Here is a 471,090-nt window from a genome sequence, read left to right on the forward strand (position 1 = left end):
CTCTTAAATAAGTCTTAAAACTCAAACAAAAGCTTATCTTTCCTATTATTTCAAAAGGTAGTTGGGCATATCAATGTTCATTTGTGATAGTGAGAATGGTCATTATTGCTTAGAAGGCTAAAAAAAAGTGAATTAGACTGAAAAACAAAACAATACAAACATGGTGTATAATGTATGCTAGAAATACAATTTATTAAATGTTCCCAATTTACAATGAGTGAGCAAAAGGTTTTTTGGTTGAAAGTGAGATCTTACAACTCTTTGAAAGTCATTGGGTACAGCTCTTGCAGGGCTGTAATCCATTCTCATTGCATGAACTACATTTGAGAGCCTTGAAGGAGTCTGTAAAGCAGTTTCGGAACACTGACATTTTGCTCCCATGGCACATAGAGCAAGGCAAGAAAGCAAATCCCCCGCAGGTAGAACACTCATGTGGATGCTGGACTTTCTGAAAAATAAAAGAGCATGAAAATGATTTCTGAAAAATAAAAATGCATTATAATCATATTTGCTTGTTTTCTCATTATCAATTATTACTGCATGTAATCATTAACAGGAAATTACAAGTAACATCATTAATACTGCAATGTTATAACATAAGATCATGTAATATGACATAAACTATTGGGACTCTAATGTTGTTCGACTAAAAATATTTTATAATTAGTTGCTCCAGTAAATCCAGCACATGTACAGTAAATATGAATTGGTCATTTTAATCCTTTATTGTGGGCTTGAATAATGCTTAAAATGCTATTGAAGGATGATACCAGTCTTACAGCTGGTAAGGCTAGTGTAGCGGAGCTAGTTCGGATACGGTGACGTCATCGCCCTCACTACGCGTAGCAGGGACCTCAGCTGCCTGGGCTGAGGGAGGTCTCCTTTAACTCATGCGGCTGGTTCAACGTTGTGTTACGCCGGAGACCCAGGCGCTGCGGGACGGAACAGGGTGGCAGAGGGCACGAGACTGCACAGAACCACAACGGTCACACTAGCTACAGGTATCTTTGTTCTTATAAGAACAATAAGCTTTCCTGCAATTAAACTGCACCTCTATGATTGCCCTTTTATTACATGTTTTCCTATTGTGGTAACATATTGATCACCAACCTTCTAAAGATTATTTAAAGTATAATCACAGATATTTTTTTGCTCACATTCTGAATGTTTATAATATAGTACTCCTTTTTTTTTTGCAGTCACTCATTATGGTTAGCACCCATTCTAAGCATTAGTGACGATTTGCTCTTCTTATTAAATGTTTCTTATTATCAGTGTTATAACATTTATGCATTAATTATGCACACAGTACTTGCCTAACAATCAGATAATTTTACATTTTCAATTTAACTTGTTTATTTAAGACTCTGAAAACTGTCTGTAGCCATCTTACTGAAGATAACAAGTAAATAATACAAACAATGCACTGATCTGTATTTGAAATGAATGTTAAATTTCTTGAGTCACATCATTGTGGGAAATTTCTGACCTTGCTCACTGTGCTCTGCTGTAAATAATAGGAATTTGTATTGTGTATTATTCCTTCATGAGTGTGGAAATAACATTAATCTGTTTTGACAAGGTTTTGGTTATAAGATGTCCAGCAACAATCACTATATTTAAATATTTAAAAAGTATCATTACTTTGGTTTTACTATAAAATCCAAACTCAGTCACTCAAATAATCAAGTGTGATCTAACCTTAATTTGTATTAACAAATTTGGTGTATACAGAATTGGCATTTCTAATTTATCATTGACGTCCATTCATAATTTACTTTGTGCTCTACTGCATTATTTAAACCATTCTGGGCTTTTGTGAAACAACCACAGTGAAAATGGATTTTAGTATAATTTTTGCTCTCAATAATTCTATCTTCTTAATTGCTACTGGTGAGAGTCAAACAAACCATACGCTGCTTTTGATTAGTCAGTTTGTCAATTTCAGGTTATTTAATGTGATTTGATTTGATTTTTCAATTTTAAAGCAAGTCTGATGGGTAAAGGTTAGTTCCTCCAGAATACTTTCACAATGGTACAGTTGTCTAAGATGACAACATGAATTACAACAGAATGTGTAAATACAGATCAAGTATACTTTATATCTTTGTGACAGAATTTATTGAATTGTGTGTGATAATAATAATAATAATAATTGCTTACACTTATATAGCGCTTTTCTGGACAATCCACTCAAAGCGCTTTACAGGTAATGGGGACTCCCCTCCACCACCACCAATGTGCAGCATCCACCTGGATGATGTGATGGCAGCCATAGTGCGCCAGAACGCTCACCACACATCAGCTATTAGTGGGGAGGAGAGCAGAGTAATGAAGCCAATTCATAGATGGGGATGATTGCCATGATTGGTAAGGGCCAAGAACAAGAAAAGAAAATCTATATAATGCTCATGTAAAGGGAAAGAAATATGAAAATAGAAATTAAATAATAATTAATATACAGTGACTTGCAAAATTATTCAAACCCTTGCACAGTTTTTTTATTTTGTTGCATTAAAGCTTGCAGTCATGATAATGTGAAGTAGCAATTATGATTTGTAATATAATAATACACTATCATACTGTACATTCAAAGCTGAAAACAGAAGGCTCCCATGACACATAGAGCAAGGGACAAAATCAAATCCCCCAGGGAGAAATAAATTATTAAAATGAAAGAAAAATAGAAAACTTATGATTGCATAAGTACTCTAATTATTTTCTATTGCAAACCTTAATAAATATAGGTGCACATAATTACCACACAATTTCAGTAGTTACGTGGCTTCTTTCTCTCTGCAATAATAGCGGTTCACATGATTTCAGAATTCATACACTCATCTATGTAGGGGCCCTCATCCAGGTAATGAATGCCAAGCTAAGATTCAACCATGGAGAACAAGGAGCTTACAAAAACTCACTGATCAAGTTGTATAAAGGCATAGATAAGAAGAAAGAAAAAAACTTAACATTTCTTTGAATATGATAAAGTCATTAAAAAGTATACAGCACCCAGACACTGCCTAGATCAGTTTAACCTTCCTGCCTGGCAAAGAGGAAACTCAATTGGCATGGCAAATGCAACTATTAGACACAGAGTTCAGGGGCTGAATGAAAGAAAATATCCATAGGTCAGCAATATCCTAGTCCCCCCATAAACCTGGACTATATGGTAAAGTGGAAATTCCATTTCAAATGCCACATCTGAAATTGTAATAAAGCAATGATACAGTGAACACTTTAAAAAAATTGGAATGTTTTGGTCTAAATGCTAATTATTACTTCTGACAAACTTACAAACCCAACATAGTGAATCATTCACTGGTGGTGGCAGCATTACATTATAGATCAGCTACTCATAAGCAAGGACTTAAGTTGTTTGTCAAGACTAATGGGAACATAGGGCAAAGTACTGGAAAACCTTCTTCAGACCTAAAACTGGGAAAAAATAAGCTTTTAACAGGATAAGTGTCATGGAGTGATAAAAGTGGGTGTAAAGCAGTAGGCCACTACATTCACCAGAACACTTCTGGTCTTCATTTCAGTCCTGATTTCTGGCCTGAGGGTGGGGGTTTATAAGCCTCAGCCAGAAGGACTGGTGGAGGGGAAGGATTTGGGACACAGACTGCACTATTGGACACAGAAGAGGACTCAAGAGACAAGAGGGGGCTCTACAGCAAGGAAGGCTCTTGAAAATAGAGGAAGGCTCTATCATTATCTTTCTCTCTCTACCCTGTAATTGTTGTGGAGAGACAGAGTAAGAGGAATATAATGGAACCATATTATTTAGAACTGTGAGGCCTAAAGAGGATATCTCAAGTGACCACACAGAGTTTCTTCTCTTTCTTGAGTGTGGTGGAAGGAGGCATACCTTACTTACCTTACCTTACCTTACCTTAGTTTACTTGTGAGAGTGGTGGAGTTTGTATTTTTTTTTCTCTTTTGTGACTTTCTGTCTGGGTCACTGGGGACTGTTAAGTTAATGTATGTGACCCTTGGAGATACTTTTTCTTATCTTCTTTATAAGCTTACATGGCGATGGATTGTAATTGCTAGAGTTATAAAAAGGGCAAATATGTAGAACAACTTTGTTGTGTTGGTCTGTGTGTGCAGTGGTGATTTTGGGAGATACAAAGAACCCATTGCAGGGAGAGCTGTCCTTGAGAAGAAGGTGCCATAGTCATCTCAATGCATTCTGCATATTGTGGTTACTGTGCATTTGTGCCACCCCCATATCCTGCAAAATGTTACTAGCGTGACATAATGACCCAAAGGAAAAACTCACACTAGAATGGCTTAAGAATAAGAAAGTTAATTTCCAGAGTCCTCAGTTTTATCCTAATTGTGGAAAGACTAGAAAACTGCTGTCCATAACCCATCCCCAAATAACGTCAGACGGCTTCAGCAAATCTGTCAAGAAGAATCTGGCATTTCACCAAGCTGGTGTGTAAAGTTAGTAGAGACTTACCCAAAAAGACTTCTGGCTTTAATCGTTTACAACAAATATTAAGTTTAATACTTGTGCAAACAACATATTTCAATTATCTTTAGTTTTTGCTGATATTTGCTGTAACTCATCTTACCCTTATAAGTCATTGGATTGAGCATTCATGTTTTAAATAAAACATTAAATCATAAAAAATAGGTATGCATCATTTCGTAATTTTCACAAAATTGTAGGGTCTGAATACTTTTGAAGGCACTACTGATATTAAAATAAAATATATGAATGTGAAAAACCTATTGAAGAAAAGTTTTTAATTATATGATTTAGTCAGAAAATGATTAATAAACTGTATTTAATGTGACACTTAAGGTTTCAGGATTTAACATTTTAGATGCAAAGAAATAGAAACTGAAACATTGCAAAAGCTTTAGAATTTGAAATAACAAATAACGTAATATTTATTGAGTATTGTATCAATGAATAAGTTGTTTTTTATTTATGATTTTGGTGTGTTTTTTAAAGACAGCAAACTTTTTTACCTCAATTTTGGTGAGCAGATCTTGAAGTTCTCCAGATTCATTCATTTCCAGTATTTTTTCTGCACCCTGTTAGTTTGCAAACAAGGACATTGTGAAACATGAAGTGTATTTCTTGAATATAAATACTCAAACATCACAGTTTACTGTAAAAGGAACACTTACTGTACTAATGGCGTGCATAACCTCACTAAGACTTAGCTTCCCAAGGGATGATGCACAATTTGGCACAACTGACCTAATCTTGGTTTACAACCCTGTAATTCATCGGTCATCCCAATAAAGCTTATTGAATTTGACAATCTGATTTATTAAAGTTTGGTGGGCTTGAGTCAACCAAAGATTCTTTCCTGGCTAGCCAGGAAGAGTTGTAATATTGAACACGGTGAAAATTGTCAACTTTAAAAAGGCAATTTTCATGATGTTCATCCCACATGCCATGTAGACCTCTTATTTTTATTTTGTGTCAATTTTCCTTATAGGTTTGTAAAATTAGTACTACAGGATATTTATTTTATTAGTTGAAGGCCTTATCAAAACTTTCCTTTATTATTCATTTATTTAAAAAATTAAATTATGTTACAATTAACCTTCCTTTTTTAATATATAAATTTTAGTTCAAATTTATCCACCTGGAGCAACATACAATATATACTTTGTTCAAATATACAACACTATCTTCAACCAGAATTTAAACTTGTGACTTTTCATTTAGGGGTCCAGAAACCTAACCAATATTGCACACTGCCACCCCTTAATTAGGAGAAAACATTGCAGTTCAAGGGTATGAGAAAAGCTTCAGAATTTAGTGAAGAGATGTCTTATGTACGAGCAGGAATACCATGGGAGCACAGGAATGGAGATAAAAGAAGCTTAATAGGGAGAATTGTGAATGAACGTGATCATGAAATATTTAACTCTATATCAAAGATGCATAACCAATGCTGAGTGGACATGAGCTAAAAGGGGTTGAATTGTTGTCACTATTACAGACTCTAAAATTACACCTGTGACAACAATGAGACTTTGTAATAGTAAAATGCAGATATTATCTGAAAGTTGTAAGAAAAAATTGAAGTCTTACGCCAAGGTAATGTCCATCGATGAAAACCACTGGAAGTGAGGGAGATTCTGACACCCTCTTACACCTCTCCTCCAGCTCCTTCCCATACTCATTGTTAAGAACAATATTTTTTTCCACAAATTTTACCCTGTGGTTCTGGAATATCTTTCTCACCAGTTCACACCTTTCAAAGGTTGTTCGCACTACCCGGAAACTGGTAGTATATATAACTATTCTTCCAAATTCCAGCATGAAAGTTGGCTGAGAAAAGAAAATAAAAGCAATTCTATTACTGTTCAATACCAGCTTTTATTAGTGATTACATTTATAGTTCTCTAACATATTTGTATAATAGAACAATATTGCATACTAATTTAAGAAAAGATTAAGAACAAATATGAAGAAAGGAATTAGGAATTAACATATCTTAAAAAGTTCCTAGAGTTGAATTTGTATGCGTAAATTGGAGGAAATTTGAAAATAAGTAAAGTTTTGCACTTCCTATCTGTCTGGAGGTGGGCAGGAAGATGGGTCACACAATTGTTAAAGGTGTGTGGACATTATTGGTTTATTAAATTTGTGTCCCTCTTTACAGTTTGGTTGTCTAAATGCTAAATACAATTGACTATAACAGAGTTTAGGTTTTCCTGAAAGGCTGATGTGATGTGATGCAGTGTCGAGCTCATGCTGAGCAATCATACAAAGAGAATGAGCAGCTAAAAGACTGTTGGAGATAACTGAACAATGGGAAGTGATTAATGAAGGGTTAGTAGGGTGCAACACAGGTACAATGGTGTTGTCCTTTAGATAGAGTTCCAGAATACTTTGATACACTTCACACATTAATTTAGCAGCAATATCCCCAGTAAAGTCATTCTAAATGATCAGAAACATAAAGTGTGTTTAGGCCAAGTTAAATATTTAGATTGCTTTACTTTTTGTGATTCTTCAGATTTAGGATTCAAGGAATTAGGAATTGGAATATTTTAAAAGGGTAAGACTCTTATCAGTGTTGTAGCTAGTCTACGTGAATTAGCGTGGTCATATTAATTAATAGAATGTGATGCAATATACTGTAATACATTTGAACATTGATTATTGAATTAAAAATCATCTTTCTAAAGTATTATTGTACAATACAGAATGGTTTATCTTCACTTTATAAGAATATTTGCCCATGTATCTATATGTAATTGTGCATACAATTTACTTAGAAATCACAGAATATACCTAAAAAGTCATGGACATGTGAATGGCAGCAAAAATGTTTCACACTAGATGGTGTTAAATTACTAAGACTGTACACCCCACCCTAATCAAGATCTGACTCAATACATGCTGTGATGTTGCAAACTCCAAACATAAGCATTTTTGAAAATAATATACTTTCATAAATCAAAGGGTCTCTCTGAGTGTGGACAAAGAAGATATATATTTATAATTTTTTGTACGTTTTTGTGCCCGCATTGACTTTTCTTATACAGTATGTGAAGTGCTTTGGCATTCTTCAGGATGAAAAACTGTATAAAATACAAGAAATTAGATATTTAAATTTTATGTACTGTATGAGGCCACAAAGAAGAAAAGTTTAATATGATCATGCCTTTGTGGATTGGAGTTGAGCATGGTTGCAGTTGGCATCAACTATAGTTGGTGTCTGACATTTCTAATATGATTCATACAAGAAAGGGAAACTCATGGTAGATGAAGTCACTATAATTCTTCTTCAGGACGTGTAACAGATCCCCCTCTGATTCATAGAGTAGAAGGTAAACCTGCATATAAATTTTCCCTATTATAGAGGAGCAGCCTAGATGGCAAACGGATCACCCCAACATAATTTTGCCATCCCACCCCAACCATCTTTTTTGGGATGTGAGTCCCAAAAGAAGACATGCCTAGGACTCATTTTAACCAAAACGTAGTAGAAAATGGTTTTGCCTGGTAAAAACATTTTGGCCAGTCTGCCAAATACTTCCCTTCTTTTTAACCTGAGACTGACATGCTAAGGCTAAGATTGACATGCTAACAGCTAAGGTTGTTACTAAAATTGTAAAGGGATAGTTATTTTAACCTTACCTGTAATGATTATCCTTCCTCCAAATATTGTGAGCAATCTCACAGTGCAATCTTGGTGTCTTAGTATCACAAAGATTCATGAGGGTCAGAATAGACTACCCCCTTCCTTTCCATATGGCTTTTATAGGGATAACAGTTTACAAGTGCAGCTAATTTCTTAATTTCCTCATACAAATGTAGCATGTGGAATTTCTCATTGCTGACCTCTGATGGCTCCACCCTCTTTTCACCTAAATCGGACTGACATGTTACTGAAGAACAGAAGAATATAAATGTAATTTAAAAGAAACAGTCATTGTCTCTTGGGTTAGCTTAAAGAGGCAAGCCAGAGGTTTAGTAAGGAAAGGTAAGGTCTGTTTGGACTGGATCACATCAGCACTCATAGAAATGAAGTCAAGCAGTATTGCAAACATCAGTTTTACAGGAAATGTGGTTAGAGTGCTTTTTCTGAAAGAGGTTTATGGAATGGCATATTTATTTACATACACATATAAATAAATGCATGGCCACTGATTTTGTTTATTTTTGTGGAATTCATGAAAGTAATGAAACACCTGGCTCTCTGAGTTGTCTGTTTAATGTACAGTAAATTACAGGTAGGCTAATTAGAGATAGTTTAGAGTAAGTGCAGGCATTTGTGCATGGGTTCAATTGAGAGATATCCTCCACACAGATGAAGGTGTCACTCTAGTCAGTTTCTAGGTTATTGGTTAGACCAGGTGCAGTAATGTTGTTTGTTATCAACTTTCTTTGTGGTTGCTTATTTCACAAGGTTAGGAAAGTAAAGTACATACCAATTAATTTGAAAACAATCATGATAATGCTTATTTGTTATTATTATTGTAGTAAGCCATCTTAGGAGTATGAATTGCTGTTCCTTTGTTTGCTATGCATATTAATGAAGATCAGTTTGTACATGAAGTGATTAAAGTAAGGCAAGACATTTTTAGCAATGATTATAATAAAGATATGGAATTTCTGGGCCGATAACAATAACCGATAATTAACAGCTTGTTGTGACCGATACAGTTACCGATAACCGATGACTGATAATTTTACTTTTTTGCATTTTAAAACAAGTTCACATCATAATCCACAGTTGATGTGTAATGAGGGTAAGAAAGCTAAAACTCTGTAAAGCTTAGCATCCTCATCGGACTAAAGTCAGAAGTCCATACTGTACAGTAAGTCTGTTGTGAAGCTACAGTAATGTCTCTGAAGCTAATGTCTTTGATCAGGTTGTGTATCTGTGTGGCGACAACATCATACAGAGCCGGTGTCATATCGAATTCAGTATGTCGTGGAAATATGTATCCCCTTTCAAAGTGCCAATGTGCACTGGAAATCAAAATTATTTGCATGTCCCTAACAAAAACAAGCTCACACAAGCATTGTTTAGAATTGCGCGTTTCCTACAGACAATATGAAATGTGTGCATGAGCAGGCAGACAAATCATAACTCTGATTTCCAGTGCAGATGCGCACTTTGAAAGAGGATTCCACTGCATACTGAATTCGATACGACACCGGAAAGGCAACATCAGAAAAGTAGCGGCGGCTTGAGAGAGTATAACGGGGTTCCAAAAGCTCAATTAGTTGACAGAATCCTTGATCCTCCAGAATCGAAAAGGGTTGGTCATCAAATGCCATAAACTCAATTTGTCTGTATTTGCTTTATTCTTCGGACTGTACTTGGCAAATTTTCTGCAATTTTCAAATGCCTGTCAGATAGGCATTGCTGTACTTGCTACTGTTTTTGTTTTCTTGCCAATGCTTACTGACTCATCTTCTTTAAAATAAATTATTAGAATTAAGAGTTTTAGTATCTCTGTCAGTAACTTCACATGAGAATAAACTATGCATCTAAAAAAATGTGAATGCAGAGTTTCTCTGATATACAGAATTTTCTAGTTGTCATATGTTAAATGCTAATTAATAAAAAATACTTCTGTGGAGTAGCAGGCTCCTCATTATTGTGAAAGTCATCAAACATAACACAGACCCCACACATTACTTATGGAAGAACTATAACAGTCAGATGGATGCTTGCAGTTCAGTGTTTAAAATGATGGTTATGCTGAGAAGGTATTAATCAAAGATAAAATGGGGAAGCGTAGTTCTCTCAAACATGTGGATTTGCAGATTAGAGGGTAGAATGGTAGTTTGCTAGCTCCATGAAGTTGCCCCCCCTATATACAGCACAAACAATGAAAACCACCTCATTCGTTAGTGCTACAGTACGTTTGTGCCGGTTTGTGCCATTAAAAGTAATGTTTGTGCTGCTTTAGTTTCCGAGATATAACACCTTGTTTTTTCGGGGTCATGACGTCACACAGCCCCCTAGAATGTCATAGAAGAACTGGACCGGTCTCATTCATTAGTGCTACGTTTGTTTGTGCCGTTGAAAGTAACGTCCCTTGTTTATCAGGTGGTCACGTGACCATGCATGGCGACTTTGAGTTCAAGCTTTCTGTTACTGGTGCGAGAGTAACAATTCTGCAATTTGAAAGGCCATTGATTTTGCTTTTAATACCAGTATCTTTGGTGCGTTTGTGTGAACAGGAAAATTAAAATTGTCACCAGTATCACACCCTAATCAGAAGAGATGCTGATATAGCCTTAAAAGGCGAACATTAGCAAGCAACTGCATGTTCTTACAAAGAGGCTTTAACTAACATGTCTCAATATTTCGTAATAGGGATGATCCAGCCTTTGTCCATTTTCATGAAAATTAATTCTAAGCATCTTGCATCTATGTTACATCCACTGCACATTTCATTTGTTGGACAGTCCTTAAGAGAATCCATCCTTTTACAAGGTTCTATGAAACAGAAGCAACAAAAACAAACTAAAAAATGTTTGAAGAGTGTAAATGATACATAGCCTCTTTTCAACCAAAGACGACTTTGAAGAAAAAGAAAAAAAAACACAGACTTTGGGGAACCTTGGAAATCTATATGAAAAATGATTGTAAAGGATTAGTTGTCTCATAGATGTTAATGGAAGAGTAGAAGGAAATAAAAAGGAAACTGGTATATGTAATAAAGAATATTTCACATACTGTAGGTGTTTACAAAGGAAGAAACTTACACCTTGCCCCAGGCTAAGTTAAGACAATGTTCTTTATTGAGTAATCTTAGTATATAAGATGGAGAGCTAAGAGTTAGAGGGAATAGAATCATTTGAACATTTCTCCAGGTCCTGGTGGTAATCTTGCTCTAAAAGAAATGTTCACAGGGATTATTAAGATATTTCCTCTGTCACTTGTCATTGTAAGCACTGGAAAATTCCAAATAAAAGTTTTTAAAGGTTATCACAATGGGGTATAAAACTGCACCAGATATTTACAAATATTTACATGGGACAGTCACCATGGATTTCTAAAAGTCTGATCTTATTTTACTGACTTGTTATATTTAAAAAAGAAGAACACATACCTATTGAGCATATGGAATGGTACATATATATATTTTCAATAGCCTTTTTGATAAGGTACACTAAAAATCATTTTAAAGATGAATGCATAAGCATCGAAATGAATTATGTAACCTTTTTAATCTGATCATCAGGATGTGATGCAGGTGCATCTATTACGCTTGAGGAATTGAGAGTAGTTTTAATTAACTGTAGACAGCATAATAAAATAAAATTAAAATATAATTTGAAAAGACTATAGCAGCAATGTTTATTAATAAACCACAGAATTAAGTGTTGCTGTGAATTTTGCTGTGAACGTTATTCTCATTCAGCTCAACTCTAACCTGGAGGTCTGACTGACTGTCAGTACAAGGCTACAGCTGACCTCTCTACTTCCTAATTCTCTACATCTAACAGCGAACCTGTCAAACTTCTCAAGTTTGCGGACGACACTACCCTGGTTGGTCTCATCTCAAATGGTGATGAATCTATACACCGGGAGGAAGTAAGGTGTTATGGTGTGAAGTTTACAACCTGGAGCTGAATACGCAAAAAACTGTGGAGATGGTTATTGATTTCGGGAAGAAGCCTGCTCCTCCCCTTCCCTTGGAAATACATGACTTCATGGTCAGCAGAGCAGAGTCTTACAAATTTCTAGGAACTATCATTCAACAGGACCTTAATTGGAACAGAAACATTACCACAATTATCAAGAAGGCCCAACAGCACATATACTTTTTGAGACAGCTCAAGAAATTTGGGCTGTCACATGTGCTGCTGGTCCAATTCTACACAGTGTAGCGGCGAGGCTTATTAATAAGACAGAATTAAGTGTTGCTGTGCTTTCCCAAATGAGGCCCCATCTCTCTCTTCATCTCTGTGGTGCAGCCACAGAGAAGCTATTCATGCAGGCTGATTTAAAGATGTTTTCTTTTGATAAGGGACAGCTCCCAAATGGCACTTAGCTAAGCCTGGCTATCATGATCAATGGTCATCCATTGGCGCCTATCTGTCTAGGGAGTGCCAGATGGACATCTGGACTGCATTCCTAAGTGTCAGGAGTAAGTGACTCATATCTCACCTTGATCAACCAATCAGGGACTGGTAGGGCCGAGTAACCCACGTGGGACTCTGATGCCCATGAAACTTTCAGCCAATAAACGAGCTGAAGTTCCTCCAGGTAAAAACAGGCAACACAGAGAGCCTGTGAGATTATTCTAAGACTTTCTAAAGAGAATTCTAAGGAGAATTCCAGGGGTGCGAGACAATTCCAGGGCAGGACGGCCCAGGAGCAGAAAGGCTCCCAAGGGCAGGACATTCTCGCAGCGCGCCTCCTGACCATCCTGAGACTCAGCCCGGACAACCACGGAACGGCCAGTGTGTCCGAGTGCCAGAACTTTGCTTTGTTCTAAGAGTTGAGAGCGGAGGTTGCCAGAGAGTAACCAGAGGATCCACCCGAGGTTAGCATCAGCAGCAAGCCTCGTGAACAGGTCAGAACTGTGGACAGCTGAATCACTATTCAGAACTAGCGCTTCATCAGGAATGAACCGTTCCTCTTCCTGACTTGCTGGGACCCACAGTCATCTTTTCTCCTGTGCACAAACTTTGCTAGTTAAAGCCAACACTAACTAGCCGGTCAGTGAGCATCAGCAGCGCACCGTCGCAAGCCGCACGGCACAGCCTAGCACGGAGCCAGAGAGCCCGCAGGAGATCTGAATCCCCAGAGATTGGATGAGTATTCAACTTCAATGCATTACAGCTCGAGAATTCAATTGTTATCCCAACCAGTTGATATCAATTTAATTCCTAAGAGTTATGTACTTGTTTTGAGTATCCAATGTAGAAGTTATAACCAAGTTCATTTACGAAACGGTCTAAATGAATGATATACAGTACTGAACGTATGTCCTCTTGATATATGTAACTCTTCGTAACTGACTGAATATATACCTTTTGTATTCTGATAACCCTCTCGATAAGATCTGGTAGGTTTATATGCATATTCTATGTATTAATAAATGTATCCTCGTGTATTAGTACCTGTGTGTGTGCGTTGTTTGAGTTATATCGCAAGGTTGGATTCTAAAGCCATTAAAAGAATCAATTTTGTGATTTACTGCTACAATTAATAATTGTCCCAGTAAATTCCCAAACCCCTACAGAACTGGTGCCTCGTGAGAGCACACTACAACAGCTATAATAGAATCAGTCATCACATCTTCTATTTCTGTTTAGTTTGGCTCTACATCATCACATACAAAGCGGAAATTACAGAGCATTGTGCGATGTGCAGAGAAAATCATCGGCTGCCGGCTCCCCCCCTCACAGATTTATATTCATCTAGGATGAGAAAGAGGGCAGGGAAAATTATGGCTGACCCCCCCACACCCAGGCCACTCTCTCTTCCAGCATTTTTCCTCTCAGCGGAGACCAAGAGTGAGAGCCCTAAAAATTGTGACTAACCGACAAGTGTACAGCTTCTTTCCCCAGGTTATAGGTCTCATAAACAAGGACACTTCTTATATTCTTTTTCTGTGACTAGTAATAAACATTTTTATTTAATGGCACATGCCACTGATATTTTTGTAAACATAGCAGTACTCATTGTACATTTTATTATTCAACTGTATATACCTTTAAATTGTACATATCACTGAGATTTGTTTTTATCTGTAGGTTTTTTCTTTTATTTTATTGGAATTTATGTTTACACCTGCACCAAGAGAAATTTCTTGTATATTTTGCACTTGGCGAATAAATGTTTCTAACTGCTAACTTATAAACTTCTAACTTCTAAAAGTATTTACTGTCAGTAAGTATCTGATCTTTGAGTATTTCCATGAGACTGATTAATGAATTATTTATTATTTATTATCAGTGCTCTACTAAATGAATAATTTTTGTACTGGTATCTCTTCTTAATCCCGATATTTGTTGTATTTTACTAACCCTTAGGTAAACCATCTGTCATTTTTTATCTAGGTACATTTTTTAAGTATTTACTTTGATAATCATAATAAACTTTATTTTATATACCTTTAACGGTGGCTTCTCAAAGCACTTTACAGTGCTGAAGGAGAAAACTATAGGACCAGTAGGATCAGGATGGGAATATTTAATGGCAGGATCTGATTCAGGAAATGTACAGTAGGCAACTGATAGCCTGGGATACTGAGGACTGGAAACTCTGACCTGTCCAAGTGTAACATATATATAATGTATTTTCAATCCGTGTGCAGACTTATTATTCTGTCAATTCATTCCTAAGAGTCAAGAAAAAGGTACTGCAAATTAATGTCACAATTTATAAATTATGCCATTAAATTCATATAAAACTGCAGTAATTATTTGCATATTTATTTTGCATAGTTTAAAAATGTATTTACTAATTGAAAAAAGAAATGAAACACCTCCTCCTCCACACTCTGGCCCTCCTGTCTGAAACGGGCTGAAGAATGACTAATCTGTGAAGATAACCTGATGCCACTTCTGACGAGTCCATCGCCGCCTCTGTCTGGCCCAAGCCAGACAGGTATGACGTCTAGGAGGTGTGAGCAGAGGGTCTCTGACAGGTCGCCTTGCTCTAACGCCAGCAGCATGGAGCCTCACTGCCCTGTCAATGTTATGGACATTGTGTCTGCTGGGAGTTTCAGCAGTAGTACGGGTGGCATATCTGAAACAATCTCTCAGATGGACCAGTCTGATGTGTTGGTCTGGTGTGGTCACTCGAGGGCGACCAGATCTTGGATGGTCATCTGTCCTGCCAGTCTGCTGAAACCTTCTCTGATGTCGGGACACAGTGAAGCGGCTTACTCCATAGTGTCTGGCAACACTGGCACATGACATGCCTGCCTGCAGCATGCCAATGGCCCTCTTCCTTGCTTTTGGTGACATTCGAGAAAGAAAACTGATTAAATTTGTCCATTTTCTAAGCTTTGAATTAAGGCCTTTTTAAAGGTGACCTGATCAGGCATTGTTCCACCTGGACCTCGTTGGGTCAAAGTGCACATAACGAGCTTTCGTGTTATTGGCAAGCTGCAATGCCTTACTGAACAAGCTGTAGTGCTGGTCAGAGGGCTTAAAACAAATTGACAACTTTATGTGAAAGTACATAAGCTATAACTATAGTATTCTCATTCCAGAAAATGCTGCGTTTCTTTTTTCCATCAGTATATAAAATTAGAAGTAATATTTATTCTTCATTACATTTGAAACTTAATTTCATTTCATTCTATAATGTCAATCATTCAGAAAGCAAACAAAACTTCACACCAAACATTGAAACAAACACTAAGGGTCACAACTGTCAATTTTCAGTAGGTGTATTTAAGAAATAAAGAATTGATTTGAAGTTTTTTTTTTATCAAGTAAGCCGTCTCTGAGACAAGCTTTCTGAGAATATAGTTGAAACCATTTTTTAAAGATTTAATTTCCTGTTCTGATCTGTAACTTTTCTTTCCTTCTTTTCCATACTTAATGTCAAAACAGTAACTATACAAAGTATAGTTCTTTGAACACTAATTTCCTGGATTACACGCATATGATGGTTTTTACAAACAGAATCTATGGACCATGCATAAAGGACATTTTAAGAGCATAATATTTGTTGGACAATTTTAAGATATTAATTTTAGGAGTTGAATACATTTTTTTATATCTATGGAGAGCTAGAAGATTCCTGTTATTTACCATATTTATTTGTTTGTGTTTACAGACCTTAAATTATACACCAAAAACAACCACTTCCTCCAATTCAGGGTCAATAGGGAGTCAGCCTTTCCCAGAGAGCAACAGGAACAAGGCAGGATACACTTTGGAAGGGGTGCCAGCCCATCACAGGGCAGACACATAAACACACATACACTCATACCTAGTGCCAAATTTCCCAGAAGTTAATTAACCTGGCTTTTTTCCAGCCGCATCACCTACCATTGTTCCTTCAGCCAAGAAGGATGCCTTATTGCTGCACTCCTCAGTGGCAGAGGACCTAGAAAGCACATGATGCAAGTACATTTCTCTCTTACCCTGAGACCCCTTACCCCCTCTCACAGGCTCTAAACCATTGTTAAAAGGTTTATGAGAAGTTATCATTTATTGCAATACAGTTTATGCATCATTAAAACCTGATACACTATTTTGACTACATGGACCCACACCATGTAGTCACATGTACGTAAAGCAGAAAATTGGGATGAAAGTGATGGAATCAGGGATACATATAGATTTTAAATCTGTAGTTTGTTCGAATTCAGATTAATGTTTGAAAATTGATTTTTGAAGATTTCTGCATGAGTACACAGATGCAGCCATTCAAAATGGGTGGGGTATTTTGCGGTATACCACGGTGGGCGTGTCGCAGTATCACGCAGTATCACGGGGTAAATCGCGTCATTTGACGTCATGCCAGAAAGTATCCGGCATCACCTTGTAAAACCGCCAGGAGGAGCCAATAAAGCTTAACCTCTCATGTACAGAATTTGAGCTTTTAAATTTAAACTGTGTATTACAGCATGTTAATCATCAGTCAATAAAAAGTTGGTATATTTTATGAAAACAAGATTGCTCAGTTGGACAAAAGTACACAACCTACCTATCAGAAATATTTATGCATCAAAGCCTTTACTGAAGATATTACTAATAGTATTAATAATGAATGACTTTGGACAAGCTGTAAACTCAAAGTATAATTTCTTTAGCACATTTGTTCAAGCACTTGGAATCTGTCCAAGCCCTACTTTGTCAGGCATTTTCTTTTACTGCAATGAACATAAAAACTCCCTTGCTTTTAACAGAGCGTTTCATAATTTCTAACTACGAAAATTATTTAAACTGCGACACTTATCATTCAAACAGAGCTCGAAATATCACAAGTATCCCCAAGAGCACAGCAAAGACTGTATTAAAAGAATCGCGTATCTAAAGAAATTAATAAGATATAATTATATTCGTGTACTGCGACAGGGCTGTGTAGGGCTGTTTCACCTCTCTCTTCATGTGACTCTATTCAAAAGCCATTTAGCAAAGAGGGGATGAGAAGAGTGACAAACTAGTATACTTTAGATCTTTTTTTCTGAACCAGGGAAAATCTGATCATGTTTCTCTATAACAATAATAAAAAACATTATTTTACATATCACCTTTAAAAGTGGCATCTCAAAGCAATACAGTAGATGGAAAAACAGTTAAAAGGACCAAAGTAAATACCAGACAAACGCAAACGCGTTTTTAATAAAATGCTTTTATTCATTCAGCAGAGAGTGAGAGGGACATCCAGCAGAGAGAGACAAACACACCAGTTTTCATTGACAAAAAGTAATTGTTTTTTTACATTCCTCTTGTCTAACAGGAATGTTTTGTTTGTGGACAGACTGTTAGACTAGAGGAAAAGAGCGCCTCCTTCTACGAAGCATTTCGTTGATCCGATCACGAATTCTTTTCTAGTCGCACGAAGTAAGGGTTGAGAATCTTCGATTCACCACGCTACTAATGGCTTCCCGGAGATTGCAAGGCAAGGCACTTTTGCCTCTGGACCCATCGAAATTTACAGACGTGGTCCACCCCCAGTAAATTTCAAAAGTCACAAGATTTCGAAACACGGGGGCGGCGTAGCATTCGGCTCTTGCTTTCCCGTCCAATGAAAGGCAGGTTCCTTTTGCCGAAGTCGGGAGACATTAGAGGCTTGCCACACCCGGACTGTTAAACCAACGCATTAGCACGTCAAAGCCCATTGAGGAGCCGGGCGCAATAATTGTTTTGTCCCTTGATTTACTGATCTGCATTAATTACAGAAATCGAGTTCCTGCTCTTTGCAGATGACCTTGTCCTGCTGTCGCCCACAGAACAGAGGCTGCGGCAGAACCTGGGACTGCTGGAGCAGCACTGTCAGACCTGGGCGCTGACAGTCAATCTGGACAAGACCAGAGTTATGGTTTTCCAGAAAAAAAGCCAGACCTCAGGGAAACAGGTACAAATTCACACTTAACAACAACACATTAACACCTAACAACGGGAGCAGGGCCGAATTAGGCCAGTACCCACTATTGTTAAACATACAGAAAAGAATATTAAAGTATTGGCTTTAGTATTAGCTATACAGAACATTAAAGTGCCCTTTTCCATTCAGCGGGTGTCTGAGCCGCTGTGTCCTATCTTCTGACAGTCGCTGTTGTGAATGTCTGTAGAGTGTATCTTATTTTTAGTACTATATTTTTATATTATATTCCCTATTAATCAAACTCTAAGAGCACTCTGTCAAAGTGCAATGAAATACAATATTGTTGTTGTTGCTGTTATTGTTGTTTTTATCCTGTAAAGCGTTTTAGAAACCACCTTTAAAGGCGATATATAAAAGCGCTGATTCTTATGGAATGTGTTTCGCCGGGGAACAAGTATAACCTTGTTCATGCACAAACAGTGGCATGTTACATTATTAATTTGGGTGTCTCCTCTTGCCAGAAAGCTCTAAATTGCATTTTGAGTGCGGTTTTTGACTTTTTTTAAATTGCAACCCGTAAATAAAGCTGATACTGTTTAGACTTATATTAGGATTTAGACTTATATTAGGATTATATACTTTGTGAAAAGTGATAGTCTTTTAACCTTTTCTGTGAATTCGCTTGTTATCTAACAAATGCATACTTTAGAATTTGATTAACAGGGAATATAATATGGAATTGCGTATCTAAACAAATTAATAACGATATAATTATATTCATGTACTGTCTGGCGGAATAAACTGAAGAGGTTAGTTAATGCGACACGGAATTACTTTCCACCCCGTCTACATTCTCAGAGTAGAACAGACTAACCTTCTAATGAAAGACGGTCTACCCCCCACGGACAGGAAAAGCGCCCACAGGCACTTAAACTTAATATGGTCAGTAACAGTAAACAGTAACATGGTCAGAAGGAGCACGTACAAACATTTCCGAAATAACCACATGTAAGACTCTGATGCTTAAAATGTTTAGGGAGAAAGTGGAATACTTGTGTGTATTTTTTCTTTGAACTACCAATACCAGCCATATACAGTCTGTAACGTAGGGATTTCTATATGTCTTTACTTAGTGGTTACATTAGTGACAAAGGCTAAACTTTAAGCTTCAGTAACGCGTACATATCTCCCCTTTTTATAAAATGACATGGTTGAAAACTGTTCCAGAGCCACTATTGTTTTATCAGTGAAACGTACATCATGAAATGCCTCTCCCTGTTCAATCCACTGGAAAAAAGAAAAGGAGCATAAAGCGTCTGATGGTCATAAATGATATTCATTTAGGAACAGCATCAGAGATATGTTTTTAACTGCACTGCATCGGAGAGAATACCATAGTGTGTTTTTTTTTTACTCCCTGGTGGAAACTGGCTTCCATAAGAATCAGTATGGCTCAGAGATTAAATAAAACTTCACTCTCACCAAACAAATGTATATTTCTAAATATCACAACATGATCGAATTTAAGTCATTTTAATAACAATGAATAGTCACCAAGGCGTTACAATATAAACATTTATATTGATTTAAATTGCGTTTTGATTTAAATCGCAAACGCGGGTTTAAATATATGTGTTTTTTGATTCACAATCAGACAAATGCAACATAAATCGATATCTTTGTCTTCTAAGTATCTTAATAAACTTTCAGCATAGCTTTCTAGATTTATTTTTCTTCAGTAGTATACTTTAGATCTTTTTTTCTGAACCGGGGAAAATCTAATCATGTTTCTCTATAACAATAATAAAATACATTATTTTACATATCACCTTTATGTGAGATCACCTTAAGGACAGCACATACAAGGGTTAATTGCACAATGGACCGCGCAAAGAAATTTAAAATAGTCTTCTTTAGGTGTGAGGGCAGGATAGGATCACAGAAGGCATAATCAGCAAATTAGGAAAATAAAGAACAGGACAGGTGAGACGTTTATCCAGAGAGCGAGTGATCAGAAAAAGGAACAGCTGTTACGCCCAGGTTTTACGCTCTCTCTCTGCTGAATGAATAAAAGCATTTTATTAAAAACGCGTTTGCGTTTGTCTGGGTATTTACTTTGTAATCTGTGGTTTACATCTACTGTATTGTTTTGAGATGCCACTTTTAAAGGTGATATGTAAAATAAAGTTTTTTATTATTGTTATAGAGAAACATGATCAGATTTTCCCTGGTTCAGAAAAAAGACGATTAAAATCTGTAATCTTTCCACTTGTATGTCATCGGAAAATACAAGAAGTTTCTGCTTTGTGTAAGGATGGTATCAAAAAGTAATCTAAGTGGTGAGAAAGCTGTGCTCCTCAAAGCGCTTTACAGGATAAAAACAATAACAACAATAGTGTTAGGCTGGGCAAACGATTTTTTTATAGAAATACAAAATGAGATATAATGATGTGTTCCGGCTAAGACATTAACGAGTACAACCCCCCTCTCTGCGGGAGTGCTGGCTGTCACGAATTAAACCAGTTTCACAGGTATTTTCAAAGTAGAAGGGGGCGAGATTTCCAGCGAAAGACACCTCCCCCCTCCAAAACCAAGGAAGTACAGTACTTACTAGTTAAGAAAGCTAGGCTCCTCAATGAAATCGCTTTAACATGCTAATGCATTGGTGTAACAGTCCGGGCGTGGCAAGCTTCTAATGTCAACTCGACTCGATTGGAAGACAATGAACATATTCTAGCCCTAAATGAATTAATAGCAAATATGGTTTACATAAAAGACATTTTTCCAAGAAAGTTTATAATAATACGATCTATAGTTGAAATCTGAGCCTAAATAAAAAGAAAAGGCATTTTCAGAGAGCAATTACGCTGTGTTTATGTAGAATAAGTGATTAGGTTTATGAGCAATCCAATTACTTATTTGTTTAAAACGCTATATAAAATAAAGTTTATTATTAATTTGCTGGACAGAGCGGTGAACATTATTATGCGTAAGACAAAGATAACGATCCTGATCAGTTTAGAAATCTGTGTACGCTGTAAGGTTTTTACTTCTTAAACTTTTAAAATACAAGTTTCGAATAGAAAGAAATCCTCTTCCTGGTACAGTACTGTATGTATAGCAAACCAGCACGTCTTTTTTCTCCAATCAGAGGGGTGTCAGATGGTGTCAGCCAATCACCATTCTCAAGCCCTACCATAATCTCTGGTACGGGTAGACCCCAGAATTCTGTCCCATAGTTTAGACAGATGATAGATACTTTTATTGATCCCGTGAGGGAAATAAAGTAAATCATTTTAATTTTAGGAAATTATTAAACGCTCGGTTAAAAGCAAAGGAGATTGTCTCTTATAGTGGACATAAAAACAAGAGTTCGCTGGCATTATATCCTAGAAGACACAGACCGGCGCCAGACCTGGAGAATGCCCGCAGCGTAAAAGAAAATGCCTGATGAACTAGGGATTGGACAGTTTCCAAGTGCTTGTACAATCGATGGAAATGTTCAAATAAATGTGCAAAAGAAATAAACAAAATAATCATTTATTTCTTTATCATATTGGCTAGCTAATGTCCTCTCTTTGTTGGTTAGTGGCTGTGTTTCTGCGTTGGGTAGCAACAGGTGACTGTTCTCAGGCGGAAGATGTAAACAGCTTAATTTTCGTGTTAAATAATTTTTTAAAATTAAAATTCATTCTATAAAGAAATCGCATATTTGGGTACCGTTTCATAAAACTTTCATGCTTAAAATGTTTAGGGAGAAATGGAAGACTGGTGTGTATTTTTTCTTTAAACTACCAAGACCAGCCATACACAGTACAGTTTACATACATACAGTAATGTTTATGTTCCTAAATTAATATCGTTTATGACCTTCAGATGCGTTATGCTCCTCTTCTTTTTATGCTCAGCTACTAAAATTTCCCTTTAGTGGTAAAATTCCATATAAATATTCAAAACTAAGCGGATTAAAATGTGCACAGTAAAGACATTAAATGATTAAATCTTTTCACTACCAACCAATGCACCACGAGTGCCCCTGTCGGTCATTTTGGCCAGCCAATCACTTACCGCGGTGCCCTCCGGTGCCCCGCGGTGGCTTGTGGGTAGGTTACCGTACCGCGGGTTTGTACCGCGCATTTTGAATGGCTGCATCTGTATGGTAAAGAAAATCAGCCTGAGGAGAAGTTCCTGTTTCTATATGGAAACTGATATTTTTTTGCATGTTTTTCACCATTTGTGTCAAACACAGAACCTTTTCCCTATTTGTGTAAGACACATTTAAAAACATAAATATAAGGACTACTACTACTGTACCAGTAATTGTTAGTTTAGCAATACAAAATTAATTAGACTTTTTTATAAGGTATTTACTCATTACTTATTGTAAAATATGCTTTGTTGATGCTTGTTTATCTGGTAACAGTTAGAGCATGAGTCAGCTGCACTCAGGATTCCACAGCTGAGTCTTAAGGGACTATACTGTCATTTGGGAATATAACAAACACCAAATTTTAGGGCTGCCCTTAAACAACTTTAAAGCTTTAAAGAGCACGTTTTTCAAATAAGTGAATTTGTAACCCTTTGTCATTTGATTAAAGTCCACATTCTGTGTTTTTAATGTAGGTGTTTGTGTTCTATAAAGTATACTTTAAGTAGAAGCACATCCATTAATCATTAGTATCTGCAGGTCTGCAGGGCATGAATAATTTTATAATCTAATTTAGTTTAGTTTCTAAGCTTTAGAATTTTAGTACAGAGCTTTTCAAAGAAATTAACCTAGACTGCAGTATAAAATAGTCATTTGTTGTATACATAAATATGATGGTGTTAAACACACACGTGCATATTCATCATGATCCAATTTTCTCACTAAACACTGTCCTTTAAAAATCACCACATCATTGGTAACTTTGACAGGTACAGTATGAATAGTCCAGAAAAACTGACATTCTACATTTTTTTAAATTGTATTTTGCCTTTTAGCTTTGTACAGAGAGAGCACAGAAGATGAGCTCCTAATTTCTTTGAGATTTTATTGTTTTCTGGAACTGAACAAATAGTCTAGGAATAAGGCAACATCTAACAAAAACTAAAGAAAACCAAAGAAGTAAAGAAATAACTTGTCATTGAAAAAAAAATCAACAAAGCAAACAAATGAAAAACTGAAGACCAACTCTGAGACACAGCTACACGCTACACCTGAGGATAAAGGACCTGAGGAAAAGCTCCAAAGAGAAAAATCTTGAAAAATTCAAGAAATGGAGGAACAGAAAAAGGAATAACTAAACAAGGAAATAAGGATTTATAAGGATAAAGAAGACAAGAAAGAAATAAAATGTACACCAAAGGAAACAAGAAAGAAAGGGAAAATACAAGCAGCATCAAGAGAAGCCAAGAACTCAGCCATCAGCACAAAAAACAACTGGTAAGCCTTGTTCTTTCTTCTCCTTTTTTGAAGAGGCCTCTAAAATTTAACTGCTTTACTAAATAACAGTAAAAAAATTCTTAGTTACCTTAAAAGTTTAAACTAAACAAAATACCACTTGGGCCCATTAAACTCAAAAGGCCAAAGTTGAAGAACCTGTTCCCAAGCAACAGCGGGGCTGATTATATTCAAAACGAAGCTAGGCTGTCTGTTTGCTCTTCTCACCTGGGCCGATTGTATTTAAAAGAAGCAAGATGAGTACAGAGCAGAACACAGCCCAACTGGACCAGCCCTGCCCCCTCAGCACAGTAGTCCAGTACCCTGAGGACGCGAAAACTTTAAGACCAGGAAACAGTACAAAGACACATCGATGAAGGAAAATCCAGAGAACCTTATTGCTGACTACTGCCAGGCAGGTGAAAAACACATAAAAACCAACCTGCTCTTTTTTACTGAGCATCCGAACGCCTGGCACACAGCTGTGTGCAAGAATTATACAAACACCACGAGAAGGGGCATCAGCAAAGGAAGGCAAATCTCCACAGGGGGCGACAGCGAGTTAGAAGACACTGTCTTGACCGTCAACACTTACCACAATGGTACAGTGATGATACAGGGCAGTGAGGCTGCTCTGGAGCTTTTTCAGGAAAAGTTCACGGACCTGAAAACAGAGTCCGACCTGGAGAAACATCCCCCACAAATAGGAGAGAGACCCATTAGCCAGATGCCCACAACACCGGAGAGTTCAGCTCCACCTGACTCTGATCCCACAAACACAGCCATAGCTACAGAACAGATCAGCAAGAATGTAGCCCTAGGCAACACTGAAACACACCGCCCAGACACACACTGCCCACACCAACCCCCCTGTGACCACAGCTCAGCGCACCTCCTGAGAAAGAAACTCTCTGCTCTGGAGCTGGACTTCACTGAGTTCAAGGAACTGATGCTGGGGAGACTCACAGAGGGGCAGACAGCACAACAACTAAGAGACAAGGTTAACAAACACAGGAACGAATGCAAAACCTCCAACAAATAGCTCAGGGCTCAGATAGAAGAGTTGCTGCAGGACAACAGTAAGCTGCAGTCGGAAGTAGCAGAGCTGAGACAGGAGCTGCAGCTCGCGGAGAGGACAAGCAAGACCCTCAAAGAACAGCTGAGGAAGCTCACTACTTTCCACTGCTGCCCCGACTACGACAGAACAGCCCTGAGGCCCAGAACACACAACACACAACACACAACACACAACACACAACACACAACACACAACACACAACACACAACACCCACCCCCAACCTGCAAAGACACACCCACCTCCACACAACCTGACACCCCTACAACCCCCACTGCCAACTCCCACTTACCCAGTACCCCCACCATAGCAAACACCACACCCACTGCACCCCCCGGCACCCCAAATCCCCTCACAACACCACTGCCCAAAAGCACATCCACCTTGCCCAATACTCAGGGTGACCCACACACACACCCAGCCCCAGAGACGGCCCCACCCAACACCTCCACCTCACACATTGCACCCCCCGACACAGCCCCCCACCCGGCAGCACAGTGCCCCTCCAGCAGACTGGACACCAGAGGCAGACACATGGAAGTAGCCCTTCTCATCGACTCCAATGGGAGGTACATCGATGAGCACAGGCTCTTCCCGGGATTAAAAACAGCAAAGCTCTGGTGACGACAGAGAAGGCCCTGCAACTGCTGTCCAGGTCAGTCCTGGGAGCCCCACAGCACATCATCATCCACACCGGCATCAATGACCTGAGGACCCAGAGGGAGCAGGTGGCCCAGTCCATCAGGAGAGTGGCAGAGAGAGCCATGCAGGAGTTCCCTCGTGCCCGAATTGTCATCTCCACCCTGCTGCCAAGACAGGACGAGCAGCACCACACCATCCAGAGAATCAATGCTGAAATCTCACGGTGCTGCGCCCTGCTCCCAAATGTCTACCTGGCCCATCACCCCACTCTTGGACCCCACCACCTACACGACCATAAATACCTCAAAAAACAGACCATCGGACTCTTCACTAAAACCCTGAAAGACACCACACTGGGCAGACACCCAAACACCGACCCAGAGAGAAATAGGAGGACTACCAGAGGAACACCCCAACACCCACACCCCCAACCCAGACCAGCTCAACCCACAGAGAACAGAACCAGCACCACCCTACAGCCCTCCAACCCAGACCAACAACCAAACAGGACCAGAACCAGCACCCCACCCAATGCCCCTCACCCAGACCAGAAGCTGAACCGGACCAGAACCACGAACCCCCCCCACCCAGCACAACAGTGGAGCCAGACCGAGCCCCTCCTGCACAGCTACACTGCAGCTCTGGCCAGACCAGCGGTCCCGAGCGGTTTGGAGCTGGGAGAAATCCAGCAGCTCCTGAATCTCATTTGCACCCTGCTTATGAGCTGAACTACCACCACCCACAGCGACAGACACAAACCCAGCACAATACTTTGTTTTTGTTGATGATGTAAATGTCTGACACAAATTTGATACAGTTCCAGATAACAATAACAAATTGCAAAGATAATTCAAATGATAACAATGAGATCTCTAATGATTAGTATGTGGAACATTCAGGGTCTGGGCTCATCAGCATTTGGGCTGAAAAGCACTGATCCTAAATTTATCAAGAATGTAAAGGAGACAGACATCATGATCCTACAGGAGACATGGTGTAGGGGAGACTTGGCTACCCACTGTCTGCCAGGCTACAAGGAGATCATGGTGCCCCAACACCCACACCCAAAACCAAAACACTCGGGGCAGAGACTCTGGGTGGATCATTGTGTGGTACAGAGCTCAGTCAATCCATACAACAAGTAAAGATAGAAGAGACACGAGTTTGGCTTAAAATCAAAAGAAATAACATATGTACAGAAAATTAGGTTTTCCTGTGTGCTGTCTACATCCCGCCCTCAGAATCCCCCTACTACAATGAGGGAATTCTCCCCAGTCTCCACACGGAGATCGGTCCAGATTTCCAGGTCCAGGGAAACGTGCTGCTCTGTGGTGACCTCAATGCACGAACAGGCACACTGGCAGACTTCACCAGCAAACAGGGAAACACTCACGTATTTGGACAATCCCCTCTGTACCACACACCGGTCACCTCACACAGGTGTAGCCATGACACCACGGTCAACAGCACCGGGCGTGAGCTGCTCCAGCTCTGTCAAGGGCTGGGCCTGTACATCGTCAACGGCAGGACTAGAGGGGACTCTCTAGGCAGGTTCACCTACAGCTCTGCTCTGGGCAGCAGTGTGGTGGACTACGCCATCACCGACCTGGACCCCTCCTGTATCAGTGCCTTCACTGTCAGGCCACAAACTCCTCTCTCCAACCACAGCCATATCACACTCTACATGAAGAGAGCACACCAGCACAGAGACACACTGACACAGCCCAGCCTGCTGTACGACCTCAACCAGGCATACAGATGGGACACAGACAGCCTAGACAGATACCAAACTGCACTGGGTGATGAAGAAATTCAGACACTGTTGGACACATTCCTAAACACTCCATATCAAACCAACAAATTAGGCATAAACTTGGCCACACAAAAACTAGATCACCTATTTCACAAACTAGCATCAAAATCTAAGCTAAAAACAACTAAATCAAAAAACTACCAAAAAAACAAAAGCAAAAGAAAAGTGGTTTGATACGGAGTGCAAAAACATCAGAAATGCACTACGAAAAGTCTCAAAAGAAAAACACAGACAACCACACAACACAGATCTGCGCCTCAGGTACTGTGACAAAACTTTACAAACACACGTTGAAAAAGAAAAGAAACACATACATAAACAACTTGCAGAAATTGAGGAGTCACTAAATCAGAACTGTTTCTGGGAGAAGTGGAACGATTTAAATAAATCAAAACCAGAAGAATTGGCCATCCAAAATGGAACAATCTGGCAAACATACTTTGAGAATCTCTATTAAAGGCTCCCAAATACAAATCAATCAGACCAAAACACCATTTATGAAAAACTCGAAATTTTGGAATTGGCTATCAAAGACAACCAAAACCCCTTAGACTCCCCAATCACTGAGCAGGAGCTACTGGACAAACTCCAGGCCCTCAGACCACGCAAAGCCTGTGGCCAAGATGGAGTCATAAATGAGATGCTGAGGCACAGCAGCCGAAAGTTGCAACAAGCCCTGCTCAAACTCCTCAATCTCATCATGACAGCCAGATGTTTCCCCGAGGCCTTGAACCAAGGACTGATCACGCCCATCTATAAGAGTGGAGATAGACTCGATCCCAACAACTACCGGGGTATCTGTGTGAACAGTAACCTGGGGAAGGTATTCTGCAGTATCCTAAATACACGAATACTGGCCTTCCTTACCGAACACAATGTCCTGAGTAAGAGTCAGATTGGCTTCTTACCAGATCACCGCACATCTGATCACATTTACACCCTACACACACTGATAGACAAACACGTCTACCAGAAACAAAAAGGAACAATTTTTGCATATTTATTCAATTTCAAAAAAGCATTTGACTCGATTTGGCATGAAAGATTGTTTTATAAACTACTCCAAAGTGGCATAGGGGGCAAAGTGTATGACATAATTAAATCAATGTATTCAGAGAGCAAATGTGCAGTGAAAATTGGAAACAAAAGGACCAAATTCTTCACCCAAGGCCGTGGGGTGAGACAGGGCTGCAGCCTGAGCCCAACACTGTTCAATATCTATATCAACGAATTAGCAGGAATGTTGGAGCAGTCTGCAACTCCTGGTCTCACACTACACAACACAGAAATCAAGTTCCTGCTCTATGCAGATGACCTGGTCCTGCTGTCACCCACAGAACAGTGGCTGCAGCAGAACCTGGCACTGCTGGAGCAGTGCTGTCAGACCTGGGCACTGACAGTCAATCTGGACAAGACCAGAGTTATGGTTTTCCAGAAGAAAGCCAAACCTCAGGGAAACGGGTACAAATTCACACTTAACAACAACACATTGGAGCACTCATCCAGCTACACATATCTCGGTCTCACCATCAGCTCATCTGGGAGTTTTGACCTGGCAGTGAAGGCACTGAGAGGGAAGGCACTCAGGGCATTCTATGCAATAAGAAGGAGGCTCTTCAACATCAACCCACCAACAAGAATCTGGCTCCAAATATTTCAAAGTGTAATCCAACCCATTGCCCTATACGGCAGTGAAGTGTGGGGTCCCCTCACAGACCAGGAGTACACTCAATGGGACAAACACCCCACAGAAACTCTGCACATGGAGATCTGTAGAAACATCATGCGTGTGCAGAGAAAAACACCTAACAACAGGTGCAGAGCCAAATTAGGCCAGTACCCACTATTGATAAACATACAGAAAAGAGTATTAAAGTATTGGCTACACCTAAAAAACAGCGACCAAAATTCCTACCACCACAAAGCCCTGCTGAGCCAAGAGCTGAGCCCAAAACAGAGCCCCCTGAGCCAGCTGGTCCTGAGGCTCACTGACACAAGCCACACCAACACCAGCCAGCCTCAGGACAGCACTGCAAGAGCACCCAAACTCAGACCCAAGCACATCACAGCACAGATCAAACAGCAATATCCCACACATTGGGACACACACACACAAACACAACATAAACTGGAATGCTACAGAACCCTAAACAGACAATACACACTAGCCAAATATTTGACCAAGATAAGAAACAACAAAAAGAAACAGACCCTGATGAAGTACAGGCTCAGTGACCACAGCCTGGCCATAGAAACTGGGCGACACAGGCAGACCTGGCTGCCCAGAGAGGACAGGCTGTGCTCCCACTGTCACCAGGGAGAAATAGAGACAGAGGTGCACTTCCTACTGCACTGTGACAGATGCTCTGGGATTAGAGAAACATTCTTCCCTAAATTCAGAAATCTAATCCCAGAGTTCCCACACCTGCCAGAATCACAACGGGTCCCAATCCTACTGGGAGAGGCAGGAGGGAACTCAGTTGAACTGGCAGCCCAGTATGTGATCTCCTGTCACAGCCTGAGGAACAGTGAGTCTGTCTCCCAATAATGCTCCATCTGTCAACAGTATACTGTATGTAAATATTTAATGATATGTCTTTGTTGTAAATGTCTGTAATTTGTCTGTAGATTTTATTTTACTTTTATTTTTTGTTTTGTTTCATGTGAATATCATTATTTTTATTTGCTTTGGCAACACTGATTGTACCCATCAGTGATGCTAATAAAGCACGTTGAATTGAATTGAGAGAGAGAGAGAAAAGAGGATTGTGTTAAAGACTGGATTAAAGAATAACGGACTATTGAAAGGAGATACGGCTTACGGTTTTTGGATTGTGGATTGTGGACTGGATACGGCACGGATTGGTGTTATAGTATTTCACTGACTTTGGAACTCGGATTGGATCAGGATTAAGAAAACACATTACGGACTGGATTTGGAAGATATCTGGACGGAAGAAACTCCATGAAAATTAAGAAAGAAAAGTGTGGTGTGAGTAATTTTCCAATTTGCATAAACTTTCCCCCGGAGACACCACAATTGGTGGAGAATGCGGGCACCGCTGCTCGGGACTGAGTATTTTGGAAATTAAGCATTTTTTGTGGGTTTCGTTTTGCGTGTGTGATCTCTCTTAAAAAAAAACCACAAAACAATGGAACAGTTAATACGTCAATTGTCCCAAGCCACCCTCACCCAGTTTCAGGCTTTAAAAGGACAGCAAGAAGCTATCCAAGCACAACAGGAGGCAAATAAGATTCAAACTGAAACTAATCAACGAATTATAGAGGAACAGAAATTGGTGAGGGAAGAAATACAAAGATTAGAGAAAAAAATCAGGCAGACTTCAGTAACAGGGAGAGACACCTACACTGCTGAACCAATTGGGCTCCAAAAGATGACAGAACTTGATTATGTGGAAGCTTATTTAACCACATTTGAAAGAACTGCAACTAGAAATGCATGGCCCAGAGAGCAACGGGCAGGGAGAATAACACCTTACTTAATTGGAGAAGCCCAAAAGGTCTATTATGATTTAAAAGTAGAGGATACTGAGAACTATGAGACTCTAAAAAAGGAGATCTTGGCAAGATTAGGGGTAACAATGGCGATACGAGCAGTCCGGTTCCATAACTGGAAATATCAAATGGACAAGCCCACTAGATCTCAAATGTTTGACCTGGACATGTGGCAAAGAAATGGCTTCAGCCTAAAGAACGAGATTCAGGACAAGTTATGGAAAGAGTGGTGTTGGATCACTTTGTGAGGAGTCTGCCTGTACACCTGAAAAGGGAAGTGAGTGGTGGGGATCCCCAGACACCCAGGCAATTGACTTAGTGGACAGACAGCATGCCACTGAGGCCTTGATGAGGGAAGAAAATGGGGAATTTCAAAAAGAGAAGAGGAGAAACCCCAAGAGTTCTGAAACTGAAATGAAGTATCAGTTATTAAAGTACAGTGATTATCAAGGCCCTCCACAATTTAAGAAATCCCTTCAAGAAAGGTCAGAACAGAGGCCACGGCCATGGAAAGCAACCTGTCGATGCTTTAATTATCATGAAGAGGGGCATGTAGCCAGCCACTGCCCTATCCGGTCTGAACCCAGGCAAGTGGACACCAGAGATGTAGCAAGGTGTAACTACCTCACGGCAAGCATCCCGACCTGTGAGGACCCCCATGTTACTAAAATTAAGATAGGGGGAGGACTTGTCGAAATCAGGGGAATGGAGGGGATCCCTATTACTTGCATTCACGGGGACACAAAGATATATCCGTCGGTGGAAATGAACATTTCTACAGAAAGGGGAACATATAAATAAACGGTAGGGGTCGGTAGGGGTGGTTGAGCAATTCCCTTACCCGGTGGTGTTGGGACGAGACTGTCCCTACTTTCTCCAAATTTGGAGTAATGTTCAGTCAGCTAGGCAAAGTCCACTCCAGTGTCCTGGAGACCCTGTCAACAATGCTGTAGACTCCCCTGGAGAAGCAGACCCACAGGAAGAAGGCCCCGGACTGGGAGATGAATTCCTGAATATGGATATACTGGACTGGGAGCCACCAGAGCATTGAGGTAGGTTCGGGACGGCCCAGTTGGAAGATGGAAATTTGAGACATGCATGGGGACATGTGAGAAAAATCGAAGGAAGCTGTTTAGTAACAATGGTGCCCTTAGTTACCCTTATTTTATTGTGAAAAACAACTTCCTACGTCAGGTGCAGAGGAGGGATCAAGAAGAAGTGGAACAACTTCTGATTCCCCGGGCCTACCAGTCAAAACTCCTCAACTTGGCCCATAGCCACCTCCTGGGAGAACACCTGGGGGTGAAAAACACAACCGAGACTGCTCGCTCGGTTCTTTTGGCCAGGAATATATAAGGCCATCGAGAAATATTGTCGGGAATGCCTAGAGTGTCAGAGAACGGCCCCGCAACCTTATTACAGGAATCCTTTGATTCCCCTCCCAATTATTGAAACTCCTTTTGAACGGATTGGGATGGATTTGGTGGGACACCTGATCAAAACTACTAAAGGACATCAGTATATACTGGTAATAGTAGACTACGCCAAAAGGTACCCCGAAGCCATTCTGTTGAGAGCTGTCACAGCCAAAAATATAGCTAAGGAGCTAGTACAAGTTTTCTCTAGGGTAGGAATCCTTAAGGAGATCTTAACAGATCAGGGAACTCTTTTTATGTCCAAAGTCACACGAGACTTAAGTAAGCTATTCGGTATTCATCAAATCAGAGCCTCAATATATCACCCACAAACAGACAGACTGGTGGAGTGTTTTAATAAGACCCTCAAAGGCATGCTGAGGAAGGTCATGCAGAAAGACGGTAAAAATTGGGATCAACTGCTCCCTTATCTAATGTTTGCAATTCAAGAAGTAACGCAGGACTTGATTGGGTTTTCTCCCTTTAAGTTACTACAGATGCAGCCATTCAAAGTGCGCGTTACAGACACGTACCGCAGGTGGCGTCGCGCATTGTGACGCAAGATGACGCTCGGTACCGCGGTACGTGATTGGTTGACCGACAGGAGCACTTACAGTAAACGTCTTTGCTGTGCCTGTTGTAGATATTGAATTTTACCACTGAAGGGAAATCTTAGTAGCTGAGCATAAAAAGAATAGGAGCATACTGTAACGCGTGTGAAGGCCATAAACGATATTAATTTTGGAACATAAACATACAGTATATGGCTGGTCTTGGTACTTTAAAGAAAAATTACACACCAGTATTCCATTTCTCGCTAAACATTTTAAGCATCGAAGTCTTTAAAGAGATACCGGAGTCAACAAGCATACTTTTAATATTTGATTAAAAGGGAATATAATATGGAATCGCGTATCTAACGAAATTAATAACGATATAATTATATTCATGTACCGCAACACAAGAATAGTACACGCTGTACATTGTCTGTCGATAATGTTTCTGTAGTGCTTTTTCAGCACTCTGCATGTGACTGCGCCGGTGGCGCTGTGGGTTAGGTTCCTGACTCCCATGTCACACGGTCTGTGATTGAATCCCATGGAACTATGACTTCATTTTTTAACAAACATTTCTTTGAAAAAATGAAACGTTTCCCTTGGTCAGAGATTAAATAAAACCTCACTCGCACCAAACAAATTTATATTTCTAAATATCACAACATGATCGGATTTAAGTCTTTTTAATAACAATGAATAGTCACCTATGCGTTACAAAATAAACATTTATATTGTTTTGAATCGCGTTTTGATTTAAATCGTAAACGCGTGTTTAAATATATGTGTTTAAAGGCGATATATAAAAGCGCTGATTCTTATGGAATGTGTTCCGCTGGGGATTCAAAAAATTTATTTTTTTTAATCGCGTATCTAAGGAAAATAGCAGTATAACTTTGTTCATGCACATCATTATACAGTATCTCATTTTGTATTTCTATAAAAAAAATCGTTTGCCCAGCCACTATTGTTGTTATTGTTTTTATCCTGTAAAGCGCTTTGAGGAGCACAGCTTTCTCACCACTTAGATTACTTTTTGAAACCATCCTTACACAAAGCAGAAACTGATTGTATTTTCCGATGACATACTGTACAAGTGCAAAGATTACAGATTTTAATCGTCTTTTTTCTGAACCAGGGAAAATCTGATCATGTTTCTCTATAACAATAATAAAAAACTTTATTTTATATATCACCTTTAAAAGTGGCATCTCAAAACAATACAGTAGATGTAAACCACAGATTACAAGGTAAATACCCTTAATCGTTTATTAAATTTAATCGTCTTTTTTCTGAACTGGTTTCACAGTGAAAGACACCTCCCCCCCCTCAAAAACCCAGTAAGTACAGTGCTAGTTAAGAAAGGCTAGGCTCCTCAATGAAATCGCTTTAACACGCTAATACGTTCGTGTAACAGTCCGGGCGTGGCAAGCTTCTAATTTCAACCCGACCACGGTGAAAGGAACCCTTCTTTCATTTGAAGACAATGAACATATTTTAGCCCTGAATGAATTAATAGCAAACATGGTTTACATAAAAAACATTTTTCCAAGAAAGTTTAGCCTTTGTCACTAATGAAACCACTAAATAAAGACATAAATATAAAAATCTTAAGATTTTTAAAATACATGACTTTGCTAAAATTTATTTGAAAATAAAAACGATTACAAACGCCAGGGGAGAGAGAGAACAGGGGAGGGATGTTGGTTTTGCACAAGGGGCGGGGCTATGGAAATGAGGTCTGTTTGGGAATGTGGAGTTACATGTTCTGGCTGTTTGTGAATTATCGTTGTTGAGTATGGAGTGTTGAGGTATTGATTTTGTGTAATGCTTTATGTTGAAAATTGAGGTGGATTTTGTTTATGATAAAGAGGATAAACTGGGATGGGAGGAGGGTTTGGTTTTGCATAAGGGGCGGGATTATGATAATTGAAGGAATTTGCAAGAGTATAATGGTTTGATATATTTGATTTTGTATTGTGGTTGTTATCTATGTTTTTGGTTGGTATTATGTTTATATGGTTGTTTTTGTTGGTTGGTTGTTTTTATGGTTATTAATAATACGATCTATTGTTGAAATCTGAGCCTAAATAAAAAGAAAAAGCAAGTGATTAGGTTTATGAGCAATCTAATTACTTATTCATTTAAAACGCTATATAAAATAAAGTTTATTATTAATTTGCTGGACAGAGCGGTGAACATTATTATGCATAAGACAAAGATAACGATCCTGATCAGTTTAGAAATCTGTGTACGCTGTAAGGTTTTTACTTCTTAAACTTTTAAAATACACGTTTCGAATAGAAAGAAATCCTCTTCCTGGTACAGTCGCATGAAGAGAGAGGCGAAACAGCCCTACACAGCCCTGTCGCAGTACACGAATATAATCATATCGTTATTAAATTCTTTAGATACACGATTCCATATTATATTAGCAGAAAAGCTTAAAACTACCACTTTTTCACACGCTATTTCACATGCTAGTTAAATACTTCGATGCTTAAAATGTTTAGGGAGAAATGGAATATCGGTGTGTATTTTTCCTTTAAAGTACCGATTCCTGGAATCTGACTGGCTGACACCCTTCTGAAGTGGTTCCATAAGATCTGGTATAGGGAAAAGAAAGCGTTGATAAAAAAAAGCCTGGATTCCCATGTATCTCAGAAAGCGAGTGATCAGAAAAAGGAACAGCTGTTACACCCAGGTTTTACGCTCTCTCTCTGTTGAATGAATGAAAGCATTTTATTAATAACGCATTTGCGTTTGTCTGGGTATTTACCTTGTAATCTGTGGTTTACATCTACTGTATTGTTTTGAGATGCCACTTTTAAAGGTGATATGTAAAATAAAGTTTTTTATTATTGTTATAGAGAAACATGATCAGATTTTCCCTGGTTCAGAAAAAAGACGATTAAAATCTGTAATCTTTGCACTTGTATGTCATCGGACATTAACGAGTACAACCCCCTCTCTGCCGGAGTGCTGGCTGTGACGAATTAAACCTGTTTCACAGGTATTTTCAAAGTAGGAAGTACAGTGTTAACTAGTAGCTTGGCTCCTCAATGAAATCACTTTAACATGCTAATGCGTCGGTGTAACAGTCCGGGCGTGGCAAGCTTCCAATGTCAACTCGACTCGATTGGAAGACAATGAACGTATTTTAGCCCTAAATGAATTAATAGCAAACATGGTTTACATAAAAGACATTTTTCCAAGAAAGTTTATAATAATACGATCTATAGTTGAAATCTGAGCCTAAATATAAAGGAAAAGCATTTTCAGAGAGCAATCACGCTGTGTTTATGTAGAAAAAGCGATTAGGTTTATGAGCAATCTAATTACCTATTCGCTTAAAACGCTATATAAAATAAAGTTTATTTAAAGATGAATGATAAGTGTCGCAGTTTAAATAATTTTCGTAGTAGGGCTTGGACAGATTCCAAGTGCATTTTTGCAATTTACGTTGCATTGTCCAATGTGCTGCTGTAATATAGTTTAGAATACAGCAAGTCTAAGCTGTATCAGCTTTATTTATGGGTTGCAATTTAGAAAAAGTCAAAAACCGCACTCAAAATGCAATTTAGAGCTTTCTGGCAAGAGGAGACACCCAAATTAATAATGTAACATGCCACTGTTTGTGCATGAACAAAGTTATACTGCAATTTTTTTTAGATACGCGATTAAAAAAAATAAATTTTTTGAATCCCCGGCGGAACACATTCCATAAGAATCAGCGCTTTTATACAGTATATCGCCTTTAAACACATATATTTAAACACGCGTTTACGATTTAAATCAAAACACGATTCAAATCAATATAAATGTTTATTTTGTAACGCATAGGTGACTATTCATTGTTATTAAAAAGACTTAAATTCGATCATGTTGTGATATTTAGAAATATAAATTTGTTTGGTGCGAGTGAGGTTTTATTTAATCTCTGACCAAGGTATAAAATAATGTAATTAGGCACAGAACAAGTTTACAGCACAGTACAATAATAAATGCTGACCATGACTTTAGAAGCATAAATTACCTTACACTCAATTTAAACACAAGCTGTCTTTAGCCCTCTAAGCTGGTTCATATAGAAATGTAGAGAACCAGGCTCAGAACACACAGCTTCATTAGCGAATACATATGCAGGACAACTAGAGAAGACGTTTTACAGAGGATGGATTTTTAGAAACATCCCATCAGTGACATCACTGAAGTCAACTCCTACTGTAGGTAACTGTCGTGTGGATAGTTTCACAAGAATCAGACAAAGGTTTAAGCATCGCTTGTTCTAGATAAAACTGCAAAAAAAAACAACAACCCATAATGTACTTCTTTGCGGCTCTGTTTGCCCAAATCATATATTCACAACGTGAAATTAGAAAATAATATTACGTAACCAAAATCCGCAATATGGAAACAGAACCTGTGTAATTGTTGATAGATGATGTTCTCGTAACATTTTTACAAGACGAACTACAACATTTAAAAAATGACTTGTATGTACTTGATATCTCTAATCAATCCACGGCGATATAGTTAAAGCAATCCCCGCACAAAACGAAACTAAAACGCCCTGGGCATACCGTTTCGCGCTTCTTATCAGTTGCTCAACAGTAATTTGACCGTATGAAATGCATAATATAAACCTAGAAACATATACAGTACGTGAGCAGTATTTACGTAGTATTGGTGTCAAGACATACCTCTAAAAATATCTCAAGACCGATTCTGGTCATAATGAAACCATGTTTCGTGTATGTTTTCTTTAAAGTACCGAGACCAGCCATATACTGTATGTTTATGTTCCAAAATTAATATCGTTTATGGCCTTCACACGCGTTGCAGTATGCTCCTATTCTTTTTATGCTCAGGCACTAAGATTTCCCTTCAGTGGTAAAATTCCATATAAATATTCAATACTTAAACGGGCACAGTTAAGACATTAAATATACATATACATATTGTATACAGTACAGTTTGCATACGGTAATATGTTTATGTTCCTAAATCAATCTCTTTTATGAGCATGTGAAAGGCATGGTGAATCGATTCTCAAAAATTACTGTACTTTGCATGATTGGAAAAAAATGCGTGATTGCGAAATGCTGTGGTGTTACTTTTACAAAGACGGTCAATGAAAAAAATAATGTGGACCAGGGCAATACTTTGAGTTTACAGCTTGTCCAAGGTCATTTATTATTAATACTATTAGTAATATCTTCGTTAAAGACTTTGATGGCTACAGCTCAAACATGAGAGGTTGAGCTTTATTAGCTCCACCTTGCGGAAATTCCAGATACTATTATTTTGCTAGCGGTATTTACCGGTAACTCGCGGTAGACTGCGTACAGGGTACCGGAAAATAATGCGGTATCGCCCGCGCATTTTGAATGGCTGCATCTGTATATGCTCGGAGACCACAAGGCCTATTAGATCTGGTTAAAGAATCTTGGGAGCACCAACCTTCACCTTTGCAGACTGTCATCAAATATGTCGAAAATGAGAGAAAGAATCAACATTGTTGTTCCCATTGTGAAAGAAAACCTGGAAAAAGCCCAGGCCCAACAAAAGCAGATTTACAATAGGGGAGCTATTGCACGAGAATTACAGCCTGGGGACAAAGTATTGGTATTGGTTCTGACCCCGGAATGTAAATTGATGGCCTCCTGGCAGGTGCCTTATGAGGTGGTGGAAAAAGTGGATCTGGTCATCTACAAAGTCAAGCAACATGACAAACGGCATCGGCATCAGATCTACCATGTCAAAGTATTTAAAAAATGGCATGGTGCAGAAGTTCTGCTCACCCACTTCTCCCCTGACCCTTTGGACGAAGAAACTGGTGCGGTAGCCATGGGGGACCTGGCTCCATCACAGGAGCAGGAATTACACGAATTCCTATCACAGAACAAAGATGTTTTTTCCAGGACACCGGGTCGAACCCACCTCATCAAACATAAGGTTATTACAGAACTAGGGAAAAGGGTAAGGTTGCCTCCCTATCGAATACCGGAAGCCATGTTAAGAATGGGAATAATAGAGGAATCCCATAGCGAGTGGGCTAGTCCAATAGTATTGATACCCTAGCTGGATGGAACAATTAGGTTCTGTAACAATTTCAAAAGGTTAAACAAGATCTTGCTGTTTGATGCATACCCTATGCCTCGTATCGATGAGTTAATCGAGCGATTAGGTAACGCCCGATATATCAGTATGCTGGATTTTATGAAGGGATATTGGCAAGTGCCGCTGGCTGAAGAAGCTACAGCCAAGACTGCTTTTGCCACCTCTGAGGGGCTGTACCAGTATCAGGTCCTACCATTTGGTTTACACGGAGCTCCAGCTATTTTTCAATGATTAATGGACCAAATACTTAGACCATATCGTGATTTTGCGGCTGCCTACTTAGATGATGTCGTAATTCATACTTCGATATGGGAACAACACCTACAACACCTGGGAGCAGTAACAGGAGCTTTGCAAGAAGCAGGATTAACGGCCAATCCCAATAAATGTTGTCTGGGGGCCCGGGAAGCCAATTATCTCGGCTATACAATTGGGAGAGGAATGATTATGTCCCAAGATCGAAAGGTGCAGTTAATTAAAAACTGGCCTAAACCGTCTACGAAAAAGCAGATACAAACGTTTTTGGGACTCGCAAGTTATTATCCTCCTTCATTCCAGGATTTCTCTCATTGCCGCATGACTTGACAAAAACAAGCTGTCCTGAAAAAATAAAATGGACAGAAATGGAAGAGAGGGCCTTTCAGGACTTAAAAGCAACTTTATCTTCTCAAGTGGTCTTACAGGTGCCTGACTTTAACAAGACATTCATGGTACAAACGGATGCTTCCGACACTGGGGTTGGGGCCATACTGTCACAAGAAATTGATGGACTGGAGCACCCTATTTTATATATTAGCCGTAAGTTAAGCCCCGTGGAGAAACATTATTCGACAATAGAAAAAGAATGTCTCGCAATAAAATGGGCCCTTGACTATTTAAGATATTATTTGTTGGGAAGACAGTTTGTATTGTATATGGATCATGCGCCATTAACCTGGATGTTGAAAAATATGGACAAAAACGATCTTATCACCCTATGGGGCCTTAGTCTTCAAAGGTTTCAGTTCCAAACGGTTTATTGACCCGGAAAGAAACAAGGTAATGTAGATGCCCTCTCCCGAATGCATTGTTTATTTTTTTCTAGACAGCCCAAGGACGGGGCTGATCTCAGGGGGAGGGAATGTAAGATGACCAGGGGAAGGGTCATTCATAACAGGTATTTTCGGAATGACCTGCTCAATATACTCGACATAGACGGTTTTCGGATATTATTTTACAGTTTTCAGATTGTGGATTGTGGACTAGATACGGCACGGATTGGTGTTATTTCACGGACTTTGGAACTCGGATTGGATCAGGATTAAGAGAATGAATTACGGACTGGATTTCGAAGATATTTGGACGGAAGAAACTCCACGAAAATTAAGAAAGAAAAGTGTGGTGTGAGTAATTTTCTAATTTACGTAAACTTTCCCCCGGAGACACCACAATAGATAAGATTTCTGTGTCCACATAAGATTTCCTTTAAGTAGCAAATAAATTAAAAATCACTAAAAGGTAATTAATGGATCTTTTCATAAATGGTTGTCAAAGTCTCAGAAACAAAGACAAAGATTTCTGGCTTTATGGTAAGTCTGTAGAGTCAAATGTTTATTGAGCTATTGTGGTATAAGTCTTTTCAACGTCCAACTGAATCCTAGAAGCTTCTTGCAGACACCTCTCAATGTTTTTCTTTCTGTGGTACACTGTTGCCCCTGTAGCGGCAATACTTGTTAATAAGACAGAATTAAGTGTTGCTGTGCTTTCCCAAATGAGGCCCCATCTCTCTCTTCATCTCTGTGGTGCAGCCACAGAGAAGCTATTCATGCAGGCTGATTTAAAGATGTTTTCTTTTGATAAGGGACATCTCCCAAATGGGGATGCACTTAGCTAAGCCTGGCTATCATGATCAATGGTCATCCATTGGCGCCTATCTGTCTAGGGAGTGCCAGATGGACATCTGGACTGCATTCCTGTCAGGAGTAAGTGACTCATATCTCACCTTGATCAACCAATCAGGGACTGGTAGGGCCGAGTAACCCACGTGGGTCTCTGATGCCCATGAAACTTTCAGCCAATGAACGAGCTGAAGTTCCTCTAGGTAAAAACAGGCAACACAGAGCTCCCAGAGGACTATTCAAAGGAGAATTCCAGGGGTGCGAGACAATTCCAGGGCAGGACGGCCCAGGAGCAGAAAGGCTCCCAAGGACAGGACATTCTCGCAGCGCGCCTCCTGACCATCTTGAAACTCAGCCCGGACAACCACGTAATGGCCAGTGTGTCCGAGTGCCAGAACTTTCCTTTGTTCTAAGAGTCGAGAGCGGAGGTTGCCAGAGAGTAACCAAAAGATCCACCCGAGGTTAGCATCAGCAGCAAGCCTCGTGAACGGGTCGGAACTGTGGACAGCTGAATCACTATTCAGAACTAGAGCTTCATCAGGAACGAACCGTTCTTCTTCCTGACCTGCTGGGACCCACAGTCACTATTCTCCTGTGCACAAACTTTGCTAGTTAAAGCCAACACTAACTAGCCGGTCTTCAGAGAGCATCAGCAGCGCACCGTCGCAAGCCACACAGCACAGCCTGGCATGGAGCCAGAGAGCGTGGATTGGACAGCAACAAGCCTGCAACTGCTTCTTTGTGCCCGCAGGAGATCTGAATCCCCACAGATTGGATGAGTATTCAACTTCACTGCATTACAGCTCGAGAATTCAATTGTTATCCCAACCAGTTGATATCAATTTAATTCCTAAGAGTTATGTACTTGTTTTGAGTATCTAATGTAGAAGTTGTAACCAAGTTCAATTACGAAACGGTCTAAATGAATGATATACCGAACGTATGTCCTCTTGATATGTGTAACTCTTCGTAATTGACTGAATATATACCTTTTGTATTCTGATAACCCTCACAATAAGATCTGTTAGGTTTATATGCACATTATTAATATTAATTATTAGTATTAATAAATGTATCCTCGTGTATTAGTACCTGTGTGTGTGCGTTGTTTGAGTTTTATCGCATGGTTGGATTCTAAGGCCATTAAAAGAATCAATTTTGTGATTTACTGCTACAACTAATAATTGTCCCAGTAAATGCCCAAACCCCTACAGAACTGGCGCCTCGTGAGAGCACACTACACCCCAGAGGGAAATCTTCAAAAGACACAATTATATTTAAACTAATTTGGTAACAAAATCTTAGTGAACCCAGGAGTGCACAAGTCTAATCCTCTTGGACCACAGTGTCCTAGGTTTTTATTCCATATGACTTCATTACCAGTCCAGTTTGAAATAACAGTTGTTGTCTGAGCTGGACCAATCTAACATTCTGTGATTTTTATATTGATCTAAAAACAGTCAATGGAACCTGCTGGATTGTGGCTGCTAGGGACCAGAGTTTTTCATCACTGTTTTACAGAACCTTTAGTTACACATAAAAATATCAAAAGCAATAACTTACATATCAGAGTCCCGAATTACATAAACAACTCTAATTACAAAACATGGAGAGAATATATAAACTCCAATTTTGTTTAATCAATTTTAAATAATTTAGAAATATAAAAAGGTTTAAACTAGAAAACTTCCAATAATCACCAATATCCAATAGGCACCAGGGCTACTGGCAAATATTGCATATAAACTTTAAGTCATAAACACCATAGAGTTTTTCTGTCAATAGGCACAGGTGCCTACAGTGAGCTAACTTATTTTTATTTGTATATTACTGTATGTACAGTATTTTGGTGCAGACAAACTAAATAAGATATGAGGTTTGTTTGTTGCTTATTCAGCATTTTTGTTATTATCAAAGTTGTATTGATATTAACATTGTGATTGTTGAATTAGTTTCAGAATTTGATATTGTTTTTAAAGTTAGATTTATGTTAAATGTTTCATTCATGATAAAAAAGCTTTATGTGTGTGACATGGTTATATTTCCTGGAATATGTAATTTTAAATATATGGTTAATGAATCCATCCATCAATTCATTCATTTTCAAACTGCTTTATCTTATACAGGGTCATGGAGGAGTCTATCCGGCAAGCAACAGGCAGGATACACTCTGGACAACATTCCAGTGTATTGTCGGGCAGATAAACATAAATGCCACAAAATTAACACCATATCTCCAAATCAACAAAAGAAATATAACAATCAGAAATCATATGGAATAGAGGAACAGAGGAAAACGAAGATAAGAGAAGCATCAGCACTACAACAGAGCTCTTCCTTCATAGACCAGACAAATAGACCATGTTCAAGTAATCTGAGCACTGAAGATGTACTTTTTTATTTTTATGTAAGGTACGGTAGCATTATAATTGTCAAAACAGGGGTTTCCCAAGCTGATGAAATAATTGCACACTGCTAAAAATTGTTCCCATTTGTATACCATCCATTTTAGGGACTTATTTAGTCCTGAGTTAATTTATTTGATACAAAACAGGTTTCCTTTTTATCCTTTGTGGTATTTGTACCTTTTTCACAGGATGAGTTCTGTTTATCTGTGTCTGAAAGTCTCTCAAATTCAGTTTTGTAAATATTTACAAAACAGTTGAAGATGTGAAGAAGGGGTTAGCTGAGTCCTTTCTGCATGAGGACTGGACTTCTAAGTAACAGGCTTAGAGTTATGGCAGGAAAGGGGATAACTGATAAGGACTCCAGAGGCCAGCTCAGAAACTCCCCAGGGAAGGAAACCTAACACGGACCATTAAGAGTGACCTAAGTCTGTGAACTGGCAGGACACTGTGACCTCCCCCCATTACCATGGTAACAAGCTATGTCAGAAGCGGCAGAAAAGGGCTATATAAACTGGAAGTTTTGTACCGGCACTTTGAACAGTACTTCGGTTTTATTGTTCCTTGCATGCAATAAAACTCATCTGTTGTAACATGACCAGGGGAAGGGTCATTCATAACAGGTATTTTCGGAATGACCTACTTAAAATACTAGATATGGACCTTAGCGAAATGGCTGCCAAAAAGAATCAGCTGACCGGTAAATGGAAAGGGTCTACCCTGAGAAACAATGAGACACAGCTGAGCCGCATCAGGAACCGAAATATAAGTGCCCCAGAGGCAGTGAACAGGGCGGAAGCTGATAAGGTGAAGGCTGATGCGCCCAAGATTCTTTAACCAGATCTAATAGGCCTCGTGGTCTCCGAGCGTATAGTAACTCAAAAGGAGAAAACCCGGTCGAGGCCTGCGGTACTTCTCGAATCGCGAACATTAGATAAGGGAGCAGTTGATCCCAATTTTTACCATCTTTCTGCATGGCCTTCCTCAGCATGCCTTTGAGGGTCTTATTAAAACGTTCCACCAGTCCATCCGTTTGTGGGTGATATATCGAGGTTCTGATCTGATGAATTCCCAATAGTTTACTTAAGTCTCGCATGACTTTGGACATAAAAGGAGTTCCCTGATCTGTTAAGATCTCCTTGGGGATTCCCACCCTAGAAAAAACCTGTACTAGCTCCCTAGCTATATTTTTGGCGGTGGCGGCTCTCAAGGGAATGGCTTCAGGGTACCTCGTGGCGTAGTCCACTATTACCAGTATATACTGATGTCCTTTGGCGGTTCTGATCAGGGGTCCCACCAAATCCATCCCAATCCGTTCAAATGGAGTTTTAATAATTGGGAGAGGAATCAAAGGATTCCTATAATAAGGTTGCGGGGCAGTTTTCTGACATTCCAGGCATTCCCGACAATATTTCTCGATGGCTTTATATATACCTGGCCAAAAGAAGCGAGCGAGCAGTCTCTCGGTTGTCTTTTTCACCCCCAGGTGTCCTCCCAGGAGGTGGCTATGGGCCAAGTTGAGGAGTTTCGACTGGTAGGCCCGTGGAATCAGAAGTTGTTCTACTTCTTCTTGATCTCTCCTCTGCACCTGATATACAGATGCAGCCATTCAAAGTGTGCGTCACAGACACGTACCGCAGGTGACGTCGCTCAGTATGACGCAAGATGACGCGCGGCACCGCAGTAAGTGATTGGTTGACCGACAGGGGCACTCGTGGTCCGTTGGTCTGTCGTAGAAAGACTTACAGTAAAAACGTCTTTGCTGTGCCCGTTGTAGATATTGAATTTACCAATGAAGGGAAATCTTAGTAGCTGAGCATAAAAAGAATAGGAGCATACTGTAACGCGTGTGAAGGCCATAAACGATATTAATTTTGGAACATAAACATACAGTATATAGCTGGTCTTGGTACTTTAAAGAAAAAAATACACACCAGTATTCCATTTCTCCCTAAACATTTTAAGCTTTGAAGTCTTTAACTAATGTGATACCGGAGTCAACAAGCATACTTTTAGAATTTGATTAAAAGGGAATATAATATGGAATCGCGTATCTAAGGAATTTAATAATGGTATTCGTGTGCTGCGACAGGGCTGTGTAGGGCTGTTTCGCCTGCCTGGTCATGCGAGCTGTGTTGTAGCCGACTGGTCTAGGTGCGTGCCTAGCAACTGGTAGGTTGTGTGTTCAAATCCAGCTGGTACCGGACTTTTCTTTTAACAAACATTTCTTCGAAAAAATAGAATAGCGATATTATGGACAATCAATTGACTTTTATATTTCAAAATATCGCAACATGATCGATATTTGCGATATTTTGAACATATCTTCCCTTCTGACAGCGGTTCCTCCTTCTATTGTGTGTGTGTGTGCGCAACAGAGTAATTTTTTATAGAGAAATGGAGGCTGGACAGTATGCGTTACAATATAAACATTTATATTGATTTAAATCGTGTTCTGATTTAAATCGCAAACGGGTGTTTAATTATGTGTTTTTTAATCATAATCAGGCTAATGCATTCCTACATTTTCTGTATGAACCAGCTTAGAGGTTCATACAGAAAGACAGCTTGTGTTTAAATTGAGTGTAAGGTAATTTATGCTTCTAAAGTCATGGTCAGCATTTATTATCGTACTGTGCTGTAAACTTTTTCTGTGCCTAGTCACATTATTTTATAGCGTTTTTATTGCGTTATTAAATCTGGTGGCGCTGTGTGTTACAGTAGTTTCGTGACTCCCATGTCACATGGTCTGTGATTGAATCCCATAGAACTATGACTTATTTTTTTAACAAACATTTCTTTGAAAAAATGAAACGTTTCCCTTGGTCAGAGATTAAATAAAACCTCACTCGCACCAAACAAATTTATATTTCTAAATATCACAAAATATGTTCATTGTCTTCCAATCGAGTCGAGTTGACATTGGAAGCCTGCCACACCCGGACTCTTAAACCAACGCATTAGCACGTCAAAGCCCATCGAGGGTATTGAGCCAGTATTGGCTTTAGTATTCCCCCCCTCTCCCCTCAATTCAATTCAATTCAAGGTGTTTTATTTGCATGACAGATGGGTACAAGCAGTGTTGGGTATGTATATTGTAACGCTTACGGCAGACAGGCACTGTGTAAGAGCCGGCGCACCAGAGCAGCGCACCGAGGGAGCGTCTGCATTTCTAACTTAGTTTTTAAAATTAGTCAAGCAATATGAAGCATCCCCTTTTACTTTGTGCCTGAGCATAAAAAGAATAGGAGCATACTGCAACGCGTGTGAAGTCCATAAACGATATTAATTTTGGAACTTAAACATACAGTATATGGCTGGTATCGGTACTTTAAAGAAAACATACACACCAGTATTCCATTTCTCCCTAAACATTTTAAGCATCGAAGTCTTTAACTACCGCGATACCGGAGTCAACAAGCATACTTTTAGAATTTGATTAAAAGGGAATATAATATGGAATCGCGTATCTCAAGAAATTAATAACGATATAATTATATTCATGTTGCAAAAGAACTGCAACGGACATAAAAACTCCCTTGCTTTTAATAGAGCGCTCCATAATTTCTAACTACGAAAATGCCAAGTGAAAGGATTTGTAAACATATTTTGTTAAAGCAAGTCAGTTTTTTCCGCAACACATAAAAGACATTTTTCCAAGAAAGTTTAGCCTTTGTCACTAATGAAACCACTAAATAAAGACATAAATATAGAAATCTTAAGATTTGTTTTATTTAATGTTGGTAGCAGGATGAACTGTCAGAGTGTATATTTTGTCGCAGAGTTGCTGCAAGATGTTAACAGTGAAAAAGGTATTTAGAAATTAGTTATTTCAAGATGAAAATTTTCAGAATAATTGCAAATCTAGCAGGATAGAGAAAGCACAGAAAACTGGCAGTTAGATTGATCAGATTAGTATGAAAAGTCATTTAGCAAAGGGAATTAGAAGAGTGACAAACTAGTATACTTTAGATCTTTTTTTTCTGAACCAGGGACAATCTGATCATGTTTCCCTATAACAATAATAAAAAACTTTATTTGATATATCACCATTAAAGGTGGCATCTCAAAGCAATACAGTAGATGTAAAAACAGATAAAAGGACCACAGATTACAAAGTAAATGCATATAAGAAAGACAAGCAGGTAGAGGTGCTACCAAAATTAGAAAATGAAGCAGATACAGACACTAAGTCTTCTGAAAAGAAAGGTTCTGAGGTTAGATTTAAAGTGGCCCTGGTGTGTGTGTGTTTGTGTCTGTCCTGTGATGGACTGGCGCTATGTCCAGGGTGTATTCTGCCTTGTGTCCGTCGCTTCATTCATGTGCATCCAACACACAGTTCAACGCTAGCAACTACACAAAATCTAAAATATGAGCTCTACTTGCCACTTACAGTACCAACAGTACCAGCTAACTTTAGTAGTGACATTTTCATGGATCTTTTTAACAATAAAATTTACAACATCAGACTTCAGACACAATTAAACAGGCCTCAAAAAAGTCTGGTACAAACATTTTCAGCATGGAATAAACTGTTACTTTAATGGTATAAACCTTAAATGGATTCATATTCTCAATAAGATTTGGTGCTCAGTAACATGACTTAGAAAATGACAGAAGACATGCGTATCATGCTTATCCTTCTATTTTTCATAATCGTAAACTCCTTAAGGCAGTTACATTTTCTCTGTTCTGACCTGGAGTTACAGAGAAATTTAAATTCTAATAAGAGATTTGTAATGAGGAAAGTCATACCAATCACTCATACAGTACCAGGATTTGCAATTACAATACAAATACTTTCTTTCTGTATGTGTTTATTTTGCAGTTTGAGTCTATGGCATTCCTTTGGGGGTCTATACTCCAAGGCATGACTTTTTTATGTATAAACATCAGTATTTACTGCTATTAATTACTGTACGATTTATAGTTGAAATCTGAGCCTAGATATAAAGTTAGATATAAAGTTAAAATCTTGACAAAGCAATGTAGGAAATACAGAGAAAATAAATTCTTTCTGACATCTAAAATCAGTTTCGATCAAGGTCTCTAAAACGAACAAGAAAAAGAAGATTTTCGGAGGGCAATTACGCTGTGTTTATATAGAATAAGTGATTTATGAGCAATCTAATTTCTTGTTCGTTTAAAACAGTGAAATGTCAGCTGTAAAAGATCGCACCAGAAACAGCACTCACTCTGCCTGTCATAGACGTTCAGGAAAGGCTGAATGAAGTCATGTCAAGTACAATAATTCGGAGAACAATAATACCAGTTGTAGGACAGTATATAAGGAGGATAAGGATTTTGAAGTTGACTCGAAATCTGATAGGTAACCAGTGCAAGGACTTGAAAACAGGTGTAATGCATCCCTGATAGGATTCTTGCTGTCATATTCTGAACATATTGAAGATTGCTCAGTGTGGATTTAATTTCCCCAGTGAACAGGATGTGCATTTATTAATTCTAGAAAAAAAGCCTTTCTTGATTTCTCTAGTTCTTAGTTTCTCTAGTTCCCTTTAAAATAAACTATTATTCCACAATGCAGAGTATTACATGGCCAGTATTTACACATGATATTTGTGATTTAAAGAAATTAACACAAGCAGCTTTTGGAGATTTAAGTGTTGGCTGAGTTATTGCAGGATAAAAGACTAGAGATGTTGGCAAGAAGAAGATAGTTTGGGGAAAGCTGAGGAATACACTTATAACAAGAACACTTCCTAATGGGGTTAGGCATACTTTTGATGAAGATGATGAAGTTAACAGACTATATGTTTACATAGATACTGAAATAAGGATTGTATTTTAGATTATGTGTAGTTGCTGGCATTGAACTGTGTGTTGGATGCACATGAATTGAAGGAATGGGCAAACATAGCTGATGCGGATCCACAGAGCCAGCATATTAAGATGTTTATAATTAGAGGCAATTTGTTTAAATAACTAGGTATGGATACTGATGTGCAAGAGAGGTGGAAAGGCTGTTTCCTTAAGCCAGCAGTAAAAAATATTTTATTCTCAGTGAGATGCTGCCATTTCATAGTGGGTTTCTAACACTGTGTATAGTTCCATCCACACAGTGCCTTTACTTCCATTTCTAATCTCTTTATCCAGTACAGAGGATTTGGAGCCTATCCCAGTAAGCAACGGACACAAGGCAGAATACACCCTGGACATAGTGCCAGTCCATCACAGGACAGACAGACACAAACACACACAGACCAGGGCCAGGTTTCCCATAAACTAATTAACTTACCAGTATGTTTTGGAGTGCGAGAGGGAGTCATATCACACATATGGAGAAAAACCATGTAACCCAGAGAGAACATGTAAACCCCACACACACAGGATGGCAGGAATTGAACCTAGGACCCCAGTGCTGCAAGATAGCAATGCTAACCACTTTGCCACCATTATAAATGGATGGATATCTTAGTTATCTTTCTAGTTCACAGGTTTGCATGCATAATTTAATTTTGAAAGCCACTGAGACATCAGGTACTACTGTTGTATTTATGAAAAAGAAACAAAACAAAAAACATACTAACAACTGTGCCATCCTACGCCTTAGCTAATACATTTTATTATTCATAAACAGTTAACATTGTTAGCAAAATATTTTGAATTATATTTAACCCTATTTTTTCTTTAGTTTTGTATTTAACTTATTATATGATAGTCAGACTTAATGTATATTTGAACAATGAAAATATATTTTTACAAGATTTTACATTAAGCACTTAAAATTAATATGGTTAATAATAGTAAACTGTAACATGCTGTAACAAGATCGGTTAAACAGCGAAGAAAATGCTTTCAGAGAAAATGTTTCAGGTGTGAAGAACATAGATCTCCAATGCAATTTCAACCAAACCTGTTCCCACACACCCTGCCCCCACTACCATTAGAATATACACAAAGCACTCAAATCTTTCGAGCTAATGATCAGGTGACCCGAGAGAGAGCGAGAGAAACACCAAGGGGTATCACCAAGGGTATTAATAATACGATCTATAGTTGAAATCTGAGCCTAAATAAAAAGAAAAAGCAAGTGATTAGGTTTATGAGCAATCTAATTACTTATTCGTTTAAAACGCTATATAAAATAAAGTTTATTATTAATTTGCTGCACAGAGCGGTGAATATTGTTATGCATAAGACAAAGATAACGATCCTGATCAGTTTAGAAATCTGTGTACGCTGTAAGGTTTTTACTTCTTAAACTTTTAAAGTACACGTTTTGAATAGAAAGAAATCCTCTTCCTGTTACAGTATGTATAGCAAACTAGCACGTCTTTTTTCTCCAATCAGAGGGGTGTCAGATGGTGTCAGCCAATCACCATTCTGCGTTGGGTAGCAACGGGTGACTGTTCTCAGGCGGAAGATGTAAACAGCTTAATGTTCGTGTTAAATAATTTTTTAAAATTCAATTAAACGGGCACAATTAAGACATTAAATATACATATACATACTGTATACAGTACAGTTTGCATACGGTAATATGTTACGCGATTAAAAAATAAATAAATAAAACTGGAAGGTTCAGCACCAGCTGGATTCGAGCACACACCCTGCCCGTTGGCAGGCACGCACCTAGACCAGTCGGCTACAGTCAGCTCGCATGAGCAGGCAGGCGAAACAGCCCTACACAGCCCTGCCGCAGTACATGGATATAATCATACCGTTATTAAATTCTTGAGATACGCGATTCCATATTATATTCCCTTTTAATCAAATTCTAAAAGTATGCTTGTTGACTCCGGTATCACGTTAGTTAAAGACTTCGAAGCTTACAATGTTTAGGGAGAAATGGAATACCGGTGTGTATTTTTCCTTGTGATATTTTAAGCTCTAGTTGAATGATAGGTGTCGCATTTTAAATCATTTTCGTAGTTAGAAATTATGAAACGCCCTGTTAAAAGCAAGGAAGTTTTTATGCCCGTTGAAGTAAAACAAAATGCCTGACAAAGTATGGCTTGGACAGATTCCAAGTGCTTGTACAAATGTGCTAAAGAAATTATACTTTGAGTATACAGCTTGTCCAAAGTCATCCATTATTAATACTATTAGTAATATCTCCGGTAAAGGCTTTGATGCATAAATATTTCTGATAAAGGTAGGTTGTGTACTTTTGTCCAACTGAGCAATCTTGCTTTCATAAAATATACCAACATTTTAATGACTGAAGATTAACATGCTGTAATACACTGTTCAAAATTAAAGGCTCAAATGCTGTACATGAGAGGTTAAGCTCCCCCTGGCGGTTTTACAAGGTGACGCCGGATAGTTTCCGGCAGAGCGTCAAATGACGCGCGATTAACACGTCACACTGCGTGACACTGCGAGATGCCGCGCCACGCCCACCGGGGTATGCCGCAAAATAACGCACGCATTTTGAATGGCTGCATCTGTAGGAGGTTGTTCTTCACCATGAAATATGGGTAACTCAGGGCACCCTTGATATTACACAGCCTCCCCTCGATTTTCCTCACATGTCCCCATGCATGTCTCAAATTTCCATCTTCCAACTGGGCCGTCCCGATCCTACCTCGATGTTCTGGTGTCTCCCAGTCCGGTATATCCATACCCAGGTATTCATCTCCTAGTTCGGGGCCTTCTTCCTGCGGGTCCGCTTCTCCTGGGGTGTCTACAGCATTGTTGACAGGGTCTCCAGTACCCGGGAGGGGACTTTGCCTAGCTGACTGAACATTACTCCAAATTTGGAGAAAGTAGGGACAGTCTCTTCCCAACACCACCGGGTAAGGTAATTGGTCCACCACCCCGACCATTGATTTATATGTTCCCCTTTCCGTAGTGATGTTAATTTCCTTCTACAGAGGGATACCTCTTTGTGTCCCCGTGAATGCAAGTAATAGGGATCCCCTCCATGCCCCTGATTTCCGTTTCTTCCAGTAGCACTGTAGGGATCACCAGGGTCACCATACTTCCCGAGTCTAGCATGGCCTCGACAGATCCTTCCCCTATCTTAATTTTAGTAACGTGGGGTTCCTCACAGGTCGGAATGTTCGCCGTGAGGTAGTCACACCTTGCTTCCTCTCTGGTGTCCTCTTGCCTGGGTTCACACCGGCTAGGACAGTGGCTGGCTACATGCCCCTCTTCATGACAATAATAACATCGACAGGTTGCTCTCCCTTGCGGTGGCCTCGGTTTTGACCTTTCTTGAAGGGATTTCTTAAATTGGGGCAGGCCCCGATAATTACTGTACTTTAGTAACCGATACTTTATTTCAGTTTCTGAACTCTTGGGGCTTCTTCTCTCCTCTTTTTGAACTTCCCCCTTTTCTTCCCCCATCACGGCCGCAGTGGCATGCTTTCTGTCCACTAAGTCAATTGCCTGGTCCAGTGTCTGGGGATCCCCATCACTCACTTTCCTTTTCAGATGAACAGGCTGACTCCTCACAAAGTAATCCAGCACCACCCTTTCTACCACCTGTCCTGGGTTTAATTCTTCTGGCTGGAGCCATTTCTTTGCCAGATGTACCAGGTCAAACATCTGAGACCTCGTGGGCTTGTCCATTTGGTATCTCCAATTATGAAACCGGACCGCTCGTTTTGCCAATGTTACCCCGAGTCTTGCCAAAATCTCCCTTTTCAGAGTCTCATAATTCTCTGCATCTTCTTCTTTTAAGTCATAATAGGCCTTTTGAGGTTCTCCAATTAAATAAGGGGCTACTCTCCCGGCCCATCGCTCCTTGGGCCATGCATTTCGAGAGGCAGTTCTTTCAAAGGTGGTTTAATATGCTTCCACATCATCAAGCTCTGTCATCTTTTGTAGCGTAATTTGTTCAGCCTGAACGGTGTCTCTCCCGCTACTGGAGCCTGCCGGATTTCTTCCCTCAACTGGTGCAATTCTTCCCGTACTAATTTTTGCTCCTCTATAATTCGTTCGTTAGTTTCGCTTTGAATTTGATTCACCTCCTGCTGCGCTTGGATAGCTTCTTGCTGTCCTTTTAAAGCCTGAAATTGGGCAAGGGTGGCCTGGGACAATTGCTGTATTAATTGTTCCATTGTTTTTTTCCACACACTCAAAGCGAAACCCACTTCCACACACACACACAAAAAAAAAAACTTACTTTCTTCGATTCTCAAACCCGAGCGGGAGCTGCCCGCATCCTCCACCAATTGTGGTGTCTCCGGGGGAAAGTTTATGTAAATGAAAGTAGTACTCACACCACACTTTTCTTTCCTGAGTTTCGTGGCGTTTCTTCCTCCAACTATCTTCCAAATACAGTCTGTAATCCGTTCCCTTAATCCTGATCCGATCCAAGTTCCAAAAGTCCGTAATAAAGCCAATCCGCGATATATCCTTATCCAGTGTCCGTAATCCAAAAACCATAAACCTTTTCTCCTTTCAGTAGTCCGTTATTCTTTAGCCCGATCTTTAACATACACCTCTTTCCTCTCTTTTCCTCCAAACCGCATTCACCTTATCGGCTTCCGCCCTGTTCACTGCCTCCAGGGCACTTATATTTCGGTTCCTGATGCGGCTCAGCTGTGTCTCATTGTTTCTCAGGGTAGACCCTTTCCATTTACCGGTCAGCTGATTCTTTTTGGCAGCCATTTTGCTAAGGTCCATATCTAGTATTTTAAGTAGGTCATTCCGAAAATACCTGTTATGAATGACCCTTCCCCTGGTCATGTTACACTATTTAAACTTCATCTCGGGATCCAGAACTTATTTGTCTGTTACAACACAGTCATAGATGTTTTGTGTAAGTGTTTGTAAATTTTCAGCTTGTTTGTTGCTGTTTGTTTTACTTTGTTACCAATCTGTGCCAGGGAATAAATTAAACATGCGTTTAAGTATTACAGTTTTGCCTGATTATATTGTTAGCTTTTATAATTTGCTTGCAAGGCAAAGTAGTCTCTGGACCTGATATGTAAATTTATAATAGTAACCTAAACTATTCAATAATTCACATACTATTTTATTAAAATATTTTGATAGAAAACACTGCTAGAAAATATGCATTCTCAATAAATAAAGACATGAACCAATAATGACAGCACAGTATAGTGAAAACCTAGCTAGACCTAAAATACAGTTTTATTTCTATTCCTTTTCACTGTTCCACTATATGGATGTCATAGGACACGACTAAAATTAGTATCATTAATCATTCGAAAGTCTGTTGCAGATCAAGGTTAGTTGAAATAGTCAACTGTTACAATACACCTTTAAAGTAATATGGATGAGATACTGTATGCACAGTACATTTGATTTATTTCCAAGGTATACAATTTTTTACTCCAAAAAAGTCAGAGTTTTAATTAAAACAAATGACAACAAGATATGGTCTAAATAACTGCATTTAGAATTTTTTGCATTAAGAAAAAATGTTCTTCACATTCAACAGATCTTTTTCTGTTTTGGAAGCTCCAGCCATCTATTGCTTGTATTTTTGACGCCAGGTTTTGTGAACCTATATACTGTATATACACACAGTATGTATGTATACCTAATTATTTAATAGAATCTGATTTCAAGAATGAAAGTAATAGGATAATTTCAAACCATCAATGGTTTATATGTATTAAAAACATTGGTGGCATAATACTTTTGATTTAATCTAAATGAGATTTGCACAGCGGTGTTGCTGTTTATTCAAATTTTTAGCCTTTAACTGTTGGGTTTTTTTGCAGTTCATCTCCAACTTAGCCAACAAACATAAGCTAACAAGCTGAATTATAACTAAGCCATAAATTTGTAGCAATATTATTTTATCAAGAAGTAACAGAAAAAAACATCTGCAGTCAGGATATTTTATCAGTCTTGGTTCAATTCATGTTTTGTCAACTGTTGAAATTGAATATTAAATATGACCACTACTATTAACTGTTTTCCTACCTAGCATTCAGAAATCTTGCAGGATCACGTTAACCCTATTAAGTTTCTTTGTTACATTTACTAGATTGGATCATTAATCTTTAAGTAATAGTGGCCTTTTCCTTAAAATGATCTCACATAGCTTACACATCAGAAAGGAAAAGTATAGACATAAATCTACACAAGACACAGGTGTGGACAAAAATCATCAGTTCAGGCACAACTTCTTTGAAAGCAGTAGTTAAAGGATAAACTGTACCTACAATAATTATATTGTCATAGAGACTGCTAATTATTTGCATTTTAAATATGATTTAATAAAACAAAAGGCTCATAAAAATATAGAACAAGTGCAAAACGTGTATATAAATATTGGAACAGGTAACTGGTTTATTCCATGCTGAAAAGAAAAGAAAGGAAACACAACGCTTTGGCCGTGGAGCCTTCTTCAGGTGTATATAAATATAGGACAAGAACACATAGACTATAAATATACTGTAGGTATAGAAGATGAAGCATATACAGTATATATATTTCTTATATATACAGTATATGTAATGTATGCTTTTTTTTATTATCACAATACACACTATCATAAATCAGAATGTCTTTTGTACTATTATTTTATTTAAAAATAGGACTAATTATCAGTGCAGAAGGATTCTAAGGTAATGTGTGCATCAGCACATTTACCATAGTTTTGATTCCAGAGATATGAACCTATAAGTCTGCATACTCCAGAATCATATTGGAGAGAAATATATTAAAATAAAAATATTTGGGCATAACCACAAATCATGTAATAAAAATATCAAGTTTTAGTTATGTTAAATGCTGTATACTAAGTGAAAAATACTAAGTTTTCACTCAACAAAAATCTTGAACAAGAATAAGATCCAAAAAGAATCCAGAAGAATGTATTTGAACTTTACTAGGAATGATTTTCACAAGAAAAAGAAATGTTATTTTAACTATTATAAACTTGTAAGTTGAAAATGTCATAAAACTACCATAAAATTCTCATCACTTACCCCATATACATTTGAGAGGTTGTTAAACAGTACTTGACCAGCACTCACTTTGTGCTTTACACCACGAACTGTCCCATTTTTGCTCAGTATATTAACTCGCTTTGTGCTGAAAGCCTTGTCCTTGGAGGCACCAGCAAACAGGAGCAAGTCATCATACTCAGAACCCAGGTGTCCATTGTGGTGCCCATTTGCTTCATTGCGCAAGTTAATCTGCTCTGTCTCTGAGCTGATGGCACATTCAGAATCCATAAAGTCTGTGTGTTCTTCATCTTTGAAGACTTCCTTCAATATTTTCCCACTGTGAGCTGAAGACACTCGAAATCTCACTTTTTTCTGTGGTTTCTCAGCTTCTGTTCTAGTTGGGCTTTTATGCATTTCCTGCTCCATTTCAATTACCTGCACATTTTACATGATCTTAGTCTCCTGATTTCATTGGAGATTTTGAAGATTAAAAATTGTATTAAACTCTATTTTTCTTCAGTGACATTAATAAACACATGGCAATCCATTCTAAAAAGACTGCAAATTAGCAGGTAGCTACACTGCCATCATGTTGATTAATAATGAATTGAAATCAGCTATGGTTACCTTTAAACAGACAAAGAGTAAAATGATACCCTTCAATTAAATAATTTATTCAATTGTACTGGTGTTTACAGCTTTAAAATACAAAACAGAAAGAATAAGGTTCTTGATCCCGAGATGAAGTAAAACAGATGAGTTTATTGCATGCAAGGAACAATAAAGCCGAAGTCTTGTTTCCCGCAAGAAACAACAAAACCGAAGTATTGTTCGATGTGCCGGTACAAACTTTTAGGTTATATAGTCCTTGCTTGCTGCTTCAAACGTCATTCGGTGTTATGGTAAGGGGAGGGGGTCATGCTATTTGGCCAGTTTACGAGGTCCTGGCCAAATGGTCAGTTTAAGATTACACCCAGGGGGTTCCTAGCTTGCATCTGGAATCCTTATCAGTTAACCCCCTTTCCTGCCATAAACCCCTGTTGCTTAGAAGTCTAATTTTCAGGCAGAACTGACTTAAGTTAACCCTTTTTACATCTTGTCTCTTACTTCATTCCCCCCTTATAAAATATGGCATATGTCAGGACTGCCTATTTTACACATACAATGTCAGGGCAGATCTTTCCTTTTTAGATGTACAATGTTAACATGACATTGTGCATTGTGCGTTCCACGGTTACAACAAGATGTTATTGATGTTTTTGTACAAGTGATAGTTACAATTATACACATAAAACAATCCTAATCCTACAAATACATAAAGTCCTACCCCAGGACCCAAACGCAGGCCTCAGCCATGTGGAGATCTATCGTCAGGATCTTGGAATAGCAATATTGACCCAACTCCGATTATAATTTTTTTGGCTGATAGATATGCCAACACCCAGAATGTACTGATACCATATCCCCAGTAATGCTCCTCAGGCCTAACAAGCACACTGTTGGTCTTAGGAAGCATCAGACACAGAAACGGTAACAACATCCTTCTTTCTGTTCACTCAGTCTCTGGTGCCGTGGGTCGGTGAAAGTGCGATGCGCGGATCCAGCGATCTCATCCTGTCACTCAGATGGCACAATCAGTAGTTAGTGGCACTTGATATGGTCCCTCCCAGCAGGATTGCAACGTCTGGCAGGGTATCTCTTCCTCACCTACACCCACTCGCCAGGTATCCGGTCGTGTCTCCCCTCTACTGGAGGTCCCCAAGCGTCCGGCACCTGTTCACGAGCCCTGTGCACCGCTTCAGTTAACAAACCTACAATACTTTAATAGAGAGTTAGTAAACTCATCAGTGCGTTAGCCAAGCTTGGCCTCCAGGGAGTTTCTTTGGCTGCCCGTGATGATCTCAAATGGGCTCAGTCTCACAGTTCCGTTTGCTCCAGCCCGCAAACCCCACAGGACTGCAGGTAGAGTATCTACCTACGGTGTTCCTTCAGTTGATATTTCCTTAGTTGGTCTTTCAGACTGTGGGTGATGGGGGCAATGTGACTTCCAACTTACCCCTAGTGAGGCAATTACAGCCTGGCACACCTTCCCAGTGTAGTATGCCCCTAGATCAGTATCCAAGGGGCAGGACAGTCCGTACCACGGGATCATCTTTGTCATACACTTGGGTATGTGCCAGCCCACATCCCATCATCATACAACCCCACATTCTTTACACATTTGTTCTAACCACTATTAAACATCTATTGAAGGCCTCAACCTGAATTCTCCCTTTTCCCCAATAGAGGTTTCACAGGGGTCTCAGACTCCCGCTCTCCCAGTGCCGCTTGTCTATCATCTGCATCTGCATGGTTGTTACCTTGAGTTACTGGAATTCTTTATTTATTGTGTAATTTACACCTTACTCAAGCTGCTTCTGTCGGCAGCTGTAAAACTACAAATCAGTTCAGAGACAAGCCCAGTATTCTTAACTGCCGTTGTGAGAGAATCCTATTTCTCCATAGCCATCCAGAATTGTGGCCTACATGCAACAAATACATACATTATATACATATACAGTAACCCTTTAACATCTTTCTTTTTACAATCTTCCATCAGTGCTCTTAACTGGCTTGCTGCGCTGAGGCAGTGGAGGGGCATTTTTCCGATTGTTAGCACCTCGAATTCTATTGTAACGGCTCAGCCTGTTCTCTGTTCTACCTCATCCATCAGAGAGGACCCATCAGTAAACAGTATTACATTTTCTTAAATTTTCACAGTCCCCCACCCTTTGGCTACAGTATCGAATGGTATAATAGTGCCTACCTCCATGCTCCTGCGTCAGCACAGCTGCCCAGAACCCTTTGTCCACACTTACATACAAAGGAATGGTTGATCCATCTGAGGAAACCCCAGTCTCAGCACCTGTAAGAGAGCTTGTTTCAAATTATTACAGGCGGCTTTTGCTGCTGGAACCAAGGCAATCTTGTCCTTGTACTGCACTCCCCCCTTAAGCAGATCTGTTAAAAGTTGTGCTCACCCCGTAAAAAACATTGCACCCTGGCCCTGTTAAAATTACACAATGCTCGACACAAAAGGGCCTTATCATAACTGCTTAATATTAGACACTCTGAAGCTGAAGCAACTCAGACTTGTGGGTTTCCTCGTCAGGGGAAGCACTCAGAATACCATCAACATACTGAGTGATCACAGTCAGTTGAAGCCACGTGATACCCTGTTCTGGATAGTCATTCTTTGTAATGCATAATATTCCAACACAATAGATCTGGGATAAAACCACTCATTAAAATCTGGTACTCGGCAAATAAAACTTGCTGCCCCAATACTCCTGTGGCCTCCTGCCGTCTCCCCATATACATTACTCTATAGCACACTGTTGAACAGAGGAGTGAAACAAGCATGACAGTAGTGCTCCAGTATCCCCTAACAGAGAAACCAACACCCCATTTACAGTACATTTTTATCCACTGGACTGGGACAGACTTAGGGAGGCTACAAGGGATTTACAGGATCTAATCGTTAGGTAAACAGATCTTCTCACAAGACTGTTTATTCTCCCCAGTCTCGATTCTAAACCTACAGCGTTTCAGCATGTCTGGTTTCGAGACATTCCAATAAACCAAAATTGTTTCCACTATTGCAACTAATTGTATAAAAATACAAAAACTGTTTATCTAACTCCTTTCACGTCCACCTGTACTGTACTTATACGTTTCAGACGCTCTTATATTTTCCAATCTCCTTAAGTTGATTTTCGTCAAGTCTCTTTAGTTACGTCTCTAGCCAGTCCCGCTGGCTAAACACACTCGCACCGTCATTTAGTATACCAAAACTCACAGTTACACACATACATGCCGGCACACAAATTCATAAAACACACATACACATCGAGAATATATTTTTCTCTTCGTACTACAATGTGCTGTATTCTTGTTTCACTTCTACATGAATCCTTTTAATTCCTGAAGCGCACTCCAGGTTCGCTGCATTCCTAATTTCGGGTGCGGTACTTTAGCCCACCGGTCAATATCTTCCGGTTTTGGATTTGATCGTATGGGGGAATCAGGGAAGGTAGGTGCGAGTGCGGACCCCCTCGACGGGGTGCGAGACAGTTAGAGTGACGCTGTCATCAACAGCGCCAGCCCCCGCTACATCAGGCCCTCTCCCACTTAGGGTGAGAGTACAGGTCTGCGGGCGCCCTCTGTTTAAGAAGGGAGTTCCTGTTCCGTCTCTATCACACTCGTACCAGGTGTCATCCCACTCAGACCCCCTGTCTCCATATGGTCACTGTGGGAATTGATCCCAATTATTTTCATTTCCTGCCTGCCTGTTCCCCTATGGGAGAGCAGGATATAATTTAGTTGACGGTTGTAACCTATTAACTAGTGCAGTGCAACCAGGAGCTAATTCTTCTTTTAGTTTCTGACTCTCCTGCACTGCCTCTTTTCGCTTTTGTTCATACTCTTTCGTAGCGAGTAAAGTATCTTTTCTTCCAGGTTTTTGTTTTCCCCGTAAACACACTTTTAAGAAGTCACATCCCAATTTCTTTTTTTTTCTCTCATGTATCTGCCACCACTGGTGCCGGCCGTACACCAGGGTGGGAGCTACATGCTTGCGCTTTTGCCAATCAATACTCATATGTTTTCTTTACAGGCATCTTCGCCCCAAACTCCTTCTGACAGACTCAGCTTCTTCCTATATTTTTCTTCCCTTTCAGTTAACTTACACTTTTCCAATATGTAATCAGATACTTCCACCACTTTCTCAAACACCCAATTAGCACACATGTTTGGTTTCTTTAAGATTTACTTTTGTCGTGTGTGAGGTAACAGCTCATTCAGTAGGGGGATGTTTTCACTTGGAAAAATCTGTGCATTACTGCACTCATTCAGCTAAGGGCATCTGTTACCTCCAGATCTAAATGCCTCTCAGAGACTTTAGAGAGGACTTACACCGCACTGTTCACAGGTAAGGAACGAGACCTCGAAAACCCCCTTTCTTGATCAGTAATTCACCATCCCCAGAACGCCAGCATCGCTGCTTTTGCCCCGGGGTGGACTTACACACTGAGCTCAATCAGGGCAATTCTCGGGTCTCAACGTCCTTTAAATCCTGCTACTTAATGCTTTGCTCTTTTATTATGAGGTGTGTTTATGTTAGTGTCGTGCGTGTGTATATGTATTTCACAAACAAGGAAAACACCAAAAACATACATATATATATACCTCCTACTTCCGTTTCCTTTAAAACAAAAAACCAAGCCACGCCAATCCGTGCACGATCAAGGCGTAGCTAATCTCAGGACCCCGGGCGCAATTAAGGCCCACACCAATCCTGGATTATACGTGCATTTAATGCACCACTCAGCTCCAGAACCCCGGGCGCAATTAAGGCCCACACCGATCCTGAGCCTCAGAACTCCGGGCGCAATTAAGGCCCAAACCAGTTCTGACCTTCAGAACTCCGGGCGCAATTAAGGCATACACCAGCTTCGAACGCCTGTACACAATACCGCGGACCGCCTGCCAGACCAAATTCTGGGCTTACAGCAAACAACCCATTACATACACCGGTGTTTTCCCCGGGCCAGAGGAATTCAGGAACTCACGTTTACTCTGTCATCTCGGGCGATTCTCGCAGGGAGCAGAGACTTCCCAATCGTTCAGAGAGAGTCGGGACTTTTAAATAAAAGAGGAGTCCTTACCTCTTAGTAATGTGCGCGCTGACCGTTTCTCCTGCCGATGGGAAGTTCTGCGCCTTCTGGAGCATCCGCCGACTACGCCAAATTTGTTGTAACAGAAAGAATAAGGTTCTTGATCCCGAGATGAAGTAAAACAGATGAGTTTATTGCATGCAAGGAACAATAAAGCCGAAGTCTTGTTTCCCGCAAGAAACAACAAAACCGTAGTATTGTTCGATGTGCCGGTACAAACTTTTAGGTTATATAGTCCTTGCTTGCTGCTTCAAACGTCATTCGGTGTTATGGTAAGGGGAGGGGGTCATGCTATTTGGCCAGTTTACGAGGTCCTGGCCAAATGGTCAGTTTAAGATTACACCCAGGGGGGTTCCTAGCTTGCATCTGGAATCCTTATCAGTTAACCCCCTTTCCTGCCATAAACCCCTGTTGCTTAGAAGTCTAATTTTCAGGCAGAACTGACTTAAGTTAACCCTTTTTACATCTTGTCTCTTACTTCATACAAGAAGAGAAAAATGTTTTATTATTATATTACTTTTACTAAGAAAGTACTACATTTTATTTCTTTTGTTAATCAATATGCAGTTTTATTACTAAACTTTCACTTTACAATTCTTTTTAAGAGGGTCGGTAGAAGGAGACAGGTTTGATAAACCACTCCCCCAGAGAGCAATGGGAACTGACCTGGCCTCCTTATTTGACCAGCTGAAGGAAGACAATTGAAGACAATTGATTAGGTGACATTTAAAAACCACAAACCACATTTAATGCTTCCAACATTCAATATCTCCTGTATGAAAAAAGAGGATTCACTGTTAGTGCCATTTTCTTCCTTAATTTTATTTTCTTAATGGAAAATGTACTTTGCAGAGAGGTAAGAGACATAGTAATAATAATAATTGCTTACACTTATATAGCGCTTTACAGGTAATGGGGACTCCCTTCCACCACCACCAATGAGCAGAATCCACCTGGATAATGCAACGGCAGCCATAGTGTGCCAGAACGCTCACCACACATCAGCCATCAGTGGGGAGGAGAGCAGAGTAATGAAGCCAATTCATAGATGGGGATTATTAGGAAGCCATGATTGGTCAGGGCCAATGGGAAATTTGGCCAGGACACCGGGGTTACACCCCTACTCTTTTCAAGAAACACACTGGGATTTTTAATGACAGGATCTTGGTTCTACATCTCATCCGAAGAAGCTCCTGTGTCCCACAATATGGGAACCTGGACACCATTTACTGGACAATGTAAGATTAGTTATTTTGTATTTAAATCCTGAAATAAGCTTAGGGAGGCTACAAGGAGGCTTCTTAGTTTAAATTTATTATTTCGTGTAAGGCTCTCTTTTCAGCTTCTGACAGGTTCTGACTTTTAAATCAAGCCTTTTTCTTACGATTTCTCCAAAAACCTGTTTTTTTACAGTAATTGCGCATCGATTTATTTGGTAACTTATCTTGCTTGATTTGGCACCCCCTCTCGCCCGTGGGGGCACTCCCCATCTGAAACGCACGTACTTTAGCATATACTCCACTTTCCTCACTTCTCTACTCAATCGCTCAAACTTCATATTGTCATTCTCTGCGATATCAGGAAAGTGCAACTGTAGCATCTTAGCTATATCTGTCTTAAGCCCGTTCAGATTAATCTGTTTTATCACTACGGACGTATCTTCATTAACCTCTTCGTCGTTTGCTAAGCCTGAGTATTCAAGCCACAGCCTAACAAACTTCTCTGTGAACTCTGACACATACTCACTCTCTTTCTGTTGACATGCTGTAACTTTCTTCCTGGTCTGTCCTGGGTGGGTAGTATTCTTTCAGAAACTTCCACACCGTACTCCACCCCTCTTCTTCATTTTTTCTCGCTACATATGTTTGCAATGTTGCCAGCCTGTTTTTCTCCTACCCCCCTTAGAATCATAGCTGCCTCTACAGGTTTAATAATATATGTATCTTTTAATTTCCGTAGAGCACTCCATGTTTCCTGCCTTAGGGTGCGGTACACCTTAGCCCAGCGATCTATATCCTCGGGATTGGGTTTATATGTTTTATCCCCTCCCCCGTCTTCTGACACTCACTGACTACTACTAACTTCCCCTGCTATCTATTCTCCTTCCTCTATGAAAAGCAGACGTCCTCTTGTGATCCTTTATCTACCTTATCCTTTTCTTCCAGCAAATATATTTTTTCCCAACAGAGGTGGCTCAGATCCGTCTCTATCCCGATCATACCATGTGTCACCCCAATCGAATTCCCCATCAGGATAAGGCCAGTCTGGGTATTTATCACAGTTCTCATTTTTGCTCGTCTAAGGTTTTAGATCTGGATATAGGCACTATACCGGCATTACAACACATTTCCAGTTTTTTTTAGGTTTTCAACTTCCTCCCTACAATCTCTGAGTTATTTCTAGGTTTTTATTGTTATTAGTGAATAAGATCGTGTTTCTATTAACCATTGCTTTAAGTTTTTCTGTCCGGGACTTCTGACTCTTGTCCCATTCTGTTTTTTCAGTAGTATTTTGTGGGACTGTTAGATGTTTCCCTAAAACAAGACCTATTTCTGTTTTTTTTTGTTCTTACTCCAGTGTTCATACACTGTCCTACATTCTTGTTCAGACCATATACCGTCTGATAATCTATATTTCTTTTTTAGTTTTTCATCACATTCACCAAGTTTCACATCCAGTTAGAGACCTCTACTAATTTGTCCTCACACCAACCCATTCTGTCTAATTTTCACCTCCCACATATGCAAAGCCTTCTGGCTAAACAACTGAACCATGCAGACCAAGTTCTTATCCTTAGCTTTAACGAACCAAGTTACCATCCCCGGCTCCCCTGCAAGTACAGACCAAGTTGCCACTCTCGGACAGCTGAAACGTTGTACTTATTTTCTTCCCCTTTAAATGTGCATATATATTACTAGCAAATAAAATACTAAAAGCAGGCATTGACAGAGCTAACAAATCAAATGGTTGATAATTACTTTCTTTTGGACATTGTAGTTGAATATTTTCTATTGTAGTTCTTTTTTATTGTTGCCCTGTCTGGATTTTGGTACTTCAGTTTCTGTGATACTGTTCTGTAGTCTTCCTATGTAGTATAAGTGCCATAAATGATTTTCTCAAGTGAATTGAGCATTTGACTACAGTAATATATATATATATTTTTCCAATTAAATCTTCAACTGATACTGGGAGTCATCATCTGTCTTCTGACTATTGGATATCAGTATATTGTTTTCAACATGCAATAGCTTAATGTTTTGTAATATTTTTATAATATGTGTAAGAGGACCAGGGGAAGGGTCATTTATAACCGGTATTCCGTAACGAAACACTGGATATACTAGATATAGACCTAGGCAAGATGGCCGCCAAGGATAACCAGCTGACCTGCTGTTGGAAAAGATCTATGCAGCGAAACAATGAGACATAGGTGAGCTGCGTCAGGAAACAGAATATAAATGCCCCAGAAGTAGTGAGCCGGTGTGGAAGCTGATAAGGTGAAAGCGTTTTGGAGGAAGGAGAGGTTTAGGATTGTGCTGGAAGGAATTAAAGAATAACGGACTATTGGATACAGTATATGACAAAAATTTACGGATTACGACTTGGATATGGTGCGGATTAGTGTGGACACACGGGCTCGGAAATTTGGATCGTTTAAGGATACTGGCAACGGATTACGGAACGGATTTGGGAAACATACGGACGAAGGACAAAAGATCAGTGTGGTGTGAGTTACATATTTTACACTTTTACACTTGTTTTCCCCTGGTGACACCACAATTGGTGGAGGATGCGGGCACTCACTGCTCGGGTTTGAGAATCCCGAGAATGAGTGTGTGTGGGTTTCGCTTTGCGTGTGTGGAGAAAAACAATGGAACAGCTAATACAGCAATTGTCCCAGACCACCCTCGCCCAGTTTCAGGCTTTAAAAGGACAGCAAGAAGCTATCCAAGCGCAACGGGAGGCAAATCAAATTCAAACCGAAACTAACAAACGAATTATAGAGGGGCAGAAATTAGTACGGGAAGAATTGCAAAGATTAGGGGAAGAATTCAGGCAGACCCCAGTAACCGGGAGAGACATCGTTCAGGCTGAACAAATTGGGCTACAAAAGATGACAGAACTTGATGATATGGAGGCTTATTTAACCACATTTGAAAGAACTGCATCTCGAAATGCATTGCCCAAGGAGCAATGGGCCAGGAGAGTAGCACCTTATTTAGTTGGAGAAGCCCAAAAGGCCTATTATGATTTAAAAGAAGAAGATGCAGAGAATTATGAGACTCTGAAAAAGGAGATTTTGGCAAGACTAGGGGTAACCATGGCAATACGAGCGGTCCGGTTTCACAATTGGAGATACCAAATGGACAAGCCTACGAGGTCTCAGATGTTTGACCTGGTACATCTGGCAAAGAAATGGCTCCAAGCCAGAAGAATTAAACCCAGGACAGGTGGTAGAAAGGGTGGTGCTGGATCACTTTGTGAGGAGTCTGCCTGTTCATCTGAAAAGGAAAGTGAGTGATGGGGATCCCCAGACACTAGATCAGGCAGTGGACTTAGTGGACAGACACCATGCCACAGAGGCCTTGATTAGGGGGGTAAAGAGGAGAGAAGAAGCCCAAAGAGTCTGGAAACCGAAATGAAGTATCGGCCGATAAAGTCCAGTGATTATCGAGGACCTATACAGTTTAAGAAACCCCTTCGGGAAAGATCAGACTCAAGGCCCCGACCATGGAAAGAAACCCGACGATGTTTTAATTGTCAGGAAGAAGGGCATTTAGCCAGCCATTGCCCCGGCCTGTCCGAACCCATGCAGGTAGACCCCAGAGATGAAGCCAAGTGTAACTACCTTACAGCACAGGTCCCAACCTGCGAGGATCCTCATCTTAAGAAAATCAAGATAGGGGGAGAACCCGTCGAGGCCTTGTTGGACTCCAGCAGTACTGTGACCCTGGTGACCCCTACAATACTTCCAGGAGAACTGGAGATCCGGGGAACAGAGGGAATACCCATTACTTGCATTCACAGGGATACCAAGGTCTATCCGACAGTAGAAATTAGCATCTCTACGGAACAGGGGACCTACCGTTCAACTGTCGGAGCGGTTGAGCAGTTGCCTTACCCTGTGGTACTGGGACGAGACTGTCCCCACTTCCTCCAAATTTGGAACACTGTCCAAACAGCTAGGCGAAGACCAATTCCCTCTCTGGAAGGCCGAGGTGACACCCCTAACAATGTCCCAGATGAGACGGACCCACAAGAAGGAGAAACTGGAGATGAATTCGTAAATATGGATTTACCTGACTTGGAGCCACCCGAACATCGTGGTAGGTTTGGACGGCCCAATTAGAAGATGGAAATTTGAAGCATGCGTGGGGACGTGTCAGGAAAATTGATGGGAAGTGGTGTACTGATCCTAGTACATTGAGTTACCCATATTTCATGATAAAAAATAATCTCCTCTATCAGGTGCAGCAGAAGGGACAGGAAGAAGTGGAACAACTCCTGATTCCCCAGGCCTACCAGATGAAGCTCCTTAACTTGGCCCATAGCCACCTGCTGGGTGGACACCTGGGGGTGAAGAAGACGTCCGAGAGACTACTCTCTAGGTTCTTTTGGCCAGGGATCTATAAGGCCATTGAGAAGTACTGTCGGGAATGCCCAGAGTGTCAGAAAACTGCTCCACAACCTTATTATAGAAACCCTTTGATTCCCCCTCCCAATTATTGAAACCCCCTTTGAACGGATTGGGATGGATTTGGTGGGGCCCCTGATCCGAACCACCAAAGGTCACCAGTATATTTTAGTGATAGTGGACTATGCTACTAGGTACCCCAAAGCCATTCCGTTGAGAGACGCCACCGTCAAAAATATAGCTATGGAGCTAGTACAACTGTTTGCTCGGGTCAGAATTCCTAAAGAGATCTTAACTGATCAAGGAACTCCTTTCATGTCTAAAGTCATGCGAGACTTATGTAACCTACTGGGAATACATCAGATCCGAACCTCAGTCTATCACCCTCAAACCGACGGGCTAGTCGAACGTTTTAATAAGACCCTGAAAAGCATGCTGAGGAAGGCTATGCAAAAGGATGGGAAAAACTGGGATCAGCTGCTCCCATATCTCATGTTCGCGGTACGAGAAGTGCCACAGGTCTCAACCGGTTTTTTACCATTTGAATTGCTATACTTTCGGAAACCACGGGGCCTATAAGAAGTGGTCAAGGAATCTTGGGAACACCAACCCTCACCTTTACAGACCATCATCGAACATGTGGAACAAATGAGAGAAACAATAAACGTTATTGTTCCCATTGTGAAAGAAAACCTGGAGAAAGCACAGGCTCAACAAAAACAAGTTTATAATAGGGGAGCTATTACGAGAAAATTTAAACCGGGCGATAAAGCACTGGTATTAGTTCCGACCCCAGAATGTAAATTCTTGGCCTCCTGGCAGGGTCCTTATGAGGTGGTGGAAAAGGTGGGACCGGTCAACTATAAGGTCAAGCAACATGACAGAAGACGGCAGCATCAAATCTACCACATCAATTTATTGAAGAAATGGCATGTGACCGAAGTTCTGCTCACCCACTTCTCCCCTGACCCTTTGGAAGAAGAAACGGGAGCTGTAGCCATGGGAGACCTGGCTCCGCCTCAGAAACAGGAACTACATAAATTCTTGTCCCAAAACAAAGATGTTTTTTCCCGGACACCTGGTCAAACCCATCTTATACGACATAAGATTACCACGGAACCAAGGAAGAAGGTAAGACTACCCCCGTATTGAGGACCTGAAGCTAAAAGGAAATTGATTAAAGAAAAGGTGGAAAAGATGCTAGAAATGGGAATAATAGAAGAATCCCATAGCGAGTGGGCGAGCCCGATAGTTCTGATCCCCAAGCCGGATGGAACTATTCGATTTTGTAACAATTTCAAACGGTTAAATGAGATCTCGCTGTTCGATGCATACCCCATGCCCCGTATTGATGAACTAATTGAGCGATTAGGCATCAGTACCCTTGATCTTAAGAAGGGATATTGGCAAGTGCCGCTGGCCGAAGAAAACAAAGCCAAGACCGCTTTTGTCACACCTGAGGGGCTATATCAGTATAGGGTCCTACCCTTCGGTTTGCATGGCGCTCCCGCAACATTCCAAAGATTAATGGACCGAACACTGAGACCATATCGTGATTTTGCAGCTGCCTACTTGGATGACGTTGTGATCCATAGCACGACATGGGAACAACATCTACAACACGTGGTAGCAGTGACTGGAGCTTTGCGAGCAGCAGGATTAACAGCCAACCCAAATAAATGTTGTCTGGGGGCTCGGGAAGCCAATTATCTTGGTTATACGATCGGGAGAGGATTGATCATGCCCCAAGATCAGAAGGTGCAGTTAATTAAAAACTGGTCCAAACCTGCTACAAAGAAGCAAATCCGAACATTTTTGGGACTTGCGAGTTATTATCGACGTTTCATTCCAGGGTTTGCCTCCATTGCCGCACCTTTGCAAGGTTTAACAAAGACGAGTTCTCCATAAAAAATAAAATGGACCGACTTGGAAGAGAGGGCCTTTCAAGACTTAAAAACATCTCTCTCTTCTCAACCCGTCTTACAGGTACCGGACTTCAATAAACCTTTCATGGTACAAACTGATGCTTCTGACACTGGAATTGGAGCCATACTCTCGCAAGAAATTGATGGGCTGGAGCATCCTATTCTACATATTAGTCGCAAGTTAAATCCTGCTGAAAAACGCTATTCTACCATAGAGAAAGAATGTCTAGCCATAAAATGGGACCTGGACTATTTGAGGTATTATTTATTAGGAAGACAGTTTATATTGTACACAGATCATGCGCCATTAACCTGGATGTTACAAAATATGGATAAAAATGATTGAATTACACGATGGGGACTTAGTCTTCAAAGGTTTCAATTCCAAACAGTATATAGACCCGGAAGGAAACAAGGGAATGTAGACGCCCTCTCCCGAATGCACTGTTTATTTTTTTCTAGACTGCCCGAGGACGGGGCTGATCTCAGGGGGAGGGAACGTAAGAGGATCAGGGGAAGGGTCATTTATAACTGGTATTTCCGTAACGAAACACTATACTAGATATAGACCTAGGCAAGATGGCTGCCAAGGATAACCAGCTGACCTGCTGTTGGAAAAGATCTATGCGGCGAAACAATGAGACACAGGTGAGCTGCGTCAGGAAACAGAATATAAATGCCACAGAAGTAGTGAGCCGGTGCGGAAGCTGATAAGGTGAAAGTGTTTTGGAGGAAGGAGAGGTTTAGGATTGTGCTGGAAGGAATTAAAGAATAACGGACTATTGGATACAGTATATGACAAAGATTTACGGATTACGACTTGGATATGGTGTGGATTAGTGTGGACATACGGGCTCGGAAATTTGGATCGTTTAAGGATACTGGCAACGGATTACGGAACGGATTTGGGAAACATACGGACGAAGGACAAAAGAAGATCAGTGTGGTGTGAGTTACATCTCTTTTACACTTGTTTTCCCTCGGCGACACCACATATGATATTTTATAATTAGTGTTATAGAGATAATGTAACTCATATTTTACACTTTTATCAAATATGATACAAACGTTGACTTCTTTTTATCGATTATTTAATATATTTTATGTGTCTATTCTTAATGCTTAATTCTTGTAAAAAAAGTAAAGTTCTTCAATAAAAAGAAAACACTTAAAATACGAATTATAGAGTGCCAAGAGAGCTTTCAAATAAGCTCTTATATATTTTTTTATATAACAGCCAGTGTTAAAAAGATATGATACAGATTTTAGAATAATGTACAATAATATTGAATACTTAATAATACAATAATACTTTCTGTACATATAAATACTGGGATGAATTGCTTGAATACATCAGCAAAGTGATTATCTGAACATTCATATCTAATAGAAACGTATGGATGATTGAACATTTTTAAATCCCAGTGCTGAAAGACATAAAAATGTGCAGAGAAAGAAAGTTGTATACACCAATGCTTGACTTAATAGAAAATACATAGTCCTCTCCTTTCTTTTGCTCAGGTACCTTAACAATGATGATTGTAATTTGTACTTTAGTAATTATTGTAACGCATACGGCCACCAATGAGTGTGTAAGAGCCGGCTTACCAGAGCGGTTGACGTCACCGCCCTTCCATGTAATAGCAGGGCCACTGCCGCTTGGCTGAAGGGAAATCTCTATTTAGCTCAACAGGCTGGGTCCCTGTTGAGTGACGCCAGAGGCCCGGGTTCTCGTCCCTGATGGTGGGGGGGCGACCAGATGCGGCAGCGGCAAGGGCGCCCACCTGAACCCCGAAGCATTACATTATATTGACTTAATTAACTTTTTAATTTTGAAAATACCATTTGTTTGTTTAGCACAAGAAAAAATGTCAAATATTGTATATTTTCTTTCCTTTCTTGTGTTCTAAATTCTTCCTGAAACTACAAAATCTGTGACAGAAGGCACTTTCATTAAGATAATCTCTGAAGTATTTGTAAATTACCAAATATTTCAGGGATTATATTTATGAAATAGCCTTCTGTCACAGATTCTGTGCTTGTCGTAAAAGAATATAAGTGACGAAAAAAGAAAAAAATATTATACCTTTTGTAGAAGCCAAGAACTACAGTACTGTAATAAACTCTGTAATAAATGCCAAGTGTTGCTTGGCTCAGAGTCAGGAGATTTTGAGAGCAAAGTCTGGAATCTATGTCATAAAAATGCTGTATCACACTTCTTGAACACCTATGGAAAGACATCACATAATTAAAAAAAACAGTGTCACGCTCGTAAACCCCTCCTCTTAAGGATGCTCCAGCCCTTCCTAGTTTTGTACTTATCTCCTGCATCTGCCTCTGGCTCCTGCCCCCCATCCTATAAAAGCCAGACATTCCTGCCTATCGGGGCTCAGCTTTGGAAGATGGATGCCCGGAAGCCAGCCTACCCGGGAGTCCAGGAGCGACTCGATGGCATCAGCTTCACAACGGCATCCTGACCTTCTGGGTCGGGGACTGGAATGTCTGGTCCTGTTACTCCCCTTTTATTCCCCCCAACCCTCCGCTGGATCCCGCTCCAGCTTTTAAATCAATTGTGATCAATTAATTAATTAAGACTAACCAATTATTATATCCACCCAATTTGGAGTCACTAATTCCAAATGTGTGGTTTTCACATCTCAACTCACAGCTACAAACCCCGTGATGACACGTAGAGAGCATGAGGGAGTGTGAACAGACTCCTTTGATGCACCAACCTCAAGCCATTTATCTTTTAGCACATCACAGGCACCACATCCCTGTACCAGAATTTCAGTGTTAATTGGTAGAGAGCCACCTACAGCACTGCTTGCCTGCAAGCACCTGGGAAGCAGTGTATTTGTTCAGCTCTGACAGACCTCTTCAGATTATACCCACTCTATCCTCGATGGCACTCAGCCAATTGTGACTGCTGCTTGGGGAAGCTCATCACAATCAGCTTCTGACATGACCCAGACTTGAAGCTTTGAATTTAAAAGTCAACCAGTGTTTGGGAGAGCAGTTTTACCAAGCTGTTCGGGAGGATATTATGCCATTATGCATCAACAACCCCACAGCACAGCATATTAGGTGAAGAAGTAAGAAGTTATTAAGTGGAAATGAACCAGGATACTGGTATTATGAATACATAATACATGTATTTTTATCAATGGTCCCATGGTATATTTTATATCCAAATATTCAGAATGGTATCTCTCAGCCGCAGCCTCCATAGTCACTATAGTGTACATACAGTAGGTTTGGACATTCTGTTCCAGAGGGATGAGAGTCACCTACTGGTCCAGAAAGTGGCTAGTGTCAGGTATTTCAGTTTGCTTTTAGGTTTTGCACCATAGAACCTGCAATTTTAAAACTATACAACAGTTCAAATATTCACAAAATGAATAGTGGGCATGGCACCATGTTGGTAATATAAAATGTATAGGATGGCTTTTCTGCAATAGAGCAATCACTTATACATGTTTGATGTTTGTGACTCAAATTAAATGACATATTTATGGTTTTCATTCAACGGGGATATTTAAAAAATATATATGAAACCCATTAATTTTCTGACAATTTATATCCTCCAAAAAACCTAGGAAAATGTCTTGCTTTGGCCCTCTGGTATTTGTTATGCATGAAAGTAATTTGTTTCATATTATTGAATTTTGGGTGGCATGGTGATGCAGTAGTTCATCTAGATGTACAGGTGTGTTCCCACAGTTCAAAGACGTGAGTTTAATATACTGGTAGTTAACTGGCTTCTGTAAAATTGGCTTTGGTAAAAGTGTGTGTATACTGTATATCTGTATGTGCCCCATGATGGACTGGTATACCCTGCCTTGTGCCCGTTGCTTGCTGGGTTAGGCTGTGGATCCCTTGTGACCCTGTACTGGATGAAGCCGGTTAGAAAATTGATAGATGAATGGATCATTGAATGTCTTGTGACCCATGTACATGCTAATGCCTCATTTGATTGTTTAATTTTCTCTCTCTTATAGTGGCAGTACTCATCACTGTCTCCTTTGCTTTTAAGGACTGTATTAGTTAAGACATAGATGCTCACTGATGAGTTTAGATGAAATAACTAAACCAATTTCTAATTAATTAGACTATAAAAATATATATTTAGCAGCTGGTCAAGGTCAAAAGTAATATTAAAATCGGTGACACTAATGTACATTCTGCAACAGCCATTAGAAACATGGACGTGTAGTTCAACTCCAGATGTTTTAAACTTGTGTGGTAACACTTTTTTGTGATATGTACAGGTATAATGAGATGTATTTCTGAACAAAGCACAAAGACAGGACTGTACCACAGTCCACAAAAGTGGACCACAGAAGTGGTCCTTCCACTTGGCAACAATATTGAAACACAAAATCAAATATAAAAATAAATCGGTGCTTATGTTAGTAAACTATTACTGCTTCTCTTTTTAATTTGGAGCAAATGACTGGATTGAGATTCCAGTTCAGGTTAGTGTCAGTAAAATGCAGTTTAAACTCTATGAGAGCTGCAGAGAGTTGCAACTTTGAGCTGTCCTATTTAAACAGCCTGTATAAACTCTTCTTAGAAAGTAAAACTCTTTCTTAATGCAGAAATACTTGTCAGTATGGAGCTCTTCTAAACCTGCAGAATGATACAGTTGTTGTGTGTGTTTATATTCTCCTGAGAAGTGCTGTGGCCTGGATATCCAAGAGCTGTCAGACTACAGTGGGTCTTCTCTCCTGTATGCTCTCCTGTAGGGTGTTTATTCATGTGAGGTGAAGAAACCTTATATCATGAGACACAGCCTGTATTCTCCAAGCTCTGATGGGCAGAGAGGGAGAGGTGCTGCCTGTCTATCTCCTGACACTGCTGGTCACATGGTGCTTCTCCACATGACTCAGAGACAGAGAAGAAACTTGTCTGGGGGTGAGTACATGTGGCCTGTCAGACTGTGAATCATAATTATGCAAATATTGTGAAAAGAAGAGCGTTAGTAAAAGTGAGAGAAAATGTGAACAAAAGAGATGTTAAGAATGATAGTCAGGGAAATGAATTATGTGCAGACAGGCCTGTAACAAGGAAGTTGGAATAGCAATGTCAATAGTATAATTGAACAGTACACTCTTATACAGTTTTGTCATGAACATAAAATGACAAATATTCATAAATGCATACTGTTCTGTTCTTTTACTGATACTACATGTCTGAAGGAGCAGTAACGTACTGTAGGTTCGTGAGACTTAAGATATGTTAAACATTGTGGTGTTTTGCAGCACAACATGGAAAGAAGAATGGTCAACCTGTGTCTTAATTGTAGAAAGGATTTGTCCATGTCTCTGTGGAAATATCAGGTGAGGTAAAGCAGCCCTATTACATTGTAAACAAGCAGGTTTGTGAATACATATTTTTTAATCCAATAGAAATATTGCTCTCTACTTGAGAAGGTTTTGCTGACAAATACTGCTTGTTAACTCTGCATACTGATCACGCTGGAACGTATCTATGGTGAAATGTATGCTGTACTGTCTGTGCTTTCTTGCTCGTACAACTCATTGCATTAGTCATTACAGTGACTAGTGAGCTGGAAGGGCCACATCACATCACAATTTGAGTGAACGCTCGCTCTTGCCTGTGGCAAGACCAGAGGTTTACAACAACATGGCGAGTCAAAGCACTTTCTTAAAATTCAGGGTTTTATGCTTAATTAGAAATTTGTCAATTTTTTCTATGCTGTCAATGAATTTATATTGTTATCGAGATTTAATAACCAGTCTGACAGTTTGGGACTGCAGTTCCCCTTTAAGAAGAGCAGCAGTCCTAAAACAGACTCATCCAGTAGTCCACTAATTACATTACTCTAATTTAAGTATTTATCCCTTGTCTAAACTCTCACTTCTGTCCATTTACTAGTTCTAAACACAAACCAATACATTCTTTTTTATGCCTGCCACCTGCGGTTTTAAAATTATTCTTTATGTGAGTAACTTAAAAGTCTTTAGAAAATCTATGTCATATGTTATTTTTTGTTTTCCATTGCGACCACTGCATTATAACAAAATTATCTGCTCTGAATCTCTTTAAGCATAATATGCTTAAGTTGTTTTTCATTTCATATTGATTCCGTATTTCCAACTGATCCCATTCCATCTCATTTCTCCAAAATCTGCTTTGTTTTGGAATCTAGTTTTACAGTTTCAAAGTACTCTTCAATGCAATAGTTTTATTATATTACAATCACAACCTGGTTGTTGTGGTGGAACTATTATGGTTCTGTCACACCCTTATTCTGTCTTGTTTGTTTATACAGACATTACCAATCAGACATTCCTTAAAACCTGAGTAAGAAAACAATCATTAGTCATACATACAGTACAATTTCAAATTCAGCTGGTGACACATTTTGATGTTTCCAAATTTCACATAGCATATGTATTGGCTGCCTAGTTGGAAGCTAGTATTGTTTCACAGGCTTCTGTTTTCTTTATTGGTTAGAAATATTTAAATGCATTTTAAATTATTCTAACATGAGCACAGAAATACTCATAAGTGCAATTTCTATATGGATGGCTTTCAGTTTTTTTTCAAATTCAGCCTCCACAATTCATTACTAAAAGTGCCATTTACATTTCAAATGATCACTTACAGTATCTTCCTGCAAGATCCCTGTCTCATGATAGTCCTGAAAAATATAGTGTGACAGAAATAGTAACGTATTTAAAGTTTTGCATCAAAGGCCAGCCATTTAAGGTTGTAACTACAGTATGAATTATCTTATTGTCTTTCAGCCACTGGCTAGTCCCACCACTACTTAATTCCTATTATTTTTGTCACATTCTTTTTACTGCACTTCCAATTCCACTTGTTAATTTTTTCATCACTCACTATGTTATATCAAAGAGTTGCTGAAGAGTTTTGCCCAGAAAGGGAAAACACGGTTAACACATAATCCTGGAGGGGTTTATACAAAACACCAAAGGCTAGAGTGAGTGCGCTCTGGGCTCCATGTTAGAGACAGTAGGTTACAGACTATGCATGACATCCACTGATGTGGATTTACTTTAGTTTTACCATACAGTACATACAGTACTATACAAAATACAAACATGTTATTTCCAAAATATTATTTAAGAAAAATATGAAAAACATATTTCACACACTCTTCTTTTTTCATTTGTAATTTTTTTTACAGAAATAAATAATGTATACAAAGGTATAATAAAATAAGCAATAAGCTACAGTAGTTAACTTTTGTCTAACACTGTTGTTTTTCCACGAAGTGTCCAGGAACGGCCAACTACCACCAGATGGCGAGCTTTCTAATTTCGACGTCCACTGAAAGGTCTATAAGGCATTAGTGATTTTAACCCATGGATAATCACTTAAAAACAGCTGTCCACTACCCTGAGCTCTATACGTCAAAGGATAAGGATGAATACACTGGATCACTCCTCAAAGGCATACTTTTGTGTGAATTGTGTGTTATATTTCACAAAAGATAATGTATATACCATTTACAAATCTTTCAAACTTGAAGATTAGCACAAAACCTGATTTACAGGAATTTCCTGAAGAGATCTGTAACAAGACGAAAAAAAGTGCACCAGTGTACTAAGAGTGAACTGTGCTTTAAAAAGTTTAATATATACTGTATTTGGCTTACTTGTACCAAAATCTAAAATGGCTCCTATTTAAAGGAAAATCATCCCTGGAATTATTTACAATATACCTTATTTAATATATTCGTTATTATATTGGAAAGGCAGAAATTGACATGTTAGGGCTTCTCTTTGCAACCATGGTGGTTGAAATGCGACCACCGCCAGCCTCTGAAGTCTTCATGGGTTCAGTACAAGGCAGTTCATCGGATCACATGAGAATCACGTGATACTGCCGTTACCAGAAAGCATTTGGCAGCCACATGAGGACTATATAAGTATTATTATGTTATTATGATCTCTTATGGTGACTTATTTGCATTAGTATTTGAACTGCCTTTTTGCGATTAAAAAAACTTGAGACAAATAATTCTCGTATATAGCAGCAATTGTTTTGTCCGATAGCCAGCTAATGAAATAATACGATAGAAATATTCTACTTCTGATACTGTTCACAGAATATGTAGTTAGGTACCAAATTAAGTAGGCGGACCAAGCAAAAACAATAAAAAAATTAGAGAACAGAAATTACTTTATGAGCAACAAAAATAATTTTCGGTTGATTTTCTTAAAATTCATTATATCACAAGGCATCTTCCCCCCTAGAAAAAGCACGTTATAGCAGCACACGCATTAAACAGCTACAGCCAGCTTCTGGGCCATTCTCTTTGAGGCTCAAATGAATTCTGAAATGCGGGTACTCAGTGGGACCACCTAATATATAATCACAGAGGGGGTGAGACACAACTTTTTACTCTCGTGTGGATAAAATACAGGAACAAGCACACACCGAATGATCTCAACTAAATATATATGTTAATATATTGCAATGCTGTAATTCAAAGTATTCTTTTAAGGACTAAATCTAAACCTTAGCAAACTATGAAGTCGGTGAATCCCCCACAGTGTTGCCCCTGCTGTGCAGTGGTCTGCTCCAGACTGTAAGGAGGCGCTCTCGCTCTTGTTCAGAGGTGGAGAGAAGCTGTCAGTTGCTGATCTGTGTACTGGTAGAAGCGGAACTCATTAGTCCCTTTTCAGTTTCGCTTTTAAAGTTTAACCGTCGTGAACTCGTCACGATAATTTTAATATCTTTATTTCGCACGCAGCAGTATTATTGTGCTACGTGTGGAGATTTTTTTAGATTAATCGACCGTTGTAGAGAATCAACTGATCGGAGGAGGTTTAACCGCAGTTGACAGGTGTCCCGTCAGCCGGCTGCTCCCGAGTGATGCCTGCTGTCCAGAAAACTGTGTCGGACCTCCGCTCTAGAGTGGAAGGTATGTAGCTGCTAATAACCATCTGTCATTCACGAAAAGGGCTTTCTGACTCAATTGACTGAATTAAGCATTATAACATTACAGCAAGATGGGTATGTGTAGTCTTGCTCGTAACAACCTAGTATAACTGAACATAAAGTGCATTGAAACGATATCAGCTAACATAATCATCTTTTAGGTTGTGTGCTGGGTTATTTGCTTAGTTCTAAAATGTGAAACAAGGAAGCAAAACCCTGTTATCGCTGTAGTGTGTTTAGATTAAAGCTGACAGGCTGCGGGGAATGTCCGGCGTTGTTTGAGGACCCGGTGTCCAACCAAGGCTCGGTGCCGCGTGTACCAGGATGTCCGCAGAGCCGCCAGCGCCACACGTCCAGCTAATGGCACTTGGCTAATGTCATATTTTAAATACAGCATTTGCTTTCAGCGATCCTCCAACTGCCCCTTTCCCATTCTAATCCCCGCTTTATAAAAAAAAACATTTTTTATTAAAAATAAATAATATTTGTAGAAAAGTCTGTGCAAAATTGAATAAATATCGTTTAGTTCGTGATCTTAACATTTCAAAGCAAAGTGCAGGTCTACAGGTTCATCTTGAAATACTGATATTTCAGAGCATATAAGATATTTATACAGTTATCAAATCTTTTGTGCTTTAATAACACATATCTCACGTGTATACTCGTTTTAAACCCGTTTATTGATGGACGTTATTTAATATTAAAAAAAAATCTGCAAGCATCCTCGGCCTGTTACGCAATTGCGCTACTTACAGTAGCTAATTCTGTAGCCCTCTTCGAATTATTCATTGGTATTCAAGTTAATGCAGATACCGAACTTGTTAGATGTTCTAAAGCGTAAATATATGATATTTTGAAATAATCAATTTCTAAATACACTACACCCTTATTTTTTAACTGTATTGTATCTCAAACGATATGGTATCGAAATAAACGGAAATGACGGAATGCAGTGACACAACAGGTTGGTTTAGGATGGTCTTAGTTTATCCATCGCTCCACACATACTGTTTCTCGGTGCTGCGGATGCTTTAAGTTTAAGATTTTTAAAAGGTTTTAGTTTATATTCCGAGCTACGGCACATTGTAAATCTCAGTATTGAAGAATGTGAAATACAAGGAGTGGAGTAGTTTTAGTGAAAGCTGCATCTGTCCTTGTCAGGGATGATTAAGGTGTTTTAAAATTTAAAATTAAACAATATTTATAGTTTAATATTAACATTGTCCATTTTGAGCTTCAGGAGTGTAATTTATTTTTCCTCAGTAAATTGTATTTTGTTTTTCATAGCAAGAAAGCTCCTGACAATATTGCACTGTACAGAAATAAAAGCAATTATATAGTGGAAAGCTGTGTGTTATGTTAATGGAAGATCTGAGTCATTGCATATACAGTATCTATAGGTGTTGTCTAGAAATGAAGGAATATATGCACACACACAAAATATTAACAGGAATACAAAGTGCATAGTGACAAATGTCTACACATAATGCACTATTTTATTGTTTATGGGAGAATTGTCTGAATATTTTAAGAGAGTAAGAAAGGTAGAAAGCTTACACATGAAAAGAGGGAATTTGGCCCATCTAAGATCTAGAAGCTTCTTGAAAGATGCTAAGGTATGTCTCCAGTACTAGAGAGACAACTGGAACATTAAAATTAAAGTAGAAAAGTTTTACATACCATATTCACTTACTATATTTGTACTTACTTAATATTTTGTAGTACAAAAATGTGAGAAGGTTTTAGATTAAATCTATGTTCAGGATTGTTTTCATTAAGACAACAATAATTTATTTCATTAATATACATTCTTTTCATTTATATATCCCAAATGATAAAACAAATATCCCAAAGCTAAATCACAGAATATGTTGTTTATAGGAGAGGGCCCGTTTCATCCACTGCAGAAGTGTAGTAACCACCTACAGTAAGTGAATCATGACAGATCAGGTTGAAAAGTGAGAAGACATTTTAAGAAACATTAAAATCATTTTGAATTACAGCTATTTTGTTCTACAATGTCAGTTATCACAGCATGGAAAAAATATTAATCCTGTTTTCCTCCACCATGTGAATCTATATACAGTACAAATGACAGAAATAAAATTTCAGAAACCGTTCGACATAGAGAGAGCAATGCATGGACTGAGAGATATGTTACAGTTTTAAGATAATTGAATCCATTGAACACAGAATACTGTTTTTTTTTTAAATTACATATTGAAAATAACATTGAAATTATGTGCTGTTGCATTGAGGATTAAAAATAGTAGGTGTCTCTACACTGTTATGGCAGGCCAGCTGGATTGATACATTAGTTTCAGCTAACCTACACCACTAGAGGTTTTCTGGGCCTCAGTCATTTGTGTTTAGATTTACCTGGTTTTAATTAATTGGCAAATTGGTAGAGAGTGAGAGGCACATTCCCACAAGGATGTCAATTGGTCTTGACAAAGAATGCCTGAGAAGTAAGCCTGACATGACAGTGAATTGTGTTAAATTATTATTACTACTACTAGTAATAATAATAATTCCTTCCTATTACATATTGTTTATGTAATGTGGATTTTCCTGTACCACTGATGTAGACTCACCACACATTAGCTATCAGTGGGGAGGAGAACAGAGTGATGAAGCCAGTTCATAGATGGAGATTATTAGAAGGACATGATTGGTAAAGGGCAGCAGGAAATTTGGTCAGGACACTGCGGTAACACACCTGCTCTTTTCAGGAATACACCTTTGGATTTTTAATGACCACTGAAAGTCAAGGCCTTAGTTTTACATCTTATCCAAAGGATTGCACCCATTTTACAGTATAGTGTTTTAGACTATAATGAGACATCAGAACCAACACAGACTGCAGGATGAGTGCTTCCTACTATCCCACTAACAACATTTTCACCTGCACCCTTAGCTTATCCGGGAGGTCTCCCATTCAGGTACTGGCCAGGCTCACACCTTTATTCTTTATTCTTTTAGTTCTTTTGTTTTTAAAATTTAACAAATTTTTAAACATTTTTAAGTAATCTAAGGACTTCTTACTGGAGAAAAATAGTAGACAAAGAAATCCTGCAGAGGACTGAAAACGTACAGTTGTCTGTCTTATTCCCTAAACGTTTTATCGATGTGTCCGTAGTTTCAATGTTCCTTCTGTACATTTTACTGCCTTTTGAAAGGGAATTTAATCTTTTTTACTATTATTTTGTAGAATATTACATTTAAAAGTGAATTATTTACTGGAAATAATGTTAGTCACTAATTTAGTTTAATAAATTTTGTCAGACTACAGTATTTATCAGTGATAAACTAATAAGTTTCAAAGTAGGTTAAAGATTGATCCTGTTGTGAAGTATTCATACGTATGAGTTAAACAGACTAGTTCATTGCAAATGAGAGGTGCTAGTATATGTCTACATCTCCACAATATTGGTTAAAAGATCATTTAAAAGAGCTGATGGTGGTGAAAGATGTTATTTCACAAAACTTTTCAGGAACTGTGTTTTTATCATCATCATGTGATAAAATGCGGAAGTGCATTGATAGGAGAACTTGTGGTTTAAAGGTTATGTAGATAATTCTAAAATAGATAATGGTGAATGAGTTATTGTTAGTTTAGGCTGAAGTTTTTCATGTTATGAACAAAAACATTGCTTCAAAATACTTCCAAAAGTAAAAATCAAGGAGCTGCTGTTGAACAAAACGTTTCTTCCTTATATAATATTTAATTCTGTAATGATTTTTGACTTTTGATTTGTGACCACTAGAAAAGTTTCGTCTCATTGTCTTGTGTGTGTTTTAGCTAGACAGTGTAAGTTTGAAACTAAATCTTTCTTTAAATAACTTTTTATATTAAATGGATAGCTATAAGCTTTATAGTAAAAGTAAAAGTGAGTGTGCACAGAATTAATTAACTGTAGTGATTTTAGATAAGTACTGTACATAAAAAAATCAACTTTAAGAAGTGTTATTTTTTTATCTGACAAAATGCTAGCATATGTAATTTTAAAGGGACTCAATTTATTCAGTTATTCATGAGTCATCTTCATCAATCTTGACAATGAAGATGTTGGGCACTAGAAATTAGGGCTGGGCGATATGGCCAAAAACATTATCACGATAAAGATTTTCATATCAGTCGATATCGATAATTATCACGATAAATGTAAAATCGTTTCTTTCAAGTTTAAAGGCAGATTTTTTCTCCTGAGTGAAAGTGTAAGAAACCAGACAGTTGATTGGTAAATTAAACAACTCTTTATTTTAAGAACACAATAAACGCTTGCCAAACAGCAGAAACATTAAACAAATCTGAGGTAGGGAGTATTCAAGTCTTTTTTATGTCAAAATATGCATGAGTAAAATTTACAAAATAAAAATCTTAATAGAAAAATTAAATACTGCAGTGTGATAAAACACACATAGAAGATGGCTCAGACAGACTGCAAAGTTTAAAGTGCTTTAAAGGATCATATCAGAAGTAGTGGCGAAGAATGGCACCGTTTGCAGCTGCCGCTCTACCATCTCCCTACACTCTGCATACAGCCGAGGAAGTGCAGTCAGTGCAAAATGTTTCCGACCAGGTAGCTCGTATCTGGGGTCAAGGACTCTGATAAGCTTCTTGAATCCCTCATTTTCGACAGTGCTAATGGGAAGCATGTCTTTTGCAATGCAATATGCAACTGCATTTGTGATGTCTTCATGTCTTTTAGTTTTTTTGTCGTAAGGCACGGTGCTTGAAAATGATGCTACTATGGTTTGCTGCAGTGTAGTCGCACTGAATACTGACCAGGTGCTTATAGATGGTCCCCTTCCACTAACAACACTAGTATGTGACTGTAATTTTTTACTTTCTGCGTGTTCTAACGGGTAATGTTGTTTTAAATGGTGAAATAGGTTCGTGGTGTTGCCTGTCTTTGCTGGCACGGACCTGCGGCACAGTTTGCAGTGCACGCTGCTCTGTTTTATGTCTGATCGTAAAAAGCCAAAATATCTCCAAATTACCGAAGTTGAATTACCTTTTCTGTCAACGATGTCATCGTCCTTCGAGCTGGTCGTTGGCAGCACTACATTTGCTTCAGTGTTGCTCATTTCTCCACTCTAACTACAATCCTGTCAACCACCACTGTGTGGGTAAACAACACCATGTTAGCTGCCCGGTCTGCAACACGCACGCACACTCGCGTAGTTTTTTATGCGCAAAGCATAAACATATATATCGAACATTTATTGAACTTCTGTTAAAATTATATCGAGGAAAATTATATCGCGATAATTATCGTTATCGAATTATCGCCCAGCATTACTAGAAATTAACATTAAATGTGAATACTGTAAGCTGCATGTTTCATATCTGTGGAACTACTTAAGTTTTCTTTTTAAATCCATCATGATGTTTGTCAGTTATTTAATGCATTTTTTTTAGGGACAGTTAGTAGAATACTATGAGGTCCTGGAGTTGTTTATGGTTTAAGTTTTTCTAATACTCCAGCCATTTCAATAATATGCTAGTTACAATTAACTTAGAAAATATCCTTTGCTCATGTATGTTGATGAGGCATATTGATGATTTCTTCTTTGGCTAACACCTCAATGATAAACTTTATAAATCAGCCATTTTCCTTACACTGTCTAAAAAAGACAGAAAAAGATCCAGTTAAAGAAAAGGAGCAAATACAGGTAGAAAAGATTCTTGGAATGGCCAAGTGGTCCAGTGATGTTATTGTAGCTGGTATCCTGGCTTCTTTGAAGAAATCCTGGATGAGAATCTCAGATCAATTAGCTACTAGCTAACAGTCTTGCTGGACTTAATTGCCTCTTCTTGTTTGTCGTGTTTCTTACATTCAAGAGAGAACTAGAAAATAATATTGCAGTGAGATAAAGGTTTTTCTACATTTACTGTTCTTTTTTTATAATACTAAAGTGATGGGTCTCAAAGATAATAATGGGAACTGTCCAGTGCCTTGCAAAAGTATTCAGACCCTTCCTGTGGTCTCCCATTTTGTGGAATTGCAAAGTGATGCATACTCATGTTTTATGTTTCATAACTCATGTTTCATAAACTCTATGCTCATACTTTTACTTGAAGACTTCTAAGGGTTACTTATGTTATTGTCACATGGATAAACTGAAAGAAAACTGAAATATGTTTATTGCAGAAGTATTTACAGTAAATCTATGAACTCTGGTGGAAGCGTGTCTGGCAGCTGTTAGAGCTGCAGGTCTTTTTGGTTCAGTCTCCACTAACTATGCAAGCTGTCTTGGTGCAATTATTTCCCATTCTTCTTTGATTTAGTTAAGTTCTCACGAGATGCAGCGGGGGGGGGGGGGTTGGTTATTGTTCAGATCTTTCTACTGGTTTTCAGTAGGATTCAGGACATACAGTACAGATGCAGCCATTCAAAATGCGCGGTACAAACCCGCGGTACGGTAAGCTACCCACAAGCCACCGCGGGGCACCGCGGTAAGTGATTGGCTGGCCAAAATGACCGACAGGGGCACTCGTGGTGCATTGGTTGGTAGTGAAAAGATTTAATCATTTAATGTCTTTACTGTGCACATTTTAATCCGCTTAGTTTTGAATATTTATATGGAATTTTACCACTAAAGGGAAATTTTAGTAGCTGAGCATAAAAAGAAGAGGAGCATAACGCATCTGAAGGTCATAAACGATATTAATTTAGGAACATAAACATTACTGTATGTACGTAAACTGTACTATGTATGGCTGGTCTTGGTAGTTTAAAGAAAAAATACACACCAGTCTTCCATTTCTCCCTAAATATTTTAAGCATGAAAGTTTTATGAAACGGTACCCAAATATGCAATTGCTGTATAGAATGAATTTTAATTTAAAAAAATTATTTAACACGAAAATTAAGCAGTTTACATCTTCCGCCTGAGAACAGTCACCCAACGCAGAAACACAGCCACTAACTAGCAAAGAGAGGACATTAGCTAGCCAATATGATAAAGAAATAAATGATTATTTTGTTTATTTCTTTTGCACATTTATTTGAACATTTCCATCGATTGTACAAGCACTTGGAAACTGTCCAATCCCTAGTTCATCAGGCATTTTCTTTTACGCTGCGGGCATTCTCCCGGTCTGGCGCTGGTCTGTGTCTTCTAGGATATAATGCCAGCGAACTCTTGTTTTTATGTCCACTATAAGAGACAATCTCCTTTGCTTTTAACCGAGCGTTTAATAATTTCCTAAAATGAAAATGATTTACTTTATTTCCCTCACGGGATCAATAAAAGTATCTATCATCTGTCTAAACTATGGGACAGAATTCTGGGGTCTCCCCATACCAGAGATTATGGTAGGGCTTCAGAATGGTGATTGCCTGACACCATCTGACACCCCTCTGATTGGAGAAAAAAGACGTGCTGGTTTGCTATACATACAGTACTGTACCAGGAAGAGGATTTCTTTCTATTCGAAATGTGTATTTTAAAAGTTTAAGAAGTAAAAACCTTACAGCGTACACAGATTTCTAAACTGATCAGGATCGTTATCTTTGTCTTATGCATAATAATGTTCACCGCTCTGTCCAGCAAATTAATAATAAACTTTATTTTATATAGCGTTTTAAACGAATAAGTAATTGGATTGCTCATAAACCTAATCACTTATTCTACAAAAACACAGCGTAATTGCTCTCTGAAAATGCTTTTTCTTTTTATTTAGGCTCAGATTTCAACTATAGATTGTATTATTAATAACCATAATAACAACCAACCAACAAAAAAAACCATATAAACATAATACCAACCAAAAACATAGATAACAACCACAATACAAATTCAAATATATCAAACCATTATACTCTCGCAAATTCCTACAATTATCATAATCCCGCCCCTTATGCAAAACCAAACCCTCCTCCCATCCCAGTTTATCCTCTTTATCATAAACAAAATCCACCTCAATTTTCAACATAAAGCATAACATAAAATCAATACCTCAACACTCCATACTCAACAACGATAATTCACAAACAGCCAGAACATGTAACTCCACATTCCCAAACAGACCTCATTTCCATAGCCCTGCCCCTTATGCAAAACCAACATCCCTCCCCTGTTCTCTCTCTCCCCTGGCGTTTGTAATCGTTTTTATTTTCAAATAAATTTTAGCAAAGTCATGTTTTTTAAAAATCTTAAGATTTCTATATTTATGTCTTTATTTAGTGGTTTCATTAGTGACAAAGGCTAAACTTTCTTGGAAAAAATGTCTTTTATGTAAACCATGTTTACTATTAATTCATTTAGGGCTAAAATATGTTCATTGTCTTCCAATGAAAGAAGGGTTCCTTTCGCCGTAGTCGGGTTGACATTAGAAGCTTGCCACGCCCGGACTGTTACACCAACGCATTAGCATGTTAAAGCGATTTCATTGAGGAGCCTAGCTTTCTTAACTAGTAAGTACTGTACTTACTGGGTTTTTGAGGGGGGGAGGTGTCTTTCGCTGGAAATCTCGCCCCCTTCTACTTTGAAAATACCTGTGAAACCGGTTTAATTCGTCACAGCCAGCACTCCCGCAGAGAGGGGGGTTGTACTTGCAGTGTATACAGTAGATGGGAAAGCCAGAGCCGACCTCTACGCCACCCACGTGTTATGCTCTTCGTTAATGTCTAAGCCGGAACACATCATTATATCTCATTTTGTATTTCTTAAAAAAAAAATTGTTTGCCCAGCCTAACAGTATTGTTGTTATTGTTTTTAACCTGTAAAGCGCTTTGAGGAGCCACCTTTAAAGGCGCCATATACAATAAAGTTCATTATTATTACTATTGTTAATTTGCTGGACAGAGAGGTGAACATTATTACACAGAAGACAAAGATAGCGATTTACGTTGCATTGTGCATTGTGCTGCTGTAATACAGTTTTAAATAACTAAAAGTCTAAACAGTATCAGCTTTATTTATGGGTTTTAAATAAAGGCGATTTAAACGCGATTTAAATCAATATAAATGTATATATTGTAACGCATAGGTGACTATTCATTGTTATTAAAATGACTTAAATTCGATCATGTTGTGATATTTAGAAATATACATTTGTTTGGTGCGAGTGAAGTTTTATTTAATCTCTGAGCCATACTGATTCTTATGGAAGCCAGTTTCCGCCAGAGAGTAAAAAAAAAAACACACTATGGTATTCTCTCCGATGCAGTGCAGTTAAAAACATATCTCTGATGCTGTTCCTAAATGAATATCGTTTATGACCATCAGACGCTTTATGCTCCTTTTCTTTTTCCCAGTGGATTGAACAGGGAGAGGCATTTCATGATGTACTTTTCACTGATGAAACAACAGTGGCTCTGGAACAGTTTTCAACCATGTCGTTTTATAAAAAGGGTAGATATGTGAACAAGCAAAACCCAAAACAAACATGTATGCCATACGGCGTATGCGTTACTGAAGCTAAAAGTTTAGCCTTTGTCACTAATGTAACCACTAAATAAAGACATATAGAAATCCCTACGTTACAGACTGTATATGGCTGGTATTGGTAGTTTACAGAAAAAATACACACCAGTATTCCACTTTCTCCCTAAACATTTTAAGCATCAGAGTCTTACATGTGGTTATTTCGGAAACGTTTGTACGTGCTCCTTCTGACCATGTTACTGTTTACTGTTACTGACCATATTAAGTTTAAGTGCATGTGGGTGCTTTTCCTGTCCGTGGGGGGTAGACCGTCTTTCATTAGAAGGTTAGTCTGTTCTACTCTGAGAATGTAGACGGGGTGGAAAGTAATTCCGTGTCGCATTAACTAACCTCTTCAGTTTATTCCGCCAGACAGTACATGAATATAATTATATCGTTATTCATTTGTTTAGATACGCAATTCCATATTATATTCCCTGTTAATCAAATTCTAAAGTATGCATTTGTTAGATAACAAGCGAATTCACAGAAAAGGTTAAAAGACTATCACTTTTCACAAAGTATATAATCCTAATATAAGTCTAAATCCTAATATAAGTCTAAACAGTATCAGCTTTATTTACGGGTTGCAATTTAAAAAAAGTCAAAAACCGCACTCAAAATGCAATTTAGAGCTTTCTGGCAAGAGGAGACACCCAAATTAATAATGTAACATGCCACTGTTTGTGCATGAACAAGGTTATACTGCTATTTCCTTAGATACGCGATTAAAAAAAAAATTTTTTGAATCCCTGGCGGAACACATTCCATAAGAATCAGCGCTTTTATATATCGCCTTTAAAGGTGGCTTCTCAAAACGCTTTAGAGGATAAAAACAACAGTAACAACAACAACAATATTGTATTTCATTGCACTTTTAAAACCAAGTAATAACTTAACTATATGTGCAAACGTTTTATGATATGTCGCTGTTGTGAATGTCTGTGGAGTGTATCTTATTTGCCTGTCTGTCCTGGCTCTCTCGCTCGCCCTCCCCCCCCCCCCTCTCAATTCAATTCAAGGTGCTTTATTAGCATGACAGATGGGTACAATCAGTGTTGGGTATTTACTTTGCTTTGAGATGCCACTTTTAAAGGTGATATATAAAATCAAGGCTTTAACTTGCTTTAACTCCGCAAGTCTGAGTTCTTGTGTCTGTCCTATCCGAACCCGAAAGTATCACAATATGTATCTTTATAGCAGGTGGTGTACAGCTTTTTAGTATAGATTACACTTTTCTAAAATGTATTTAAAAAATAAAAACGATTACAATCTAATCTTTCCATGTTTGATCCCAAGATCCCAAGAAAAATAAATCTAAACGGGGAGAAAGCTATGCTGAAAGTTTATTAAGATACTTAGAAGACAAAGATATCAATTTATGTTGGATTTGTCTGATTGTGAATCAAAAAACACATATATTTAAACCCGCGTTTGCGATTTAAATCAAAACGCAATTTAAATCAATATAAATGTTTATATTGTAATGCCTAGGTGACTATTCATTGTTATTAAAATGACTTAAATTCGATCATGTTGTGATATTTAGAAATATAAATTTGTTTGGTGCGAGTGAGGTTTTATTTAATCTCTGACTCAGGAAACGTTTCATTTTTTCAAAGAAATGTTTGTTAAAAAAAATTCATGGCTCCAGTGGGATTCGATCACAGACCGTGTAACGTGGGAGTCAGGAACCTAACCCACAGCACCACCAGCAAGGTCACATGCAGAGTGCTGAAAAAGCACTACAGAAACATTATCAACAGACAATGTACAGCGTGTACTATTCTTGTGTTGCGGTACATGAATATAATTATATCATTATTAATTTCTTTAGATACGCGATTCCATATTATATTCCCTTTTAATCAAATTCTAAAAGTATGCTTGTTGACTCCGGTATCACGTTAGTTAAAGACTTCGATGCTTAAAATGTTTAGGGAGAAATGGAATACTGGTGTGTATGTTTTCTTTAAAGTACCGAGACCAGCCATATACTGTATGTTTAAAGTTCCAAAATTAATATCGTTTATGGCCTTCACACGCGTTACAGTATGCTCCTATTCTTTTTATGCTCAGGTACTAAGATTTTCCTTCAGTGGTAAAATTCCATATAAATATTCAATACTTAAACGGGCACAGTTAAGACATTAAATAAACATATACATACTGTATACAGTACAGTTTGCATACGGTAATATGTTTATGTTCCTAAATCAATCTCTTTTATGAGCATGTGAAAGGCATGGTGAATCGATTCTCAAAAATTACTGTACTTTGCATGAGTGGAAACAAATGCGTGATTGCGAAATGCTGTGGTGTTACTTTTACAAAGACGGTCAATGAAAAAAAGAATGTGGACCAGGGCAATACTTTGAGTTTACAGCTTGTCCAAGGTCATTCATTATTAATACTATTAGTAATATCTTCGTTAAAGACTTTGATGGCGACAGCTCAAACATGAGAGGTTGAGCTTTATTAGCTCCACCTTGCGGAAATTCCGGATACTATTATTTTAATTGCGGTATTATAGGAGGATTTACGGTAACTCGCGGTAGACCGCGTAAAGCGCACCGCAAAATAATGCTGTATCGCCCGCACATTTTGAATGGCTGCATCTGTAAGTCAGTCAGGACTTTGAATGGGCCACTCAAAGATGTCTTTTGATGAGCTTCCCAGTTCCTGCTGATGCTTGACAGTGTTGGAGTTAGTAGAGTGATGCAAAGTCAACATAGTGCATAAAAAGTAATGCTTCGTGTTTAGACCCAAAAGTTCCAATTTTGTGTTTTTGCCATATTGCCTTGCTTGAAACGAATTCCATCCCAACAACAGCACAATGAAAGCCACCGCATTTCCTTTTCAAGATTTAAGTATCTTCTTTTTCAGTGTGTGACATGGCTATGTCATTATATTATAAATGCTATATTAGAATTTGATCTTTACATTGAATACATCTTTGGCTTCAATTATATATATATTTTATTATTTTAAATCAAAAGTAATTAAAGAAATTATTTTCAAGTGGCAGTGAATACTTCAAAAATTAATCAGCTTAATTTTTCATAAATGCCATGATTGTTACACAAGAGAGTGAAACTTGACATAATTTTTTACAATAAGGAATTCTAATTAAAAGAATTTGTCCTGTGTCCTAATTAGGAGAAAAGTTTTACATTTTAAATGTATTTTATTATTTTTTCCTCAGTTTAATATCTAATAGAATACCCAATACCTGAAACTGAAAATAACCTTTTTTTAAAAAGAAATAATCTCTTTACTGTAGCTGACCCAGCAGTTATTTTATTGAAAATTAGTTTAATTTTCCATTACACTTCAAAGTGGAATCACTTGGAAAATAAAAATGGTTCGCAAATTGATCAGAAGTCATATAGGCAGCTTTACGGCATGAAAGGTTTTGGTTTGTGCTTTTTGACACAGGAAGGAAGTGCAAATAAAACAGTGTAGCCCATACCTAGTTTCTCTCCCCCACTGCAAGGAGACAACACAACCACCAAAGCACAAGACAACTATTACATGAAAAAAAGAAGAAATCGGTGCTAAGAGAGAAGAGAATGTTTAACAACATCGGAAAATCCAAATGATTATAAAAAATATAATTATATTACCCACTAAGAAGACAAAGGGACAGCAAAAAACATATTTTACAATTTAGAAGAAAGGGACAGTTTTTTAAAAGCATAAATTCAGTATTAGCTGGGATCGAATCTGGACCCTGTTGCATGAAAAGGCAAGAATAGTATCACTGACCTGCCAGTAAATAATTTGTGAAACAATAAAACAATGTGATTAAACATGGGAGTCTGACTTTATTTTGTTAATGAATATGAAAAAAAATCTATTTATGTTTATTTTCAGTTTCGTTCTATCATTTAGATTGATTAATTAGCATTAAGACAAAATATAAATCATTCTCTCTCTCACAAAGCAAACAAAGCATATATAGTATTTTATTTCACAATACAGAAACCTTGTGGGAAACCCATTTGACTCACTTATTTGACTGTTTTTCACTAATGTGTGGTAGCACAAGTCTTACTCTTCAGTGCTATGTAAGTCAACTTAATATGAGCCTATAATCCAATTTCCATGGTTCCATGAAAATGAAATTGTTTTCTAAAGTTTCCTTTTCCTTTTAGTTACACTGACTAACCAAAGTGTGTGTTTGTGGGAATTTAAGGTGGTCCAACTGCATTGACCATTGAACCCTGAAAATTCCAAGTGGCAGGTGAAAACTCTACCACTAAAGCAAAGAAAGCATCACTTAGGTGGAACAAGCTAAATTAAAAACAACCACGGTTACTTTTTCCATTTTCTACAAGCGTTTCATTATCTTTTACAACAGCAATTATTTGTGGAAAAAGTTAAAACATAGTGTTTTATAAAGTATTCAAACTTTATATGGTTAGAACAAGCATGTCAAAACCTTTCCAAAATAATCACAGCAAGTGACCAATATTCAATATTAAAATTCAATATTAAGTGGATTTAAAGAAGTACAGTAGGGAAATAGATTAAATGAAATAATTGTTTCACTAACATCTAACACACCAAAAGTGCCATCTGTCGATTGTATTTGGCCAGTGAATCACACATTGAAATAACAGTGCTGAGTAGCACTGCAGTATGGTGCAGGATGGCGAAGACAGTTTAATGCAGCAATAAGTTCTGCTGTGCATTCTGAGTGGCTGCATCTGTAGCTTTTATCGAGGTGATAAAAGATAATGATGTTGTGCTTTAACCCTGTTCATGTTAGTCTAGTCTTTCAAGGGGTCAGTTTATACAGTATCTCTATACATCTGAACCTAGCACAGACCAAGTCAGGATCAAAGACCCACTGGAATTGCTTGTATTGACTCCTGAATGAATTTATCTTTTAGATGCTCTTTACAACTGTAATCGAAATATCCCAGTTCAGATGCCACTTAGCCTGAGCTACTGTTGGCAGTGCAGATTCATATTAAACATTTAATCATAAAGTTAATACATTTTTCATTGGAGATTGTTAGCTTCAGTGGAATTCAGTTTTATTTTTTGATCCAAAAAATGCAAAGATCCACTATGTGTAGGGTGTATCCTGCCTTGTGCTTGTAGCTTACTGGAATAGGGTCTCCTGTAACCCTAAATTGGATGAAGTGGCTAGAAGAAGGAATGGATTGTTGGATGTATACTATGTGTAAAAGCCTACTTAATCTGTATTTCATGATTTAGGTCATTATTTTTAATACTTTCTTAGGTAGTGGCATTGGTTAACTACTGAAAGTGAAATCTGTTGATTTTTTTGTATTTATTTCATACATCTTTTATCTGAACTTAGAATCATTCCTTTATGTTCCAGCACCTTAATAATTGTAAGCAATAAGATTCCTATCCCATTAGTAACATTGAAGTAGACAGCCATCAATTTCATGACCTTTAACTTTGTAAATGTAATTTACAGAATTTAAAATTTAAGTCAGATTTTTAATGATTTTAGGGCAAAGGTTGATTAGTCCAACTGTTGTGCTTTTGATACTGACTGATTCAACTGCTGTGCCATTGTGCTAGTATTCATAGCTTATCATTTTTTTGCACAGCTGTTCTATGGATTTACTTTTTTAATTTTGTGTTTCACTGTAACAATTAAAATTGTTCAAAATTAGAGCCTCTAACCCTTATCACTATTTGACATTGTTAGATTTTGTTTTGCTTTAAACTTCTGAATGCAATTAGTATAAAACATTGAGATTTGAGGCCTATATGTGAATTACAGGTATAGCGCTTTATTGATAGTGGCTGAAAAGCACAATATGGAGAATGGTCAATAAAAAAAACACCTTTAAATTTGCAAAGCAAGCCTTGTCAATCAGCAGTTGTATCAACAGCAGTACAAAACTAGAAATGGTTTTAATTCCAGAATAAATGTATTGTATATGAATTGTAAAGTTAACAGAACAAACAAGAAACAAGAAAAGAGTGAATCATCTTATATTATTACCTCACTCTTGTACTTGGACTCTATCACAGAGTACACTTTAAAAATATTATTTTACAGCTTTTCTTAAATCAGTTTTTTCCTCTTCTGTTCCCCGAGCACACTGAATATGTTTTGGGAACACTCCTACCTCCCTTGCTGTGGGAGTACACTATGTATGTACTCCGTGTCTCATCATCGAGTATCTGTCCAGAGGCTGAAAGATGCAATAATAGTTCAAGCTGTCCATTGTTCAAAGCAGCAAAACAGTTCTATGCCATTGATTTCTCCTTACTGTGTACTTGTTGTTCTTTTGGAGACAATTGAGACAGTTTGGTAACATTCTTTATCCTGCCATCCCATGCAGGGTGTTTTCTGTCTTTTACATGTTGCTTGCTAGGAAAAACTCTGGCTCCTCTGTGAACCTGCACTGACTAAAGCGGTTAGTTAATGGGTAGATGGAGACTTTCTTCATGATTATTATATCAGTACCTTTCAGTAGAATGTTTTTTTTTCTTATGCTGAGGCACTGGGTATCTTGCTTCAGTCAAAAAACACAAAGCTGTGGTAAATATTTCAGGCTCCTCAAAATATGCATGCTGTGACATCATCCCAAAGTCTTTATGATACAGATCTGCAAGAGAATTGGTTTTTTGTTTAAAGAATAAAGGTAAAAAAAATCTCTCTGCAGGGAATACTAGCCTTAAAAGAGGCTTCCCAGGTCTTAAGTGTATACCATGAGAACACATTTCTAAACTTTTACAACAAAACATTCTGCACCCATGGGCATCTCAGCCATTTAATGGAAGATGGGGCATAGCACATCACATGTTTTATCCAATATTAATAAAGAGATTAATTATTGATAATTTCTGTGTGAACAACACTCACTGTAAGATAATATCCTAAAAATATATGGACTTTTTATTCTTTGTCCACACCAAGTGTAGAAAAATATGCACTTTCCTATTTTCCTACCACAATGTGATATTGAACAAAAAGATCTAATATGTTACAAATTACTGCATTTGATTTTGTTTGAGTAGAATGGAAGCTTAGTATAGTTACATGTGGTGTGGTTACAGCCTTGATAAAGATGAACAAAAAAAAGATGTATAAAATAAACTGCACAGATAATGAGCTATATTTTATATTTCATATAAAATTTCATATAAAATTTATATTTCAGGATTTGACTTAGTGGTTTAGTCAAAATATTCATAACCCCCAACTTGTAAGTGATTTCTCTATAATATACCGGAGCGATTGGTATAATTAGAGGCATGTGAATTCTTTGTTCTCTGGCACAGCTTAGGTGAGAGGAGTAATAATCCAGACACACTTGGTTAAACAGCTATTAACAATTGAAAACAGAAGAAAAGAAACACGTTTCGGCTGTGGAGCCTTCTTCGGGTGTGACACTGGAAGAAGGCTCCATAGCCAAAATGTTGTGTTTCTTTTCTTCTGTTTTCAGCATGGAATAAACCTTTATTGTTCCCTTGCAGCCTATGCATGCTGACACAGCTACCTGTACCTACTTGAACTACTTCAGAATTACAAATGGCTGTATGGGTACTATTGAAGGCCTAACTTAGAACAGTGTTTTGGGGGGCTTGTATGGGAACTATTATGACAGTGGCTGGCCTTTTAACAATGGTGAAGAGCCTGTTAAAGAGGGGGTAAGGGGTCTCAGGGTAAGAGAGAAATGTACTTGCATCATGTGCTGTCTAGGTCCTCTGCCACTGAGGAGTGCAGCAATAAGGCACCCTCCTTGGCTGAAAGAAGAATGGTAGGTGATGTGGAGGGGAACTCATGCTGGAAAAAAAGCCACCCGAAGAAGGCCAGACCAAAATGTTGTGTCAGGATCTGAAACGAGTGGTTCATGCTTGAAAACCCACAACTATCACTGAGTTGAAGCAGTTTTGCATAGAGGAGTGTTCCATATTTCCTCCAGAGGGCTGTGAGAGACTGATCAATAACTACAGGAAATGTCTGGTTGCGGTATTTGCTGCAAAAGGTTGCATAACCAGATACTGAGTCCAAGGGGCCAATTACTTTTTCACACAGGCCTTTCGGTGTTGCATAACTATCTTTAATAAATAAGTGAAATAAGTATCAACATTTTGTATTGTTTGTCCACTCAGGGTCCTTTTTATCTAGTATTAGGTTTTGGTTGAAGTGTGAAAAACATGCAATAATGCAGAAAATCAGAGAGGGGGCAAATACTTTTCCACAGCACTGTCTAATTCAGAGCACACCATATTATTATCACCCCATATGGTTCTCACCTCTGTTTGCCTCACTTGTCTTTATTGTTTGAAATGACAAGATTGATGCTAGCATTTCCTCTTATTGGTACTCTAATAAATTGTAACAAAGCAGTCACTACCTAGCAGGCGATGTCTGTGCAAATGCAGTCTGTAATTTATCTGTTCTGTAAGTTTTGCGAGGCCCAGCATGAAGGCAAACATTGCACTATCTATAGACTGATCGGTCAATCTATCCTTTGTTTCTCTATTTCAGATTTACTAGTATACCGCATGAAAATGAAAGCCTGAGCCTTGTACGCATTTGCTGCTTCTTGGTGCAGCTTTTAAATTTGTTTTTCTCTCTGCGCCTAATTATTTTAAATGTTTGGTACTTGATTTACTTCACTGTTTCTCAGAATGTTTTCCAGCTTATCTTGATGTCTTCATATATTTTCTTCCCTTTTCTTCCTTTTTTTTCATTTAACTTCTTTACTTTGTAAGTGAAATTGCATTTTAAAGACAACTAATTAATGAAACTTTTTCCATCTGTTTTCCTAGCATTCTTACTGCATAATTTATCACTTGCGTTCTCAAATTACCTTTAACTATCTCTGACAACACAGCTGACTGCGGGTTCTTATTACTAAGACCGGGTGTTTTCATCAACTAAATTTCTAACCTGCATTTCTGTCCTCCAGCACCAAGATGTCTATAGAAGCCACAGAAAAAAAAACTGTCATCTCATTAAGATACCTTAATCATCTCAATTTGATATTTATTTACAATCTACATGCATGAGCATGTAGATAAACAGTAATGCATTTGGCTGTTGACACAAAATCATAATTTATCCAGTAATATCACAGACAATACGTGAGTACATTTAAATGGAACATGTATATACTGTTGTGTATCAATAGGGTAGTTTTACTTTGAGGCATACAAGTACAGAATTCAGAAATGTAATGCATAAGTAACTTAAGTTGCAGTAGCTCATATAAAATAATATAAAGTGAAAAAAATTGAAAGTCTATAAAGGTAACCTATGTACTGTACCAGTAAGTAATTATCAATTACTATGTCAATGGTTTAAAATTTATTGTATATACTATTTTGAATAACTTTGCAATCCTGTTCTGTCTCAAACTGGATCAGTTACTGTTTAGCCATTGTAAATCTGAGTTTCACAGGAATTAATTTTATTAGTACAGTACACCCTCGGTTTAATGGACTAATAGGGAAGAAGCGGTGGCCATTATTGCTGAATGTCTATTAAATCAGAAATGACTTTTTTCAGCCGGAAAACACTATTTATGAGAAAAATGCATAGTACATCTTGCATACCACATACAGATGCAGCCATTCAAAATGCACGGAGTATGCTGCGGTAAAACACGGTAGGTGTGGCGTGTCACAACGCGTAACAACGCGTCATAACGCATCATACCGCAGTTGTGATGATAGTATCTGGAATCACCGCCAGTGGAGCTAATAAAGCTTAATCTCTCATGTACAGCATTTGAGCTGTCGCCAGAAAATGCCTGGTTTCGAATCCCGGTCGCTGCTGAAGGACAATCTTTTTCAAATTAAGAATTTAAGTTGAATACTCTTTAGACTTTTAATAATTTTATACTGTGTATTACAGCATGTTAATCACTAAACATTAAGTCGGTATATTTTATAAAAGCAAAATTGCTCAGTTGGACAAAAGTACACAACCTTCCACCTTCATCATTAATATTTTAATTATGCAGAAATATTTTATGCATCAAAGTCTTTACAGAAGATATGACTAATAGTATTAATAATGAATGACCTTGGACAGGCTGTAAGCTCAAAGTATTACTGTGGTCCACTTTCTTTATAACCATCTGCATCAGTTTAACTGTTGCAACACTAAAATACTTTATTTTTTCATTCACAAAAAGTAACACCACAGCATTATGTTGATCCGATCATATATTGATTTCCAATCATACAGAGTAAGTTTTGAGAATCTCAAATCCACCATGCCTATAATGGTTTCCCGGAGATTGCTCATCAACCTATTACTTGTTCCTAACAATGACAACATTGCATGCTACTGAAAATCCCTTCACATCCCCCAGAATTGTAAATTGTTCTATTCTTTTCTATTTTACATTACAAGACAGGGGTGTTGACAGTCCTAGCCTTTGTGAGAAGTATGGAGGTCATTTACCGTCCAAGGTCATTTATTATGAATAATATCTTCCACATCGCATCAAAATTGGAACGCTTTTCACAGGTGTAAATCCACCTATTTTCTGTTTTATCCAGGACAGGTAACAGTTTCACCCCTTCCTCTTCGCTCTGCCTGTCTGACCTCTTCCCATTTTTAACCATTCTGTGCCCATATCACAGTGGGTGAGAGACAGTAGGAAGAGACAGAAAAAAGTGAATTCTGTTTTTTTATGGTCAGAAGGCTTCAACTTCTTCTTCTTCTTCTTCTTCTTCATCCTAGCGTTAATCCCGCATCGGCAGGGTCCGCTTGTCGGCACGCCCGTCTCCATTTGGCGCAGTCATAGGTGTCCTCCGGGGCGACGTTCACTTTTCGCATGTCTTCAGTGATCCGATCCATCCACCGCTTTTTGGGCCGCCCTAGCGGCCGTCGACCCTGCGGGCTCAGTCGCATCGCTGTCCGTGCCACCATGTGCTCGCCACTTCTCATCACATGTCCATACCATCGCAGTCTTCCTTCTCGCATCTTCTCCGTTATTGGTGCCACTCCCATGCATTGACGGACATCGTCATTGAGGACGTGGTCAAATCTTGTTAGGCCGAGACTCCTCATTTCCATGACATGGAGGGCCTGCTCATGCCTGGAAGTTGCTGGCCAGCATTCCGATCCATACAGGACGACAGGACGGACAACGGTCTTGTAAACTTTGGCTTTGAGTCGGATTGGCATCCGGCGATCGCAGAGAACGGTCAGAAGGCTTCAACTGATGCATAAAAAGTATAGCATAATGCCTTCTCGCATTATGAAGTCACTTGCGCCTGGGATCCGCTTTAGTTTCCTGGAGAATGCTCATAAACAATATTAATTTAGGAATATAAACATATTATGTAAACTGTATATGGCTGGTATTGGTAGTTTAAATGAAAAATACACATCAGTATTCCACTTTCTTCCTTAACATTTTAAGCATCAGTCTTTCATTCGGTTACATACTGTGATTATTTTGGAAACGTTTTTCCGTGCTCCTTCTGACTATATTAAGTTTATATACAGTACATTGTAAAAAGTTATAATGATTTAACCTTTCCTCTGAATACTTACACTCGTTATCGCAATAAAAAAACACATACTTTTTAGAATTTGATTAATAGAGAATATAATATGTAATTGTGTATCTAAAGAAATTAATAACGATATAATTATATTCATGTACTGTAGCTCAAATCCTGCTAAACTAAAAATTAAACACAAGAAGAGTATTATTGGACAATGTTGTGAGGCTCTGGTGGAATTTCTCTGTAAACTGAAGCGTTATAGAGGAAGAGTTTACACTTGTAAAAAAGAAAGGAAGATATTATTAATAATGTAGTGCTTTCAGGCTCACATGGGTATGCGCCCTACACCGCATACCCTAAAAGTCTGCTAAAGAGAGGGTTTATTGTGTCAACAGAATTTTTCAGTAGGATTTATATGTCTTGTGAGGTGTTGTTTTTAACATAGTCAATATAGCAATGCATAACCTTTTTGGAACTCATAGCTGTAAAACCTTTATGTCTTGTGATATGAAGAGTGCCCTTTGACCCACCAAGGTCTGGACATTCTCTTAGCATCCTTACAGAAAACGCAATGATAGATGACTACTAAACTTGTTTTGTTACAGCAGCAGCAACAGCAGGTGAAAGTGTTCGGGGATTAGCTAGAAAAAAGAAACATTCCAGAAAATAAGCCATTTAAAGCCATTGCAATGCAGTGTTCACAAGTATTATAAACAAACATGCTCTGTAAATTTATAAAACTGCATTTGTTTGAGTAGACATTGGATTTAATTTTTAGTTTTGTGTATTCTCTACTATAGCTGTTGTGACTAAAGAGACTAAAGAAAAATTAGAAAAGATGCATTCATCAAATTCAGTGTTTCTGCTGCTAGTTTTTAATCAGTTAATTTTTATGTTGGAAACTTATAGTTCCTAAATTAATGATTTGCATTTATTTTAGTTTCTCAGTGGCAGTACTGTACAATTACTCTAAGTATTCTGTTGGCAATGTCTCTTGGATCAGAATTGTTAATGGCAATATATATATATATTCCAATTTATATAAAATACCTTCTTTCTGCCTGAACTATTAGGGCAAATTGTTACTGTCAGAGGGGCAGGAATGAAATTGTTTATGGTGCTGTAAAGAGATTGGCTAGAAGCCATTGGAGAACTATGGTAAGAAAAGTAGGCACTACATCAAAATGTTTAGAATATTTAAAAGCCACCACTTTTCATATTGCTTTTACTTTCCAGATCTCTTACTACTGATGCCAACTCCCCACACTCCTAAAAAAACCTGCAAAAAAAAACCTGTGTAAGAAATACTTCAGTGAAAATCTAATATATTTATTAGAAGATAGATTGCTCTATCGTATGTATGAAGGCTTTGGTTAACCATCTGAGTCCTAATAAAAAAGCACAGTAGTACAATAAGGGTAACATGGTTGTACTGTAGACTATCATAGTTAACGGTGTTGGAATTGTTAGTTATACAAGGAAAGTATTTAATATAAAACAAAATACAGTCTACTGTATAGTGCCATGCAAAAGTATTCAGACCCTTCCTTGAGTATCTCATTTTTCAAAATACATATTTTCATAAACTTAATATTTTATTCAAAATGTTTAAACCTAAGACTTCTAAATGTAGGATAAATTACAGTAAATGTCAGCAAAACCTTAAGAGGAAAAAATAAGTGAAATATGGTAATTGCATTGGAACTCAAACCTGTGAATTTTTTTCTTAGGTTTTGCTCAGGTGCCGCTGTTGGTTTCCTTTGCATCGTTAATCTCATTTGTAATATAAAAAATGTTAGAAATGAGAGAAGGCCATTTGGCCCATCTAATCTGTTTGGTTATTAGTAGTTAATTGATCTGAGAATCTCATGTAGCCTTCTCTAATCTTTGGGTAAAGACGTGCCTTCTAATTTTGGTTTGAAATTCCACATAGGTTCCACTTGTGCTCTCTGGTTCATTTTTCACTATACAAAAGTTAGTCACATATGATTTAAAGTTAGGTCATAAAGCCTGGCATTTTTACAACTGTGGGCAACCTTTCAGAAGGGGCATGCCAAGAGTTATTTCATGTACTTGTTTTGGTGTATTTGCGTGCCCTTCATATTTTTTTTTAATGTCAATAATAGCCCTACTTACATTTTGATTAACACAATATTAAAATATTGGATATTTTAACATTAGATTAATATTAACATTACTTAACATAACATTTAATATTAAATTAATATGCATGTCTTACATTTTGTGCAATCCTTGCTGAAAAATCCATATGACTGGTATAAGCTATCTGGTTTAATCAAAAAAGAAAATATTGGGCCAAAATGTTGGAAATTCTTAAATCTGACAGAAAATTCTATTTGCCAGTTCTTGCATGTACATTCCTAGCTCAGCAACACAGATGTTCAATGACTATAATTTCATTAAAATGTTATAGAGGAATATATATGGAATATAATGGCTATAGAGGAAAGTTGTCAATGTCCCAAGACAGAATGGCAAGTTTTGCAAGAAATGCATTCTTTGTTTTGAAAAGACCCATAACAGTTTGATTTGCACCCTGAAGATAGAGGTTGAGTTCAATAATATATGTGGTGATTTTCAGCTAGAAACATTATTTTTGCAGCCTGTTTTTCATTATACTGTTTGGGTTACAACATATGGTGTAAACAGTATGGTCTTTATGTTGAACGAATCCGTATTCATCTCTCCAAAAGGGCTGAAATGAGCGAACATCTAAATTTGCTTTCTTAGCAACTAACATTTTGTTCAAAATGTTTTCACTTCACACAGCTTTCCTGTGAAAACAATAGGCTAGCCCTGCTAAAAATAATACAGTAAATAAATAAAGTGAATCTTTTGTTTTTCTATGCCTGAGCTCTCATTGATTTCCATTTACATCAATTTCCCTACGGGATTAATAAAGTATTATCTATCTATCATTGGGTAGCATGTTGTAGAAAAGTACAGTCACGCATAGTTTTGTTTTTTTAACAGTTTCTGTGTGGCATATTAGACTTTATTGCACTTGTTGCTTTCATTGCATGTCCCATTAAAAAACCCTTTGTGTGCCAGTAGTGGCACGTGTGCCATTGGTTGCTGACCCCTGCTGTAAGTTGATTATGGAGTATGGGATAAGACATAATAGTTAATTAGCATTGAATACCCAATTCAGTTCCTGTCAAACACAAAAAAAAGCTTTCATCCCTACTTTAACATCAATAGGATAAAATATTCTGGGTACTTCAATACACACAGCACCAACAGAGCTAGTGCTCAGGCCTTTTAGGGGAGATAGAAAAGTTCAGTCATAGTTCCTCGACTATGTGTCTTAACATGTCTCTCTCGTACTGAGCAGGATTATTATTGAGACAACACATCGTTAACAACATAAAACTAACCTGTCTCATGATTCAAGTTGAATTTTTACATCCTTTTTTTAGGGGAAAAAATCTTTAGACAGTCCAAGCCAGATTTATTGGTCCTTACGAATCACCTGAAAGAGACAGACGATACACAAAACAGATTGCAAACGAGTGGGAGTAGTGTAGAAGCGTTACAGCTAAAGCTAAAGGACCTTAATGCTTAAGCAACTGAGAGAGAAGGAGGTGTCTGTGTCCCATGAGTTCCCAAAGGCTGATTACGATGCATCTTAAATTAAACCTCCAAATGAAGACAGAAAGCTTGAGTTAACCATGGCCAGAGCTTGAGGAAGAAGATCTGGTCATAAAGACGGAACAGTGCACTACTGCCCAGAATTGAAGCAGAGAGAGATGATCATAGATAATGAAGAGAAACACTGGCTGCTGCCACCTTAGCAGGAACCTGTACAGTTGAGGCAGACAGTGAAAGAAGAAGAGGACAGGCTGCCTGACCTTCCCCTAAGAGGAAGAGGAAAAAGAGTGGCTACTATGAATTAATTAGATACATTTCACATAAAAAGCATCAACACAAACATATAATTTTTGTATTTATAAGGCATTGATAATGTGCATTACAATGTTGGTGGAACCTGTATTGCATGTGTTGTTTCTCCATGGGACCTACTACTTTTGAGAAGAAATAGTTTTGTACAAGTGTGTTTTTCACAGCTCTACCTGTTGTCCATTAGTTGTACTGAAGACTCAGTTAACTATACAAAGAGAGGCAGTAATTTTAAAACCGGCAGACAACAAAGTAAAACGGATTACACCACATAATGTAGACAGTATATTAGAAAACAGTAAATAATAGTGACAGTAGGTACAGACAATAAACAAACATAACAATACAATTAGAACAATAAATATGTGGTAGAAAGTTAAGGTGCAGACTGCAGAAGTGCATTGGATTCTGAATTGCCGCAGTACAGCCTGCTCCATTATTCAGGATCCTAAGCCAAAAATTATTCTTGCCCCAGCGCTCTGGCAAGCAGTACCGCACCACTTAAGCACAGGCTGCTAGGCTTAAGAACAGCTTCTAACCTACAGTAGTGAGCATCCATTAACAGTGGATGCTCACTACTGTAGGTTAGAAGCTGTTCTTAAGCCTAGCAGCCTGTGCTTAAGTGGTGCGGTACTGCTTGCCAGAGCGCTGGGGCAAGAATAATTTTTGGCTTAGGATCCTGAATAATGGAGCAGGCTGTACTGCGGCAGCAGATAGTGTGGATCTCATTAATTGATGTTAAGTCAAATCCTATAATTCTCTGTGCCATTGCCACAACCCTTTATAGAGCATCTTATAAAGATACAGTGATACCACTAGCTAGAAAACTTTCTGAGGTGCAGCAGTAAGGTTCACAAGTAGCTGCTTTCTCATACCACATTTCTTTAGGCACCGCAGAAAGTGGAGGCGCTGTTTTGCCTTTTTTCAGATTGATTTTTGAGTTGTAAGACCAACTCAAGTCAGCGGTGATCTACAGTTAAAGGAATCTAAAGCAGTTGACAGTTTCCACTGTGGTACCCTCAGTGCTGATTGATGCTTGACTCCCTCTAGGTCTCATTAAATCCACAATGAGTTATTTTGCCTTGTTGACATTCAGAGCCAGATTTTTGTCAAAGCACCATCTTGTAAGATGCTCTACCTCACTCCTGTATGTAGACTAATCATTGTTACCGATCAACCCAACAACTGTGATGTCATCAGAGAATTTAATGATGTGGTTGCTGCTGTAAGTTGCTGTACGGTCATAGGTGAACAATGAGTACAGCCTAGGGCTGAGACAACGTTTTTTAGGATTACTGAAGAGGAGATATTGTTGCCAAATTTCACCACCTGAGGTCTGCCAGTCAGGAAATCCAGTATCTAGTTGCAGATGGAGTTGCATAAGCCTAGATTCCTGAGTTTGTAGGAACAATTGTGTTAAGTGCGGAGCTATAAACAGCATCTTAATATAGGTGCCCTACTTGTCTAAATGTTGTAGGTCAGTATGTAGTGCTAGATATACTGCATCATCAACTGAACTATTTGAGTGGTAAGGAAACTGAATTGGGTCGAGGGAGACTGGGATAGTGAAGTTTATTTATGACAATACTAGGCTTTCCGGGCATTTCATTACCGTTGACGTGAGTGCCACTGGGCGGTAATTGTTCAACAAGTTTCCATGGTTTTCATAGGCAGTGGTAAAATTGTGGTTTTCTTGACTGACAGGGGTAGAGAGGTTAAAAATGTCTATATATACAGGAGATAACTGATCTTCATAGGTTTTATTAACCTGAGGGAGACACCATCTGGACCTACTGCTTTATGGGCTTTCACTCTCTTAAAGGCTGTACACCAGGGGTGCCCAGCCAGTCGACCGCCATCGCGGAGTGCTTGCCAGTCGATCGATCGCAAGAATGTTTGGCAAAGAATAAATGGGCTATTTGACTATTTACTTTTCTCAATAGCCTAAAAATTAATTCAGATCTGTGTTGTGTGTGTGTGTTTAACCCTTGTCGAATGGGTTGTAAAAGTCTCTTCCTTGAGTGCTGGCTGACACTGAAAAAAAGGCTACAGGAGCGCCGAAGAAAGAGTGTGTGCTACCCAAGAACATTCTCTTGGTTATTGGCGAACGAATCCCACTTCTGCTACAGTGCATAGTCGAGCGAAAGACTGGCTGTGACAGATCCGCCAATAGTTTGATAAGTTTGATTGCCTATTTGATAGTTATAGTGTGTGTGCGAAAATGAAGCAAGGAGACCGAAAACTTACCGTAACCACAAGGAATGGGAGCATGATTATTTTTTTGTACTTTTGCATTCAAATCTTCAATGCTAGTGTCTACGCAAAAAAGGGAAATAAACAACAACATTTCAAAACTGCACACAAAATGTATGATGTGGACTAAAAGTGAGTTACGGAAAAGAAAAGTGGAAAAATTAAAATCTCAACTAGCAGCAGTCACGAGGCCTAATACAAGAGGGAAAGCAGCAATCATCACATCGTTCCGTGTGAGCCACGTCCTGGCTAAACACAAAAAGTCATTCAGGAATCAAGAAGTAATAAAAAAGCGTTTGCCGAGGCTGCTGACTAGCTGTTTGGAGATTTCAGAAACAAACATTTTTGGCAAGGTTCAGACATCTGTTGCCTGAAATCAAAGAGTTTCTCAAGTCATCTAAACATGGTGAATATGCCCAAATAGAGGATGACCAGTGGCTTCTGGATTTAGCATTCCTCACAGACTTAACTGAACTGCTGAATGAGCTGAATGTCGAGCTGCAGGGACAAAATAAAAATGTAATTGACATGGATCAGCAGTGTCAGCATGTCAGCAAAAAAAAATGACAAGTGTTCTCAAGTAAGCTTCTCAGTGCCAATGCTCACATTAAGGTAGGATATTCTTTTTTCTAAAATGGGGAACATTACTTGTTCATTTTAGTGATGGGTATTGTTATTGTACTGACGTGCCCACAGTCTGTTTTTCCTATATCAGAGCTTCAAATTCACACTGGTAGATCGCGATGGACTGGCAAATGAAAAAGCAGATCTTACATTAAAAAAGGTTGGACACCCCTGCTGTACACACTTCATCTTTAGAGAGCTATAACACAAAATTCCCCTGGTTCACTGGATGCCTTGATAGCAGGCTCAGTGTTCTGAGCCGCAAAGCGGGAATAGTAGGTGTTCAGCTCATTTGGTAGAGATGCAGCCGCTCAGAATGCGCATCAAATCTTAATATCACATTTGTGGGACTGCAGCGTGGTATGTTGTGCGATTGCCTGGTCAAAGACGATTGATAAGTGGCAGTTGTGGTGCGTTAGATGTTAGTGAAACGGCTGTTTCTCTACTGTGCATCTTTAAATCCTCTTAATATGGAATGTTAATATACAGTGCCCTCCAAAAGTATTGGAACAAAAACCTAAAATTTGCATTTCTCTGTATACACAAGAAATTGAAATTCTTATTAAAAAATATTCTGAGTCAGAGTTAAGAAGTTCAGCTTTTATTTTTAGGATATATTTTGTAAACACACTTTATCAGCTTTCAACCAAAGCGTATGTTGCGGTCAGTCCCCCAAAATTTAGGCAACCATAAGTATTGGGACAGTTTAAAGAAAATTACAAAAAATTAGAAACTTAGTATTTTGTTGCAAATCCCTTGCTTGCAATAACTACATGAAGCCTCCCTCCCATTGACATCACTAGACTGTTTCCTCACTTGAGATGCTTCACTGGCCAGGCTGTAACTGTAGCCTCTTTAAGTTGTTGCTTGGTCAGTTCTTTTGTTCTTGTTGCTGATGAGGGGCTTGCATCTTGTAGTATAGCCTCTGAATTTTTCTTGGTGGAGTTTTCTGCGGATTGTGGTACTCGAAATTTGCTACCCCACAATCTGGAGATTATTTTTGATTTCACTAACAGTAATTTTAGTTTTTTTCTTTACGCTTAGAAATATTATTCCTGTCATCCACTGTATTTGGAAGCTCTGTTCTCTGCCTGTTCTTGACTCCTCCAGTTGTTTCTTTTTTCTTAAGAACAGATTGTTACTTTTGCAATGCCAACAATTTCTCTGATGGTCATTTTCTTTCCTCTCATTTTCAAAATGGCTTTCTTTTCTGTTATAGCTCTTGTCATCATACTGGTTTTCACCAACTAATTAAAGTGAAAGTAATTAATTACACTAATTCAACGTGTAACCCCTTGACAATTAAAATCTCCAGGACGCTCGCAAAGAGTAGGGGAATTTAGAGATGCCCTTAAACAGAAATTACAATTGAGTTTTTTATGTGTATACAGCATTTAGTTTAAAATAGAACTTATAATGACACTATGTATATTTTAAATTATAAACTTTAAAATCTAAATTTGAGTTTTTTATACAATTTTTGGTGTCATGCAAATAAGCATTCCATTGCACTTGTGCATATGACAAATAAAATAAACTTAAACTGAACTGATTTTTAAATAGTTCTATCTCGTGATTGAAAGGCAGCACACCAAGCTTTAAGTTTTCATGTCTTTGTTCATCTTGATTAAACTTATTGGCTTCTGATTGAGATATATCTGGATCTTCCTGGCAGGAGAAAACAGTAATTGATGTTGGATCTGACTACCTCTGTATACTTGGTTTCATCAGTGGTAGAATCTTTGAATAAGATAGATAAGATAAGATCACTTTATTAGCCATATACAATTTCTTGCATTAGGAATTTGTCTTTTTCGCATACCCCAGCTTGCTCTCCATGAGACACACAGACAGGGAGAGAGAAGCTTGGGGTCAGAGCACAGGGTCAACCATTTATACAGCGCCCCTGGAGCAGTTGGGGTTAAGGGCCTTGCTCAGGGGCCCAACGGAGTAGGATTCCTCTGCTGGCCAAGGGATTTGAACCAGCAACCTTCCAGCCACAGACTCAGATCCTTAGCCACAATGCCTCCGCTCCGCACTGAATATACTGCTCCAGAGTTCCTGCTCTGCAGCAGCTGACCAGCACTGCGTGGTATTTACTGCAAGTGTCGCGCTCTTAAGCTTGTGTTTGCAAACAGGAAAAAGAAGCATGGAGGTGTGGTCAGACTTTCTTAAATGCAACCATGAAATGGAGCGGTATGCTCCGCTAATGGTGGTGCAAAAGTGATGTAGTGTGTTAATGTCTCTAGTCTTTACTGTACTCAGTCTTTACTTTTTTTGTCTTAGTGTCATGATCGTCATCCCTCCTCTTAAGGGTGCTCTGACCCTTTCGTATTTTAGTTCATTACATGCACCTGCCCCCTATTTGTCCGTCTTTGTTTATGCTGGGCGCTCCTGCTATGCCTGGCTCAACATTGGGTGATGGACGCCCGGAAGCCCGCCTACCTCCGGGTCCAGGAGAGACCCGAAGGCATAGGCTTCATCATGGCGTCCTGACCATCTGAGACTGGGGCTCGGAGTGCCTGACCTTGCTACCCAGGTTTTAACTCTTTGTTCCTGTTCTGGATCCCGTTCTGGATTTTAACCTTCGTATGTCTTGGATGGTTTTCCTGTTACCTGGACCCTGGACTGCGCCCCGGATTCCCCCTTGGACTGTTTGGACTTGTTCGCCTGCGCCACGCCCCCCGAGCACCGGTTCACCGTCGTCACACCCCCCTGTGTGTCAACCTGTCTTGATCCTCTACGTCTCTTCCCTGTTGTCCTTCTCCACTTACTTCCGGATTATACCGTCTGCATAGGGTCCTAAAACTACGCTTCACGGGAGCCTGGACTGGCTCCCCTTACATTTAGTCCATGGCTCAGGATTATATCAGGATGTAATCCTAATATATTCAGGTTTCTGTTGGAAAACAAAGAAAACTGGTAGGCGAGTCCCAGCAAATACATAGATCCTGTTTTCACTATGGGGTGGATTTTTATAACACGGCCCTCAGTCTCTTTCCAGGAGCAAAGTGAAGTCAAATAACACCAATAGCTGTAATGATGAAGATGTTGACTTCAGGATGACTATTTATAGTTAACATTGATGTTAGAGTGGTGGCTTGCCTGTTCATGTAAGAGCTTTCAGCATTCAAACCCATTGATGGGTGATGTTCTAGGAAAAACATTATACAGTATCTACTTGGACAAACAGGGAGGAGGGGGTGTCCGGTACTGCCACAAGTCTGTTAAAGTAGCAATGAGTTTTTTTCAAGACCCAAAACACACTTGTATATGTAAGAAAAAATGTACATACAGTATATGTGTGTGCTGTATACTCTGCACAATAAATGAGCAAATTAAGTTATTAAATTATTATTGTATTGTAAGTTATACTTATACTTATGCATATATTGAGGACCTACATGTATTGTCCATTTACTGGGCTTTGTCCATTTTTGAGGAGGAGTCCGTTGTTGTCTGCCACAATTCTGCTACACCTTGCATCAAAGATACATTAAAGCGAATTCAATGAAAGGGAGGAGATATTGTATTTATGTTGTTTGAAATTCTGTACTTGTTTCAGCCTTTTCCCTACCAATAAAGTAAAGAACCCAGGGGAGTACTCCTGTTCATATAAATGTCCTAAATGATTCTTATGCTCCCTCTTGCTAAAGTGCCAAAAGTAATATGTGTTCTTTTAAACTGCAATGTTGGAGGCTTTTAAAATAATGTAGTCTTCAGAGATTATGAGATTGGGCAAGACTTTTGAAGTGTACAGCTGAATGGTACTGTATTGTGCAAAGTCTATTGAAAGCTTTTTATTGGGTTAATTCAGCTGTTTTCTATGATGTTTACCATCCTTTTACCTGTGATGTGCAATGTTAATTATTGTTCTTTATAAACCTAAGTTACAACTCAATATAACATTCTGCTCTAGAAGGAATGTATACAGTACACATTGTTATGCTGTAATACAGAGGTGATGTACAGTTATATGTTACAGTATGTAGCTTTTATGTGTTATGATGGTGTCACTCTTCCAGCAGTGTTAAGTCTTCTGTATCAGATGGCCAGCCTTTAAGTATAGTGAGCTTGTCTGCTTCCTCACATCTAAAGAAGGCTAAACAGCCAAAACATTTTTCTTTCTACTTTTATGTGTGCAATTAACCTTTGATTCTTTGTCTGGATCTTGGAGGTGCCTAAAGGACAGAACCTCAAATCCCATGTCCAACAGCACAGGTTAACGATGATGTTGTACAGATTGTGTGCTAAAAGATGTATCTATGATTAATTGAATCTGGGGTTTGAGTCCATACAGTCATTAAATTAGAGATATCATGTATAGTGGGACTGTTCTGTTGATATTACACATATACATTGAAAATTGGAAAAATGTGACAGTTTCCTTTTTACAGGACTGTTAAACATACCTGAAAAGAACGTTAATCCATTAAATGTGAAGATACTAGTGAGAACACAGAAATGACCCTAGAATAAAACAAAGTCAGTTATGTAAAGAAATGCATTATTTATTAAGTGTAACATTTAAAATTTATTATGTTAACTGGATTCTGGGGCAGCATGATGGACAGTGATTAACATTGCTACCTTGCAGACCTGAGGTGCTATCTCCATGGAGTTTGTATGTTCTCCCCATGTTTGCGTGGGCGATCTCTGGGTGCTCCAGTTTCCTCCAACTGCCAGAGACATACTGATAGGTTAATTGGCTACTGGGAAAATTGACCCTGGTGTGTGTTTGTATCTGTGTGTGCCCCTCAACAAACTGGCATCCTGTTCAGAATGTGTCCTGCCTAGGGCTGGGCGATATGGCCAAAAACATTATCACGATAAAAATTTTGATATCAGTCGATATCGATAATTATCACGATAAATGTCAAATCATTATTTGTTTCAAGTTTAAAAGCAGATTTTTTCTCCTGAGTGAAAATTGAAGAAACCAGATAGTTAATTGGTAAATTAAACAACTTTTTATTTTAAGAACACAACAAACACTTGCCAAACAGGAGAAACATTAAACAAATCTGTTAGCTGCCCGGTCTGCAGCATGCACAGGTACTTGCGCAGTATTTTGTGCGCATGCACAAAGCATAAACATATATATCGAACTTTTGTTAAGATTATATAGAGGAAAATTATATTGCGATAAGTATTGTTATCGAATTATCGCCCAGCTCTAGTCCTGCCTTGTGTCTGTTGCTTGCTGGGTTTGGCTCTGGCTCCACAGCAAGTCTGTATTTAATAAAGCAGTTAGAAGATGGGTGGATTAACTGGATTCTGCTGTCACATAGATTTGAACTTTCACTATTCATTTCATTTTTAAAATACATAAAATGTTACTTTAGATTACTTTGGCATTGTGATTAGCTATTGTTATTTGAATGTTTCCTATCCATTAATGATACAGATCTGGTATATGGCGTTATAATCTTTTCCAGTCATTTTCAAAGCAAATCCCCTACTTACTGACAAAAATGTCCAAAACAAATATAAAACAAACTATATAAAAATGCAATTTTGTCAACTTGTGTGCATCATGAAATACAAGTGCTGTCTTCCTGTAGTACAAGAAGGCTGCCAGTAAAAACATATTCTGATGCAGTGTCCATAGACACATTTAACCATCAGTTTATAAACCTTTTAGGCAGAACAAAAAATGTAGTATCATAAATCTAATTTACCCAGGTGGTACATTTTTTTGTCAGCCACCTATATTTAACAGTGACTGTGCTCAACTTACCTGTGTTATAAAAAATCTGTTTATATTGTATTTGAATAAATAGACTTGTAAAGGCTTGAGGAAATACAAATACAGTCCTTTTCTTTTCTGTATTTTAATAGTTATGATAACATTTACTTATTAATGACTCATTGTGGGGCTAATGTAACAACAGAATCTCTCACTACTGTTTTGTTAAATTGATGTTTTATTGCTTGTGGAGTATGGAAACTGTTGTAACAGAAAGAATAAGGTTCTGGATCCCGAGATGAAGTTAAACAGATGAGTTTATTGCATGCAAGGAACAATAAAGCCGAAGTCTTGTTTCCCGCAAGAAACAACAAAACCGAAATATTGTTCAATGTGCCAGTACAAACTTTAGGTTTATATAGTCCTTCCTTGCTGCTTCGGACGTCATTTGGTGTCATGGTAAAGAGGGGGTTCATGGTATTTGGCCAGTTAAGAGACCCTGGCCAAATGGTCAGTTTAAGATTACGGCCCCAGGGGGTTTCTAGCTCGCATCTGGAATCCTTATCAGTTAACCCCCTTTCCTGCCATAAACCCCTGTTGCTTAGAAGTCTAATCTTCAGGCAGAACTGACTTAAGTTAACCCATTTCACATCTTGTGTCTTACTTCAAAACTAATAGGGAAGGGTATACTGTTACGGATGTCAGAAGGGCAAGCCAGGAATGGCCAGGAGAGCAATAAAGACCCTATGTGTAGCGGTAAAAGGGGGCAACATGGAGGTTAGCCCAGGCTCAGGGGAGTCAGACGATGTCGGTATAGAAAGCTATGCCCTCAAGCCACGGACATGGGGCGACCTCATGCTAGGCGGGTCTCAGGACATCCATACCCTCAATGCTGAGCAAGGAGCAGAGCAGACACAGGAAGTAAATAGGCTACACAACAAGACGCACCGGAAAGACATGAATAATCACAGGGAGTAGGAACTAGGAACAGGATGGAAGTAGAGCGCTCTCTAGGTGTAAAGGGTGTGACAATAACCTCAGTTGTGTTCTGCTGCACTAATCTTTTTACATCACATTTTTAAATTAAAAGCGTTCTTTTTCTACATGTTACCATTTGACATCTTCTTCAGGATAGTTGATTGATGTTTCTTAAGATGGTATTGGTGTTGCATTAGTACTTTCTAAATGCTGCAGTACATTTTCACATACTGTAGTCTCTTGTAAAACCAAGATCTCGTTTTATGTTTTGGCTGCTAAATGCAGAGACAGAAGGCCATACTATAAATAGAAAATTTAAAATTTCACTTGCATAAGCAATGTGAAATGGCGCCATTTGTCTTCATTGAATTATTTATCACATCCTTTCCTCTCCTGTTACAGTTTTGACATGACTGTGCATTATCAGGTAATACTAGTGGATGCTTGCAGTGCAGGTCAAGGATACTGCTAAGAAGACATACCTAGGACTAATGGTGTAATAAAACTTTGATTCTAGCTATAGTTTTTAATGGTTGCTCACCTGAATAGCAATTTGGATAATTAAACTGCGTGATCTTACACATGGGTCGCTACTGCAGATGTTTGACAGTAACCAAATGTCAATCCCGTAATGTATTATTGGGGCTGCACTTTACCACGGCGTGTGATTCGCTGGCCAAAGATGATTGACAGGTGGCACATGTGGTACATTAGATGTTAGTGAAATGATTGTTTAATTTAATCTCTCTACTGTACATGTTTAAATTAGCTTATTATGGAATATTAATATGGAATTTAACAACTAAAGGGAAATGTTGGTAGCTGAGCATAAAAATAACAGGAACATAATGTCTCTGAATGTCATAAAAGATATTAATTTAAGAATATAAATATATTATACATACTGTATATGGCTGGTAGTGGTAGCTTAAATAAAAAATACATAAGAGTATTCCACTTTCTTCATAAACATGGTATGCATCAAAGTCTTTAACTCCGGTCACTTACTGTGGTTATTTTGGAAAAGTTTAGACTTGCTCGTTCTGGCTATATTAAGTTTATATACTTGATAAAAAGCTATAATGTTTTAACCTTTTCTATGAAGACTTGCTGTCATTATTGCATTATCCATGTAGTGCCTCCATTCCGGGAAACAGAGGTAGATTCATATTTTAGTGCTTTTGAGCGTATTCCTGCACCTTTTTCCTGGCTCAAGGATATCTGGCCTTTGTTGCTGCAATGTCATTTTACTGGTAAGACTCAAGATGTTTGTTTGGTGTTAACTCTAGAGGATGGTTTGGACTATCACATGGTCAAGGATGCTGTCTTGCGTGCCTATGAACTAGTCCCTGAGGCATACTATCAAAGGTTTAGAAATTATAAGAAATCTGCAAATCAGACTTTTGTTGAATTTGCACGAGAGAAAGGAGTTCGTTTTGAAAAATGGTGTGGAACGATTTTGTTCAACTTAAGCAGCTAATTCTACTCGAAGAATTCAAAAACTGCTTGATCGCATTGTAACTTTGTATCTGAATGAGCAGAAAGTTACCTCACTCTCCCAAGCAGCCGTTTTGGCAGACGAGTTTGTGTTGACACACAAAAATGAGTTTTCCTCTTCTGTTCGACCCTCTTCTCAGGGAATTGACAAAAATTCAACCAATTCGACAACTGAAGTGACTCCCGACCCTAATCCAAAATTTGTTGTTTCGCACCCCAAAGAACAACGACTGTTTGCCTCCGGTTAAAACGCAAACGCCAAAATTCCAAAAGTGTTGTTTTGGCTCAGGCATCTTCACATAAAATCGAGTGTACTGCGAAACAGGATACTAATAAAGTGTATGAACCGTTTATTTTTGAGGGATTGGTGTCAATAATTGGGGATCTAAAGGACCAGAAGTCTACAAAGATTTTAAGAGATACTGGTGCTGCTCAGTCTTTTATTCTTGCAGACATCTTGCCTCTTTCGAACCAGACTTTTTGTGACGCCAGTGTGTTAGTGCAAGGCATAGAGATGGGGTATGTGAAAGTTCCGTTAAATACCGTTCATTTGCAGTCCGACTTGGTTACTGGGTTTGTTAAGCTTGGCGTATGCCCTAGCATTCCCATTAGAAGGGTATCTTTTATTTTAGGGAATGATTTGGCTGGTGGAAGAGTGTCGCCTGTTTTAGAAGTTTTAGATAAACCAAAACCTTAATACACACTTTTCCTGATGTATTTTCTGCGTGTGTTGTTACACGTTCCCAGGCTTGTAACTGGAACATTCAGGATATCGACTTATCTGATACTTTTATTGCTACTTCTGTTAGGGAGGATAAAATTCCTTTGATTTGTCCAGATTCGGGTAGTGTTAAAAGGACTCCGATGAGAGTGTCCTGATGTCTATGCTGAAATTGAGAACAGCTTATTGCAGCACAGAAAGCTGATTCTTTTCTCGCTGCTGGTCTACAACTGTTGGTCTACTGTTTTGGATTCAAAGGAGGTTAGAAAGAAATCGGTGGCGTATTTTACAGATAAGGAAATCCTGATGCACAAATGGACTCCTCCAAGTTGTAGAGATGATGGTTGGAATTTGGTGTATCAGATTGTCTTATCTACTGCTTATCGACCTCAAGTCCCATGTTTAGCTCATGACCTTTGTTTGCCTGGACATTTAGGGGTTACGAAAACGTATAACCATATTTTAAGGCATTTCTTTTGGCCGAGTCTGAAGGCAGATGTGGTCCGATACCAGCTCCGCTCCATCCTATACCAACTATTGGAGAACCGTTTGAGCATGTAATTATTGACTGTGTTGGCCCGTTGCCGAAAGCTAAATCTGGCAACCAGTACTTGTTGAGGAGGACACTAGCCAGAGTTAATCCACAATAAACTGCTGGACCCAATAATATACCTGGTCGCGTGCTCAAGGAATGTGCAGTACAGCTAGCTAACGTCCTCACAGATATTTTTAATATCTCCTTGTGCCAGGCAGTCATCCCCGTAAGCTTCAAATCCACCACTATAAAACCAGTGCCGAAGAAGTCAGCCATGTCCTGCCTCAATGGCTATCGCCTTGTGGCACTCACACCAATTATCATGAAGTTCTTCAAGAGGCTAGTCATGAGCCACATCAAGTCCAGACTCCCTATCCCTTTGGACCCCCTTCAGTTTACATACCGCCCCAACTACTGATGATGCTGTATCTCTTGCCCTTCACCTTGCCCTGCCCCACCTGGATAAGAAAGACTCTGATGTAAGAATGCTGTTCATTGACTTCAGTTCAGCATTTAATACAATCATCCCCCAGAAGCTGACAGAAAACTTGAGCTTGCTGAACCTTAACACCTCCCTCTGTAACTGGATTCTGGACTTTCGGACCGAGAGACCTCAGACAGTCCGGATTGGTAATAACATCTCCAGCACCATCACAATGAGCACCGGAACCCCCCAGGGCTGTGTGCTCAGTCCACTTCTGTTCACATTGATGACACATGACTTTACTGCCAAGCACAGTTCAAACTGCATCATCAAGTTTGCCGATGACACGACAGTGGTGGGCCTCATTAGCAACAACAATGAGTCACCATACAGAGAGGAGGTGGAGCAACTAGTGGACTGGTGCACAAACAACAACAACCTATCTCTTCATGTAAACAAAACAAAAGAGATAATCACTGACTTCAGGAGGATCCACGCTGTGCACTCCCCACTGTACATCAATGGCTCCCCTGTGGAGACAGTTAGAAGCTCCTGGTGTACACATTACAGATGACCTCACTTGGTTCCTCAATACCACCTCCCTAGCCAAAAAAGCACAGCAGCGTCTCTATTTCCTGCGGCGACTTAGGAGGGCAAACCTTCCCCCACCCATTCATACCACTTTCTACGGAAGCACCATTGAGAGCACCTTGACCAGCTGTATCGGCTAAGGATCTGCGCCTGTGGCTGGATGGTTGCCCGTTCAAATCCTCCTGAGCAAGACCCTTAACCCCAGGGGCGCCGTGCAATGGCTGACCCTGCGCTCTGACCCCAGGCTTCTCTCCCTGTCTGTGTGTCTCATGGAGAGCAAGCTGGGGTATGAGAAAAGACGAATACCTAATGCAACAAATTGTATATGGCTAATAAAGTGATCTTATCTTATCTTATCACAGTGTAGGGGTTTTGTGCATTTACTGGGGCAATGATTAATTGTAGCAGTAAGTCGCAAAATGATTCTTTGATGGCTATTAAACCGACCTTGCAGAATAACTCGACAATGCACACACTTAGTGTATACTAATACACGAGAATACATTTATTAATATATAAAATGTGCATATAAACATAACAGATCTTATAGTGAGGGTTAGCAGAATACAAAAGGTATATATTCAATAATGAAGAGTTACAAATACCAAGAGACACATACATTCAGTATACCGTTTATTTATACTGTTTCGTTAATGAGCTTTGATTACAACTTCTACTCTAGATACTCAAAAGCAAGTACGTCACTCATAGGAATTAAACTCACATCAACGGGTTGAGGTCACAATTGAATTCTTGAGCTGTAATGCAGAATGTTGAATACTCTCCAATTTATATGGATTCAGATCTCCCGCGGTCACAAGGGAACAGCAACAGACTGTTGGTGCATCCAATCAGCGTCTGGCTGGTGCCAGGCAGTCCTGGTGCAGCTAGAGGTGTAGGAGAAGGAGGGAGAGATTCCTGCTGCGCAGCACAGGCAGTGACTCTCTGAAGACCGGCTAGTTAGTCCTGGCTGAACTAGCAGAGTTTGTCCACATGAAAAGTGACTGCGGGTCTAAACAAGTCACACTCTTTAGACGGGAAGAAGACCGGTTCGTTCCCAATGTAGCGCTAGTCCTGAATATTGAGATTCAGCTGTCGACAGTTCCGATCGTAGTTCTCCTGTTGATCAGGCGGGTGTTCGCATTAATAATTAAGTCAGAGAGCAGTTCACCAAATTCAGCTAGAAACGATGGTCCTGGGGGTCTGTATACTAAAAGAATATATGTGGTTGATTTGGATGCTATTTTAAGAAGCATTGTCTCAAATGTGTAAAAATCATTTTTAGTTTTTAGTTCAATTTTTCTAGACTCGCTGAAGATGGCTGCTAGGCCACCTCCACGTCCTGAGCAATGGGCTTTCTTTAAAAAAGTATAGCCATTAGGTGAGACTTCAACTAAAGGAATAGTGTCAGTGGTCATAAGCCAGGTTTCTGTTAGTAGGCAGAGGTCAGAGTTGGTGTCAAGCACCATATCATTCACCAGAACTGATTTGGTGCCTAATAAGTGAACATTTAACAGTGAGCATTTTATGGTAGTTTCATGTTGTAATTGATTTAAGTTTACCAGTGGATTAGATTAAATTATCAGAACAAGAGCCCCTAAAGGAACTTCTGAATTCTAGTCTATGTCTAGTGATAGTTGCTGTGCTCTCTCTATTTACAATCATTTCTAGTTCTGAAAAGTTATGTGACTTATGGGATGCCATGTAGTAGAGAAGCAGAGCGCAGGAGGTGAACTAAAGGTGGGAGTAGAGGCAGCATGCGATTTAAGATTGCCAGGCTGAGGCCTGAGTGGTGCTCTCAGTAGTCAGGCAGGCAATTTGTCTGCTATATTTTGGGATAGAATTGATGATCCCCACCAGTTAGGGTGGAGACTGTCCCGTTTATAAAAGCCAGGCCGTTCACAAAAAACATCCCAATTATTGATAAAGGTTATTCAAGTGGATGCACGCCAAGTCTGTAACCAGCGGTTTAGGGAGTATAGCCTACTATAGGTTATGTCCCCTCTGTAGAGGACTGGTAAGGGACCAGACACAATTAAATTCCAACATTTTCTTTGTGCTCTTGTGCACATAGAAATGAAGTTACTCTTTAATACCTTGGATTGTTGGTACTTTATATCATTAGTTCCAGCGTTAACAACCAAGGTGGAGACTTTATTGCTGGAAAATGTCTAGTTTTGCTTCAATGTCAGAAACCGCTGCTTTATGACGGTTAGGAATTCTAACATTCTTGATTATCAAGTCGCCAATTATAAGCACCTTATCCCCGCTGCTGAGAGCAGAGAACCTGTTGCTAATTTGGATTGGTGACTGGTGTGCAGAAGGCTTAGTCTTTGAGCTCTTAGACCCCTGTCTGACTGTGACCCAGGGCTCACATGTGGTTGCTGTTGGTGCAGGCGCCAAACTGGAGACAGCTGGACTACAGCTAATTCTGAGTTGACTAAGTGCTCCAACTGAGTCGAATCTATCCATCGCTCAATTTGTAATTTCAGAAAGTGTGCTAATGCACCCCTCCAGAACGCGAATTCTGTCATCAAACTCTACTATAACTAAACATTTATGGCATTTAAAATTATCCACATTGCTGGTGGAACAGTCTACACTGTACATGCCGCAGGACTCACAAAATGCAGGGGTACTTCCGGTGGAAGACATAATCACGACTCACCCTTTGTTAGATGCACTGTCGGAGATCATCTTTGCCCAGGGCCAAATGGTCAGTCTGCCTGTTTTAGGAGTTTTCTTGCCTGGAGTGCCTAAGTCAGTCACTGAAAACCGGGCGTAGTTGTGTGATGACGTAAAGTAACACTTTATAAAACTTTATATATTGAGTTCTGTAATATATTTAATTGTCTACAGTGGTGCTAGAAAGTTTGTAAATTTTCTGAATTTCAGCATAAATATGACATAAAATGTGATCAGATTTTCATCCAAGTGATAAAAAGTAGATAAAGATAACCCAATAAAACAAATAACACACAAAAGGATAGACTTTTTCATTCATTTATTGATCAAAATGATCCGACATTAATTGTCTTTGTCAGAAAAACTATGTGAACCTATGCTTTCAGTAACTGGTGTGACGCCCTTGAGCAGCAATGACTTCAACCAAGCGTTCCAATTTAATGCGATATGGAAGATATTATTCATAATAAATGACCTTGGATGGTCTGTAAACTGAAAATTTATAGAGGAGACACGTTGTGTCTTTTCTTGCCAGCTTGGAATTAACTTTTACATACTAGTATATTCCATTGCAGCTACCTTATATAAAGCAGTTTCGTACTTCTCACAAAGGCTAGGACTGTCAACACCCTGCTGTGTAATGGAATAGAATGGAACAGAACAATTCTGGGGGTTGGGAAGGAACTTTCAGTTTCATGCAATGTTGTCATTGTTAAGGAACAAGTAATAGGTTTATTCCATGCCGAAAAGAGAAGAGAGAAAACACAACTTTTCGGCTGTGAAGCCTTCTTCAGCTTTTTGCAAACATTCCCGATACACAACCACGTTATGTACTCTACATTGTTCTATTTTATACTGTGACAGGAGAATACACACTGTATTAATTATTGTTGCTGCTGGGCTTCAAGCTTTGAGTCACTTACTTCTTCGACTAGCTTGCAGAGAAAGTCATTGCCCTGCTTTTTGTCTATCACTTAAAGGTCAATGCAGAACATGTTATTTATTACTGTGTATTTATTTTAGGGCTTTACATTTACGTTTATAATGGAGAGTCCCCATTACCCCCCAGTGGGCCAGTAGGTGAGAAGACATTTTCATACTATTTTTATTTATTTTTTATAAAAATTGTAAACGCATGTTTAATTAAATGCTTTTATTGATTCACAATCTGACAGTGCAAGACAGAACAAAAGCATCTGTGAAATCACATTCCCGAATGTCCCCCACTGCGCTCAACAATCTTAGGAAGAACACGAAACAGCCTGTTAATAAAATTGTTGCAACTTTGTTCTGTCGGCTCTTCCTCCCAGAACTTGTAAATCGCTTTGATGAGTTCGCAATTGGCACTCCAAGATTCTGACTGATTTAATTCCCCTCATTTAGCTGAAACGGATAAAGAAATCATGCAGTAGTTATATGTATTTGAAGGCGCTGTTTTATTAATAGACACTCCGACTCAAACCTGTGTTGTACAGTGATATAGACATGGATAATGTCATCGCCATTCAACAATGTGCTTATCGTAATAGTATATTAATAGTATAGTGTGTAATTCTGGCTTTATGAACTCACTCTTAATGGGCTAATCCTTCAGTCATTCTCTCTGATGCAGTGCATCAGCTGGTCAGATGACCGAGTGTGACACATTATTTCCCACTGCATTCTGGGGAATGTAGTTTTGACAAGAACCTCCATCTTGTCTCCATCTATCACTCTCTCACAATTCATCATGCGTGAATGAGTCAAATTAAAAATAAAACGTGTTTACAAAGAAAGTGGATTACAGTAATACTACCAGCTATATAAATACATATATAATACAAATTTTCAAATTCTAAAAAGTATGTATTTTTTTACTACGATAACGAGCTCAAATATTCATAGGAAATGTTAAAACATTTTTAATGAAGTATATAAACTTAATATAGTCAGAAGGAGCACAAAAAACGATTCCAAAAAAAACAGTATGTAACCGAATGAAAGATTTTGATGCTTAAAATGTTTAGGAAGAAAGTGGAATACTGGTGTGTATTTTTTTTAAACTACCAATACTAGCCATATACAGCTTATATAATATATTTATGTTCCTAAATTAATATAGTTTATGGCCTTCAGATGCGTTATGCTCCTCTTCCTTTTATGTTTAGCTACTGAAATTTCCCTTTAGTTGTAAAATTCCATATAAATATTCAACATTAAGCAGATTAAAACATGCACAGTGAAAAGATTAAATGTTTAAATCATTTCACTAACAATCAGTGCACCACGAGTGCCCCTGTCAGTCATTTTGGCCAGACAAATCACGTACTGCGGTACAACGGGGTGAACTGTGGGTAATTTCGTGTGGTAAGGGGTTGTATCATGCATTTTGAATAATAATTAATCCAGATAGACAAACTCACGCGGGAGCCAATTTTGCCAGAAATACTCTCAGTAAGTCTTTGGAGTGTGCAGTACTGTACAGTACAATATACGCTTTAAAGTTTTAAATTTAAACATACATTTTTGGCTGATTACTCGTTACTGAAATTTGGGTTAAGACAAAATATAGATTTTCTCAATTCGGATGTAAACCTGAAAGAGGCACACACGTTCACAACATGTTATAATAGTGAACTATTTTTATGTATTCAGCTGTGTGAGAAACAAATCAAAAGTAATGCTCTGATTGGGCTTTCAACCATCTGGGTAGAGCGCACTACTTTACCATGAGCGCTTTGTCCATTACCATTATAATGACAAAAAAAAAACAAATGTCAAAATGTTTCCAAAACATCCACTTGTGATAGTTTTAGCTGCTTAGTTACACGATTCCATATTAATATAACTATCAAGTGGTTTTAAATCAGTACAACAAGTACAAGCAAGTGGTGTTCTACAGATGCAGCCATTCAAAATGCGCGGTACAAACCCGCGGTACGGTAAACTACCCACAAGCCACCGCGGGGCACCGAAGGGCAACACGGTAAGTGATTGGCTGGCCAAAATGACTGACAGGGGCACTCGTGGTGCATTGGTTGGTAGTGAAAAGATTTAATCATTTAATGTCTTTACTGTGCACATTTTAATCCGCTTAGTTTTGAATATTTATATGGAATTTTACCACTAAAGGGAAATTTTAGTAGCTGAGCATAAAAAGAAGAGGAGCATAACACATCTGAAGGTCATAAACTTTATTAATTTAGGAACAAAAACATTACTGTATGTATGTAAACTGTACTGTGTATGGCTGGTCTTGGTAGTTTAAGGAAAAAATACACACCAGTCTTCCATTTCTCCCTAAACATTTTAAGCATGAAAGTTTTATGAAACGGTACCCAAATATGCGATTGCTGTATAGAATGAATTTTAATTTAAAAAAATTATTTAACACGAAAATTAAGCTGTTTACATCTTCCGCCTGAGAACAGTCACCCGTTGCTACCCAACGCAGAAACACAGCCACTAACTAGCAAAGAGAGGACATTAGCTAGCCAATATGATAAAGAAATAAATGATTATTTTGTTTATTTCTTTTGCACATTTATTTGAACATTTCCATTGATTGTTCAAGCACTTGGAAACTGTCCAATCCCTAGTTCATCAGGCATTTTCTTTTACGCTGCGGGCATTCTCCCGGTCTGGCGCCGGTCTGTGTCTTCTAGGATATAATGCCAGCGAACTCTTGTTTTTATGTCCACTATAAGAGAAAATTTCCTTTGCTTTTAACCGAGCGTTTAATAATTTCCTAAAATGAAAATGATTTACTTTATTTCCCTCACCGGATCAATAAAAGTATCTATCATCTGTCTAAACTATGGGACAGAATTCTGGTTCTCCCCATACCAGAGATTATGGTAGGGCTTCAGAATGGTGATTGGCTGACACCACCTGACACCCCTCTGATTGGAGAAAAAAGACGTGCTGGTCTGCTATACATACAGTACTGTACCAGGAAGAGGATTTCTTTCTATTCGAAACGTGTATTTTAAAAGTTTAAGAAGTAAAAACCTTACAGCGTACACAGATTTCTAAACTGATCAGGATCGTTATCTTTGTCTTATGCATAATAATGTTCACCGCTCTGTCCAGCAAATTAAAAATAAACTTTATTTTATATAGCGTTTTAAACGAATAAGTAATTAGATTGCTCATAAACCTAATCACTTATTCTACATAAACACAGCGTAATTGCTCTCTGAAAATGCTTTTTCTTTTTATTTAGGCTCAGATTTCAACTATAGATCGTATTATTATAAACTTTCTTGGAAAAATGTCTTTTATGTAAACCATGTTTGCTATTCATTTAGGGCTAGAATATGTTCATTGTCTTCCAATCGAGTCGAGTTGACATTAGAAGCTTGCCACAATTAAAAGAAGCAATTAAACACAGCATAATTGCTCTCTGAAAATGCTTTTTCTTTTTATTTAGGCTCAGATTTCAACTATAGATCGTATTATTATAAACTTTCTTGGAAAAATGTCTTTTATGTTAACCATGTTTGCTATTAATTCATTTAGGGCTAGAATATGTTCATTGTTCAGGGCTAGAATTTTAAATTTCTTTGCGCGGTCCATTGTGCAATTAACCCTTGTATGTGCTGTCCTTAAGGTGATATCACATAAAGGTGATATGTAAAATAATGTATTTTATTATTGTTATAGAGAAACATGAACAGATTTTCTCCGGTTCAGAAAAAAAGATCTAAAGTATACTAGTTTGTCACTAGTATACTTTTAATACAGTCTTTGCTGTGCTCTTGAGGATCCTTGTGATATTTCGAGCTCTGGTTGAATGATAAGTGTCGCAGTTTAAATAATTTTCGTAGTTAGAAATTATGAAACGCTCTGTTAAAAGCAAGGGAGTTTTTATGTCCGTTGCAGTAAAAGAAAATGCCTGACAAAGTAGGGCTTGGAAAGATTCCAAGTGCATTTTTGCAATTTATGTTGCATTGTCCATTGTGCTGCTGTAATACAGTTTAAAATAATTAAAACTCTAAACAGTATCAGCTTTATTTATGGGTTGCAATTTAAAAAAAGTCAAAAACCGCACTCAAAATGCAATTTAGAGCTTTCTGGCAAGAGGAGACACCCAAATTAATAATGTAACATGCCACTGGTTGTGCATGAACAGGGTTATACTGCTATTTCCTTAGATACGCGATTAAAAAAAAAAATGTTTTTTGAATCCCCTGCGGAACACATTCCATAAGAATCAGCGCTTTTATATATCGCCTTTAAAGGTGGCTTCTCAAAATGCTTTACAGGATAAAAACAACAATAACAGCAACAACAACAATATTGTATTTCATTGCACTTTGAAAACCAAGTAATAACTTAACTATATGTGCAAACGTTTTATGATATGTTGCTGTTGTGAATGTCTGTGGAGTGTATCTTATTTGCCTGTCTGTCCTGGCTCTCTCGCTCGCCCCCCCCCCCCTCTCTCTCAATTCAATTCAAGGTGCTTTATTAGCATGACAGATGGGTACAATCAGTGTTGGGTATTTACTTTGCTTTGAGATGCCACTTTTAAAGGTGATATATAAAATCAAGGCTTTAACTTGCTTTAACTCCGCAAGTCTGAGTTCTTGTGTCTGTCCTATCCGAACCCGAAAGTATTACAATATGTATCTTTATAGCAGGTGGTGTACAGCTTTTTAGTATAGATTACACTTTTCTAAAATGTATTTAAAAAATAAAAACGATTACAATCTAATCTTTCCACATTTGATCCCAAGATCCCAAGAAAAATAAATCTAAACGGGGAGAAAGCTATGCTGAAAGTTTATTAAGATACTTAGAAGACAAAGATATCCATTTATGTTGCATTTGTCTGATTGTGAATCAAAAAACACATATATTTAAACCCGCATTTGCGATTTAAATCAAAACGCGATTTAAATCAATAGAAATGTTTATATTGTAACGTCTAGGTGACTATTCATTGTTATTAAAATGACTTACATTCGATCATGTTGTGATATTTAGAAATATAAATTTGTTTGGTGCGAGTGAGGTTTTATTTAATCTCTGACTCAGGGAAACGTTTCATTTTTTCAAAGAAATGTTTGTTAAAAAAAATTCATGGCTCCAGCGGGATTCGATCACAGACCGTGTGACATGGGAGTCAGGAACCTAACCCACAGCGCCACCGGCAAGGTCACATGCAGAGTGCTGAAAAAGCACTACAGAAACATTATCAACAGACAATGTACAGCGTGTACTATTCTTGTGTTGCGGTACATGAATATAATTATATCGTTATTAATTTCTTTAGATACGCGATTCCATATTATATTCCCTTTTAATCAAATTCTAAAAGTATGCTTGTTGACTCCGGTATCACGTTAAAGACTTCGATGCTTAAAATGTTTAGGGAGAAATGGAATACTGGTGTGTATGTTTTCTTTAAAGTACCGAGTCCAGCCATATACTGTATGTTTAAAGTTCCAAAATTAATATCGTTTATGGCCTTCACATGCATTACAGTATGCTCCTATTCTTTTTATGCTCAGGTACTAAGATTTCCCTTCAGTGGTAAAATTCCATATAAGTATTCAATACTGAAACGGGCACAGTTAAGACATTAAATATACATATACATACTGTATACAGTACAGTTTGCATACGGTAATATGTTTATGTTCCTAAATCAATCTCTTTTATGAGCATGTGAAAGGCATGGTGAATCGATTCTCAAAAATTACTGTACTTTGCATGATTGGAAACAAATGCGTGATTGCGAAATGCTGTGGTGTTACTTTTACAAAGACGGTCAATGAAAAAAAGAATGTGGACCAGGGCAATACTTTGAGTTTACAGCTTGTCCAAGGTCATTCATTATTAATACTATTAGTAATATGTTCGTTAAAGACTTTGATGGCGACAGCTCAAACATGAGAGGTTGAGCTTTATTAGCTCCACCTTGCGGAAATTCCGGATACTATTATTTTGCTTGCGGTATTATAGGAGAATTTACGGTAACTCACGGTAGACTGCGTAAAGCGCACCGCAAAATAATGCGGTATTGCCCGCGCATTTTGAATGGCTGCATCTGTATGTCTTCTTTGAAAAGAATAAAACATTATAACTTTTTTGAAGTACAGTATATAATCTTTATAATGTTATGTTAATGTTAGAGCAAGCACATTAAAACTTTTCCATAACACACTGTAAGTCACCAAGTTAAAGACTTTGATACATAAAATATTTATGAAGAAAGTGGAATTCTGTTGTGTACTTTCTTATATTTAGCTACCACTACCATCTACTGTGTATGGAAGCCCGTTTCCGCCAGGGAGTAAAAAAAAACGTGCTATAGGTATCTCTGAATTGTGACTTTGTATCTCAGAATTGCGACTTTATATCTCACAATTGTGACTTTATATCTCACAATTGTGACTTAAAAACTCAGAATTGCAACTTCAAATCTCAGAATTGCGAGTTAAAAGCTCAGAATTGCGACTTCAAATCTCAAACCTGGGTTCGAGCCAATGCAGTGAGGCACAAACTAGGGTGAGAGTGGTGAGGGCATAAGCCCTAGAACCCGAATCCGTTACAATAACAAAAGGACAGACAATGAAATGTGGGCTATTTCGAAGTCACAAATGTGAGATAAAAAGTCGTAATTCTGAGTTTTTAAGTTGGAATTCTGAGATACAAAGTCGCAATAACGCATTTTTTACTCTTTTTTTTTACTTTTTTTACTGGCGGAAACGGGCCAGTAACCCGTGCCGTGACCCGAATCTGTTACAGTAACAAAAGGACAGACAATGAAATGTGGGCTATTTCGAAGTCGCAAATGTGAGATAAAAAGTTTTAATTCTGAGTTTTTAAGTCGTAATTCTGAGAGATAAAGTGGCAATTCTGAGATATAAAGTCGCAATTCTGAGATACAAAGTCGCAATAACGCATTTTTTTTACCCTTTTTTTTACTTTTTTTACTGTCGGAAATGGGCTTCCATAACTGTGTGTACATTAGGTATGTATTACGTTATACTTTTGTTTTTTTTTGCTTTCAAAATTTACCTTTGGATTTTCTCTATGTGGATGTAAACCTGAAAGAGCCACAACACGTTCACAAGATGTAGTATAATAATAAACTTTTTATATATCCAACTGAGCAGTCTTGCTTTTGTAAAATATACCTACTTTTTAATTAGTTTAATATTTAACATGCTGTAATACACAGTTTAAAATTAATAAAAGTCTATACAGTATACAACTTAAAATCTATCATTGGAAAAAGATTGTCCCTTAGCATTGACCAAGATTTGAAACAAGGTGTTTTCTGGCGACAGCCCAAATGCTTCACATGCCATGTGTAGAAACCAAGAAATTCGAGCCTGAAGTGTTCGTTCGTCCAGCCAAGCTTTATTGTATGCATACAAGGAACCACAATAAGCACCATAATAGTTATAGTACCTATTGTAGCTCAAAGTGGATATGGTCCTACAGAACTTATATATACACGTTTCCCCCCCCTCCTCCTCCTCCTCCTCCCCCCTCCTGTCTTTGATGTAACCGAAGGAAATAGAAACCTTCCTTTGTCATCAGGAGTTTAGTGTAAATATTTACCATTTGGGTAAACATTCACCATTTGAGGGTAAGTCAGGGGGAGAAAGCCTCTGTGATAAAGCAGGTGTGATGGTTACAGAGCCTCTGTGATCAAGCAGGTGTGATGGTTACAGTTCAGCATGTAAAAGCCGTTAGCAGGCTCCATCACATGTTAAGCTTTCACTGCTCCACCTGGCGGTTTTACAAAGTAGTGCACTCCCACAACTGAGTATTTTTAAAAAGGTGCGGTAAACCCACAGCACCTGAACTGCAAAGTACTGCATTATTCCCTGCGCATTCTGAATGAACGAATCTGCACATTTAAGTTTGTTGTATTTTGCTGGTTTACGCACTTTTTTGAAAATGTAGGTCTTGTTTTGGTGTGCGGTGCATTTTCCTGGCATGGTTTGGGTGCACTCATTTCCTATTCCCTTAGAAGGCGGCATTAATGACAATGGTTACTTAATGGTACTGAGTGATAATGTCCACATCCACAGAGTACTGTGCTTGCCCAATAGTTTGATGACTATGACACAGATAACATATGTTATCTCTATGACATTACCTTCTCACTCACCAGATCTGAATCAAGTCGGTCAATTAAGAAGAGATGAATGTTTTTAAAGTTTTGTTTTTCCTTTTTGAAAGATGAATGTGATTATTTAAATAAAAGGACAAGAAACTCTCTCACAAAGCTCCAGTTAAATTTCACCAAGTGAATAATCACGTTAATGACGTGTATCTGCCTAGCACACTACATACTGTCAATTGATTGTTAAACTTTAGAGACTTTCCTGCAAATTATGTTGCTAGGATTGGAACCTTTAAAGCTGAATATAAGACAAGCCAAGATAAAACACATTTCACACATGTTTTTATAGTGCCCAAGTTGAAATCGTACTATTATTTTCTGGTTTTTCTTCCCATTTCAGGCTATGAGAAGACAGAAGACACTTCAGAAAAAACATCTTTAGCAGACCAAGAAGACAGGAGATTGATATTTATTAACCAACCCCAGTTAACTAAATTCTGCAGCAATCATGTCAGGTAAGCTATGAACTGTTATGCAATTAAATATGTTAAGGATCTTTTCAGGAAGAGTTCGCCTTGTTCAGCATCACTTTGATGTCCTCTTTAAAGTATCCCATTTCACATATAGCTGTGCTGTACTGATATATTCAGATTTGAACTGTAGACTGAAACAAGAAAGCTAGATTTAATGTTAAATTGCACCTGTTCTAGTACTGTATCTTATGGTGTGCAGTTTATCAGGTATATCTTATTCACCCTATTTTTGAGATACTAACTGGTCTACTTACTGGTGAGCATACAAGTCCCCATCCATCAGTATTGAACACTGAGTACTTAAAGCATAAGTGAACACTAAGATGCTAAAGGACAGTTTACATTTGTAGTGCTAAGTACAGTAATAGGGGACTTTGGGAAACCATGTTTCCCTATCCCCAAACTGAGTGTTTAATTATTTGAATGGAACACTAATATATTGCACATTGAGACAGTTTTCCAGGAGATGACACAGAGAGGAGTGAATTTGCAAGTAAATGCATATTTTAAAATCCACAGTGCTGCTGTGCTGGGTACAGATGCAGCCATTCAAAACGGGTGGGGTATTTCGCGGTACACCGCGGTGGGTGTGTCGCATCAAAATGCAGTATCACGCGGTATATCGCGTCATTTGACGTCCTACCGGAAAGTATCCGGAATCACCTTGTAAAACTGCCAGGAGGAGCCAATAAAGCTTAACCTCTCATGTACAGCATTTGAGCTTTTACATTTAAACTGTGTATTACAGCATGTTAATCATCAGTCATTAAAAAGTTGGTATATTTTATGAAAGCAAGATTGCTCAGTTAGGCAAAAGTACACAACCTACCATTATCATAAATATTTTAATTATGCAGAAATATTTTATGCATCAAAGCCTTTACCAAAGATATTACTAATAGTATTAATAATGAATGACCTTGGACAAGCTGTAAACTCAAAGTATTACGCTGTTCCAGATTATTTCTAACTGTCATTTTAAACGAAAATACTTTTATTTTTTTCTTTAGCAAAAAACCACAGCATTTTGTTGATCTAACTAACGAGGACAGGACATAAGCTAGCCAATATGATAAAGGAATAAATGACTTTTTTTGCTAATTTCTTTAGCACATTTGTACAAGCACTTGGAATCTGTCCAAGCCCTACTTTGTCAGGCATTTTCTTTTACTGTAACGGACATAAAAACTTCCTTGCTTTTAACAGAGCGTTTCATAATTTCTAACAACGAAAATTATTTAAACTGTGACACTTATCATTCAACCAGAGCTCAAAATATCACAAGGATCCTCAAGAGCATAGCAAAGACTATATTAAAAGACACTTGTATCAGATACATGAGAATCCAAGCTTTTTTATCTACGCTTTCTTTTCCGTATACCAGAGATTATGGTACCACTTCAGAAGGGTGTCAGCCAGTCAGATTCCAGGAATTGGTACTTTAAAGAAAAAATACACACCAGTATTCCATTTCTCCCTAAACATTTTAAGCATCGAAATCTTTAACTAACATGTGAAATAGCATGTATAAAAAGTGGTAGTTTTAAGCTTTTCTGCTAATATAATATGGAATCGCGTATCTAAAGAAATTAATAACGATATAATTATATTCATGTACTGCAACACAGTAATACACGTTATACAATGTCTGTTGATTCTGTATGTGTAGGGCTGTTTCACCTCTGCTCATGTGACCTTTCCGGTAGCCTGGTGGTCTACATGCTGGATTAGTAACCCACAGGTTGTGTGTTCAAATCCAGCCGGTGCCGTGACTTTTCTTTTAACAAACATTTATTTGAAAAAATAGAATAGCAATATTATGGACAATTAATTGACTTTTTATATTTCTAAATATCACAACATGATCGGATTTAAGTCATTTTTAATAACAATGAATAGTCACCTTCTTTCCTTCTGACAACTGTCCCTGCTTCTGCTTCCTGCTTCTATCGTGTGTGTGTGGAGGGGGATCCCTTTAGATCTCCCTTCAGATTTAAAAGGTTATTAATCATATCTTCGGTGTCGCATCTTCCCAGTGTAGCTGATCTTTTGCTGCCTGGGTAAACTATCACAAAGCTTTAGAGAACTTAACATTTCTATTATCAACAAATTGTAAATACGACGTTTACATTGGCATTATTAATTTTTCACTTGGGTGTATGGAGGATTGTCAGCTGTCACTGAGAGTAGACCCCCCTCTTAGGCTGCCCAAACGATCTTTTAATTTTTATAGAGAAATGGAGGCTGTACAGTATGCGTTACAATATAAACATTTATATTGATTTAAATCGCGTTTTGATTTAAATCGCAAATGCGTGTTTAATTATATGTATTTATTTTTTCCACTTATATGTCATTAGAAAGTACAACAAGTTTCTGCTTTGTCTAAGGATGGTATCAAAAAGTAGTCTTAAGTGGTGAGAAAGCTGTGCTTAATGATAATTAAGGGACTTAAAAGTAAAAAGAGATGCTTCATATTGCTTGACTAATTTTAAAAACTATGTTAGAAATGCAGACGCGATTGGTGCATTAAGTGCTCCAGGCAGCAGAACTGAGCTCCGCGCCTCCTCCCTCTCTCGGTGCCGCGCCGGGTCTAAATATCTAAATATCTAAACATATGTATCTATATAGCAGGTAGTGTACAGCTTTTTAGTATAGATTACACTTTTCTAAAATGTATTTAAAAAATAAAAACGATTACAATCTAATCTTTCCACGTTTGATCCCAAAATCCCAAGAAAAATAAATCTAAACGGGGAGAAAGCTATGCTGAAAGTTTATTAAAATACTTAGAAGACAAAGATAACAATTTATGTTGCATTTGTCTGATTGTGAATCAAAAAATACATTTAATTATTTCACGTTAGTTAAAGACTTCGATGCTTAAAATGTTTAGGGAGAAATGGAGTACTGGTGTGTATTTTTTCTTTAAAGTACCGAGACCAGCCATATACTGTATGTTTATTATATCCAAAATTAATATAGTTTATGGCCTTCACACCCGTTACAGTATGCTCCTATTCTTTTTATGCTCAGCTACTAAGATTTCCCTTCAGTGGTAAAATTCCATATAAATATTCAATACTAAAACGGGCACAGTAAAGACATTTAAATCTTTCTACGACCGACCAACGCACCATGAGTGCCCCTGTCGGTCAACCAATCACGTACCGCGCTATTTTGCGTCATCGCGCAATTACCCACGATACGTGTCTGTGCCGCGCTCTTTGAATGGCTGCATCTGTATCAATAGTTTGTATCACACATCCATGTCAGAGCCGTGCTGGGCAGCTATTTTTTTGGTTTTTAAGAGAAAATCAGAAATCATTTGTGCTGTTTGTAGGAGGCCCAGCTTCACTCAGCTGTCACAGGCTGTTAACAAAAACCAAACAAGATTCACTGCAATTGATTATCGGCTGCCAAGCTTATGGAATTCAAACTATTCCATAACTATGCAATCAAGTCAAATGATTATAAAAACTAATTATATCAACCACTCATGGCAACAAGAAAACCAACAAATGCAGATATAAAAATGTATTAGATTATAATAGTGGCTTTAAAAATTAATATTTAAAAGCAAGTATACATGTAAAAAATATAGTAGCGATTTGTGTTTAAGGGCATCTTTAAATTCCCTTACTCTTTCCGAGCATCCTGAACATTGTTGGTTTAGAAGTCAAGTACTCCTAAAACTGGTTTTCATTGAGTAACTCTACACTATGGGGGTTCATCCATGTTATTAGTACAGTTATTATTAATATCAATGTAATATTTACTATATTGTGATATATGAAATAAATAGAAATATTAATATAGTAAAAATTATTGATGTTATAATTGCTTTGTAGAGGAAGTGAAACCAAACTAGAAGAGTTTTGAAATAAAACGATATGAATAAAAAAACACTGAAGAAAACTTACAAAAAAAGATGAGAAACACACTAAAAACAACATATTATAAATCAAAATTCTTGAACTGTTTTGGGAAAGTGTGGTTTCTGCTTCTCAAAAAGAATGGCTGCAGCTCATTACAGAACTGGAATAAACCCTGAAAAGCAAAGTGCAGACAATAATTGAACAGATTTTAGTATTTTCATAAAATGCTCTCTTTTTATACATTTCTGTTCTTTGTTTCTGCATTTCTGTACTGTATACTTAAAAACAATAGCAAAACTTCTAGGGAAAAAATCAACGCATTGTTTACTATATTACAACGAGAGGGGGCAGTAAGGGAAATTCCTCAGTAACTTTACGAAACATGTTACCAACATTTTGGATTTTTGGATAAAGCAAAATCGAATTGTTTCTGGTTTAAGTAACACATCCACATTTTTAGATTAAACAATTAAGCATCTGTTAACTATGATGTCACAAAACGTATTGCGGTACAATACCTAAAATAAACATTTTCATCAATTTGAGCAAATTAGATAATATTCCTCATTTTGTGTAATACAAACCAAACAAAACAGATGCAATTAAAATATTATGTTAGATAAATATATAAGGTCCTATGCAAAAGCATATGAGAAAAAAAAACATTTTCCCATTTGAGGGGATATGTAATTAAGAAGTTAATCAATCAGAGAAGGAACAGATAATATCAATATAACACGAGAAAAAGCCAGTAGAAACAACTCTGAAAAACTGATTGTGAAACTGCCCAAAACACCTACATCTCTCCCAGAGAAATCCAAGATTTTGCTTCCTTTGGTCCTGCAGGTCCCACCCAGCCTTGATGGTTTATAAGTACTTATTATATTTATGTTTGTTCAAGCATATGTTGTTTATTGTTTTTAATTTGAACCTTCATGGGAAAGTTCATGGGAAATGTAGTTAAAACAAGCACGTTAAGTCTTTCCAAACATAATGACAACAAGTATTCATGGGAAACACTGCTGTCAGCATGTCAAGACTTTTCCAAAGTCACCACAGTAAGTGATCGTTATTAAAGAATTTTGATGCTTAATTTTGGATGGTTATTTTAGCTACTAAAATTTACCTTTATTACATGACTTCATATTAAATATTAAATTAAAGAAATGGATCTAAAGTTTCACTGACATCTAACACACCAAGTGTGTCACCTATTAATCTTTTTTGGGCAGTGCTAAATTTGGCATGATGAATCACACTACGTTACACTGCAGCTTGCCAACCATGAATGCAAGTTTTGACATACATTCTAGATGGCTGCTTCTGTATGTCCTACTACTGTTATGGATCACTTTGGACTTGGTGTTAAATATACTGATGGAAAAAAGAAACGCAACACCTCCTCCTCCACACTCTGGCCCTCCCGTCTGCGTGGAAAAGACTGAAGAGTGACTCATTCGTGAAGAGGACCTGATGCCATTGATGACGACTCCATTGCAGCCAAGCTTGTTGGGTGTGACATCTAGGAGGTGTGAGCAGAGGGCCTCTGACAGGTCACCTTGCTCTAAGGCCAGCAGCATGGAGCCTCACTGTCCTGTCATTGATGCGGGCATTGTGTCTGCTGGCAGTTTCAGCAGCAGTACGGGTGGCAGATCTGAAACGATCTCTCAGATGGACCAGTCTGATGTGTTGGTCCTGCTCTGGTGTGGTCACTCAAGGGCGACCGGATCTTGGACAGTCATCTGCAGTTGGGACACAGTGGAGCAGCTTACTCCATAGTGTCTAGCAACACTGGCACATGACATGCCCACCTGCAGCATGCCAATGGCTCTCTCCCTTGCTTCTGGTGACATTCAAGACATCATGGAATGCACAGAAAACTGACTAATTGTGGCTTTTTTTTTGCAGTGACCTTAGCTTTGAATTAAGGCCTTTTTGAAGATGACCTGATCAGGCATTGTTCCACCGGGACCTTTTTGGTTAAAAGTGTACCTAATGAGCTTTCGTGTGATTGGCAAATTGCAATGCCCTGACTGCACAAGCTGTATTGCTGGTCATAGAGCTTAAAACAAATTGACAACTTTTTGTAAAAGTACATAAGCTATAACTATAGTATTCTCATTCCAGAAAATATTGCATTTCATTTAGTTCCATCAGTATATTTTTTTGCCTGTGTCAGACAATTTTGTCTGTTCCTTTGTAAATTCCTTGCTGTTAAATACAATGTCAGCTGTAAATGTAAAAATACACAACGAATATGTCCTACACATATTTTAGGCTGTTTTTGTTTCCAGCAAAATATCTCTTTTAAAATGTGTGTACAAATAGCAAACCATTATGTGTAAAATTTCAATTTAATGTTTACTAGGAAAGCATTGGCAAATGGAATTCATTTCTGTTACGCATAGTAAGTTAAGAAAAATAAACAGTTTTTCTTTTTGAAAAACGTATCTCTAACATGAATCATTATGAATGGTAATCATATGCAGTAGAATTTCTGTCAAGATTAAGAAACTGATCAATAATATTTAGAAAGGGAAAAATTAAGCTGATTACTGAAAGCAACAGAAATGTACAATTTTATATAAACATTGACAGTAAACTTCCCAGAATGGTCTCCCATCCAGGGCTTTCACCTGCTTCTAACCACTTCATCCAGTTCATCCAATTCCCCACTTTTACAACAACTTCAGGGTCACGTTGAAGCTGGATCGTATCCTGGCAAGCAAAAGCAACGGGTGCAAGGCAGGATATACCCTGAAAGGAATGCCAGTCCTGCCAGTCCACAGGGCAGACACACAGACATTCACACCAATGTCAATGTTTCCAGAAACTAATTATCCTACCAAAATGACTGATAGAGGAAAACCATGCAAACACAGAGAACCATACACTCAAAGGAAACACATATGAACAAACAGATAGCACCACAGGTCTGGGATTAAATCAAGGGTCTTAGCACTACAAGACAGCAATGCTCTTCGTAATTATGTATATACATTTCAATAGCACATAATGATTAAGATGCTTATGATCTGATGATGTTTAACAAACATGACAATAAATAGGTACTAAATCCACCAATTTATCTGCAGTTGTAGCATTCTTCCAAGATGGGGGATAGTACCTACAGATGCAGCCATTCAAAATGAGCAGGGTATGGCGTGGTAAAATGTGGTGGGCGTGTCGCGGTATAACACGTCACAACGCGGGTTACCGTATAATACCGCATAATACCGCAAGTAAGATAATAGTATCCGGAATTAATGCCAAGTGGAGCTAATAAAGCTCAATCTCTCATGTACAGCGTTTGAGCTGTCGCCATCAAAGTCTTTACCGAAGATATTACTAATAGTATTAATAATGAATGACCTTGGACAAGCTGTAAACTCAAAGTATTAACCCTGGTCCACATTCTTTTTAACTGTCTTTGTAAACGAATATACTTTATTTTTTCATTGACAAAAAGTAACACCACAGCATTCCGATTCACCACGCCTTTCACATTCTCATAAAAGATATTAATTTAGGAACATAAACATATTACTGTATATAAACTGTACTGTATATGGCAGGTCTTGGTATTTTAAAGAAAAAATACACACCGGTATTCCATTTCTCCCTAAAAATTTTAAGCATCAAAGTCTTACATGTGGTTATTTCGGAAATGTTTTTACGTGCTCCTTGCTCCTTCTGACCATGTTACTGTACGTTTATACAGTATACAGTACTTTGTGAGAAAAGTGATAGCTTTAAGCTTTTCTGAAAATACGCTCGATACCGGAGTAAACAGAAGCATACTTTTAGAATTTGATTAATAGGGAATATAATATGGAATCGCGTATCTAAAGAAATTAATAACGGTATAACTATATTCATGTGCTGTTGCACAAACAGTAGTATAAGACTTTCCATGTGGTTGTCACATGACTGTCTCGGTGGCGTGATAGCTTAAGTGACTGACTTATAACTCTGAGGTTGAGTGTTCAAACCCAGCTGTCGCCATCAGTTTTCTTTTAACAAATAAACATTTCTTTGAAAAACTGAAGTAGCAAATATTATTGGGATTATATTGACATTTTTTATATTTCTAAATATCACAACATGTTTGTACTGTATGTACACAGCGGTACTGCAGGTTGTACTGTAGGGCGCAAATCCACGTGAGCCCGAAAGCCCTACATTAATGTGCATTCGCCTGGCGCTGCGCGGTTATCGCATCTCTCTCTCTCTGTGTCTACATTGTTTGCAAACAAACGGGTTTCACAGGTATTTTCAAAGTAGAATAAGGGCAAGTCCACCTTCCCCACTGACATGTTTTCTTAGAAAAACAGATTCACAACGCAAAGCTGTGTCAGTCTTCTGTGAAAAAAAAACCGAATACCAAGACCAGCAATATACAGTTTACATACAGTGGTGAAAAAGTGTTTGCCCCCTTCCTGATTTCTTATTTTTTTGCATGTTTGATGATCTGAAACATTTCAGTGTGACAAACAAATTGAAATATTAGACAAAGATAACACAAGTAAACACAAAATGCAGTTTTTAAATGAAGGTTTTTATTATTAAGGGGAAAAAAATATCCAAACCTACATGGCCCTGTGTGAAAAAGTGATTGCCCCCTAAACCTAATAACTGGTTGGGCCACCCTTAGCAGCAACAACTGCAATCAAGCATTTGCGATAACTGGCAATGAGTCTTTTACAGCACTGTGGAGGAATTTTGGCCCACTCATCTTGGAGAATTGTTGTAATTCAGCCACATTGGAGGGTTTTCGAGCCTTAACCGCTTTTTTAAGGTCATGCCACAACATCTCAATCGGATTCAGGTCAGGACTTTGACTAGGCCACTCCAAAGTCTTCATTTTGTTTTTCTTAAGCCATTCAGAGGTGGACTTGCTGGTGTGTTTTGGATCATTGTCCTGCTGCAGAACCCAAGTGCGCTTCAGCTTGAGGTCACAAACAGATGGCCGGACATTCTCCTTTAGGATTTTTTGGTAGACAGCAGAATTCATGGTTCCATTTACCACAGCAAGTCTTCCAGGTCCTGAAGCAGCAAAACAGCCCCAGACCATCCCACTACCACCACCATATTTTACTGTTGGTATGATGTTCCTTTTCTGAAATGCTGTGTTACTTTTACGCCAGATGTAATGGGACACACACCTTCCAAAAAGTTCAACTTTTGTCTCGTCACTCCACAGAGTATTTTCCCAAAAGTCTTGGGGATCATCAAGATGTTTTCTGGCAAAACTGAGACAAGCCTTTATGTTCTTTTTGCTCAGCAGTGGTTTTCGTCTTGGAACTCTGCCATGCAGGCCATTTTTGCCCAGTCTCTTTCTTATGGTGGAGTCATGAACACTGACCTTAACTGAGGCAAGTGAAGCCTGCAGTTCTTTGGATGTTGTTGTGGGGTTTTTTGTGACCTCTTGGATGAGTCGTCGCTGAGCTCTTGGGGTAATTTTGGTCGGCCGGCCACTCCTGGGAAGGTTCACCACTGTTCCATGTTTTCGCCATTTGTATATAATGGCTCTCACTGTGGTTCGCTGGAGTCCCAAAGCTTTAGAAATGGCTTTATAACCTTTTCCAGACTGATAAATCTCAATTACTCTGTTTCTCATTTGTTCCTGAATTTCTTTGGATCGCAGCATGATGTCTAGCTTTTGAGGATCTTTTGGTCTACTCCACTTTGTCAGGCAGGTCCTATTTAAGTTATTTCTTGATTGAGAACAGGTGTGGCAGTAATCAGGCCTGGGTGTGGCTAGAGAAATTTAACTCAGCTTTCCAAAGATGTGATAAACCACAGTTGATTTATGTTTTAACAGGGGGGGCAATCACTTTTTCACACAGGGCCATGTAGGTTTGGATTTTGTTTTTCCCTTAATAATAAAAACCTTCATTTAAAAACTGCATTTTGTGTTTACTTGTGTTATCTTTGTCTAATATTTCAATTTGTTTGATGATCTGAAACATTTCAGTGTGACAAACATGCAAAAAAATAAGAAATCAGGAAGGGGGCAAACACTTTTTCACACCACTGTATATGTTTATGTTCCTAATTTAATATCGTTTATGACCTTCAGATGCGTTATGCTCCTATTCTTTTTATGCTCAGCTACTAAAATTTCCCTTTAGTGGTAAAATTCCATATAAATATTCAATACTAAGCGGATTAAAATGTGCACAGTAAAGAGATTAAATTATGAAATCTTTTCACTACCGACCATTGCACCACGAGTGCCCCTGTCGGTCATTTTGGCCAGCCAATCACTTACCCCGGTAGGGCGCGGTGGCGCACACGTAGATGCCTACGGTACGGGTTTGTAACGTGCAGTTTGAATGGCTGCATCCGTAAATATGGGTGAACTGGTAATGTGACAAATTCTGCCCATTCATAAGAAGGGTGACAAGACTGAACTAAGTAGTAATACAGGTAGTCATATGGTTCTGACTTCCTTTTCATGTAAGGTTATAGAAAGTGGAAACTATGTGGAAATGCACTTAAAACCAAGAACAGGAGGTACTGTATTTCTTTATGCACATGTTTGGTACTTCTTTATGCAAGAGGGTGTGGAAACAGCTACATAGCCATTTGTCAAAACTGATACTCTGGCATTGTTCAAGCAATAGCTGGATAAAATTCCTGGATCTCTTCCCTGGAAAAAAATATTAATATAAGGAAGCCTATTATTGTTACCTGAGTCCAATTATTTTTTCTTTTATTTTTCAGCACTGCAAAGTACAATGTTCTTACATTCCTGCCAAGGTTCCTGTATTCGCAATTCAGAAGGGCAGCAAATGCTTTTTTCCTTTTCATTGCACTCCTCCAGGTAAGTTGCAATAAAGCATCAGAGGGAGAAATCCACAGATATTTAATACAGAAGAACATGCTTTTCTTAGTACTGTATCTAAGTACTGTACTATCTTCACATGGCATAACCCATTAACATGATCATAAGAGTGAACCAGGAAATGTTATACTTGTATCCACCTCAAGTTTGATGATGTTGTTAGAAAAGGCACTTGGTCTTTATTCATGTATAGGGGGTCCACGTTTAACGTCTCCCCGCTTTTACAACTTTTGGCGACTTTGGACATAAAAATTCCCTAGCTTTGCGTTCTATGACGTGAACACCCCTCTAAAAAAGCTAGAGCATAAAAAAATTCTAGTAAATTTGTAGTAAATCATTGCAAAATAGCTTTGCATTATATAAGCATTGTATATTATGTGTTATTTTATAACTGTGTTTACAATGTTTATAGTTTTTTTTTATGTGCTGACTGTACGTCATCTGAAAAAAGAAATTCAGAGAAACTTGGAGAAGCGGAAGCAGACTAAATTGCTAGATAAAATATAAGTAATTGTACACTATGCATTAGATTTCCTTATTTGTAATTTGTACAGTATTTAATGTAATTACAGATCCAGCCATTCAAAAAGCACGGGGTACGCTGCGTTAAAACGCGGTGGGCTTGGCACAATATACAGCATTATACTGCATGTTAATTGAAATATGATAATATTATCCGGAAGCACCTTGTAAAACCGCCAGGTGGAGCTAATAAAGCTTAACGTCTCATGTACAGTATTTGAGCTGTCGCCAGAAAACGCCTAGTTTCAAGCTGAGGGACAGTCTTTTCCAATTAAGAATTTAAGTTGTATACTCTTTAGACTTTTAATGATTTTAAACTGTATATTACAGCATTTTAATCATTAAACATTAAAATGTCAGTATATTGTATAAAAGCAAGATTGCTCAGTTAGACAAAAGTACACAACGTTCCACCTTCATCATAAATAATTTAATTATTCATAAATATTTTACGCATCAAAGTCTTTTACTTGGTAACTTAGCGGGTTCTGGTTTTAACATGCTTGTTCTAACAGTATTAAGCTTATATTGTGTACTTCATAAAAAGTTATAATGTTTTATCCTTTTCTAAGAATACATAGTAAGAACACCACTTGTTGTTACTGTAAAAAGATAAATGTTGTAGTGATTTAACATCACTTTATATTTATATGAATATGAAATCATGTAACTAAGCAGCTAACAGGTGGAAATTTCGTAAACATTTTGACATCTGTTTCTTTTTTAAAAACTTATCCTTGTCATGGTAATGGACAAATCACTGAACCCAATGGTTCAAAGCCCGATCAGAGTATTACTTTCGGTTTCTTTTATACTGAATACATTAAATAGTCCACTATTATAGCTTGTTGTTTGCTGTGGCATGAATTTGTGTATCTGGATAAATTAAGTGATGGTATTGTGATTAAGGAATTCTTCCCGAAATTCTTTAAGTTAAACAAAGGAGGGAAGAAGAGTTATTTTACAGTTGGCACTCTGAGATTCTGACTGATTTAATTCTCCTCATTTAGCTGAAACAGATAAAGTACTCATGCAGTAGTTCGATGTTTTGGAAGGCGCACTGCTTTATTAACAGACACTCCGACTCAAACCTGTGTCATACAGTGATATAGATGTGGGTAATGTCATCCCCATTAAATAATGTGCTTATCGCGCAAATCCTGCTAAACTATAAGCGTTGCAGAAGGTGATAAACTGTACATTATTTACTGGAGCACAGTTGAGTTCAAAGAAGGAAGTCTGTGAAGCCCCCCTGTTCATTGGTACCAAACATTGATGAGATTTCACGGTTCTCTACAGATTACAGAAAAGTGAACGCTGAAACTCCACCAGGTCCGATGCGCTGTTCCCTTTTGTAACAGGGTTACTCCCTGGAAATTAGACACAAGAAGAGTGTTAATGGACAATGTTGTGTGGCTCTGGTGGAATTTCTCTCTAAACTGAAGAGTTGTAGAGGAGACATGTTGTGTATCGCTTCTTTTTACACTTGTAAGAACATTCCAATGTTAATGTGAGACAGAAGGTATGATCAATAACCTTTTAAATCTGTAGCTCTTAATTCACACCTGCATGTCAAGATCACAGTTTCAAAATAAAAAACATCAAAGCTTTGATTGGATGAGATTGTTTCGCAAGGATGTGAAATGTGACAATTTGCTACAGTTACCATCAGGAGAAAAAATGCCAATGTAAATGTCATATTTACAATTTGTTGAAAATAAAAAATGTAAAGTTCTCTAAAGCTTTCTCTGTCAAGAATGAGAATTCACGTGGAGAGCTGTGTAAGCATGCGTAGGCAGCAAAAGATCAGCTAAAGAGGGAAGAAAACACTTTCAAAGAAAACAATGTTTCAGGTGTGAAGAATACAGATCCCCAATTCAATTGTAGCCTAAACCTTTCCCCACACACCCTACCCCCGCTGCGATTGGAATATACACACACAAAACACTGAAAGTTTTACAGTAGATGATCAGGTGTTTCGCAGACATAGGGATAGTACGTAATTCTGGCTTTATGAACTCACACCTGGGGTTCGATTAATTCAAAATAAGTTTTGTTTTAAAAAAAACTGCACCAGGTACTAGATCTTGTTTATATAAAAGTTATATCACTGGGCATTAGTGGACGGTTAGTGGACGGTGCTAATCTGCTTAACACCTGTAGAAAACATAATTTATTTCTGTAAGGAATGTGTGTTGCGTTTACAAAATTAAAGTGTTTCGAATGTTTAATTAAGAAGTAAAAAGAACTTACAGTTTACGCAAAGACTCAAACTACAGTATGGTAAAAACGAGTGTTAAGAAAAAAGAGGATATTTGATTGCTGGTTGCCTTATATTTAATTTAAAAAATGAAATAAAAAATAAGATACAATGACGTGTTCCTGCCTAACTCAAACATTGCATGATTTTAGAAGCAGTAAAAAATGGTTTAGATAGCAGAAAGTCACCTTGCTCTTACAGGTGGCTCTGTTAGGCAGAGTTTGTGTTGTCAGTGAAAAAAATGACTGCGGACACTTTTCCTTCCACCCAGGTTGTTTAAAAAAAACTTGCTCTTAATGGGCTAATCCTTCATTCATTCTCTCTGATGCAGTACATCAACTGGTCAGGTGACTGAGGGTGACTGACATTATTTCCCACTTCATTCTGGGGAATGTAGTTTTGACAAGAACCTCCATCTTATCTCCATCTATCACTCTCTCATTATGCGTGAATGAGTCAACTTAAAAATAAAATGTGTTTACAAAGAAAGTGGATTACAGTACATTTGGGTATGCATGATTAGCAACATGGGGTCATTGTTATGATTTCTCTATTATTATCAAATCCTTCAACTCATTTACTTATGGTTATTTTGGAAACATGTTGACATGTTCCTTTTAACTACATTGCTGTCGATATTGTAGCAACAGACAAAATGAAACACTTGGAGTTTGTAATTTAGGGCGCTTTGAAGGAGTTAAACATTGATGCAGGACAAATAAATGTATTTACTTTAGCTATACTGTAGTGGCAGTACAGTAGCAGTTTGAAATTATTCGTTGTTATTAATAAATCACTTAGCTTAGAACATGTTGTGATATTTAGAAATATCAAAAATGTCAGTATAGTGTACATAATATTTGCTATTTTAGTTTTTCAAAGCACTGTTTATTTCTTAAAGGAAATCTTATGGTGACAGCTGGGTTCGAATCCCCGACCTCCAGCATGCAAGGCACACACTTAAGCCATGCCATTACACCACACATGTAATCATGGGTGAATGGGTTAAACTGATGCAGACATTTACAAAGAAAGTGCACTACTGTGATAATTTGAGCTATATGAATATAATTATATCGTTATTAATTTCTTTAGATATGCGATTCCATATTATATTTCCTATTAATCAAATTCTAAAAAGTACGCAATTTTTACTGCGATAACGAGCGCAAATATTCATAGGAAAGGTTAAAACATTATAACTTTTTATGAATTATATAACCTTAATATAGTCAGAAGGAGCACGTTAATTTTTTTCCAAAATAACCACAGTATGTAACCAAATGAAAGACTTTGATCCTTAAAATGTTTAAGAAGGAAGTGGAATACTGGTGTGTATTTTTTATTTAAATTACCAATACCAGCCATATACAGTTTACATAACATGTTCCTAAATTAATATCGTTTATGACCTTCAGACGCGTTATGCTCCTCTTCTTTTTATTCTCAGTTACTAAAATTTCCCTTTAGTTATAAAATTCCATATTAATATTCAATATTAAGCAGATTAAAACATGCACAGTAAAGAGATGATTAAATCGTTTCATTAACAACCAGTGCACCCCGAGTGCCGCCGGTCTATCATTTTGGCCAGCCAATCACATACTGTGGTACAACGCAGTGAACTGTAGATAATTTCGCATGACACAGGGTTGTACTGTCCATTTTGAATGGCTGAATCTGTATACACAAGAAGAATTATTCTAATTAAGAACTGTTGACAAAGCTATTATTTTAACTGACTACCCCATTTTGTTTAATGAATATGAATTCATGCCATTTTATGTAAAGACTAAGTAGTAGTACAAAGCTTTGAATAAACGGAGAGAGGTATTGCCAAGTTTTCCTTTTTTATTTTACTTCTCCCGTTTAGCATTGAGCCTGCTCAACATGAATCGACAAGTTATGTTCCTCTTACTGCCACTGTGTTTGTGCAGGGACAGATGGGACAACATTCAGTTTCATCAAACTGATAGAAAAGCGGAGATAGAAAAATTCTTATAATAATTCTTTGCTGTTGTGCACTTAGCAGCTAGAAAAGACACAGTGTGCAAGCAGCAACTACAGGAGGTATTTTGACCGTGGGCTGTAACCAAACAGTAATGTCATGTGAGGGTGTCCTAGTACCCTTTTTATAACGAGGCAACCTTGCACTGCATCACAGAAGGACTTAGTGTAACTTTTTGGACAATACATTTATCACCCACTCTGTCTTTTCCAATGATACTTCCCAAATAAGTGAATGTATCCTCTAGTTGTTCTCCATCGAGTGTTATGGTCTCTTCATTGCTTTGATAAATTCTCATTGCTTTTGTTTTTAATGTGTTGATGTTGTCTTCTGAGATGGCTGCAACGGTTGACAATTTGGATCTGTTATTCTGTGTGAAATACAGTATAAGAAACTTTTATTGTCCCCAAGCGGATTTTGCTCTGGCACGAGGAACCAAAGACAAAAGGCAATACTTTTGCATTTTGTGTATGGTATTTATTAACTTTTCATTTCTAAAATAATTTTAAGTATTTTTATTTTGAAAGGGTCTGTTTAAAATGGAACAGTAAGTGTCTCCATATATGTAGTTTTTACTCGCAGATGAGCTAACATGAGCTAAATTTTATGTGGATATAAAATCCACATTTCCTGAAGTGCCACATGTTAATGAATTCCATGGAGTAATATCCATAGATATCCATACTGTACATCAACTACAGCATAGTATTGGTGTTGTTCTTGCACACTGCCTTCATCTAGATGCCTTTTACAGCACAGCTTTGCAAGAAATTAAAAAATATTATATAATAAATTATTATATTATCTATTATTATTATATCATAGAAACAATATTATATAATTAAAATTATATACAGGTATTTCAAGAGGTAAATACTGTAATTCAATGGTAAAATGCAAAATTAAATATGTTGGTCTAAATATAGTGAAGACTTTTATTAGCTACAATCCAGCTCACTGTATGTGACAAAGTCATTCAGATCACTACTAAAAAAAACATTTTAACCTGGCCTTTTTTGTTTTTATATGTTTTTCATTGCTTTAAAATATGATGTATTTTTAAACCCACTATGTATTATATATTTTTTAAATCAAAATCTAAAAATTATCTGTTTTCTAATTACTATTTATTATTTGGAGTTATGGTAGCAAGCAATGTGGTAACAACACCCTGTCTCAACAATGTAATCACTTTATTTAATGAAATTGTCGCTGATAAAATGCACACAGTATAATTAGTGTAGAACAGCACTGATGGGTTAATAAACATTTAATACTGTACTGATATGACAACAACATGCAATGGCGGACTATCACTGCACACCTGGCAGTCCTGTATCAGATTATTCCAAAAAAGAAAAAATGATAGTGCAGCTCGAAATACACTGTTTTAAAAGAGAGGTTTACTTGTTTCTTATGATATATTGTTTGTTGTGGTGTGTTTTGATTTTGCTGCTCAAACTTGAGACAGACAATGCTGTAGTTTCTATTGCAGTCTATTCTATTATCACATTATTGGAATCTCTGTGTTATTAATGTTTTTTAATATTGTCACTGATGTGAGAACAGATTTAATGGTTAGATTTAGAGGATGTTGGAGATTAATTGCATGTGAAATACCTTGTGCAATGATTAAAAAATGTTTTTTTTATCATGATGCAAGTTTAAATTTCAGGTGTTGTAACCTCACTGAAACCACATGAAAATGGAGGCATCTGGAAATTCTGCAAAGAGGTTAATTTGCAAATTAATTTGACTGCTTCAAAGCAATATACCAGAGTTAAAGCAAAACAAAAAAAAGTTTTTATTGTTTATTTGAGAAAACAGATTCACTTAAACCAATTTTCCAAGAAGAAAACCACTGCTCTTCAAAAAGAGCATTTGTGCAACTCATGACCACATGACTTTCACTAAAAAGTACAAAGCTGAACAGGCTTGTGGAACTATGCTCTCTATACAGACAAGGCAAAGGTACAGATCCAGATCCGCATAATGTGTCATAATATGCAGATGCAGAAATTTAAAACGAGCGGGTTATACCGCATTAAAACGCGGTGGGTGTGTCACGGTATAACAAGGGTTACCATTGTAGTGGCAATGCTTGTTAATAAGACAGAATTAAGTGTTGCTGTGCTTTCCCAAATGAGGCCCCATCTCTCTCTTCATCTCTGTGGTGCAGCCACAGAGAAACTATTCATGCAGGCTGATTTAAAGATGTTTTCTTTTGATAAGGGACAGCTCCCAAATGGGGATGCACTTAGCTAAGCTTGGCTATCATGATCAATGGTCATCCATTGGCGCCTAAAAGTCTGCAAGATTCCAAGGGAGAGCTTCATCCAAGTGGTTTACAACTCTAAGGTCAGAGGGCATGGTTACTCATTATCAGCCAATCAGGAACTGGTAGGGCCGAGTAACCCACGTGGGTCTCTGATGCCCATGAGACTTTCAGCCAATGAACGAGCTGAAGTTCCTCCAGGTAAAAACAGGCAACACAGAGCTCCAAGATTTAAAAAGAACTATTCTAGAGGCAATTCTAAGGGGAATTCTAAAGAGAATTCTAAGGAGAATTCCAGGGGTGCGAGACAATTCCAAGGGCAGGACATTCTCGCAGCGCGCCTCCTGACCATCCTGAGACTCAGCCCGGACAACCACGGAACGGCCAGTGTGTCCGAGTGCCAGAACTTTCCTCTGTTCTAAGAATCTAGAGCGGAGGTTGGCAGAGAGTAACCCGAGGATCCACCCGAGGTTAGCACCAGCAGCAAGCCTCGTGAACAGGTCAGAACTGTGGACAGCTGAATCACTATTCAGAACTAGTGCTTCATTAGGAACGAACCGGTCCTCTTCCTGACCTGCTGGGACCCACAGTCATCTTTTCTCCTGTGCACAAACTCTTGCTAGTTAAAGCCAACACTAACTAGCTGGTCTTCAGTGAGCATCAGCAGCGCACCGTTGCAAGCCGCACAGCACAGCCTGGCACGGAGCCAGAGAGCCCACAGGGGATCTGAATCCCCAGAGATTGGATGAATATTCAACTTCAATGCATTACAGCTCGAGAATTCAATTGTTATCCCAACCAGTTGATATCAATTTAATTCCTAAGAGTTATATACTTGTTTTGAGTATCCAATGTAGAAGTTATAACCAAGTTCATTTACGAAACGGTCTAAATGAATGATATACTGTACTGAACGTATGTCCTCTTGATATATGTAACTCTTCGTAACTGACTGAATATATACCTTTTGTATTCTGATAACCCTCTCGATAAGATCTGTTAGGTTAATATGCATATTCCATGTATTAATAAATGTATCCTCGTGTATTAGTACCTGTGTGTGTGCGTTGTTTGAGTTATATCGCATGGTTGGATTCTAAAGCCATTAAAATAATCATTTTGTGATTTACGGCTACAATTAAGAATTGTCCCCGTAAATGCCCAAACCCTACAGAACAGGTGCCTCGTGAGAGCACACTACACCATATTATGCAGTATTTTACGGTATTATACCGCAAGTAAGATAATAGTATCCGGAATTACCGCCAGGTGGAGCTAATAAAGCTCAACCTCTCATGTACAGCGTTTGAGCTGTCGCCATCAAAGTCTTTACCGAAGATATTACTAATAGTATTAATAATGAATGACCTTGGACAAGCTGTAAACTCAAAGTATTACCCTGGTCCACATTCTTTGTAACCGTCTTTGTAAACGAAAATACTTTTTTTTTCATTGACAAAAAGTAACACCACAGTATTTCGTTGATCCAATCATGCATTTGTTTCCAATCATACAAAGTAATTCTTGAGAATCTCTGATTCACCATGCCTTTCACATGCTCATAAAAGATATTAATGTAGGAACATATTACTGTATGTAAACTGTACTGTATATGGCTAGTCTTGCTATTTTAAAGAAAAAATACACACCAGTATTCAATTTCTCCCTAAACATTTTAAGCATCAAAGTCTTACATGTGGTTGACCTTCTGACCATATTACTCTATCTGTATTGCTGTTTCAGTGCATGTCACATGACTTGCCTTGGTGGTATGACGGCACCAATTTACAGTATAAGCATGAGGTCGGGTGTTCAAATCCAGCAATCGCTATGGGTTTTCTTTTAACAAAAACATTTATTTGAAAAACGAAAATAGCAAATATTATGGACACTACAGTATATTGACATTTTTTATATTTCAAAATAACACAACATGTTCGTACTGTATGTACACAGCGGTACCGCAGGTTGTACTGTAGGGCGCAAATCCACCTTAGCCGAAAAGCCCAACGCACGCCCCGGACACCTCCCGCGAGACTGATTCGTTCCCCCTGCCCCACCAACTCTTGCCAGCCTAAGTCAAGGCAACCACCCACCGGCTGCAACCAGTCCAACCCCAGGATACAGTCCTCGTGGACTGGGGCGAGGTAGAAGGGGTGTTTCACCCTTGCAGCCCCAAACTGCACGGTGAGCGCCCGCTTGCCGGGGACCTCTGCGTACTGCCCCGTCACCATCCTCAGTTGCAGGCTGGTGGTTTCCCATCCTGGGGGTCTGGCTGCCTCGGTGCCTGGCAGGACACCAGGCCGCAATAGAGTGATGGTCAAACCGATGTCGACGAGGGCCTGGCAGGGTCTGCCCTTGATGAGGCAGGGAAGAAATAAGCCCCGGCTGTGGCCAACCGTTCCCACGGCAGCAGGCAGGGTGAAGCGCTCCTTCTTGCTTTCCGGAGCGGGGGTAGCATTGCTCAAGGGCGGCCTTCCCCCTTTAGGCTGCCCCGCTCCCGTTTCCTGACGGCCTCCGGAGTCCCTGGTTTTCCCAGGCGATGTGCCCCCTCTCCCCACAGCGGTGGCAGATGACCCGCCGTCGTCGCTCCCCTGGCGTCACTGCGCTGGCCGTCTCCTCCTCCCCATCTGATTCCCCATCCGCCGCCTCCGCTGCCCGGCAGGGAGCACCCCTCCGTTGGTGCCCACCGGTCTCCTCGAATACGGCATCACCCTGCTCAGCCAGAGCCAAGGCCTGCTCCAAGGGGTCTGGCACGGCCAGCTTCACGTGGCGCTGCACCTCAGTCGGCGCCAGGGCCCGGAGGAACGCCTGGAGCGCTATCTCCTGGTGGGCCTCCTCCGGGAGAGTAGGGTAACCCTGGCGGGCTAAGTAGGCCACGTCTGCGGCGACCGGACCCAGTGGCTCTCCCGCTAGGAGGCGGCGTTGGGCCAATCTCGCCCGGAGCAGTCCCGGCACCTCCCCTCTCCCGCCGACCCTGCTGGTCTGGTGTCTCCTTCCTGCCACACGGCCTGAGGCGACCCGGGAAAGGGCCCCCCTTCCACTGGGGGGTCGTCCTGGCCCCTAGTGGCTGCTGCTCGCCCCCAAAAGGCTCTTTAGGGGGTCACTTGGCTGCTGGGGGAACCGGCGCTTCTCCGAGTCTGACATCATCGGCCGTTCACTGTCCATCCTCCCGCTTCTAACACCAATGTAACGAATTCGGGTTCGGTGAGGACGAACACAGAGACTCAGACTTGTGGAGTTAAAAACTGCGCTTTATTTCATCTCCGTCACCACCTGCCAGCAGCACTCCTGCGCCCAGACGAGAGAGAGACACAAGACAAGCCCACCAAGAGCGCGAGCGAGCTAGAGCGCGAGCCCGAGAGAGAGAGCGAGAGAGAGAGAGAGAAAAGAGAGAGAGTAACACTCAGGGGTGCGGAACCAGGGAACTATTTACATGGAAAATGGGCGATCTCACCATGTACGCCAGCCAAGCGCTCTTCGGCCGCTGCCCGGGGCGAATGCGCTACAATATTATGGACACTTTATTGACCTTTTTTTATTTCTAAATATCACAACGTGTTTGAATCTAAGTCATTTATTAATAACAACGAATAGTTTCAAACTGCTACTGATATCATCATCATCAATATGTGAAAAAAGAGAATCCTGTTTTTTTTTGGTCTGTAGCTCAAATCCTGCTTGACTAAAAATTAGACACAAGAAGAGTATTATTGGACAATGTTGTGAGGCTAAAGAAATCAATAACGATATTTATTCAAAGATCTAAATATATTTAACACATACGCCTGACATTAGAGGGTGTGTCTGCTCGCCTGCGCGGTGACGTCACCGTGTTTCCCTCTGATAGTTACAGTAGCAGGAACCTGTACCGTGTGGATCCCTTTAGATCTCCCTTCAGATTTAAAAGGTTATTAATAAATATCTTCAGTGTCACATTAACATTGGAATGTTCTCCAAGTGTAAAAAGAGGCGATACGCAACGTGTCTCCTTCATACATTTTCAGTTTACAGACCGTACAAGATCATTTTTTATGAATAATGTCTTCCGTATCGCATTAAAATTGGAATGCTTTTCACAGGTGTAAATCCACCTATTTTCTAGCCTCTTTATCCAGGTAACAGTTTTACAACTCACCCTCTCCCCTGCCTGTCTGACTTTCTTTTTAACCCTTCTGTGCCCGGATTGCAGCGGGTAAGATATTTTTCCAAGAAAAAAAAGAGAAAAAAAAAAGAGAAATTTCAACAGAGCCTCTTCTCTTCTTGTGTCGTAATTTTTAGTTTAGCAGGATTCAGGCAGGATTTCAGATGAAAGGCAGTGACGTCAAACAAGCCCAATCATAGTTTAACCCGTTCAGAGCCTACATTACATTTTAGCGTTTCATTCACACCTGAAGAAGGCTTCACAGCCGAAACGTTGCGTTTTCTCTCTTCTCTTTTAAGCATGTGTACAATGCTGTAATACAGTTTTAAATAATTAAAAGTCTAAACAGTATCAACTAAACTCCATTAATATAAGTATCGAGTGGTATTAAATAAATACAGCTTTTTAGTATAGATTACACTTTTCTAAAATGTATTTAAAAAATAAAAAAACGATTACAATCTAATCTTTCCACGTTTGATCCCAAGAAAAATAAATCTAAATGGGGAGAAAGCTATGCTGAAAGTTTATTAGTATACTTAGAAGACAAAGATAACGATTTATGTTGCATTTGTCAGACTGTGAATCAATAAAGACATTTAATTAAACACGCGTTTGCGATTTAAATCAAAATGGGGGTAACGGGGACTCTCTCTCTCTTATTATCAGCACTAGTTCAATTGTGGTTCTTTTGGTTTCACGAAGGGCTTCTCAGATACTGTAGTTGGGCATTCAGGTAGATTGCCAGGCGAAATAAAAACAGGTTTATAGTTAATAACCACTTTTTATGCGCAAAACACAGGTTTTTTTTCTTTCTCCTGATCATCTTAGAAATCTGTGTACGCTGTAAGGTTTTTAATTCTTAATTAAACGTTTAAAATACACGTTTCGAATAGAGAAAAAAATATTCCGTTGTCTTCCTGGTATGTAGAACAGATCAGCAGGTCTTGTGGTGTCAGCCAATCACCATTCTGAAGTCATGCCATAATCTCTGGTATACGCACACCCCAGAATTTTGACTTTTTACTGTGTGACAAAGAAATTTTAAAGACTACTTCTTAGTGTAGATAAGAAAGCGTAGATAAAAAAGCTTGGATTCTCATGTATCTGATACACATGTCTTTTCTGCTGTCTTTGTTGCGCTCTTGAGGATCCTTGTGATATTTTGAGCTCTCGGTGAATGATAAGTGTTGCATAGTTTAAATCATTTTCATTCTTAGAAATTATGAAACGCTCGGTTAAAAGCAAGGGAGATTATGTTTGTTATAGTGGACATAAAAACAAGAGTTCGATGCGGCGTTATTGGAAACCCAATTTTAACAACAAATCGCTGGCGTTATATCCTAGAAGACAGACCAGCGCCAGTGGGAGCATGCCCGGAGCGTAAAAGAAAATGTCTGACGAACTAGGGATTAGACAGTTTTTCAGTGTTTGTACAATCGATGGAAATGTTCAAATAAATGTGCTAAAGAAATAAACAAAAAAAGTCATTTATTCCTTTATCATATTGGCTAGCTAATGTTCTCTCTTTGCTAGTTATTTGTGGCTGTGTTTCTGCTTTGCGTAGCAACGTGGGACTATATTCTCAGGAGGAGGAACGTAAACAGCTTAATTTTCGTGTTAAATAATTTTTTTAAATTAAAGTTCTTTCTATACAGCAGTCGTATATTTGGGGACCATTGTATAAAACTTTGATGCTTAAAATGTTTAGGGCGAAATGGAAGACTGGTGTGTATTTTTTCTTTAAACTACCAAGACCAGCCATATAGAGTACAGTTTACATACAGTAATATGTTTATGTTCCTACATTAATATCTTTTATGAGCATGTGAAAGGCATGGTGAATCGGAGATTTTTAAGAATTACTTTGCATGACTGGATACAAATGCGTGATTGGATCAACTAAATGCTGTGGTGTTACTTTTTGTCAATAAAATAAAAGTCTTTTCGTTTACAAAGACGGTTACAAAGAATGTGGACCAGGGTAATACTTTGAGTTTACAGCTTGTCCGTTGTATAAAACTTTGATGCTTAAAATGATTAGGGAGAAATGGAAGACTGGTGTGTATTTTTTCTTTAAACCACCAAGACCAGCCATATACAGTACAGTTTACATATAGTAATATGTTTATGTTCCTACATTAATATCTTTTATGACCTTCAGATGCATTATGCTCCTCTTCTACTAAACATTTCCTTTAATTGTAAAATTCCATATAAATATTCAATACAAAGCAGATTAAAACGTGCACAGTAAAGACATTAAATGATTAAATCTTTCCACGACCGACCAACGCACCATGAGTGCCCCTATCGGTCATTTTGGCTTGCCAATCATGTACCGCGGTATGACGTGTATGACGCGCTATGACGTAGGGATTTGCCCGGGGTACGTGTTTGTACTGCGCACTTTGAATGGCTGCATCTGTACCATACATGCTTCGTTCCAATGCATTTTAATGCCCAAAACTCTTTTATTTCTTTTTAAATAATCTCTTGCAGGACTGCACGTCACAGTAAATGCTTAATGTGCTTAATGGAAAAATTCTGGGCTGTCATGCAAAATGCCTGGGTTCGAATTCCGGCCAGTACCCTCTCCCGCGGGGAATAATCTTTGTCCATTAATACATTTTTTATAAATAATAGAATTTAATTTGTATATTATATTAACATTTTTATTAATTTTGTTTATCACAGCATGTTAAATATTAAAAATAAAGGTAGGTCTGTTTCACAAAGCCAGATACTCAAGTTGGACACCAAGTCGGATATTTAAAAATTGTTAATTGATGTAGGCTGTTCTGAACGGGATGTTTTTTTCAGGTTTTCATCCACATTTAAATAATCTGTATTTATCTTAAGTGTAAGTAAAAATAATTAGGAAATAAATAATTTTATTTTGGTTTTGATCAAAATTGTCTATTATACACATACTGTAGTGGCTTTAAGTCCGTACAGTATAGTAGAAACCAAGAGATTCGATCCTGAAGTGTCTGTTCGTCAAGCCAAGCTTTATTGTAAGCATACAAGAAACCACAATAAAGACCATAGTAGTTATAGTATCTATCTTATTTCAAAGGGGATATGGCTCTACATAGCTTATATATACTTTTCTCTACACCCTCCCCCTCCTGTCTTTGAGTTAACTTTCTCAAGAAACTCCAGGACTCAGAAAGCACTTAAATTGATTGTGGCAGCTTACCATTATTGATACAACCATAAATTCTGAATGTCAGGCCATCTGCCCTTGACCTGAAGCTGGGATACGAAGCATACAAGCAGATGGCCAAAGAAGAAGAAATTCTGATTTTTCAATGGCTTGTCAAAGTCTGGACCCAAAAATCATTGAGATGTTGTGACAAGACATTAAGCAAGCTGTCCATGCAAGGCAACCTTGTAGTTTCACAGAATTGAAGGAGTAATGTGCCAAATGTGAGGGACTGTTAAAGGAACAGTTACATGAAACGTTAAGTTGCAGTCATTGCTGCTCAAGGGGGTGCCACCACTTACTGAATGTAAACTTAATCAAATGTGAATACTTAATGCATGATTTGCAGATAATTAAATGTTAAAAGAGTATCATTTGTGTAGTTTATTTAGTTAGGATCGTTTTATTATTATTGTTGTTAATAATATGAAATCAACATTTCAGAAATATTTGAAAATCCTAAAGGTTTCACAAACTTATACTTATGCATAGTATACATATATTATATATGAAAGCTTGTTAAGTTTTCCATTATATATTTTGGTGTTGTGTTCAACTTGTTCTAATCCTCCTTTATCTCATTTTAGCAAATTCCAGATGTTTCACCAACGGGTCGCTATACCACCTTGGTGCCCCTGCTCTTCATCCTTCTTGTTGCAGCTGTGAAAGAGATGATAGAAGACTTGGTAACACTTTTTATATAATTTAAAGTCTGTTTTCTTTATCTTACCTTTTTTACAATTTTGATATACTTCAAAAGACGTACTGGTGAAAAGTATTGGTGAAGGGTGTTGTATAAAGCTAGAAATTACAGTACTTTTGTTAAGATTTGTCTGTAAGCATAATTAATCATTTCAAGTTACTGTTGAACAATACCAGATTGTATCAGGAAACATTACAAACAGATTTTTTCCTGGGTGTGAAACCTGTTAGTTAAATTTTTAATTGGGCTAAATGATACCCATTGGAAAGGCCAACTTGCCTCTGGAGATTCTGATCTGTAATACTTGAAAGCATGTTCAGTTGTACATGGAAATATTGGATTACCAGGAGTAATAACTGTTCGGGTCAGATCAGAGCCTATGATGTCTCATCTACACCACAAAGTAAATTAGTAGAGTTTGAAGCGGCCCTGTTTAACCCATGGAGTGTCGTTGAGATCTGAGAAGAATAGACTGTGGTTTTGTGGCAAGAAAACTTCTGGTCTAACTCTAGAGACATACGCTTCAGCCATGTTTACTTCCATCAAGGACCAAGTACAGCTGAATACACACTTAATACAATGCCCATTGTATCAAACTTAAACAATAAGGTAATTTTGCTTTGAACTAGAAACCCAAAACCACAGCACTGTGCTCTTGCTATTTTCCAAATAAACTTCTGTATTGCTTGATTTTGTTTGTATGCTGTCCTACAGATTTATCTGACTCTTGTGTTAGAATTAAGACATTATCCTAGGAAAACATGTAAGCCATTTATTAATACTTTAGTACTGAAACACAGCTTTCTGAATGCCAGTAAAATGACTACATGCATAAGAATAGTTAGACTTGAGAGAAAGACATTTTGCTCATCTAGTCAATTGGTAGTTCATAGCTAATTGATCTAAGATCTCATCCAGCCATTTCTGGAAAAATGCCATTATACAGTGTGTACTTCAACAACATGGCTGACTAGCTTGTTCCATACTTCTGCATCCTTCTTCATAAATAAATACCTAGTTTCTCTCAATTTTAAACACATTTCCAAATAGTTTGAACTTGTGACCTCTCGGTTGCCTTTCAGTTCTAAAAATGGAATTTTTTAATTTGAGAATTTTGACTACTCCTCTCAGGGTCCTTTGTAGTCTGCTTTGTTAAAGATAAAAAAATAAATAAAATTGATGTTTGTTTAGCTTGTCGCTTTAGGACATTTCTTTAAGTCCAATAGTTTATCAACCAGACGACAGAATATGGAAATACAAAAAGTTTCAGAGGCACTTCTTTATACAAACGATAACTAAAATGATCAATTAAGAGAGGAAGCCTGAAATAAGTATTCCTTGCATTAAAATACTTTTTTTTGCTTATTTAAGCCGTTTAGTATTTTAATAATAATAATTCCTTACACTTATATAGCACTATTCTGGACAGTCCACTCCAAGCACTTTACAGGTTATGGGGACTCCCCTCCACCACTAATGTACAGCACCCCCCTGGATGATGTGACAGCAGCAACAGTGCACAGAACCTTCACTACACATCAGCAATCAGCTGATGAATTCATAGAAGGGAATTATTAGGAGGCCATGATAGCTAAAGGACAATGAGAATTTTGCCAGGATGCTGGGGTAACAGTAGGGCTGGGCGATAATTATCGCGATAAAATTTTCCTCTATATAAATTTAACAAAAGTTCGATAAATGTTCGATATATATGTTTATGCTTTGCGCATGGTATGTGCATGCGCACAAAATACTGCGCGAGTGTGCGTGCGTGTTGCAGACCGGGCAGCTAACGTGGTGTTGTTTACCCACACGGTGGTGGCTGACACGATTGTAGTTAGAGTGGAGAAATGAGCGACACTGAAGCAAATGTAGTGCTGCCAACGACCAGCTCGAAGGACGATGACATTGTCAACAGAAAAGGTCATTCAACTTTGGTAATTTGGAGATATTTTGGCTTTTTACGATCAGACATAAAACAGAGCACTTTAAACTTTGCAGTCTGTCTGAACCATCTTCTACGTGTGTTTTATCACACTGCAGTATTTAATTTTTCTATTAAGATATTTATTTTGTAAATTTTACTCATACATATTTTGACATAAGAAAGACTTGAATACTCTCTATTCATTTGTTTAATGTTTCTGCTGTTTGGCAAGTGTTTGTTGTGTTCTTAAAATAAAGAGTTGATTAATTTTCCAATTAACTGTTTCTTCAACTTTCACTCAGGAGAAAAAATCTGCCTTTAAACTTCAAAGAAATAATGATTTGAGATTTATCGTGATAATTATCGATATCGACTGATATGAAAATTTTTATCGTGATAATGTTTTTGGCCATATCGCCCAGCCCTAGGTAACACCCCAACTCTTTTCAAGAAACACCCTGGGATTTTTAATGGGCACAGAGAGTCAGGATCTCAGTTTTACATGAGCACCCCCTATTGGCCCCACTAACACCACTTCCAGCAGCAACCGTAGTTTTTCCCAGGAGGTCTCCGATCCAGGCTCACACCTGCTTAGCTTCACTGGGTTGCCAGTTGTGAGTTGTGAGTTTCAGGGTGATATGGGTGCTGGCCTAAATTAATTTTAAAATTGAGTCAGTTCTTTTATTAATTTTTGTAATAAATTAGCAATACAAATCTCATAATATCTCATAATAAATCATAATGTTTCTACAGATGCAGCCATTAAAAACGAGCGGGTTATACCGCGTTAAACGCGATGCGCTTGTCGCGGTATAACACAGGTTACCGTATAATACCATATAATCCCGCATAATACCACATAATACCACAAGTAAGATAATAGTATCCAGAATTACTGCCAAGTGGAGCTAATAAAGCTCAACCACTCATGTACAACGTTTGAGCTGTCGTCATCAAAGTCTTTACCAATGATATAACTAATAGTATTAATAATGAATGACCTTGGACAAGCTGTAAACTCAAAGTATTACCCTGGTCCACATTCTTTGTAACCGTCTTTGTAAACAAAAAGACTTTATTTTTTCATTGACCATCTTTGTAAACGAAAAGACTTTATTTTTTCATTAACAAAAAGTAACACCACAGCATTTAGTTGATCCAATCACGCATTTGTTTCCAATCATGCAAAGTAATTCTTAAAAATCTCCGATTCACCATGCCTTTCACATGCTCATAAAAGATATTAATTTAGGAACATAAACATATTACTATGTGTAAACTGTACTGTATATGGCTGGTCTTGGTATTTTAAAGAAAAAATACACACCAGTATTCCATTTCTCCCTAAACATTTTAAGCATCAAAGTCTTACATGTGGTTATTTGGAAACCTTTTTACATGCTCCTTACTCCTTCTGACCATGTCACTGTACGTTTGTACAGTATACAGTACTCTGTGAGAAAAGTGATAGTTTTAAGCTTTTCTGTGAATACGCTTGATACTGGAGTAAACAGAAGCATACTTTTAGAATTTGATTAATAGGGAATATAATATGGAATCGCGTATCTAAAGAAATTAATAACGATATAATTATATTCATGTACTGTAACACAAACAGTAGTATATACTATACACATACAGTATCTATTGATATGTGTATGGCTGTTTCACCACTTGTCATGTGACCATGCTAGTGGCGTGATGGTTTAAGTGCCTGACTTATAAGCGAGAGGTTGACTGTTCAAATCCAGCTAGCGCCACAAATGTTCTTTTAACAAACATTTCTTTGAAAAAATAAAATAGCAATATTATAAACAATTAATTGACTTTTTTATATTTCTAAATATCACAACATGTTCGAATCAAAGTCATTTTTTAATAACAATGAATAGTCACCGTCTTTCCCTCTGAATCGCTCCAGTAGCAGGAACCTGTATCGTGTGGATCCCTTTAGATCTCCCTTCAGATTTAAAAGGTTATTAATAATATCTTCGGTGTCGCATCTTCCCAGTTTAGCTGATCTTTTGCTGCCTACGCATGCTTACACAGCTCCCTGGGTAAACTATCATACTTGACTGAGAAAGCTTTAGAGAACTTAACATTTTTATTATCAACAAATTGTAAATACAACGTTTACATTGGCGTTATTAATTTTTCACTTGAGTGTATGGAGGAGTGTCAGCTGTCAATGAGAGCAGACCCCCCCTCTTAGGCTGGGCAAACGATTTTTTTAATTTTTAAAAAAGAAATTAAAAAATAGATATAATGATATAAACATTTACTGCAATACAATACTGCAACGTTTCGGCTGTGAATCCTTCTTCACATGTGAGGGTGAAACGCCTGGAGTTTGTAATGTAGGGCGCTCTGGACAGGTTAAACTTTAATGCAGGAAAAATGTATTTCCCAGAAGCTACGGTATACTGATTCTTATGGAATGTGTTTTCTTTCTTCTTTTTTTCAGCATGGAATAAACCTATTACTTGATTCTTATGGAAGCCCATTTCCGCCAGGGAGTAAAAAAAACACACGCACTTTTTAATTGACAAAAAGTAACGCCACACTCTCTTGTTTAAAGCACCACGTCTCTTTCCGTTAAAAGGAGGAGACACTTTACACTTTAACTCTTCAGTTCACAGAGAAATTTCACCAGGGCCTCTTCTCTTCTTGTGTCTAACTTTTAGTTAAGCAGGATTCAAGCAGGATTTTAGTGACCTCAATCAAGCCCAAATCATACTATAGTTGAACCCGTTCAGAGCCTACATTACTATTTAGCGTTTCATTTTGAGCTGACCCTCACACCTGAAGAAGGCTCCACGGCCGAAACGTTGTGTTTTCTTTCTTCTTTTTTTCAGCATGGAATAAACCTATTACTTGTTCCTTAAATAAATACAGCTTTTTAGTATAGATTACACTTTTCTAAAAAATTATTTAAAAAATAAAAACGACTACAATCTAATCTTTCCACGTGTTAAGCATATTCAATTTCAAATCAATTCAAGGTGCTTTATTAGCATGACCGATGGCTACAATCAGTGTTGCCTTTCATCTGAAATCCTGGTTGAATCCTGCTAAACTATTCCTTTGTTTTGTGGTCTGGGTAACTCTTAAGCATACTGTAGTTTTTGTTAACACAAGTTTATCAGTGAAAAGACCACGGGCATTTTTCCTCCCCCCTACATTCTCAGAGTAGAATAGAATTTATTATTAGCACAATTTATTACAGTGCTAAATTTAATATTATTGATTACTAATAGTTTATGCTAACACCTAACTTTCTTAACACGAGAAGTACTATTGTAAGCAAAAAAAAAAGGGTTTTGGAGGGGGGGATATTCTGACAACAAGTGATTATAAGACGATCTGTCAAAGTGCAATGAAATACAATATGCTGGACGGTATGCTTCTCAAAGCACTTTACAGGATAACAACAACAATAACAACAACAATTTACAAGTCTTTTTGCATAGTCTGCAAAGGAACAAGTAAATAGGTTTATTCCATGCTGAAAAGAGAAGAAAGACAACACAATGTTTTGGCCGTTTCAGGCTGCACTGTTCTGCTTCCTATAGTCATATATGGGTTTTTCGCACGAAGTCGTATTTCTTGCGTTGTGAACTTGTGTACACAGCGGCCCCCCCTGGTTCTAGTTAGTGCGTAATTACGCATTGATGAAAAACCGGAGGTTTAAAAAAGAGAATTAGCTCACTGATAGTTTTATGTGGAGGCTGTGAAAATTTTCACAAGTCGTTATCTTTAAAATGCATTTTGTTTTTTAAAGTAGACTTTTTTTTTGTAGACGTTTTAGAAAAGTGTCATCTATACAAAAAAGTTGCATTTAATACCACTCGATTTTAATATATTTACAGAGTTAAGCCCTCTATTAAAGCTCAGATCAAAGATCAAACACAGATCAAACAGCAAAATCTCACACACTTGGAATGATCTGTTATCTGTGATGTGGTAGAGTGTGAATTGTGGTGCTCTAGCTGTGCTAAAAAAAACGGTTGAACAACTCTTAAGCATACTGTAGTTTTTGCTAACAAGTTTATCAGTGAAAAGACCATGGGCATTTTTCCTCCCCCCTACATTCTCAGAGTAGAATAGAATTTATTATTAGCACAATTTATTACTATGCTAAATTTAATATTATTGATTACTAATAGTTTCTGCTAACACCTAAGTTTCTTAACGCAGGAAATACTGCTCAATATGGCTTCGTGCGAAAAAACTGTATATCGCCATAGGAAGCATAACAGCGTAGCCTCCAATTACCCAGACCACAAAACAAAGGAATAGTTTAGCAGGATTCAACCAGGATTTCAGATGAAAGGCAACACTGATTGTAGCCATCGGTCATGCTAATAAAGCACCTTGAATTGATTTGAAATTGAATATCCTTAAGAGTTGTTCAACCGTTTTTTTTCAGCTCAGCCAGCGGACTGATCACAGATTTATCACACATCACACTACTTACTTGTTCCTTTGCAGACTATGCATGCTGTACACGGCTACCCACCCGTTTTAGACCTATTTCACTCAGTAGGTTAACTAAGTGTAAAGTGCTATGAGGAAACAAAGTCTCCGCGGGAGCACATCTGCAATAGAAAGCAACCGGAAACCAAGAGAACCACAACGAGTTTTGACAATAAGAGAGAGAACAGAAAAATAATAAGATAGTCCCCATTAGCCCCATTTTAAATTAAAACATAAACGCGTGTTTAATCAAATGCCTTTATTGATTGACAATCTGACAATGCAACGTAAATCGTTATCTTTGTCTTCTAAGTATCTTAATCAACTTTCAGCATAGCTTTCTCTCCATTTAGATTTATTTTTCATACCATCACTAAACAAAGCAGGAGCGTATTGTGATTCCTCTTGGGATCACATGTGGAAAGATTAGATTGTAATCATTTTTATTTTTTAAATATTTTTTTAAAAAAATGTAATCTATACTAAAAGGCTGTATTTATTTAAGGAACAAGTAATAGGTTTATTCCATGCTGAAAAAAAAACAAAAGAAAACACAATGTTTCGGCCATGGAGCCTTCTTCGGGTGTGAGGGTCAGCTCAAAATGAAACGCTAAATAGTAATGTAGGCTCTGAACGGGTTCAACTATAGTATGATTTGGGCTTGATTGAGGTCACTGAAATCCTGCTTGAATCCTGCTAAACTAAAAGTTAGACACAAGAAGAGAAGAGGCTCTGGTGAAATTTCTCTGTGAACTGAAGAGTTAAAGTGTAAAGTGTCTCCTTCTTTTAACGGAAAGAGACGTGGTGCTTTAAACAAGAGAGTGTGGCGTTACTTTTTGTCAATTAAAAAGTGCGTGTGTTTTTTTTACTCCCTGGTGGAAATGGGCTTCCATAAGAATCAAGTAATAGGTTTATTCCATACTGAAAAAAAGAAGAAAGAAAACACATTCCATAAGAATCAGTATACTGTAGCTTCTGGGAAATACATTTTTCCTGCATTAAAGTTTAACCTGTCCAGAGCGCCCTACATTACAAACTCCAAGCGTTTCACCCTCACACGTGAAGAAGGATTCACAGCAGAAACGTTGCAGTATTGTATTGCAGTAAATGTTTATATCATTATATCTATTTTTTAATTTCTTTTTTAAAAATTAAAAAAATCGTTTGCCCAGCCTAAGAGGGGGGGTCTGCTCTCGTTGACAGCTGACACTCCTCCATACACTCAAGTGAAAAATTAATAACGCCAATGTAAACGTTGTATTTACAATTTGTTGATAATAAAAATGTTAAGTTCTCTAAAGCTTTCTCAGTCAAGTATGATAGTTTACCCAGGGAGCTGTGTAAGCATGCGTAGGCAGCAAAAGATCAGCTAAACTGGGATGATGCGACACCGAAGATATTATTAATAACCTTTTAAATCTGAAGGGAGATCTAAAGGGATCCACACGATAGAGGTTCCTGCTGCTGGAGCGATTCAGAGGGAAAGATGGTGACTATTCATTGTTATTAAAAAATGACTTCGATTCGAACATGTTGTGATATAAAGAAATATAAAAAAGTCAATTAATTGTCCATAATATTGCTATTTTATTTTTTCAAAGAAATGTTTGTTAAAAGAAAATTTGTGGCACTAGCTGGATTTGAACAGCTGACCTCTCGCTTTTAAGTCAGGCACTTAAACCATCAAGCCACTAGCATTGTCCTATGAGAAGTGGTAAAACAGCCATACACATATCAATAGATACTGTATGTGTACAGTATATACTACTGGTTGTGTTACAGTACATGAATATAATTATATCGTTATTAATTTTTTTAGATACGCGATTCCATATTATATTCCCTATTAATCAAATTCTGAAAGTATGCTTGTTTACTCCGGTATCAAGCGTATTCGCAGAAAAGCTTAAAACTATCACTTTTCTCACAGAGTACTGTATACTGTATAAACGTCCAGTACAGTAACATGGTCAGAGAGAGCAAGGAGCACGTAAAAACGTTTCCGAAATAACCACATGTAAGGCTTTGATGCTTATAATGTTTAGGGAGAAATGGAATACTGGTGTGTATTTTTTCTTTAAAGTACCGAGACGAGCCATATACAGTTTACATAATATGTTTATCTTCCTAAATTAATATCGTTTATGACCTTCAGATGCGTTACGCTCCTATTCTTTTTATGCTCAGCCTCTAAAATTTCCCTTCAGTGGTACAATTCCATATAAATATTCAATACTAAGCGGATTAAAACATGCACAGTAAAGATATTAAATGATTAAATCTTTCCACGACCGACCAACGCACCACGAGTGCCCCTGTCGGTCATTTTGGCCAGCCAATCACGTATCGCGGTATGACGCGTTATGACGTAGAGAAATGCCCGCGGTACATGTTTGTACTGTGCATTTTGAATGGCTGCATCTGTATATCCGTAATTCTTTAAGAAGCATTTTGTGCTTCTGTATTGTGTATGTAGACATTGCTTCACAGTTTGCTTTTCAGATAAGCCACCCTTGTCTTTGATGTGGCGTTTATTTACATAAGATATGGGTCAGTTAGTTGGTAGAATTCTTCTGAGTCAAAAAGCATTCTTACAAGGAACATATTGTAAAGAGATTACAAAGCAAATCTGTTTTCCTTTCAGTTTGAAGTTTTAATTTCTATTATATGCAATACATCACCAACATTCTATAAAATACTAATCTTGTTGTCTTGTCTTGTTGGAATTCTGAAAACACTTTTATGAACTTTAAAAATAAATGTCTTTTAGAACACAGCCATCTGAAAACAAAAAAATGTTTAGAATTATTTATTTCAGTGACTACATATGCCAAACAATGTTTGGAGTACTTTACAGGTAACACTCAAAAAAGAGACAAATAAAATGAAAATAACTATAAACAGAAATAAAGAAACAAAGGTAGTGATAAAAATGTGGAAAAGGATGAAATTCTAACATAATAAAAGACTGAATAAACAGTTCAGGTGGGTAGCTGCGTCAGCATGCCTAGGGTGCAAAGGAACAAGTAATAGGTTTATTCCATGCTGAAAAAAAGAAAAGAGAAAACACAACGTTTCGGCCGTGGAGCCTTCTTCAGGTGTGAGAGAGACAAGGCAGTAGGCAAAGGTAATGTAGTGGGAGAACAAAGGCTGGGAGGGAGGAGGAGTGAGAGGCGGGAGCAGGGGACAGAAAGAGAGGCCAATCAAGAGGTGTGAAGTCAGAATAGGTGTAGGGGGGTGTGAAATGAAACTTACAATGAATGGAGAAAATTTAAAAGAAGAGTATTCTGTCATTAAGAGAAGGGGGAATGTGTGATCCTAGCTGCAGGATAACTTTGGTTTCGGTGGTCTTTCTGATGTATGAGTTTGGAAAACCGTCTTTGAGAACATAGGCGGAGAGATTAGAGTGGTCGTGGCCGTCAGAGTTGAAATGAGAAACAATGGGCTTGGAGAGATCTTTAATCTTCACAGCCCTGACATGTTCTCTGAAGCGGTCTCCGAGTCTCCTTCCTGTTTCTCCAATGTAGATGGCTGGGCACTTACTGCAAGAGATACAGTAAATAAGGTTGCTGGAGGTACAAGATGCCCTCTGGGTGATGCGGAATTGTCCTGAGGGGCCTTGAATGAGTGTGGTGTTGGATGTATACTTGCAGGTGAAACAGCAAGCTCTGTTGCAAGGCAAAGTGCCTGGTGTGGATGGTTGCTGAGGGCGGTCAAGGGAGCTGTGAACAAGAAGGTTGCACAGGTTAGGTGCTCGGCGATATGAGATGATGGGGCGGTCAGAAAAGAGGGCCCCAATGGAGGGATCATCCTGTAGGATGGAAAAGCTGTCGTTAATAGTCCTGGGGGATAGGAAGTGTGTTAGGGTGGTAGGGAAGCACCAAAGGAATGCGGTTGTTACGGCGGGAGTTCCTGATTGGGTTGATGGTCCGAGGGGTGTTTTTGGCTTTGGCAAGGGCCCTGTCAATAACACTGCTGGGGTATCCTCTGTTGATGAAAAAGGAGTACATTTTGAGGGCTTGGTTCTCGAAGTCGATGTCGTCGCTGCATAATCGTCGTAGCCGAAGGAACTGTGAAAAAGGGAGAGTTTTTAGTGTGTTTTGAGGTGAAATGAGCTATACAAGAGATAGCTGTGTGAATCCGTGGGTTTGTAATAAACCGAAGTGGAGAGTCGGGGGTAGTTGATGGAGAAGTTGATGTCTAGAAACGGAAGAGCAGTGGAAGATATGTTAACCGTATATTTGAGGGACGGGTGGAAGTTGGTGAAATGGTGCAGGAAGCACTCAAGCTGATCGTTGGAGCATGTGGCGGCACCGACGCAGTCATCAATATATCGCTTGTAGAGGTCAGGGACGTAGCCAGTGTAGGAAGTGAAGAAGCGTTCTTCTACCCAGCCGACAAAAATATTAGCACAGCTGGGTCCCATTCTGGTGCCCATGGCAACTCCACTCACCTGTTGGTAAAAAAGATTATTGAAAGAGAATGCGTTCATTGTGAGGACCAATTCTGCAAGGCGTACCAGGGTGTGGGTAGGTGGATCAAGCACTGTGCGTTTGTCCAGCGTGTGCTTGAGGGCTGTAAGGCCGTCATTATGGGGAATGACGGTGTAAAGAGATGTGATGTCCATGGTAAAAATGTAGCATTCGGTGCCCTGAAATTGGAAATCATTAAAAAGTTGGAGCGCGTGGTTGGTGTCTTTGATGTATGGGGGAAGACCTTCAACCAGCGGTCTCATGAGGCTGTCGAGAAAGGCTGAGATGTAAGTAGTTGGACAGTTACATGCTGATACGATGGGGCGTCCAGGGGTGTCCGGTTTGTGGATTTTGGGGAGAAGGTAAAATTGAGATACCTGCGGATGTTCCATGATGAGCCGGTTCGCCTCCTGGGGGAGCTTATTACTGCTGATAAGAAGGGAAATGGTGGATACCATCTCCTTTTGGTAGTCAGCGGTAGGGTCCTGTTGGAGAGGGAGGTAGGCAGAAGTGTCAGTTAGTTGTCTAGAGGCTTCAAAGATATATAGATCCTTATGCCTGAATAAACAGATATGTTTTGAGTCTAGATTTAAAAACTGTAAAAAAGAGTTACATTTCTCAGGTTGTTCCAGAGTTGTGGAGCAAGGAGGCTAAAAGCGCACACCATGCGATACTTGTACTGTGCCTACCAAAAGGTACTACTAAAAGATATGCCTTTAGCATGCATGGGTTAGCATGCATCTCTAAGGATGATTTTTTTTAATATGTTTTTAAACAGGTACCAAAAAGAAAACAAATGTTTAATGTCTTGGGGTAATTTATTTTTCATTTTCTGTTTCTCTTTTGCAATTTTTCATGTTATGTGGTTTCATTCATAATTGGAGTTCGAGCTGGGACTTTGCTTCGGTTATGCATGTACAGATCAATTGATCCATCAAATTTTAGCACATATTACACCTAAAAAAGATATCTCTGGAATACCAAGTAATGTAGGTTGGAAGTGCTTATTTTTTACTCATATTTTTTTACTTTGATTTTTACTACTATTTATTTTTATTTTGTTTTGCAGAAACGTCACAAAGCTGATAATATGTTGAACAAGAAACAAACCCAAGGTAGGGATTCTCAATAACTCAAACAATTTTAGTTTTTGAAATCCACACTGATTTTTGTTTTTCAACATTTGTAAAGCAGCACTCTACAAAGGTGCTCAACAGTAACACCACCCCTAATTGATTTCAGTGTTTAACACTGTTTTTACTAGACTTAAATTGTTCTTTTACTGTTAAAAGCATTATTAAAATGGCCTGGACATGCTTCTTTGTCATAAAATACCAGATTGGTTGATGAACAATAGTTACATTTTTTGTTTCTAGTTCCAGTGCTCTTATCAGCATTTACACAATTTAATATGAAGTTTGGAAGCTAAATTTCTGGGGACAAACTTGAATTTACACATACTGTATCTTGCTAACTGGTTACTTTTAAAGACTTTTCTTCCGTAGTGTTTGTCCTTTTTCTTTCACATCCCAACACCACATGCTTCCAACCGCCCCTAGGGGAGTTTGTGACTGGCAGGTCTCTCATATCCAGGCATTTATCCCATAGCCAAATGAGTGAGATAAGCATTTTGTGATGTAAATTGATAAGCATTTTAATAATGATTATGACATAGTGGTGCAGTGGTTACCCTTGCTGCCTTGCAGTGCTGGGTTCCATGGTTCAATTCCTGGGGTTCTGTCTGCATGGAGTTTGTTTGTTCTCCCTGATTTTGCTTGTGTTTCCTCCAGAAGCCACAATTTACTCTCACAGTCCAAAGACAAACGGTGTAGTGTAGTTAGTACAGTTAGGTTAATTGGATTCTAGGAAAATTGGCTCTGGTGTGTTTTGGATAAAGCATTCAGAAAATGGATGAACAATACATGATTCATTGTGTCATAATGGTAATGTACTTTTTCCTTGAGCATTTCTAATTGGAATAAAGATGAAAGTATGGAAATATTTTTTCTCTGCTTTTAAAGTGTTAAGAAATGGTGCTTGGGAGATCGTCTTCTGGGAGAAGGTAAGTAGCTATTTCTTAAGATATATGTCAAGTGTATGTGTGGGGAGAATAGGATTATATGTCATATAAATTATGTAGTTTTGCAATTCCAAGACATTCCTCGCATTATGCGGTGTATGTATGATTAAAAGCAATTATTTATATCTTGGCAGTGAGTGAAACGAAGAGAACATTCACATTAAATTTCCAGAACCACCTATCAGTCTTCTTTAAGAAACGAAGAGCTAAATTTGGCATACTGAACAGAACTGTAATATAATAATAATGGCTTACACTTACATAGAGCATTTCTGGACACTCCACTCAAAGTGCTTTACAGGTTATGGGGACTCCTCTCCACCACTACCAATGTGCAGCACCCACCTGGATGATGCGATGGCAGCCATAGTGCGCCAGAACGCTCACCACACATCAGCTATTAGTGGGGAGTAGAACTGAGTAATGAAGCCAATTCATAGATGGGGATTATTAGGAGGCCATGATTGGTAAGGTAATATTGGTAATATACAGTAGAGTGCTTTCTTCTGATGTGAATTTTGATGTGCATGCTAGGTGGCTGTATGACTAGAATGTTTTCATTGGTTAACTGAAAAAGAACATTCTGCGATCAGGCCTTTAACATCTTAAGGAGTATATCAAGAGATGATTTAAAGAAATTTCTGTTAACCCCAGAGTTTAACATGAGTTCCTATGACTCAGAGGTGCTGGTTTTTAAGAGAGCATTAGTTAGGTGCATCATAAGTTCATTGCACAGTGGCATTCAATGGCTGCTTTGTCTATGTATCTTCTGATTGACACTCACGTTCCATTATCTACAGTACACTGTCAAGAGTGGTATAGCATACAACGTTCTTGGCCTGCAAAAACTAGAAGAGGTGCAATTGCTATTTTTGGGCCTAATATTACAGAATAGAAAATAATACTTTTTATTCTTAACTATCACAGGTAGATGTATGTATAGTTGCTTTTAAAGATGTACAGCATAATTTTATGACTTCAAATAAAAAAAAACTTTTTTCTAGATATCGCAGACAAAGAAACGTACAGTCTGGCAGAACTGTGCTTCACAGAACCACACTGCAGTACATCCTGTAGTGCTTATGTCCTACAAGTCTTACACTGCTTGTGAGTCATGACATCATTCAGGTCCCGCCCAGGGTCTAGTAGTTTCAGTGGTTTTGGTCTACTGTGATAGCAATGCATGAAGACATCATCTTGACTTAAACAGTCACTTCTGTAAATAAAAATATAACTGGGGTGGTGTAGGGCTGGGTGATATGGCCTAAAATTTATATCACGGTATAATTTTAATTTTGGATGGTAACCGTATCACGATATAGAATTTTTTCTAATAATTTCAATAGAACATGCTTTAAAAGGAGTACAAGACTTGGATAGTAAGTTTTTTATTGCCTGGAGTTAACTATTAGGTTATTATTAACTTTTGATTAGCTACTGTGTTGTTCTTTTAGTATTTTTGAAATTTCACATTGAACTGAAGTAGTGTGTAATGTCCTTCCACCGCTGGCTTTTCTTGTCATAAGGACAACGACTAGTTAATGACTCGGGCAGCAATGTCTGTGTTGTGGCTTTTCTTTTCACACCGACACTAGAACTGCTTGATTCAGAGCGCATTCTTGTATTTTCCTCATACTCGCATACGTGTTCTGTCTTTAGGTGATAGAAGAGGTTGCTTTTATTACTGCCTCTGGCTAAAATTGTCGCCCGACATAGTTTGCGGATAATAATTGCTCGTGGTCCGACTTTTTAAAACCGAACCATTTCCAAACAACCGATGAAGCACCTTTCTTTTCAAGACGCCTGTTCACGTCTCACTAACGCCGCCTTTATCCATTTCTCCACATATTTGTGTTTGCAGCCGGCACACCGAACACGTGGGTTTGTTTTCACAGAAAAGGGAAGAGGACCCCCGCATGTTTTTATTGTCTGCAGTGACCTCAGATGCGTCATAAACCGGACGTCTGAACCACCGAAGATCAATAATTCTGAACCTATCAGATTTCCAAATATCAGCAAGATGAATATTTTCAGAACTATATAATTGGAGCTAATATATGGCAGAATTTTAAACTATGACAGGTCAATAGTAAAAAAAATATGGTTTGCGATGATGCTGGCGGCGCAATCTATATAAACATCAAAATCCATTCTCAACCAGTATAAATGGTATAGCCAAATCCATATCGTGGCACATATACCTATACCGGTTATACCGCCCACCCCTAGGGTGGTGGATCAGATGGTCTCATTTTACAGTGACACAGAACTTTATATACTGCAGTATAACATACACATTTAACAAAACTAAACTATTAACAAACTAAAATTTAACTCATTTAACACATTTAAAACTGTAAACATAATTTTTTATAATAGTATTTTCATTCCTAAAACTCATTGACCACGTTTCATTTATCTTACCTGGAAACAAAAATACAATGTCAGGGTTTCCAGATGACCTTCTTTTTCAGAGGTACTGGACACACATAGACCAAGATGCTTCAATGGAGGCCAAAACAAGGCTCAAGCATGTGGGTACAGGTCCAGCCATTCAGAATGCATGACGGATATTGCAGCAATTTGCAGTGTGCATGCCCCAGAGCAACGTAACGCACCGCATTATTAAAAAAAATATTTTTGGACTGCACAATTTTGTACAGCTGCCAGGTGGTGCAGTGAATGCTTAACATGGCAAATGGAAGCATTTGGCTGTTGCCAGACAGCGCTTGGTTTCGAATCCTGGTCAGTGCTGGGCCCCTTGAGACAATCTTTTTCCAGTTGTAGAATGTAAGTTGCATACTGTTTAAACTTTTATTACTTTTAAACTCTGTATTTCAGTATGTTAAACATTTAATTAATTAAAAGGTAGGTCTGTTTTATTAAAATAAAATTACTCAGTTATATTATAAAAAGAGTATATTATTATAGAGTAGCTTGTTGTGAAGATGAACCTTTTTCAGGTTTACATCTGCATTGAGAAAATCTATATTTTGTCAGTAAACAGGTCAGTAATCAAGAAACAACTTTAACTTTACAAATAAAGTAAAAAATTATGGTAGCTGAAAATAAAAACAGAAGTATAACTTATTATATACCTAATACATTAGATATTTGTATTTGTAGCTAAATGTATGAAAAAGTCCATGACAGTATTCAACCTTTTTCATAAATATTTTATGCATCAAAGTTTTTAATTTGGCAACTTACAGTGGGTATTTTGGAAGTTTTAACTTGTTTGTTCTACCTGTATAAAGTTTATATATTGTACTTCATATAATATTTTATCCTTTTCTGAGAATATGTAGTAAGAACACTGACTTGTTGTTATTGTAAAAAAAAGTTGTACTGATTTAATACCAATAGGGAATATTAATATGGAATCATGTAATTAAGCAGCTAAAAATGTCACTTGTGAATATTTTGGAAACATTTTCACATGTTCATTTAAATCCCAGAGAGACCATTGCTTTGGTTTTCTTTTACATAGCCAGACATATAAAAAAAAGTTTATTATAGTTTGATGTGAACACGATTTGCATCTTTCAGGTTTATATCCGGATTGAGAAAATCTATATTTTGTCTTAATACCCATTTCAGCAACGATTAATCACTAAACAATTTAACTTTAAATTTTGATTCTAAAAATATATATCTCACACATATTGTACTGTAGTAGCTTTCAAACCATACAGTACCATACTGTATTTACGGTTTATTTATATATTTCTTTATCTCTTATATCATACTGCAGTTGATTACTGCACAGTATGATATAATACACAGTACTGCACAGTCCAAAAACATACTGGAAGGTTTGCCTCCCGCCGTTCCACAAATGCATATCCCATATTCTATGAAGTCAGATCCACAGATATACCGAAACAGTAACTTACACAGCAGTGTGTTCCTATAGTGTATAAATATACTGTATATACAGTATGATACCATATGGTTTCAAAGCCAGTACAGAACAGTATGTATGAAATATGTTTTAAACAAAATTTAATCTTATATCATCAAATATTATCTTAATGTTGATGTAAACCTGAGAGAGGCAGATCGTGTTTGCAACAACCTATAATAATAAACTCTTTTTATACAGCCCGCTATGTAAAAAATATAGCCAAAAGGATCGCTCTAAAGGTTAATTCCAAGCTGAAAAGACAAGACTCAATGTGTCTTCTCTATAACTCTTCAGCTTACAGCTCATCCATGGTCATTCATTATTAAAATTATTAATAATATATTACGAATTGCATTTAAATTGGAACGTTTTTACAAATATAAAAGAGGTGATACACAACATGTCTCCTCTATAACTCAGTTTATAAAATCAGTTTACAGAAAAATTGCCCCAGAGCCACATAACATTGTCTATGCCCTTCTTGTGTCTAATTTCCAGGGAGTAACCCTATTACAAAAGGGAACAGCGCATCGGTCCTTGATTATAGTTAAACAGTACATACAATGACTGGTGGAGTTTCAGCATTCACTTTTCTGTGATCTGTACAGAACCGTGATGTCCCATCAAGATTTTGTACCAATAAACGGGGAACTCCACAGACTTCCTTGTTTTAATTAAACCGTGCTCCAGCAAAAATGTACAGTTCAACATCTTCTGCAGCACTTCTAGTTTAGCAGGTTTTACGTGATAAGCACATTGTTCAATGGGGGTGACATTACCCAAGTCTATATCGCTGTCGGACTCAGGTTTGAGTCGGATTGTCTGTTAAACAGAGCGCCCTCCATTAAATTTAACTACTGTATGCCTTCTTTTTCTGTTTCAGCTAAATGAGGCAAATACTAAGTCAAATCAGTCAGGATCTCGGAGTTTAATAAGCAAGTGCTTTGGTCTAAAATATTTTGTGTAAGACCGTTTGCATCTAGACAGTGTACATTAGCAAACAACAGTCACTGGCTCACAGGTGTAACATGTCTATCTTCACTATCATGGTTCGATTTCAACATATTGATAAGCTGTTCTCCAGTTACTGGCGATTGTAAAAATAACCCTTCTTCCTTCCTTTGTTTGGCTGAAGAATTCCGTGAAGAAATCCTTAATTACGAAACTGTCACTTATAATAATTCATCCAGATGCACACGCTTACGCCGGAGCCAATTTTGCCAGGAACATCTTCCCAGTAAGTCTTTGGACTGCATAGTACTGTACAGTACAATATACGGTGTAAGGTTTTGAATTTCAATTTAAATTGTTGGCTGATTACTTGTTGCTGAAATTTGGATTAAGACAAAATATCGATTTTCTCAATTCGGATGTTAACCTGCAAGAGGCACATCGCGTTCACAACAAGCTATAATAGTGAACTCATTTTATATATTAGGCTATATATATTATATATAGCCTAATATATAATAATATTTATTATATATAATATATATTAATATATATTAACAAACAAAGTAAAAGTAATGTTCTGATCGGGCTTTGAACCGCCTGTGTGCAGCGTGCTGCATCATGGTCCATGAGTGTTCCATTGTCAATCACCACTATAAGGACAATAAAAGTAAAAAAAACCGAATGTCAAATTGTTTCCAAAACATCCAGTTGTTATATTTTTAGTTGCTTAGTTACACGATTCCATATTAATATTATTATCAAGTGGTATTAAATCATTACAACTTTTTTTACAATTACAGCAAGTGATGTTCTTACTACGTATTCTCAGAAAAGGATAAAAGATTATATGAAGTATAGTATATAAACTTTGTAATGTTATAACAAGCATGTTAAAACCTTTCCATTACCCACTGTAAGTCACCAAGTTAGACTTTGATGCATAAAATATTTATGAAGAAGGTGGAATACTGTTGTGTACTTTTTTATATTTAGCTACCACTACCATCTGCTGTGTGTACATTAGGTATGTATAACGTTATACTTCTGTTTTTATTTTTTGCTACCAAATTCTACCATTGGATTTTCCCTATGTGGATGTAAACTTGAAAAAGGTCCATCACATTCACAAGCTACAGTATAATAATAAACTCTTTTTATATATCCAACTGAGCATTGATTGCTTGCATTGATTACTTGCTTTTATAAAATATAGTTTTATAATTAATTTAATATTTAACATGATGTAATACACCAGTTTAAAATGAATGAAAGTCTAAATAGTATACAACTTAAATTCTGTAATTCATAAAAGATTGTCCCTCAGCACTGATCAGGATATTGTTCTGTCCAAAAGAGCTGAAATGAGCAAACGTCTAGCTCTTAGCAACTGTCATTTATATGCAACATGTTGGCTTTACAATTATTTACTTGCAGAACAGTCAAGAATAGTTTTTTTTTTTTTAAATTTAGTTTCTTTTTGGTTTATTAGATTTCTATTGCACATGCCATTAAAAATCCATTTGTGTACCATAGGTTGCCGACCCCTGCTTTAAATGAACCAAATCACTGCATATGTAATACAGCATTAGACTTTGTGGGAAATGCTGACTCCCAGGCCACTGTATGTAAATCAAAAACAGTACAGATGCAGCCATTCAAAGTGCGCGGCACAGACACCGCGGTACAGATACCGCAGGTATGATGACACGGCATACCGCGGTGCGTGATTGGTTGACCGACAGGGGCACTCGTGGTCCGTTGGTCTGTCGTAGAAAGACTTACTGTAAACGTCTTTACTGTGCCCGTTGTAGATATTGAATTTTACCACTGAAGGGAAATCTTAGTAGCTGAGCATAAAAAGAATAGGAGCATACTGTAACGCGTGTGAAGGCCATAAACGATATTAATTTTGGAACGTAAACATACAGTATATAGCTGGTCTTAGTACTTTAAAGAAAAAAATACACACCGTTATTCCATTTCTCCCTAAACATTGTAAGCTTCGAAGTCTTTAACTAACGTGATACCGGAGTCAACAAGCATACTTTTAGAATTTGATTAAAAGGGAATATAATATGGAATCGCGTATCTAAAGAATTTAATAACGGTATGATTATATCCGTGTACTGCGGCAGGGCTGTGTAGGGCTGTTTCGCCTGCCTGATCATGCGAGCTCTCTTGTAGCCTACTGGTCTAGGTGCGTGACTACCAACTGGTAGGTTGTGTGTTCGAATCCAGCTGTTGCGGAACTTTTATTTTAACAAACATTTCTTCGAAAAAATAGGTAAGCGATATTATGGACAATCAGTTGACTTTTATATTTCAAAATATCGCAACATGATCGATATTTGCGATATTTTGAACATATCTTCCCTTCTGACAGCGGTTCCCGCTTCTATTGTGTGTGTGTGTGCAACAGTAAATTTTTATAGAGAAATGGAGGCTGGACAGTATGCGTTACAATATAAACATTTATATTGATTTAAATCGTGTTCTGATTTAAATCGCAAACGCGTGTTTAATTATGTGTTTTTAATCATAATCAGGCTAATGCATTTCTACAGTTTCTGTATGAACCAGCTTAGAGGTTCATACAGAAAGACAGCTTGTGTTTAAATCGAGTGTAAGGTAATTTATGCTTCTAAAGTCATGGTCAGTATTATTGTACTGTGCTGTACTGTGTCACATTATTTTATAGCGTTTTTATTGCGTTATTAAATCCGGTGGCGCTGTGTTAGTTTCCTGACTCACATTATTTAAACTACCACATTGATCATTCATCTCTAAATAAACTTTATTTTATATAGCGTTTTAAGCGATTAGGTAATTAGATTGCTCATAAACCTAATCGCTTTTTCTACATAAACACAGCGTGATTGCTCTCTGAAAATGCTTTTCCTTTATTTTTAAAGTAGGCTCAGATTTCAACTATAGATCGTATTATTATAAACTTTCTTGGAAAAATGTATTTTATGTAAACCATGTTTGCTATTAATTCATTTAGGGCTAAAATACGTTCATTGTCTTCCAATCGAGTCGAGTTGACATTGGAAGCCTGCCACACCCGGACTGTTAAACCAACGCATTAGCACGTCAAAGCCCATTGAGCCAGTATTGGCTTTAGTATCCCCCCCTTCTCCCCTCAATTCAATTCAATTCAAGGTGTTTTATTTGCATGACAGATGGGTACAAGCAGTGTTGGGTATGTATATTGTAACGCTTACGGCAGACAGGCACTGTGTAAGAGCCGGCGCACCAGAGCAGCGCACCGAGGGAGCGTCTGCATTTCTAACTTAGTTTTTAAAATTAGTCAAGCAATATGAAGCATCTCCTTTTACTTAGTGCCTGAGCATAAAAAGAATAGGAGCATACTGCAACGCGTGTGAAGGCCATAAACGATATTAATTTTGGAACATAAACATACAGTATATGGCTGGTCTTGGTACTTTAAAGAAAAAAATACACACCAGTATTCCATTTCTCCCTAAACATTTTAAGCATCGAAGTCTTTAACTAACACGATACCGGAGTCAACAAGCATACTTTTAGAATTTGATTAAAAGGGAATATAATATGGAATCGCATATCTCAAGAAATTAATAACGATATAATTATATTCATGTTGCAAAAGAACTGCAACGGACATAAAAACTCCCTTGCTTTTAACAGAGCGTTCCATAATTTCTAACTACGAAAATGCCAGGTGAAAGGATTTGTAAACATATTTTGTTAAAGCAAGTCAGTTTTTTCCACAACACATAAAAGACATTTTTCCAAGAAAGTTTAGCCTTTGTCACTAATGAAACCACTAAATAAAGACATAAATATAGAAATCTTAAGATTTGTTCTATTTAATGTTGGTAGCAGGATGAACTGTCAGAGTGTATATTTTGTCGCAGAGTTGCTGCAAGATGTTAACAGTGAAAAAGGTATTTAGAAATGAGTTATTTCAAGATGAAAATTTTCAGAATAATTGCAAATCTAGCAGGATAGAGAAAGCACAGAAAACTGGCAGTTAGATTGATCAGATTAGTATGAAAAGTCATTTAGCAAAGGGAATTAGAAGAGTGACAAACTAGTATACTTTAGATCTTTTTTTCTGAACCAGGGACAATCTGATCATGTTTCCCTATAACAATAATAAAAAACTTTATTTGATATATCACCATTAAAGGTGGCATCTCAAAGCAATACAGTAGATGTAAAAACAGATAAAAGGACCACAGATTACAAAGTAAATGCATATAAGAAAGACAAGCAGTTAGAGGTGCTACCAAAATTAGAAAATGAAGCAGATACAGACACTAAGTCTTCTGAAAAGAAAGGTTCTGAGGTTAGATTTAAAATGGCCCTGGTGTGTGTGTGTTTGTGTCTGTCTGTCCTGTGATGGACTGGCGCTATGTCCAGGGTGTATTCTGCCTTGTGTCCGTCGCTTACTGGGATAGGCTCCAAATCCTCTGTACTGGATAAAGAGATTAGAAATGGAAGTAAAGGCACTGTGTGGATGGAACTATACACAGTGTTAGAAACCCACTATGAAATGGCAGCATCTCACTGAGAATAAAATATTTTATTATTTTATTAAAATATTTTATATCTTAAGGAAACAGCCTTTCCACCTCTCTTGCACATCAGTATCCATACCTAGTTATTTAAACAAATTGCCTCTAATTATAAACATCTTAATATGCTGGCTCTGTGGATCCGCATCAGCTATGTTTGCCCATTCCTTCAATTCATGTGCATCCAACACAGTTCAATGCCAGCAACTACACATAATCTAAAATACAATCCTTATTTCAGTATCTATGTAAACATATAGTCTGTTAACTTCATCATCTTCATCAAAAGTATGCCTAACCCCATTAGGAAGTGTTCTTGTTATAAGTGTATTCCTCAGCTTTCCCCAAACTATCTTCTTCTTGCCAACATCTCTAGTCTTTTATCCTGCAATAACTCAGCCAACACTTAAATCTCCAAAAGCTGCTTGTGTTAATTTCTTTAAATCACAAATATCATGTGTAAATACTGGCCATGTAATACTCTGCATTGTGGAATAATAGTTTATTTTAAAGGGAACTAGAGAAACTAAGAACTAGAGAAATCTAGTTTTTTTCTAGAATTAATAAATGCACATCCTGTTCACTGAGGAAATTAAATCCACACTGAGCAATCTTCAATATGTTCAGAATATGACAGCAAGAATCCTATCAGGGATGCATTACACCTGTTTTCAAGTCCTTGCACTGGTTACCTATCAGATTTCGAGTCAACTTCAAAATCCTTATCCTCCTTATATACTGTCCTACAACTGTTATTATTGATTTCCGAATTATTGTACTTGACATGACTTCATTCAGCCTTTCCTGAACGTCTATGACAGGCAGAGAGAGTGCTGTTTCTGGTGCGATCTTTTACAGCTGACATTTCACTGTTTTAAACGAACAAGAAATTAGATTGCTCATAAATCACTTATTCTATATAAACACAGCGTAATTGCCCTCCGAAAATCTTCTTTTTCTTGTTCGTTTTAGAGACCTTGATCGAAACTGATTTTAGATGTCAGAAAGGATTTATTTTCTCTGTATTTCCTACATTGCTTTGTCGAGATTTTAACTTTATATCTAACTTTATATCTAGGCTCAGATTTCAACTATAAATCGTACAGTAATTAATAGCAGTAAATACTGATGTTTATACATAAAAAAGTCATGCCTTGGAGTATAGACCCCCAAAGGAATGCCATAGACTCAAACTGCAAAATAAACACATACAGAAAGAAAGTATTTGTATTGTAATTGCAAATCCTGGTACTGTATGAGTGATTGGTATGACTTTCCTCATTACAAATCTCTTATTAGAATTTAAATTTCTCTGTAACTCCAGGTCAGAACAGAGAAAATGTAACTGCCTTAAGGAGTTTACGATTATGAAAAATAGAAGGATAAGCATGATACGTATGTCTTCTGTCATTTTCTAAGTCATGTTACTGAGCACCAAATCGTATTGAGAATATGAATCCATTTAAGGTTTATACCATTAAAGTAACGGTTTATTCCATGCTGAAAATGTTTGTACCAGACTTTTTTGAGGCCTGTTTAACTGTGTCTGAAGTCTGATGTTGTAAATTTTATTGTTAAAAAGATCCATGAAAATGTCACTACTAAAGTTAGCTGGTACTGTTGGTACTGTAAGTGGCAAGTAGAGCTCATATTTTAGATTTTAAGGAAGCAACGGACACAAGGCAGAATACACCCTGGACATAGCGCCAGTCCATCACAGGACAGACAGACACAAACACACACACACCAGGGCCAGTTTTCCCATAAACCAATTAACTTACCAGTATGTTTTGGAGTGCGAGAGGGAGTCATATCACACATGAGAAAAACCATGTAACCCAGAGAGAACATGTAAACCCCACACACACAGGATGGCAGGAATTGAACCTAGGACCCCAGTGCTGCAAGATAGCAATGCTAACCACTTTGCCACAATTATAAATGGATGGATATCTTAGTTATCTTTCTAGTTCACAGGTTTGCATGCATAATTTAATTTTGAAAGCCACTGAGACATCAGGTACTACTGTTGTATTTATGAAAAAGAAACAAAACAAAAAACATACTAACAACTGTGCCATCCTACTCCTTAGCTAATACATTTTATTATTCATAAACAGTTAACATTGTTAGCAAAATATTTTGAATTATATTTAACCCTATTTTTTCTTTAGTTTTGTATTTAACTTATTATATGATAGTCAGACTTAATGTATATTTGAACAATGAAAATATATTTTTACAAGATTTTACATTAAGCACTTAAAATTAATATGGTTAATAATAGTAAACTGTAACATGCTGTAACAAGATCGGTTAAACTGCGAAGAAAATGCTTTCAGAGAAAATGTTTCAGGTGTGAAGAACATAGATCTCCAATGCAATTTCAACCAAACCTGTTCCCACACACCCTGCCCCCACTACCATTAGAATATACACAAAGCACTCAAATCTTTCGAGCTAATGATCAGGTGACCCGAGAGAGAGCGAGAGAAACACCAAGGGGTGCGGAACCAGGGAACTATTTACATGGAAAACGGGCGATCTCCCCAGACTGTCCGCCCGTTTCACTGTTACCTGGATACCTCTTTATTTAGAACTCACAAACACTGATTTTTAGTTTAGAAGGATTCAAGTAGGGTTTTAGATGAAAGGCAGCGACCTTAATCAAGCCCAAATCACAATTGAACCCATTCAGAGCCTACATTACATTTTAGCGTTTCATTCTGAGCAGAAGACCCTCACACCTGAAGAAGGGGGAGGTGTTTTTCACTGGAAATCTCGCCTGCTTCTACTTTACAACCGGAGTGCTGGCTGTGACGAATTAAACCGGTTTTACAAGTTTCAATCACAGACCATGTGACATGGGAGTCAGGAAACTCCACTGGATTTGATAACGCTATAAAAACGCTATAAAATAATATGACTTGGCACAGAACAAGTTTACAGCACAGTTCAATAATAAATGCTGACCATGACTTTAGAAGCATAAATTGCCTTACACTCAATTTAAACACAAGCTGTCTTTAGCCCTCTAAGCTGGTTCATACAGAAATGTAGAGATCCAGGCTCAGAACACACAGCTTCATTAGCGAATACATATGCAGGACAACTAGAGAAGACGTTTTACAGAGGATGGATTTTTAGAAACATCCCATCAGTGACATCACTGAAGTCAACTCCTAGGTACTGTAACTGTCGTGTGGATAGTTTCACAAGAATCAGACAAAGGTTTAAGCATCGCTTGTTCTAGATAAAACTGCATAAAAAAAACAACAACCCATAATGTACTTCTTTGCGGCTCTGTTTGCCCAAATCATATATTCACAACGTGAAATCTAGAAAATAATATTACGTAACCAAAATCCGCAATATGGAAACAGAACCTGTGTAATTGTTGATAGATGATGTAGTCGTAACATTTTTTCAAGACGAACTACAACATTTAAAAAATGACTTGTATGTACTTGATATCTCTAATCAATCCACGGGTCCCAGCACGAAACGAAACTAAAACGCATACCGTTTCGCGCTTCTTATTAGTTGCTCAAAAGTAATTTGACCTTATGAAATGCATAATATAAACCTAGAAACATATACGTGAGCAGTACTTAAGCACTGTAGTATCGGTGTTAAGACATACCTCTCAAATACTGTAAATAAAGTTAAAAATATCTCAAGACAGATTCTGGTCATAATGAAACCATGTTTCGTGTATGTTTTCTTTAAAGTACCGAGACCAGCCATATACTGTATGTTTATGTTCCAAAATTAATATCGTTTATGGCCTTCACACGCGTTGCAGTATGCTCCTATTCTTTTTATGCTCAGCTACTAAGATTTCCCTTCAGTGGTAAAATTAGATATGAATAGTCAATACTTAAACGGGCACAGTTAAGACATTAAATATACATATACATACTGTATACAGTACAGTTTGCATACGGTAATATGTTTATGTTCCTAAATCAATCTCTTTTATGAGCATGTGAAAGGCATGGTGAATCACTGTACTTTGCATGATTGGAAACAAATGCGTGATTGCGAAATGCTGTGGTGTTACTTTTACAAAGATGGTCAATGAAAAAAAGAATGTTGACCAGGGCAATACTTTGAGTTTACACTTACAGCTTGTCCAAGGTCATTCATTATTAATACTATTAGTAATATCTTCGTTAAAGACTTTGATGGCCACAGCTCAAACATGAGAGGTTGAGCTTTATTAGCTCCACCTTGCGGAAATTCCGGATACTATTATTTTGCTTGTCGTATTATAGGAGAATTTACGGTAACTCGCGGTATTTACCGGTAGCTTGCGGTAGACTGCGTACAGCGTACCGCAAAATAATGCGGTATCGCCCGCGCATTTTGAATGGCTGCATCTGTATGTCAACTAGAACTTTTTGGCACTGTTGTTGGCTTGTGGAACCCCTCTGGACTCCTGTCATGTAACAGTGGTCTTCTTGTGGAGAAGCCTGCACAGTCCCAAGATCAGAGTTTCAGTTTTACAGTCAGTCCAATTCCTCTTCCTTTCCTATTGATACAGTCTTCAGGTATAAGCACCAGGACAGCGTGACAAATTCAGGTACAGATGTAGCCATTCAAAATGCGTGGTAAAACGCCGTACCGCGGGATTTGAGTTACAGGTGGACGCAGTACCTGATTCACTGGCCAAAGATGATCGACTGGTAGCACTTGTGGTGCATTAGTTGTTAGTGAAACAATTGCTTTATTTAGTGTCTCTATTGTGCATGTTTAAATCTGCTAAATATGGAATATTAATATGGAGTTTTACAACTAAATGGAAATTTTGGTAGCTGAGCATAAAAAAACAGGAGCATAATGTCTCTGAACATTATATCTTCATAAACGATATTTAGGACTATACATATATTATACATACTGTATATGGCTGGTAGTGGTGGCTTAGATAAAAAGTACACATCAGTATTCCACTTTCTTCATAAACATTTTAACTAAAGAAATGAATAACGATATTAATTTAAGGATTTAAATATAATATACAGCTGGTAGTATCACCGTATTGCACTTTCTTTGTAAATATTTGACTCATTCGCTCGTGATTACATTGGAAACATTTTAACCTGTGTGTTTAAGCACTGCTTCTAAATGTTGCTTTCGTACAGTGGATTGTGTGCTTGCCTATCAACCTGGAAGTCAGTGTTCGATTCCGTCAAGGCAGATGATTTTCTTTTAACAAATAAAGACTCATTTAAAAAAAATAAAACAGTAAACATCATGTTCATTATATTAACATTTTATTTTCATATATCACAATGTTTCAATAAATAAATTGAAAATATGAATGAGCAAATGTGAATACTGTCAACAGTGGCAGTAAAAAATACTGCATTCCAATGAGGCAATTCAAGACAAGCCTTTACAACAAGTCTTAAAACAAAATAGTAAATATTACAATTATAATCGAGAATAACAAAGTGATATTAAAAACACCACAGAAACCGAACTATAATAACGTATGTGATCACCATTAATATTAACTTATTATTAATAACATTATAATAAGGAATTGTGAAACTAAATAAATTAATAATGATATTAATTTAAGGATCTAAGTGTAATATATTTATATAGCTGGTAATAATAATAATAATAATAATAATAATTGCTTACACTTATATAGCGCTTTTCTGGACACTCCACTCAAAGCGCTTTACAGGTAAATGGGGACTCCCCTCCACCACCACCAATACTATGGTAGTATTACCGTAGTCCACTTTCTTTATAAACATGTTTTATTTTTTCACATTTACTCATGATTACTTTCTAAACACTTTAAGCTGTTTGTTTCAGCCATGTTTCCATGCGGCCAGCTGGTGCAGAAGGTTTGTCAATAGAGCCCTACTTGGGATATTCAAATTCCTGCTTAGGGCACTTTGGGAAAGTTTTTCTTCTAACAAAGACTCCTTTTTAAAAAATAAAATAATAAATATTATGTGCACTATATTACCATATACAGTGGTGTGAAAAAGTGTTTGCCCCCTTCCTGATTTCTTATTTTTTTGCATGTTTGTCACACTGAAATGTTTCAGATCATCAAACAAATTGAAATATTAGACAAAGATAACACAAGTAAACACAAAATGCAGTTTTTAAATGAAGGTTTTTATTATTAAGGGGAAAAAAATATCCAAACCTACATGGCCCTGTGTGAAAAAGTGATTGCCCCCTAAACCTAATAACTGGTTGGGCCACCCTTAGCAGCAACAACTGCAATCAAGCATTTGCGATAACTGGCAATGAGTCTTTTACAGCACTGTGGAGGAATTTTGGCCCACTCATCTTTGCAGAATTGTTGTAATTCAGCCACATTGGAGGGTTTTCTAGCCTTAACCGCTTTTTTAAGGTCATGCCACAACATCCCAATCGGATTCAGGTCAGGACTTGGACTAGGCCACTCCAAAGTCTTCATTTTGTTTTTCTTAAGCCATTCAGAGGTGGACTTGCTGGTGTGTTTTGGATCATTGTCCTGCTGCAGAACCCAAGTGCGCTTCAGCTTGAGGTCACAAACAGATGGCCGGACATTCTCCTTTAGGATTTTTTGGTAGACAGCAGAATTCATGGTTCCATTTACCACAGCAAGTCTTCCAGGTCCTGAAGCAGCAAAACAGCCCCAGACCATCCCACTACCACCACCATATTTTACTGTTGGTATGATGTTCCTTTTCTGAAATGCTGTGTTACTTTTACGCCAGATGTAATGGGACACACACCTTCCAAAAAGTTCAACTTTTGTCTCGTCAGTCCACACAGTATTTTCCCAAAAGTCTTGGGGATCATCAAGATGTTTTCTGGCAAAACTGAGACAAGCCTTTATGTTCTTTTTGCTCAGCAGTGGTTTTCGTCTTGGAACTCTGCCATGCAGGCCATTTTTGCCCAGTCTCTTTCTTATGGTGGAGTCATGAACACTGACCTTAACTGAGGCAAGTGAAGCCTGCAGTTCTTTGGATGTTGTTGTGGGGTTTTTTGTGACCTCTTGGATGAGTCGTCGCTGAGCTCTTGGGGTAATTTTGGTCGGCCGGCCACTCCTGGGAAGGTTCACCACTGTTCCATGTTTTCGCCATTTGTATATAATGGCTCTCACTGTGGTTCGCTGGAGTCCCAAAGCTTTAGAAATGGCTTTATAACCTTTTCCAGACTGATAAATCTCAATTACTCTGTTTCTCATTTGTTCCTGAATTTCTTTGGATCGCAGCATGATGTCTAGCTTTTGAGGATCTTTTGGTCTACTCCACTTTGTCAGGCAGGTCCTATTTAAGTTATTTCTTGATTGAGAACAGGTGTGGCAGTAATCAGGCCTGGGTGTGGCTAGAGAAATTTAACTCAGCTTTCCAAAGATGTGATAAACCACAGTTGATTTATGTTTTAACAGGGGGGGCAATCACTTTTTCACACAGGGCCATGTAGGTTTGGATTTTGTTTTTCCCTTAATAATAAAAACCTTCATTTAAAAACTGCATTTTGTGTTTACTTGTGTTATCTTTGTCTAATATTTCAATTTGTTTGATGATCTGAAACATTTCAGTGTGACAAACATGCAAAAAAATAAGAAATCAGGAAGGGGGCAAACACTTTTTCACACCACTGTATAACATTTTTATATATCACAACGTACAGATGCAGCCATTCAAAACGAGCGGGGTACTCTGCGGTGAAACGCGGTGGGTGTGTCACATCACAACGCATCATAACGCATAATACCGCAGTTATGATAATAGTATCCGGAATCACAGCCAGGTGGAGCTAATAAAGCTTAACCTCTCATGTAAAGAATTTGAGCTGTCACCAGAAAATGCATGGTTTCAAATCCCAGTCACTGCTGATGGACAATCTTTGTCCAATTAAGAATTTAAGTTTGTACACTCTTTAGACTTTTCATTTTTAAACTGTGTATTACAGCATGTTAATCATTGGTATATTTTATAAAAGCACAATTGTTCAGTTGGACAAAAGTACACACACTTCCACCTTCATCATGAATATGTTAATTATGCAGAAATATTTTATGTATCAAAGTCTGTAACTTTTACATGGGTTCTGGCTTTAACGTGCTTGTTCTAACATTATTAAGCTTATATTCTGTACTTCATAAAAAGTTATAACATTTTATCCTTTTCTAAGAATATATAATAAGAACACCACTTGCTGTTATTGTAAAAAGATTAAATTCAATTAAATTTATTTTCATATAGCGGCTTTCACAACTAAGTTGCGCCAAGACGCTTAACAATGCAATTGACTATACATTTTGTCAATACAAAACAGAAGAACAGAAGACAACGGAGGAGAGGAACCAAAAACACCTTAGTAAGGAGAAACAAAACCTCTAGGGGTCCAAGGTCAACTGGTTGCCCAACCCCTTTAGGCATGCTAACATTATGTAATTAAAAAAAAGGAAATGATGATGGTGTTAATCCATCCATCCATCATGCCTTCTGTGTGTAAGTTCTCCATGTAGATCTCTGTAGACCAGTAAATTCCTCTTAAACGATAGCTATATCCACGATTTCCCTCTTGGATCCATGGCAGTGATGCAGCATCCAACTCAGATGGTACCCAGCCCGGGCACCATCCAGACAGGTGGGGAGGAGAATAGGATAGTTTGGTCAGAACAGATGTATCTACCTGGTGGGCCAACATAGAGGCACACAATGGCATGTACAGCAGCACCAGCAGCCATGGTTGCAGCAGGCTATAATGTAAGGTGTGAGTAGGCTAAGCTGAAGTAATAGTCTTCAGTCTGGATTTGAATACTGAGTTTGACTCGGCATCCCGAATATGGGGTGGGAGACTGTTCCATAAGCTAGGGGTCCTGTAACTAAATGTAAGATAACTGTTGTAGTGATTTAACATCACTTGATAGTTATATGAATATGGAATTGTGTAACTAAGCAGCTATAATATCACTGGTGAACATTTTGGAAACATTTTGACATCCGTTTCTTTTTTAAAATAATGTATTATCCTTATAGTGGTAATGGACAAAGGGCTGCACTCAATGGTTCAAAGCGCGATCAGAGTATTAGTTTCGGTTTGTTTCTTATATAGTGAATACATATAAATAGACCACTATTATAACTTGTTGTTGGCTGTGGTGTGAATTTGTGTATCTTGATAAATTAAGTGATGGTTTTGTGATTAATGATTTCTTTGCGAAAATCTTTAAGTTAAACAAAGGAGGGAAGAAGGGTTATTTTTACAAATGGCACTCCAAGATTCTGACTGATTTAGTTTCCCTCATTTAGCTGAAACGGATAAAGAAATCATGCAGTAGTTATATGTATTGGAAGGCTCCTTGTTTTATTAACAGATACTCCAACTTAAACCTGTGTCGTACAGTGATATACAACAGATGTGGGTAATGTCATCCCCATTAAACAATGTGCTTATTGCACAAATCCTGTTAAACTAGAAGCATTGCAGTAGGTGATAAACTACATTATTTACTGAAGCACAGTTAGCTTGAAGTTCGAAAATGATTTTGGCACCCAGGTAGCTTTTTCACGAAACCTCCTAGAGTTACGAAAACACTTGCTGTGTGTACAAAGTACATTGTGACTGTTTTCACAGCCTTAAGTATGTCGTTTTTAAGCCATTTTTTACCACGCTTGAGTATTCTTTTGTTCATATCTTCGCAAGGGAAACACAGAAACCCTTCAAACCAAATGCATTTTAAAGACCACAACTATCAGTGAGCTAATTCTCTTTTTGTAAACCTCCGATTTTTCATCGATGCGTAATTACGCACTAACTAGAACCCTAGGGGACCGATGTGTACGCACGTTCACAACGCAAGAAATACTGCTTAATACTGCTTTGTGCGAGAAACCCGTATATCACCATAGAAAGCAGAACAGCACAGTCTACAATTACCCAGACTGTAAGCACGGGAATAACATTGATTTCTGAAACCCTTTCTTTATGTCCTGTTTTCATTCAGTTAACTACACAATACTCCTGACAGCAGGACAATTCCTATTCTTTACTCAGCAGCTTATTAAAAACAGCACCCATGATGTTCGAACCGATTTTTTACACAGAAGACTGACACAGCTTTGTGTTGTGAATCTCTTTTTCTCGTGCTTTTAATGTGGCACTATGCACTGGGATGGGGGTATGCTGTTCACAAGCAAATAGCATTTAAACCATTAAGCATTAAAAGTAAGTGTTTTACACACTAAGCAGGTCCTCTGACCTTTCCAAGCCTTGCTTTGGGCTGTGAAACCTCTTTTTGTTTTTTTTTTCTGATTTTTTCAATATGGCACCATTAGACATGCAATACACTGATATAGTGGGGTCTTCTTCATGACTCAATAGCTTTTTAAGCACAACACCCACAGTGCTGCAACTAAGTGTTTCACACACTAGACAGGTTCTCTGACCTTTTCCAGCTTTGTTTTGGGTTGTGAAACTGTTCTTTATTTTTTTATGATTTTCTGAAGATAACACTACAGGTAATACACTTGAATAGGGGGTTTTCCTAATGACTCAATAGCTTTTTAAGCATAACATTCACAATGTTGCAACCAAGTGTTTTACACACCAGACAGCCCCCATCATCATATACAACCTTGCTTTGGGTTGTGAAACTTTTCTTTATTTTTTATGATTTTTTCAATATGGCATCATTAGAGAGGCGGTACATGGGGATAGTGTGATGCTATTCATGAGTCAATAGCTTTTCAAGCACAACATTCAAAATGCTGCAGCCAAGTGTTTTACATACTAAGCAGGCCCTCTTATCTTTCATCGTCATGATTTTGAATGTGAATCCCTTCCATAATGTTTTATTATTTTTGGAAGATAGCACCATTGGACAGGCAATACACGGGGATAGGGGTCGCAATCCCCAAATGACTCAATAGCTTTCAAACCACAATACTCAGTGCTGCAACCACTCTAGACAGGCCCTCTGACCTTTCACAGCCTTGTGTTGGTTTGTGAATCTTTTCTGTAATGTTTTATAATTTTTGGAATACTGCACCATTAGACAGGCGATACACTGGAATGGGGGGTGCTTCCTTAATATGGTCAGAAGGAGCACATAAAAACATTTCCAAAATAACTACATGTAAGACTTTGATGCTTAACATGTTTAGGAAGAAAGCGGAATACTGGTGTGTATTTTTTCTTTAAAATACCAATACTAGCCATATACAGTTTGTAATGTAGGGATTTCTGTATTTATGTCTTTATTTAGTGGTTACATTAATGACAAAGGCTAAAGGCTAGCTTCAGTAACGAGTATGCCGTATGGCCGACATTACATCCGTTTGTAATGACAATATAGTATTGATAATATTTATTGTCAGTAATAATATCAGTGGCAGTTTGAAATTATTCGTTGTTATTAATAAATGACATACAGATGCAGCCATTCAAAATGCTCGGGCGATACCGCATTATTTTGCGGTGCGCTTTACGCGGTCTACCGCGAGTTACCGTAAATTCTCCTATAATACCGCAATTAAAATAATAGTATCCGGAATTTCCACAAGGTGGAGCTAATAAAGCTCAACCTCTCATGTTTGAGCTGTCGCCATCAAAGTCTTTAACAAAGATATTACTAATAGTATTAATAATGAATGACCTTGGACAAGCTGTAAACAAAGTATTGCCCTGGTCCGCATTCTTTTTTTCATTGACCGTCTTTGTAAAAGTAACACCACAGCATTTCGCAATCACGCATTTGTTTCCAATCATGCAAAGTACAGTAATTTTTGAGAATCGATTCACCATGCCTTTCACATGCTCATAAAAGAGATTGATTTAGGAACATAAACATATTACCGTATGCAAACTGTACTGTATACAGTATGTATATGTATATTTAATGTCTTAACTGTGCCCATTTAAGTATTGAATATTTATATGGAATTTTACCACTGAAGGGAAATCTTAGTACCTGAGCATAAAAAGAATAGGAGCATACTGTAACGCGTGTGAAGGCCATAAACAATATTAATTTTGGAACTTAAACATACAGTATATGGCTGGTCTCGGTACTTTAAAGAAAACATACACACCAGTATTCCATTTCTCCCTAAACATTAAGCATCAAAGTCTTTAACTAACGTGATACCGGAGTCAACAAGCATACTTTTAGAATTTGATTAAAAGGGAATATAATATGGAATTGCGTATCTAAAGAAATTAATAATGATATAATTATATTCATGTACCGCAACACAAGAATAGTACACGCTGTACATTGTCTGTTGATAATGTTTCTGTAGTGCTTTTTCAGCACTCTGCATGTGACCTTGCCGGTGGCGCTGTGGGTTAGGTTCCTGACTCCCACTTCACACGGTCTGTGGAAGTCCACTGGAGGAATGAATTTTTTTTAACAAACATTTCTTTGAAAAAATGAAACGTTTCCTGAGTCAGAGATTAATTAAAACCTCACTCGCACCAAACAAATTGATATTTCTAAATATCACAATATGATCGAATTTAAGTCATTTTAATAACAATGAATAGTCACCTAGGCGTTACAATATAAACATTTATATTGATTTAAATCGCGTTTAAATCGCCTTTATTTAAAACCCATAAATAAAGCTGATACTGTTTAGACTTTTAATTATTTAAAACTGTATTACCGCAGCACAATGTACAATGCAACGTAAATCGCTATCTTTGTCTTCTGTGTAATAATGTTCACCTCTCTGTCCAGCAAATTAACAATAGTAATAATAATGAACTTTATTGTATATGGCGCCTTTAAAGGTGGCTCCTCAAAGCGCTTTACAGGTTAAAAACAATAACAACAATACTGTTAGGCTGGGCAAACGATTTTTTTTTTTAAGAAATACAAAATGAGATATAATGATGTGTTCCGGCTTAGACATTAACGAAGAGCATAACACGTGGGCGGCGTAGAGGTCGGCTCTGGCTTTCCCATCTACTGTATACACTGCAAGTACAACCCCCCTCTCTGCGGGAGTGCTGGCTGTGACGAATTAAACCGGTTTCACAGGTATTTTCAAAGTAGAAGGGGGCGAGATTTCCAGCGAAAGACACCTCCCCCCCCTCAAAAACCCAGTAACTACAGTACTTACTAGTTAAGAAAGCTAGGCTCCTCAATGAAATCGCTTTAACATGCTAATGCGTTGGTGTAACAGTCCGGGCGTGGCAAGCTTCTAATTTCAACCCGACTACGGTGAAAGGAACCCTTCTTTCATTGGAAGACAATGAATATATTCTAGCCCTGAATGAATTAATAGCAAACATGGTTTACATAAAAGACATTTTTCCAAGAAAGTTTAGCCTTTGTCACTAATGAAACCACTAAATAAAGACATAAATATAGAAATCTTTAGATTTTTAAAATACATGACTTTGCTAAAATTTATTTGAAAATAAAAACGATTACAAACGCCAGGGGAGAGAGAGAACAGGGGAGGGATGTTGGTTTTGCATAAGGGGAGGGGCTATGGAAATGAACTCTGTTTGGGAATGTGGAGTAACATGTTCTGGCTGTTTGTGAATTATCGTTGTTGAGTATGGAGTGTTGAGGTATTGATTTTGTGTAATGCTTTATGTTGAAAATTGAGGTGGATTTTGTTTATGATAAAGAGGATAAACTGGGATGGGAGGAGGGTTTGGTTTTGCATAAGGGGCGGGATTATAATAATTGGAGGAATTTGCGAGAGTATAATGGTTTTATATATTTGATATTGTATTGTGGTTGTTATCTATGTTTTTGGTTGGTATTATTTTTATATGGTTGTTTTTGTTGGTTGGTTGTTATTATGGTTATTAATAATTCGATCTATAGTTGAAATCTGAGCCTAAATAAAAAGAAAAAGCATTTTCAGAGATCAATTACGCTGTGTTTATGTAGAATAAGTGATTAGGTTTATGAGCAATCTAATTACTTATTCGTTTAAAACGCTATTTAAAATAAAGTTTATTATTAATTTGCTGGACAGAGTGGTGAACATTATTATGCATAAGACAAAGATAACGATCCTGATCAGTTTAGAAATCTGTGTACGCTGTAAGGTTTTTACTTCTTAAACTTTTAAAATACACGTTTCGAATAGAAAGAAATCCTCTTCCTGGTACAGTACTGTACTGGAAACCAGCACGTCTTTTTTCTCCAATCAGAGGGGTGTCAGATGGTGTCAGCCATTCTGAACCATTCTGAAGCCCTACCATAATCTCTGGTATGGGGAGACTTCAGAATTCTGTCCCATAGTTTAGACAGATGATAGATACTTTTATTGATCCCGTGAGGGAAATAAAGTAAATCATTTTCATTTTAGGAAATTATTAAACGCTCGGTTAAAAGCAAAGGAGATTGTCTTATAGTGGACATAAAAACAAGAGTTCGCTGGCATTATATCCTAGAAGACACAGACCGGCGCCAGACTGGGAGAATGCCTGCAGCGTAAAAGAAAATGCCTGATGAACTAGGGATTGGACAGTTTCCAAGTGCTTGTACAATCGATGGAAATGTTCAAATAAATGTGCAAAAGAAATAAACAAAATAATCATTTATTTCTTTATCATATTGGCTAGCTAATGTCCTCTCTTTGCTAGTTAGTGGCTGTGTTTCTGCATTGGGTAGCAACGGGTGACTGTTCTCAGGCGGAAAATGTAAACAGCTTAATTTTCGTGTTAAATAATTTTTTAAAATTAAAATTCATTCTATACAGCAATCGCATATTTGGGTACTGTTTCATAAAACTTTCATGCTTAAAATGTTTAGGGAGAAATGGAAGACTGGTGTGTATTTTTTCTTTAAACTATCAAGACCAGCCATACACAGTATAGTTTATGTACATACAGTAATGTTTATGTTCCTAAATTAATATCGTTTATGACCTTCAGATGCGTTATGCTCCTCTTCTTTTTATGCTCAGCTACTAAAATTTCCCTTTAGTGGTAAAATTCCATATAAATATTCAAAACTAAGCGGATTAAAATGTGCACAGTAAAGACATTAAATGATTAAATCTTTTCACTACCAACCAATGCACCACGAGTGCCCCTGTCGGTCATTTTGGCCAACCAATCACTTACCGCGGTGCCCTCCGGTGCACTGCAGTGGCTTGTGGGTAGGTTACCGTACCGCGGGTTTTTACCGCGCATTTTGAATGGCTGCATCTGTAGCTTCGAACATGTTGTGATATTTAGAAATATAAAAAATGTCAATATAGTCAATATTTGCTATTTTAGTTTTTCAAAGAAATGTTTAATTGTTAAAAGAAAACTGATGGCGACAGCAGGGCTTGACCCACGGACCTTAGGCTTATAATGCTCACGCTTAAGCCATCACACCACAGACACAATCATGTGGGGAACAGTGAAACTGAAGTACACATATCCATAGAAAGTGTCTTGTACTACTGTTTGAGCTACAGTACAGAATATAATTATATCTTTATTAATTTCTTTAGATACGCAATTCAATATTATATTCCCTATTAATCAAATTCTAAAAGTATGCTTTTGTTAACTCCGATAACGAGCGTATTCACAGAAAAGTTTAAAACATTATCACTTTTCATAAAGTATATAAACTTAATATGGTCAGAAGGGGCATGTAAAAACGTTTCCTAAATAACCACATGTAAGACTTTGATGCTTAAAATGTTTGGGGAGAAAGTGGAATACTGGTGTGTATTTTTTCTTTAAAATACCAATACTAGCCATATACATAAACATTACATAATATGTTTATGTTCCTAAATTAATATCGTTTATGATCATCAGACACATTATGCTCCTCTTCTTTTTATGCTCAGATACTAAAATTTCCCTTTAGTTGTAAAATTCTATAAAAATATTCAATACTAAGCGGATTAAAACAAGCACAGTAAAGAGGTTAAATGATTACATCTTTTCACTACCGACCAATGCACCACAAGTGCCCTTGTTGGACATTTTGGCCAGCCAATCACATACCACTGTATAACGTGAGTAGTTGCGTGCGGTACGGGTTTGTACCGCACATTTTGAATGGCTGCATCTGTATTCAATGTTAAGTGGTATTAATAATGAAATAAAAACGTGAATGAGCAAATGTGAATGCTGTCAACAGTGGGAATAAAAACTAGTTCAACCAGTTTAATTCAGTTAAATTCAAAACACTTTATTCAGTGGGGCAGTTTAAGACAAGCCTTTACAGCAAGCTTTAAAACAAAATCATATATATTATAATTATAATCAACAATAACAAAGTTGTATTAAAAGACCACTGAAACTATAATTATGTATCTGAGCATTTTTAACAGTATTAATGTATTAATAATAAATAATAATGTCAAACTTAGTTATTTGTTTTCTCCAGTTTTCATAACCTTTACTATCTTATTAAAACACCTATTTATGAGACACGATGTTTCAGATGTCAATAACTTTACAAAAAATGACACAAAGCCTTTAATCCACAGACATTTTAAAAACTGCGATTTGTTGAAATTTTTACACCTTTTGTTTAAACGATATCTAGTACCTGAAACCTTAGAAACCTTAGTTTGAATAAAGCAGGGTCCCAGGTGAGAGTGAGTTCATAACAGAAGAATGCATTATGCTACATTTTTATGCAACAGTTGAAGAATTTCTGAAGTCTCTCAAAAACATAAAAAATGTAACATAAGATCAACTGATTCTTTTAATTTTTAAAGAAAATCAAAAATAAGAAACAATAACGTGCCCTGCCTAAAAATAGACATTGCATGACTTTAAAAGCCATAAAAAATGGATTTAGATAGTTAAAAACACTTTTTATGCACAACAAATGGGTGATTATTCTTGCTCGTGATCATCTTCGAATTTTTCTGTAAGCTGTAGGTTTTTTGCTTACTTTTTAATTAAACGTTTAAAACACTTTCATTTTTTAAATGCAACATGTATTCCATACTCAAAAAAATCAAATTCTCCCCTCTCCCTGTGGTTTGAAGCAGATCAGCTAGTCTTTAAGTAATAAGATGAATGAAGGAACCTCCAGACCATGTCCAGGATTTTCGGAAAGGAGGGATGTTTTCTGACCAGCTAGCGCATTATCACCTCGCAGTAGGGGGAAAGGAAGTGGGCTGTAATTTCACTCTCTATCAATACACATTCTTAGTAGTCACTGATGCAACTTTAGCCAAGTAATTCCTGGTTAAATTCCTGGTTTTAAGAGAAGAATGTGATTTTTTGTGTATACGTTTCGTGTTGCGTTGGCAAAATTATTTTAATTTAGAGCGTTCACAAAGATTCTAAGCTGATCACGAGGAAGAGAAATCAGCTACTTTTCGTGCATAATAAGTGTTGTTTATCTAAAAACGTTTTTCTAGCTTTTAAAGTCATGCAGTGCCTAAGTTAGGCAGGGACATGTAATTGTTTCCTTTTTTTATTTTCTTTAAAATGTATAAAAAATCAGCTTCCCACTTTCACCTTGCCGTAACTATAGTGGGGATGTAGCATATTTGGGGGCTTGTTCAGGATCTTTGATTTGTTTTGTTAAGCTGATATTTTTTCGTGCTGCATCTGGAGTTGTTTTAGTTTTTAGTGGTCCCTTGTATTACAGGTATTTCGGTACTATGGTTTGTATTATGGGTAATTGTGGGGTTGTTTTAGTTTGTAGTGGTCCTTTGTATTACAGGTATTACGGTACTACAGTTTGTATTACAGGTAATTGTGGTGTCCATCGTAGCTTTCAGTTTAGAGGATTTTACTCTGTACCTGACTTTGGAGCAGTCTGAGAAATGTCGCAAGGCAGATGTTTTATCGATAGCGGGTTTTAGTCTCAGTTAAACTGAGAAAGGGATACAACCTCTATGCCCCAGACAGATAAAAGTGATAAAGGTGATAAAAATCCATTCAAAAAGGTGCGGTGTTAAAGCAAATTTTAACAGAGCATTTGTGAGAGCAAGGTGACTTTCTGCTCAATTACGAGAGCTACAATGTCAGTCAGATAGATTTTAAATTCTTTAAGCAACATTAGCTTTTTGTTAAATTCACCTACTTTGCGTGTACTGCACAATGTACCTTTTTCTCTCGTGCAAACTCATCAAAGGTTTATTTTTTATTATTCTGAAACTTGGACAATATGCTTCAGGGACTCATTCAAAGTATAATAAAAATACCCCCACCCGCTGGGTCTCACCTCCTGCTGTACCGAAACAGTAGTGCACACGGTAATGAATGGTAGTGAGTTTGTATACTGTATAAAAACACTGTACTGGTAGTGCTCAATTTACGATGGGGTTAGGTTCCGACGACCCTTTCGTAAATCGTTTTCCTCCAAAGTTGGAAATCTCGATCACGTGTATCGCGATACTACACAAACCATACGGATGTGTAAAGAATTAATGTAGAATATATGCATGTTGTTCAGTACTGCTTTGTTATATTTTTTCACTAATTTTACTTTAGCCTGTATGGCTAGAAGGCTTAAAGGCATACACTTTTGGATCTGATCTTCCATCCAAGTCACTAATAATTTATCCATTTCATGAATAGGACCTTGTAGCTTTCATAGGCGGTGATCCTTTCACTGCTTTACGAATTTTTTCCTTGTTTCCTTGTCGTTGGATATTGTTGGTATCGATTGTTGATACCGATTTTCCATTTTAATGCTACACTATTATGTTCCCTTAAATTTCTTAATCTATTGTCTTTCTCTTTCATTTTTTCCTAACGGCACCACCAGAACACATTTTTGCTAGCTAGCCATTTTCTTGCTAACCATCCAAACAATAACATGCGGCAGCACTTTGTCATGCAGGCTGATGATGTCATCAATGTTAGACTGTACGACCAAATGCTGGGACATGAAAATAATATACAGTACTGTACAGTAATACAATTAAGGGGACAGCCGTCGTAAGTGCGAGTGGTTGTAAGTAAGTCGCATACGTTGTACTGTAAGTCGTGGACTACCTGTATATACAGTATAATCTTGTATGGTTTCATAGCCACTACGGTACAGTATGTGTGAAATCTTTTTTTAATCAAAATGTAAAGTTAAATTTCTCATTGCTGAAATGTGTATTAAGACAAAATATAGATTTTCTTAAAGCAGATGTAGACCTGATAGAGGCACATCGCGTTCTCAACAAACTATAACAAACTTTTTACACATCCGGCTATGTAAAAAATATAGCCAAAAGGATTGTTCTAAAGGTTAATTCCCAGCTGAAAAGACTCAATGTGTTCTCTATAACTCTTCAGTTTACAGCTTGTACATGGTCATTCATTATTCATATTATTAATAATGTAGTGTGCTCTCACGAGGCACCAGTTCTGTAGGGGTTTGGGCAGATGAAGTGCTAGTTCTGAATACTGATTCAGCTGTCCACAGTTCCGACCTGTTCACGAGGCTTGCTGCTGGTCATAACCTCGGGTGGATCCTTTGGTTACTCGTGGCAACCTCCGCTCTCGACTCTTAGAACAAAGCAAAGTTCTGGCACTCGGACACACTGGCCATTACGTGGTTGTCCGCGCTGAGTCTGAGGATGTTCAGGAGGCGCGCTGCGAGAATGTCCTGCGCTTAGGAACTGTTCTGCTCCTGGGCCGTCCTGCCCTGGAATTGTTCTTTTTGGAATTCTTCTCTAGAGCTCTGTGTTGCCTGTTTTTACCTGGAGGAACTGCATTGGCTGAAAGTTTCACGGGCATCAGAGACCCACGTGGGTTACTCGGCCCTACCAGTTCCTGACTGGTTGATCAAGGTGAGATATGAGTCACTTACTCCTGACACTCAGGACTGCAGTCCAGATGTCCATCTGGCACTCCCTAGACAGATAGGCGCCAATGAATGACCATTGATCATGATAGCCAGGCTTAGCTAAGTGCATCCCCATTTGGGAGCTGTCCCTTATCAAAGAAACCTTAAATCAGCCTGCATGAATAGCTTCTTTGTGGCTGCACCACAGAGATGAAGAGAGAGATGGGGCCTCACTGGCAAGGGAGCAGAAAACGTAATTCCTGTATTTTAATAAGCCTCGCCGCTACAATAATATATTCCATATTGCATTTAAATTTGAATGTTTTTACATATATTAAAAGACTCAATACACAACGTGTAACCATAAGAATAAGATAAGATCTGATAAGATCACTTTATTAGCCATATACAATTTCTTGCATTAGGAATTCGTCTTTTCACATACCCAAGCTTGCTCTCAATGAGACACAGACACGGAGAGAAACTTGGGGTTAGAGCACAGGGTCAGCCATTGTACAGTGCCCCTGGCGCAGTTGGGGTTAAGGGCCTTGCTCAGGGGCCCAACGGAGTAGGACTCTGCCAGCCGTGGGATTTGAACCGGCAACCTTCCAGCCACAGGCACAGATCTTGAGCCACAGAGCCACAGAGCCACAGCTCCACCCCCTTTTTTTTTAAAGATAATCAACTGCTGATAAAATGATTATTCAGTTGAACTGAATAACTCTTCAACATGATAACTCTTCAGTTTACAGAAAAAGTCCTGCCAAGCCACACAACATCATCACAACATAGTAAACAACTGGCGTTGGCTCACTTTAGGGTGTAACACTTCTTCAATATCATGGTATGGTTTCAACATATTGATAAGCTGTTCTCTGGTTACTGGCATTTGTAAAAATAACCCTTCTTCCCTCCTTTGTTTAACTTAAAGAATTCTGTGAAGAAATCCTTAATCACAAAACCATCACTTTTAATAATTCATCCTGATACATAAACTCACGCCGAAGCCAGTTTTGCCAGAAACATCCTCCCAGTAAGTCTTTGGACTGCGCAGTACTGTGCAGTACAATTACGGTTTAAAGTTTTAAATTTAAACATACATTTTTGGCTGATTACTGGTTGCTGAAATTTGAATTAAGAAAAAATATAGATTTCTTAATTTGGATGTAAACCTGCAAGAGGCACATCATGTTCTCAACAAGCTATAATTGTTAACTTTTTTTATATATTAGGCTATGTAACAAACAAACTAAAGTAATGTTCTGATCAGGCTTTGAACCGCCTGGGTGCAGTGTGCTACATTATGGTCCATGAGCCTTTCATTGTCAATTACCACTATAAGGACAATAAAAGAAAAAAAAATGAATGTCAAAATGTTTTTAAAACCCAATCCAGTTGTTATTTTTTTTAGCTGCTTAGTTACACGATTCCATATTAATATTATTATCAAGTGGTATTAAATCATTACAACTTTTTTTACAATTACAGCAAGTGGTGTTCTTATTACGTATTCTCAGAAAAGTATTAAACATTATATGAAGTACCATACATAAACTTTGTAATGTTAGAACAAGCACGTTAAAGCGTTTCCATAACCCACTGTAAGTCACCAAGTTAAAGACTTTGGAGAAAATATTTATGAAGAAGTTGTAATACTGTTGTGTAATTTTTATATTTAGCTACCACTGCCATCTACTGTGTGTACATTTGGTATGTATTACATTATACTTCTGTTTTCATTTTCTGCTACTAAAATTTACCTTTAGACTTTCTCTTTGTGGATGTAAACCTGAAAGAGGCACATCACGTTCACAAGCAACAGTATAATAATAAACTATTTTTATATATCCACCTGAGCAATCTTACTTTTATAAAATATACCTACTTTTTAATTAGTTTAACTTTAAACATGCTGCAATACACAAATTAAAAATAATAAAGGTTTTCACAGTATACAACTTTAATTTTATAATTGGAAAAAGATTGTCCCTCAGTATTGATTGGGATTAGAAACCAGGCATTTTCTGGCGACAGGTCAAATGCTCCACACCCAAGTAGTGCAGTCCCACAACTGAGTATTACTAAAAAGCTGCGGTACCCTGCAGGCCATGAACTGCAAACAACTGCAGTATCCCCTGCGCATTCTGAATGGCTGGATCTGTATAGGAGGTGCCAGTATTTACAGTATGCATGTGGGTTATTGGCAAATAAGCACTAAGACCCATTTGTTTCAATCATGTGTGCCACAAACAGACATTTGAATTTTCTGCATGTTGTTCATCACCAGAAAAGACTTCAGCAAGATATAGTGCACATGGGGTTAATACATCTTAACTATACTTGTTGCAATGAAGTACAGGTAAAACAGCCAGACATGCTTTAATAAATACCATACGCCAGACCATCCATGTGGTCCCAGAAATATCATTTAGCACTGTTAAATTTCTTTTGCCAGTGTCTGCCCAATCCATGATTTTTTCCAGTGTTTTTGTAATTCCCTTTATGCTCTTTCTATGTTTGCTCTTTGTATCATCTTTAACTTTAAGAAGTTTACTTATTATATCAGAATCTAAAATGTTGACCTTGTAATCTTAAATACTATGCGGCACCTTAACAGAAGGGCCAAGAAGGGCACATAAATTCATAAAAAGCGAATGGTAATCTGTCTCCCTGTTCTAAAGATACAATATATATATACAATATAGATAGGAAGAGTAACAGGCGTAAAACTGAATGAGGTAATTTTTTGCTTCTTGTTAACCATTTCTCAATCCATGTGTTACCTAAAATTTTAATAATTAAAAAATCATTGCATGTCCTGCACCAAATAGATCAAAGGGGGTGCTTCTTGAAGTGAATAGAAAAATATACTAGGTTGCAGCAGGGAAGGGTGTGCACACTGCAAAGGGGTGGCAACCCCAGAGCTTATTATTTACAACTGCATCCAGTCCTTATTGGAGATAGATATGGTCAAAACATAAATGACAACAAAATAATTGTAATAAGACAACAAAAATGATAGACTGGACATGTACTTGGCAAAAGCAGTTTAACAGTGTGAAGTGATCCATGCAGGTTGGTAGGGAACTTTTTGGACATGGGAGTATATCATGCACTGTCACGAACCGCATTTCTACGAGCACCTCTCGACGCCAACACCCGCGCACTAATTAATCAATTGTCATTCCTCACGCTCTTCCCTATTTATACCCTCTCACTCCACTTAGTCCCCGCTCACTATTGAGAATAATCCTTGGCTTTCTCTTATGCACATATACTACTCTCGGCCTGATTTCTGGCTACCTGACCTTGTTTTCCTCCTGCTTCAACTTCATCTTGTTTCTTGTTTTGGATTTGGATACTCTCGACCTGACTCTTGTGATACCTGACCTTGTTCTTCTACCTCGACTATGACTTTTGCCTTTTGCCTTTGGGATTTGGATGCCAAACACTAGCTACCTACAGTCTCAGCGCTGCATAGGGTCCAACCAGGTGCTCTAAACAGCATCACTGACATACAATTACTCAGTGGATATACAATTTTCTTACTGAGCGAGCGGCATCAGTATGTGTGTGAGGTCAGGGAACTCTCTCATCATCAGCACGGGGGTACCCTGTGCGCTGTGTGCTGTCCCCATTGCTTTTCACATTGTATATTTATAATTGTGTAAGCCACTATGACAATTGTTCATTTAAGTTTGAGAAAGATGTTGCCTTGATTGGCCTTTTGAATGATTTGAATGAATGCCAAAAACAACTACAGGCAGGAGATAAGTATTTTTTATAATTGGTGTCAGGATCATTACAAATTTAAAAAAAAATAAAACAAAGGAAATTATAATTGATTTCAGAAAACAAATCAATTCCTATGAACCCTGTAATTGCTAATGGAATTGATATGGAAACAATAAATAAATATAAATACTTTGACACTATTATTGATTGTAAATTAGCTTGGACCGCCAATATGGAGACAATGTATTTGAAGGTGTTTTTTATGCGAGTTTTATTCAGAGCATTCTAACCTTGTTTATTCAATGCCAGAGAGGTGCCTTGTCCTTGCAGAACAAAACCAAGTTGAACAAAGTGATTAGGACTAGTGGCAAGATTACCAGCGCGTCCTTGGACTCAATAACATGTCTAACGGAGCAACTTAATCTTGCACATAAAATCTTAAATGACCGCTCTCATCCATTCTTTTTTGAATATATTTTCCTACCCTCTGGAAAAAGGTACCAGATAAACTGCTTAAAGACTAAGAGAGGTTTTACTCCATTCATACCTAAAAGCATTCAGTCAACAATGAAAAGGTTTTTTTGGAAGTAGGGATTTTATTATTGTTGTTCTAGATACTTCACCAGCTAATTATCTTTTTTTAATCTTTAAATACTGCATTGGTATTGTACTGTTGTTGTACTAGTGTCACAACAGTACTGTTGTACTGTACTATTGTATGGTATTGTATTGTACTGTTGCTGCAGTTTTATTGTCATATATATTATTTGTTATGAGCTCTTGATGTGCAAGACAAATTCCCTAAGGGGCAATAAAGGTTAAATCTTTCATTCATGAAGGAAGTAGGAATATATACAGAGTGAGAATTTCTCCAGTGCTCATTTGTTTTATTTTTAATGGCTTTTAGAATATATTGCACGTGTTTTATGGGAGGTTTTAAGATGCAAGAATATACGTATAAAAGGGGTCTAGATGTTTATGCAGATTCTACTTTATCTGCATCAACACAATGTAGCAAAGCAATAAAAAAGAAAACATAGTGCTTATACAGATGCAGCCATTCAAAATGCATGGTACAAACCCGTACCGGACTCAACTACGCACGAACCACCATGCCGTACCGCGGTACATGATTGGCTGGCCAAAATGACCGACGGGCATTCGTGGTGCATTGGTTGGTAGTGAAAAGATTTAATTATTTAATTTCTTTACTGTGCACATTTTAATCCGCTTAATGTCAATAATATTTGCTATTTTAGTTTTCCAAAGAAATGTTTATTTGTTAAAAGAAAACTCATTGCAATTGGTGGAATTGAACACCCGACCCCACGCTTATAAGTCATTTACTTAAGCTATCATGCCGCAGACGCAGTGACAAAGCATGGTGGTGAAATAGCCGTACACATATCAATAGAAAGTCTTATACTACTGTCTGTGCAACAGTACATTAATATAACTATATTGTTATTAATTTCTTTAGATATGCAATTCCATATTATATTCCCTATTAATCAAATTCTAAAAGTATTCTTTTGTTTACTCCAATAACGACCGTATTCGCAGAAAAGGTTACAACAATCAATTTTCACAAAGTATATAAACGTACAGTAATATGGTCAGAAGGAGCATGTAAAAACGTTTCTGAAATAACCACATGTAAGACTTTGATGCTTAAAATGTTTAGGGAGAAATGGAATACTGGTGTATGTTTTTACTACCAAGACCAGCCATATACAGTACAGTTTACATTATATGTTTATATTCCTAAATTAATATCGTTTATGAGCATGTGAAAGGCATGGTGAATCGGAGATTCTCAAGACTTACTTTTATGATTGGAAAGGAATACGTGATCGGATCAACGAAATGCTGTGGTGTTACTTTTTGTCAATGAAAAAAAGTATTTTCGTTTACAAAGACGATTACAAAGTATGTGGACCTGGGTAATACTTTGAGTTTACAGCTTGTCCAAGGTCATTCATTATTAATACTATTAGTAATATCTTCCGTAAAGACGTTGATGCATAAAATATTCCTGCATAATCAAAATATTTATGATAAAGGTGGTAGGTTGTGTACTTTTTGTCCAACTGAGCAATCTTGCTTTAATAAAATATACCAACTTTTTAATGTTTAATGATTAACATGCTGTAATACACAGTTTAAAACTATGAAAAGTCTAAAGAGTGTACAACTTAAGTTCTTAATTGAATAAAGATTGTCCCTCAGCAGTGATCGGGATTCGAAACCGGGTGTTTTCTGATGATGCATTTACAGATGCAGCCATTCAAAATGCACGGTACAAACCCGCGGTACGGTAAGCTACCCACAAGCCACCGCAGGGCACCGCGGTAAGTGATTGGCTGGCCAAAATGACCGACAGCGGCACTCGTGGTGCATTGGTTGGTAGTGAAAAGATTTAATCATTTAATCTCTTTACTGTGCACATTTTAATCCGCTTAGTATTGAATATTTATATGGAATTTTACCACTAAAGGGAAATTTTAGTAGCTGAGCATAAAAAGAAGAGGAGCATAACGCATCTGAAGGTCATAAACGATATTAATTTAGGAACATAAACATTACTGTATGTAAACTGTACTGTGTATGGCTGGTCTTGATAGTTTAAAGAAAAAATACACACCAGTCTTCCATTTCTCCCTAAACATTTTAAGCATGGAAGTTTTATGAAACGGTACCCAAATATGCGATTGCTGTATAGAATGAATTTTAATTTTAAATAAATGATTATTTTGTTTATTTCTTTTGCACATTTATTTGAACAGTTTCATCGATTGTACAAGCACTTGGAAACTGTCCAATCCCTAGTTCATCAGGCATTTTCTTTTATGCTGCGGGCATTCTCCCGGTCTGGTGCCGGTCTGTGTCTTCTAGGATATAATGCCAGCGATTTTTTGTTAAATTTGGGTTTCCAATAACGCCGCAGCAAACTCTTGTTTTTATGTCCACTATAACAGACAATCTCCTTTGCTTTTAACCAAGCGTTTAATAATTTCCTAAAATGAAAATCATTTACTTTATTTCCCTCACAGGATCAATTAAAGTATCTATCATCTATCTAAACTATGGGACAGAATTCTGGGGTCTCCCTATACCAGAGATTATGGTAGGGCTTCAGAATGGTGATTGGCTGACACCATCTGACACCCCTCTGATTGGAGAAAAAAGACGTGCTGGTCTGCTATACATACTGTACCAGGAAGAGGATTTCTTTCTATTCGAAACGTGTATTTTAAAAGTTTAATTAAGAAGTAAAAACCTTACAGCGTACACAGATTTCTAAACTGATCAGGAGGAAGAAAAATCACCTGTGTTTCGTGCATAAAAAGTGGTTATTAACTATCTAAACCTGTTTTATTTATTTTATTTTTATTTAGATTAAGAGTTCCCGTCACCCCCATTCCCATTTAAATCACAAACCCGTGTTTAATTAAATGTCTTTTAACGTAAATCGTTATCTTTGTCTTATGCATAATAATGTTCACCACTCTGTCCAGCAAATTAATAATAAACTTTATTTTATATAGCGTTTTAAACGAATAAGTAATTAGATTGCTCATGAACCTAATCACTTATTCTACATAAACACAGCGTAATTGCTCTCTGAAAATGCTTTTTCTTTTTATTTAGGCTCAGATTTCAACTATAGATCGTACACTAATTACTAGTAGTAAATACTGATGTTTTGCTCCCTCTTACCACAAAAATATTAAAAATAATGTATTGTAGCTGGGATGAACTTTTTTTCGAACGTGTCTCTACCTGCAGCGACTCAGACACGGAATGGTTAAAGATGGCTGTTTCAGCAACCTAAAGTATATATCTAAAGTAATAATTTAACAATATATGTAAATGTTTTAAGATATGTTTATGTTGTGAATGTCTGTAGATTGTATTGATATAATCAAATATATCAAACCATTAAACTCTCTCAAATTCCTCCAATTATCATAATCCCGCCCCTTATGCCAAACCAAACCCTCCTCCCATCCCAGTTTATCCTCTTTATCATAAACAAAATCCACCTCAATTTTCAACATAAAGCATTACACAAAATCAATACCTCAACACTCCATACTCAACAACGATAATTCACAAACAGCCAGAACATGTAACTCCACATTCCCAAACAGACCTCATTTCCATAGCCCCGCCCCTTATGCAAAACCAACATCCCTCCCCTGTTCTCTCTCTCCCCTGGCGTTTGTAATCGTTTTTATTTTTAAATAAATTTTAGCAAAGTCATGTATTTTAAAAATCTTAAGATTTCTATATTTATGTCTTTATTTAGTGGTTTCATTAGTAACAAAGGCTAAACTTTCTTGGAAAAATGTCTTTTATGTAAACCATGTTTGCTATTAATTCATTTAAGGGCTAGAAAATGTTCATTGTCTTCCAATGAAAGAAGGGTTCCTTTCGCCGTAGTCGGGTTGACATTAGAAGCTTGCCACGCCCGGACTGTTACACCTACGCATTAGCATGTTAAAGCGATTTCATTGAGGAGCCTAGCTTTCTTAACTAGTAAGTACTGTACTTACTGGGTTTTTGAGGGGGTGAGGTGTCTTTCGCTGGAAGTCTCGCCCCCTTCTACTTTGAAAATACCTGTGAAACCGGTTTAATTCGTCACAGCCAGCACTCCCGCAGAGAGGGGGGTTGTACTTGCAGTGTATCAGTATACAGTAGCCAGAGCCGACCTCTACGCCGCCCACGTGTTATGCTCTTCGTTAATGTCTAAGCCGGAACACATCATTATATCTCATTTTGTATTTCTTAAAAAAAAATTGTTTGCCCAGCCTAACAGTATTGTTGTTATTGTTTTTATCCTGTAAAGCGCTTTGAGGAGCCACCTTTAAAGGCGCCATATACAATAAAGTTCATTATTATTACTATTGTTAATTTGCTGGACAGAGAGGTGAACATTATTACGCAGAAGACAAAGATAGCGATTTACGTTGCATTGTGCATTGTGCTGCTGTAATACAGTTTTAAATAATTAAAAGTCTAAACAGTATCAGCTTTATTTATGGGTTTTAAATAAAGGCGATTTAAACGTGATTTAAATCAATATAAATGTTTATATTCTAACGCATAGGTGACTATTCATTGTTATTAAAATGACTTAAATTTGATCATGTTGTGATATTTAGAAATATAAATTTGTTTGGTGCAAGTGAAGTTTTATTTAATCTCTGAGCCAGGGAAACGTTTTATTTTTTCAAAGAAATGTTTGTTAAAAAAAAAAGTCATGGCTCCAGCTGGATTCGAACACGCAACGTGTGATGTAGGAGTCAGGAACCTAACCCACAGCGCCACTGGCAAGGTCATATGTGGAGTGCTGAAAAAGCCCTACAAACATTATCAACAGACATCGTACAGCGTGTACTATTCTTGTGTTGCGGTACATGAATATAATTATATCGTTATTAATTTCTTTAGATACGCGATTCCATATTATATTTCCTTTTAATCAAATTCTAAAAGTATGCTTGTTGACTCCGGTATCACGTTAGTTAAAGACTTCGATGCTTAAAATGTTTAGGGAGAAATGGAATACTGGTGTGTATTTTTTCTTTAAAGTACTGTGACCAGCCATATACTGTATAAGTTCCAAAATTAATATTGTTTATGGCCTTCACACGCGTTACAGTATGCTCCTATTCTTTTTATGCTCAGCTACTAAGATTTCCCTTCAGTGGTAAAATTCCATATAAATATTCAATACTTAAACGGGCACAGTAAAGACATTAAATATACATATACATACTGTATACAGTACAGTTTGCATATGGTAATATGTTTATGTTAGTCAATCAATCTCTTTTATGAGCATGTGAAAGGCATGGTGAATCGGAGATTCTCAAAAATTACTGTACTTTGCATGATTGGAAACAAATGCGTGATTGCGAAATGCTGTGGTGTTACTTTTACAAAGACGGTCAATGAAAAAAAGAATGTGGACCAGGGCAATACTTTGAGTTTACAGCTTGTCCAAGGTCATTCATTATTAATACTATTAGTAATATCTTCGTTAAAGACTTTGATGGCGACAGCTCAAACATGAGAGGTTGAGCTTTATTAGCTCCACCTTGCGGAAATTCCGGATACTATTATTTTACTTGCGGTACTATAGGAGAATTTACGGTAACTCGCAGGAGACTGCGTAAAGAGCACCGCAAAGTAATGTGGTATCGCCCGCTTGTTTTTTTTAATGGCTGCGTCTGTAATTGTCTTCCTTCAAAAATCAAGCTCTTGAAAGTGAAGTTGTGGCACACCTAGGATGTATTTTTTTCTAGGTCTTCTCTAAAATGTCTACTACCTAGGATACAAATTTGAAAGTGATTGAACAAGTATAAAAATTCTGCATCATTTTTTATGAAAACAGGACCTCGGTTGGTTCTCCATATTCCAAATAAAAGGAAAATAAATAATAAAAATTATGAAAATAAAATATTATTTTTATTGTTGTATTTCAATACTGCAAATCCTAGAGAGGTTTCTTATATGTTTACAGTTAAAAAAGTGTTTTTACTTTTTTTATTTTACTTTTTTTGCACTTTTCTGTTATTTATGTTCTTATACAGTTTTCATAAGAAAAAGGTTTAGTAAAATAAAAAAATACATTCATGCTATAGAGAGAAGATTTTAAGTGCCTTGAATGGTCTGAATTCACTGAAAGACAGTTATTTTAACCTACAGATCCAAATTCAAAATGCAATATGCTGCGTTAAAACTCGGTAGGCGTCATACCGCGTCATACCGCAGTTATGATAATAGTATCCGGAATCACCTTGTAAAACTGCCAGGTGGAGCTAATAAAGCTTAATGTCTCATGTACAGCATTTGAGCTGTTGCCAGAAAACACCCGGTTTCGAACCCCGGTCACTATTGAGGGACGATCTTTTTCCAATTAAGAATTTATGTTGTATACTCTTTAGACTTTTCATAATTTTAAACTGTGTATTACAGCATGTTAATCATTAAACATTAAAAAGTCAACATATTTTATAAAAGCAAGATTGCTCAGTTGGACAAAAGCACACAACCTTCCACCTTCATCATAAATATTTTAATTATGCAGAAATATTTTATCCATCAAAGTCTTTACGGAAGATATTACTAATAGTATTAAAAATGAACAGGACAGGCTGTAAGCTCAGAGTATTACCATGGTCCACTTTCTTTGTTAGCGTCTGCATCTCTTTAACTGTTGTGACCCGAAAATACTTTATTTTTTCACTGACAAAAAGTAACACCACAGCATTTAGTTGATCCGATCAAGTATTCGTTTCCTATCATTCAAAGTAAGTTTTGAGAATCTCCGATTCACCATGCCAATAATGGTTTCCCGGAGATTGCTCATAAACGATATTAATTTAAGAACATAAACATATTATGTAAACTGTATATGGCTGGTATTGGTAGTTTAAATGAAAAATACACACCAGTATTCCACTTTCTTCCTAAACATTTTAAACATCAAAGTCTTTCATTCGGTTACATACTGTGGATATTTTGGAAACCTTTTTACGTGCTCCTTCTGACTATAGTAAGTTTATATACTTTTTAAAAAGTTATAATACTTACGCTCTTTATCGCAGTAAAAAATGCATACTTTTTAGAATTTGATTAATAGGGAATATAATATGGAATCGCGTATCTAAAGAAATTAATAATGATATAATTATATGAATTTACTTTTTAATTCTTATTTAAACATTTGAAACACTTTAATTTTGTAAACGCATTCTGTACAAAAATAAAATCATGTTTTCTACTGGTGTTAAGCACATTAGCAGATTGCTGACAAAATAGCGCAGCGTCCACTTACCGTCCACCACTTATTATTTTTTATTGTTATTGATATAACTTTAAACGAACAGGAATTACGTTGTGTTTATGTAGAATAAGCGATTAGATTTATGAGCAATCAAATTTCTTATTTGTTTAAACAGTGACATTTCAGCTGCAAAAGATCGCACCAGAGACAGCACTACCTCTGCTTGGCAATAAGACTGCTAAATAGCCAACCTGCAGCTCCTTTAGCAAATCACCCATAATGGCTACATGGACATACAGTTTTCATTGTATTCATCATACTGCACTACTTGGACATAATATATTGCATACACTATGGACACATAGCAGCTCTATTCATATTGAGTATTGTCTGAGTTTATTTTATTCAATTTTTATTGTACTATTATGTATTATTATGTAACCTTCTTTTGTAACTTTAATTTTGTGATTTTTACCCCCCCCCGGTGAGCTCGTAGAAAAGATATTTCATTGCCAGCAACTACTGCTGCATGCTGTATTGTTGTGCATTTGATAAATAAACTTTGATTTGATTTGTCATGGACGTTCAGGAAAAGCTGAATGAGAGAAGTCATGTCAAGTGCAATAAAAACAGTTGTAGAACAAGAAACATAAGATAGAGAAAACTAAGGCCTTTTAAGGCTAAAACTAAAATTCAGTCTACAAATTAAGGCAAATGAAAATTTAGGACGTTAAAGTGCTAGAGGTGTAAATAAATTTAAAAATACACATGAGCAAAAAGTTTTAGAAATGTAGCAGGTGTTACTTTGAAATAAGCAAACAGTAAAAATTCATGACTAGACAGTGCAGAAAAGGGATGCAGGAACACTTGCAAAAGCTTAGATGTACAAAAAAAATTGCAGAAAGGTGTGTGTTACAAAAGAACATGCAAACATGAAATAGATTTTGCAGAGAGTGAGGGGCTTGAATAATCAAGTACATTTCTGGCAGGGAGAGTATGAAGGTTTGATGGGATAGAGTCAGAACATCAGCACACATAAAAAACAGCAATTCTGTCAAAGAGCCTTATATGAATTAATAGCAAACATGGTTTCATGGAGGGCTTCTCAGATAGTTGGGCATTCAGGTAGAGATTGCCAGGCGAAAGGATTTGTAAATATATTTTGTTAAAGCAAGTCAGTTTTTTGCAACACATAAAATACATTTTTCCAAGAAAGTTTAGCCTTTGTCACTAATGAAACCACTAAATAAAGACATAAAAATAGAAATCTTAAGTTTATTTATTCAATGTTGGTAGCAGGATGAACTGTCAGCTTGAGCTACAGATGCAGCCATTCAAAACAAGCGAGCGATACCGCATTATTTTGCTGTGCGCTTCTTGCGGTATAACGCAAGTTACCGTATATTCTCGTATAGTACCGCATGGTACCGCATGTAACGGCAAGTAAAATAATAGTATCCGGAATTTCTGCAAGGTGGCGCTAATAAAGCTCAACCTCTCATGTTTGAGCTGTCGCCATCAAAGTCTTTACCGAAGATATTACTAATAGTATTTACAGTATAATGAATGACCTTGGACAAGCTGTAAACTCAAAGTATTGCCCTGGTCCACATTCTTTTTTTCATTGACTGTCTTTGTAAAAGTAACACCACAGCATTTCATTGATCCCATCACGCATTTGTTTCCAATCATGCAAAGTACAGTAATTTTTGAGAATCTCCGACTCACCATGCCTTTCACATGCTCATAAAAGATATTAATTTAGAAACATAAACATATTACTGTATGCAAACTGTACTGTATACAATATGTATATTTAATGTCTTTACTGTGCCCGTTTAAGTATTGAATATTTATATGGAATTTTACCACTGAAGGGAAATCTTAGTACCTGAGCATAAAAAGAATAGGAGCATAACGCGTGTGAAGACCATAAACGATATTAATTTTGGAACATAAACATACAGTATTACAGTATGTAAACTGTATATGGCTGGTCTCCGTACTTCAAAGAAAAAATACACACCAGTATTCCATTTCTCCCTAAACATGTTAAACATTGAAGTCTTTAACTAACATGTGAAATAACGTGTGTATAAAAAGTGGTAGTTTTAAGCTTTTCTGCGAATACGCTTGATGTCGGAGCAAACAAGCATACTTTTAGAATTTGATTGATAGGGAATATAATATGGAATTGCGTATCTAAAGAAATTAATAACAATATAATTATATTCGCGTACTACAACACAATAGTACACACTGTACAATGTCTCTTGACACAGTATGTGTAGGGCTGTTTCACCACTCCTCATGTGACCTTGCGAGTAGCGCTGTGGTCTAGGTGCCGGACTTGTAAGTGAGAGGTTGGTTGTTGGAATTAGCAAGCTAATTCCAACAAAGCAAGCTCTCATGCTGAGAATAAACAGCCATCTGAGGACAGTAAATTAAATGCATGTATTATATAAAAACCTATGTAATCTATCTACTTCCTTTTCTTGTTACAATGGAATATTTCCACCCTTTAGTAACGGATAAGAGCTGTTACAATAGCTGTTAAAAGCCACACCTTCATGCATATTGTGAGCAGAATATCTTTCCCTGAACTGATAATAGCGTTGATTGATGTGGTATTGATGGATATCTATAAATATTGAGAACAAGTGACCATGCCAATTTCACCAAGCAAAGCGAAATATACTGTAGTATAAACTGAGTTGCTTTCCGTTTAGGATAGCGACCAGAGTCCCTTATCATAAAAAGGGATTTCTAACCATTACCAATTCTGAATACTGTAAGTTTTTACTAGAACCTATTAGTCCTACTGTACCAATATAGAAAAGCACATATTAAATATGGGAAATTTGGTTTCAAAAGTCCCCATATCAACGATGCCTATACTGTTTTCCTCTACAGTATGCTAATCTATTATAGCGCATTCGACCCGAGCAGCGGCCGAAGAGCGCCCGGCTGGGGTACGCGGTGAGGGGAAGGACAGGAGTGGAAGTGGTTAGGGCGGGGTATAGGAAGGCCGCTGACCAGTGCAGCTGTCCCACAGTGAAACGGGGGTACAGTCTGGGGAGATCGCCCGTTTTCTATGTAAATAGTTCCCTGGTTCTGCACCCCTGGTTGTTTCTCTCTCTCTCTCTCTCTCTCTCTCTCGCTCGCTTGCCCTCTCTCTCTCGCTCGGTCGCCCTCTCTCAAGGTGCTTTATTAGCATGACCTATGGGTACAATCAGTGTTGCCAAAGCAAAAAAAATAATGAGATTCACATGAAACAAAACATAAAATAAAAATAATATCAAATTTACAGACATATCGTATTACAGACATTTACAACAAAGACATATTATAAAATACTGACATATACTATAGACAGAAGGAGCATTATTGGGAGACAGGCTCACTGTTCCTCAGGCTGTGACAGGAGATCTCATACTGGGCTGCCAGTTCCACTGAGTTTCCTCCTCCCTCTCCCAGTAGAATTGGGACCCGTTGTGATTCTGGCAGGTGTGGGAACTCTGGGATTAGATTTCTGAATTTAGGGAAGAATGTTTCTCTAATCCTAGAGTATCTGTCACAGTGCAGTAGGAAGTGGACCTCTGTCTCTATTTCTCCCTGCTGGCAGTGGGAGCACAGCCTGTCCTCTCTGGGCAGCCAGGTCTGCCTGTGTCGCCCAATTTCTATGGCCAGGCTGTGCTCACTGAGCCTGTACTTCGTCAGGGTCTGTTTCTTTTTGTTGTTTCTTATCTTGGTCAAATATTCGGCTAGTGTGCATTGTCTGTTTAGGGTTCTGTAGCATTACACACGGCTGGGCAGCTTGTTCCCCCCTCCCGCCCCTCTCTGTGTACAGTAGAGCCTCCTCTCCTGACTGGTGGAGCTCATACAGCTGTGTCTGGAGAGAATCCAGGGTATCAGCTTCACCCACACGGCTGGGCAGCTTGTTCCCCCTTCCCGCCCCTCTCTGTGTACAGTAGAGCCTCCTGTCCTGACTGGTGGAGCTCATACAGCTGTGTCTGGAGAGAATCCAGGGTATCAGCTTCAACCACATGGCTGGGCAGGTTGTTCCCCCCTTCCGCCCCTCTCTGTGTACAGTAGAGCCTCCTGTCCTGACTGGTGGAGGGCATGTACGGGGCATGTACGGTTAGAATGTGTTCATTGTCTTCCAATGAAAGACATTTAAATCTTTCTACGACCGACCAATGCACCACTAGAGCCCCTGTCGGTCAACCAATCATGTACTGCGGTATGACGCGCGATGACGTAGACAAATGCCCACGGTATGTGTTTGTGCTGTACACTTTGAATGGCTGCATCTGTAAGTGAATATTTTGTCGCAGAGTTGCTGCAAGATGAAAACAGTGAAAACAGGTATTTAGAAATGTCTCATTTCAAGAAGATTTTCAGAATAATTATAAATCTAGCAGGATACAGAAAGCACAGACAGTTAGATTGATCAGATTAGTATGAAAAGCCATTTAGCAAAGAGAGTGTGAGAAGAGTGACAAACTAGTATACTTTAGATCTTTTTTTCTGAACCAGGGAAAATCTATTCACATTTCTCTATAACAATAATAAAAAAAAACTTTATTTTATATAGCACCTTTAAAAGTAACATCTCAAAGCAATACAGTAGGTGTAAAAACAGTTATAAGGACCACAGATTACAAAGTTAATACATATAAGAAAAACAAGCAGTTAGAAGTGCTACTGAAGTTAGAAAATGAAGCAGAGACAGACACTAAATAAGTCTGTATGGGTAGCTGCATCAGCATGCGTAGTCTGCAAAGGAACAAGTAATACGTTTATTCCATGCTGAAAAGAGAAGAGAGAAAACACGTTTCGAAAAAGGCTTCTGAAAAGGAAGGCTTTAAGGTTAGATTTAAATGCACTCATTGTGCGTGACTCTGATATCACTGGGGATACAAATCCAGAGCTCTGGGGTGCAGCTAGACAGCTAGAAGACCAGAGTCAGATGGACAAAGGTTGCGAGGTGGGGAGTAGATGGATAATAAGCCAGATAGGTACTGAATGAGGATGAGGATTTTGAAGTTGACTCGAAACTTGATTGGAAGCCAGTGCAAGGACTTGAAGACAGGCGCAATGCAACCTGATCAGGATTCTGGATTTCAAATTCTGAACATATTGGAGATTGCTCAGTGTGGATTTAATTAACCCAGTGAACAGGATCTGCATTTTTTGTAGAAAAAAAGCCTTTGTTGATCTCTCTAGTTCCCTTTAAAGAAACTATTATTCCAAAATGCAGTATCCAGTACTCTTTATCCAGAACAGAGGATTTGGATCCTATTCCAGCAAGCAACAGACAATCCCCCAGCAGTTTAGGACGCATACCCACGTGAGCCCGAAAGCGCTACATTATTAATAATATATTCCGTATCGCATTAACATTGGAATGTTCTTTTTTACAAGTGTCTCCTCCATAACTCTTCAGTTTACAGAGAAATTCCGCCAGAGCCTCAGAACATTGTCCAATAATAATCCTTTTGTGTCTAATTTTTGTTTTAACTATATGCATATAATTTTATCGTTATTAATTTCTTTAGATACACGATTCCATATTATATTCCCTATAAATCAAATTCTAAAAAGTATGCATTTTTTTACTGCGATAAAGAGTTAAGTATTGACAGGAAATGTTAAAACATTATAACTTTTTATGAAGTATATAAACTAAATATCAGTAGGAGGAGGTAAAAACATTTCCAAAATAACCACAGTATGTAAATGAATGAAAGACTTTGATACTTAAAATGTTTAGGAAGAAAGTGGAATACTGGTGTATATTTTTTATTTAAACTACCAATACCAGCCATATACAGTTTACATAATATGTTTATGTTCCTAAATTAATATCGTTTATGGCCTTCAGACGCGTTATGCTCCTCTTCTTTTTATGCTAAGCTACTAAAATTTCCCTTTAGTTGTAAAATTCCATATACTGTAAATATTCAACACTAAGCGGATTAAAACATGCACAGTAAAGAGATTAAATGATTAAATCGTTTCACTAACAACCAATGCACCACAAGTGCCCCTGTCGGTTATTTTGGCCAGCCAAATCACATACTGCGGTACAGCGCAGTGAACTGTGGGTAATTTCGCACAGTACATGGATGTACTGTGCATTTTGAATGGCTGCATCTGTATTAGATGAGCTTTTTCTGTAGCTATTTCTATTGAACGTATAGAGGAGCTTTAGCAGCTCTATCTTTGTTGTAGATTGTTTTGTTTTTATGAACTTAAAAATTTCCACGGTAAAATAAAAGCAAAATACTTTTTTTCTTTACGTTCTTTATGTATTTTTGCTTTTGAGTTTTTCTGGATATCTGATAAATTATCAATATAATTTAGTGCTTCTCTGAAATGCAAGATGAATATTCCTATGAAAAAAGGTTAATTTGCTTTAAGCTGATGTATTTATTATGAAACACAATTCTGAAAAAAGTGTTTTTTGATAAAAAGTTCATGGTGTGTTTTGAATTTGCTTGTAAAAATATGTTATTCAACAATTGTGCAGTTTCTGCCTAAAGTGCTGTTGTCAGCATTACACTGTTAATTTGTTTATTACAAAATAGTTTCACAGCAGTGAAAACAAACGTAATGGTTGTGTTTAGAGGACATTGGAAATCACATTTGCAATATTTTGAGAAATGATTAAAATAGTTGTTGGTTATGTGGTTATGAAAAGTGTAGCATGGAAAGCAAATACATACATTTAGCTGGATATGCCTACCGAGGAGTCTGTAATGTTAAAAGTTTCTCTGATATTTTGTATCTCTATAAAGAGATGCTTGATGTCCTGAATAAAACTAAAGTATACTTGATTAAGTGGTAAATAGGGTCTATAGGTTAAACTAAATGTTAGGATTTATTTTAAAAAATGAATATTCTTCCTTGTTTCTTTTTGTTTTGTCAATACCTAGAAAAAATCACTTTATTCTAAGCAGTTTCATTTGGAAGGGTGAGCTGCCAGAAGTTCAGTTGGCAACCTTACAACAGTCCAAAGCCTGGATATTGTTATCGGCCTTTTCCTTTTAGGTTATTTAAGACCTCATGGAGGATCCGATGGAGGTCACTCACTCCTGGATTTTCCTGTTTTGCAATGGGCACTGTTTTAACCTCTCAACCAGTAGTTAACTGTTTCAACTATCAGTGGGAAGGGTCTAGTCTCTTCTCATTAGATGATCTTCTTATGTTTAAAAGTAAGACCCTTCCAGGTAACTTTATATGGTATAGAAAATATATAGAGTGATATGGCAATACCATAGTGGTGGTTCTATACAAAAATAGCTCTCGGCTCTCTCTGTCATAGATGTAATCATGGTGTATGTGATATCTACCTTCATATTTTGGGAGTATGCTTGATAGAGTGTTTTTGGACGTATGTAAGTGGGTTTTGGATGTAATATATGGCTCTGTGACTGAGCTCTAAGCTACTGCAAATCTATGACATCTGAGTAACAGTTTTCAGACATTATATTTTTCATTTATGGGTCTAACTGAAGCAAATAATCTGTTTATGTAATTCAGTTAATTTTGTTTGTGCAAAACACTGACAGTGTGAAAATAAATATATATATATATTTAAAATACAGCAGTTCCAGATGCTGTGTAATTGTACACAGTGTAGTACCACAATGGGCTCTGAACAACGCATATGCATTTGTAACTTGTTCAATGCAGAAAATAATTATTTTTGTATGACCTTGCTTGATGCCAAAAAATAAAACGTTAAAGGTATCTTTAAACTATTCGGTAAGGTCAACAGAAATGCAAACCATGCACACATTGAAGGGAGAAAAAAAATAATAACTCTACTGCCATTCAAGTATGTTTATAATATTAACTTGAAAGTATTGCAGAATTGTTTCCCAGATATTGACACTTTGTAAAGTTTTTCCTATTTTAGAATGTAATGTTAACCAATAACTAGTTTGTCTCTTTCAGGTAGAAGTTGGAGATATAGTTAAAATAAATGGCAAAGAGTTCATACCTGCTGATACAATACTTCTGTCATCAAGGTAGAGAAGGACCTTATTACAGTGAGAGTGTAGAGCTTCTCTACACCTGCACTATTTATGTTAATGCTCCAAGGAACCGATGACCAAAGAGGCAAAAACAACTGCATCTATGTAGAAGGGCCTTTAAATATAATTTGAGCAAAATACTGGATTCAAAATGTTTCATATTCTTCTAGTTTAAAAAAACTAGATTCAATAGATATGGTATATGTGTTTTTTAATATATATGCACTTTTTTTTGTCTTAATGGAATTGTCATTCCCTTGGCAGAGAACTTTACTTCATTAATTCTGATAATGTTTTTGTTTTCCTTCTCTTTTCAAAATCCATTTTAGGATCAGGTCTTGCCACAGAGTAGCCAGTTTTCTGATCTGAGAATACAATATTTTTATGTTTTTGCAAAACGTCATATGTTTTTTGCATTATACATGCTTGTTAGCATTTAAAAATAATTTAGGAAGTATCAAAAACTGTGAGATAAAATTATTGTTACCTTGGCTATTAAGCTGGATTTACATGCAAAATTTGTTTCTGAACTACTAAGTATATGTAAATTTGTAAATATGTCAATTGTGCTTTTATAACTCTGCCTGTTAGAACTGTTCTTCTGAATTTGGGTGCTTCTCTGCACCTTTTGCTTTTATACCTTCTTTTGTTTTTAGTAAAGCTGTAGTTGCTCTAGGTGCTGTACAGTTAGTGCAGTATTTTGTTTTAAGCTTGCATGACCTGATTGAAATGGGTGTTGAAAAAAAACAACTCTGCAAAGAAGCCTTTAACATTGTATGTTCTTTTCCTCTGTAATCAAGTTTTAATTTCTTCTGTTTGTTGTTCATTTACTCCTTCCCCTCCCTCCCTTTCTTCTCCCACTTTCGAAACTCCTGTTTTTTTAAACCTCACCTTCATGTTGTGTTCTGATCCTTCACGTGCTGGGATATAAAATAGGTGACAGTGGGGGAGATAGTCAAAGTGACCAATGGGGAACATCTCCCAGCTGATCTCGTCATCCTTTCGTCCAGGTCAGAAATAAGTGGTCACCTAGGACACAATAAACCAGTGGGTCCTCAGGTACTTTCATAGAATGTTTTAAATGCCATTAGGAAATTAATTGCATAAATGACATTCAATTCAGAACAATTTTAGGCCTGTGTGATAGATTATTTAACAGTAATGGAAAGATTATTAAACACATAAAGCAAATAATTATACAGTAGGTCTTCCTTTTTAGCTAATCATTTACCTACTGTAGCTATGTGTATTTATGTTTCTAGCTGATTATAAACAGAGGTGAAAGTAAAGAAAAAGAAAAATGTTTAAGCTACAAATGATTATTATTAATTAGAATATCAAAATAGTTTGAGTTTTGAAATTTGAAAGACATTTTCCATAAGGCACTACACAAAATACATTGTAATACATAGAAATTCTAGTTTTTTAAATTTTAACACTTTAAGAGTTTGATTTGTGTATAAACTATAGTGAAATGTGGGTTTTTGTACAGTTGTATAGAGGACCCACTGTCTTACTGGATGTTGCAAGCTATACCATGCATGAACTGCTGTTGCTGACTATAGTGTTCCTCAATGTTGTGTTAAACTGCATGTTGTGACACTGCTTGTTTGTGTAAGCCCTAGCTGCACTAAACTAAAGCTAATGCTACTTCACTAATCAATACTTTTATAGAAAGGCTGTTTTATTTTACTATTTTATTTAGTCACACAGTATTTTCATTTTCTGCCTCTTGCCTTCCTCTTTTAATTAACTGGGCTGCCTCTTGCTTATACTCAGGTTTAAAATACTACAATCCCTGAGTACATTATTCAAGGGATAACAAGTCGTTTCCCCTTATGCTATGTCTTGCTCAGACTGTTTTATTTAATTGTATGTATGTATATATTTTCTTAATGTTAGAAACTAAAAGTTACATTTTAAATGTACTGTAGATAGTGCTGTCTGATCATTATAGATGTTCAAGATAATCATTTTATTGTCCTCTACTATTTCTTATTTAAAATGACCAAATAGGATTTCAAAATAATTGAATAACTTGGATGAACAAAAATGTATCAACATACTTCATTGCATTAGCTCTACATGTTATATTTGTTTTGGTTATATGATTCTTCTTCCATTTCTGGTTATGATTATCTGTGGTTTTATAGTCTTTAGTAGTCCTTTCTGAATTATTGTTTCATCAACATTCTTTAAAGATCTTAGTATCATTCTGGATTAATTAATAATTCTGTTAGGCAAAAATGATATAAAGCTAAACACTTTTTACATTTTTGACAAACATTATCACAATATTATACTTATTTCCTTAATATCTTTAGAGACTTGGAATATAAATATAAATCATTATTGAGAGATTTTCATGATTGATGAAGCAGTAATCATAGTTTTTTTCAAATTATTAAGAAATATTGAACTTGCCCCTAACAACCACTTCACTATAGTTGCACAGGATAGATATAGATAATTTCTTTTTTTTTAAATCAGTGAACCTCAAGCAATGTGCTACATCGAAACATCCAACTTGGATGGAGAAACAAACCTTAAAATTCGACAAGTGAGTATTTTTTCATCCTGATCATTTTATGTTCTACTTTATTGTGTCTAATATACTAATAAGACTTTTGGATCTATATAATGCAAGGAGGAAATATGCGTAATAATCTGTGTAGGAAAATCTGACATATTCTTCTGGTGACATTCATAGAAATGCCATTTTAGTCTGATTTAAATTCCCACAACACTGACAAGTAGACAAAAACATATCATTATTGCAGTTGCTTAATTGGACAGCTTGACTGGTAAACTCTGCTGTTAAAATGTCCTTGACTCATGAGGATGTATATTGTAGCTTTTTTGTAGTGGAACAGTTAATAAAGGGTCACTAAGTATAAAAACAACCACTAATTGCTTAGTTAGCAATGTGGTTTCATTTATAATCATTTTGTGTTGCTTGTTTCATAAGTCTAAGATGGTCATTTTTCTATGCTCTGTAAGCAATTATAATGTCAGCAATTTAAGTTTTTTGTATATATTTGTATATATATATAATGCTTCTTTGCTGTGTAATAGAAAATTAAATACTTTTTAGTTTTCAGCTTGGTAGCCTGGATTCAATTCCTAACACCATTAGTATTACAATAGTTCATAATTTGTCTTAATGCTAATAATAACATCTAATTGATAGAAGGAAACAGAAATAAACATGAAAAGACAGTTTGTTCTTTCTTTTCATTAAATCATTTATACATAACTGAAATTGTCTTTATGCATAATAGGAAGCTATCTTGGCTTTGTTAGACTCAAACATTTTATACGGTCATTTTTATACTCTATACTGTAAAACCTTTATACTGTAAAATTAAATTATACTATTTAATTAAGCATAACTTAAGCTCTGATAAAAATAATGCCATGTAAGTTTATACTGTATGTCACACGTATTCTCCTTCCCACCCACTTGTTGCTTTAGTGCTGTGCCCCACATCAGGACATTTTGCTGGCTTTTTAAACCCAGTTCATTCAACATAATGCATTGTAGATATCTGATTAATTTTAATAAAAATCTGTTCTCAGTTTATATCTCATACAGTACATGCCCAATACAAAAAGTGATGTACAGTAGTTTCAAACAAGAGTGTGAAAAGCTTCAGTGAGTTGGGCAGCCACTAAGTTAAGTCTCTGAAGTTCTTTTGCTCTAATTTGTACTAAAATGTTTGATTGAATAGTATAAGGTCTAATAAAGTAACTTAAAACATTAAGACAAATTGTGCCATGAATAAGTAAGAATGCATTAAAATGAATGCAAAAGCATTTTAATTAAATTGATATTTTCAGTTTCCAGTTGGTGTTGTGTTTAGATTAATGAGGGTGTTAAGGTTCAGTGAGCACTGCAATCTTTTTTGGCCATTGGGCAGTATGATTTGGCAGGCCAAGTCATAATGCAGTATACTGTACCTAACTCACAGTGGCAATAAGGTGAGACACGCATTGTGAATGGCTGCATCTATAAGTGTTATTCCTGGTTCATTGCAAGTTTAGTAAAAACATTCATGATGATAGTGTTAGCTGATGGGACAGCTTATTGATTTAACACCAACTGTGTTTTAGCTGTCTTGTTTCTAGTAAGAATCATATATTTGCAGTGCAAAGAGCATTGTGGAAGCAAACATAGGAATTGTGCAAGCATACCTAATTTGTGTTTCCTTTTTCAGCATTTTGTTTACACTTCTTTCGATGGTGCCAACTGCCAAATTTTTCTATGAATGTTTCTCTTGAGCTTTCCCTATTAACATGTTGTTGCAGGGCTTGCAGATAACAACAGAAATAAAAGACATTGACAGTTTAACACGGCTCTCTGGTCGCATGGAATGTGAAAATCCAAATCGGCATCTATATGATTTTGTTGGAAATATAAGACTTGAAGGTCACAGGTAAGTTTATTTAATTTAACTTTACTAACTGAAATAATGTTTTTTAAATTATTAAAATAATGTGTATGGTGATATTTAGCATCATGTAACCTACTTAACTGTATAGTTTGAATATTTAAAACAGATATTTTATATTTGAGATGAAAAGCTGCTTGAAAAAAGTAAATGCACTTTGTTTTGCACGTACCATACAATTTGTTGTGTGCAGATCAGTTAAATACAAACATAATTAGCAGAATGTTTTTGTTGCTGCATGTTTGCTTATAAAGCTATGATTAGCTTAGCTTGATTGAACAGATACAAATTTAAAGGTTTACAGTCAAGCTTAGTAATTTATGTGAGACAAATTTCATAGTATACAATAAATATTTTATGCATCAAAGGTTTAACATGCTTGTTCTAACATTGTACAGTTTATATACTGTACTTCATAAAAAAGTTATAATGTTTTATCCTTTTCTCAGACTATGTAGTAAGAAAAGGTATACTGATTTAATACCACTATCATGAATCATGAAGCTAAGCAGCTGAAAATAACAAGTGGATGTTTTGAAAACATTTTGACATTTAAAAAAAAAACGTTTATTGTCCTTATAGCGATCATGAACAATGGAGCGCTCATGTATTGTAATGTAGTGCGCTCTACACAGGCGGTTCTAAGCCCCATCAGAACATCACTTTAAGTTTGTTTGTTGCATAGCCTAATATATAAAATTAGTTCACTATTATAGCTTGTTGTGAACGCGATGTGCCTTTTTCAGGTTAACATCCGAATTGAGAAAATCTATATTTTGTCTTAATCCAAATTTCAGCAACCAGTAATCAGCCAACACTTTAAATTGAAATTCAGAACTTTAAACCTTATATACAGTACTGCGTAGTCCAAAGACATACTGAGAGGTTGTTTCTGGCAAAATTGGCTCTGGCGTGACTGTACAGTATGTATCTGGATGGATTATTATAAGTGATGGTTTTGTGATTAAGGATTTTTTCACAGAATTCTTTAAGTTAAACAAAGGAGGGAAGAAGGCTTATTTTTTACAATTGCCAGTAACTGGAGAACAACTTATCAATATGTTGAAACCAAACCACAATAGCGGAGATAGACGTGTTACACCTTTAAGTGAGCCAGTGACTCACTCTGTTGTTTAGTAATGTACACTGTCTAGATGTGGACAGTCTTGTTACACAAAATATTTTAGACCAAAGCACTCGCTTATTAAACTCCAAGATCCTGACTGATTTGACTTAGTATTTGCCTCATTTAGCTGAAACGGAAAAAGAAGGCATTCAGTAGTTAAATTTATTGGAGGGTGCTCTGTTTTATTAACAGACAATCCGACTCAAACCTGTGTCCTACAGTGATATAGACTTGGCTACTGTCACTCCCATTAAAAAATGTGCTTATCGCGTAAATCCTGCTAAACTAGAAGTGTTGCAGAAGGTGATATACTGTACATTACTAGCTGGAGCATGGTTTGGATCAAACAAGGAAGTCCGTGGAGTTCCCTATGTTTATTGGTACAAAACCTTGATGGGATGTCATGGTTCTATACAGATTACAGAAAAGCAAACGCTGAAACTCCACCAGACATCGTATGTACTGTTTAACCATAATCAAGGACCAATGTGCTGTTACATTTTGTAATAGGGTTACTCCCTGGAAATTAGACACAACAAGGACATTGACAATGTTGTGTGGCTCTGGGGGAATTTTTCTGTAAACTGAAGAGTTATAGAGGAGACAAGTTGTTTAACGTGAAATTAAAGAAGATGGGTTTTTCAAAGAGATATTTCTCCTTATATAAATCTGGTCATGGGGGGAGGGGTGGCAATATTGATATCTCAAAAAGCTCAGTTTGAATTGCTTACAGAAGTAAAAGATAAGGAGGGGAGATTTGTGTTAGTGTCAGGAAAAGTGGAGGGTAAATTATTAACATTGCTTAATGTATATTCCTCCCTGTAAGTGATTTTGTTTTTCTATAAAAAAATGCTTGACATGATGGCTAATGCAAAAGGGACAATAATATGTGGTGGTGATTGGAATGTACGTCTGAACCTCAGGCTCGATTCAACTCATATACCTACTCAGAGGGTTAAATCACTTAATGAAAAGATGAATTTACCAATGGATGGGAATATTCAAATAAATTCAATTCAATTTATTTTTATATAGAGCCTTTCACTACAAGGTTGCCCCAAGGCACTTAACAAAGCAACTGACCATACATGTTGTGAATACAGAACAGAAAAGATCAGAGACAACGAAGGAGAGGAACCAAAAACTCCTTAGTAAGGAGAAAAAAAACCTAGGGGTCCAAGGTCAGCTGGCTGCCCAACCCCTTTGGGCATGCTAACATTATACAATTAAAAAAAGGAATACATTAATACGGGTATTAATACATCCATCGTGTCTTCTGTATGTCAGTACAGATCAGTACAGTACAGTACAGATCTTGCAGATCTCTGTAAACCAGCAAAATCCTCCTAAACGATAGCTATATCCATGATATCCCTCTTGGATCCATGGCAGTGATGCAGCATCCAACTCAGATGGTGCCGAGCCCAGGTGCCATCCGGACATGTGGGGAGGAGAATAGGATAGTTTGGTCAGAGCAGATGTGTCTACCTGGTGGGCCAACACAGAGACACACAATGGCATGTACAGCAGCACCAGCAGCCGTGGTTGCAGCAGGCTATGATGTAAGGTGTGAGTAGGCTAAGATGAAGTAATAGGTTTTTAGTCTGGATTTGAATACTGAGATTGACCCGGCATCCCGAACAAGGGGTGAAGACTGTTCCATAAGTTAGGGGCCCTGTAACTATAAAGGCTTTACTACCAACTGTTTTTTTATTAATACATGGAATATGAAGAAGACCTTCGTTCTGTGATCTAAGTGGGCGAAAAAAAGTTCCATTAGATAGACAGGTGCCTGACCTCTGAGAGCCTTATAAGTAATTAAAAGGATTTTGAAGTCTGCCGTGTACCTGACAGGAAGCCAATGAAGAGAGCTAAGTATAGAGGTTATATGGTCGTACTTTCTGCTCCTAGTAACAATTCTAGCTTCTGCATTCTGAATTTGCTGTAAGGTGTTGAAATATCCTGATAGTAGGGCATTGCAGTAGTCTAACCTGATGTATACAAGAGCACGTATTAATTTCTCTGTGTCTTGAGTGGAGAGAAAATGCCTTAGTTTTGCAATATTTCTTAAATGTAGGAAGGATGTTTTTGATACTGTTTTAACATGAGAGTTAAGTGAGAGCCTTGTGTCTAATATGACGCCTAGGTTACGTGCTGAGTCTTTGAGGCAAATTTTTAAATCCTCTGAGTTAAGTGCTGAAGTTATAGTAGACCTATCAGTATTGTTGCCTCCAAACAACAGAACCACAGTTTTATCAGAGTTGATTAACAACAAGTTTTCACACATCCAAGTCTTTACTTCATTAATGCGATTAACTAAGTTGTCGTTAGGTGTAAATTGAAATGTATATTTGAGTATATTTTAGCATATGAATGAAAGTTAATGTTATGTTTTCTTATTTTCCTACCTAGTGGCAGCATGTAGAGAGAGAACAATATTGATCCCAGCACTGATCCCTGTGGTTCAAATTGAACTGAACTGGTGACAATGACGAAGCAGTACAATTATTAGATATTTGAACATAATGAAAATGATTAGTTAAATATGAAGTAAACCACTTAAGGACGGTTCCACATAAGCCAACCTCAAACCTGTGTAACAAAACAGAGTGGTCAACCGTGTCAAAGGCAGCACTTAGATCTAGAAGCACAAGCACTGTTGCATGTCAGTAGCTAACAGAATATAATTTATGACTCTTGTTAATGCAGTTTCAGTGCTGTGTCTGGGTGGAAACCAGACTGGAATTTCTCAAGTATATTATTTGAGTCCAGATACGATTGAAGTTGGGCCACAACTATTCTCTCAAGAATTTTAGATAGAAATGGGATGTTTGAGACAGACCTGTAGTTGCTAAGAACTTGTGGATCCTAATTTGGCTTCTTAAGGAGCGGTCTAACAACCGCTTCCTTGAAACCCTTTCCACTCCAGCCCCCAAAATGGACCTCCTGGAATGGATGTACTCTTGAATATTTTGAATTATCTTGTGAAGCATAAACAGCACAGACTAGGTTAGGGTCTTGAATTAAGAGAACACCCTGGAGATCCCTTCTGAACCTTCATACTTTGAGTATGTCTGACTCAGTACACACACTAGAGATAAATATAAAAAACTACAACAGGAAAAAATAGCAAACACATTTTATTTTCCTTCTTCTAAAGGCAATATCTCAAGTTGTGGAACGCATAGAATGAAAATGTTCTAATTTGTCTTCTAACTTGCATAAAACGTTGAGAGTCATTCAACAAACAATAAAAAATTGGCATGGATTTTTATGGTGGCTAGTCCTGGAATGATTTTCTCCTCCTTCCTCGAGATGTGAAATAAATAGCAGAAATCAGTGCAAAATCTAACTTTTTCACTGTGTTTTCCTGTTGTAGTGGTTTGATGGGTTTACTGAGACAATTATCAATTGTAGCAGTAACCACGAGGTTGTTCGTTGGGGCTTTTAGAAAATCAATCGTCAGAACAACTAACAACGCACACACACGGGTTCAATACAAGCTGGTTCGCTACCTTAGCTACTAAATCTACTTGCAGCTTCTCAATATCATCAAAGTTCAACTTTTCGATACCGCTCCAGTAACCAGGATTGTCGTCGCTAGAAATAGTACTTATAAGCGACTCCACTTCAGACATTTTAGCAGCCATTGTCATTACGTCAGAGAAACTTTAAGAGTATTACTTTTTTTTTTCGTTTACCAAAATACAGTATGGAATCTAAACACCCGAGCAGATGGATTTCCAATCAGCACACGTTACACTAAACGCTAGAAAACAGGGGGATTTCTTTACGCAGTTATCAGCACACCCGGTATTCGCGTATAGAAGCCGCGGTGCTGTGCTGAACTTGAACTCACAGCAATATCAGTTATTCTGTGCGATTGATTCTCATTTCATTCTAAACTGCCCACCCAGGGACGCCATTAAATGTAGTGGTTTGATGGGTTTACTGAGACAATTATCAATTGTAGCAGTAACCACGAGGTTGTTCGTTGGGGCTTTTAGAAAATCAATCGTCAGAACAACTAACAACGCACACACACGGGTTCAATACACGAGATACATTTATTAATATGAACTGTGCACCAAACATATACTAGTCTGCCTGGATACGAGCGGCAGACCTTACTGTGAGGGTTATCAATATACAAGGTATATAATCTCGAAGAGATGCAAACACAAAGAGATACACAACAGAGAATATATGTCAATATATATCGTTCGGTTACCAAATCGCTAATCAGTGTTATTACCCACTGTTACTCTAAACTCGGAAGTAAATACATTACTCATGAATTAAATTGATAACAACTTGTGTTGAGGTACAATTAAATTCTCGAGACGCAATGTAGAACATGGGGTTTACTTATCCACTGTGTTTGGATTTGGAATTTCCCGGCACGAACACCAAACCAGCTGACAGGCTCTGTTGCAGCCTCTGTTGCAGCGGTTGTCCAATGGGCGTTGTGTCGGCGTCCTCTGGCTACCGGCCAACCAGTCGAGGTGCAGCTCGGAGTAGGACGGGCGGAGGAATCTGACTGCGGCGCGCAGGGCAGTCGTTGCTCCGAGGGGATCTACCAGCAGTCCGGCTGGCTAGTAGAAAGTCTCTATGCACAGAGTGTGACCGCGAGTCCTCACAAGTCACTCTTTTGCCTGGGAAGAAACTGGTTCGTTCCCGGTCCAGCGCTGCTTCTGAATAAGCTATTCAGGTTGTCGACGAGGGTCCAACTGTAGGCTGCCGTTGATCAAGCGGAGCATTCACGTTGGTAGAATTCTGAGTACGTACGGGATCCTCGGCCTCGCGCTTAGAACAAAGTCCAAGTCCTTTTGCAGACAACAGCAGTTGTCACGTGATTGTCTCTGAGGATGCGCGAAAATGGCCAAGGAGAGCTCAGAACTGAGCTTGTGCTCCCTTTTTGATCAAGACCCAGATGTGTGCTGATTGGTTGAGAGTTTGGCGGGCATTGGAGACCCACGTGGTATTACCAGTCCCTGATTGATTGGTCAAGATGAGATATAAGTCACTTACTCTTGACACTTAGGAATGCAGTCCAGATGTCCATTCGGCACTCCCTAGACTGATAGGCGCCAGTGGATGACCATTGATCATGATAGCCAGGCTTAGCTAATGGCATCCCCGTCTGGGAGCTTGCTTCTTATCAAAAGAAAAACATCTTAAATCAACTTGCATGAATTCTTTCTCTGTGGTTGCACCACAGAGATGGAGGGTGAGATGGGGCCTCCTTTAGGAGCATACCAACGCTTAACTCTGTCTTATTAACAAGCATTGCCGCTACATATCCCCCCTTTTTGAAGGTCACGAGGTCCTGAGGCGTTGTTGCCTTCAAAACAAAAACAGTGTTAAGTGATGTTTGTTGTACCACGGTGGATTCTACCACCCAATATTCACATTACCTCTCAAGAATTTGTACAGGAAATAGTGTTGGAAAGAACATTGCGTATACCTGCTCTCAGTTATAAGGTACCTAGGAATGAGGCATTGGGCATCATCATTAGCCCTAGACCTTAAACTTCCGGCAATTCACTATCAGTATCGGATAGCTCTGCAGCAGGCAGACGTTTGGGAGTGGTTACCTGATTTCGGTGATAAACCATTGCTCCCTTTGTCTCATTCAAACTACCCCGCAAGGCTTTGATACAAGAGAACAACATCCAACACATTACCCCAGCCATGATCCAGCTACCCAGCAGCAGTGTCAAGATGACCACGTTTATTGTTCCTAGCGCCCCAGAGGATCCACAACGACTGTGCTTGGGACCTACCAGTGTAGTTTTTAAGTTTGTGTCATTAAGAACAAATTCGACTACCTGTACACCCTCAAGACTTACTGTCTCTTGGATTCTCTCATCCAAGTCAACGCCGTGTCCTCTGAAAGCATCCACAATCTCGAGTTCCGTTTCATACAGTTCTGACTCCAGGTGATACAGTGCTAAATCGTTGAGATGCACTATCGCTCCTTCAGGAACTTGTAGAAAAACTGTTTGGTTGGGTAGCTGCACTTCGGTAGCTGTATCATGCCTGTCATATGTTATTGTAACCATTAACTGTGGTGTGCTGACCAGCCATTGCTTTCCCACCTGCTCAACCTGGGGTTCGTTAACCTCACTTTTGCTCGTCACTGTGGCTTTACACTTTTCAGTGGCAGCCCCCTTTCTGATACCACACAACCTCTGAGTTGTGTCCCTAAGGAAAGGCTTACTTGGACATACCCAGTGGATATCCTTGGTTGACATACACAGTTCCAGGTTTGGAGCAAGATACAAATTTGGATCATCCTCCTGGTAAGCTACGAGCGGTGGGGTGGTCAACTTCACATGCATGTCCCCCCTCCAGAAGCCGACGTTCGATATGGACTTGAGTCTATAGATATCCTTGCCACTCACGATGGGAAGGTTCAACAGGAAACCTATTTCCTTGGCTTCGGGGTTGACATGTATAGGAATGGCACTGCCTAGACTGTATGCAAGATGTACCTGTAATGGCTGCACCATCTCAGAAGTGGTTGTCCTAAGTACTTCTTCTACTAAGGACAGTGGAACCAAGTAAGTTGGAATCTGTCCCATGGCTAGGCTAGTTATCGTGGCACTAAGCTCCCTAAGCAAATCCTGCATCAGCATCCTGACCTGTTGCACGTAAGCATAATCCCACTGTAACACGTCGACAATCCTGCCCACGGTGTGGAGGGTGTTATTTAACACTGCTGCATGAAGGTTTACTGCTAATATTGTGCCCTGTAAGGTTTTCCCTAGGCTTTCCAGCCGCTGCTGCTGTTGATACAGCCTGTCCTGAATTTCTGGCATTTCCTTAAGTAACCCAGACACCTGCCTTCTCAGGGTGGTCAGGGTGACAGTGTTAGCAGCAAACAGACCAGCTGAAAATAGCGAGCCCACGGCAGAGGCCGCAGCAATCAGACCCCCCAAGAACCTTTTGGGGCGGCTGAGGCCTGTCATCTCCTCCTGGCTGACTGTTGCCTTTCTCAGCTGGCGGAGCATGTGTATAGTATCTAGCTGGGCATGCCATACAGCATCCTTAGCCCACTGCCTGCCATGATGGGACACCCTACTGTTCATGTTGATGTGCTTCCGAAACACATCACCTGGGTCCAGCCGCACATACACTCGCTGAGTATATGTTCTGCAATTTGTTAACAACAATCCGGGAGCGTCCTGCAGGACTATGCCGGTAGGAGGACCGGGTTCCACAACTTCAAGGGGCTGTGTCGAGGCGATCCACAGCACTGTCAGGACCAGCCGTGGCAGTTTTAGGATTCCCATTCTGGAACACAGATGAGGCACATGGTACAGTTCCACTATAATTTTGAATATATATTTCCTAGGAGGACCTACACTACAATACCTAACTACCTGCAGCTACAAAGGGGCACCCCCCTCTTGATCGGGTTTAGATTTTTAACCCTATTCTGTGTCCTCCGGCGCCATTTGAGGTGGGCGATACAACCGGAGGTGGTTGCGATGCACCCACTTATAGACCAGAGATTGTCTTCCTTTTTCAATCCGAATTCGATAAGCTACCGGTGATACCTTATCGACAATCTCGTGGGGTCCTGTCCAACTGGGTAAGAACTTCCGGGCCACCCCTGTGGGTTTGGCAAATTGGAAGTACAGGACCTTGTCTCCTACTTGGAGTTCCTGGTTAACTGCCTTTCGGTCATAGTATGCTTTCCTACCCTCTGCACTCCTTCCCAGATTGTTCTGGGCAAAAGCAAAGGTTGCCTGCAGATGTGCTCGCAGGTCTGACATATACTGATGGGCCGTAGCAGCCCCCGTTGTGCTCAGGTCCTCCACCCCATAAAGACAGTGTAGGGGAAGAGTCATCTTCCGACCTGTCATCATCTCAAAAGGTGGGACCCCCGTAGAGCAATGGGGCGTGGCTCGGATGGCCATCAGAACCAGGGGCAGCTTAATGTCCCAGTCCCTACTGCTGGTGGAGACAACCTTTTTGAGCATACTAACCACCGTTCGGTTTGCCCTTTCTGCCTGGCCCGAGGATTGAGGGTGGTAGGAGATATGCAACTGGGCCTTGACCCCAAGCATATTCCACAGGGTTGCCATTACTGTAGCTGTGAAATGGGTTCCCCGATCCGAGTCCACGGTCAGGGGGAGTCCCCATCGACTGAACACATGGTTCACCAACAGCACTGCAGTTGTCTCTGCCGTGTCGTTGGGCGCTGGGAGGCACTCAATCCATTTTGTGAATGCACACGTAACCGTGAGGAAATATTTGTTCCCTCTGGATGACCTCACCAGCGGCCCCACCCAATCCATTTGTAGATTGGACCAGGGGAATGTCATGCCCTTTTTCTGGAGTGGTGCACGGTGCAAGGGCCGTGATGGTTGGAACTGGCTACACGTCAGACACCCCTTTACATACGCGGCGATGTCTTGGCCCATGTGAGGCCAGAATGCCACCTGCTGGATAGTGTCGTATGTGGCCTTGATTCCCCGGTGACCCCCACAGGGCTCGTCATGAGCGTGTTGGATCATGACCCCCCGATGGCAGCGGGGAACTACCCACTTTGGGACACCTTGTGCAACTGGTACACAAACCAACAACCCCTTTATAATTTTTAGGTTGTCTTTCACCTCTGCCAGCTCCTTCAGCTCTGGAGACTGGCTCAGCACCTGCTCCGAAAGAGGTTGACGCACTGGGTCAGCGATATGCTGATACATTAGCCCAATTGCTGGGTCCTGTTTCTGCATTTCCGCAAGATCGGTGTTAAAACCCTGTGACCCAAGCACTACAGATTGAGGATCAGCTCCGACATCCTGTCTAGCCCTGCTTCGGGTGACCGCCTTGACCTCAGCCACGGTTTCTGGGGGTAGCCATTCCTGCTGGAACTGCCAGGGTTCACCCTCTAAGGCGCCAGATTTAGCCAGCCGGTCGGCCTCATCATTCCCGTCTTTGTCGGGTCCCTTCACCTGGGAGTGTCCCTTCACCTTCCTCCAGTAAACCATCATTCCAGCCTCGGTCGTGAGCTTGTCACTGGCCAGGAACAACTCTTTGTTCTTTACTTCCTTGCCCCGGGCATTTTTCATGCCGTTACCCTTCCAATACGGAAGATGGGACACGAAGCTATGTCGGGCGTAGTTCGAGTCACTACAGATGACAAATTGTTTAAGGCCATTTGTCAGGGCCTGCTGGAGGGTGATCAGCACCCCAGCTACTTCTGCATACTGACTAGTCTTTGGTCCTAGCTTATAGCGGGTCGGCCCACAGGGAGTATTGTCTTGCCAGACTACTCCTACCCCTGCTAGCACCTGCTGTTCGTGGCGAAAAGAGCAACCGTCAACATAGGCCATGGGTAAGCCCTGGCCCACGTTTTCATCGTAGTACCGGTGATTGTTCGGTAGCTCAGCAGCGGGAATTGTTTCTGGAGCTTCCATGTCAGTGTCACAGCCGTGACACACTTGGCCCAAAGCCAGGCCCTGTCCCAGGTACATTTTCTTGCTCTGTGCATAACGTACCTCTATCTCATAGCCTTGTAGGGCCATCATCCATGCCACAATCCTGCTATTTGACACCCTGCCCGCTTTCAGTCTCTGGCTATGCAGGAATGTCACAGGTTGGTGGCAGGTTTCGATGATGATCTTTTGTCCCCCTACATAACTACGGAAGTGTTCTACCGACCAGACGGAGACAACAGGGCCTTCTCGCAGTCCAAGAACTTTTGCTCCACTGGGCTCAGGGCTCGACTGGCATACGCCACCACCCTTCGCTCTTGGTCATATTCCTGACTCAGAGCAGCCCCAAGGCAGTGCTCTGAGAACCCTGCTTCAAGGTAGAAGACCTTATTTTTGTCAGGGTAGGCCAAGCACGGCGCACTACCGAGTCTGCGCTTCAGCTCCATTACAGCCTGTTCTGAGGAAGGTCCCCACTCAAAGGGCACGTCTTTCTGCAACAGCTTGTGGAGGGGCCTTGCTATTTCAGCGTAATCCTCAATGAACTGCCGGGAATAATTACATACTCCCAGAAAGCTGCGCAGTTCAGACAGGTTAGTGGGCGACTTCATATTCTGGATAGCTTGGACTCTGCTGGACTGTGGCTGTATGCCTTGGGCTCCAACCAATAGTCCCACGTACTCCACTTGGGTCCTACCCCACTGTCCCTTAGCCAGAGACAGTTTGGCCCCTGCACGGGAGAGCTGGGTCAACACATGCCTGATCTCGGCCATGTGTTCTTCCCAGGTCTGACTCCGCATCAGAATATCGTCCACATAGACCAAGTTGCCCCTGGCGGCTGCATCACTCATGGCTTTGTGCAGAAATATGTTGAACTCCGCTGGGGAGTTGGAATACCCAAAGGGGCATCGATTCCAGGTGAACTGCCTGTTTCCAAAGGAAAAGGCCAGTTTGTACTGGTCTGTCGGTTCTACCTTAAGGGTCCAGAACCCATTGGCCACATCCACTGTGGTGAAATATTTCGCTGTTGTCACCTTGGCTAACTCCTGATCTAGGTAGATCATTGGCCATCGTGACAAAGGAACCTGTTTATTCAGCTGCCGGTAGTCAATGGTCAGACGCCACTTACCATTGGGTTTCAGCACCGGCCACAGTGGGGAGTTATAAGTGGAGTTACACTCCCTTATGATCTGACGCTCTAGTAGAGCATCCAACGTCTGCTTTATGGACTCGTATGCCGTGAGGGGAATGCGATACTGCCTGACATAGGTTGGGCGGGCGCCAGGGACCGTAGGAATGCGCACTGTGTGCAAATCCGTCACCCCGCAGTCATAGGCGTCCCGTGCAAACACTTCCTGGAAATCCTGGAAGATCTGACGCAGCTGCTGACGCTGGCTTTCCGTTTCCAGGGCATCTGCCTTACCAACCTGTTCCTGTACCTGCTCTAGGAACCCCGCTTTTGACGGCATGGCGGTATCCCGGGTCGCACTCTCGGCTGAGTGGTCCGTCGGAACCCCTGCGTGTACTGTGTACACAACCATCTCATCCTTATCGCTGAGGTCCACTCTGCACACTTCCTGGTTGCAGAATCCCTCTATTGGCATAATTGCAATCATCCGCCGGGGGTAGGTGTAGTACACCTGCTCGTTTCCCCCCTCCCTGGCCAAGGGACCAGGGAGCTGCCCCAGTACTGGGATGGCCAGTTCGAAATCATAGAAACCATTGTCAATTACCAGTCCCATGTCAGTGCGAGCAGGGATTTTGACATCTTGTTTTGCTATGTTTTGCACCAACAGGCAGGTGGCTCGGCCATTCTTTTCCAGTCTGGGGGTACCACAGACTGCTAGGTTCAGTCTGATAAACTGAGCTGATGGTTGGAAGAAAACCATCTCAGCATCCATTCTCTGTCCCTTCTTTAGGACAAGGCGTACCGGAAACCCTGCTGTTGACGCAGGAACGATCAGGTCCGATTCGTTTACTACCTGGCAGGCCTGAGGAATCGTCTGACCTGACCGAATGTTCTCGGGGTCGCCGCTTAGAGAGTGGGCATCTGGGTTCACCCGTGTCCACAGCACACTGTTTACTGTGTCCAGTTGGGCGCCCAGTCAAACCAACAGGTCTGCACCAATACAGACCGAATGGGTCAGCTGAGGTGCTACCTGGAAGTAGTGAGCAAACTTCCTTTTTCCGATGGAGATGGAAGCTGCACAGCTTCCTTTGCTCCAAATAGACCTATGAGGTGGGGGTGCCCACCACAGAACCTGTGATTGCGTCACCAGGGTCACCTGACGGCTTCGCGACAGGTCCTCGAACAGAACTTCACTGATTATGGACTTCTCAGAGCTGAGGCTGAGAATTACATCATCAACCTGCACTTCTGCCACCTGGACCCCTCCCACCACCATGGGGTGGTAGTCCTGGTCCCCCTGAGGTACCAGGGCGCACAGAAAGGACTCCCATTCATTACCGGACAGGGAGATCCACTCTTCTTCAGGGATGAAAAAGGGGTGTGCTTTACCTGGCGGGTCAAGCAGCTGCTCGGAGCACTGCTCCTGTAGTTGGGAGACCGTGGGAGTGCTGGCCTGGGCAGGACTTCCCTGTAGTTTTGGAAAGCAAGAAGAGACATTTATTTCTCGTCCAGAGGAACCAGGAGGATCCTCCAACTCAGCTATAGTGTTCAGTGGGCACTGTGTGATCACAGCATAACCACTGAACCCCCCTTTTTGCTGTACGACAGGCTTAGGGTTTTTGACCTGAACCCACAATTTTCCACGCTGGCAGTCCACCAGAGGCTCCAGCCTGTCAAGCAGGTCTTGGCCAATGAGTAGTGGCTCTGTTTTAAACCTAGAGATGTAAACAGGATGCACCACGTTCATTGGCCCGAACCTAAGTGCCACCCACACTCGGTGTGTGATCCTGGCATGATCCTGGGTATAGCTGGAAATATCTATCTTACACGGTTCTACCTTAAGTCTGATGCCTTTTCCTTTCGCTACTCGTTTGAGCTCGCTGAGTAGATCGGCTGACATCAAACTAATTTCAGCCCCAGTGTCAATCAGTGCTTCTCTATCTAAGACGTTTTCAAGAGAAACCTTGATATAAATACGCCTTGCTTTGCCTTTCTGGCTGAGATTCCCTAAGAATTGTTGGAAGCCTGCCTTTTCTTTGACTTCAGGGGCGGGGTCAGCGCCCAACTCAGAGTCACAGCCTTCTTCCAGGCAGGAACCCTCCCACCCAATCAGATAGACTGAGGGAGGGGTTTGGGATGGATCCCCGCCTCCTCCAGTGAGAAGGGGCGTGGTCCCCCTAAGCTCATTCACGCTTCCGGCATTCGGTGCGGAAGGTTTACCCTGTCCTGATCTCTCAAGCAGGGCTTGTTCAAGCCTGGCCAGGCGGGTTGCAGTCGACTCCCTTCGTCCAGCCTTCTGATAGGCTCTGCCTGTGCCCTTGCCTTCCCCGTAGCGCTCACGGCGGCTCTGACGCTTAGTGCGGTCCTGCCTGCCTATTTTGCGCCGGGGCTTAGCGGGCTCAGGAACCTCAGCTCCCTCGAGCTGAGGCGAGTCGTCAACCCTGCTGGCTTTAGTGGCGAACACGGCCGTTTTAGGAGGTTTTCGCTCTGAGGAAGCAGAGACTTCAGCTCCCCAGGCTTTTTGAGCCAACCTTCTAATGTCAGCCATTTTCATCGCTTTTGCATCAGTGTGCATCACAATCATTTTCCTGATTGAGGGATGCAGATTAGCAATGAATAAACCTTTGAAATTCACGTTCTCTTCGCAACCCTCTTCATTCTGCCCTGCAAAATAAGTGCGCCTAAGCCTCTCATGATAGTCGCGAGGGGCTTCAGCTTTTTCGTGCTTAATATGGTGCGCAGCGGCCACGGCAGCTATGGGATCGATAAAAGCCGAAAATTCTCCGATCATTGCCTGACACAGCTCCTCAAAGCTATTACAGACCTCCGGTCCTTGTCTAGACATCCACTCGTGGACCGCTCGGCTAGTAGTTTTCCTTACTAACATAGCCTTTTCCTGTTCGGACGCTCCGGGCATAAACTGCAAAGTGTGTCTCAGCTCATCGATGTAGGTTTCCACATTATTCCCTGACACTGACGGGTCAAACCTTTCTACATCTTTGGCTAACTGCCTCAGGGAGTGGAGGTTAATTTTTACGGTTTCTCCGCGGGCAGGGGGACAGCCGTGATCAGGAGCAGGGGGTCTCTGCCTGAATTGCATCGCCCTTGCGTCTCGCGCAGGACTCGGCGATCTCCCCCATGCCGATCCGACCACAGACCCTGGCCGGGAGAAACCTCCTCCCGGCGCGCTGGGTGAGCGCTCCGGGCTGCTAGGTGGGCTGGCATGCAAGTGGAATCTAGCCTGTTTTGCTTCCAGTACGGCAGCATCTAACTCCTTTTGCCTTTCCTGGCTGAGCTCATTTAAACGCTCAATTTCTTTTTCTTTTTCTTTCAAGCTCGCTTCCAGGTCTCTCCTAGCTACCTCAGCCGCAGTTTCTCTAGCAGACAGGTCATCTAATTTACCTAAAACTTCCCTGAGTCTGTCTTCACTTTCCTCATTTTTCACTCTCTTTTCTCTGATTATATCCAACAACTCAACTCGCTCCGCCTTATATCTTTCTAGCTTTCCCTGAAGCTTTTGAAACTTTGTCAGCTCGGACAAAGACAGTTCCAGCTGTTTAGCTAGATTTAAGGCGAAACTCGATAGGACCTGAACTGCGTTCACGGACCCTCCTGTGTTAAGCTGGTTCGCTACCTTAGCTACTAAATCTACTTGCAGCTTCTCAATATCATCAAAGTTCAACTTTTCGATACCGCTCCAGTAACCAGGATTGTCGTCGCTAGAAATAGTACTTATAAGCGACTCCACTTCAGACATTTTAGCAGCCATTGTCATTACGTCAGAGAAACTTTAAGAGTATTACTTTTTTTTTTCGTTTACCAAAATACAGTATGGAATCTAAACACCCGAGCAGATGGATTTCCAATCAGCACACGTTACACTAAACGCTAGAAAACAGGGGGATTTCTTTACGCAGTTATCAGCACACCCGGTATTCGCGTATAGAAGCCGCGGTGCTGTGCTGAACTTGAACTCACAGCAATATCAGTTATTCTGTGCGATTGATTCTCATTTCATTCTAAACTGCCCACCCAGGGACGCCATTAAATGTAGTGGTTTGATGGGTTTACTGAGACAATTATCAATTGTAGCAGTAACCACGAGGTTGTTCGTTGGGGCTTTTAGAAAATCAATCGTCAGAACAACTAACAACGCACACACACGGGTTCAATACACGAGATACATTTATTAATATGAACTGTGCACCAAACATATACTAGTCTGCCTGGATACGAGCGGCAGACCTTACTGTGAGGGTTATCAATATACAAGGTATATAATCTCGAAGAGATGCAAACACAAAGAGATACACAACAGAGAATATATGTCAATATATATCGTTCGGTTACCAAATCGCTAATCAGTGTTATTACCCACTGTTACTCTAAACTCGGAAGTAAATACATTACTCATGAATTAAATTGATAACAACTTGTGTTGAGGTACAATTAAATTCTCGAGACGCAATGTAGAACATGGGGTTTACTTATCCACTGTGTTTGGATTTGGAATTTCCCAGCACGAACACCAAACCAGCTGACAGGCTCTGTTGCAGCCTCTGTTGCAGCGGTTGTCCAATGGGCGTTGTGTCGGCGTCCTCTGGCTACCGGCCAACCAGTCGAGGTGCAGCTCGGAGTAGGACGGGCGGAGGAATCTGACTGCGGCGCGCAGGGCAGTCGTTGCTCCGAGGGGATCTACCAGCAGTCCGGCTGGCTAGTAGAAAGTCTCTATGCACAGAGTGTGACCGCGAGTCCTCACAAGTCACTCTTTTGCCTGGGAAGAAACTGGTTCGTTCCCGGTCCAGCGCTGCTTCTGAATAAGCTATTCAGGTTGTCGACGAGGGTCCAACTGTAGGCTGCCGTTGATCAAGCGGAGCATTCACGTTGGTAGAATTCTGAGTACGTACGGGATCCTCGGCCTCGCGCTTAGAACAAAGTCCAAGTCCTTTTGCAGACAACAGCAGTTGTCACGTGATTGTCTCTGAGGATGCGCGAAAATGGCCAAGGAGAGCTCAGAACTGAGCTTGTGCTCCCTTTTTGATCAAGACCCAGATGTGTGCTGATTGGTTGAGAGTTTGGCGGGCATTGGAGACCCACGTGGTATTACCAGTCCCTGATTGGTTGGTCAAGATGAGATATAAGTCACTTACTCTTGACACTTAGGAATGCAGTCCAGATGTCCATTCGGCACTCCCTAGACTGATAGGCGCCAGTGGATGACCATTGATCATGATAGCCAGGCTTAGCTAATGGCATCCCCGTCTGGGAGCTTGCTTCTTATCAAAAGAAAAACATCTTAAATCAACTTGCATGAATTCTTTCTCTGTGGTTGCACCACAGAGATGGAGGGTGAGATGGGGCCTCCTTTAGGAGCATACCAACGCTTAACTCTGTCTTATTAACAAGCATTGCCGCTACACTGTTGTATTGACTTCTGACTGTGCTAGAGAGCCCATATATAATGTTTTTGGAGAAAAAATATGTTTTTGCACATTTTTTAACAGTTTTTGTGTGTATTATGACAGATTGACAAGAGGCTACAGTATGTGCTCAATGTTCAATTTCTTGATAGAATAAAAACTTCAAAAGAAAGGCAATGCAAGGACAGCTCTCTCTTTCCTAAAGCCCTCCCTGAAACGTCTCTGGTCAGAATTTGGTGAATGACAGCTGTTTCTTTCTATTACATCAGCTTTTTTGGTAGCCCGGTTGGTTTGAAAATTTATGGGGTCCTTTGGCAGCCATTTATTTTTTGTTTACTATATGTTCCACATGGATTTACACAGGAAAGTTTTACTCTACAAAAGTAACTTTTTCAGAGGTAAGGATCTCATGTCTTTTGGTGAATTTTTGCTTTTGTGATTGCATTTTGCTGGAGAATCTATTACCGATGGACTTCGGACCTTCTCTAAATTGTAACACTAGACATACCTTCGGAAACGATTTGCTTTATGCTTTTGCATCTGGCTACGAAACACTGCTGAAAAGATTAGGTTATCCATTTTGTTGTGATGTATGGTTCATAGTGTTGTGTTTTGATTTTTCTGGTCAATATATTTATAATTTCCCCGTTGTTCAGTTTCTGTCTGAAGTGCTATTACTGGCATTATGCTTTGTTTATTTTGAAATAGTTTCTCTGTTAAAAAAATGATTGTATTAAGAGGAAAATTGATATCACTTGCATTTGTGATATTTTGAGTAATGATTAAAATATGTTGGTTTTAGTGATGGAAAGTGTAGCATTAGAAGTGAATTGACACTTGTCGTCGGAGAGGCCAACAATGGAGTCGATAGGGTTTTAAATTGATCAGGAACAACACCTGATGCAAGGTACTTGTTCATCATACTAATTAGAGGTCCTGCCAGTACTTCGAGGGAATCTTTGACTAACTGAGTGGGGATGGGATCTATCGGATATGTGGTTGACTTTGTCTTAATAATTAATTTATTGAGTTCTTGTTCAATTAATTGAAAAACACTAAAGAGGTGCGCATATTGTTTCTGTCCCAGACTTCTTTGCGGCTTATTTGATTTTGTTTGAAGTCTGATGGTTTTAATTTTATCATTAAAGAAGTTCATGAAATCGTCACTACTAAAGTTAGATGGTACTATAGAGTCGGTCTTATTTGTAAGATTGGCTATTGTCTTATACGGAAGCGCATTGCTGCCACTAAGGGAAAAAAATACGAATTACGAGATAGCAATGCTTACGTCAGTGTATGTATAACCTGTTACATTGTGCACGGAATGCATGTAGATGCTATAGTGAACTTGGCTGACCCTTTTGGTTTAATGATTATATTCAACGCTGCAGAATTTGTTCAGATTTCGACTTGGGTTTAGTCGTAATGAAATCTTGCAGTATTTAGCAAATATGAACAGAATCATTACAAGCACGACGACCAGTTTTGTGGGATTTAGAGATCAAAGAAATGATGGTTCCGTTATGAACAGTTACACATGCAATTACTGTCACTGCTTAAAACTGTTAAGTCCACACGTAGCAATATAGGTATTGTAATGGACACGGACGACATTACAGGTTTTGCAACCGGTTGCCAGTGCGGTGATGTCATCGCCCTTCCCTGTGAATAGCAGGGTCCTCAGCCACCAGACTGAGGGGTGATCTCCCTTTAGCTCAGCCGGCTGGTTCCCTGTTTAGTGATGCCGGAGACCTGGGTTCGAGCCCCAGCGGTGGAGGGCCGACCTGAGGCAGGAGCTGCGAGGGTGCAAATCCACGAGAACCTGAAAGCACTATAATATTAAAGGTATATATATTTTAAAGGTTTACAGCTTCACAGCCGAAATGTTGTGTTACTTTTTTTCTTTTTTCAGCATGGAATAAACCTTTTCCGTGTTCATTTGCAGCTTACGCATGCTGACGTAGCTACCTACTTGATATAGGTATTATACCACAATTGTGCTATCGCGTTAGCACATAAAGTATGCGAGAACTACTAAGTCATAATTACGAGATAATTTCTCGTAATTACGTGATAATTTTCTATCATAATTTTCTATGTAATTATGAGATATGTTTCTCATAATTACGAGATAAGGGTGAGGATTTTTTTTTTCCTTGGTGGCAGCAATGCGCTTCTGTAGTCTTAAATAGGTAGCGAGGGTTATTTTTATTGATTTCAATAAGTTCAGAGTAGTGGACTGAACAAGCATGAGGCTGAAGTTGGCTTCTTATTCGCCAGCTTCATATTTGGGTTTTTCATTCCACCTTAAATGCTGCTGCTGTGATGTTATGTCACCTTGCGCCTGTAGATGGCTCTCTACATGTACTAATGTACTAAATGTACTAATCCGGATGGATTACCGTACATATCCTCAGTAAAGGGGAATATCTAAGTAAATAGCGACTGTCCAAATTGCATTTTTGTATCGAACACATTTCAGAAAATCGAAAACCAATTTTCAAAACTCACAATAACACAAACTGGTTAGACAATGTTAGACAATGAATAAATAAGACAAAGGCAAAATATGTATTCACTGGCACTATCTGCATATTTACCATGACCTTGCCTTCTGATCATCAAAAGTCTGAAATTCTTGCATTTTACAAGACATTTTAATATAGCAGTATTAAATAAGACATTTAGAACATGGCATATGAGAATATATGGTTAACTGAGGATAAGCAAAGTGTGATGGCACTGTCTGCTTATTGCTATGAACCTACCCACTGGTTATAAAAAAGTCTCAAAATGAGAGACAGTGTAACAGACTATCAAAGTCCTGAACTTCAGGAATTTTTCACGTTCCATTTTGTTAAATATGACCCTCTGAACATGACATGTGAGAATGCATTAGGAGAAGCTGATTGCACTTTCTGCTGTATTGCTATGGCCCTCTCTCCTGATTATAAAACCGTCTCATAATTCTGACACCAAGGTGTGAGAGACAATGTGACAGACTATCAAAATCCTAAGTACAAGAAATTTGACTGCACCGTTTATTAAATGTGACCCTCTGAACATGGCATGAGAGAATGCATTGGCAAATCGTGATTGCACTTTCTGCTGTATTGCTATGGCCCTCCCTCTTGATTACAAAATTGTATCAATTCTGACACAGAGGTGTGAGAGACAATGTAGCAGACTATCAAAATCCTGATCTTCAGGAATGTTTACTGTACCACTTTTTAAATATGACCCTCTCAACATGGCATGAGAGAATGCATTGGAAAGTGGTGATTGCACTTTCTCCTGAATTGCTATGGCCATCCCTCCTGATTATAAAGTTGTCTCACAATTCTGACACTGAGGTGTGAGAGATAATGTAGCAGACTATCCAAATCCTAAACATTTTTTAAATATGACCCTCTGAACATGGCATGTGAGAAGACATTGGCAACAATTATTGCACTTTCTGCTGTATTACTGTGGTCCTCCCTCCTGATTATAAAATCATCTCACAATTCTGACACCGTGGTGTGAGAGACAATGTACAGTAACAGACTGACAAAATCCTGGAGTACAAGAACTTTTACTGTACCATTTTTTAATTATGACCCTCTGCACATGGGATGTGAGAATGCATTGGGAAAAGCTGCACTTTTTGCTATATTGCTATGGCCATCCCCCGTGATTATAAAAATGTCTCAAAATTCTGACACTGAGGTGTGAGATACAGTGTAACAGACTATGAAAATCATGAAGTACAAGAAAATGTACTGTACCATTTTTTTTAAATATGATCCTGTACACATGGTGTGAGGATTTATAGTCAACAAAATAGCACACCTGCTGATTCGATTTGTCCCGAAGAAGGCTCCACAGCCGAAAAGTTGTTTCCTTTCTTCTCCTTTCAACATGGAATAAACTTTTACTTGTTCCTGTGAAGCCTACGCATGCTGACGTAGCTACCCACCTGATATATAACATTTCTATAATCACAGCTATGAATGTCCACTTTCCATGGGCATTTTTTCCATGATTATTTATTTTGACATTGAAGCATATTTTATGTCATACCGAAATGTCATAATCACTGAAAAAATACATTTTTCATTCAGAAAGTAAGACAATGACAAATCACTATGAATTGCAGTTAGCCTCTCCTGATCTAGTGTTTCAATATACTTCAACATGCCATGTTCAGAATGTCACAATGCAGAAATGCAACAGTGAAGTGTCGTAATTACAAATGTACATAATGAGTGATTTTGTCTCTCTTACCTTAGTGTTGAAATATTAAGATGTTTTGGTAATGAGGAAGGAGGGACAAAGCAAATCAGCAGAAGATGTGCTATTTTGTTGACTATAAATCCTCACATGCCATGTTCACAGGATCATATTTAAAAAAATGGTAAAGTACATTTTTTTGTACTAAATGATTTTCATAGTCTGTTACATTGTCTCTCACATCCTCTGAATTGTGAGACAATTTTATAATCAGGTGGGAGAGCTATAGTAATAAGCAGAAAGTGCAATTACCTTTTCCCAGTGTAAGTTTGTGTTATTGTGAGTTTTTCCAGTTGGTTTGCGATTTTCTAAAATGTATTCCATACAAAAAAAATGGACAGTCGCTATATATTTGGATATTCCCTTTCACTGAGGATGTTTACAGTATTCCATCTGGATTGGTACTGACCAAAGAAAGCCATTTTTAGGTGAAAGGCGATTATAACATCACAGCAGCAGCATTTCAGATGGAATGAAAAACGTGAATAAGAAGCTGGCGAATAAGAAGCCAACTTCAGCCTAGTGAACAAGCTCTATATAGGGCTTTTTTATATTGCTGTAGGCTATAAGTCTGATATACTTGAATACTTGACTTGAATACTTGTAGACCAGTAGACCTCCATTTGCACTCTAGTTTGTGGCATTCCTGTTTAAGGGATTGTGTGTGATCATTATACTATGGAGAGTATCTAGTGGTTTTGACTAACTTAGTCTTTAACAGGGCAATTTCATCAAGGGCCTGTCTGACCACTGTATTATAGTTATGTGTGATTTCGTGAACATTATTACTGGAGATGAAGCTAGCATTGTTCATCTTGTTGTAATAGTCTTCTCCTTGGCAGCTATCAAGGGCAGTCGAATCTCAAAGTAATTGAAGAGTTGTCAGAAAAAGAGTTATTGATGGGATGGACTAGTTCATGATGAATATCAGCTCTATGAGTGATAATTAAGTCTAGTGTATGATTGTATATGTGTGTTGGTCCTGTTATATGCTGACTATAAACTACAAGGAGAGACAAGAAATTTACTGAAGGTGTCTGTCTGTATGTCCATATTTATCCATATTTATGTTAAAGTCTTCTAATATTACAACTTTGTCTAAATTAATAACTAAACCAGAGAGCAGTTCACCAAATTCAGCAAGAAACAATGCATATGGTCCTGGGTGTCGGTACACTAAAAGAATGTATATAGATGATTTGTGCTATCAAAGAAGTGATATTTTAAGAAGCATTGCTTCAAATGTGTAAAAGTAATTAATAGTTTTTAATTTGATTCTCAGAGACTCACTGAAGATGGCTGCTAGGCCACCTCCACACCCTAAGCAACAAGCTTTCTGTAAAAAAGTATAGCCATTAGGTGAGGCTTCAACGAAAGGAATAGCATCAGTGGGTCTAAGCCAGGTTTCTGTTAGTAAGCACAGGTCAGAGTTGGTGTCAAGCACCATATCATTAACCAGAACTTATTTGTTGCCTAGTGAGCGAACATTTAACAGTGAGCATTTTATGGTAGTTTCATGTTTTAACTGATTTAGGCGTACCAGTGGAATGGAGATTAAATTGTCAACACAAGAGCCCCTAAAGGAATGTCTGAATTCTAATCTAGGTCTAGTGATAGTTGCAATGCCCCGTCTATTCACACTCATATCTGGTTCTGAATAGTAATGTGATTGATGGGATGCCATGTGGTAGAGAACTAGGGTCGGTACAGGAGGTGAACTAGAGGTGGGAGTACAGACAGCATGTGATTTAAGATCACATGGCAGAGGCCTGGGTGGTGATCTTAATAGTCAAGCAAGCAATTTGTTTGCTATATTTTGGGATAGAATTAATTATCACTTCTGGCTAAGGTGGAGACCATCCTATTTATAAAAGCCAGGCCTTTCCCCAAAAATGCCCCAATTATTAATAAGGGTTATTCTATCGGATGCATACCAAGTCTCTAACCAGGGATTTAGGGAGTATAGCCTACTGTAGGGTATGTCCCCTCTGTATAGGATTGGTAAGGGACCAGACACAATTAAATTCTGACCTTTTCTTTGTGCTCTTTTGCACATTGAAATGAAGTTCCTCTTTAACACCTCAGATTGTTGGTACTTTATATCATTAGTTCCAGTGTGAACAACCAAGGTGGAGACTTCATTGCTGGAAAATTTGTCCTAGTTTCGTCTCAATGTCAGAAACTCTGGCCCCAGGTAGGCATTTACAGAGTCTGCTGCTTTGTGATTGTTAGGAATTCTAACATTTCTGATTATCTAGTTGCCAATTACGAGCATCAAATCCGCATCGACAGACGAGCTGCCTAAAGCAGAGAACCTGTTGTTGAGTTGGATTGGTGACTGGTGTGCAGGGGGTCTGGTCTTTGAGATCTAAGACCCCCATCTGACCGTGACCCAGGGATCACATGTGGTTGTTGCTGGTGCCGGCGGCGAGAGGAATTCTGAATTCCTGGGTGAGTGTTCCGACTGAGCTGAATCTGTCCATCCCTCAATCTGTTTAATATCTAATAGTGTGCTAATGCGCCCTTCCAAAACGCAAATTCTGTCCTCCATTTAAAATTCTATTGTTGGTGGAACAGTCCACGCAGTATATGCCACAGGACTCACAAAACACAGGAGTGCTCTAGTTAGAAGACATAATCAGGACTCACCCTTTGTAAGTTGCACTGTCGGAGATTGTCCTTATCATGCCCAAGCCAGGTGGTTAGTCGTCCACCTAACGAGTTTGTTTTGCGGGGAGACACCGAATGCGTAAACCGGTCACTGAAAACCGGGCTTTCTCTATGCAGTTGGTGTAGTTAATTGACAGCAGCGTAGTTAAACGAAAACGCAAAGTAAAACTTTATATAAAACTTGTGACTATAGAGACTGCTCAAGAACGGGAAGGTCCTGACTGGCCAGCATTGCATCAGAAGCAGATGGCAAGAATACACGGAAGAGTTTTATGCAAGCACTAGCGACCCTGAGCCACCCCACGACGACCCAGTGGAAATGGAGCCAGCTATCCTGGATGAGGAAGTCGTATGGGCGCTGAAGCAGTTACCAAACAATAAGGCACCTGGTATTGACTGCATCCCAGCAGAAATGTTGAGGCCTGTTCCACCAGTGGCTATCAAAGTGATCTGCCAGAAGATCTGGGAAACCAGCAGGTGGCCAAAGGATTGTATTCATCCCACTGCCTAAGAAAGGTGATGCAAGGGACTCTTGCAACTACCATAAAATAGCCCTGATTCCTCATGCGAGCAAAGTCCTCTTGAAGATCATAGAGCAGCGTCAGCGCCCAATCATTGAAGCAGAACTACCTGACTCGCAAGCAGGGTTCAAACGAGGTCGTAGTACCCGTGACCATATCACAAATTTGCGGTGGATTATGGAGAAATGTCATGAACATCACAAAAACATCTACATTTGCTTTATCGACTACAGTAAGGCATTCGACTGCATCGAACAGGATAAGCTATGGAAGGCCCTGCAAGAACTGGGAGTGCCAGCACACTTGATTCAGCTGATAAGATCCTTTTATAAAGACCAAGAAGCAACTGTTTGAACACAACATGGAGACACCGAATGGTTCAAAATCGAGAAAGGTGTGTGACAAGGCTGTATTCTGTCCCCTTTTCTTTTCAATTTTTACGCAGAAATGATCATGAGGAAATTAGATCTGGAAGAATCGGAAATCGGTGTGAAGATTGGAGGCAGAAATATTAATAATCTCCGCTATGCTGATGATCCAACATTACTGGCGGAAATGGAAGATGGCCTGAAAGACATCATATTAAGAATCAAAAAGGAAAGTGAAAAGATGGGTCTCCACCTCAACATCAAAAAGACGAAGATCATGACAACAGCTGGAAATGGAGCAGTCAAAATAACCATCAATAGTGAAGAGATCGAATGCGTCAAGGTTTTCTGCTTCCTGGGATCCATGATCGTCCGAACTGGAGACTGCGGCCCTGAAATCAGGCGACGAATTGCGTTAGGCCGTAGTGCGATGCTGAGCATGCACCAAATCTGGAAGAGCAAGAACATCAGCCTCACAACCAAATGCAAAATGGTCCATGCTATTGTGTACCCCATATCAATGTATGGGTGTGAAAGCTGGACCCTGAAAAAAGCTGACCAAAAGAGGATGGATGCTTTCAAGCTATGGTGCTGGAGAAGACTGTTATGGATACCGTGGACAGCAAGGGTCACCAATAAAGAGGTTCTGGAGCGCATCAAGCCAGAAATTTCGCTTGAGGGAAAGATCACCAGACTCCGGCTCACTTATTTTGGTCACGTGATGCGATCAGATTCATTGGAGAAAGCAATGATGCTTGGAATGGTCAGTGCAACAAGAAGACGAGGCCGCCAAAGAACGCGGTGGCTCGATGCCATCAAAACGGACACTGGCTTAGGCATAGAACAGCTAAAAGGGAAAGTCCAAGACCAGAAAGCGTGGCGAGAGATGGCCTATAGAATCGCCGAGAGTCGGATCCGAGTGACCGGATAACGTCATCATCATAGAGTCTGCTAGATCCACCTACTTCTCTCACATCATTGAAAATCACCAAAACAACCCCAGACATCTTTTCTCCACCATCAACAGACTGCTCAAGCCAAACTGCCCCACCACATTGCCTGCCTCATCGCAGTTCTGCAACACATTCTTAGATTTCTTTAGTTCTAAGATTGACAACATCCGGCATCACATTCTCTCCACTATGCATATCATTTTCATACCTCCTCCCTCCTCATCCAACGTCTCTGGTTCCCTTCTCTCCAGCTTCTCTCTTCTTGACTCAGCATCCCTCAATAAACTAGTTACACGCATGAAGCCCACCACATCTATTTTAGATCCCATTCCCACCACTTTATTTCAGTCCTGTTTCTCTTCTCTCTGTCCCATTCTCCTCAATATTATAAATGAATCCATGAGCAGTGACATTGTAGCAACGGTCCTCAAAACTGCTGCCAAAAATGCCTAACATGGCTCTCGACAATCTTAACAATTTTCGCCCCATCTCCAACTTACCCTTTCTTGCAAAATTTCTAGAACGTGCTGTCACACTTCAGTTACATAACCACCTCATGACAAACAACCTTTTCGAACCCCTCCAATCTGGCTTTCGTCAACTTCACAGCACAGAAACTGCCCTGGTCAAAGTCACTAACGATCCTCTAATAGCTTCTGATTCTGGTTCTCTTTCTATACTCATCCTTCTTGATCTCAGTGCTGCTTTTGACACTGTTGACCATAACATCCTACTTTCTCGTCTTGAGACTGTGTTTGGAGTTTCTGACACTGCTCTCAAATGGTTCAAATCTTACCTAACTGATCGCTGTCACTGTCTCTCTTAATGCGTACAGATCTGAAATTTGTCTTGTTAAGTCTAACGAGCGGGGTATGCTGCAGTACAACGTGGTGGGCGTGTCGCAATGAAATTTTGCGTCATACCCCGCTGTACCGTATGCAAATTAGATTGTGTTAACAGTATCCAGAATCACCTTGTAAAACTGGCAGGTGGAGCTAATAAATTTTAACCTCTCATATACAGCATTTGAGCTGTCACCAGAAAACACTCGATTTCGAATCCCGATCACCGCTGAGGGACAATCTTTATTCAATTAAGAATTTAAATTAGATACTCTTTAGACTTTTAAATTTAAACTGTGTATTACAGTATTTTAATCATTATACATTAAAATGTTGGTATATTTTATGAAAGCAAGATTGTTCAATGGGACAAAAGTACATAACCTACCACCTTAATCATAAATATTTTTATTATGCAGAAATATTTTATGCATCAGTCTTTACCGAAGATATTACTAATAGTATTAATAATGAATGACCTTAGACAAGCTGTAAACTCAAAGTATTACCCTGGTCCACATTCTTTGTAACCGTCTTTGTCAACGAAAAGACTATTTTTTCATTGACAAAAAGTAACACCATAGCATTTCTTTGATATGATCTCGCATTCATTTCCAATCATAGATAGATAGATACTTTATTGATCCCGTGAGGGAAATTGCAGAGTAGTTTTGAGAATCTCCAATGCACCATGCCTTTCACATGCTCATAAAAGATGTTAATTTAGGAACATAGACATATTACTGAATGTAAACTGTACTGTATATGGATGGTCTTTATAGTTTAAAGAAAAAATACATAACCTAAATCAGTTAAAACATGAAACTACCAAACATTTTAAGCATCAAAGTCTTACATGTGGTTATTTCGAAACGTTTTTATGTGCTCCTTCTGACCATATTACTGTACGTTTATATACTTTGTGAAAATTGATCATTCTAACCTTTTCTGCCAATACGCTCGTTATCGGATTAAACAAAAGCATACTTTTAGAATTGGATTAATAGGGAATATAATATGGATTTGCGTATCTAAATAAATTAATTACGGTATTACTATATTCATATACTGTTGCACTAACAGTAGTATAAGACTTTCCATTGATATGTGTATTGCTGTTTCAGTGCTTATCACATGACTTGCCTTGGTGGCATGATAGCTTAAATGACTGATTTATAACCCTGAGGTCGGGTGTTCAAACCCAGCTGTCGCCATGAGTTTTCTTTTAACAAATAAACATTTCTTTGAAAAACTAAAATAGCAAATATTGTTGGCATTATATTGACATTTTTTATATTTCTAAATATCACAACATGTCGGTACTGTATGTACACAGCGGTACCCCAGGGTGTAGGGCGCAAATAAAGTGAACCCGAAAGCCCTACATTAATGTTGTGCATTCGCCTGGCGCTGCAAGGTTTTCACATCTCTCTCTGCGGGAGTGCTGGCTGTGCCGAATTTCGCTACACAGAGTCTGAGTCTCTGTGTCTACATTGTTTGTAAACAAACCGGTTTCACAGGTATTTTCAAAGTAGAACAGGGCAAGTCTTCCAATGAAAGACAGTCCACCTTCCCCGCACTGACAAATGTTTTCTTAGAAAAACACATTCACAGCACGAAGCTGTCAGTCGGTTTGAACACCATGGGTGCTGTTTTTAATAAGCTGCTGAGTAAAGAATAGGAATTTTCCTGCTGTCAGCATTATTGTGTATATAGTTTTATGTACAGGCTGCGAAAAGTTTCACAAGTAGAGGTTTTTAAAATTAGGCTTGGCAAACGATTTTTTTGAATTATTAAAAAATAAATAAAAAACGAGATATAATGATGTGTTCCTGCTTAGACATTGCACGACTTTAAAAGCTATAAAAACAGGTTTCGATAGTTAATAACCACTTTTTATGTGCGGAAAACAGGTGATTTTTCTTCCTCGTGATCAGCTTAGAATCTCTGTGTACACTGTAAGGTTTTTACTTCTTAATTAAACATTTAAAACACACAAATTTAATAAAAACAACACACGTTTCGAATAGAAAAAATCATATTCTGTTGTCTTCCTGGTATGTAGAACAGATCAGCAGGTCCTTTTTCCCCAATCAGAGGCTCTGAAAACAGTGTGCCTCCCACTGCGCTGCGTCAGAGGGGGAGGTGGCATCGAGAGGGAGGAAGTGCGGACCTCAGTATTGCACAATTGCTGTAAAGCACCAATTGCGTCTGCGTTCATAACTTAGTGTTTAAAATTAAACAACGTAATTCATTTTCTTTGACTTCTAAGTCCCTTAATTATCATTAAGCACAGGTTTCTTTTTTGATACCTTCGTTAGACAAAGCAGGAACTTATTGTACTTTCTAATAACATTACACGTGGAAAGATTACAGATTACAGATTTTAATCTGTTTTAGTCTTTAATTTTGTTATACATTTTAAAAAAGTTTGATCTATGCATACACCACAAAACTATTCTAGATTGTATTTCTGAATGCTATGTATAAAAAAACTTGCAGCTTACTCAACAAGTCTAAGATGATCACGAGGAAGTGTATTGCATGTCTAATGGTCTAACCCCATTTTCCCCATTTTGATTAAAATCACAAACACGTGTATAATTAAATGCACTTATTGATTCACAATCTGACAATGCAATGTAAATCGTTATCTTTGCATTCCCTTAATTCACTTTAAGCATAGCATTCTCACTGTTTAGATTTATTTTCCATACCATTGTTAAACAAAGCAGGGGCGTATACTACTTCCTCATGGGATCAAATGTGGAAAGATTAGAGTGTAATTGTTTTTATTTTTTAAATAAATTTTAGAAATGTCATTTATACAAAAAAAGTTGCATTTAATACCACTCAATAGTTATATTAATAGAGATAAACTCTCTATTTAAGCTCAGATCAAAGATCAAACAGCAATATCTCATACACTGGGACTGATCTGTGATATCTGATGTGGTTGAGTTTGAATTGTGGTGCTCTAGCAGGCTAGCTATTGTCTGTGTGGTTCGGGCCGGGTGGCTGTGCTGAAAAATAAAAACTGGTTTAACAACTCTTAAGCATACTGTAGTTTTTGTTAGACCATTAGACATGCAATACACTTCCTCGTGATCATCGTTTTTTTTTAATTATACCTTTTAGATACTTTAATTTTGAAAACACAACACACATTCCGTACAGATACAGTACAATCACATTCTCCTGTCTTCCCGTGGTGTAAAACGAATTAGCATGTGATTGAGATAACAATGCGGTGCCCACATTGGGGTAAAGTTAGCTTGAAGTTCAAAAATGATTTTGACACGCATTTAGCTTTTTCACGAAACCTCCTAGAGTTATGAAAACACTTGCTGTGTGTACAAAGTACATTGTGACTGTTTTCACAGTCTTCACTATGTAGTTTTTAAGCCATTTTTTTTACTATGCTCGAATATTCTTTTGTTCATATCTTTGCAAGGGAAACACAGAAAGCCTTCAAACCAAATGCATTTTAAAGACCATGACTTGTGAAAATGTTCACAGCCTCCACATAAAACTATCAGTGAGCTAATTTGCTTTTTTTAAACCTCCGGTTTTTCATTGATACGTAATTATGCACTAACTGGAACCCGGTGGGACCGCTGTGTACATACGTTCACAACGCGAGAAATACTGCTCAATACGGCCGAGTGTGAAAAACCCGTATATCACCATAGGAAGCATAACAGCACAGCCTCCAATTACCCAGACTGTAAGCACGGGTATAAAGCTTTGTTTGATTTCTGAAACCCTTTCTTTATGTCCTGTTTTCATTCAGGTAAGGGTAAACTATATACACAATACTGCTGACAGGAGGAAAATTTTCTATTCTTTACACAGCAGCTTATTAAAAACAGCACCCATGGTGTTCAAACCGATTTTGTTTACACAGAAGACTGACACAGCTTCGTGTTTTTTCTAAGAAAACATTTGTCAGTGCGGAGAAGGTGGACAGTCTTTCATTGGAAGACTTGCCCTATTCTACTTTGAAAATACCTATGAATACCTATGGTGTGTATTTTTTCTTTAAAATACAAATACCAGCAATATACAGTTTACATAATATGTTTATGTTCCTAAATTAATATCGTTTATACCTTCAGATGTATTATATTCCTATTCTTTTTATACTCAGCTACAAAAATTTCCCTTTAGTGGTAAAATTCCATATAAATATTCAATACTAAGCGGATTAAAATGTGCACAGTAAAGAGATTAAATGATCAAATCGTTTCACTACCGACCAATGCACCACAAGTGCCCCTGTCGGTCATTTTGGCCAATCACGTACCGCGGTATGCCGCGGTGGTTTGTGGGTAGATACGTGCGGTATGGGTTTGTACCACGGACTTTGAATGGCTGCATCTGTACATGTTTCCACTTGGTCAGCTTTTAAGATCACATGGCCTCAGCTTTCATTTCTACGCTGACAGTACTCAAATATACATCCATACCAAACCTGACACTGATGTGGCTGTCTCTATTCTATCTAATTGCATCTCTGACATGAAAATTTGGATGACTCAAAACTTCCTTCATCTTAACTGCAACAAGACTGAAGTCATGCTTATTGGCACCCCCATCAACTTTGTAAAGCCAGTCCTGTAACCCTATCTGTAGATGGTTCTGTACTTGAGCTTCAATCTAAATTGAAAAACCTTGGGGTTATATTCGATTCTGGCTTAACATTCGACCCACATGTGCAGCATACTGTCAAAACGTCTTTTTTTCACCTCAGAAATATTGCTAGACTATGCCCTATGCTGTAACTAACTGTGGCTGAAAACTGATCAACACATTTGTGTTCTCTCGAATTGACTACTGTAATGCTCTACTCACTGAAGTATCTAAATCTACTTTGAACAAACTGCAGTATGTCCAAAATTCAGCAGCCAGAATCCTGACCAGGTTTAGTGCAAATGATCACATTACTCCTATCCTGGAGTCCTTGCACTGGCTTCCGGTCAAATTCCATGTAGACTTTAAAATCCTCATGCTCACCTATAAGGATCTGCATGGCTTGGCACCTCAGTACCTGTCTGAACTATTATCGCCCTAGTCCCCGCCTCGCAACCTTCGCTCTTCTAATTCTGCTCTCCTTACTGTCCCCCAAGCCTGTCTACATTGTATGGGTGACAGGGCCTTCTCCTGTTATGCCCCCAAACTCTGGAACTCTCTCCCCAAGGATATCAGAGAGTCATCTTCTCTAAACTCTTTCAAATCCAGACTCAAAACCTTCTTCTTTAGAAAAGCCTTTATTTAACTGGTTCCATTCTTCACCCCTCTGCTTTTCTTAGTACCACCATCCACGGTCTCCTCTGTATATTGTAATTGTGTTTTATCTTGTGTATTCTTTTTAATTATTGTTGTTGTCATTCTGTAAAGTGCTTTGAGATGCCACCTTTAAAGGTGCTATATAAAATAAAGTTTATTATTATTATTATGTAGAGTGTTGTTATATAAATATACAGATGCAGCCATTCAAAATGCGCGGTACAAACCCGCGGTACGGTAATCTACCCACAAGCCACCGCGGGGCACCGTAGGGCACCGCGGTAAGTGATTGGCTGGCCAAAATGACCGACAGGGGCACTCGTGGTGCATTGGTTGGTAGTGAAAAGATTTAATCATTTAATGTCTTTACTGTGCACATTTTAATCCACTTAGTTTTGAATATTTATATGGAATTTTACCACTAAAGGGAAATTTTAGTAGCTGAGCATAAAAAGAAGAGGAGCATAACGCATCTGAAGGTCATAAACGATATTAATTTAGGAACATAAACATTACTGTATGTACGTAAACTGTACTGTGTATGGCTGGTCTTGGTAGTTTAAAGAAAAAATACACACCAGTCTTCCATTTCTCCCTAAACATTTTAAGCATGAAAGTTTTATGAAACGGTACCCAAATATGCGATTGCTGTATAGAATGAATTTTAATTTTAAAAAATTATTTAACATGAAAATTAAGCTGTTTACATCTTCCGCCTGAGAACAGTCACCCGTTGCTACCCAACGCAGAAACACAGCCACTAACTAGCAAAGAGAGGACATTAGCTAGCCAATATGATAAAGAAATAAATGATTATTTTGTTTATTTCTTTTGCACATTTCTTTGAACATTTCCATCGATTGTACAAGCACTTGGAAACTGTCCAATTCCTAGTTCATCAGGCATTTTCTTTTACGCTGCGGGCATTCTCCCGGTCTGGCGCCGGTCTGTGTCTTCTAGGATATAATGCCAGCGAACTCTTGTTTTTATGTCCACTATAACAGACAATCTCCTTTGCTTTTAACCAAGCGTCTAACCCCTCTGATTGGAGAAAAAAGACGTGCTGGTTTGCTGTACATACTGTACCAGAAAGATGATTTCTTTCTATTCGAAACGTGTATTTTAAAAGTTTAAGAAGTAAAAACCTTACAGCGTACACAGATTTCTAAACTGATCAGGATCGTTATCTTTGTCTTATCCATAATGATGTTCACCGCTCTGTCCAGCAAATTAATAATAAACTTTATTTTATATAGCGTTTTAAACGAATAAGTAATTAGATTGCTCATAAACCTAATCACTTTTTCTACATAAACACCGGTGAAACCGGTTTAATTCGTCACAGCCAGCACTCCCGCAGAGAGGGGGGTTGTACTCGTTAATGTCTTAGCCGGAACACATCATTATATCTCATTTTGTATTTCTATAAAACAATCGTTTGCCCAGCTTAACACTATTGTTGTTATTGTTTTTATCCTGTAAAGCGCTTTGAGGAGCACAGCTTTCTCACCACTTAGATTACTTTTTGATACCACCCTTACACAAAGCAGAAACCTCTTGTATTTTCCGATGACATACAAGTGGAAATATTACAGATTTTAATCCTCTTTTTTCTGAACCAGGGAAAATCTGATCATCTTTCTCTATAACAATAATAAAAAACTTTATTTTACATATCACCTTTAAAAGTGGCATCTCAAAGCAATACAGTAGATGTAAACCACAGATTACAAAGTAAATACCCAGACAAACGCAAACTCGTTTTTAATAAAATGCTTTTATTCATTCAGCAGAGAGAGAGCGTAAAACCTGGGCGTAACAGCTGTTCCTTTTTCTGATCACTCGCTCTCTGGATAAACGTCTCACCTGTCCTGTTCTTTGTTTTCCTAATTTGCTGATTATGCCTTCTGCGATCCACTTCTGCCCTCACACCTAAAGAAGACTATTTTAAATTTCTTTGCGCGGTCCATTGTGCAATTAACCCTTGTATGTGCTGTCCTTAAGGTGATATCACATAAAGGTAATATGTAAAATAATGTTTTTTATTATTGTTATAGAGAAACATGATCAGATTTTCCCCGGTTCAGAAAAAAAGATCTAAAGTATACTAGTTTGTCACTAGTATAATTTAATACAGTCTTTGCTGTGCTCTAGAGGATCCTTGTGATATTTCGAGCTCTGGTTGAATGATAAGTGTCGCAGTTTAAATAAATTTCATAGTTGGAAATTATGAAACGCTCTGTTAAAAGCAAGGGAGTTTTTATGTCCGTTGCAGTTTTTTTTAATCCCGGCGGAACACATTCCATAAGAATCAGCACTTTTATATATCGCCTTTAAAGGTGGCTTCTCAAAATGCTTTACAGGATAAAAACAACAATAACAGCAACAACAATATTGTATTTCATTGCACTTTGACAGATCGTCCTTAAATCAGTTGTTGACTTTTCTCTCTTTACTACTGAACTGGTTTGGATTGACTGAGCTCTGTTCTGTACCACACAATGATCCCCCCAGAGTCTCTGCCCCGGGTGATTTGTTTTTTTTTGACAGAGGGTAAAAAACTCTCTCTCTCGCTTGCCCTCCCCCCCCGTGTATTGTCTGTTTTTATTGTGCTGTCCTTTGACAAAACAAGGCTCGCCAGATAATGTGAATCGAAACCTGTTTTTCTAGCTTTTAAAGTCGTGCGATGTGTAAGCGGGAACACATCATTATATCTTACATATAAAAAATACATAATATAGCTCCCAAACAAACGCAAACATGTTTTTAATAAGATGCTTTTTAATAAGATGTGGCTGTTAATGTTGGATTAAAAAAAAACACTTAGCCCGATGTTTGTTGCATTGCTTGAAAAATAACTTTATTTCGAGAGACTGGATAAGTAATTCAAGTGTTTTTTTTTTAACTTCCTGAGAAACAACTAATAATTTAACTATATGTGCAAACGTTTTATGATATGTCGCTGTTGTGAATGTCTGTGGACATGTGCTGGCTGGACAGGAGGCTCTACTGTACACAGGGAGGGGCAGGAGGGGGGGACAAGACGATACATACTCTTAGAGTTTGATTAATAGGGAATATAATATAAAAATATTGTACTAAAAGATACACTCTACAGACATTCACAACAGCGACTGTCAGAAGACAGGACACAGCGGCTCAGACACCCGCTGAATGAAAAGGGGCACTTTAATGTTCTGTATGGCTAATACTAAAGCCAAGACTTTAATATTCTTTTCTGTATGTTTAACAATAGTGGGTACTGGCCTAATTCGGCCCTGCTCCCATTGTTAGGTGTTAATGTGTTGTTGTTAAGTGTGAATTTGTACCTGTTTCCCTGAGGTCTGGCTTTTTTTCTGGAAAACCATAACTCTGGTCTTGTCCAGATTGACTGTCAGCGCCCAGGTCTGACAGTGACAGTGCTGCTCCAGCAGTGCCAGGTTCTGCCGCAACCTCTGTTCTGTGGGTGACTGCAGGACCAGGTCATCTGCAAAGAGCAGGAACTCGATTTCTGTAATTAATGCAGATCAGTAAATCAAGGGACAAAACAATTATTGTGCCTGGCTCCTCAATGGGCTTTGACGTGCTAATGCGTTGGTTTAACAGTCCGGGTGTGGCAATGTTTTTTATTATTGTTATAGAGAAACATGATCAGATTTTCCCCGGTTCAGAAAAAAAGATCTAAAGTATACTAGTTTGTCACTCTTCTCATCCCCTCTTTGCTAAATGGCTTTTGAATAGAGTCACATGAAGAGAGAGGTGAAACAGCCCTACACAGCCCTGTTGCAGTACACGAATAAAATTATATCTTATTAATTTCTTTAGATACGCGATTCTTTTAATACAGTCTTTGCTGTGCTCTTGGGGATACTTGTGATATTTCGAGCTCTGGTTGAATGATAAGTGTCGCAGTTTAAATAATTTTCGTAGTTAGAAAGGGAGTTTTTATGTCCGTTGCAGTAAAAGAAAATGCCTGACAAAGTAGGGCTTGGACAGATTCCAAGTGCATTTTTGCAATTTACGTTGCATTGTCCATTGTGCTCCATTGTGCTGCTGTAATACAGCTTAAAATAATTCAAAGTCTAAACAGTATCAGCTTTATTTATGGGTTGCAATTTAAAAAAAGCCAAAAACCGCACTCAAAATGCAATTTAGAGCTTTCTGGCAAGAGGAGACACCCAAATTAATAATGTAACATGCCACTGTTTGTGCATGAACAAGGTTATACTGCTATTTCCTTAGATACGCGATTAAAAAAAATAAAAAAATTTTGGATCCCTGGCGGAACACATTCCATAAGAATCAGCGCTTTTATATATCGCCTTTAAAGGTGGCTTCTCAAAACACCGTACAGGATAAAAGCAGCAATAATAGCAACAACAACAATATTGTATTTCATTGCACTTTGAAAACCAAGTAATAACTTAACTATATGTGCAAACGTTTTATGATATGTCGCTGTTGTGAATGTCTGTGGAGTGTATCTTATTTGCCTGTCTGTCCTGGCTCTCTCGCTCACCCTCCCCACCTCTCTCCCTCAATTCAATTCAATTCAAGGTGCTTTATTAGCATGACAGATGGGTACAATCAGTGTTGGGTATTTACTTTGCTTTGAGATGCCACTTTTAAAGGTGATATATAAAATCAAGGCTTTAACTTGCTTTAACTCCGCAAGTCTGAGTTCTCGTGTCTGTCCTATCCGAACTCGAAAGTATTACAATATGTATCTTTATAGCAGGTGGTGTACAGCTTTTTAGTATAGATTACACTTTTCTAAAATGTATTTAAAAAATAAAAACAATTACAATCTAATCTTTCCACGTTTGATCCCAAGATCCCAAGAAAAATAAATCTAAACGGGGAGAAAGCTATGCTGAAAGTTTATTAAGATACTTAGAAGACAAAGATACAGTATCGATTTATGTTGCATTTGTCTGATTGTGAATCAAAAAACACATATATTTAAACCCGCGTTTGCGATTTAAATCAAAACGTGATTTAAATCAATATAAATGTTTATATTGTAACGCCTAGGTGACTATTCATTGTTATCAAAATGACTTAAATTCGATCATGTTGTGATATTTAGAAATATAAATTTGTTTGGTCCGAGTGAGGTTTTATTTCATCTCTGACTCAGGGAAACGTTTCATTTTTTCAAAGAAATGTTTGTTAAAGGAAATTCATGGCTCCAGCGGGATTCGATCACAGATCGTGTGACATGGGAGTCGGGTGCTGAAAAGCACTACAGAAACATTATCAACAGACAATGTACAGCGTGTACTATTCTTGTGTTGCGGTACATGAATATAATTATATCGTTATTAATTTCTTTAGATACGCGATTCCATATTATATTCCCTTTTAATCAAATTCTAAAAGTATGCTTGTTGACTCCGGTATCACATTAGTTAAAGACTTCAATGCTTAAAATGTTTAGGGAGAAATGGAATACTGGTGTGTATGTTTTCTTTAAAGTACCGAGACCAGCCATATACTGTATGTTTAAGTTCCAAAATTAATATCGTTTATGGCCTTCACACGCATTACAGTATGCTCCTATTCTTTTTATGCTCAGGTACTAAGATTTCCCTTCAGTGGTAAAATTCCATATAAATATTCAGTACTTAAACGGGCACAGTTAAGACATTAAATATACATATACATACTGTATACAGTACAGTTTGCATACGGTAATATGTTTATGTTCCTAAATCAATCTCTTTTATGAGCATGTGAAAGGCATGGTGAAGCGTGATTGCGAAATGCTGTGGTGTTACTTTTACAAAGACGGTCAATGAAAAAAAGAATGTGGACCAGGGCAATACTTTGAGTTTACAGCTTGTCCAAGGTCATTCATTATTAATACTATTAGTAATATCTTCGTTAAAGACTTTGATGGCGACAGCTCAAACATGAGAGGTTGATCTTTATTAGCTCCACCTTGCGGAAATTCCGGATACTATTATTTCGCTTGCTGTATTATAGGAGAATTTACGGTAACTCGCGGTATTTACCGGTAACTCGCGGTAGACTGCGTAAAGCGCACCGCAAAATAATGCGGTATCGCCCGCGCATTTTGAATGGCTGCATCTGTAGTTAATTATAGATACATTATTAAATGTTTGTAATATATCACTGGTTAGAGACTTGGTGTGCATCCAATAGAATAACCTTTATTAATAATTGGAACAGTAGTAGTAGTAACAGTGCGCACGGTTCTTCTCACTTTGACGTCACTTCCGAAAATCACCGAAATAGGTCTTTGGAGAGATTTCTATCCAAGTGCGCAATTACATTCACTATTCCTTACCTCACTTAGTATATTATTAAATTGATTATTCCTTTATATATAAGAAAGATAGATTTAGGATACAGCATTGTGATATTGGTAGAACTGATTTTTCAGACCATGCTCCTCACTCACTGTCCATGCAATTAAGTAACAATCGTAGAAGTACAACATGGAGGTTGAATTTGAGTCTTTTCAACAATCCACAATTTAAAGAACAAATAAAACAAGTATTAAATACTTTTTTGGAAGAGAATGATAATGGAGAAGTGGAACCAGAGATGATATGGGACACATTAAAGTCAGTTATAAGTAGGACAGTTACTGCTCTGATCACTCATAAAAAGAAGGTAAAGCAATTAAAAATACCTGATCTAAATATAAAAGTAAAAGAGCTTGAGAAGAAAGATAAAGAAAAACAGGATTCAAAACACTTGCAAGAAATACAATTAGGAATGAAATTGATATCATATATATACAGGAAATCATATATAAACAGGAAATCTCCTGTTATGCTCCCAAGCTCTGGAACTCTCTCCCCAAAGATATCAGAGAGTCACCTTCTCTAAACTCCTTCAAATCCAGACTCAAAACCCTCTTCTTCAGAAAAGCCTTTACTTAACTGGTTCCATTCTTCACCCCTCTGGTTTTCCTAGTACCACCATCCACGGTCTCCTCTATATATTGTAATTGTGTTTTATCTTGTGTATTCTTCTTATTTATTGTTGTTGTCATCCTGTAAAGCGCTTTGAGAAGCCACCTTTAAAGGCGCTATATAAAATAAAGTTTATTATTATTATTATAAATTGAAAAAAGATCATATTTACTAGACAAGAAATATCATGAGTTGGAGTCAAAATCACTAAAGCTGTTGGCAAGAAAATAATAAAAAAACAGGCTGATAATACAGATGTAGCCATTCAGAATGTAATCCTGTAATTAAAACCCCTACATTTTTTGTCCATCAGTCCAAGCGTTTTGAATTCTCTCAAAAACATTAAAAAATGTAACATGATACTGTTAGACACAATGGACAACTGATTCTTTAATTGTTTTTAAAGAAAATAAAAAATAAAGAACATTGACGTGTCCCTGCCTAACATAAACATTGCAAGACTTTAAGAGCTATAAAAAACGGGTTAAGATAGTTTAAAAACAAACACTTTTTATGCAAGAAAAATTGATGATTTTACATTAGGTATATATTATGTATGAGACCGTATAGCTATAAAGCCACTACTGTACAGTATGTGTGAAATATATTTTTCACTAAATTGAAATCAAAATTTAAAGTTAAATTATCCTGATTACTCATTGCTGAAATTTACATTACAGATTTACAATATAGATTATAGATTAATATAGATTATCTCAATGCAGATGTAAGCCTGAAAGAAGCACATCGGTTCACAACAAGCAACAGTAGAATAATAAACTATTTTTCATATATGAAACTGAATAATGTTGTTTTTGTAATATTTTTATGACGTATCTCTTTTTTAATTAATTCAATATTTAAAAATACTGTACTATACAGTTTAAAATTACTTTGTACCGCAAAATACTACATTTTTGCATTATCCACTGTGCATTCTGAATGGCTGGACCTGTATACATATATAAATTAAGAGACTGTAATTGTAATGCTATGCTATATAAATGGGAAGAAATCCAAAACACTTTAAATAAATATTACAGAAAATTAATCCACAACCTCATTCAGAAAATGAAGAACATATTGATGCTTTTTTTGGAATCACTTTGATTACTGTTTCTTACTGAAGAACAAAATAATTAAAAGCATTAAAAGCAATGATAAGACCGGAATAATTGAACTGTGAAATTATGAGGCTCAGAGCTAATAAATCACCTGACACTGATAGTTTTAATTCAGAATTGTATAAAATGTACTGAACTGGGTTAATATCATATCTCTTTTCAGCTTGCATCTCAACGTTAATTGACAGAAAAATGTCTCTATCATGGAGAGAAGCGATCATCTCAGTTATCCCTAAAGAGGGAAAAGACTGGATTGATGATCATTCAGACTAGTCTCAATCCTTAATGTGGAATATAAAATATATGCAACTATTCTGGCTAAAAGATTTGAGAAACAGGATTCATCTACAGAGGCAGCCATTCAAAATGCGCGGTACAAACCCGTACAGCAAGCAATTACCCACAAGTCACTGTGTTGTACCACGGTACGTGATTGGCTGGCCAAAATGACCAACAGGGGCATTCGTGGTGTATTGGTCGTTAGTGAAAAGATTTAATAATTTAATCTCTTTATTGTGCATGTTTAAATCTGCTTAGTATTGAATATTTATATGGAATTTTACAACTAAACGGAACTTTTTGTAGCTGAGCATAAAAAGAAGAGGAGCATAACGCGTCTGATGGTCATAAACGATATCACTTTAGGAACATAAACATATTATGTAAACTGTATATGACTGGTATTGGTATTTTAAAGAAAAAATACACACCAGTATTCCACTTTCTTCCTAAACATTTTAAGCATCAAAGTTTTACATGTGGTTATTTTGGAAACGTTTTTACGTGTTCCTTTTGACTATATTAAGTTTATATGCTTTGTAAAAAGTAAAAATGTTTCACCATTTCTGCGAATACGCTTGTTATCAGAGTAAACAAAAGCATACTTTTAGAATTTCATTAATAGGGAATATAATATGTAATCACGTATCTAAAGAAATGAATAACAATATAATTATATTCATATACTGTAGCTCAAATAGTAGTATAATACACTTTCTATGGATATGTGTGCTTAAGTTTCACTCATTTTCACGTGATTATGTCTGTGGCGTGATGGCTTAAGCGATCATGCCCCAGACATACCTTGTATGCCAGGCGTCGTAAGATCGAACTCGGCTCTTTTAACAAATAAACCTTTCTTTGAAAAACTTGAAAAGCAAATATTATGGACACTATATTGAGTGTATTTATATATATTTATATATTTTTTTATATTTCTGAATATCACAATATGTTTGAAGCTAGGTCATTTATTAAAAACAATGAATAATTTGAAGCTGCTACTACTGTCGTTATTACTGATAATAAATATTATCTACCCTATATTGAATTTCTGGTATTGGTATTCTAAATATCACAAAACGTTCAAAGTTAATACTATTAGTAATATCTTCCATAAAGACTTTTATGCATAAAATATTTCTGCATAATTAAATAGAAATAGAAAAATAGAAAATTTAAAATGCTGCCTTGAAGAAGTCTGGATAAAGTGTGGAATTTGTCTATGGTCAAAAGCGCAAGCACCTTGAGTTAGGAAACTGGTTTTGCTAAAAATATTACTACTATTGTTACTTTGTTTTTAATTCCAGCACTGTACCCCTGGGTCCAGATCAGATTCTTCTGCGGGGAGCCCAGCTGAGAAATACCCAGTGGGTTCATGGGATTGTTGTCTACACAGGGCATGATACAAAACTGATGCAGGTATACCCTTCCTTGTGTTGGATCAATGCATTCATTTAATGAATTGTTTTGAGGCTAGTTTCACAACAGCTTATTGTTCACATTAATATGTCCTTCGTTAGATAATGTACTTTGCATGCATTTCTTTTGTATTTGTTTAACATTCTCTGAAAAAAATGTTATTTCCATAAACCACAAAATTAATATGAATAACTTGAATACCAAGTGTAACTTCACAAACCCATGCAGTACTGACAAAAATCATGAAATGGCTTGATCTAAAAATTAACCAAAATATGGTTAATTTAGTGTCCAATAGAGGAGATAAATCATGCTTGTAATGCAGATCTGTATATTTATTACATTTTTGTAGTATGTTATATAGTTGTGATTTATATGCTGACATGATGTTTAGGAATTTTGAATTTGTTATATTCTTAAATAAGTGAAATATATGTTTTTTTTAATGTTTACTAAACAGATGTTGACAGCTAGTAACAGTGTAACATGCTGTTTTTTACAATAATTAATGTAACATTGATATGAATGTACTACAAAAAGCCAACTATTGCATTCACACATTTCTGAAGCAAAAATGGTAGAAAGCATCAAGCACTATTTTTATGGACCTGTCTCTCAGCTCAAATCAAGCAACCCTAATCAGGAGAACGCAGCCTCAGACAATGATACTAAATGTAAAATATAAACAGTATAAACAGAAAATAACTTCTTTACAGATCCAGCCATTCCAAATTTGCGAGGTTCTCTGCATTAAAATGCAGTGAGCGTGGCGCATCATACCGCATGTTAATTGAAATATGATAATAGTATCCGGAAGCACCTTGTAAAACAGTCAGGTGGAGCTAATTAAGCTTAACGTCTCATGTACAGCATTTGAGCCAGAAAACACCCGCTTTCGAAGAATTTAAGTTGTATACTCTTTAGATTTTTAATAATTTTAAACTGTTTATGCTTGTTATTCATTAAACATTAAAAAGCCGGTATATTTTATAAAAGCAAGATTGCACAGTTGGACAAAAGTACACAACCTTCCACCTTCATCATAAACATTTTAATTATGCATTAATTTTTTGCATCAAAGTCTTTAACTTGGTAACTTAGATGGGTCCTGGGTTTAAAGTGCTTGTTCTAACATTATTAAGCTTATATTCTGTTTTTCATAAAAAGTTATAATGTTTTATCCTTTTCTAAGAATACATACTGTAGTAAGAACACCACTTGCTGTTACTGTAAAAAAATAAAAGTTGTACTGATTTAATACCACTTGATAGTAATATTAATATGGAGTCGTGTAACTAAGCAGCTAAAATATTTTGGAAACATATTTTGGACATTTTGGAAACATTTTGACATTCACTTTTTTTTTTAAAGCTTGTATGGTTCTTATAGTTGTAATCGAGAACTTACTCCCATTACATGTACAGTAATGTTGAAACAGTACAGTATGTTGAAACCGTACCACGACAGTTGAGATGTGTTACACCTTCAAGTAAGCTAGTGACTGTTGTTTTCTATGTTAAGATGAAGTTGCGTAACTCTGCGGAAATTATTCTGTACACTGATGAGTTATAGAGCAGACACGTTGTGTATAGCCTCATACACTTGTTAAAATGTTCTAATTTTTATGTGATATGGAAGATATTATTAATAGTATTAATAATGAGTGACTTTGGACAGGCTGTAAGCTCAAAGTATTAACGTGGACCACTTTCTTTGTAAACGTCTCCATCAGTTTAACTCATTCACCCGTGATTACTTGGAAACTTTTTGCCTGCCCTTTTCAGGTACAGCTTAAGTTGTTAAGTGGCGCATTGGTGTAATGTCTTAGGCGTGTGCCTTGCATGCTGGAGGTAGGGGATTCAAACCTAGTTGTCGCTATGAGTTTTCTTTTAACAAATAAACGTTAATATGAAAAACTAAAATAGCAAATATTATGGACACTATATTGACATTATTTTTTACTTACCTCTACCCCCCCCCCAACTTTGGAGGACTTCTTTATTTTTATTTTTTATTTTTCACACTCTCATTTTGTTCTTATTAGACAATAACAAAAAAAATACATTTACAAAAAAAAATATTAAAGAAAACTTCCTACTAATATTCTTAACATCCAGTGCCATTCAAGTATGTCACTAATGGGCCCCAAACATTCCTATACTCATTAAGTTTCCCCTGTAAATTATATGAAATCTTTTCAAATTTAACTTGTGATACAGCTTCTTTAATCTGTTCTTTGTACAACGGTTCTGCACTGTCCGCCCATTTTCACAATGTTATTTTTTTAGCAATAATACAGAATCAAAAAAGTATTTTTATATTGAATTGCCACTTTAACCTTGGATAATTCACCAAGGATACATGTAATGGGAGTAAGTGGACTTTAGATATTTAGGTGCCTGAGAGCTTTCTCCACTGTAGAGGTCAAGAATGACTGTATTTGCTGACAATACGATAATAAGTGCAATAGTTATCCTTCATGTGTGCTACATTTGGAACACATTCCTGTATTATGCCACTTCATCTTTTTCAATTTTTCTGGGTATAATAGAGTCTTGTTTAAAATTTTGTACTGAAGCAGTTTATGTATAGCTCTAAATGGATAACTAACATTATGCCACATAGTACCGCAGTCAATGTCCTCTGACCCTACACAGAGATCAGCTGTCCACTGAGATGCACACCTATCAAAATACTTGTCTGACCTTGCATTAAGAAGGTTGTAAAATGTTCAAGCCTTCACTTGTATATTAGTCTATAGTTTATTAGCAATAGTTTACTGCAGTAATTATCCATTTCTTGTTTTAATTCACTTAACGGAAAGGTTTTAGACAGTAAACGTTTACGTTTTGAGTAATTAAAAATGTATTTTGCTGGAAGAGATGTTTGATGAGATAATTCAGAAAAGGACAACAGTTTGTTATCTCTAATCATATGACCCAATTTACTAACACCTACTTGAATCCGTACTTTACCAAGACAGTATAGTTAGTCTTGGTGATCTAAATAATGCTTGATGTACAGATAATGAAGTGTCATAAGATAAGGTTTTATTGCAGCTTTTTAATATTTTAAAAGAAGACCCAATTGATGTTTCAATTAAAGATTTAGGATATGCCTTGCTATAATACAAACTTTCTAAGGAGATACCTAGCTCCGATGCTGTATCATGCTCTATTTGTACCCAATCCTTTACTATTTCTGATTTAAACCACTCCTTTGCTTGAACTGAGCCAAATGCCAAGTAATAATTGTAGAAATTAGGTAGGTCTAACCCACCTTTATTTTTTGCTGCACTAAGTCTTTCAAAAGAACAACAAGCTTTTTTCCCTTTTCAGTCCAAAGATGTAATCGTTTTATGCAGCGCCTCAAACCATTTCTTGTCAATCTTTAAAGGTAGCATTCTCAGTGTATAATTTACTTTAGGTAGTATTGGCATCTTGACTATATTACTTCTACCCTACATGGAAATAGGTAAACATCTCTATCTGAGTATGTCCCCGTTTATTTTATTTAACAAGTCTCTTGATTTAACATCTTTGGCAGCCCCAGATACCCTATCTCTGTTGTAACACGTACTGGGTGAGCAATCTTATGATTCAATGATAATGAATTGAGTTCCATAAGCTCTGTTCTGCTCCAGTTGACCTTATAACCTGACATCTTGCCAAAACTTTCAATGACATCTACTGCTGCTGAGATTTTTATGAACACCTATACCTTATATCTGGACTGATGCTCTTATTTTGCAGGTTAAAAGTTCGAGTGCTAAATTAGATAGTAAAGGTGAAATAGAACACCCTTATTTGGTGCCTCTATATAAACAGAAAGGTTTGGATATACAGCTGTTAGTCACTGTAGATGCCTGTGGACTGTGATATAAGATACCAACCCATTTATTAAAATATGGGCCATAACCAAACAATTTTAGCACATTAAATAAGTATTTCCATTCAACTCTGTCAAAGGCCTTCTCAGCATCCAGTGTGCATATAGCTGATTTTGATTTACTGAGTTTAGCATGATGAATCAAATTAAACAGCTTTCTTGTATTATCTGAAGAATATCTATTTTTCATAAATCCTGTTTGATCTGGATGTATGATTTTTGGTAGCACCTTACCTAACTGATTAGCAAGTTCTATAGCTAGAAACTTATTGTCCTAGTTCATTAAGCTTATTGGGCGATAACTACTGCACAATGATGGATCTTTACGCTTCTTTTATACAAGGGTTGTAAAAGACTCCCTAAATGATAGTGAAGTCGTGTCTGTTAACCACATATTATTAAATGTTTGCACTAAGATTGGACTAAGTATGGACTGAAATGTCTGGTAGAACTCAGCTGTATATCCATCGGGTCCAGGTGATTTATTATGAGAAAAGGAAGCAATTGCTTCTTTAACTTCTGATAGAGTGAGAGATGACTGTTTCTGTCTTCTGTTCTAAGTTTTGGGAGCTCTGTACAGATGCAGCCATTCAAAATGCGCGGGCGATACCGCATTATTTTCCGGTACGCTGTACGCAGTCTACCGCAAGTTACCGTTAAATACCGCAAGTTACCGGTAAATACCGCTAGCAAAATAATAGTATCTGGAATTTCCGCAAGGTGGAGCTAATAAAGCTCAACCTCTCATGTTTGAGCTGTAGCCATCAAAGTCTTTAACGAAGATATTACTAATAGTATTAATAATAAATGACCTTGGACAAACTGTAAACTCAAAGTATTGCCCTGGTCCACATTCTTTTTTTCATTGACCGTCTTTGTAAAAGTAACACCACAGCATTTCGCAATCACGCATTTGTTTCCAATCATGCAAAGTACAGTAATTTTTGAGAATCGATTCACCATGCCTTTCACATGCTCATAAAAGAGATTGATTTAGGAACATAAACATATTACCGTATGCAAACTGTACTGTATACAGTATGTATATGTATATTTAATGTCTTAACTGTGCCCGTTTAAGTATTGAATATTTATATGGAATTTTACCACTGAAGGGAAATCTTAGTGCCTGAGCATAAAAAGAATAGGAGCATACTGCAACGCGTGTGAAGGCCATAAACTATATTAATTTTGGAACATAAACATACAGTATATGGCTGGTCTCGGTACTTTAAAGAAAACATACATGAAACATGGTTTCATTATGACCAGAATCGGTCTTGAGATATTTTTAACTTGATTTACAGTATTTGAGAGGTATGTCTTGACACCGATAGTACGTAAGTACTGCTCACGTACTGTATATGTTTCTAGGTTTATATTATGCATTTCATACGGTCAAATTACTTTTGAGCAACTGATAAGAAGCGCGAAACGGTATGCCCAGGGCGTTTTAGTTTCGTTTTGTGCGGCGACTGCTTTAACTATATCGCCGTGGATTGATTAGAGATATCAAGTACATACAAGTCATTTTTTAAATGTTGTAGTTTGTCTTGTAAAAATGTTACGAGAACATCATCTGTCAACAATTACACAGGTTCTGTTTCCATATTGCGGATTTTGGTTACGTAATATTATTTTCTAATTTAACGTTGTGAATATATGATTTGGGCAAACAGAGCCGCAAAGAAGTACATTATGGGTTGTTGTTTTTTTTTGCAGTTTTATCTAGAACAAGCGATGCTTAAACCTTTGTCTGAGTCTTGTGAAACTATCCACACGACAGTTAGCCACAGTAGGAGTTGACTTCAGTGATGTCACTGATGGGATGTTTCTAAAAATCCATCCTCTGTAAAACGTCTTCTCTAGTTGTCCTGCATATGTATTCGCTAATGAAGCTGTGTGTTCTGAGCCTGGATCTCTACATTTCTGTATGAACCAGCTTAGAGGGCTAAAGACAGCTTGTGTTTAAATTGAGTGTAAGGTAATTTATGCTTCTAAAGTCATGGTCAGCATTTATTATTGTACTGTGCTGTAAACTTGTTCTGTGCCTAGTCACATTATTTTATAGCGTTTTTATAGCGTTATCAAATCTGGTGGCGCTGTGTGTTAGTTTCCTGACTCCCATGTCACATGGTCTGTGATTGAATCCCATGGAACTACAGTATCACTTTATTTTTTATCAAACATTTCTTTGAAAAAATGAAACGTTTCCCTTGGTCAGAGATTAAATAAAACCTCACTCGCACCAAACAAATTTAATAACTTTTTATTTATTTTTAATAACAATGAATAGTCACCTATGCGTTACAAAATAAACATTTATATTGATTTGAATCGCGTTTTGATTTAAATCATAAACGCGTGTTTAAATATATGTGTTTAAAGGCGATATACTGTATAAAAGTGCTGATTCTTATGGAGTGTGTTCCGCCGGGGATTCAAAAAATTTATTTTTTTTAATCGCGTATCTAAGGAAAATTGCAGTATAACTTTGTTAATGCACAAACAGTGGCATGTTACATTATAATTTGGGTGTCTCCCCTTGCCAGAAAGCTCTAAATTGCATTTTGAGTGCGGTTTTTGACTTTTTCTAAATTGCAACCCATAAATAAAGCTGATAAAGCTTAGACTAACTGTATTCTAAACTGTATTACAACGTAAATTGCAAAAATGCACTTGGAATCTGTCCAAGCCCTCCTACGAAAATTATTCAAACTGCGACACTGATCATTCATCTCTAAATAAACTTTATTTTATATAGCATTTTAGGCTAATATGTAATTAGATTGCTCATAAACCTAATCGCTTTTTCTACATAAACACAGCGTGATTGCTCTCTGAAAATGCTTTTCCTTTATATTTAGGCTCAGATTTCAACTATAGATCGCATTATTATAAACTTTCTTGGAAAAATGTATTTTATGTAAACCATGTTTGCTATTAATTCATTTAGGGCTAAAATACGTTCATTGTCTTCCAATCGAGTCGAGTTGACACAGTCCAGCTTGCCACTGTACTGTTGGCAAGTACAGTTGGCAAGACTGTTACACCAACGCATTAGCATGTTAAAGCGACTTAATTGAGGTGCCCAGCTACCAGTTAACACTGTACTTCTTACTTTAAAAATACTTGTGAAACCGGTTTAATTCGTCACAGCCAGCACTCCTGCAGAGAGGGGGTTGTACTCGTAAAGTAGAAGCAGGCGAGATTTCCAGCGAAAGACACCTCCCCCCCTCAAAAACCCAGTAAGCAGCAAGGCTTTATGTTGAAAATTGAGGTGCATTTTGTTTATGATAAAGAGAAGAAACTGAGGTGGGAGGAGGGTTTGGTTTTGCATAAGGGGCGGGATTATGATAATTGGAGGAATTTGCGAGAGTATAATGGTTTGATATATTTGATTTTGTATTGTGGTCGTTATCTATGTTTTTGGTTGGTATTATGTTTATATGGTTGTTTTTGTTGGTTGGTTGTTATTATGGTTATTAATAATACGATCTATAGTTGAAATCTGAGCCTAAATAAAAAGAAAAAGCAAGTGATTAGGTTTATGAGCAATCTAATTACTTATTCGTTTAAAACGCTATATAAAATAAAGTTTATTATTAATTTGCTGGACAGAGCGGTGAACATTATTATGGACAAAGACAAAGATAACGATCCTGATCAGTTTAGAAATCTGTGTACGCTGTAAGGTTTTTACTTCTTAAACTTTTAAAATACACGTTTCGAATAGAAAGAAATCATCTTCCTGGTACAGTATGTACAGCAAACCAGCACGTCTTTTTTCTCCAATCAGAGGGGTTAGACGCTTGGTTAAAAGCAAAGGAGATTGTCTGTTATAGTGGACATAAAAACAAGAGTTCGCTGGCATTATATCCTAGAAGACACAGACCGGCGCCAGACCGGGAGAATGCCCGCAGCGTAAAAGAAAATGCCTGATGAACTAGGAATTGGACAGTTTCCAAGTGCTTGTACAATCGATGGAAATGTTCAAAGAAATGTGCAAAAGAAATAAACAAAATAATAATTTATTTCTTTATCATATTGGCTAGCTAATGTCCTCTCTTTGCTAGTTAGTGGCTGTGTTTCTGCGTTGGGTAGCAACGGGTGACTGTTCTCAGGCGGAAGATGTAAACAGCTTAATTTTCATGTTAAATAATTTTTTAAAATTAAAATTCATTCTATACAGCAATCGCATATTTGGGTACCGTTTCATAAAACTTTCATGCTTAAAATGTTTAGGGAGAAATGGAAGACTGGTGTGTATTTTTTCTTTAAACTATCAAGACCAGCCATACACAGTACAGTTTTCGTACATACAGTAATGTTTATGTTCCTAAATTAATATCGTTTATGACCTTCAGATGCGTTATGCTCCTCTTCTTTTTATGCTCAGCTACTAAAATTTCCCTTTAGTGGTAAAATTCAATATCTACAATGGGCACAGCAAAGACATTTACTGTAAGTCTTTCTACGACAGACCAACGGACCACGAGTGCCCCTGTCGGTCAACCAATCACGTACTGTGGTGCCGCGCGTCATCTTGCGTCACAATGCGCGACTCCACCTGCGGTATGTGTCTGTAACGCGCACTTTGAATGGCTGCATCTGTATCTGCAAAAAAGCACTGCATATATTGACATTTTTGATATTTCTAAATATCATAACACATTTGAAGCTACGTGATTTATTGATAACAACGAATATTTTAAAACTGCTTGTATTTTAAAATTGTATTTTGTTCGGGGTGATTTGTCACTCACTGTTTTCACAACCTTCAATTTATAGAAGTGTGCTCTGTTTTATTAACAGGCATTCCGACTCAAACCTGTGTTGTACAATGATATAGACGTGGGTAATGTCATCCGCATTAAACAATGCGCTTATCGCACAAATCCTGCTAAACTAGAAATTAGAAGAGTATTATTGGACAATGTTCTTAGGCTCTGGTGGAATTTCTCTGTAAACTGAAGAGTTATGGAGGAGATACGTTGTGTATCGCCTCTTTTTACATTTTTTAAAACATTCCAATGTTAATGCAACACAGAAGAAATTATTAACCTTTTAAATCTGAAGCTGTTAACTTTACCTCACACCTGCATGTCAAGATTTCGAAATAAAAAAACATCAAACCTTTGATTGGATGAGAATGTCATGATTGTTTTGCAAGGATGTGAAACATGACAATTTGTTACAGTTGCCATCAGGACAAAAAAAGTGTATTTTTTATTTATTTCTGGCTGCTGCAGTGGCTTGCAATCGCTGGATAGTTAACACTTCCCGATTGCTTTGTCAGTCTGTCCGTGGGGGGAAGGGTGTAGCTCTCCTTGACAGCTGACACTCCTCCATACTCCATATGTGAAAAATTAATAAAAACACCAGTGTAAACATCATATTTACAATTTGTTTAAAATACAAATGGTTGTAAAGTTCTCTAAAGCTTTCTCAGTCAAGAATGACAATTCACGTAGGGAGCTGTGTAAGCATGCGTAGGCAGCAAAAGATCAGCTAAAGAAGGAAGAAAACGCTTTCAGAAAAAAACAATGTTTCAGGTGTGAAAAATAAAAACGCCCTTTCAATTGCACCCTAAACCTTTCCCCACACACCCTGCCCCTGCTGCAATTGGAATATACACAAACAAAGCACTGAAAGCTTTACAGTAGATGATCAGGTGTTTCGCAGACGTAATTCTGGCTTTATGAACTCACACCTGGTATTCGATTAATTCAAAATAAGTTTTTTTTTTAATTGCACCAGGTACTAGATCTTGTTTATATTACTGTTATATCACTGGGCAGTGGTGGACGGTTAGTGGATAGTGCACTATTTTGTCAGCAACCTGCTAATCTGCTTAACACCTGTAGAAAATATGATTTTATTTCCGTATGGAATGCGTGTTGCGTTTACAAAATTAAAGTGTTTCAAATGTTTAATTAATAAGTAAAATTACAGCTTACTCAAATACTCAGAGACAACGTGCATAAAAAGTGTTTTTAACTGATTTATATATTTGTATATACTCAGTGACAACAGAGCATGCTACTGAAAATGTATCCCATCCTCCCGAGCACAACTGTCTATTTTACATTACAAACTGTGGGGTGTAACACTCTTCTATAAATTGAAGGTTGTGAAAACAGGGAGTGACAAATCACAAAATACAATTTAAAAATACAAGCAGTTTGAAATTATTTGTTGTTAATAATAAATCACTTAGCTTCAAACATTTTGTGATATTTAGAAATATCAAGTGTCAATAGATTGTCCATAATATTTGCTATTTTAGTTTTTCAAATAAATGTTTACTTGTTAAAAGAAAACTCATGGCCAGAGCTGGGTTCAAAGCCCCGACTTCCAGCATGCAAGTCACACGCCTAACCCATTACACCAACGCCCCGCTTAACAACTTTAGTTGTAGCTGAAAAGGGCAGGCAAAAAGATTCCAAGCAATTGCGGGTGAAATAGTCAAATTGATGCAGATGTTTACAAAGAAAGTGTATTACTGTGATAATTTGAGCTAAATGCATATAATTTTATTGTTATTAATTTCTTTAGATACGCAATTCCATATTATATTCCCTATTAATCAAATTCTAAAAAGTATGCATTTCTTTTACTGCGATAACGAGCTCAAGTATTTATAGAAAAGGTTAAAAGATGATAACTTTTTGTGAAGTATTTAAACTTAATATAGTCAGAAGGAGCATGTAAAAACTTTTCCAAAATAACCACAGAATGTAACTGAATGATAGACTTTGATGCTTAAAATGTTTAGGAAGAAAGTGGAATGCTGGTGTGTATTTTTTATTTAAACTACCAATACCAGCCATATACAGTTTGTATAATATGTTTATGTTCCTAAATTAATATCGTTTATGACCTTCAGACTCGTTATGTTCCTCTTCTTTTTATGCTCAGCTACTAAAATTTCCCTTTAGTTGTAAAATTCCATATTAATATTCAATATTAAGCAGATTAAACATGCACAGTAAAGAGATTAATTTAAGCTATCGTTTCACTTATAACCAATGCACCATGAGTGCAACCTGTCAGTCATTTTGGCCAGCCAATCACATACTGCGGTACAACGTGGTGAACTGTAGATAATTTCTCATATTACGGGGTTGTACTATGCATTTTGAATGGCTGCATCGGTATGTGGTACAGTACTGAATTGCCTTTAACCAAAGTATAAAGAATGTTGGGTCACTGTTGGACAAGGGCAACACACTCGAGATCAAAATACTGACATTGCCAGCTGGTCTTGTCCAGATTGACTGTCAGCGCTCAGGTCTGACAGTGCTGCTCCAGCAGTGCCAGGTTCTGCCGCAGCCTCTGTTCTGTGGGCAAAAGCAGGACCAGGTCGTCTGCAAAGAGCAGGAACTCGATTTCTGTAATTAATGCAGATCAGTAAATCAAGGGACAAAACAGTTATTGAGCCCGGCTCCTCAATGGGCTTTGATGTGCTAATGCGTTGGTTTAACAGTCCGGGTGTGGCAATGTTTTTTATTATTGTTATAGAGAAACATGATCAGATTTTCCCCGGTTCAGAAAAAAAGATTTAAAGTATACTAGTTTGTCACTCTTCTCATCCCCTCTTTGCTAAATGGCTTTTGAATAGAGTCACATGAAGAGAGAGGTGAAACAGCCCTACACAGCCCTGTCGCAGTACACGAATATAATTATATCTTATTAATTTCTTTAGATACGCGATTCTTTTAACACAGTCTTTGCTGTGCTCTAGAGGATCCTTGTGATATTTCAAGCTCTGGTTGAATGATAAGTGTCGCAGTTTAAATAATTTTCGTAGTTAGAAATTATGGAAAGCTCTGTTAAAAGCAAGGGAGTTTTTATGTCCGTTGCAGTTTTTTTGCAACATGAATATAATTATATCGTTATTAATTTCTTTAGATACGCGATTCCATATTATATTCCCTTTTAATCAAATTCTAAAAGTATGCTTGTTGACTCCGGTATCACGTTAGTTAAAGACTTCGATGCTTAAAATGTTTAGGGAGAAATGGAATACTGGTGTGTATGTTTTCTTTAAAGTACCGAAACCAACCATATACTGTATGTTTAAGTTCCAAAATTAATATCGTTTATGGCCTTCACACGCGTTGCAGTATGCTCTTATTCTTTTTATGCTCAGGCACTAAGATTTCCCTTCAGTGGTAAAATTCCATATAAATATTCAATACTTAAACGGGCACAGTTAAGACATTAAATATACATATACATACTGTATACAGTACAGTTTGCATACGGTAATATGTTTATGTTCCTAAATCAATCTTTTTTATGAGCATGTAAAAGGCATGGTGAATCGATTCTCAAAAATTACTGTACTTTGCATGATTGGAAACAAATGCGTGATTGCGAAATGCTGTGGTGTTACTTTTACAAAGACGGTCAATGAAAAAAAGAATGTGGACCAGGGCAATACTTTGAGTTTACACTTACAGCTTGTCCAAGGTCATTCATTATTAATACTATTAGTAATATCTTCGTTAAAGACTTTGATGGCGACAGCTCAAACATGAGAGGTTGAGCTTAATTAGCTCCACCTTGCGGAAATTCCGGATACTATTATTTTGCTTGCGGTATTATAGGAGAATTTACGGTAACTAGCGGTATTTACCGGTAACTCGCGGTAGACTGCGTACAGCGCACCGGAAAATAATGCGGTATCGCCCGCGCATTTTGAATGGCTGCATCTGTATTTACTCAAGTCACTATATTTTCTTTAGCTCTTCAAATATCTGTCATTCTTAAGTCAACAGGCACAGAAGAATTCTGCTTAGTTACTCTTTGTCAACCAGAGGCACTCTCTTCATCCAGGCATTGGATGTAGACGGGTTGTTAGCCATGGGGGATTGCAGAGAAGGTGGTTTTGTAGATAGTTCCCACGAGCCTGCTGTATGTTATATCCACAGGGATATTGTTGAAATGCTGCACTCAAGGGTTTCACTGTACTTGTTCCAGTCTACTCTTCTTAGGTTCCACCTAATCTTTTCTGGTCTGTTGACTATTGAGAATATGAAGCCCTGAGTGGCTGAGTATAGAGGAGTGCTGGCTGTGTGGAAAATTGTCGTGACGAGGCTCTGTGTAGGGAAGGATGTTCTATCTAGGGAACTTACCCAATACAGGTCAGCCAGATGGAACGGGAAAAAACCTGAATGGGGTCATTGTTTGGGTTCATGAATAAGTGCCAGCCCAGTCTACGGGTACCTCACTGTTACCTTACTGGGTATACCCAGACTGTTAAAGTCTGCCACTTAGATGGGTGAGGGAGGGAAGGCAGCATTTGTGGTTCCCAGCTGTTACTGGGATTTTCATGTGTAAATCATCAAGCACTATGATGTCAGAATATGTGGTTGTTGCCATATGGTTTGCTTGGGCAATGTTGGTTCAGACATAAGTGGCAAACCCATGTTTTGTATGTGGGTGATAGCATAGGTACATTTAATGGAGTATCAATCTGGTTCTTTTGATCCAATGCGGGTGATTCAATGTTGTGAAGGAGTTACATTGAAGAGTTGGTAATGTGCAGTATTTGTATGTCCAACTTCAGATGGACGGTGATAAAATTTTTAGTTAGTATTTACTCTGGGTGGCACAGTGAAGCAGTTGTTATCTTTGTTGCCTGGCAATGCTTGGGACCTGGGTTTAATTCCTAGGGTGCTATCTGAATGAAATTTGTATGTTATTCCAGTGTTTGTGTGGGTTTCTTCCCACAGTCCAAAGATACTGGTAGGTTAATTGGCTTCTGGGAAAGTTGGCTTTGGTCAGTGTGTCCGTGCTTGTGTCTGTGTGTGTGCTCTGTGATGGCCTGGCGTCCCGTCCAGGATGTATTTTGCCTTGCCAGGATAGGCTTTGGCTCTCCTGCAATCCTGTATTGGATGACGTTGAATTCTTTCTCTGCACAACATGTTCAGCAAAACACCAGCTGCAACATTAAATGTATATGCTGTTGATAAGAGTAGAGGCCTGCAGACAAGAACGTTTGTTTTAAGAATCCCTAGAAAATGTTTAGTGTAGAAGGCCAATTGCAATTACCTTCTTTCAGAAAACACTGATCTAGCTCAGTTACGTCGACATCTTATGTTTGAGGTAGAAGTTTGCTTAACCAACAGAAATTAATTATGATTGAAGTTGTTCTTTTTGACACTTAAGCTCTTTGTCTTCCTTATCAATTAAGTGTATAAAAGGTCAGCTGTAACTTTCTTTTGTTAGAACCATCCTCCTAATTGCAGGGAAGGTGCTTCTGTTAGGCCGAATACACAATAAACTCTTCTGCTCAACAAAAAGGTCTCCAGTATTTACTCTACAAAGTAAAAAATTTGAAAATGGATGGACAATAACAAATAAAAATTTTGTTAATATTTAATCAATTATCAACCAAGAATTATTATGTTGGTAACATTAAATATTTTAAAGCTGTATATTTGTGATTCAGACTCAGTTGTGCCCTAGGCTGAGATAATTGCTACTTTGCAGCTTACACTGTTGCCAGCACTCTGAAGATAATTTCAGAATTAAATCTCTCTTAGTTATTGTTTTTACAGTGCATTCCTTGTACAAAACAAATGGGTTGATGGCTGCCAGTTCTAAGTTGTTGTGAGATTCAACAACTAGCCACCAGTTAGATTCAGCTTTCACTGAGTGCTAATGCGCCATCTGGTCTGTCAAATCCTCTCTATGGTTTGCCTGGTTGTAGAAAAGCACAGTCTATTCTTTTTCTTCTCAGTAGTGTAAGAACCAACTAATGTAAAGATTGCTGAGAATTCTTACTTGTACATTCCTTCTTAGCCTGCACTTGCATATAGTCACTGTACCATAGTCACTCTTTCAAAATGTCAGTGGTACGTACACCTGAGGAGGCTCTTTTCATGAGTTATTGACCTGTCCCACTAGGATTTTTTTCTGCAATTCTATTGATAGTTCTGGAGAAGTAATAATAATACCTCTAGTTGCGTTCCTGACTAAATTGTAAACATTACTTGTTGATGTTCTATCATGTTCTGAGCTATTTGATTATCTACTACTTTGTAACTGTAGATTCTAAAATCAACAGACAAGCAAATGCCAATCTACATGGTAATTGATCAAGTTTAAGATAGACTGTATTAGCATTCACTCAAATCAGTTGAGTTTGGCTTTGAGATGCAAATAGATATAATATAAGCACAGAGGTCTAACATCCATACCACTCAGAAAAAAAAACAAGTATTCAAACTCTAATATAATGCCTACAAAGGCTCAAAAAGAAAAGATAAGCTGCCTTCTAAACCAACCAAAATACCACCTGCAGTTAAATCTCTATATACCTGGATGCTCCCAAATGAATGGGAATCTATATCCCTTTTTTAAAAATGCACCAACATACCAAGAGAGGCCATTTTTAACCAAGGAAATCTTTATATTAGAACTTAATTAGCTAATGCAAACAAAGGTAAACTTTACAATTGCTTTGATTACTGAATTACTGATTCTAGATATCCTACATCTCAGCCAAAGATCCATTTGCTTTAAAGCTGGACATGTTTACACTAGCCAGGTGTTACTTATTGTATCCAAATTATTAGAGACACTTTAGTAGTCACCTACAGCTGTAACAATACCTTGCCAAAGTATTTAGACCCTTTCTATGGAATCCCATTTTGTGAAACTGCAAAATGATGCATACACATTTTTATAGTTCATATTTAATCTAATACTGAATCCTTACACCGAAGACTTCTAAAGGCAAGATAAGTTACAATAAATATCAGCAAAACTAAGGAGAAAAAAAAAAGTGTTGTTTGCATACGTAAGTCTTTTCGAGTACGTTTTTACCAACTCATCAAATCAGCTTGGTGCAGTTTTTGTTCATTCCTTTTGACAGAACTTTCAAGTTGCTTGGACTGCAGTTTTCAAATCTGCAGGTTCTCAAATGTTTTAAATCAGCACTTTTGACTGAGCCACTCAGGACTTTCACTTTCTTATTTTTTTTCCAGAGTAGCTTTGTACTTGTGCTTTGAATCATTGTCTCACTGAAAGGTGATTTTTTTGTCCCAATTTTAGGGCATAAGCAGGTTTTCCTCCTCTAAGTTGCCATTATTTTGCTTAATCTGCATTTTAATCAGGTTTTACATGCTTCTGCATCCCTGCTGATGACAAGCTGAACAATAACATAATGTTGACATCACCATACGTGACAGTAGAGCTGGTGTTCCTTGATGGTATAGGACACAGGACACTGTTGGTTTTGCATCATATGTATCATTTTGCATTTAAGACCAAAAAGTTTCAACTTTGACTTGTCTGTCAGCAAAATGTTTGTTTCATCAAAATGCCAATGATGCACTGAAGGCATTGTGCCACCTGGCCACTTGACAGCTTAAGCTGTAGCTGTAAAGGACAGGCAAAATGTTTCCAAGTAATCACGAGTGAATGAGTCAAGTTAATGCAGATGTTTACAAAGAAAGTGGACTACGGTAATACAGTTCTTAGAGCTACAGTATATACTGTAAATATATTTAGATCCTTAAATTAATATTGTTATTAATCTCTTTAGATACGTGATTTAATATTATATTCCCTATTAAGTGGATGATAAAATGTTCACGGTTTTTACTACAATAACGAACGCAAGTATTCATAGAAAAGGTTCAAATATATCTCTTATTAAGTATATGAACTTAATATAATCAAAATGAGCACGTCAAAACGTTTCCAAAATAACCACAGTAAGTGACAGAGTGAAAGACTTTGATGCATAAAATGTTTATGAAGAAAGTGGAATACTGTTGTGCATTTTTTATTTAAACTACCGCTACTCGCCTTGATGTTCAGAAACGTTATGCTCCTCTTATTTTATGCTCCGTGACAAATTTAGAACTTTCCCTTTAGTTGTAAATCTTCAAATTAATATACTTTATTAAACGGATTTAAACATACACAGTAAAGAGATTAAAGGCAGCAATTATTTCAACTAATGCACCACTAGTGCCACATTTTGGCCAGCCAATCACGTACTGCAGTAGTCCGTGCGTGGAAATCCGCAGTACAGGGTTTTACCTCGCATTTGAAATGGCTGCATCTGTATATATTCTTTTAATTCTTAACTTTTAAATGTTAACAATGGTAATATAGGTTTAAGAGTTCAGTAACATAGGATAAATGACCCCACCCTTAGTAGTGGTCTTCCAACATGAACCTTACTTCTAGAGCAATTTGAATCTATGTCATATCTTCAATTGAGTGTGACTAGGACAGTCAAAGGTGCAGCACATGAGTGGCTTTGTTCTGCCAAAGTTTGGAATACTTGCGGCAATTTAATACTGAGTTTCCTCTGCTTGTCATGTAGCACTGATGTCTGTGACTTGCCAGTTATCAATAAGGTTATTATGCTGTGAGAGCTCCTCAAATTGATTCTAACTGTCTTGTAAACACCATTGGATTGACATATATCTTTACAAATACCAGATAACTCACATTTGGTACAAAGTGCACATTTCTAATGTGTTCCTGCACAGTTCTTATTGCTTTATGCTTGTCTAAGCATTACAATGGTAAAACTGACTTGATTCAAAACTGGGGATTTCAAATTGCTAGGTAGAAACATTTTTTTTTTCTTTATAATGCCATGTTATATAGAAAACCTTGGGAGTAGCATTTTATCAGGAATACAGATGTTGTTTATCCACACCAATAAGTCATGAATAACAAACAAGCCCATAATGCTTCTGATCGTGAGCTACAGAGAATATTATGCCCATTAAGATCAGTCATCTTTTCATTATATAACTTACTAATGACTAATGACTAATCAATCTGTTGTGTAGTGTGCTATTGCCTTCTGTCCTCATCAGGGCTTTTTTGCATTGTACAGATGTTTGAAATAAATCAATATTTCTAAAATAATATGTATATAGGCAGAAATAAAAAAATGATGTTTTTGTCATTAAAATTTAGTATCCAGGAGTAACATACTACCACAGTTCTAAATGTATATCATAATATTTTAAAGAAGCCACTGTAAGCCAGACCTTACACTGTGAAATATCTCCTCTTTCTGTTTTTTTGCTCTCTAGAATTCCACAAGTCCTCCCTTGAAGCTGTCAAATGTGGAAAGAATCACAAATATTCAAATCCTTGTCCTGTTTGGTTGTTTGCTCGCCATATCCCTCATCTGCTCAATTGGACAAAGTATCTGGAAGGCAAAACATGACAATGCCACCTGGTACATGGATTTAAACTGTAAGAGCAAACCGTTAGCCACAATAAATATTCTTTGTTGTTATTTTTATTATTATTATAAAAACCAGTTCATTGAGGAGGGATCAATTGATGTACTGAATGATAAATATCTCAGTAAACATAAAGCAGTGAATTGATTTAATACTGCAAAGTTTTATAACTTTTCTATTTGTCCCAACTGTATGTTTTTCTATTTTATTTCTTTGTTGTCATTATTTTTTTTTATCTTAGCAGGACCTGATTAAAGTCTGTATATTTATCTTTGTAAATATATTTAGAGACTTTAGGTGAAGCAGATTTATATTTTCTCACACTTTTACAAACCTAAGTATCTATTAGTAATATATATAGATTTTCTTTCTTAAATACTCTTTAGCATTTAGTATTCAGCAATTGTGTACTGTACTGTATATGAAAAGCAGCCTGTAAGTAACAACTTGCCAGTCAATTGGACAAAAATGTGATGTGGGTGATGTCATATGAATTACATGCCACAAAATCATAGTTTGCATGTAGTATTTATTATTGTTTAAAAAGTTAACATCCAAATGAAAAGTAAAAAAAAATGTGTTTGTTCTGGTACATATTTTACCATACCTTTAGAACATCACTAAATACGTGACAAGTACACAGTAAGGAAATGATAATATCAAATCTGAACAATTTTTTTAATGCTTACATTATTTCCCTCTGAACCACATTATCTAATTTTAAATAGAAAATAGCTGGGGATGGTAATGTATAAATTATAGTCTTAAATACATTTTTTAGATTTATTATGTACCATAATGGGTGGAAATTGATTCTTTGAGACATTTACTTTTAGTAAAAGATGCAAAGAAACTAAATAATATTGATAATTTTCTAAAATACTGCAAATAAGACAGCTGCTACTGTCCCACTTAAATCTGTAGGAGGGATCATTGAATTTCTGCCACAAAGCCTTATACTAAATTATTTGGTCCACAAAATAACAGAATTTTGGACTGAATGTACTTTTTGAACACTAAAATTAAATCTGACTTTGTATATCACTGCCAAAATTAACCAAACGTAGAATTTTAGGTAGCTTAATTTTGTAAAAAATAAGTACTTTTCTTCTTACTAAGAAAAAGTTGATTTTACAATAATATCATGAAATCCAAAGTGTTATTAGACAGCTTTCTGTCTTTCTGTTACACTTTTTACCAGTTGGTAATTTCACATGTTTAAGTTATAAAATTGAAAAACATTGCCAATTTCAAATTAGAGAAAAGGTTTATTCCATAACCACCCTCATCCTGAAACAGCATATCTCTGTACAGGCATATTGGGTAAGTGGCTAAGAATCTAAAAAATCTGCTCACTGTTGATTTATGGAATCTTATAATTTGTCTGTAGCTATTTTCCTTCTTAATATAAGAAGCCTCTCTCTCTATGCATTAAACTGTGGAGATAAAAGCATACATTTAATTATTACATTTGTTAATCTGCAAAGATCTATTACAACAAAGTCATTTCTGTCAGCTGTACTTCTCAAAAGTTCAGCCAAATAACAGAAATTATGTGTATTTAAAATGTATACCCAGTGGGAAGTCAAATGTTACTATAAAAATATTTCTTTCTGTTATATTTTGAATTTGGTTGCTGTTTATTCCATTGTGAAATTTGAAACAACTCTTTAAATACATTAATTAATAATCATTAAAAACATGGTTCCAACTGTTCATGAATCTGAATCTTTGAATCCTTTTCAGAGTTGCAAGCCCATTCATAGTAAATGTAATTAATGTAACAAAAGATGTGTCATGGAGGAAACTGCTATAATAGGTGATTTTGTAGAATCTTGGTTGTGCCATTTTTTGTTATACTTTATTTACAGATGGAGGTGCTTCCAACTTCGGATTAAATTTCCTGACTTTCATCATTCTCTTCAATAACCTCATTCCCATCAGTCTCTTGGTTACCCTGGAGGTCATTAAATTTGTCCAAGCATACTTCATAAATTGGGTGAGTCAGAGGTTCTGTGTTGGTATACACTATTGGTAGTCTGTTTTTTTGTGATTAATTATTTCTATGAAAGCATAGAAATGTAACTCAAACAATTTTCTAAAGACTTAAATAGACTCATAAATGTTCATTTAGGTTACATTTGTGGAGTAGAATGTACTTAAAATTGAGAAAAAGAAAACCTTTACAGCAAGAATAATTGCAATATGTTGAACGTGGCACTAAATATGTTCAAGCTTATCTTAACATTACAGGAAAAGATTTCCCTGTTCATATACTGACTCCCCCTTACAGTTTAGATTTGTGCATATACTTGTGAATCTATTAGAATTGCAAATCTACCATCCATTAGGAGGGACAGGGTAAATCTTGTCTTGCTATGAAGTTGAAGTCTTATAACCTAATTTTTGGGTGAATATTTTATCATTGGTAGATGACTGATATACAGATGCAGCCATTCAAAATGTGCCATAAAACCCCGTAATATGCGAAATTATCTGCAGTTTAGCGCGTTATACTGCAGTAGTTATTGGCTGGTCAAAATGACCGACAGGCGGCACTCGTGGAACATTGATTGTTAGAGAAAGGATTGCTTCATTTTAGTTTTTACATGCTCCTTCTGACTATATTAAGTTTAAATACTTCATAAAAAGTTATGATGTTTTAACCTTTTCTATGAATACTTGCACTCGTTATTGCAGTAAAAAACACATACTTTTTAGAATTGGATTAATAGAAAATATAATATGTAATCACATATATAAATAAATTAGTAACAATAAAATTATATGCATTTAGCTCAAATTATTACAGTAGTACACTTTTTTTGTAAACATCTGCATCAATTTGACTCATTCACCCACGATTGTCTGCCCTTTTCAGTGATAGCTTAAGGTGTCAAGTGGCGCATTGGTGTAATGGCTTTGCCGTGTGACTCGCACGCTGGAGGTCGGGGGTTCGAACCCAGCTCTCACCATGAGATTTCTTTTAACAAATAAACATTTCTTTGAAAAACTAAAATAGTAAATATTGACACTATATTTAATTTGTTGGTATTTCTAAATATCACAACACATTAAAAGTTAAGTGATTTATTAATGACAACTAATAATTTTAAACTGCTTGCATTTTAAAATTGTATTTTGTTCGGGAGGTAATTTGTCACTGTTTTCACAAACTTCAATTTATTAAACATCTATTTTTGAGACAGGTTGTTCCAGACCTGTTTAATTTCTGAAACTTCTTCTGTATTCCATGTTTTAATCTTTTATATGAATACTTGCGCTTGTTATCGCAGTAAAAAACCTAATACTTTTTAGAATCCGCTAAATAGGGAATATAATATGGAATCACTTATCTAAAGAAATTAATAACAATATTAATTGAAGGATCTAAATATATGTATTTATATAGCAGGTAGTATTACTGTGTAGGCATCCTCTCAGGAGGCACCAGTAAATGTAGGGGTTTTGTGCTTAACTGGGACAATTATTAAGTGTAGCAGCAAGTCACAAAATGATTCTTCTGATGGCTTTTAGAATCAACCTTGCGGGATAACTCAAACAACGCACACACACGGGTACTAATACACGAGAATACATTTATTAATACATAAAATGTGCATATAAACATAAGAGATCTTATCGTGAGCGTTAGCAGAATACAAAAGGTATATATTCAATCACGAATAGTTACAAATACCAAGAGGGACATACATTCAGTATATCATTCACTTATACCGTTTTGTAAATGAACTTGGAACTTCTACACTGGATACTCAAAAGCAAGTACATCACTCATAGGAATTAAATTGATATCAACTGTGTTGAGTAACAATTGAATTCTCGAACTGCAATGCAGAATGTTGAATACTCATCCAATCTGTGGGGATTCAGATCTCCCGCAGACACAAAGAAGCAGTGGCAGGCTTGTTGCTGTCCAATCGGCGCTCTCTGGTTCGGTGCCAGGCAGTGCTGTTGCGGCTTGCGACGTGGTGGGAGAGATTTCTGCTGCATTGCGCTGCTGATGCTCTCTGAAGACCAGCTAGTTGGTGTTGGCTGAAACACGCAAAGTTTGTGCACAGGAGAAAAGTGACTGCGGGTCCCAGCAGGTCACGCTCTTTAGGCAGGAAGAAGACAGGTTCGTTCCTGATATAGCGCTAGTTCTGAATACTGATTCAGCTGTCCACAGTTCCGACCGTAGTTCACTTGTTGATCAGGTGAGCTTTCGCGGTGGGTTCATGAGGCTTGGGCTAACCTCGGGTGGATCCTTTGGTTATGCACTGGCAACCTCCGTTCTCGACTCTTAGAACAAAGGAAAGTCCGGGCTGTGTCTGAGGATGTTCAGGAGGAGCTCTGAGTCTGAGGATGTCCAGGAGGCGCTCTGAGGGGCTCTGAGCTGCCTGTTTTACCTGGAGGCGCTACGGTCATTCATTGGTTGAAAGTTTCATGGGCATTCGAGACCCACGTGGGGTTAATCTGCCCTACCAGTTCCTGATTGGCTGATGATGAGTACAATGCACTCTGACCTTAGAGTTGTAAACAACTTGGGAAGAGACTTTCCTTGGACTTTTCCTTGCAAAGATAGGGACATGAGAATATCCGTGCGTGGTCAAAAAAATGGCATAAAAACGACAAAGTGAAAGCTGTGAAAACATTCACAATGTACTTTATACACAAAGCAAGTGTTCTCACAACTGTAGTAGGTTTCGTGAAAATGCTACAGGCGTGCCAAAATAGTTTTTGAACTTCAAGCTAACTTTACCCCAGTTTGCATTGTCAGATTGTGAATCAAAAAAGGCATTTAATTAAACACGTGTTTGCAATTTTAATCAAAATGGGGTTAGACCATTAGATATGCAATACACTTCCTCGTGATCATGTTAGAATCTTAAGCTTTAAGTTTTTTTTACTTTTTAATTATACACTTTAAACACTTTAATTTTGTAAACGCAACACACATTCCGTACAGATACAGTATAATCACATTCTCCTGTCTTCTGGTGTAAAACGAATTAGCAGGTGATTGAGATAACAGTGCATTGCCCACTGAGTGGAATGTTCTCATTTGTTCTCAAGTGTAAAAAGATTTGATAATTCTTAATAATTCTGTGTCGCATTAACTAACTCTTCAGTTTATTCCGCCAGACAGTACATGAATATAATTATATTGTTATTAATTTGTCTAGATACGCGATTCCCTATTATATTCCCTGTTAATCAAATTCTAAAAGTATCCTTTTGTTTACGCCGATAACAAGCAAATTCACAGAAAAGGTTAAAAGACTATCACTTTTCACAAAGTATATAATCTTAATATGGTCAGAAGGAGCATGTGAAAGGCATGGTGAATCGGAGATTCTCAAAACTTACTTTGTATGATTGGAAATGAATACGTGATCAGATCAACGAAATGCTGTGATGTTAATTTTTGTAAATGAAAAAATAGTCTTTTCGTTTACAAAGACTGTTACAAAGAATGTGGACCAGGGTAATACTTTGAGCTTACAGCTTGTCCAAGGTCATTCATTATTAATACTATTAGTAATATCTTCGGTAAATACATTGATGCATAAAATATTTCTGCATAATTAAAATATTTATGATAAAGGTGGTAGGTTGTGTACTTTTGTCCAACTGAGCAATCTTGCTTTTATAAAATATACCAACATTTTAATGTTTAATGATTAACATGCTGTAATACACAGTTTAAAATTAAAAGTCTAAAGAGTATACAGCTTAAATTCTTAATTGGATAAAGTCCCTCAGCAGTGACTGGGATTCGAAACCGGGTGTTTTCTGGTGACAGCTCAAATGCTGTACATGAGAGGTTAAATTTTATTAGCTCCACCTGGCAGTTTTACAAGGTGATTCTGGATACTATTAACATAATTTGCATACGGTACAGCGCGTTATGACACGTTTAATTGCGACACGCCAACGCGCTGTACTGCAGCATACCCTGCTCGTTTTGAATGGCTGCATCTGTAGCTGGATACAATTTTATCTTGTCTCAAGAAAGCAAATATTCAGATATTGACAACATATCTACTAAAATTATCCATCTCAGTAATCTCACTGTACGCCCCGGTGCTCATTTAATGTTCACACTTCCAGTTAAATAAAAAAAAACATTTTCCACATTATCACCTCGCACCAGGGGGATACGAAAAGTGCCAGCTGTCATTTGTTTCCACTCTCCATCACCCCGCCCAACCCCCTTGGACAGACAAAGTTGATTAAAACTCATTCAATGGGTGTGATGTGTTAAGACAATCTGTGCTTAACAGAGCCACTTGTAAGAGCAAGGTGACTTTCTGCTCAATTAAATAAAGCTACATTACAGACAGATTTTAAATTCTTCAAGCAAAATTAGCTGTTTGTCAAAATCTGCTACTCTGCGAGCAGTACACGACTTCTCAAAAGGTACCTTTTGTCTCTCGTGCAAACTCGGCCAAGGTTTATTTTTTATAATTACGAAAACTGAACGATATGCTTCAGGGACTCATTGTAGTGTTGTAGCCAATACGGTTTGCACAGGAAAATCAAAATACCGCCCCCCCTCCCAGCCGAGTCTTGCCTCCTGCTGTTCCAAAGCCCTATGGTTTCAAGGTATGTGTGAAATATCTTTTCTTGTTCCAGTTATTAATCCAATCTATTTTTACTCATCCGGCTATGAAAAAAATATGGCCAAAAGGATCGCTGTAAAGGTTAAATTCCAAGCTGAAAAGACAAGACTCAACGTGTCTTCTCTTACTCTTCAGTTTACAGCTCGTCCATGGTCATTCAAAATTAATATTGTAACAAACAGCAGACATACAGATGGTATAAGCTGGTTGCAGCGTGGTGACAGTACAGCCCTCTACTCCCCTGCGCATAACAGGGATGTTGCCTGCATAGGTTGAAGAAGGTCTTCTGTCGCTCAGCCGGCAGCACCTCTGTTGAGCGACGCAGGAGACCTGGGTTTGAGCCCATGTGGTGAAGGATGAACCAAGACAGGAGCAGCGAGAGCACAAGCCCAAGAGCCCAAATTCATTACAATATTATAAATAATATAGTCCTTATTGCATTTAAATTGGAATGTTTTTACAAATATATGAAGAGGCGATACACAACATGTAAATGTAACCCTTTTCTTTCATTTAGCTTATAGAATTCAGTGAAATCACGAAACCATCACTTATAATAACTCATCCAAATACACACACTCACACCGTAGTCAACAACAAGCTATAATAGTGGACTATTTTTATATATTTTATATATTTGGCTATGTAAGAAACAGATAAATGCCTATTACCTCTACAAGGATAAAATATATATATTTTAAAAAAAAACGAACGTCAAATGTTTCCAAAATGTCTCCTTGTGATATTTTAGCTGCTTAGTTACACAACTCCACATTAATATTACTACCAAGAGGTATTAAATCAGTACAACTTTTATGAAGTGTTTTTTAACCATCTAAACCAGTTTTTTACAGCTATTAAAGTCATGCAATGTTTGAGTTAGGCAGGAACACATCATTGTATCTTATTTTTGATTTCGTTTTTAAAAATTAAAAAAATTGTGTTGATAAGCTGTTCCCCAATTACTGGTTATTGTGAAAAATAATCCTTTCCCCCTCCCTCGTTCAATTTAAAGATTTCCGTGAAGAAATCCTTAAACACAAAACCATTGCGTATAATAATTCATCCAGCTGGTTCCCTGTTGAATGACGCTGATGGACCAGCCAGGTTCAATTTCAGGTGGTTGACTATATAGTAAAGTTTAAACTTTTTTTTTTAATTCCAAGTTAAATTGTTGGCTGATTACTGGCTGCTCACATTTGGATTAAGACAAAATATAGATTTTCTCAATTTGGGTGTAAACCTGAAAGACGCATCAAGTTCACAGTAAGCTATAATAGTGGGGTATTTTTATGCATTTGGCTATATGAGAAATAAACCGAAAGTAATGCTCTGATCGCGCTTTGAACCGCCTGGCTGCAGCTCGCTACATTGCAGTGCTCATTACCACTACAAGAACAATAGATCAAAATGTTTCTAAACTGTCCACTTGTGATACTTTAGCTGCTTAGTTACACAATTCCATATTAATATAACTATCAAGTGATGTAAAATCCCTACAACAATTATCTTTTTACAGTAACAGCAAGTGGTGTTCTTACTATGTATTCTTAGAAAAGGATAGAACGTTATAACTTTTTATGAAGTACAGAATATAATCTTAATAATGTTAGAACAAGCACGTTAAAAGCAGAACCCACTGTAAGTTACCAAGTTAAAGACTTTGATGCATAAAATACTTATGCATAATTAAATCATTTATGATGAAGGTGGAAGGTTGTGTACTTTTGTCCAACTGAGCAATCTTGCTTTTATAAAATATACCGACTTTTTAATGTTTAATTATTAAAATACTGAAATACACAGTTTAAAATTATTAAAATGCTAAAGAGTATACAACTTAAATTCTTAATTGGAAAAAGATTGTCTCTTAGCAGTGACCGGGATTCAAAACTAGGCGTTTTCTGGTGACAGCTCAAATACTGTACATGAGACGTTAAACTTTATTAGCTCCACCTGGCGGTTTTGCAAGGTCTTCTGGATATTATTCTATTTAAAAAAAACATGCAGTATGATGTGGTATATTGCGCCACATCCACCACGTTTTAACGCAGCGTACCTCGCTCATTTTTAATTGTTTTAAAAAGGTTTCACTCTAAATATGACTTGGTGTTTATTATTCAGAAAAAAATACTAAAAAAAAATATTTTAGACAAAAAGTTACAAAAAGTGGTAAAAACCAGAGGAATACTAGTTTAGGGATGGTGATGTTGACATGCTAATAACCTCTTTACAGAAAAGGAAAGCTGCTGCTCTGTGCTAAACATGCAAAAATAATATAATAAAAAGTGCAAAGATAGAAATCTAACTATTCGAGAGACATTTAAATTCTCTCTGGACTAGCTGCCTGTATAATTTACATGTAAATTACACACTTAATTAGTACTTAATTAGTAATTAATGAATACACTTAATTAGTTCATAATCTGCTATACCGCATCAAGAATATATGGTGTAATTTCAAAACAAGTTTATGTGAAATTTCATTTGTGTACAGAAAGTTATTTTTTATTATTTCATAAATTATCTTACCATACTTAAAGTAGTCATTGTGACTATTGGTTCAGTTAAAGCATTTTTAGTGGAGGCCCAAGCCTAAAATGGACTGTATATTGAAATATTATAGCTTCTTTTACTAAACTACTAATTGGAAATCAGAGTTTTATGTGTGATTGAACTGGGAGCTAGAGTCTATCCCAGCAAGCAATAGGCACAAAGCAGGGTACACATCTTTCTCCATACTTTTGCCTTTTCATCACCTTGATCAAGTTGTATCTTAATTTTGTCTGTACTGTATATTAAACTTTGTTCCAGAACTGTTGTGGCTCATCTTTGTACTTTTTTGCAAATTCTAATCTAGCCTTTCTGTTTTTAGTACTGATGAGAGGTTTCATGTTGCCGTGTGGTGCACAGTTAATTGAGATACTTTTACCACTGCACTGTGGAGATTGTTTGCTATCTCTTTCTTTGGCTGATATCTTATGGATTTTCTTTATAGCTCTAATGATTTTTCTTTCATAAACTGCTATTGTCTTCCTTAAGTGACCTGTTTTTAGCTGATTACCTACTGCTGCAGTAGTTTCTTTGTTTTTCAAGATATTCCACGTTGTGGATCTACGGTTGCCTAATCTCTACAGTGGATCTTATTGGAATTTTCCCTTATTTTCACATTTGCTTGCTTTTCCATCACAGACAACTCTCTTTTCTTCATTTTGGTTTGTACCTTCTACTTCCATGGGCACCCCAAAAAGTAAACACAAATGTCTGGAACCAAGGCGTACATTCATAGCTCTTTCATGTTTTTAAAATTAAATATGGAACACATGAGCAATTAGAAAATCTTGTCAGCCATTTATAACATTACTTATGCTTATCAGAAATGGGGGTCTTGAAGACATAAATATCATTGTTCTAACATGGTTAGATATGTATGCAAAATAATATTCAGAAGCAAAAGCTGAAATTCTATACTTATATACTCACATTAATCCTTTCATTGAAATACAAATTTCCTTAGACCACTGACAAAAAGGCTAATTTCACTTCACTAATGTGTAACATATGTCTCTATCAATACTGCTGTTGTCCAGTTAGTCCTAGATTTTTGAAAATTATTTTTTAGGCAAAATGAAGACTTTTTTTCTGATGAATTATTTTCTCTGATGGAGTGAAGTGTGGTACTGAAATCTATTGGTAATACTAATTTAAACACACATTGGTAAATGCCCCCATTCAGTTTGTAAGCATATAGAGAAACTGAGGTCAGCAAATTTGATTATCTGATATCCTAGAGGAATAAGACTCTCATTAATTAGTTGTTCACTAGATTGATCATAGTTAATTCAATTAACTATGAGCTATGTTAATGTATTTGAGCTGTATAAAAATGATGAAGCTGTCACATTATAGTTTTTATATTTTTGCATTGCAGGATGTTGACATGCATTATGAGGTCACAAACACTCCTGCCATGGCACGTACCTCCAATCTCAATGAAGAACTCGGGCAGGTATTTCACTCGTACTTCTCAATTACACCCATTCCCCAGGTTACATAAGGTTTCATTGTCACCTTGCTTTTATGCAAGTCTTAAGGTTGTGTCCAGTGGTATTAAATCAATATTACAACTTTTTTCACAACAATAACAGCAGCCAAGTATGGTGCACTTATTACATATTCTTAGAAAAGGATACAATATTATAACTGTTTTTGAAGTATATAAACTTAATATAGTTAGAACAAGCATGTAACTTTTTCAAAATAACCACTGTATGTTACAGTGTTAAAGAGTTTGATGCATAAAATGTTGATGAAGAAGGTGGATTACTGTTCTGTACTTTGTTTTTTACATTTAGCTACCACTACCGTCTACTGTATGTACATTAGGTATATATTGCATGAGACCATATGGCTTTAAAACCACTACAGTGCAATATGTGTAAAATATATTTTTCAGAATCAAAATTTGAAGTTAAATTAATCTTCTGGTTACTTGTTGCTGAAATACTCATTAAGACAAAATATAGATAATCTCAATGTGTATTTTAAACCTGAAAGGAGCACATCGCGTTCACAACAAGCTACAGTATAATAATAAACTATTTTTATATATTCAAGTAATTTTGGTTTTGTAAAATAGCCCTACTTTCTTTTTAAATTCATGTATCATACTGTAATACTGTGTTCATACTGCATTACATACAATCATACTGTGTTTAAAATTAATAAAAGTCTAAACAGTTCATAACTTAAATTCTATAATTGGAAAAAGATTGTCTCATGGGGCTAAACATTGACTGGGATTCAAAACCAGATGTTTTCTGGCGACAGCTCAAAAGCTTTCACATGCCACGTTAAGCATTCACTGCACCACCTGGCAGTTTTACAAAATAGAGCATTCTGACAACAAAATAGTTTTAAAAAGTGTAACGCAGTATGTTACACAAAGGTGTGTACACTGTGAATTGCTGCATTATCCAGCACGCATTCTGAATGCCTGGATCTGTAAGGCTTTACATAACCAGAATGTTATGTATGTCGGAAACAGTCCTTTTTAGCTGTTGTTTGAGCAAATATAGAGAATAATTATTCAATATAATGCAGCAGACCTCATTTTTTCCTTAGCTGTGTGGGAGAAAGGGATGAGGGACTGGAGAGTAGGACTGCAGGATTATCAGAGTTTATGGTCTTTTACTGGTTAACAGGTCTGTGTGCTAATTAGGGAGCGTTTAGCAGTATACGAAGTAGAGAAAATAAACTTTCCCCATTTATTTAGGCACAGAGAAAATAAATAATGATGGAAGAACAAAGTAGCTTTACAGGTCATTTAAACCCTCTAATCTGAACACCAAATACAACATGCACTTAAAATATACAGTACTTTTGACTTTAATCCTGAATTCATTACCCTGAACTGTACTGTTCACAACAAATAAAACGCACAGTAAATAATAGAAAAATTAAACCACTGGTGTGCTTACTGGACATAATTGCAGGTTACTCACAATTTTTAGCAAATATTCATTTCAATTCAAAATACATGTGCAAAAAAGAGAAACTGAAAGTATAATGAAGGCTTAGGTGTGACTGTGTTGTGCGTATACTGCACTGATAAACCATTGAAGGAACTCACAGCACAACTTGATTTTTACATACTGTATGTAAACTTTCTGTAATTTGAACATTTTATTATGGGACTGATTGGATGTTTTTTAACTACAGCTGGAATGGTACATATGAGCTGCAAAGATTTTATCACACAGATCATTTGCTCCCTGACCGATTTCCTTACTTTGAGCTAGTAAGTATGGACAATAACAACTGAAGCAGAAACATTTTCACACTTAGATTGTTCACATATAATAGGGTCTGGAAGTCACAAACTCAAACAGGGAAGTACATCTGAAAATACTTAATAGCCTTGTATATAAGTGTTATAATTGTAGTATCATTTCAGCAAAGCAATGCATTCATTTTTTTTATTTTAGGTCAAATATATATTTTCAGACAAAACTGGGACTTTGACTTGCAATGTGATGCAATTCAAGAAATGCACAATAGCTGGAGTTGCCTATGGGTAAGTTTATATTTTTGGTTTGATTTTACAAATGTTTGGTGCAAACTTCATTATTATTGCATCTGATGTTTTAATTATGCTTGTTAGTGTATCTTACATGAACCAGTCCATATTAATTTTATTTTCCTTTTTTTCTTTTTAAACCTTATAGTTTTGGGACAGTAAGATTCCTGTATGTAAACATGAACAAGTTTTTATTTTTTATGGAGAAGAAACAATATATTTTGGATAGTACATACTTTATTTCAGTGAAAAACATAATGGGTAGTACAGAAAATTTATTCACTGCCTTTCAGATTTTCTAAAATTTTGCATATTGTTGCCACTGAATGTTATCAGAGCTTCATACTGGTCCTAGTGATGTATAAAGGTAGTCTGAATGAACAAATAACACCAAAGTTTAGTGCCTGTTTCATTTAACAAAGTCATCAAACATCCAATGTCCCTGTGTGAAAAAGTGAAAAATCCACTTATTATTCACTAACTAGTTGCGCTACCTTTAACTTCAATAACTGTAACCAAGCGCTTCCTGTTGCTGTTCACTGCAAGGGAATTTTGATCCATTCCTCCAAAACAAACTGCGTCAACTCAGTAACATTGGAGTGATATACATAATACTGTATATTACTGGGACCCACATGAAGCTCTGATAACATTCAGTGACAAAAAAATGTAGTCAAAAATATGAAAGGGGGCATATACTTTTTATTTTTACAAAACACAACAAGAATATAGATACATATTTCTTATCTGTATTAATGCTTTCTGTTTTACATCTTGAATCAGATTTCTGAGATATGAAGCAAAGTATAGCAAAACAAAAATGACTCACTTTGCTCACAAAGCTTTATGTTTTGCGTAAATTGTAATGTATATATGGAATAAATGTTCTGTTTATCATTCTTTAAACTTGAGTTTAAATTATTTTCTTTATAAACCACTAATTATAATTAAATTTATTCAGCTCTTTAAAAGTGTTGTTAAATTACTGTATTATGGTAAATTAGGTCACTAATTACTAATTACTTAATCCAACTAATTAAGTTATTAAAATAATTATTAATCCAAAGTTAAGCACACTGAGATACAAGTTCAGTTACTTAACATATAATAATTTAGTAAATCTGCAGTCTGCAGGATCAGTAAATATCAATCACCCCCAAACACAGTTATGTTAGTTCATCTGCTGGGAAATGGATCCGTGTGACAGATCCTTAGATGGTTGTATAATAATATAATAATAGTATAGTAAGTGGACACCTGCACATAAAACCCCCTTTTTCCACGGGAGTTAAGGTGCAGATGGACCAATCCTGATGTCACTGAACCTAAGCAACCCAACTTTAGTCCATCTATTGCTTGTATCTACAAAATTCCTTGTGATAAAGCAAGCAGCACCTCTACTAGTTCAGTCCCGTTTTGGCCGGTCTGCTCTTCAGTGTCTTCTTTCTTACTGGTAGGCCAGCACAGCAATGACTGAGTGAGACGCTGAGAGAGAGGCTTTATTATCCCAGAGTGAGCAATTTGTTTTACAGCAGCAGTGTTGATGTAGACAGACAGGAAAAGAAAAATAAACAACAACAATGTAGATACATATTTGGATAGAAAATCAAGTGTTAAGTAAAGATTTGGCTATAGGTATGAATGAGAATTTAGATGTATTGGTTTTGGAGTTGGGGTGTCGGTATCTGCGTTCAGATGGGAGTAATTGGAATTCATTTACTAAGAGGTGTGAAGGATCATCACAGATGGATTTTGCTTTACACATGATAGATAGATAGATGACAGATGGTTGAGAGGGAAGGAAGTTCAGCACCAATGACCTTCTGACGTATTTACAAAAGGCTGCCCAGTTTGTTCCTACCTCTCAGATTCAGGATGCCGAACCAGCAGATTAAGGTAAAAGTTAGAACAGATTCAAGGAAGGACCGACAGAACAAAATCAACAGTGAATGATCAACCTTAAGCTTAAGCTTTCTTAAGAAGAAAAGCCTTTTTTTAGGATCAAGTCAGTATTGGCTTCAAAACTGAGCTTGGAGTCCAGAACAGTCAATTATCATATCTTTGGTCTTTGACACATTTAACTTGAGGAAGTTTTGTTCACACCAGGTGATAGCTCTTGCAGTCATTTGTGTATAGTACAAAGAGATATTTGTGTATAGTACGACAGATATCCTTGAGGGGATCCAGTAAAGGAATGCTTTTTGTTGGATAAAATGCTACTGCTTGGTGTAATCCTTCCTTTATTCACTCTAACTTTGTCTCTTTTCTTTTCTCACCAAAACTGTATAATTTGTACCCTTCAATTTTCAACAAGAGTCTCATCCTGTGATACAGCTTCTTACTGTAAAGATTCAGAGAATAGACAGTAGCTGTCTACCCAGGGTTCAGTTAGAACCGTGGAATCTATAAAAACAAATGCATTCTCACTGTCAGATTAATAATTAATTAAATTAGCCACAGCTGCTTGTACATGCTCAAACAAAAATTGAAAATATATTTGATTTCAATGTTTTTGTATTAGTTTTGCTTCTTCCTATTCCTGGTGATTCAGGTAATACATTCTTCAATATTTTATACCTGTTGTGTCTCCAATAAGGACACCCATGTGAGAGATAAAGAGAAATCCTTTATTACAGATACAGCCATTCAAAACGAGCGGTACAACCACGCTGTACCGTATGCAAATTAGATTATGTTAATAGTATCCGGAATCACCTTGTAAAACTGCCAGGTGGAGCTAATAAAGTTTAACCTCTCATGTACAGCATTTGAGCTGTCACCAGAAAACACCCGGTTTCAAATCCCGATCACTGCTGAGGGACAATCTTTATCCAATTAAGAATTTAAGTTGTATACTCTTTAGACTTTTAATTCTAAACTGTGTATTACAGCATGTTAATCATTAAACATTGAAAAGTTGGTATATTTTATAAAAGCAAGATTGCTCAGTTGGGCAAAAGTACACAACCTACCACCTTTATCATAAATATTTTAATTATGCAGAAATATTTTACGCATCAATGTATTTACCGAAGATATCACTAATAGTATTAATACTGAATGACCTTGGACAAGCTGTAAGCTCAAAGTATTACCCTGGTCCACTTACTTTGTAACCGTCTTTGTAAACTAAAAGACTTTTTCACCTTTCACATGCTCATAAACTATTTTAATTTAGGAACATAAACATATTATGAAAACTGTATATGGCTGGTATTGGTATTTTAAAGAAAAAATACACATCATTATTCCACTTTCTCCCTAACATTTTAAACATACATTAAGTCTTACATGTGGTTATTTTGGAAACGTTTTTACTTGCTCCTTCTGACCATATTAAGATTATATACTTTGTGAAAAGTGATAGTCTTTTAACCTTTTCTGTGAATTAGCTCGTTATCAGTGTAAACAAAAGCATACTTTTAGGATTTGATTAACAGGGAATATAATAGGGAATCGCATATCTAAAGAAATTAATAATGATATAATTATATTCATGGACTCTAACACAAACAGTAGTATATACACATATCTATTGATATGTGTAAGGCTGTTTCACTGCTTGTCATGTGACTCTCAGTGGCCTGATGGTTTAAGTGACTGACTTATAAGTGAAAGGTCGTGTGTTCAAATCCAGCTATCACCACGAGTTTCTTTTAATAAACATTTCTTTGCAAAACTAAAATAGCAATAATATGGACACTATATTGACTTTTTTTATATTTCTAAATATCACAACCCGTTCGAATCGAAGGCATTTATTAACAACGAATCGTTTCCAACTGCTACTGATATCATCATCATCAATATGTGAAAAAAGTGAATCCTGTTTTTTTATAGTCTGTTGCTCAAATCCTGCTTAACTAAAAGTTAGACACAAGAAGAGTATTATTGGACAATGTTTTGAGGCTAAAGAAATCAATAACAATATTAATTCAAAGATCTAAATATATTTAACGCATACGCCTGACATTAGAGGGTGTGTTTGTTCGCCTGCGCGGTGACGTCACCGTGTTTCCCTCTGAATAGCTACAGTAGCAGGAACCTGTACCATGTGGATCCCTTTAGATCTCCCTTCAGATTTAAAATGTTATTAATAATATCTTCAGTGTCGCTTTAACATTGGAATGTTCTTCCAAGTGTAAAAAGAGGCGATATGCAACGTGTACAGACCGTACAAGATCATTTTTTATGAATAATGTCTTCCGTATCGTATTAAAATTGAAACTTTCCACAGGTGTAAATCCACCTATTTTCTAACCGCTTTATCCAGGTAACAGTTTCACAACTCACCCTCCCCCCTGCCTGGCTGACTTTCTTTTTAACCCTTCTGTGCCCGGATTGCAGCGGTTAAGATATTGTTCCAAGAAAAAAAAGAGAAATTAAAAAAAAGAGAAATTTCACCAGAGCCTCTTCTCTTCTTGTGTCTAATTTTTAGTTTAGCAGGATTCAAGCAGGATTTCAGATGAAAGGCAGTGATGTCAAGCAAGCCCAAGTCATAGTTTAACCAGAGCCTACATTACATTTTAGCGTTTCATTTTGAACTGAAGACCCTCACACCTGAAGAAGGCTTCACAGCCAAAACGTTGCGTTTTCTCTCTTCTAAGCATGTGTACAATGCTGTAATACAGTTTAAAATAATTAAAAGTCTAAACAGTATCATATAAACTCCATTAATATAAGTATCGAGTGGTATAAAATAAATACAGCTTTTTAGTATAGATTACACTTTTCTAAAATGTATTTAAAAAATAAAAACGATTACAATCTAATCTTTCCATGTTTGATCCCAAGATCCCAAGAAAAATAAATCTAAATGGGGAGAAAGCTATGCTGAAAGTTTATTAAGATACTTAGAAGACAAAGATAATGATTTACGTTGCATTTGTCAGATTGTGAATCAATAAAGACATTTAATTAAACACGCGTTTGCAATTTAAATCAAAATGGGGGTAAAGGGACTCACTCTCTCTTATTATCAACACTCGTTCAATTGTGGTTCTTTTGGTTTCACGGAGGTTTCACCAGTATTCCACTTTTTCCCTAAACATTTTAAGCATTAAAGTCTTACATGTGGTTATGTCGGAAACGTTTTTACGTGCTCCTTCTGACCATGTTACTGTTTACTGTTAATGACCATATTAAGTTTAAGTGCCTGCGGGCACTTTTCCTGTCCGTGGGGGAGGGTGGACTGCCTTTCATTAGAAGGTTAGCCTATTCTACTCTGAGAATGTAGAGGGGGTGGAAAGTGCCCGCGGTCATTCGCACTGATTCCCTTGTGAAGATATGGACATAAGAATATTCGTACGTGGTAAAAAAAATGGCATAAAAACTACATAATTTGTTTAGATACGCGATTCCATATTATATTCCTTGTTAATCAAATTCTAAAAGTATGCTTTTGTTTTAGCCGATAACGAGCGAATTCACAAAAAAAGGTTAAAAGACAATCACTTATTTCACAAATTATATAATCTTAATATGGTCAGAAGGAGCACATAAAAACATTTCCAAAATAACCACATGTAAGACTTTGATGCTTAAAATGTTTAGGGAGAAATGGAATACTGGTGTGTATTTTTTCTTTAAACTACCAAGACCAGCAATATACAGTACAGTTTACATAATATGTTTATGTTCCTAAATTAATATCGTTTATGAGCATTTGAAGGGCAAGGTGAATCTGAGATTCTCAAGTCTTACTTTGTACAGATGCAGCCATTCAAAACAAGCGGGGTATGCCGTGGTAAAACGCGGTGGGCGTGTCGCGGTGTAACACGTCTAAACGCGGGTTACCGTATAATACCGCTTAATACCGCATAATACCGCAAGTAAGATAATAGTATCCAGAATTACCGCCAGGTGGGGCTAATAAAGCTCAACCTCTCATGTACAGCGTTTGAGCTGTCACCATCAAAGTCTTTACAGAAGATATCACTAATAGTATTAATAATGAATGACCTTGGACAAGCTGTATTACCCTGGTCCACATTCTTTGTAACCATCTTTGTAAACGAAAAGACGTTATTTTTTCATTGACAAAAAGTAACACCACAGCATTTCGTTGATCCGATCACGCATTTGTACAAAGTAATTATTGAGAATCTCCGATTCACCGTGCCTTTCAGATGCTCATAAAAGATATTAATTTAGGAACATAAACATATTAATGTATGTAAACTGTACTGTATATGGCAGGTCTTGGTATTTTAAAGAAAAAATACACACCAGTATTCCATATCTCCCTAAACATTTTAAGCATCAAAGTCTTACATGTGGTTATTTCGGAAACGTTTTTACGTGCTCCTTGCTCCTTCTGACCATGTTACTGTATGTTTATACAGTATACAGTAGTTTGTGAGAAAACTGATCGTTTTAAGCTTTTCTGCAAATACACTCGATACCGGAGTAAACAGAAGCATACTTTTAGAATTTGATTAATAGGGAATATAATATGGAATCGCGTATCTAAAGAAATTAATAACGGTATAACTATATTCATGTACTGTTGCACAAATAGTAGTATAAGACTTTCCATTGATATGTGCTTGTCACATGACTGCCTCGGTGGCGTGATAGCTTAAGTGACTGACTTATAACCCTGTGGTTGAGTGTTCAAACCCAACTGTCGCCATCAGTTTTCTTTTAACAAATAAACATTTCTTTGAAAAACTAAAATAGCAAATATTATTGGCATTATATTGACATTTTTTATATTTCTAAATATCACAACATGTTCGTACTGTATGTACACAGCGGTACCGCAGGTTGTACTGTAGGGCGCAAATCCATGTGAGCCTGAAAGCCCTACATTAATGTGCATTTGCCTGGCGCTGCGCGGTTATTGCATCTCTCTCTCTTTGTGTATCTACATTGTTTGTAAACAAACCGGTTTCTCAGGTATTTTCAAAGTAGAATAAGGGCAAGTCCACCTCCCCCACTCACATGTTTTCTTAGAAAAACAGATTCACAACGCGAAGCTGTGTCAGTCTTCTGTGTAATAAAAATTGGTTTGAACACCATGGGTGCTGGTTTTAAGACGCTGCTGAGTAAAGAATAGGAATTTTCCTGCTGTCAGCAGTATTGTGTATATAGTTGACCCTTACCTGAATGAAAACAAGACATAAAGAAAGGGTTTCAGAAATCAAACAAAGCTTTATTCCTTTGTTTTGTGGTCTGGGTAATTGGAGGCTACGCTGTTATGCTTCCTATGGTGATATACAGGTTTTTCGCACGAAGTCGTATTGAGCAGTATTTCTCGTGTTGTGAATGTGTGTACACAGCGGTCCCCCCGGGTTCCAGTTAGTGCGTAATTACACATCGATGAAAAACCGGAGGTTTAAAAAAAAGAGAATTAGCTCACTGATAGTTTTATGTGGAGGCTGTGAACATTTTCACATGTCGTGGTCTTTAAAATACATTTGGTTTGAAGGCTTTCTGTGCACCACGAGTGCCCCTGTCAGTCATTTTGGCCAGCCAATCATGTACCGAGGTAGGGCGCGGTGGCGCACACGTAGATGCCCGCGGTATGGGTTTGTACCGTGCATTTTGAATGGCTGCATCTGTATGATTGGAAACGAATATGTGATCGGATCAACTAAATGCTGTGATGTTACTTTTTGTCAATGAAAAAATAGTCTTTTCGTTTACAAAGATGATTACAAAGAATGTGGACCAGGGTAATACTTACACTTTACAGCTTGTCCAAGGTCATTCATTATTAATACTATTAGTGATATCTTCGGTAAAGACTGACAGCAGGAACATTCCTATTCTTTACTCAGCAGCTTATTAAAAACAGCAGCCACGGTGTTCAAACTGTTTTTTTTTACACAGAAGAGTGACACAGCTTCGCGTTGTGAATCTGTTTTTCCATGTTTACAAAGAAAGTGGAATACAGTAATACTACCTGCTATATAGATACGTATTTTTAGATATTTAGATCCTTAAATTAATATCATTATTGATTTCTTTAGATACGTGATTCCATACTATATTCCCTATTATAAAACGGATGATTTCGGTCCTGAAATCTGATTGGCTAACACACATTCGAAGCCATGCTATATTCTCTTATAGACATACACCCTGGAATTTTGACTTCACTGTGTGATAAAGAAATTTTAAAGACTATTTCTTAGCGTAAATAAAAAAGCTTGGATTCTCATGTATCTGATATCTCTTTCTGCTGTCTTTGTTGCGCTCTTGAGGATTCTTGTTATATTTTGAGCTCTTGTTGAATGATTAGTGTCGCATAGTTTAAATCATTTTCATTCGTAGAAATTATGAAACGCTCGGTTAAAATGCAAGGGAGATTATGTCTGTTATAGTAGTATAAAAACGAGAGTTTACTGTGGCGTTATCGGAAACCCAATTTTAACAACAAATCGCTGGTGTAATATCCTAGAAGGCACTGAGACCAGGACCAGTAGGAGCGCTCCCGCGGCGAAAAAGAAAATGCCTGACGAACTAGGGATTGGACAGTTTTTCAGTGATTGTATGATTGATGGAAGTGTTCAAATAAATGTGCTAAAGAAATCAACAAAAAACAAGTAATTTATTCCTTTATCATGTTGGCTAGCTAATGTCCTGTCCTTGTTAGTTAGTTACTTGTGACTCTGACTTACTTTGTATGATTGGAAACGAATGTGTGATCAGATCAACGAAATGCTGTGGTGTTACTTTTTGTCAATGAAAAAATAAAGTATTTTTGTTTACAAAGACAGTTACAAAGAATGTGGACCAGGGTAATACTTTGAGTTTACAGCTTGTCCAAGGTCATTCATTATTAATACTATTAGTAATATTTTCGGTAAAGACTTTGATGCATAAAATATTTCTGCATAATTAAAATATTTATTATAAAGGTAGGTTGTGTACTTTTGCCCAACTGAGCAATCTTGCTTTCATAAAATATACCAACTTTTTAATGAATGATGATTAACATGCTGTAATGTACAGTTTAAATTTAAAAGCTCAAATGCTGTATATGAGAGGTTAAGCTTTATTAGCTCCTCGTGGCGGTTTTACAAGGTGATTCCGGATACTATTAACATAATCTAATTTGCGTATGGTAATTTCCAGTATGACGCGACACGCCCACCACGTTTTACCGCGGCGTACCCCGCTCATTTTGAATGGCTGCATCTGTAGCACTTCGTGCTCATGTGGGTTTGCACCCTACACCCTGTGGTACTGCTGTGTACATACAGTACGAACATGTTTTTATATTTAGAAATATAAAAAATGTCAATATAGTGTCCATAATATTTGCTATTTTAGTTTTTCAAAGAAATGTTTATTTGTTAAAAGAAAACTCATAGCGATTGCTGGATTTAAACACACAACCTCACGCTTATAAATCAGTCATTTAAGCTATCATGCTACAAACGCAGTGATGTAGCATAGTGGTGAAACAGCCATACGCATATCAATAGAAAGTCTTATACTACTATTTGTGCTACAGTACCTGAATATAGTTATATCATTATTAATTTCTTTAGATGCGCTATTCCATATTATATTCCCTATTAATCAAATTCTAAAAGTATACTTTTGTTGACTCCGATAACGAGCGTATTCGCAGAAAAGGTTAAAACGATCACTCTTCACAAAGTATATAAACGTACAGTAATATGGTCAGAAGGAGCGTGTAAAAACGTTTCCGTTTCCGAAATAACCATATGTAAGACTTTGATGCTTAAAATGTTTAGGGAGAAATGGAATACTGGTGTGTATTTTTTTATTTAAACTTCTAATACCAGCAATATACAGTTTACATAATATGTTTATGTTCCTAAATCAATATCGTTTATGACCTTCAGATGCATTATGATCCTCTTCTTTTTATGCTCAGCTACTAAAATTTCCCTTTAGTTATGTATAATGTAAAATTCCATATAAATATTCAATACTAAGCGGATTAAAATGTGCACAGTAAAGAGATTAAATGATTAAATCTTTTCACTACCGACCAATGCACCACGAGTGCCCCTGTCGGTCATTTTGGCCAGCCAATCACGTACCGCGGTACGCCACTGTGGTTTGTGGGTAGTTGCGTGCAGTACGGGTTTGTACCATACATTTTGAATGGCTGCATCTGTATGTATGCATACAGGAGGTAAACCTTCAGACTAAAGAGATCTCAAAGGCGAGACTCAAAGGCTTGCTTACAACATACATTTTTTATACAGAACAGAAACTCGGGGTGGGAGAGAGTTCTCATCAATCACAACAACTTCTGCTCTCTTGACTAATATGTTTGCTTAAATGACACAATGTTCTTAAAGACAAGATATGGCTGGTTAAAGAGTTCAAAGAACATTTGATTTTGCCTTGCAAGATCGGCTCATTCTTAAGGAGTTTTTTTCTGTAACAAGCACAGTTTGTGCAAGCAGCAGATAAGAAAAAAGTGAATAAAGTCCACTCAATCAGACATATATGTCTCGCAGGTAGCCTCCTTCATACCATGATCTGAATTTTCATTATACTGTTCATTGGACAACAGCTAAATCACTTGTATTATCTAAATCAGCATGATAGTTTAATGTCACACTACTGCAATGGGACTACTACATGAGAGAACCCAAGTACTGGGCGAGAGGCAGCTGAGTAGGAAATGCGCAAGCAGAACACAGGGAGTTGCACAGAGCTGCTGGGTGGTACATGCACATTCTGGAGACAAGTAGCAGGCTGCTTGCTGACAAGCAAACTGGATCAATCAGTTGCGCAGGCAGATGTAGCTGTGGCTAACTTGATTCGGAGATTAAGTTGAGCTGCGCGTTCACAGTCGTACAAGTGAGAGTTGAGGAATACCCAAGTCCTATCATGGCGACAAACCCAACCTAGCTCCGTCTTCAGCAGGAAGTTCAAAACTCCAGCTGGCCAATGGATGTTTGAGTCTGTATTCACAGTTCTCGGAAGTTAAACTATTCTAAACACATTTGATACATTTTAGCTCACGACAGTAAAGGCATATTTTGTCTTTGAGAATATGAATGTGATTACATATATGAGACTGATATAATATATGAGGTAGACATGTAACCCATTATAATGGAATTATAATAACTCAGACATTATTAATTCTTATATTTGTAATCCCTGAGTGAATGATCAACCTTTTGTATCATGGCAGATAGATTTACAAATAGATTCTATTGCTCTTGTTGGTGTGCAAGGCAATGGTGTTGTGATAGATTGTATATGTTATATTTACAATACAATGTATCATTGTATCAAATTGTTGTATGTTTGTGACTTTTTAATTATTACTGTATTATTATTATTACTTTTTACAAAGAAGTGAAACTGACTTTGTGCACAACACAGATGTTTTTAAGTGCTTCATGAAAATGCTGGGATTGTATGTAAAATGGGTATTACGTGTTAAGGTAACTTGTAATTTTGTCATTGTTTTACAATAGTTTGCTGCTGTATTTCAAGCTTTAGCATTGTATTTTCAAGATTGTCCAAGTCTCCCCCTAATTTTGACCCACAATATCTTTTCATCTCTTGGTGATGCATCATTTTAAATGGCTTTTTTATTTATTCACATTTGGAGGTCTCATCTATCTTTTGAAATCTCTAATGTCGTCATAAACAATGTAGCAATTCCAGTCGTCATTCACAAAATCATAATTGTAAGTGGACTCAGAAATAGACATCAGCCAGATCAAATGTGTTTTAAAGGCTGATATGCCAGGAAGTCATTGTATCATGTGTGTAGTGATAGTATTGTGTTCTTTCTTGCGCTTTTTTGCTTTCTCCTTTTACTGAAGTCACTCTCCTGAGCCTGAGGAATATAGTTACACAGATGATGACTGGTAAGAGTTCCTGATCTCGTATGATTTGTTTGTTTGTTTGTTTGTTTGTTTAGCATCCTAAGGAATAGGTCATAAGAATGCTTTTTGGCATGGTTTTAGCTTTCTTTTGTTTCTTTTCCCACATTACTGATAAAAGAAAAGCTATTAATGTAATAACTGCTGTCATTAAAAGTAACAGCACTTTATGGCTACGAGCATTTAAGAATATTTCAATAACCATAGGATTCTTCAAATCTATAATTTCACAGGGCTTGTGTTAGGAAATAGTAGTATTATCTAAGTGATACAGAATGTGTTATTTTATAGTATAGTGCTGCACAGTTTAAATGTTTTTGTACAGTATTCACATCACAGTAATTGAATATTAGTATCTATTAGTTAGATATATAGAATTACTTTTTGAGATATTTTGGTCTGATACATGTCTCAAGTTTAAATCTGAAAAAAGATGGGGAGACTTTTGATTTAGTAATAAGAAATTCTTCAGCTGCTCAACAGTTGCACGATATGCAGACTTCCCCACTAGTACTTAGTCAAAGAATATTCAATATTTGACATGCAGCAAGGAAGCCAAAAGTAGTAAGGCATAGATTCTTATGATTGTGGTAATGATTATGGGTTTTATCATTAACATTGAAGAAACCATATACTTGCTTTTAATTACTTTGAATAATGTTGTGAAACTGCAAGTTTCTTGGTGAAGCTTAGGAGAAAAGACTGTCAGTACTTCTATAGTGCCAAACTATAACAGTTTACAAATTCACTCATTGTCAGTTATAATATTGGTCAGTAGATAGTCCATAAACGGTAGTGAATAGGTTAAAATAGCTTTGGCCGTACTGCTATGATTTCAGTGGATCCTATAAGGAGCTGTGATAAGTTGGGCAAGGCATGTTAAATAATTTCAATCCCACGTCCTCAGCTTGCCCAATTTTCTCTTTTATTTTGTTGGTTTTTCATTGTGTCTTTCTCATGCTTCTCATACAAATGCAGGATTTTGGTTCTGCTAATCCATACACAAGTTGTTCTAATTTTCGGTGGAAATTGTGGGGTCTGCTAAAACAGGTGTAATTTTAACCTCAACAATTTCAGCCAACATTGTTTTGAAAGCAACAGTTTATATCATCTGCATTTTTGTTTTTCCTTGTTCATTATTGTCCTGTTAATTGTATTATGTTTGATTCTCTGTGGTGCCCTAATCATTTTCATTAAACCCTCTATACAAACATCTTAAATTAAGAAGCAGGTAGAAAATCAGCTTCTCTTAGCCCTTCTCTTAATTTTGTCTTTTGGTGAAGCTGATTCTCACTGCTAAACAGCATTACCAGCAAAGAATTTGATGTGGCAGTAAATATACCAAAGTACAAGTGATAGTTTTTTCATAATTTACTTATTTGATTCGTATTTTTATTTAAATGAACCTAGTAAAATACATGTTGCATTAAAACTTAGAAGCCTTCAAAATTTTTTAGATCTACTATCACTTTTTTGAGTGCTTTGAATAATGATTTTGTATTTCATCTCTGTATATTAAAATACAGATGCAGCCATTCAAAATGCATGGTACAATCCCGGACCGCGGGAAATTAAAGTTCACCGCGTTGTACAAAATGACCGATGGGCACTCATGGTGTATTGGTTGTTAGTGAAACAATTGCTTCATTTAATCTCTTTACTGTTCATGTTTTAATTTGCTTAGTATTGAATATTTATATGGAATTTTACAACTAAAGGGAAATTTTAGTAGCTCAGCATAAAAGAAGAGGAACATAACGCATCTGATGGTCATAAAAATATTAATATTAATAATAATATTAATTTAAACATATTATGTAAACTGTATATGGCTGGTATTGGTAGTTTAAAGAAAAAATACACACCAGTATTCCACTTTCTTCCTAAACATTTTAATCATCAAAGTTTTACAAGTGATTATTTTGGAAACGATTTTACGTGCTCCTTCTGACTATATTAAGTTTATATACTTTGTAAAAAGTTATAATATTTTAACCTTTTCTGCAAATACGCTTGCGTATCTAAACAAAAGTATCTAAAGTATCTAAAGAACATGCTTGCCAGTGTGGTGACGTCACCACCTTTCCCCCTGAATAACTAGCAGGGACCTCAGCCGCCGGGCTGAAGAGAGATCTCCCTTTAGCTCAGCTGGCTGGTTCCCTATTGTGTGATGTCGGAGGCCCGGGTTTGAGTCCCCAGCGGTATAACTGTATTCCACTTCCTTTGTAAACACGTTTTACTTTTAATTTGACTCATTCACGCATGATAAACCATGATCTTGACATGTAGGTGTGAAGGTGTGCAGGTCTGAAGTAGAGTTAACAGCTTCAGATTTAAAAGGTTATTAATAATATCTTCATTGTCGCATTAACATTGGAATGTTCTTCCAAGTGTAAAAAAGAGGTGATACACAATGTGTCTCCTCTATAAATTTTCAGTTTAAAGACTGTCCATGATCATTTATTATGAATAATATCTTCTGTATCACATTAAAATTGGAATGCTTTTCATAGGTGTAAATCCACCTATTTTTTTAACCGCTTTATCCAGGACAGGTAACAGTTTCACCCCTCCCCCTTCCCTCTGCCTGTCTGACCTCTTTTTAACCCTTCTGTGACCGAACCGCAGCAGGTGAGAAAAGAGACAGAAAAATGTGAATCCACAATATAGCACAGGCCTCAAGTGCCTTATTGCTTTTGTAAAATGGTCCCCAAATATGCAATTGCTGTATAGAATGAATTTTAATTTTAATAATTTATTTAACTCGAAAATTAAGATGTGTACGTTCCTCTGCCTGAGAATATAGTCCCTCGTTGCTACGCAACGCAGAAACACAGCCACAAGTACCATTAGCTAGCAAAGAGAGGACATTAGCTCGCCAATGTGTTAAACACAGGGGAAAAAAGCAGTTGGTAAAAAAAGACCTGCTGATCTGTTCTACATACCAGGAAGGGAACAGAATATGATTTTTTCTGTTCGAAACATGTGTTGTCTTTATGAAATTCATGTATTATAAACGTTTAATTCAGAAGAAAAAACCTACAGCATACACAAAGATTCTAAGCTGATCACGAGGAAGAAAGATCACCCGTTTTTTGCGCATAAAAAGTGGTTATTAACTATCGAAACCTGTTTTTATAGATTTTAAAGTCATGCAATGTCTAAGTTAAGCAGGAACACATCATTATATTTCATTTTTTATTTCTTTTTTAAAAATTAAAAAAATCGTTTGCCCAGCCTAAGGGCGTTTATAATATAAGGGTGTATCTAAAGAAATTAATAAAAATATAATTATATTCATACACTGTCTGGCGGAATAAAGAGTTAGTTAATGCAACACAGAAGATAGTATGTAGCGCTTTCAGGCTCACTCCCTACCAGCTGGGGAATCAAATCCGTGCCTCCAGCGTCACTCAACAGTGAAGCAGCCAGTCGAGCTACAGTGAGATCTGCCCTCAACCCCGACGGACCAGGTCCCTCCTATTCATATGAAAGGCAGTGATGTCACCGCGCTGGCAAGCCCTCAATCACTTGACCAGCAGATGCACTACATTTTTCCTGCATCAAAGTTTAACTCGTTCAGATCGCGGAGCGGTAGCTCTGTGGCTAAGGATCTGCGCCTGTGCCTGGAAGGTTACCGGTTCAAATCCCGCAGCTGGCAGAGGAATCCTACTCCGTTGGGCCCCTGAGCAAGGCCCTTAACCCCAACTGCTCCAGAGGTGCTGTACAATGGCTGACCCTGCGCTCTGACCCCAAGCTTCTCTCTCCTTGTCTGTGTGTCTGTGTCTCATGGAGAAAAGCTGGGGTATGCAAAAAGACAAATTCCTAATGCAAGAAATTGTATAGGGCTAATAAAGAAACATTATCATTATAAACTCCAAGCTTTTCATTTTGAGCTGAAGACCCTCACACATGAAGAAGGCTTCACAGCCGAAACGTTGTGTTTTCTCTCTTCTCTTTTCAGCATGGAATCAATCTATTACTTGTTCCTTTGCAGACTACGCAGGCTGACGCAACCACCCAGTAGTAGTGTAGTGTTATACAGTGATAATAGATGTGGGTAATGTCATCCCCATTAAACAATGTGCTTATCACACAAATCCTGCTGAACTAAAAATTAGACACAAGAAGAGTATTATTGGGCAATGTTGTGAGGGTCTGGCGGAATTTCTCAGTAAACTGAAGAGTTATAGAGGAGACACGTATCACCTCTTTTTACACTTGTGAAAAAGAACATTCCACTCGGTGGTGCATTGTTATCTCAATCACCTGCTAATTTGTTTTACACCACGGGTAGACAGGAGAATGTGATTGTACTGTATCTGTACGAAATGTGTGTTTACAAAATTAAAGTGTTTAAAACGTTTAATTAAAAAGTTAAAAAAACTTACAGCTTACACAAAGATTCTAAGATGATCACAAGGAAGTGTATTGCATGTCTAATGGTCTAACCCCATTACCCCTATTTTGATTAAAACCGCAAACTCATGTTTAATTATTGATTCACAATCTGACAATACAATGTAAATCATTATCTTTGTCTTCTAAGTCCCTTAATTAACTTTAAACATAGCTTTCTCACCATTTAGATTTGTTTTTCGTTCCATCGTTAAACAAAGCAGGAGCGTATTGTACTACCTCATGGGATCAAACGTGGAAAAATTAGATTGTAATCATTTTTATTTTTTAAAATAAATTTTAGAAAAGTTTCATCTATACAAAAAAGTTGTATTTATTTAATACCATTTGATATTTATATTAATAGAGATAAGCTCTCTATTAAAGCTCAGATCAAAGATCAAACACAGATCATACAGCAATATCTCACACACTGGGACTGATCTGTGATATGTTTGAGTGTGAGCTGTGGTGCTCTAGCAGGTTAGCTGGTGTCTGTGTGGTTTGGGCCGGCTGGCTGTTCCGAAAAATAAATAGAACATTAAATAGAACCAGTTTAACAGCTCTTAAGTATACTTAAGTAGTTTTTGTTAACACAAAAAAAGCACTTTTCCTCCCCCCTACATTCTCAGAGTAGAATAGGCGAACCTTCCAGTGAAAGACAGTCCCCCTTTACCCCACGGGCGGACTGAGAAATGTTTTCACTGCCTATTATTTGAGCTACAGTACATAAATATAATTATATCGTTATTAATTTCTTTAGATACGTGATTCCATATTATAGTTCCTATTAATCAAATTCTAAAAGTATGCTTTTGTTTACTCTGATAACAAGATTATTTGCAGAAAAGGTTGAAACATCACTTTTCACAAAGTACATAAACTTAATATGGTCAGAAGTAGCACATAAAAATGTTTCCAAAATAACTACATAAAATACTTCCATGCTTAAAATGTTTAGGGAGAAAGTGGAATACTGGTGTGTATTTTTTTATTTAAAATACCAATACCAGCCATATACAGTTTACATAATATGTTTGTGTTCCTAAATTAATATAGTTTATGGGCATGTGAAAGGCATGGTGAATCGGAGATTCACAAAACTTACTTTGTATGATTGGAAACGAATACATGATTGGATCAACTAAATGCTGTGGTGTTACTTTTTGTCAATGAAAAAATAAAGTATTTTCGTTTACAAAGACAGTTACAAAAAAAGTGAATCAGGGTAATACTTTGAGCTTACAGCCTGTCCAAGGTCATTCATTATTAATAATATTAGTAATATCTTCTGTAAAGACTTTAATGCATAAAATATTTCTGCATAATTAAAATATTATTATTAATATTAATGATGAAGGTGGAGGGTTGTGTACTTTTGTCCAACTGAGCAGTCTTACTTGCTTTTATAAAATATATCAACTTTTTAAAGTTTAGTGATTAACATGCTATAATACACAGTATAAAATTATTAAAAATCTAACGAGTATACAACTTAAATTCTTAATTGGAAAAAGATTGCCCTTCAGCAGTGACCGGGATTTGAAACCATGCGTTTTCTGGCGACTGTTCAAATGCTGTACATGAAACATTAATCTTTATTAGCTCCACCTGGCACTTTTACAAGGTGCTTCCAGATACTTTTATCATATTTCAATTTGCATGCGGTATAATGTGGTATGATGCTCCACGCCCACCGCGTTTTGACGCAGCAAACTCTGCGCATTTTGAATGGTTGGAATTGTACATTAACATACTTTCTTGTCATTAACTGAAGTACTTTTGTTTTTCTCAATCTCTTACAGCCACAGTGCACAGTCTCTTGATGAAATGGGATTTAATGACCCAAGCTTACTGGAAAACCTCCAGAGTAACCATGTAAGTAGCACTGGATTGCTTCTTAAATATTTCTGGAGGAAACCATACAAACATAGAAAGAACAATCTCCACGCAGCATGCACCCCAGGTCTGGAATTAAACGCACATCCCCAACAATGCAAGCCACTGCACCACCGTGCCAACCTCCACACACGCACATCATTTCTTTTTTGTATATTCTCTATAGCTTGCATTTATCTGTTATTCTGCTTTGGGGTTTTACTAGTATTTGTATTATATTAAAAAATAATGTATGAGAATATGTAGAATGCTTAGACAGGTAAATTTGCAATATAATTCATCCATTCATTTTCTAACTTATACAATATCCAATACAGGGTCACAGGGGAGCCTAACCGGGCAAGCAACAGGCTTTGGGCAGGGTACAACCTATACGGGACTCCAGTCAGTCGCATGTACATACACTTTGGAGATTAGAAGAGTAATGGGAATTTAATAGCAGTTTAAAGCATGATTCCATTTGATCTTAGAACTATTTCAAGAATTGTTTTATTAAGGGCAGCACAGTGGCAGAGTTGTTCGCAATGCCGCTACGCAACGCTGGAGCCCTGGGTTCAATTCTCCCTATATTTGCGTGGGTTTCCTCAAGGTGCTCTAATTTTCCCCCACAGTCCAAAGAAATAATCCTAGGTTAACTGGGTTTTAGGAATACTGTCCCTGGTGTAAGTGTGTGCGTTTGTGTTTGTGTGATCTCTGTGAAGGACCAATGTCCCATCTAGGATGTATTCTGCCGTGCACTGGTTGCTTGCCAGTAATAGCCTCTGAGCCACCCTGACCCCCAGTTGGATAAAGAGGTTGAAAAATGGATAGATTGGTTGAATAACAATTTCAGAAACCAATGTAGAAACAGCCAAGAAGAAAATACTAGGGTGAGAAGCAAATAGTACAGACATATGAAAAGCAAAAAAAGTATGAAAAATTACAGCTTATATTTATGGATTAGTAATTCTCTGTAATTAGTAATTCACTGCTTTAGCTAAAACTAAATTATGTTTTGAGTGAAGGCTCATATATGGCCAATTATAAGCTCAGTTTTGAGGATTAAGAATTAAAACAGAACATATTATATTTTGTTTTACTAAACAGCAGTTTAAACATTATGAAAGAATTAGAAAATACTTGTTAAAGAAATATTGCACAACATATACCACTAACCACATATTCCCTTTCCCAAGCTATTTAGTTTGCTTACTAGTGATAACATACATAAAGCATCTTCTTGCTTAATACTGTGATAGTTTTAATATGTATTCTTTGTCACATTCTGAAATATTAATCTGCAGAAGAAACCTAGATGCCTTTATTGAAATATGTCCATTATATCAAATTTAATCCACATAATTAAAATCTCTATTACACCTCCAATCTTGATTCCAAGTAAAGTGCTTTCAAGAACATTTCATGATTTAGTGGTATTTAATGTTTTTTAAGTTTTTCTTTACTTGATTCTGGCCCCTCTAAACTAGACCAAGGTTTACTTGCATCTGAATAAACACTGTAAATGTTTTGGTGAGAACATGTTGTATTTATGTTTTAAATTCTCAGTTTCTATAAAGTAATATTAGAATTAAACCTGGGGACCTCTGTAAGATACTCTTGAGTTTGGTTGTCATTTGTTCTTTGTCACCATCTTGTGGTAACTTGTGGTTTTTCACATTTTACTATGTTACAAAATAGAATCACAATGTATGTGGGATTTTACTGACACAAAACACTCTATAATGTGGAAGTGAAAACAAAATTCCTACAGATCCTCCTAAATTAATTATACATAGAAAACAGAAAATAAGTGATTGCATAAGTATTCACCCCCTTTACTGTGACACACCTAAATAGACTCACACAAATTCACATAATTTGTTAAATGGAGTCCACATGCGTGCAATTGTTTCACATGAGCTCAGCATACATATACTGTATCTACCTTCAAGGAGGTCCCACAGCTGATTAGTACAGCTCCCAACAAAAACTACATCATGAAGACAAAGGAACTTTGAAAACAAATCTGCAATATGGTTATTGAAAAGGTATAAAAAGATTTCCAAGGCATTATATATCCCCCAAATTTAATTATAAAGAAATGTAGAAAACTTAGCACAACTGTGTGAGTTTCCAGGCAAGAAGTGCACTAGGCAGGGAGCCCGCCAAGAAGCCTGTGACAAACCTAAAGATATTACAGTCTTTCATGGCTGAGTTGGGAGAAACTGTGCATATGAGAATTGCATTAGTGCCTCACAAATTTGGGCTTCATGGGAAAGTGACAAATCATACATATAAATCTCGACTACACTTTTCCAGTAGGCATGTGGAAGACTCTGAGACCAAGTGGTAGAAGATTCTATCGTATGACTAGGCCAAAATTTACCTTTTTGGCCTCAACGGTAAGCACTATGTTTGGCGCGAGCATAACAATGAACAGCATCCTGAGAACACCATCCCTACTGTGAAGCATGGTGGTGGCAGTATCATGCTATGGGAAAGCTTTGCTCCATCAGTTCCTGGAAGACTTGTGAAGACAGAAAAATGGATGCAGCAAAGAACACATAAATCCTGAAGGAACACCTGTTGCAGTCTGCAAGAGACATAGAACTTGTGAGATTCACCTTCCTGTAGGACCTTCCTGTAGGACAATGACTCAAAACGTACAGCCGACGCCTACCATGTCTCTACCAAATATTGACTCAAAGGGGGTGAATACTTGCAATCAGTTATTTTCCATTTTATATTTATAATTAATTTAGGAGGATCTGTAAAACATTTTGCATTAAAGGGTGTCTTCTGTCAATTAATAGCAAAAACACTCATTATGATGCCATATTGTAACACAATAAAATGTAAAAGCCCAGGGGCATTAATATTTTGATAGCCGCTGTATATGTATCAACAGTTTGCTCAGTGTCTTCACTTGGGTTTGCTACTATTATATCGGTTTTGCTTTTTATTAACACAGCTTAGTTTGGATGAGAAGAAATCAAGCTTGTCACTTAGCAATCATTATTATTTCATATTGCCACTGTAAAACAAGCACATCACTACATTTCCAAAATAGCCACAATTAACCAAGTTAAAAATGTGGATGCAGGTTTATGAAGGTGATTTGATGCAAGTTTATGAAAGAAAGTGGAAAAACCTACCACATCCAGCAAAATATTTATTATTTTTATAAATGAATATTGTTAATGCTCAGAAACCTATTTTTATTTTCATCTGCCAAAATGTGCCTTTAGTTACATGATTCCATATTAATATTCTATGTTAAGTGAATTTAAAGAAATAGGACAACATATAAAATGAAATTAATGTAAGTACTAGTTAAGTAATGTAGTAATTACTAGCTAAGTACTGAAGTAATGTAATTTTCCATATCCAAATCACAGCTTTTAATTTACAAACCAATTACTTGTGAAACCACTTTCTGCTCACGAGTCCGTCCCCTTAAGTGAGACTCTTAAAATTTAAGTGTGATATCATAAGTAAAGAAGCACAGATTTACAAATTTATTGAAAAACCCAAGAAACTGAAAATGTGACAGTCAGTAGTACACTACAAGCGATTTTAAAGTTTCTCGGCAAAATGGCCGTTAAAGTTTTAAAGCCATTCCAAGAAATGTCTATATAAGTATAAGTGTTCTGTTTTAATTTTGCTTGATTCTCATCTCTGAAGTAAATGATTATTTTTTCATGTAAAGCTCAACAAAAGATTGTTTTTCTTCTGAATTTGCATTGTAAATAATATTTGATGTCTGATGTAACTTAAAATATAGGGTTATGTTAAAATTTCTAGACTAGACTAGAACAGCTATAAACAATAGATTCCAAATTTTTATGTACATTCTTCCTTTGACATCCTTTGACCCCTGTTTATTTCTGATGGTAAAGTAAATCAGCATTTGGTTGTTCTTTATCTGGGGAACATTCACTTTTTAACTACAAGTCACCTCAGACGTTCCAGACATTTGTCAGAAACTTGTAAAAGAAATAATTAATTCCTAAAGCACTGCTTTATCTGTTTTTTTAATCTAGCCAACAGCACCAGTAATTTTGGAATTTATGACCATGATGGCAGTATGCCACACAGTTGTTCCTGAGAAGACTGACGACAAGATTATTTACCAGGCTGCATCACCAGGTATGTTGCAGATAACCTTATTTATAAAGATGTAAATTGTGACATAATTTACTGTGCTTTCTATATTATGTATGATTCTGTATTCTACCTGTATAGACATTGACAAAGTCAGCCCTATGGACTTATTCAGATTCAACAGTAGAACATGAACTAGAGAACAAAGATGCAAACTATGGGGAAGTACATTTAAAACTGAGAACGGAAGGTAGTTTTTTAAATAAAAGTATTATGTGAGTCTAGAACAAAATACCCAGAGGAATTAGCTACTAGAAACAAAACAAGCTATTGCCTCAGCTACACTTGTGGACTATACAGTATATAGCTATAAATTCAAATACCCTTCTCTCATCTGTAACCTTTCTCTTATATTCCTGTGAAATACCTTTCTAATAACTTCAAAATAAAAATATATAGCAAAATGCTTTTTCCTGAATGGTATCTCAATGGAGGTAAGAAATATGATGACGTTTTAATAAATTAAGACACTTAAACTGATAATTATTTTATATGTTTTAACTTTTTCAAATTAATTTATTGTACAAGAAGTTAGATTTCTGCCTAGGCATTTTAATTACTGGAGACATCAATAGAGTTCCTGTATTGGTAGCTGTGGTAGAGGTCCAGATATGGCGGTAGTGCCAGCAAGCTGAAACATTAAGAAAAAACAACACCTTGGATCCAGGGATGCTCACCAAAGACCACAGGCTAAGAATATACAGATGCAGCCATTCAAAGTGCGTGGTACAAACCTGTACTGCACTCTCACTTGTACGACTGAGAACGCACAGCTCAAGTTAGCTCAAATCTCAAGTTAGCCACAGCCACATCTGCCTGCGCAACTGATTGATCCAGTTTGCTTGTCAGCAAGCAGCCTGCTACTTGTCTCCAGAATGTGCATGTACCACCCAGCAGCTCTGTGCAACTCCCTGCGTTCTGCTTGCACATTTCCTACTCAGCTGCCTCTCGCCCAGTACTTGGGTTCTCTCATGTAGTAGTCCCATTGCAGTAGTGTGACATTAAACTATCATGCTGATTTAGATAATACAAGTGATTTAGCTGTTGTCCAATGAACAGTATAATGAAAATTCAGATTATGGTATGAAGGAGGCTACCTGCGAGACATGTATGTCTGATTGAGTGGACTTTATTCACTTTTTTCTTATCTGCTGCTTGCACAAACTGTGCTTGTTACAGAAAAAAAAACTCCTTAAGAATGAGCTGATCTTGCAAGGCAAAATCAAATGTTCTTTGAACTCTTTAACCAGCCATATCTTGTCTTTAAGAACATTGTGTCATTTAAGCAAACATATTAGTCAAGAGAGCAGAAGTTGTTGTGATTGATGAGAACTCTCTCCCACCCCTAGTTTCTGTTCTGTATAAAAAATGTATGTTGTAAGCAAGCCTTTGAGTCTCGCCTTTCAGATCTCTTTAGTCTGAAGGTTAGCCTCCTGTATGCATACATACAGATGCAGCCATTCAAAATGCACGGTACAAACCCGTACTGCACGCAACTACACACAAATCACCACGGCGTACCGCGGTACGTGATTGGCTGGCCACTCACCACTCGTGGTGCATTGGTCGGTAGTGAAAAGATTTAATCATTTAATCTCTTTACTGTGCACATTTTAATCCACTTAGTATTGAATATTTATATGGAATTTTACAACTAAAGGGAAATTTTAGTAGCTGATCATAAAAAGAAGAGGAGCATAATGCATCTGAAGGTCATAAACGATATTAATTTAGGAACATAATCATATTATGTAAACTGTATATTGCTGGTATTGGTGTTTTAAAGAAAAAATACACACCAGTATTCCATTTCTCCCTAAACATTTTAAGCATCAAAGTCTTACGTGGTTATTTCGGAAACGTTTTTATGTGCTCCTTCTGACCATATTACTGTACGTTTATATACTTTGTGAGAAAAGTGATAGTTTTAAGCTTTTCTGCAAATATGCTCGTTATCGGAGTAAACAAAAGCATACTTTTAGAATTTGATTAATGGGAATATAATATGGAATCGCGTATCTAAAGAAATTAATAACGATATAATTATATTCAGGTACTGTAGCACAAACAGTAGTATAAGACTTCCTATTGATATGTGTACTGCTGTTTCAGCACTCTGCTACGTCACTGTGTCTGTGGCGTGATAGCTTAAGTGACTGACTTATAAGCATGAGGTCGGGTGTGCAAATCCAGCAATCGCTATGAGTTTTCTTTTAACAAATAAACATTTCTTTTAAAAAACTAAAATAGCAAATATTATTGGCATTATATTGACATTTTTTATATTTCTAAATATCACAACATGTTCGTACTGTATGTACACAGCGGTACCGCAGGGTGTAGGGCGCAAACCCTATGTTGCACATGCGCCTGGCACTGCGGCCGAGGAGCGCCTGGCTGGGGCTCTGTCTCTCTCTCACCCGCAGTGCTGGCTGTGCCGAATTTCACTCCACAAAGTCTGAGTCTCTGTGTCTACATTGTTTGTAAACAAACCGGTTTCACAGGTTTTTTCCTCACCTTCTTCGTTTTCAAAGGAGAATAGGGCAAGTCTTCCAATGAAAGACAGTCTAACCTTCTCCCCACGAACAGACTGACAAATGTTTTCTTAGAAAAACAGATTCATAACGCGAAGCTGTGTCATTCTTCTGTGTAAAAAAAAAGGTTTAAACACCATGGCTGCTGTTTTTAATAAGCTACTCAGTAAAGAATAGGAATGTTCCTGCTTTCAGCAGTATTGTGTATATAGTATTATGTACAGGCTGCAAAAACTTTCACAAGTAGAGGTCTTTAAAATTAGGGTTGGGCAAATGATTTTTTTAATTCTTAAAAAATAAATCAAAAACAAGATATAATGATGTGTTCCTGCTTAGACATTGCACACTTTAAAAGCGATAAAAACAGGTTTCGATAGTTAATAACCACTTTTTATGTGCGAAAAACGGGTGACTTTTCTTCCTCCTGATAAGCTTAGAATCTCTGTGTACGCTATAAGGTTTTTACTTCTTAATTAAATGTTTAAAATACGTGTTTCGAATAGAAAAAATCATATTCTGTTGTCTTCCTCATATGTAGAACAGATCAGCTGGTCTTTTTTTCCCCAATCAGAGGCTCTGAAAACAGCGTGCCGCCCACTGCGCTGTGTCAGAGGGGGAGGCGACACCGAAAGAGGGAGGAAGCGCGGAGCTCACTATTGCACAATGGGCGTAAAGCACCAATTGTGTCTGCATTCATATCTTAGTGTTTAAAATTAAACAACGTAAATCATTTTCATTGATCATTGATACGCCCATGTTGTACTGCAGCGTACATATCTTTAAGTTCATATCCAAACATTTGATGCAAAGGTTGTGGTGATGGCTTTTTATTTTGATAGCAATGAAGCTATAAAGGAAGCTTTCATGTCCACAATGTCCTGATTATGATACCAGCCTAAAATAGTGCTTCCCAACACTAGTCCTGGGGATCCCTTTGTTTGTTGTTTTTCGTTCCAACTAGTGGAACTTAAACTGATTTTCTTGCTTGTGAGACTGTCTACCTGTTAAGCACTTATTCCTTGGTTTTAATCTCAAATATAAGTTTATGCAGTCATATCTAGAGAAACTCTCAAATATTTCAGAGTTTACTTTCGTGTTTAACAATCACGGGCCCTGTGCTGCCTCTTTTATCTGGAGGAACTACAGTCGTTCACTGGTTGAAAGTTTTGCGGGCATTCGAGACCCATGTGGGGTTACCCCACTCTACCAGTTCCTGATTGGCTGATCAAGGTGGAGGATGAGTAACAATGCTCTCTGACCTTTGGGTTGTAAACAACTTGGGATGAGACTCTCCCGTGGAATCTCCCAGACAGAAAGGCGCCAAAGATGACCATTCATTAAAGTGGCTGGAGAATCTCAGCCCTGGGAGCTGTTCCTTATCAGAAAACTCTATAAGACAGAACAATGCCATCAATCTGAACTATATGGAATGGCCTCTCTGTGTCCAGCACGACAGAGATTACGGAGAGCGAAACTGGCAGGGGGGACAGCAAAAATAATTCCTATATTATTAAGAAGCATTGCCGCTACAGATACGAATGATAATATATCAAACACCCCCACAATGAATTATGTTTTCCTTCTGTGGGGGTCCAGTTGGTTATATTTCAGCAAACATGCCTGAATGAGGGCATGTCTGAAATTCAGGAATTGGCACTGGATTGATAATAATTACAAGCCTCATAGAACCTTTTAAGACCTGAAAGAAAGACACACCTAAAATAGAAAATTGAAATTGCACTTGACTGGAACAACAACCAGAAGGCACAGGTTTGCCCCATAACCACATTAAGGAACCACTGGAATAAGAAATTCTTCATGTGGGAATAGAGCTGGGCGATAATTCGATAACGATAATTATCGCGATATAATTTTCCTCTATATAATTTTAACAAAAGTTTGATAAATGTTCGATATATATGTTTATGCTTTGCGCGAGTGCGCGTGCGGGCAGCTGTTTGGCAAGTGATTGTTGTGTTCTTAAAATAAAAAGTTGTTTAATTTACCAATTAACTGTCTGGTTTCTTCAACTTTCACTCAGGAGAAAAAATCTGCCTTTAAACTTGAAAGAAATAATGATTTGACATTTATCGTGATAATTATCGATATCGACTGATATAAAAAATTTTATTGTGATAATGTTTTTGGCCATATCGCCCAGCCCTATGTGGGAATACGAACATTTGTGCTAATATATTGATGAGACCAATATGTTTCTTTGTAGAGGTTTAATTATGACAAATTGGTGTAATATTGTGAGCATGAAAACAGTACTTGTATTACATTAACTGAAGGTTTTTAATTATTTTATATATACTCTTATTTTGTCAGTGTGACACAGGATGCCTCTTTAAACCAAGAGCATGTGGAATGTGATCTTCAAATCTAAGATAACCTTCCAGTATCAGGGCTTGAAATTCATTTTTGAAAATCAAGGGGAATTCCCCCTTTACATGAAGCCCATTGGGGGTATTTCAGCATCTTGGGCAGAGATAATAGTAAATTAATGAAACAAGTGTATCAGAATAATTAATATGCAACCTGAGCTTCATAAGTTAATTGTTGCCAATCTGTCTTTCATTGCCAGGCTCCTCTTCATTGAAGGTACAAGAACATAATTGAGAACAATAGGTTTTTTTCTCTTCCTTATTCTTGCTTTCTCTTCTCCACCTCCCTCGGGTTTTCTCTCTCTAAACTATATACAGTACATTATTGTTCTTCTTCTCAGTCTTCCTCCCCGCTGTCTCCCCCAGTTTTGCTCTGTTCTCTTCTCTTCCTCTTCATTTCTTTCCACTTTATAACTGCCCTGTTTAAACTGTCCTCAAGGAGGCCCAAGCTTTGAAATGAGCATCGAATTTGTGATGTTTGTGTTATTCAGTGAATTTCTGAATTTTGTTTCAATTCTATTCTGTGCACTTTCCTTTTTGTGAAAGGAAAACAAAGCATATGAATCATTGGATTCATATTGGTTCACAGCATTGTGAACTCTGACCTATTTTCCTCTGTACTTTAAACAGACGAGAATTGTTTCACCAGGTTTTCAGGTTTCTCTTGACCATAAAGGCTGAAATCTCCAGTTTTGTCATCTCACTGTTTTGAAATCAAAGAAGGATATAGCTGCCAAACAGTAAGCCAGGACAGAAGATCCATAGTATCAGCAGGGAATCGTCTATCAATTTTATCAATCAAGCAACCCACATATCTGCTTTTTGTGCTGTCAAAGGCAGGCTGTAGTGTATGACAATCAAACAGTTTATCTGCTTTAAAGTTGTTACCTTCAAGGGGAGCTGAATAAGACAGGCTCTGAAGGACCACGATGGATTAATATCTCTCTTAGGACCTCTTTACTATACTGAACCACAGGTTGGACTGTGGAGAAATTCAAGTCTTCCTTTGAAAATACTGTGAGAGAGGAACTACATGTCCCTCTTGAGTAACAGAAGGCCACACAGTTGAATTGTCTGACAACAATAAGAAGATCTTTGATTTTATCAGAGTCCTGAGTGCTGGAGGCAGCCATGTGTTCTAGCACTTTGAATTCACAACCACCTCACTGTATGTGACTGAGTAAACTTCATTGTTGGCTTCTCCAGCTGTTTCTGAAACTCGTGAAGTGTGTTGCTTCTTACAGCAGAGTTGCTGGAAAAAAAATTGTCCTCAAGTCTTTCTGGAACTTTCACTTGTTCTACAGATCACTAGCAGCAAGGGCAAGCCGGTAAGATGTGCAGTGCGTTACTTACAGTATATCAGTGGACTCACCCAATATTAAGGAAAACACACGACTTGTCCATACAGCAGCATCTAACTCTTCTAAGAGTGTGCTTGAAATAGCTTGATGCATTTCTGACAAACCTTTGTCATCCAGATAGCTTCCATGGTTTGATCCATCAATCTTAGGATGCTTCAAATAAAGACATTCAATTTCTTTCATGAATCTCACGAGTTCAACGAAATTTGAATTGGCTAACTCGTTTTCGGCAACAAAGTATGCCACTTTAAGTAGCCCTTTAACCCCATCCTCACCATGTAATTGTTCAGCTTCAATTGCTTTAGCCATAGCATTGTTGAAATTTATCTTTGCTGGCTTTCGCCTCAGTATTTCTTTTGTGAATCTGCTCATCATCGTCATTACATTTTTCAGTGTCAGGGGCTTTTTTTTCTGTGGGAATCACCTTCTTCAGAAGCAGACTGTCTTTTCAGCCAGTGCTCCATTTTTTATCTGGTTTACTAACTAGTTTTTGAGATTTTCACATTGAACAAATGTTAACTGACCGAATCAAAATCAACCCGTTTTCTATCCCTATTCGTCCATCTATAACGAATGCAAGACGTGCAATGCAACCACACAAATAGTGTAACATCAATGAATCATGCAGGAGAGCCATGCAACATGCTGGGAATATTCAATACAGTATGACAGAGAATTCATGTGGATTGATTTAGGCTAATTATACTTGGGAGATAGCTTGCCAATAAATGTGTGCAGAAAATTCTCATATTATAAATGCTGGATTTTTGAGAATAAGTAATATTGTGTGGCATACTCGCAATCCAGCACTGAAATTCAAGCCCTGATTATATATCACAGGACTGTGAAGCTTGAAATGTTGTCACTTTACCAAAGGAAGCATGAGAATCTAGAGTCACAAGCAACAGTATCCTGAGTTTGAAATATCCAAAAATCTTAAAACCACCTTAAAATAAAAATACAGTCAACCTTATCTGTTCCTCATGTCAGCTTATAGTAATTTTGACTCATTCTTCCTTATAGTATTGCTTACAGTTGGAGACATTAGAGAGTTTGAACAGATTGATCAGGTCCTTCCATAACAGTTCAGTTGAGTGTAGACATGACCAATCCAAAATGTAAAATATCTTCTTAGCAATTACATTTGTGAGATCACCAGGGGCAGAGTTATAGAAGGATGATATGTTTCTAATTATATGCTACATATATTCGTTGTGAACCTATTTCCTAAATAGATGGATAACCAGAGGTTCAAAATGGCCACCATCTCTCATTAAGATGATGTGAAACACTTTCTCATCTGCCAGGCTATACAAGTCGAGTCCTGATAGGTCTTTAACAAAGAAGCCAACTTGGTAAAAGCATGGAGGATGTTTGGAGTAAAATGGTGAGGAAAGGAAAAAAACTTGCGTTATAGGGAGTTTTTTTATTTTGATTGTGAGTTGTCTTATAAATTTGGATACTGGATTTTGGATTCTCGTTTCACTTCCTGGTTTTGAGACACAGACTGTTTACATTTTATTAATACTGGATAGCAGCATCTCGTTTGATTTCCTGGTTTAGACGCACAGCTTGTTTACGTTACTGGATATAGTAGCATAATATATCTAGTAATTAAGATATTGTAGAGTAACAGAGCGGTGGCACTGTGGCTAAGGATCTGCACCTCTGGCTGGAAGGTTGCCAGTTGAAATCCTGCAGCCAGCAGAGGAATCCTACTCTGTTGGGCTCCTGAGCAAGGCCCTTAACCTCAGCTGCACCAGGGGTGCTGTACAGTGGCTGACCCTGTACTCTGACCCCAAGCTTCTCTCCCTGTCTGTGTGTCTCATGGAGAGCAAGCTAGGGTATTTGAAAAGACAAATTCCTAATGAAAGAAATTGTATATGGCTAATAAAGTGATCTTATCTTATAGAATTCTGGAAACTGATAGATGCTCTGACCAGGCGGTTTTGGAATTATTGCTCTTACAACCTGTCAGAAGTTCTAAAAAGGAGAAAAGGGGACTTTACCGCTTTGTGGACTCAATGCTGACTATAACTCCACTGAGATAAAGTAAAAACAGTGGTTATTTCAAAACAAGAGATACCTTGTGTAGTTATTCGTATACATTAGTTGATGAAAATACCACCATAACCTGTCCCCAACCCCTGGTTGCATCACACATTGTAGATCTACTTGTATGTTTAGAATTTTGTATGTTTATTGTGTGACCTCCTTTCAGCTCAGCTTCAGCTGAATGCATGACCTGACATTCTCCTCCTCAGTTCATGGTTTTGTCTATAACAACAAGCCATCCAGGTCAACCACCAAGCTTAATGGTTAGGATGAGATTCTTTGTTGGAAGGCAGTGTTTAGCTTTCACCACAAAAATACAGGATTAGGTCTGAAAATATGTGCATTTTGGCTTCCGCTTCTCTACTGGTATATTTTGCTATATTTTTAATCTCTTAAAATCTTTTTTTAATATGTACTTACCTCTTTTTATTGATCTTTTGTTTTTATTTAATGTGTTGGATTCTCTCCTCTACATCTGTGCTATGGAAACTGCCTAGTAACCTGCTCAACAACTTGGAAGTAACACCCGCACTTTTACCATGGCTGTTTTTGTAAAGTACTTGGAGAAGCACTGCTATTTGCCTCGTGTATCTAAAGCTTTACTCTGGTCCTGCATTTGCTCAGAGATCTGGGCTGTATTGTACATCCAAAGTACCTGCACACGTGTGTTTGGGGGGAGAGGGGGCAGTATGTAGTCTGTGGCATCTGGCTGTATTCCTACCATCTGGTCAGATTGGTGTAAACACATGAACTGCATTTTATTCATCGTGGAATAAGCATCAGACTGTTGTTAGCCGTACCTGTAATGCTCTACCGTCTAAGGAATTCTTTTCTGTTTTGGTAAATCGACATGACATTGAATTTGCACTCATAAACACCAGCTCACCAGGGTTAAATCAGAAAACTGAAACACTAAATCATTAAATCATATTATTAAATCAAATTTAATGATTTAAATATTTACAGATGTGCTGACATTCTGTTCATAACTGAGATCTGGAAACAACCAAATGAGTTTATTTAATTGAATCAAACTGTTCCTTCAGGTTATGTAGGGAAACTACTCTCTGTTGGTCACGGTTGTAGTTTTACCTGTAATTTACAGGCAGGATATAATTATCAAGGAGCTCTGTGTTTACTCTGCCACCTCCTTTAAATAGTTTGCTCTTAAACTCTGTGGCCCCACTCCTTTGTTGATCTTACTTGTTTATCATCCTCCTAAGTCCTGCCCTGTCATTTTATCTTAACTATCGTACCTACTTGCAACACTAAAATATGACCTACCCAGTATTAATAATGCCTGGTGATTTTAAAATTCATGTTGGCTCTTTGGACTGTAAGTTTGCTTCTGATTTTTTACCTTGGACTGCTTTGATCTTACACAATTAGTGAATTTTCCCACCCACATCTGTGGTCAAAACCTTGAGCTTGTTTGTGCTTCTGGCCTAAATGCCTCTGAAATTTGTAATATCCATGACATTGACCTACAAATGTCTGATCACAAAGCTGTGTTATTTAATGTCAGTGTCACTCTTTCTTCAGTGAGATGTAAATGCACAATCTGTTTTAAAAATCTGTAATCTGTGAACCACTCTGATTTTTCAAATGCTGTACTTAGTTCTCCCCTTTTACAAGACTACCTTCTTGTGAATTTAATATTGCTTTGACTAGTATTTTGGATAAACTAGCCCCCCTAAAACTCCTCTCCGTAGAACATACCTGCTCTTAGAAACTAACTGGTTGGAATCTGGGGCACTTAAGCAAACAACCCAGCCTAATGATTGACACACAGGTTTATAATGAGCACTTGCAAGTCTAGAGAGCAGCTCTAGTTTCTGCCAGATCCTCCTATATCTCAGATGCAATTAGCTGTAAACTAGGAAATCATGAATCATAAACTGCCTGACAGCTCTACTCTCTCTTCCACCCCTGGCCTCTGTCTTCAGTTTTTGCAATTCTTTCAAAGACTGATGGAGATCTACAGTTATATGAGTTAGCCACAGCCTTGTACCGAGGTTCGCCAACAACTGAGTGGTTTGCCAGCAATTGTATCACTCTGCTGCTCACCACTGGCAACCCCACTGAAGCTAAGCAGGTGTGAGTCTGGTAAGTACCTGGATGGGACACCTCCTGGGAAAGCTAAGATTGCTGCTGGAAATGGTGTTAGTGGGGCCAATAAGATGTGCTCACCCTGTGATCTGTGTAATACCCCATTATAGTGATGGGGGACACTTTACTGTAAAAGGGTGCCTCCTTTCGGATGAGACATAAAACAGTTGTCCTCACTCTCTGTGGTCATAAAAACCGCTAGTCTCCTCCCCACTAATAGCTGATGTGTGGTGAGAGTAATGGCACACTATGGGTGCCGTTGCATTGTCCAGATGAGTGCTGAACACTGGCAGTGTTGGAGGTCAGTCCTCATTACCTGTAAAGTGCTTTGAGTTGATTTTTGGTACATTTGCTGCCTCAGCACAACATGACACACGTTTTTTTTAAGATTCTGTTGTCGGACTGCATTATTGTAACAATTAGAAATGTTAACAGTAAATTCTGTGAGTATATGATAGCTTTTGTTAAATCAAACAACCAGTGATAACTGAAGTTTCTTATCTATTCATCCATTCTTCCGGTATCATTTGTTGGGTGTTTTTACCATTACAAATGCGTTTTAGACTTAAAGCAGTTAGCAGAGTAGGTGGGTCTAATAAATGCAAAATGATAAACTCAATAAATTGCATGAATATTGAGAATGAAGTCCAGAATAACACATGAATGAAAAAACATAGAATTTCCTCAAATTCATAGACTGAGAATCAGTTGCAAAAGAAACATTCTCTGGTTTAATATTTACATTACTCAGTGTCTTGACCTCACTGGGTTGCTCAGAGTTTCCCCAGTAGGAGGAATACAACATTGTGACATGGCTACCTCTAATGAGGTATGCCTGAGCACATGAACAGACCCCAATGGAAACAAGAATTCTGTGAGGTTTTATTTTAGTATTTTTTTTTAACTCAACAATAAAGAAACTCCTGATCTTAAAGCCAATCTATCACTGAATCTTTAGTTTTTAGACATATACCATCCCTAGGTTAAATGAAAACCATGTGAGAATGTATCTCTCACCATTCACCAGTTACCTAATTAATCAGCTAATTCACCACATGTAAGACTATATTGTACAAGATGTAGGAGCCTGAACAACCTTTAGTTGTAGGTCAGAATTTATGTGATAATTAATATGTCACTATCACTGGCCTGCCACAGACATATAGTCTGCCACAAATATTAAACTGTAAGAGATCATGCAAATTTAGGCATCCAGTCCTAGAGTGCACATGCTCTGGGAAATGGTTAGAGACTTCAGGATATAGTCTACCCAGAGCTGTGTGATGACAGCACTGTGGAAAAGTTATTCAAATCCAAAAACCACAGAATCACCACAAACATTTGGTAACAGAAGAGCAGCAAATATTAACAGTCAGGTAGTGCAAAAAACTAAGATCAAATTAAAATAATGATCCCCAAAATATATACAAAATATTGATTAAAAATATTTGGTATTGCCTGGCTTGAAGTCTTTGAAAGTGGAAGAACATGCCACAGTAAACATAATATTGTGTGCTCTATACACTTAGTTTCAGACATCAAATTTCAAATTGCACTTTTTTGCACTTTTAAAAATATCTTCCCATAATTGAGGGTCAGTACATTCATAAAACAAAATGCTGGCAATGTCACATAGGTTTTATGTACTTTTAACATTGTTCTGCTATAAACATGTAAACATAAGAGTTGAATGCTCAATAAAAATGGTTAGGTTAGTAAAATACCACAGGGATCTCTGGTGTGAGCACTGTCTAGCCTGTGTTAATATTTTAGATTCTAGTATAGTTGGTAAACTAATTCTATGGTGATACCAAAAGTGGGCATTGTTTTCAAAATAATAAAGGACAAAACTCAAGAACATGCCAAAAGACCTGGCTGGTGACATTTATTTTAAGTAAGGGAAGGGTATAACATAAAGGTAGCAAAACCTAAACTCTAGATATAAGTTATATAAAACTGAACTTTTAGAAGCTATCTATGAAAAGGACTTTGTTTTCACATCAGTTCTGTAGTATTTGAAAAAAAACAATAAAAATGGCACACTGAATATTAATATAGTTGAAAATGCTAAATACTGTTGAGAAAATGTTTCTTTGTATTCCTCTCAAGACGCAAAACACACTCAGGAGTCAGCTGATGCCACAATGGAGGTCTTTCTTTTTAGTCCATGGGAGTTATAGTATTTTCAGAGTGGTACACATTTTTTTCTTACATCTGTTATTAGATGTTACCAGTAAAAGTAACTGTCTTGTATCTTACCATTGTTGTGTTTTTCATTATTTTGAATTGTCAGTGCACCTATCGGAACCCATGCCCTGCAATTTACTGGTTGCTATGGTGATTGCTTCCAGCTTAGGATTGCCTGTCACAGACAGTGCTTCTCAAAAAACTTAGTTAAGAAGAATGAAAATACACATGTACAAGGCCTCACAATTTCCACCCCAACATTCCCCCGTACCCAGTGTGCCCCACAACCAATTGTGTCTTGGATCTTGCCTCCGGATAAAGCCACTCTCCTCAATAGAAGGGACTTTGAGTCTATTTCAGACTATGCCGGTGTATAACGGGGTTCCAGGGATGGCTTGGCAGACTTTAAGGATGCCTCTTGTTGGAGTTCAACAGCTGTGTCTACAGTCTTTCCTCCAGATTCCATAGCCACCACTACACTTCACTCATGTCTCTCCCTCACTTGCTCCCTGTCTCCCCTGGTTTAACTGTCTAGCTCCTTCAGAAATTTCATAATTTTTTCCTGGAACAATATGTTCCTCTCTTCTACCATGCCACTACAGGTGGTATGTCATGTGATAACTGCATCACCCATTCTATCATCACTTCAAATAGTATCAGTCCTGTCATTTGGTTTGGCTTTGCCCTAATGCACCATAGAATGGCAGGCAGCACCAGCCATCCTTTGCCTCTCTTTGCCGTCTCTTGCAGTGCCTTGCTAAGTTGTATTTTTAGCTTTTGGTTCTCTACCATGCCTGAACTCTGGGGGTAGTATGGGATGTGGAACCTTTGCTGTACCCCCAACAATCCCAATGCCACTTTCATAGTTTTCCCTGTAAAGTGTGTACCCTTACCTGCATCAATCATGTAAGCAGTCCTCCACTGTGGGAAAACTTCTGTGCCTAGGAACTTTGCTGCAGCTATACATGCTTTACACAGGAATGCTTTTGACCCACCTAGTAACTAGATCAATTATCACAAATTCATTCCCTCCACTTGGTGACAGTGGCTCAGTAAAGTCTTTCTGGAGGTGTGTCCACAGCCCTGTGTGTTGGGGTGCATGCCCCATTTTAACCTTAATTCCCTGTCCAACCTCATTCTATAGAAATATTACACACCATCTGGGGTAATCACTATGTCCCTGCTCATGCCAGGCCACAAAAAGACATATCTTTGAACATAGCATCACAAAGGTTAGCTGTCAGACACTCTTCAGGGGCCCTGTTTAGTATAAAGACTTGCCACTTCCACAGCTTCACCACAGGTGTACTGCCTGCTTTCTTAAACGTGAAGGAGCTAACTCAGTTCTACAGGGAGAATTTCCACAAGTCACTCGAGCAAAGTGGAGTAGTATATCTGGAAAGTATGTCCAGAATGTTGTAATGAGTGCTCATTATGTCCACCTTAATGTCTGAAAAAAACGAACAAACAAACATATATATATATTTATTTTTCCACATCTATAAACATGTTTGTTTAAAATACGTGAATATTTTTCCCAGCACTAATTTACTGTACTATCCTACAAAAAAACAACACAATAACCTTGCCAGCAAAATAGAGCTTTTCAGGTGGTTTCCTTATCTTGGCCTCATTGGATACCGTCATAACTTAGTTACCAATTGAGTTGTATCATGTGGATAAACTTTCAGATTTACAAATAATACAAAGCGAACTTTCAACAGTAGAACGGGTAGGAAAGATGCTAAAAATCTCATTCAAAAATGGTAACATGATTTTTATAAACCACTACAATATTATGACCAGCACAGCTTTCTCTTCAGTTTGATGGCTTCACTGACATTTACTGTACATCAAACACAGCAGTCCTGCTTTCACTATCTGTGTCTCTCAAATAGCCTCAGTTTAGCATATATTTTGAGATTAAGAAAAGAAATTAATAATCACTGAATATTTTAAATACCACATTATGTGAGCTTATTGGCCTACCCTGTGTTAAACTAAACTAGTAAACTGCAAAAAAAGGTTTTCAATGCCATCTGTTGTAGTTATCATAGAATAGCAGTGCCCAATGTGTAAGACAACACATTTTGTATGTTTTACATTTCCTGTTTTTTTAATTGTGTTCCCATTTTGCTTCACTGTAGCAATTGACCATTTAAACTGGATTGCAGCCTATCTTTTTTTATTCTGATTGTTGTGGTTCTTTTGTTATTACAGATGAAGGTGCCTTAGTACGGGCAGCAAAAACTCTTGGTTTTGTGTTTTCTGCAAGGACCCCAGACTCCGTGATAATAGAAATTGTAAGTACAGGACATACCAGAAATAACATCATTATTGTTGGACTGATGTTTTGCCAAAACAGATTTTTACACACAGTTTTTAAAAAATCAGGTTGAATACTGTAATTAAGACCGTCATTATGACTCGCCTTTGTGTTTAAGTGTGATGTGGGGCATTGTGTTTCATTTTTGTAGTTAAGTCAAGAAATATTCATTGACTTTTATTTTAATTTATCTTTGGGTTTTGAATAGAAAATTAAATGTATATGTATGCATCATTTTGTAATTTCAGAAAATGGGAAACCATAGTAAGGGTATTTTGTATTTAATATCCTTGGTTTAGTATATTTTTATCTTTGTAAACTTGTAACTGTATTTTGTTGAAAAAAAACAGCCATCTACAAACTCTTCTGAATGATGTTGCTGACAACATTATTTATTATCAAGATAAAATAGCAACCTATAATTTTACTTCAACATAAATATGATATTGCCCTTTGTTGAGTTGAGTGGCTGGGTGGAGTGGTGGCACTGTAGCCAAGGATCTGTGCCTGTGGCTGGAAGGTTGCTGGTTCAAATCTCATGGCTGGCAGAGGAATCCTACACCATTGGGCCCCTGAGCAAGGCCCTTAAACCCAGCTGCTCCAGGGGCGCCATATACATGGCTGACCCCAAGCTTCTCTCTCCCTGCCTGTGTGTCTCATGGAGAGCAACCTGGGGTATGTGAAAAAGTCAAATTCCTAATGAAAGAAATTGTATATGGCTAATAAAGTGATCGTATCTTATCAGCCCGTGTGCCTTGGAAGTGTAATGCAGATAAATTACTGTTAACAAGGGACAATTTTTTCTAAACCTACAGAAGCATTTTTGCACTGATTAATATTAATTTATTTTATAATAAGATTGAAGTCATTATTCAAAATGGAGAAGATACCATTTATGTATTCAGTAGTTCCTTCTTTTGTGTTTCTCAACTCTGAGTGATTCCATTTCACACATTAGCCATCAAAAACATTTTCATTTAACATTTACAGTACATTAACTACATAACCTCTAGAAATTCTGTTAAGTGTATCTGTTCGTTTAAAATACTTTTCAAATATTTTTTTACAGCGTGTAGGTTGATTTCTGTATTTTTCTTTATACCTAAAATAATGAGAACATACACTTAAACAACTGATGATTCACAAGGAGGTACAGTTGTATGCAAAAGTTTGGGCACCCCTGGCCAAATTGCATGTTTTGTTGATTTTCTAAGTGAAAAAAAGTTAACACAACCTCTGCAGTAAACAACCTTAAACTTGACATGTTTCTGTAAACATTAATGCACATTTATTTCATTTAATTACTATTTATTTCCTAAATTTAACAGATTGAAAAAAATAAAACTGTAAATGTGGCATGTTCAAAAGTTTGGGCACCCTTCCAGTTGATCCACTAGTGTTAGTTTTTTTTGTAAGGTCTCAGAACTTAATTGACTCGTTAGGCCTTAATTTAAGTCAGGTGATGACAATTCCAGAGCTTCATAAATTCTCTGACTCTTCTAACCACTAAGCAGCTGACTGAGGATCAGAAAATAAAGATAACTGACTCCTACAAAGCAGGGGAAGGCTATGAAAAGATATCTAAATGCTTCCTCCTTGCTTTTTCTACTGTTCGAAATGTAATTAAGAAGTGGAAGTTAAGGGGAACTGTTGAAGTCAAGACAAGATCTGGAAAACCAAGAAATATCTCAGATAGAACTTCTCGTAAACTGGTCAGGAATGCAAAGTAAAACCCCTATATCACTGCACAGGAAGGTCTAGCTGGCACAGAAGTAGTGGTGCACTGGTCCACTGTGCAGCTTTGCTTGCTCAAACATGATCTGCATGAAAGAGTCATCAGAAGGAAACCTTACCTGCGATCTCATCACAAAAGTCAACGTTTGAAGTATGCAACACAACACTTGGATAAGTGCTGTGGTCTGATGAAGTAAAAATTGAACTCTTTGGCTTCAATCACCAAAGGTACTTTTGGAGAAAGAAAGGAGAAGCATTTGAAGAAAAGAACACCTTGCCAACTGTTAAGCATGTGGGGTTGATCTATTATGCTTTGGGGTTATGTGCCAGTGGCACAGGAAATATTGTGTGGGTAGAGGGAATAATGCATTCTACTAAGTATCAACAAATCCTGGAAGCTAATGTCCCACCGCCAGTGCAGTGCAGAAACCGCCAGTGCAGAAACTGAAGATGGAAAGAGGTTAGATATAACAATGATCCAAAACATACCTCAAAATCAACCATGAACTACTTCAAGAAATGAAAGATTAAGGTTTTGGAATGGCCTTCACAGTCCCCAGGCTTGAATATTATTGAAAATCTGTGGGTAGAATATTTCTGAACTAGAAGCATTCTGCAAGGAAGAGTGGGAAAAAATCCCTAAAGCAAGAATAGAAAGACTGTTAGCTGGCTACAAGAAAGGTTTGAGGCTGTGAGTTCTGCCAAAGGGGGTGTTACTAAGTACTGACTGATAGGGTGCCCAAACCTTTGCGCATGCCACATTTACTGTTTTATTTTTTTCAATCTGTTAAATTCAGCAAATAAATTTTGCTGAAATATGTCAAATTTAAGTTTGTTTGCTGCAGAGGTTGTTAACTTCTTTTCGCTTAGAAAATCAACAAAACTTAATTTGGCCAGGGGTGCCCAGACTTTTGCATAAAACTGTACATAAAACAAAAAGAGAACAAATATATATATATATTTTTATTTGTTAATTTACCAACATTTTAATATTGTATTTCTCCCAGAGAAGCTTCAAGCTAAGGCCACATACTTTATTCTTTCAAGATAATATGTTCTTCAGACCAACAAATTAGCTATTCACATTTTTTCTTTAAAAACAGAAAAATAATTTGATGTCTGAAACATGCATTTTAATCTGTGATTTCATATATTTTTAAGCATGTTCTGACAGTGCTTGACTTGTTACCTTGCACATCATACTTCTTCATCAGACGTGTATTGGAAGCTTTTTACAAGTGTCTACTTAGAAGTTAACACCAGTAATGGTACTGTATTTGGCAATTTGCACACTGACCAATCTATCTCCTGCTGTCTCCTGTTGTTCTTGACATCCATGCCAAACAAAGGCTACCCACCCTGTTTCTATTAATATAATGTTGTTCTGCACCTAAGTGTTGCACTTTCCTAATATGCCTACTCATCACTGTTGTAACCCAAAGAATAGATTATGGACAGTGCCCAAACCCTTCAACAGCATATAGAAGGATATCTGCTCTAGAATTTCACTGTTTTTCTCAGTGATTGCCTCCATCTCTTTTTTTACAGTAATTTAAACTAATCTCACTACCAATCAATTTCAGTTTATCCCAGAATAGTTCTCCATCTGTGTCCAAAGTAGTCCATTTTCTCATACTCCATTTTCTAATATTCTTCATTGAGAACTTCTAGGATTTCTTCCTACACTTTGTTTTGTATGTTTCTCCGTCTCTGGAAACCAAAGCCTGATCCTTGTACTGATCCTGATCCATTTGCTTTTTGCTGTACTTTCTCAATTTTTTTTCCTCTCTGCACCTAATTAATTAACATATCTGTTATATTGTTTTGCTTGTTTTACTTGACTATTTGCACACTTTCAGCAATTGTCTTACCTCTACTTCTTGCTCATATGGTTTTTGCCCTTTTTATTTTTTTCTCATTGACCTTTAGTACTTTCTCAGTAAAAATTGAAGACAACTGATTAGTGAAACCTCTGTTTTCCAAGCATTCCTTTTGCATAATTTATCACTTACATTCTCATATTATCTTTCACTATTTCTTACAACACAACTAGTTGTAGGTTCTATTACTAAAACCTGGTGTTTTCATCAACTAATATTCTAACCTGTTTCTGTCCTAAAGCATCTAGACTAATTTTGGAGTGTCATAAGGTGTGAATACTTAATAAATCATGACAATTCTGTGTTTACTTTCAAAAACAAATAATAATTTACAAACAAATAATTTCCAGAACTTTCATTTCACTTGGACATTGTAGAGTAATTTCTATAAATCAGTGACAAGAAACCACAAATACATGCATTTCTATTTGGGTTTGCAAAATAAATTGTGAAAAAAAGGCAAGGGGAGTAAATACTTCCTGAAGGCATTGTCAGGTAAATCATGAAGCAGTTAAGTTTGTTTAAATATTAGAAAGGAATTAAGGGTAAAATATAAAAGAAAATATTTTTATAAATGTTGTTTTTAATTTCTCTTCAAGAGTGGACAAGAAGAAAAATACGAACTGCTGAATGTACTGGAATTCACAAGGTAATGTTTTCTCTGAATGTCAAATTTGTTGTGTACAATACAGATACTTAACTGCTTAAGTGTCCCTGCTGAACTACTTCCCTGTGAAGCAATCATTTTACTAATGTGGTCTTTTCATCATGCGTGGCACTATCGATCAACCATTTTGACATATTCCTATTCCTCCAGCCAGAAATAAATAAAAAATGTAACTGTTTCTTTCTCCTGATGGTAACTAACAAATTCAGTAATAGGTTTATTCCATGCTGAAAAGAGAAGAGAGAAAACACAATGTTTCACCTGTGTTTCACAGTCGAAACATTTTCTCTCTTCTCTTTTCAGCATGGAATAAACCTATAACTTGTTCCACTGTAACAAATTGTCATGTTTCACATCCTTGTGAAACAATCATGACGTTCTAATCCAATCAATGGTTTGATGTTTTTTTTTATTTCGAAACCATGATCTTGACATGCAGGTGTGAAGTAGAGTTAACAGCTTACGCATACAGCTGACATTACAGGTTGTGCGAGCCATGTCGCTTTAACATTGGAACATTGGTCCTTTTTTACAAATGTAAAAAGAGGCGATACACAACATGTTTCCTCTATAGCTCTTCAGTTTACAGAGAAATTCCACCAGAGCTTCATAACATTGTCCAATAATACTCTTCTTGTGTCTAATTTTTAGTTTAGCAGGATTTGTGCGATAAGCACATTGTTCAATGGGGATGACATTACCCATGTCTATATCACAGTACAACACCTGTTTGAGTTGGGAATGCCATACCATCTCTATTGGATTTAAATCTGGGGATTCAGCTGGAGTTTGCACCTAGTTTTCACAAGCTGTCTCTTGTTGACTTCCCGTTTCTTATCATCTTGATCATTTGGTGTGAGAGAGTCTTCTTGATTTTGGCCATACCAAAGATCTTGATCTCCTTACCAAAGCTATAGTGCAGTAAGTTGTCTGTCCCAACAAATGGTACAGATAAACTTGTACTATACTGATGAGCTACTATCTGAAGAAGGCTTCACAGCCAAAACGTTGTGTTTTATCTCTTCTCTTATCAGCATGGAATAAACCTATTACTTGTTCCCTTACTGTAACTACTGGATGATTTCTTTATCTGTTTCAGCTAAATGAGGGGAATTAAATCAGTCAGATTCTCGGAATGCCAATTATTAAAATAACCCTTGTTCCTTTATTTGTTTAACTTAAAGAATTGCGTGAAGTTTGTAATGTAACTCTGAACGAGTTTGTCAAGATTATAGTTTCAAAATAAAAAAATCAAACCTTAGATTGCGTGAGAACATCATGATTGTTTCGCAAGGATGTGAACTTTGAACTTTTTGTGATATTTAAAAATAATACCAAATTCAGTATAGTGTCAATAATATTTATTATCAGTAATAACGACAGTAGTGGCGGTACAGTAGTAGTTTGAAATTATTCGTTGTTATTAATAAATCACTTAGCTTTGAACATGTTATTTAGAAATATAAAAAATATCAATATAATATTTTATTTGTGTCCATAATATTTGTTATTTTCAAAGAAATTTGTATTTGTTAAAAGAAAACTCATGGCGACAGCTGGGTTCAAAGCCCCGACTTCCAGCACGCAAGGCACACGTCTAAGCCATTCGCTTAATTTGAGCTACAGTATATGCATATAATTATATCGTTATTAATTTCTTTAGAAACGCAATTCTATATTATATTCCCTATTAATCAAATTCTAAAAAGGATGTGTTTTTTTACTTCGATAACAAGCGTAAGTATTCACAGAAATGTTTAAAATATTATAACTTTTTACGAAGTATATGAACTTAATATAGTCAGAAGGAGTAAGTAAAAACTTTTCCAAAATAACCACAGTATGTAACCTTTAAGACTTTGATGCTTAAAATGTTTAGGAAGAAAGTGGAATACTGGTGTGTATTTTTTATTTAAACTACCAATACCAGCCATATACAGTTTACATAATATGTTTATTTTAGTTTATGACCTTCAAACGCGTTATGATCCTCTTCTTTTTATGCTCAGCTACTAAAATTTCCCTTAAGTTGTAAAATTCCATATAAATATTCAGTACTAAGCAGATTAAAACATGCACAGTAAATAGATTAAATGATTAAATCGTTTCACTAACAACCAATGCACCACAAGTACCCCTGTCAGTCATTTTGGCCAGCCAAATCACGTACCGCAGTACACCAAGGTGTACTGTGGGTAATTTTGCGCTGTATGGGGTTGTACAGTCTGGGTGTGGCGAGACAAAGTTGTATTGTCAGTATGCTTAAAAGCCGCTTGTAAGACCAAGGTGACTTTCTGCTATCTAAATCATTTTTTACAGCTTTTAAAGTCACGCAATGTTTGAGTTAGGCAAGAACACGTCATTGTATCTTGTTTTTTATTTCATTTTTTAAAATAAATATAAGGCAACCAGCAATCAAATGTCCTGTTTTTTCTTAACACTTGTTTTTCCATACTGTAGTTTGAGTCTTTGTGTAAGCTGTAAGTTCTTTTTACTTCTTAATTAAACATTTGAAACACTTTAATTTTGTAAACGCAAACGTTTACGTCTGCGAAACACCTGATCATCTACTGTAAAGATTGCAGTGCTTTGTTTGTGTATATTCCAATCGCAGTGGGGGTAGGGTATGTGGGAAAGGTTTAGGCTGCAATTGAATTGGGGATCTGTATTCTTCATTTTCCACTTAAGCGTATGGAGGAGTGTCAGCTATCAAGGAGAGCTCCCCCCACAGACAGATTGACAAAGCAATTGGGAAGTGTTAACTATCCAGCCATTACAAGTCTCTGCAGCAGCCAGTAATAAATCATTTTTTTTGTCCTGATGGTAACAAATTGTCCCGTTCCACATCCTTGCAAAACATTCATGATGTTCTCATCCAGTTAAAGGTTTGATTATTTTTTTATTTTGAAACCGTGATCTTGACATGCAGGTGTGAAGTAGAGTTAACAGCTTCAGATTTTAAAGATTATTAATGATATCATCCGTGTCACATTAACATTGGAATGTTCTTACAAGTGTAAAAAGAGGCGATACACAACATGTCTCCTCTATAATTCTGCCAGTGTCACACAACATTGTCCAATAAGTCAGAATCTCAGAGTGCCAATTGTAAAATAACTCTTCTTCCCTCCTTTGTTTAACTAAACGAATTTCGTGAAGAATTCCTTAATCACAATACTATAACTTAATTTATCCAGATACACTAATTCACGCCACAGCCAACAACAAGCTATAATAGTGGACTATTTTTATGTATTCAAGTATAAAAGAAACAAACCGAAAGTAATACTCTGATCCCGTTTTGAACCATTGGGTGCAGTGCTTTGTCCACTACCACTATAAATATAAAGTGATGTTAAATCACTACAACATTTATCTTTTTACAATAACAGCAAGTGGTGTTCTTACTATGTATTCTTAGAAAAGGTTAAAACATTATAACTTTTTATGAAGTACACAATGTAAGCTTAATAATCTTAAAACAAGCCTGTTAAAACCAGAACCCGCTAAGTTACAAAGTTAAAGACTTTGATGTGTAAAATATTTATGAATAATTAAATTATTTATGATAAAGGTGGAAGGTTGCATACCTTTGTCCAACTGAGCAATCTTGCTTTTATAAAACATACCGACTTTTTAATGTTTAATGATTAGCATGCTGTAATACACAGTTTAAAATTATTAAAAGTCTAAAGAGTATACAGCTTACATTCTTAATTGGATAAAGATTGTCCCTCTGCAGTGACCGGGATTCGAAACTAGACGTTTTCTGGCAACAGCTCAAATGCTGTACATGAGACGTTAAGCTTTATTAGCTCCACCTGGTGGTTTTACAAGGTGCTTCCCTATTATCATAATTCAATTAAAATGCGGTATAATGCGGTATGATGCACCACATCTACCGCGTTTTAACGCAGCGTACTCTGCGCATTTTAAATGGCTGGATCTGTAGCTATGCAAATAAAAAAAAACAGTGAAAAATGCACGACATATCAAGTAGTTTGGATTCTATTTTCAAAATAACTTTCTGCTTCCTCAAAGACTAACTTTGCAACCACACAAAACCAGATATAGAATTGTAACTGGTGTACCTTTATAATTCTGAATAATGTGTTTTTGTGCATACAGTGTTGATACTGTTTATTTTTACGGATTTGTTCTCTCACACTTAACACTGCAAGCCTGTGGGCAAGATAGTAACTTTAGTTTTGTTTTCCTCATTTTCAGTTCCCTTTAGCAATGAAAAAGATTATTTTAACACTTGCATTATAGATAGATACTTTATTGATCGCGTGAGGGAAATTGCAGTGCAACAGCAGCTTAGCACAGTCAACACAGCACAGTGTAACAAAGTGATACAATAATACAACAATACAATACATACAATACATTCAGTACAGTCAGTGAGAAGTGCAGTAAAAGTAAGAAATGGATTATACAGAGTTGCTCACAGTACAAAATATACAAAAATAGACCAGAAAGTACAGTACACAAATAAGTTGTATTGCACATTATAAATATATTGCACAAATCCCTAGCATATATTGCGCAAAAAACAATTGTAAACAGGAAAAAAACAGATGTAAGCAGAGAGTTTTATGTTTAGTCCAAAAACAGTTCAATGTTGCCCCTGCCCAGACACACAGTGGATGAGTTGTACAGTCTTATGGCAGAAGGCAAGAATGACCTTCTGTAGTTCTCCCTGTTGCTCCGTGGTTGGATCAGCCTATTACTGAACGTGCTCTTCATTCTCACAAGCATGTCATAGAGGGGATGGGAAACGTTGATGGCCATTATTTTGGACACCATTCTCATCTCAGCCACTACCTCAAAGGGGTCTAGGTCAGATCCAGTGACACACTTTCTGGTTTGATGAGCTTGTTTGGCCTGTTAGCATCCCCTGCTCTAATCCCAGAGCCCCAGCACACAACCCCGTAGAAAATGGTACTCGCTACAATCGACTGATAGAACATATGGAGCATCTTACTACACACACTACTCCTCAAGAAGTAAAGTCTGCTCTGACCCTTCATGTGGATGGCCTCAGTATTCTTAGACCATTCCAGTGTATTGTCGATGTGCACTCCCTTGTATGAGTCCATTATCTCCACGCCACTCCCATGGATGCAGTAGATTGGACTGTCTTCCTCCTGAAACCTATCACCAGCTCCTTCGTCTTTGCCACGTTAAATTGCAGGTGTTTTTCCCCACACCACTCCACAAAGCTGTTGACCATTTCCTCTGTACTCTTCCTCCTGCCCACCCTTGATACATCCCACAATTGCAGAGTCATCTGAGAACTCCTGCAAGTGGCACAACTTTGAGTTGTATTTAAAGTCTGAAGTATAGAGGGTGAAGAAGAACGGAGAAAGAACTGTTCCCTGAGGAGCTCCTGTGTTACTCACTACAGATGCAGCCATTCAAAACGTGTGGGGTATTTCGCGGTATACCAAGGTGGGCGTGTCGCATCAAAACGCAGTATCATGCGGTGTAACGCGTCATTTGACGTCATACTGAAAAGTATCCGGAATCACCTTGTAAAACCGCCAGGAGGAGCCAATAAAGCTTAACCTCTCATGTACAGCATTTGAGTTTTTAAATTTAAACTGTGTATTACAGCATGTTAATCGTCAGTCATTAAAAAGTTGGTATATTTTATGAAAGCAAGATTGCTCAGTTGGACAAAAGTACACAACCTACCTTTATCATAAATATTTTAATTATGCAGAAATATTTTATGCATCAAAGCCTTTACCGGAGATATTACTAATAGCATTAATAATGAATGACTTTGGACAAGCTGTAAACTCAAAGTATTACGCTGGTCCACATTCTTTCTAACCGTCATTTTAAACGAAAATACTTTTATTTTTTTCTTTGACAAACACCACAGCATTTCGTTGATCTAACTAACGAGGACAGGACATTAGCTAGCCAATATGATAAAGGAATAAATGACTTTTTTTGCTAATTTCTTTAGCACATTTGTACAAGCACTTGGAATCTGTCCAAGCCCTACTTTGTCAGGCATTTTCTTTTACTATAACGGACATAAAAACTCCCTTGCTTTTAACAGAGCGTTTCATAATTTCTAACAACGAAAATTATTTAAACGGCAACACTTATCATTCAACCAGAGCTCAAAATATCACAAGGATCCTCAAGAGATCAACAAAGACTGTATTAAAAGATACTTGTATCAGATACATGAGAATCCAAGCTTTTTTATCTACGCTTTCTTTTCCGTATACCAGAGATTATGGTACCACTTCAGAAGGGTGTCAGCCACTCAGATTCCAGGACCGGAATTATCTGTTTTATAATCGAGAATATATGTAATCATGTATCTAAGGAAATTAATAATGATATTAATTTAAGGATCTAAATATCTAAATCTATGTATCTATATAGCTGGTAGTATTACTGTATTTCACTTTTTGGTGGAATTTCTTTGTAATTTGAAGAGTTATAGAGGAGACAGGTTGTGTATTGCTTCTTTTGACACTTGTAAAAAAAACATTCCAATGTTACTGCGACACGGAAAATAATGTGGTGTATTGGTCGTTAGTGAAAAGATTTAATCATTTAATCTCTTTACTGTGCACATTTTAATCCGCTTAGTATTGAATATTTATATGTAATTTTACCACTAAAGGGAAATTTTAGTAGCTAAGCATAAAACGCAGAGGAGCATAACGAAGGTCATAAAGGTTATAAACGATATTAATTTAGGAACATAAATGTATTATGTAAACTGTATGTTGCTGTTATTGGTATTTTAAAGAAAAAATACACACCAATACTCAATTTCTCCCTAAACATTTTAAGCACCAAAGTCTTACATGTGGTTGACCTTCCGACCATATTACTGTATTATCTGTATTGCTGTTTCAGTGCGTGTCACATGACTTGCCTCGGTGGCGTCACGGCTTAAGTGACTGATTTACAGTACTGTATAAGGTTGAGGTCGGGTGTTCAAATTCAGCAATCGCTATGAGTTTTCTTTTAACAAAAAACACTTCTTTGAAAAACTAAAATAGCAAATATTATGGACACTACAGTATATTGATATTTTTTTATATTTCAAAATAACACGTTTGTACTGTATGTACAGTACACAGCGGTACCGTAGGTTGAACTGTAGGGCGCAAATCCACCTCAGCCCAAAAGCATTCGCCTGGTGCAGCACGGTTTTCATCACTCTCTGCAGGAGTGCTTGCTGTGACGAATAAAACCGGTTTCACAGGTATTTTCAAAGTAGAAGGGGTCAAGTCTTCCAGCGGGAGGGGGGAACAAGCTGCCCACCTGTGTGGAATGCTACAGAATGCTACAGAACCCTAAACAGACAATACACACTAGCCAAATATTTGACCAAGATATCCAGACACAGCTGTATGAGCTCCACCAGTAAAACTCAAAGTATTACGCTGGTCCACACTATTTGTAACCGTCATTTGACTTTATTTTTTCATCAACAAAAAGTAACACCCACCACAGCATTTCGTTGATCTAACTACATAAATACATACATTCGTTTCATAATTTCTAACAACAAAAATTATTTAAACTGCGACACTTTTATCATTCAACGAGAGCTCAAAATATCACAAGGATCCTCAGGAGATCAACAAAGACAACAGAAAAAGATATGTGTATAAGATACTGTCCATGGGAATCCAAGCTTTTTTATCTACGCTAAGAAGTAGTCTTTAAAATTTCTTCATTACATAGTGAAGTCAAAATTCCGGGATGTGCCTATATTAGTACGCTGGGCAAACATTCCGAGGTCAAATTCTTCCAGCATGGGGGTACCTTTAAAGCGGAGACGACGGCACCAAACTTTTTTGGCGTGCCCTCTCTTTAAAGCCCTGGCCAAATATGAAGACAGTACGTACAGTTATAATTCAAACTGAATTAAAAACTACACATCCCAGTTACCATGGTGGTGCTTGTGATCATTGCATTTAACCAACGAAACGGTAGAAAAATCAGTCACATGACTTTGGGGCTGAGTTTCGAAAGCTTAACCTATAAATAGAAATAAATAAAGCAAAATTTACACGATAGGCTACCTCAAACTGTCAGTTACACGACTGTGTATGTCGCTTAAGCCACTCCTATTTGGCTTTTTAATTATGGAGGCGGGAGGATGCCCCCCCCCCCCCCCCCGGGTGCCTGATTTGTCGCCATCTTTAACCGTTCCATGTCCGAATCGCAATCTTGACAAAGCAATGTAGGAAATGCGTACACAGAAATACAGAGAAAATAAATCATTTCTGACATCTAAAATCAGTTTCTATCAAGGTCTCTAAAACGAACAAGAAAAAGAGGATTTTCGGAGGGCAATTACGCTGTGTTTATGTAGAATAAGTGATTTATGAGCAATCTAATTTCTTGTTCGTTTAAAACAGTGAAATGTCAGCTGCAAAAGATCGCACCAGAAACAGCACTCTCTCTGCCTGTCATAGACGTTCAGGAAAGGGTGAATGAAGTCATGTCAAGTGAAATAATTCGGTGATCAATAATAACAGTTGTAGGACAAGAAACAAAAGATAGTGAAAACTTAAGCTTTTTAAGGCTAAAACTAAAATTCATTCTACAAATTAAGGCAAATGAAAATTCAGGATGTTAAAGTGCTAGAGGTGTAAAAAATACAAAAATGCACATGAGCAAAAAGTTTTAGAAATGGAGCAGGTGTTACTTTGAAATAAGCAAACAGAAAAAAGCCACGACTATATATAGTGCAGAAGAGGGATGCAGGAACACATCTTGTAGATATACAAAAAAATCACAAAAAAGTGTATGTTACGAAAGAACATGCAAACATGTTCATCATGTACATGAACATGTACATCAATTTCCCTTCGCGATCAATAAAGTCTTATCTATCTCTATACATGAAACAGAGTGAGGAATCAGAAAATTAGCATGCATAAAAAGCAGCAATTCTGTCAGTGAGCCCTAAATGAATTAATAGCAAACATGGTTTCATGGAGGGCATTCAGGTAGATTGCCAGGTGAAAGGATTTGTAAATATATTTTGTTAAAGCAAGTCAGTTTTTCCGCAACACATAAAATACATTTTTCCAAGAAAGTTTAGCCTTTGTCACTAATGAAACCACTAAATAAAGACATAAATATAGAAATCTTAAGATTTTTTTTATTCAATGTTGGTAGCAGGATGAACTGTCAGGTTGAGCTAAGTGTATATTTTGTCACAGAGTTGCTGCAAGATGTTAACAGTGAAAAAAGTATTTAGAAATGAGTTATTTCAAGAAGAAATTTTTCAGAATAATTGCAAATCTAGCAGGATAGAGAAAGCACAGAAAATAGGCAGTTAGATTGATCAGATTAGTATGAAAAGCCATTTAGCAAAGAGGGAATGAGAAGAGTGACAAACTAGTATACTTTAGATCTTTTTTTCTGAACCAGGGAAAATCTGATAATGTTTCTCTATAACAATAATAAAAAACTTTATTTTATATATCACCTTTAATAGTGGCATCTTAAAGCAATACAGTAGATGTAAAAACAGTTAAAAGGACCACAGATTACAAAGTAAATACATATAAGAAAGACAAGCAGTTAGAGGTGCTATCAAAATTAGAAAATGAAGCAGATACAGACACTAAGTCTTCTGAAAAGAAAGGTTTTGAGGTTAGATTTAAATGCACTCAGGGTACGTGACTGATATCACTGGGGATACAAATCGAGAGCTCTGGGGTGCAGCTAGAGAAGGTCCTGTCACCCACAGAATGTAGATGTTCTTGAGGACAGCTAGAAGACCAGAGTCAGACGGACAAAGGTGGGGAGTAGACAGATAATAAGCCATATAGGTACTGAGTGAGGATGAGGATTTTGAAGTTGACTCGAAACCTGATAGGAAGCCAGTGCAAGGACTAGAAGACAGGTGAAATGCATCCCTGTTAGGATTCTCGCTGTCATATTCTTAACATATTGAAGATTGCTCAGTGTGGATTTAATTTCCCCAGTGAACAGGATGTGCATTTATTAATTCTAGAAAAAAAAGCCTTTCTTGATTTTTCTAGTTCCTAGTTTCTCTAGTTCCCCTTAAAATAAACTATTATTCCACAATGCAGAGTATTACATGGCCAGTATTTACATATGATATTTGTGATTTAAAGAAATTAACACAAGCAGCTTTTGGGGATTTAGGTGAGTTATTGCAGGATAAAAGACTAGAGATGGTGGTAAGAAAAAGATAATTTGGGGAAAGTTGAGGAATACACTGATAACAAGAACACTTCCTAATGGGGTTAGGCATACTTTTGATGAAGATGATAAAGTTAACAGACTGTATGTTTACATAGATACTGAAATGAGGATTGTATTTTAGATTTTGTGTAGTTGCTGGCATTGAACTGTGTGTTGGATGCACATAAATTAAAGGAATGGGCAAACATAGCTGATGCTGATTCACAGAGCCAGCATATTAAGATGTTTGTAATTAGAGGCAATTTGTTTAAATAACTAGGTATGGATACTGATGTGCAAGAGAGGTGGAAAGGCTGTTTCCTTAAGCCAGCACTATAAAATATTTTATTCTCAGTGAGATGCTGCCATTTCATAGTGGGTTTCTAACACTGTGTATAGTTCCATCCACATAGTGCCTTTACTTCCATCCATTTCTAATCTCTTTATCCAGTACAGAGGATTTGGAGCCTATCCCAGTAAGCAACGGACACAAGGCAGAATACACCCTGGACATAGCGCCAGTCCATCACAGGACAGACAGACACAAACACACACATACCAGGGCCAGTTTTCCCATAAACCAATTAACTTACCAGTATGTGTTGGAGTGCGAGAGGGAGCCATATCACACATATGGAGAAAAACCATGTAACCCAGAGAAAACATGTAAACCCCACCCACACAGGATGGCAGTAATTGAACCTAGGACCCCAGTGCTGCAAGATAGCAATGCTAACCACTTTGCCGCCATTAGAAATGGATGGATATCTTAGTTATCTTTCTAGTTCACAGGTTTGCATGCATAATTTAATTTTGAAAGCCACTGAGACATCAGGTACTACTGTTGTATTTGTGAAAAAGAAACAAAACAAAAAGCATACTAACAACTGTGCCATCCTACTCCTTAGTTAATACATTTTATTATTTATAAACAGTTAACCTTGTTAGCAAAATATTTTGAATTATATTTTACCCTATTTTTTCTTTAATTTTGTATTTAACTTATTATATGATAGTCAGATTTAATGTATATTTAAACAATGAAAATATATTTTTACAAGATGCGGGGGAAAGTGAAACAACTTATTACAGTGCTAAATTTAATATTATTGATTACTAATAGTTTATGCTAACACCTAACTTTCTTAATTAGATGTATTTAAAACAGTGAACTAAGTGTAACATAACATTCAGAAATACAATCGAGAATAGTTTTGTGGTGTTTGTATAGATGAAATGTTTCTAAAATGTATAACGTAACAAAATTAAAGACGATTAAAATCTGTAATCTTTCCACTTGTAATGTCATTAGAAAGTACAACAAGTTTCTGCTTTGTCTAAGTATGGTATCAAAAAGTAGTTGAAGTGGTGAGAAAGCTGTGCTTAATGATAATTAAGGGACTTAAAAGTAAAAAGAGATACTTCATATTGATTGATTAATTTTAAAAAGTTATAAATGCAGACGCGATTGTTGCCATTAAGCACTCCAGGCAGCAGAACGTTTGTTCTGTACTGCTGTGCTCCGCACCTCCTCCCTCTCTCGGTGCCGGGTCAATAAAAACGTCATATTTACAATTTGTTGATAATAGAAATGTTAAGTTCTCTAAAGCTCTGTGATAGTTTACCCAGGCAGCAAAAGATCAGCTACACTGGGAAGATACGACATAGAAGGTATGATTAATAACCTTTTAAATCTGAAGGGAGATCTAAAGGGATCCCCCCCACACACACACGATAGAAGCAAGAAGGAATTTCTTTAGATACGCGATTCCATATTATATTCGCAGAAAAGCTTAAAACTACCACTTTTTATACATGTTATTTCACATGTTAGTTAAAGACTTCGATGCTTAAAATGTTAAGAGAGAAATGGAATACTGGTGTGTATTTTTTCTTTAAAGTACCGAGACCAGCCATATACTGTAATACTGTATGTTCATGTTCCACAATTAATATCGTTTATGGCATTCACACGCGTTATGCTCCTATTCTTTTTATGCTCAGCTACTAAGATTTCCCTTCAGTGGTAAAATTCCATATAAATATTCAATACTAAAACGGGCACAGTAAAGACATTAAAATCTTTCTTCGACCGACCAACGCACCACGAGTGCCCCTGTCGGTCAACCAATCACGTACCACAGTATTGCGCGATGACGTAGCCAATTACCCTCGGTACGTGTCTGTGCCGCGCACTTTGAATGGCTGCATCTGTACCTGTTCAGACATACAGTTCTGCAGTTAATATTGCTATTGCTAATATTTACTGTTCTTTGGTACTTGACATGATATCTGTACCTTTCCTGTCTTTTTACAGCAATAGGAAAAGGATGTCTGTTATTGTACGAACACCTTCAGGAAACATAAGGTTATACTGCAAAGGAGCTGTGAGTTATCTTTTTTCACATATCCTTTGGACTACTTAAAAGTCAAGTCAAGAAAAAGTGTTTTCAATTCAATTTGTTCAATTAATTTGTTCAATTTAAGTTAATTTGTTCAATTTACAGTTCTAACATTTACCAAGCAAATGGTAAATGTTAGAACTGTAAATGTACAGGTGGAAGTACAGGGTTCATTCTGTGTCCTATTCAAGTTGTGTTCTACTTCTTCTGTTGTGTAGCATTATCACTACTGATAACATTTATATAAAACCTTCCAGAATAGTTAAGTATTTTAATTGTTTTTCTTTGTATTTTTGAGACAAAAGCAAATATTCACCTGTATTTGAATTGTATCTAATCAATTGTGAATACCAATTTAGCTTAACCAGTGAAGCTGTTCCTTGCGTTTTCCTAAAACAATTCCCATGTTCTAATGTGATACAAGCTTTATTAAAGCGTCTCCTTTCTGTTAAAAGGCAGATTACAAGCTTTCCTGTGAAAACAAGTGAATTGATTCTTTTCTACACCAAAGAGCTTTCTTTGGATGGCATGTTGTAGAGAATTACAGAACAATCAACCATAGTTTTTATTGTTTTTTGGCTTAACTTCTTTCTTAATTTCTACTTTTTTCATAAGTAGTCACTTCAAGCATACCTCCTCTTTTGTCTACATTAAATATTGTCCAAATGTTTGTTTAATCTTGAATTGCTTATAAATCTTTTTGAATTTCATTTGCTGCTTCCATAGTATTTGCTACGCATAATATGTTTACTAGTTTGGTAACATCTGTAAACTTGTCTAGTTATAACTTATACCTAGAATTACTGTTAAAATATATATAATTGATATATATTAGGAAGATTAATGAACATGAATTTGAGCTGTTTTCTATTATCCAATTCTCAATTGAAATTTACTGCTACAGATTTCTTTTAGCTGTCTTTAAGAGTGAAGACCATTGAGACCACTGAGTGGAAAATTAAATGCATTAATGTAGTTAGTCCAGGAAAAAAGCCAACCACATCCTGTAAAGAAAAATATTATGAGATCAATAGATTACAATATCAGATTTTTCTTATTTTGATTTTTTTTCAGAAAGGGACAATGTAAATATGTTGTATTTGTTGAGTATTATTATATCAGTAGCAGGATTTCATACAAGTCATGCTGCTATCTTTTGCTTTTAATCATTCAAGCATGTATGAGTCTCCAATTAATATATTTGCCAAATTGTACAAAGTACAAAATACAAAGTGCTTCTTATTGTCTTTGAAGAAAAATGTGTTACCTTTTCTACAGGATACAGTGATTTACGACCGTCTTGCTGACAATTCCAGATATAAGGTTATTACCTTAAAGCATTTGAAGCAGTTTGCTACTGAAGGTTGGTGAAATCATTAGAACTGTAAAAAAATAAAATTTGAAAATATTACATTTTAATGAAACAGACTTCATGCTTTTTTCATGAAAGCATGCTACTTTATGTAAATATGAATATTTATGAAAGCTTTGAACTAAAGTACGTTTTACTCAAAATGTGTTACATTCCAGTTAAATGTATTAATTTGATCAGTATTGATTAAATTATTTATATACTTCACATTCTTCATTTTCTAAATCACGGTTTGTATTGTGTATTTTTTATACTTCTATACAGCATGATAGCTATAAATGTGTTTAATAAATGAGAAACAGACCTCGATTGTTAAGATGAGGGTCAAAAGTAACTTGCAACAGAAAAACAGTGATGAAGATCAATTCAGTAGCCTTCGTTTCCTTTCCCCTGTCTGTCTCTTACAGAATACACATCTCTTAAAAATACAGCATTAACAACCCCTTTATCCATCAAAGTCTTCGTCCCATACACATTGATTGAGATCAATAACAACTGGTAACAAAGGGCTTAAAAAGAGTTTAACATATTCTAACATGACTAATACAACGTGAAGGACTGAAGTTGTAGGAACATTGAATCATTTGTATTTTCGGTGCATTGTAAAGTGTTAAAGGTTTCCATATCATTGGTCAGAGTAAATATAATGTAGCATACACAGCAGTAATATTACATAAACAGGGAAGAGTTGAATTTATACATACACAAGCTGTTCTCAAAGCAGTCTAAAAATTGGTTAGATCTCACAAATCTGTGCTTAACCACACAGATTTTTGGTAAAGCCTTTCTCATCCTTTGTTTCATTTTCATTAATGTCATCCTCTGAATTTAAGTATCTAAGTGTCCTTAATATAGGAACTAAAATGTTCATCAACGATTAAAACACACGTCTTACGTCTTACACCAAAAACACCATTTCATTTTCCTTTATCCCTCTATGTTGTCAGTACAAAAGTGACCTTTAGATCTGAGGTAATTAACTAAATAACCTAAGTTCATTTTTTGTACCCTGCAGGATTAAGAACACTGTGCTATGCAGTTGCTGACATATCAGAATCTTCATACCAGGAATGGATTAAGTTGTACCATCGAGCATCTACCGCACTTCAAAACCGAGTTCTGAAACTTGAAGAAAGTTACGAACTTATTGAAAAGGTGAGCCATTCCTGTTAATCCTTCTTGCTCTCAACGGTCAAAACCCACAAGTATTGTTGTTGGTAGTGTTGTAGAAATGCAATTTGTAACTTTTTTTTCTTGAAGGTCCTAACATGACTACGTTACAATTTTCCATTTTACAGCAGCCATTCCATTCAGGTATACAGTTAGAGGTATTATACCAGGGGTCAGCAATCTTTCACAGGGGCCATTACAAGAGTTAACTCATGCACTTGTTTTTATGGATTTGCATGCCATTGATACTTTTTTAATGTCATTAATGCTTACTGTCTGTGTCATGTATGATTCATAAAAAATAACATTGAAATATAATAAAATCTAAAATTACTAAATTAAAATGCACATCTTACCATTTAGTGTGATCTTTGCCCTTGCTGAGTTCTCCAATTTCAGGCTTGAGTGTCAAAGAAGATCAAGCAACAAGAAAATGTACTATTTTCACCACTATAGTCATCACATTGTTAAACTCAGAATCTGGAATCTTAGCACAAAGATTTTCCTGATGAATAATACAATGAAGCTTTACAAGGGTTCATCATTGTGTTCCGCTATGTTCTTTTTGAATCCCTTTATTTTTTCAACCATACAAAGGGCACCATCAGTCATCACAGAAAATATTTTCTTGATTTCAATTTCTCCTCCCTCAAAGTTATTAATAAATGTCTTAGATATATCTTTATAGTTGTGCCATGCATGAGATTTAAGCAGGAATTCTTAATTCCATCTTCATCATATTATCTTGCAAGAATTTGTAATCACAATATGTTGTTTATCTCCACACATTCAGAGCACAAACAGCATGGTCTTTGTTAAACAAATTTATATTCACCTCTTCAAAAGGACTGAAATAAATATTTAACTTCTGGTTTCTTAGTTACAACTCTTGTGGCCAAAATTTATTACTTTACGCTTAAGTGTGAAAAAGCAGATTACCAGCTTTCCTGTGAAAACAAGTGAATTGATTTTTTTCTACACCTAAGAGCTTTCTTTGGATGGCATGTTGTAGAGAATTACAGAACAATCAACCATAGTTTTTATTGTTTTTTGGCTTAACTTCTTTCTTAATTTCTACTTTTTTCATAAGTAGTCACTTCAAGCATACCTCCTCTTATTTTAGAATTATATTTATCTTTTTGCATAATGCTTGTATAATGTAATGCTCAGCTTTCGTCTACATTAAATATTGTCCAAATGTTTGTTTAATCTTGAATTGCTTATAAATCTTTTTGAATTTCATTTGCTGCTTCCATGGTATTTGCGATGCATAATATGTTTTCTAGTTTGGTAACATCTATAAACTTGTCGAGTTATTACTTACACCTAGAATTACTGTTAAAATATATATAATTGATATTAATTAGGAAGATTAATGAACATGAATTTGAGCTGTTTTCTATTATCCAATTCTCAGTTGAAATTTACCCAAATGCCTACTGCCTCCATTTAGAGATTTAAACTTTCATGAAAAGTTAGTTTTTATTAAAAAAAAACCTTCTAAAAATCTGAATACATCATATCTTAGTCTGAGTATTGTACAGATGCAGCCATTCAAAACGAGCGAGGTACACCACGGTACCATGATCTAACTAACGAGGACAGGACATTAGCTAGCCAATATGATAAAGGAATAAATTACCTTTTTTGCTAATTTCTTTAGCACATTTGTACAAGCACTTGGAATCTGTCCAAGCCCTACTTTGTCAGGCATTTTCTTTTACTATAACGGACATAAAAACTCCCTTGCTTTTAACAGAGCGTTTCATAATTTCTAACAACGAAAATTATTTAAACGGCAACACTTATCATTCAACCAGAGCTCAAAATATCACAAGGATCCTCAAGAGATCAACAAAGACTGTATTAAAAGATACTTGTATCAGATACATGAGAATCCAAGCTTTTTTATCTACGCTTTCTTATTTACGCTAAGAAGTAATCTTTAAAATTTATCACACAATAAAAACTCAAATTTCTGGGGCGTCCGTATACCAGAGATTATGGTACCGCTTCAGAAGGGTGTCTACCAGTCAGATTCCAGGACCGGAATTATCTGTTTTATAATCGAGAATATGTAATCACGTATCTAAAGAAATTAATAATGATATTAATTTAAGGATCTAAATATCTAAACCTATGTATCTATATAGCTGGTAGTATTACTGTATTTCACTTTCTTTGTAAACACGTTTTGTTAACACCCGAATCACAGGTGGATTCTGTTTTTTGGTCTGTAGCTCAAATACTGTTTAACTAAAAAATAGACACAAGAAGAGTATTATTGTACAATGTTGTGAGGCTCTGGCGGAAACTGAAGAGTTATAGAGGAGACAGGTTGTGTATCACTTCTTTTGATACTTGTAAAAAAAACATTCCAATGTTAATGCGACACGGAAGATAATGTGGTGTATTGGTCGTTAGTGAAAAGATTTAATCATTTAATCTCTTTACTGTGCACATTTTAATCTGATTAGTATTGAATATTTATATGTAATTTTACCACTAAAGGGAAATTTTAGTAGCTAAGCATAAAACGCAGAGGAGCATAACGAAGGTCATAAACGATATTAATTTAGGAACATAAACATATTATGTGAACTGTATGTTGCTGTTATTGGTATTTTAAAGAAAAAATACACACCAATACTCAATTTCTCCTACACTATATTGACATTTTTTATATTTCAAAATAACACATTCGTACTGTACTGTATGTACAGTACACAGCGGTACCGCAGGTTGAACTGTAGGGCGCAAATCCACCCGAGCCCAAAAGCCCAACATATTAGGGGGTCACTCGGCTCCTGGGGGAACTGGCGCTTCTCTGAGTCCGACATCATCAGCCGTTCACTGTTCATCCTCCTGCTTCTGACACCAATGTAATGAATTTGGGTTCGTTGAGGACGAACACAGAGACTCAAACTTGTGGAGTTAAAAACTGCACTTTATTTCTTCTCCGTCACCACCCGCCAGCAGCACTCCTGCACCCAGACGAGAGTGAGACACAAGACAAGCCCGCCAAGAGTGCGGGCCCGAGAGAGAAAGACAGAGAGAGAGAAAGAGAGAGAGAGAGAGAGAGAGAGACAGACAGAGAGAGAGAGACACCAAGGGGTACAGAACCAGGGAACTATTTACATGGAAAACGGGCGCTCTCCCCAGACTGTACGCCCGTTTCACTGTTACCTGGATACCTCTTGGGGGATATCCTCTTGGGAGAATATCCTCTTGGGGGATATTCTAACAACAAGTGATTATAAGACGATCTGTCAAAGTGCAATGAAATACAATATGCTGGACAGTATGCTTCTCAAAGTGCTTTACAGGATAACAACAATAACAACAACAGTTTTACAAGTCCTGGGAGGAAGAATATCATCAATATTAATAATAATAAACTTTATTTTATATAGTGCCTTTAAAGGTGGCTTTTTTTTACAAAAAACTTTTTTTAAATGCATTTGCATTTGCACACAGAGCAGTGTTTACTTGAACATGGAGATGCCATACTGAATAATTCCTGCACACAACCATTGCAGCGGAATTTGCATCGTTTGGCAGGGCTATGATTCATACAAGTGGTGGTGGATTTGGAGACAAAATGTATTTACATTGGGTTGGTGTAAGTGGAGCACTAATAAGCCCAAAGCTCTACTTATTATTTTGCAAGAGAATGCACCTGACAAGCTGGACAGTATGCTTCTCAAAGCGCTTTACAGGATAACAACAACAATTTACAAGTTCTGGGAGGAAAAATATGATCAATATGAATAATAATAATAATAAACTTTATTTTATATAGCGCCATTTAAGGTGGCTCCTCAAAGCGCTTTACAGGATAACAACCGATGAAACAACAGTGGCTGGGGGTTGAAAATACCTGTGAAACTGGTTTGTTTACAATGTACTGTAGACACAGAGTGTTACACCAACGCATTAGCATGTTAAAGCGATTCCATTGAGGAGCCGGGCGCGATAATTGTTTTGTTCCTTGATTTTCTGATCTGCAAGGCCATTTGGCTGCAGCGAATGTGAATTCTGTCTGAAAAAATAAAAGTATTTTAATCAAGATTCCCTTATAAAATTAATGTGAAACAAAACAAAAACTAATACAATCTACAGACATTCACAACATAAACATATCTTAAAACATTTACATATATTGTTAAATTATTACTTTAAATATATACTTTAAGTTACTGAAACAGCCAGTTAATAAAATCCTTGCAATTTTGTTCTTGTTTGGAGGTGGGGATATTCTGACAACAATTGATTTAAAGACAATCTGTCAAAGTGCAATGAAATACAATATTACGGGGGTACCTTTAAAGCGGAGACGATGAAAATAAAGTTTATTATTAATTTGCTGGACAGAGAGGCGAACATTATTATGCAGAAGACAAAGTTAACGATTTACGTTGTATTGCCAGATTGTGAATCAATAAAAATATTTAATTAAACACGGGTTTGCGATTTAAATGGAAATGGGGGTGACGGGAACTCTTAATCTAAATAAAAATAAAATAAATAAAACAGGTTTTGATAGTTAATAACCACTTTATGCGCAAAACACGGGTGATTTTTCTTCCTCCTGATCAGTTTAGAAATCTGTGTACGCTGTAAGGTTTTTACTTCCTAATTAAACTTTTAAAATACGCGTTTCGAATAGAAGCAGCATATGCTGTTTTCTTCCTGTTATGTAGAACAGATCAGCAAGTTATCCAGAGGAGTGTCAGATGGTGTCAGCCAATCACCATTCTGAAGCCTACCGTAATCTCTGGTATAGGAACACCCCAGAATTCTGTCGCATTTTCATTTTAGGAAATTATGAAACGCTCGGTTAAAAGCAAGGGAGATTGTGCGTTATAGTGGACATAAAAACAAGAGTTTGCTGCACCGTTATTGGAAACCCAATTTTAACACAAATCGCCGGCATTATATCCTAGAAGACACAGAAAGAAAATGCAGACGAACTAGGGATTGGACAGTTTCCAAGTGCTTGTACAATCGATGGAAATGTTCAAATAAATGTGCAAAAGAAATAAAAAAATCATTTATTCCTTTATCATATTGGCTAGCTAATGTCCTCTCTTTGCTAGTTACCTGTGGCTGTGTTTCTGCGTTGCATAGCAATGAGTGACTATATTCTCAGGCGGAGGAACGTAAACAGCTTAATATTCGTGTTAAATAATGTTTTTAAATTAAAATTCATTCTATACAGCAATCGCATATTTGGGGACCGTTTCATAAAACTTTGAAGCTTAAAATGTTTAGGGAGAAATGGAAGACTGGTGTGTATTTTTTCTTTAAACTACCAAGACCAGCCATATACAGTACAGTTTACATACAGTAATATGTTTATGTTCCTAAATTAATATCGTTTATGACCTCCAGATGCGTTATGCTCTTCTTCTTTTTATGCTCAGCTACTAAAATTTCCCTTTAGTGGTAAAATTCCATATAAATATTCAATACTTAGCGGATTAAAACATGCACAGTAAAGAGATTAAATGATTAAATCTTTTCACTACCAACCAATGCACCACGAGTGCCCCTGTCGGTCATTTTGACCAGCCAATCATTTACCGTGGTAGACTGCGGTGGCTTGTGGGTAGTTGCGTTCGGTATGGGTTTGTACCATGCATTTTGAATGGCTGCATCTGTATGTCCATTAATGCTATTGCCTAAATACAATTTTTTTTATGTGGTTCTACTGCTACCCCTTTTCTATTATTTTTGTTTCTCTGGAGCAGACTGTATCTGCTAATGTTACATTCATCTCCATCAGTTAGTCTTTTTCCTGTTGGAACATATGTTATAACTAATGCAATAACTTCTATCTCATGCATTTGTTTTTTCTAATACTTCTAGTATTTAAATATATTTATTTAATTACCTGATCTATTTTTTTTCCCTTTGGTTTTCTTTTTGACATTTCTCTCTGTGTATCTTTTATTTTTTCCTTGGCTACTCCTTTCTTTGGCATTCTTTCCCCACAGGAATTATTTTCAAAATGGGAAAAAATGGTTGTATTCTTATATCTGTGCATCCTTAAGTATAAACATTGAACACTTATAGTGCAATCCCATAGTCTGGACTTAGTTAATTGCAGTTAGAAAATGGCAGTTTTGTTGATTGAGTATCTGTGTGTAGGCATCCTCTCACGAGGCACCAGTAAATGTAGGGGATTTGTGCTTTTACTGGGTTAATTATTAATTGTAGCAGTAAGTCACAAAATGATTCTTTGATGGCTATTAGAATCAACCTTGCAGGATAACTCAAACAACGCACACACACGGATACTAATACACAAGAATACATTTATTAATGCATAAAATGTGCATATAAACATAACAGAGTACAAAAGGTATATACTCAATCACAAAGAGTTACAAACCAAGAGGGACATATATTCAGTATATCATTCATTTAGACCGTTTCGTAAATGAACTTGGTTACAACTTCTACACTAGATACTAAAAAGCATGTACATCACTCAAATTAAATTGATATCAACTGTTGTTGAGGTAACAATTGAATTCTCAGGCTGTAATGCAGAATGTTGAATACTCATCTAATCTGTGTGGATTCAGATCTCCCGCGGACACAAACAGCGACAGACTCGTTGCTGTGTCCAATCGGTGCTCTCTGGCTCGGTGCCAAGCAGTGGTGTTGCGGCTTGCAACGTGGTGGAAGGAGGAAGAGATTTCTACTGCGATGCTCTAGCAGTGGGTTCTCTGAAGACCGGCTAGTTAGTTCTGGCTTACTAGCAGAGTTTCTGCACAGGAGAAAAGTGACTGCAGGTCCAAGCAGATCACACTCTTTAAACAGGAAGAAGACCGGTTCGTTCCTGATATAGCGCTAATTCTGAATACCGATTTCAGCTGTCCACAGTTCCGACCGTAGTTCACATGTTGATCAGGTGAGCTTTCGCGGTGGGTTCACGAGGCTTGCTGCTGTGCTAACCTTAGGTGGATCCTTTGGTTACACACTGGCAACCTCCGTTCTCGACTCTTAGAACAAAAGTTAAGTCCTGCACTCGGGCACACTGGCCGTTACGTGATTGTCCGGGCTGAGTCTGAGGATGTCCAGGAGGAGCTGAGTCGAGAATGTTCAGGAGGCGCGCTGAGGAAGCCCTGTGCTGCCTGTTTTACCTGGAGGAACTACAGTCGTTCATTGGTTGAAAGTTTCATGGGCATTCAAGACCCACGTGGGGCTAACCGCCCTACCAGTTCCTGATTGGCTGAGGATGAGTAACAATGCACTCTGACCTTGGGGTTATAAACAACTTGGGATGAGACTCTCCTAGACAGTATAGCGCCAGAGATGACTGTTTATTAGGGTTGCTGGAGAATCTCAGTATTGGGACTTGTTCCTTATCAGGACACTCTATCGGCTAGAAAAACACCTTAATTGTGAACCAATTGGAATGGCCTCTCTTTATCAAGCACCACTGAGATGAAGGAGAGAGGGACTGGCAAGGGAGCAGCAAACTTAATTTGTCTTTTACCACATTTGTAATTATCTAGAATTTACTCAATTTTACAGGTGTTTTCCCTCTTGCTTCAACATTAATTGAAATGCAGTATTTAGAAAATGTTCAGTTATATTACTAGGGTGGTATGTTACATACTGAATATATGTATATTGGATTATTTTAATTAATTTTTCTTTTAACAACATACTTGTTCATTGCATACTAAAGGTAAAACAGTACATCTGTAAGAAAGAGCTACTTCTAGATGCAGCCATTCAAAATGCACGGTACAACCCCATACTGCGCGAAATTACCCACAGTTCGCCGCATTGTACCGCAGTACGTGATTAGCTGGCCAAAATGACCAACAGGGGCACTCGTGGTGCATCGTTTGTTAGTGAAACGATTGAATCATTTAATCTCTTTACTGTGCATGTTTTAATCCACTTAATATTGATTATGTATATAGAATTTTACAATTAAAGGGAAATTTTAGTAGCTGAGCAACTTTGTAAAAAGTTATGTTTTAACCTTTTCTGTGAATACTTACGTTCGTTATCGCACTTAAAAAATGCATACTTTTTAGAATTTGATTAATAAGGAATATAATATGGAATCGCATATCTAAAGAAATTAATAACAATATAATTATATTCATATAGCTCAAAATCTATTTCTTTCTTTCTAAATGTCTGCATCAGTTTAACTCATTCACCCGCGATTACTTGGAAACTTTTTGCCTGCCCTGTTTGGTTAAAGCTTAAGTTGTCAAGCTCCATGATTACGTGTGTGGTGTAATGGCTTAGGCGTGTGCCTTGTATGCTGGAGATTGGGGGTTCAAACCCCGCTATCGCCATGAGATTTCTTTTAACAAATAAACATTTCTTTGAAAAACTAAAATAGCGATATTATGGACACTACATTGACATTTTTTATATTTCTAAATATCACAACATGTTTGAAGCTAAGTGATTTATTAATAACAGCGAATATTTTCAAACTACTACTGTACTGCCACTACAGTATAGCTTATGGGATATACATTTATTTGTCCTGCATTAAAGTTTAACTCATTCAGAGCACCCTACATTACAAACTCCAAGCGTTTCATTTTGTCTATTGCTACAATATCGACAGCAATGTAGTTAAAAGGAACATGTCAAAATGGTTGATCGAGTTAACAATTTGGGTGTGGTGAGTTTCAACTGTTTCCTGCCAGTCTTGGGCGAATAGGAAGGTTTGCCTATTCTACTTGTACATAAGAATATAGTGGGGGAGGAAAAGTGCCCGCGGTAATTTTTTTCACTGACAGACAAAGTTTTGTTGTGTTAACTTACCCTTTCTTGCAAAAATTCTAGAACATGCTGTCACACTTTAGTTACATAACCACCTCATGACAAACAACATTTTCAAACCCCTCCAATCTGGTTTCCGTCAACTTCACAGCACAGAAACTGCCCTGGTCAAAGTCACTAATGATCTTCTAATAGCTTCTGATTCTGGTTCTCTTTCTGTACTCATCCTTCTTGACCTCAGTGCTGCTTTTGACACTGTTAACCATAACATCTTACTCTCTCGTCTTGAAACTGTGTTTGGAGTTTCTGACACTGCTCTCAAATGGTTCAAATCTTACCTCACTGATCGCTGTCACTTTGTCTCTCTTAATGGGTATAGGTCTGAAATTGGTCTTGTTAAGTCTGGTGTTCCTCAGGGCTCAATACTCGGCCCCTTGCTCTTCAGCATTTACATGTTTCCACTTGGTCAGCTTTTAAGATCACATGGCCTCAGCTATCATTTCTATGTTGATGATACTCAAATATACATCCATACCAAACCTGACACTGATGTGGCTGTCTCTATTCTATCTAATTGCATCTCTGACATAAAAAATTGGATGACTCAAAAGTTTCTTCATCTTAACTGCGACAAGACTGAAGTCATACTTATTGGCACCCCCCATCAACTTCGTAAAGCCAGTCCCGTAACCCTATCTGTAGATGGTTCTGTACTCGAGCTTCAATCTAAATTGAAAAACCTTGGGGTTATATTCGATTCTGGCTTAATATTCGACCCACATGTGCAGCATATTGTCAAAACATCTTTTTTTCATCTCAGAAATATTGCTAGACTACACCCTATGCTATCACTAACTGTGGCTGAAAAGCTGATCAACACATTTGTATTCTCTCGAATTGACTACTGTAATGCTCTACGGGGGTATCTAAATCTGCTTTGAACAAACTGCAGTATATCCAAAATTCAGCAGCCAGAATCCTGACCAGGTCTAGTGCAAATGATCACATTACTCCTATCCTGGAGTCCTTGCACTGGCTTCCGGTCAAATTCCGTGTAGACTTTAAAATTCTCATGCTCACCTATAAGGCTCTGCATGGCTTGGCACCTCAGTACCTGTCTGAACTATTATCGCCCTACTCCCCACCTCGCAACCTTCGCTCTTCTAATTCTGCTCTCCTTACTGTCCCCCAAGCCCGTCTACATTGTATGGGTGACAGGGCCTTCTCCTGTTATGCCCCCAAACTCTGGAACTATCTGCCCAAGGATATTTGTTCTCTAAACTCCTTCGAATCCAGACTTAAAACCTTCTTCTTTAGAAAAGACTTTACTTACCTGGTTCCATTCTTCACCTCTCTGCTTTTCTTAGTACCACCATCAATGGTCTCCTCTGTATATTGTAATTGGGTTTTATCTTGTGTATTCTTTTTATGTATTGTTGTTGTCATTCTGTAAAGCGCTTTGAGAAGCCACCTTTAAAGGCACTATATAAAATAAAGTTTTTAAAATTATTATTATTATTATTAACAGAACTATGCTAACAGAGCCGCTTCTAAGAGCAAGGTGACTTTCTGCTATCTAAACCATTTTTACAGCTTTTAAAGTCACGCAATGTTTGAGTTAGGCAGGAACATGTCATTGTATCTTATCTTTTATTTAATTTTTTTAAAAATAAATATAAGGCAACCAGCAATCAAATGTCCTGTTTTTTTCTTAACACGTGTTTTTCCATACTGTAGTTTGAGTCTTTGTGTAAGCTGTAAGTTTTTTACTTCTTAATTAAACATTTGAAACACTTTAATTTTGTAAACGCAATACGCATTCCGTACAGAAATAAAATCATGTTTTCTACAGGTGTTAAGCAGATTAGCAGGTTGCTCACAAAATAGCACACCGTCCACCACTTCCCAGTGATATTACTTTAATATAAACAAGATCTAGTACCTGGTGCAGTTTTTTTTTTTTAAACTTATTTTGAATTAATCGAATCCCAGGTGTGAGTTCATAAAGCCAAAATTATGTACCATCCCTACATCTGCGAAACACCTTATCATCTACTGTAAAGCTTTCAGTGCTTTGTTTGTGTATATACTAATCGCAGTGGGGGCAGAGTGTGTAGGGAAAGGTTTATGCAGCAATTAAATTGGGTATCTGTATTCTTTACACCTGAAACATTGATTTCTCTGAAAGCATTTTCTTCACTGTTTAGCTGATCTTTTGCTGCGTACACATGCTTACACAGCTCCCTCTGTAAATTCTCATACTTGAAAGCTTTAGAGAACTTTACATTTTTATTTTCAACAAATTGTAAATATGACGCTTACATTGGCGTTTTTATTCATTTTTCACTTAAACGTATGGAGGAGTGTCAGCTGTCATGTAAAATGGGTGATTTTTCTTCCTCTCGATAAGCTTAGAATCTTTGTGTACGCTGTAAGTTTTTAACTATTAGTAATCAATAATATTAAATTTAACACTGTAATAAATTGTTGCACTTTTCCCCGCATCTTGTAAAAATTTATTTTCCTTGTTCAAATATACATTAAATCAGAAAATAAGTTAAATACAAAATTAAAAAAATAGGGTAAAATATAATTCAAAATATTTTGTTAACTGAAAGATAACTACAGATGCAGCCATTCAAAGTGCGCGTTACAGACACGTACCGCAGGTGACGTCGCTCAGTATGACGCAAGATGACGCGGGGCACCGCAGTACGTGATTGGTTGACCGACAGGGGCACTCGAGGTCCGTTGGTCTGTCGTAGAAAGACAGTAAACGTCTTTGCTGTGCCCGTTGTAGGTATTGAATTTTACCACTGAAGGGAAATCTTAGTAGCTGAGCATAAAAAGAATAGGAGCATACTGTAACGCGTGTGAAGGTCATAAACGATATTAATTTTGGAACATAAACATACAGTGTATAGCTGGTCTTGGTACTTTAAAGAAAAAAATACACACCAGTATTCCATTTCTCCCTAAACATTTTAAGCTTCGAAGTCTTTAACTAACGCGATACCGGAGTCAACAAGCATACTTTTAGAATTTGATTAAAAGGGAATATAATATGGAATCGCGTATCTCAAGAATTTAATAATGGTATTCGTGTGCTGCGACAGGGCTGTGTAGGGCTGTTTCGCCTGCCTGTTCATGTGAGCTGTCTTGTAGACGTGACTACCAGCTGACAGGTTGTGTTTTCGAATCCAGCTGGTGCTGGTCTTTTCTTTTAACAAACATTTCTTCGAAAAAATAGAATAGCGATATTATGGACAATCAATTGACTTTTATATTTCAAAATATCGCAACATGATCGATATTTGCGATATTTTGAACATATCTTCCCTTCTGACAGCGGTGCCTGCTTCTATTGTGTGTGTGTGTGCAACAGAGTAAATTTTTAATAGCGTTTTAAGCGAATAGGTAATTAGATTGCTCGTAAACCTAATCGCTTTTTCTACATAAACACAGCATGATTACTCTCTGAAAATGCTTTTCCTTTATTTTTAAAGTAGGCTCAGATTTCAACTATAGATCGTATTATTATAAACTTTCTTGGAAAAATGTATTTTATGTAAACCATGTTTGCTATTAATTCATTTAGGGCTAAAATACGTTCATTGTCTTCCAATCGAGTCGAGTTGACATTGGAAGCCTGCCACACCCGGACTGTTAAACCAACGCATTAGCACGTCAAAGCCCATTGAGGGTATTGAGCCAGTATTGGCTTTAGTATTCCCCCCCTCTCCCCTCAATTCAATTCAATTCAAGGTGTTTTATTTGCATGACAGATGGGTACAAGCAGTGTTGGGTATGTATATTGTAACGCTTACGGCAGACAGGCACTGTGTAACAGCCGGCGCACCAGAGCAGCGCACCGAGGGAGCGTCTGCATTTATAACTTGGTTTTTAAAATTAGTCAAGCAATATGAAGCATCTTCTTTTACTTTTGAGTCCCTTAAATACATTGAACACAGCTTTCTCACCACTTAAGATTGCTCTTGATACCATCCTTACACAAAGCAGAAGGGAGATTTTAGTGCCTGAGCATAAAAAGAATAGGAGCATACTGCAACGCGTGTGAAGTCCATAAACGATATTAATTTTGGAACTTAAACGTTCAGTATATGGCTGGTCTCGGTACTTTAAAGAAAACATACACACCAGTATTCCATTTCTCCCTAAACATTTTAAGCATCGAAGTCTTTAAGTAACGCGATACCGGAGTCAACAAGCATACTTTTAGAATTTGATTAAAAGGGAATATAATATGGAATCGCGTATCTCAAGAAATTAATATGCAATAACTGAGTCAAGGGACTCAGAGGATCCAAGGCTAGACTGAGTATAATAGGCTTCGGGCTTCTATTGTGACATCTACTGTAAATTACAGAAATGTTAAAAGTAAACAAAATAAAGTAACTAAAATGTGGTCTAAAATCACCCCTTTAGACACCCCTTTTACTTCACTGGTGTCAGATATGAAAGGCAATAGTCTCCCGTTCTGTCTGCTGTGTGTTGCAGCAGAGGGACTCCCTGCCGCTGAAAGGGGCAGAGTAACTTGCATGCCCTCTAGTACAGTTTACACATGCACGACTTTAAAAGCTAGCAAGACAGGTTTCGATTCACATTAGCTGGCGAGCCTTGTTAAAAAAACGAATGATAATGTAACATGCCACTGTTCATGAACAAAGTTATACTGAGATTTCCTAAGATACGCGATTAAAAAATAAATAAATAAAAATTTGAATCTCCCGCGGAACACATTCCATAAGAATCAGTGGTTTTACAGTATATATCGCCTTTAAAGGTGGCTTCTCAAAACGCTTTACGGGATAAAAACAACCAGAACAGCAGCAACAACAATATTGTATTTCGTTGCACTTTGAAAACCAAGTAATAACTTAACTATACAGTACGTGCAAACGTTTCGTATGTTGCTGTCGTGAATGTCTGCGTACCCATAAGTATCTTATTTGCCTTGAGTCTGTCTACAGTATCTCTGTCCCACTACCCCCATCTCTCCCTCAATTCAATTCAAGGTGTTTTATTTGCATGACAGATGGGTACAATTCTTGTTGGGAATGTATACTTTGATATTTACACCCGGCGCGGCACCGAGGGAGCGTCTGCATTTATAACTTGGTTTTTAAAATTAGTCAAGCAATATGAAGCATCTTCTTTTACTTTTGAGTCCCTTAAATACATTGAACACAGCTTTCTCACCACTTAAGATTGCTCTTGATACCATCCTTACACAAAGCAGAAGGGAGATTTTAGTGCCTGAGCATAAAAAGAATAGGAGCATACTGCAACGCGTGTGAAGTCCATAAACGATATTAATTTTGGAACTTAAACGTTCAGTATATGGCTGGTCTCGGTACTTTAAAGAAAACATACACACCAGTATTCCATTTCTCCCTAAACATTTTAAGCATCGAAGTCTTTAAGTAACGCGATACCGGAGTCAACAAGCATACTTTTAGAATTTGATTAAAAGGGAATATAATATGGAATCGCGTATCTCAAGAAATTAATATGCAATAACTGAGTCAAGGGACTCAGAGGATCCAAGGCTAGACTGAGTATAATAGGCTTCGGGCTTCTATTGTGACATCTACTGTAAATTACAGAAATGTTAAAAGTAAACAAAATAAAGTAACTAAAATGTGGTCTAAAATCACCCCTTTAGACACCCCTTTTACTTCACTGGTGTCAGATATGAAAGGCAATAGTCTCCCGTTCTGTCTGCTGTGTGTTGCAGCAGAGGGACTCCCTGCCGCTGAAAGGGGCAGAGTAACTTGCATGCCCTCTAGTACAGTTTACACATGCACGACTTTAAAAGCTAGCAAGACAGGTTTCGATTCACATTAGCTGGCGAGCCTTGTTAAAAAAACGAATGATAATGTAACATGCCACTGTTCATGAACAAAGTTATACTGAGATTTCCTAAGATACGCGATTAAAAAATAAATAAATAAAAATTTGAATCTCCCGCGGAACACATTCCATAAGAATCAGTGGTTTTACAGTATATATCGCCTTTAAAGGTGGCTTCTCAAAACGCTTTACGGGATAAAAACAACCAGAACAGCAGCAACAACAATATTGTATTTCGTTGCACTTTGAAAACCAAGTAATAACTTAACTATACAGTACGTGCAAACGTTTCGTATGTTGCTGTCGTGAATGTCTGCGTACCCATAAGTATCTTATTTGCCTTGAGTCTGTCTACAGTATCTCTGTCCCACTACCCCCATCTCTCCCTCAATTCAATTCAAGGTGTTTTATTTGCATGACAGATGGGTACAATTCTTGTTGGGAATGTATACTTTGATATTTACACCCGGCGCGGCACCGAGGGAGCGTCTGCATTTATAACTTGGTTTTTAAAATTAGTCAAGCAATATGAAGCATCTTCTTTTACTTTTGAGTCCCTTAAATACATTGAACACAGCTTTCTCACCACTTAAGATTGCTCTTGATACCATCCTTACACAAAGCAGAAGGGAGATTTTAGTGCCTGAGCATAAAAAGAATAGGAGCATACTGCAACGCGTGTGAAGTCCATAAACGATATTAATTTTGGAACTTAAACGTTCAGTATATGGCTGGTCTCGGTACTTTAAAGAAAACATACACACCAGTATTCCATTTCTCCCTAAACATTTTAAGCATCGAAGTCTTTAAGTAACGCGATACCGGAGTCAACAAGCATACTTTTAGAATTTGATTAAAAGGGAATATAATATGGAATCGCGTATCTCAAGAAATTAATATGCAATAACTGAGTCAAGGGACTCAGAGGATCCAAGGCTAGACTGAGTATAATAGGCTTCGGGCTTCTATTGTGACATCTACTGTAAATTACAGAAATGTTAAAAGTAAACAAAATAAAGTAACTAAAATGTGGTCTAAAATCACCCCTTTAGACACCCCTTTTACTTCACTGGTGTCAGATATGAAAGGCAATAGTCTCCCGTTCTGTCTGCTGTGTGTTGCAGCAGAGGGACTCCCTGCCGCTGAAAGGGGCAGAGTAACTTGCATGCCCTCTAGTACAGTTTACACATGCACGACTTTAAAAGCTAGCAAGACAGGTTTCGATTCACATTAGCTGGCGAGCCTTGTTAAAAAAACGAATGATAATGTAACATGCCACTGTTCATGAACAAAGTTATACTGAGATTTCCTAAGATACGCGATTAAAAAATAAATAAATAAAAATTTGAATCTCCCGCGGAACACATTCCATAAGAATCAGTGGTTTTACAGTATATATCGCCTTTAAAGGTGGCTTCTCAAAACGCTTTACGGGATAAAAACAACCAGAACAGCAGCAACAACAATATTGTATTTCGTTGCACTTTGAAAACCAAGTAATAACTTAACTATACAGTACGTGCAAACGTTTCGTATGTTGCTGTCGTGAATGTCTGCGTACCCATAAGTATCTTATTTGCCTTGAGTCTGTCTACAGTATCTCTGTCCCACTACCCCCATCTCTCCCTCAATTCAATTCAAGGTGTTTTATTTGCATGACAGATGGGTACAATTCTTGTTGGGAATGTATACTTTGATATTTACACCCGGCGCGGCACCGAGGGAGCGTCTGCATTTATAACTTGGTTTTTAAAATTAGTCAAGCAATATGAAGCATCTTCTTTTACTTTTGAGTCCCTTAAATACATTGAACACAGCTTTCTCACCACTTAAGATTGCTCTTGATACCATCCTTACACAAAGCAGAAGGGAGATTTTAGTGCCTGAGCATAAAAAGAATAGGAGCATACTGCAACGCGTGTGAAGTCCATAAACGATATTAATTTTGGAACTTAAACGTTCAGTATATGGCTGGTCTCGGTACTTTAAAGAAAACATACACACCAGTATTCCATTTCTCCCTAAACATTTTAAGCATCGAAGTCTTTAAGTAACGCGATACCGGAGTCAACAAGCATACTTTTAGAATTTGATTAAAAGGGAATATAATATGGAATCGCGTATCTCAAGAAATTAATATGCAATAACTGAGTCAAGGGACTCAGAGGATCCAAGGCTAGACTGAGTATAATAGGCTTCGGGCTTCTATTGTGACATCTACTGTAAATTACAGAAATGTTAAAAGTAAACAAAATAAAGTAACTAAAATGTGGTCTAAAATCACCCCTTTAGACACCCCTTTTACTTCACTGGTGTCAGATATGAAAGGCAATAGTCTCCCGTTCTGTCTGCTGTGTGTTGCAGCAGAGGGACTCCCTGCCGCTGAAAGGGGCAGAGTAACTTGCATGCCCTCTAGTACAGTTTACACATGCACGACTTTAAAAGCTAGCAAGACAGGTTTCGATTCACATTAGCTGGCGAGCCTTGTTAAAAAAACGAATGATAATGTAACATGCCACTGTTCATGAACAAAGTTATACTGAGATTTCCTAAGATACGCGATTAAAAAATAAATAAATAAAAATTTGAATCTCCTGCGGAGCACATTCCATAAGAATCAGTGGTTTTACAGTATATATCGCCTTTAAAGGTGGCTTCTCAAAACGCTTTACGGGATAAAAACAACCAGAACAGCAGCAACAACAATATTGTATTTCGTTGCACTTTGAAAACCAAGTAATAACTTAACTATACAGTACGTGCAAACGTTTCGTATGTTGCTGTCGTGAATGCCTGCGTACCCATAAGTATCTTATTTGCCTTGAGTCTGTCTACAGTATCTCTGTCCCACTACCCCCATCTCTCCCTCAATTCAATTCAAGGTGTTTTATTTGTTTGACAGATGGGTACAATTCTTGTTGGGAATGTATACTTTGATATTTACACCCGGCGCGGCACCGAGGGAGCGTCTGCATTTATAACTTGGTTTTTAAAATTAGTCACGCAATATGAAGCATCTTCTTTTACTTCTGAGTCCCTTAAATACATTGAACACAGCTTTCTCACCATCCTTACACAAAGCAGAAACTGTCCGATGACTCACAGTACAAGTGGAAAGATTACAGATTTTAATCGTCTTTAATTTTGTCTTTAATTTTGCCTGTGGAGTGTATCTTATTAAGCTCTAAATTGCATTTTGAGCGCGGTTTTTTACTTTTTTTTAATTGCATTTTGGGCGCGGACAGCACATACAAGGGTTAATGAACTGCGCCAAGAAATTTAAAATAGTATTCTTTAGGTGTGAGGGTAGGAGTGGACCGCAGCAGGCATAATCAGCAAACCAGGAAAACAAAGAACAGGACAGGTGAGATGTGTATCCAGAAAGCGAGTGATCAGAAAAAGGAAATGGAAAACGCAGAAAAAGAAAACGCTTTACAGGATAAAAACAATAACAACAGTAGTGGCTGGGCAAACGATTTTTTTTATCGAAATACAAATTGAGATACTGTACTGTATAATGATGTGCATGAACAAAGGTATACTGCAATTTTCCTTAGATACGCGATTAATGCTTCGTAGGAGGAGGCGGTCTTTTCCTCTTGTCTAACAGTTTGTCCACAAACAAAACATTCCTGTTAGACAAAAGGAATTGAAAAAAAACAATTTTGTCAATGAAAACCGGTGTGTGTGTCTCTCCCTGCTGGATGTTCCTCTCACAAACTGCTGAATGAATAAAATAATTTTATTGAAAATGCGTTTGCGATTGTCTGGTATTTAATCTGGTCCCTTTTAACTGTTTTTCGATCTACTGTATTGCTTTGAGATGCCACTTTTAAAGGCGATATGTAAAATAAAGTTTTTTTTATTATTGTTATAGAGAAACATGATCAGATTTTCCCTGGTTCAGAAAAAAGATCTAAAGTGCTACACATAACTTTCTTAATTCGATGTATTTAAAGCAGTGAACTACTGTAGGTGTCACATAACATTCAGAAATACAATCACGTATTTGACAAATAAAAACGATTATAATCTAATCCTTCCACGTTTGATCCCAAAATCCCAGAAATATAAATCTTGACGGGTAGAAAGCTATGCTGAAAGTTTATTAAGATGCTTAGAAGACAAAGATACTGTATCAATTTATGTTGCATTAGCCTGATTATGATTAAAAAACACATATAATTAAACACGCGTTTGCGATTTAAATCAGAACACGATTTAAATCAATATCGATTCCATATTATATTAGCAGAAAAGCTTAAAACTACCACTTTTTCACACGCTATTTCACATGCTAGTTAAATACTTCGATGCTTAAAATCGTTAGGGAGAAATGGAATACCGGTGTGTATTTTTCCTTTAAAGTGCCGAATCCTGGAATCTGACTGGCTGACACCCCTCTGAAGTGGTTCCATAAAATCTGGTATACGGAAAAGAAAGCGTTGATAAATACAAGTGTCTTTTAATACACTCTTTGCTGTGCTCTTGAGGATCCTTGTGATATTTTAAGCTCTAGTTGAATGATAAGTGTCGCATTTTAAATCATTTTCGTAGTTAGAAATTATGAAACGCCCTGTTAAAAGCAAGGAAGTTTTTATGCCCGTTGAAGTAAAACAAAATGCCTGACAAAGTATGGCTTGGACAGATTCCAAGTGCTTGTACAAATGTGCTAAAGAAATTATACTTTGAGTATACAGCTTGTCTAAAGTCATCCATTATTAATACTATTAGTAATATCTTCAGTAAAGGCTTTGATGCATAAATATTTATGATAAAGGTAGGCTGTGTACTTTTGTCCAACTGAGCAATCTTGCTTTCATAAAATATACCAACATTTTAATGACTGATGATTAACATGCTGTAATACACAGTTCAAAATTAAAGGCTCAAATGCTGTACATGAGAGGTTAAGCTCCCCCTGGCGGTTTTACAAGGCGACGCCGGATAGTTAACCACGTGACACCACGTTAACTGCGTCATACCGCGTGATACTGTGACACGCCCACCGGGGTATGCCGCGAAATACCTCACGCATTTTGAATGGCTGCATCTGTAAGCTATCCATCCATTTCTAATGGCGGTAAAGTGGTTAGCATTGCTATCTTGCACCACTGGGGCCCTAGGTTGAATTTCTGCCATCCTGTGTGTGGAGTTTGCGTGTTCTTTCTGGGGTTCTGTGGGTTTTCTCCGTATTCTCCATATGGGTTTTCTTCATATGTGTGATATGATTTCCTCTCGCAGTCCAAAACATACTGGTAGGTTAATTGGCTTACGGGGAAACTGGCCCTGGTGTGTGTGTGTTTGTATCTGTTTGTCTGTCCTGTGATTGACAAGCGCTATGTCCAGGGTGTATTCTGCCTTGCGTCCGTTGCTTGCTGAGATAGGCTCCAAATCCTCTATACTGGATAAAGAGATTAGAAAATGGATGGAAGTAAAGGTACTGTATGGATGGAACTATACACAGTGTTAGAAACCACTATGAGATGGCAGCATCTCACTGAGGATAAATTATTTTATAGTGCTGGCTTAAGGGAACAGCCTTTCCACCTAGTTAGTTATTTAAACACATTGCCTCTAAATATAAACATCTTAAGATGCTGGCTCTGTGGACCAGCATCAGCTATGTTTGCCCATTCCTTCAATTCATGTGCATCCAACACACAGTTCAATGCTAGCAACTACACAAAATCTAAAATACAATCCTCATTTCAGTATCAATGTAAATATACAGTCTCTTAACTTCATCATCTTCCTCTGCAGTCTATGACATCTCCTGTCATTTTGTCAAAAGTATGCCTAACCCTATTAGGAAGTGATGTTGTTATCAGTGTATTCCTCAACTTTCCTTGCACTGGCTTCCTATCAAGTTTCTGGTCAACTTCAAAATCATCATCCAGTACTTCTCTGTACAATTCAGTACTTCAAGTACAATTCAGTACTTCTCTGGCTTATTATCTGTCTACTTCCCACCTTGCAACCTTTGTCTATCTGACTCTGGTCTTCTAGCTGTCCTCAAGAACATCTACATTCTGTGGGTGACAGGACCTTCTCTAGCTGCACCCCAGAGCTCTGGATTTGTATCCCCAGTGATATCAGAGTCACCTACCCTGAATGCATTTAAATCTAACCTCAAAACCTTTCTTTTCAGAACACTTATTTAGTATCTGTATCTGCTTCATTTTCTAATTTTGGTAGCACCTCTAACTGCTTGTCTTTCTTATATGTATTTACTTTGTAATCTGTGGTCCTTATAACTGTTTTTACACCTACTGTATTGCTTTGAGATGCTACTTTTAAAGGTGCTATATAAAATAGTTTTTTATTATAGTATAGGGAAACATGATCAGATTTTCCCTGGTTCAGAAAAAAAATATTTTTAATGTTTAATGATTAACATGGTGCGCCACGCCTACCGCGTTTTAATGCAGCGTACTCTGCGCATTTTGAATGGCTGGATCTGTACCAGTGTCCATCAGAGGACCAGCAGTGCATTAGCAGGATATAAAGTACTACAAACCTGTTTCCTAAATGAAAGTCCTTCACTGTGTCTTGGTTTTCAGTTGTTTAAATATACAGTAAGTAACTTGTAATTATTCAAATAAAAAAGTTGCAAGACTATACTTATATTTTACCTTAAAGTCTCTACAAAATAAACTTAAAATTCTTTGTATAATTCATGTCTATGGGAACTAAATCATTCAATGATTATGTAGTTAGCTATATATATTCTGTTTATTTTCTTATAATAAGATCTAAACTAAGAGGCTAAGATTCTCTTGTGTGTTTTAATAATATGCTGATCTTTAGTCATCAGATGGCAGCATTATTCTGCTAGGCAATCTTGGTTTCTATTTTTTCTAAGGCAAATATTCTTAATTGGAAGCTTCTATGATCAGTTTGAGTTTATTTAACTGTGCAGCAATCTGTAAAGTTGAATATTTCACTTTTTTTAATTAACATTCCAGATTTTATCTAGGTTGACTTTGCCAGATCCAGCACCTACCGAACAACATAGTTATAAATGCATTCCTACATTTATGGTCACATATTATTGTTAACAAAATGCAGGCCTAAATTTTAAATAGTTTTAGAAGTTTGTTCTTGGAAAAAAACACAATATTAACTTTTTCTAAATGTAACTGTAAAGTCGGCATATCTTGAGACAAACCCAAATAAAACAGTGGTGCAACAGTGGTAAGCGAATTGCAAAGAGACCTAGACAAAATCATGGACTGGGCAGACGCATGTCAAATGAATTTTAAATAGTTATTATCTGGAAGCACATGAGATAAACTGAGAACAGGAGGCACCTATTTATGCAAAGGGCTGCATATGGAACAAGCTACCCAGCTACATTTTTGAAGCCTACACCCTGGCTTCTTTGATTAAACAACTGGAATAGATCAATTAACTACTAACTACCAAATGGGCAAGGTGGACCAAATGACCTCCCCTCACATGTTTCTTATATTTTCATGCCCTTATAATTTATGTCAAATATAACTTTTGTAACTTCTGTTATTATCTTATTATGTTTTTTGTTCCTGTTTCTTGTAGCACATGAATAAATTTGACTGTACCCATCTTTTAAATACGTTTCCAAGTAATTTAAAAGTGAATGTCTCTGTTTAGAATTTGCAGCTACTGGGAGCAACAGCCATTGAAGATAAACTCCAGGACAAAGTCCCAGAAACCATTGAGACTCTGATGAAAGCTGACATCAAAATCTGGATTCTAACAGGAGACAAGCAGGAAACTGCAATAAATATAGGTAAGGCTATCTAAAACTGAATCGGGAATAAAAAAGTAGTTATTTGTTGTTTATTGGTACGTAAAATATACATTGAGATTTTTATAAACACGTGTCAGCGTGCGTAGGCTGTAAAGGAACAAGTAAAGGTTTATTCCATGCTGAAAAGAGAAGAAAGGAAACACAACACTTCAGCTGTGGGGCCTTCTTTAATCCTTATATTAAACTGACACCCAAGGAAGGCTCCACAGCCGAAACTATGTGTTCCCTTTCATCTCTTTTCAGCATGACATAAACCTTTACTTGTTCCTACACATTTTCCTGTGATTACATTATTAAAATAGACTAAGGAAAATACTGTCCAAGGCATAAATGAGGTGCTCTGTAAATTCTGTATTTTTAGACATTGGTTTAAAAAATAGCTATATTAAATTGCAAAATTCTGACAAAATGTAGTACAAAATTGTGCATAGTTGGTAAAAAAAATTTTCACTCATCATTAATAGTTCTTCGATGTGTTTGTCTGTCTCATTAAAGATAGAGGTAATATTTTCTTGAAAATCAACAAAAATTACTCATAGATCACTAAATGAAAGTACTTTAAGACAGGTTGGTCTTTACGTTGCTTCACATCTATGTAGGCTTTTCATTTAAATATTTTTAAACTGACAAAAAAAATTTAATGAATGGTACTGGTTCATACTTTCTCTAAAGCAGTTTAACAGGAAACATGAAGCAAACAGCTTTGTTAGTTTTGGCTATAATTGTAACATGTTGAATGTGTTCAAAAAACAGCAAATACTTATCCTTGCCAAAGCAAACATAATGCTGTAAAACTGTTTTTGGGAACTGAATCAAGAGTTTCCGTAACCAGTATTAACATTGTGTAAAAATGCCAGTGTCTGTTTTAATAAATGTGCATAAATAGTACATGCGTCTTTTAACTCATGACATGCCTGGTATACCTGACCTAGTAGATTCTAAATCATTTCACCACACTTTGATTTTCTCAGAGTCCAGATTTTGTCATGGCATTTATATTTTTAAGAATAAACACTCTTTTTTGGTGGTATTTCACCACATTTGGTATTATTTGTAATTGTATACATTAATGCTTAGGAAGATCATTCATAAGCACTCTATTCCCAAAGAGCTGCCATCTAGGGAATGGTTGGAATGGTTATGTAAACCTAACAAATATTAAGGTTATGTGGTTGTTTATATTGTGAAATCCTTATATTAAATGAACATAAGTGAATATTACATTTGTGGATGTTAAATAAATCTGTAGACAATTAAAACTGATACATCTATTTCTACCTGACCTAGATTTCCACTTGTAATTCTAGGATTTTGAAGACACTTCACAGACAGTGACTGGAACTTGCTCTAATGCTCCTTAAGGGGGCATAAGGGATACTGATTCTGACCCAACATTTTATTGAGGCTCTTATCACATAAGTCATATGAACAAGTCAAGGTTAATTCCATGCTGAAAAGTATAAGAAACACAACATATCAGCTGTTGGGTCTTCTTCGGGTGTGAGAAAAAGAATACTGTAGTGAGAATGAAGTGTCTTTCTTTAATATGAATCATAATATCCCAGTAAAAGGATATTATGACAGAAAGATCAGTATGTAATGGCCATGATTGGCTAAATCAGAAACGTTTGGTTTGGAGACAACCAACTTTCTTTCTGTCCCGACAAAGTAAATGGTAAGGCATTTTCTGCAAGTGATGTAAATCAGATTACCTGATACACCAGATAGTCCCTGGGTAATTTTAAAATGGCCATGTATATGCATGTATGTGCCTGTTTTCACTTGATTACCATTCCTTTGCATGTGAGTGTTTTTTCACAGTTGTGCCCATTCTCACCTACTCTGTTCTTTTATTTTCATTTATTCTCCTGTGCTTTATATTCCCGCCACCTTACTTTTTCACACACTTGAAGAATTCTGAGATTTTTCTTTCTATTTTCAATTGAAATTAACTTTTACTTGTCCGTGTTCAGCCAGTGCACACTGACAGTTAAACACTGGTACATCCTTTTCATATGTAGGTTATCCTCATGTTTTAGAAATTATCAAAAGTCTTTTGAAATTATTTTATGCTAATAAAAATTCTGACAATCGTGTTCTTTGAAAGTTCTTTGGAGTTCTTACCTTTTTGCAGTAAAAAATCCTGACCAAACACAGATCAGTGTGTTTACTTTAACCTTCCATCTATTTTCTAACCACTTCTTTGAATCCAAGGCAGGATACACCCTGGACGGGATGCCAGTCAATCATGGAGCAGACACACAGACAAGAAACACTGACATACACACACACCAGGGACAATTTTTCCAGAAACCAATTAACCCACCAGTAAGTCTTTGGCTTGTGGGAGGAAACCAGAGCAAAAGGAGGAAACTAGAGAAAAAAAAGAACAACTCCACTCAGACAGCACCCCAGGGCCCCAGCACTACAAGGCAGTAATGCTAACCACTGCACCACTGTTCCACCCTGTACCTTAACCCCATGAATAGCATTGGATTTATTACACTCCATATTTGTCAAATGTATCAACTATCTTTATGACTTTACAGAAGATGACATTCAATGTTAAATAAATGTATTTTGGAGCTCATGATTTGAAGTGATGAATCTTGTAAACTTATAGTTTAGATAATGTCCAGCTATAACTTTTAAAGAACAATTGATGTCAAATGCATTATTGATGCAATTAGAGATCACAGACACAGTGTTGACACAATGATACATTCTTCTGAAATATTGATTGTTATCCTGTGGGACCCTTGTGTAATAATTTTCTGAAATGGTGACTGGGTCTATACCAGATGCAGGCTCCAATATGTCAATGCCAAGCACTTAATTATTTGTGCAGCACTTTTATATACCCTTTATCTTAGCAAACAAGAGACAAAGGGATCTGGATTAAAGTCCAATTGCTTTACCAGCTAGAAGACATGGTTTCAGATATATGTAACCAAATTAATTGTTTTTTCTCTTCCTCAAACAGGACATTCCTGCAAACTTTTGAGAAAGAACATGGGTTTGATTGTGATCAATGAAGACACACTGGATGTAAGTATTACCTCTGCCTTAAGTTTATTTTTTTCTTTATTGTTTTTTGTTTGCTTTTCAGTTTTCTTTAAGGCCAGGTTTATATCAACTGAATAAAGGGAAAGTCAAAGCAGTATTATTTTTTGGCAAGACAATTTCAAATCAGGTTTTTTAACCATTAAACAAATTCCTCAGCATTCTCTAATGCCAAAATTCAAATCTTCTTAGATCGTTTTCAGATGTTTAAGAAGCGGCATGTGCAGGTTTCTTCTGATTTTGATCTTTTTATAACAAATGTATTATTCCTAAAAATAAAAGCTAACATTGATGTATTTAGAATTATGCAAAAGGGGAAATTGCATATTTCTGAAACGCATCTATATAAAACATTTGTGGTAGCTCTACGTGTGCTTATGCAGTAATGTAGTTTTAATAAATGTTTATTTCCAGTTCAAATCAGCTATCTTAAAATACTGAAGACTGCAGCTAAATATTTTCCTTGTTTCCACAATATATTAGGTCATCAGGTTTGGAAGCATTAATTGAAATTAATAGTGCATTTAAACATTCTCATTGAGTTAACTAGTTGACTAGTGATTAGTATTTTGATTTATTAGAACACCTGAATGGGGAGCTTAGAGAAACATAAGCAATTCATATAAGCCCTTTATCTCTGTGTTGTTGGTTTTGACAAGGGACTTGTGTTGCTTGGGGTGCAGAAAGAAACACACTTGGCCTAGTGACCAGGATAGTGGACTGTTGGACTGGTAGTGGAATGAGATATTGATCAACTGTCTGTGAATGATGTGGATCAGATGGTTTAGTAGGCCTGAGCCTCCAGTCAATTATGTACGTATCCTAGGAGAATAACACATATGATTAAGCTTAGACATTCTTGTAAGCACTTTTGAACACAATACCCAAACCACATGTCCTAGATGTTAATGAAACACCAAGCAAGTTATAAAACAAGTCTTTGTTTTCAAGTGGTAATAACCACCACAACCCTTAAATGACTGTTGCCTCTAAAAAAAATTCAGGTTCATCTAATAATTAGCACAATGCTTAACAACCCAAGCTCCAGATAGAGGTGAGGTTGATCTGCATTTGAATTCAAATCAGGACTGCTTCATTTTATTCAAATAGATGAGTCTATTAGAAATAAAAACAATAAAACAAAAAGGCTTATGGAAAAAAGTAGAGGAAATGGTTGGAAAATAAGAGAATAAGAAAAATGCAAGTTGCTAAGATATAAAACAACTAAGTGTTAGTAAACTCGAATTCTATTTTGAGGCAAAAGGTATAATATCACATTAAATTGTTTATCAAGAGAAATGTTTTACACTGTCCTTATCAAGCATTGAACGCAAGCACATTGAAAATGTGAACAATAGAAAAGTCTGGTGTGTTCCTATCGTTTATGTTCTGGATAGTGGGGAAGTAGGCATCACCTGATCCATGAGGATTTACTATGGTGAGAAGTGCTGTGATCCTGCTCCGGAATTAACCTAGCATTGCTGTGGAGTGCAAGTAGAACAGCTGCTGGCTGGAGAGGGTGGAGCATCGTATCAGACTTTGCTTCCTGGTCCAGTTGAGCTGTTTGCTAGTTCTTCTCCTTAGTATGCTGGCTTCCTGGGTCTTGATATCTAGTCCTCTCAGGCCTAATTTCTATCCTCGTGGGCCTAACTTACAAATTATGGTTCTTGGCTTGCCCTATTTATTAGCCTCAGACAATGACATACCAAAGTCTCATCTACCAGTGTTCTGGTTGGCCAATATCAGGAGAGACAGGATAAAATGTCCAGTATTTTGGAAAAGTCATAACTTCCTCTGAGTAATACAAACAGGTTTGATATTTAGATTTCTCAGCTACACATGTTTAGCCCATTCATTTGATTCCAAACAAGCATAGGCCACTTCTTCCTTAAAGCATTATGGTTCCTTATGTTGTATTTTAATTGAATATTTTCAGTTTACCCTTTTGTAAGAGAATGAAATATGTGATGTGGCACAAATCCAGTACTTCATGCAGGTTCTTTTTCCCAGTAAGGAATGGAGGATGCTGTTTTATTCTATCAACATTCTGATTTGCTATATAAGCAATGTGGGGGGTTTTACCTCCTTCTGTCACTAGAGGGGTGACTCGGTTTTTGCAAACTTGGACCCTCATTCAATGTGGATGGTCAGTTTATTCTTTAAATTCTAAATTTTTTTAGTAATGTTTGTTGCAGTCAGAACTTTGATTGTTTCATTTGTTTTATTATAAATCTTTAAGACCAAACAAGTGATATCTATGGGCTTCGAGTATAACCAAGTAATCTCTTCATTTAATATCAGCAGAATGGTAAAACACGGTGTTTGTGATACAAAGGATATATGTATGGATGATTTTAAGGTATGTTTGCCCAGTTTCTTAAAATTAAAGCTTAACAAAGGTCCTCTCCTGCTTTCCTTGCTAGGAAATGACCCCACATTTATGATCTTGTCTCAAGCTTCTTGACTTGAGAATCACCAAGTCTACTTTGTTCATGACAACATTTTTTCATGGAAATTATTTTATGGACATATCTGCACAACTCTTATCTCTCCTTGAGTTCACGGTTCTTCTGGCCTTTGAGGAGCCACAAAGAATTATAAGAGCCGCATTATTCATAGATGCAGACATGCACTTACTTGTTAGCAACACATGAGCACACATACCCCAATGTCAAATAACTTAACTCACATTGAGAACAACATTGCTTGTTATGAGGCTGTACTGCACATTAAAAGTTCCTTCTCTAAGGAGAATGTTCTTTCTACTAGATAAAGAATATACCTGTATATTAGATCCCATTCCAACCACTTTATTTCAGTCCTGTTTCACTTCTCTCTGCCCTACTGTCCTCAATATAATAAGTGAATCCTTGAGCATGGCTGTTGTATCAGTGGTCCTCAAAACCGCTGCCATTACCCCTGTGCAAAAAAGCCAAACATGGCTCTGGACAATCTAAACAATTTTTCGCCCCATCTCCAATTTACCCTTTCATGCAATAATTCTAGAACACGCTGTTACAATTCAGTTACTGAATTCTGATTCTGGTTGTGCTGCTTTCAACACTGTTAACCATGATAACTTACTTTCTTGTCTTGAGGCTGTGTTTGGAGGTTCTGACACTGTTCTCAAATGGTTCAAGTCTTACCTCACTGATCACTGGTCACTTTGTCTCTGTTGGCGGATTTAGGTCTTAAAATTGCACTCTTGTGTTCCTCGGGGCTCAGTACTGGGCCACCTCTGTATTTCAGCATTTACATGTTTTCACTTGGTCCGCTTTTAAGATTACATGGCCTCAACTATGATTTCTATGCTGATGATACTCAAATCTACATCTATACAAAACTTAACACTGATTTGGCTGTCTCTATTCACTCTAATTCCATTTCCAACATTAAAAACATAGGTTACTCAAAATGTCCCTAATTTAAACTGTGACAAGACTGAAGTCATGCTTGTTGGTGTCCCCCATCAACTTTGTAAAGCCAATGCGGTAACTCCATCTGTGGATGGTACTGTAATTGATCTTCAGTATATTTAAATAGTGATATTTAATTCAGGCTTGACATTCGACCCACATGTGCAACATATTGTCAAAACATCATTCTTTCACCTCAGAAATATCACAAGACTACGTCCTATGTTATCACTAAATGTTGATTAACACATTTGTCTTCTCCCAAATTGATTACTGTAATGTTCTACTCCCTGGGGTTCCTAAATCCACATTGAACGAACTCCAGTATGTCCGAAATTCGACAGGCAGAATCCTGACCAGGTCAAGTGATCACATTACTCCTATCCTGGAGTCCTTGCACTGGCTTCCTGTCAAGTTTCATGTCAACTTCAAAATCGTCATGCTCACCTATAAGGCTCTGCATGGCTTGGCACCTCAGTACCTGTCTGAGCTACTCTCGCCCTACTCCCCACCTCACAATCTTCGCTCTTCTAATTCTGTTCTCCTATCTGTCCCCAAAGCCCGTCTACACTCTACACACTATGGGTGAAAGGCTTCTCCTGTTATGCCCAAAACTATGGAACTATCCCTAAGGATATCAGAGAGTCACCTTCCCTAAACTCCTACAAATCTAGACTCAAAACCTTCTTCTTTAGAAGAGCCTTTACTTAACTGGTTACCCCTATGCTCCTCTTATTGTGTATTCTCATTGTGCATTGTGTATCTTGTGTATTTTCTATTGTTTTTGTTCTGTAAAGCGCTTTGTGAAGCCACCTTTAAAGGCGCTATATAAAATAAAGTTTATTATTATTATTTACCAGGAGGACTCTTACTATAGGACTGAGACATCATGCTATTACATAATTTATTGCCTTGATAAATGCATCTAGTATGAGGGCTGAAAGTGAGACAGGGAAATATTAGATTGTAGTACAGATACAGCCATTCAAAATGAATGGTACAAACCCGTACCGCCGTCAACTACACGTGCGCCACCACGCCGTACCACGGTATGTGATTGGCTGGCCAAAATGACCGACAGGGGCACTCGTGGTGCATTGGTCGGTAGTGAAAAGATTTAATCATTTAATCTCTTTACTGTGCACATTTTAATCCGCTTAGTATTGAATATTTATATGGAATTTTACCCCTAAAGGGAATTTTTAGTAGCTGAGCATAAAGGAGCATAACGCATCTGATGGTCATAAACGATATTAATTTAGGAACATAAACATATTATGTGAACTGTATATTGCTGGTATTGGTATTTTAAAGAAAAAATACACACTAGTATTCCATTTCTCCCTAAACATTTTAAGCATCAAAGTCTTACATGTGGTTATATCGGAAACGTTTTTACGTGCTCCTTCTGACCATATTACTGGACATTTATATACTTTGTAAAAAGTGATTGTTTTAACCTTTTCTGTGATTATGCTCGTTTTCAGAGTAAACAAAGCATACCTTCAGAATTTGATTAATAGGGAATATAATATGGAATCGCTAAAGAAATTAATAACAATATAATAATAGTCATGCACTGTAACACAAACAGTAGTATACGTGTACGGCTGTTCCACTAATTGTCATGTGACTGCGTCAGTGGCGTGATGGTTTAAGTGACTGACTTATAAGCGAGAGGTTGGGTGTTCAAATCCACGTATCGCCATGCGTTTTCTTTTAACAAACATTTCTTTGAAAAACTAAAATAGCAATATTATGGACACTGTATTGACTTTTTTATATTTCTAAATATCACAACATGTTCGAATCTAAGTCATTTATTAATAACAACGAATAGTTTCAAACTGCTACTGATATCATCATCATCAATATGTGAAAAAAGTGAATCCTGTTTTTTTATGGTCTGTAGCTGAAATCCTGCTTAACTAAAAATTACATACAAGAAGAGTATTATTGGACAATGTTGTGAGGCTAAAGAAAACAATAACAATATTTATTCAAAGATCTAAATATATTTAACGCATACGCCTGACATTAGAGGGTGTGTCTGCTGGCCTGCGCGGTGACGTCACCGTCTTTCCCTCTGATAGCTACAGTAGCAGGAACCTGTACCGTGTGGATCCCTTTAGATCTCCCTTCAGATTTAAAAGGTTATTAATAATATCTTCAGTGTCGCATTAACATTGGAATGTTCTTCCAAGTGGAAAAAGAGGCAATACCCAACGTGTCTCCTTCATACATTTTCAGTTTACAGACTGTACAAGATCATTTTTTATGAATAATGTCTTCCGTATCACATTAAAATTGGAATGCTTTTCACAGGTGTAAATCCACCTATTTTCTAACCGCTTTATCCAGGACAGGTAACAGTTTCAAAACTCACCCTCCCCCCTGCCTATCTGACTTTCTTTTTAACCCTTCTGTACCCGAATTGCAGGGGGTAAGATATTTTTTCAAGAAACATCTGATGACGAAGAAGAAAAATCATCCATTTTTCGTGCACAAAAAATGGTTATTAACTATCGAAACCTGTTTTTATCGCTTTTTAAGTCATGCAATTTCTAAGTTAAGCAGGAACACATCATTACTTCTCATTTTTTATTTTTTTATTTTTTTAATTAAAAAAATTGATTGCCCAGCCTAACTGGGGCGTTTATAATATTGTGGCATTACAGAGAGACACACACACTTTTTCATATATAAGATATATTATATATTTTTCATATATAATATATAATGTTGTGTTCCTGCTTAGACATTGCACGAGTTTAAAAGCTATAAAAACTGGTTTCGATAGTTAATGACCACTTTTTATGCGCGAAACACGGGTGATTTTTCTTCCTCCTGATCAGCTTAGAATCTGTGTACGCTGTGAGGTTTTTACTTCTTAATTAAACATTTAAAATATAAGTTTTGAATAGAAAAAATCATATTTTGTTGTCTTCCTGGTGTGTAGAACAGATCAGCAGGTCTTTTTTTCCCCAATCAGAGGCTCACCACAATTTACTCTCAACCACATCACAGATCTGCCAAATACGGCTCAGGACAGTGACGTCACTGTCTTTCATATGAATCCTTTCATATGGAAACATTTTGACACTGCGCTTAACAATCTTAGGAAGATCACAAAACAAGCCTGTTAGCCTGGTTTTTGCCTAAAAAAATCACCACGGAGAAAGTGAAGTAGCATTAACTAGCAAAGGTGTTTCGCAGACATAGGCATAGTACGTAATTCAGGCTTTATGAACTCTAATAATTAATAACCCTAATTAATCAAATCCCAGGTGTGAGTTCATAAAGCCTGAATTACGTACTATGCCTGTGTCTGCGAAACACCTGATCATCTACTCTAAAGATTTCAGTGCCTTGTGTATATTCTAATTGCAGTGGGGGCAGGGTGTGTGGGGACAGGTTTGGTTGAAATTGCATTGGGGATCTGTGTCCTTCACACCTGAAACATTTTCTCTGAAAGCGTTTTCTTCCCAGTTTAGCTGATCTTTTGCTGCCTATGCATGCTTACACAGCTCCCTAGGTAAATCATCATACTTCACTGAGAAAGCTTAAGAAAACTTAACATTTTTATTATCAACAAATTGTAAATACGACGTTTACATTGGCGTTATTAATTTTTCACTTGAGTGTATGGAGGAGTGTCAATTGTCAATGAGAGCAGGTTGGGCAAACAATTTTTTTTAATTTTTAAAAAAATAAAAAATTATATATAATGATATAAACATTTACTGCAATACATTTACTTTGGTGGGTAGCCGCGTCAGCCTACAACATTTCGGCTGTGAATCCTTCTTCAGGTGTAAGGGTCTTCAGCTCAAAATGAAACGTTTGGAGTTTGTTATGTAGGGCGCTCTGAATAAATTAAACTTTAATGCAGGAAAAATGTATTTCCCAGAAGCTATACTGATTCTTATGGAAGTCTGTTTCCGCCAGGGAGTAAAAAAAAACATGCTATGGTATTATCTCCGATGCAGTGCAGTTAAAAAAATATCTCTGATGCTGTTCCTAAATTAATATCATTTATGACCATCAGACGCTTTGTGGTCCTTTTCTTTTTTCGAATGGATTGAACAGGGAGAGGCATTTCACTTTTCACTGATGAAACAACAGTGGCTCTGGAACAGTTTTCAACCATGTTGTTTTATAAAAAGGGGAGATATGTGAAGAAGCAAAACCCAAAACAAACATGTATGCCATATGGCGTACGCGTTACTGAAGCTAAAAGTTTAGCCTTTGTCACTAATGTAACCACTAAATAAAGAAAATATAGAAATCCCTATGTTACAAAGAGTATATGGCTGGTATTGGTATTTTAAAGATATTTAAATGTTGAATATTTAAATATCAATATTTAAAAATATTGGTATTTAAATAACCCAGTGAACAGGATGTGCATTCATTAATTCTATTGAAAAAAACCTTTCTTGATTTCTCTAGTTCCTAGTTTCTCCATGTTCCCTTTAAAATAAACTTTTATTCCACAATGCCATGTATTACATGGCCGGTAGGGAAACTAAAGGGAAACAAAAAAGTGGAAAAGCTACGGTCTGTCTTGTCGGAAGCTAGCAGCAATCTGGTGTCCAGTGTTCTTTAGGCTTCTTCTTTAAGATTAAATTCTTATATTATTCTTAATAGTTGTATCAGGCAGATTACACTTTCTCCCCGCTCTCAATAACAGACTGATTTTTTTTTAAATCACTGCGTTCGTTTACCGATTTCATCTTCACACCTCTTCCCACTGATCTCTCACTCTTCGGATACTCTTTCTCACCTGCCCTGCCCTTTGTTCTCCTGTGATTTACTGTTTATTCCTGCTACCATCCAATCCTGCCTTCACACCTAAAGAAGACCATTTTACATTTCTTTATGCGGTTCATAGTGCACTTAACCTGTTCTTGTTCCTTTGCAGCCAATGCACACTTACACAGTTCTACCACTCGTATATTATTGTGCTTATTATTCACAATTGTATTCTATAAAAATGCAAGTGAACAACATAATTGGCATACTCAATGAATAAAAACAATATAGAAATCAATAAAATAATAGATAATTACTGATCAGATAATACAAGATCAGTCATTTAAGAACTGATCAACTTTGTATTACAAGCTAAGATAATAAACACATATATAGTGATACAGTATGTAATGATGATTCTCTGCCTTTGTATAGAACGTTTTATTACAGAGGTGTGATGTTTACATTGACCTCACTGTAAGCAAAACAACAAAAAAAGTATTTTTGGAGGGGGGGATATTCTGACAACAATTGATTATAAGATGATCTGTCAAAATGCAATGAAATAAAATATGCTGGACAGAGAGGTGAACATTATTATGCAGAAGACAAAGATAACGATTTACGTTGCATTTGTCAGATTGTGAATCAATAAAGACATTTAATTAAACACGTGTTTGCGATTTAAATCAAAATGGGGGTAACGGGGACTCTCTCTCTTATTATCAACATTCGTTCAGTTGTGGTTCTTTTGGTTTCACGGAGGGCTTCTCAGATAGTTGGACATTCAGGCGAAAGGATTAGTAAATGTATTTTGTTAAAGCAAGTCAGTTTTTTGCGACACATAAAAGACGTATTGTGTCATTATTATATAGGACGGACACAGTGACTCACTCGTTGAATGAAAAAGGGCACTTTATTTTTCGGTACAGCTGGTACAGCAACCAAACAAACGCAAACGTGTTTTTAATAAAATTATTTTCTTCATTCATAATTTGACTCACATTCCTGAATCCCCCGGCTGTATATCACCATAGGAAGCATAACAGCGTAGCCTCCAATTACCCAGATTGTAAGCAAAGGAATAAAGCTTTGTTTGATTTCTGAAACCCTTTCTTTATGTCCTGTTTTCATTCAGTTAAGGGTCAACTATATACACAATACTGCTGACAGCAGGAAAATTCCTATAGTTTACTCAGCAGCGAGCGTCTTAAAAACAGCAGCCATGGTGTTCAAACCGATTTTTTTTACACAGAAGACTCACAGCTTTGCGTTGTGAATCTGTTTTTCTAAGAAAACATGTGTCCGTGGGGGAAGGTGGAGTGTGTGTCTTTCATTGGAAGACTTGCCTTGTTCTACTTTGAAAATACCTGTGAAACCGGTTTGTTTACAAACAATGTAGAGACAGAGAGACAGTGGAGTGAAATTCGGCACAGCCAGCACTCCCACACAGAGAGAGAGAGAGAGAGAGAGAGAGAGAGGGAGAGAGGAAAACTGCACAGCGCCAGGCAAATGCACAATATTAATGTAGGGCTTTCGGGCTCACGTGGATTTGCGCCCTACACCCTGCGGTACCGCTGTGTACATACAGTACGAACATGTTGTAATATTTAGAAATATAAAAAATGTCAATATAATGCCAATAATATTTGCTATTTTAGTTTTTCAAAGAAATGTTTATTTGTTAAAAGAAAACTCATGGCAACAGCTGGGCTTGAACACCTGACCTCAGGGTTATAAATCAGTCACTTAAGCTGTCGCGCCACCAAGGCAAGTCATGTGGCAGCCACTGAAACAGCAATACACATATCAATGGAAAATCTTATACTACTGTTTGTGCAACAGTACATGAATATAGTTATACTATTATTTATTTAGATACGCGAATCCATGTTATATTCCCTATTAATCCAATTCTAAAAGTATGCTTTTGTTTAATCCGATAACGAGCGTATTCGCAGAAAAGGTTAAAACGATAAATTTTCACAAAGTATATAAACATACAGTAATATGGTCAGAAGGAGCATGTAAAAACGTTTCGAAATAACCACATGTAAGACTTTGATGCTTAAAATGTTTAGGGAGAAATGGAATACTAGTGTGTATTTTTTCTTTAAAACACCAATACCAGCAATATACAGTTTACATAATATGATTATGTTCCTAAATTAATATCGTTTATGACCTTCAGATACGTTATGCTCCTATTCTTTTTATGCCCAGCTACTAAAATTTCCCTTTAGTGGTAAAATTCCATATACTCAATACTAAGCGGATTAAAATGTGCACAGTAAAGAGATTAAATGATTAAATCTTTTCACTACCGACCAATGCACCACGAGTGCCCCTGTCGGTCATTTTGGCCAGCCAATCACGTATTGCGGTACGGCGCAGTGGCGCACGCGTAGTTGCCTGCGGTACAGGTTTGTACTGTACATTTTGAATTGCTGTATCTGTAGCATGACTTGTTTCCGCACACTTGTATAGTGAAGACTAAAATCTTAACATTTCTCATCTTTATATACTGTAGGGCGGTGCCTTCCAAACTGAGCTCCCAAGATACACCTGATTTAAACACTTGATTCTAATTAATCCCTACCTAAACTGATAAAACTGTCTTTGTACCTTAATTGCTCAGTTTTTGTTTAATTTATACATCATTTTGTTTGTAGTAAAACTATGAAACTTCCATATTTTTCTTTGGAGTTGGCTATCTTTTTTTCAGCACTTCTACAGCCCAGGCTGAATGATTAGTAGAAAGGGACCATTTCAACTGAAACTAACTTCAGATGAGGTTACCATAGTTCGGACTGAGGAATATCAGTGATACAGACAGGGACTTTTGCTAAGTGAGCAAACTGGCAGCGAAACTTAACGTATAGAACTCAAGTATAGAACCTGAGAATCCACAAGCACAGGGTTAAGGAATCTCATATAGTGTTAACACTCAGGTGGACCAAGAATCCACTAAAGAACTTTCTCTTGTTGGATAAGCATTCCCTTGTAACTCTAGTGTCAGAGGAAACAATTAAGAGGAAGCAATGATAATAACTACTCTTGGAAAAGGGTAAATCCGTAACCTCAGGCATGTTCTCACTTCCAATTATAATTCCCTAAGGTTAGGGAAAGCTGATTATCCATCCCCGGAGTGTGCATGCTCTGGGAAAGGGTTGGAGATTAAGTTACTGTCTCAGTAGAGCTGCATAGCAACAGGACAGTTGGTAAAGAAGCCCTGCCACAGACCACAGAAATGCCACAGTCCTACAAATTTAGTATTGAAGAAAAGCAAACCTCTGGATGTACATTCAGAAAATGGCATTAGTGTCAGAAAGAAGTTTTCATTTCATTATATAAAATAATTGTGATTGAATCTTTAAAAACACAGGACTTTTGCCTTCAAAGTTCATAGTTCACTACCTTTCGACTACAGTGCCATATTTCTGATCATGTTTTTTAGACAGCAACTAAAGGTTTCCATGAGTGTATCTAATTTGAACTACTCACAATAAATTTGAGATGTAAAATTGATGATGATATTTTGATGAACATTTTATGGTATGTGTTATTTTCTGTAATCTGAAATGAAACAGTAATGTTTTGTTCATAGGTGCAGCAACTAGCTTTTTTTTGTTTATTGAACTGTACTTATGTACTGCATCTGTAACTATTTAGACTTTACAGTATATGAAATGACATAATCTTTGAGAATGTTTTTACTTTTCCAGGGCACAAGGGAGTCTCTAAGTCATCACTGTAGTATGCTTGGAGATGCTTTACGAAAGGAGAATGATTTTGCTCTCATCATTGATGGAAAATCTCTGAAATATGCCTTAACATTTGGAATCAGGCAGTATTTTCTGGACCTTGCTTTGTCTTGTAAAGCTGTGATCTGCTGCAGGTAACATTAAACGTTATAAGATCATAAGATAAATATAATTACTTAACCCATTAATTTCAGCAATTCTCTAAAATGTAGCCATCAGTTTTAGAGCTTGACCTGTGGAAATCTATAAATTAATTATATAAATCTTATTTATTTCCTCAGTGAATGTTTTTCACGCAATCTTGTTCCATTGTTTTATTCAGTATACACTATGTAGCACTCTGTAACCACAGTAATTTACACATAAAGTACATAAAAGTTCTCTGGCCTAGCACATGAAACTATTTGGTTTAGCTATATTTATATAAAACCGTTCATCCAGTTCGGGGTTGCAGATGAGCCAATCCATCGTAGGAACTTTTCTATTTCAGTTTCACGTAGTACTAATAATTGCATTTGTATGCATGTGTCCTTGTATTACCCTGAATAGTTCTTTTTGTTGCCTTATTATACAGTCAGATCAGAAGTTAATTTGGATCCCAGCTTCATGAGAAAAGTGTTTATATTGATTTTCATCCTGATACCTCTGTGCAGTGCCATTTTCTGCTATTCACATTGCAAACTTTCTGTGGTGAAATATCTGCTGAACAGCCTGTACTTAATTCGCTTATACATCAAATTAGTTATTACAGTGACTAGTCAGTTGTAGTTAATGTTCTTTTATGTTTTTGTTTCATGCTAATTATTATTATCCTGTTTTTAATGTGTAATCAGAGCATCCGTATAATTTAATTATCATAACTTAATTATTTCATTTATACCAACTCTGACAACAGCTAGTTGCATTATCGATCAAGCCAAGTAGTGGAAAACTTGTGAGTAATGTGATAACTTCAGCAAATTATTAATATTAACTAATTATTACTAATTTTGTATTATGTGCAAAATCAGTTAAACCTGACATTTGCTTGCAAGACATCTTCATGATAAGCTTTGTTACATAGTACAAAAAGAAGGACAATTATTAAATCCAGTGTTAATATTTATGGAATTTAACTTAATTACAGGTGTCATAAGCTTTTTAGGAGTGTAAGAAGTTTAAATTCCTAAGTCTCTAAATGTGTTGAATAGTTTACAGAATGTTACTTTTAAGAGAAAAGTTATTTTAATTGCCTGCTGTTATAGAGTATTACATTAATTGCTGTGAATCTGAAACAAAAACGCAAGCAAGCCTATAAATTATAAACTATATATAATTAAAATATAGAATTTAAAATAATGGCATTCATATTAAAAATATACAGTGTTCTAGTAAGTTTTAATCTAGAATGCTAAGCTCAGACTTGGTAACCATAGTACAAAAATTAAGCTTTGGAAAACATTCAAAGTCACATTCTGGTTATCTAAATTTTCCAAATGACTAAAATAATTATCATATAGTGTAATTAATATGGATCTCTTGATTCTTGACAATCATAAATATTTTATTTAATATTAAAATTTGAAGACTGAAGATATTATTAAATTAAAATGTTAGAAAGAAACTGACTGTCTTAATGCATGTCTACTTCAAGCTCAACGATACAATCCATACGAAAGGTAGTATAGGAATATGTGGTGGAAAATGCTTCTCTATATACAAAACATTATTGTCTGAAATAAATTGGGCAATTCATAGAACCTTGTTCCCTGGAATCTTTCAGGGTTGATTGAGCTGTATAGAATGTTTTTGTGTTATTTCCTATGAGGAATCACATTGATGGCTTTGTTTTTCAGAGTTTCTCCACTGCAAAAATCAGAAGTGGTAGAAATGGTGAAGAAGCAGGTGAAGGTGATTACTCTAGCCATTGGTGATGGAGCCAATGATGTTGGCATGATCCAGACTGCCCATGTGGGTGTTGGCATCAGTGGCAATGAAGGGCTTCAGGCTGCCAATTCTTCAGATTACTCTATAGCTCAGGTAAAGTAAATAAATATGTGTTTATGGATGAAGAGTCCAGTAATTTAGAAGAAGCAGAGATAATGAGAAAAGACTTGAATGAAACAAAGCACTTAGCCACTCAAGCCATGCTTGTTGGAGCCCCAGTATCAGAGCTTGAAAGTTCCCAGTTTACTGGATTTTAATGCATAACCTGATAACCGTACAGTACTGTGCAGGTGTTTTTACATTTATGGATTGAATATTTATACAAGTACACTCGACTAATGGGTCTTCTTAGAACAGACTTACATTTATAACATCCTAATGTGCAAGTCCCTGACAAATCAAATGGATTTCAGTGAGGGAATAACATGTGAAAAAGTGGGGTTAGAAACAATCATCATTAAGGAGTGCATTTCAAACCATAATAAAAGTAAATTGTACAGATCCATCCAATCAGAATGTACATCGGATAATGCAGCACACTGCACAGCGCAGACCACAATTTAACACAGTATGCTGCCCTTTTTTAAAAATATTCTGTTGTCGGACTGCACTACTTTGTAGAACTGCCAGGTGGAGCAGTAAATGATTGAAATGGTGTACGGAAGCATTTGGGCTGTTGCCAGAAAACACCTTGTCAGTGCTGAAGGACAATCTTTCTTTTTCCATTAATGGAATTTATGTTGTATACTGTTTAGACTTTTACTAATTTTCAACTGGATATGCAGTATGTTAAATATTAAATCAATTTAATAAGAAAGTAGTGTTGTTTTACAAAACAAAATTACTTAGTTGAATATATAAAATCATTATATTATGGCATGTTATTCTAACTATATAAAGTTTATATGCTCCATAAAAAGCTAAAGTATAATGTTTTATCCTTTTCTAATAACAACACTTTTTTAATAAGAACATTTGCTGTTAATTCTGTAAAAAAAGTTGTAATACTGACTGAATACCACTTGATAGGGGATATTAATATGGAATCATGTAAGTAAAGAAATTTTGGCAGCTAAAAATATCACTTATGGATATTTGTTAAACATTTTGACGTTTGTTTTCTTAAAGCTTTTATTGTCCTTATAGTGGTAATGGACAGTGAAATGTTCATAGACTGTAATGTAGCAGATTGCACCCAAGTGGCAGATTAGCACAGTGATTTTACATAGCCGGATATATTAAACAAATAGTTTATTATTATAGCTTGTTGTGAATGTGATGTGCCTCTTTCAGGTTTATATCCACATTGAAAAAATCAATATTTTGTCTTAATGCAAATTTTAGCAATGAATAATCAGCAATCTAACTTAAAATTTTGATTATGAAAAGTATGTTTCACATACTGTACAGTGGTGGCTTTTAAACCGTACTATATAATACAGTGTATTTATACAGTATATTATTACAATGCAGTTCTTTCATGATTGTGCTAATGTTTTGGTATAACTGTGGATATGGCATCATGTGAGTCTTGTGTGTGGAATGTCAGGAGACGAGACCAAGCATACTGTCCAAGGTTTCAAAATTATTTTTAAAAATCAAAAATTTGATGCACAAGAGAAAGGGGGTACCTTTTGAGAAGTCATATACTGCTTGAAAAGTAACTGATTTTGTCAAACTTTAATTGAATTTAAAATCTGCAGTTCATAGCATCCTTTGCAATGACTGGATAGCTAACACTTACAAATTGCTTTGTCATTCTGTCCCAGGGGGTGCTGGTGCCGTCTCCTTCATATCTGATACTCCTCAGTACACTTAACTATATAAATTTTATTAAAACTTCAATGGAAACCTCATAATACATTTCAATTGATAGCGTTTTATTTAGAATTGATTTCATTTGCCATTGCACTTCAAAGTTTAATCACAAAGAAATAAAAATGGTTGTAAACTGCTCCAAAGCCTACTTCAGACAAGAATGAGCGTGCAAATTCATTTGCAGCCTAAACAATTCAATTGCACCCCACACACCCTCCCCCCACAAAGCGGCGCTCAGTAACATAGCTGAAACGGACACGTCAAAATGTTTCCAAAGCAATTACAAGTGAATGATTCAAAGAAATTGATGCAGATGTTTACAAACAAAGTGGAATACAGTACTACTACCAGCACTATAAATATATTATATTTAGATCCTTAAATTAATATCATTATTAATTTCTTTAGTTACATGATTCCATATTATTATTCCATATCAAGTGCCTTTTAAAAAGTAAAACTTTTTTTACAACAATAGCGACAGCACATATTCATAGAAAAGGATAAAATATTATTGTTTTTATAAAGTATATCAATTTAATATGGTTAGAACGAGCACATCAGAACTTTTCCAAAATAACCACAGAAAGAGAACGAGTTAAATACTTTGATGCATGTTTATGAAGAAGGGTGAAAAGTGCTGTGTATTTATTTAACCTAAGACGCTACTACCTGCCATATACAGTATGTGTAATATTTTTATATTCCTAAATTAATATCGTTATAATGTTCAGAGACATTATGCTTCTGTTATTTTTATGTTTAGCTACCAAAATTTCCAATTAGTTGTAAAAGTTCATAGAAATATTCCATATTAAGTAGATTTTGAAGTAGAAACATGCACAGTAGAGAAATATTAAATGAAGCAGTTGTTTCACTAACATCTAACGTACAAGTGCCACCTATTGATCGTCTCTGGCCTGTGAATTACATAATGCAGTGCACCGCATTACTTTTGAAATATTTGGAAGAAATACAGCGCGATTTGAGCAGCTGCATCTGTATATCACTATTTAAGTCAATTTAAAGCTAGCTGTGTATTCTTAAGTGTTATTTAAAGTCATCTATATTCTCTATGGCACAACAAGTGAAAGCTGTCATTGGGAGCGCAGTTCAAGTTTTATATTCCATATATCTGCAGTTTAAATCTGAGATGTGTTATATCCTAACTGTCTGTGATGCATGTGATTTGCACTTAACATTATTTTCAGTTTCACCTGCTTGAAAAATGAGAGATAAAAAATATAAACTAATTTGGCTAATGCTGGACCTGAGAGCCCCAGACTGGTACCAATTTATAGAGTTTAGCATTTTAATAGAGAAATCTGAGTGAAGTGTCTTGCACAAGGGTACAGAAGCAGGACCCCAAGGATTTGAACCCCACGGCCCTAACCATATCCTGAGAAAAGCTTTTCAAACTTGACCAAAAAGAAATGTGACAATGATGAGAGTGGAGAGAAACAAAATGTTTCTTACATGAACTTCAACTAATATCCTAATTACTGCTTCCTGGCTCTCAGCGTGCAATATTTTGTGCCAGTGTAATTAGTTGAGATTGCAAATAAAAACACAACACACAAGCCCTTAATCTCCACCACAACCACACCACGGTTCTGTTTGGTGTCCCTCACCAAACCGAGCCCTTCGCTTACAAATCCTGATGATACTCTTGCTAGGAGCCTTGTTGCTCCTAGCCACCAACACAGAGCCTCCCACTCCCACTCCATGATGACTGCTGGCTCTCTCACCACCAGTCAGCCCATGGACTTCCAGGTCTGCCTCCAGCTGGTGGCACCATCTCCCAATGTCACCAGGCTGTGTCACAAAACAGTTCTTTCCGGGCCCTATGCAGACGACACGATCCGGAATTGTGAAGATACACTGGGGAAAAAGTCATGCAGGAGAGGGTCTGGAGACAGGGGGGCGTGTCCAAGGGGTGCAGGTGTCCAGGGGGAGTGAGTCCAGGGCGAACAATCCATGAGAAAATCCAAACAGGCAATCCAAAACAGAAGGTAGAGTCCAAGGCCAGGAGATCCATCCAGGTAATAAAAGCATGAACCGGGTCGGGACCGGCGGGGCGGAGAATCAGGAACAGAAGGTTAAAACCATAACGGAGCCAGACACAGCAGGACACCAGGTTCTCACGAAACGGGATTCAATGAGGAACCTCGGGTGACGTCTGCGTCTGGCTTTTAAGGGGGAACGGAAATCAGAAACAGGTGCAGGTTATGGGGCAGAACAAGGAAGGGCTGGAGCGCCACTAAGAGGAGGAGTAGCGATCGTGACAGGCTGGGTCTCGCATATTAACTACATTCTCAGTCTCTAGCACACCCTCTCATGCTGAATCTCGAAACACTCTCTCTTATTAAACTCCACACACCTCTATGGAGGCTCAGTCTGATACCCTAGGTTGTGTGGTTACAGCTGCTGGCACACCTCAAACCAGTCCCCAGCCACCACTGCGTCACTTCACATACAAAACAGCTGCTGGTGCAGTTCAAACCCATGCCCTGCCACCACTGCTCTGCTTCACTTTGCATAAAAGCAGCTGCTGGTGCACATGAAACCCATACCCAGCCACTACTGCTTCACTTAACACAAGTTACAGTTTTATGCAAACATTTGGGCACCCATGGCCAAATTCTATGTTTTGTTGATTTTCGAAGTGAAAAGAAGTTAACACAACCTCTGCAGCAATCAAACTTAAACTTGACATATTTCTGCAAATATTAATGCGCAGTTACTATTTATTTGCTAAATTTAACAGATTGAAAAAAATTAAACAGTAAATGTGGCATGTGCAAAAGTTTAGGCACCTTTCCAGTTGATCCACTAGTGTTATTTTTTTGTAAGGTCTCAGAAGTTAATTGACTCGTTAGGCCTTAATCTAAGTCACGTAATGACAATTTCAGAGCTTCATAAATTCTCTTGACTCTTCTAACCTCTTAGTGTGTTGTGCTTACACTCAACAACCATGGACTCCTCTAAGCAGCTGACTGAGGATAAGAAAATAAAGATAATTGACTCTTACAAATCAGGGGAAGGCTGTAAAATGATATCTAAATGTTCCTGCTTGCAATTTCCACTGTCTGAAATGTCATTAAGAAATGGAAGTTAAAGGGAACTGTTGAAGTCAAGACAAGATCTGGAAAACCAAAAAAAATCTCAGATAGAACTGCTTGTAGAGTGGTCAGCAATGCAAAGCAAAATCCCCACATCACTGCAAAGGACCTGCAGGAAGGTATAGCTGGCACAGGAGTAGTGGTGCACTGGTCCATTGTGAAAAAAAGGAGAAGCATTATGCTTTGGGGGTATATGGCAGCCAGTGGCACAGGAAATATTGTGCGGGTAGAAGGAAGAATGCATTCTACTAAGTATCAACAAATCCTGGAAGCTAATTTCCCACAGTCAGTGAAGAACGTGAAGCTGAAATGAGGTTAGATATTACAGCAAGACAAATGGTCCAAAACATACCTCAAAATCAACCATGAACTACTTCAAGAAACGAAAGATTAAGGTTTTGGAATGGCCTTCAGTCCCCAGACGTGAATATTATTGAAAATCTGTGTGTAGATCTCAAACATGCATTGCATGCAATACGACCTAAGAATATTTCTGAACTAGAAGCGTTCTGCAATAATGAGTGCGAAAACATTCCTAAAGCAAGAATAGAAAGGCTGTTAGCTGGCTACAAGAAACGTTTGAGGCTGTGAGTTCTGCCAAAGGGGGTGTTACTAAGTACTGACTCATAGGGTGCCCAAACGTTTGCACATGCCACATTTACTGTTTTATTTTTTTCAATCTGTTAAATTCAGCAAATAAGTAGTAACTGTACATTAAAATTTGCAGAAATATGTCAAGTTTAGGTTGTGTTAACTTCTTTTCACTTAGAAAGTCAACAAAACGTAATTTGGCTAGTGGTGTCCAAACTTTTGCATACAGCTGTACATTTGGAGCATCTAACAACTCCATGACATGCATTTGAAGAGTGGAAGGTTCCTCCAGTACACCCCTGCGCTCTGGACAACTCATCGCCAGAGGCCAGTAGTCAGACAGACCTTTTCTTCTGATGCCCAGATTCTCTCACACTGGCTGCATAGGTGGTGCCTACCTACCTACTGCCAGAAGTTTGAAACCCGACAGATCCTAACTTCTCCCACGATACAACGTATTACCAGGGGGAGGGTCCCTCTACTGCCCCTCACATTCTGGCCCAGTCCACACCAAGTCAACACTATTACTCACATTAACACAATAAGATCTCATACAGAGACCCTCAGACAGCCCTGCCTTCACAACCTAGCAGGGTGGTATTTCTTTAAAACTCGTATATTTATGTTCCTCACTAATCAATAATCTCCATCACCTGCATCAGCAGCACCTCACACCCTTTGCTGTCCTGCTACAGAATATCTGCATATGCGAGACCTGATCTCCTGCGTCTGGTCTCTTCTGCAGCTAATACAGAATTGAGGTCCTGCTTGATCTCTCTCTCTCTCAGGGAAGTATTTGGAGTGCTCTTAAACCATTCCCACAACTGAGGTTTATTAACATTCACTGTTCTCAGCTGTGGTTACAGAGCAGCGAGGTGTTCTCAATCAAGAGCTCCCTCTCTACACTGAACACACCCCACATGATATCACAATATGGATATGGATCGTTCCAATCCAGCTCAACCAGAAAAAGAATTTTTCTTATGTCTAAAACGCAACTATGTGAGGTTTTACCAATTTCGAATGTGTCCATGTAACAAAGAAGTGTTTAATCTCCACACAAATTTACACATTGACACTTCAAATACACATTATCATTTTATATTCTAGATCAAACCAAGGATAATGCACGAAAAGCACAATTTCAATTAGGACTATAATTTTAACCTCACCTTAATGACTAATGAAGGCAATTTAAATCATCCACCACAGAAATCAGACTTTTTTGCTTGATTCTCATCATTTTAAAGCCTGAACATATTTAGACTTCCCAACTTGAGATTCTTCTGCCTAAAGATGCAAATTGTGCAAATTTAAATTTTAGAGGAGGTTAATGACAACTAAGGCAATTTGATATCAAAGTTTGGAATACAGTTTTCATAGTAATATTTATGTTTTAGAAACCACATTATCTACAGGTTAAAGTGTTGGGCCTGTATTAAAACCTAAATGTTCAAACTGAAAACTTCTAAGGGTAAAATAAGTCACTCTTAATATCAACAAAAACTAAACTGAAATCCTGAAGTTTGTTAATTGCATGCATATTCAGACCTGTGAACTCAATATTTGTTAGAAATACCTTTGGTTCACCTTTGGCACCAAGTCACAAGACCTTTTGGCTCTATCATCTTTGCACACCACCCTGGTGCAATTTTTACCCATTTTTCTTGGCAGATTTGGTCAAGCTCTCTCAGGTTGTTTGGGTATTGCTTGTGGACAGCCTGTTTCAAGTCTTCTGCAGTATCACTTTGCAGTATTTTTTTGCAGACTTAATTTGGGATTGGAGATGTTTTTGTTAGTTCCATACACGTCCCCTAAAGTGGAGTAACTGGGATATTGTTGACATTTTCTGCTATCTCAGCCACTGAAAGTCATTAAAGTCATTGTTGGCTTCACAGTTGTATCCCTAACCATTTACCGTTTTCTTGTGCAGCTACTCAGTTTAAAAAAATAGCCTGTTCTAGACAGTGCCTGGGTGCCTTACACTTCTTGTTGACCAACCTCACCACATTCAAAGAGATATTAAGGTATTAGGTCTTAATATAAAGATATTGGGTCAATTGCAACAAATTGAAAGTAGAGTACTAACAGGAGTTCAACCCGTGCTTAGTACACAGCTGCAGTTTAAACTTTTGCTCCCCCTTAAGACCAATTGCAATGAACTTTGCCGCTGTGCTTAGTCCACAGCACCGTACTAAACCTGTTCTCAATTGCAACGTACACAAAGTAACAGCTGCTGCCCTCTAGAGGTGACTAAAGTAGCAATTAACTTAAACCACCTCTTCATATGGTTTAAGCTACTTAGTACCGTACTTGGCGTAACGCTAGATCGCATTAGAAGGCTTCCGAATGTAGTGGAAATAATATCATCACTACGTACTGAATTTATGCATCTGTCGCTTTGAAAAGTATTGCAATATTTAACTCAAATTGCTTTACACTCATACCACATTTATTTATAATGAAGTTTATTAATACATGTGTATTAAAGAAAAGTGTAATTTACTAATAATTTAGTCTAAATTATTACTAGCTGTGAATTTTAAGATATCCTAGGGAGTGAAAAGAACAGAACTTAAGAAAATAGTTATATAAATGGAGTGTGAACCTTTAATGTGTTCTTTAAAATCTGGGAGTCAACTGAATAGATTTGTTAAATATTTTATTGTGGTTATCAGAGGAAAGCAGGGATAATGAGTAAATGGATGGCACAGAGAGTAATATCTGTAGGCAAATTCAAGCATACGTTAAAGAAAAAAATCGTCAACTTGAAAGTGATTATTTATGATAGTTATTTGGAACACTGTCCCTTCATGAGACATCGATTGTCTCGAACATAGGACACATTTCAGATATAACATCCCAACAGAAAGGACATTCTCTGCAGCCACAAGACGAGACTGACTCGAACAGCGAAGTCCCTCTGGCCTGGACACTCATGTAAGCCGGTGTAGTGGAGTAGAGAGTGCTGATGTGGAGGAGAGTAGTGCAGAAGATCCCAATAACCAGGTAGACGGAGATGATCAGCCAACACGATTTAGCAGAGCAACACCCCAGCGAGCTCTTCCCCCATTTCAATGGAAGATGTTGGAACTGACTAGAAAAGAACTTAATTTAAAATGTAAGCTCCTACTGACAGGAGGAGAGAGAGAAAACATTATTTCAAGAGAAAATGAAAGTTCTCAAAAGAGAACTTAAGTAAGCAAAAGGCACACAAGAAATGTACAGTATTACCTTTAAAAATAAAAATGCTTAGAAGGTCAGAGGAACAATAAACGTTTCTTTAAGTAATTTTATAAGTTTAATTTACAGTTCTGTTAAAAATAAAACTTTACTGGTCATTAGTTGGTGTCTTTTGTAACAATTAAACAATAGCGATGTGTTCACTTGTTCGTCTGGAGTGTCTCGTTAAACAAAGGAAATTAAAGCTGTATTAAAATAATACAGTAGCATTCTGTTCCAAAACGCGCAGCTGTGGTTCTCGTTTGTTTCATGAGTAATAGCAATTGAGTATCTCATCAATAACTACATACCCTCATCTGTTAAATTGTAGCCTAAATGCAGTTCTCAAGTTAAAAATTAACATTAATTTGTCAGGAAATTTAGTTTAAATATAAACAAGAAACACACAAAGTAATAATTGTATATTAACGTGGCCTACGTATTAACCCACTAATCAAATTAAAATGTTCTGATGCACAATCCCCAACAGTTTGGGCTAATTAGTACAACAACAACACCGAGCCCTGGGAACCAGTTTAAGCACAAGTTCAGCTGAACTCCAACGTTGTTCCTCACGTTTTTTCACTGCAATTGAACTCGGAGCTGGAGATGATCTCCAGAAAGTACCATACTAACTAAACCGCAACTTAGTACACAGCTGCATACTAACTCGGAAAGTTCGCTGCAATTAATAATAATACAATAATTGCTTACACTTATATAGCACTTTTCTGGGCACTCCACTCAAAGCGCTTTACAGGTAATGGGGACTCCCCTCCACCACCACCAATGTGCAGCATCCACCTGGATGATGCGATGGCAGCCATAGTGCGCCAGAACGCTCACCACACATCAGCTATCAGTGGGGAGGAGAGCAGAGTAATGAAGCCAATTAACCCATTAAGTCTCTGAAATGTTTTTATACACATCTGTTGATCTGCACATTTATGCAACATTCTGAGTTGTTTTGAAAGTTCCTTGGTCTTCGTTGTTGAATCTTCACTACCTGAGTAAGAAACCTTACAAAAACAGGTGTTTTTATTCTGAAACCATGAGAATGACCATTATTGCACTTAGACAGAGGTCACTCAACTAAATTTGTGACTCATTAAGATTATTTTCTGCATCTAGATTAATTCAGGTTTTTACAGCAATGGATTTGGGTACTTTTGCAAATATGACTTTTTCATTTTTCTGTCATATTAAGTATCTATTTTTTTTCTTTTGTACATTAATTGCTTCTTCAAAGTGTTGTGAATGCAAGTTCTAAAGTAACAAAATGTGAAAAATGAGCAAACGGTCAGATAACTTTTTCAAGGCACCATATTTTATTTATAACACTGAAGAACAGTCTTATGTTTCACTGAAAAGAAAGATAATTACATTAACCTAAACGTTAAATTACTTACAAAACACACTTAAAAAATCTCAGGATTGTTCTAAAACCTCATGGTTCCTGTTGTTCCTTTCAGTGTTCTACAGATGTTTCAGCCCTTCACTTGTTAATAAACTTGTTTTATCAGCTTAAAGGTCAGATAGCATTAGACATGTATTGTACTTCATTCACTATTAAGTTATATTCTGTAATATTTTTCTTCTGTCTTTTTCAGTTCAAGTATTTGAAGAACCTCCTGCTTGTTCATGGTGCGTGGAACTATAATAGAGTGGCCAAATGCATTCTCTACTGTTTTTACAAAAATATTGTCTTGTACATAATTGAGGTAAGGCAATTCACTGACTCTCATTTTTTGTTTATATAGTATGCTCTGTTGTCTATATTGCTGAAAGGAAAAAATCATGTTGAAGGCTTTTCAGAAAATCGTATCTTCAACCTTATGAGCTTCGTTAATGAAAGTGTGACAGTAAGATAAAATGAAACAATTTTTGTGGTACAATAATAAGAAGAAAATATGGAAACAAAAAAAAACATTTACACATAACAACGATGCTAGGAGTTTTGTTTTTTTGTTTAGTATTTTAATGGATCTTAATTTGGAAATAGATGCGCTGATTAATTACATAAATGGTCTTGTATAGATTACAAATATTTATACTGAATGTATAAAATTCTTAAAGTATAAGGTCTTTTGTGACAGCATTATTCATTATTAGGTGTGCTTAGAAAAGAGATTGCATTCTGATATTAATTGGGGTTCATCATGATCTTGTAATTTTCATCATGATAATACATCTTTTAGATTTTTGAAGCAATACACAACATGCAATTTATAACTCTTTTTGTTTTCATTCCATTGGAGATATGAATAAAACTGGAGGGTACTGTAATTCAGAACTGATCATTTTCTTGATCTGTCTGTAGGCTTCAGTTTAGGACAAGTGAGCTTCAAGCTCTAAACATGTCTCTCAAAGTACTGAAAGAGTTGCCAGATGCCATTTCCATTCAACAGAAATACAGAGTAACAAGAGGTATATCAATGTCATTTCTGACAATCAAGTCATGTATCAGTGTACGAAATATGACCTTCCTAATCTTTGTATGTTTTTCTACTTGACTTCTGAACTTTAGCAAAATTCCTTTCTGTCCAGATTCATTCATTTCATAATTTAGATACTGCCTTTATTATCTTCTGATGTTTACTTTCTTCAGCAGCTGTACTGCAAAGCAGAAAGTAGGAGATTATTAATGCCTGATTGCTTGGGTTTAACCACCAGTGATATTTTGTCATTTGAGCCATCAAAACTTCAGTTTATACTTTATGACAGCCCCTCTCTGTATTATCTGAGTAGCAGCATAACTCAACCATGTAATAAGAAATTACAATTTAAGGTTGTTTAGGTCTTTTGATACACAAACACTATCTCTATAAAGCTTTCAGAGGTTGAGTAACCTGTTCATTATCGTTGTTACCATATTTGCATCAGTCTTTGCAAGTGAGATTAAGAGCTGCTTTTTGAGCTTTTGAAAGACAAGATATATGGGGAGGAAGATCATAGTCTCAGTTTTGTCTGTATGATTGCAGAAATAAGTCATGCATATGGCAGTTCAGATCCTTAATACAGTGAAGGATATATATAAATACAGTATATAATTTGTCCGTAAGGATAATATGAAAAGAGTTACTGTAGGTTGATGGACTGGATTTTTGTATTCTCTTAAGAAGAAGCTGCTGGACTTTATATTGATTTCTAAAACAGTAGTTTGTTTACATTTGACAATCAATTGAAGCATCTGTAGTTTCTGGCACATAATATGCACATTGCTTACTGTATATGAGGTTCATTTATAAAAAACAAAACATGCTTCACTTAATTAAAATTGTATGCTTCTGCATTTCCTTCTGTATTCTCTAATGTTTAATACTGTAACTACCCAAAGAGAAAGCCTTTTTTTGTTTTCTTTTCTTTATAGCTTTAGGCAAGTATGTGTACACTTGGTTTATACAACAGTGGGTTCTATTTTTCTTGTGGACTACAGTGAGCTGTAAGGTGATGGTGTTCCAAAGACAGTGGAATACAAAGATATATCAATCCTTTGTTCTATTGATCCTTTGTTACTTTTTTAAATCAATTTCCCTGTAGAAGCAGACAGAAGATATTAGGCATTTTTCCTTTGCTTGTAATGTATCTAGTACCCATATTGCAGGCCATGACATTCAAGACATTTGCAGCCTCTGGGGAATATTAAAAGTGGCAACTTTTTTACTAATAGGATTGTTTTAATAGGTATTTCTGGTTGCAATTCAGTCAGCACAATGCAGAAGGTAATTTTCCATTAGATACTTTATCCTGGTAAGTCATAGTTAATATTATTTTTCATAAGCAATTTCAAAACAGGAAGAACAACCTAAAATTAAAGGCATTGAAAAGCATAACTACAGTTGCATTTTAATGTGATAAAATTAATAAAATGAAATAGGTCATAGGTATGCTGTTTATCTTTTGGAGTATTTCTGCAATAAAGGGATCTCAATAAATGTCACTTCTAGTCTGTTTATAAATTATACAATGCCTTGCAAAAGTATTCAGTCTCTTTCCATTTTCTTCATTAAAAAAATTCAAATCAATACTTAATAATCAAAACTCAAATTCTGAAACCAATTTGTTAGTTAAAAATGTGTTATATTTTTCATATTTTTATGAGTACGAAGTTTACAAAGAAAAATTAAAAATAAAGTATGTTGATTGCATAAGCATTCTCACCCTTCACAGTACTCTGGTAAATCTAAATTCGTTGAGGAACACAAAGTTAAAAGTCATACAATTAGTTTAATTGTTTGGGTGCAATAACAGTTGTTCATATGATTTCAGAATAAATATACCTGTGTCTATAAGGTCCCTCGGTGAGGTAGTAATTTTTAAGCAAAGATTCAAATTACAAATTTTCACATATTTTAGTTTTGAAACAAATAATAGTTTTTGATTTTTCTTTACGGACAACATTGTGGTGTAGTGTTTAGTATTGCTGCCTCACAGCACTGGGACACTGGGACCTAATTGCTCAATTCTGGACCTGGGGAGATCTGTGTGGAGTTTGTATGTTCTCCCCAAGTTTCCTTGTGTTTCCACTGGGAGCTCCAGTTTCCTCCCACAAAACTTCATTTCCAGTTCAAAAATATAACAGTAGGCTAATTGGCTTCTGTGTTTCACAGGAGCCGGTCCTGACTCCTGTGTAGTGCGTATGTAGGACCCTATGCAGATGGTATAATCCGGAAGAGAGTGGAGAAGGACAATAGGGAAAAACACAGAGAGGAATGGATGGGAGGACAGACAGGGGGTGGTGCCGACGGTGATCCAGGTGAATGGGGGAGCACAGGCAAACAAGTCCAGTGGGAGCCCAAAAGGGAAAAACAGAGCGCAGTCCAAAGTCTAGGTAGCCAGGAGATCAATCCAAGACAAACAGTTAAAAACAGGAACCGGGTCAGAACCAGAACAGGAACAGGGAAGATAAAAACACGATGATGAGGCCAGGCGCTCCGAGCCCCGGACCCAGATAGCCAGTACGCCGTGATGAAGCCTATGCTGTCGGGTCTCTCCTGGTCCTGTTGGTGGGCAGGCCTCCGGGCATCCATCTTCCAATACTGAGCGCAGAGCTAGGAGGCACGTAACTTATATAGTGATGGGTTAAACAGGAGACAAGTGCATGTAATAATGAAACTAATAATAAAAGGTCGGAGCGCCCTCTAAAGGGGGGGGGGGTGACGACTGTGACACTGTGTAAGTGTGTATGTATGTGTTTGTGTCTGTGTGTGCCCTTAGATGGACTGTCATCCTGAGTGCCTTGTGTCTATTGCTTGCAATTACACTGAATTGGAAGAAAATGGATGGATAGATGGATTTTTCTTTGCAGTTCTTACTGACATTGAACTTGTTTCACCCATAGCAGTGTTCAATTTGAGCACTGAAATTTTGATTAAAAATCTTAACTTTAAAAAATGTGTATACATAAAAATGGGACATCATCAGAAGAGTTTGAATACTTTTGCAAGCACTGTACAGTATATGGCATATACAAACCCTATAAGATCGTGTACAGTATACAGTATACAGACAAACCCTTAAGATCATGTCTTGACATTATTTAAAGTGTACGAAGAGGCTGTAATGACATCAAACTGACCTGTAAATATTAATTAAGCTATTGAACGCACTTACCACAGTAATAAACTTTTTTACCTAAACATTCGTAATACTTTTCAGTCCCATAATGCTGTACATATAGAAACACTTAAAAAAAGCTTGACTAGTCTTGTACAATATATTAAGTGTCTTGTCCAGTTTACTGGTTTAAGATGCAGACCTAGGAAACCTGCAAGCTCACCCAGCACATTGTTGTGATTGACAAGTGGCATTTATGAGCTAATTACACAAGGGCTTTAATAATCACAAGAAAAAGGAAAAGAAAGGCTAAAATAGCCAACTGGTGCCGGTGAGGGCATTGCAAAGGCTTCGTGATCATTGTAGTATTTTCCTTCTCTGTTTTTTGATTGAAGCATTTGATGGCATTTGCATTTTATACAAGATAAAGGGACAAAGGTCTGCCTATAACAAGGACAAATGTAAATCTTTGGCTCCCTGTTTTGGTTCAGTTGCTGATCAGGCGTGGGAGCAGAGAAATGATTAATTTTTCATAAGCTGATAAATATGCAGAGCTATGGTAAGAGGCAAGCACTTTTCTCATGTAACCACACCTTTGCCTGCATAAAAAATGAAGCCACTTAATTTTTATATATTCCTTCATTCTTCATCCTTTCACATTGTGCAGAGGGGTTAACATCTACAACTCCCAAATAATAAAGATACTGAAAAATTAAATGGTGCCTTGAAATCTCATTTTTCCTTCTGTTGAAACATACAAAAACTACTCTTTCCTGCAAAATGATACAGAGAAATCCTATATGCTACTTCCAAATTTTGTATTTATTTGTTGGCACTGTTTTAATTTCATGGACATAAAAAGTCAGACAAATGAGAGAGCAGAAAACAAAGAATGTTCTCCTTTACTAAATATACAAAATGACAAAAAACAGCTGAGGTATGATAAATTCTGTTACACCAATTCCACTTTCCTCCTGCAATTCAGACATTTGTTTTTCAAACATTTTCATGCATTTGCTCACAGGATAAAAAGAGGCTGGTTTGCAAAGGATAGGCTGCTTGACTGGGGCCTGGCAGGGTATGTATTGTCAGTGAAGAATTTGTAACGATTCACGCCTTCATAATGAGGTTAAATGAAGCATTGAGGCTTGCAAAGCCACGGCAACACAGAGCTTGAATTGAGTTTTCCATCCTGTCATGTTGCTTCTTACAACAAGGAAAAGCATCAGATAAGGGCAACTTAATAATGTCATTAGGGTTTTTTTATTTTTAATTGATAAACTAATTTAGCAAACATTCTTTATATTTAAAATGGTTATGTACTGTGGTTAAGCTGCATTTTAAAAGGTTGTTTTTTAATTGTATAATGTCTTTTGGTGCTGCTTGATGATATAGTACATAAAGATGAAAAATGTTTTGTACTGTAGCTTCATACAGTACATTCGCTACTCCAAGTTTAAATATATTAAGAAAAGATAATGTTCTCTTATTTGATGGCTAGGGTATTCGATCTTAAGTAGACTCATAGAGTATAATACATGTTTCAGTCCACTGAAACTTTCTTCTAATCTTCAACTAGCATAGCTCCCACTACCAGCAATGAGAAACATGACACCAGAAAACGCTCTAATCAGTCCCCAGCACTGGCTAATTCCACAAAGCACTGCCGCACTGAGTCAGTCTCAGCTGTCCTTCACTAAACTCATCCTAGTCTCCAATCCTTATAAACCCTGATTTAGTATCAGTCAGCACTCGGTATTGGTTTCTTCTTTGGAGCTCCTACCTTGCCTGTTATTCTCATTGCCTTCCTAATTCTGAACCCTTGGCTTCTTGGATTTTTTGCCTGCATATCGACTACGTCTTTGCCTAGCAATTTGAATTTAACGCCTAACGTTCTGAGATCAACGCACAGGGTCCTGAAATACCTTTTGGCAGCTCGCCATAACAATAGGTCTACCCTCACTGCCATGATGAATTAGAAAGGTGCATTAGAAAGACATACTACATAACACGTGTTTTAAATACTTTTATCCAAAGCAGCACTTTGTGTTAAGGATCTGACTCTGGTGAAGCACCAATCTTGACCTTGTCAAAAAACTTAGGGTGCACTTTCATTATACTGGATAATTCTTGGTACTGAACACATTTAAATTATATTCAGGATAAGGATAAAAAGGAAAGATGACTAATTGATATATAGCTGTTTTAATCCTTTCAAAGATAAACAGAAATGTATGTCCTATGAGAAAGTCTTTTAATGTCTTTTACTCCTTTCACTCACTAGACAGTGTCCACCAAATGTAGACAGCCCCATTCAGCCAGCAGCAGTTGACTAAGGATTCTGTGAAGTATAGGTTGAAGCTTGCAAACATTTAGACATTTAATGCTGCTTAACAATGTTTTGTATATACAATATATACAGTGCCATGAAAAAGTATTTGCTCCCTTACTAATTTCCTCTATTATTGGAAATGTTTTACGCTGAATGTTTTCAGGTCTTCAACCAAAATCTAATATTAGATAAAGGGAACCCGAGTGAACAAATAACAAATTGTTGTTACTTAATTTATTTATTTAATGAAAGTTATCCAACACCAACTGGCACTGTGTGAAAACGTAATTGCCCACATAGTTAAATCAACCCAATTTAAGGGATAATTTAGAGTCAGCTAATTGAATACATACAGCCCTGCTCAATATAAACCTTTACTTAATTTGACCCTTACCATCAGAGTCCAGTTGCCAGCACAAAGATTCAACAACCACATTATGCCACGATCAAAATAAATTCCTGAAGAGATCAGAAAAAAGTTGTTGATATATATCAGTGTGGAAAGGGTTACAAAGCCATTTCTAAGGCTCTGGGACTCCACCGAACCACAGTGAGAGCCATAATCTCCAAATGGAGAACACTTGGAGCAGTAGTGAATCTTCCCAGGAGTGGCCAGCCTGCCAACATTTCTCCAAAGGCGCAGCGTAAAATCAATCAAGAAGTCACAAAGGAGCCTAAAAAATATCCAGAGAACTGCAGGCTTCTCTTACCTCGACTAAGGTACATACTGTACATTCTTGTCTCTTATTTACCAAGAAGCACCTGGATGATCCCCAAGCCTTTTGAGAGAATGTTCTATGGACAGATGAGACAAAAGTGGACTTTATGGATGACATGGGTCCCATTATGTCTGGCGGAAAGAAAACACAGCATTCCACAGTAAGAACATCAGACCAACAGTCAAACATGGTGGTAGTAGTGTGATGGTGTGGGGATACTTTGCTGCATGGACAACTTGGCAGAATTGAAGGAACAATAAATTCTGCTCTATCAGAAAATTCTTAAGGAGAATGTCCGGTCATCCGTCCGTGAGCTGAAGCTGAAGCTGAAGCGTAGTTGGGTCATGCAGCAAGACAATGATCCAAAACACAAAAGCAAGTCCACATCAGAATGGCTGAAAACAAGCAAAGTGAAAGTTTTTGAGTGGCCTAGTCAAAGTCCAGACTTAAACCCAATAGAGATGCTGTGGCAGGACCTGAAATGAGCAGTTCATGCTTGAAGACCTACCAGTGTTTCTGAATTAAAGCAGTTTTGTGAGGAAGAGAGGACTAAAATGCCTCCACAGCGATGTGAAATAATTATAGGAAGCATTTGGTTTGTCAGGGACGTCCAAAGGGACTAACCGTGGAGAGCAGGAGCGCGGAAAAAGACCCATATGCGTAGCAGCAGAACAGGAAAAAGGCCCGGGCTCAGCAGTTCAGGAGTCAGGTAGAAACCAATGCCCTCAGGCAGCGGACGTGGGGCGACCTGGGTGGTTAGGCGGGTTTCAGGACATCCGAATGTCAATGCTGAGCGAGGGCGGAGTGCAAGACCCGGAAATATATAGCCCGAGGGAAAGAGAGGGACCGGAAGGACAGCAAGCAGAAAACTAGGGACAGGACAGAGTGGGAGCGCCCTCTGGCCGCAGAGGGCGTGACAGGTTGCAGTTATTGCAGCTAAAGGCGGTGCAACCAGTAATTAAGGGGGCAATTACTTTTTCATACAGGGGATATGGGTGTTGAATAACTTTATTAATTAAATGAAATAATAATTAAAAAGTGTTATTTGTTCACTGAGGTTCCCTTTATCTAATACTAGATTTTGTCTAAAGATCTGAAAACATCCAGTGTGACAAATATGCCATAATAGAGGAAATCCGGAAGGGGGCTAATACTTTTTCACTGCACTGTATATGAAGGTCAGAAGATCTGAGCTGTGCTTTTAAAAGAAAAATCTAAAGGGCAATACATTTTATTTGTCATTTTAAAATGAGGAAATAGATTTTTTGAAGGTAGGAATAGTTTTTTTTTTCAATCTGACTATTCATGTTCAGCATATTTTCTCTTGATTTTTTCTTTAACACTACTATAATATTATAAACTACTAAAATATTTTTGTTAGGTATACTGTATTCCAAACCATTTTTAAAAACAAACTATTAGCATTCAATGAATAATAACAATCCATTGTTTAATTGTTGTATGCCTAAAATTGAAATATTTCTGACTTTTTCATATACACAAATTTAATCAATTAGGATACCACTTTCCACATTCCTCCTTTGTTTAAAAAGATGAAGAGATGATGTACATTTCCAAACATTTATATTTTTTTATTTTTATATACAAGTAGTGAACACATAAATGTGTATAATACCTTATCTCCATTAAAATGTTTTTACGTACTGTATATACAATGTCTGCATTTGACTTATTATATTTAAAGAGTATGATGAAATTATTTAAGTAACAAAAATCTGATTTGATTGCTGCTTTTTGGACCACAGTTTTAATATAAACATTTTGGATGCCATGTGATTATTTGTCTTTATACCTGTAACTGTATTTATATATATACAGTAAGTCTATCTTCATTTAAAAGTATTCAGACCCTTTGATGCTTTAGCTTGCAGTCATGACACTTTGAAGGAACAATTAAAATCTGTTAAATATAAACTTGCTTCAGAAATTCAAAGCAAAAACCAGTAAGATATAAACAGGTAATTACTATTAAAGAAAAATAGAAAAGTCACAGTTTCTTAACTATTTATTTTCTTTGGCAAACCCAAATTAATTTGCGAACAACTTGACTTTAAGAAGCCACACAATTTCTGCTGATTTCAGAATAAAAACACCTCTCCGTTTTTACCTCTTGAGGTAGTGCATTTCAGTCAAAGACTGGGAAATGCCAACTGTGAGGTCATGTGAAAGAGCTACAGAGTTCAATAGCAGAGATGGTAGAAAATGTTCATGAGTTAGCAATATTAAGGTCACTCCACAAAGCTGGCCTGCATGCCGAACCATACATGGCAAACCATCTCAGATCCCACATATAGTTTACAATAAAACATTTAAGTGATACTACTAACATATGCAAAAGGTTATGTGGTTATACAATGTAAAACTGGTGTAATTTCAAAGTATTACACTGAGTGCAAAACCAACACAGCGGCATCACCCAGTCAACACAATCCCTATAGTATGGTGGGAGCAGTAACATGCCATGGGGATGCTTCTTATCAGGACTGAAAAATATGTTTGGACTGAAAAAAAATGGACAGAACAAAGTACAGCAAAATACTGGAGCATATCCTGTTCTGTCTGCTAAAGACTTAAAACTGTGACAAAACCATTTAGCAGAACAATGATCCAAAGCACGGGGGAAAAGCTACAGTGAAGTGGCTTATGAATAAGACCCTAGAGTGGCTCAGTCAAGGTCCTTAATTGAAATCTGTTAAGAATCTGTAGAACGACTTGAACACTGCTGTCCATAAGCAATCCCCCCAACAATCTGAGAGAGTAGAAGTCAGTACGCAAAGCTGATAGACCCAAAATGACTTGAAACTTGATACCTAAAGACTTGCTTGCCTTCGTAACATGCCTTTTTACTTACCCTTACAATGCATTCAGGTTTTGAATAAGATTGAATTTAAAAAATGTGTGTGTATCATTTTATAATTTCACATAATGGGAAACCATAGGAAAGGTCTGAGTACTTTTGTAAAGCTCTGTATGCATCAATACTCATTCTTCATACCTAAATAATGTTTTCTAATTGCTGTAAATTTTAAATCATTAAATTGAAAATATTATAAAAAGGTATAATCTTTTGTCATTTAAAGTCTACTTTTTTGCCTGTAAAGCTAAAAAGAGTTTTTAATTGTGTGGAAGTTTGCAACGAAATTCAAACCATACTTGATAAAACATTTTACTGGTGAGTAAGGCCATGTCCCAAATGTCACACTAAACCCTTCTCCAAGTCTGCACTTTTGTGACGAGGAGCAAGTGCTTAAATAAGGTAAACTTTGCAATACCTCAAAGCTTTGTAATATTAAATACTTTGTCCTTCCACGTACAAAATACGCCACAAGCAAACAAATATTTATCAGTCAAAATGGGGTGACGAAATAGAAGCTTTATGTCAAAACTTTCTACCTAGAATACATACAATATCAATCTAAAGTAGCCAAATGAAATTGTTTTTACATAAAATATCAATTTTACTAACACATCAATGTTTTATTCTCCTTGGCAACTTCTCTTCACATTGATAAGTTAGAAAATGAAACCTCACCACTCTGCAAGGAATTTGGGGGTTATTCCCTTCAGCAAAGTCTGGTCTGATGCAGAGTTCAGAGAAGGGCCAAAAAAGCACATTTTGAGTACTCTTTATAAACACAAATTTAGAAATGGGAAAAAATAAGCCCTTGCAGATCTGAGTAGGAACCAGGGATGTAAATCCTGGAAAACTTATGGAAAAGTTTTGAAAAATGATAAAATATCCATTAAGTTTTGGAAAAGTCATGGATTTGTTTTTAATTGATCCAAAATTATAATGGCTCTATCATGTAATTTTGTTCATTAGTTAGCAAACTTTTAAAAAGAGGCTGCGGCATTGCCGTTGCTAATGTGTCTAATGTGACACATTAGAATGACACATTAGAATGTCACGTCAGACCCTCTCGTAGGGATTTTACAGTGAGCCATAAGCTAGCCTAGTGCCCATGTCAAAATGCCAAGTAAATATGTTTTCAGTGACTTCTGGTTAGCAGATGAAAAATACAAGCTGTGGATCCAAAAAGATGAAGACCCAGGACGTGCAAGATGTAAATTATAAGGGAAAAATTTTGATGTGAAGAATATGGGTGAAGCTGCGCTAGCAAGTCATACAAAGGGTTAAAAATGCATCAACAATGAGAAGGCTGCAAGAGAAACAATTGGAATCGGCTCCTTTTTCATCTCAACTGTAGCTACAAACACAGATATCAGTGTCTAGCAATTATGTACTTTCTGCTAAAGTTTTGTGGGCGCTGAAAGTAATTGATTCATATTATTCGTACAAATCATGTGCCAACATTGGGCAGCTGTTTAAAACAATGTTCCGTGACAGCGAAATCGTAGCTAAATGTTCTTGTGGCTAAACAAAATTTGCATATTTCACCACTTTCGGAATTGCTCCCTATTTTAAATTGCTGCTTGTCAGAGAAGTGTCACGACAAGCAGGATGTGCCCTGCATTTTGATGATACTTTGATGAGTTTATGGGGCATGCAACTGCTTGTGACAATATGGAGAAGATGCACAACACGCTCACAGAGGTTGGACTTAAAACTCTTGTCCAGTTATCCATGGATGGGCCCGACGTGAATTGGAAAGTTTTTGACTTGTTGCAGTCAGACCTTTTGCGTGATGTAAACAAAAAAGTAAAAAGTAATGCCATGCAAGAATATATTTCAAATGAAAGTTTTGTATCTGATAAACCTATAGCAACTGTAAATATGTTTATTTTTAGTTTTGATTGTTGTTTTTTGTACAAATTTCCTATTAAATAATTCATAAGGGTGACCTTACACTCAGATATATTTGTCATTCTGTAAGTTCTAGTTCACATTTATGCTCAGTGGTATTGAACTGGCCTACGTATTTTTCCTATTGCACACCTGAAAGAACTAATCATCAAATCACCAAACCCTCAGTTGAATCAGGATTGCAAAAGTTGGGCTAGAGGAAAAATGTGCAAGACAAAGGCCCAAGGAATTAATTAAATACCACTGCTCTAAATCTCAGAAATTGTTGTAAAAGTTGTAAGGCCAACTTATTCATGAAAGTGCAGACATATAGTCATGGAAATTTGGTTAGAAGTTATGGAAAAGTCATGGAAATGTTTTAGAATTTTGTTGGTGGGAACCCTGAGGAACTGCATACTGGGACACGGCCTTAGGTGAGGTTTGATTAAGGGCCAATTTCCAAAATTTAAAGAATTAGATATGCAATAGTTAAAAAAAAATAAAAATAGAAAAATAGTATTAATGTTTTTTGTGTAATTATTACCCATCCATAAATGTAGGATAATACAAATAATCATGCAGATGAAAAATTGGTACAAGCTAGACACAAAGGTTAGCTCTTTAGAATTGTCTGCCTCATTATCACCATTGTTTTCATATTGTTTGAGAACTAAGCTCTATGTTTCTTCCTTACTTTCCTAAGGGTTTTTTCTAAATTGTTATTTTCTTTTTTCATTTTAGATCTGGTTTGCCTTTGTAAATGGTTTCTCAGGCCAAATTCTTTTTGAGAGGTGGTGTATTGGACTATACAATGTGGTAAGTTTAAATACTGCTTTAGAGTAATACAAATACTATAGGAAGAAAAATTCTAAAGGAAAAAGGAGCTGAATTTGAGCATTTTATTGTCTTCCTCTTATGAAAATTTGACACGGGAATTTGGCCCATGTCAATTACTTATCTCAGTCATAATCTATTTGTTTTGAGAGGGAAAAACAGACTGTAAATTACTAAATGTCTTATGTATTCAACCTTGATAGAGATACTGCCACTAAGACCAAACATGAGCCAGATCGTAGAACTGATATAAAAGTTAGATTAAGTAAAATATGGTAAGGCTAGGAATGTATGCATTTTCATCTGCAAACAACTTTCCATTGGAATATTGTGATGTGAATAGTAGAGCATTAAAATAATTTTAGCAGGCTTATGCTTTTATAGGACTTATGTGTTGGTTATTTGACATAAAAGCATTAAAATGGCTTAATGTGTAGCTTACGTTAAGCCTGCTGGCACCTGTGAAATATTTATTTGAATAGCATGTTGCTGTCCATTTACTGAAGCTGGCTTAATGTTTAGCATGGTGCTGTTTAACAGGACTGTATTTGTTACAAATTATTAAGTTACTGTACTTCTGTTAATATTCATTTATATTATAATAAGAAACTGTATTTTATATAGTGCCTTTAAAAGTAGTGAGACAAAAATTAAAAAGATAATAGAGATAATAATAGAGTTAGTACAATTAAAAACAAGAGTTTCCAATTAAATTAAAGCCATTCTGAAAAAGCAGATTTTGAGTCTGGATTTGAAAGCACTCCATGGGGGTAGAATTCTAGAGCTCTGGGGCATAGCACGAGCAGGCCCTGTCAGTCAGAACAGAAATATCCCTATCTGATATGGCCACTATTGACTTGTACAGCATGTAAACTTGGTATTCATTATTCTTTGATTTGATTAGGGCTGAATAGTAAGAAACTTGGAATATTGCCTTTAGAGTTTCCTTTTCTTTCCTCATTGATAGTGGTTACCAGTTGTATACTGTTAATACAACTACAACCAAAAATACCAGCTAGAGGACAGAAATGCCTAATTTGGCACTGCAAGCACAACACGGTATACTTTGTTTTAACAAAGAAAAATTAAATTCAACATAAGTGAACTCATAAATAGTAAATAAAAGTGAACTAACATGAAACACCTTAAGATTATTTTCCAGTTCCAATAAAGCTGTTTACTATGATACTCTAAGAGGCTTTACATTGTTGTTCTTTTCATGAGACATGTTGATCAGAATATGACCATTTGTCTTTGTTGTTTATAAGTAGCACAATAACAATTAATTTACTGCCAATAGAGGGAAATAGTTTGTAAATATCAGTTTAATTTAACTGACCTCTTTTCTGAGTTTTCTTTGTGTTTAGAATCTTTTTTTTTCTCCCTTTTTTCTCCTGTGGCCATGCATATGTTTCTGTCTTGATGCTGGTGAGGAATTGTATACGCATTGATGTATAGTTATATATATATAACAGCTACGACATCGACTTCGAGAACCAAGCCCTCGAAATGTACTCCTTTTTCATCAACAGAGGATACCCCAGCAGTGTGATTGACAGGGCCCTTGCTTGAGCCAAAAACACCCCCCGGACCATCAACCCGATCAGGAACTCCCGCCGTAACAACCGCATTCCTTTGGTGCTTCCTTACCACCCTAACACACTTCCTATCCCCAGGACCATTAACCACAACTTTTCCATCCTACAGGATGATCCCTCCTGATCGCCCTATCATCTCATATCGCCGACCACCTAATCTGCTTAACCTCCTTGTTCACAGCTCCCTTGACCGCCCTCAACAACCATCCACACCAGGCACTTTCCCTTGTAACAGAGCTCGCTGTATCACCTGCAAGTACACATCCACCACCACACTCATTCAAGGCCCCTCTCAGGACAATTCCGGATCACCCAGACAGCATCTTGTACCTCCAGCAACCTTATTTACTGTATCTCTTGCAGTAAATGCCCAGCCATCTACATTGGAGAAACAGGAAGGAGACTCGGAGACCGCTTCAGAGAACACGTCAGGGCTGTGAAGATTAAAGATCTCTCCAAGCCCATTGTTTCTCATTTCACCTCTGACGGCCACGACCACTCTAATCTCTCCGTCTGTGTTCTCAAAGACGGTTTTCCGAACTCATACATCAGAAAGACCACCGAAACCAAAATTATTCTGCAGCTAGGATCACACATTCTCCCTTCTCTTAACGACAGACAACTGTTCTTTTAAATTTTCTCCATTCATTGGAAGTTTCATTTCACACCTCTCTGCACCCATTCTGACTTCACACCTCTTGATTGGCCTCTCTTTCTGTCCCCTGCTCCCGCCTCTCACTCCTCCTCCCTCCCAACCTTTGTTCTCCCGGTACTTTTCCTTTGCCTACTGCCCTGTCTCTCTCACACCTGAAGAAGGCTCCACGGCCGAAACGTTGTGTTCTCTTTCTTCTTTTTTTCAGCATGGAATAAACCTATTACTTGTTCCTTTGCAGCCTACGCATGCTGACGCAGCTACCCACCTGAACTACTAGTTATATATATATTATTCTTTTCAGATTTTTACTGCTCTCCCTCCCCTAACTCTTGGAATATTTGAGAGGTCTTGCCGTAAAGAAAATATGCTCAAGTACCCCGAATTGTACAAGACTTCTCAGAATGCAATGGGCTTCAATACTAAGGTGATTTCTGTGTATTCTTGCTCTTATTATTATTACCTTTGGTGGAGATCCAAAGATAATACACAGTCATTGTACGTTCAGCAGAACAATTTCACTGGAATGCAAACCTCAGACCTTGAAATATTATATTTGTTTTGGTGACTACATATGGATGCTGAAACAGTATTTTACAAACTGCTGCATTCCCCTAAAATATTATCAGTGCATTTACGTTTAAAAATAATTCTCAATGCTACTTAAAACTGTAATATTGTGTGAAAAAAGTGTTTTTTACCCATGCTTAATTTACATATTACTATAGTAATCAAAACATATTTAACATGTTCCTTTATTCAGATTAATAGTATCTATATCCAAAGCTTAAAAGTTAATTAAGAAGGAGTATGCATAATGCTGAAATTTATGATGGACACATGGTATTCTTATGTCCAAATGCAAATTTCAGAGCTGTGATCAAGCAGGCAGAATTTGTCTTGATGAGAGGTTGTTAGCTTTTCCCTGCTGTTAATAAAGCTGTCTGCTGTTGCCAAGGATGATTTGTCCCTGTAGTTTAGTGGTCTTCAAGACTCATGTTCTCCCAGTGTCATGTGGAAATGGATTACTGACCCCTGTGGAGAAGGGGGTCAGAGAACAATAAGAACTACCATAAAGTTTGTAGGGGGTGGGGCACAACACCATTATTCATTAATGTGCAGCTGTGAAAAATGTTGATTTTGTTTTAACAAGAAATTGAGCCTGTTTACTCTATAAGGCTGGCTTAGATCCCTGACATTCCAATCTTTGAACCACCAAAGCTAAGGGCACTGCTTTTTCTAGGCCACTTCTGAGTAGTTGTGCAGGTCCTACTATAATTTTCTCAATATTCAATTACCACAACAAATTCTCTGTACTTTGAATGTAGACATATAATGTGAAATAATGCTACAAAAGTAATAATGTTAGTGTCTCTTAAGCACAATTTTATTTTAAAAATTCTCAGTGAGTTATTTTATATTTTCAAATGATATTTTATTATTTATTATCTTTTATATTTTAATTTTCAACTATTTTACTCCTTAGTATAGGTGAAAGCATGTCAGCATGAATGAAAACATTTTGAGTTTAAAACATAGGAGGCATACAAAAATATATCTGCAACTACATTCACTTTCACATTTTACTACAAAAATAAAACTTAGAATGAAACTCTTCAAATGTGCTAAGCAACCAACTCAGGATTGATAAAACTTTAACTTTTTTTGCGTTTGTGAGCATTTATTGCTCACAGCGTTTGTGAGCATTTTTTGGTTTTATTAGCATTTTTATACAGGTTCAGCTTTGAAAGGACTGCCTTTCAAGAATTCAAATTTCAGAAATCTTTCCTTCACTCTTCTAATGATATTTTGTTTGTTTCTGTGTCGTGTTGCAGCTTTAGAAGGGATTAACATCCTGTAATGTGATTGCATGTGGATTAGGCTAACTAGGTTAAAGTTCTAATTGTACCTAAATTCATCACACAAGATCCCAGGGAAGACGCAATATTAGGGTGTAGTCTGTGTTCTCAGCATGGAAGGGTATTGTGAGAATAGCTTCCCGGCTGCTGCCGATGTCACCCGGGATTGTTATGGTAAGAGAACAAAGGTGATGAGGTCATGCCAAGGAGTCTATGTATAAAAAGCGTGAAAGAAAGTGAAGGGAATAAGAAATGTTTGAGATGGTCCTTTCTCACTGCCCCCCCCACAACGCCCGCCTGTAGATTCTGTCAAATGAAGTGAAGATGATCACCAAAGGAGAAAGGTTAGCTAGTTATCCAAGCACGATAGGCCATTCTGAACTTAATAGCACTGCATCCTCAGGGCCACCAAAAAACATTTTACTGAAATAACACATGGGGAAAAAGTATTTTAAGATATTTAGTACAAAAACAAATACACAGCATAAAATGAAGCAATAACAGTGCTATACATATTTCTACATATTTAAGATATAATTAAAATTAAAGTTAACAAATTAAGTTGAAGGTAATTTGTATGTTTTTTTTTAAAAGAGATTACAGTGTGTATTACATACAAATCTTACTTCACAGATTGCTGTTTTAAAAGAGATTTAAAATCTTAATCTCAGAAACATAGTGTTGGAGATTTAATATGAATATAAAATCAGTTATTTTAATAAATTAAAATTAAACTTTGAATGGTTTCTTAAAGACATACCATGTGAGTTGTGTATGTTATTTCTTGTATTGCTTTTTGCTACACGTTGTATACGAGTGGAGCTTTACTGTATAAGAATTTTAATGTGCTGTTGTAATTGATTTGTTTTTGCTATTGGTTTGCAGGCTTCTGAAATTTTATTTACAATTTTCAAAAATGTTCCCCTTATACCCATCCAGTTGGGCTAAGGGAGACAAAGTGCCTGTCTGTAAAAAAAACAAACAATTCACTGTGGTGGATTGACAAAAACTCACTTAGTGAATCTTAAGCGCAAATAAAGAGTTGGGTCAGAGTTCACTGAGTTGGTTCATCTACAATGGTTCTCATGGATTTTTGTTTTCCCCTAGGTTTTCTGGGCTCATTGTCTGAATGGCCTCTTCCACTCAGTTATTCTTTTTTGGTTTCCACTGAAAGCTTACCAGCATGGTAAGCAACAAGAGACTGATGATTCTAGAAAACTAACACCTTATCTAAATAAATCACTGCCCCCAGCTCATGTGTTTGAAAAGAATGTTAAAATGTACATTGTTTATGTTTACCAAAACAAAGCTTATAGTGCAATACAAACAATTAAACATTTTGCAAAATGATGTCATGAACTTGAATAGTCTGAGGGTTTAATGGAACACACAGACATGTAGAATTCTATAAACAAAACAGAAAAACTAACTTTTGATTGTCTTATTTAATTCTAATTTTCATATTAAACATTTATTAAATCAATTTTTAATTGGATTTAGTATTTTCAAAGCATATAGCAGGATAATGTTATTTGCTCTTGAAAAACACAGTTCAAAAGATTATAGACAAATGGTTTTATAAAATTAATTTTAGTAAAATGCTGGAGCATCTTCACATAGTTTTGGTGTTTGACGTTTTGTGTACGTAAACGTTATAATACACCCCAATTAGAGAACTGGAAGTTATTTAAATAAAATCTACAACACTGTAGGAGTTTTAGGTCTTTCCAATAGACAAAATATTCTTCTTAAAAATAATTATTTCCATCAGTTTTTGGTCACAAAAAATTAACTGCATAAAGCTTATTTTTGATTCACTTTGTAGATACCGTGTTTGGAAATGGAAAAACTACGGACTACCTGCTTTTAGGAAACATGGTTTATACAGTAAGTTTTTGTTTGTTTTTGATGTCATATATATCCTGTTTCAATAGTATGTGATTCATTTCTTTTTTAATTATTAAAGTGAAACCAAGAGCTGCTGTTTTTAATAATTTTGAAAATTTAAGCTCATATTTACCTCAGGCATGAACTACTGATGTTTCACTCTAATATATGTTTATAAAAAGCAGTGTTACACCTTTTAGCTTGATCTCAGAAGCTGATCTGGGCCTAGTCAGTACTGTGACAGGAGACCCCAAAAGAAAAGGGTTGCTTGTATAAGTGGTGTCATTGAAACAATAGATAATGCTCTTCCCTTTGGACCAGAATTTCCAAAGGAATGTCCCAGTACAGTGAGTGGAGAAATTGTGCTGCAAGAGGTTATTAAAACTCCCCAGGGACAGTTTGTGGAGCAGAGGTTTCAACCCCAAGTGTCCTGGCTAAATTCCACAATCTGTCTCTCTTAAATTTTCCCCTTAAGTTCTCACTTCTCTTCCTGATAAGCTGTCACATCATCTAGCTAGGTGCAGCACTTTAGCAGTAGATAATTCTTAATAATTCCTTACACTTATATAGCTCTTTTTTGGACACTCCACTCAAAGTGCTTTACAGGAAATGGGGACTCCCCTCCACCACCACCAATGTGCAGCATCCACCATCCATAATAAATTATTATTATCAGCTAACAGTGGGGAGGAGAACAGAGTGATGAGGCCAATTAATAGATGGGGATTATTAGGAGATGGGGAAATTTGGCCAGGATGCCAGGGTAACACCCCAGTCTTTTCAAGGAACACCCTGGGATTTTTAGTGATCACAGAGAGTCAGGACCTTGGTTTTACTTCTCATCTGTAGGATGGTAGTGCCCCCCTCACTATACTGGGGCATTAGGACTCACACAGACCGCAGGGTGAGCACCCCCTACTGGCCCCACTTAACAACCTTAGCTTTCCCAGGAGGTCTCCCATCGAGGTACTGGCCAGGCTCACACCTGCTGAGCTTCAGTGGGTTGTTAGTTGCAGGGTGATATGCTGCTAGATGAAGTAGGTCCCCTCCTATACTGGTTTGGAAACATCTGAGATTTAAAGTGCTACACAATTGCAGACAATTATTATTTTAGTATTTTAAAGCAGTTACTTTGTAAAGTAACAGAACAAAAGACATTCAGTGAAATAGAGTGGAAGGCATAGTATTGCCTGCCTACCCTTTTTGGGCTTCAGTCAAATGATTACATTGTCTACTGAGTTACATCCAGTGGTTGCTATGAACAAATTCAGAGCCCTCCGAACTGCAGCATTAACACTGTTTGCTGATTATGAGAGATTCCGATCACATAAAATATGAAATCACAAATAACAATGAATTACAATGGTATATTTTTACAATGTCAGATTATTCACAGCTGAATTGAAGCTCATTTTAGTTTTTGTATCCAATTAATAACCATATCTATGATTATGAGGACATTTCCCTCTAAATTTGAGAAAGGTACTGTAAATATGCAGCATATCACCTTTGTATTATTTCTTTCAGGACAGTGTTGTTTTAGTAGTCTATAAAATTTAATTATGGTTTAATGTATTTTGCTCTCAATAGTAATGTTGGTGAACCTTTAACAGAAATTTGGGAAATCAAAATATAAATCAATGAATCTGTAGATTGTATTGTTTACACAGTAAAAAAGAGTAAAAAGTAAGAAAAAGAGCAAGGAACAGCTAGAACAGGTTCCTTCAATTGTAAGAGTTGAATGCTTCAAAATTAAGTATAACTATGTAATTATATGTAGCTATAACTATTTAAACTATCCATTGTGTAATATCTCAAACTGAATAAATGCTTGAAGTCAGACTAACTTGTATATTTTGATATGTTTTGCCATTGTTAATATGCATCAGCTCAGATGAAAGGCAATGGGAAGTGAACTGTATTGACCTTGGTTTGCTTTAGTTTAGCAAAAACACAATTCCAGTTCTATTTATACTTTTAGTCCTCTATTTATATACACAAGTATGTGGATTTCACTGACATAACTTGTGGTTGATTTAAATGTATATTATACATTGCTGTGCAAAAGTCTTCGACAATCAGTAATGGCAGTACATATATACAATGGCTATCAAAAATATTCACATTTTAGTGTTTTACTGTATTACAATATAGAATCAAAATGTATTTACAGTATATGCCATTGATTGACACAAAACACTCTATAATGTGAAAGTAAAAACTAAATTCTAAAGATCTAAATGCCCTTTGAGACAAAGTGGAAGAAGATTCTATGGTCTAATGAAACCAAAAATGACCTATTTGACTTCAACGGTAAACGCTATGTTTGGCACAAGTATAACAGTGAACATCATCCTGAGCACACCATCCCTACTGCGTGGTGGTGGCATTATCATGCTATAGTGAAGCTGCGCTCCATCAGAGCCTGAATGCAGCAAGGAACAAAGAAATCCTGGAGGAACACCTTCTGCAGTCTGCAAGAAACATGGAATTTGTGAGAAGATTCAACTTCCAGTAGGACGGTTACTCAAAACATACAGCCGAAGCCTCACTGGAGTGGTTTAACAAAAAAAGTCAGTGTTCTGGAGTAGCCCGGTCAAAACATGAATCTTAATCCAATCAACACTTGGCAGGAGTTGAAAATTGCTGTTCTCCAACAGTTTCCATGTAACCTGAGAGAGTTTGAGCAATTTTACAAACAAAAATGGGCAAAACGTTTAGTAACCAAATGTGCAATATTTAACCAAGAAGACTTATGTCATAATTTTCTGCCAACCATACCTCTACCAAATATTGACTCAAAGGGGGGTGAATACCTATGCAATCAGTTAATTTCCATTTTATATTTATAATTAATTTAGGAGGATCTGTAGAATTTTGTTTTCACAAGAGTGTTTCCTGTTAATCAGTAGTAAAAACTCCTAGTTAAGTACATTATGATTCTACAGTGCAGTCCGTAAGTATTTAGACAAGGACACAATTTTTGTTGTTTTGGCCCTGTACTCCAGCACATTGGATTTGAAATGAAACAATGACTATGAGGTTAAAGTGCAGATTGTCAGTTGTAATTCAAGGGTATTTACGTCTATATTAGGTGAACCATATAGGAATCACAACCCTTTTTATAAATAGTCCTCCCATTTTAGGGGACCAAATACTTATGGGCTGCACTGTATATTGTAACACAATAAAATGTAAAGTCCAATGGGGTGAATATTTTGATAGCACCTGTATATGTTATCAACAATTTACTCACTTAGGATGCCTTCACTTGGGTTTTGTACTATTATATCAGTTTTGCCTCGACTTAGTTTGGATGAGGAGAAATCAAGCTTGTCACTTAGCAATCTTTATTTCACATTGATCAGAAACTTCAAAAACTTGATCATAACAGTTCAAAGTAAGGCAATTATGATGAATTGTAGCTAATTGATCACATTTACCAATCAGATTTATTTGTCACATTTTCAGATGTTGCTCATCATTTAGATAATTTGATCCTCTGTACACTTCTATAAAACTATAAGGCTACTTTTGTACTGTAATTTCAAATCTTTCAGGGTTAACTATTATCTCAATACAAAATGGATGTTTTTCCATAACATTTCAGAAAAATGATATAAAATTGTGATTTTGCATGAAAAGGGAAAGATGTTGAATAGAGTAGAAAAAGGTGAAATATCTAAGACTCCAAATGATGGATAGTAGTTCAAGTTGGACATGATAGTTCTTACGTTATGGAAAGTACAAACAAGACCAGCATAAAATATTCCTACTGTTTTCTAATGCCAATGCAGCAAATAAATCCACATGCAGCATATAAATATTGGATATACACCAGTTTTCCCAGATGAAGTATTTAAGAATTGTAATAGATTAGTGATGTTTATGTATCATGGAAGTATATTGAAGATCACTTCTATTCTATTATTTTTTTGGGTTAATGAAAAGACGCAGGTGGCATGGTGGTACATTGTTAGCATTGCTGGCTCACAGTGCTGGAGCCACAGGGTTCAATTCCAGACCAGAGTACTATCTTTGGGGACTGTGTGTTCTCCTAGTGTCCTTGTGGGTTTCCTCCGGGTCCTCCGCTCTTCTCCCACAGTCTGGAGACATACTGATAAAACTGGCTTCTGGGAAAACTGGCCTTAATGTGAGTTTGTGTATGTCTGTGTCTGTGTAAGCCATACAATGCACTGGCATCTTCTCCAGGGTATACCCTGCCATAGGCCCTTTGCTTGCTGGGATAGGCTCTGGCTCCTCCGCAAGTCTGAATTGGAAGAAACGGTTAGAAAATAGATGGATGAAAAGAAAAACATGGTGAAATTTATTATTTTTATTAATATTTTCACAGTTTGTGGTCATCACAGTTTGTCTCAAAGCTGGGCTTGAGACATCATCATGGACAAGGGTAGGTACAGAAATCATCCATTACTAAGAAATTCTCAGCAAATAAAAGTATAGTGTAAAGTGTTCCACATTTTTGTTACTTTTTTGGCAGCACCCCTGGTAACCTTAACTTTGTCCAGTTATGTTTCTCATTTAAAAACCCTCGGCTAACTTAAGATTACATTTTTTTTAATTAACCTCTTAGCTGCTGAGAATTTTGCCTCATCTGCTCCTCTGTACAGTGTACAAGTGGCCCATATATGTAATTGCATAACCTGTTTAACTCACATTTACGTCCTGCAGTTTATAAATTGATGTGTTTTGCGTCTTTTTTTGCCAGCTGTTGAACATACAGTACCAATAAAAGTATTTTCAATAGGATAGAGTATCATACATTAATTCCAACTACAACATTTTAAATCATGTATTTTAATTAAACATTTAAAGTAAATTTAAATGTATTCTGACAACGAAGAATTATTAATGTTATTATTGTTGTTGTTATTATTATTAATAATAATAAAGAAGCTACACAAAGTACTTAGTTTTATAGTTAATTTTCTGCTGTTTTTTCTCCACAGTTTAGCCACATAGCCATCTGGGGAAGTATCGGCATGTGGGTGGTTTTCTTTGGGATTTACTCCTCTCTGTGGCCTGTGATCCCTCTGGCACCAGACATATCTGGAGAGGTACTGGAGTTTCTTACAGTTATATTGTCCCATTTCAGGCCATGACTAGGAACCTATTTTAATTGAAAGATTGTTAGACTTCCAGACAGAAGACTGGAACCTCCTGGATATTGCAAACACTTTTTTTTTTACTACTGGTGTTATACTGTCTAATTTAAAGTGGGGCAGTCAAACCATTGGATTTGTGATTGCACTTGTTCGTGTCAATTTTCTTGGACACAAAAGGGCATCAACTGCTTGGCAAAATGCAGCCTGTTCCCGTTTAATTTTGGCCAATTACAATTATGATTAGAATCATTCTAGTGACAGGACAGTTTACTTATGTTCCTCTAAGTACAATGGTGGGAGAACTGCTGTTCTATTTTCAGAATTAAAACTTCCTCTACGTGGTCTGAATTTTGGTGGATTAGCACGTACTTGATAAATGTTCCCTGTAACATCTGTTCTTCCAAATCTGTTTGAACAGTTAATCCTGAACTTTATAGGTATGATACAAGTACCAACAGAATGGCTATATTAGACCATGGGGAATTGTATAAATCAAGATGGCCACTGGAACACCATGACTCTTTTGTTATGCAATCTATAACACTAACTCCTACTATTTACAAATGTTTGAGCTTCAAGCCTAGAATAATTCTAATTTTTTTAGCCTAGCCTTAGTATAATTTTAATTTTTCCATAGCATATGATGTTCTCATACTTCAAGTTCAAGTAAAAGAGTAATTGGGTAGTATTTGCTTGTAAGTCTTTAAAGGTTTTGTTTTCATAATATTTTACTTATGCCATTTAACAGCTTATTATGTCAGCTGACAGAAGAAACCTAAGCATATAGTGATGTACAGTATATACTTTTTTAAAGTGAATATTTAATACAAAAACTTGAATGTTTACACTGAAAATATTTTGTTTGCAAGAGAATTCACCCCATTGCTAGGGCAAGCTTTAATTAGTTCAGGTACACAAAATCACTTTGACAAATCACACCATCAGTTGGGCAGTAGATTTCAACCACAAAGGAGCTTTCACAACAACTCATGGATAAAGATTGAGATGTCCCTAGGGACCTGAGAGTTGATGGACGTTTCTTCCCCAGGTGGGTAATGGATTTTATTTAAATCTTTCACCACACTAAGATGGTCACGGACAGAAAACGGAATATAATTTGGTGTCTGATGTCATTTCTGGAGCTAGACATGTCTTTTTGCAGACAGTATAAATCAACAGCAAAAGTGATGAACAAGATCAAACAAGAAAAATACACTATATACTGAAATAGAAGCCTGAACCAATGATACGCTGGTTTGTGAGTAAATAAAACATCTTTTATTGTTTTACCTCACTGAAGAAAGAAATTATTTTTACTGGACGTTTATGAAATGAAAAGAGGTGCCGAGAGAGTTGCCTATAATGCAAAAAGGATATGTCAGTTGCTTATCTGTTTTCTGGAGTCTGTGTTGCTGACTGAGGATGAGAAGAACAGGGAAAGTTTAATAAGCTGAATACTATACTTAAAGGACAGCCTGTAAAGTGAAACGGAAAGTTGAGAAAAGAGTACAGAAAAAAAACTCCAGTGAAAAGCAGAGGGAGGCACTGAAGAAAATAAAAGGAAATCAGATGACACTTAAAGTCAGATTTGCAGTAAAGAATTATATTTATTTTTCGATTTCTTCATCACATTATGGCAATATAGATTCTTTTGCATATTGGGGGCAGATGGCTACACCCAATATTTAGTTAGAAGACAAAATGAAGTACTGTAGAACTTCCATCCATGAGTTAAGCTGTTGATTTATACTGTCTGCTTATTTACTTTTTGTTGCTCTTTTCTTGTTTAATTGCAAACTTAAATAAAAGTGCTGTAAATTATAACACTACTTTGGGTCTCAAGACCCGCCTACTAAAAGTCCCATATGATGACTGCGCCCCCAGCAGCATCACAAGTTGTACATAAATTATTTCAAATTTAAGTTGTGTATTCATCATTTATATTTCAACATTTGTATTTTAAAAAATGAGCATGCAGAATTGGAGAGGAATGAAAACTTTTACAAGGTATTGTAAAAGTATTGTTAGGTTGATTGCTATCACTTAATTCTTCAACTGTTAAAAAATCAGCCTCCATATATTGACTAGAGATTAAAATCAAGACATCCCATTTAAAATGCTAGCAATTCTGCACCATCACAGAAGAACACTTGCATATTAACAGATAAATACAGTTTACCATAACAGTTCATGAGACCAGTTTCTTTTGTTGCTTTGTTGTATAAAGAGCTTTATGTGTACAGTATGTCTCAATAACTATAAGCATATTTGTTACTATTTGACCAATCTTATATGTTTAGATAATAGTATACATCATATAGCCATTTTTTTTTAAATGATCTCACAGAATCAGCTCAAACAATGTGACTAGGACGGTCAAGACCTCCATGACTGTGTGTAAAGAAATTTCACCTATTTTCTATCTTCAATGTCTCTTAAAATAATTTCCAGACATTCCTGTTTGTTCTGAACTAGTTAGTTGCCTTTGTCTGTCTGATGATTTTCCATTCCTTTATGCTGTCTCTAAAGCTGCATATTGAATGTAATATGCCTGAATTAAGAATAAAATATATTGCGTTATATTTTATGTATATTATTCCTTTTGATAATCACAGCACTCTTTTGGCCTTCTTTGCATCTGTAAATGTGGAAAAAGTGGTCACTAAAAATTCACACAAATAGAAAAACTACCAATGTCAAACTTAACAATTTTGAGATTTTACTTTACTGTTGTACAGTTTTTAATTGAAATGGTTTTTCGATTTGATTCATACAACATACAGATGCAGCCATTCAAAACGAGCGGGGTATGCCGCGGTAAAACGCGATGGGCGTGTCGCGGTATAACACGTCATAACGCAGGTTACTGTATAATACCGCATAATACTGCAAGTAAGATAATAGTATCCGGAATTACCGCCAGGTACAGCTAATAAAGCTCAACCTCTCGTGAACAGCGTTTGAGCTGTCGCCATCAAAGTCTTTACCGAAGATATTACTAATAGTATTAATGATGAATGACCTTGGACAACCTGTAAACTCAAAGTATTACCCTGGTCCACATTCTTTGTAACCGTCTGTGTAAACGAAAATACTTTATTTTTTCATTGACAAAAAGTAACACCACAGCATATCGTTGATCCAATCACGCATTTGTTTCCAATCATACAAGGTAATTCTTGAGAATCTCCGATTCACCATGCCTTTCACATGCTCATAAAAGATATTAATTTAGGAACATAAACATATTACTGTATGTAAACTGTATATGGCAGGTCTTGGTATTTTAAAGAAAATATACACACCAGTATTCCATTTCTCCCTAAACATTTTAAGCATCAAAGTCTTACATGTGGTTATTTCGGAAACGTTTTTACGTGCTCCTTGCTCCTTCTCACCACGTTACTGTATGTTTATACAGTATACAGTACTTTGTGAGAAAAGTGATAGTTTTAAGCTTTTCTGCGAATATGCTCGATACCGGAATAAACAGAAGCATACTTTTAGAATTTGATTAATAGGGAATATAATATGGAATCGCGTATCTAAAGAAATAGGCTTCGTGCGAAAAACCCGTATATCACCATAGGAAGCATAACAGCGTAGCCTCCAATTACCCAGACCACAAAACATGGAATAAAGTTTTGTTTGATTTCTGAAACCCTTTCTTTATGTCCTGTTTTAATTCAGGTAAGGGTCAACTGTATACACAATACTGCTGACAGCAGGAAAATTCCTATTCTTTACTCAGCAGCGTCTTAAAACCAGCACCCATGGTGTTGAAACCGATTTTTTTTTTTTAGTATTTTAGTAAATGTTCAATACTAAGCGATTAAAATGTGCACAGTAAAGAGATTAAATGATTAAATCTTTTCACTACCGACCAATGCACCACGAGTGGCTGTCGGTCATTTTGGCCAGCCAATCACATACCGCGGTAGGGCGCGGTGGCGCACATGTAGATGCCTGCGGTTCGGGTTTGTACCGTGTATTTTGAATGGCTGCATCTGTATGTAACAATTTAAAGAGGTAAAAATATTTTTTGTTGAGTAACAAAAATTTATAAAAATTAAAAATGGAAATATATTTTTTTAACAGAAGTATTCACCTCCTTGAGTCAGTACTTCATAGTAGCACCTTTTGCATTATTTTTGGGTACACCTGTATTAGTTGTGGACATCTGATTTTGAGGATATTTGCCAATCCTTCTTTTAAGATTTGCTCACACTCTGTCTAGTTGAATGGTGAGTTTTGGTGAACCGTAGTGCTTCCACAGATTTTGAGTTGGATTATCGTCAGCTAAGGCTAGGTCATTTGTGGACATTCACCTTTTTATTCTGAAGTCATTTGTGTCATCCTGACAAGTGCCACAGTCGCTGCCAATGATAAGCATCCCCATACTAGTACGCTGCTTCATGGTGATGATAGTGTTACATGGGTAATGAGCTGTGTTCATTTTGTGCCAGGCATAGTGCTTTGCATTCAGGCCAAAGAGATAGGCTAAACCTGCTGCAGAGATTGTTGTCTAATGGACAGGTTTTCCCATTTCATACATGGGACTCTAGTTATGCCAGGGTGGTCATTGGGTTCTTGGTCACTTCTATAACTAAGGTCCCTCTTGTCTAGTTGATCAGTTTGAGAGGAGAGCCTACTTTAGTCTGGGTGGTTACATATTCTTATCACTTCCTCATGATGGACCTGACTGTGTTTCTTGTAACTTTCCAAACTCTAGATGTGTTTTTATTCGGGTGTATGTAGTCTCAAATCATGTCAGCAAAGTGGGTAAATACTTATTAAATTGTGATATTTCAGTGTTTTTGTCTTTTAAATTACATGTAAAAACTTTTAGAACTTTTGGACCACTTTGAAATTATAGAGCAATGTTAAAGTAGATCAGTGACAAAAAATTCATATTACTGTTTCTATTTGAGTTCGCAGAATACCAAATTGTGAAAAAATACAGGTGAGACTTTTCTTCAGAATACTTTCTGAAGACACTGTAACTGTTTTAGAGCCACATTATAATGGGAAGAGAAAATGGTCCTTTAGTATAAAAACTTGTTTTTTACTGTTTATATATACTAAATACACTAAATATTTAGCTGTTCTGTTAGCTGAAATAAATAATCAGCTTTGGTTTTGAATATTTTGTTTTAAAATGTTATGTCAACAGTTATATTCATAGGTGATTAATGTCACATTAGTCTCTGCATAGAAATTCTGCACAGTTTGCTTATACAATAGAAATCTGCAAATTTCTTTTTCATTAATTAGGCAAAGAACTGTTATACAATACTGGCTGTGACAGGCTGTCAGCTGGTATTGGTTTACGAAGCCACTGCTCTAGAGAATTGAGGACTTGGTGAGCTACAGTGATGAGCTGTTCAGTGTATATGTACTCTCTGACTTCTCTAGAGGGACTGCTTGACTCTCTCAAGCGGTAAAGAGTGAATTATTGACTCTCTTGGATCATGAGGACCCTGCACTATTTTCTCAGACAGCTTGTGATGCAAGCTGGCCGAGCATACAAGTGAACTGGCAGCTATGGGAGTATTGAATGCACGCTGGCCGGAAGTGAAAAAGAGAAAACGACAGCAGCTAAGGGGGGATTTTGAGTGTGTGTATTCGACAGAGATTCAGCAAGGCTATTTAGGAAGGGCAGCTGAGGCACAAGGAAAAATTAGCATAGTGTCATGTGTGAATGTTGTGAGACTGAGGTCACCAGAAGAGAGTTTGTATATGTGGATGATGAGAAGTGTATGAAATGTGGCTGGAATAGAGTCTGTGCTGTCCACCTGGGCTCCGAGAGGGAAACTGGTGGAAAGCAATCATATGGGCAACAGAGATTGATGGTAAGAGTCTCCAACGATGCAGCATGACTAGCCAATAGACTCGCTGTAGGCTGCAAAACCCCATGTCATCACTGTATGTTTGCTGTGGAGACAGAGAAGCATTGCATGGGTGGATGAGAGTTACAGACACTCAGGAGGTCTTTCCAGCATGTTTGTTTGTAAGAGTGAATGGTGCGCATGAAGACAGCAGTCGAAGAAGACTCAGAAGTCATCAAGAGAGCAGTAAGTGCAGAGACCCAATTATGTGGAAAAAAGTCGTAGCAGGTGTTTTCTGTTCAAATGCTGTCTGGCATTGAGTGATGTTTAATGTCTCCACTACGGGAGCAGAGAAGGACCTTGGCATGGGTGAGTGTAAACCAGACTGAGTGTGTATTTGAGAGAAAATGAAAAGTGTGTTGACTGTGCTTGGGGGTGTAATTATTTGTGTGAAGAAAAAGTGTGTAATATGGTCGAAGTTCACCTCATGTATGTGGTTTTTATTACATTCTTTATTGAGTTCAGTCAACACCTCTTGACTAAAGAAGCTTTGCAGTTTTAAAGTATTTAAAAAAATACAATTTAATTATATATTATTAAATATTAACAGTTGTCCATTGCGCGTTCAGTATTTGATAATTAATAAAGATAACAACAAGTAATAATAGTAATAATAGTAATAATAATTCCTTATCCTTATATAGTTCTTTTCTGGACACTCCAGCCAAAGCAATTTACAGGTAATGGGGATTCCCCTGCATTACCAGTGTTCAGCTCCCACCTGGATGATGCAACGGCAGCCAAAGTACACCAGTGCGCTCACTACATCAGTGAGGAGGAGAACAGAGTAATGAAGACAATTAATTCAATTTTATTTCACAAATGCTACATATTTTTATTAAGTAAATGAATCAATAGAAATTGTTCTGTATGTGGTTTTGCTTTCCTAAATGAAGAGATCTGGGTATATGTTTCTCATCAAGTTGCAAAACTGTGCACTGGTAGGAATAGGAAAAACTGACCAGCACAGATTTCTTTCGAAGAGTCACTGCAGTACCTGTAGTCCAGGACTTGATGAAAGTAAATTTCATCTGCATTCATTTGTTTCTACTACTTGAAAAAAAATAATCCAATGAAAAAAACATGTTAAGGAATTAGATGTTTTATTGAAAGTGTAAATTATTCTGTAAAGATATTAAATGCTTTGTTCCATTTTTTTTTCAAATGCACACTAATATTAAAGCCATCAACAACATTTCAAATTAATAAATTCCTATTTGTAAAATGCACTCAAAAAATACATATCACTTCTAAATTGTTTAAATAAAGTGCCCAACTAATGCTTAAAGTGCATTCAGTAACATAAACTATGTTTTATGCTTTGCTAGGTGTTAATTCTGCCTCAGATGATGGATGTTTAATATGCCAATTAGTCTATTATAAAAAACTGAATTAACCTAAAGACAAAATGTCAATTTTCTAAACAGTGTTACAAAAGCTGAATTGTGACTTACAGTATAATAACTGAGAACTCTCCAGACAATTTCAAAAGTGGAAGGTTTGAAATATGAGAATTGCTTGAGCTTTTTTTAGTTGAGAAGATTGTAATATAGGCAAAAACAGCTGTACTAGTGGGTGTGGATTTTAAAAAATTGTCCAGCCTTCATTTACAAGTTTGGATACTTTATATATAAATTTACAATTTATAATTTAGATTTGTTTTTAATTAAAGGATTTAAGTTCCCTTCAGTGAATGAAATAAGTATCATTTCAACTGATTTTTTTCTCAGGTTATTATGGATAAAATGTGTAATCATATTTAACAGAACTTAAAAGACAAGGAAAATATATGTTTGCTTCACCTTTTTGTGTTTATCTTATTCATAATTTTAAACAGGAAGTCTAAAATCTGTAAAAAATATTTACATCTGTTACTCAAGTACTGCTTATGCCTTTTTATTTGGTCAGCATCTTTGCTTCTAAGTAACACTTGTACCATAGACTTTTTGGTTGGTCTGAACAGGAAAGCAATAATAGATCCTGCTAAAACTTTGTTGCAGTAGATGACATGACAAAAGCAGATATTTAAAAATGATGACCAAATTAACATTGCAATAAACTGAGTTTGAACATTTAAGGAAATGTATCTTTCGTAATGCTGTTGCTCAGAGTATTTGATTTTAATAATGAAGGTGGGATTTAACTTTTCTTCTGTAATTTTGTCATCTTTACTAACACTAACTTCAGATTGAGAGTAGGTATGGTAATGAGACATTTAGATCAGGTGACCAAAGAAACAGTTGGGTTTGCAGGGTAAATTAGGTGGTAGTTTTGCAGATTATTATTCTTTACAGATGTCTTATTGCATTGACGACTTGGATTTTCTCTTGGGTATTGTAAGGCCTCCACTGCAATGGGCATTGAATCTGAGTGATTTTTTGATCTCTTACGAATCCCCTTGGGAGTCACTTTTTTTAACCAAATCCATTTGATTGCTCAAGGCCCAGAGGAGAAGCCAGGGAGGGGGGAGAGATCTTGGCAAAAACCACAGATCTCACACATTTGAGACAGTTTGTAAACCACATAGTGAGGCAGGCTGGCTCTGTCTGTAGAACAGGCTTCCCCTGTTATAGCCATTGTCTCAGACGGATTGCCTTGCCTTTCCCAGATGATTTCCTTGTGTATTGAGGGATGTGAAAAGTTAGAAACAAAACTGAGCTCTTCAAACTGAGGGGTAGCTTTCTTATAAAGAAAGAAGGAAATGGCTCGCTAGGAATTGATTTTTTCTTAATACAAAAAAAGCTACACAAAGAGGCTCTTTCTTTTTTGCGAATGTCAGCTTTACATCTTTAAAGTTTGGATTAGGTTCACGAAAAAAGGAAAAAATCTGACAGGCTTTCAAATATTACACAGGAAAAAAGTTGGCTTTTCTCAATTCATGTTGGTCATTTCTAAAGCCAAAGTCCGGGATGGAGTGAATAGCAAGACCCAATTGTCCTCTGTTATATTTACCATCACAATAGCTGGAATTAACATTCCTGAACCTACATTATAACTTTTGTACTATTTCAGTACTCAGGGATGATGAACAGAGTTCAGCACATAGGTTTCTAATTGCTGTAAATTGTTTCATCCGTATACTTGTTTGATATTTGCTAACAGGAAGATATTTTTTTGTTAAACAGAAAGGAAATCTTATGTAAGACTTGTGCATCTTTATTTCTAATGTTTTTTAATGTATACATATTTTTAATAGACTAAAACTTTCAATAGGAAATGATTAACCTTTCTTTTTAAAACTTCTTTTTTCTTCTTCATATGGAGTAAACAGAACACAGCTAGATAACTGTATATAAAAAGGTAAATATAAGAGGTAACCTGTTATACAGGGTAATACTGAACCATCTTAAGCTGCTTAAAATGGTTTACCATTTAAATAAACTTAAGCTGTAATAATTTATTGGTATGCTTATAAAATAAAAATGTAGCTTTCTCCAGACAGTTTTTAACAATGTTACACAAGCTGCTCATCCCTACGATGATACACTCATTCTTCATTTTTCAAACTCTGGATTTATTAATTTTGTCTGTAACAAAATGTGCATTTGCAGATATTTTTCTGTTTTTCACAGTAACCAAGAGATTTTCACTACATTAAAAAGGCATGTCTTTCATAGCCAAATGGAAAGTGTCATCCTGACCTCCCACAACATAAATCATCAATGCTACTGTGTTCTTAGAATTGTTACACATATTATTGTGTAAAATGTCTGTTTATTTTGTTAACTACTGTATAAAGAAATAGTGATCTTACTTTGACAATTCAGTGCTCTGTTTGGCTACAAATAAATAATATACCCATTCCAGCATTTATGACACCTGGTTTATAGATTTGTGCTCCATTGAAGCATACATTTTCATAGTTACATTTTTCATAGTTACGAAGAGAGTTTTGCAACAACATCCTTTGTAGCTGAACAGAAGACACCTTCCTCATAGTATGACCTCCCACAACACAGGTCCCCAATGCATCTAGGTTCTTAAAATGTTTACACATTTATTTCAATTAAATTTTAATTAATTTTGTTATCCACTACACTATATGGTAATTCATAATTATATCATAAAAACAACAACGTTCTTACTTTGATGATAAGAAATAAGAAATAAGAATTGAACATTTAAAAAGCTGAAGTTTGTTTCATTTTTATTCAAGAAGGAAAGTAAAAAAACTACCATTAAATATATATAGGTGTTATACTCTCTGAGAAGCATTATAAAATATATGTGAAGACTGAGATTTGTAATGTTTTGTACCTTAGTGATCATTTTGTTCATATTTTTCAAATTAAAATCAAACTAAATGCAGAATATAGAACAAAAGTGATATTGTAAATTTTAATAGTATGATCAAGGAAACAAAATAATAAAATTAACACATCACACTTTAAATTATATAACTGTATGATTAATGAAACTTTTATTTTTAAGAACATCAAATATTTTATTATTATTATTATTATTATTATTATTATTATTATTGCGTTTATGCTTTTAATTTAAGCTATTTGAAAACAGATGACAGATTTAAGTATTATTGTTTTTCATCCATTTTGATTTTAATACCTGTAATAGATATTTCTATTTCTATTTCTGGACTATTTTTTGTATAGTTTTATCATTAGGTAATTTAGAATCCAGGGTGTAATTTGCTCTAAGAAATTCAATGGCAGGTTGTTTCAGTTAATTTGGCCTAAACAAATAGTATAGGCTGCACGTGACTTTTAAACATCAGAAAAAATGTTTAGCAAATACAGGTAGATTTTTCCTCTGTGACCCTCAGAATGTACAAGCAAACTTAAAATGAAGAGATGAAAATATATTTACTTTGAATTCTACTTCCCATATTTAATAGCAGAAATGTTGTTTGTATCATTGGTGCATTGAATAAATCATTCATCAGTCTACAAACTTAATCTATTTTTACATCAAATGTAATTTAAAATTTTTTTATCACTTCAATCATTATCTAAAGTTGGATTTGCACAGAAACTGCAATATTAATTTTTGGTATAAAATACCAAATTTAAAATTCTAGAAATTATTTGTCAGGCACAAATGGGGGATTTAAATGTCATAATTGTGACAACTGAACAGAAGAAACGTGTAGCACATTATAAGGCTTTTCTTGTAGTGCCATTTCCTTATCTAGTTTGTTGGATAAAAGTAAATTTGCTTCAGTTATTCCCAGAATGCTTCAATCATCCAACAGTTACCATAGGGTGATTCTTTTGAACCTTCTTTCTTATGCCAAATACTCTTTGTTACGACAATATTGTGTCATATGCATCTTAATATATTATGCCACAGTACGTTTGCACTTGTATGAAATTTCTAATAATTCAAATTTTCTCATTTGCCTGAACGTAACCCTATAATACATTTTCTTTAAAAAAAACATAAAATGTGTATCTCCTTATCTTTTACTTTTCAATTTCCTTTCTCTTCATTGATGTAATCCTTTTTCAGATGGAGATATGGAGTGTTTCTACTATCAGAATATTCAATAAATAATTTTAATAATTATTTATAATTTTGTATATTTGATTCACAGAACATAAAACATGATTTTGTGGGGTTTTTTTCTGCACAGGCTGACATGCTGTTTACCTCTGGAGTGTTTTGGATGGGCCTTTTCTTTATCCCCGTGACGTCTCTGTTATTTGATGTCACATACAAAGTGTGAGTTCCTACTATGATTCTAGTTGTTTTTGTGTCCAGTAATGAAAAGCACCATTTTAGGTCTGGTTAAAAACATAAATTATTTGTGCAATTATATTATTATTAATAGTAGTAGCTGCAGTAGTAGTACCATCCTCCCAAAATGGCACAGACATGCGTAGGACTTGAGTAACATGCAAGAGAAAATTGTTATTCTGTTCACTACAGTATGTGAAACCCTGAAGTCACAGCAAATAGCACTGTTTCTACAAAAGATGCATTTATGCACAAAGTGTTGTGAGAATCGGAACAATGGCCTCCTTTCATCTGTAGCCTCTATGTTCTTATGTTTATAATCCCACATCCCAATCAAAGTGAAAGCATTATTGTTTGTGAAACGTTATGTGCCACTCAGACTTAATTCTTGCAAATGCAAAAAACAATGTTAAAGAACCCATCTAATTTTTGGGTGTTATCTGCAAGTGCTATGCATGAGGTTTCTGTGTACTATCAATGTATCTTGGCAATATGTGATGGTAGCTCAGGATTTTTAATGCACTACTCACTTAGGTAAACATATGATTGTGATATTCAGACACCATAAATATGAACTAATCAGTGCTAATCAAGCTATAAAAACAAAACTAGTACTTTGGATTTTGCTAAATCAGGTAAATCAGGTTGAATCAGGTAAAATGCTAAATTAATTTATTATAAAATACAGTATTTTGTAAATGTATACTATGTCCCACTGATGCACCGTTATTAGAGCACATCAGTGGGACATAGTTCCATCTATTGTAGTGTTACAGTATGAGTGGATAATTAATATTTATACCCACTAACTCAAGTATATATATATAGGTGTTACAGAGGTGTAGTATAGTGAAGGTTTTACATTAACATAATAATAACTGCAATGATTCCTGGAACATTTCAGTTGCTGTATATCTGAAAACATATTTTGTTTATTGCATTAAGGTTTGTTATATGCATTTGAGGTTTGTTACAGATTAACCATCTTCTTGAAGCCATAATTATGAGTCACATTTCTGGAAATATTTGCAATCTCAAACATTCCTTTACTGTTTACTTGTTTTGTTTTAGAATGAAAAGAACTTGTTTTAAGACGCTGGTTGATGAAGTACAAGAACTGGAGGCCAAATCGCAGGACCTTGGAGCTTTAGTCCATGGGAAAAGGTTGAGTTTTTCTTACCATACTAAACAATTATTTTGGATTTGTTTCCTAAGGTTGGGGTGCTTGTTGTTAACCATCAGTTTAAAAACAGTGAAGGTGTAAGATACATCAGCTGAATTTCCTGCTGCTACAAAACTTTAGAAACACTTTATGCGGAGATGCCAGGGATCGAAACAGTGGCACATTATAATTTATACATTTACTAATATCATTATTAAATGATTGTCATAATCATTTTAATATAGATAACAACAAAGAAAATGTCTGAGTGTGATGTTTAGAGATGCCATGGCATTTTGACATCTTTGTGAGTGGTATAGTATAAAAGAGGAGATAGTTATCTGTTCAGAAAGGCAATATATATTAATGGATCTGGAGAATACAGTGAATAAAAATCAGCAATAGTGTTCTTTTTTCTGTGTATGTCTTGACAATCTTGACACCTTGGGTTACATAAGACTCAACTAAATTAGACCTTAAAAACATCCCATATAAACCTCCCATAAAGTTTCTTGAGTTAGTGAAGTAAGTTATTAATTTACTTAGTAATTACTGTGGATGAATAGTGATAAAGCAGAATGCAGTCACCACCAGGGCTCCATTTTACTCTTCATTCTTGCTTTCTGTTCATACGCATTTGGCAGCTTCTCTATATTTTCTTGTGCTTTCTCATGGGAACAAAAGTCAAGGTATTTCTGTAAAGACAGTTAACCCTAGGGTCTGTTTAAATACTTAATGATACCTAGTGGAGTAGACATCGTTATGCTGCATTAATACAGAACAATGTAGGAAATCCTTTTATCTGTGTTTTTTAGAGATGAACACCAAGAATACGGCAGTGAAACCTATTAGGATAATACTAATATAGATGCAGCTATTTAAAATGTGCAAGCTGTCAGGCAGCACCACATGTAGCCATTTTTATTTTTTCAAATAATCTGATGCAGGACTGCACTACTCTGTAAAGGTGCGTTGATCGATTTATAAGAACATAGCGGGGGTAGTATTTTCTTTAAAATATGTGTATATGTAAAAGGAGTAAAGATGTTTTATGTTTGTTAATAATATAATTGTTTGATTGTGTACTCACTGGAGAAAAGTGTATATCAGAATTCTGATTATTATTTTGTAGAATTATTTTTGCTTTATAGTGAACTATTCTAGAGGGAGGAGTTTAACCTAGAAAAGGACCTCCTCAAGATAGGAGAAGAGAGATAGGAGGAAGTTGGTCGTAGTGTAGAATAGGAGCTGCCTACAACAATCTATTTTTTAAATCAATGAATGTATATATTATTGTACTGTAGTTTTGTGTTTTTTTACCCTTGGTTAGTTTGTATTTTTCACTTTGTTTTTTTGGGTGTGGATTTTGGGAACACAATTCCTCATAATAATAAACTTTCCAGTTTTGGCTGGGCCATCATTATTGCTGCATTCCATCTACGCCTCTAAACTTTTGAAGGATAACACTATGACAATATGTATTTGGGACAAATTTTACTTTAATAATAAAAATTTAAGTTTTTTAATGAAAAATTCAGTGAGACAGGTCTGTAGTAAGAGTCAAATAAAGGTTTATTCCATGCCGAAAAGAGAGGAATAAACCTTTACTTGCTCCTTTGCAGCCTACACATGCTGATGCAGCTACCTACTTGAACTACTGGAGTTATGCTTTACCATATTCTTATGCAGAAATATTTGCAGATTCCATACAGAGTTTAGACTTGAAGAACAGGATTACTTACAAATGGTTCAGCAATAAAACAGTGAAGACAGCATGATCTGGCGGTAAATTAATTAGTGCTTTTTTGATTTGTGCTTATTCACACATCAAGGATAATAAACAGGGTGCAGGGAGGGTTTTTTTACTGTAACAACATAAACATGCATTAATGTAAATAATCTTTAACCAAGATTGTTAGCTCTGTAAAGCAGCTTTATTTTATGCTATAAAGAAAAAAAAAATGAAACTCATATGTAAGACTTTTTTTCTCCTAATTAGGACATGCGATACTCCTCTTGTGTACGGCAGGCTTCAACAAGGATTTATTTGCCATTAAGTAGCATAAATGTTTGGTGTTGTGATGAGAGGTTACTTTCCCAAACTATTTTAAAAGTATTTTCAAAACAGAACAACAGCATACAACATGCTGTATAGCATAAACGTTTTCATTACTTTCCAAAAGTAGTTTTGCGTAAAAACACAATTGCTACTGTTACTAACAATAGTAAGATCAACATTTCAATGAAATATCATGCACTTGGCTTGGTATAGTGTATCCCACATGCATATTATGATCTTAGTTAAATTTCAATGGCATATCCCTTTAAGAGTGATGTAATTGCCGTATTTAGTTGGTTGCCCTGATTTTCGGCAGTGACCATTTTGAAACTGTTGTAAGGGGCATTACTGAAATATATTAGTAGGGGAGTACATGCATCAGAATAAGATATGCCAAGTTCTTGGCAGGTGACTGCAAAGTTCTATGCTCAAGTTGCTTTGTCAAATAGCGACACTGCCAGTTTTCTTTTTTTTACTGTAGCAACCTTGGGATCACATTGTTTTATGGCCTTCCATCCAGATAATGTACCTTGCAGGTACAGTACATTCTGCAGGTAGTTTGCTTTTTCTGCAGCAGTATTAACACCAGAACCATAATGTCTAAACCACCATGCTGTTTATGGCAAAATAAATGTAAATGTTTCAAGGTTCGTTTTAAGGTTCTCATAGGAGTTTATAAAGATCCTACCTGGGAAATAAAAAGTCCCAATTAGGATTTTTATAAAGTCCTACATAGGAGATACGAAGTCCTAATTAGGAGAAAAAAGTCTTACTTAAGAATTTTATTTTATTTTTTCTGGTGGCACCTGGACATTGCAGTAGCTCTGCTCCTGTAATACTTGCCCATGCTCAAGATCCAGCGTTTTTCTCACATCTCTGCTCAAGTTTGTAGTGCTAAGTACAGTGATAGGGAACTTCAGATGACCATGTTCCGCATCCCAAATTTTCCCATTTTTCCCAAATATCTGGGGTGTGTTTTTTTCTTTGAATGGAATACCTTAAAATATTTCACATTGAAACAAATTCCCATGTAAATGCAAGGATTAAATTCAGGGTGCAACTTGACAACAATTGCTATCATATCTTAGCTTATATCACACATCCATATCAGAGTTAGTGCTGGGCGCCTGATTTTTTTTACTTTTTAAGAAAATCGGAAATAAGGACAATGGTTGTGTTCTTGTCTGACTTAGATATTGTGTGACTTTAAAAAACAGTTTCAGATAGTTAATAACCACTTTTTATGCATGATAAACATTTTTTTTCCAAAACTCAAAGTACATTAGACATGAGAAAACACAGAGATTCTGCTTTCCTGATGTTCTAATTTGGTTACATAGAACACAAGTAAAAGTGCAACAGCTTGTAGCAGGGAGTTAACAGTGGCTTACAAATTATTAGATGTCTAAAAGCATATGTGGGGAACTTGGCTCTTAAGGTAGTACACATTACAAAGAAGAAGTGGATACTAAAGTATACAGATAACACAGCTTAGAAGGAAATTTACACTTAGTTATAAATTATTTCACAAAAAATATTTTTTAATGTTTTCATTTTTATTTTGGTTTTCTTCTACCATTTAGATTGTATTATTAGCATTAAGACAAAATATTAATTTTAAATGCATTTGTTAGCCTAAAAAAACCTTTAAAAACTTTATTGATTGCTGTTTGGCTTTGAAAATGCATATCAAACAAGTGCCTAGTGCATTTTTTTTCACACAAAATCCCAATACGTGTTCAAAAATGTACTGTAGCTACAAGAGATGCAACACTGGAATTACTGGATGAACTAACTGCTGGCAAAAAAGTGCATACCAAAGATACCCTCATATGTTGTAATCATATACAGTGCAATACAAACTTATTAATACCCTTGCAGTTTTCATATTGTGTTGCTTTAAAGCTTGCAGTCATTGTACTTTGAAGTAGAAATTAATATTTGTTGTGTCCACAACCTACTCCACACATTCAAAGGAAAAAAAGTAAATAGAAAATTAATATGAAAGGAAAATGAAGTCATGATTGCATTTAAACTTCTTTCTGTGGTAAACCTGTATTAATTTAAGTGTAAAGAATACTGTATGAATTTAAATCAGTTAGTTCAGTGACCTCTATCCGTGTTCAATAACAGTGGTTCACATGATTTCACAATAAGTATCTATGTAAGTTCTCTTAGTGAATTGAAAGCATGGATTTAACCATGAAAAACAAGGAGCTTGGAGAAGAACTCAGGGATAAAGTTGTAGAAAAGTACAGATCAAGAGAAAGAGTATAAAAACACTAAATATCCCTCTGAGCACTGTAAAGCTGATCATTCCAATTTTTTTAGCATTATGTCTAATGCAATACAGTCCATCACTCAAACAACTCCTTCAAGCATGATAGCACAAGCGTTATGTTATTACTTCTAGTTCCGACTGGGAAGCTTGTCGAGACTAATAAGAATATAGTACAAATCTTAGAGGAAAACCTGCTTCAGATCTAAAACTGTTAAAAAAATTAATCTTTCACCAGAACAGTTATGTAAATCACTAGGCAAAAGCTAGGATTCCTGACTAGTTTCTCAATAGGATTATTGAGAATCTGTGACCAGACTTGTAAACTGTTGTCCATAAGCGTTCCCCAAGCTCAAGCTGATCTGAAGAATTTGGACTACTAGAGTGCACAGTTGGTAGAGACTATACCCATAAAGATTTACATCCATAATTGCTGCCAAAAGTGCTTCCACTTTTCCATGAGTCTGAATACTTTGGAATCAATTATATTTTTTCACTTTTAGTTTTTTTTATTACATTCACCCTTCAATTTGAGAATTAAAGTTTTGAATACAAAATTAAGTTAAAAAAATTTGTATGCATCACTTTGTAATCTCACAAAATGGCACACTGTAAGGTTCGTCTGAATACTATTGCAAGACACTGTATGACCAGCATAAGAATTATTTTGTAATACACAGCACTATTATTGTCTTCTCACCTGTGAATTTTAATGGATCCATTACTAAGGCAGTCTAAAAGCCACAAATTAGAAAGAATAGAATAATCTCTTTGTATTCCCTGTATTTGACAAAAGTATTAGAATCCAAAATAGCAAAGGTACCTGTCAGCTCTGAAAGTTTTACACAGTGCAGGTCAGAATGGGTATTTCCTTCTGTTATGAGTACTTTGATATTAATTGCATAAAAATAAGGGTAGTATTAAGTTAAAATAAGCATTTTGTTGATGTCCTCTGGTGCTTGAGGAGATTTTTGTGATTATTATGCAGAGCAGAGGATTTGGAAAAACTGAGAAACAGCCTAAATTGAATTCAAGAAGTTTCTTACTTTATTCCTTCCCAAGAAGCCTTCAGGACTCACATGGAACCCTATATAACTATATGTAAACGCATGTATATATCATATTTGCATTCTGCTCAATAAATAGAATATGAGTGCAACAATCAAATTGTCTATTAAATAATAATGATGCTTTTGGTAAGTTTGTTCAAAAAATTATCTTTCAAGCAGCAGAGTTTTAACAAGTTTTCACAAATGCTACATATGCAGCCATTCAGAATGCTCGGGGTGTTTGCAGTGTGCCTAGAAAGCTTAGCTTTTTGTTTTTGCACAATTATCAGTTCATACTGCGAGAATCACTGTTCAGCTGAGTGACTACTCGGCCCCTCTACAAGGGCGCAGGAGAACCAGGGTGAGTTTCCCGAAAGCATCGTAGCGCTAAGAACATCGTAAACTTGCTCTTAAGATCGATCGTTAATTTACAAGTGTTTCCCAAAATCTATCGTAATTAAAGCAGAACGTTAAATCCTTTGTAATCTACGTGCTCCTCGACCCACTTGTTAATCACTAAGTGCTTCTTAAACTGGCTACCTCTTGCGCCAACCTTAGCGACAGAGATCGCCAGACAGAGCACATTCAATTCACGTCATGGGATTTCTCTGGAAATATAGAATACTAAGATTTTATATTAAGGATTTTGATATTTTGTTGTACTATGTAAGAGGAAATTCGAAAAAAGAACATTTATTTATACAGTAATGAATTTATTAGTCATCTTGGGTAAATTTCATATTCATAAGTCAAATGTTTTAATAATACTCCCTCTTTTAGTACTTTTGGGGTGGGGTTTAAATTGTATTTAAATTCCATAAAGAACGTGAAACATGTAACATGTATTACAATGTAGCGCCACGCAGGGCGGGCTGAGAACAGCACTTGGGGACTACCGGACTGTATATAGTGGGACGGAGGCTGAGATACAGTCTCTTCCCTTCGTGTGTGTGTATGTTACTGTAGGTGCAGCGCTGTAACCCCTGTCCCTCTGTGTGTACCTTTCCCGATTCGAGTTAATAAATGTGTTTTTCAGCCCCATCCCCTGAGTCCCACGCCTGCTCCATTCCGTACCGAAACCCGCGGTCGATACAATATTTAAAGTTCGAATACCGTTTTATGTTAAAAAATAAAAAATTTTTCTCATGAAACACTGTGATTCTTAACAATGGCAGCGCGCCAAAAAATATGGCTTTACATCAAAAACGTCGTGCAGGACGCATACACTATCCACACAGTTAAACTTGGTTTTCTTTTACGGTCATTTATTTTCTTTTCTCTTAGAAACAATAAGGGTCCCATTTTGTGCCTATCTATACGCTTTCGCTTAAATGGTTTTTAAATTATGATGTCATGTTTGCTTCATATTCCTTTTCACAACTTTATTTCATCCCACTGAAGGACCAAAACCGACACCGTATAATGAAAGTATTGTCAATCGATTGTTTTTCAATCGACTTGTAATGCTTCTTGCTAAGCGACTTCAGGGGAGGGGTTAACAAAGAAGTACTTTATACTCGCTCGTTAAATGATCGATTAAGAGGGGTTTGGGGAAACCCACGAAAAAGTAGCTCGTACGTTACGTACGTACATCCTAAAGTTGCTCGTTAGTCTCTAAGATTCATCGTTTTCGGGAAACTCATCCCCGAGCCGGTCTCATTTGTTAGTGCTGCATTTGTGTCGATGAAAGTAGCATTCCAGCTGCTTTCACTCCTGAGATTTAGCGCTTTCATTTTTTGACATGTGAAGTCATTCAGTCATTCACCATTAAAAGCACAGGAGAACCTAGTGCTGTTTTTCTGCCGGTTTGTGCTGCTGAATAGATACTTTAATTCCCAAGTTATAGTGCTTTTGTGTCTTGGGTAATCACCTGACTGTCTACATAAAGAAGTTTAGTAAAACTCTCATAGACCATGTAATTTTAATTACTTGTGTTACGACCCCAAGTGTCTAGGGGTAAAGGGGTGTAACATTTAGGATAATTTTTGGACGCAGGTGAGTTCTGTTGAGGGACTAGGAAGCGTGATAACAAGGGTCGGTGCAAAAGTGATGATTTTAAGTTGAACAAGTGACTGGTTTGTAATTGGACACAATAACACACAGGGTAAGGGAACTAGAGTGGTGCCAAAGAAAAGAAAAAAACAAACAAAATGGAGCTGGCTAAGAAAGTGAGGGAAAGCTAACCTGACTACAAAAGAAACCCGAAACACACGGTCTTCGGCATCTTCAACACCCTAGCTAACCTCCACTGACTACCCAAAACCATACAAGACAAACAGCACTCACCCGTACTAAACTAGTGTGACTAATACAAGAATCAACTACAATAGTGTAATGGTGGGCCAATGGGGAAGGGAGAACAATCAAAGTCAGAAATGTGGAACATAACAACAAACACACATAGACCACACACTGCGAAGTAACAACTTGTGAGGATTTAAAAAAAAAAAGATTTAAATGTGGCAATATTTTTAGAACTGAAGAAGTAATCAAAAAAGTTTCTCACTGTATCTTTTTTAAATAGGCACTTCAAAGGCTGTTTAAAGATTCGACCCATCTTTCAAGGCTAAGTATTAAAAAAGTTTAGAATGAGTAATTTCTTGCTAATGCTAAATACAATTGTTGTATTATTTTAGGCAAAGCAAATATCTAAACATTAAAAATTACATTGAATTTTAGAGTATGTTTTGTTATGGGCACTATGTACTAAGTACTTAGTAGTTCAACAAATCTGCAACACAAAATTGGAATCGCTACTATATCACACAGACTTCAATAATATTTAAAAACATTTTTGTTAACTAACACTTTGAAGAGAATATCTTCATTATGGTATTTGAATTTGAACGTTTTTACAGTTATACATCCACCAATACATTTTCTAACCTCTTTATCCAGTACAGGGTCATGGGGGAGTAAGAGCCTATTCCAGCAAGCAACAGGCACAAGGTGGGGTATACCCAGAACAGGAGAGGACGCTCGTGTTTTGCGGAGCACACAGCCATTCACACTAGGGCCAATTTTCCCAGAAGACAATTAACCTGCCAGTATGTCTTTGAACTTTGGGAGCACCCAAAAAAAACCATGCAAACACAAGGAGAACATACAAACTCCATGCAGATAGCACCACAGGAAATGAAATAAAACCAGTTATACTGGTCATTTGACCACCAGAGAGTAAGGGAATTTAAAGAAGCTCTTAAAATAGAAATGACAATTGAATTTTGTAATATTTACTTTTAAATACTAAATTATTGAAGCCTATATATCATTTATTTTTTTATCATTGTAATCTAAAATATTTTATATATATTCTATTTTTTTCTGTAGCTGCCCTTTTTCTTTGCCATAAGTAACACTAACTTTAAAAAAAAATAAAAATTGAGTGGTCATTTGAATGCATCTGTCTGATACAGGTAATGCAGGTAATGAGGTGGTGAAAATGAATATTCTAGGCTGGTACTGTAGTTAGGTCCCTGCTAGCAGCTTGCAGTACTCCTGACTTGTGAATACCTCTAGAAATGCTCCTTTGTTTTTTTTAATTTTTAGAAAATAAATCATAAAAAAAGGGTCCATGTAAATTTCTTCTGTGCGCAACAGTGAACTAGCGCACTGGGCAGGACATGTTGGATGCCACCACAGCCAGGCAGCACAGGAACTCATGACGTAGATACCAGGAAGTTGCCCAGTGGGTTTTATGGAAACTGGAGTTCCTAAGCTAATACAGCACCTGTGAGCCATCAATCTGTTCCATTACCCATACCCATAATTTCCCTCAGGGGATCAATAAATCTATCTATACACCCTAGCAGGAAAAGTGAAATAGTAGCTACTCTCTGCTATGGGGAAATATTAATATATTAATATAAATACTTGCATCTAGATGGAGGCAGTCTGCATGAGTGTCTGTAATATATGATTGAAAGGAAAATTAGCATGTCTGTGCAAAACACTACGTAATAGTTTATGAAATTCAGAATACAAATGTTCTTGTCGCTAGCTGCTATGAAAAAAAAACGAGATGTACTGCAATTGAGAAAAAGTCCTACATATGAGTTTTAATTTATTTTTTTCCTCACTTCTGTTCAGACCTACCAATCTTGGTAAAAGAATGTTCAAGTTAAAGCATGTTGTTCATTAAGTTTAAACTGTGTAAATGCAAATGTTTATGCTTAACAAGCTTAAGAATATGATGACCAGGTAAATTATAACTCATAATACAACATGACCATTCTCACTGAATTTCTCATGATATCAAATCTCTCATTTTCACTTTTCGTTTCTCATCCTCTACTTCTCGCACTTCTCACTCTGCAGAGGGTCCCCAGCCTCCTCATCTTCAAGGGGGGAAGAAGGGGGAAGCAGGAGATGTGAACACATTGTTTCATAACATCAGTAATCTTAAATGTTTGTAGTTTATTGTCTTATTAATACCACTTTCTTATTATAAATTTTAATTATAAAACAATTTGATTATTTAGATTTTAAAAGCAAATACATTAATATTTAACATGATATGATATATAAAATGTATTTGAAAATCAATATAGCATATTATTTATTATAGTTTACTATTAGAGAAAAATGTTCTCTCGATGTTTTGCATTGGTCAGGAATCAAACCCAGGAGCTTCTAGCTGGCAGGTGAAAATTATAACCACTGAACCAAAGCATCACTCATGTTGACAAGTTAAACCACACGGATTTCATTTTACCTTACAACATTCACAACAGCAAAACAAAATAAAATAAGCATGTCAAAACATTTTCTAAAATAACCACAAATGACCAAGTTACTTGTGGTTCAAGAATTTAATGCAGATGTTTCCGAAGAAAGTGCAATACACTTCCAGCTTATAAATAGCTGGTAGCAAAAAACATGTTAAGCTAGTCTTGTACAGTGGTTTTAATAATTTATTTGTATTATGTTTATATTCATAAATTACTATTGTTAAAGACGTTTGGAAACGTTTTACTAATTTTCCTTTAGTTACATGATTCTTTGGGTAATGTAACGAATCACACAGCAGCACTCCAAAGTCATTTTGCCACAGCATTGAGTTTTGATGCGCAATTAGAGTGGATACATCGTTATGTGATTGTATTTACTTTAAAGCAGCTTTCTATATATTACTTAAAGTGGAGATTTAAAGGACCTCAAAATTATGCTGCCTTTGCTTTCGTGCATTACCTGCCCTAAAGTCCTAAAGTAGCTTTCTTAATGAGAAAAATGTATACTTCCTTTTAAAAGATGAGGGTAATCATTACAAAACTCCATTCTTTATTTTTATTTAATTAAATTGTGTATGTATAATCAAAACCCCTGAAATGTAATATATTGGCTGTTAGTATAAACAATGTATCATTTTTGACACAATTTCCTACCACTTTTTTTGTTTCTGCAGGAAACTCAAACCAAGGATCTCACTATATTCAGCAAAGTATTTTTTTTTTGGATACTGTAATTAAATTCCAATAAAGTAGTAACATTTTTTTTTTCATTTTTCAGCTTAACAGAGAGAGCACAACTCCTCAAGAATGTCTTTAAAAAGAGTACTATCAACCTATACCATTCAGAATCCATGCAGCACAACCTGCTACGTAAGTGAAATGTCCTTCCTGCTACTATCTATTTTTTTAGGAGATGATAAAAGTTTGCAGTTGTTTACTATATCCAAGGGCTTCAACACAGCTTCAACTCCAGATAATCTAACATTGTGTGCTTATATTTCATATCTTTATCTGCATAGTAAAATGAGGGAAGGCTCATGCCTACTGTACCTTAAAGAGGTTTTCTTTATTTGTTATTCTTTTAAATACTCATATAACGTAGGATATTAAATAACTTGGGAGAAACCTATTTAACACGTGTTAATTGAAAGATTAGATGTTGAGATCATTTATATTCAATTCATTTACTTTTTTTACTATCAGTCACCAATAAAGTAAAAATATTTTGGTGATCTGAATCAAATATTGAAAGTACAATAAACTTAAAAAAACATCAAATAGTAATGTTCAAAAATCATCTAAAGTCTACCTTTATTTAAAAAAATTGTTTTTAAGTGATCAGTACTGAATATTTATTAAATTTCTGAATATCGCTTATAATGATAATTCACAGATTCAGCCTATACTTTTATACCCTGATCAATAATTAGACATTTTACAATGCTTGAAAAAGATCTATATTAAAGATTGCCAAAAGTTGCTGTTACATTATGAATGAGGAAAATAAACACTAAAAGAAAATGAAAAACAAAATAATCACATATTGTGAATTTCTCCCTGAAAAGGAACTCATTTAAAAGTAACATTAGCTTCCTGTCATCACAGAAATATGAATGTCTCAAGAGATGCATCTTCACCTTCTATGTAAAATCTTATTCCAGCAGTGTAGGAGATGTCATCTTGAACAGTTTGGGATGATTTCTGGTTTGGGAGGCACGATGGCACCATGGTTAGCATTGATTCCTTGCACTGCTGGGTCTCTGGGTTCAAATTTAGACCTGGGTTACTGTCTGTGTGGAGTTTGTATATTTGCCCTGTGTTCATGTTTCCTCTGGGAGTTCAGAGTTTCCTCTGGGTGCTCTAGTGTCCTCCCACGGTCCAAAAAATACTGGATTTGGGTTCAGGAAGCTGTAGCCTATCCAGGAAAGCAACGGGTGAAAGGTAGGGTACACACTTTATAGGGCACCTATCCATTGCAGGCAGACAGACACACACTCACACCAGGTCCAATTTTCCCAAAAGCCAATTGACTTACCAGTATATTTTTGGACTGTGGGAGCTAAATCGTGAACTGAATAGACCAGATGGGAGAGAAATTAAGTGTGAAAAAGAAAGACCTGTCATTTTGTTATACTGAGGCAGTTTTCTAAAATAACTTTTTTCTGTTACAGATGGTTATGCGTTCTCTCAGGATGAGAATGGAATAATCTCCCAGTCAGAAGTCATAAGAGCATATGATACCACTAAGCAAAGATCAGAGGACTGGTGAAGCACTTTCTTTAGAGTTAATTGAATACACCTGCAAGCAGACACAGTAAACCCACAGGTTTTCTACATAAAAAAGTGGTCAATACTGTAGTTATGTATTAAGCAGACATGTGCACTGTGCTTGCATTCTACAAAGGTTTGTTGGAAATTTACAATAATCATTCACTGAGGCTTAATGTACTATTAATGTTGGATCAGTTGGAGACTGCTCCTCCTTTACAGTGTCTTAAAATGTCACTATGTACTAATTACTATTCTGATCAGGTAATGGCACATAAGGGTGTATGTTTATTGGAAAATAAACTATTAAATAATAAAATATTATGGTTTGTCATATTGCTCATGCAATTCCAGAAATCTAGTCTGCCAAAGAAAACGGATATTACCAATCAAATTCTAATGAAGTTTCAACTTTAGACAAAAACATAGGGAATTTTCAGGTCCTGTACTGAAGATTCCTTGCTTTTCACACTCAAGAAAGAAAACCTAGATTCAACGAACCTATCGTTGCTCATGCTTTCAAACCTGTAAGTTTACATTTTTTATCACTGGCCTTATGTGGGCACTTCTCTCTGCTTTTGTTTGTATTTATTTTGATAATTGTTTTTGTTTTTTTTAGATTTATTGTCAATGTGCCTGCCTAAAGTTGTTATTATGGTAGCAAATTTTTACTTTAAAAAATACTTTAAAAGGTGTTCAAATTTCTACCATTTTATGTAACTTCTTGCTTATAACTAATTCATTGGATTCCATGTTTTTGTAACTGTAGTAATTCTCACAATTGTGCCTAATCTAATTCATATTTTCCCCAACACAAAGTATTAAACATGTTTGTGCTAATTTAAGATGTTAGTAAAGATTAAATTGTATCTTTGAATAAGTTACACCTCTATGTGTTGATTGACAGTATTTCCCTAGTTGTGTACAATAAAGCATTTACTACAGGTGAATTACATAAAATAATGATGTCACCAGCACATGGTGTTCACAAAACTATTATCTTGGTAAATGAAAAAGGCATGTACTAAAATCATTAGTTATTTTTATATACGTTGGCCACCTTTTACTTTTTAAGAAAAGCCTAAAATAAGAAGTTTGTCCCTTGAAACGCAAGTGCCATTAGCTTCAGGAAAACTATCCAAAAATCTGCATTATAGTACTGTCTTGATACAATGGTTTTGTTTACTCATATTTTGTATTAAATAGAACCTTATATTTGCATGCTTTGTAGTAGTTATTGTCTTTTTTCTCTTGAGTCTGTTAATCTTTTAATCTCATTATGAATGTCAGAATGGTGGACATTTATGCTTTTTTTCTTTTTGGTTAACTTTGTCTGTGACTTTGTTCCTCTCTCTCCCCATGGGAGACCAGTTACTTGAATGTGCGATTGTTTATATGCGTGTGCGTTTGTCTCTGTGTATGTAATTGTCTTTATAGCAGTTTTATCTGCATGATTTCAGTTGTTCTGTTTTCTGCTAATGCATGGCCACTGTTGATAAACTTACTGTGTCCATAGTGCAATTTTCAAACCCATTAATATATAACTGGCTTTAGTAATGAAACAGCTTGGAAGGAGGTTTTGTAAAGCATTCTTTACCTTTTCACTCAAATATTAGATGTTAATATTATTATTTGTAAATTTATGTGTTCAGTGTGTCAGTGTTCAATGGTCAAAACATGTTTTAACTTTCTTTTGAACTTGTATAACTGGGTAAAATATTTAAGCAAATTTTGAACCTTTTTATTCAAACAAAAGGGAAATTTGACTAAGAACTGATAAGATTGGGTAAAAAATTATTGTTTTATGTGTTTTACTTGTACTTGTTTGTTTTTTTTTGCTTTTACTTTGTTTCTACTCATCTGCTATTCCCATTTGTATTTTTTAGATATTTTATATGTTGCTACATAGGACATTTTGATGCAAAGGTAAACCATGAGCTCAGAATTGATGTCTTTAAAGACCATTTGTTGTCACTATATAATGTGTTTTATGTGAAAGATGGTTGTTGCATGAATGGTCAGTTTCAAATTCAGTGTTTTAGGTGCTTAGTTTCTCCCTCAAAGTGTCACATCAAATTTGCACTTTTAATCAGGTTATATACTTTCAGTAATTGTCCTATTATTTGTCTCAATGTTTACTGATTTTACTTTTTACGATTCTGCATGTAACAACTGCGATTTTTAAATGTTCTGTCTTACTGTCATAAACAAATATTGAAATAAACTTAACAGTATAGAAAAAAACATTAATTAAAGTCTAATTATTTTGCCATCTTAATACTACAGCACTTGCACTTCTTATATCCTGAATTCTTGTAAACCCCATCTGTGGTTTGTCCTTGACTTTATGAAATTATAATCTGTATGATTATTGCCAGGAAAAATGTGTACAAGTGAACTAAATTAAAGTAAAGATCATCAGGAACAGAAAAGGGAAGTAAGAAAGTGTCCCAGAATTGCTATTGCAGCTTGGTACAGTATATAGCCCGTGTTGCTTTTAGTCAGCTAGTTAAAAATCAAGAACAATAACAGGAAAATAAGTCATACAACTATGATGTCCAAAGAGGTGTATAGAAAAGGATAATTTACCATAACCGGTGAATCCAGTGGATAAAACTGAAGATCTTTAGTCACCATAGATAATATACTAACCTGTACTCATTCTTCATATTTTCTACACTTAAAACTGTTGCCTTACAGCTCTTGAGTGTTAGAGTTTATTCCTGTGCCCATGTATTTGCATGTTATCCTGCCTTTCAAAGACATGCTGGCTATAATAATAAGTGCCCCTAAATAGTGCCTGTGAGTGTGTGCCTGCATGCCCTGCAATGGACTGGCAACCCGTTCAGGCTGTAGTACCGTCTTCCACCCTATCCTTCCAGCCTCCAGAATATACAGTATATGGTATAGTTTGGTATGATCCTTACCATGGACCATCCTTCTTATACTGGATGGATGGATTTTTTTAATGGAATATTTACTAATATTGAACAGTGACACCAACAAGGAGATCAGATATGTGCTGATGATATAAACAACTTTGAAATATACAGTATTAGTAAACTGATGAAAAATAAATGGAAAAATAATTACTTGCTCAGACAGGTAACCTTTACTAGTTTTGATCAGTGTACTTTGTTATTCTGTTTTCTTTCAATGAGACCAATTCATCCTGTTAAAACAAGCTCTAACACATTTGCATTCTAAGTCCTTAATTATGAATGTTTATTTTAGATTGATGTTGTAATAGTTTATATTTTAAACACACTGCTTCCACTACTATGAATCTCAACTTTAATAACTCTTCTGGAGACTTAAGAAGGTTTCTCTTTTAGATATGAAAACTTAGTTTTATTATAAGTTTGTTTTTTTTACTTAATATCCATCTGTGTATGAAAAAGTACCTTAATACAATTAATTGCTAAAGAAGCAATATTTACAAAAAAGGCATTGAAACAAATCACTCTGGTTGATTATAAGTATTTGTGAGGAATAAGCGTCCTTTGCCTTAGTTCAGAAAATCAAATAACTCATATTATTCTTTTTTGGCACTTCAGGCAGAGTGAAAAGCTGACCTGTTGTTTTCCCTACATACTGTTAAGTATACTGTCTTATTTGCAATTCAAATTATTTGGTCTTGAATTAAGCATACCCTCTTTTATGAAAGCTGGAGATAGTTACAGAATATCATTTTTTACTTAACACTTCTTGTTTTACTCTCCACATTTTTATAGATGACTCGTATCTGGAAGATCTTTAACTTTAGGGATTGTCTAAAAATCAAACATATCACGGTTTTGCATATAAATTAAAATATTGACCGCTCAATCTCCAAAAACAATAACGCATTCCTTAAGAAAATAAAAGTTCTATGTTTATTTTTCAAGTTATGTAATGCTGAAAACGGTTTCTTGAGCTAACATGAAGAGTTATAATCTTACAGAAGGCACAGAAAAAGTGCATACTTTACATAAATGGGAATCTAACATCAGTGGGTCTTTTAGAAACCTACACAGTTATTCCTCTAAGATATCTACAACAGCTGAAGGGTATCCAAGGATCCAGTCAGCATTGACTAAAATCACTTAGGTTCTTCCCTACAGTGAAGGGCTCAGTCTGCAGAGGGTAAGGGAAGTATTGCTGCGAGACAAGAAAGCCTGAAGATGGAGTTAGGGAGTGGACAGAATGCAGGGTGTGAGCAGTCTGCACACAGCCAGGTGAGGTGTAGGGTGGTGGAGGCACTGAGACCACACAGCTTTGACCTGGCTCTGACCTGCCAATGGAGAACCTGCGTATGGAGCCCCCAGTGGAGCTGGAGCTGGTGGCAGTGCTGGATTGCCAAGAGGGAGTCCGTAGGCTGGGGGCCGTGAGAATCATGGGGATTGTCTCCGTCTGGCAGCGCTGCAGTGAGAAGTGGATTGGCTGCTGGGTGGTCTGCTTCGGCCTGAGGCAGGTGCAGCAGTACACTGCCACCAGAGAGCCCACAATGATGAAAGCCACAAAGATGGATCCCACGATGAGGAAGGGTATATAGATTGGTTCTGTTTTTAAACAAAAAAAAGTCACCTGAAGTGCAGTGTGATTCAAGTTAAAATATTCAGATCACTTAATCAAGAAGTGCATAGGACTTTACCTGTAAAATACTCATCCTGTTTACAAAGAGGAAAATATTAAGGATGAGACATCCTACACTTAAAACATCTTTAAATCTGAAATCTTTAGTTTGTTTCATTCTATTAAAAACATTTTAAAAATCAGTTAAAGTAACTGATAATGTTTATAAAAATAGGTATTTAGTTGTTTACTATGTCCTGCTAAGGTGATTTTCTTCTAACAGTAAAGTCTAAACTAAACAAATAAGGGAACAGAATATTTTTCTAATTTAGGATGGCACAAATTTGTAAGTATACAGTAGAGGTTACAGAGTGTAAATATTGTACATTCATCTGAAGCTTTTGCAGTATACTGCAGAATTCTGAAAAATACATTAAAATATACAAACATTTAATTTGAACCCAATACTTTAAAATTAAATTGATTCCTTAAGTTATTTAATAGCTTAATGACATTGGGAATAAGCCTTTCCTAGTTCTGGTTATGCTATGTTAGCTACGGAAATTTGCATATAAACGTAATACGTTTCAGCATTAAGAAATCTATGTAAAAAATGTACGCGAGTAATTTTGAAGCAAGAGATGCATTATCACAATCCGTACTCTAAATGCTTCTGTGCATAAAGCAATTTTACAATACAAGATATTACAGCACCTGTGCAGAACTGCTGATGAAACTTAAAAATTAAAATGCGTAGTTACTTGCTACGATTTAAAAATATCTCCTAAACCGACAAGACGCCTTCAGAAGCCTTCCTTTGGTTAATTATATTTTTGTTAAATACCAAATTTTACTTTAATATAGTAATTCATTAAAGGTTTCCAGAACGTGGAAATAATTTTAAATAATTTCCTTGTAAAATAAAGTAACGTAGTTGACAGTATTCTAATAAGTATAAGATGGAAATTTAGACATAGTATTTCAGATATTTCCTAGGAAATATCCTTTATCCTAGGAACAAAACAATGCAAATGTTGACTGAACAGTTCTGTAACATTTATGGTCTAACAAGCCTCTTTTTATAAACACAGAAACGCCTGGCAGTGGATTACACCCATTTCAAGGAACTAAAATTATATACTTATATTATTTCACACATGGAAGATTCACATCACAATAGCGAATAGCTTAATTAGGTGACTGGCTCAATTAATCTATAAACCATTTCATAATTATTTAAGTAGTGTAACGATTTGAGTTAACCTTACTTATTTATATTTTTATTGTAAATTCTTATTAACCTTATCTCTTCCAGAATGTGAGAATCACACGCCCTATTCACCTTCTATACGATTTTGTGTAACGACAGCTGATACGAATATATATTTTAAACGTTAAAATAACAGTATAATCTGGCCCTAACAGTATTAGTGTACATAGTTTTTATATGTTTTATAAATAAAAAATACGATACCATCTTTATTTAGTTTAACATTTTCCCTCATACGGTACTAGTGCAATGACTTAAAACAACAGTTTCAGAGATTAAGAATTAATATCCTCATTTTAAAATAAGACCTAAAATTAAAATAAACATATAAAACTACCGCCGTTAATGTTTTAGCCTATTTTAAGTTTTAAAAATACGATACCTACTGAATAGTGGTCGGAGATATATCATTGTTTATATTCAGTAACTGCTTTTTTATTCTTTAACTGTTTCCTGAACCGACACCCTTATAATGTTGTTTGGAAACTTATTTTCATAACAACCTTAACGGTTGTTTCAAGTGAAAGAGGCAAAACTACATAGTTTTAAAATAAGTGCATTGTGTTTATATTTGTGCTAACAAAAGTATGAAAATATACAAGAAAAAAAATAAATTTTCCGTATGCAAGATGACGAATATTTTTAAATAACTAAGCGGCTTTGATTGTTACGCGGGGAATATTACATCTGTGTACGAAAAGTTGTTACGGTCTCTATATTATAATTGTCTTTGTGTGATTTATAACTTATCCTATTACAAATGTTTAACCAGAGAACCGGATATGTACAGTAGCCTATATGCAATAGTCTGAAGGTACGATTTATTTCCCTTTGAGGTAGTTACAAGTACTGGTTCTACAACTTTGTCGTTATTATGACTATTGACATTAAATAACACTATTAAGAAAGGTAAACACGATATTAAGCATTGGCAGACGCTACATTTTATAGTATTGGATGGACGCAGTAGTGAATCTGTCTATTGTCTATTATATTAGTGTAACAAGACAACACTTACGGGCTCCAATCTCGGTGTTTTCCAGTTCTCTGTCATTAGTGCAAGTGCCCTGAGCCAGCCTGGCGTCCGCGGCCGCACAGCAGTATCTCAGAGAGCAAGAGCCACAACAAACTGTTGCATCCAAAGTATCGAAATCTTCAGGACACTGAAAACCATCGTGGTAATTCCCACTGCTATCCAACCAGCCATGGCAATATTCCCCCTGAGCATTAGATATCCTCATATTCCAGGTGAAATACCCCAGCAGAAGGCAGGTCAATAAACGCACCATCCTGTCAGACGTTTTTCCGTCGAGTTCGTGGTCCTGCCAGTTTTTTTATTTAAAAGGACAATATATTTTAATTGCTGGGATTTTACTTAAAATCCAAAGAGAACAGAATCCAGATGGTTACGTTTTCAGCATGTACTGTATAGGATATTTCGGAGTTAAAAAAACAAGTCTTCTGAACTTTCTAAGGTACACATAGAGACACAACTGTCTTACTCCGTTTCATTATATTTTCATGGTAAAGGCATCGAGATTACATGAAAGGAATCCGGTCTATACGATCGATTTTTTACACAATCTCTTCAAATTAAGAAGGAGTTTAATACAAAATTAAAGATTATTTAACTCAGAACCCTTTTCACTCTGTTCTTTCACTTCAGCGCAAATTCACTTGCGATTAATTTACATTTTTACAACTAATCGTTGCCAGTTTGATCATTCGGAACTGCTAATGTCTCCGGAACTTTACAAAAGCCCACTGTCTTTTCGGCAAAGATCAGATTTTGTCCAACAAGCCTGTCACATTCATTCTAGCAGACGTTCAGGTATCTCTGTTTTACATCAGTGATCTGTCACAACACTCGCTGTACGTTAACTGGCACACTAACGTCATTTCATATCAGATGGTTAGGTATGCTTGGAAACGCGCACGCTTCTGATTGACTGGACGTGCGCATTCACGTACTGAAGGAGTGTGAGTAGCCTGTGCCTCTCTAAATCCAAGGGAGGGAGAGGGTCAAATGGTCCAAACGCACGGGACGGAAAAATGTTATTTTGTTATTTTACTTCAGAGCAAACTGGCTTCTTTGAACTGATATATTGTAAATCTGTTAACCCTATATCTTTTCGGTTTGTTTTTACATTTTAAAATATCAACAGCAGTCAAATGGGAATAATTTTAGGTATACGTGATTTATTTACAGGGAGGACAGATTATAACTTTAGTAAGAAAAGGCAGTCAACCTCACAAAGATGACGTAGCCCTTAGTCTAAAAATATAAAAATTATAAATTACAACTTTATGAATACTATCTTTTTAATGTTTATTAAAATATATGAACATTATGTCGGGGAAGTTTTACTTTCAGATTTCTAAACTAATGTAGACCAAGTCCTAACATTTGTAAGGCAAAAACATAGGACGATATTATTTATTTGCTCTGTCCTATGCCTAAAAGTTTCCGACCTCGAACAGGTCATTCCTTTACGGAAAGAAAAGCTACTGCTTGTAAAACAACAACAGAGATTCTTCTTTTTATTATTTTACAGTATAAAAGGTAGCGTACTTGTTTGGACCGGTAAAAAAAAATGATTAATTTTACATTTTTGTGAAAGGATAAACATTAAAGTCTTGAATATTGTAAAAATTATAATAATTCAAAAATTAAATTTAAAAAATAATTTAACTACACTGTAAACATGCCAATGTGAATTCTAATGTTAATGCAGATTTTTAAATAACGTCTATGAGGATAAGTACAAAACAACAGCAGAATGTACAGCAAAAATACTAATGAAAAGGTTGATGCTAAAAATGTTAGAAGCTTTTCATAATTTTAATGGTTTGAAGTATCTTTATTTACGTCTAAATTATTACGTTTTCAAGAAAATGTTGGACCACCGAAATATGAATAACTGTCCTTTTATAAGTTGTGTCATAAATTAAAATTATTTCACATTGGCGGGTGTTTTCTAAGCCTAACACTGGATCAGTGTTAAGCAAAAAAGTACAGTAAATAAAGGAACATGTCGGAAAGATTTAAGACACCTGCCAGACTTTATACACTTGCTGTACATTACCTGGCGAAGCACAACTGTATTGATTCATGGCCCTCTTGTGGCGATTGGTGGAGTTTTTTCCCCTGTTCACCTCGAATTTTTGATGTCCTGCCTTGGACTGTTGCTTGCCGTCTTAGGTTCTAGTTTTCTCCCAGGTTCTGTACTGGATAAATAATTTTAGAAAATGGATGGGTGATGAAGGGATAGTTGCTATGCTGAGACAACTATAACTATCACATGGTCTGAGTTATACTCAGTTACACTCAGTTAAGTGTGTGGATAAGGGAGTCTTTATCACCCTTAATACAAATCCTTGAAAGTTATTATGTGCAGGATTTCATCTGCTCTCAACATTTGTGTGATATTTGAATTGACACTCTTGAAGTACAAATAATGGGCAAAAAACCTGAAACACCAATGTAAAGTCACTTAATAGGCAGTTGGGCTGTATGCCCTGTGTGTGCCATGTTAAAGTGCTTTCTAGTGTCTAGAATTTAGCAGGAGGTATGCAGCTCAGTTCTAGTTTTGTTTTTAGTTTTGTTTTGTCTTTGTTTCTTCTTTCTTCCTTTAATCAATGCCTGCGAGTCTTTCCATTACAAACGGTACGGCAGGTAAAAATCAGTACACAAAGCTATTGCTCTGGAATAATAATAATAAAGAGGCAGAATAATTTCAACATTTGAAAATTGTCACACAATGAAAAATTCAGAAAACACAAGTTTAAGCAGGTGTACTCTGCCCTGCGCAGGACAGGCACTGGCACCAACATAACCCTGAATTGGAAGAAGCAGTTAGAAGATGGATGGATGAAATATTTCTACCATGTAACAGATAGTGTGAAGCTTGGATTTGGGCAAATTCTAAATGAACAAAATCATCAGTCTGAGTTCAGTTATGGAAGATTTATTAACTTTGACTACATCGTTGGATTAATAAACTGAAACCAGCCCAAACCCAACCCCAGTGTGCTACAGTATGTGTTCAGGAGAGATGAGCTCCACTGGATGAAGTTCCACATGGGGGGGAAAAGGAAAGAGACCTGAAGGGGAAGTACCAGATTAGCAGCTGGTTCCAGAAGCCCAGCCAACCTGGAGGACACCACTGCACTTTGTGCTCCAGCTGCTGTCTGAGTGTACATCCATTCATTACTACATCCCTGGGTACATCAAACTGGAGGCCAGGGTGTAGGCTAGGAAAGACTTTGGGATGCAACCTGTGATGATAGAGAAGCTGCAAGGTGCAGTGATAGAAAATAATGTATCACAAATGGTAAAATTCAGAGTGGTACTTTAGTTAAGAGGATGACCTCTGAACTAAAGAAACAGAGGGAGGTTCTGTGGGCTAGAGTTCACACCAGAAACAACTAAAAGAGAAGAGCAATGATCTGAAAAAGTCACAGCAATGCCACTCCAGCCTCTAGGTGGAATTAGTCTGCAGTAAGAGTTCACAAAGCTGTCCTGGGTGTTGAGGGTGTCGTGGAATTTTATCGAAGAGGAGCCAGGAGAGGTATTCTCATTCACTCAGTAAGGTCTTTATTCATATTGCAATATGGGAAAAAGCCATCACCCGTCTGTGCAGAGAAGTGAGAGCTGATTCAAAAGCAAGCAGGGAGAGCCCTTGTTTTATATCTTTTTTAAGCTGATGCAACACTTCAAGGACAGGCAAAGCAGTAATTTTCCATTACTTATAGGTTTTTGCTTTTAGCAAAGAAGAGCAGTTATTCAAATAGTTTCTCATACTCCCTTCTTCAAGCAGCAGAGATAAACATTAAAACATCTCGTGCCCTTGACGAGTTGGGTGCTATCACAGTTTGTTCTAAGTATCCAGCTGCTTCTGCAGCACAGCTCTGTCCGTAAACAACATTTTTAGGATAAAACACTTTTTCTCAGTAACTTACCATTACATTCCCTCCTTTTTATCCTTAAATATGTTCACACCACAGAGTCCTCAAAGGGGTCACCTGGTGGGTCCCAGGGCTCCTCGGAGTCTGATCTGAGCAGTGCATATTGATGCATAAACATTTTCATTACCATAGATTGAAGCATAGGAATACTACAAGTCTTACAACAGCACAACAGCAAAAACACAGTTTCAAGAAAAACAGTCCCCATGACCCAAATAATGATTTTAATCATGAAAAGAAAGCGGGTGTATCTTTGATGCCTCTCTCCTTATTCACGCATTAGTTCTTACAGCACAGGTAAATCCCTGTGGGCTGGAGCCCAGCATAATCTTAGGGGGTTTACAACATAGGTCAACAGCTGGGTAATAACTCTTAGAAAAACCTACACATTGTTCTTCTGCCTCAGCTGTGCCGTTTTGCAGAACAATTCTAGCTGAAGTTGTAAAATTTCTCTTTGTTCCGTTCCTGCAAAGCATCTTATTATGAACAAACAAACCACAATAATCATTTGCATCTAGGAGAATCACTCCCAAGGGTAACCCCCCTACAGCAGGTGGGGCCCTGCTGTGCGAACCCAACACGAGCTCTGATTCTCTCTGCTCACATACAAATATGACAGAGCTAAAATGTATGTATTGCCATTCACTCCCGTATCATGGGTGTGCTCATCAATTCTCATTTTCAGTGATCTTTTCAGTCTGAACTTAATTCGTGTCCTGCCATCATCTTCTTCTGGGCCGCTACTCTGGGCCTGCGATGTTCCCAGTTGCACGGGACTGGTGTCATCTGCTTCAGGGCCTCCTGATCTGGCCAGTGGTGGTTCCCAAGTTAGGGAACAGTTTAGGGTGCTGTTATTTGCAGTTTCACCTACCCCTGGCATTCCTTCAGTCTGAGGTTGAGTCGATCTTTCAGAGTTCTGTTCCTTTGTTCCACTGTTCCAGTAGACTGAAGGTGATGGGTGCAATGAAGGTCCCATCTCACCCCGAACAACGCAGCCACAGCCTGACACACCTTCTCTGTGAAGTGTGTCCATTAATCATAATACAAGAGGCAGGGCAGTGCCCACCGAGGGCTTATCTCTGTCATCAGGTGTTTGGTAGACACAGAGGCAGTGGCAGCAACCCACCGGGAAAACAGATTATAAGAGCCCAGGTTTTCCCTTTACAATTGTCAATTTGCCAGTGCATGAAAGGTTCCTCAGGAGCAGGCCTTTTGTGCTGTTGCACCCGCACCTGAATAGTAGTTGAGTTCCTTTGATAAGCATCACATTGAGATACCACATAAGTGGCTACAGCTTCAATCCCGGTCCCCACCCAGTTTTGGGTAACCGGCACACCATTTGACTCACACCCAGGTGTCTAACAGAGTGCATTTGTCGGGCTACAAAGGGCATTAGGCTGTAAGGGCATGCAGGGCGTCCAGTGTGCTAGCAGCCCCACACCCAATCATCACGCAGCCCCACATTCTTTTCTAACCATGTCCATTTCTCTGCTTTAGAGGCCTCAGCCTGAATGTCCTGTAGCTGTCCCCTTTTCACCAACAGAGGTTTCACAGAGGTCTCAGACTCCTGCTCTACCAGGACTGCTCACCTGACAGCTGCATCTGCAAAGTTGTTCCCTCGAGTTACTGGAAACATTTCTTTATTATGTGACTTACACTTTACCACAGCTACTTCAGTCAGTAGCTGCAAAGCTTCTAACAGTTCAGAGACAAACCCAGCATTCTTAACTGGAGTCCCTGCCGTGTTGAGGAAATCCCTATTCCTCCACCGCCATCCAAAATTGTGGCATACACCAAATGTATATATAGAGTCTACATAAATTGCTACAATTTTCCATTTAGCATATTTACAAGTTTCAATTAAATCTTTTCATTCAGTCTGCTGGTTCTACACCAGATTATTCACAGTTTATACAGCCAGGCAGGTAGCCTGCACAACACATAAACACGGCCCCGTTGCCACCGCATCGAGGGGTCCTGAATGATAACCCACCAGACGACGACTACCTCCATGCTCCTGTGCCAGCAAAGCAGCTCACAACCCGTTTCTTTCACTTACATACAGATTACATACAGATGATCTGTCTGAGGGAATCCAGTCCAGAGCCAGTGCCTGCAAGAAAGCTTGTTTCAAAACATTAAAAATGGCTTCTGCTGCAGGGGTTAAGGCAATTTTGTCTTTAGGCTGCACTACCTCCCTTTAGCCAGTTCGTCACCAGGCGAGCTTGTTCTGAGAAGGAATTCACCCTGGCTTTATCATGTAGTTGGATTTATACCCTTTTTTTCCGTCCGAATATCTAATACTTGGAGTAGCCTGGCCTTATGGATTCCCTCATTAGGTAAAACAATCACAATATCACATAGCTCATACAGTAATTCCTTATAAATGCTGCAGGACATCCTAGCCCAATAGGTCTAGGGTGCCCCCCACCCACGTCAGTAGTTGAAACTGTACATCTTTTCCCAAGCGTACTGTGACAGCTTGTATTGCTTTAAAAACAACCCTTGCCCCCCTACTCCTGTAGCCTCCTGTTACCCGTTAGAAAACTTTACATCACATCTTTATGCTGTTTTAGTCTAAAAACAGGACAACTGTGCTCCTGTGTCCCCCAGTTACTGCACAGTGTAAGATTATTTCACTTTTATTTAAATCCTGAGATAAACTTAGGAAGGCTACAAAGGGGCTTACTAGATTAAATCTATTATTTCACGTTACAGCTTCTGACATGTTCTTTAAATGTGAAATCAAGCCTCTTTCTTACAATTTCTCCAAAAAAACACCCTTTTTTTTAGTAACTGCACACCAGCTTATTAGTAGTTTTATCTTTGGGGTTTTATCCTCCTTTTCCTCCATCTGGATATGCCCAATCAGGAGATTTATCCCAGTCCTCATTATTTTCTTATTTCTCTGTATTTCTTATATCTCGGTATAATATTAATATAATATACACTATAATTACGACAAACTGGCGGCTCCTTTTTCTCCTCCTTGGGAGTCTTTTTACCTCCCATTTGCAGCGCTCGCACTTCTGCATGCATGCTTCGTGAGTTATTAAATCAAAACTGACTCCGCTCTCCGTAATATCAGGAAAGCATAGTTGTACATTCTTGGCAACATCAGGTTTTAACCCACTCAAGTAAATTTATTTTATTACTGTGTAAATATCTTCATTCACTTCCTTTTTATCGGCTAACCCCGAGTATACTATCCGTAAAGCTATAAACCTTTCTGTAAAATCTGAAACATCCTCACTACCTTCTGCTGACATGCTGTTACTTTTCTCCAATCAATTTTCGGTGGGTAATGCTCTTTCAAAAATCTCCACACTAATTCCCACCCTTCTCCCAGATTCTCTCTTAAGACGTTCTATTACTTCTTTTGCTTTTTCTTTTTCTGCATATATAACTTCGTTTCGTTCAGCCATCGCTTTTAGCTTTTCCGTCAGGACCCTAGCTTCACAGTTCATGAACATAAAAATATTTTCTTCTGCCGGGACTCTAACCCGGGCTTAGTGGGACTCTAACCCACCTAATCCTGCTTTTTTTTTTCTCTGAATTTGTCATACATGTACTTTGCTGGAGTGCTCAGCCCAGCTTTGCCTTTAGAGCTCTCATTACCCATTGTGGACAATGCCTTACTGTTTCTAGAACACTATCACATTAACTACTCTGAAGAGCAAAAACCACACGTCTGTGTTAAGATATGTTCGTTTCATGAGTCCCAGACTCGCCAGGTCCCAGACCCGTTATAAGTCCCTGACTTATCGAAGAGAACACCCCTGTGGCTCGCTCTTGAAACTATTAGTTCTTTAAGGATCACTTACTGACGTCAGACAGCTGCCAATTCTCCAGACGCGTCTCTGTAAGGATAAACAGATTATCCCCCAAGGTTCGTCCAATTCACTAAAATTGTCCTGGCCCGGATGGAGTCTCAGCAGCCGTCCGCCTTCAGGTTTGTGATCCCATCCTCGTCGCCAAAGATTGTTGTGGAATTTTATCGAAGAAGAGCTAGGAGAGGTATTCTCATTCACTCAGTAAGGTCTTTATTCATATTGCAATATGGGAAAAAGCCATCACCCGTCTGTGCAGAGAAGTGAAAGCTGATTCAAAAGCAAGCAGGGAGAGCCCTTGTTTTATATCTTTTAAAGCTGATGCAACACTTCAAGGACAGGCAAAGCAGTAATTTTCCATTACTTATAGGTTTTTGCTTTTAGCAAAGAAGAGCAGTTATTCAAATAGTTTCTCATACTCCCTTTTTCAAGCAGCAGAGATAAACATTATTAAAACATCCCATGCCCTTGACGAGTTGGGTGCTATCACACTTTGTTCTAAGTATCCAGCTGCTTCTGCAGCACAGCTCTGTCTGTAAACAACATTTTTAGGATAAAACACTTTTTCTCAGTAACTTTCCATTACAAGGGAAAATACAGAAGTTCTTCTGTTTAATGAAGCTTGATCCAGATGAATGACCTTCCCCCAAAATAGATTTCAATCTAAGTGTTAGACACTTTGAAAACAATTTTAAACAAATCAAATTCTTTAAAAACAGCCAAAAGATCCAATGCCAGAAAGTTCTATAAAACGCAATAGGTAAACTTCCAGTCCCAGAGCCTTGCCCATTTTGAAAGTCTTCAAACCTATTATCTCCTCTGCAGAAAAGTCCCTTTGACAAAACAGAATAGTTCCCTACAATTTTCAGAATCCCATTTACAATTTTTTCTAACAACTCATTTGACATCTGTTTCTTTCCAAACAATTCCCCACAAAAATCCTCAGTTACAGTCATCTTCCATCAAAGTCTTCTAATCACCATCTTGTCCTTTCAATCCCGACATTAGTCCCCTACCCGCAATAGTTTTCTTTAAAAAAAAAGAATCTTGTATATTTTTCTCCCTCCTCTAGCTCCTTCACTTTGCTTTGAAACATAATTAATTTTCTTAACATTTTCTGTAGATCATTTCAACAAATCATTCTGTAATTCATTGCTTTCCACACTCTTCATCCATTAATCTAAAATACCTCCATAATGTCTTTTGTAATTCTTTTTCAACTCTCCGTAACCTCTCCCTTTTATCTTTTACCATCTCTATAAAGAAAGATATTATGTGCTTCTTCTCCTTCCACCACTGTGCTTTTGTATAAAAGAAACGACACAAAGACTGCCATTCCCTATATCTACTATATATATACATATACTATATCCTTATATACAGTATACAAAATCTACCTGTCACTTCCAAAAGCAAAATATTCAGCTTCCACACACACTTCCCTACAGTAACAGGTGCTGGCATCAAAAGCTTACTTGATAGTAAATGGTCAGAGAAAAAGACGGGGCTTAACTCAGCAGCTGTGCAGGTGAAATCACATGTAAAAACAAAATCAATGTATAAGACTTGGGTTCCATCAGCCTTGAAACCTGCTCAACACTGAAGAAAGATATAAGATGAAAAAGGGGTTAACTGATTTCTTTCTGCACAAAGACTTCTTGTAACACAAGACATTCCGTGTTTAGGCACCTTTGAGTTATGGCGGGATGGGAGTTAATTGATATGAAATTCCAAGTGCAAGATAAAGACCCCCCCAACTAAGAAAAGATAAAACCGACCATTAAAAGTATTCAAGGTCTTGGGAATGTCCAAACATAGGGGGCCCCCCATTACTATGGTAACAATTTGCGTCAGAACCGGGTGAAATTTGCTACATAAACTGGAAGTTTTTTACTGATATTTCAAACAATATCAGTATGCCCTTAGTTGCATGAGTGCAGGAATGCATAGGATTTCCAAGTAAAAGCATCCGCCTATGAGCTGTTACCTCACACACGACACAGTAAGACTTCTGAAACCTAACATATGTGCTAACTGGTTGTTTGAGAAAGTGGTGAAGGTGTCTGATTATGTATCGGACAAGTGTAAGTTGAAGGAAAAGGAGGAAAAATACAGGAAGAAGCTGAGTTTATGAGAGAGAGTTTGGGGCGAAAATGCTTGTAAAAAAGCATACGAGTATTGGCAACAGCACAAGGATGTAGATGCAGCCCTGGTGCTTGGCCGGCACCTGCGGTTGCAGATAAATGCAATAGAGAAATCGGAATGGGATAAGAAAGAAAGGGAGTTTACGAAAAAACTGAAAGTGCTAAATGAAAGAAAAGATTATTTACTCGCTACAAGAGGAGTTTGAACAAAAGCAAAAAGAGGCTGTGCAGGAGGATCAAAAGCTGAAAAAGTGTACAGACTGTCAGACGGTGTTTGGTCTGAGCAGGACTGTCGGAAAGTGTCTGAGCAGTGGTGAAAGGATAAACAGACGGATAGTGGAATAAGTGACATTGTGTTTATGAGAAGATAAGCTGTTAAAAAGAGATACACGTAGAGGTCAAACAAAACACAGCGTATTGTAGTACGGGAAAAAATCTATTCTAAATGTGTATGTCTGTTTTATGAATTTCTGTGCCGGCACATGTGTGTGTGTAGAAGACCGCAGTGCGTAACTGTGAGTTTTGGTGCAGTAAATGACAGTGCAAGTGTGTTTAGCCAGCCGGACTGGCTAGAGACTTAACTAAAGAAACTTGATGAAAGCAAATGATGAAAAGCAACTTAAATGACTGGAAGATATGAGTGTCTGAAATTTGTACTGAAAGTACAAATACCAGTATAATACAGGTGGACCTAAAGGAGTGAGATAAACATAGTTTTTTTATTTATATACAAGTAGTTGAAACAAAAGTTGAAATATATGGAGACAGTACAGTCCCACTGTGGTTAGCATGTACGCTTGTATTGTTTAGCCTTAGGTTCAAGTACAGGGGTGATTCTTATCAGTAATTAAGCGGATTTATGTGAGTGGCTTGAAACCAGATATAGCTAAAATGCTGTAGATTTAGACACATGACTGGTGGATAACACCACTGTGAAAGTTGCAGACCTGGATAAACTCTGCCAACAGATTGAGAGACATACAGTATGTACACTAAGGTGTGAGGAGTTTACATGGGGAGTATTCCACAGAAAGTGGATAAATCTCAGAAACAGAATAGGCAGGCTGACCGGGGAAAATCTCCAGTTTACAATTATTGAAAACAAAAAATATATATACAGTACTTTTGTAGAGAAACTCCAGAAAGCTCCTGCAGGATGAAGGAAGCAGGGACCTGCCCTGTGGTTCAACTGACTAGGAAGAACAGAGAAAAAAATTATCACCCAGCTAAGAGCCTTGTCTTAGGAGGATAAACGGTCTTTTGAGAGATCTGTTTACCTAGAGATTAGATCCGATAAGTCCCTTGTAGCCTCCCTAAGTCTGTCCCAGTCCAGTGTGCAAATTGAGTTAAACCTAAAATGTACTATTAATGGTGTGTTGGTTTCTCTGTTGTGGTATACTGGAGCACAACTGTCATGTTTGTCTCACTTTGCTGTTCAACAGTGTGCTATAGAGTACTACATATAGGGAGATGGCAGGAGGAAACCCACAAGTCTGAGCTGCTTCAGGTTTTAGAGTTTCTAACATAAAGCTAGTTATGACAAGTGTGCCTAGGATAGTGTCATTTTAACAGGGCCTGGATGGAATGTTTTTACGGGGTGAGCACAACCCCTAACAGATCTGCTTAAGGGGGGAGTGCAGTCCAAGGACAAGATTGCCTTTGTTCCAGATCCAAAAGCAGCCTGAAATAATTTGAAACAAGCTCTTTTACAGGTGCTGGGACTAGGGTTTCCTCAGATGGATCAACTAACCTTTGTATGTTAGTGTGGAAAATGGGTTATGGGCAGCTGTGCTGACGCAGGAGCATGAGGTAGGCACCCCGGTGGGATACTATTCGGGACCATTAGATGCTGTAGCCAAGGGGTGGGGTGCCGTGAAGATTTAAGAAGATGTAATACTGTTTATTGATGGATTCTCTCTGGTGCATGAAGGAGAACAGAGAACAAGCTGAGCTGTTACGACAGAATTTGATGTGCTAACGGCCGGAAAGATGTCCCCCCACTGCCTCAGCACAGCAAGCCAGTTGAGAGCACTGACTGAAGATTGTAAATATGCTAAAGGAAAATGTTAACAAGTTATATGCATATACTGTATGTATTTGGCATAGGTATGCCACGATACCGGATGGCTGTGGAGAAATAGGATTCCCTCACCACGACAGGGACTCCGGTTAAGAATGCTGGGTTTGTCTCTGAACTGTTAGAGGCTTTGCAGCTGCCGACTGAAGTAGCTGTGGTAAAGTGTAAACAACACAATAAAGAAAATGTTTCTAGTAATTCGAGGGAACAACTTTGCAGATGCGGCTCCCAGGCAAGCGGCCCTGGGAGAGCAGGATTCTGAGACCCCTGTGAAACCTCTGTTGGTGAAAAGGGGCAGGTACAGGACATTCAGGTTGAGGCCTCTAAAGCAGGAAAATGGACATAGTTAGAAAGAATGTGGGGCTGCATGATGATGGGGTGTGGTGCTGCTAGCACACCGGACACCCTACATGCCCTCACAGCCTAATGCCCTTTTGTAGCTCAACAAATGCATTCCGTCAGACACCCAGGTGTGAGTCAAATGGTGCACCGGTTGTCCCGAAACTGGATAGAGACTGGGTTTAGAGCAGTAGCCACTGATGTGGTATCTTGATATGATGCTTATCAAAGGAACTCAACTACAGCTCAGGTGCGGGTGCGACGGCTCAAAAGGCCAGCCCCTGAGGGACCTGCCATGCTCTGGCGAAGTGACTATTGTAGCTTGCCGATACATAAAGGGAACACTGGACTCTTAATGATGGTGGATCTGTTCTCCTGGTGGATTGAGGCCACTGCCTCTGCAACTGACAAACATTTGATGACGAAGATGATCCCTTGGTGATGACTGCCCTGCCGCTTGGATTCTGGTCTAGGGGCATACTACACTGGGAAGGTGTGTCAGGCTGTAATCACCTCACTGGGAGTGAGGTGGAATTTACATTGCCCCCATCACCCGCAGTCTGCGGAGATGGTGGAACAAATGGAACTCTGAAAGAACAACTGATGAAATATCAGACTGAAGGAACACTGTGGGTAGATGCTCTACCTGCGGCCCTGGGCAGTCCGCGGGCTGGATCAAACGGAACTGTGAGACTGAGCTAGTTTGAGATCATCACAGGCAACCAATGAAACGAATTGTCTGCTTACTAATTCTCTGTTGCAGTATTGTAGGTTGTTAACTGAAGCGGTGCACAGGGCTCGTGAACAGGTACTGGACGCTTGAGGACCTCCAGTAGGGGGGAGAACACGACCTGATACCTGGCGAGTGGGTGTGGGTGAAGAAGAGATACCCTGCCAGATGTTGCAACCCTGCTGGGGAGGGAACATATTAAGTGCTACTGACTACCGACTCTAACCACAGACCACAAAGGAAGTTGGCTGATTGGGAGTATTATTTAGGTATGATATTTCCACTGGCCGGCACTGGATTTCTAGGTTGAGAACTAATACAAATGGCCTCCACTTTGGAGGAATTAGCTAATTCTACCTCGTCTGGCCTGACGGCTGTTAATGATGAGATGGACAGAACAGAACAGTAGCCATGCAGAAATGATGGGCCTTAGATTATGTACTGGCTGCCAAAGGAGGAACTTGAGCAGTAATTGGCACTGAATGCTGCACATATATCCCTGATAATTCTGAGCACATTTCAGATCTGGCCCAAGACATTTACAACGAGGGACAAAAATATCCTGACTACTATACCGAAAACTGGAAAACTGGGTCTTGGTTAAAGTCTGTGTTTGGGTCCTGGGGTGGAACTTTGTTACAATATTTGTAGGGTTAGTATTGTTTATATGTATAATTGTAATCATCACTTGCACTAAGACATTAATCATATCTTGATGTAATCGTGTAACTCACAAAGTCATGGTAATGTATGCTTGTACTCCTGAATAAACTAACTTTGCTCTCACATTGTTTGTGTAGAAAATAGGCAGCACTGACATATGCCACATTTTATAAGGGGGGAATGAAGAAAGACATAAGATGTGAAAAAGGGGTTAACTGATTTCTTTCTGCACAAAGACTTCATATAACACAAGACAGTCCATGCTTAGGCACCTTTGATTTATGGCGGGATGGGAGTTAATCGATATGAAATTCCAAGTGCAAGATAAAGACCCACCCCCCCAAACTAAGGAAAGATAAAACCGATCATTAAAAGTGTTCAAGGTCTTGGGAATGTCCAAACATAGGGTACCCCATTACTATGGTAACAATTTGCCTCAGAAGCGAGTGAAATTTGCTATATAAACTGGAAGGTTTGTATTTATATTTCGAACCTATACTTTGATCTTATTGTTCCTTGCATGCAATAAACTCAGTTATTCAAACTTCATCTTGGGTTTAACTTCATCTTATTTTTTTGTTACTACAACACTTACCCTGAACCTTAAAAATCCTTCGAAATTAAAATCCTTACACACTGTCTGCAATAAGATTGATGATTTATCAGATTCCATATGCTTCTCCATGCTCATTCTACTCATTCTTTCTCTAGAAGACAATTAAAATCCCCTGTTAAAACCAGTTGTTAAGTATTCCTACTGTATAAGTGTTCCCTCAAGTCCTGAATTAAAATATACTGTATCTCTCATTTACTGTTTGGACAATACACATTTAAGAGTTTCAAATTCAACATCCATAAGAGAAGGACACACCACTTATGCTATTCTTGGTTTTACCAGAAAGTACCGATGTATCCCAACCCACTTTTAATTGTTTAATTAAAACAGCAACACCATTAGACCTGTTCTCATTTGACCCACTCCAAATAGAGGGGATGGACTTCTACAATTCTTCCAAATTCTTATAGCTTTTAAAGGTAATCCACACAGCTGTCATAAAACTATATCAGCATTCAGATTACTCAAAAAAGTTACTATAGTTATTAACTATAGTTATTAACTGCACCTGACTTATGATATACTGTACAGACTGCTGCCACTCCTGAGGAATGTCCAATTAAGCACAGGGCTAATGAGCTGATCCCAATCCTGCCTGTGGAATTCCATACAGGAGTCCAATCAGTCAATCAAGGCAGGGGTGTCCAATTTACTTCAGTGAAGGAAGAGGCTTTGACTAAGTCTCAGCTTGCTTCATTACACCAGGTGAGAAAAGTCTTAGCAGTAGACCTACTGTACTAGTCTAGGGGGAGGCTGAGGTAACCTTATGAAACACAACATGCCATTTCCAGAGGGATGACCCTCCCCCACTTGCAACCTCCTCTCGAGCAAAGGGCAGATGTACTCCTCGGGAAGTCCAAAATCACCTGGAACCCTGAGGGAGTCCAGTGAGAGGGACCTTGTGCTCTCCTTCACACACTCCATTGACAAAGATTAGGATTAGGATTAGATTATGCCTTCTAAAAAGGCATGGAGGTGTGTTGGTGTTCCACTCCCAGAACACAGGCTCCTGGAGGGTAGATACTGTGCAAATAAATCACACACAAAGATATGAACAAGAAAGGAAAACGTAGACTAAGACAAGTTTCTCAAGAATATCAAATTAAGTGTAAAGAAAATACTAAAATCTCCACAGATAAATCTGAAATTCATCACAGTGTGCTATGGACTGATGAGTGAAAATAGTTATGGGATGATTTCCAAAGCTAAGATAAATCCATTGTTACAAATAGAAGGGTTTCA

At 37.2% G+C, this 471,090-nt stretch overlaps 3 protein-coding genes across 5 annotated transcripts; 1 reads left to right on the forward strand and 2 right to left on the reverse strand.

Annotated features, from left to right (window-relative positions):
- Positions 1 to 268: 268 nt before the first annotated feature.
- Positions 269 to 56,572, reverse strand: grxcr1a (glutaredoxin and cysteine rich domain containing 1 a). Its single transcript, XM_088922999.1, has 4 exons — positions 56,198 to 56,572; positions 6,068 to 6,307; positions 4,987 to 5,052; positions 269 to 448 (listed from the first exon to the last, which is right to left on the reverse strand). The coding sequence occupies exons 1-4, from the start codon at positions 56,570 to 56,572 to the stop codon at positions 269 to 271; spliced, it is 861 nt and encodes a 286-aa protein (XP_088779125.1).
- Positions 56,573 to 78,048: 21,476 nt separating this feature from the next.
- Positions 78,049 to 450,901, forward strand: atp8a1 (ATPase phospholipid transporting 8A1). 3 transcript variants are annotated; one of them, XM_088910036.1, is made up of 37 exons: positions 78,049 to 78,355; positions 128,674 to 128,788; positions 139,414 to 139,513; positions 154,539 to 154,637; positions 166,599 to 166,644; positions 167,551 to 167,591; positions 216,236 to 216,309; positions 218,806 to 218,875; positions 220,624 to 220,751; positions 262,460 to 262,571; positions 280,541 to 280,706; positions 282,568 to 282,695; positions 291,254 to 291,331; positions 293,310 to 293,398; positions 305,182 to 305,226; positions 311,445 to 311,517; positions 315,561 to 315,666; positions 330,535 to 330,617; positions 334,854 to 334,903; positions 347,454 to 347,523; positions 348,817 to 348,901; positions 349,926 to 350,065; positions 372,362 to 372,500; positions 375,505 to 375,569; positions 387,481 to 387,653; positions 389,355 to 389,538; positions 399,809 to 399,919; positions 412,312 to 412,386; positions 414,959 to 415,081; positions 417,621 to 417,699; positions 418,339 to 418,400; positions 422,755 to 422,811; positions 423,371 to 423,478; positions 435,008 to 435,096; positions 436,183 to 436,275; positions 447,168 to 447,259; positions 448,561 to 450,901. In XM_088910036.1, the coding sequence occupies exons 1-37, from the start codon at positions 78,307 to 78,309 to the stop codon at positions 448,656 to 448,658; spliced, it is 3,495 nt and encodes a 1,164-aa protein (XP_088766162.1). In that variant the 5' UTR covers positions 78,049 to 78,306; the 3' UTR covers positions 448,659 to 450,901. The 3 variants fall into 3 exon arrangements, with proteins under 3 accessions (XP_088766162.1, XP_088766172.1, XP_088766153.1); XM_088910027.1 differs by lacking the exon at positions 216,236 to 216,309 and adding an exon at positions 217,252 to 217,325 and having other exon boundaries at positions 78,050 to 78,355; XM_088910046.1 differs by lacking the exon at positions 305,182 to 305,226.
- A 1,821-nt stretch (positions 450,902 to 452,722) lies between these two features.
- On the reverse strand, positions 452,723 to 455,770 carry shisa3 (shisa family member 3). Its single transcript, XM_088923604.1, has 2 exons — positions 455,500 to 455,770; positions 452,723 to 453,198 (listed from the first exon to the last, which is right to left on the reverse strand). Exons 1-2 carry the CDS (start codon positions 455,768 to 455,770, stop codon positions 452,723 to 452,725), a joined length of 747 nt encoding a protein of 248 aa, XP_088779730.1.
- Positions 455,771 to 471,090: the final 15,320 nt, after the last annotated feature.

Source organism: Atractosteus spatula, chromosome 1 (assembly GCF_055471065.1).
Source record: "Atractosteus spatula isolate fAtrSpa1 chromosome 1, fAtrSpa1.hap1, whole genome shotgun sequence".
NCBI lineage: Eukaryota > Metazoa > Chordata > Actinopteri > Semionotiformes > Lepisosteidae > Atractosteus > Atractosteus spatula.

Coding starts and splice junctions, on each gene's coding strand:
- grxcr1a (XM_088922999.1), bottom strand. CDS start 56,572: ATGCATAAAAGCCCAACTAGAACAGAAGCTGAGAAACCACAGAAAAAA. Junction 6,308..56,197: donor ACCTCTCAAATGTATATGGG/GTAAGTGATGAG, acceptor TTCTTTTCTCAG/CCAACTTTCATGCTGGAATT. Junction 5,053..6,067: donor TCGATGGACATTACCTTGGC/GTAAGACTTCAA, acceptor GCAAACTAACAG/GGTGCAGAAAAAATACTGGA.
- atp8a1 (XM_088910036.1), top strand. CDS start 78,307: ATGCCTGCTGTCCAGAAAACTGTGTCGGACCTCCGCTCTAGAGTGGAA. Junction 311,518..315,560: donor AAAACCTCCAGAGTAACCAT/GTAAGTAGCACT, acceptor TTTTTAATCTAG/CCAACAGCACCAGTAATTTT. Junction 412,387..414,958: donor GTATTGGACTATACAATGTG/GTAAGTTTAAAT, acceptor TATTCTTTTCAG/ATTTTTACTGCTCTCCCTCC.
- shisa3 (XM_088923604.1), bottom strand. CDS start 455,770: ATGGTGCGTTTATTGACCTGCCTTCTGCTGGGGTATTTCACCTGGAAT. Junction 453,199..455,499: donor AAACACCGAGATTGGAGCCC/GTAAGTGTTGTC, acceptor GTTTAAAAACAG/AACCAATCTATATACCCTTC.